The sequence below is a fragment of the Callospermophilus lateralis genome, chromosome 4 (genome assembly GCF_048772815.1).
Source record: "Callospermophilus lateralis isolate mCalLat2 chromosome 4, mCalLat2.hap1, whole genome shotgun sequence".
Lineage (NCBI taxonomy): Eukaryota > Metazoa > Chordata > Mammalia > Rodentia > Sciuridae > Callospermophilus > Callospermophilus lateralis.
In genome coordinates this window covers 101,356,575-101,844,161 of record NC_135308.1, presented here as the reverse complement: position 1 = coordinate 101,844,161, position 487,587 = coordinate 101,356,575, and the positions used below count along the sequence as shown (strand labels likewise).

Here is a 487,587-nt window from a genome sequence, read left to right as displayed (position 1 = left end):
CAAATATCAAATGTATTCTTAGTAACCAAAATGAGGAATCTGTTTTAAAATATGATAAACAATGTAGAAATGTAATTTTGGCTTGCCATAAACTAATTTATGAAGTCAACTTATTAAAAATCACCATGTTTCTATTCAGAATAAAACAAATTCTGAAGTTGGGGATGGGGCACCTTTCATCACTATTTTTGTTTTTAAGACACTCCAGAGGATTATAGGCTCAGGAAATTATATTAAATTTTAATTAATTATCCAAGTATCATTGAGGAAATAAAGAGAAAGGAAAAAATGTAAGGAAAATCCACATTCCTTGAAAAAAGAAATATGAGGAATATTTCAGTTTGTTGCCTGTGTTTCAGGTATAAACAAATTAAGGGATATTTTTGTTATGGAAAACATATAGCATTTTGATATTTATAATGTAGAAGTAAAGATAAGATCAAGTCATAAGCAAATCAGCATTTTAGGCAAGTTAATATGGATTTTTTTTTTCAGGTGTGTTTAAATTATGTATATATTATGTTGAACTATGTTCTTTAGTTAAAAATATCAAAGTTATAGTAATCATGAAAAATCTGATTCTCAAACCTAACCTCTTATCAAATAGTCCTGAACATTGCCTCCCAAAATAGCTTTTTGTACCTCACTCCCATGATTCTGATATGGAAATTTCAGACTGAAGCAACAGAATCCATTTTGTTTTTTCAATTTCTTGAGAATTTGAAAGTTCTGATGGGCAACCAGTTTTGAGAAATACTTACATAGAAGGTACTCTCAATGAAAGCTTTGATCTCCCAAAGCCTGGAAAAATTTGAGCTGAGGTCAGTTGAAGGTCAAATACCAAAAGCAAAATATTAGAATTAGGAAGTAACCTAATACTTAGGGTCAAGCAATGGAACTTAAACAAAGGGCTTAAAAGGGAAAACCTGGATCCATGGTGAAGCAAGCTTCATGAATCAGGAAGGGAGGTCAGGGTGGCAAAGAGAAATCACAATAGGGACACTTGGGAAAATGGAAAGGCAGAGCTCAGGAAGCCCTGAGATTCCTAATTCTGGGTCCAGTCTGCTCAGAACTCAGAGGAAGACTTTACCTGTTTCAGACTCCTTGCCTCTGGGTTTATGCTTTCATGCAAATTCCTCCTAGTGTCTCAGCTCATTCAAGACTTACCAGTCTCTTATTGTCTGTCTGTAGCAGCTTGCATAGTGTCCTGCTGCTGCCTGAGTGACATTCATGGGCATCTCCAGGAGGTGAGGTGAAGTGACTTACCAGGTGATCTTATTTCATTGTAACAATGAAGCCGACTGTGGTTTTGTCTGTGTGTGTATACTTTTTTTTTTTTTTTTTTTTAACAGTGAACCTTATCAACATTGAATTGTTGCTTCACCAAGTAATGTTTATTCCATGGTATTGCACTTATAATGAAAACCTTCTAAATCTGAATTTAAACTTTTGGTAAATTGAAAGGACAGTTATTATGTTTTGGGTAACAGTAAGACATTTATTTCTTTATAATTTGTTTTCATTCATAAAAAGGACAAAGCACAGTCCTATACTACTCCATTGAAAAATGATAAAAAATAACTAAAAAAATCAATTCAATATTTTATCAGTATCAAATAAAACTACTACCACCTTTCCTGAAATACAAAGAAACCACAGATGTTTCTATATCTATATAAAGTTTAATTAAGAATCTTGCATCTTAAAGCATATGATACATTAGTTAGTTCAACAACAGTTTAAAACTGATGGTCCCAGTCAAATTTGTACAACTGTATGAGGAAATGAAAAGCTTGAGTTATCAGTATATGAGATATTTTAGTCTACTTTATCTGTCACAAGTTTAAAACTAAACAACCTCCAAAGTCTGCTTTCTTCTTACCTTTCAGAACCATTTCATGCAAAAATCTAGCCAGTTTTGCTCTTTATTACCTTACATTAAAAAATAAAAAGGCAAGCATGCATTTGGCAAAAGATGTAGTTGCTGTTGATTATATAAAAATGCCCAACATGGGTCACATTGCAAAAGGAAAACCCCGTAGTGTAACAATGAAACACCAACATTTATACAGAAGGCTTACAGAGTATTCGTTTCCTTAAAGTATGAAGTCATTTTGTTTCTTTTTCCAAATAATTAAATATTTTATGAAACCTGGCAATGATCTTAAGACTGTTGACATACTTTCACTGGGCAGTCATCCATTTCATTGGTTTTAAAAATTTTCATTTTATAACAAAGAGGTAAATGTAAATTAATGAAATATTTATTGATATTTTCATAATGAAGATTCTAAACATTTATACATAGATATATAGTACAAAAATTATACAAATTAAAGATAGGGGGTAAAGTAGTAATAGATTTATTTTGCTTCCTGTAAATATCTTTTTATGAACCTATAAGGTATCCTTTCTAAAAAGATAAACTCTATCTCTAATTAGCTAGCAAGGTTGTGCTAATAAAATAGGATCATACATCCTGAAGCATCAAACATTGCACTATTCATGAGCCAGCTAATTCTTTATTTCCCGAGCTCTCACATCCACACTCAGATATATTTCCATGCACACCATGGAGAATGAAGAAATGTGCACCCTTCTTTTCACAACTTATAAAAACCCTAAGTACCAACACTTGGGAGACACATCTTCTGTCTCCCTGTGGCCTTCCAGTTTTGCATAATCTTCAAAGTACCATTAACAACATATCAATTTGGTATTTTTAGCCATTTGTCAATATGGCATTGAAGTGGCAAATGAGCTTAAAATTAAGTTTTATTTTATTGTTTTTAAAAGAATACTGTAGCTTCTTCAACCTACAGATGATTTGTTGATTTCACACCTTCAATAAAAAAAGATTATACTTAGGAATGAAGCACAAAAACAAAGATATTAGAATATTATTAGGTAATTCAGATATTCACTTAACTGTCATTTATCTCTACTATATAAAGACTCACATCTTAATAAAAAATGGAAGCACACTACTTCTCAAAATCCATCATTTCACATATGAATAAATACAGCAATATGATGATACTTCAGATAAGAGCTGTGGTTTTTGAGGTTTGATACTGATGATAAGAAAAGCATAAAATAATTTCAGAGTAGAATACAAAAGTAAAAAAAAAAATCTTCGTATGGTATGTTTACCATTAGAAAACTAACTGAAAAGCATTACTGATTCTGAAAATGAAATAGTTAGAAAATTACTTCAAAAATAAGAATACTGATAGTAAGTTCTAGAATTTGGTTTTCAATATTCAAAATCTTTCAGCTCATTCAGTAAAGTGATTTGGTAATGAATTTATGCTGAAATGTTTCTGTCATGTTCTTTTTTTTTCAGAAAAAAATCAAAATTTCGTGAATGATAGGGGCCATTCAAAAATAAGCAGGACCCAAAACAGAGGGGATCATACAAGAGACTGTATTACTCTTACATTTACCACATACAATCAACATTTCAACCTCTATTATATTTCACAACTTGTTATTAAATTTAAAGCACCTGTGTATGGTGATTTTACTTTCACTCTACAGCCTATGATATTGAATTGAACACTGTAACTTGTCCCATTGTAATAAATCATGCAACTGTCACAGAATCAGGTTAAGTGGTTTATAAGGCATATTGGAACGAGTTAAAAATCATTTTATATCCATTTAAAAGTTTATTCTTTTGGATGAAGGGGTTCCTGAATGCCTCAGTCATAGTGTGTTGTAAATCAGCTGGATAGTTTGTTGAAGTATAATTTATTTGGCTTAGGATGAAGCCGCAGAAATTGGTGGGAACTGTCTTTATCCCAGGATGAAGGGTGTCCTCTGAGCTGGGTTGGGAACAGCAGCTTTCACATCACACTCAGAATTCCAAGTAGACAAGGATGCCAAGGGCAGGCAGCAGTAAGCCAAGAAAACTTGAAGACAGGGTGGACGTACCTACAAAAGAAAATGAAAAGCATATATGTCATTTCATTGATTGGTCACTATTGCTCATTTAGTCTGCTTGGGGAAGGTATGATTGTGTTGCCCTGAAAACCAAATGTTTTGTTTATAGGTGATCGAAAAGAAAGAAAGATAGAAGGAAGGAAGGAAGGAAAGAAAGAGAAAGAGATAGATTTGATCAAGGATTTAGAGACCGCATGAACTGTTTTTATAGGTTTGAAGTAGTCATGGAAAATAATAAGATCCAAAATTATTATCCTGTCCCTATGATACAGCAGTCCCGAATTCCTACCAGAAGGCAAAAGGTCAAGAAGTATACATAAGAAATGGGACTGGGGATGTGGCTCAATGGTAGAGCAATTGCCTAGCATGCACAAAGCCCTGGGCTTTGCAAAAACAAAAGGACAACAGCAACAACAAAAATAACAAACAAACCTAACAATGTTACCTGGGATAATAATATCAGAGGCGTACTGGATAAATCTTGCATAATTCCATATTTCAATAATTTTAAGGTACTCACATAAAGACTTAAGAAAAGCATTTCTAATAACATTAATTTTCTTTATGTTTTTTAGCTAAAGAATAATTTCCCTGATGTATAATTCTCTGAAATAAAAGTGAACATGATGTAATATGCTCTGAACACATATGAACTGATACTGCAACTTGGGTGCCACCTAGAAGGACACCTTCTGTTGTAAGGAAGTTCTTGGCCTATGTGCTTTCTTTCTAGAACTCCTGACACAAAAGGTTTACTTTTTGTTTCCATTCTCCACACGTTTTAGGAACTAACTTACTGGAAAGAGGGAAGGGCTACAAACCATAGTCAACAGTTTGCAAAGATGATAATTTTTTTTTCAATTTTCGGAAGTTTACTTTCTAAATTTGAAAACTTATTATCTAAGATTAAAAATGGCCTAAACCAGCCCATTCTTTAAAATATCTCCCTTACATCCAAGACTTAGAGCATTTCTCCTGAATATCTAGGCATTATGATCACATCTGTGGTCCCTCTAAAGAGGAAGATAATCCTTTCTGCATGCTTGCATTCCACCACTGTCCTGCTGGCTGCTTGGAAAATATAACAGAAAGTATTTTTAGATACAGATAAAGTAATATTGGGAAATAAGGAGGGCAGTGAGGATCAAAAAGTGAGGACAAAATTTTTAAGAGCAAGAAAAATGGCCCTCCAGCAGCTGCAGTATTGCAGATGCTGTGTAACACTATCAATAACAATGAAAACACTAATCCTTACTATGACAGCCTCTGTTATAGTTCCACAGCAACAAAATAGACTCCCTGTTTGCTCTTCTCTCCCTCCCTCCCTCTCCCTCTCTCTCTCTCTCTCTCTCTCTCTCTCTCTCTCTCTCTTTCTCTCACACTCACTCACACACACACACACACACACACACACACACACACTCACACACACCATGCATATACACACTTTAACATAACAGTCTATTCATTTTATTATCCTCATACTACAGATTTTGTAACTCAGATTCAGGCCAACCACCACTAGAGGCCAGAGACAGGTTTAGATCTCAGATTTGCTTAGCTCCAAACACCGTGTTCTTTCTACCTCTCTGTCACTATCCTGCAGATAACTTGAGAAAAGGAATAATTTTGGAAATGCATAAGGACACTACACCCTGCTCTTGATGTGTCAAGATAATGTCACAAAAAGGAAAATAAATGCCATATGGGAAAACAGGGATACCTCCTAAGCTGTTTCAGAGAGGTCTTTGCATTCTTGTAGACCCTTTTTAAAATCTACTTTTGTACAAGATTTTAAAAATAGGCTACAATGCACACATCATGTTATTTTGATAAAATTACCAATAACAGACCTCAATTGCATAGTTAAATATTCAGTTTTCAAAGTTTGACCCATATTAAGACCCCTGAAGACCTTTGTCCAAGGATGAGTGCAGGGTTTCTACAATGCTCTATCCTGTGACCACAAATTACATCAGCCATGGGTACCCATTTATGGGCTTGCTTGAGTATGTGGCTTGGCACTGTACAAACTATGGCTGCAGAAAGAAGTGTAGTCAATTATGGATGCGATTTTGAAATTTTCGTGTTAGTATGAAAACCAAACACAATTTCATAATTTGTGGTTTCAACATCAGGATATTTGATTTATTTAAATAAACTCTTCATGTTTATGTGTGTTATATTTAATTTCTCTAATGGCTTGTGCTTATGTAATTGTGGTCTTCATCTTCTATTCTCTTCTTCATTCCAGCAGAAACTGGAGACTTGATTGAATTACTATTTAAAGTCATTATAAATGTGGGGGTCTATATATTCTTGAGGGATTTTCAATATATTTTGATTATATATCTCACAAAGTATATATTACTGCTATCAAGAATAATTCTAGTACATATATGGTATGTATTAAACATATATTTTTATTTTCATGTATTTGATCAAAGTTAAATATGAACAAATCATCAGTCATGTGAATCACTTTTTCCCTAGAAGAAATTTAAAACTAATTTAGAGTACTGTCTATTTCATTAGATTTTCATGCTTTTTTTTTTTTTTTTTACCTTATTACTTCCTTCAGGAAGGTTTTTTTTTTTTTTTTTTTTTTTGTTAGAGAGGAATACAGATTGAGAGCAGAAATTTCAATTGAACAATACTTCACTTAAAAGTTAAGTTGTCCTTATGGTAAGTAGAGAACTGCTCTTATCAGTTTTTAATTATATCTCCTCTCTGAGGCTTAAATTTCATAACCATGATCTAATCCAAGTTGCTATTGCTTGGCTATTGATTATGACATCATATTTAGATTTTTCTTTTTGTGGTATCATTTTTATTTATTTGTTTGTTTGTTTGTTTAGAGTTCACAGTTGTTAATATCTTTAGTTTATGGACAACTTCAGGAAAGGGACTATCTGAATCCAAATAAATGCAGCTATGTTAATGAATTTCAAGCCCAGTATATAGAAATTATTCAAAACATGATGCCACATAATTGAATCATGTTTCCTTAGCAAGACAGGACCTCTTCTGATAACTAAGCACAAGGCAGAAGGGAAAACAGCAAGAGGGCCGGGCAAGGGGGTCGAGGAAGAAGACCTTTAAGGGATACCAGTATGACCTCCATCAAACTTCTAATATTTCTCTATTTCTCTGTCTTTGTCTCTCTTTCTCTTTTTATATCATGATCCTCTAACTTTTAGAGACAGGCTGTAAGGAGGAGGGTTACCCCTTTCTATGAAAGATTTTTCTCAAGAAATAGTATTTTCTTTCCTATCAGAGAGATGATAGCCATCACCCACACCATCAGAAGGCATTCATTTTACTAAGTCCTGGGCTCACCCAGCTTGTCTTGCAAGGCCACTTTTGACCCTTCCAAGGTTTTACAGTCTCCATGGGCTCAGAGAAGAAAGAATTCTGATAAGATGGCTGACTCCTGTTCTGAGGGGTTTGCTCTGTACAGTCAGGTCTCTTAGGTACACATCAGTAGATGTTTGCTTTTGCTAGTTGTTGAATCCAACAAAACCCCTACTGGGACAGCAGTAAGTTTAGAAAGGAGAAAGAGCAAAACTTTGGGATTGAAAGAGTAAAATTAGCTCAAAGAGGAAAAGAACAAAGCCACAGGTCATGCTCCCTGCAAAGTTGACAGGAGACACTTCCAAGATGGCATAGCAGCTATAAAAGGCCATAATGAATTCCTCTTTGAGTGGATAGTGTACAATTACAATGATGGCCCAGTGATGCTTTACTCTTCCCATCTGTTAGTGGGGATACCCAACTGCTAACCTGCCCTCCCCTCATGACTGTAATTAATCCCCACGTCTTCTACTTTCACCTCAGAAGCAGAAATTAATCCAGAACTGATTGATACCTTCCTTAGATCCTCCTTAGAATTCTTCTAGCAGAAACTCATATCTTACATAAGGTTCTTCTCACTCACATGTGAGAAGGTAATTTGTCAGAGAACAGGCTTGTGCTTGGTCCCTGGTTGTTTAAGTTTTAACAGAACAGGCTGGCACTCATGAGGATCAATAAGCAAGCAGAGATTTCCCTGGTCTTAGTAGCAGGTATGAGGTTATGCTGGGAGCAGCTTCACATGGCAGCACAAGTAGAGGGCTCTGAGGCCAGGGAAGGGAAGTGCAACCCCCGATTTTTGCCTTTTGCTGACTGGACAATGTTGAGTATGTTCTGTAATCTTTGTAAACCTTAGTTCCTTCAGCCATAGAATAGGAATAATAATATGTCTCTATGGCTACATTGTGAGAATTGAGAACATATCTATCAAAGACTTATGTATATACAACATAAACTTTTTCTTCATAAGCAATCACAATATGTGGAAGCTCGTTATTGAAATGGGTGTGAAAGGGATGCTTTATTGAAAGATGGATCTGAGGACAGGACACTGCCAGGTTTTTGCGTTCTCTGTATTTAAGCTTGCAGCTATACTCTCCCCCCACCCAACAACTACCCCCATGGAACACAGGGGGCTCTGCTTATCACAGTCTTAAAGCACAATCTTTCTGTAAAGCACTTCAGCAAATACATGGATAGTAGAAAACTCCAAGTGAGGGAAGGGAATAATAAAAATAGACTGAACTAGACAAAAGGTAATAATAGGAAAGGAGCAGGAAGGGGAATAAGAAAGACAGTAGAATTAATTGGTCATAATGTTCCTAGCCTTGTATTTGTATATACGACCAGGATAACTCCACATCATGTATGACCACAAGAGTGGGAACCAAATAGAATAAGTTATACTTTATGTATATGTATTCTGCCAAAATACATTCTACTGTCATGTATAACTAAAAATAAAAATAATGCAAATAATAAAGAAGAAAACTCTAAGTAAGTGCTAGCTATTCACACTACATCTGAATATGATTATTTCTTGCTCTGGACCTGAACATTTTATTTTTGGAAGAGTAGTTGGATAGAAACCAGAGCAAAACAGCAGCATAAACTGGGCATATTGAACTTTTCTGTAATAGTCTGGCTATAGTGTTACCTTCTCTGTTCCATGGTAGTCAGAGATATTTGTTTTTTAAGTAACAGAAATCCAACCAGAGAAAGAAGCGATATTCTGACTTTAGAGATAACTAGAGTCAGGGAACTGAATACCTGTAGCTTTCCTCTTTTCTTTCTTTGCATATTGCCCAACATTCTCCAGGAAAATAGACATGTATTCCAAATAGAGACAAGCTCCTAACTCACAATTGTAGATTCTCAAAAACAAATAAGTAGTATTTTTTTCTTTAGATCCTACTAGAGTGAGAAAACTCCAGAGAAAAAAAAAATTATTTGCAAACTTTGAATCACCTCTACCCCCAGGCTAATAACTGTGGCTTAGTTAGTGGCTTTGATTGGACCAGCCTTGAACATATTCTCATTCCTCAACCAATCACTGTGGTAAAGGAGGCAGTGCCACTTAGTAAATTGACAACTTGGTTCTTATCTCAAGAGGACTAGCACATTCCCAAGCGATTAGATTTGGGAGCAAAAGGTTTCTGGGGCAAAAAAAAAAAAAGAGAATATACTTCAACTCAAAGTGTAAATGCACATTGAGAGTTGAAGGATATGAAAAACAACAACCCCCAGGGAGAAAAGGAGGACAATGGGCTCTGGACTTTCACAATTTCCCTTTTCTACAACTGTTGCCCCCGACTGCCCAACCCACCCATTCTGCTATGACTCAGTCTCACTGAACCCTATAAAACTCAGACCCCTATTGTTACCAGTTGCCAATTTCCCCTTGAAAATGTGCCCTTCTGCTGCTTGATAAAGCATTGATGATCTGTTGAAGTTTATCTCCATTTCTTTTCTTTCTCTTTTATTTGCTTTCATTTAGTGCTGAAAACTGGGAAGGGGTTTGGGGCTGTCTACACCTCCCCATTAATGAACCTCTACCATCTTTTCTCTCTTCTCATCTGATTTCTATTTCTCTTCTTCTTTCCTTCTGATAGAAGGAGACCCTTTGCAACTCCAAGTCCACTAAAGCTTAATGGCAGCGGATACATGTCCCAAAATCAATTCCATTCTTGGGCTAGGGTTTTGCTGCCCCATTGCCACACGGACAGAGCAAGGACCTGTATAGTGTCCGTTATTGGTATTGGAGGCATCCTCCTTCTAATCCTCTTCTCTCCAATTCCTACCTTAATTTAGACCTCTGGATTAGAGGCCGCTGTTTGCCATTTTGCTTTTGTATGCAACACCAACCTCCTCATTCTTGGAGAGGTAAGATCCCTTTCAGTCTCCTGCAGAGGCACCCTGCCGAAGACCCTCCACCTTTCTGGACCCTGGGGGGTCCCTCACTACTGAGATTCTTGAAGGGGATGTTCTCTCATTCTCTGGTGATATTCTGTCTAGTGACAGGAGACATCAAAGGAGACTTTAATCTCAATCACCACCCCAAACAGACCTCTCCAACATGGGAGTTTCCATCTACTGGACTCTCCCTTAGGTTGTCTCAAAAATAATTTTAATAACCTTAAAATTTGATGCCTTATTAGGCTTAGTACTTAGATCTGGCCACAATATAAATCAGACTACCTGTATCAGTGTCCTGAATTTGGGACCTTTGACTCCAAAATCCTCCAAAACTTAGACAATTTCCTGGAATGAAATGGCAAATGGCCTGAGGCTTACCTCCAAGCTTTCTTTGACCTTCACTCAAGGCTCTCATTATGCCAACCAATTCTCACTGTGTCCCTGCTCCATAAGCCCCCTAGATCAGATCCTGATCCCCAGCCCTCTTCTTCATTTACTGCCCTGCAATAGCAGATGAACCCTCACCAAAAGTAAAGCTGGAGGCTATAAAGGAAAGTTTCATAGAGAGGAGTGCCTGATTACCACCAAAAGAGACTGTCAGAGTCACAAGCTTTTTTTCTGAGTCAATTTGAGACCTACAAATTTTTCTAACCTCCTACATAAGCAATCTTTATCTGTTTTTCTCTATTTGCCAGTATGATTATCTAGCCCCAATATTTATCCCTCATATTAGTCTGAAAAGATGTAATATGGCACATAAAATTCCTAACTTCAATATGAAAGCTCTAATTGACACAGATAAAAGGATCTCTACTAAACACAGAGAAAGAAAGAAATTTTACAAAAGAAAGAAATTTTACAAAAATCAAATGGCATTAGGCATCTTAACTACAGCTCATGAGGACATCTGTGACATTAAAAAAGCTAAATTTTGTATATAATAATTCTGGCCCACTGTGCTGAGCCCCACAAGATTTCTTTTTTTCCAAGAAGCAATTTATCTGCAACCCTGCCTGGCCTCTGTGGACAGGATATGTCACTTCCTTAGCAAACTACCTGTTTACTACGGGAGAAATACAGACCCAAAATAACGTTGATAAGGGATGGGTTGGATCCCCCTTCACCCAGGAGTTGGGAATGTTGGTTCAGACTTGCTTCTGTGGGAGAAATTTGGTGCCTGGGGCAGAGAGCAGCTTGAGACAACTGAAGTCAGCTAGCAGGTGCCACTCCCCAGTGCTGCATGAAGGTATTATGTACTGAGTCTGACCCCAATAGCCCTCAGGGGTGCCAAATATCAACCACTGTCTGTCTCTGTTTCTGACTGACTTGACCTGATGTTGGAGGTCACCCTCACCCAATGAATCTTGGATTCTGAGATGAAATCCCGGTCTGATCTGAGGTCTTTGGGACAGTGGTGAACCACTAATCCTCAAAGCATGAGTCAAGCAATCTCTCCTTCTTCAGAAATGCTTCAACCCCAATTCTGTCCATACTGTTTGCCTCTTAGCAAGGACTCATTATTTAAAATTAGACCTCTTTCTCTAGACTCTCACAAGACACATTTTATTCTGTACTCCCCTCTTTTGACCAGAAAATCTGTCTCACTTAATTCCATTAGAACTACCCCTCATCTGTCCTAGTTCAGGAATACCAATTATTTTTTTTCTCTACTAAGGATATCACCCATAACACTAACAGGCTGGCCTCCCACTTCAATTGAGAAGCATAATATGATATCATGGTCCTAAGAGTATGAGGACCCCAAAGGACAAAGAGAATATGTAAGAAATGTTTAGGGCACAACTAGCTGACAAAAATCCTCCCTTGAAACCAAGAAGTTAGTATCCTCCATTTTGAGTGAAGCCCCAGCCAGAGGTCATGGAAGGAAAGGCAGAAACTGCTGAATTTTCTTCATCCAAATGTAGCCAGTTGGGGAAATGAAAAATGGTTAAAATGCCCTATGTATGAGGCCTTGCTCAAAACAGCAGCTTCCTTTACTTCTTGGCTGCTGCCAGATCTCTATCTCTCTATGGCTTACAGAGCCTGTAGAGTTTGCAAGATTTACAAGGCTTTCAGAGAACTGGTTGAGATCAAAGGGGGGAAAAATGCCACCTTTAAATCCAAGCTGCTTGTGGGACCTAAATGTCTGGCTATTTATCTCTTAGCAGTGTACCACACTGCTTTCTTAAGAAGTTCCTCCCTAAACACTACAGCACAAGAAGGGAAGATAGAAGATACAAGTCTTCTGTACCTTGAAAATTTTTTACCTAAGCAATTCAGAACTCTTTCACTCTTTCAACATCTGAACTGACTCTAATCTGAACCAAAAGTGCACTCTGATCTGATAAAGATGTTCAGTATGTTGCTTTACTAATTACTGCCACTTTTTTAGAACTCCTGTTTTAAAAAATTCTGTTTTCTTTTAGTTCATGGTTTTATGGTGAATTCACATTTAATCCTGTATGCCTAATTTAAAATATTTTCTGATCAGTCTTTTTTTTTATCTAATTACAGAGGTCTTTACACTGTCTTTGTTTAGAGGCCAAAATTTCAAATACATTGGAGAATCTCCTTTTACAAAATCCTAAAAAAGGACATGGACATGGTGATGTTGGAAATAAATCTGGTGGTCCCTGAGGAAAAGTGGCCACCTGATCTCAGTATCAATCAGGGTTGTTAGACTTTACACCAAGCATTTTCAATTTCATAGGTTTCTTTGATTAAGTCATAATATAAAAGTCTAATAAGCTCTATTTTAATTTATAGCAGGTTAATTTTAATAGAGGCTTTAATAAACATCTGTAACGTTGCCTTCTACCTGTAGAGATCTACCTGCAGCTACAAGATTGTTTCCTGGCTGATTTATGTTTGTGTGCACACCTGTGTATTGTGTTGTTGTGTCTACATATCTGATTATGTCCATATGTCATGTAGATGGTATCAAAATTGGCATATAGATAATGAGTGCTCATAAAGTAAAATTTAAAAGAGAAATGGATCCAAATACTTTTCAGTTCATGTGACTGAAAAATTTAATTTAAATTAGATAAACAGATGAGAATAAATATGTCTTTAAAATTACTAACTCATAGGTTTTCTAGATGGTCAGACAATTAACAGAGTATTGGTTTCTATAAAATATCTAGAATGCAATATCCATTGTTTCCAGGATTTTTCTTCAACAGGGAAGAGATAGGTAATACTCTTAACAACAATTGTCTGATATCTTGGTTTTTCCTGTTAAAATGAGTAAATTAGATTTAACATCAATATCAATGTGACTGATCATAAGTATGTTAGAGGAGATATCTGATTAATTTATGGTAAAAAACATTAACTGCTAAATATGAAATCAAGTATCTTGATTTTTCAAATTCTATAAGGTAATATACTTAAACATTAGATGTGTTTTTATAAATTGCTACATGAAAAAAGAGTTTAAGATTTCTTTGTTTCTGGATCTTCACTAAAGCAAGGTTGCTAAGAGTTGAAGTTCTAACAGGTGCAATTTTATATGAAAAGAGTCCAAAACTTTTCAGCTGTGTTTCAATTAATGTATTGTAAGTAACATAAAGTATGTAATCTTATTAAGAGGAATAATTGGAAAAATTCAGAAATTTCATAAGGAAGGCTTTTTCCTAAGGTCAACTATTAATTTACTAGTGATATAAATCAAAGTTTAATCCTCTATAGGTTGAAGTAACAAGGATTTCTTAAAACATTAATCTGATTTTATCTATCAAGATATTTTCTCATGTCTGTTAAGTTTTATTTAGAAAAACATTCTCTTAATGAAATTACAGTTTGTACAACTCTGATTAAACAACAATTGTTATTTTAGAGTATTACATTGCACTATAGATTCTGAATTTTCCTAAATGTATTTATATCTTCCAAGCATACAAGTCATTAAAATATAAGATGTAGAAGAACATTTTGCCAACTTGGTTCTCTTCAAACCAGAGTTTAAAGTAAATGTTCAGGATTATAAAAATTCTGTTTCTTGGCAGGCATGCCTGCAATCCCAGTGACTTGGGAAGTTGAGGCAGGAGAATCGTGAGTTCAAAGCCAGCTTTATCAATGACAAGGGACTAAGCAACTCAATGAGACCCTGTCTCTAAATAATATACAAAATATGGCTGGTGATGCAGCTCAGTGGTTGAGTGTCTCTGAGTTCAATCCCTGGTATCCACCCTCCCACAAAAAAATTGTGTTTCTTAGTTCATAGCTATTATACAAACTAAATATGTTTTACTCTTGTTAATTTCATTTTGTATTTTCCTTCTAAACTTTAACCAGTATCTGTTAGTCCCTTACAAAAGAACAACTGATAATATAACAACCTGAATTAACTTGAGATAATAGGCCATCATCTATAGGACAGACAGATGTAAGGCTAACTTCTAGCACTAATACTTATCTCAATTAAATAGAATGGGTAAATAACTGTAAAGTTATAGACATTAAAGGTGAAACTCTGCACTCTTACTGTAAGACTGGTGAAATTGGCTTGCTGTATGTTCAGGACCCAAACTCAGAGACTAAAATTAAGGAATAAAAGGACCAAGGGATAAAATAGCCAATACTTGGCTCTTGCCCTCTGAGATCAGTTTGACTCCAGGGAAAAAGGGGAATTTTCTAGGGGTTTTTTAGCTCATGGTCACACAATCTCCTGATCAGGGAGAGTAATAAGACCCTGTAGAAGAGAAAGCTGACTGGCGCACATGCTGCAAAGGGGAGGATCATTGGAAGAGGAGTTATCCCTGATGCTTCTAAGGGAAGCCACATGGTCAAAGAGACTCTGACCTATCCAGGCAGATGGCACTTTAGTGGAGCTTAGAGGTTGCTCACAAGTTCCAAAGAGTGACCTAAGGGAACTCAGCTGGCTCTTAACATCAGATAGAAATAAGGTCAATTTGACCAGCTTGGTCTTAAATACCTAAATAGTTATCACCAAAGTATAGCCATACCTGGGTATTTAAAATAAAAGACTATTATTATTTTAATTGAACCTAAGATGTATACTTGTGTCAGCTCCACAGCCCTGCCTACCAAAAATTGGACTGGCCCCTGTACCTTGGTCATCCTTACTTCTCAATGTGACATTTTACCTAGCAACCAAAGTTTACCTATCTTAATAAGGGTGCACACCAGGCTCAAGAAATCCCTCCAGTTTATTCCTTTACTCACAGGGTTAGAGTTATCTGCTGGGATTGGCATAGGAACAGCAGGATTGGGATCATCAATTCATCACTATAAAAAGTTATCAGACCAGGTTATTAAAGAGTTTCAACAGGTTGTTGACTCAGTACTGAACTAGCTGATTCCTGGTAGTTCTCATTGGGGGATCAAAAATGACAGACTTCCTGGTTATGCTCCCTTATATCCCCCTTAATATTCACCTTTCTCATTATAAACTTTCTTCCCTGTATTCTTAATTTTTCCTTTATTCTTAACAGCTTCTTTAGCTCAAAATGCCTCCCAGGAACACGTTAAAGCCATTGTCCTCCTGTGTTAACAATATGATTCTCTGAAATCACAGAAAGGGGAATTCACCTAAATGACCCTGAGGATCCATCGATATACGGTCCTTTCAGCCTCAACCCTGGGACCTCTGTCTTCTCTCCTGGAACTCTGAAAGTAGAGGTCCCCATACTTTGCCCCTTTTCAGCAGGAAGCAGCCAGGCATGATATTAATATACCTATTCAGTATCCCCTTTCAGAGTCTGTAATGAAGGATATGGAAAACAGCAACCACTAGGGAGAAAAGGAGAACAACTCCCAGGGAAAAAAGGAAAACAATGGGCTATGGACTTTCACAATTTCACCCTGACTACCCAATGGACACATTCTGCTATAATTCTGTCTCACTGAGCCTTATAAAACTCAACTGCCTATTGTAATCAGTTGCCATTTTCCTCTCTAAAATGTGCCCTTCTGTTGCTTAATAAAGCATTGCTGATCTGTTGAGGTCTATTTTTTTTTCTTTTTCTTTCATTTGCTTACAAGAGTCACTGAAAGCAACATTGGATAATCAGTGTTCCAAAGTTGTTGATCAGTAACCCTTCTGTCAAGGAGCATGTCACAAGAGACAGGACCTGTTCACAAATTTGGAAAGTGTGTTTTGTGACAAAGTTGTGGTAAAACATAAAAGAATGTTGCAGGGAATTACTTTGCTTTAAACAGTTCTTAACACTTGAGTTATTCATAGGCTCTCTAACTGGCCTTGTCAACTTTTACCTACTTTTCAACTACTTGAGGCTAATCAAGATAAAAGTAAGTGATTTATTTAGCTACAGAAAACTTAGGCATTTCAAAAAACTAGAGTCATTTCATGAGAAACCACTGAAATTCACCCAGGACTGGTGCAGCATTAGAAACTGTCAGCGTTTATGACCTTATTCATTTTCAGAGGAGTTTGTCATTTTACAAATTTAATCACTCAAAAAATTTATTCTGAAAAAACAAACAAACAGCTAAAAGATGCTTAAGAGCTCTGTTTTGAAATTTAGGTCAACAAGTTGGGAATTTCTGGGTCATTCACAAGATGTATCCTTCAGAAATTTATTTAATTTTATCTGTTCTCCACTGGGTCACAGTGAGGATTAGGTAAGGAAATTAATTAGGTATATAATATAATTCCTTAATGTTTGTGGTAGAAAAGAATAGAAACAAATGTTAAAGGAGGCAGAACTGTGTCTAAATTTGAGACCATGAAATCTATGATATGGTGCAGTCTTCTGACAAAGGCAATTTTTAAAAATTCATGCAGCCCAATATTCTTACAGAATTTAACACTTGATCAATTTGAAGCTATTGAGACAAAAACAAATATTTAAAATGTACCTTAATCACAGGGATTTCACTAAATATCTGGGACAATACAATTTTAGAATTATTATTATTTGATAGATTTTTAAAAGAATTTCTCTTATCTTTGTCTCTTTGTTTTTATACATTTTCTCCTGCAGTAGTTTCTTCCCAGGTGCATATGCCATTATTCATCTTGCCTAATCTCTACCAACAGCACAATCATACAGTAGACCTGAAATATAAAACTTACAAACTCAAAAAGTAGAAAATTTTCTTGCCTGAAAACTGTGAAAGAATTGATGGTAAAATTCCTGTAGTTCAGGAAGATTATTGTTAAAATTTCTTTTAGATCATTATCAAAATTGTTTTTTTATACATGTTCTATGCTTATTAAGAATTAAAGAATTTTTGAGGAAATGTTTTTAACATTCTCATCCCCTCCCCCCCATACACATACCCCCCCCCCACACACACACACACATCAAGTTGGTGGAGTAGTGGTTATGTTAATTAGTTTGGCTAAATCTTTCCATAATGTGTTCATAAATCAAAACATCCCATTGCATTCCATAAATATACATTACTATTATTTACTAATTATATATGAATAAAATAAAATAGTTAAAAGTTAAAGGTGACTTTTTTAGGAAATTAGTTGGATTTGCTTTAAACAGTTCTTTTGGGGAACACGTCCATACCATTTTCAATTTTGAATCAATTATTATGAGTACTAACTTTCTGATTTTAACAAAATGAAGTAATAGATATTTACCCTAGTTGGTTTTAAGAATTTCTAGAACAGAAACCAAAAGAAATCAGAAAATAAAATTAATTTGTAGTTTTAGGTAGAGCAGGATTTTTTTGTATATTTGATGTTTTTCTTGTCTTTTTTTTTACCTTCAGATATATATTTAAGTACAGTATCTGTGTATCACCCTGCTTATTTTGATTTTGTTGATTTTATCTTCTTATGCCTCTTTGAGATGGCATTATTAATATTAAGCTACATAGAAAAAAGACAGCCTAAGGCCTGCTTCTAGTTCTATCAAATAACTGGTTATATAACTCGTAAAAAGAATTATGGGGGCTCAAATCATGGTTCTGACACTGTCACGATCTTTGGCTATTTTATGTCTCAAACATATGAACTTTCCTTCTGTAAAATATAGGGTTCAGTGTGTTAGTCTTAAGGTTTCTACTAAGGCATGAGTCTGAGTCTAAGCAAACCATAATGTAGTTAAGAATGTAAAGTATTGAGCCATGAAATCTGCAAACACACTTGTTATAGTTCTCCTTATTTATGATAATCAAAGTTGATATTAGTTTATAAATATTCATTAAAAGCTTGGTCATATAAGTACCAGTGGCTTTGGTGGGTTGTTTCAATCAAGTCAAACCCACTAATCTTGCTGTTTCTACTTGTTTGGCAATTATGAACCGCTATGCCAAGCAAAATAGATTTTTTTTTTCTATTTTTGGCAGAGGTTCATGGTTGGTTGGCAGCTAGCTGGTCCTGGCAGTTCTGTTTGTTCCTCACTGTTGATTCTGGCCCTTTTCCTGTCAGAGAATGCCAGATTGCTAGGATACATTTCCTCTTTGAGAAAAGAGTGAGCATTAGCAATAGATGACTACCAATTATTTGCTGGGAAACATAAAAGCAACTTATAACTACCTCCTTGCCAACAAGCACATGCTTCAAAACCCAACTTTTGATTTTTTTTTGGGGGGGGGGTAAGGTAAGAAAATAATTATGAAGACTTTTAAAATTGGCTTATCTACTTCTTTGGAAATGCAAGGTGGCATTTTCATAAGGGCATAAACTTTGGGGTGAGACAGAATGCAATTTGAATATCATAACCACTCACTTGATGGTGTGACCCCTCAGAGGCACTTACCCTCCTCTCTGAGTTCCATTTCCTTACCTTTAAAATGGGGAGGGTATACTTATACAGTAGGATATTATAAGAATTAAATTTTTAAAATATGAGAAATGCACAGTAAAGACCATCTGTTAATTATGAAGTTGAAAGTAATTGTCCATTTACAAATTATTATTTAGTGAATATTTAGTGATAAAATGTAAGCCTGGAGTGAGACAGAAGAGACCCAGTCTCTGCATCCTGTTCTACAGAATTCTTATACCGCATACATATGGGTTTTATGGATTTGTTTCATTTTCAACTTATACAAAATCTATAGCAATGGTATTCAATTTCTTTATAACAACCAGAGCAAGTTTATTAGATAATCTTTGCATATAGGTATGAAAATAGCTGTTTGAAAGAATATTCTCCACAATAGGTAGCCTGAACTTTATGGAATATATCAAATTACCAACAGGATTACTTTCTCTTAAATTCTATTGAAGTTAGAGAGCCTAGAAACTTCAGATGCTCATTTTATTTTTCCATGTTTATTTTTAAAACTAATAAATTATTCTTCTGCAGCCTCTACCTTGCCTTCATCTAATTAGTATGGAGGCACAGGGAAAAGTAAAGTCAGAAAGAAGAGTCAAGAATTGATGTAAGTGTATCTAAACTAAAGAAATTCAAACTAAAAGGAACAGATATGTCTTCTCACATAGCCCACTGAATTCCTCTCAGTTCTTTTATACAAATTTGAGTAGATGATCATTTGGTGATTTTAATACCCATGTTCAAGCCCATAGTGGGGCATAAAATTTACTTCTAGATGAGACAATGGAAACTTTGAGGTCACACTATCATGAAGCTGGATGTCATGACTGCTCATTCATAGACAGTCTAGATTGTATGAAATCCCTAAAATTATAGGAGAGATGCAATATGTTTTGGAGATACATACTTGAACACCTATTACCTTACCAATATTTGTGAGAGAATTCTTCCTCAATTCTAGGAAATAGTATTTATGTGGCCTAAAAGAATAATAGCTTCTTGAGGAAGGTGAGAGCTGTGGAATACACAGAAAAACTTATGTCCATCCGTGATGTGTGTCCCAAGTGAAAGCAGTATTCAGTTTCATGTGGCTCCTTATTTAGCAGCCACCATCCAAGTGGTTGTCTTACTTGGAAGTGATTCTGAACTCACATATCTGATTTTATCTAAATATAGATACAGATTATAACAAAATTTATGCTGTACCTCTGTTTTTCTTTGTAAAATAGAATCTTCATCTGACAATGAGGAAACCTCCAAAATTTAAATATACTGGGAATGATGATAGGAGAATGAAACGGAGATTTCTTTAAATGTATTTCACTTAAGTTTTCTGGATAGTATGACCCATAATACAGCATTATTAAATATTGTTTCAATGTGCTCCTTTAATTTTTATCACTTAGTAAGTTCTACTCTGTTCAGGACACTTTGAACATGTTATTTAACTAGTACAATGTACAATTATGTATCCTTATTTTTATTTATAGAGGCTCACCCATGTCCACCTGGCAGAAGGCAAAATTGGGTACTCCACTCAAACCACAGTCTAAGCCTACTGCCCTTTTTGTCTATCCCATGGCTGCTTCCTGAACATCTCCTAATATTGTTAGATAATGCAGTGATCCCACCTCCCTTAAAGTAATGATTTGCAAGTTGGAGATTATTGCAGGTATTTAAATACTTCTATTGCCACAGAAGCCAAGAATCCTATTCTCCCACTAGTTCCAAATGGTGATTCAGAGACACAACTACCTTGGAAACTTTCCCAGGTCTTAAACTGGGGCAAAAAGTCCCATTTGATTTCTCTTGATTTATCTTTGGCTTTGGGGCTATGACAAATGAATGACTCACCTGTTTAACATAGTATCTTGGTACACATGATTTTCTTTCTTACTATGATCCTGAACTCCTTTGTTATACTGGACCCTCACTGCAGGATTCAACTAACAAAAAGATCAGTGCCTCTCTGTCCCCACCCCCACATATGAAGTTTTTATAAGAAACTGTCTAAATCTATGAATCTCTGGTACCTTAAATGGATCACAACAACCCAGGGTTCTCTTTGCACTACAGGAGAAACAATTTCTAAGATGTTCTGAAAAGGATCAGAAATGTGTAAGGAGTTACTGGCAAAACTGAACACTGGCTATTCCAAAGAATGTCTAAGAGCATGTGCTTATTCATTTTCTCATCCAGATAGTATAAAATAATTGTGATCTCTTCAGGTTGTATCTGCACAGAATTTCCTTCTTTAAAAAAATGTATATGTACTCTTGAGAATTGCTTTTCCCAAAAGACTACTTCTTAGTCATAGTTTTATGGTATTGAATCCTGAAACATGAAGTGCTGTTCAAATTCTTTTTGAGTTCAAAAAAATGAATATATATAAAAAAGTTTAACTTTCATCACTCTGCAAAGAGTTAACAAAATCAACAGAGTAGTTACTTCTTTCCAACCACCAGGACCTCTGGGAAATTTTTTAAGAAATCATTTTGTTTTACTGAGCAAGTCAATTCCCACACAGAGGATGAGAATTGAGACCCTTATCAATACCAGCATTTCTAACAGTATTGCCACTCTTCTCTCAGTCACTCATTACTTCAGGTTTTAGAGCCATTATTGCATTTTCTCTCTTCCACTTGTATCCCATTGTCTTTGTATCTCTTGAATCTATATTTTATACAAAGGGATTTGTAAATGCTGATAAATGATGATATACTAAGTATTTTGAAGTAATTGATAATGGAAGCTTGTAGGGGCTGAGATAAATGTTATGAAAATTAGAAGTTTGAGAACAATGAATCATTTTTGACAGAGTATATGTTATCTGGGCTACTCTAACTCTTGTTCACCTTACATAGTTTTCTCAGGTTGGGTTTTTCATTTGGAGTTTGTCACAAGACTGATTTTTTTTTCCTTTCTTCCCCCCCACACACATACATCCACACACTCTTTCTGTCACTATTCTTATAAAAATTTTCCCATCCTTTGCATTACCTAGCTTAGTCCATGACATCACCATGCACTTAATTATAGATAATAGAAAAAATCATTTTCAAAACCTTTTTTACCCTCTCACTTGCAATATGTCAGCTTGTACACAAAGTGCAATTGATTTATTCCAAAGCAGCTCTAGAATCTCTTAGTTCCACTCTATTACCTCTGTCTTAGAAACCCAGGACCTAATCAAAACAAAAGAAAAAAAGCCCCAAACCTCCAAAGCTGACAAATTTAATCTGCTCCCTTTTTGCAGTCTGACTATAGCCTGTGCTGTCATCAAATCTACCCTATCTTTGTTTTTTAATCTTTTTAATCTTGCATTCCATATTCAGTGAATGAGACACTATTTTCATGTTTTCCCAGAGTCAACATTTTTCCTTAAATTTGTTTCCTTAAATGGCTTTGGTGCCTGGAAAAGTCTTGGGGATCTTTTAAGATTCACTCAAAGTGTCATTCCTTGAAACAATTGTGCATAGCCAGCCTCTCTGCCGGCTTCTACAAAACTTAATGCACCATGCTGCAATTATTTCTTTTATTTATTTTATACAAAGGGATTTGTAAATGCTGATCAATGATGATATACTAAGTATTTTGAAGTAATTGATAATGGAAGCTTCCTGCCTTATTCTCTTATAACTTTAGGGCTCCTTAAATAGACAATAGAGACTATGTTCTTATTCATCTTCAAATTTCCAAGCATTAAGTGCTATCTAATGCAAATTTGGTGCTCAGTACATTTTTGTTGAATGAACTGATTGATGGTCAAAACTATCTTCATTCTATCACTAAGTTATACTTTAGATTTTCCCCCTCTGCTCTAGCTCTACCATGTATTTTCTTTCTTTATGCATGCTGGAAAGAGCATTCTCCTGAGAAAATGAAGCAAATGAAATTAGGTTCCCTATTAAATTCCTACTTATTGGTAGACCCACATCAAGTAGTTAGTCCAAATACACTGTAGAGCTCAATTCTGAAATATGGTAAAACAGTCTTTCATATATTCCATATTTGAGGAATGTCTTTGCTAGCTAATTATAGGTCAGTTTTATAATATAGACAAAAAGAAAATAGAATTCACTTGGAGAAACTTGCTGCACACCAGCAAAGAATTGAGACCCTTGACAATATATTTTTTTCTCTTGTGAAATTTCCACCCCTGCAATTGTGAGATGTTAAGCAGTGTTCAGCATCTTTCTTACTTTATGTACTGATTGTATTTCCACTGTGCAAGAAATGTGATCCTGGTCCAGTAATCATAATCTATTACTTTACAGGAACATATTTAGTTAATATTTTAATTAACTATATTAGCTTTAACTGAATCAGAAGAAATTTCCTCGTATGCAGATGAACTCTAGATAATTAAAAGAAAGTAATCTGAGTTTACTTAATTTTTCCTCCCCCAAGGATACTGTGGATTTGTTCTGTTTAGATAATGGACAAAGCAATTACAGGTTCTTTCCCCTATAGTTAACAAACTTTGGTTTGGAGTTGGGGTGCTATAAATCTCACTTCTGTCTATCTGGCTTCACTACTTATTCTGCAACATGGTAGTTACTTATAGAATGGCGTGGGTATTTCTGAATGTCTTTGTTTCTCTTCTCTTGAGCCTTGTCATGTCTCAGTATCAGGTTCTTGTTAATTGGCCATATGGAATTTTCATATCTGGGCATAGTGTAGAGATTAAGAGCACATGTTTTGATGTTAAATCTATATCACTTGAATTCTGAATCCTCACTTTACCAACTATATGCAAATTACTTAAACTTTGAATTTCAATCACTTCATTAATAAAATGGTGAGAAAACAATTATCTAATTGTATTATTATACCAATTAAAGATACAGAGCATATTACTATTTAAACTATTTAATAGCTGGTAGCTCTTCCTGTTATTTTAAGTAGATATATCTGCCCTGATCATCTCCATTTGTCAAAAATCTGAGTGACATTCATCTGCAGTGTCAACATACCAAATTCAAAAGAATTCCACACTGAGGAAGGAAAAGGTATCTATCAGATCCACAGTGAAGGGCACCTAAAAGGTAACAAGAGGGATTTACAGCATCATGTAAGGCAAGCTAGGGGGAATCAGGGTTATGCCACTATAGCTTAACCTTTCCAAGGCTGTTGAAAGTTAGAAACCAACTAAAGTGAAGCAGACCCTTCTTTCAAATAAGAGCAGATCCTGCACCATAATGCCCCTAGGTGGGAAGCAAAGAGGAAAGACATACAAATCACTGCCGAGCAAAGTACACTGACAGGATCCAACTTGTAGATAAAGATTTTGTGTGTTTTAAGTAGTAATGTCAGTAAACATGTGAATGTGATAAAAATCTGTGGATCTAATCAATTTTTTCCTTACAGGCAACTTCTCTAAATTTTAAGAGAAGAGAAAGAAATTTAGCTGCCAGACATTCACTCATGTATTTCAATTTAATGAGCCTATTAGTGCTTCTCAGACTGGCTGCAGGAATGAACCATCTCTCCCCCAGAGATCACAGGTTAGTGACAATAAACCAAAACAGTAGTAGCATGGGGTGAGAACTATTGCACTTAGGATGCCAAACAGGATGGATGGAAAGGAAAAGGAGGAACAGCTGCAGGTGGTTGCAATAAAGAGCTTCCTAGGGGAGGAGAGACATTAGCTAAACAGAAGAGATGGGGCAGAATACATGAATGTGTTTTACAAATGCCCTTCTAATTGTGATAAGGGCAAAATACTAATGAGCAAATGCATTGCTAAGAAGAGAAAAGTTGATCAAAAGTAATCCTTGATATTCAAAAAGAAGTCAACTCTTATTCTAAGCTATTTATTTATATTAATCAAATTTAATATAAAGTTATAGTTAAGTCATCCTGGTATATTAATTTACATTCACTAATTTATAGAATACTCCAAAATAATAAAAACACATGGATGCCTTAAAATATAAGGAAATATTTTATCATCATCTTCTTAACCATAAATTTTACAGAATGAAAAAACATTCTTTTAGAATATATTACAAAAAAAACCCCACAATTGTTCAAATGTCAGAGAAGTTATTAACCTTGGAAAAGAATCACAATAGAAATGTTCACTACTTATAATAACTCTACTTTTTGGTTTTAAATTCGCCGTGTTTTATTTTGACTAATTGAAAAGGTATGAGAATAAGCCATAAATGACATATTGTACAGTGACTGCACAGCATATATGTATAGAAAATATATAAAATTATAGACACAGCAATTTAAAATCAATACATATCTATTAGAATCCATTAAGTTTGCAAAAATGTATTCTATAACTTGACAATTTCTAAACCATATAAGACTATTTAAGTACATCTAATAACTAAAGAACTAGTATTTTAAATATGATGTGACAATTGAGAATATAATATAAAGGGAGGATTCTGTGTGAAACACATTATTCACATGTGAGCATTACAATGTTTATTTGTAACTGCTGAGGATACATAAAATAACTGCTGTACATTGAGATGAGTGTTTTGGCTCTTGCCAAGAAGTCAATTATTAAAAAAAAGGAAATTTGCTCAAGTTTAAAGTATGGAAAGAATAGCCATTCCTTTCTCTACAAAGCAGAAACTTTGATCATATTCTCATTGTGATTTTTTTTTATCTGTTGCATAGCTAACCTTGGCACATACAGTCTATGCTACAGGAAAAAATGTATAATTTAAGCTATCAGGCACTGACAATTCTTAATTTACACAAAAATACTTAAAAACAAGAGTCTTAAGAAATAATCATAGTATAGAGTTTATTATTGCCTGTGATATGTGTGCTTTTTCTCCTGATAACAATACTCTAACTCCTATCAAAATTTATTACTTAATTAAACTCAAATTTTAGTAGGATAAATCTTATTCCAAGACAGTCAGTCAAAAAAGTTCAAACACTACATAGTTACAAATAGTCTCATAATAATTTAAAATCCATACTAATTTGGATTTTCCCAGAAAAGGGATTCTGTCTACAAAATTCAGATATTCTACAAAATAATCTTCATTTTATATTTCCTTTATCTAATTTGTAAAATATTATTTTAAAAATCAGTGTCTTAGGAAGCTGACCCAGGGTGCTTGTGAGTTCAAAGTGAGCCTCAGCAACTTTGTAAGGCCCTAAGTAACTTAGCAAGACTCTGTCTCTAAATAGAATATTTTAAGTAAAGTGGGCCTGGGGATGTGACTCAGTGGTTAAGTGCCCCTGTGTTTAATCCCTAATACCAAAAAAATAAAATAAAATAGAGGACTAGTTAGTAAAGTTCTTGCCTTATTAACAAATTATATTCATTCAAACAAATGAAAGAAAAGGGATTTAAAAAATCAGAGTAAAAATATTCTAAGTCAAATTATCCTCCATTTCTTTAACTGAGCTCAATGTTCTATGAAAGTGTAATAAATGAATGAATACATTGCCTTTTCTGTAATGATACTTAAATACATTTTAGTTATTTTAAATTTGTTAAAGATCAGTTAAAACTTTTTGATAAAGACAGCTTTCAATCCTAGGGGAGGAAACAAAGCAAAAAATAACATGTGGCTTGAGGGAACTGCAAAACAGTATGTTCCAATGTCAAAATTACCAGTTCACAGAACAAAGTAATTAACAATCTTCTCAAAATCACTAGAGTGCAGAGAAATGAGCATCTTCCAAAGATTCTATTTTATTGTCAGAAAAATATACTCAGTGATAACATAAAGCAGCTATTTGTAGGGGCTGTATAAAAAGAAAAAAAATGTTACATCATTTATATAAACTAAGGTTTTCTCAGAAAACCTCAAATAGATAACGTCACCAAAATATTTGGGACTTGAACAAATGTGAGAACTATGAGGACTATACCTTTCAAATAGAGTGGCATCACTTCTTCTGCATTTAATCTTCCTCTATTAAGTTGGTTTACTTTATGGTTGAGATTTCTCCTTGGATTATAATCTCTGTAATCTTAGAATCATATGTTCTAGTTTTCCATTTGCTATGAAAGTTGTTTCACTAAATACATAAGTGGTTTTTAATTGTGCCCAATTTTCTTCTTGTTTCCCTTTATTTTAGGCATTTCTTTTTTATATTTTACTTGTTCTTATATTTTGGAATATATTATTTTAAAAAAATATATTTTACTGGGGATTGAACCCAGGGGCACTTTAACACTGAGCCACAACCCATATCCATTTTTATTTATTTTTTATTGTGAGACAAGGTCTTGCTAAGTAGCTTAGGTCGTCATTCCTTAGAATTTTAAGTAATAGTTTAAGAATTCTTTTTAGCTTACAGTTAATCACAAAGCATATACTAGAAATCGGATCCACATGTCTTATAGCTCTTGAGGATCAATATATGCTCCTAAAACATTTATGATCTAAGTTTTTCATACATTGTAAGGCAATAGTATTTATATGAAGAGGTTTATTTTTGTTGTTGTTTTTGTTTTTGGTAATGAAATGGAAAAAAAAATACTGAATCAAAATGCTATGTGAGGTTCTTTGGAGAATAAAATAAATACTTACTTATGATATGTGCTGCCTCATTTTAAAAAGGCTTTGTAAGAGTTTACAGAAACTAAGAGAGCTTGAAAAAAGGAAAAAAATAAATATCGAGAGAGTGAAAAATAAAGTTAGGAAAAGTAACACAAAAGAAAAAATAAAACCAAAAGAGCAATAATATCAGCAAATGTTATTACTAATATTGCTAATATTTATTAAGTGCCTCAGGCATCCCAGGTAACTTTAAAAAGCGTTCTACATATATTTATTGATTTTTAATTAAAATACACAATGCTGCATATATTTTGATAAAGGCATATTGCAGATTTGGTTCTCAGCTTTGGCCAGATTATGCAAACAGAGAAAGAGATCAGTAATCAAGGTCATCATCCAAAATATAAAAATAAATAATGCCTCAGACAGAATGTTTGAGATGATGAAAACAGTAATGATAAGGGATGGGGCAGAACCAAGGGCAGGACAGTATAATAAGAGGAAATATTTCAAATAATGCCAGAGAACAGACACCGTTTGAGGGATAATCAAGTAGGGCAGGTATCCAGAATAACAATCTATAATGTTTGCCAACAATCTATTTAAAATGCAATAAATTAGGAAGTTATCAGCGTGTGCTTTCCCCAGAGTTCTTTTAGATCACGGTACTGAATTGAAGATTAATATTGGTAACCTATTTAGAGATTATATGTGTTAGGGTTTAGACATGAGGTATTCCATAAAAGCTCCTGTGTGGAACAATGCAAGAATTTTCAGAGGCAAAACGATCAGACGATGAGGTATGACCGAATCAGTAGATTAATCCACTGACATCGACTAACAAGGTGGTATTTTAGGTAGGTAGGGTGTGGCCGAGGAAGTAGGTCACTGTGCATGTGCCTTTGAGGTTTATATTTGTCCATGATGAGCACAGCTCTCCTCCCCACCTCCACCCTTCTTTCTCTCTCTGTTTCCTGTTTGCCATGTCCTGAGCTGCTTTCCTGCTCCATGCCCTTCCACCATGATGTTCTGCATCACTTTAGGCCAAGAACTATGGAGTCCAGAACTATGTACTGACCCTCTGAAACTGTGAGTCAAAATAAGCTTTTTCTACTCTAAGTTTTTGTCAGGTCTTTTGGTCATAGTGACAAAAAGCTAACTAAAAGAATGTGTATGATGAAAAAGGCTCCTATTCAAAACACTCCAGTAAGTAATATCTCAGATGCCTATAGAGGAAAATGGACTATTCACAGTACTTTTGTAATGTGGGTGCTTACATGGCATACATGTGGAAGAGATGACCTGTTTTAGAGTCTGGATATAAGAGGTCCTCTGCACATCCTTTCTTGAAGAACTCATCCTCTATTTAAATAATCAATCGGTGTAAAGGGATTTCATGTCTCCTCATATAATAATGAATAATATATTATTCTAATATTAGCTATTTATTATCCTGAATCATGGTGCTCCTTTCTCTGGGTTTAGCCCTACTAGAGAGACATTTCAATCATGGCTCTTTAAAAGCATATTGTGTGGTACAGCAAAATAAATCTTCAACAATTTTAGAACACTGTAACATGACAGTAGATTTTGTGTGACTACTTTTTGGTTTTATTTATTCTCTTTTTTTAGTGTTTCCTCATGTTAAAGCAATACCAAATATCAAAGTCGGTAACAGTCAGTAACATCTGAACTGCCGGCAGAGGAGGATTACTTAACTGTAGTTTTTGTATTGATGTTCTCAATTTAAACCAATACAAGTGTCAAGAGAATGGTGTTTGGTGTTTGGGCGGGTGGCTGAATTTAAATGTTTGAGTGGAGAGAGCAATCGTTAGCTGGGTAAATGCTAACTGTGGTCATTCTGTTGAGAATGAATGTTAGGGTGTTAGGAAGAAAGCAAAGAGAACCGTTAGATGGCTGATACAACAGTGTTGGAGGCAAAATGTGAGGGCTGGGCATGATAGAGCAGAGGTGGATGTATCTGGATATATGCTAGATGTGGACAGATGTGGACATGAAGAAGATAGAGGATAGAGAAAAAGTAAAGTCATGGCTGTGGTGACTGCTGGGTCAAAAATTTTAGAAGTTCTAGTATTAGGAATGAGAAGAAAGATAGGAAGAGGAAGTCAAAGCTAGAATGTTTGAGATGATGAAAACAGTAATGATAAGGGGGCGGTAGAACCAAGAGCAGGACAGTAAAATAAGAGGAATATTTCAAGAACCTGTGAAGACATAAAAAATGGAAAGATCATCTACATCTATATTGAAATCATCAAAATGTTTCAAGAAGTAATCTGGAGAGTGTAACCATGAATGGGTACTAAAGTCTTCAATGAATGAATAGGAGGGCCCAAGAGCTTGTAGAAGGTTCATAGAAAACCTCAACAAGAGGAAATGGGCAGGAGAATTGAGGCTTTGAAATGCCAAACAGGCCTTCTGCGGCTGGAGAGGAGAATGTCCTGAAGGAAGCAAGGAGGACTTGGCTATGGAAGGAGCATCAAGAAAACTGGGCAAGGCAAATGTGGTATCTGAGCTGAGACCACTTAGGTGATGAGAGGGCGTGAAGGACAGAAGCATTGGGGGAAACATAGAAAAATGGTTATAGTTGAGAGAAAATATGAGGAACAACCTGGGAAGAGAAGAATTAAGCATCATAGAATGAAATGCTTAAGATTTTTTTTTAAATTTGGAGTTAGTAATAATAGTAAGATTTGGAGGTGTTCTTAACCTATTTAGTGTGTCATGGGCACTGTTAGTAGTTTGTGAAACTGAGAATACTGGAAATAATGCTTTTATATGAAAAAAAAATACAACATAGAGCTAAAAGAAAACCAATTATATTGAAATGCACTTATAAAAAGTTTAGAAAGCCAAATATATGTTTTCTAACACATTATAATAACATCTTTATTGGCATATTTAAATAACGAGACCTAGAACTAGGTCTAATAATAGTTTGAATTGCTACATTAACAGTTGAAATAAGTTATGAGACTATCTGCAGTTAATCTTGGTTAAAGTGATTTATATTTGAAGGAATGTTAAAGTTCTACTAGAAATTAGTGAACTTTACAATGTAATTGTTTTCCTCATTCCAATTTCAGGGACTATTCAAATTCTAATTCACATCTGGATGTAGTCCTGTCTAGAATGTGATTATAAGTGGGTCATTGAGAAAGGGGAGAGGGTAAGACCCTCAGGAAAGAGAAGGTCAATGAATTGGGAGGCCAGGGCATTATTGGAGGAATCACCTACATAGATTCAGTATTCTAAGAATTTGCCACGAGCAGGCTGGACTGGACTCTGGGCTTAGTGTCTTGTGGAGCCACTCCTCTGTAATCTATATACCTGGGAATGGTCTTGCTTCTCTGTGACTCAAGACTGGTGCTGGGATTTGGGTAAGAGTCAAGTGTGCAGGGTCTGGTGGTAGAAGCAAGACAACTGGCTGGAGAAATTCATACTCTTGAAATATGCTCCAAATTATTTATTTACTTTTGGTCTGGCTCTATAAAATCTGACTCTGGAATGCCATCTGCTTCACTGAACTGCTTCCATACTGTGAATGGCCCACCAAGAGGCCCACCTTCTCTCCTTACCAGAATATGGGAAGTACTTTGAGCCCTGAAAATTCCTTCATAAATCATCAAAGCTGGTCCCTAATGTCGTATCGAATGGACCATTTAGATTTGTTGGCATATTACTTTTCAGTTTAAGTGTTTTATGCTCCTCTTATGATAGCATTAAAGTTTTTAGTTACATTTGTGAGAAATTTCCAGGGTCTTATTTTTTAACAATGACAAATTCATTTTCTTTTATAAACATTATTCACATTATGTTATAATCAGTTCATGTCAAATCTCAGGAGAGAAAATTTAAAACCCAACTCCCCTTCTCAACATAGGCAATTATCCTTATATTTTCCTAAGATGACTATAAAGTTTCTGAGGAAAATGAATTTTGAAGTAGTATTTCTATAGTTTTTGCATACATTGATTACAGACCATTTAATTGCTTTACCTCACATATTTATTGATGCTGTATCAATACAGAATACAAAGTAATAAAATGATAATTTGAGGGGAGGAATATCTATCCTAATATTACATCTTTAGGAATACAGGCTGTTTCTAATCCTTCTGAGTATAAAGAAGAGATATATTAATATTATTTTGTGCCATTAATATATTAACTTTTACAAATACAAATGTGAGCTTGTTAATAATTACAATTACATACCTAAGATATATCATTATATAAGATTATCCATTTTCTCATTACAGTTTGTTGAAGCAAATTATTATCCATAATCATTTTGAAAACTTTACGGCAAACGGCAAAATTCCTCATAGTTTAGTATTATACAAAGTGAGATAACCAAATTACTATTTGGTGAAACTGGAATTTTTCTGATACTCAAGATTTACAGAAACAAAACTTATTTATGAATCAAGGTATCTCCTTTAGGCTCATTTCCTGTAACTTTTTTGATGCAATTATACTGTTTTAAAATGGTAAATTCTTCTAATTTCCAATCTGGTTTTCCAAAGCAGTGATCATATGAGTCACTGCTCATGCTAGGGACTAATTTTAGTTTCTTTAGTAATATTCCTTCCAGATTACACATTCATGGTGTATCTTTCTGATTTTAGTGAACACCCCAAAATGCAGCTTTCAAAGGGAAAGTATTGCCTGAAAGACTTCAGTATTGTAAAATATCTAATCCAAAATAGAAAACAGAACAAAAAGTTTTATAATTTTCTTATAGTAGTAATGACTGAAACTGTTCCTTAAATATGTCTCTCCACTTCCTATGTGAATATTTGAATAGATCCAAATGTATATTTGTAAAGGATAAACTTGTGTTTACTTACTTTGTATGGATTAGAGTTCCTTCAACTTAAGTGTTGACATAATCTTGGATAACTTGCTCAGTATTATAAATCCTTATTTTAATCTCAGCACCTACACTTATTGGCCATACCTTATTGCTTAAACTAAAAATAACCCTGCCTTTTGAAGATAATGTCCTAGCATACCCATAACTTTCCAACCCTCTTCCTCTGAGTTTTTACAAAGTTGATCTCTGACCTAATTCCCTCTTTGTCCTCACTTTGAATATTAAGCAGAAATCTTTTTTCCTCTCTGCTCTCTTGTTTATCCACTGTTCATTTTTTTGTTGAGATATTCTTTCTCCAGAAAGGTTTTGTCATCCTCAGATCAACAGCAAATATTGATCATTTGGGGCAATCATGGAAATTTCATTTTATTAATTTAGGGATAGACTTATGACTTGGTTCTGAATATCATGGCAGAATGTTTTTGGAGTGGCTTTTGGGAAAGATCCATAATTTTAATATTGACTTTCAAAAGAGATGGAGCCTCTTGTTCATGGACATTAATTATAATATCTATATTGATGGATAATCCCTATTGCTCCTGCAGCCTTTTGCATAAATGGAAGCTTTTGAATAAGGCCAATACTGGGACCTCTCAAGTGGAGAGAGAAGAAAACCTGTTCCATGATTATATTTTTGAGACCCTGATCCTATCAGGACCAATTGTATCTATTTTCTCAAATAATTTTGAATTGAGAATTTATGACTGACCACCAAAACTGTTGTGATTGTATACAGACTCTATTTTGCTCTTTATTTTTTAACTAGAAGTTATGAATCTTTGTTTTTCTTGATCTTCTATTATATCCTATTATTCTGAAGTTCTCTTTAATTTCCCTGTTGTCAGTAAATGGTTCTGTTTCATTAACCTGTTGGTCATGTTGATGTATGATTCTTCTGGTCAATCTAAATATTTAGTCATACCAAATCCCCAAACACCTCTCATCTAATCATCAAACAATACTTCTGGGTCTTCTTTCAAATAGTCTTGAATAATACTGCTTCTTCTATCTTCTACTGTTAGCACACTAGTCAAAGCTGATTTCATGTTTTGCTTGGACTATCATCACTAGGCTCCTCACTACTCTGTTTCCAGAGATGCACAGAAGTTTTTCCCACCATTCACAAGATGTCTGCTTCCTAGCATATGCTTCTCAAACTAGTGCTCAAAGCTTCTGAAAGACAAGTGAGACTCTGGGTGCTCCCTGAGCTGTGAGCTGACCATCCACTACTGGAGCAAGGCAGGGTCATTCATAGAGTGAGGTTACCAGTCATTGGGGCTGTGCATCTCTTCTTGAAGTCTAATTCACAGGATATTACTTTATACAAATTTTTTTTTCCTTCATTTTTCCTGCTTGCCACAAAACTAGGAGTTCTATACAGCTGTTGGGGAAAGGCTTTGAGATGTTAGTCACAATTCACTGGAAATAAAGGTGATTCATATTCAGAGGTGATGTAAATTTAAGCTATTTGTACACCTAGATCTATGTAGACTAGATTTATCCACTTGAAATCTCAACGTGAGCATGCACAAAATATAAAAGAAAACCAAATGTTTGGCTACATCAAAATGGTTGCAGAGATAGCATTCCTTAATAGTTTCTGATTGCCTTTATTGAAAATGTAAATTTATTAAATTATGATGATGAATTTATAAGAATGGCATTCAACTGTAGTATTACTGTCAAATAATATGCATTCATAATATTCACTTGGTCACTTTATTCATAGAAATCTACTTCTCCTGAAAGATAGAAGACATTTACAAAATTGCTGATGTAGGGATCACTGAATCATATATATCATCCTGTCATAAGGAAAGCAGGATAAAGTAAGCTTAAAACCACCATATGTATTACCTTCCCCTTCCATTTATAGCTTATCGTGTAAGACTAGAAGCTCAGAACTTTGGGTTTGAAAATGCCTCTATAAGACATCGCAAGGATGATGACGTCAATATTGCACTTTCATTTAATAACATGTGAATTAACTATAAACATGCAATCTGTCATCTTGTCACTTTTATAGTGCACTATTTAGGCACCAGAGAAGGGCACATGGGAATTAAGGAGTTAAATGTCCAAAAGTTTACCCCTTTTTCTTCGACTGAAGAGAAAAGGACAAACAAAAGACAAAACATGTTTTTCATCCCCGAGTTTAAGTCAGTGGCTATGGTTATATAGTTTAACTTAATAGCTTGGAGTTAACAAAAATAGTAGGTTAAATGTTTACATTACATCATCTGTGGTAACATCAGAATAAATTACAGATTTATTAGAAGACATAAAGTCCACAAAATAAATACACAGTAACTTTAAGTCAAATGGAAAAGAGGGCCTGTTCTTTTAGTATCCACCCTAGACTTCAATCACCCCGTCTTTCTGGTGTAAAACATCAATATCTTTTAATCATCTTATGGCAATAAGCCCTGCAATTCCTCTCCTTACTTCTAACTGCCTGGCTGTATATATTTTCCACAATCACCAATATGATTTTTGCAAGTGAGAAAATCTGATCCTTTTAATCCCATGTCAAAGGTATCATATGACTAACTATTTCTGCTCTTAGGAAGAAGTTCAGCCTCTGAAATGTCCTTAAAAGTCTTCCTTGGTTTGGCTGAGGTATCTATTGCCTGTTTGAAACTAAATAAAAAAAATAAGGGCTTAGAATAGGCATGCTTACCCATAAATGATAAATATATGATTCTCTGAGGATATTTATGAACAAAGATCCTTGTTATCTGATAGACTAAGTTTTATAGCAAATATGAATTAAACCAAATTAGCTTACTTAAATTAATACTCAAAACACTATAGCTATCTGTACATTCTCTTCATTTAGCTCCTAATGATTAGAAACAACTAAAGGTTATATGAAGACAATTCATAATTTCTTAGAGATTTTTTTTTTTTTTTGCGATGAAACATTTGAGGTGTTACATTTGTCTTGATGTGCACTGTAAATATTCCATAAGGAATCATGTAAGACAGCAAGTAGTATTCAGGGCAGAAAGAAGTAGAATTACATATTACTATGCCTGGTAAAATTTCCAAATCTAATATAAAGTTTTAATCTTCAAAGACTCAAATTTGTAGATCAGAACCTGACATATAATGCCTATACCTAATGGGGAAATATATCAATTTTTCTGGAGACCTAACCATAGCCTTAAGTTGCCCAAATTATTATTGTAACTATATTTTTCTCTATGTGGAAATCATAAATGATTCAGCATTCATTTACTAAATGCTGTTACATGCCAAATAGTTCCCTAGGTGCTAGAGATTCGCAAGTCGAACAAAGCAGATAAGAGCTTGCTCCCATAGGGCTTAGATTCAAGAAAGACTGGAGAGAGACAATGAATAACTGATTTTACTACGCACTGAACACTTTTAAATGGTTATAAATATTATGAAGAAAATAAGACAGTGTTGTGATATGTGACTAACAATTACTCAGAGTGAGGGGGCACAGCTAAAACTGGGGGTGATAATCTCAGAGCAGAAACAAAATGGTAAGAAAGAGCCTGGGTTGCCAAAATGCAAAGATCTCCAGGCAGTAGGTGGAGCAAGTACAATGCCTCAACCAGGAGTGACACCTCTGTGTCCAAGTAGATATGGAGGTCAGTGGAGAAGGGGGAAATCACTTAATGGAGATGAGTTTGGCCAGGTCACACAGGGCCTAAGGGCCATGAGAAGGAATTTAGACATTACTCTATGGGACCTTTTTCTAAGAGGAGACTCACATGATTTGAGTATGTTTGAAAAGACCTCTCTGAGTGTGCATACAGTGGACTGCACGAGACCAAGATTGGAACTGCAGTACGACCGGAGAGGAATGTAGAAATGTAAAGACCTTAGCATGTTTTAAGTATGTGAACTGTGCCCACTGTACTGTATCTAATTGTATATTTGTTGAATGAATGAATTAATAGCAAAATGGTTACAAACATTAAATCTAGCCGTATATTAAAAGGCTACATATTTTGTACACAAAACTGCAATAAAATATTAAAGTATTAAAATTCTTCAAATTTGCAGGAAGGTTTAACATTTCCAGCTACATGCTTTTTTTTTTCATTACAAATAAATTAAGCAATTTGCAAATAAATCCAAACTCAAACAACAAAATACTAAAATGTTACTATTCCCTAAATATCTGACATTTCATAATGTTAATTCTACAGTTTCTTTGTGCACTTACGGTTGGACTAAGATAAATAATAGAAGTTTGCAAGTAAGAATTGTCCATTAGTTAGGAAACAGAGATAATGAGAGAGGGATGTCAAGGGGAGAGGAGAGAAGGGAAGGGAGGGGAGAGGAAGGAAGGAAGAGAGGAAGGGAAGAAGGGAGGGAGGGAGGGGAAGACACCAAGTATGTTTCTAAACAGGCATACAATGTGTCTTCTATACATAGGCTATTTACACTGGAATGTCCAATTACTTCTATGTTTTACTGAAATTGGCCCATACCACCTTTTGAGAGCCAACTGTTATGTTTTCAGGAACTTTATGAGCAATTGTTAAAAACTACCATTATTAAAAGTCAAATTAAATAAACTTATTAAATTAAAAAGCTTAAAGGTAGTAAATATTCAAAATCCATCACCTCCTAATTATTTTACTACTCTTCAATGTCACCAGTGAAGTTACGCCCCTCACATCTGCAGGGGGTAGTACGTTACACTTAGTGGGTACTGAGTAAAATCATGTGGGAAGCTTGCAATCAGACATGGTGAGAATATTTACACCACAGATGTAAACAAAAGGCTTTCCACCATCCCCAGAAAGTCTGTTATTGAGCAATTACCAACATATCACTTTTATAAACATGTTGACATTGTTGGCTTGGCTATAGCATTACCAGTTACAGACTGTGAGTCCAAATCCCAGAAACTACATTCAGTTTAAACTGAGGAATGAATGCCAGATTTAAAACAACAACAACAACAACAACAAAAAAAAAAAAAAAAAAAAAAAAGAAGGTGTTGGTTATCACAGTTCAGAATATAGAAAAAGCTTCAAAAACAAAATGATACCATTTTCTTTTATCAAATTAGTAATGACTGAAGAGAAAGACAATAATGTTGGAGTATTAAGTGAGAACAAACACATTAAATGACATAGGAATATAAACAGATAAATGTTTTCAAAGAACTGCAAAATGAAGTAAAATTTTAGTTTCATTATTTAAATTTAACCTGTGGAAAAATCAGTTTACAAACATGATCTCAAAAACTGATCACTTATAATTGGAAAAACTGAACGGAGTAGAAGTGCTTAAAAGAGTATTATGTGTAATTTTAAATAAAATTTTCAAAATCTTGAATGAGAAACAGAATATATTTGTGTAACAATTAATGAAAGTTGGATATGGCATTTAATAAGGTTAAAACATAAAATTATATATGTACATAGAGTAACTAGAAATAAATTCAATTAAACATTAACTATAATTACTACAGGGTACTTTGAATATGAATGAATATTTTCTGTTAATTTTAGATTTTTCGAATCGAAAAAGGCAAAATACTAATGTTTAAAATTAAAATGAAAACTTTAAATTAACTATTCAATAAATTTTTGATTTGAAAAAAGTATGCATGTGTTATGGTAAATTGCATGAAAATGTGGCAAATAGGAAGATAGTATTTAAATTATTAAATTGTCTAATATTGTGTTAAGGATGTGTTATTTTTTTAATATGTAACATAACATTAATTTAGCTATACATCACTACTCTTATAACCCAGTTATTCCTGTCTGATTTAGCATTATCTAGTATTTCATATTCTCTCATAAAATTTTCAAATTAACATTAGTTTTAATTCAGTACAATGAAACCATGAAGATAAAAAATGTCTCAACTATTAAACAAATCATAAGAGTGCTGTAGATCAAAAAAGAGAAAAAACCCTCTGCTTCAAATATATATTCAAAATTAACCAATGATATGAGAAAAAGAGTTTTCAGAAAAAAAAACAGGCTAACACAAAAGGAGACAGAGATCAAGGTACAGGATCTGTTTTATTATCATATCAACATGGGCAGCCAAGAAAAAGGAGTTGTGCAGAGTATTAAAAATCATTCCATAGATTTCCTTTTGATATGAGAGAAGTTTGGATCTTATTAAATTATGGTCTAGAATTAACCATTTTAATATCTTATATTTTAAAAATACTTTTATATTTTAAAATATTTGGTTTGAAAACATGAATAGAATCTATGTAAGGTACGAAATATAATTGTAGTGGCTGGGGTTGTGGCACAGTGGTAGAGTGTTCACCGAGCATGAGTGAGACACTGGGTTCCATCCTCAGCACCACATAAAAAAAAAAAAAGTAAAAAAAAAAAAAAAGTATTGTGTCCATCTACAACTAAAAAGAAAAAGAAAAAGGGAAACATGATTGCATTCACATACCTAGTATACAGTGATTATCACAATCAAATTAACACATCTATCACCATCTGTGATATACGTTAGATCCCCAGAACTTGTTCATTCTATAACTGAAAAGTTTTTAACTATGCTTTGACACCTAGATAATAATCAACAAGCTCATGGTATGTTGTAATTTTACTTTTGTGACACATAAGGAAAAAAATATCAAGTTTCAGGTTTCTTTGATAATTCAAAACTACTTAGGGAAATGTTGATATTGGTATGAATATCAGTTCTACCTTTACTCTTGGGAAGCCATATGGCATAGAAACTTACAAGTATTTAACTGAAATGACTGGCCTACCTGAAATTTTGACTTGAGACACCACTCCATCTCCCCCATCACTGTGTGCTCGAACCTCTACAACATACTCTCCATCTCTGGGGATGGGAACCTCTATGGAGTGTTTATGAGTTGAATACAGCTTGCCATCATGCTGTCCATCAGGTCTATAGAGTACCTGATAAAGTCCAAAGACATTCATATTAATAAATTCAAACTAATGAGCAAATGCCCTAATACTAAAATCAGAATGAAAGTACTTACCCTTGCATTTATTAAAAACAAACAAACAAACAAAGTACATTAGCACTTTCACACATGGAGAAATTTAATGTTATTTTCAATTCACAGAACTTGATTTCTGCTTCTGGGGGAAGATTATACAAGAGGTTTGCCATAAGAATCTGAATTTTATTTTTTGATATGATAGAAAACAAAGAGATCAGAATTATATGTCTTTTTAAGGGAAAAAACATAAAATGAAAGTTCTTTCAATATATTGAAATAGTCTAAACATATTCTCTCTTACTTTAACTGTTTTTCACTATTCCTAAAATTTAATACCTGATCAATATGAAATATATGATAGCATGTGATATAGAAAATATATAGTAACAATCTTTTCTCTTTTACTTTGCTGTGTGTTTAGCAACACTAAAATAAACATTGTCAAACAAAACTAAATTCATTATGTCTTTACTCTTTAAGCTATAATTATTCTAACAGTTATATTCTTTAAAAAACAGTTATTTTATGTATCTTGATCACTTAACATAGCATTTCCCTAAAATTCATTGAAGATGTTTTCTTATTTCAAAAAATTTCAGACTATGCCATCTAATTTTGCTATACAGGTAAAATAAGGAAGCTGAATAGAATTCACTGAAATGGCAAAAATTACACACATCAATCAACATCTGTAAGAATGAAACATGTATGAGGAACATTTTAGTACTCTTGTATACCTTATATCCTGTCACTGTAGATTCATTTGAAAGTGCAACGACATGATCCCAGGTGATTATGTAGCGTGAACCAGACCTTACTGAACTGATGATTCTTGGTGGTTGGCTAGGAGCTGTGGAAAGCAGCAATAGGTAATCAGTGGTCACCATATCCAAACTCAGGTCTGAAATCTCATTGCATCAGGAAGTATACTACTGATGATAGCAATGATGACAACACCACTACTACCCAATTTGGAAAAGTGCTTCCTATAGTGCCGGAAAGACACTAGACTATGCACATGATAACCATGATTTCTTTTAGTGTAAGGTAGAGAATATAACTATGTTGTATTCTTTTCTCTCACACTCCACTTGGGTTTCTTTCTCCACCACTTTTTTGCAACTGCAATTTTCAAGGTCACCAATCACCTCAGGTAGGCCAAATCTACTGTTGCTGTTCTATTCTTTTCAAACTTAACATCCTTGGAATATTTTACAGAGCTGTACCACTTTTCTTTTTCTTGAATCTCTTGTTCTTTTCTTAAATGCATGGTATCTTACCTTGATATTCTTTCTACCTTGGTCAGAATTTTTTCTCATTAATTTTCACGACCTAGATCCAGGTCTTCTGCTCAACTTCTAAATGTTTTCATGACTCAGAACTTGATCCTGCACATCCTTCTCTTCTCTGTGTCTAAATCTTTCCAAAGTATCAAAATCAAGTCAATGGTTTTAAATACAATTCTAATTATAGCCCTCTTTTCTCTCTTGGATTTCTAGACATGTGTGCCCAAATGCTTATCTCTACTTGAACATCTAGAAGACTTCTTGAGTGTAATGTAACCAAGATGGAACACTTGCTGTGTACCTCCAAACCTGCCTCTTATAAGTCATTCCCATTCTTTTTTTTGAATGACACAACCAAATTCCCAATTTGTGAAGCCAAAATTTATTCAGACCAGCTATCTCACCCATGGCAACTCAAATTTACAGGAAGAAGTCAACTCTACCTACAGAAAACATACCCCTTCTGTCTTCATCACCACTCCGTGCTAGCCAACCGCAATCCTCCTCAACTATTGAAATGGCCTTCTGATTGGCTTCTCTGTTCTCACTTAACACTAATCATTTTCTACCCCAAAACCACAATGATATTTTTTTTTAATTACTCTCTGCCTTAAAATCTTGCAATGTATTCATACAACACTTAGAACCCAACTTCTTCCTGTGGTCTGTAAGATACTCCATAGTTTGACCCTAGGGCACTTCCTTCTCCTCACTTCATAACCTATGCCCTGACTCTATTGGTCTTTCTTCAGCTAAAAAAATTAAATATTTATCAGAGATTTATTTGATTGTTTGTCTGTTTCCTTCAAGGTCTGGCTTAGTTAGTCTCTTCTGTATTCTTTTTTTTAATTTTTTTATTTATTTTTATTTTTATTTTTTTTTATTGGTTGACCACTTAGAATAGTGCTGGGTACATAGTATATTTCTGATGAATGAATTAATGGAAACAACAACAAAGCAATGTGTGCTTCTTTTACAATTTAGAAAACTGAGGTTTAAGGAGATCAGACCATTTTTCTTTTATCACACATTTACTAAGAGGCAGACTATATCTTAAACCCATGTCTGACACCAAAGTCTGTCTCTTACCATTATATCCCATAATCTTATTAGGAGCTTCTCTATCTCCAAGAGCATTTTATAAATTTTCAAACCCTAATACTAATCATGCCTAAGCATTCTTGCAAAAGTACCTAGAGTCCGGTATGCGAATTCTTTTTCATATATTCAACCTGGGTTCAGGATGAGAGATATCAGGGTAAATCTGGAGAAACTGGAATGACCAGAGACTCTGAGGAGATTAGGTAGTCTTGATATATGAACAATGGAAACATACAGTAATATGAGAGTAAAAGAAATGCTACTGAGATTTAACTTGTATTTTCTTTGTGCAGTGATGGTTTATATATCAAGCATAGAAAAATGAGCAGAATTTTAATTTTCTGATGCTTTGAATACATTTCTCTAAAAAATTTTAAATTGATAAATACAGAATGCAAACAAATTACTTATCTAATGGTACAAAACTTGAAGTGTCTTTACAAAGGGAAGCTGTTTAATTTTATTGCTTTAATGGAACCTTAAATGTATGAAGACATTCTTCATATTTTCTTCAATATCCACAACTAATAATGCTTTAAATGAAATCATGTGTTATTGTAAAAGATATCACTGGAAATCAAACTTGCTCCAACAATAAGATAGGAAAGTTCCGTCAAATATCCCTATTTTATGACTGAATCCAGTGAGAGTTTTTGAAAAGGCTAAAAAAGACACTCACGTGCTTTCCTGGTGAAGGTCTCAATCACATCACTTGGAGGGCCACACCCTGCACTATTGCAGGCTCCAACCTCCACAAAGTACTGAGTGTCGGGCAGAAGATTCTCCAGTCTGGCTGAGTACTCTTGACTGGTGACCTGAACTCGGTGTGCAGCTGCTTCTTTGTCATGGGCGGCCCAATACCGAATCTGCAAACATTGAAGAGTAGTAATATTTTTACCATAACCCAGACTCTTCAATTGTGAAAAGTTCTTTTCCATTGGTTCTGTTACACTGATGTTGGTTGAGCATCATATTCTCAAGTGTTAACATTACAGTCTTACCTTTCTGTCAGTCTTAGAAAATGGCAAGGTACATATGCAGTTCTGATGAAAGCATCAGGAGCAAATCAAAGCCTTACTTCATTGGTTGAAGAAGTTTTTACACTGGCCAAAATGAGACGTAGAGAAACCAGATTGCTACACATATGACTTATCTTCAATCTATAAAAGTGATCTCCTTGGAAATAATTGCCACAATAATTTTTTATCATTTATTTCCTGCTTTATTTCTGTTATGTGGTTTCAGACTTGTTATGAGTCACTGGTAAAGCAATTTGACAGGAGTACAACCTTGTCAATATGTGGCCTAGAATATGCCAGAGTAATCTTTCTTTTAGTTTCTTTCAAAGTTTGCATGTAAAATTGTTTCCTTCCAACCCTTATACATGAATCATAATGAAATATACCAGATAACTTGATAAGCTTTATAAACTTAAAATAATTTAAAAAAATGTGTCCATGTTATGATTAGAAATAATGGCTTCTGCCAAAGGATTATAGTCTTCCTGTCTCTTAGTTTAAGAAAATTTATAAATTATAATTTAGATTCTTCAAATATAGGCTTTTGGGGGGAGAAGGCACAGTAATCTATAACTATACCTAAAGTTTAAGTAAAAAAAAATAGTTGTTTATAAGTATGTTGGTATTTTATATAGTATAGATTCCCATTTATAAAATTATGAGATTTTAATTTCACAATTAGTTCAAAATCCTAAATAAAAAATATCTAATATTAAAATAATCCTGAACTTTTCATTCACATAAATACATACGAAATCATATAAAATGGAACAGGATGATCCAAATTCAAGATGTAAGAGCCCAAAATAAGCTTTATACGTAGAACAAGCACATTTCTGAATAAGATTACTGTTTATTTATTCCTCTGCAATGTTTTTATTTTGTTTATTAATGCTAAACTTTTCTGATACAATAGTATATTTTCTAATGACTGTAACAGACACTCCTTGGCATTTTCATCATCAGACCAGAAGGATATTCTCAGACTGAGAAAGGTACACAGAGGTTGCGAAAGCAGCTGTCAGCTGGCAGAAACTTCCTGGTCTGCTAGAGGGGACAAGAGTCTTCTGGTGGAGGCCTGGGTTTCTCAGGCTCTAAGAACACTCATCTGATTAGAAGCAAAAGGCCTCCATCTAAGTGAGTGGTTAAGCCAGACAATACATAAGGCCCATTCCTTACTAAGAAGAAGAGAAATAAAATGAACATTTAGGTTCTAAGGAAATGCCAGGCACTACATTAGGATCATCCACACACACTGTCTTCTCAACAAACATCTGATGGTAGAATTTACCCCATCTTACAGCAACTACAATGGAGGCCCCCATGACTCCTGAATTTTTATAAGTGTGCTTATTGACTGAGATGCATACCACATTTTAAAAAATCTTTCCTTTAGAAGAAGCCAGTTTAAAGAGGAGAAGCTTTTAAACTAGATGACTATAATGAAGGCAATTTCTATGTTTTATACTAAAATGAGTCATCTTATTCAAATTTCATGATACATTTGGCACAACAAAAGGAAAAAAAAAATCTTTCTTAATGTATTCTTTGTAACTTATCCTGAATGACCAATTCCTTTATTCCTCTGAGTCTGGCAGGAATCTGTGTAATAACAGTCTCCACTGAAACTCATGGCCAATTGAAGCAGTGACTTAGCTATTCCCTTGTAACTTGGGAGCAGAAAGAATCACTGAGCATGCCAAGTAGTACTCCCTTATTTCCTAGTTTCCAAATATGAGAGTTACATAGCATTTTCACATGTTCACTCAACCTTTACAAATAAAAGACCTGACACAGAATGATTTGTTTGCATAATCAGCCTCTTCTTAAGTATATATGATCATACTTATGACTTATGTTTTCAAATAATCCTAAAATAAATAGAAGTGGATGGATATGTGTAAAATATGGCATTATGATTTCTGTCTGAACTAGGTGCTGACTATGAAATTGGAATGAATTTCGAAGTAGATGATAAGTTTGGGCTCTTGCATCTTGATCTTCATGCTGAGTTTTTCATTGTGGTGAAGAAACAACATTAATTTGTGTGAAAATTTGTTTGGCAGGGCAGGGATGGGGGCTACAACCTGTAACCATAAAACAGAACAAATGTAATGCTCTTGGCTAATCAGTAGGGAGACCAAAAGAGAATCTGTATGAATTAATTAGAGGTTGCATTATCATTATTAGAAAAGCAAGGAAGTAAATAAACAAAGCAGGTCCACACTTTTTTGATAGTTGACCTTAAATTCATTTTCATAGGCTGGAACAACAAAAGTTGTATTTAATTTTTAAATATTTATTAATACATTTTAATTATATAGAATATTGAGTGTCATATTCATACATGCATAAAACATATTTTGATTATTGCTATCCCAACACTACCCACCCTCCACCACCCCTCCCATCTCCCCCAATTCCCCTCCTTGTCACTAAGCCTCCCTTCTATATTCTTGTTTTCTATTTTTTTCTAGATTTCACATATGGGAGAAAACACGTGATTCTTTCTGAGTTGTATATTTATTTCTATTTAATGCATGACATTTAACGCTTATCTACATGTTGTTAAAAGCCCCACCATACTCAGTATCTAGAGTTCACTCATAATAGCATATTAAACCATTATAATATTGCCTCATTATTTGTCTCTCTGCTTTTATAGATTACAAGCTTAGTGACAGCAGGTGTATTATTTTTGAACACATTATATGATAAAATTGAGAACTAAAAAGTATGTGTAGGACTTTGTTTTACTTGTGGTACTTACTCATTCATTGAACAAATATTCATTAGATTCCCAGTTTGTACCAGATAATGTACTAAATGTTGATTATGCAGTAGAGAACCAAAGAAATGTGTTCTCCTTCATATTTCTTATTTAAAAGTTAATCAAGGAATAAAAGTGCTTAAGTTCACACATAACTATTAATATCATTGATAGATCAGTGTTTAATTTTGTTTCAAGAAAATGTACTCTTCATAAAAGTATTAAGAAGTGAAAAAAAGCCTCAGAAAAAAACTAACTCCTATTTTTAATAAGAAATAATTATAATAAATTTATGAGCTACAATAGTGTCACAAAATAGTGACAATCGTGTTACAAAAGCAACAATTATATCCCTTCTACACCTTTGTGAAGTTCTCCTACACCTTTGTGAAGCTTTACTTAGGGGAGATACAGACTAAGACAGATGCCTTCTCCAAAATAAGAACATGAAGCACTTCCTAAACATCATTTTGTGCTCACTCAAAAAAGCAACAATTATATCCCTTCCCAGAAAAAAATGAGAAATTTGTAAGAAAAGCATCCCTTTAACCTCATTTACTTCAAAGAGAATCAGAATAAAATAATACATGCTACCAATTATGGAGTGCTTGAAGATATTTAGCATTTCCAAAAACTAGCTTTGAATCATTTTATTATTTGCTACTTCTGTAAACTTTCATATCAATTTCCAAGTACCCTCCTTTAAATCGCAAATTTTATCTATCCAAAAGTAATCGCTAACATGTAAATATTCCTCTATTTAATATAAGAATTAGTATCTTTTTACTAAAAAAAAAATCTACATATGATATTTAAGTGGAAAAAATAAGAGTAACCAAAAAGGACTAAATCTCTAAAGAGATATGATGACTTTAAATTATCCAGGTCACAGATCAAGTATTAGCACACTTTGTGACTATGAATGGCAATGATATAAATCTTTCAAAATCTATTTGCATACCACTTGGGAACTACTCAAAGTTCCCTTTCATTTCAGCCACTGGTACAGAGATCAAACAGAGCTGAGCAGGTTTCAAGCAGCTTTCCACAAACACAGGACAACACTTCATCTCCTCAGAGCTCCCAACATCATACTCCCTGCCTAGGGTCAACCTGCACCTCAGGGTGAAGCTCAGTAGGCCCAAGAGGAATAGGAGACAATGCCTATGGCTCCACCTTAACCAAGGGGAAAGGGTGCATCAGCGCTTCCCCTGTCATCTCAGGCAGGGCAGTCCTGAGCCACATTTGTCAAGTTTCTTAAAGATCTCACTGCTGTCCACAGTGGCTGCCAACAAGATAAAGCTCCTTTGTTTTTAAGTTCTCTCCTGTCCTGTTTTCTTTGCCTTTCCCTCCTGTCTGCTCCCTTGCATCTTATGTAAAATAAATAAATAACAATAATAAAAAGTCCCCTTCTTCTACACCTTTGTGAAGCTTTGCTTAAGGGAGATAGAGAGTAAGACAGACGCCTTCTCCAAAATAAGAACATGAAGCACTTCCTAAACATCAGTTTTTGCTCACTCATAACAACTTAACCTGTAAGAACACTTCAGAAGAATATTTGGGACTGTTAATCTTTTATGCTGATTGCGCAATCAATTATCTGCATTAATCTCCAATTCAGCTACCAAGAGTTTTTGCATTCATTATTTCTGATAGCCTATTTTTGCTTATTTTCATTAAATTAATTAAGTGAATATTTTACCTGCTGAGTGAGTAAATTAAGTCTTTTGTGGATTTCTGGGAAGGAGACCAAAGTTACTGAAATGACTTTGAGAAGGAGTTTTTGTGGTTTTCTAGCTCAACTATTCTATAGAAAAACTCACTGGGTAATTAAATTGGAAATGGAGAATTTTTTAACCTGACTGCCCCTCCCCCAAAAAACCATGTGTGACCTTTAAACTTTCTACTGAGACACACTTTAAAACCACAAAGAAAAGACTAATTTTGGACCCAATTGCCTGCAGTGCTCATTGAAATCTCAGCCTTGAGATGCAGTTAATCACCAGGACTCAATTTTCTCAACATTATGCTTTATTTGGTATTTTAACATGTTGCTTTTTGCATATGTATATTTGTAACTTAGATCCATCAGAGTTTTCATAGAAAGTGCAGTGGGGGTATTGATTTTCCTGATCATCTATCTTTCTAAACTACTGGCTTCTTTCCTACTTTTAAAATAGAAATAATAGCCATATTATAGTCAGTAAAAATTTCCCCCCATATATTCATGGGACATTTCTCATGAGAGAAATAAATGATACTGATTTTTCTCTTTTAAGATCTGTGTTTATCTTTGATATTCGAGGTTCTGTGTGAAAGGCTTAAAAGGATTTCAAGAAAGACTGAATAGAAACAATAATTGAACAGTTTACTTCTAGCGTTTTAAATCTTCTATTCTCTGGAGATGCAAGACAATTATTATAAATGTTTGGAAGACTCGAGACCCTCATCTTTAAAATGGAGAAAACAAAAGCGGCTGTCCTCTAAGGTTGTGTAGATTCAATACGATGAGCTGGTGTTCAACATACAAGGACTCAACAGGTGCTGTCTTTCTCAATATCATCCCAATCATCTCATCATTGTCATAGTCATTTTCAGAATACCCAATGGCAAAGAACAGGAAAACTCTTAAATGTGGATTATTCATTTCCTCCAAGCAACAATCTTATGAGGCAGTGGTGACTCTCTCAAATTTATAGGTGAGGAAACTAAGAAAGTTCAAATAAATCTCCCACTAAATTCCTAAGTAACAGAGCTGTAATGTAAACCTGTGTCTGGTCAGCAACAAAGCTCATAACTTTCTACTTGATGTGGTGCTGCAAAATGTCAGAAGTCTGTGAAACCAAATTCCCCACGGCACACACTTTTCTTTTTTGAAATTCCCATTTCAGAAAATCTCATTTTCTATTATTTGAGAATCTTTAATCCAGGGTTACTTCCCAATCAAATAAAGCTTGTATTCTGATTATTGTCTGAATTATTGGTATCAATATATGGTTTCTTACTTTATATTTCTTTTGTATTCTCTATGTTGAAAATAATAACAGTCAATATAGAATTACTGGAATAAGGAAATATAGTATTTAATTCTATAGGATGTCCTTTAATAAAGTGAAATATATATTTAACACTTTATCTCAATGAGATGGATTATATATAAAATTTCATTTTCATTAAATTTTTTATTTGTTAAAAATGAATAATATAAAGAATGAAAAAATCCTGTGGTGTAAAATTGGATGTTTTAAGCACTAATCATTGATGCCTTCTCCCAGTGATATCTTGGATTTACTTATTATGAGGATTTGTGACATCTACAAAATCTCTCTCTCTCTCTCTCTCTCTCTCTCTCTCTCTCTCTCCCTCTACCTCACTCTCTCTCTCTCCTTTTGTACTATGTATAATTGTCGAGTTAAATCATGAGCATTGTGTATTCCCAGTCTGTCTGTTCCTTTCATTCCTAGTCCCTTCTTATCTGCTATCTTTATTATAATTTCAGCTGAACCCTTGCAAAAATTACCTGAAGGTGCTTTGAAATCTAGCCAAATCATGAACCACGGTGTCAAAACAAAACAACAACAACAGAAAAGCAATTCCTATTAGTCTTTGGTGTTTCTGCTTAAAGGCTTGGGCTGCTTATGTGTCTGCATTACAGACACATGGTCTTCAGAGAGCCAAAGGTTAACATTGTATTCAATCATACCTCATTATTCCTCTCAATACTCAATGAACATCTATATGTGCACAGCATTATTCTCAGTACTGAGAACAGAATATATAAAAGCCTGCCCTTATGGAACTGATATTCTATTCACAGATGGAAAAGTAGAGCATAAGAATTGAGAGGATAAGCTAGCTGGTGAGCACCTCCAGAATAGCAGTCCTTTCTACTCACTGGGCAAAACAAAAGGAGATCTATGGTGTGGCATCAAGCCCTAACCTTAAGTCAGAAAGTCTTGAGTTCTAGACACTGCCCTGCCACTGCTTGTTAAGAACAACAGAGGAAACATGTAGAATCTTTTTGGAATCTAGTATTTGTTTGCTCATCTGTGAAGGCAGGTGGTGCCAATCCTTTTATTCACTTATCCTACATAACCAAGCCTGAATTGTTTTAGCATTGTGTTAAAGACTCCAACTACCTTCCTCGTTTCCCATTTCCAGTTTTCACTCCCTTATGAAGACAAACCTTCCCCTTCCTACCTGGCTAATTCCTACCAGTTCTCTAAGCCTGGCTTCATGAATTTCTTTGGGACATTTTGATTGTTGGCAATTCCTTGCCATCATAGATAACATTGTAAGACACATATCTGGTAAATTATACCGGTCTCTTTTAAAGGAACTTTTAGACATGGAACTGCTTAATTGAAATAAGATGACCAGTTGAGGAGGCTGATATAAATTACTAAAATGCTTTCCAAAAAAACTTGATATTCACCAGCATTTTATGAGAATGTTTGTTTTAAAATACCTTGGCTAACCATGAGTGTTATTACTTTAGGTTTTGTTTCAGCCAGTGGTTTGCTAGCACATGGGTCTCTACATCCCTTCTGGATTAGCCAGTTAGTAACACTGTCTTACCCTTTTCTTTTTCTTTTTATTGAGACATAATATTTTTACATCTTTATGGTGTACATTGTGGTAATTTAATCATATACACAATGTGTAACAATCATCTCAGGGTATTACCTAGTTTACTCTTGACAATTAGCTTATAAGCGCCCAAAACACTAAACATACAAAATATAATGTTAGTTGCTCTATCAATTAGTGGGACCCAGGACATTATAGCATGCAATTATTTAAATGTATGCTCATGTGTTTATGAATAAATGCAATGTTTGACAAAAATTGAGCTCACCTGATAACTTTCCACTATTTTTTCTAATACATGCTTCCAATGTACTGATATCTCAGAAGATGATAAGACTTTTACACCTACTTCTGTGGGGGCTTCACTGGGAGCTGAAATTTGATGAGAACATTACATTTTAGATACTTATATAAAGAAATTTGAATAAAACTGTTTGCTATATGAATTAATTAGAACTATCACATTTTAAAAATAAATTAGTTTTACTATATCTTCCTTTATTTATATTATTACTATGTACACACATTTTCTTACACATGAATGATAATGTAGATATATAATTATTCATGTACTTTTAACAATTATAGAAAGCTTTGTGGATTTCCATGATACCTTTGAACAAGAAATATATTAATTTGTTTTTATTTCACCCAAATAATATTTTTAAGAAGGCCTCCTTATGTAAATTAAAACTATATTTATCTATTCTACCTTACCAAAAGAACTTCAGTATTTACTATACAAATTATTCATTATAATGAGTTTTCTCCTACTTGTTATTCATATGAATTAACAACATACACAGCAATATAATTAATAAAACTTTCTTCTTTTATGTTCAAGCTAAGAATTAAAAAAAAAATGTATGATCCTTTGAAACAAGTTGTGACATCCACTGTTTCTTGGGCTCAGGAAAGCTTTTATATGTCTAATCTTACAACTGGGCATCAAGTCAAATATGTATCAAAAAGCCTCTGTTCAGGGAGAAAAAGTAATTTACATCCATTATGAAATTTACACAAAGAAACCAGGGAAACATTTAAGCAGGGGTGATCAATTTTTATTGTCTTTCATTAAAAAGGCATAATCCTATTTAATGTTAAAAAAATGTCCTACATATGAACACTGTTGCCTTTCCAAATCAAGGTAAACATGTAGCACTGTGATTGATTTCTTAGAAGTAGAAGATTAACAACTTATGCAAGTTTCAGCACATGCAAGTTTTATGAGACTCATGAAATATTTAGGAAAGAAATATAATTAAACACAAATGGCCATGACTCCATAGATGACAAGCATGGCCTTTTGCCTGGAAGCTTACTTTAGCATCAAATACAGCAGTAAAAAATGATATTGGATGAAAAGATAACTTGTAAAATACTCTTAACTTTCATTTTCTCCAGGAGATGTAGTCATGTTTTTCAAGTTATTAAAACTGAGTCAAGTTATCACATTTCTGCTGAATAAGTCCAGAAATAGAGAATGTAAGATTTGTCATCAGGACTTTTCCATAGCTTGATTATAAACAAATTATTTCTGCTTTTTATTCTTTCAAGGTATTTAGCTGAGCTAAATGACTCATGACTGCCTTTCACATGTGCATTCTTGAATACATATAATATATATTTAGAGTACGCAACATGATGCTATAAGATACATATACAACAAAATAACATAATTGGAGTGTATGGATCATAAGATTATTTGAAGACACATTACATTTTTGAACAAATATGAGTCTATGACTGAGGATCATATTGGAGAAGTTCAGTTGAATTCTAAGGGACAGCTCTGTTTATTTAGAAGTAACAATAATGTAAATTGGATAAACCATTAGATGGAGCCTTTTTTTCCTCAAAGAGAGTAGAAGAATACCTCACACAATTCTAGTTTTCAAAAATCTTTCATTTGAGTTTTTGCAAGGGAAAATTGTCTAAGGGTAAATGTATTAGATCAGAAGTCAATAAAATCTCTATTTGCTTCATTAGTCATTAATTATTTACACAGTGCACATGAGTAAAAAGACATAATGTGGACATTTCATCACTTTTTAACAGGAATATAAATTTAAAAATCTTAGCAGCTTAAATAGGAAATAATGTAACTATGTTAAAAACTGTATGTCATTTACCATAAAAGTCCTCTATAAGCATGATTAATTTAGTTTCTAGAAAAACATAGAGCCAGTATCAATATTTTTTTCCCTAAATGGCCTATAGGACAAAACTTTTCCTTTAAAAGAAAAAAATTTCAACTGATTTTCTGATTCTTCTTTTATATAATCACGTTTATATACCCATTAATAAAATTTCAGCATGCTATTATAATTAAAAAGAAAACTTACTTGAATGCTGTAGTCACACAAATTTTGTGTTATAATTTTGAGCAATTTTATAAGCAATACATATGTTTTAGAATCTTATGTAGTAGAATGCACAAACATAAGTTCCAATCCAGTTTTGGAGAATTTTGACAACCACGTTATAATTAAGAGGCAAGGAACAGGAGTCTAGTCAACTACATTGGACATGATCTAAAGGATGAACAAAAGCATGAGTAACTTGTAATTTATGTGGAGAGACTGACATTTTACTTTGGCTCAAAATGATACTCATTTGCGAAAGGTGTAGTACTATAGAAGAATCTTAATAAGTAAGACCTTAAAGAAAACAAACTGAATGCCAAAGAATTAGATTCCATCTGCCTCCCACATTGGCAAGGCCTCTGACCTACCATCTTGTGCTGAATTAATGACTGCTATGAGGCTGTAGGGTCCATCTCCTTTGTTGTTGAAGGCTTTCACTTTGACTTGAAACGCAGTAGAAGGGCTCATGGTTTCATCTTTATGGACATATCGGCCAGTGTCTGGATTAGTAACTGTGACTTTTTTCCATTCTTCTCCATCAAATGGTTTAAATGCCACAATGTAACCAAAATTGTTACCATAGTGGTATTCTCTTGATAAAGGCTAAATAGAGGTTAAAATATTAAATAGGTTTTAGTGATAAAGTTAGCAGTGAGAAAAATCCTATGAGAATAAATATTCACATAGAGGCATGCTTTCCCCTAAAATGTATTTGCTCATAAGTTAGTACTGGGGGAACATGCCAGAGCAATATCATGCTCAACATGTGATGACCTCATTGACCAAGAGGCATCCTTGCTATTTCTCAAACACCCCAAGGGCTCCTGCCTTGGACCTTCCTATTTTCAATTTCTTCTCTCTGAGATGTTCTTCTAGATGCAATCTGATTTCTCCCAAGCTTTCTTGAGCCTTCAAGAACACTGATTCTCAGGCCCTATCCTTGGAAACTTGATTTTGAATTTTAGGAGAATTTCTAATTTTAATTTTTTTCACAAAGCTCATTTTATTGGGAAGCAGATACCTACAGGGTTTACAAAAACCATGCCATATGGAAAAGAGTACGATGTCCTGATTTTTATATTTCCATTTTGGGACATTATATTGACAGTAAAACTCGGAAATAAATAATTGGAGATTCAGACAACCAAAACGCAGGGTTTTATTTTTTCTTTTTCTTTCCTTTCTTTCTTTCTTTCTTTTTTAATCATGCTTAAAAATCTATTTAAGTGCCAAACATTATATATGACTACAGAGGACAGAATAAAGTCACCTGAATATGGTCTTACTTAAGAAATCAGTCTAATTCATGTAAAGACTAAAACCTGTCTTTTTTCTTGTGGTCCTCAAATCCTTTGGAACCTAAATTGTGTTCCTCAACTATCTGCAGTAGTTAAACATTAAAAATCTGGACTGTATAAATGAATTTATGGAGTGTTACCTGGATAAGTGCCAGATGCCTACTTCAGGTAATTCTGTGCTATCACCCACCCCCTCCCAATTTCCCTCCCACCTCAAAAATCCACAAATACTATATCTGATATAGAACTTCTCCTTTGGATTAAGAAAATGTAATAAACTGTTTGGATCACTCAGTAACAGTCCCCTGGATGACTTCTAAGACTCATCTATCATGATGGATTACACTAGGAAGAAACAATCTCCAATTTAAAAAATGGGTTTGGATAGAAAGTTTGCAAATTGAATCTTTGGAGTTCAGATTGTCCGAGAAAAAGTTATAAATTATAACTGGGTTACCAGACCACAATGAATTCAAAATATCTCTGGAATCAGAGAGTTGAATATTTAATCATCTAGGCTACTGCATCCCTTGGTGTTCAGGATCCTTTTTTGCATAGGATCTGCCTTTGCAAGCCAGAGGAAGAAAAAGAAGTAATTCACTCTTGTTTGTGGATTGAGAATTCTGTTTTGTTTTGAATTTATTTCAGAAAATAAAATGTGTTTGCAGTTCAGTATAGAAGTACCCTATAATATGTTCAATTCAATCAATACTTACTGCCCATGTTATTGTCAGCTCTCTGTTGCTTCCACCCCCACCTCCCACATCTGAAGGAGCCACATTTGGTGCTGAAACAAACAAACAAACAAACAAACATATGAAACAACAAAAACAGAGACTATGTAATTTTTTTCTGATGATAGTGTTCTTATTTACCACAGAAAACATGATTTTTTTCTTTCACTAGGAAAAACAAGCTGCCTGCATGATCCCACTCAATTATAATAACAATGGCTCACAGTAGCTGTAATAATCTGTTTTACTGCCAAGATAAAAATTGACTCCGTGCCATAGGAAATGTGCCGGTTTCCTTCAGCAAAGGAGAGTGAAGCAAACTGGCCTTATCCATCTTTTGTGTGGTGTGTCCTTCCATTTAAAATGATTTTTTAAGATTATATACTGTATTGGAAAATATTTTAGAGCTCTCACTTGAAACCCTACAAATTTCCCACAACTTACTGTTTTGCCAGTTTTATACTTCATTCTACAAAAAAATATTAAGATTCCATACATTTATATTAACATTGGATAATGTTTCCCCAAATATGTGGATATAAGAAAAATGCAATAAATCTAATATTATCTCTTATGCTCTCACTTCTAATTCCTAAGTCTCTTTTGGAAGTTTGCCCCATCAGTGACTCCAATCCTTCTGTTCCGGAACCTCTTACATCATCTTTCAGTCTCAATCTCTGCTGGAGAGTTTTCTCACTGTGCAGTCTCTCTGCTCTGAAGGACTTTCTTGTAATGCTGCTTCCCTCTTAATCCCCAACCCATCACACCCTTTCCTGTAACTGAAGTGTGTGAAAGAATGAACACATGACTGTCTTTTGTATTCATTACATAATCACTTTTTAGCAGCCCCCAATCTGTTTCCACTTCTTCACATTCCTAAAATCACTATTTCACAAAATTGATCTTAACTGTCAAGTCCAATGGGTTCCTTTTTTTTAATTTTCTCACTCCTCGAAATCCCTTCAGGGTAGACACTGTATCTTGTTAGATGTGCAGACATGGCCTCTAACTGGAGATGTGCAGATGAATGATGCTTTGTCTGTTTTGAGCATGCCCCAGCTACTGGCTGCCTAAGAAGAGATCTGGGTTTCCATAAGCTGTGTACATTCCCCATGCAAATGTGTTGGCTCAGTGGGAGATATTATTCCCAAATCGGTTAACCCTTCCAAGAGATGAAATGTCATTTCTTCTCAATTCCCTTCCCAAGGGGACATGGTCATATCTTCCTCAGAATCGTCACAGCAAGGTAACATTTACTGAAGTACAGAACCTAACAAATAATTGTGATTAAAAAAAGACAAGCTTCAAAACATCATGTTAGCCATGTAAGTTCTTAGATGAAATATGTAGATTTATTGCACAGAAACAAAATACATGCTTTCCCTTATATTTATAAAACTATATGATGATTTCCTTTTCTCATGAAAAAAACCTGAGTGATTTCAATTTATTATTCAACTGTTACCACAGTGAATGTTAGAAGGTAAAATTCAGTGCACAGGGTTGTTAAAAGTGAAGTTGTTTGTAGCTCTTTAGTTAAAACACATATTAAAGACTAGGATATTAAAATAACTCTGGAAACTCTTCTAACTCCATAACTCATGTTCTGAAGTTAAAATTTCACATGCTATAGAAAAACAAAAAAAGGTTATTGTCTAATAATCAATGAGTAAAGGTTTTTTGTTTGTTTAAGTAATTATAGGCAAATAATTGCAAAAATACCTCTAAAATAATAAACTATACCACAATTCGTTGAATCAAACACTGCCTTCCTTGGGACAAGTATATTAGGTAGGATGTTACATTATAATGTAATGCATTTCATTATAATCATTTTTAACCTTATGATAAGAACAGAGCGAAAGAGAGTGTGTTTACATTGCCACTTTATGTTTAAGTGCTTTTTTACATGCTTCAAGCAAATAATTCAGGATTGATTTGCTCCTCAAATATTGCCTGTTGGGTTCATGTTGCTGAAAACAAGACAGTGAAGAAAAGCACAGAAGTAAAAGTAGTAAAAAGTATGTCTGTTTTGATATCTTACTTAGATTTTCAACTTAATTTCCCCCATGTTGCCTTAAATATTCACCTGTAGCCTTAGCAGATTTGGGGAATTTTTCACAGATGGAGTTGGCACATAACCTACACATCTAACTTGAATCTGAGAACAGAGCAGTTAGATGCTGTTTTGTTTTGTTTTGTTTTGTTTTCCTCCTGTTGGCCCTGGTAACACAGGAGGACCTGGCCACATGGTGACTTTTTTAGGCAAGTAAATCACCATAAGCACAAGGAAGTCTGTTTAGCTCCAGGCTTCAGCACACTGAACAGAAAACAAACTGGACATTCTTTAAACAATAAATCATTAAAACAAATTTAAGCTAATATTTTTAAAAATGCTAACATATTAATCATGAATAAGCAATATTTATAATTTTACTATGAAAGATAAAAACAGTGGGATATTTTAACACATTCTTTTGCCATCATTTCAGTCTAACTGCGATTCCCTTGAGGTTTTTTATAAGAGTGCCTCTGTATTACAGTCACAGGTCCAGAAAACTTAAAAACGAAAATCAAGTCAATGCCATGATTATCTTTCCTATGAAAAGAAGCTAATACTGCCAATCTCCCTTTTATATTTTAATGCTTAAACAATTTGTATATAAATATCACTTTGGGCTTTGATGTTTTATTTAGCAGTGTTGAAACTGGCTTGTAACAAAACCAAAATTATGAAAATAGAATATATAAAGATTGGATCTTGACTCAGAATATATTAACTACTTATTTGTTGTTAATTATTTCCTTGACTTGAAAAGTCACTTTTACAGACAAAAAATTTAAACATGAATGTAACTTTTCAGCTTAAGTTGCATCAAAAGTTCAATATGATTTAAAGCAAATATCTTAGTAAGAGATTTTAAATGGTTCCATAAATATTATTCTAAGAGATTACAATTTAACACCTAGTTTTATTCTATCTTTATGTCTCTATGTTTAAGCACTTAAATATATAATTCTGAAAAACTCTTTTTTTCTAATTTTTTACATTTTTAAATCTTTTATTGATTTTATTTTTTTAAATACACAACAGCAGTGGAATGCATTACAATTCTTATTACCTATGTAGAGCACAATTTTTTGTATCTCTGTATATAAGGTATGTTCATGCCAATTTATGCCTTTATACATGTACTTTGCTTGTTTTTTTTTGCATTACAATTCTTAATACACATATATACCACAATTTTTCATATCTCTGTATATAAAGTATGTTGACATCCAATTCAAGTCTTCATACATGTACTTTGTATAATGATGTCCTTCACATTCCACCATCTTTGCTAATCCCCTGCCCCCTCTTTTTTCCCTCCCACCCCTCTTCCCTATCTAGTGAAAAATAAAATGAAACAAATTGTAAAATATTTGGATATTAAAATAGAAGTAGTTCTTTGTAACTCATGAGATCCTACTTTGATGGCGGAGCAGATTGCTAGCAGTTCTAATGAACCTACTATATTAAATTGATGTTCTTCCATTATAGATAAAAATAAAGAGATTTCAAGATAGTTCACAAAAATATTAATGTTTCAGCATCTTATCAGGCAGAGATTGGAGGTTTGTTTGTTATTATAGGCTTTGTTTTCAAATAGGAAATTATAACAGGAGAGTAGAGTAAGTTTATTAATTGCTCAATGCAATGATCCTATAAGAAAAGTCGGTTGCAGATAGTGTTTAGATAGGCATAAAAGAATGCTATAAATTGAAATAATTATATGCATAATAAAATTCATAAGTAAAATCCAAACCAGTAATGGATTATTTCTTTAAATAAAGTAAAATATTTGTTACTTTCTAGTTTACCTTTCTGTGTGTATGAAAACCAAAATCATCTAATACAGATGTTAAGCTTGTTTTCAAACAAAACAAAATATGTTTGGTAGTAGATCCTTTTAAATCATAATATGTGAATCCCACTGTTGCTTTGATCACACCTTCCCTTTCACCATCTGCTATTAATGTCTGGTAGTCAGTACTGCCAGCTTATCCTCCTTATTTCTCCCTTTTTCTTCTACAAATAATTTTGAATAACTATGGACAATATGCTGTGTTAAGCACTAAAGATAAAAATATAAATACAATTTGCTTCAAGTCCTGAAGATGTTCTTTATGATGGTAGAGGTTAAGTGCACACTACTAGTTTTAATGTGTTAATTGTCCAAAATTTATAAAAGTGCTGAATGAATAAAATGATCCATGCTTAACAACGGACTTATCTACAACTTTTGAATTATTTTTACTTATCTCACCTAATTGGACACTCACACAACACTTTGAAGCACATGGAGAAGTAGCATTATCCCCATTTCATAGAAAAGGCAAATGAATCCCGAAGAAGCTAATTGTCCAGGTTATACTACTCACAAGTAGAGAAGCTGCCAACTTTACTTCAGGTCTCCTGATGGCTTAAAGATCAATCTGTATTCTTTGATTCTTTTAAAATGATTTATCTACTTAATTATTAATGACAACTTACTTTCACATAGTAGTTTCTTACTAGCTATAAAATATGTTCTTAGTGACATTCCTGTCTTTTATTAAATAAGGAAAAAAAGGAAAAAAAAACAGAAAGAAAAAAAGAAAGAAATGGAAAAAGCTAAATGAAAGAAATACTAGCTTTGTTGGACATGAAATTAAGACTTAATATATAACATGAAAGTGTTTATTCTGGTTTTGTTATTTTTCCTCTTTTCCCCTTCAAACTGGCTTGAACTGACAAATAAACACAAAGCTGTCAAAATAAACCTGATTGCACCATTTGAGGCTATCAATTCACCAACTGCACCTGCAGAGCTATTAGCTGTGGGAATATATCTTACAATGACTCATTATTTCAAAGGATGTTTTTGTTATCTCTTTCTTACAGTCAAAATTAAAAGGGCTAAAATGAATTACAAACATGCCTTCTAATTCTTCATTTGGGAGCATCCATTTTATAATACACTTGTCTGAATCCAAAGAATACACTCAACTGTGCTCTGAGATCTTGACATTAAGTAATTGGACAGAGCAGGGCATGTGCAGCATTGGATAATGTCACCTCTCTTCAATCAGCATAATGAGGCACAGATCAACTTTTCCATCAAATGGAAACTAGCCTTTATCCCACATAACATATGCTGGCATCTCTTAGAGTCGTTATAATCACACATGACAAGACAAATATTTCTCATTTAGAAAGTCTTTTTACTTTTTTGTAAGAATGAAAAATGTAAATGTCCAATTTTATGTATATTCATTTTTAATAAAGTATATGAAAGGAAAAACAAAAAAGAGAAATTCTGTTGAATTTTATTTTGTGAATACATAAAATGATCCTTTTAAGATGATAAAAAATTCTATGAAATAATATGATCTATTATGCTTTTAAAAATGGAAATATGTTGCCAAGTGAGGTGATCAATTACAAAAAAGTAGACAGGAGACCATATTTTTATAAGCATATTAAATTTTAAAATTAACATTAATAGCATAATAAATATGTATTGAGCAAATATTATGTACCACAATGCTGCTATCCTGTGTTTTTAAATCGTAAAATAATCCCATAAGACAATTGATTCCCATATAAAGATGAGACTTGTGTGGCTCCAAGAGATTAAGTAATGTGTTCCAGATCCTAGATCTTCCAAATGATGATGCTATGATTCCATAGAGGATCAATGGCTTGGAACTTCTGTACTGTGCACTGTCTTCAGATAGAAATTTAGGAGCAAACATTTAGAATTTGGAAGAATTGGATTCGAATTCCAACTCTGCCTCCCATTAGCTGGATACAATCTTCCTCTTGTCAGACCAGGAATAATCATAGTTTTGTAAAGCTGTCATGCAAATTAAGTGAAGCAATATAAGCAGAGGCTGGGTGGGATGGTGTAAGTCTGTAATCCCAGCAGCTGAGGAGGCTGAGGCAGGAAGATCCCGAGTTCAAAGCCAGCCTCAGCAAAAAGTGAGGCACTAAGCAACTTAGTGAGACCCTGTCTCTAAATAAAATACAAAATGAGGCTGGGGATGTAGCTCAGTGGTTGAATGCCCCTGAGTTTAATCAGCATAACAAAAAAACAAAAGAACAAAAAATATATATATTTAAGCAGAGAGTGAAGCATTATGTCTGACAACCTATGTCCCATATGTGAATGGTGGCAACCTAAAAGTTGACTAATCAAAATTCCTAAAGCATTTTCTGATGATAGGTTATAGGTTACAGGATTTAGTTTTTCACAAAGTAAATGAATCATCCCCTATGACTACAGGGCTTCACCTTGTTCTGAGATTAAGACCTTTATCATTTCATAGTTGTGTTTGCTCTTTTGCCTATGATGTCATTTAAAATAATTTATTTTCTAAGCACAGTAGAGAGGAAGTTAAATCCTTAACAAAATACCATTTGAGTAAAAATAAGGTAAGAGATGATGCCAAAAATAAGTTGGTTGCCACAATTTGGGGTTTGATATTTCTTTGAAACATTTTTTTCCCCTAGAATTTAAGAAGAAGAAAACATTGAAGTTGAAAATTCTTCAGAGTAACATACCATTAGTTTTAAGCAAGGTACTTCTAGGCATTATATTGAATACAAACTATATTCATAGACCCAGATATGAAACAATTAAATTGAATCTGAGACATTGGTATTTTTATTGTTGCTCTTAAAAACATTTAATTTCATTACTTCTACTTGGGAATTTAAAAAATAAGCCTAAGACAAATCGTATAGCAATCATGTCCAGATGATGAAATTATGTAACAAATCCTTCTCTGAGAAAAATATTAAAGATATTGTTTTTAATAAAATTTGTAAAAAGAGGGAGGTCTACTTCTATTCTCAGTGCCAAAGGAAAACATCCTCCTGTCTGGGAACCATTTTTACTTCAAGAAACAGTGTCCAGATAAGACTTGGTTTATATGACATTAATCAAGAGATTGAAGAAAATTAATAAAATTCATAATAAAATTTTGTATTTGAGGTAGGTATGTTATAGTGTTGTAACTGAAATGCTTGCTTAGACCAATTTAATCATTCTGTATCTTTTTCCAACTTTATTTTGAAAATGAAAATGCTTGTTAAATCAAATCAAGTGCATGATCTCTCAGTGTAAAATTATGTGGTCAAAACCACTGGTCCAGTCATGCCCCATTTTCCTTTCTTTATATTTTTCAAGAAAGAGCAACTGTGTTCAGTCTGCCAAACAATAGCCTCCATTGCAAACATAGGTGACTCTAGGGAATAATAATAATAAAAATAAACACAGGGGTGCTGGCTCTGTACATCTGTGCTTCAGACAGCTTTGACTTAGATGACTTCCATACCCTAAGGGATTTCTATGAGGTAGAGAAGAGGGAACACTTTTTGTTTCCTAGGTGAACACACTAAAACAAATAAATAAAAATAATACTTAGGACATCTTAGGACATCTCTGACATCTTAGTTAAGGATTAAATAGATTCAAACTTCTAATGCTTCACATAAACAAATGAATTGTTAGGATCCTGCTTGAGATATTGCTTTTATGAGAAAAGCTCAATATATCAGTGGAATCAGACAGATCTGAATTTGAATTCTGAATCGCACAAGTAGGTATCATTAACTTAGGCAAACTACTCAGTGTCCCTGAGTTTACTGCTTATTAACAATCATAAGGACAGTTCTCCTATATGGAAATATTATCATGAGGTTAAATGAAATTTAGGTGAAAATACTCCCCACAGACCCTATATCTTAATCCTATTTTCTTCACTTAAGGATCATCACTTTCACCAGATAAATTTTATGACATTATATAAAACTGTGAGAGACAGCTTATTGATGGTTGTCTCTGGGAATCAGTTTGTTTTAAAAACTAAAGACATTAGAAATAGAAGTTTAGAAATTATACCATGTAACTGAGGTACCCAGAAACATGGATAAGTGGTATTAAGAGAGCACAGAAGGATTATATGATTATATGATAGTCTGTTATCTGCTTAAAATCTTTTCCCCAATAGCACACCTGTAATCCCAGAGACTCAGGAGGCTCAGGAAGGAAACTCTTGAGTTCAAAGCCAGCCTCAGCAAAAGTAAGGTGCTAAGCAACTCGGTGAGATCCTGTCTCTAATTAAAATACAAAATAGGGCTGGGGATGTGGCTCAGTGGTCAAGTGTCCCTGAGTTTGATCTGTGGTACCCACCCTCCAAAAAAACCCCAAACTTTTCCCCAAAAATAAAGCTCTGAAGTTTAGCAGAGTATAGTCAAACTAAAAATAAAGGAACTCAGAGAGCTTACAAAAACAAAACCCTTTTGATATACAGGAATGATAAATAAAGAGTTATCATTAGAATCAAAACAACAGTTTGCTTAGAAATTCAGGGTGTGGGGACAAGAGAGGGGGGATGGGGGTAGGAAAGATGATGGAATGGGATGGGCATCATTACCTTAAATACACGTATGAAGACAAGAATGGTGTGATTCTGTTTTGTGTACAACCAGAGACAATGAAAAATTGTGCTCTATGTGTGTACTATGAATTGAAATGAATTCTGCTGCCATGTATAACAAATTTGAAGAAAGAAAGAAGTTACTTAATTAATTAATTCAGGGGGAAAGGGGAAAAGAGTGCTTCTTTCAGTAAAAGGTACTTAAATGGAGTTGGGAATTACCATAAAAATGCCAATCTGAATTTGAAGAACAGCCAAAGTTGAGCTATGATAAAAGAGTACTTGAGTTATACCTAATGTTAAAAGAACACATCCTGGCTATGTCTTGGGGGATGTTATGACTCCCCAAGTGGCACTGATCTGAGAAGTCCTCAGTAAATTCTCTCCATGCCCTGCTGTCCCTCAGCCCTCTGCCCACATCCTCCATCCACAAGGACATTCAATTATAAATGCCTCAGAAGTGAAAAAAATCACTAACCTTCTAGATTAAATCCTGGAACCTGTTTAATCCAGAATCTGCCTGGTTAAGATTCAGAATGTACATTACAGTCTATCTTTTAAATACCAACTTCATTTAGATAGTGTCTGGTAGGCTGTGCAGTGGTTTCCATTTTCTTCTTTCCTTACATTAATTATGCAACAATATTCAAAACTTAATATTTCCTGTTTTGGGGTTTTGGCCCGCCTTGATATAGAATACACACATGTGTGAAATACATACACACATACATTTTAGATGAATCACTTACCTTAGAGCATTATTTATTTCCAAATACTCTCCTCTACTTATTAGACTGAGATTGCATTTATATACCTTTTGGAATTTAGTTTCTTGTGCATACCTGCACCATCTGTTTTAATCCTGTTCGATGGTAAACTGGGCTCTCCTATACCCAACGTGTTAGTAGCTACCACTCGAAATTCATACTCCATCCATGGGATTAGGTCCACTGCTCTTGCTGCCTCCATATTTCCTTCAATAATTGGGGGATCTAAATAAAATAAATATTAAATGAAGATTATTAGTTGCCTAAGTTGTTATTTGTATCACTCTTCATTTTCATTTCATTTTTTTAAGAGAATGTACATATTATGTGGAATTAAAATAAAAATGATAACTAGGAATGTGAAGTTCAAGTAAGTAAGAGAAGAAGTTATTATAAATAATGAACTAGAAAGAGACATGCAACATAACACCGAATTCTGCATTTCTACGGAGCTCCCAGGTCATGCAGATGCTGCTGGTCCAGGAACTACAGCTTGAGGAACAAGAAGCAGTGTTCTGGAGGTGAAACCTAGAAAGATTTCCAGAGGCAAAGGTAAAACTAGCACAAAAAGTTTATGTGCTGCCAAAGGGGTAGTCTACACATAGCAAAAGATTTACTAATAGGGTGAAAAAGGATAATGATTATGACCTTTTTTTTTGTTGTTGGTGTTACGGTTGTGTATTTAGATCATCTGGGGCAGTGATAATAAATATTATACTAGTAAAGTACTCAGAATTCATGTTACTAAATACTAACAGGCAATTATAAATTATGGGTAGGATATGACCTTAGCTTGCTTATTTAATTGAGATATGATAAGATATACAACCAAGACAGGTCTATGCCTTACTTTAAGTTCTCTAAAAATATTTCTACAGGATTTTCATAATTAACTTACACATACATGTGCATGCAAATGCCTATACACTACCTATTTGGAAATTTTTTTTTCTTTTGGCTTGTCTTGTGATTCATTATGTTAATATTTAGGGAAGTTTTAGTCTGCAATGCAAACTATGAATATGCAGCTTCTTAAGATGTTGTACCCATTACCATAATAAATGCAAAGCATCCTGGTGTTCAGTTTTACTTTTAGAAAAATTCTTTTATAGCTCAGACTGTTTCATTTCTCACTCTGCTGCTAGTTTTGCTATTTATTCTCTTATTTCGTTATAGATTTGTCCTATAGACTTGACATAATTTTTTAAAGAATTTTTAAATAGCTTTATTTAATAACTTTATTTATTTATTTGTGGTGCTGAGAATTGAACCCAGTGCCTCACACATGCTAGGCAAGTGCTCTACCACTGAGCCACAACCCCAGCTCATAGACTTGACATAAATTTTTGACATTCTGATTAAAAATTTGGCTTTCCCTCTTGTTTTTGTTCTGCTTCTTTATTTCCACTTTATTTCTATTCCACTCTTCCCTTGCATATCATCAGAATCTGTTTGTTTTATTTGATACACTTAGGCACTTTTCTTTTTAGGTAATTAGAAGAGGAAAAGTGAAATTCTGGATTGCAAAGGGCCCTTCATGGAGTAAAGGGGGAATATAATGAGTTGTTACGACCCTGGGTTTGGCAGACCTTCATCCTTACTGGAGGCATTTCAGTGGTCTTGAGCCCCCTATGAAAAAAGACACCATGAGGCTATAGTAGTTTACATTGTACCCCTGACCAAAAAAAAAAAAAAAGATAAGTCCCTGTCTAAATCTCAATGACCTGAACCTGTGCATGTTACTTTACTGGAAAGAAGGTCTTGGCAAACCCTTTTTAGTTTAAGTTAAGGCTATAATTAAGTAAAGAATATTGGATAAGATCATCCTGGGTTATCTGAATGGGCCCCAATTTAATGATGAGTATCCTTATAAGAGACACAGAGGAAAAACTCATAAACAGCTGAAGGCAGTACGACCATAAGTATTGAAGTGATGCAGTCATATGGCAAGAAACACTTGGAGCCATCAGAAACCAAAGAGACAGGGAATAAATTGTTCCCTGGGGCCTTTGGAGAGGGCGCAGCCCAGCCAAAACTTTGATTCTGTACATCTGGCCTCCAGAACTATGAGAGAGTAATTTTTGTTGTTTTAAGCTGCAAAGTTGGTAGAAATTTGTTATCCCATCCATAGGAAACTAGTGCAGAAGCTTAAAGGAAGAAGCTGATGGAACTATTTGTCAGTTTGTGAGTTTGTGAATTTGGGGGCTTAAGAAAAAATTATTATGAAAGACTTAAAATTATTAATAAAGAATGATCCAATCCCCTCCTGCCTATACTGCAAAACCTTGGCATTGCTTAAACACCCGGAGAGTAGAAATGTTGGAAGCATTCAAGTGACCCATCTTGGCAAGGATGTGGTATTTTCCTGATGGCCAAGGCTACCCTGGTACTTTTCCAAGAAGCTGAGTAGTCAACAGGCAGGAGCAGGTATCTGCTGGATGAGAACAGGAAGAACTAGCTGGATGCACAGTGCAGACTGCAACCAGTAGACTGATTTCGGGCAGATGTGAGAGTCCACTATGAAAATACCCCAAATCACACCAAAAATCAGGGATATAGTCAAAGACAAGAAATGCATACTTGATCATAGAGATTATTTCAAAGAATGGTGGGAGATTAAGTAGAAAGAGTCAACTGGGGTCATTTTGCAGGAGGATTTGGATTCCAAGTAAGGACCTGGGCTTTTGATTTGAACAACAGATAGGAAGAAAGGAAGGAAAATAAGTAGGCTTTGAGAAGGTGGACACAATGGGAAGCCCTTGGCTCAGAGATGCCAACAATCTTCTCAAAGGAGAACAGAAAGTGATTGTCAAGAAGAGGGATTTCCAGAATGTTCCTATTGAAAGATTAAGGAAAGAGTTTGAAACCCATAAATTAAGGATATGCTCTACCAGAATTGCTAATGACTTAAAAATTGCTTGTTTTAGAAAAAAACTATTGTGCATTAACTGGACAGGCTTCTAAATCTTGGTTTTAGTTTTGAGTATACATTTTAAGCCAAAAAAAAAAAAGTGAAGGAGGAAACTATACTTCTTACCTTTGTACTAAAATCAAAACATCTTTTAGATGATTTTAGCAACCACCATGATCATTAACCCATAGATCTATTTACAAATACCTTGAGGCCAGAAGACTCAAAGACTTTGACTGCTTTTTGAGGAAAACAGAAGCAAGTCTTGTGAGTCTCCTAAAGCCAATAACTCTCAGTAGTTGCCTGAAAACCATGCTTATGGTGTTTGGCCATCATACCACACTGATTACAGCTTCAAACCACCTCAGAAATGACTAGAATCACTTTAGGACTAAAAGCAGATTTCATCAAGAATAACTCCAGCCAACATAATCCCCTGTATTCTAGACTTTTGAAAGTTGCCTGAGTGAGTCCTGATAATGATAAGCACAGTATAATGGGAATATTTCACCTGTTTCTAATTCATGGGAACTTTATACATCTATGTGGAAAATTACTTGTCACTAAGATATATCCTAAATCCTTGAAACAGATTCAAGTTTCTATTTGACTAATTTTCCTTGAAAGGAAGCAATATATTCAATAGGAAATAAATCTAAGTTAAAACACCTTACTGTGCAAAACTATGTCAGGATAAAGCTAAATTGAGAGTATATTTGAAACACAGGATTGATTATTTTTCAGTTTTTAAAAGGAAGAAACATCTTATTTTCTATTCTTGCCTTATTCTTTTTCCTCTGGTGACAAATGAGCAGATATTTCTACTATTCTTCCTTATTATTTTACAAAAATATCTTCTACCTTCTTTAATGTTACAGGAGAAAATAAAGTGATGTGTGATATTCTAGGTTAGTAATGATAAATGGCAATGGTAATAGTTATAGGTAAGCAAAAGTATCCATATAATAAACTTTTACTTATCAACTTTTAAAAAATCTTAATATAAGAAAAGAAAAAAAGTTTGAAAGAAACCAAACCTTAAAATCTTTCCCTGAGGAAATTCAAACCAGGCACCATCATTTTCAGGAAGTAATTGACTATAGGGAGTAAGACTTGAATGCTTAATATAATATTTATGATTAATGCAGCTGTTTTAAAAAAATGAAGAACTATAGTTCCTAAATAATGAGATAAAATGAGTCATAAATGACACTTGCCAAAACAAAGCTCTATAATGATTCTTTTTTTTTCCCAATGAATCTTAGCCTCACTGTAGTTCAAAGAAGAAAACCAGGATGTCCTTGTTGCTTTACCACTACAGATTTAGGCATGCTTAAAAAACTAGTATGCTAAAACAAAAAAAAATGTTTTAAGAAAAAAAGTATTTCAACATACATCATGAAATTTGAAAACCTACAGGATTTTATTGAAATAGTCATACTGAAACATGTAATAATTAATCAGACAAATACAACTCACCAGTCTTAGCATCTTTCCAGTCATCTGAAAGAATGGTCCTGGTCTGGATAGTGTATTTGGAGATGGGACTGTGATTGTCTGAGCCACGGCTCCAAGTGAGGGCAACAGAGGTGGCTCTAATGTCCTCTATTCGAAGACCACCTGGAGGGCCTGGGGGACCTGGAATGAAATGAGTAATGAATTACTGAATTCCAACTAGAGGAATGATTACATTTTAGAGTACGAAAACACCTTCCTTGCAATTAACCTAAACAAGTATAGAATATAATCAAGTGTTGTTGCCTTCTTTTAAATATAAACCATAAGGAGGAATAATAAAATATCATTTGTGGTGTTCACTAAAATATTTCATGTCACTTTTTAAGGAATAAGATAATACATTCATTAAAACAGCATTATTATTGAGTATACATATAATAATCTTCATCAGATAAAATGTAATTGGCATTAAGAAGACCTACTACAGATTAGTAGGATGAATTTTTGCTGAATGGATGAATCATATATGGCAGCACAAGTTAATCCAGGTATGAGGACACTTGATCAACCGTTTTTCTCTCTCTCCCCAATATGGAACAAATATTTTCTTATAATCCTACCCTAAATGCTATAACATTATTCCTAATGATAATATAGGTGATATATTTTACTCAGAGTGAAAATTTCTGCAAGTAATTTTACATATTATTTTGAATAATAAAGTTTAATGTTATAATAATAAATAATAATAAAACAAATGTTTCTACTTATATAAAATATGGAAAATAATCATCAACTCATAGATATACAGGAATATTCTGAAAACATCACATTGCATAAGTGAAAGTCTTATGACTTGTTATTATAGAACACAAAAATACGTTTTCATAGATGCTTCAGAACTGAGTAACAATGTTATTTACTTGTTCTTTGAATTGAGAGCACTATGCTAAGTCGTAGAAATGAAAAGATACATAAGATAAACTTTTGGGCTTTGAGCAGCTCTTTGTCTTGAAGAGGGTGAAATGGACCAGCAAGCAAATAACTATAATAGAAAGTAATAAATGCCATGATAATCACATATAATGTACTTATATTTTGCATCATGATTTTTTTAAAATGAGGGGGAAAAGAATTTAAAATGATAAAATGCTATTTGTTGCTTACACTGTTAAAGAAGCCTCTTGGTTAATAGACAGTTTCTAGTACAGATATTTCAGAAAATGTCATCACTTTTTTTTCTTTGTACTACAAAGGAGTTTATGTCCAACTGAATTAGGCTTGTTGAATATAACAATTGATAATTAAGTAACACCTTCATTTTCAAATAATGCAGTACTAAAGAAGATATTTATATTTATCTTTTAGCTGAAATTAATGCTTTTATAGTTTTATATTAGATGAGTTGCTTAGCCTTCATTGCTTTTTCTTTACATATGGGTTTGGTCTCTGTGGAAATGTGGGCAAAACCCAAACCTTCACCAATTTCTTTATGGTTGTCCGAAGGAAGAAAAGCATTTGTAGATCAATGAACATATCATCACCAATATAAAGCAACACATGACACACCCTATGGATGGTAGTAAATTTTATTATTTGGAAATATATCACATTTGAATATAATATAGGTAATTTTACTTAAATAAATTTGTCATCTGTAATATTGTATTTACACTTATTAATGTTAAATAATTGAAAACAGATACATAAATAATAGAGCACATTTTATATTGAGAAAACACATTCCATTTTTATGTGAAAAAATCACACAGAAATACAGTATACATTATTGCTCAAAATCAAGAAGTTCATTACTTCACATAAAGCATCATCCCAAGTTAGTTATTAAGAAGAATATTTCAGAGTATTAAAAAATTAAAAATTAGAGAGAAAATATGTTAAAAAATACTTTAAAACAAAGATAAACTTCTATACTACGTGCATTCAAAAACTTTTCTGTGTGTAAAAGTATTCAGAAAATGTTAAAGGGAATTTAAGGCAAAATTGCCATAGGTTAGTCTTTAACCACTAAACTATAAATCATTTCCTTGCTGTTATTCTCTGAATTCTTGGAGTTTCAAATGACTAATATTTCACAAAGATCAGATTAGAGCTGCATTTTTTGGTATATTTAATGGGATATTGCATGCATAACTTTTCCAGTTTTCCATTCAGTAAAGAGCAGAATTCTTGAGTAAAACACTGTATTTGTTATTTTTTTCTCTGATATATGTTTGATATACAGTGAGTTTTTCATAAATATTTGGTAACTATATAAAAATAACTTATCACAATTGATCTCCTGACAGTTCCATAACCATAATGACTGTCTAAAATACAATTTGTATTCTCAAACTTGTGTTGAAAAAACTGTGCCATCACAAGGAAGGAATTTAGATGACAAATTCAAAGGATCAGTTTGCTTAGCATCTTTAACACTTAACACCCTTGTGTGACAATATTACTTGGTAAGTTTTCAACTGATGTAAAGTAGAATTTTCCATCTAGCAATTGCCTACAAATTTTTCCCAGAAAATAATGGAGAAAAAAAAACATACTATTAAAAAAAAAGGAATTTTAGAGTTAAAATGGACTTGGCTTTAAATTCTATGCCCTGATTTATCTTGATCATGTTACTTAAATTTACTAAGCTCTCGTTTTCTCATTTATAAAACAAAAGTAATATAAATTGATGATATTGTTGTTAGGATTAAAGTGACATCCTTAAAGTATCTAGTCGTAGGCCTGGTCTATAGAAGCCCTCAGTAAACTTCAGCTAGTAACAGTATTATTGTCATTGTCTCTAAAAGAGCCGCCCAAGTGTCTTAGCTATCTGGCAGTGGTGATTATTAGTACAGGTTAATCATTGTGAGGGATCTGTTTACCACATCATTCATTTATCACTTGCCACTGAGAAAAAGTAGAAACCTCAGAAAGTGAAATGTTTTCTGGTCAATTTGATAGAGGTGAGGAAAAGTTCAGAATGTGAAGACACTCCAGTCCATACTAAGTAATCAGGATGTGGCAAAAATAGAACAGTGTTTCGTAGAAGTCAGGCCAGCCCAGTGGTGGCTTGCAGAGGGAAGGTTTTCAAGCAGTGGAGTCTGATGTTACTTGCTTAGTTTTTTTCAGAATGGAGAGAAAAGTGCTATGGCAGGAAATAAAATAAGGAACTACTTGTTCCTCAGCACAAGGGAAGTTATTTAAGAGTTGACAACTTTTCTGATTCTTTTGTCAATGAAAAAAAAAAAAAGCAATACTTAATTCTGACCCTGTGAATTCCTTTTTCTTGAACCCCCTTCAATCTGTACCCTCAATAAATACTTAAGAATTGAATCCAGCAAAAATGGACTGCTACACACAGCTCTTTTATTATTATCCTCCTATACCTCTTTAGAGCTTCTTAGGTTGTCCTTGGTCACATGCTAATGAATCACAGGAACATTATTTATCCCAAAGTTAAATTACCATAAAATAGAGAAATTGATCTGAGGAAAAGGACCTCTGCAATTTGACTCCATTTTAAGTGTCTAGATATATTATATGATAAATTATTTTAGTTTTTCATTGTTTTCTTTCTTTTACTTTAATTATTAAAGATTTGAGGTGTGGAGGTGGAAAACTGGAATACTCTTCTGACTAGCCTAGCAAAAGTCATTTCATCAATTTTTCTCACCATCATTAATTAAATACTTGGGGAGTTAGAGAAGGAAATGAGTAGAAAAAGAAAAGGAGGGGCTGGGGCTGTAGCTCTGTGGCAGAGCACTTGCCTAGTATATGTGAGGGATTTGATCTTAATACCACATAAAAATGAGACAAATAAAATAAAGGCATGCTGTCCATCTATAACTACAAAAAATTTTTTTAAAAAAAGAAAAAGATTTGAAGGAGATAATAGAAAATTATTTAAGTCATGCTTTTTGCTTCTGTGCTCTTATGAGTATAGTTTTATTTTCATCCCTGTCTTTCTAACATGTCTCCCACCCCATGCCTTGGAGTTTCTGAAATGCATTTTGTTTAAGCTCATACATCATATCCCTATAGCAGTGCTGCTATTTTTGTTTCCTGATTCTTACCAGTACTTGCAGGATGTTACCATGAGTGGACACCTCTAATTGCGTTAGGCCTATTCCACTGACTGAGCTTCACTTTGATATAAGTAACAACACAGATGCCATTCCATATTGGTTGTTTGCATCTTTTCCCATTCAGAATCATGGTGTTTGATCACTGTCTGTCTTGCCTTTCTTCTCTTCTCAGCTGGAGGCTAACACTATGAATAGTCCTCGTTTTCTATTGTCTTTACCCATTTCTTACTATGTTTGATTTTCACCCATGTATTCTTTCTTTAGCTGCAAAGATCCCTCTCAGAAAGTGTTCATTAAGAATGCTCAATAAAACCACCCTTATGGGAGATAAATAATAGTCTACCAAAATCCTTGTTAGTGTTCTACTTTTACATAATGTGTCCTTCAAAATTAGCTAAAAGGAATTCACAAATAATTATTGAGGTTCATTTCTGTCACCTTCTTACCTAGTGAAGGACTTTGGAAACTTCCAGAATGATCCCCTATCATCTGCAGTTAAATGGACAGTCTCATTTGCCACATCTGTATTTCTTTCTCTAAATTTTTCATGGTTCTCAATATTTTTACTATTAAATCATTGACTTTCAGTAGACAACAGAGATAGTTCAATATTTTATGTAAATCACATACACTTTAGATCTTGTTTAAGCCAATATCTGTTTCGTAGAAGGATGCTATGTCTAGAAAGATTACTGTCAGAATCATAGTCTGTCAATGGCAAGTTCAGAGTCAGAACAGGACACAGTCAAGGCCTGTTGTAACATGCCCCAGGTAAGAAAATGTCCATTTGCAGATTCAGATCATGTAGCTCAAATGTGTCAGTCTGCAAAAATTTCTAAAGAACTATCTTAATGCCAATAGTTTTACTCTATCATTCTCTTGGATTTGTCCATATTATTTAAGTAAGTAATAAACCCATGACAACATAAAATTTATATAACAAAATTTTCAGAAAATCACAAAAAGAAGTTTACACAGTATATGTTAATAAAAATCATATTTTTCGTTGAGTACTTATTACAGCTAAGTCACTGCCAAAACTTTTATAATTCATACTAATTTCGAATCCTATGCTATTATTTTTCCTATTTTATAGATGAGGAAACATAGTCAGGGACAGATTAAATCAAATGACCATGGTCATCCTACTAATAAATGGCAAAGTTAAGAATTTGTACCCAGTCAATTTGCCTTGAGACCAACTTCTCAATAACTATGCTAAAAGCAACAATTTAGAAATAGCATTATTGATATCACATTTTAAAATGGTCTTGATAACTTTCCACTGGTTACTTTCTTATAGAGGAGAATATAAATTTTGTGGGCACAAGTGTATATCTTGGAAAAAATGACATAAACTACAGCACATTGGTTATAGCTTTTAAAATCGTTATCTTATTTGCTAACTCAAATACATAGGTTATCATATCGCCTATCTATAAATTCTTAATCAATTCATCCCCAGCCTTTCTTGACCATCATACAGATATGTGTTAATCTTTTCTGAAAATTAATGTTTTAGAAAAAAAGACCTTTTTGATTTTCATTCAGTTCCCATTTATATGTAAAACAATTTTTGAAAATGAGCAGAAAAACAAATTATTTGTCAATTGTGTCCACAACAATAAATGAGAAGATTTCAGACATTTTAGGAAAGATAGCAGGACAAATAAATTTCCCAAATGATTCACATATTAAAAATAAGCTGACCACATTTTTTCAATCAATACTTGAAACTCATTTTTTAATAAATCACATGGGACAGAAGACTTGAAACTCAGACCTTGGAGAATACATGCCATGCCCTTCAACCATCACTGAAGTCAGTGACTACCTAGCAGGAACCCAAACATGTTCTCTCTCTATTCAACAACTACACTTGGCTTCCTTAACAGCTACTGTTAGAAATGTGCTTTCACAACCACCAGTCCGTTTGGGACACCTCTGGACACAGCATGCTATTTCAATATAAACATTGCTGATCTCAAACTGGTGTGTTTAACAAGAATGACATTTTGTTGTCTTTTTCTTCCCCAGCAAGGAGTAGAAACAAAGCACCACATAAAATATCCCAGGATTCATTGTTTATTTTTACCAAAATGACAAATTTCAATGAAAAGTTTGAAGATGATAAGGAAACAAAAAAAATTAAGAACTGATTATTATTCCTTTTTAAAATAAGATAATCTTAAAATGAAAGTTGCTGGGAGATAAAGAACATCAGTTATGTTAAGGCAGGTCTTCTTTACCTAAAATTAAATTCCCTGCTTATTACTGCGCTTGACCTGAAAATTAGTTAAAGCAATGGCTCTACTTTAAGATGCATATTAATGCCATTATAAATGCATTTATTATCAATGAAAATCAGTGTTGTGTGGTCTTGTTGATGTTTGAAACTGTACTAGGAGAAAGCTAAGTATTAAATATCTCTACCATGTAATAGGAGCTTACTAGTTTTCTTAACATCTGACATCAATAAAAGTGAACTTAGATTCTAATTAGAAAGAGACTGAGGCAAGAAGAAGGCCAGTGAATCTGTATTCTTTTCCTACTTGATATCAGTATAGTTTGTTTAAATAAGAATGTTCTCCCTTTCCTGTTCCCATCATCCTTGTCATGTGGTTTCTAATCTAACTTCTCCTCTTTCATTCTCAAACTATTCCTAGCTGGCCTTGGTGGTATAATTTCAGATATGGACTATGTAGGAAGATGCCCACAATAATGACTCAGACACATGTCTCCATGGTGATGTTTACAGACACTTCAAAACCCTCAACATGATTTTACATAACTTATTAAAATGCAAATTGGTCTAGACTTTTAGTTCAAATTCTAAGACAGTTCTTTCTGTGATGCCAGCTGAGTTTGCAAAATATAAAAGATGGAAGTAAGATCTTGAATCAGAGACATTTATTCTTTTAAGATGACTAATAAATTATTTTTAAAATAAAACTATATGTAATGATGGAAATATCTATATCCATCAGGGCTTCCCAGAGCATTGTTCAAACTACAGATGGAGTTGCTAGAGTTACTAAATGAGAGGCCTGAAAACTATCTCATATCTAAATATAAAACTGTCTATAAAGAACAAAAATATTATTGTGAAGAAACAAGAATTTTAAATATGTTTCTTTAACTAAAGAAGGAAAGTATTTTCAAATAATGAAATTTAAGTAGTCCCAGAAATAGTTATATACTTCCATTTTAATCCTTCCACATCTGCCCAAGTCCTTCTAATAAATATATTAGAAAAGAAAAGAAAAAATGAAAAAAGAAAGAAAGCTGATGGCTACAGTTAATAAAATTCACCATAAATGCGCATTGTTAGTGGCTTAGCCATCTTCCCATAAATCTTGCTACAGAGATGGTGTTTTCCTACCCATACCGTCCGTGTTTACTTCTGAATCCCAGTAATTGTTCCCAGTCCCTTCAGGGACGTGGTCACTCTTCTGTGGTTATTGCTCCTTTTCCTCTTTCCTACCAAAGACTAAGGAGGCACTAGAATAGGAAAGGCTGCTGGAGCATCGCTCCTCTTATTTTATGTCCTAATTAAGGTGATGCATTGGTGGATTGGAGAGCAACATTGTTCATTACCTGCTCAAATAAATCAAATAGTCCATTCAGTGGCAATACTCCTGTTATACTTCACCAGTTCTTCATAAATTTTTTCAGGTAATGAGCTAACTTCTGAGATTTATGGTTTCAAAGAAAAACAAGACAGGAAAACACAAAACTTTCACTTGGCCAGTATATGAGGTACTGGGTTAGTTCACTAGGCATTTTTTTTTTGCAGTTATTAGTGAAGCTTTATAAATTACATCGAAAAAAATATTTTATGTTTAGAAGTTTCAATGGGGAAACATCCTCTAAAAACTAGTTTGCAGGGGGAAAATTGCAGAAACTAGGAGATTGAGTTAATTAGTCAAATCTAGTATCATATTAAAAAAAAACAAAAAACAAGGTTTTCACACAAATGGTGAGTGTGAACGATCACCAGGTTGGAGGCAGGCTTGCACAGACGGGGAGAAAGGGATCCGCCATGCTTTTCTCTCCATCTTTTCTGTTTTTACCTGAAAGAGGAAAGATCAATGCTGAAGGGAGAGTGTGGATGCCAAGTTCCAGACAGGAAGCCATGAACTTCGGGGATTTGCCACGACTCCTTGACAGGTTAAGTTGAAATAATGAACAGAGAGAGCTGTCTTCTAGACCCTGAGGATGGAGGTCCAAAGGAGGGTGACAGAAAAAGTGACAAACTTTGCCCATTCAAACCTCTCTGCTTCTTTGTGATTCACTTTTTAAAGATTAGTAACTGGAGACCTTTCACAAAAAAACAAATAACAACAAAAATGAAAATTTTGACCCTGTGTAAAGTTTACTCCCCACAGTATAAGTCTACCCACTAAAGCATATGCTTATGCTTCAAAGAATTTTAATGAAGAAAAATATACTAAAATACATTTAAGCAATAATCCTAAAGAGTTAATCAGTAGTTGAATCAGGATGTCATGATAGCAATGTCTTGAGTAATATTTATTTTTATGTCTATATTTATTAATAGTAAAGAGGACGGAAATAAAAGAAAAACATATATAAAAAGTTGCCATGGGTAATGTATAAACAGTAACTACAGTATTCTCTTTCATAAATATGAGGCTTATAGTGATTAACTGTCTCTCCTGATTCCACAGGTTATTAAATATGTAGAGTAAATAGCTAACCTATGTGTGCCAAATGTCAAAGACCATAGCCTTTCCTTCATACCATGAAGATCTTATAGCAATTGTATATGTTTATTAATGCAGTTATTGCATTATACAAAAGGGTGCAATTAACAGATGATCATCTATCTCTTTCTCCTACTCTTAACTTAGCCTGATTATTAGAATTAGGCTACTTACTAGCTACTACTGACCCTGATGGTAGTTATTTAAATAGACAAATGTATCTAGGACAATTTGCCTCTGCTGACAGCTTGTTACAAATTTAGTTCTTATGGTAAATAGTAACAAAGGTTTTAGAACTTGGACACTTTAAGCATATGAAATTTTAAGCTCCTTAGATAAAAATTGAAACTGTAAATATGACATATATTCTTTTCCCCCCATTTTTAAATAAGATCTTGGTAGTTTTTTGCTGTATTAGCAGAATGTGCTTATCTGCAATCTGAAGTTTTAAGTCTGGAGAGAAGGGGATGTGTACATTCCCTGAATGAGCTTCCCTGAGCTCCTTCTGGCATGGCTGCCATGGTTATCTTCCAAGCTGTTGAAAGTTCAGACATCTGAGGGAACCAGATGCTCTGTTTATCAAGAGCCACTATAACTGAAGCGAGTAGGTGCTCAGAAGTTTATTCTTTGAACTACTCAGTGACACTCCTACAAAGGATACCTATACTTTGGTATGTCACAAATAATTTGCTACTAATAGCATTGAGAATTTAGAAATTTGTACATTATATTTATTCTTATTTTAAACTGACATATAAATATTGAGCATATGAATGGAATACTATGATGTATATATGTATATGATATACATACATATGGTAAAAAAATATTTAAAATCCTTGCATCTAATTTTTTAAAACTACACAATACATTATTGATATCTGCAGCTCTTCTAGTGTGTAATGCAATACAAACACTTCTTCCTTCTAACTATAATGTTATTCTAACTAATCTGTAACTAACCTTGCTTCATTCATCCCCAACCTCACTTTTTCCAGTCTCTAGTAACCATCATTTTATTCTCAACTTCTAGGAGATCAACTCTTAAAAATTACACATCTGAGTGAGATCATACAACTATTTGTCTTTCTGTGCCTGGGTCATGTAACTTAACATAATGATCTCTAGTTCCATACATGTTGTCGCAAATGACTGGAATTCATCCATTTTTATGAGTATGCACATTTTAAAAAAAATAAGTGGATTCAAAGTTATCCCTGCAATATGTGAGATGTCACTCACTTGTATCCCAATGCAGTTTCAAATAAAGAGATTGCTTGTTCAGGAGTGCTTTGAGAAATCCACACGAACCTGAGTCAACTTCCTCAGATGTTCACATGTCCAGAGTGACCATTAATGATGGCTAACACTGGACAATTAGAAATTAAAATAGTGTTTTACTTTTTAGGAGAAAGGAATTTGGGGATTTATGCCAGAGTCTGCAATCACTTATGAGAGGATAATATACAGTAAAACACTGTGATGGAAAAGTGCCCTGGCAGAGAAAAGATAGAGAACTGCTCCCTGCTGTTCTGATCTCATGGGATACCTGACTCAGATGTTGAGTACATAAGGGGTGTTCTGAAACAGAGGTTGGGGTCCCAGGGTCAGTTCTGAGTAGGAAGGAAGGAGGCTGCCAAATCTAAAACAGCTGCATTTGTAGGGTACCAAGAGAGATTGTCCAGCGAGTTGTAAGACCCATTAACATGTCTTCCTTTCCCTTGCAATATGTTTCATTAAATTCCAGTAATGTTTGGAGGAACCATGTGATAAGAATTTGGAGGCACTAAACTCTCCTTCTGGTAGCTTCCTAAATTTACCATATGTGTAGAGGTAAACACTTTTTCTGAATTTACTTCATTCTCCTTTAATAAGAGGCAAAAACCTCGGGGGCATAGTCAAATTCCTGGGGTGGCTAGGGCAGCAGGCTCCTAGCTGAGAGGCGGTGGTTGGTAGGAAGCCTGCCTGCACAAGGCACCCTAAGGACAGAATTGCACATTCCCAAAACTCAAAAGGTCAGACATTCCATAAAAATCATCAGTTACAAAATTGTTTTGTTTGAAAGGGATCTTATATCATTATTTATTTTCTTGGTTATTCTATCAGTAGTAATATTAAGGCGTTTTTTCTTCTGTTTAAAAAATAAAATGAATTGAAAAAGATGATTTTAATGAAATTCTTATTTTAAATAGCCTAAAATTATACAGTACTCTCTAACTTAGTTTGGAATTATCAATGACTCAGAGCATTTGCGTGTGTGGCAGGCAATCTAGTCACTCTGATAAACTAAACATTTTCTAACAGTGATAGTGATATACAATAAAAGTTATGTGGTCTGATTTACGTATCTGGAAAAGTTAAATATTAAGAAAAAAAAGAAGTTCAGGTTGTTGAATCTGGAGCATTGATATCTGCCTGTATCTGGCTTTATAGTGTGAAAATTGAGAATTTTCTTTTTAAAAAATTCTTTTGTTAATGAAATGAGATTAATAATTTTCTTGCTACCACTTTACAATGGTTTTGTTAGGATGATATGGTAAAATTTATATAAAAGTTTTATAGATATATGCATTGTAAGATAAGATATTAAAACATTTTGAATGAGTTATTTTTTTGTCTGTATGAATTATTATGCTGTAAAAAAAAGCAGGAAAATATATATCAAAGTTTCAATTAACTATTTTTAGGCCAAAGCGTGCATTATAATATCAAGTTTTCAAACCATCTACTATAATTTATTTGCTGTTTATACTATTAGAATTATAACTGTATAAGTTAACTAGTTGGAAAAAAATATGTTTTAAATTATTATAGCTTCCCCCTGCTTGTTATTAGGCCATATGTATGTGTGTGTATAAATATATACATATATTTAATTAATATTTAATAATAAATATATATACATGTTCATACATATATTTCATGGGTGAAAATAAAAATTACAAAATCTTTTATCAGAGCTTTATATGTAATAAATATTTTTTGACAAAATAGAAAAGGCTTACATTTTAACATTTCCTCATGATTTTATCACATTAAATATATCTGAATTAGAATTTATTCATATCAAGTTACAGTAATCTTAAAATTGTGCGCCAAATAATATTCTTAATAAATTTTATATATCCTTATATAATATAATAAACATATGAAATGAGTTAATGTCATTATAACATGCTATATAATTATAATATTTTTCACTTATGAAGAATTTTCAACATCACCCTTTATCTGTATCTGCTTTCAAAAAACTGATGTAATTGGTGTAGTTTCCAGCTTGATTTGGCATAATTGTCTGGTAAATACACAGAGATGTGTAAACCTGTTTGGGGCACTGCATGGAGAGTCTAAAAGCTCACAATGCCTATTAAGTTCTGCAATGCTTTTCTGTTTTCTCCTGATTCAAAGAAAGAAGTAACAGAGTTGTTTACTATTTTTAGAAAGATGCCATGGTTACAGATTAACTGAGTAGCAAAGAAGACATTCCAGTTTTCCAAAAAGCTGATCATTTTGATTTTAAGACAAAGAAAGTCAGAAGTAATCATTGTACATTCAACTTACATTGAGAAATATAATATTGAATCATTGATATACTTTAAAACTCTAAAAATAAATGGAAAGTCTGTTATTTTTATCCAAGCTCCTTTTTAAAAAAAGTAGCACTACTAAGTTATAACTTTGAAACAATCATCCATTTTCTAAATTCCGTGTTTATTATAACCAGATATGCATTTTGGCTCAATATTTCAGTTTTAGTAGGTAACAATTATGGAAAACTGGCCCCTAATAGTTTTTCTTTGACCTAAATTTTCTGATGCTCTTAAGAAAGGGAAATGGGAATGTTTAATTTCTGGGCTATTAATAGCTGTATCGCCAAGGCTTCATGCAGAGTGGGGTTAGCATGCCTCAGAAGGGCGCCCAATCTGTCATTGTTCCAACCAGTGTGGGCAGCAAGGACCATTTTGCTGTCTCAGTTCTCCAAGGCTGATGAGACAGAGTCTTTAGTCTGTCTCTGTGGCAAGATTTCCTTGGCCAAAGCAAGTGGAAAACACAGGCAATTATCCAAGTATCTGAGGTAAATGTGTGTTTTCTGCCCCAAATACTTGAAAAACTACCTCTTTAATTTGACTATGATGATCTGGACACTGATTTTTCTGCCTGTATAAATTTTTCCCTTTTCTGGATCTCTTCCCATTCTCCTGTGTGTGTGTGTGTCTGTGTGTGTGTGTGTGTGTATGTGTGTACACGTATATGCATGCACATGCATGCATAGGTGTGTGGTGAGGTATGTGTATATCTGGATACTGATTTGTTGTATATACTACATGAAAGCTCTATGTCTATTCTTCCTAATTTCATGGTGATCTGACTGATTAATTTAAATATATTTTTGAATTAATTTGAGCCTGGCATGCCTTCATAGTAATTTTGAGTATTAACCCACATTCATTTATTTAATAATAATTTGAATAAAAGAATTTTTAACACAATGTTAATATTTATGCCAGATACCACAGAATTCTAAACTCCGATTTAGCACCAAGAGTTCCACAAACTTTTAACACACTCTCCATCCTGCTGCCTTCACTAACATGAAAGTTTCGAGTTAGTCATTCAAAAAAACTCCAAATAATCCTTGAGGTGGTGATTTAACCTTTTCCTAAAAAACGTGTTTGGTTCTATCTTTTCCCAGAATGTTTCTAAAATTAAATTACTTTTGTGACTATATGCCAGGTAATGCAAGGGTAAAAGAAAAGAAACAGTTTCAATAGAAATTAAAATCAGAAATTTTTACTGTTCAGTAGCAATTTTTATAAAGCTGACCTGATAATCTATCTAATATGGTGAATTTTAGAAATTATATCTAACTTTATGAAAAGATTTTCCTAGAAGCCTAGGACAATAAGACTGAACCAGGGTCCTAAAATGATCAAGTGCCAGTAAATAAATAGAGAATAAAGGGGAAGGCACTTTCTCTGTGTCTAAGTTTGTGAAATGAGGGGACAAGAATTGTCCAGATGACTTTTAGGATTAATTCTCAATTTCAAATTATATTTTTATAACAAAAATATATTAAAAGTATTCAACATCTTTAGCAATTAGGGAAATACAAATCAAAACTATACACAGATTTCATCTCACATCAGTCAGAATGGCAGTTATCAAGAATACAAACAATAATAAATGCTGAAGAGGTTGTGGAGAAAAAGAAATACTGTTATACTATGGTGGAATTAGTATAACCACTATGGATATAAGTACGAAGGTTCTTCAAAAGATTAACAATGGAACCACCTCAGTAATAATCCTAAAGAATTAAAGTGACCATACTATAGCAATACATTCATATCCATGTTTATAGCAGCATCATGCAAAATAGCCAAATTATGGAACCAGTCTAAGTGTCCATCAATGAATGGACAGAGAAAGAAAAAAATATATATACATATGCACACACAAAATGTAGTTTTATTCAGTCATAAAAAAAGAATGAAATTATGTCATTTTCAAGAAAACGAATGGAATCTGAGAGCGTTATGTTAAGCAAAATAAGCCAAAATCAGAAAGTCAAGGGTCATGTGCTTCTTCTCTTAGTAGAAGCTAGCGGGGAAAAAAAGGTGGGGGTGATGTGTGTGTGTTGGAGGGCAATCTAAAGAAAATAGAAGGGAGGATAGTGGAGTAGAAGAAGGGAACCAAGGGTAGGGAGGAGGAGAAGAGAAAGGGAGGTACTGGGGAATGATATGGATGAAATTATATTGTTATATTCTGTGCATGTATGAATATGTAACAACAAATACCACTATTATGTATAATTATAATGTACCAATAAGAATATAAAGTTGTAATTTCAAATTTCAAGAAGTGGGAAGAAAAAGATGTAATTAATATATCAATTGCCAACAACAGGATTAGTACACATTTACCTCAGAGGAAGAACATAGTTATCTATTCCATATTTCTTAAACACAGTGTACTAGTTTCTCTGAACAAACATATCCAAATAAACACATCTGAAACATTTTTGCCTGAACAGTAAAGACTGGTATGCTCTGTATATAAATTGCTAATACAGAAGAGCTGAAAGTAATAAGTAGTCAAAAGCATTTTTCATAGAAAAGGCTTTTAGCCAACCATTTCTAATAATTTAAAATGTATGAATATTATTCAGACTAAAAAGGGTATTGACATTTTTCATTTCCACAAGTTTCCAAGTTATTTTATTCAGATATGTTACCTTTACTTATCCAAGAGAGAATTTAAAAGGGATTTAGTCATCAAACAAAATGACCTTCTTAAGAAAGAATCTGGGAACCATGTCATTAGGTCAAGTAATAAAAACTTCAATAGACTATACCAAATAAAGATGGCATCTACCTTGTATTTTTCTCCATTCTGTATGTCTATGTTTGACTTTGAAATAAAGTAGAAAGTCTCTCTCTCTCTCACACACACACACACACACACACACACACACACACACAAAGTGCTTCCAGCTAAATAAAATCCACGTTAAGATAAAATGAATATAAGTTTCCAATATGACAATAGAAACAACATAAGTATATTCACACTGTTTTCATATTATCTACTTTAGCTTCAGCTACTTTTTCCCCTCAAACAATTTCAAATTCCATGGCACAAATGTTGGAGATGGGAATCAGATCAAATGGAAAGTTTTAGATAATAAAAGTCCTTTTGTCTTTTATTTGCCTTTTGAAAGCTCAGACTTCGGTTAAGAAATATTATTTAATGTAGTATAGAAGCACAGAGGAGGGAACCTGGAAAGTAGAATCCTGATTGCATCTTCTGTTTGGCAATTTTTATGCCAAACATGTTTTGTTCATGCAGATGTCCGGAAAGTGTCCCTAAAAGCCAGCAGCATTGCTAAAGATGTTTGCAATATAGAAGGGAAAGGTGTAAAGCACATATAAGTGAAAACCTAATTTCTTGCTCTTGTGGTCTAGTTTCATGGCCCATTTTTAAATATCATTCATGAATGAGAACTGAGATTTACCAAACTGCATCTTATTGTGTTTCCATAGTGTGGCTGAGTAAATCCTGAGGATCCTTTGCTTCTAAGTGACTCTCTGAAAGGAAGAGCTTTAAGTTCTCAAGAAAAGTCTGCTGAAGATCATTCACACATGTCTGCTCCCCAGCCCAGAATACTTGAGAAGCCATTTGAAACACTTCCATGAACTTTAGAAGTAAACATTTTATTAGAAACCCAGAAATTTGTATCCATTCTCTTAGAATGAATTTTCACATTAGAAGCCTAAAAATAAATATCTAAAGTATAATAGAACTGATTCTTAAAAAAAAAAAAAAAAAAACAAGACAATGGTTGTGAACTAAAATGGTCATCTAAATATTAAGCAAATTATAGTAATCTGATTTTTAAATCTGTTTGACTATAAGACACAACTCTAATTTGAAAAGGTTTATTCTAAAATTACTTCTCTCAGTGATACATTTTTTTTTCAATTAATACCAATATATATTCCTTACTAAAAAAAGACAAACTGTCACTGAAATTTTCTTAAAACAATTTGAATATCATAATACCAAGAATGGCACTATGACATCCTGTAAATTTATGTTAATTTTAAATTATTGCTGTATCTAGGGACTTGTTATTGCTTTTACCTTGTGGTTTTTTTTTTTTTTTCTGTTTTCTTTTCTTTTCTTTCTTTTTAATGCAAGCTTAGGTTGATTGGTCCTGTGATTAACTACAGGGTTTTTAAAGCTAACTCCATCTAACTTAGTGTGACTTAGTGTTTAACTGCAACTGTGTTAAATGATGATAGATAAAGGAAAAGAGCATGGAATTCACCCTTTTCTCTCCACCTGGCTGCTTTCCTCCATTCTCTGCTATCCCTGGCCTTCAGGTCAGAACTCCATTTCATTGCTTCTAGCAAGACATGAACATCAATTTTTCTATTGTCTTCTGATTTAATTCTATCTAGTTCCCCTTGACCAACTGGAGGAAAGGACTACGTTAACTGTTTTTTTTGAAACACATTTCAAAATTAATTTGTTCTAAAAATACACTATATAAACAAAACAGTAAAAATTGCGAACTGTCCAACATGAATTCCCTAGAATAATCATTTCCAAATAACAGTTAGTTACTTCTTCATTACGTTTGTATTGGGGACTAGTTAATTGCACAGAGTTGCCAACCCAGGCCAGGTTAACATTTAGACATTTTAGGATTGTATTAATCTGATGTCCTCCATATTGATATTCTTTAAAAATGTATGTAATATTTATTTAAAGGAGAGATGAAAAATTGTAAGAGGAAAAATAGAAGAGGGTTTTTAGTGCAGGCTTAACTCTACTGCCTTTAATAATTTTAACACTGCTTCCATAGCTGCCAGTCCCACCCACTTTGCCTTTTCCTAAGGTTAACTGGACACATCCCTTTAAAGGCAGTGTAGTGGCCATCACTGGGCAAACATTCCTTTGGGGAATGCCAAGCTCTATGCCTTCTAATCATATCATACAATTCTTAAAATAAATGCCCACAAATAACTACACATTTTCTCTATATTTCTAGTATATTTTACGTCCAGTGATTTTTGAAAGTTTCATTTTGAGCTAATTACAGGTACAAATACAATTGTGAAAAGTAAGCAGAGAAGTCCTTCTTTATCCCCCACCACAATATCATTTTGCAAAAAATTGACATTGGCACAGTCCATCAACCTTAGGCGGATTTCACCTGGTTTATATATTTTTTTATGTGCCTGTGGGTGTGTTTGCTTAGTTATAAGTGATTTTTAGTTTTATCACGTGTGTAAACTTGGGGGACCACCACCACAGTCAAGATACAGAATAACTTCATTGTAAGAATCCCCTGTGCTACTTGTGTATAGCCACAGCCACTCCCTCCTCTCCCTCTCCCTAACCCTTAACAACCATTAATCTGTTTTCAATCTGTATATTTTTGTCATTTGGGTTGCTTATACTTTGGGGATATTATAAATACAGATGCAATGAATATTTGTGTAAATATTTTTATGTGAACTTAAGCTTTTATAACTCTAGGATAAATACCCAAGAGTGCAATTGCTGGCTCATGGTGAGAACATGTTAGTCTTCTACAAAATCACCATACTGTTTTCCAGAGTAGCTATACCATTTTACATGTTTACAAATAATATGTAAGTGACCCAGTCTCTTTGCATTATTTCATTCTATTTTTTTAATTTAAGCCATTCTGATAGGTATATAGTGATATCTCTTTGGGTCTTCAGTTTGTATTAAAGACTAATGGGTAATGATGACAGATATCTTTTTATGTGCTTATTATTTTTATACATTTTGATGACATGTCTGTTTTTGTCTTTGCCCATTTTTATATTGGATTTTTTGTCTTTTAATTGTTGAATTCGAAGAAATCTTTATAGATTCAATTTTTTTGTGTGTCAGATACACAGTTTGAAAATATTGTCTCCTAGTTTGTAGGTTATCATTTTATTCTCTTCAGAGATTCTTTTGCGTAGTAAAATTTTAAAAACTTTGATGAAGTGCAATATTTCACTTTTCATATTATACATGATGCTTTAAGGTATCAACTCTAATAACTCTTCAACTACTTCTAGGTTCTGAAAAGATTTATCTATATTTTTTCTAAGAGTTTGGTAGTTTTATATTTTACATTTAAGTCCATCCATGATCCATTTTGAATTGACTTTGTATAAAATTCAAAATTTAGGCCAAGTTTATATATTTTTTAACATTTTTCTCTTTTTTCTATGAATGCCCAAAAGATTCAATACCATCTGTTTTAAAGGTCAGCCTTCTTCCATTGCATTGTTTTTGCATCTCTGTCAAGAAACCAGTGAGTATATTTGTGTGGGTCAATTTCTGTGGCCATTGCTAATATACCATGGTTCACCAGACTAATCTTTGATCTGGTTTTATTAAGCCCATCCTAGAGATATTAATTCAAAAATTGCCAAGAGAGGGCCTAGAATTGTGTGTTTATATTAACTGTAGTGGTGGAGCTGATGCACATACAAGGGAGAGAGCTTGGACCAGAAGTACACAAAGATTTCTCATTCACCATTGCAAAGAAGGATGGTGGTGAGAAACTGGGGGGACAGCAGGTTCTTTGTTATGCTCTTTTATTACATTATATTTGCTAAGAAATTTCTAACATTTAGGATCAATTATAAAGGATAGAAAAATGATTACACAAAAATCTACTACATGTCTTGAGAAAAAATTACTTATATAAATGCAGCTTTTAGCAGATGCCCCCCTTCTTTAAACGATATCCTCTCTCACTCCTTTCTTCCTCCCCCAGATGTAACCACTCTCCTGTATTTCATGATTCTTATTTTCAAGTATTCTTTATATTTATCCATATTAGATAAATACCATGTATGTGCACCACATGCACACACCCGCACATGTGTGTGCGTGCACACACACACTACATTCATACATGTATACAGATGCCTAGTAGTGGCTATACAGAAACCTGAAATAAAAGCAAATCACATCTTAATTATCTTAATCAGACTTAGCTCAGTCTGCTTATGTTATAATCTAAACATTGTATTCTACCCCAGAATTCTTGTTCAAAACCGAATCACCAATGTACTAGTACTTGGAGGTAGGGTGTTTGGTAGACTTTTAGTCACCAGGGCTCTGCCATTAATGCCCTTATAAAACAGATCCCAGAGAGCTGTTCTCTTTTATCTTGTGAGGACCCAGTAAGATGGTTCCCTGTATAAGCCAGAAAGAAAGAAGTCCTCACTAGATACTGAATCTGCTCGTACCTTGATCTTGGACTCCCCAGCCTTCATAGCTATAAGAAATAAATCTTGGTTGATCATAAGTTGCCCAGTTTATGGTATTCCATTCCATTCCATTATAGTATCCCAAACACACTAAGAGAATTTGCATCTATCCACATATTTATTGGTTTCTTCATTTACTATGAGTTTTGACATCCCAGAACTATCTCCTAGGAAGTTTTCCTGAAATTAACCCATTACACGTCTTTAGAGATAAAAATCTCTAGGAGGATAAACTTTTTCTGTTCATCTTAATATGGCTTTAATTTTTCTCATTATAAAATAATAATTTGTGTAGACAAACAATGGACATTTAATTTAGCACATTGAAGGTAGTGTATGTAGTATTCTACAGCTATTCCTATGAGACAAATTAATCCCAAACTCAGTGGCTTAAAAACAATAAACATTATTTTATCTCACAGTTTTGGTAAACTAAGAATTCTTGAGTGGCTGAGCTAAGTGGTTCCTGATCATTTTTTCTCATGAGATTTATAATCAAGATGTCCACCAGAGCTGTATCTGAAAGCTCAAGCTGATCTGGGAATGAAGGATCTGCTGCCTAGACAGCTCACTGAATGACTGGGCAGTTAGTGCTGGTTATTGAAGAAGGCTCACTTCCTCTTCCTGTTGTTCTACACTTCTGACTGTCCTCATGAGATGAAAGCTGTCTTCCCTCAGAACAAGTGAGCCAAATATCCAGGCAGAAACAGCAATGTGTTTTACCACTTAGCCTGAGAAATCATACACAGTCACTTCTGCTGGCACATAGCACAACTCCATGTATGCAAGGGACCACACTAAGGTTTGTGGGCCAGGAATCAAGGATCAATGGAAACCATCTTGAAGGCTGATGTCCTCAAGTATTATTGCTACTTGGTAGTCCACTAACAGAGGATTGCTACATCTTTGGAGAAAAAAAAAATCTTTTTACTCTCATACTTGTTTCAATACAAGTTTATTCATTTTTATTTTCTTGTGTTTCATTTTGATGCTTGAATATGAGAAACCATTTTTGCCACTAATACTCCCACATTTATAATCATTGACTTAAAATGTTTTTAGTTGTATATGAACACAACACCTTTATTTTATTTATTTATGTGGTGCTGAAGATCATGGAACTCAGTGCTCCATGCATGCAAGGCAAGCATGTTACCACTGAAACACAACCCCAGCCACACTACCACACTACCATGCTACCACTGTGCCACAAACCCCATCATTAACTTTTTAAAAACTGTTTGCCCTTATTTTGTCTAATGTTTCTTCTGAAAATCCAATTTGATAAATACTAATTTATAGTTAAATTTATAGTTATATCCTCAATTTCTTTTTTTGCTTATTTGTTTTAAGCTATAGTTTTATTATAGCTTGAAATAGTAAATATAGTAAATATATAGTTTTACTAGTATCTACTATATAGTATTTACTAAAGCTATCTATTTACTATATAGTTTTACTAGCATTGCAGGCTGGTCTCAAACTCATGGGCTCAAGCAATTCTCCTGCCTCAGCTTCCCAAGTAGCTGGGGCTACAGATGTGTACTACCAACACAAGCTATACCCTCAATATCGTGAACTTGTCTTCATAATTTATCTTTTATTCTTTATGTTGAAATATAGTGATTTCTTCATACCTATCTTCCACTTCTCTCTTTCATTCCCAAGTTGGTACTATCTAATGAATATTAATTTTTAATGATTATATTTATCATTTACAGGTTTTTCTATTTTTTTGCAAATTTGCTATATTTTTATACTACATTAATTTCAACTAACTTTTAACATTCCCTCTCTAATTTCATTAATATTTTCAGCCTGGTTATTTTTATTTTTATATAATCACTGTATGCTGAAATATTCTGGAGTTGAATTATACATTTTTTCTTTCTTCATTATTTCTTACAGTGAGTTTTTTCTTCGTGAGAGCTATAATTTTTTGTACAATTTCATATTTGATTTTATATGTTTATTTTAATCATGAGTGAGGTGATTTGAAGGTGCTTTTTCAGAAAGGGTAATCTTTTGCATTTGTCAGACTGTGAAGATGACTGTTTATCCACATCCTGAATTTTATATACAGGACTTTCAGGAAAATACTATTTGAAGAAATATTTCTCTTGCAAAAATAATCTCTATTACTATAGAAAGTCTAGCAAAATATTTCTAACATGAACAGATAAGTCTGATTAAAAAAAGACAACTTTGGAAAAGATAAGTGAAAATTATAGGGTACATGTGAGCCCATGATTCGAAGATGTTTGCAAAGCTAGAAGATTAGACAATATGCACTTTTCTGGCAATTCTCTTTGAGCATCCTGGGGTCCAATAAGTGGTTAAATAAATTAAAGTACTATACCTTCCACAGGTAAACATTTATGTCCACTATAAACGATGATGTCTCACATTTGATTACTGGGCCCATATTTTAATGGATTATTTCCACTTGACAAAAATTGCTGCTATTTTTCTGCTGTTTTGATTTTGCCATATATGACACAGACAAAAAAGGGAGTAAATAAAATGCTACATATGCTTTGAATATGAAATTTTCCCATATTCCATTTCAGTTTTTTATTTAAAGACTGCTAAACTTTGGATATGGTTTGTTTGTGTCCCCCAGGGGTTCATGTGTGGAAAGCTTGTGGCAATGTTGAAAGGTGGTGAAACTCTTAAAAGGTACGCCTCAGTGCAAAGTAATTAGGTCATTGTTGAGCTCAGCATGGATTGATACTGGCCTCATGAAGTGAGTTAGTTGTTTGCATTACAATGAGTTGCTATAAAAGAGCAAACCTCATTCCTGAATTCTCTCTGGTTTCTTATCTTGCCAGGTGATCTCCCCTTCTCACATGTACTCCCACCATGGTGATGCCACCTGCCATGAAATCTTCACCAGAATAGGGCCAATGCCAGTGCCCTGGCCTTGAACCTCCAGAACTATGAGCTACCTAAATCTCCTTTCTTCATACATAATTAAAGCTCAGGAATTTTGTTATAACAATGAAATTAACACAGAGATGCTCAGATTTAACTGACTGTCTCCATTCTAAAATCAATTTAAAATGATAATTAAAGAAATATGCCTAAAACACATTTTCTTGCCATACAAATTGCTTTCATCAAGTTTTACATATATAACCATACCCATCCACAATTACAAATTCACACACACACACTCACACACACACACACACACACAGTATAGAGGGTAGCAGCATTTTTTTTTTTTTTTTTTTACTATGCACTGATTTCCTTCAAGGTAATATAGACTAAAGGATTCCACAGTCTTAATTATATCTGAGTATTTATACTTTTGTTTCAGTCATCTGATCAGTATAAATGTTTACATAATAGACTAATTTTGTTATCAAAAATTTTCTTGGTGTTCCTCAGAGAAAACTGTGTTCCCCTCTACAATGTTCATTGTCCCACTCATAACACTAATTTCAGCATCTGCAGTTCAGATCGCTGATATCTAATATAAATTAGAATTAGTCCATGTCAAACCTGGCAAGTTTTTATATATGTCTAAAGTCTACTGAATGCAGTAGACTTTATATATGTCTAAAGTCTATTGAATCCTTATTAATATTCCAAGATCCATAGTGGATGCCTGAAACTGCAGATAGTACAAAATGGCACATATATTGTCTTTTCATATACATACGTAGTTATGATAAAGTTTAATATATGAATTTTCACAATAGAAGATTAACAGTAACTATTAGAATGATTACAACAATAGACTGCAACAAAATTTTGTGCTTTAGGGCTGTTATTACATAAAATAAGATCATTTGAACATAGGCCCTGCAATACTGTATAACTAATCTGTAAACCAAGACAGCTGCTAAGAGACTGATACACAGGTAGTATACACAGCATAGACACAGTAAAAAAGAGAAGTGTTTCTTGTCCTGGGCAGAATGGAGTGGGACCACATGAGATTTCAACATGTTACTCAGAACAGTATGCGATTTGAAATTTAAAATTATATATGTCTGGAATTTTCCATTTAACATTTCAGAGCATAGTTGATCATGGTAACTGAAACCACAGAAAGAAAACTGCAGATATGGAGTGGGGGGCAATTATGAAGTGTTTTCAAACTTTTGAGAAACAGCTATTTATTTTTGAAGGGCTGAATACAAACAATCTTCAAAGGAATTCAGTCTAAATGTGCTACTAAGATCTCACAACAAGAAATTTAATGGATTTTTACACTTTTACAAAAAAAGCAATTAACCACTTTTTTGTTTCTCTTTTCAGAGAATCTTGATCTACATGGGGAAGAATAAGGAATACAAATAAAAATTAAGTTTTTTAGTGCTTTTGGACCATTGGTGGCTGAGAAAATCTGATGAAGATTATAAATCCTCTTCCTAGGAAAACTCACATATACATGGAATTTAGTATATAATTTCAGCAGTTTCATATATCTCTTGAGGACAGTTCATGAGCTCTAGGTTATGACTTCATGAACTAGATGCAAAAGCACAATTAAGTGGAAAAATGGGCTAACAATAGTAATATCACTTAAGGCAAAAATATGCTTCATATAAACCAGGCACGGTGCCTCACACCTGTAATCCCAGCAGCTTCAGAGGCTGAAACAGGAGGATTGCCATTTCAAAGCCAGCCTAAGCAATGGCAAGGCACTAAGCAACTCAGTGAGCCCCTGTCTCTAAGTAAAATATAAAATATGGCTGGAGATGTGGCTCAGTGGTCGAGTGCCCCTGATTTCAATCCCTGGTATTCCCCCCAAAATATGCTTCACATATTACTCATTATTACTATAAGAAATATTAAAAAACTTTGCAATTGTATATCCTCTGACTTAAATAAATAAAACATTTTAAAAGATCTGCAATATGTTTTTTACACAAACTCTGCAGAAATATATTTATCTACTTTAATTGTGAATTTCTTTTGATATAAATAAATACCTTTCTTATTATTTGAAATAAAGCTTGCAGAGAGATTATGACTGTGTAGACTTGAACAGGGCTAAGAAATACCTTTCATTTATGTGTATAGTTTTATTAGCATCCTGCTATTGTTCAGGGTCTTAAAATGTTATATATTTTTCCTGAGTACACTTGCCAGGTTCTTTTGCCTTAAGGTGTTTTTTCCTGGAACTAAAAAGACTTTAGAAAAAAATGTATTTCCACATAATACCTGGTATAGTCCCTTTTTATTGGCTTTAGCTATATAAAAATACATGGCAAGGTGATTATTAATTACCTATGTGTATGAATAATATCAGTACTACTCTTATATCTATAAAACATCCTCTTCCCTCAGAATACTAGAGAGTATTCTGTAGAATTATTACAATGAGCTCACTACAATGTAATCGAATGAAAATATCCATGTCCGTGCATTGTGATTGATCCCTACTGTAACATTAATTCTTATTCTTCTCATGTGCAAGGAATTTTAATTAAATCTACACTTAGGCTATGCTAGAAATGGTTTAATAGCTTGTGCTCTGAAAAGAAGGAACCATGAATTCATTCCTTTCCCTAATGACTCTTGAAAACAATCGATGTACCAGACAACAAAATACTCTGAATAGAAACATTGAACCTAAATGAACTTTCTCTAATTTAGAATTTTGTAGCCTTAGGATTTTGTTTATTAATTTTCAATAAGTGTTCTGTGGAACAAATTGAAAGAGAAATTCCCATTAGGTTTCTTAATCTTGTACTAGAGAACACATTTAACTGAAATAAAAGTTTTTCTGCATTTTCACTATGTTGCCTAGGGACTCCATATTAACACTGTTATAGAGGGAATTCAGAAAATGTATAAGATTGAATGAAAGTCTATTAATCTAAGTCTGGGAGGGGCATTAAATCATTAGAGATATTATTTTATTAACCAATTATTTATCCAAAAATTACAATAAAACGTAGACTTAAATAATGTTGTTAAATATTTCCAGTTGGTAAAATGTGAAAAAAACTGAAGTTTTATTATGACATTGAGACAGAGGAAAAGAGTCATAAAATTATGTAAAAGAATGTGCAATTAATTAAACATTAATTTAAATGTATACATAAATTTTGCAATTTAGTTTAGGAGATAACTCACGCACAGTTAGCTTTAAACACATTGGAGAAAGCAGTAAATGTTGTGAAAGTTTAGAAGATAAGAGGTTATAGTTGGACATCAAAAAAGGATTCCCAAATTTAATAATATGTGAGCAACACCTGGAAAGTATGGATATGAATTAGCCAACAGATGATGTGAGAAATACATTAAAGAACTGTGAATCAAGGAACAGATGTAGAAACACAAGGGTATTGTGAATTAGCGGGACATTTAGAATTGATTATAGGGAATGATGATAAGACATTATAAAGTAAGAAGTCTAAAGTCAACACACAGATTGTCTTGGGTACTAAGCAAAATGAAATGATCTTTATTCCACAGGCAACCAGCAAAGAGCCACTTAATGAATTTCAACAGAGTGTGTCATGTTCCAAGGAGCCTCATCCCCACATAGAGGCAAGAAGCAAAGGGGTTAGATCTTTAATAAACACATATCCCATCACATTCTCAATTATATTATTTGTAAGAACAAAAGCAGTAGTTTGAAAATGAGCTACAAATAGAAGCATGATACATGAATAAATTAGGTTTTTATTCTATAATGATGGTTGGTGATAAATATGAAATACTCAAGATTATAGTAAACAGCATTAGTATATTTTTCCATAAAAAAATAAAAAAGGAAACTGCACTACACCCAACACACTAAAAAAAAAAAAATTAGTAAGAAATAAAGTGAGTTGAGTACTACGTTTAAAAACACAAACATTTAGTAGGTCTGTTGGATAACTTTCTAGAGGATATAAAGTTAGTTAAACAACAACAAATCAGTCTTGTTTACTTCTTGTGTGGCATAAATCATTCTCAGACATGGGTAAGAAGCTAAGATGCATTTTGAGGCATGGAATTGAGACCTTACATAAGAATTTGAATTGAGACCCTAATAGTTACCAAAAGATTATACTTATTGACACAAACCTTTGATTATGTAATTTTAAAATTGTGAAAGTCTTACCTCGCACAACAAGGTCAGCTGAAGCTGAAGAATTGTCCACAATTGTTTGAGCCGTACATGTGTATCTTCCGGCATGTTTCAGCTGGGCATTTCGAATAAGCAGCTCACCATTGGCATCCAGCTGTTGGCACAAACAGCAATCATTCCAATCAGTACATTTTTCCCCCCACAAATTATATGGCATTTAAAATCAAAAGGTATTTTTTTCTCCCCTGACAAAATGAACACCATTAAAAGACATCTAACTCAATTTACACGTGAAGCTTTGGCTTCTCTGTGAAAAAAAATAAAGTGAATTAACTACTTAAGGTCCTTTTCAGATTTAATATATTTACCATTCTATTATTTCTAACACTGGAGATACTGGGAGAAAACCAGGAGATAAAACTATTTTATTGATACCATTTAAAGGTCTCATAATCATAGTGTTAAGTGTCAACATGGATAAATAAATGCTATGTGGCTGAGATTTGGTTATTTTGTTTTGCAAAGCTGATTCAGTAGTTTGGTTTCAAGATGTGCCATAGTTTATTTCACAAAGATACTAAAAGTTGGTAGAAACTGTCAAAATGAACAGTTCTACTAAAATGCTTTGTCACCAAAATGTAGGCTGAATGAGGATTTTTGTTGTTGTTATTCTTCAATACTCTATTCACAATGCCCCGAAGAGTGTTCAATGAGTATCTTTTGAAGGAGGCTTGCGGGAAGCTTACTTGTTATTATAAGGCGTTATTTCAATGTAATATCTAAAAATAGCTAGCATTTATTGGATGTTATCTTGTCTGTAAAAGGCCTAGGCTATGAACGCATACATATTATTGTCATTTCATTCACTTTGATCACAACCCTCTGAACAAAGTCTAATTATGTCTACTTATTAAAAGTAAGAGGGAGACTAAAAGAGTGGTCAAATAATTTAACTAAGGTTAAACTTTATTTTCTGTTTTTGGTTTTTCCATTTCTTTACCTTTTGCTCTTCAATCAATTCTAATCTGGACCTCATCCCTTTTCCTCACTTTACCTAACCTTCCAACGGCATCTGACCTTCCTTATCAAAATGCTCAGCTTTTCTAGTCACCTGTAACTTTCTGAAAAATTCAAAGACATTCTTAAGCCCACCTCTTCTCCAACTTCCTCAAGATTTCATCATGAATTGTTGAAATTATCCATTGTTTTCCATTACTACTGCTTCTGTCTTTGACCAAACTACCAAACTCTCTCCCCAGACTTCTTGTATCCTATTTGGTCTCATCAGCACCCTTGCCTGACTTCACTCTTTTCTTCACCTGATACCCAGAATGACCTTTTAAAAAATGCAACCATACTCAAGTCACCAGTCTGTATAAAAGTGAAGAAATTTAAATATTTAAAACTTCTTCTTCCTAGAATACAAGTCATAAACCACTCTAACAGACAACCTGCTTCCTTCTCAGGGGCTACCACCTCACTTACAAGCTGCTCTCCAGGAAGAGCGTTCCCTTCTTAGGACCACAAGGGCAAGTTGTTGGGTCTTATCTCTAACTCCCCATGGTATTACAGCTCCTAGAAACATGATACCCTTATACTCTACCCCATCACCACCTTCACCTAAATAATGCAAACTACTCCTCAAACAACCTTCCAATTTTCTCTGGAGCAATCAGTTTCCTTGCCTTGTTTTATCATAGCATCGTGTACCTTATGTCATATTACATATCTCAATTGCGATTAAATATTTATGCAATTATGCATCAATCTCTCTGGCAGATTGTTAAGTTTTCTGTCAGTAAGATACATGTTGTAAGTCCTTGTGTTGTAGACCCCTAGGCTGTATGTGCTGCAGTCCCAGGACTGGCACTGTGCCAGGAACTTAATTCCACTAAATGCACATGCTTGAATGAAGTAGTCAAACTTATTAAGTATTTGATCATTTTCTTTTAAGATAATATATATTCACATCTTTTTAACTTCAATCAGAATTACGCTAGTAGATATGTAACATGTAAGCTCATGACAATGACGGAATTTCCTAAACACATTAAAGAGGATGTTCTTGGTGTTAGGATGAAGTACACACTCTTGCTACATCTGCAGAGCCTCACCTGCCCCATCACATGGCTAACCTCAGCCCACATTTGAGATGCCCCTTCCTTCTTCAGAATTCAAAGCTTCAGTTAGGTGTTGGCCTTGCACATTTTCCTTGTCATTATCCCTTTCTAATATAATTGTGCAGCAGTTAATTTTTTATGCTAAACTGTAATTCTTTGAAGGAAGAATCTTATTTATTACTACATAAGATATACTTAACGTCATATCTGCCACACGAGATGAAATAAACAAGTATTAAATAAATTAATTAATAAATACCTATTATCTAAAATGACATAAATATTTTTATTGATGTTATTTTAACTTAATTAATTTTATTTTACTAATTTCACATGCATTTTTCAGTTCAGATAATTATGCTATAAGGTAGCTACCTCCATCTCCTTAAGATCAATTCTTCATGAGATATTTTTCTCATTTTTTAAGATTTTTTTTTAATTTGTAGTTGGACACAATACCTTTATTTTATTTCTTTATTTTATATGGTGCTGAGGATTGAACCCAGTGCTAGGTGAGCATGTGCTAGGTGAGCACTCTACCACTGAGCCACACCCCCAGCCCCTCTTTTTCTCATTATTTATATACTAATTTCATGAGAGAATGTAAAAGTTTAGAAAAAAAGGAGCATATTTATAGAAAAAAAAAGAATATTGTCAATACTTTTTTTAAAAAAATGAAATGTAAGGTCTTTTTTAATCCAATTGTATGGTAAGAATTTGACATTGCCCAAAGAGATTTCTGGCCCTTGTATAAGCTTCTGAAGGAGACCTCTAACATCGTTCTTTCCCTGGTGGTCTTGGGTTATACTGGATGGTCTAACAATATGATTTAAGTTGGAGGTTAGCCACACCTGTATAATCTCAGAGTAAAAACTGGTCATAGAGTAGGGATTGCATAGTTTAACAGTGAGATTGAAGGTGGGAGACAGCAACGGCTGTAGAGTCTTAGAGGGGGATGGATGATTGTGCCAGAAAGATGAACATTGTGATATAAATAGAACAGTGGTCTTTGATAGCATGGTATCAGTGAACCTAGAGATTGAGATTAACCATGTGAGCAACCCACCAATCGTGCCTACATAATGAATCCCTAATAAAAACTCTGGATATTGAGGCTCAAGTAACTTCCCTGGTTAACAATACTTTGTGCATACTACCACACATCAAAGATGGTAAGTAATGCACTTTGATTTCACAGGGAGAAGGTTATGGATACTCTGTGTTTGGTGTTTCTCCAGGACTGCGCTATCTTCCCCTGGTTGATTTTAACCAGAATCCTCCTTCTTTAAGAAACTGTAACCACAAGTATAACCACTTCATTGAGTTCTACACATCCCTTCTACTGAAAGATTGAACCCGAGGGTGGTTTTGGCAACCTCTTGAACTTTGCAGTTGAAGTCAGGAGTGAGGGTGGTCTTGGAGACTGTGCCCAATTTTGATTTGACCTAACTCCTCATACCATACTAAATAGAATTCACTTACGAAAGGAGATTCAATATTATTTTATTACTTATATTTAAAAAATATTACAAGTAAGCAGAATGTAAGGTTCTGTATATGAGGAAGGTGATTATAGGGTTTTTTCTTAAACTATAATAAAAGCCAATTGGTACATTATCTAAGTAATTTTCTAGTGAGGAAAAAATCAAAATAATATAATTATAGCAAAAAAATGAACAGTATACATTTATGAGACTGCTTTTATATGTTTTGACATCCTTAAAAGAATGCACTGGCTATTAAATATTTATTAATAGAAATGTGTTAAATAAAATGTTTTTAAACTATTATGGCACAAGAATACTAAGAATGCTATCATATTGAAAAAATAATAATGTTCACATAAAAAAAACTTTATTATATTCTTTCCTTAAGTGAACTCAGTACCTTGATTGCTTCAGATTTCTAGATAAAAGATAATCAATTCTGTGAGCTGGAGATGTAGCTCAGTGGTAGAGCTTGTCATTTAGCATATGCAAGACTGAGTTCCATCCCCAGCAGCAACAACAAAGATTATCCTGTTATTAAACTTCCATTATCTCATTATAAAATAACCTATTCAATTAAAAATATTTTCTCATACAATGTTATAATAACAAAACTAAAAAACTAATATAAAAATGAACAAGAGTATTAACATTGCTTCTTTAAAAATAGTTATATATCTGATATTCTTTATTTCTTAATGAAGTAGTTATCTTTCTGTTCCTAAGTTTTCAGTGTAAAACATAATACTGTTTATATATCCATTTATTTTATTCTGATAGGAACGGAGTGGTCTTTCTTTTTATATGGGCACATGTAATAAAAACAAACTACTTATGTCCTCAAATATTTCATCAAGTCTAAACTTACTAAATCTTCACAACACTTTTACAACTTTCAATTAAATTATTCTAGAAGTTTAATACTAAACTGACTTTAAAATCAGCTCTGCTTTAAGCATTTGGTTTTAGGAACATAATGATAGTTAACTTGTATAAAACAATAATAAGCAACTTCAAAATTTATTCTTATTTGTTATTTATCTGGTAAAAATGTAGTGCTACATTTCTTCAGAAGGAAGCAAAGAGAAAACATACTATATTATTTCCAGTATAGCTTTGCACATAGAAAAGCTTTCCTGACAATTTTATAAATGCTGCTAGCACTTTCCATACCTCAAGAGAAGCTGAGGTTCTCAGTGGTTGACAGAACGCTTACAAAGCAAGTAAAGATCATGGGCCTCAGCACATTCTAGCCACAAATTAGATACGAATGCTCTCTATATTTTCACTAAAAGCCACAGCTTGGCTGAATTACAAAATTCTTCCCTTCATACGAGGAGAGTTGAATCACATACTGGAAATTGTGATAGCAAAGCTCAGGGATATTCCAAAGTGTGTATGTGGTTGACCACTCAGAAGTTTCTCAAGTTTAAGTCAAAAGACTTCCAACATACAAAGACCCATTCTTCACTCCTCCCTCCCTTGTATAATAACTGCAAAATAATTACTGCAATATAAATGCATCTGATTACTAATTTGTATTAAATTTAATTGTAATGAACAAAGAAATACACTATATGGTACATACAAAGTCTAGATAAAACTTAGGTCTCATTATGGAGATCTATTTAAAAAAATACATCTGTTTTATTCATTGAATTTCAGAGTTAAGGGACAGTTATATAAGGCTTAAAGAAAAGATACCTTTTAAAGGTATATCATATAAATGTAAACAGAAATTATTAAATATATGTGATGGATACTCATGAAACAATAACAATTATCTTCTTTTTTAGTTTTTACTTGTTAGAGTGGAGAAATAATAGCTATAGAAGATGTATATTACACAATTACTAATGGTAGCATCACCACTGCAAACTTTGCTAACAGCAATATTTAGTAAGGGTCTAGGTGTCAGGGGATATTGTAAAGCCTCTGCATGTACAAATACACTAACTTGTAGCAATAATGCTATGGAATAGGTACTACTTCTAATTGTATTTTGCATATAAAAACACAATGCTACTATGACTATAATCCCTACTACTGCCTGCACTACTGCTGCTATAAATAATACTACTATAACCTCCACTACCGCTGCTTCTGCTCTTGCTACCTCCACGGCTGTCACTGCTCCTGAGCCCTTGCCATGATCTGAATTAATCTATTGAATGACTTTTAAGTGTCTGGCAAGCTGCCAGCTACTTCACATATATTTTATCTCATTCATTTTCATAATACCCAGGGATTTACTATTAATATTCCCATTTTAGAAATAAGGCATTTGAGTTTTTAAGTTAAGCTGCTTTTGGAAGACTCCATAGGCAATAGATCACTCTGGTTTCTCTGGATTAAGCAGTTCCCACGGCAGTGCTTTAGTGATCAGGTAACTGCATGGAGGTTCACAGTTTGGTAAGTAGAAGCAGTAATTCTCATAAATTATTGTATCATTTATTAAATTGCTTTCCCATTTAAATTTTCAAACATCAGAAAGTAGAAAGAATTTGTGCAATCACTATCCATAAACCACCAGATTCAACTATTGTAAACTTTTTGCCATATTTGTTTTATCTAATTGAGTAAGTAGCTAGTTCCATTTTTACTTCTATCTATTATCCATCTAGCTACTGCTGAAACCTTAAAAAATAAATGACTTATAGATCAGTACTCCTCAGCTCATTAGCAATTTGTTATGATAGTAGTATGGAATCTCAAATGACAAAACATTTTTTTAATAATCACAAAACCATTTTCACACATAATTAACATTATTCTTTAGCATTATTTTAATAGCTTTATTTTATTTATTTTTATTTGATTCTGAGGACCAAACCCAGGGCTTCACACATGCTAGGTGAGCACTCTACCGCTGAGCCACAACCCCAGCCCCTCTTTAGCATTATTTAATATTAGAGTTAGTGTTATTTTAGGGAATATATCAATATTAAAATTACCTGAATCTAAACATTGTTTAAAGATATAGAAATCTTATTAATATGAAGGAATGTCAGTGGACATATAAAAACTACAATAAGTAAGAGAAGATGTCAGGATAACTACTGAAAGGTCACTTAGAATCTACAGGATCTGGGGAAATGTTGGCTTTTGGTGATTTGGATATAAAACAAACTGTGAGAATAATGATGAAAGAGTTCAGTTTTGATCGACTGACCCATTTAAATGAAAACTCAGAAAGGAGGAAATTTTGTTTGAGGTCTCTGCCAAACATTTTGAATGATGGACAAAACATCAATTCTTTAGATTTGGAAGAGTTTAAAATAAAATTGGAAATCATTTAATTCATATATTTTTCAAATTGGTTTAAATTGGTTTTCATTAGCCTCAGAGTTCTGAGAATTTTCATGGTCACTTGGTAGAAGGAAAGAATCAGGATGGGGGTTTTGAAACGAGAGGCACTGTAGGGTAAGGCTCCTGATTATGCAGTAGACAGACGGACAAATACACACACACACTCTCTCTCTCTCTCTCACACACACACACACACATTTTCATCTTCAGTTAGAGTACCTCACTTTATATATGTACCTAAATTAAAATTTCTTTATGAAAGGTATTTTCTGCCAAAACATTTTTGTTTCTATTGTTTTTTGAAACTTCTGATGTAGCCCAACCTCTTCATGTGACAGATGCAGAGCCTGAGGTTCAGAGTGACACTTTGGCCCAAGCTCATACAATATATCAATGGCAAAACCAGAGCAAAAATCCTGTTACTTAGATAATGTCCTATTCTTTAAAACAAATTGAAAAAGTTTGGTGGTTTTTTAGGAATATGAAAACTAATAACAAAATTGTATATTCCTAGAGTGATAGAAATAAACTATCAAAGTCTACAATGCAAAACTATAAAACTCCTAAGACAACAAAGGTTTACATGTTCATTTCTCCATCTTCTTATTGACTTTATACTGAAAGCATAAAAGGCCAGAATAATTACAGTAGGTACAGTTAAGTATATATAAAGTTCTATGTAAAAATATATATTCTTAACTTGGGATGAATTTTAGGAGATCCCTTGAAGCCAATCATACATCTCTATGGAACAAAGACTTGCTCTATGTGCTTAATGCTCTTCAATTAGCTGTGTCATCAACCAGTGCTCATTAAGCCCTTTGTGGGGCAGCCATTTCATGGTTTCTATACTGGAATTGTGATGATCTTTAAGAAGCCTGCTCAACTAAACTAGAGACACTGCTCTTGAATGTAGATAATATCCCATGTGCTCATATTAGGAAATGGCAAATAGAATGAGTTAGACATCATTACCCTAAGTACATGTATGAAGACACAAATGGTGTGAAAATATGTTGTGGACAATCAGTGATTGAAAAATTGTGCTCTATATGTGTAATATGAAATAAATTGCATTCTTCCATCATGTATAACAAATTAGAATAAATAAGTAATTTAATTTTAAAAATTAGTTGTAGTTACCTAATACCTAATTAAAGGATTAAAGCCTACCTAATTAAAGGTTTACAGAGATAGTACAGAAAAGTCTAACTCCTTTCCAACTAATTACTAATAGAAAGAGCAGAGAGAGGGTGTGGTCCTGGGAAGAATGCTCTTGTGAGTTTCATTGGGGTCCCAGTACTACACCAGGCGTCTGCATACTTTTTTCATAATTATTCATCTTTTTTACTGTTCATCAAAATTTAAGTATTAAGTTCACTACTCATACTAACTTTGAAATGCCTTCTTTTTATCCAATTTCCTTTAATTTATGTCCTCATCTGCTCAAAATAATATGATTCCTTGTTCAAATCGTTCTTAAGAGGATTTCCCAATCTTGGGACTTTTAACAGTTTAGACTACATAATTCTCCTTTGTAGGGGTCTGTCTTTCACATCATAAGATATTGAGTAGGACCTGTACTAAACAGATACCCATAACACACCGCCACCCAATGCATGTGCAATGTGATAAACACAAGTATCTCCACACCTGGGAAAAGTTTCCTTAGGGAGTAAAATTATCCTTCGTCTATACCTATGGATTTAGGTATAGAGCTTATGTTTATCTTACTGCACCTGCCTAGTCTTCTACACTGTTTCTTCAGTTGTAACTTGATTCTTGCCTCTCTCCAGATGATTGTCAAACCCTCCTTATCTCTTCCAATCAGTTGCCCCATAGCCTTGGACTGTCCTCAGCTTCATATCCAACAGTGAATAGAGAGCTAACCCTGCAGTATGAAGAATAAATTTCTCAAATTTAAAAATTTTTGTGCCATCTATAGTATCATTAATGGTTTCTTTAATAAAGAGAAAAGACTTTGGGTTAGAACCACAATGTCTTTTTTCTTCAATGGTGTTGCCTGTACCATCAGAAGAATGAACACCTGCAGACATGTGAGCAGACCTATCAAAGGAGATTGTTAACAATTGCCAAAAACGTCACAGTTAGACCTTATGAAGCAGGATAGGCTGGATTTACAGTATATTGCAAAAGGTGTTGACAGTGTAGGAAGAAGGAAAGAATTCGGATAAACTGAGCATAAAAGGTTCATAAACAAGATTAAAGAAGAAAATAATGAGTTGAACAGTACTTCCTTTGTAGTGTTTTAAACAATTATAGAATTATTTAAATATGTGTAGACATGAATATTAATCTATGGGTTAAAACTACAATTGATTAAGATCACATGGTCAAGCAGTCAGACCATATGGTTTCAAACCCTCTCTCAGTCATGAGTGAGTTATGATTTCTACAGTTAGATACTCAGCCTTTTTAATTCTCAGTTTCCTCACCTCAAAAATTGAGAAATTTATAATAATATATACTCCATTTAAGATTGCTGAGATCAACTAAGAACTATAAGAAATACATTTAATCCAATGCTGGCCAAATAAGCATTGAATAATGTTGACTATTATGACCTCTTCTTTACCCTCAACAATGAAATACCTAGGATGTTTTTGTCTCCAATTAGGTATCCTGCAAAGTGAACAGCACCAGAAGCCAGAAGTAAACTGTGAAAATGAGATCAGTTACAAACAAACAAACAAAAACTATCTGGCAAAAGCTTCTGGAATTTTCAATAGGGAATCATTGCTTTGTTATAAAAAGCATTAATAATAATCATTATAGTAGATCCTTTGCCAAGCACTTTATAGGCACTCTCTCATTTATCTTCACAAAAATACTGTAGGTAATTGGTTTTGAAATCCAATGAAGTAATCTGAATAAAGTAAGGAAATGATTACCAGCATTTTAAGGGACGAAATCTGAGACTTTGGGAGGTTGCATCACTAGCTCAAGGTCACACAATAAAAAGTGAAGAGATGGAGCCTAGAGCCCAGGTCAGATTGTGGCAGAACCACTGAACAATTCATATGATATTGATGAATTCATAATAGAATTGCTGTAACCTCCTAGATTATGATTTTAACATCTGTAATAAGAGAGTCGGAGAAAAATACTGGGGCAATCACTTGAATTGGAAAATTAAGAAACTCATGTTTAACTAAGATTGGGACTGACAAGGAGAATATCACTGAACAGTTAAAAGAAAAGGACTCATAGTAGATGTCAAAGATTAGGAAGGCTTTGAAAAAATAAAGTCTGTCACTCAGGTACTACCATGAGAAAGAAATAAAATGATACATTGCAAATGTATATTTTATAATAGATGGTTTCAAGTCCATTCTAGAAAAGGAGGAGTTATAAATTAAATTAATAACTAAAATGATTACCCTTTGTATTTACTCCAAGGGAAGTATGTATTGAATTGGATAAGAGTCATAATTGGACTAGAAAAGTATATACTTGTCACATAATTCTAACAGAATAATATAATACAAACCGCTTTAGAAACTTAATTATGTTTGATGACAATAAATATGGGAACTTCTAACTTATTAAATTTATGCTTATATTTTTAGGATCCCTGTATATACAAGTTCAAGTTAAAATGAAACATTTACCGGTCATGATCATGTAGTAATATAATATTCAGTGAATTTTTCTTAAATAAACAACAGATAAATGACATGATAGGTAAACCTTTGACATTTAACTTCTTAATTTTTTTAAATAAATCACAGACTTAAAATTAAAATTTTTATTATAAAAAATAATCTCATGCAGAAGAGGTCTATATAAAGTAGGTTTATTAAATGCAATGTTAATAATATTTTTCTGTTTATGGGTTTACCATAAATTCATTAAAAAACCCACAGATTTAAAAATGTAGTTACTTTTTCCTGACAGTCAAATAACTCTAATTGGATAAACTTTAATGTAGAAATTTTTAAAATCACCCATGCTAGAGGAAGTGGTTCATTGAGGTCCTGGATTTGGGGTATATATTTGTTATCTGGCAAGTGGAAATCTCTCTCTGTCTGCTTCCTTGATCACCATGTGGGCCACTTCCTCTGCCACACTCTTCCACCATGATTTCCTGCCTCACCTTGAGCCCTAAGGAATGGAGCTTGCTCTCTATGGATTGAGACCTCTGAAACCACAAGCCCCCAAATAAACTTTCCCTCCTTTAAAATCATTCTGGTCAGGTCCTTTCATCATAGCAGTGATAAAGCTGACTAAAACAACTGGATTACAGTCCATTCTTCCTAGCTGTCTTTTCTTTACCTACTTAGAGATGCTGCTCCTTCCATTCTGTTGTAAACTCTCTCCAAATAGACTTTCAACCCTCTCCTCCACTGTGGAAACCTTACAGACATAGCATCTGTATAGTCAACCAACCCAGAAGCATTGAGTATGTAAGACATGGACAGTAAAATTGATCTGATGCAGGGAAATGTTATGTACAAATCATTTAATTGAATCAAATCTACTTTCTCCAATTAGTCAATATCAAATGATCTGATCAATCTGCTTTTCGTTTCTATTTTTTTTTTCAGAATGAAAACAGTACTAACTTATTTGTGTTTAAGTTAATGCATATGTAGGTAAAAGTTTACATGTTAATTTTTATGTAGTACTAAACAATTTCTGCCTTTTTCTTTCACAATCGACAAGATTATTGTAATAATTTGGAACAAATAAATATTAATTTTAATAAAAATATAATAATTTAAAAAATCACCCATGATCCCACAACATATTCACAAATATAAGAAAATGCACTAATTTAATTTCATAAACTAATGTTTCAAGTTACAAATTAGTCCAGGCTATAAAATTTGAATCCTTATACAAGACTGCCATTTAGTGGTCAAAATTAAGAATAGCAAGCTAAAATCAGGATATTTAGTTTTTGAATAGCTTATTTTTCAAATTGGAAACTGAAAACAAGCTCATGAAAAAATTAAAAATTGGATATCTTCATTTTCTTTGTTAGTTATAACTTCCAATATCAATTGGTAACAATTAGAATTATTAAAACAAAGATAATGACATCAGTTTTGATAATGTTGAAAGTTTCCAAACATTTCCATTCAAATTTTAAACTCAGAGTATCTTTAATTTATTTTGAATTCATATCTTTGTTTAATCCAGTGTTTTATTCATGCTAGGGCCTTTACTATGCCTGCTTGTGGTAGGGGCTCAGCATATATTTTTAAATAAAAAAATGCTATTTAAGTAATAAAATATTGCTGGGATTAACTGAAAAACAAATTATTATTTAAGAAACTTCTGGCATTTTGCCTATGCAATTTTAAACAATTAAGTTTTGCCCACTAAGCTTTAGGCAGGAAGAGCAGCTCCCAAGTATTAATAAGCTCAGAAACAATCACTAGGCATTAAGACCCTCTTTCAAAAGGTGAGTCAAACATTTTTGATGCTTTTACTTAAATTTCATTGGGCTGTGAAGTCTGACTTTGATGTTTGCCTTAAAAAAGAAGGAAGGGACCAAAGAAAACTTATCTTTTGTAGGTTCAAAAGACAGAATTAAGTTTAACAACATATTTGAAAATAAGTGTTCTTATCTGAGATTTTTTTCTTAATTTAGAAAATTGAATCCACCTGCCCATCTATAAAGTGATAAAACTGTTCCTTTGACATTCTTATTCAATCACATTGCCTATTTCGCCCTTGCTCTAGTGTTCTGTTCTGGGTGCATCATTATCTGATAAAGAACTAAAAGCTGAGTGGATGAATCCTGAGATGGGGCCTGTGAGTTGGGTCCTGCCATGGAACTATGCCCTGGACTCACCAAGAAGCACCTAAGTGAATTCTGTGGCCATGGTCAGCAGAAGAAGCAACTGCAGTAGAGGACAACTAACAAAACTCCATATTCTTAGGGTCTGTTTTCCCATTTATTATTCATTTTAAGTTTGTATTCTATTATTTTCTTATTTTCTTCTCTTTTTAGTGCACTAAACTCTTTTTTCCCACCCCTCCTGCATCCTTTTCTTCCTCCTTTTTTTTTCTTCTTTCTCTCCTCTCCTCACCTGTCCTACCCTATCCTCTTCTCTCCAGCACCTCATGACTATTTATATCAACAAGCAGCAATGTAACTATATTTTAAAAGAACATAGACAGGTTCTAAATAAGAAATTTCAGCTTAATTAGGGCAACTTAAGTCCCCAAGTCTATTTAAATAGCCTTCACTGAAGCTACTAAGCGATTACTTTAAAATTTATAACACAAAAGAAGTAAGCAAATTCAAAAGTCTACTTTTTTAAAAGCAAGATCTCTAGTTTTCTCTAGTCCCTAAGGTAAGTAAAATAATGAATAGCATTTACTTTTCTTGGAAAATAAAACTCACAATTTTTTTTTGTTTATTTCTTTAGTGCTGGGGATTGAACACAGGGTTGCTTTATGAGTGAGCCACATACCCACCCCTTTTTATTTTTTAAATTTTGAGACAGGGCCTTGCTAAGATGCTGATATTGACCTTGAACTTGTGACCCTCCTGCCCCACATTTCCCAGTCACTAAAACAGGCATGTGCCACTGTGCCTGCAAAAAACCACAATTTGAAGAATTATTAAATTGTTAGAGACCTTGATAACAATTTTACAAATGTTGAGAATGTTTATATTAAGTACATCTAAACATTTTCAAATATATTAGGACAAAAATGTCACATGGTATGATATCAAAATAAAAGTTATAGTTCTTTGACAATTGTGTTTTTTTTTAAAGTGTAGTTTTGGTTCAGAAACCAAATTGGTGTGTTTACTGTTGATTTACAATTATAGCTAGACCAGGTAAATTAAAGAACTGGATTTACACTGAACACACAGATGCATATGCTTTGATACTGCATCAATAATTGTTCATAGGCATCTATCCAATGATGTAAAAATAAATGTTCCTTTCTAATTGAAGTAAGTCTCACTAAACTTAACTAAAAGACTCTTTGTATTTTAAAGTGGGAATTCTAGAAGAGTAAAAAGAAAAAAAAGCAGTTGATTTGCAAGCATAATGGTATAATGTGTACACATCTCTCCAGATTTAATATAATTTTTAAAAATTTTAAACACCCTATGAGTTTGTATCTGCATTAGTAGCTGATTCTAAATTACAGTTTTATTAATTAAGCATATGTTCCAAATAGATCTTCAGGTTTCTAAAGGGCCTCCTTTTCAGAGAAGAGTCTGACAGAAGCAAGTGACCAAGTTCCCTTTTAGATACACAGCAACCCAGGAAGCCTATCAACAGACCAATGATGTTCCTTTGCAAGTTGTTGCTCTTGCATAACTTCCTGGACTTTTCCCTCTATTTTATTCATTTCTAGATATTGACTCTCTATATCACTATGCTTAATTATAGGACTCAAGGCATGTACACTTTCCAGGTTTTTAAAATGTAGCCACTTAATCCTCCTTTTCAAATCACATGGACTATTTTTTCAAATCTTGTAATAGGTATGTATGTGTGTAGGTTCTATGCTATTATCTCATTTAGAATAAAAGTGAAAGCAGTAGGACCCATAATAAATATATACTGAGGTATAATATATATTACTATAAGCATTTCATTAAAATTAAGAGGGAAAATGTACCTAAATACCAATCAATATTTAATAATTAATATCTCTAAAAAAATCCTTAGGGATAGCCCTTTTAGAAGATTCAAAGTATTATAATTAACCCAAGAACTATGTGAAGCTTTTTTTTTTTGCCTGTTTTGTGTTCTCAAGAAAAATCATATAAATATTATTAGAGTCATAGAAGTTTAATGCAGAAATACAAGAATCATTGGGATATTAATAAGATGAAAGTTAAAACACATACCATAAAATTCCTCTGGTAATGGATATTCTCTTTGTTAAAGTCAATCACATAGCCATTGAAGGACCAGACAAACGTGAGGTCCAAGGCAGGGTCAAAGGACGCAGCACACTGCATGGTGGCATTTTCTCCGACAGTGATATCAGCATTAATTGGGGCCAATATGATTCGTGTGGGATCTATAAGTTTAAAAAAAAAGAGTAAAACACAATTTAAGAAAATATAAGATACCGTTTTATCTAGTATACCAAATGGATAATAATCAATATATTTTGATTTCTCTATGTAATGTAATAAAATGTTTTCACATCCAAATTCCAGGAACAATTTTATCAAAGAGGATCGCCAAAGAAGGCTTTTGAAATTGAAACTTAGTACATGGACTATTTTAGAACCTTAACACTGAATTATGTATCTTTTAATACAGTAGAAATTAAGCACCATCAGCTTTAAAAAATATCAGTCAAATATTAAATTATTTCTTACCTGTGATGACAAGAGTCCCAGTGCTATTAGCTTTCCCTCTATTATTTTCTGCAAAGCATGTATAGACACCTCCATCATTTCTTGTAATGTTATTGATTTCCAAGCTACCATCTTCCCAAATGAGTATTCTATTAAAATAAAAAATACATGATTTACACAATTAATTTAATAAAATATTAATGTACTCCTTACATTACCAATACTATTTTTTTTTTTTTTTACTATTACATTCTGCACAAGTCTTGACAATAGGGTATTTTCAAGTTGAAACATCCTAGCCTTCTTCACTCATGCTATTCTTGAAATATCCCTGGGCCCTCTAACTGACCTCCTGTTGGTACTCTTGCCTTTCTATTGTCTCTTTCCCACATATCAGAGAGGAGGAAACAAGTGACCTAAGTCATTTTATGTCACTCTACCATTCAGTGATGTCACTCTGCAGCTGAAAATTGTCGTCGGACTTTCTATCTTAGGTAAAGCTAAAACCAAAGTCCTTTGCCTCCTCATGTTCCAGATAATCTCAGAAATCACTCCTGGAATCCTCAAGGTTTTTGCTTAGTGGCACCTTCAATAAAGTTTTGGATGACTGTGGTAATTGTGATGAGAGTATGTATGTGCAACACACACACGTGTGCACACACTCACAAATATTTTTGCTGTCTTGGCATTCCACAGCCTATTCCTGTTCCCAGATATTTTTTCCTATTAGATATTTTATTTTAAAATCTTTAGCTAAAAAAATCCTTTTATTAAATTGTAACATCCTAATGTCACAAATTTGTATCTATTTTATTTATTGGCCATGTCTCCAGCACATAAAACACATATCATAAAATTCCTTTGGTAGGGCTAGGGCTTTAGCTCAGTGGTGGAGCACTGAGTGGTGAGACACTGCATTCAATTCTCAGCACCACATAAAAATAAAGATATATATTAAAAAATTCATTTGGTAATGAATATTCTCTTTGATGAAATTAATCACATAACCATTGAAGAACCAGATAAATGGGTGATTCAAGACTGGATCAAAGGATCAGCATACTGCATGTGAACTTTTTTTCCACAGTGCTTTCAACTATGTATTCATTCATTAAAAAGAGCAGAAAAAAACCCTCTATGTTACAGGCACGAAGTAGTGAGATACTATCACTAAACAGGTATTTAATGACATTCAAAAAAGTCTCTATTTATATATTTATACATTTGTTTATTTATTGTGGTGCTGGGGGTGGAACCCAGGGGCTTGGTGCATACTGGGCAAGAACTCCATCCTGAAATATACCTCCTGCCCAGCCTTTTTTAACAAAATGTATGAACTACATGAGGTTTGATGAAACAAGTAGTTTCCCACACCCCACCATAACTGAGATTTAAACCATGATTGGACAGGCTCAAGCAAGTTACAGGCCTCCAATAAATGAGGCCAGGTCTTCCCGAAAGGAGACCTCAGTACTTCAATTCATACTTCAAAGTTAGAACAGAATGTTATTCCCACTGCTACAGAGAAATATAAACATAGTTTATTTTTAGAAACTTTTTTAAAAGATACTTTAAAAATCTCCCTTCAATAACAGATCATTAGCTTAGGAAATTCTTCTTGGAACAGAACCTCAATCTTTCATACTACACCTATTTCTCAGGTGCACTTCCTCTATCCTAAGGGCTAAAGATTAAAAAATTGCTATGTTTTGTTTTATAGCCTTTCATATTAGATTGCCTATCATTAGATTTTTACTTTATTTAAATGCATACTTTTCAAAATTTAAGTCATTATGTATAAAACATTCAAAACTATTTCCTATTTTAAGTGCAAAATCTGATGAAAGAAAAATAGTACTTATTTACTTCACTAATAAAAGTATCCATATAAGGGCTGGAGCTAGGGCTGGGCTCAGTGGTGACTGATAATGCATTCCAGGATTTCCTTTCCCTACTTCAACTATCCAGTCAAAGCTCATTTCAGAATATTCTTTGCTCTTGAAGAAGAAATGCAATATAGAAATAATACAAGAATAAAAGCAGTGGGGGCTGGGGAAGTGGCTCAAGCGGTAGCGCGCTCGCCTGGCATGTGGGCAGCGCTGGGTTCGATCCTCAGCACCACATACAAATAAAGATGTTGTGTCTGCCGAAAACTAAATAAATATTAAAAAATAAAAATAAATATTAAAAAATCCTCTCTCTCTCTCTCTCTCTCTCTCTCTCTCTCTCTCTCTCTCTTTTAAAAAAATGAATAAAAGTAGTTATTTGATACCATGGAAGCTTCGACAATGTGCCTTTCTACAGCTGTCAGAGAAGGTAACTATAATCTGTTGCCCAGACACTGCCCTCAGAACTCCACCACTGGTTAGCTAAGGCCACCCATCCCACAGGCTGCTGTCAGCCAGTGACTGAGCATGGGAGAGCCTGCACAGGAGACCTGTTCGATTAAACTCCTCTGAGGGGAATTTGACTGGAGCACTCCTGAGAGTTGTGCTGAAAATATCTCTTCAGCCCAGCCTTTCCTCTTCCTTCTCTCTCTCCTGGTAACAGAACTGCACCTCAGTCAGATGGCTCCCCGTCTTCCACCCAACTTCCTTTCCCCTCCCAGGTATTGCAATTAATAAATCCCTTACACAGCTAGTCCTGCCCCAGCTCCTACTCCTTGGACAATGTGTACTACCACATTACCAAGATTAACACACCATACATTTTCCCTCTAAGCTCCATAATAAATCCTTGCCAAACTTCTAACTCTTCCCATTTTTTTTCAAGCAAAGCAACAAATATTTTGACCAAGTTACAGTGGAAAAATTACAAGTCCTTCTAAGATTCATACTAATATTTTTAGTTTACTTACATATATTAGGTCACAATTGTTTTTTTTTTTAATCCTCTTTAAGGGGTATAAAGTCAAGTACCACATAATTATGTTTCAATCAATGATGGCATATGAAACAGTGGTCCAGTAAGCTTGAAAAATTCCTATCACCCCATGATGCCATAACCATTGCAATTTCAAGGGCAATGTGATAGTGCTCATAGGTCTATGGTGATGCTGGTGTAAATAAAGCTACTGCACTCTGAGTTCTATAGAAGAGTAGCACATACAGTTATGCAAAGTAATTAATAGTAACCATAATAAGTGATTGTGTTACTGATTGGTATATTTACTGTATTATATTTTATTATTATTTTAGAGTCTACTCCTATTTATTAAAAAGCATAGTTTACTATGAAATGATATGGCATATTATGGGGCAGACTCATTCAGCCCTTCATTGTACCATTTTTCTCTGGTGCTTTATTTCATCTTGCATTGTTTTATTCGTCATGGCTGTAGGGGCAATAGGCTACACCATCTCAGTTTGTGTAAGCACACAACAATGTTCACATAACAATGAAATCACCATGTTAAGTGAAGCATGATTAGATACACTTCCAACTTCTCCCTTAGCATTGAAATTACTTGTAAGAATATTTAGAAAATTTGACTTTTTGGCAAATATTGCTCATTCTTAAATCAATTGGGATTAAATTCTCAGGTTCTTCTCCTTATTTCTAGGTAATATGCTATGAATCAGTCAACATAACCAAGGAACAATCCAGTCTTTTAACAAACTAGTCACTTATTTTTGTCAAAATTACTCCAGGATGACCTCTATTTGGAGGTTGTTTATTGGTAAAGCACACCAATTCTGCAACAGAAAATAATTGTGGGATTCCTCCCACTTAAGTGACAAAGATAAAGGTCATTTTAGAGCTGAAAGTAGTCTATCGAATACAAATGGATAACTAAGTTAGTTGTAAATTAAAAAGAAATTCTGTATGTCATTAGAACCCAAAAGAAAATCATACAAGTAAGAACTTAAATAAAATTTGTCAAAATTTATGACTGTCCCTTACAGAATACAGATATTGTATTAAGCATACTATAGGCCACTAACTGGGCACAGAAATTACTTCATTATATGAAATTGACTTTTACAATTATATTTATCAGAATAACATATAATTATATTCTGTTTAATCCCTAGATATTCTTTTTCAATATGTTTATGCTTATTTTTTATAAATACAAATGTTTTTAGTTTTATTTATACATATAATTTTATTACATTCAACATATGTGTTCATGAATACTACATATTTTTTAAAATGGTACTAATGCTGAAATATTAATGGATCAAAGTAATGAGCAAAAAGTGAACTCTAGGCCCATTAAGGAAGTAATGAAATTTGATTTCTAAGTCTTTGAAATTATTATAGCACAGCCAAAATTATAAGATTTTAGGAGCTAGATCATTCTCTACTTCTCTTGTTTTTTATTTAGGAAAAAACAAGTTTATGAAACATGGTTCTGGGAAATCCTTGGTTGGAGAAACTCATGACACTGATCTTCATAGAACTGGAGCAAGAATCTGTCAGTAAGGAAGGAGAGTTGATGGTGGGCCAGTGGTGAATGTACAGATGTTCCTGCCCTGCCCCTTGCCCTTCTACTCAGTCATATTTGGGATCATCCTAACAAGACAACTGCAGCAGCAAATCCTCTTTCCAAGTCAACATGACACCAGTTCAAGTTCCAGTTTGGATATTAATGATGAGTTGTCATAAGATCAGTTAACTTTTTCAGGCCTTAGCACATCCATCGTATTACTTTGTTGGATTGTTATGGAGATTTATTTTCTATACTTTTGCCAGAATATTCTTTCAAAAGGCAAAATAGTATCTCATCCCTCCCTTTTTTAAGGCTTTAGACAGATTTCCATTATTCTTACATGAAACCCAATCCCCTTAGCAAAGACAATTCTACATTTGTTAAACTAGCTCACTATGTCTTATCCTTTAAAAGCCTTCTGCATTTTTTCCCTAAATTATGCCATTCCTACAGTTCTTTACACATCCTATATTCCCGCCTCAGGGCCTTTGCTATGCTGCCTTCATTTTCTGGAACATAGCCCCACCCCCACTTCTCATTCTTCCTATTTCCCATCCTAGCTCTCTCTCTTTCATTAGAACTCAGTATAAATGTAACCTCTTCTAGGAAGCCTACAGAAACGTTTCAGTGATGGTTTAAACGGTCACCCTCGGCTTTTTTTGTCTTGAACCAAAACCACCAAAACATTGGTAGGTGGTCTGCTTATTGGGGGAGATGATAAGAATATCCTGCTCATTGTAAGAAGATGGGAAGACATGCTTATATACTTTGAAATCATCATTTTATATTCTTATCAAAATATTTAATAGGCTAATTGTTCAAAATTATATAAAATGTGAATAAATGCCCTTGTTTGGAAAAACAATGAGTAGGAGAGATTTTATTTAATTTCCCACTGTTTATTAGCTGAGTAGTCTGGGGCAATTTACAAACAGCAACCTGCACCTCTGAGCTTTGAAGTCCTAAATGCTTTATAAATTTTGTAATACTGAAAATTCAATTCTGTTCATCTCATTACTATAGTACCTTCTCTGGAGAAAAGTTGGAAGAAATAACAATTGTATTAGTGAAATGAAAACAAATATTCTACAGAATAAACTTTCCCAAATAATCAACTTGAATTATACTTCTAGTTCCCAAACTGACCTGCTACTGTTGACAAGCCACTCTGTTCCTTTACTCCAGGAGAACTTTGGTTTAGGTGCTGCTTTAGGTTTGCATTCAATTATAACCCTTCCTCCCTTAGCAGCCAGGATCTTTTTCTTCATAGGATTCATTTCAAAAGTTGGAGCCAAAGCTGAAAGAAAAACAAACAATTATTTTTCTCTTCTTGTTAATGAATCCAAATATTTCTTCTGTATTATATCAGTTCTCTTCCATTCTGATGAGAAGAAAGGTTAATCTCAGTAAATTATGATCCAGGCCTAATAGTTTTCTTTTATTTAATAATTTCTACATATTATAAACTTTACCCAATTCAAATATACAATTCTGAAGCCTTGATTATAAATACATGATACCTGGGTTATAAACTTTAGTTACAATCAAATGTTGTACACAAATTCAACACAAAGTAACCTCTAATTCAATTGTTTTGATTCATTTCCAAAAGGGAGGTGAAGTAAAAGGCTGGAGGGAAGTAAGCCTGTAAACATTCCCATATCATCCTAGTAGATCCTCTCAACCATGCCTTGAATGAAATATGCAGAAGTTATACCTAAGAGAACTGAAATCTATTGGAAATCTGTAATTTCACAAAGCTACCATAGGAAGTATATTGATGGGATTCATATTTGAATCTAGGTCCTCCTATTTTCAAAATATGCTGATATCATGAAACAATATCACCCTTCCCTCATTAGATGTTTGCCAAGCACTGTGTGCAGACATACTGCAAGATGCCCAAGTAACAGAGCAATTCCTGCCTTCATGACCTATATACAAAGAGCTGTGGGAAAAGGGACCCCATTCATTAGGGAGCACACGAGCCATCTGTAGCTCATCCTCACTTCAAAGTAGACAGCAATAATGATGATAGCTGGACATAGTGTCTCACGAATGGTCACTCCATTGATGGTATGCTTTCACTGTCTTCTGAGTCCCCACATCTTGACCAGTGCTCACTCCCCTTGTCTTTAGGCAGATTGCAGGGGGACATCATTTATCCAAACTCCAGTCATTTGTACCCCAGCTTTTCTGGAGCCTTTCTTGGATTATGTATATCTTTAGCTGAAATTTTTTTTTTAAATTTTCTTTTTAGTTGTAGATGGACACAATACCTTTACTTTATTTATTCATTTTTATGTGGTGCTGAGGATCAAACCCAGTGCCTCACTCATGCTAGGCAAGCACTATACCACTGAGCTGCAACCCCAGCCCTTTAGTTGGAATTTGACTCTTCATTTAGTCCAGTGATTCACTAACTTTATCTGTGTATCAAAATCATCTGAGGATCTTGTTATAATGTCCACATTAAGTCTAGGTGGACCTGAGATTCTGTACTTCTACTAAGCTCCTAAGTATTGCTGCTTCTGAGACAATGCCTTTAATGCAAGGATTTAATCCATTTCATTGTTCCTGTAATCTGGATGTATTTTGTTTAGACTAATTTTTGGGGGGTGACATATAGCAGAAAAAAATATAAGAGAAACTTTAATAAGATTATGTTTTTTAAATTGAAGTACATCTAGAAAATAAGAAAATTTATAAGTTAGTTTTTAGTGAATTGAAGTCCCTTAAATGACCTCATTTTATCTGATATTTTGATTCCTAGAAATAGAATCTAGACTACATTTCTACACATTTTTGGAAGTAGGAAGGAATGAGGGAATATTTTTACTTAACTAAGAAATAGAAAGTATGACACATAGCCTATCTTTTGTTCTTTATTGTATCACATGCAACTTCTCTTAGAAGAATGGTATCTGATGTAGACACTCAATAAATATTTGGTGGAAGAATAAATGAATTAAGTGGATAATTCGGGAAGAAAAAGAGCAAGACAGAGATAGAAGCACTGTTCCTAAAGGTATAAAATATAAGAATAAATTGAGACTAACATAAAGATGTCCTGGAACTATTTATGTGAGACTCAATGGGTGAATAGTTTGCTTAATTACTATATTGATAGTCATTAAAAGATTTAAAGACTTTAGGCTTGAATATAGAGAGATCATTCAGTCTGATCTAGCGAGTTTTCACACTTCTTTTTTAAATATCTCAAGATAAATAATAACTTCAGCAGAAAACAGAAAGTTTACATCTGGGAAAGAATCAATCTCACCTCATTTGTTTTGTTAAGCATCAAAATGATTTCATACCCCTTTGCAGCAAAGACATTTGAACGGCAATGCTTGCTTGATACACAACATAACTAGACTAAATATATTACCAAGGAATTTACACTTTAGGGAGGAAGAAAGGGAGTATGATCTTCAACATTATAATAAATGGCAGTGAAAGTTAAAATTAGTGCCACCTAAACTTTTTTTGAAGATTCCTTAACACTTTCCTAAAATTTTCTCATCTCTTATTGTCTTCTAGATTCACTCAATCTGCAGTTCTACACGTGTTTTTGAGAGTTTCCTTTTGATACAGCAAGAATAAAATTGGCCACATTGAGCCATTTCTTTATGTTTTCAATAACCAATTCTAGAAGAGGAAGCCTGACTACATGGATTCATTACTTAATGTATGAACAAGCCTTGTGTAAACTCCTTCAAATGATGTGAAAAGGATATGACACAGTAAGAACTTTGTTAAAGTGGTTGTAATGAAAATAAGGAAAATGTGAAAGATCTGAGAGAGATTATTGGTGTTAACTGGAGAAGTTTGGTGGATGTACCAGATGTGGGAAAGGCACCAGGAAGACTCTACCATCCTTCAGAACAGAGAATCTTGGAGGATAGAAGATGTGGCTGTAGATAATGAAGTAGGTTTTAGACACTCACATTGGTGATTTTGAATTGTCTATTGGGTTATCTGGATGAACATCTCTTCTAGAAAGTATTTATATTGAGTCTGAAGCTGAGAATAAGTATCTGGGATAGAGATGGAAATGATATGATAATTAATGGGGGAGGAAGAAATTGAGTAAGAATTCCAATAATAATGATAATAATAATAATCATCATCATCATCATCATCATCATCCAGGAATAATTATACAGACTATGTGAATAGATACAGGAAGAAAATGGAATGGAACCAGATGAATTGAACTCTGGGAGAGGGCAAGATTTGTATCCAGACAGAGGAGGGGATAGAAAGAGAACAGTGAAAGAGATGGAGAAGAAATGGTCTTGGACTTCTGAGAACTGGACGTCACCAAAGACAAGAGAGATGAGTGTTCCAAAATAAAATATGACTAGAAGAGATATCTTAAAAGAACATGTGTACACACATGCATGCACACACACAAGAGAAGGAATAGTTACTGATACAATATAACAGGAAAAGTAAAAAACAATGAAAATAGCAGTAGAGGAATGGAGGAGACACCTCCTTCTCTGGATGAAGAGTACTGAGAAGACAGGGGTGGTGCAGAGATAGTTTTAAGTGTGGATGACAACTTGAAAGACTTTATGCCAAAGGATTTATATTTTCACAGAAACTAAAATAACACTATGAAAGTAGAAATCCGGGTGGGGAATGGACTTCCAGAATAGCCTGAAGGTGTGGAATAGCAACTGTAGCATGAAACTCAGGGACTGGTAAAGCTCCAAAGTGGTAAAGACTCATCTGAGGCTAGATTCTAGGCAGTGCTGGAGTGTCAGTCTTAGCTGTTAGGTGAATTTGAAGGCCAATATTTAGCTTCTCAGACTTATGAGACAAGACTTGTCAAAAGTGGCACAGGTAATTTTTGTTTTACCATTTTAAAAATGTTCAAAACCCATTACACTCCATAATTTCTCAAAATGATAAGAGTACAGCTTCTTAGTTTAAAAAAGTATGTGATTTATGAAGTAATTTACATGCACTGGGAATTTTCAAACAACATAAGACAACTTTAAAGAGTTATTCTTCTTCACTTAGTCTTCAGTGAAAACAAAGACAGTACCATTCCATTCTAAACCACATTTCCAAAATTATTGAGTTAAGCAATTAGAGAAAATAATGTAGATAAAATGTAATCTATGAATACTTTATATGTCATTTTCCTGATAAACATTGAGGAGAAATTAGAGATGATACTGACCCAAGATTTTCAACTCAGCATTTGCATAAATGGCTCCATATGTGTTTTCAGCTATGCACTGATACATTCCAGCATTTTCAAAAGTGACATCATATAGTCTCAGTTCCCCTTTATGATACTGAAAGGAATAAAAGTAAAACACACCGTCTCCATAAACTTCAATAGAAATGCTTTCATTTAGGCTTGAGCTTATCTTTTAATCCAGCTATGTTATGTTCATCTACCCCCACTATTACCTAAGATGTAAAGAGTGGGAATTTCATGGCCTGGGGAGGAAAAACCCACTTACCATGCCCAATGGCTCTTGTTCTACTCATCTTACAGAGCTGAGAGTCCACCTTTTTCCCTCTTGGACCAGCTGGGAGAATACAGTGGGAAAGTAGACAAGGATCCCACTGCTGCTACTTGTCCCCAGGGCTAAAGGTAGGACTTAAGAGCGTCTCTCTTACCTCTGTTTCTGTGGGATTCAGGCAAACAATGGCAAGAAAAAGGGGACAATATCAGGTAGTGGAGATGGATGAGTAGGAAGAAGGGGAAAAAGTGGAACAAAGGAAAAATAAGGAGAGAGAGAGAAAGAGAGAAGGTAAAGATAAGATTACAGAAAGTTGTTTAAACTGAAAGAAGATACGTAACATTCAGTTTCTTTCTTTCTTTCTTTTTAATGAAGCTTTTATATTTCAGGGCCCACTACCCCTACTCTTTTGACTCTCCTGACTCTTCTGCTAAGTTTATCCCAGGACTACCCTGAAATGTGGCTTAAATGTAGACTCAGAGACAGCACAACACTGGAACATACATACCGCATATCCATTTTTCAGCCACCGGATTGTAGGGATGGGCTTCCCTGTGGCTATACAAGGCCAGTAGAGATCACTGCCGATGTCCACCTCTGTGTCATTGATATGTTCTACCCACTCAGGAAATGCTAAAAAGCAAAGAACACTTTAAATGTCTCAATATCCATCATAATCACAAGAGTGTAAATATTACATTTTGTTAACATTCTTATGGAAAATACATTAGATATGGCATGTGTCCAAAATCAGTGTTAGAGCTATTAAAACTGTATTTGCATAGGTCTGCGTTCTGTGCAAATCTTACATCATCCCAGCATGAGGTAACTGCAATTCAGTTAGCAATTATTTTTTCTATTTGTAAAGCATGTTTGTTGGAAAGCTAATTCACATAAGATTGATTTTTTCCTTCAATATAAATCTTTCAAATCTGTTAAAAGGAAAATTGAGCTCTTAAAGAATTATTTATCAATGAATTATGTCTTAATTAATTCATTTTGACATCATATTTTCACCTTCTGAATAAAGATTTGATTTTCTTTTTAAGTACCTCAAATATACATTATCTTCCTTTTGGAGCTTTCATCTGTTGACCACTGGGATACCCTATTGTACTTTCATCTGTTGACCACTGTGATACCCAGTGACCTGGTCACTGAAATGTGCTTTCCATATTAGAAACTAAACACAGTCACTATGACTGGCAAAACCCATGACTCAGTGAAATGTATCTCAGTCTCTTTATTTGATCTGATTTATTTAACAGTTGAAGAAATATGCTTCGAAAGTGCAAAAATTCTAGAAATTTTCCAGAAGAAGGAAAAATAAAAAAACTCTAGAGAGCAAGCACATGAGCAATCTGATAGTCTTATTGAGTATGTCAGCTATCTAAGTCATCCACATAGATGCATGTAAATGAACTGATGTAAACTTTTAAAAAGTATGGGGAGAAAATCCTGAGTGGTGTGTGGCAAAATTAAAACTCATTCATTTTTGACAAAAGTAATATACACATCTCATAAGAAACATTTAACATTTATGTTAATTTAAAAAACAGAGTATTTAATTATCTCACCAAACTATCAACATTACGTAAATATATACATCTATATAAATTTTTATGGTGTATATAATAGAATTTAATGCATTTTAATTAACGATTTTATTTGTCTAACATATATAGAGAGATAATTTTTTAAAAGTTGAATATTAGTAGGTATGTTCATGTTAATTGATGCAGGTTTTATTTTGTACACAATCTTAGCAACACTTGAAGTAGAAATGCCAGCATCTTTCCTGCATTGTCCTCACACAGGTAACACATGGATGTCATGATACATAATACAAGAAAAATATAAATAAGTGAATCAACTTGATATATTCTGTACATGGTTTAATTATTTAGTCTTCTGGTGGTTTGATTATACTTAAAGAAAAACCCTAATATGTCTCATTAGAAAAGGAGAAATAATAGTTCCCTTAAATACATGCTGTATCACTTTGGTCCTTTTAAGGCATTAGATATTAGAATATTCAAAATATTCTAATATTCAAAATTCTACTTCTCTGAGAACCTGGAGTGCAATTTCCTTAATGTATTGAATAAAAAATATCTACACACATTAGAAAACTGGTTAAAAAAATGTAGCTTTATATAAAAATTTAAGAGATCTAACCAGAATTTCTCCCCACTTACAATGCCACTCCATGTACATTTGATATGTGCAAGTTCATGTTAGTAGGCCATTTGGTATGCAAATCTGTGGTTCAGAAGAAATGTCAGGGTTAGTGCTCTCAGGGTATAGAGCATGCAGAAGATCATAAAAAGGGATGAGGAACACAGAGAAGAGGTGCAAAGACTAAACCATGATCACACCAATGTTAGAAAGGCACAGAGTTAGTACATGGCAAAGGAGAATGAGAGGGGTACATGAGGAAGTTGATAAGTGTGTATTCCAGATGCCAAGTATGTAAAATGAATCATGATAAAGGGAGGGTGCCAGTGTGGCCCTTGATACTGTCAGATCTAATAAGGGACAAAGGAAAATTGATTATCAGCTTTAACAACATGGATGTGATCAATGATTATAAAAATTAAAGTTTCAGCAGAAAGTTGTAGTTGAAAATCAAATTGGAGTGCACTGAAGAGAAGTGAAAATTGGAGATGGAGACAACATCTTTAGAGTTTAAATAATTCTGTCAAGATTTTTGTTATATTTTGGGGGAGACTAGAAGAAGTGGAGCACTAGCCAAAGTTGAAAATGAAGGATCTTGTTGAAGCCTTAGATGCTTATTCTATATAATAGAATATTACAAGAATGATTTCATCCTGAAAAGTTTCAAGTGTTGCCTGAAAAAAATATGAGTTTATTTTAATGTGTGAGACTGGAAAACTTTTGCCGAAATAATTTTGTCAAAGGAAAATGATTCCTTATATCAGTGTTTGTCAAAGTGTGATTCTGGGATTATCAGCATCGCCATCTTCTGGGAACTTGTTACAAATACAAATTCTCAAGCCTAAAGTAGACTTTCTGAGTCAGAAATTCTGAGGATGGGGCCCAGGAATCTGTGTTTTAACAAGCCCTCCATCTTGGGTAATGTTGATACATGCAAAAGTTTGCAAACTACTGAATAATACTAAGGCATAATACATAGACTCTTCTATAAATAAATAGGTACTGGAAAAAAGAGAATGTTGAAAAGAGTAAATGAGCTACATTAACTGTATTTTGAAAATTACCATGCACACTACTATATCAATCTATTAACAATGATGCTAAAGGTATAAATTTATAACATCTATAACTCAGTTGTGACTTAACTAGACATGAAATAAATACTTCACATGTATGTATAATATAGTATATATGACTGTTTTAAAAACTATTAATCAATATATAGCAGTGGAAATGGCTCTGAATAAAATATTAATTACATTTATAGAAAATTAAAATATTCACCTTGAACATAAATTCTTGCTTGGTGTTTATCCTTTCCTCTAATATTCTCAGCCTCACATTCATATATGCCTTCATCTTCCAGCTGAATATTGAAGATCTTGAGGACAGCTCCAGAGGTGCTGATCTCAGCAGTGCTTGGCATTGGTTCTAGAACCTTCCGCCATCGGATATCAGGAACAGGACTTTAAATTAAAAGATACAAGAGCTAAAGATCACAACACTTAAAAGACATTTGTGGTTATAGTTAAATATTTACATTATTTTTTTCTTGAAAGGGTACAAAAACTAATATTTTTCTATACATGTTAATGCAAAGTATACTTACTTCCCAAGTGCAAAACATTCTAAAGTCACATTTTGACCCATCAATGCATATATGTCCTTGAACTGAACTACAATATCAGCAGGATATGGTTTTGTTGTTCCTAATATTAAAAGAAACAAATATCAATGAATTATTAAACACAATAGTATTTTATTTAACATTGTGACTTTTGTAGGTTCAGAACTACTTTAATATGGAAAGCTTTTCTCCATACAGGCACTGATCATGTCACACTATATAGACTTGTTTATTTTTATTTAGTATGTGAAAGTATGAAGTTCATCAAGCATTTTCAGTTAACATAGACTCATTCTGAGCCCTATATAATCAATCTGACGCAATTCACTTCAAAAATTCAAGGAGTCATTAAGGAGCATCAAATATGTATAAAACATTATGATCCGTGGTGTACAAGAATCAGAAAGATAGAAAAAAAAAGAAAGGAAATGGGACAGAATGGGGAGAAGAGAATGAAAAATAAAGAGGCAAGACCAGAAAAAAAAATGGAGAAAGGATGAAAGAAGTGTCCAAAAAGATGAAGGCAAACAGGAAATAAGGGCTGTGCAAAGGTCTGGAAACTCAACTGATGTTAAAATATATTTAGATGAAGACCAGCTTTAACCCACAATGTAAAAGGCCTGAAAAAGACTTTTGAGATTTCTCACTATCAATGAGACTTGTAACAGAAGTAATATGGATTTCAGGAAGCTACCCATGAATTACATGAGGATCTTCTCTTAATATGGCAGCCAGAGAGATTTAGGTTTGGCATTGCGAACTATCTGTGGCTCTCCCATAGTAACAGATTGCCCAACGCACGTGAGCTTTGTCTTCTCTCTACTAGGAAGATACCTCATATTTGCTCTGGAGATGGGTGTAACCTGTAGAGAACTGTACAGCCCACCTGTAACCTTTTTTGGTGAAGAACACTCTATGGAGAGCCTTTGATGTTTCCCAATATAAATAAAGCAGGTGCAGGCTCCATTTTGCCAGTCTAGAAGCTCCATCCACCTGATCAGCTTGCCCATCCTGCCCCTGCTTTTGAAACTACTTTCTGTGTCCTGTGGTTTTTTCATTGTCCTATTTTTTTTAGCTTTTATTTCTCAGCCAGTCCACTCCACCCAGGGGAATCCCATTTCCACTACCCATGCAAGCATGAGCAGGAATGGATCTTACCTTTGGCTTACAAAGAAGATCTTTTTGGCTGTTTTAAAAGATGGAACATGGAAAGGATAAATATAGAAGGCATCGACAGAGATCTAAAGAAGGTTGGTTAATTAATTCTGGGAAAATAGGTGAGTGCTAGACCTGGGGTACATAAAAATGAGAACAGAAAAGAAAGACCAGACAAAAATTATATTTGAATAATGGAATCAAGAGGACTCTTCTTGGATCAATGTTTCTTAAGGTATAGACCAAAGGCCAATGTATCAGAATTACCCAGAATGTTCAGTGAACTTAGAAATTTCTAGGTCATGTCCCAGGCCTGTTAATTCAGGCTCTTTGCATTTTACATTTCTCTCAAAACTCTCCATTGCTTACACTAATTAAGATCCAAGGACTAGCTGTTCTGAACACAAGGAAAGAGAGGAATTGATGAGTTGAAATGCTTCCTGGCATTAGGAAAAATAAAATGGTGTGTTCTGAACACTTTGAACTTAACCTCCTTGAAAACTTTTTTGTGAGACAAGTTCAGGACATAAATTTAAAGAGATCTTCATAAGGCAGCAATTAAAAATGTGTATGTGGCTAAGAATACCTAGGAAATGACAGGGGAGACACATAAGAAGGAAGAATCTCTGGTGAAAAACACTGGGCAAAATTTGTCATAGCAACAGGTAGAAGATGAAGAGTCTAGGAAATTAGAAGGGAATATTCATAAGAGGTAGAAAAGAAGTGTCAGAGATCCAACAGAATGAGGGCTAAAAAGTATCCTTCAATTGAGAAACAAGAAGTTGTGATTATTCAAAGTTGTTTGCTTTGAATGCAAAGAACATACAGAGGGAATGAGGAAGAGAACATTTTGAAGATCATAAGAGAAAGTAAAAAAGTGATTGAATCAATTGAATAAAATGGGATGTGAACCAGAACAACAGGAGGAATCAGTTTGAGCAGGAGGAGAAATATTTCTTCCACAGAGACAGGAAGTAAGAAAATGAACTGAAGTGTTGAAGTGCCAAGTATATTTCTTGGGGAAAGTAGAAAGAATGATCCAGGGAATTTTTGCACAATGGTTTCTTTATCTCTCTGAAGTAAGAAGTGAGAGTATCTAAGACTAAGAAGAAAGAATGAGCCATAAAGTCAACAACATGTATTGAATACTAATTATGTCACTCTTTCTTTACAGAGAGAAATCTGGCATCTCAGTGGCATTATGGCATTTTCCCCATTGTCACACTGTATTCTGGAAGAGACAGGAACCAAAGCTGTCTGTCAACTCTTATGCTGGTGTTTCCTCTGGTGCTGTAAATCACTGACATTAATGTAGCAGCAGGACTGGGATAAAAAGCAAGGTAAAAAAAAGCAAATATAGTATGATCTGATTATCTTAAATAGCAGTGAATTTTAAAAGACAGTTAGTTCACTACGAACCTGTCCATAGCACCCTATGTGAATTACAGCAGGAAAGGCTATTTATTTACTTATTGGCATCATGTAAATATTTCCTTCAAAATATCAAAATAATAAAACTGCTCTTCAACCCCTCACCCCCATCTGTACTTGCTATTGTTTGTTTAGATCTAATCATTTGGTCTCTTCATGGACTTACAAAGAAGTAGGAATGGCTACAAAACAGATGCCAGCAATTCCTATTGCAACCAATAAGTTGGCACTGGAGGAATGAATCAGTCCTAAGCTATAGAAAGCTAACCTGAACTGAACCATCTTAGGGAAGCTCTATTAGGTAAATCACAACTCAAAAAATTAAGAAAATGGATGCCAACCAATAATACTATAGCCAACAAAATTAAGCTTCAGAATTGATAATGAAATAAAAATCTTCAACAATAAATAAAAGTTAAAGGAATTAATAACTAGAAAACCTACACTACAAAACATACTCAATAAAATATTTCATGAAGAAGAAATAAAATATAAAATTGAAAACCAGCAAAGGGAGGAATTATACTAGAAAAATAGTTAACCAAAGGAAAAACTGATTCAAATTAAAAATCAGAAATAAATCAAAATAATAGGGAATAAAAAAAATATTTCTCAATAATAACATTGAACATAAATGGCCTAAACCATCAATCAAAAGATACTGACTATCACATTAGTTTAAAAAACAAGACCCAACAATGTGCTCTCTCCAAGAGATTCACCACATAAGTAAAGACATCCACAGACTGAAGGTAAAAAGATGGGGAAAATCAAAACATTCACATGGATCTTGTAAATGACTAGGAGTTTCTATCTTCATATTAGATAAAGCGGACTTCAAACCAGAGTTAATCAGAAGGGATGAAGAAGGTCATTTCATATTGCTTAAGGAAATTATAAATATTCATGTTCCTCCAAAATGTGGCACCTATGTACATCAAATAAACCCTTCTCAATTTCAAGAATAAACAGACCACAACATAATAATACTGGATGACTTTAACATGCCTCTCTCATTACTGGATAGATGTGTCCAAACAAAACTTAACAAAGAAGCTATAAAACTAAGAAATATAATTAATAACATAGACTGAACAGACATATATAGGATATTCATCAAAAATGAATGAATACGGACTGGGGTTGTGGCTCAGTGGTAGAGTGTTCACCTAGCATGTGCGAGGCCCTGGGTTCGATCCTCAGCACCACATAAAAATAAATAAACAAAAATAAAGGTATTGTGTACAACTAAAAAAAAAATTAAGCTTTTCACTCCACTTAGATGCCTGTTTTTTGTATTATCCTACCTAAGAAGCAGGTTGGCCTCCCCACTGGAGAGTTGTTCTTCTTTTTAGTATAGGTATGTCATAGATAGACAAACTTGAAAAACAGTGCATTAAATAAAATACTTACGTTCAGGTATTGGAATGAGTGGGATAAATTTGCTGAACACACTCTTTGTAATGGAAGGACTGGATACAAAGCAGGAATAATTGCCTTTGTCAGATGCCTCAACGTTTGCAATGTAGAGATTGCCATTCGTCTGAGACACAAACCTTCGTTTATCCATTGTGATGAATACAGGAAATTCATTTAGAAGCCAGCGGTAGCTAAGATCATCTAGAAGAAAATATTGTCTACTAAATATTAAGCTCTTATCCAAAAGCAAAGATTCTGTTTTACTAATCACAAGCTGTCAAATAACCTATTAGAAGCTATGGTAGAGCAAATGTTAGAAGAGAACCAAGACAAATTTGGTGCAAATTCTTCAATAGCTATCATTTTTCATGAATATAAGCAAAGTATTAAGTAATTACAGTTATTTATTTATCTATATTAATGTACAAACTATTGGCATTTTTATTTCCATTTCATTGATATGTTTAAGTGAAACTCAAGTTAAAAAACTTGTTTAGTAAATTAATGACTACTAAGTACAATTAGGACTTCAATACAGGTTTAATAATTCCAAAGTCCACAATCTGTCTGCCCTACTGTATTTTGTAAATAAGTTCAAAATGACTTAACATACTATGGCTTTATATCTTTTTTCCTTTCTGTATTCCTATTTCAAATTATGAATTTAGAAATGAGTTTGCATAACCTGTTGTGGTCATATTAAAAAGTAAAAACAGAATGGAATGTTATTAGTTTTTTAAATATTAGGAAATGTATCATATGGTTACTCAGCCACAGAAATTTCATTGGCTGATCATACCAGACAGATCAAAAATGAAATGTCCTTCTTAATTTGGATCATACCAGACAGATCAAAAATGGAATGTCCTTCTTAATTTGTTGCTTTGCCACACATTTTCTATTTCTGTCATGAAGAAAAACTGTAGTAGTCATTCAACAAAAGTACATGATGAAACTATGGATGAGGCATACTTCTAGATCACAAAATGATTACTCCCTTTAATATAAATTGTCCAAGGGAAGACAGTGGCTGCTAGGAAGAGTGTAATTAGAAATTCAGATTATAATTAGATTAGAAATGTAGGTATACATTCTCTAATTTGCTTACTATACAAATTGAAGATCTCTGATATGCCATTAAACAATATAGATTTGGTCTTTGCTCTTGTGGGACTTGTAATATAATCTAAATTCAACTAACAAATTTTGACCTAATGACGAGGACATTCACTTAGACAAAAATAATAACTGCAACGTGTCAGAAGATATCAACTGTCATTACAACAAAAGAAGACGTCTTCTCCCATTATTATACAGAGGTGCAAAGGCCTTGCTAGGTTAAGTGATTTCCCAAAATCCATACAACAGGAAGGAGCCAGAACCAATATATTCACCTTCTTCCTTGCCCACCATCACCAAAACAAACTGTGCCATGACCATACTCATAAGTGCCCTGTTTCCCTGACTTAACAATGAGATGATTTTAGCAATTAAGAGCTAAGTCCTAATCTAGTTCTCGAAAAGACTCAATGGATTATCTTTTTTTTCTGTATATTTCCTTGCCATTTCCCTACTCCATGCAGTTGATTAAATCAACCATCTTTGAAAAAGCCATTGCCTGTTTTTTCTCCTACCACTATAGACTGGATTAAACAATAATTAACCATAAAATTATTTTTTCAGTAAGAGTAAGTGCCAGCACATGTTTTAAAATGTTGCTTTTATCCACAGATATAAAAGATTTCCAACCCTTGTCCCAGGAGAGTCTGAACCATACATACTATGAGGGAAATTTTGTTTTGGACAACTGCAGTACATTTAGCTACTTTCATTGTATTACTCTGAACTGCATCACTTATTTAGCCTTGCTGAATAATGTATCTTTCTCCTAGAAACACACTTGAAGTACTTTTGTGTGCCCTGGAGGAGTAATTTGCAAACATTTTCAGAATATTTTCATGCTTTTATAAAAACTAGCCTTGGCAGCATAGTTTACCTACACCAACAAAATCGCCAGAGCTTCTGATTAGTGCTTCAACATAGCAAATTGTATGTTAAACATGTTTAGAAAGAAATTTATACCAACTTATACACATTGTGAGTTAATATATTTTCTACCCTGCTCTCTGGCTCTTGTTTATTTTTGTGCTGAGCTTTATTAGTCTGTTGAAATTCCTTCATAATCATATTCAGCAAAGCAGGAATTATTTTTCATAAGTCTATTCCCATTTCCTTTTCCAGTTTTTGAATTTGTATATAAAACTATTGTTAGGTATTTTATATTTTATCAATAGAACTCACCCTTCAGTTGATGGCCTTTTTATTTTTTCCCTATTCTCTCTCTCTAAAAATACAAAGATATGGTTTATATTTTATGAGATACATTTAAACCATTTTTGATAATTATATTGACATAAAATAGGCTAGAAATAAAAATGTATTTTAATTTTCAAGAGTCTAGGAGTTTTAAAAAACTCATGCACTTATGAATTAATTATCTAAAATAAAATCTAAACAAGTTTAGTTTCATATGAATCTCAACACCTATATACAATCAAGTTAATGAACAAATTAATTTTCTCTTTCATTCTCTTACCCGCTCATTCCTCAAATATTCTTTAAGTACTTATTTTGTGCTAGGCATTAAATTCAGTTGGATATCAAATATTATTATAAAATTGAATAAGTATTTATTCTTAAATGTACATTTTGTGATTGTTCTTAATAAATAAGAAGCATAGTTCTGATCAAATATTTCCCCTTAGAAAAACTACAGTGCCTAAACTCAGAGGAAAATGTAAGGACTATGACAAATGAGATGTTTCCTTTTGAATCTTTTCTCCTGTGCATAAATGAGAGACAACATCTCTACAGTCATGCATTAAAAATCTTGGGCTAGGGATGTGGCTCGGTGGTACTGTGCTTAAATGCATGAGGCCCTGGGTTCAATCCCTACCACTGCAAAAAATACAAAATATAAAATAAATAAATAAAAGCCCCAAATCCTCAATGTAGTAAGATTTACTGAATAATAGTTATGGACCTAAAATATTGAATGCACTTATATTATTTTATTTACCTTGATAATAATCCATAGAAATTATATATCTATTTTACCATTTTCAAATTCACTGTTAAGTTTGAAACTCAAAACAAGCTATGTGGAAGAAATGGCACAGGAGTTATTATCCCCAAAGTTTAAATTAGAAAAGTAAGATAGATATGACCAAGTTTACCTGACAGTGAGACTGATTCCCAGATTATCATTGGGACAATAGAGCTTTAGAATTATAAATAAGGCCATGTATAATATTCTTAAATATTCAAAACCCAACAACAGATTCCTTTGCATCCTCAGTTCAATAAAGTTCTAAGATTCACAGCACAAAACTTCAATTTAACTGCATTAAGGAGGAAAGAAGATTTATGGTATAGAGATAGTATATTTGGTTGACAGTACCATGTGCAATGTTCAAAGATATCATATAGCTGATAATAATAACAAATGAAAGGAGATGAAGAGCTACTCAGATTTTATTCTGTGATTAATGATTTTCTTAGACTCATTTAAAAACAGCTTAGTTTTAGATTTTGTTTTTTTTCAAAATATGCATATATATCTTTATCAAAGAGGTAATTGATTCTCTTGGTTTATTAATGTTAAGTTTCTCCAAACCATTTTTTGGGTTCATGAAATTCTTCATTCAGCATAGTGGTTAAGAAATAATAGAGACTGAAATCAGAACTTACTTTAAGTAAATCTCAGCTTATACCTTAGAAATCTTCCTCCCACTTTCTATCTACTCTAATATTCTAGGTAATCACATGCAGCCAAAGGCTTTAAAAATATATGATGATAAATCACAAATTGATATTTCTAACTCAGATGTCACCTGTGAGCTCCACACATATAAAGCTCACAATATGACTTCCACTTGGAAGTTTAATAGACATCTCACATTTAATGTGTCCATATCTACTCCTTCAGCTTAAGTAATGGCAATTCAGGAACTCATGACAGAACTTTTGAAGCCATGCTTAACTTCTGCATTTCTCATATACTTCACATAAAGTCTACTGTTAATTCCTCTTGTTTCCTTCCTCAAAATATATGCTGAATTTAACTCAAGGAAATGTAAAATTAAATATACAATTAAATATACCAATTTATCTGGAATATATCCAGAATTTTCTTTCCATCTATACTGTTACCACTTTTGGCGATTGTATGTAATTCCTCTGATCTTTTTCTACCAGCAACAAGTTATCTTTTCATAACTGAAGTAATGTTATGTGACTCCTTTGCTCAAAATTCTCCAGTGCAATTCTCATTTAAAGTAAAAGCCAAAGAAATTGCAATGAATGACAGGATCCACCATGGAACTCTAGTTTCTCTCATTCCATTTCTTGCTGCCTTCAATCTTATTCCCTCTAATGGAACCACTCTGGCTTTCTTGCTACATTTGCCTGGAATGTCCTTCTCTCAGACACTTTTACCATTAGCTTTTTCACTTTCTTCAGGCATTTATTCAAAGTTCCCTTCTCAGTGAGGCTCAATCTGAAAGTTCAATCATTCCCTAAACTCCCTCTCCTCCCCTTCCCTACATTATGTGTTTCTCCTAATATGTATCTAAAATACAAAGCATGCCGTATCTTTTAATTCTTCATCTTACTTACTGTCTGTCTGTCCCAGCAGAATGTCTATGAAAGCTGATAGCTTTTCTATTTTACTTCAACTGAGGTGTTACTGTGGTATACCAGTGCCTGCTATGTACAGAGTGCTCACAAGAGATTTGCTAAGTCAATGAGTGAAGGAATGATGCCTATTCAGTATTGAATTTCAGATGTAGTCATGCCTGTTCATGGTTGTTACCTTGTTTGTGGGGAAGACAATGAAGCTAGGAAGGTTATTTTTCACAGAAAATGCATATTCTGTCATTGAAAGGTTTTCATACATTTTAAATTTCATATATTATTTCTGTATTTCTCAAGTAATCATCTCTCTCTCTCTCTCTCTCTATATATATATATATATATATGTATATATATATAATTTTGTGTGAGGTACATATGTGCATATATACATATGCCCACATCAGGTTGATATATTCCACACAAAATTATTTATAACAGCCTGTTATGTTTTATTCTCTACAGAGATGTCTAAAGTCAAATTTATGATATAATTTGTTACATGTAATGGCAGAATGCATTAAAATTCATATTAAAGATATAGAACACAATTTTTCATGTCTCTTCCTGTATACAAAGTATATTCACACCATTCATGTCTTCATACATGTACTTAGGGTAATGCTATCCATCTCATTCCACCATCATTTTTACTCCTGTGTCCCTTCCCTTCCCCTCACACCCCTTTGCCCTATCTAGAGTTCGTCTAATCCTCCCTGCTCCCCCTCCCAATCCCATTATGAATCAGCATCCTTAAATCAGAGAAACTTTCAGCATTTGGTTTTTGGGGATTGGCTACCTTCACTTAGCATTATCTTCTCTAACTCCATTCATTTACCTGCAAATGCCATGATTTTATTCTCTTTTATTGCTGAGTAATAGTCCATTGTGTATATATACCACATTTTCTTTATTCATTCATCTAGGTTGGTTCCACAGTTAAGCTATTGTGAATTGTGCTGCTATAAACATCAATGTGGCTGTGTCCCTGTAGTATGCTATTTTTAAATCCTTTGGGTATAGACCAAGGAGTGGGATAGCTGGGTCAAATGGTGGTTCCATTCTCAGGTTTCCATGGAATCTCCATACTGTTTTCAATATTGGCTACACCAATTTGCAGTCCCACCAGCAATGTATGAGTGTGCCTTTTTCCCACATCCTCGCCAACACTTATTGTTGCTTGAGTTCTTAATAACTGCCATTCTGAATGGAGTGAGATGAAATCTTAAGAGTAGTTTTGATTTGTGTTTCTCTACTTGCTAGAGATGTTGAACATTTTTTTTTATATATTTGTTGATTGATTATATATATCTCTGAGAGGTGCCTGTTCAGTTCCTTGGACCATTTATTGATTGGGCTATTTCCTTTTTTGGTGTTTAGCTTTCTGAGTTCTTTATATACCCTAGAGATTAGTGCTCTATCTGATATGTGAGTGGTAAAAATTTGCTCCCAAGATGTAGGCTCTCGATTAGCCTCACTGATTGTTTCATTTGCTGAGAAGAAGCTTTTTAGTTTGAATCTGTCATATATAATAAATTAGAATAAAAACTAAAAAAAAATTTTAAAAAAGAAAGGTACAAGTAAAAAAAAGGAAAAGCATACCAAATCGAAGAAAAATATTATTACATAAACAGATAAGGTAATAATCATTTGTGATTAAAAATAAAAGCATAAATAGTTAATTTAAGGAAATAAAAAATCTTGTGATGCACTTTATGCTTTATTTTCTACTGTTGGATCTAATAAAAAATGGGAATGACTTTTGGTAGTATGTCCAATATCTAAAATCTATGCATCATTTATTTTGAAGAATGTATATTCATAATAAATAATAAAAACATAGTTGATGATAGTTTCATGAGAAAAAAACTATGACATAAATAATATAAAACATTATTTTATTATGAAAAATTTTAAATATCATCTCAAGGGGAGATTTAATAAATAAAACAAATGAAAATGAGTATATGAAGCATCCTTCTTTTAGTTAGTGCTTTGCTGGCTTTTGTTTAACTGATATTATATTATAGAAAATGTATTCAGAGCTGAATCTCATAACCAATGATTCTCATTTTGCCCCTTTTCTAAAGTGATGACTATTCTTGCATCTTAGTATTCCTGGAGAGATTAATAATTTATTATATTTTATCCATTTCTAGTATTTAGTTTCAGTTAACAGTATGCTTTAGGTGTTAAATTATTAAGAAAATGATTGATTTTTAATCATGCCTTGGTGCTATTCTATTTCAGGAATAATTTCTTAAAAATATCTTATAATTTCACCCATGTAACAGAAATTTTAATGAGAAAACAAACCAGCATACATACTGTCTATAAACTAAAATGATAAAAGATCTTTGGTGTTATGATCAAGTGTCTAATGAACCAATAAAGAAAGTGTCTAACCACTATAAAGTGATGTATTACAAAAATTTATGCAAACATTGCGTCTCATTTAATTAATGATGAGTCATGATTATTGAGTTAATTAGACTATTAGTAAACATATCATTATTACTAGAAAAATAGAAACTTGCCATTCATTTCATAGGTGCTTAAAGACACGGAGACACTAAATTTACCTGGAAAATGGTATGGGGGGTCACAGAGAAGTACCATTCCTTTTCCTTCTTTCACTCTGACCTCAGGGCGCTCCTCAGGTGGGAAAGGATCCAGGTCTAATTATAAACAAGGAAAAGGAAATCATTCACTTTCTGGTCAAGAGAAAGAGAGATATTCATTAAATATTACCTTTCTGTAACTGTCACTTGAGATACAATGCTCCTCATTTGCACATGCCAGAAATTTACACACACCACCTAAGAGTTCTGTCATGAGTGCAGAATCTATGGATACCTGTAGCAGCCTTTGTAAGAATTCTGACAACTCTGAAGATCATAAATACTAACTTTTGTTGCATATTTAAGGAAAATCTCAGTAAGGAAATAAAATGGGACAGGTCAAATCAGAGATCTAACTAAGAAAGTAAGTAAAGAGGCATGTTTAGAGGAATGGACTCATTTGAAGGTTTATATTTCTATACCAGAAGGAAGATTTAGATATTGAAAAGAATAACAGGCAGGCTATTCACTGAGAAGGTGAATGTGACCAATTGCTTGCTCCTTTTCAAATTCTGGGTTGTCTAAATTGTACTTTCCTTTACTCTTTCCTATGTATTTGGAGCTCTTGTTTTGCTTTATTCATAGATCCTGAGCCCTTTAATTCTTCATTTGTTTTGCTGATACTCATTCTGTTTCAGTCCTGCCTGTCCTTCTGGTCCTCATCTATGATCTGCCCCCAAATTATATCTTTTACTTCCCTTACTATATTACCTATTTCTGAAAATCCATGTATTCTGATTTTATCTTTATACAAAGAAATATTCACATTGACATCTCCAGTCCTGATGTCTCACTTGAATGCCATCCCTATCTTCAATTGCTTACTTGACATCTAAATTTGGGTAACTTCATATTATAACAAACTCTGCATATGAAACAACCATCCAATGCTTAATCCAATCTCTGAAAGTGGGGTTTTCTTTCTCCCATTCTATTTTTTAAAAGCACAGAATGTATCTGCCCTTTCACTGAACTTTTCTTAAAAAAATATTTAATGTCTTCTTTCCTTCAGTGCACTGTAACCTGTTAATTATTTATCAAGATTAGTATTTATTATTTCCATTTCTCTTTCATCACACTAATTTAATTTTACTGTTCTTTATGATCCTGTCTGAATCCCTTCTGGTGGTCACTGCCATGCAGTATTTCTTAACATACTATTCTTATCTTATAACCATTTTGGAAAAGATATAAGTGCTAGCTTATAAAATCAAAGTGGATATCATCTGGTTAAATTCATCTCCTAATGTACAATGAAAACAACCTCTAACTTTAGTTTAACACAGTATTTCTCAAAATGTTTTTAATTATTGGCTTTCTCAAGGTGAAAACTTTTATTTAATTTAAGCTTAAAATAATAATATTAATTAAAATAGAATGTTAATCATTTCTATGAGGAGAACTTAAATGTTGAGGAATAAGATATTGTTGGGTAGGGCTGAGCATTGGAAAGCCACAAACCATAATATTGTAATGCCTAAGACATTTCCTATTCCTAAGAACCAGCTTGTACTCCCTTGGAGGTACTAATGCATGGCTTAGCACTTCCAGTGATACTAATTTTTCGAGATATGTAAGAGACTTCAGAATATTGCCCCAGTTTATTTTAAAAAATTATCTTTCACAATCTTAAGTACACTTAAAACACCCTGTGTGATTATTTGATCTCCTGAATTTTTTTCTTCACCACACAATTAAACTTCATTCATCATAAAAGACCCACCTTTTCTGTGTTGACTTCCTTCCACTATATTTTCTTCTTGATCCTCTTCTTGCTGAATTCTTAAGGTATCACTTATTGATAACTATCTCAAAGGTCACATTAGAATTTCTGCATTTCAATTGAAAATTTTTAAGCATGTCTGACCTGTGTCACCAACTACATCCTGCCAATCTGTGTGGGTGGTGGGAATGTGTCTTCCCCAATAACCCACTGGCAAGCATTCAGTACTGATGTTGCAATGGTGATGCAAGAGACCGATTTTACTGGGAGAAGCAAGTAGAAGGATTTTAACAGGATAAAAGAAGCCCAAAGAGTTGGTCATCACAGAATTAGCCCTCCAGTCTATATAGATTTTGATCAATAATTAAAACACATGTAATTCTCACTTCATCAAGTAAAACTACCCTTTTTAAAGTTACAACTACTTACACCCAAAACTCAGGATTGCTTCAGTGCTTCTGACCATCCCATAGTTATTTGATGCCAAACAGTAGTACGTTCCAGCATCTTTCTGTTTGTCGGGGTTGTTGATGACAAGGTTTCCTCCCACCATACTGTATCGGTCACTTGTCAGGTCAACATCTCCGTTATTCATTCTCCATCTGTGAGAAAAGATATTCATGTCAGATCAAAGGTAAGAAGCCCTGGAAACTCTACTGGGCTAACATTGTTCTAAAATGACTTGAGTACAGCTACATGTGAAGTCAGATGATTAAGTATGTGACTTGTGGTGGTAATTCTTCATACTCTATAATTGAGTACCTAGGTTCATGATATATAATTTAGCTCAGATACAAAAAGAGTAAATATTAAATTAAATGACATATTTCCTCTTTTTTAAAAATAATACCTACCAAATAACAAATATTTTGTTGAGTTTTACTCCATAAATTGATTTCTTAGCAGATATACAGAGTATATCTGAGTATAAATGATAGCAATTAATGTACAAGATTCATATATGCATGTTCTATGAAATATTAAAACATTGATCTAGCAGAAATTAAACAAAATGTATCAATATCTGATTTTTAAACAGCAAACATTTTTCAGTGAAATAAACTCATTAAAATTCTGCTTAGTAAATGGTATATTCTGACCACTAGAGGGTGATCATACAGTTTGAAAATTATGATTCCACTGGGTCTTTTAACTCAAAGCCACAAATAAATTAGTTAAATCAGATTTCCTCAGCCTAGAGTGAGTGGTCACTTGTGCCTTTTCTCATTATTTAAGTATTATTTTTGTCAAAGAGGTTTTTTTTAACCTGTTTTATAATCTTATGTCCTCACGAAGGTCAAAATACAAGAGCCCTGGTCAAATAATTTAAATAGTAGAGCCTATGGACACATCATTCATTGATGGCATATTTCTGATAAGCAAGAATCATGCCAAAACAGCCTTATGATTTTAGAACATCTTTTTTACTAAATCAAATGTACTAGAACATATTCAGTTATAATCTTTGTAGTATAGGAGGTAATTTAAGAAACAAGCACAGAAAGCAATGCTTTTGCATTTTGAAAACCTACACAATTCCAACCCAAGGAATAAATGCGCCCCCTTCCTTCAGTTGATGGTAATATTGTCTCTACTCCAACCACGCAGTGCTGTTGCTTAGATTTTTCAAGGCAGTGAGTTTCCTTGTTGGACAGCTGCGACTATTGTGATTTCTCCTTCATTATATGGGCTCCACATTTCTGTTTATGGTCTTGGCTTCCTCCCTAGGGATCTGATTCAACCATTAAATTTTGCTGTTTGGGTAAGTTCACTGGTCTATTTTCAGAAACACACACTATTGTTGCAATTCCTTTTGTACTGCTTTAAATACAGCTTTTACTGTAGTGCTTGTTGCTTTAGGGGTAGGGGGAATATAACGGAGGTCTCAAGGCTAAAAAGTGGGAGATAAAGTTCCCTGTTGTAACTTTTCCCTCTCAGGATGTTGCCATGAATAACATATTATCATGGAACATGCTACAAATATAAAACTACTATGTGAATGACAGATTGTCTGATTACCAAGGTTAGTATGACTTGCTGAGAATACTAAATGAATTTAAAAACTGCAAGTGTTCTTTTCCATGAGACTAATTACATCATATATTTTTCTTTTCCTCTTTCGCTTCATTGCTTCTTTATTGATTTGTTTTTATGTTTTGTGGTTAAATGCGGACTGTCTTCACAAATAGCATTAAACATCTACCTGGCTGCTCCAGCTACATTCATAAAGGTCAAGGCAACCTGGGTTTCAGTGCAGGGGCAGCTTACAGGAGGGAGGTGGTGATACTGAGGGGCACAGGGCACAGCAAGCAACATAACAAGAAACATAACTCTGCCCTTCTATCTTGTTGACTCCATTCTAGTCTGGAAGTTGATTTGCCAAGGTTGCTTGTAAGAATGTACAGGAAAGAGTGTCACAGAATAAGCATAATTGAAATAGCTTTTAAGATTCTACCAATTTATCTAAATAGATAAATACTAAAAAAATTATAGGCTTCTTTGGAAGTCATAAAACTTGTATTTTCATCCTGGATCTGTGATTTCCTAACTCAAAACCAAGTCAATTTACTTACAGAGGATTTAGCTTCTTTTCCTGTAAAAGAAGGAAAATTGGGTTGGATCTCCTCTACAGTTCCTACTAACTATACTAGTCCATGACCAGGACTATGTGCAATGTGCATAGACTTCCCTTATATATAGCTTAAGGGTAGCAACAAGTCTAGCCCATCAACTATTTTACAACAAATTGTATTTATATTGTACTCCATGCATGAAATTGAAACAATAAAAATAATTTCAAAGGTATGGTGATTTTATGTCTAAATTCATATTTTAAGAATAATTTTGTAATTATAGCCAGTGGCAAGAAAAAATGAGTTCAATTAGAATTAAATGAGGGAAAGGGGATATTTTCTTTGATATTAACTTTTTATAACAATAGAAAGTTATTTTTCTATCCAGGAATAAGAGTCTACTATTAAAATTAGGGTTGTTGAGTGACAACCTTCAATTAAGTTGGTTGATATTAACCCAGTTCAGCCCCTAATTTTCCCATCAATCATCTGCTTTATCTTCATGGAACCATTTCAAGTGAAATTCAAATCCATTAGTATTTAGTTAATTTTTGAATCTTATTATTTGCATCAGACTAGAAACTGCTAGCATTCTTCTCTGAACTACTTAAAGCAGGAAAACCCACTGACACTTTTTTTAAAGCTATTTTTAATAGCATAAATATGTAACTCAGAAAAACTAAAGGGATACATATAAATAGATTGTCTAATAGGTAAGATTATTTAAGAAATTAGTTCTGTCATCTGGAATATAGACTTGAGAGTATTGAAAAAGTAAGGCTTTCTAGAATTATCTATGCAAGCTTTATAAATTTAGTTAATATAGAAATATCTTCCATCATTACAGTTATGACTTTTTCAGGACAATGAGACACATTACTTGTAAACTGGAAAAGGGCTGGCTCGTGCCCTACAGTTTAGTGAAACTTTTCCTTCCAGTGATTCTTCTGGATAAATGGTATTGATTGGTTGCTCCTCAAAAATTGGTCCAAATCCTTTGTCCTCCTCAGAAACTGCAAGAAAAATAAAATTATTTTATATGTCAAGGGAAATCTGGATATATTGAAAAAGGTTATTTTAAAAAATGTCAGAAACACAGTCTCCATTTTAATTCAAAACAAAGATATTACCTCCATGATTCTGATTAAAACATCCAGTTCTGTATTCAAAATTTTCTCCTATCCATCCTTCATCATTTTCCTAAAAGTACACGATGATTTCATGTTTAACTCCTTCCAGTTCCTCATGCCATGCTTTCATGCCCTGGGCCTTTACATATGCTTTGCCTCTTTCTAGAATCACCACTACATTCTTCTGCTAAAAATTTATATGGTCCTTTGTAATCTGATCATGAAGTTAGTTCCTTCAGGAAGCTATCTTCAGTAATGGTACGTAGCATACCCAACGTAATTCTTAAAGGCAACTTTCCGTCCCATTAGATGGTCAGTGCTTGGTGGCTATGTCTTTAATCTCCGTATACCACATAGGTGGCTATGTCTTTAATCTCTGTAAACCAGTTTCCTAGCTTGGTGTGTGTCTGCATGGAATACAGAGGTGCTTTAAAAGCTTGTTACAAGAGAACAAATAAATTTCTAGAAGCTCTAGGTAATTAGTCTCTTTTCTATTCCCTATTTATATATTTACTAAACATGTGACCCTCACTGGTACTCAGCAACATTTAGAACAACTCAGAAACAAATCGCTTGAGTACAAGGTCTGACCAACTGGTTTGAAATTCATCACAACTTCAATATTGTGAAGAAAGTGTTCCCTGCACTCTGTCCTCTCTGGAACGAAAGGTAACAATGCACAGCAGGATGAAGAGAAGGGGCTCACATGTCACCATTGTGGCAGCATTGGCACTGCACAGCTCAAGGCCCTATGGATCTGATCAGTACATACTGATCTGTGTGGCTAGAAAGGGGGAATATTCTTATATAGGGTTACTGAAATGTCTCTTCTAGTTCGAAGCCATAGTTTATTTTCCAGTTTATTTTTTTCAGGGAGTTTAAGGCAAATGCCATGCTGGCTTTTTATCTTCTCTAACATCAACCTTGAAGAGATATGTTCCAACTTACTTTAACATACAGTTTATTTATGTCACTTAATTTTTATCACATACCATATATCCATATGCCATTGGACAAATTATTTAATCTCTCTAAGTCTCAATATCACCTTTATAAAAGAGGAATCATGAAGTCTATCTCATAGGATATTATCACAATTATTTTGAGACATGCATGGAAGATAGTAGTGTACCTACCTGGCATATCATTAGTAATCAATAAATACTTATTATGCAAAAATTGTTATAAACTTACCAAAACTTTCAAATATTAATTCACATTTTTATGTATATCAATTCTCAGAAAAGTCACAAAGCTCCAAAAAGACAGAACCAACTTGTACTCAGTCTTATACTACAGCTGTAGTGCTATTAGTATAGCACTAATGTGGTGTAGTCTTGGAATCTCAATACAAACTCCTTAAGGTAGTTTCCTCTACTAGGAAGCATTAATTTTTCTAAACTAACTCAAAATTTTTCAAAGAGAGTTGCCTCATTTTTAGCTGAAATGCCCAAATTGCCATTCAAGAATTTATAGATCTCAGCCACATTTCATAACCACCATACCATTTCAGATAGCCACTAAATTGCTCAGGGGATCTGGAATTTATCTCCATCAATTAACTTTTCTAGTTGTTGTTTTATGCAAGCTACTTGTACTACATGGCTTCTACATTTATAAAGAAAAGAATAAGGGCAAAAGTCCTTGGGACCCCATGGGCCTACCATGATGATAAATAAGATCATGAATGCAAGGGATTCACAGAAGCCTTCTGCTAATGACTTTGAAAGTGCTGACTCTAGTTCCATATCCTTCTTGAGGTTGAGAAAACCAGGAAAAAAGTGTGTGTGTGTGTGTGTGTGTGTGTGTGTGTGTGTGTATGTATATATATATATATATATATATATATATATATATATATATATATATAAAGCACTTTCTGCTTCACTTCTAATAATTTTACTGATGGTGCCCTCTACTTTCTGGCCTTTCAGAATTTAACAACAGACCAGGGAAAAATGAGAAATGAATCCAAATCCCTGACGACTAGAGACTTTCATTTTGTACCTAGGGTCTAGAGTTTCCAATTTTTGAGAGAAATGACCTTGTGCTTATCTATGATAAAAGTCATGCTATTTTTCTTCCCACGTGGACAATTTCATAATCACTTCCTTGAGTCTCTCCCAATTGCACAGCTTTTCTAACTGGAGCAATTTAGTAATACCTGCTGTTTTGGAGACCCTGCTTTTATTCCCAATGCAAATAATAAAAATGCTCAAAAAGATAAACAGAAAAGTGCCCTTTTATCAGTATATTTAGGTTCTCTTTTTGAGGGCAAAATGATTTCTATTTCCACTTTACCCTTTGATAAAGCAACTTCAGTGTGAATTATTTCAAAAATCCTATTACATATTTAGAAAACTAAAAATAAATATTTTTAGTGAGTAAAAGTTCATAATTATATTTTAAGTAAACTGCATTTAATTAGATATTATTTAATGATGTCATTAAAATTACCAGTAGACAAGATCATCAATTTTTTTTTAATTTTTTTATTTATATATGAGAATGGAATGCATTACAATTCTTATTACCTATATAGAGCACGATTATTCATATCTCTGGTTGTATACATAATATATTCACACCAATTTGGTTCTTCATACCTGTACTTTGGATAATAATGATCAAAGGACTTTAAAAAACAACATACTACAGGAACATCAGCCACATCAATGTTTATAGCAGCACAATTCACAATAGCTAAACTGTGGAACCATCCTAGATGCCCTTCAATAGATGAATGGATTTTAAAAAGTGTGGCATTTATACACAATGGAATATTATTCAGCAATAAAAGAGAATAAAATCATGGCATTTACAAGATCATCAATTTTAAGAAGAAATGGATGTGTGGTGTGGTTTTTGCCTATAATGTACACCTAAGATCACTGACCTGCACTAGAATAGATCTCGAATTTCTGCTACCTACAACAATGCTAGAATAAGGATTTCAGATGGTTGCCTTAGGAACTAGTTTTATGAACTTCAGGTTAGTGTCCTTAGTCCAGTTGATGATCTAGTCTTGGGTACATCAATGAGTTTTAGACACAATGCCAAGAGCATAATCCATGAAAGAAAAAAGTTGGATAGGTTGGATATTATTGAAAATCAAAACTTCAGCTCTGTGAAAGCCACTGTTAAGAGAATCTCAGGTCTTTGGTGTCAGATAATTTTCCTTTTTTTTTTTTTTTGACTTTCTCAAAGTTACATTCTACAAGCAACAAATTGGAGAAACTTTTATCTAACTGAATATCTTATTTAATAATGGGGAATATAGTAGTGATTGCATAAGACTTCATAAAATTTAAACTAGAAAGAAATGGATGTGTGATGAAATTATGCAAGTAATGTAAACAGAAGACCACTGATCTGCAGGAGAGCAAGAAATAGGGATTATGTCTAAAACAGAAGCTAAGATTATTTTTTAAATATACTCCCTTTCTTATTGGATAGATGATCCTAAAGAGAAGCATCAACTTCTCAAGCTAATTAAGGATTTTAACACTTTAAGTCACTTTTTCTTTTGAAGTATTCTTCATGTGGACTCATTGATTTTCTAACATGGGACTGTCATAAGTATCTTTCTTAAATTTTATCAAATATTAAAAAGAAAATAATAATTTATGCATTTTTTGCAGAAAATTTACAAGTGTGAGTAATAGGCAAGTGCTTTTTCTTTGGTGCAATTTTCAGTCTCAAAATTAATGTAATCAGTCAATTGTAGGATCAAAAATATGACTGCTTAATTTCTCACTATGTGGAGATGGTCCTCTATAATCCTGTTATTCCACTTTATTTCTGGAGATTGAAAGTAAAATAAAATTTGTGCTGGAGTTATTTTTATTCACTTCATAACCACACTGAAACAAATTTCAATTCTCATTCTGAAATATGTCACCTCAATCTGTTAGTTATTAAACATAATTTTACATAAGTATGTTGTAAGAAGAGTCTCAGAAAAATCTATTAGAAAAAAAGCAACGACATAAAAAATTGAAGAGAGTCTAATATTGGAATTTTTACAATATTTACAATATCACAATCATTATAGGGTGGGGCACAAGCTCTCTTGAAATACAATAACCTCTCTAAATTAGGGAATATTTAATTTGTCTCAAAGCATACTTCTAAATAGTACAGATACTTGTCTTCACTCCTAACCATTCCCTACTTATAAAAGAATAAAGATGTTTTATGTATAGGGCTTGGCTTTGAAAACTTTGGTGTACAATCTTTTACAGTCATGATTAATAGGTAATCCTGTGATAGTTTATCACAAACAAAAATGCAAACTGTGCAAAAATACAGTTTGAAATTCAGAATGATAACTAGGATCAGGTTAAGAGAAAGTTTAAATGAACTAAATTCTCTTTTGCTTGGCTTTACCTGCTCCAGCAGAGCCTATTACATTTCAATAGGCACTTCTTGGATCAATGTCCATTTCTGAAATATATAGACTTTTTGTGATTTATACAACTGGCTTGGCATCTTCCCACAGCTACCTAAGATCTGCCTTCATCCTCAGATGTAGTATGTGACAGATAATGCACCTTCTTCAAGAAACCAGACTATCTCAGGCTATTCCTAGTCTATTTTTTCTCTTTTTGGGAGGTATTTCAGAAATGGACATTGGTCCAGGAAGTGGCAATTGAGATGTGATAGGCTTTGCTTGGGCAGGTAAAGCCAAGCAAAGGAGAATTTAGTCCACTCAAACTTTCTGTTAACCTGACCCTAGTTGTCAATCTGAATTTCAAACTGTATTTTTACACAGTTTGCATTTTGTTTTTGATAAACTACTGCATTATTACCTATTACTCATGACTCTAAAAGACTGTGTACCAAAGTTTTCAAAAAAAATAAAATACAAAATGGGGCTGGGGATGTAGTTCAGTGGGCGACAGGGTCTCACTTAGTTATTTAGAGCCTCACTTTTCCTGAGGCTAGCTTTGACCTCACAATCCTTCTGTCTCAGCCTCCTGAACTGCTGGGATTACAGGCATGTACCACCGCACTTGGTCTCCTAGTCTATATTGATAGATGGAGCTATGAGTGACCTATCACAAATATAAAATAGTGATAATCACTGTAAAATATCACTCATATAAAAATGTACCAAAAACAATGCTATAATAACCATTGTAAGTCTAATTGAAACAATATCCAGGAAATTTGGGTGCAAATGCTATAAAGACATGGGAAATTCCCTGTCTGACCTCCCTCCAACAAAGACATAAAAAGAATTTTTTAAATATTAGCTTTGTATACGATAGATTTCTATCAAGATGCAAAGTATAAATTATAGATTATTTCACATGCTAATTCTCATGAAATAAATACTACTGTTTTATTTCTTTACACTTTTTGTCACTAAATTATAAAGAAACTTAAAAATGTTTATTTTTATTTTTTGGTTAGTTTTCGATGAAAGTTGGTCCCGAAATAGCTGCAGGTTGGTTTTTGTTTCTTTCTGATAGAAAGGTTAATGCAAATGACAAATGAAAAAGGATCTAAAATAAGCCGTTACTTTCAAATGATATTATTATTATTAGTATGTATGTGTGTGTTAGTCAGTTTTTTGTGACTGTAGCCAAAATTCCTGACAAGAACAACTTAGAGGAGGAAAAGTTTATTTGGGGGTTCATAGTTTTGTAGGTTCAGTCCATGGTCAGTTGAATCCATTGCTCTGGGCCTGAGTGAGCTAGAGCATCATGGCCGAAGGGGGTAGCAGAAGAAAACTGTTCAGCTCATAGAGCCTACAAGCAAAGCGAGGCACCAAAATATAAACCCTGAAGGCATGACCCCAGTGAATCACTGTTTCCAGCCATGCCTCTCTGCCTACACTTATCACCCACTAAATTCATTTAAATTATTAATCCATCAAATGGATTGATGCACTGATTATATTTCAGATCTCATAATGTAACCGTAAGTTTTGGGGGGACATCTCATATCGAAACCATAATTGTGTGTGAGTGTATGTGTGTGTGTGTGCGTGTGTATATGTAAAAGAGAGAGAAAGCAAGCAAGAGAAGGAGAACAGAGATACTGGAGATTGAACCTAGGGTCACTCTACCCAGCCCTTTTTTAAATTGTGAGATAGGGTCTTGCTAAGTTGCCCAGGCTGACCTGGAACTTGCAATCCTTCTGCCTCAGCCTCCCAAGTAGTTGGGATTACACATGTGCATCACCTCGCACATCTCAAATGATTTAAATATCTGCACATTACAAGTTGGCTTTATGCAACTTGATTGTATTCATTCTCTTATTCTCTTGGTTATATTCATTTATTCCACTCAATAGGTTCATTCATCGCATTTTTGCAAAACATAAAAACTTTTTAAAAAAACAATTAAAGACATGAGGAATAATGAAGTTGGTTCTGATAGTTTTATTATATGTCATGAATTTAAATTTTAGCATAGATGAGTTTTGGGTATTAAAAAACATTCTTAAAAATGGGAGCAGTTAGCATTCTTAGTGCCTATCAGCTAGTAGTTAAATTATCTTGGGAACATCTGAACATTTTATAATTCTTTTCTTCAGAGATTCACAATACTTTTTATTAGGGCAATGCTATAGGTTGAATTATATTTCCCCTTCTTCCTCTAAAAATTATATGTCCTAACTCCCGGTTATCCAAATACAATCTTATTTGGAAACAGGGTCTTTACAGAGGGAATCAAGTTTAAATGGGGTCATTAGGTAAAACCTGATTCAATAAGTCCAGTACCCTAATGAAAGAGGAAACCTAGATGCAGAGATGGAGGTTCACCCAGGGAAGATTATGTGAGGAGATGGAGGGGTAACATCTTGTGAAGTTTGAGGCAGACATTGGAATTTTGTTGCCATAAGCAAAGGGCTACCAGAAGCTGGAAGAGACAAGGAAGGAAATGTTCTCTTTAGGTGCCAGAGGGAACATGGCCCTCTGACACCTTGATTATGAGCACCTCCAGGACTTTGAGACAATAAGTTTCTCTTCTTGGTCATCTAATTTGTGGAATATACTTATGACAGCCCTAAAAAAACTAATATATATTATTTTTAGTATATAAGTAGTATAACATTATTTAAAATTAATAATACATGATTAAACTTTAATTTACAGTTTTCCTCAAATTTATTCGACAATAAAGTCCTTTTTAATGAAACTTCTACTCACATTCCACAGAACACTATAGGTATAGTTTTTTTAAATACTCTTAACTTTTATCTGTATTTTGTTCTCTATTTAGATTTAATTCTACTTCTTACATTTAAAATACTTCAAGCTTTTCTTACTTAGCCTCTTTGTCATTAAATATCTTTTTGCTTATTCTAATTTATTATATAAGACAGCAGAATGCATTACAATTCATATTACACATATAGAACACAATTTTTCATATCTCTGGTTGTACACAAAGCAGAGTTACACCATTCCATTCGTGTCTTCACACATGTACTGAGGTTCATGATGTCCATCTCATTCCAACATCTTTCCTACTCCCATGCCCCCTCCTTTCCCCTCCCACCCTTTGTCCTATCTAGTGTTCATCTAATCCTCTAATGTTCCCCTGCCCCCAACCCCATCATGAATCAACATCCTTATATCAGAGATAATATTTGACATTTGTTTTTTTGGGATTAGCTAACTTCACTTAGCATTATATTTTCCAACTCCATCTATTTACCTGAAAATGTCATGATTTTATTCTCTTTTTATGCTGAATAATATTCCATTGTATATATATGCCACATTTTCTTTATGCATTCATCTACTGAAGGGCATCTAGGTTGCTTCCACAGTTTAGCTATTGTGAATTGTGCTGCTATAAACATTGATATGACTGTGTCCCTCTAGTATGCTATTTTTAAGCCCTTTGGTTAGTAGATATATCTTAAATATATCATAATTCTACAAATTATCCTTTTAAAACATTGATCACACTTTTTCTTATAAAACAGTATCTTATTTCCGACTATATGATTAGAGTCTTAAGTCAAGGAACATATCAAACTCATCCTTATACAGCCTACATGTAATGATTACCAATTGACAAGATATGAACAGAAATGGCTTTGATGGAATTTGGACCAAGAATTTCTTGTCCTTTTATACCACACATGGAAGTTCTTTTCCTTCAAACTGGCATGGCATTCTTGATTTGGCATGCAAGTTGTAGCACTGGTTCTGAGATTCTTTCTGATTTTTCAATCTCCTATCATCACATAGTGGCTTTTTTAAGTTACTAGCTTAAATGTGTTCATTAAGCACATATCATGCCAGTCACTATGCTACAAGCTATCACTGCAAAACTTTTTCAGTACTCACAACAATTCTGATTTTTACATGGTGGAAAATTGAGGCTAATGAAAGCAAAAGAATTTATACAAAAAAATTCAGAAGATCAGCTAGTGAGAACTAGGCTGCAAAGTCAGGTTGGTCTTATTCTAGACTCTGAATTTTTTTTCGTAGTATACCATGCTGCCTCTATTTCTGCAAGAACTGTTAAAAAGTCAAAACAGAATCCAAAATAGCAGGATTGTCCTTTGTTCAATACATCTTGAACAATAAATTTTGCAACATCTCTAGGTTCCTAAGTAAACCATATCTTAAGGTTCCAACTTCACCAACTTTCATTTTCTCTCTTGTAGCAATGCAAGCAGTTTTCAAAAATAAGTAAGACAGCTACGATATTTAAAGTATTGCTTCAAATTGTAGTAGCATAGCATTGTCAAAAAGCATGTAGGGAGAGAATACAGGCCACATTGGATATTTCCCATCTGCCACAATCCTATTTGTGATTTAATCACTTTGCCAATTGAACAAGTTGCCTTATTATCTCATAAAAACCATCATAAAAGTTTCCTAAGTTATTAAAATTTAAAAAAAATTGCTTTCAAGTTTAGAGAGGTAATAACACAAAGCAGAAATAAAATGTGATTCAAGTGAGAAAAGCTATTAAAAGGGTTTTCCCTTTCATCAACTTACCTCCATGACCATACCTTCTGTGCCATGTAAACTCTAAAACAAAAAGAAAAAACAATTTTGACCTAAAGCAATTCTTTGAGTTGTAGTTTCAAACATTATTCAAATAACTGAGATGCTAGTTAATGACATTGAAGAATCAGTCTTTCACCTTTAAGGTAGAAGTATCTCTACATCAGTACAGATGTTTTATTCTTATCCTTACATTTATAGTTGCAGTAAAGTTTTAATCAATAAAATTAATATAAATTTTTGGTCCTAACAAGATAATTTTTATTTCACCCATATAAATAAGACTTTGAAATAATAACATTTCCAATTTTTCTGGATTGTATTTATATTACATATGTGTATACATATTATATATGCAATTATTTGTGTGCATGTGTGTATAGTTATTATAGCTATAAAAATACATAGTTATCAATGTCATTAAAATTCTTAAGTAATAATAAAACTCTTTTTTTTGGATTATGGAGTCAGCATAATAAAAATTACCACCCAAAATAAAATACCATTTTTATTTCCTAAAAATATGTTAAGAATAGGATAGAATGTTTCTCAGTTTTATCATTCAAGCAATCAGTAAAGTTGATGTAAAAGGAAGAGACAGCAATGTCTTGAACTTCAGCAACTCAATGAGTCTGTGCTGAGTTAAGGTCATTGAGATGAAGGTATCAGAAAGACTGATTGTTAGAAAATACTACTTTCAGATACAAATATGATGCATCTTTCCTTGAAGGAAATATCTCTGAGTGGTTCATATTTGTCTTCAAATGACAGACCTATAATATTTGTCCTAAAAATTGGAACACTCTCACAACTATTTTGGTATTGTGAATGTGCCTACATACATTGTAAATTATTTTCAACATTATTTACCTATGATTAACTAAAGTAGACAAATATATGTACAATGCAATATTGTGTTGGACCCACTCATAATCACTCTCAAGAAGTGACTATTAATTTACAGAAACTTTATGAATCATTTGTTAAACACATAATTAACATTTATATTATTATTAAATTACAAATAAATAAATTATATTAAAAAAGGGAACACATGTTTAAAATCATTACTTTAAAAATATTTTAACTGCATTTCACTGTTGAATTTATTTAAGTATATCACTATCTGGATGGTGAAAATAATCATTTAATAATGAACTATACATATCATTTCCAAATTAAATGACAATAAGTTGAAACTGACCATCCTGAGAAGATTTACTCTCAGGAATAGACAAATGCTTCATGCCAGGAATCCCTCCCCTCAGATATTCAAATTTTAAACAGTTACCATCACATTACCACATGAGGTAACAAAATCCTATCAATTTTAATTGAAAGCAAAATTTTTTAAAAATAGGGCTAACCCTAACATTAAATTTATTTACTTATATGAACCAGAAGTCAAAAGAAAACATTAATTTTATCTTCATACAAGCAATTTAGTGAAATGCAAAACATATGGATTATGTGGGCATAATTTATGGAAAATATACAAAGGATATTCTTACCTGCTAGACAGGTTGTAAAAGAGATTATCATCAGATGACTGACCAGCAACCACATTTTCATCTTGTGTTTAATAGAAATTCATTCAATTTTCCAAAAAAAGAAAAAGAAAATAAAAAGCTTTAGCTGTTTAGCAGTTGGGTAGTATTAAACACCTGCATGAAGAAAGGGGAAAAGAAATGGAAGTAGGGGAGGGGAAATGTAGGGGCAGGATTAGGAAGAAAGGAAAGAAGGAAAAATATTTATCATTTGGGGCCAACAACATTGTTAATTCTATTTTATTTTGTACTTCTTGCTTGTAGAATAATTTTTAGCTTATTTAAATACATCTGTAGACACTGTTGTAATGAAAAGAGTAGATTCAATATCACGGGGCTGACATCCAGTACCCACCCACCCTGGGCATAAGCAAGTCACTTAACAGGTGTGTGTTCGAGTTTCTTTGAACCACTGAGTATAATAATCCTTTCAACAAATAGTACAATTGTCAACATTCCAATATCTATCATTTTTACTGAAAATTAAATTTAATTGAAGTGCTGATAGGAAGATTCATTTAAAGCTTTGTAAAAACATAGGTATCATACAGGGTGATATGTTAGTACTACCTGTTGGTGGTTTGTGAAGAATTTTTGCGACAGTGCTGATTTTTAATACAAAACATAATTAAGAATGTATTCATTCTTCCTTCTAACTTTCACTTTCATTCATTCATTCAACAATTAGTAAACTACTCAGGTATGTCAGCAAAGATGAATCTAGTTCAACAATCAGATCTCTAAAAGTTAGGGAGACCCCTTTAAAGACAAGGAGACAAACTTACTAATGTAAACTAAGCTATAAAACTATGCAACTGTCTAATTAAACTATCTTGCTCTTACAAATTTTGCAAAAATCAATGAGCATGATTTAATGTCTTCTCAAATTGAAACTCTTGTTGGCTCCTACTGTTGAGATTTCACCCAGGGCCTTGGAATATCTTATGGAAATGAGGGGCCCCACAATTTAAGTTTTGTTAGCTGCATCTGTGACTAAGCATACGGATAAGATGAATCAAGAGAAAGGCAGAGTTTCTTGGTCTGAATAAGTTCCTAGGTCAGTGGCAATAGACTTAGGTACACAAGTCAGTACAATGAGATAATTATTTGGACTTGCATGCTATTAAATTTGAAAAATAATGTTAATCATTTTAATTGAAATCATTGTAAAGTACAGCACTATGAACATGTGCTCAAGTGCAGCAGGCAGGGCATGAAAGTGGAGATGCTGTACTCTAACATTTAAGTCATTCAATTACTTTGTAAACCCATTTATTCCTGAGACTCCTTGAGAACAATACATCCCCAGGCCATTAAGAAAAGACCTCTTCAGTAGGAGCCAACAAGAGTTTCAATTTGAAAAGACATTAAATCATGTTTCAAGTGTTTTAAAATAGAATGACAGAACTCTCATGTCCTAGAAATGAGTAGAAAACATCAGGTAATATACAGCAAGAAATAATTCTAAAAAAATAACTTAACCAGGTAGTATTCAACATAGAAATATACTTGAGTATTATCCAAAAGAGCAAAAACAAAAGTTTACTGATTGCTCATATTTCACTAACATGCTGAAGAGAAATATTGGCTCCAGTTAACTTAGTTATGATGGATTTTGAGAACCTTGATTTTCAAGAATTCTAACACTTTGCAAATGTTTACTGGCAGCACATGAGCCAGGATAAAATAATTTATTACATTCAGTATATTGAAATTATTATTAACTTCTAATTATTAATCTATTTATATAAAAATTTGAATTGGATTCTTAAAGAACCCAATGGAAATGGGTCAAATTTAAGCAGAAAATATTTAGAATATGAATGCAGAAAAAGTACCCCACAGATAATTTTAAATTGTTGATATTAATTTATGACCAATTTATTTCTCTTAGAGAGTCTGAGAAGATATGAACTATACATCTGTATAGACAATATAAAATCTAGAATTTTTATTTTAGTTTTCTTTTACTGAGCAGGACTTACCAGAAAGAAAAATAAATAGTATAAGAAAGTTGAAGAATGAAGAACAAATCTTTTGGGTGCAGGAGAATCAATGAAATGACCTGAGGAAGGGTTAGCTTTTTATTTCAATGAAGCAGGGTATAATTTGTATCTAAATATAGATCTAGAGGAGAATAATTAGAATGTGTGCAGATTGGCTGTGTCTTTCTAAGCTTTCTCAGACACACACAAATGTGTCCTTGAGCATTTTCTTGGTCCTTTGGTTTCTAACTCTTCCCGTTAGGTTATGCACAATAATGAGGACAGCCTCCTTTCATGAAGAGAAAGGTAGAAAACACAAATAGTAACTCGTGTAAAAACTGTTGTCTTTATCAATTAAAAAAAAAAAAAAGTTGACTTGGACAACATATTGCAAAAAGTTACAAATCACAAAGCATGTACACCTTAATGGCACCCAACAGTGATTACTGGGTTTTAAAAGTTCTAATTTATTTACTAATATACTATTTATTATCACTTAAAACTCTAAATGACTCTCACAGATATTCAAATTTAAGAGCAAGGGATCCTGTCGCAGTTTGGGTATTGAGTGAAAAGGAAGTGCCAGTGACCAGAAAGAAAAGGAAATAGAGGTGAAGAATGAAGTTCTAGTCCTCTGAATGTATCCTTGAGAGTTTTCGTTCTGATGGTCTGTGGCAGGGAGATTTACTCATTAATTTTATAGATAGTCTAAAAAAGTGGAGCAAGTCTTAAGAAAGATTGGTTGTGCTCACACAGAGCAAGTGATTTTAGGAAACTGAAAACAAAATACAGACCATTTCTTTTTAGGTCTAGCATGTTATTTAATACTTCCTTCTCATAACAATCACAGTATGGGGGAATTGTGCCATAAATAGTCAAAATAATCCAAGAGAAAGCCAGATAGATTTTGTCTAAATTTTACCCCAATAATTCTTTAGTTTGCAATTTGGGGCAAGTTACTCAAACTACGACTCTCATTTTCCTCACTTCTAAGATATAAAAAAAATGTCTATTTCCTAGGACTGCTATAAGGGTTACATGATAATTTGCATGTGAGATATTTAGTATGGTTTTTTGGTAAATATTAGATCATTATTCTACTAGGCCATACATCTGTCAGGGCAGGGGATATGTTTCTCATTCGTTACTATGGCTCACATATATATAAGCCATATATATGGCCCATTCATTCTTTCATTATGTATATTATATAAATTATATATCATTATATATATACATATATTATATGTATATTATATATATTATATATCATTATTTCATTATATATACACATGAAATTGTGTATATGACTTATATATGTGTGTGTGTATGTGTGTATATATATATACACATTATATATATATATAAAATGAGATAATGAATGGACCATGTCCCTTAGTATATTCCAAAGCTCTTGCCATAAACAAACTGATATTTAATTTTATTTTCCTTAAATAAGGATAAGATGGTGACACTAGGTATCAAGAACTGTCTCTTCTTGAGGCTTTGATCTTAGAGATTATAATGACTTAAAGATATTCTAAGTATCAGTATTCTAAGGCACTCTTAGATATGCAGTTAGGTGAGTGTTGATGGAAAACTGTCTTTCAGTTTGAATATACGCACACTCTAATCAGAATGCAGAGTTGTTTCATTGTTTTGAGCCTCTCGGTCTTAACAATGCTATCTCCTCCTTCAAAATGTTGCCATTTAAATAGGACAGTGAGCCATCACTCCAGCAGCACTTAATTTAGTTCACTTAATAGGTTTCTTGTGGGTTGGGTATAAAAGCATCTTTCACATCTTGTTTACACATGTATTTTCTGTTGGTGATTTGCTCTACCGTGTTACCTGTAGTCCATTCATCCATGACTCCTGATCACATCCCTCAGCAGCACAGTAGAGAAGCTAAGCTCATTCCTGCTAATGTGGAGGAAACTGCCCTTTCTAGTTCTGTCTTGAGGAAGTAGCACTCAGCAAGTCACAGCCCCTCTCTGGCCTCCATGGGCCTGGCAGGGTTGCAGCAAATGAAGGGACAGAGGAAGAAAGCATGCAACTCTAACAAATGTGCCAGTTACATTGCAGATTTCTTCCATCTCCATAACTGAAATAACAGAATGATCAGAAGCCAGCATGCATTCCTGTCCCCAAGGCCATTGTGGGCTGGCCAGTCCCTGAATTTCTTGGCTTTCAGAGAACCCTGTGACTCTTATACTCCCCAATCTGGCATCAGGCTATTGGATATCACAATCCATCAGAGCTCTGTGGGTCTCTAGTGACTGGCTCATCATTGATATATTGGGGCTGTACTAATGTCCAAATGAATTCAGTTTCCTCTTCTCAATAGCACTCTTTACTAAATCTCTTAACTATGTATTAAAACAACAGTGCCTAGTTATGTGGTAAAACAATGCAATAGGAACACTCTCTCTTTTTCATCTCCCCATGCCTGTCTTTCTCTCTCCCTCTCCCTCTTTGCTTTAGATAATTCTAGGGTTCTTGTTGAGAAATGAGCACCATAGCTAGATATGCATTCTGTCTGGATAGACACTGTCTAGCTCTTCTTTATGTTCTTAGGCAAGATAGCTCAAATAAATTATTCAGAACAGCATCAACAACACATAAGCAGGCATTTAGTCACTAACAATTATTTACAAAATATTTAATACTGCTATATAATGAAAATGTGCTCCATCAAGACCAATAAAACAAAAATTTCAGTGCACTGATGGTTTACTTTATCTACATTGAGGGGAAACTAGATTCCAGGAACACTGAGAAAATACTCAGATATATTAGCAAGTAGCCCCATCTCTGTTTTAAAAAGAAAAAAAAAATCTCGACTGTTTTTTTTGTTTTTAATCTTCAACACAACTGATGAAAGGTGATTTTAAAAGGATAATCAGCCTACGTAAAATTTCACCTGGTTCCTCATCCCCATCACTCTGTTTTGATTCTGAAGAACATTTGCTATCAAGTTCTATTTCCAGAAAATGTTTCAAAGAAGGTTGTTAGAGATGAACACAGATTATTCTAGTTGAAAGACACCAATACCTCTTACTCGTCAATTCAAAACTGGGGGACATTTTATTCTCAGAATCAAACTAAAATACTGCCCCTGCTGCTCCATCTCTTAATCTTCCCAGTGTTAGTTGCCCAGTCTGTAAAACTGGACATCCTCCTTCTAACTTAGAGAATTATTGTGAGGATTAAGTAATTTGTATGTGTGCAGATGCACTAGCTTATGACATGTGCTCATAATAGTGAAATAAAGATGAGTAAATGAAAATTTCTGGGAATAAAATGGTTTTTGAATTTTTAAAATACTACTTTTTAAGAAAGGGATAGTATGTATTTAAATGCTAAATTCATTAAATACTTTCATATAAGTATTATATCTCTCCATTAACTTTCAGATTGTTAAATACAACTTAAAAATAGATGACACAACTTTTTTCAGTTGAATAGTGGTATGTTTTAGGATTTCAGCTTTGGCTTCACAGTGACTTCTTTAAACTATCATCAAATTGTTGCTATTTCTGTTTAACCTTTTATTCTGCAAACTCACACATAATGTTTGAACAACTAACTGATATTGTCAAATATATTTAATAAAAAGATCTGAAGAACATTATGCTCTGAGCCAAGGAATACAGGACATGCTCAAGGAAAATCCTCCACTTTCTGAAAATTATTATATAAGTAGTATCCTTTCTTTGTCAAAATAGAATAGTATATTGCTTGACTAGTAGACAAAGCTCTAATGGTTTGCAATGGTCTTCAGATTGCAAGAATTTAGCCCCTGACACAACCTACCATGTGATTGCATGTGAAGGATACCTGAAAAAAGAAGCCATAAAATATATTTGCAAATATTTTAAAAAATATAACATGTGGGAAGTGTGAAATTTAACAAATCATAGGATACTGGGGAGGGAAGGAATCCAGAGGCTCTTTGCAGATATGGATATTAATTTAGTGCTGACAGCACAGCCTGCATGCATTTTGCAGAACTGATGCTTACATCTTTGATAATTGGATTTATGATAAAGTTAATTACTCTTTTATTTTTTAAATGATTTAATGCATCCAGAGGAACTTCAATATAGTGTAATCACATTTATAGTATTTATAGCATGTTTTTCACAATGGTGTCACACAGGACCATCACTGAAGCAGCTGTGTTTATTCACTGGATTTCAGGAAACCATCACTATTACTTGGTAGAATAAATAGAAAGTCCTATGAAGATTTTGTCCCACAATGTAGGAGTGTGTATATGTCATTAGGTACTTCATAAAACTTGAGAAAATGCAGAAAGGCCCTGCTGATTCCAAACTCTCTTACACAGGAAACTGATGTGGTGCCAATATCACACATGCTTAAAATGCTGCAAATCATTAATTGATATATTCTTTCATATGATCCTGTCCCCAACTACCTGAGATTTTTAGAGATGGACAAGTTATAGGGATCATGTGGGTTGCCCAAAGATAAGCAGCTAGTGGCAGAACCAGGATTTGAATCCTATTCCAGATAGTTTTTAATCTCACATTTTTATTGCTTAATTAAAAAAAATATTTAAAATATGTCCTTGCTCTAGATCTCAATTAAGGATATTTTATGTATTAATGATTAACATAGTTATCATGACTATGGGCCAGGGTTCTGCAAAATGTAGTCTAGGGCTACCTGTCTTAACAGCATTGGGGTGCAGTTGTTAATCAGACAACAGTCCTGAGCAATTCATAAAAATAATCAGTTTCTGAGGATAACCCAAGTATCAGCAGTTGGATCAAATTTCCCAAGGAATAGATGGCTCAAGAATTACTGAAGTAAGTACAAAGTAAAGGTTGTAATATTTCCACTACTCCCAGAGACAATCTATAGGTGAATTTGTGCATACAAGTGTGTTCTAAGGCCACACCTTCAGGCAATGCACTTTAAACAATGCTATGTCCATGTAAAAATATACTACAATGAATCACACTTCCATATATATAATTATAATGCACTAATTTAAATAATAATAATGATATTGTTAATAAAGAGCTACCAGTAGAGTAGACCAAGCAGATCAGTGGGAAGGAGGAAGAGAGGAAAAGGGAAGGTACTGAGGAATAAGACTGATCAAATTATGTTCCTATATTAATGTGGTATAATGAATTCCACTACTAAGTATGATTATAATGCACCAACAAAAAATTATAAAAATCTAAATAAAAATCAGAAGATATGAAACATTTAATAGTCTATCTCTATCTCTTAAAATTATGTCTGTATTCTACTTCGGCAGTTAGCCACCTAGACAAAATAGTCTGTCTACATCTGATTAACTTTGCCGTATCGTAATGAAAAAGGTGTTTTGATATGGGGCTTTGAATAATATCTGGAAGGGTTCTAACTTTTCTATGAGACAAGCTCATTGGACTATAATGACCTGACTGTGCTTTTCACTTCTCTTGTTGCTCAACTGCCATTCAAATGGATCTGCGATAACAGGACTACTACAAAGGAATGTGTGCTGTGATACCTTCCATGTGAATCATATCAAAAAAATCCAAAGTTGGATTTAATAAGTCTTTGACAGCAGAAAAAAAAATTCCCATGCCAGCAAGACTGAATGTTCAAACTTCTTTCCCTTTTGCTCTCACAGGGTTGCACAAAAGGACAAGACCTGTGAAGAAACAGTGCCAGATGGAAGAGCCCACTCAATTTACACTGGGAGTTTTTAAGGTCCTCCCAAGCTTTAATATTTCCTCCGTATGGCTTTATTCCTCTGTGGAGATGCCCACATCTAATAAAAAGCCTTCATTGCTGCTGTCATTTCTGCTTCCAGAGGCTCTTCTCTAAGCCATTTGCTCTCATGTTTCTGCAAAGGCTCAAGATGTTAACAGCTGCTCCATACTGCACAGTACCTTTATGTTCTGCACGTAAAAGAGCAGGCACTGATTCTACTCCACCTGTCCAAGGGTACATTGAGTTTCTTAATGCCTTCTGACAAAAGTCCCACACATACAGGAAGAATGAGGCTGATAATCTTTTAACTCCTGAGTGGCTGTTCAGGTTAAGAGATACGTCGAAGAGAATGGTGTGATCATGACAGTCTATTTTGTAAATAAAAGGGAAGAATCACTGAATGTAGCATGTTATATCAGTACATGACCTAAGGAGCCATTTATAGGTAAACCATTAAAGTCCTTATTCCTAGAAATAGCACAAGATAATTTTTTAAAAAATGCACTTCAATTTTTAAAATTCAACAAGCATTTCTTTTTAAACACATATAAGAGGAGTTCAATGAACATTTGTGTAATTTTACCACTTAGACATCCATATTTATTGTATGCTGTTCTAAGACCAGAAAATTTGATTCATTTTCTTTGAAGAATTTACAAAAAAGTAATCGCATAAAGGTAGATGGAATGTATTTTTTTTTTTCTTGCAGAACTGGGGATTGAACACAGGGGTGCTCTACCAAAGAGCTAAATACCCAGCTTTTTAAATTTTTTTTATGTTGAAACAGGGTTTCAGTAAGATACCCAAGCTGGCCTTGAACTTGTGATCCTCAGCCTCCACATAAACCTGGGATTGCAGGTTTATGCCAGTGTACCTAGCTGTTGGATGCTAATTTTTAAATATTCATTCATTTATTACATATGTTTTCAAAGTATCTACCATGTCCAGAAATTATGAAGGAGCAGCATAAGTATCGGTAGATCAGAGATAAATATTCAGCAAGGAAATTTCTAAATATGCTTCCCAACATCAAGAACTCCCTTGTGCATTTTTCTACCTACATTACCTAACATTGTGCTTTATATACTGAGGATACATAATTAATATACATTGAATAAATTTATTGGCTGATGAAAACCAGCAAATCTTTGTTCCATATTTGACAAACAGATCCACATGAACAGAAGGAAGTAGCAACAGTGAAGTCATAAAGTAGAAAAATAAAGGTCACATTCAGAAAACTTTAGAGTTTTGTATGACCAGAGCATACTCTACTGGGATCACTTAAGTTGCAGGAGAAGTGTGGTTAAATTGCAGGAGCATAAAGGCCATGGGTTGAACTTTTGGTTTCTTCCTCTAGTAATGAGTGGCTGGTGAATAGTCCTGAAAGAAAATATTATCCCAATATTTAATCCTAAGCGCTCTGGTTTATGACAGCTCTGGGCTGCATACTCCTTTCAAAGGCTCCATTACTATTACTGGAAAGGACACTGGAGAGACTCCGTAAGTCCTGAATCCTGATGCCCTCAGGGTGTTGAGGTATTGGATTTATATTGACAACACAGTGTTGAGCCCTACAGAGAGCTTGGTCTATTTTTATTCATATTTGTATAAAATTTAATTAAGTAACCAAGAGGACAAGAGTAAATACATGCATACTTTCATATAAAATTACAGAAAAAAAAAGATATGAATCATGCAAAAACTGAAATTTAAAGAACTGGGATTCCACAGCTCCTGATAAATCTTCATTTATTCTCTCTCAATGTACATGTTTTATTATATCAAATCAAAGTTTTAGCAAACAACAAATACTAATTAATTTCCTACTATATGAAAGACTCTTGTATGTCTCAGTTGGTAAAAGAAATAGAGTCAAATTGTCAAACCTTAGAAGCTTAGATTCTAGTTAGGTACAAGCATCGGAAACATCTCTCTAAATATACCTTTTAATCCCTACCACCAAGAGGAAGCAATGTCTATATATTGCTTATTTTAAGGAACATATATCCAGATTTCTGAAGCTTAGTGCACAATATAAATAATATAAAATTAGATTTTACTTTCAGAAAATATAACTGTCTTGTCCTTTGCTGGCTCAAAATTTATCAATGATACATCATTACTTCATAATTCACTCAACAAATATTACTGAACAATTTTTACAGACATTATACTATCCATAGAAATAAAAAGATTTATTTTAAAGTCCTATCTTAGTAGTCAAGACAATCCACTCTATCTTGCAACTTGCAAACCAGGCTGCACTTTAAAAGCATAAGTATTGACTCAATTAATAAACATAACCCAATAATGTCGCTACTAAGATTAACCTCAGCTTAACTATAAGAAAATAAAAGTCTCATATACATTTTAGGACCAAGATCAAAATTCATTCTTACAGGAAATGGTCTTCTTGGACAATCTTCTCCTCAGAGGACTTTTCCCTTGTCTAAAGTCTGGGAGCAACTATTTGGCTTACTCAGTAAAACCTTATTATTATGTACCTGTTTGTTACTGTGGTTTAGATCTGGAATGTACAACAAAAGCTCAGGTGTTAAAAGCTTGGTCCCCGATGCAGCAATGTTCAGAGGTAGGGCTCTTGGGAAGTGATTGTATCATGAGGACTCTGATGTCCTCAGTGGATTAAGCCATGGGTATTCATAATTCAATGGCATTACCAGTGGTAGAAATTGTAGGAGTTGGGACCCAGTTGAAGGGGGTGACTCCTTGGGGGCATGCCCTTAGGGTCTATCTCTAATTTCTGGCTCCTTTCTCTCTCTCTCCATCCTCTCTCTGCTTCCCACTGCCTTGAGGTGAACAGCTTTACTCTGTCCTGTTCCTCTGCCATGTTGTAGTAATGCCTCACTACAGGTCCAGAAATAATGGGGCTGACCAATCATGGACTGAAACATCTGAAATAATGAGTCAAAATAAATGTCTCCTCTTCTAAATTGACTATCTCTGGGATCATGTCCCAGAGGTGAAAAGCTGACTAATAGAGAAAATTCCTATCTGAACTCTTGGAGAATCTGTTGTACTTACTCAGACATACCTTATTTTTTATGTTCTTGCTTATTTTTTAAATGCAAGGCCACTTAAAACTGAATATAGTTATATTTTATTACAAAAATATTTGAAGACAATTTGAGAGGATTAGAAAAACAATATTTTGAAGAAGTAACTTGTTTGCTGAGATTTGATATTTTATGAAGTCTTAATGGCCTATGAAGATAATTAATAAGTAGAAAACAATATCTGACCATAAAACTGGTCAGCAAACTGGACCTATGGTTTTGACATTTTAGATTTTTTTATTATACAGTAGTGAGACTGAGAGACAAGTACAAACTGCAGATATAATTAGTACAGATTTATATGGCTGGATGGCTTTGGGAAAGTTATGCTAGCATTTGGGAAATAGGAAAAATAATGCTTATGAGAATTAGATGAAAAATGTACACAAGACATATTATAGTTTCTCTTTCTTAGCTAGATTGTAAATTACTAAGGAAAAAGAACATGATTTATACAAGTCTTCATATTTCTAATAGGGGTTAAGTACTTTGCATAGTGTATGGATCAATAAGTGTGTGTGTGTGTGTGTGTGTGTGTGTGTATGTGTGTGTGTGTTTAATAAGAGAGATTTAAGGGGTTAGGGTTGTAGCTCAGTGGCAGAGCACTTGCCTTGTACATGTGAGGCACTGGGTTTAATCCTCAGCACCACATAAAAATAAACCAACAAAATAAAGATATTGTGTCCATCTATAACTAAAAAATTTGTAAGTTTTTTAAAAATAAGCAATTTAAGTGTCATCGAAGGTATCTGATAATTAAAATGAAAAACACCTATAAATAGCTATGCACTTGTGTTCATTCAGAGCGCTTGAAACAGAAGAACCATTATATAATACTTAATATTGGTTGAGAGTCAGTCAATAATTTTTTTTTATAATTGGGAGAAAGGCTACAATAGGACTTCTTCTTGAGACCTAATGACTTTTCTAATGCAGTGCAGTTGCCACTATAATTCACAATGTAGATATGCAAAATCAATGATATACTTTGCAATGTGGAAACATTTACAGCAATTTTAGTTATTATAATATATTGAAGAACCCATTATGTACAGTAAATAGGTCTTAGGGTTTCAACTGATCCAAGATATAAAGCCCTTGGCTTCTTCAAAGAAGTTATGGATCAGTAAGAGATAAACACTGAGTGGATGGTGCCTGTGGAGACAGTGGAAATAGGCAGTGAGGGAGGAATTCAGGGAGGAGTCTTTTAGTTTGTCCTTTGTAGTGAAAAATGCTGCTATTTGGCAAAGGAGAGGGAGAATTTTGGTGGGAAAATGAGTTGGCCAAGAAATAACTTTAGAGCATGTTAGATTTCTGTTTCCTGATAGACATCCAAGTAGAGGTACCAAATAAACATTTTGAATAAATGAGAACAAAATTTGGAGGTGAGATAGGAGTTGTAAATAGCCATCACAGGACTATTGAGATGTGACCTGTATAGCAATAATATTTGAAGTGCAGTAGTAGATATTTGTTTTATGCAATGGATAAGTTAAAGGGAGAAAATGATGCAGCAGAAATATAAATCTAAATTTATTTTTTCCCCATCATAACTCTCAAAAACTAACAAAATAAAACAAGGGAGAAAACTGTGACAGCTGCCCCTGTTGGCAGGATCCCTAAGCTCTTTGCTCTCTGCCAGATTATTGAATTGCTCTACAAGTTTGGAGAAATACTTTTGGCCTTTATTCTGCATTTCTTCCTGAAATAAAACAAAATTTTAAAAAATTTTAAAAGGTCTGGGTGGTTTAGAGATCTAAGGAATATCTCCACTATAATTTCAGTTTCCTAGAACAAAGATGTTAAAAACTTAGAGATCATAGAATATAGATATTTCTCCTCTCCTATTTTTGTGTATTAACTTTGACTATATACTCCAAAGTTTGTTATAGCTATTCAAAGACTTTTAATCTTATTCAATAGTGTATCAGTATTGAATTCAATATGTCCAAATTTTTGTCTCTGAATTTTGTGTTATCATTGACATTTTAAGTGAGATTGATTTAGCTTGAAACCTAAATTTTTAACTTGACTATGCATAAGGATATAATGATCTACACAGTAAAGATGAAGAGGAAGTTTTCATATTTAAAAATCAAAGCTTAGGCCAAAAGGCAATAGTTTTTACTCGAATCGTCTAAGGGACCATTCATTCTTCACTTATATTTGAACTATATGTAAAATACTTAAACCAGATGTTCCTTTTTTAATATTTTATGTATTTTATGTAATATGTCAGTAGATAGTTGATGTTTTTAATACAATCTTGTCTTTGTTTATTTATCTGCCCACTGCTTTCATTTGTCTGAGTTGTATTTGTTTTGATTAATATGTCTTGAATTTCTGAGATGGAAGATTGATAATGATTTGTAGTCTGCTGAACTGAACCTTGCTGACTCTCAGCATTCCGTGGAAAGAAAAGGCACCAAGTGTTGCCCTTTATATTTCTTGGAATATACATTATATAATGAATGAGATAGTGGCAAAGTGCCTTACAAGCATGCAAGCTGAAAAGTTCCAAGTTTCACATTGCAAATCTCTGGTTCTTGCAAAAGTAGACTTCTATTTAGGAAGGTATAAAGTAGTTGTTAAATAAATTTTGTCCTGAATCAGATTAGTATTCCTGTTGTTGGGGCTGAGAAAATGATACCCCACAGTGTAAGTATTTATTAATTTTGCAGATTATAGCCCAGCAAACAGGCCATTGAATGATGAATTCACTTTTTAATTCACATTTTTATTTGTTATAAATAAAACAGTATAATTTGATCATTGATCTTCAAGCTTCAGAGTTCCATAACTTACCATAATGCCTATAAAGGTTTTAAATGTTATAAACTCCTGGATGTATAAATTAATGCTTTAAATGTAACTATTTCAGTAACCTAAAAAAATAACAACCTAATAGTTGTGCAGAATACCTGAAGGGATAAATGGATGAGACTGAAAAGTAATGCTATTCTAGTTGCCCTTTTTCTTCTTTTTAATCACATTCAAGCTATACCACCATGTTTTGCTTTAATATGCTTCTATTGTTTAGTTTTAAAGTATTTATAACATTCCACATGCCCCATCTTTGCTTTTTCCTCTCCCTAAATCTAAGTCTAAAATTTAATTAATGCAGGGCAGTGATTCTAAGTATTGTCCTAGTCACTTCTCAGAACCTAGTAAACAATCTCCATCCCAAGAAATTCATTAAAAGAACAGATGGGAAGTAAGAGTTTCCTGACACATCAAGTTGAAATCTTACAGAGAACTACTTGAGAAGGAATTCTCAAAAGTGTTACCATTTTATAGCTCCAGTCAAAATATTTTCAAGGGATTTCAATTGACAGGTCCTGTGGAATACACCTGATGGCACAGACCGATGGGCCCACTGGCAAGATGAGATATGGTGGACAGCAGAGAAACAGAAGCTAGTTCTGTTCTTTGTCCACTGAGGGCTCCTCTTGTGAGTGCTTTTTATAAATGCTGGATCAGGAAGGTGATATCATTGCATCTCTCATACTCTTCAACCTTGTTTTGTTTGGGGAGAGCTGCCGAGCTTGTTTAGATGCTTGCTCTGCTATGTTTAATAAATTGATAAACTACACCCACAGTCACTTTATTAAACCCTGTCAAAACCTTGCTGCCTTCCCTACCAATCAGGAAATTTGATTTGACACAATACTTTCTATCCTTTCTCCTGTTTCAGCAGTGGAAATATGAAAATAATAATTACTGGCAGAAGATAAATCAAAGTCTATTTGTTTGTGTTTTGTTTATTACCACATGTCTTTAAAATCCTAACCTATACTCTAGAACAACAAGCCACATGGTAAGATCACAATCATACCCTAACTTATTCCTGTTTCTCACACACATAGGTGACCAATCTGTAATGATAGACTTGATTGATGTTTCTATTATTGCCTTTAAACACTTGAAATACTGCTTTCTAAAACTCCAATTAATATATTTATGAAGAGTTCTTTTTTTAATATATTGGTTGTTTTTACATAGTTCTATGACAAATAACTGATTTTTGACTGTGGATTATATATACACACTTATAAGGAAACTGATAGTGCTACCACAGTTGATTTCAAAATTTAAAATGTCACTTACAAAGTTAAATTAATCGGGATATAAATAAGATTGCTATTTATTACTATAAATTAGGATTCACGTTTCTGAATTTTTTATGGTCATAAACACTCTTGATAATTGAAAGGAAGCTATATAAAGTCTCTCTAAATAATGCAAATTGACACACAGCATTTGATAGATTAACACCATTGAAAAAGTTCAGGAAAGGTCACCCCAACACAAGATGCTTTGTTGTGTTGATTACTTTGTATTGAGGGCACTTAGGGGAACAGCAAATGCAAGCAGAAGTTTTCTCTGTTCTCCCTTTATATGCCTAAAGATGGGTCCCAAAAAGGAACTCAACTGTCATGAATCACCTCCTGGGAGTATTAGCAATCAGGAAAGAATAACTTAGATCATTGGAAGGGAGACTAGAGTTTGATATTATACCCAGCAAGAATATCACCTGTTCTAAGAGACCATTAATCTTTCCCCAAACTAATTTACTGTCCCCTTGGTTGCCCATACTTCCCCTCTCCTCTCTTGTATGAAGAAAGCATAAAAACCTCTAGGCCTCACTGAGTTTTGGGGTATTCACTTTTGTGTGTGTGTGATGACCCCAGGCACACAATAAGTGTTATACAGTATCTCCTATTATGTCAAGTTAATTCATATCAAAGCCAAAGAACCTAGAAGGGTAGAGGGAAGCCATTTTTCTCTCTCCAGTGCCATTTGAAGTTCTATGTGCACCTGGCCCTTCCTTTGTGGCATCTGTCTATCCCACTGCCTTCCACAGTACCGGAAACATGAAAAACACCCCTTGAAGATGAATTTAGACATACATGAATTTAGCACTACTCTGAAAGCTTAGGCAAAACTGTTCATAATGAAGTAAAATTAGATTTCAAACAATTAGAAGAGAGGAGTCAGAATTATTATTTGTATGTAGTGTGATTATACACTAGTTTACCAGAGACAATGGATTTAAAAGAAATACTAGAATTCAGAGAGTTCATCAATGTGGGTAACCAAGTGTTTTTCTGTGTCCTAACAATAACTATTTAGTATTAAGGAAAATAAATTCTTTATAATATTAGCAAACACAATTGATTATTTCGTAATGCTCTTAATATTTGATATTAAGTTTTTCCAAAATGATACACTTTCTGCTAAAGTACAAATGGATCTGTCTAAGCTTGACAGAACATCAAAAACTGGATAAAGACGATATTAAGAACCCCTTGAACCAATAGGTAATGATAACCCAACACTTACCACTAAAAAGTTTAAATATATTTAATTCTTATTTAATCCTTTCAACAAATCTCTGAGGCAAATGCTATAAATACCTCAGTTTTAAAGACAGAAATTAAAACACAAAGATATAAAGTAATTTACCCAAGGTCATATAGCTAATTAGTTGGGATGCTGGGATTCACACCCAGGCAGTCCAGCTCAAGAGACCATGTGCTTAAATACTGTGCCAAATTGTTTCTCAAGGCTAGTAAAGTGAGAATGTCTCTACCAGATAGAAAATCCAATGTAAATCTCCATAAAAGAAGTGTGCTATTGTTGTAAAAATGAAAGATTTGGTAATAGCTAGCATTTCTTGAGTTTTTACTATGTACCAGACATCTTAGATATATCATCTTACTCTTCATAATGTCAGAAATAGATGTGAGTGGTGCAAACATGAAGCTAAGGGAATAATTCTATAAATTGGACCCATTGTGCTGAACTCCACATGCTTTCTTTTTTTTTAAAAAAATTAATTTACCTACAATCCTGCCTAGCTTAAGTGGACAGAATAAGTTACATTTCCTCAGTAAAAAACCTGTTATCTAAGAGAGAAAAACAGGCCCCAAATGCCAATAAAAAGAACACAAGTTACCCTGAAGGAGTGGGGGTAAGGGGGATTTTGTGACTCTTACACAGACCAGATCCCAGAACCCAGGAAGATAAGGATAATTCTTCCTAACCATAAAATCTGTTAAAAAAAAAAAGTTCCAATTAGAACTGGTCAGGATGGGCCAAACTGACCTAGAATTGTCATGTGCAGTGGGGACCAGAAAGTCTGAAGTCATTCTGCTGTCAGTAAAAAGTTAAGAGGTGGACCTGTGTAGGAGACTCTGGAATCCTCCCTTGAATTCCCAATAAAATTGGAGGGCAGGAGGGGCACACCATCCTTCTAAGAGGATCCTCTCCCTCACTTGAGAGGATCCGTCTTTTCTCCTTTTGCCTCTCTTCCTTTTTCCTTTTTCTTATTGCTTCTAATAAACTTATATCTGTGCCAGGTCTGAAAAGTGTGATTGTAAGAATCAGAATCTGAAGAGGGGGACTCTATGTTTGCCTCAGATTAATGGAAGTCTGGTTCCCTGTAATACTACCTTGTGATATAGGCTTTCTTTGTATTAATTTTGGAGATGACACAACTTTGGGATATAGATTAATCAACTTGTCCAGAACTGTGATGGCTATGGTGCCAATAAGTGATAGAAGTGAAATTTCAATCCAGGCTTCCATGTGATGCACTTATCTTCTTCATTTGCGAAAATACTATGAGGCAAATGAAGATACAAAATATTGTTTAATGAAGAGCTCTGAGGCAATGAAATAACTAGTTAAAACAAAATCAGCATGGATTCTACACTACATACATCAACAGAAAGCTAGGTGAATTAAATGTTAAAATACACAAATCAACTTAAAAGTAACAAAGGAAATAAATATATCAAATTCTGAATAGAAGAAAATATAAAGAGGAAGTTTTAAATGAGACATATAAAAAACTATGAATAAATTTAAAAAGCAAAATGTCAATTGGGTAAAAGTTAAAAAAGATTATAAGCCAGGCCCAGTGGCACATGCTTGTAATCCTACCGGTTTGGGAGGCTGAGGCAGGAGGATCGCAAATTCAAAGCCAGCCTCATCAAAAGCCAGGTGCTAAGCAACTCAGTAAGACACTGTCTCTAAGTAAAATACAAAATAGGGCTGGGGATGTGGCTCAGTGGTCGAGTTCCTCTGAGTTCAATCCCGCGTACTCTCACACCACAAAAAGAAAGATATATAGACATAGCTATAAAGAACTTACAGCTAAAAAGGTAAAAGAATTACAATCACAATAGAAACATGGATGGAAAACATGATTAGAGACTTACATGAAAGAATATGAGCAACTAGTGAATGAATTAAAAACAGAAATTAACAAAAGCTGTATATATTTTTGATAACATTTCACAGTATTAAAATTTTAGTAATACTTAATGTTGATTTGGGTGCAATGGTTGGTATTTTCCTACACAGATATAAGAAGTAATAACTCAGACAACTTTTGAGAAAATAATTTAGTAGCATGTATCAAGGGTCTTAAAAGAATTCTAACATTTTGACACAGTGATTTCCGCATAGAGAAATCTATTCTAATGACTTAATTTGATTTAACTACATTGTAGTACACCAATATTATGAAATATTAGGGAGACCTTAAAGTCATAAACTCCTCACAATAGAATCAGAGAATGTACTATATTATGTACTAATATCATGTAGAAAAGCAGCACTAAATATCATGTAATGACTTCAAAAATACAAGGAAAGGGCAAGGAAAACAAAACATAAAATAAGACTTTGGAAATATATCAAGGTACATTAAAATTACAATAACTATAAATGGATTAAACAAATTTACATATTCAAAGGCAGAGACTTTCAGAATCTATTTAAAGGGAAAAGAACCAGACTTTAAAACCATTAGCTAATATATATTATTTAAAAGAAAGGAAACATGAAGGGATATCACCAAAATGTTTATTTATTTCTGAATGATGCTATTATGGTGATCTTTATTGTCTTCTTTATATTTTCTGAATAACCATTTTTTTCTATGATGAATAATAAGTTCCTTTATCAGTAAGAAAATTATTGTTAAGAAAAACATTTAGATGAGTTCAACATTATGTTTGTATGCCTTTTTTTTGGAAGTGATTATTATTTACAATTTTATCCTTACACAAATTTTTAAAAACAGAATTCCTGGAAGTTTCGGTGTGACATAATAAATAAAAATCAATTTCCAAAATGAAACTATTTAAGTAAAACTATAACTGACTCCCTCAGGATACAGAGTTAATAGATTTTTTTTTATACTTTTAAAATCAGGACATGTTACCATCACACTTTCTTATTAGGGGATGGAAGACAGCTCAGTAGGGGATTTCATCTTCAAACTGTGTTTCCTAGCAACACTCTTTAGGCCAGAGTATCTTTTCTTTCTATCAATCACTCACATCTGTGAAAAATACTTAGAAACAACTCTTTCATCCTGTGAATAAACAATGTGAAATAGGCTAGCAGGCAGCTGCAGAAGAGGAAAAGGAATACCAATTCTACAGTCCTTGGACTTTTCTTATTCATTTTGGAATACTATGATGCCTGTGCTTTAAGTTTGGATAATACATTTGCATTTTCAATCTCAATCATATGGTTTTAGTAAAACTTTTAATTGTCAAGATTTTATATTGAAAAGCAATAGACATCACAACTATGTCATCCTCATATTTTCAAGACCAGAAATAGCCATTGATTCTGAAGAATACAATTAACTTTTATAATGTAGCCTTCTTATCAGAGTAGCCAATCTTAACCTTAAATACTATAATAAAATAACCTGTAAATCTCTTAAAAAATACTCATGCCCTGGTTCAAAATTTGTTATTTTGTCTGAAGTGAGGCTTGGTTAAAAACCCTTCAGATGATTAAAACACATGAACTAATTGAAAAACACTGTGCACTGTGCAAAGCATTTAGTAAGGGATTAATCAAGTTTCTATAATAAATGAATAAATAACGATGTTCAAGCATAACTTAAATATACTAGTTCATATAATATTTGCGATCATAAGTCAACTGTAAAGTTCAAATAATGAAACCATAAAGAACTTAAAATAAAAAACTAATGTGTTAAAAAGAAGAAACAAAAAATATGATTTTGAAATCTTTGCTAATATAAACTATTTTTGCTTATATAGTAAATGTGGAATATGTTAAATTAAAAGCATTTTATTTATTTTTTTGGGACAGAGATTTAACCCAGGGGTACTATACTACTGAGCTATATCCCCAGCTCCCTGCCACCATTATTATTTTTTTTATTTTTTAATTTTGAGATAGGGTCTCACTAAGTTGCTTAGGGCCTCTCTAAATTGCTGAGGCTGGCCTTGAACTTGCTATCCTCTGGCCTCAGCCTCACAGTGATTACAGGCATATCCCACTGTGACTGGCTAAAATTCAAAGCATTTTAAAAGGAAATTGTGTGTACACGTCTATTGACACCTATATGACCTTTAGCAGGACACGGGTAAGGCCAAAGGGCTTACTGAAGATGCAATACTATTTTGAACTATACCATAGTATTTAGACTCACATAAATTCTAAGTGATATTTAACAGGAGAGAGAGATCTAGATGAGATTATTTCTTCTGAAATTACTTGTATTTATGGTCAAAGATGAGAAAAGCTTGGCTGAATAGTGTTTATACCACTTAGTTTTTTGCAATTTGTATTCCAGAAAACCTATATAAGGAATTCTTTGGGAGATTGACTCTGAAAACAAAAATCATCTAGGATATTGAAACACTTCTTTTCAGAACAGCTTTAGAATTGTTACTTTTTTGATAAATGGTATATGTTTCTTCTCCTGTGTAACATTCTCAGAATCAAATTAAGAAAAGGCAAAATATATGCACCAGGTTTTTTTTTTAACCCATGTTGACTAAATATCTAGAATCAATCACTAGTATAAAGTGTCTATAATCCAGTTGATTTTGTATATACCTTCTCTGTGACTATTTTTCTGATAATTTTTATCTTTTATTGCCTCATCCAATCACAGTCAGGGTTAACTCTTGGTCAACTTCATTTACTATGGATAATTCTCCATCCACATCACATTCTTCCTCCCTATCCCTACTTCTCTCTCACCTTCTCTCATTCTTCCATTCCTTCTCCCTCTTCTTCTCCAGTACAACAAATTTCCCTAGGAAACAACTCTTCCCAAATTCTCATTCTAGGTGATTCATAGGCTTGTAGTGGCATCCCTTCCTCCACAGAAAATCTTAATTAAGCTTTTCCATAAATTTTCACCATAATTGATCTTAGGACTATCAGCAAAAGGATCTCTACAAAAGAGTTTAATATAGTTAAGCTTTCTGTTTCCTGTTGCTCTATCTTACTTGGATGCCGGCCTGAAAGAGACCAGCATTCCAGGTGCTGAAGACTCCTTTGCTAGTTTTTCACAACATTTCTGGACTATCTAGTAATTAAAGCAATATATAATAGTTTGTAAAAGTTTTCAAGCAGGAAATATGTTTGTCAATGCAGAGTGTGATAAGGAACACAGATTCTTTTAACAAGGTCTCAGGCTGCTTCACAGGGATATTTACCTTTCAAAAATTAGAGAAAATGTTACTAACTGAACTCCATGGAAATAGCTGGCAGAGGGAAGGAAGAAAGGGAAGAAGCTCTCCCTTTATCAGGTGCTGATTCTTGCAAAAAAACTTGTCTTTCAGGGGTTAATTTGCCCAGCATAGTGAAAGAAAAACCTGTTGTAATGGAAACTATTGTGGATTGTGAACCTCTAAATCCCTTCCCCTATACACCCAGCATAAAGTTCTAAAATATTCTGAACTCAGGGTTCAGGAGGGATTGATTGATTACAGTGAAGGCTTTTCCTTCTGAACCCGGCTATTGACAAATAAATCTGCTTCCTGCTAATTGTTTGGTGTCTTATCCTGCTGTCTTACAACAGTTTCTATGTCTAGTTAGTCCTAATATTGAATTATCTTATTCACACGAGTTATGGTTCAAAGATAGGTTTGTGATTCATGCCTGAAACTGGTGTAAAACCTATCTTTGTAGCTACAATGGTGTTCTCAGAGGCGAGCTTGTGACCTTGTGACCATACAGGTTCCAAGCATAAGCCACTGTAACTATTCAGGAACTAACAAAAGATTCTCTCTCTTCCATTCAGGACTTAATCCTAAAACAATGTCAACCTAAAAACCTAGAACTGAAAGGAACTGACATGGACCTTGAAAATGAAAACAGATCCAAGAAAAGGACAAAAACACATCTCTGATTAAATCACCTATACCCCAGGATATTCTTGCATTATTTCTGAACTTTTTGGTGATAAGTACTAGTATAAATGCCTTCCTTCTTCGGTCAGCTTTAGTTGGTTTTGTGACACTTTCTATCAATGGAGTCCTAAATGATACACAATTTTTCACTATTTCCTTGCTTGCCTGAAAATAAGTTATTTATTTTTTTTTTGTCCATAGCATTAATTGCAAATATTCTGGCTAGTGAGTAAAATCTGTCTTTTCCAGAACTTTTAATTTAATATCTGCCGCAGTCTGGCTGGGCACAAATCACAAGCCACTCACAGCTTTGTAGATTCAAACAGCAATTCTTTATTCCCGAACTCACATTGGCCGTCTATAAACACGTTCTGGGGAAATCCACGTTCTCTGCCCAAATCCACACCTCCACTGGGCTTCTGTCTCCCAAAAAATACTCTCTGAATCCCGTGAGAACTCAAGGGGAACTCAGGCAGCAGGATACGCCCTATTCCCATCAGGAATAGCCTTCCTAAACCGGGAACGCCCTAAACCTGGATCTGCCCTGGTCCTAGAGCAAGGTCACCTTACATGCAATGTCACTGCAAAATGTCCTATTTCCACGAGTCCTTCCACTAAGCAACATGGGGTACACTGGCAAGGAAATTGTAATACCTACTTGGCTAATGGCTCCCAGCAAATATCATTTAAATGCAAACCTGTTTTAGAAAGGAATACCCTCACACTTCAAACCTACTTATTCACATCACCACCGCACAAAAATAAAACTCCCCAAAATTTAGCAAAAGGAAGTCCTCCTCCCTCTCCTCCTTAGACTTTTTAAATTGTAGAACTCAAAATAATCTTTCACCTCTAAATTCTAGTTGATTCTAGATATTTTGATACTCACTGAATGAATATACTCAGCATGCATCAGCTATATAATTTGCCTTCTTTTATTTTAAGGTCTTATCTCTGCATTACTTAATATTTACTTGGTGAATAGTTACCACCCCAGGTAAATCTGTTTCTTAGGAGTTTACTCTGCATTATACTATCCTGTATTTGCTGTAGCAATCAGCATCTAACTCCCTGAAACACAGATATTATCATGGATTTTCTTTTATAATCTTTATTCAGCTCATCTGATGAGATGTTACTTATTTTCACATAGTATACAATTATCTTTAAGTATCCATCACCTCTGAAGAGTTAGCTATTTTTCTTTTCCTTGTTAAAAATCTCCAAAGGCCCAACAAATGAACAAATGATGAAATGGAGTTGGCCTCAATGTAAAAATTGAGACTGCAGTAGATAATGAATGGTTGGGTCAGCAAGATGGGGGTCAACAATTGAAAAGAAAATAAAATGCTAATAACTACAGGGCACTTTCCCCTCCTCCAACCTGTTGTCAAGGTTACCTGCCTCCAGGGAATTGTTCCTGCAGCAGGAATTATTAATGAATGCCCCTGGGTGGCTCCTTTCCTGTCTTTGGATCACTCCACCTTCAGGGTCAGGTAGGCAGGATGAGAAGAGAGGGCATGAGAACAAAGGAAGTCTGAAATCTGTAAATGGGGCAGGACACCCCCTCTTCCTTGTAACAAGCTTTGGACTCCCTTTTCTTTGGAGGCCTCTCTCTCTCTCTCTCTTTTTTATCCTTTAAATATATAAATATATATATTTTTTTGCTCTTGCCTCAGGTGTTCAATCTTCAACACCCAGGACCCAAATCCTGATTTTTTTTCAACACCAGTGTCATCTCTAGTCTCAAAATCACAACACTTGTAGCCTTTATTGTAACAAAGAATGTATGTCTCTCTGTGAGCCTCCTGAGCTCTTTTATCATAGGGACCTTAGTTCCTCCTCTTGGTGGGAAGTCAGGACTATGACTAAGGTTTCTCTTCTTCCAGCTGTTAGTTTCTTCTGTAATGTCCCTCCCTGCTTCATGAAACACAGCTCAGTGTTCAGTGGTGGTGATGCTAATTTCTTCTTCAGTAGGAGCCTGTTGCTTCCTTTCTAGTTTTCTTTCTCTTGTTGCTAATCTCCACCTTAACAAGAGAGAAGAGAAGGAAACCTGGGAAGGCGAGGGTTGGGGCTGTGTAAAATGCTTTAATCTATTCCTAGTCTGCTAATTCCACATCTAGCATTTGCTTAAAGAAGAAGGAACTTTACCATATTCTCAGGATTTTTGATTAAGCTAAGGGATTCCAGAGAAATGGGCATTTTTTAATGTGAGAGGCATACTGGAAAATCCTTTGAAGAAATGGTGAATAAAATCCTGCTGAGGTGATTAAGTTTCCAAAGGAAAGGGCAAAGTGTACTGTATGTAATATTTGATAAATGATTTACTACGCATAATTAAGGTCACCATAATGCTTCAAAATCTCAACTCAAAAAACCATGACATTGATTTGGCTTTCTCATATGAGCCTACTCTAAGCATAGCATAGTTACTAATCAATCTCTGAGAAAACCAAGGCCAGATGATGTGACCTCACTGCCCTTCAGATCCCATCTCATGGCCTTTATTTTAGATGGAGCATAAAAAAATTAATTCGAAACATCTCATAGAAAGCTAAATAATGTGAGCAACCCTCATGAACAGAGAGTATCACAGCATGTGAGCCTTGTAAATGCTAACGTAATCTCTTACTTTGGGGGAAAAAAAAAAGTTTTGAAATAGGTTTAGGCTTCTTAGCATCTTTCAAAGAATTACAGAGTAAAACCAATGTTTTATTAAAATTTAAAAATTGAAAAAATATTATAAGGTGTTTTTATTTTATCATTTGTAGGTGTGTTTATTAATCATTTGTGAATCTATCTGACCATACCATTTTTTATGTTAACCTAGAGCAATTGTTAAATGCGTAACAGCAACTGCAAGGAAATTCACTGTATAAATTTTATTTTTTTTAAAAAAAAACACTGTATAAGTATCCCTGACCTTCATTGAACACAAAATAGGAGACATAAATTTAAATTTTAGGGTAGCTATAATGGGAAACTGGCTGATGGTAAGATTGTTGAAGAAAAATTATTATTGTTTTATTATATTGTGATCTCATTATTGAGTTAGGAAATCACAAAGAGGGGTGTTCACATTCACAATTATTTTAGTGAGATTCACTTCTTTCAGCAACTCATAACCAAATGATTAGTGGCAACAGAAAATGAAGACCTCCTTGTATATTTATGTTTTGAAACACTATAGTCAGACAAGTAATTCAAATTCATCAAGATAAAATTTTGGAGAAAAGTAAGGCATACAGCCAAACATTAGACATTAATTCATTAATAAATGTATTGAGCTTATTAAAATGATACAATCACAAATCTATTAAAGTTTTCTGTTAAAAGAACAAAATACATTTGTCCAACATATCTGCAATTATGCTTCTGTGTGAGAAGTTGAGAAGTCTTTTTTCAACAGGTGGGAAATGAAACACTAACAACTAAAAAATGCTCAATATTTATATTTAATATTCAATATTTTTGTATGGAAATAGACATACTAAATTTTATAATAATAATAATGTTTCCATGTTAATTTAATTTTATTCTCTGTAATTATGTCATGCTTTTGCTGACTGTAGAATCCTAAAATTTCTTGAGGTTAAAAGTGTCCATATGAATGGTTTTGTCAAGATTCTAGTAGAGGACATATGCCTTACTGGATATCATACAACGGCAGTCATTTATTTTTTTTCACAAGTTTACTTCAGGTTTAAATGTAACTCCATCTCAAGTTTATTCTAAGTATGGTTGGGTATTTTTTTTCTTCAAAGCATTCCTCTTACTTTGATTTCAAGTCAATGAACATCTCATTAGCAATGTATGTTTCTTTTAATTAGTTTCTAGTATAAACTTTAATTTTTTTAAATTACAAAAGTGCTTCCTTTTCATATGCTTCATGTAGAAAACAAAGCTGGGGAAATGGATGAATAGAGATATTAATTTCCTAGTAAACATGCAGTACATTGGAAAAAACATAATAAGTTCTGTTTTACAAACATTTAAACTGTGGCAATTTCATGTTTTTTAAGGAACTAAAATAACATTTCCAAAATTAAAAAATAAAATAGTGTTGGTATCATTATTACAGGCAATTTAACCCTGGAGAGGAACTGACTTTTTAAGGATGATAAAAGAGGGGTTAGTTTAACATAATTTTCTGAAAAATGAAGAATAATCCAGGATATCTGCTTCTACCCTTCCATGCAAAGTTATACTTGAGTATTGTGCCATCAGGCCAGAAAAATAAGTAAAAGGTAGAAAAACTAGAAAGGAAGAAAACTCTAATTATTAACAGATACATGATTGGCTATGAAGATTTTTTTTTTAATTTTGCAAATTACAGCTAAGAATACATTGATTTTCTACATACAAATCAATGACAAAAATTAGTTGTAGTTCTAGCAACAAGCAGCTGGCAGTTAAAAATATATATACCAATATTTACATTAACGACAAAATCATTAGGAGAAGAAAGCACAGAAGTGATATAAATATCCTTGGAGGAAATTGCAAAACTTTACCAAAAGACATTGAAAGAAGGCTAACTAAAATGAAGAGATATTATTAAATGTCCATAGATAGGAAATATTGACTATTTAAAATGCCTTCCCAAATAATGCTAAAATTCAATACTATTTCAGACTAAATATCAATACTATTTAGCAGAGAATTTAGTAAGATGATTTTAAAACTTATGTTGAATATAAACCTGCCAAGAAAAGTCAAAATAACTTTGAAAATGAAATAGGTGGGGTCTTTAAAACCTTCTTTTAAAGCAGGTTCCATACTTTTTATAATGTTATGATGGCTGCAGCAGCGTAACAACAGTGAAGGTGGGAAATAATAAACCAATGGAACAAAATAGAAAGTTCAGAAACACACAAGAGAAGCTATGATAAATGATGGAAATATTCCTGCAACTAGCAGGGAACAGGATGGGTTATTTAATAGGTAGAATCTGGGACAGTAGGTGGTCCACTTCACAATAATTCTGCCTTCAAATTACTTATAAGTTTAATAAAGAAAAATGTTTCAAAGCACAAAACTTCAGACTTCTAAGGAAAAAAAAATAGAAATGCATTCATGACCTCAGAATGGAAAAGAATTTCTGTAAAAGATGTAAAAGCACCAATCACAATTAAAAGTTTATAAATTTTGCTGTGTTTACAAAAATAAAAATGACTTCTGTTCATCAAACCTCAGAAACAAATCTATTTGCAATTCATATAACTGACAAATCATAGTACCAAGAGAATGTTAAAAAGAGGTCATGCTGAGCAATAAAGGACAAAAAGAAAAGAAAAGAAATAGGAAAAAAGGTAGAGACCTTGACTTCTTAAAGAGGATGAAAACTGCAAAGTTGATAAATGTATAAAAATGTGCATAAAAGTGATAAATGTATAAAAAAATGTAAAAAGATCCTTAATCTCAGTAGTTAATTAGAGTAATGAAAATAAAACCATAATAAATATCACTAAAAACCTATCCATTAATATTTTAAAAGATTTTGAAATGACAAGTAATGATAAGATGGAGCAAAGAATCACTTATAGCTATGTAAATTGTCACATTCATTTTAGAAACAAATTTTTCCAAAACCTAGTAAAGTTGAAGATGTGTATGTGCTATGCCCTGGTAATACCACTTTTAAGTATAAAACCTAGCATAGTAACTCTGAGAACATGAGAGTTTTTAAAATTCTCACATAAAGCTCATTTCGAAATTTTTTTAAAAAAAATTAAGCATGCTTATACTATAACACTCCATTCCTGGGAATTTATCCCACAGAAATACAAATGACCAGAGCAACTTCATATGTAGAGTATGTAGAATAATCCCCCTTTATCTGTAGTTTCATTTCCCACAGTTTCAATGACCTATGGTCAAATGTGGCACAAAAATACAAAATGGAAAATTTCAGAACTACACAATTTGTAAGTTTTGTCACTATTTTGAATAGTGTGATAAAAATCTCACACCCTTCCTTTCCTTTCTGCCTGGGATGCAAAATCAACTCAGTGCATCATATCCATGCTCTATCCCCTACCCACCTGTTATTTGCCTTCGATGATCTGAGTTTCAGATTACTGTCCTGGGTTCAGTACTACCTGAAAATTTTAACTTTAATATGCAGTAGAAGCAAAGATAGATTACTACATTTTATGTTTTAATTTGAAAAATTTTCTAATAAACCAATGTAGAGTTTGTATCATATTTAAAAATATACATTATTAGAAGCTTAACCCAGAAAAAGTACCAAATTGTTCAAAAGGATTATAACTATTCTTTGTACCATGAAACTAAGTTATATTTTATATCTTTCTTCATGCATAGTATTTTATTACTTTTAATAAGTAATTCAACAGCCACAAAATGATCAGGAATATATATTAGTGATAATCTTTTCAATTCAAGTATAAAAAAGTTTAAATAATTCTTGTATTTTGTAGCACATTTCAGAGTTAATTTTTAAGTGACTATTTTGTGTTTCCTACCAAATGTATCCTTGTCATGATTATATAATATTTCACTTTCTGATTGCAGTCTATTTATTGCATTACCAAATAATAAGGTAGCAGAACAGAATGGAGAGCAGCATGGGGTTAGCCTGAGTCCTATACAGGCTACCTACAATGCTGTGGTTTGGAGCAAAGACTTTGTCTCTTACCCTTGGTTTATACACCTGTTGAAAAAGTAAGTATTAGTACCAGACTCACATGGTCACTGTGAAGATACAATAAGACAACACCTGTAAAATGCTAAAATGCTTAGGGCATATAACAACTACTATATTTATAATTAGTATCATTATTAGTATTTCTCAAAGACCAGTTGAATATCAGATGAATTTCACTAAGCCCTCTAAAGACGTTTATATATATATAATTAAGAATTCCCCAGGTAGAACTAAAGTAGCATTTCTCTGATTTGTATGGATAACTTTATTTGAGTCCATACTACTTCATTTGAAGGTATTCAATTGTTACCCTTGATACAGCTACAAATGACAATATTTGAAATTTAGTAAATGACTGTGATTTTCTATCACACTAGATCCCATAAGATCAAGCTCTAGTCCTGATTGATAAAATATGTGTGAAACCTTTTTCAATTTATTTGGCATTTTTAGATCAATTTTTTTCATACTATAGAATTAAAAATCATACTAGATCATTTCTGAGGCAACTTCAAAGAAATAAGCCCAAATAAATTAAAAATAGTCTTTTTTAACATTCTGCCCCCAAACACATTTCCATCTCATTCATTGATTAACAAGGAACTGATATATATTCATATTGTAAATAAATTCATTTTATGTACAGAAAATCATGCATTAGATCATTTTTTGTGCGTATTAGTTTTTTCCTCCTCATGGTTGCCAACAACAACAAAAAAAGGCTGAAATTCTGAAATTTCTCTGTTAAAATACCACCACCAACCACAATATCCAGCCAAAAGAATAATAACAGATGAGCATTCAAATTATTTTAGAATGATGCAAATTGGTTTGACTCGCTCTATTAACACAATCATTTTAAGCCAAACTTATTTTACTCCATTTCGTCAATGTGAAAATGCAAAATATAGCCTTATATGAAACATTTAAATCTCTCCCCTCCTTGACTGGGGATTACATCAGAGAATGGAATAATCATTTACTCAGTTGATCAAGCGCAGAGATTATTATTATCTTTTTTTCTCCATTGACATCCAATTTATTAGAGAGTCCTTTAAACTATAGCTTTGGAATATTTTAAACCCAACCCATATCCTCTACTATCAACCTATCCTGGTCCCCCAAATGATCTCCCTGAAGTCCACTCTGTAAAAGTTCCAGAGTCACCTTCCATATTTCTCCTCTCCCTAACATCATACAATAAATGTTCACTGCCACCAAGCATCCTGTAATGGCTTAAGACTCAGTCTATCTCAGCCCTCACCTACTCCCTGAACACAGTGCATACCACAATGCCCTGTGGTTATATTCTCTAGCTTATTTTTTTTCCCCTGTGATAGATGCAAGCCCTTCCTTAGGGAATTTGAACTAGTCATGGAACTGACTCCCAGCAGTTGGTTTTCTGGCCTGTCAAGATCCTCTCTTCCAGGTGAGGTGGGCAAAGACTTCAAGTGTGCTTCAGTGGGAAATTGTTCCTCTACTCTACTCTCTCACTTATGTCCTTACCTGCTTGTTTGCTAGTTCTAGATAATGCAACATGAAAGTATCCATAAACTGAAACTGTCGAAGAAGTTCTCATTAGCCTTTCAACTCAGACCACCCTTCATGATATTGCCATGCTCAATTAAAATCTTAATTTGAATGTGAGGGTGTGTACCTATGTTTGTAGTCTGCATAACTCCATAATAAGCATTTTTTTTGCAGGGGTGGCTCCCAGGGATTGAACTCAGGGGCATTTAACCACTGAGACACATCCCTAGCCCTGTTTTATATTTTATTAAGAGACAGGGTCTCACTGAATTGCTCAGTGTTTTGCTGTTACTGAGGCTGGCTTTGAGATCCTCCTACCTCAGCCTCCAGAGCTCCTGGGATTATAGGCATGCACCACTGTACTTGGCAAAAATAAGCATCCTTCTATCAGCAGCAGTATCTCTTAAATGTCTGTCATTTCTTTTCCCACACCATCCCTACCACACCATGTATCAAAATAGAAAATCAATACATATTGATTTAAATTTGATTTATTGGTCCACTTCCCCCCAAAATGATGCCTAGTATTGCCATAAATATTAGGCTTAAAAATAAATCTAATTGGACCAGTGAGTGAATGCCCCACATCAAGAAACAGAAGGTGAAAAAAATATTTTAATTATATTCCAAGCCTCCGTAGACTACAAATTAAAGTACATATTATCTTATTTTTTGCTCTAAGTATTGAAAAAGAGATCCCCAGTACAATGACATTTTTCACAAAGTATAATGTCTTCTGTTAAAATAAATAGATTATATTATTCCATGCTTAGTTTCTTCTTTCTACATCTCAGTAATTTTATATTCCTTTTTTTTGCCTTATTTCTTAAATAGTGCCAGGAATATGTACATTTTACATGAGAAAAATAATCATTGTCTTCAAAGTATGCTTTTTGTATTTGCAACTCAAAACAATTTTCTTTTCAATCCAATATCTTTATTTAGGACACAATAATTAGAATTGATTACAGTTAATATTTGTTGAGCCTGCAAACTATGACAGTAATATGATTTTCAATAGATTTAGCATAATAATAAGCATTGTTTATCAATTAGCTACATGTACAATACATACACAATATGTGCACTATAATCTATTGATTAAAATAATGGATGTATATGCAAACGTAATTCAGAAGTAGATTTAGTATCCTGTTATACTGATTGTTTTTAACATTTGAATATATTAAGATCAAACCTTATGAACTATGTCTTATTATTGTATTATTTTATGTTTTAAAAAACAAAATCTAAAATGATGAATTCATATTCATCAATGCAGTATATTATTCACATTAATAAAAATTTGATCAGACTTTCTTTTTCATTTTTCACAGAATTATTGAGCATATATTTGGGTCCAGCTGGTATCTGTATGGCTAAGAATTGAAATAGGAGACTTTACTGTCTAAGGAACAGCAGCTGTAACAATTTGTATAAAATCTAGCAGTTGTAATTGGAAGATACTCAAAATAAGGGCTGACCTCTGCATAGCGTCTTTCTCAGCTCTTCATTCCACAAACATCATTCCTGCTATTTGCTTCAACTTGTTGGAAGACTTAGTATCTCAAATATTTTGGAAATAGATCTAAAATTAATAATGATAATGCAATATTAAAATTCTCTATTAAAAAATAACTAAATGCAAGATCTACAATTTCAACAGATCTGTGAGGTGGGTAGTATTTTATTCATTGGACAAATTTTTTAAAGCATCTAATGCTTTAAAGAATCACAACTACTTGTGAAAGAAAACGTAGCTAGCCTCTGTCCATGTGGAATTTATGATCTACTGAAATAAATGAGGAAATGACCAGGACAGTTGTTTGTGCTGCATGGAAGGAGGTGCCACTAGAGATCCATGGCAGCACAGAGAGGAACTTGTGAAGCAGGAGTAGGAGAAGCAGAGTGTACTTTTTAAGGAAGTGATAGTTCCAAGAAGTTGAAGCAAAGTGCACGCATGATATCTCTGTGGAATGAAGAGCTGACAAAGATGTTATGCAGAGGTCAGCTCTTCTTTTGAGCATCTTCAAATTACACTTTCTGTAGATTTTATAGAAATTGTTATAGCTGTTGTTCCTTAAACAGTTACGTTTCTTATTTCAATTCTTAGTCATACAGGTATCAACTGAACCCAAAACTCTGCTCACATTTCCCATAGTATTGTCCGACTGTACAGTAATTCCCAACATATGGGATATGGCCCACAAGTCAATGTGAATATTAAGTTTTACTCTGGTAATAACAAATAAAACCAAAACACAAAGCATTCGTTTTTTTCTTCAGGTTGCTAAAGACTTTTATGTTGCTGTTTCTTTCTTTCTAGTATACTCACTTCTAATCAAAACATGATGGTTTTATGTTCAATTCTGTGAAACTTGTGGGGATACTGACCAGTGCAATAAACTAATCTGTGCTCTTGGGATAGCAAATCATGACGGCTTCCATTGCTATTACTTCCAGTTAGTATCTTAAGATTTGAATAAGGGTTTTCAAGTGAAAACTACTTAACTAAGAGCAATGGCCCAATAAATGTGACATTAATATATGTTTGAAGAGCCCTGAAACTCAGGCTGCTGAGACAGAAGGATTTTAATTTTGAGGCCAGCCTCAGCAACTTAGCAAGACTCTCAGTAACAAGTAAGACTCTGTTACTAAATAAAAAACAAAAGAACTGGGGATATAGCTCAGTGGTAAAGTGCTCTTGGGTTCAATTTTAGGAAAACAACAATAAAATATGAAGATATTAGTAAGCATCTAAGTCTAAAACTGAAACTCTATTAGGTAAAAAAATGTCCTCTCTGCCCTGCCACAGCTAGTAAACCTTTGCAGGGCTTTATGGCTGAACTTACATGGGTAGATCTGTTAGTACTTAGAACAGTGCTTTACATAATAATACTTGAAAGATAGATTAATTGGATCAATTAAAAACATCCAAGAACATAATTCAGTCTAGATAAATTACTTTATGATTCACTTGTTCAATAAATATATTTTGATTGCTCACTGATAATGCTAAACACCCACTCTGACCCAAATGTTCCAAAAATTAATTTACTTAATCCTGATAGCAAATGGATAAGAAAATAGGTATTTCTTAGAAGGCTGCAATAAACAAACAAAATTTCATCTAGTAGTTTCTAAAAATTTTACCCATTAAAAGTACATGAATATACTTATGTTCATAATTTGACATAACTGAATTTGGTATAAATTAAAAATTAACTTACCTGACATAATTACATATTTCATATCATATAGCCCTAATATTCTCTAAGCTTTCTCTAACACAAGATTCACATTCTTTCTGAAATATGCCTTGAAATATTTTAAAAATTGAATTTAAATTACCAACTTTTTAAAATAAGTCACTTTTTAAAATTGATTTTATTTTTTAAATACATGGCAGAAGAATGCATTACAATACTTATTATACATGTAGAGCACAATTTTTCATATCTCCGATACAGACTTGTTCTATGACACTTTTATTGTACTTCAAATGTACTGCAATTTTTTAAAAAATAAATTGAAGGTCTATGGCAACTTTGCATTAATCAAGTCTATGGTCACCAATTTTTTTTTTCAAAAAGCAGGGGCTCACTCCATGTCTCTATGTCACATTTTGGAGATTCTCACAATATTTCAAATGTTTTCACCATATCTATTTTGGTGATATATGATCAGTTACCTTCAATGTTGCTCTTATAATTGTCTTGGGGAACCACAAACAACACCAATATAAGATGGCAGACAATCAATAAATGTATGTGTTCTGAGTACTCCATTGACAGGCCATTCCTTTATTTCACCATCTCCTTGGGCCTCCCTGTTCTCTAAAATAGAACAATTCTGAAAATAGGTCAGTTCCTAACCCTACAATGGCCTCTAAGTGTTCAAGTCAAAGGAAGAGTTGCAGGTCTCACCCTGAATCAAAAGCTAGTAATAATCAAGCTTAGTGAAGAAGGTCTATCAAAAGTTAAGACAGGCTGGAAATTGGACCTCTTGGATCCAAGAGTTAGCCATGCTGTGAATACAAAGGAAAAATTCCTGAAGGAATTAAAAGTGCTACTTTAATTTTTAGTGAACAATCAAGTGACAAGAATGTGAAACAGCCACATTGCTGACATGGAGAAAGTCTAGATAGAACAAACCAGCCACAACATTCTCTTATATTGAAGCTAAATCCTATGTCTATGGGAGGTGAAGAAGCTGCAGAAAAATGTCTGGAGCCAGTAGAAGTTTGCTTATGAAATTTAAGGAGAGACAACATTTCCACAACCTGGAAGTGCAAGGTGAAGGGCAAGTGCGGATGTAGAAACTACAGAAACTCAACCAGCCAGCTAAGATCACTGATGAAGATGGTCAACACAGGCTTTAATGCAGATGAAATAACCTCATATTCAAAGCAGATGCCATCTGATCCTTTTATAGCTAGAGATGGAAAGTCAATATCTGATTTCAAAGGGCAGACTGATTCTCTTGTCAGAAAGTAGCAGAGAGGGAGACTTTAAATAGAAGCTAATGTTCATTTAGCATCCTGAATATCCTAGGGCCCTTAAGAATTACACCAAATCTTCTCATCCTGGGCTCTATAAATGAGACAACAAAGCCGGGATGTTAGCACATCTGTTTACAGCATGGTTTACTGAATATTTTAAGCCCACTGTTGAGATCTACTGCTCAGAAAAAAAAGATTCCTTTCAAAATAGTATTGCTCATTTACAACACACCTGGTCTCCCAAGAGTTCTGATGGAAATGTACAATAAGATTAATGTTGTGTTCATTCCTGCTAACCCATCTAATCTACAGTCTTTGGATCAAGGAACAATTCAGATTTTCGAGACTTATTTAGGAAATACATTGTGTAAGGCTATCGTGCCATAGATAGGACTCTAGAATTCTGATGAGTCTGAGCGAAGTAAACTGAATGTTTTCTAGAAAGCCTCCACATTTTACATCCCATCTAAAACATTTGTGATTTATGGGAGGTCAAAATGTCAGCATGAATAAGAGTTTAGAAAGGGCTGATTCCAACCTACATGGATGCCTTTCAAGAATTTAAGACCTCAGTAGGAAAAGAACTGCAGACAAAGTAGCCGGGGCACTAAAATTAGAAGTGGAGCCTCAATGATGTAACTGAAATGCTGCAACTTTGTAGTAAAACTTGAATGTATAATGAGTTGCTTCTTCTGAATGAAAAGATGAAGTGGTTTCTTGAGATGAAATTTTCTCCTGGTGAAGATGCTATGGACATTGATGAAATGACAACAAAGGATTTAGAATATTACATGAATTGAGTTGATAAAGCAGGAACAGGGTTTGAAAAGATTGCTTCCAATTCTGAAAGTATTTACTCTGGGTAAAATGCTACCAAACAATGTATTGATTGATAATGAAATATTTAATGAAAGGAAGAAGCAATTAATGGGGCAACTTTCATTGATGTCTTATTTTAAGAAATCCTACAGCCACCCCTAACTTCAACAACAACTACCTCGATCAGTCAGCAGCCATGAACATCAAAGAAAAACCCTCCACCAGGAAAACGATTATGACTCGCTGAACACTCAGGTGACCATTAATATTTTCCAGCAATGAAGTACTTTTTAACTAAGGCATATATACTTTCATTTTAGAAAAAATGCTATTGCACCCTTCATACACTACAGTACAGTTGTGAACAGAACTTTTATTTGTACTGGAAAACCAAAAAATTCATGGGACTTATTGTAGTATATACTTGATTGCAGTGATCTGGAATGGAAAGCACACTATCTCTGAGGTATGCCTGCACTCCTTGTCTTTGTTTTCTAAGGGCCTCCACAGTTTTAAGCATATCATCTGTGCTGAATATTTGTTGAATAAAAACCTTAATTAATGAATGGAGCAGAAAGCCAGCACTGTGTTTTGGCAGTGCCAGGATATGAAAGAAGGCTTTGGTAAAATAGCAGGTTCATATTGATCTTAAGAAGATAAAATGTTTTAATAACTGGCAGAGACTTACAAGCACTTGCCAAGTATCCTTTTGCTTTTCTATTCTGCATTCACATGGCTGGAGCCTAGGACTGGTTCTAGCCAACGGAATGTAGTCAGAAATTCTCCAGCTCGCTCTTCCCCCAATACCGTGGCCTTGGAGGCTCTAAGTTCTAAATGCCAAAGCCACAGATTTGATGTCAGTAAGAAATTAACTTATGCTGAAACAAATATCTGGATTATTTGTTAGTACAGCAGAGCTTAGCATATCTAACATAGAAATTTGTACCTTGGAGAGGGATATTGCTACAAAATTAAAACATATTCTAAAGTGTGGGAAAGATATATAGTGCTCTGCTTGTGGGCAGTAGGGAAGTCAATAACAGACTCTGGAAAGACCTTGATTCATGGTATGCCGTGGCAAAATTTTGGTAAAGATGCCTCCTACATACTCCAGGGAAGTGGGCTACTTGTTCACTGAGCTAGTACTTCAGGGGATGATTTACAAAGTCTTGTTGTGAGTGCCATCTTTACTGCTTATATTTGGTTATATTTTATGAAAACAAATGAGCTTAGGAAGAAACTGGCAAATTTGCAAAAGAAATTAAAACAATGTAGTAAGTCCAGAAATGTGTGGCCTCAGGGTTGATAAAGACAAATTTTTCTATTTAAGGACATGGACAAAAAAAATAAATAAAACGGGTTTTGAGTGAGAAAGACCCTGCAAAATCTCTTAGTTAATTAAAGTAAAAGGGTGAAAGTTTGATTAAAGATGTAGTCTTCTCATCAGTTGTTCCAGATATTATAAGGTAGCTACCATGAGTTGTGAGATAAAGCAGGTGCCCTGAAAAGGAAAATAAATAAGGCAGATACCAAACCATGTGTAGAAAAGATTACTGAATAGTGCTGAACTATTGAAAATTGAAAACAAACTTTCCATAAAGTATAAACTTATATATGACCCCAAAAGGAACATGATCCCAAAGGATGTACTCAGGATGGGGAAGAGGGAAGGATCAGAGGCCAGAGAGGAAAATAAACATGAAATTTCCTTCCGGAGAACAGAGCATGAGTCTTAGCAGGGGCCTTCCCCATAGTCCAGACAGCACAACTTGACAAATTGCTGCCCTAGAGGAAAACAGCATGTCTGTAGGCAAGGATAATTGCTTGTTATCCAGTCTTCCATTTTCTAAACAGCAAATGTTATCCATTTTCTTCCTCTGACCTCTGACTAGAGGTCAGGTGTATTGATGGATGCAGATGGTGTATGTATGTTGGTGGGAAGTGTCTTTCGGTTTGTACATTGCCAGACCAAGAAGATGTAGTTACTGACCAAGAGTTCCTGGAAGTTGAACTGGATAAAACTTGTGGTTGTGGTGTAATTTGGGGTTGGACTCTTCAAAGAATAGAATGACATTTTCGTGGATATGGAAAAGGAAGCAAAGAGACAGATAGATGGTAACTGTAAATATTGATGGTGGCAGAGAATACTGGTGATCAGCAAATAACACTGTATTTCTCCACATTTCCCAGCTTATCTTCAGGGTAGGTGTGGGTCACATTTCTGAATTCTGGCATTTGTGAGTAGGGAAGAGTGATGTATGCAATATCTATGTGAAGAGAGAGCCTACAGAATGGGAGAAAATCTTTACCACATACACATCAGAGAAAGAATTAGTCTCCAAGATATAAAAAGAACTCAAAAAACTCACCACTAAAAAAATAACCCAATCAAGAAGTGAGCTAAGGAACTAAACAGATACTTCATAGAAGAAGAAATACAATCAATCAACAAACACGAAACAATGTTCAACATCTCTAGCAATTAGAGAAATACAAATCAAAACTACTCAAGATTTTATCTCACTTCAGTCAGAATGGCAATTATTAAGAATACAAGCAACGATAAATGTTGGCAAGGATGTAGGGAAAAATGTATACTCATACATTGCTGATGGGACTGCAAATTAATGCCAACATTATGGAAAGTCTTATGGAGATTCCTTAGAAAACTTGGAATAGAACAACCATTTGACCCAGCCTTCCCACTCCTTGGCTTATACCCAAAGGACTTAAAATCAGTGTACTACAGTGACACAGTCACATCAATGTTTATAGCAACTCAACTCACAATAGTTAAACTATGGAACAAACCTAGGTATCCTTCAACAGATGAATGGATAAAGAAAACATGCTATATATAAATAATAAAATATTACTCAGCCTTAAAGAATGAAATTATGGCATTTTCAGGTAAATGGATGGAACTGAAGAATAACATGCTAAGCAAAATAAGCCAATCCCCCAAACCCAAAGGCTGAATTTTTTCTCTGAGATGTGATGCTAATGCACAATAAATGGGGCCAGGGGTGGCTAGGGAAGAGTAGAGCTACTTTTGATTAGGCAGAAAGAAGTGAAGGTAGGGGAAGTGTATGGAGGTAGGAAGGATAATAGAATGAATTGGACATGATTATCCTATGTGCATATATGACTACATGACTGGTGTGATTCTGCATCATGTACAATCAGAAGAATGAGAAGTTATACTCTTGTTTATGTATGACGTGTTCCATAATTAGAACAAATAAAAAAATTCCTAACTAAAATATTCTTAACCAAAACCAACTCAATAGTACATTTTTAGGCAAATCGATAACTAAACAAGTTATATAATCATCATCATCATCATCATCATCATCAAACACTAATATTTAAATCCTCTAAGTAGAAGGATCAGTATCCAGATTTGCTATATCACCATATAAAATGTCCAATTACTTAAAAAAGGATAGGAAAAGAAGCAGAAAAGTGTAACCCATGGAGTAAAGTTTTTAATGAAGTGTTAGTAAAATGAATACAGCAATACATAAGAAGGATTATATATTATAATCCAGTAGGATTTTTCCCAGAAATTCAAGGTTTGTTTAAAATCCAAAAAAATGAATCAATTATTAGTAGAAATAATAACAAAAATCTGGGAGTCAAGATGACAGATTAGGGGCACCTAGCACTTGCCTGCTTCTCCAAGAGACAGAATCAAAACAACCGAAGTGTAGTTGTTTACTGATGTGGGTGACTGTAGGAGATTGCTGCAATTCAAGTTGATGGACAAAGACTTGCAGAATTGTAATTGCAAGGCTTTGGATAATGGAAAAGAGATTGAAACAGAGGGCCCTTACAAGGATCACAGAGCATGGCAGAGGGAGAGGGAGTATCACCTTGATGGAGCCAGAGGTTAATGAGAGAAAGTCCCAGTGAGCTCCATTTACCCAAGATTTGGTAGTCTGCAGGTGTACAGTCTAAACAGATAACAGATCTAGAACCTACACAGTGAACTGGCTCTGAAGAATTTTTCTGCTCTTAATAGCATATTTTCACAATACTGTAACTGGGAGCCATTTGGAGAAGGGTCCTATTATCTGAGCTTACAACTCTGAAAATCAAAGGCTTCTGCATTTTTCTGCTTTGTGTGGACTGTGCAGCAATATCATTGCCCTGGTTGAATAAGTGTCTTCCTCTTAAGTCAGTTTGGCCTGGGGGACAGAATGTGACACAGGCCAGCTGAGAATTCTATAGATCAGGGAACCTAACTGTGACATGGTGTCCACCCTTTAAAACTGGCCATTCAGAAAGGCCAGCTATTGGAGTCCAGAGGAGTGAACAATCATATGCAACTCCGTGTGAGAAATAAGCCTAGAAACACCAGATTTGTGGGTAGCAAATTGTGTGGATCCATTCAACACTCTCCCCAGCAAAGATCTGTATGATTCTATAATCTCTATAGTCTTTTTCTGCCCTCATCCTCATCTGGAGACAAACTACAGAACCTGAGGTACCCTTACCCTCAGAGTATACAGCAGTAGAAAAAGTTCTGGAGAGATTATTTGCCAAATGAGCCCCACATTCCACACTAAGTCATTAATACACTGCAGCATTGCCATCTATCCATCCTTGGAGTGTGCAGCCAAGAGCGCTTCAGAGAGAATCATTACGTGGGAGCTCTGCATCCTGCCCTTGCTCATTCCAGCGTGCAAGGCAGCCAAGACGTGTTCCAACAAACTAAGACCCTTAAATTAGGAAGTTTCATGATAAAGTGACAGTAGATAAATAAGTTAATTAAATGATGCCATATCGGTATACCCTTTACTCCTGCACTAGACAGAATGGTTAGAAGTTCTCAAAATTCTTCTCTTCTACCCTTGGCATAAATTTTCTGTATCATTTTTCTCCTAAGTGTGGGTGGGGACTGTGAATATGATGGGATATCATGCCAATCAATAGGTTATATAATAGAAGAGTGGTGAAAAGATACTGAAAAATCTAACTGAAGTCTCAAATAGATGATTCTGAGTTTATCCAAAAAGAAATTAGTCCTCAAAAGAAGGCTAGGGCTCAGTGACAGAGTGCATGTGCATGTTTAGCATGGGCATGTTAGGGTTTATTCCCTAACATGACCTTTAAAAAAAAGGAGAAGAAGAAAAAGAATATAAGATTTTGGAATTTTCCTAAAGAGAAAGTCTCCTGCTGGCCTTAGAGTAAGCTATTACCTTGACAGAAGAGATTTGAGAGGGGCAAGGAATGGTGAATAGCTTCCAAGAGCTGACAATGAGGATCAAAACCATGAGGACCTTATATTTAACAACAACAAGAATTCTACTTAAGATTGGAAGAGAACCCCAAAATCCAGGAAGGAACATGACCCAGCTGAACTTGACTTCAAACTTGTGAGACTCTGTAATGGGAATTTAGTTAAGCTGCTCTTATGTTCCTGAGACACAGAAATTGAGATCACAAAGCATGCTTCAAGTCACTAAATTTTTTAGTGCCATTTTTGTCATTTCATAAGCAGAATAGGAAAGTAATATCCCCACGGCCAAAAGCAGGACAGAAAACAGAACCAAAACAAACACAAAAGAATTGTTAGATTGATGCAGGAAACTTATCATTTAGGGGGCATGGGTTACCTCAGGAACTGAAAAGGGCTGTGTCTGCAGATCTCAGTCTTTTTGTGTCTAAAAGGCAGCAATGATTTTTTAAAAATGAATGTACAAGAATTTATGCATTTAGAAAAATTTTTACCATTACTCCTCCCTTATCCTCAGTGTCAGTTTCTGGGATGTGTTATGTGTGGTTCACTATGGTCCAAAAGTATTATAAAGAAATTCCAGAAATAAACAATTTATATGTTTTAAATTGTGTGCTGTTCTGAGTAGCATGATGAAATCTTGTGCCATCCTGCTCCATCCTGTCCAGGATGTAAATCTTCTCTTCATCTAGTGTATCCACCTTGTATATGCTACCCACCCATTAGTCAATATGAGAAAACATACTATATGTAGGGTGCAGTACGATCGATCTAGTGTTAGGGTCTGTAAACAAGTCAGGATGGTGCCTGGCATTTTGCCAGAGGGAGTGGTTTGTGAAGTAACGCCAGTGAGCCATTAAGTGTGGAGATTCCTTATTGGTTGACTGCTATATCTAGTTTATGTTAATTAGATAAGCTGTGTGGAATGTATATATACCCCTCCTGTCCTACAATAAACGGCTCCCACTCCTGCTGTATCAATGTACACAAGTTGTTCGTCACCCCCCGGTTAGTTTGCCCAGCCAGCCGGGCTGCGGCAATCTAGTTTTTAGGCATTCACTGGGTATTGGAACATATCATCCAAGGACAAAAAGGAACTACTGTACTTAATTTGATATTATTTTGCTTTAAGGTTTCAGGGTTCTGACTTCACAGTAAGCAACTTCATTTTTCTTTGGAGTAACACTATACTTCTGTGTACTTTGTGTTAACAAGCCTGCTGTCAGGCCATCAATTTCTTGTGAATGACTAAGAAATATTAAGATTTATAGCCCCAGACTTCACTTCTTGTCAACTTTTGCCAAAAGCCAAGGAAGCATCTCTATTATGAATATATCCCTGCCAGTCAGAATGTAATAAAGACAAATTAATCAAATTCTTCTCTCAAAGGGGTATTACTTCCAAACATTTGTCGTGCTATTTTCAACAGCTCTACCAAACCTTAGAATAGGTTATTGGGTAGAAACTTTGAAATACTCACAATCACTTCATTTTTTGGAAAAATCATGTAGATATATCATAAATTTCTGTTCCTGAAACTACCATCAATCACACATTTCTCTCTATCTAGATGAACTCACCATCCTCTCCCAACCTCTCCTCCTAGTTATTACTTCCATTCAGTCATCTTCCAAGCTTCTGTCAACAAACCCCCTAAAATAATTTTGAGAAAGTTACATACCTCCTTGTATATGTTTATATCTAAACTCTTATTAAAACATTTACAATAATTTCAAAGATTATAATTTCTAGTGTATTATACAGTATAAAGATTTTTTATAGAGACATTTTTTAAAGTCTTGGAAATAGATTAGAAAGAGACAGAGAAATAAACTTCAAAGTTTAGAATGTTCTATGACTCGGTCTCCTGAAGGCAATAAAGTTTTATATTTATTTGTGCTAGGTTATGTACAGCTTTCAAATGTTGTGGTGACTTTCTCTGCTTTGATCTCAAAGAACTCTTTCAGAGCAGCAATGCATTCTCCTATCCATGTTCTAATCAGATGAAAACCTGCTTAGCTTCTAAGACTGTATGGGAGCATTCAGGGTGGTATGGATATAGATAGGAACTATACATTCTTAGGTCATCTTTGTGTATGGATTATCCACAAGTTTTCTTTGCCGGACCTTCTAGGCCTCCTGTCTTGGATTTTTCTCATGTTCTCTTGTCCTGACATGTTCTGATAAGTCTTACTTTACAAATATATATTCCTATACTGAGTACAGTTTTTATTTTTATTCTACCCAGGGGTATCAAACTGCTTTGCATTTTATCAATTCCATTTTTTAATAATTCACCTTCATCTCATATTTCTCAAGACCAGCTTTCTGAAATTAGCAAATAAAGCTATCAATCTTTTGCCTGCTCTGCACCTTCATCCCAGTGGCTGATAACTGCAGAGAAAATTGTACAACTTTGCAGGTCAGCCCTATAAACATCATCTCCAGTTACCAGGCAGATGGTTCCCTGTTTTCCTACTCAGCTATATTCTACTCTCTAAGGACTAATTAAAATGCACTCTACTCATCAAACTCAGGACTTTGACACATACCCCTAATCTAATAGACACCAAAATTTATTGGATGTGTTCATCTTAGTGTTCTCTTTCTTTCTCATGTTCTTCTACTTTTCTCCATAATCACTGGGTAATTTGGTCTCCAAACTGGTGTGCACCTTCTCCGGAAGTACAAAACTCCTCTCGGAAAGATTTTAAAGAATCAACTAAAGAAACCTCTATGACAGAAGTGCAAACTCTACTTTCTTAGACCTTTCTTTTATTTTTACAAATGAAAGACATTCTTTTTATTCTTTCAACTGTAGTGACCCAACATGGAAACTCTCTGTAGGGGCACCAAAAAAACAGCTGATATAAATGCTGAGAAATACTGTAATTGCTGTTGACAAAGTGAGTGACTTCAAATAAGTTATTTTATAAATCAGGTAATTTTCATTTCATTGCACGCAACAACGTTGGTAAGTCCCAAAGGTAGATGTTGACAATAGATCTCCATTAGATTTTTTTACATGATCCAAAAGAGTTCAAATAATTGAATGGCATTGTTATATTCAACTCTTACTCCCACCCACAAGTTACCATCTATAAAAATTAAAAGACAAAACAAAATTAATAATAAACCTTGTCTCATTTTGTCAATAAGTAACATTCTTCCAAAGGTGGAGAATTAATTAAAATTTCAAAAGCCCATCTGTCACATTAAGCAATACATTGCCAATAAAGTTTTACTTCTTTTGTCCCTAGCAACTTTCTGGAATTTGAAATTCAGTTATGCAGTTTTAGTCAATTGCACATTAATAAAAATTTTATCAATACCCACTTTAGAAAAAAAATAATAGTTAGACCCTTACGTACAAGTGTAGGAAATTGAAAAAAAAAAGCTAAATGATAAACATTCACAACTAAAAACATGATCAGGGGGCTGGGGTCATGGCTCAGTGGTAGAGTGTTCACTTAACACGTGCGAGGCCCTGGGTTCCATCCTCAATACCATATAAAAATAAAGAAAGAAAGGTATTGTGTCCAACTAAAATATTAAAAAATATCAGATAATAAATTGAACACTTTTAAGTATGTGATATATAACAATAGGATGAAATTCCATCAAATGGAAATGAGTTAAGAAAGAGAAATGCATAAAAATTTTAAAGTTCCATAAGAGCCATTTTCAATATTTTTAAATGACTAATAATAAGCATTAAAGCTCAATGTTATTCAGATTCTAGTGGATAAATTTAAGAGTGAGACAACAGATTTATTTTAAAATGTCAAAATTTACAATATGCTGAAAATTACATATTCTGCAAATATTTAAATTTATAATGAATACTTAGTTTATAAGTACATGAGAGGATATATAATTTTACAAATTTTGGGGACAGTGCTTATAGGAAACATTTCAAAACTACAAGTCTAGGCCATCAATATTTCTCCTCAAGGTTTCTGCAATACCCCCTTAGTATTCTTCCAGCTTGTCAGCCATACCCCCTTCAAAAATGTTTCCCAATTGCAGCTCTAGTGATATTTCCTAAAGGAAAAAAAATCCAATTATGTTCCTCTTCCACTTAATGCAACCAATGGCTTCTCATTCCCTTTCACTGTGCACCTCTCTCATGACACCTTGCCACTGCTGCCCTTCACCAGCACTCTAGGAAAGGAACCACAGGACTTCCCAGGCTCCTGCCTCTGGGCCCTTTGTCAGGCTTTCTGTTCTGACTCCTCAGGGCTTCTTCCTCCTCTTCCCCTCCTTCTACCATCTGCCCTTCTGATCAGCTCCCAGTCATCTCTCAGGTCCCAAGTCTGAAATCAGTTCCTTTAGAAAATGTTCGTGGCCCTCCAATTTGGAGTCAGAAATCGCCTCCATGTGTTGTCATAGCACATAACTTCTGATTTAGAACCAAAAATTTTAATGGGAGCCAAAAACTTTCACTTGACTCCTCAAATCTTCCAATTTTAAATGGTTAGATGTTTGCAAGATAATCTCTTTTTTTCCTTCTTATTTCTGCAGCTAATTTCTAACTCAGAGACATACAGACTTAAGATGTAGAGACTTGAGGTAATTCACAATTTCAAAAAACAATACCAAATAGAAATTTAGAAAAAAAGAGAAGATGAAATCTTCAAAGCTAAATATGAGAAGATGAGAACAACAAATTAAAGCCCTATGTTCTGGATTGAATAAATCTTTGTCCTTCACCATTCAAAATAAATTACATTTCTGCAAATGCCTTTTCTTGCTCATTTAAATTAGCTCCCACTTACTCTTATCCCACAAGAAAATTTATACTTCTGCAATTTCCTTCTCAGCATATATGACAAGATGAATTACATATTTAAAAATAGTTACCTGTTTAATTATTTCAGCCTGTGTCTTTACAACTAAACTGGACAATTCCTCAAAATAGGGACAGATCAGTGTGTCCATGTTCCTACCATTATACCCTGAGATTTAAGAGAGTACTTAGCATAGAGCAGGACCTCAATCTTGCATCAAAGAGTATTTTATTTAAATTTAAAAAATTAAGACCTATTGATCTAGACTTCTGGAAAACAGAAGATATTTAGAGGAAACAAGAATATATTTGGGAAATTATTTTAATTTTGGAGGTACAGGAAAGCCACATTTTGAGTCAGGTATAGACAAGGACATAATTTGATTACTAAAGCCTGTGGGCAGTGATCTGCATCCTCTTGTAACTTTTATTTTTAATGTTGTTCCCAATGATTTGAAATAATCAGAACCATTTAAATGAAAATTAGAGGTGGATGGGGTTGGGAGAGGTGGTGGAAAGAGCAGAAAAGGGAGTTGAAGTTATTCCTTGTGTCAAAGCTTGCCTGAGTGTCCCAATGGACTCTACACTCTACAGTTAGAAAGAAAGAAAGAAAGAAAGAAAGAAAGAAAGAAAGAAAGAAAGAAAGAAAGAAAGAAAGAAAGAAAGAAAAGGAAAGGAACAGAAAAGAAAGAAAGGAAGGCCCTATGTGTCTCTTGTTTGCCACTGAGCTCCAGTGGCTAGGACAGTCTCACACACAGTGGTTGTTCAGTAAATACGTTCTGAATAAATGAATGAAGCCAGACTACAGCAATAAAAGCATGAAAATAGTTTTCATGTCACAGATCCAAGTATGCCTTGGATTGAGCCTTCAACTGAGTTTTCCACTAACAGTTACTATGTCAGCTAGACCAACTTCACAAGGACCTAGCACCATATACTATTCCACACTTCATTTTGTACACAAAAATGGAACCCTTTCTTGCATTTGGATTCCCTATGCTAAGGTCTTGCCCCCCACAACCCTTTGAGCATAATCCTTTGGCATCCTTTCTACTTCCACTTTCTTCTTACTTTTAGTCAAGTTATTCCAACCTTTAAATTGATTCAATTCTTAATCCCCTGTGCTCAGGTCTTGTCATCCCTGGTAGCAAACCTACATTAGATGAGTCAAAGACAGAAAAGTTCAGCAAGAGATTCTAAAATCCTATTTCTTACATACTTTTTCCCAATAAGTAAGAAAAAAAATACTGAGATGTCATGGAATATTAAAAAAAATTGAAGAAAAGGTTAATATGTTAATATGTTTAGGTTAATATGGTAGAAAAAACACACTGCAATAATCCAGGCCATTATTGGAAAACTTCAGTAGCTCTTTAGCAAGATTACTAACAATATAATAGATATTAAAATCCCTCACAAAGGAAAACCAATGAAGACTGTCTTCTAGGAGAAAACTGAGTGACTTAAAAAAAAAAAACAGATTTAAAAGACTGTGAAAATTAATAAAGGAAGATTTACTAGTGCTTTGGAAATTATAACAACAGAAATAATGAAACAGTCCTTGAAATATATAAAGTTTCCCCACCAAAGCAGAGAAAAATTTTTATCAGAGGTAGGGGAGAAGGGAATTCAAAGACATGTAATAGGTTCCGAAGGCATCAGGACTGAATATAAAAGCATGATATAAAAGTATCTCCTCGGTTTTGTGACACTATCTGTTCATCAATTTAATTTCAGGCTTTGAAAAAAGTCATTGTGACATTAATTCTAGTAGCATCTTATTTTTCAAAATATTGAAATGGGGGAAAATGTGCCATTTAGAATTGAGAGAACATGGTACTTAAAAAAAGGTCCATGTGATCCTTAAAATACTAATAAACATTTTGGATACATTACTGGTATCTAGAAAATTTGATAAAAAGTCTCATACCATGTACTAGAAAGGGCAGTGGTCCCAGATAGAGCTGTCTAAAACTAGAAATAAACATTGCTCATCAATCTTGAAACAATTATGAAGCCAAGTTTCCTGAATCTGTTTCCTCATCTATAAAACAGTAAGAAAAATAGCTTTCATACCAACCTTAAGTACAGCTGAGTAATCATAAGGGGAATATAAATTATGCATAGCAATTTTGCAGATGTGATTTATTTATTTATTTTTAAATGAGCATATAATTCTCTAACAAAATAACCTCCAAAAAACTAAGAATGGTTGAAAGACAGATGTCCTAGATGACTCCCAAAACATGGATGTCTTCTTTGTCAACTGTCTATTTAGTGAAGAATACCTACTCTCTTTTGAAATATGATTTAAAATATATACACATGTACATACACATATGGGTGCACATGCAAGTATAATTTTTTTAAACTAGGGCTTTTATTCCCAGAGCACTGGGGAAAAAAATAAAGCAAGGAGATGAAGAGGGAAAGAGAAAAAAGGATATGCAAACTAAAGAAAAAAAGTCATGCCTACTTCTAAGCTCTAATTTTTCACTAAAGTATGTTTTGATATTCCGAGCACATGGAAACTCTGTTAATAGGATTGACTAAGAGCCCAATCCAAAGATTCCCATTTCTGCCACAATTAGTCTTTTGGAAAGCTTTGGAAAATAACTTTGCATCAAATCAAAGATTCACTGCATAATAAATATGATCCCAATCAGAATCTCAACAGGAGTATTTTCATTTTATGTTCTAGAGTCTGAAAGTTGTCTGGATAAAAATAACTCCACTAAAGGCAATTGGGTGGAAAAAAAATTGCTGAGTTCCTTTTATGAAAACAGATAGTATTTTGAAACTCAAAATGAAAAGAATAAAATGAAATTCAATAATTCATACTTGGTTTAGATTTAGTGCAGAAATAATACAAAAATGAGTAAAAGGCTTCATACACAACTTACAACACAACAACAAAATAAAAATCATCTCATGTCAACGGGTGTATACCTGAACCAATTATAATCTCATGGAGAGTTGAAGAACTCTACTTGTTCATCTAAAGATGGAGCTTACTCAAGGCTAGCTCATACTTTTTACTATAACACCAGATAATTGTTATTATATCAGATAAAATAAAGACAATAAAAGCTTCAAACTGGGCCTGTATCTTCTTTAGTCCCTCCCCCATTTTTGTAAATACAAAGAATGACTAAGGAATAGATCTGACACTTTACAACAATTCCATTTTGTTTTGTGACACAAAGGAATAGAGCTTTCAGTAACTTCTCAGTCCTTTTACCACAACTCCTTGTGGTTGGCCCTGCAGGACTTAAGTTGGGGTATATCTAAGATGAGAGTTTAAAAGTAGTGAATATACTCAGAATTCTGTCTGAAAAATGGAGATAAAAATTAAAATTCCTGTCATGACTTTTGAAACTTCAAGCCGAATGTCTATAAGCTCATAGTCTTTAGAAAAATATGAAGTTAAGTTAATTTCATAATGAGCAAAATGGATATGTTTTCAAGACATGTCCATGGAAGGAGAGGTCAGAAAAATAAACAATTGTCCTGCACCTTTGTAAAAATATTCAACTTAAATTTAAATAGAACTAACTCAGCCAGCATCAATTATAATGCTAAAGACATAATCATTTAAAATATATATATATATATATATATATATAATATATATATATATATTACACACACACACACACATACATATATATGCAAACATATCCATATTTCTCATTGTAAAATAAACTTACAACCAATTTTTGTTCATTCCATATTTTCCTGGCAGTTATAGGCATTTGGCTTGCAGTTTCTTTCACCTTATCTCCCACACCACTTCTCTGTCTCTCTCCATTCATCTGTCCATCTATCTATCCATCCATGTCCATATAGTATTCTGTATCTCACAGGGGAAAAAGTATGCTCTTCCTAATTTAATCATGGTTCACCTTGATTAAATATGATGGTTTATAAATGGATGTAAAATATTTTAATAATTACAAATTACTATTAATTTTTAGCAATCACAAGAAAAGTGTTTAAGAAAGTGTTAGCATTACATATTTAGGGAGACCCCATATTCTCCTTAGTAGAAATTCTTCAAATGGGTAGAGTAAATAAAGACCCTAACATAATGTCTAGCATCAGTTACCTTTATTTCTCCTAGTAAATTTGAATGATACTCCATTATTGGTATTTGTGGAATCAGAAGACAGACTGGATTGGACCACAATTGTGAGGCAATTTTTAAAGAACTATTGAAAGATTCACTATGATTTCAAATCTATAATATGCTTGTTTTAAAGTCTATCATTAATGCATTTTAAATATTCATTTGTGTTTTATTTTCCCTCCATGAATTGCTTTACATATATTTATCATATAAAAATCAACCATTTTAATCAAGAGTGTAGGGATTTTTTAATGTTAAATGGACTCTTTTTTCTTTATATCATATTTTATACATGTATTAATTATATGCAGTTTTGTGAACATTTCATTTGTATTTGAAAAGCACTTTGATAACTGGTAAAATAAGATATGACTAATTTCCATTTTAATGATTAGTAACCTGAAGTTTAAAGAGATTAAGCCATTTGTTTAAAATCTCACAGGACTAAGTTTAGGTTACCTGATTCTTAGTCCAGTGTTGATGATACCACTACATTAATATTTATTGAACTCAGCACTCAACCACGGGAGCTATACATCCCCAGCCCTATTTTGTAGTTATTTAGAGACAGGGTTTCACTTTTACTGAGGCTGGCTTTGAACTTGTGGTCCTCCTACCTCAGTCTCCCAAGCTGCTGGGATTACAGGCGTGAGTCATTCCGTCTGGTTTATTGACATTTTTAAGTGTGCAAAGATGTTTTCTTTTGGTTCTTTCATACCTTAGTGACATGGGTCTATCACAAGTATACTAGCACATTGCATTCCTATTTTGTATTTGATTATTTTACTTGAAAAGACAATTCATGGAAAAAGAAGTGACATTTTCCCTTTATAACCAGTTTCTATTCTCATTTTTAAAAAACGGATGCTCTATATTCTGTCTACACTTCAAAGCATTTATGTATAATTAAGTATAGTACAACTCAACAAGAGTTTCATCTTTAAAACCAAAAGACTAAGAGTGGCTTTCTATTTGCCAGACAGGACACACATCCTTGAAAAAAAAATTAACAATTTAATCAGAAAATCCTCTTCAAAATATCCTTCCTTCGTTTCATTACATCTATTTCTCTTTTAGAAAGAACAGGATGTGGGCAGACTACACTTTATCATAAATTCCAAAATGGCATTTGAATCGCTTGACTTCTAATGAGGTGAGGGTCCAGATGCTAATTCAAGAACCATTTACCTATTTCGTTTTTCATTTTATATGCACTAAGACTTTCTAAAGTAAAGTGTGGCATCTTACATAGCCAATAAAGCTTTTAACACAATCTTAAGTTAGATACCAAAATCAAGTAACCTAGCCTACGGCCCATCACTGCATTGCCTACTATCTGAACAGAAAATTTTGTTATAGGAAATCTGTCAATTAAAAAAAAATGAGGAAATCAAAGAAAGTTATCAATAATATAACTTTCATCTAATAAATCAGTATTTCTGACAACGTTAATCATTTTTCTTAACACTGAGCAATGAAAAATTTTGACTTATACAAATGTAATTGAGGAAAATGGTAGTTTGAAAAAATTTAAAGGACTGTCAAGTGTATTTTTACATGCTGATTATTATATTAGTTGTGTTGTCAAATCACACAGCCCTGATGTGGAAGCTCTGTGGATGTAGAAGCTCACTACACCAAATGTGCAGTTTAGAAGCCTAGAGGAATAAACTGATCCTTCAGGCTACAGCTCTCTACTAAAGAATGCCTATGGCATTTCCAGAAAGATATATTTCTAATTGTTGCCTCTATTATAAAGTCACTTTTCAAAAAACTTTTCTGTAAGGGTCTTGGAAAATAATAAACTCAATGCTCAGTTTACATTTTTATTTGTCACTAATAGGCAGCACAATATTTGAAAGAGACACAATTAAAAGAAAAAAACACCCATTAGTGAATTTTTCCCCTCCCTCTTCCTCCAAATACCTGTATAGAAAACAAAAGAAAAGGTTCCTCTGGTATCTGGTACAGTGGGTTGCCTATGAAGAATCTTTAATTTTTACTCCACTAATATGCATTTTTGATGTTTCTTTATAACCTAAACTTGTTTACTCCCTTATTTCACCAATAATATGTGAAGGAGGTTATTTTTTTGTAGTTTGTCTCATATGCAATTATGAAACGGTCTATTTACAGTAAATATTAAATTATATTAAAGTAACTAAACATATATGTAGCATACCCATGACAAAATCATCAGTTTTGAAATGAAATTGAAAGGCTGGGTATTACTAACACATTTTAAAATGCTTAATGAGTTACAACACTGATGTCACTTAAGTAAATATGCAAAACATATAACACAGTATCCAGCAGGAAATAAAAGATGAATAAATGTTGGTGTTCCCATTTCTCCCTGTGAGCAGTCTTTGGTCAGTCAATAAAACACAGAATGTGATTTTACTGTGGAACAGGTGATAACATATATGGGAGAGTAAAAATTAAATTCATTTTTTACTCTTCATTCCTCTTATTTACCTAATTGCTACCAGAGTGATCTGTATAATTTTTCTGTATTTAATATTTATTACTATCTACAATTTACTGGGTTACTTCCATGTGAGAAATGGAGACTTATGAAACTTGCATTTCAAGTTTCATATATTTGTTCTTATTTATTCCTAAAGTATAAGCCACTAAAATTTTGATTTCTAATAATATAACCAAAGCATTACCAGACAGTCCATTAACACATGACAAATTCATTTAAAGAAGAATTAAATTTATATGGATGCTGAGCATGTCTTAATGGTGCCCACTTCCTAATCAATACTCATGATGATTTCTTCCAACATCCTCCTACTGTGATTAAAATCTAAGAAATCTAGTCAGGCGAGGGGGTGCATGCCTATGATCCCAGAAGCTCTGGCGGCTGAGACAGGAGAATCATAAGTTCAAAGCCAGCCTCAGCAACTTAGGGAGGTCCTGAGCAACTAGGCAAGCCATAAAATATAATAGGGATGGGATACAGTTCAGTAAAGAAATGATATTCTTTCACTGAAGCTTTTTTTCTTAACAATGTCTCTTGAAATAGATAATTTAGAGAAGCAAAAGAAATTCATTAAAGAAAAATTCCTTTAAACTCTGAAAGGAACCTCAAAGCTGAATCAAGAATTCTATGATTAAGGAAAAAAATTATTATAATTTTTACATCATTGAATTTTTAAGTATATATGCTTTTAAACTTATTTTTTATTCCACAGATATGTCTAAGTGGTAGGCTTGGTCATCAGAAATTTAATTTCCACATGTAAAATGAAAGGATAGTCCCAATTTTTAATATTATTTCTTTCAAATCTAAAATTTCATTTTATTCCTGATGGAGTGCTAGAGAGGCAGATTCTAAAAACTGACTCCTGGATTACCAAAAAAAAAATTTTTTTGTTGATACTGCAAGAATCAAACTTAAGTTCAATTTAAATTAAAGGAGGGCTTCACCTAAAGTGACAGTGAGGGTCACACCTTGGCCTTTACATCTTGAAGTATGCCTCTCCTACCAGTGAACTTAGGTGATGGCTCATCCACAGTAGGATGAGGCCAGGGCTCAGAGGTGAGGCTCATCCAACTGCAGTAGAGAACACAGAAAGACATAACCATATTTGTGGGTTTCTTGCATTGCAAATCTTCAAAACAATTATTGTGCCAAATAATTTTCTTTTATTCTATTAAAATGATTAAAATATGGCATTTATTTAAAAATCAACAATATCTGGCATTCATGCTCTCCCTACAAAGGTCTCATCCAAATATATCTATGTAAACATTGAGTCATGTTCTCTCTCTTCTATCAGAGTATTCTGGCATCAATAACCCTTTTCTCAATAATTTTATCATTAACCTAACCCAGTGGCACATGTGTGTATTATGAGCTATTCTGGAGACTGAGGCAGGAGCACAACTTCCAAGTCCACCTGGGCAACTCAGCAAGACCTTGTCTCCAAATAGAATAAAAAGGTCTGGGGATATAGCTCAGTGGTAGAGCACTTGCCTTACATTTGGTAAGCCCTGGATTTAATCACCAGGACCCAAATAAATAAATAAATAAATACAATTATCTATTTATATATATATATATATATATATATATATATATATATATAATTCTATATTATTACTTATATATATATTTATTTATTATTGCTACTTAGTTCTACTCCTAGCCATAAATATTGAACATGGTCAATAAATTCTAAAAAATGTACTATTTCAAAATGGTTTTGAGAACATAATACAAACCCAGTCCCAATCAAACACATTTTTTTTTTTGGCCTAGATCTCCACTTATCTTGCAGGTCATATATTTCTTAACACTCTTTATCATACAATTTGTCCTTTACAAGGAGGTCACAATCTGGAATATATTCACTGGTTTTATGAATACTTTATTTCTATTGCTGCTCCCCAGTTGTAATTCATTTCACTAAGCTATTATGAGCTGATTACATGAGTCAAGAAGAACTTCTTATCAGCATATTAAGAACAAATATTTACCAACTATATACAAAATAACAAGCAACATAATAAATGCTGGAGATCCAGAGATAAGTCAAACAATATGGAGACTAAAATGTGATGAATATTATTTAAAATAATTTAAAATATTTTAATTAATTTATCCCTAACATTCATCAACTTTTATGTAAGACAAAATTTCTTTCTTATTAAAATAAGTATGGTGACTTTGCTGGATGAATATCTTTTTAAATTTTAAGCCAAATGTTTTTACATTAATTTTCAAATCAATATGTCAATAAAAAGTGAATACTCATTCCAATCACCTGAACTATTTATAAAATAATCTTTGTTAAAAAAAATCACAAAATATATTCACTGATGGGGAAGGAGTGCTACAAGATATGATGATATTTAAACCTCAGTTCAGCCAAAGCACAGTGAGGTGAGTCTTCATTAAGATTGAAGCCCACTAATACTGTTGACATAGCATTCAAGTCCTAAAGGTATACTTAGGTCCAACTTCACTCTAACCCTATCCTTCCTCAAACTGTGTTTACAACCTTCAATCATGTGACATTATCTCCTTCCAATAAGTTCCTCTTATCTAAGCAAGATCTATCTCGATTTTTGTCAGTGAACAAAGAATCCACTATTATAGGATTTCTATTGCATTTGGTAAGTGTGTTTAAAATAATGAGTCCCTGGTACAGTTTGTGTATGAGGTGTTGCCCAACAGCTCCTATGCTATGTAGGTATGTGCAGAGGTGAAAGAATTAGATTGGGAGAGCTATAACCAAATCTGTCCATCCTAGTTTGAATGTGCTAAATTGGTAGTAACTGTAGGCAGATGGAACATGATTGGAAGATATTGGTCACTGAGGGCATATCCTAGAAGTGTGCATCTTCCCTGTAGCCCCTTCCCCTGTTTCCTCTCTCTGAGCCAGGAGGCTCACCTGAATGGGGCAGTGCTCCTCCACCATGCCCTTCCATCATGTCCTTCTGCCTGACCTTTGTCCCAGAGCAATGAAATTAGCCCACCAGGGACTAAATCTCTGGAACCATGAGCCAAGGTAAACTTTCCCTCCTTTAAATTGTTTTTGTTGGGTATTATGCCCATAGCAATAGAAAGCTGACTAATACAGTCCATAAATATTTATAAATTTGATGGGTGATTTAAACAAAAAATTCTTAAGACTCCATTTTGACAATATTAATTTATATAGTCATTTATTCAATATGCACTTGTTGAACATCTATGTTCAAGACACTGTACTAGACACCAGAAATTCAATGACAAACAAAGCAGAAGTGATGCCCATTTTACTATTCACCCATATAGAAGAATTTCCTTAATAATATAATTTTTTACCTGAATTAGAAACGGTAGGAAAAGAAATATCTAAAAAATATTTCTTCAGAAAAAGACAATTAAAATTATTCTTATCAGCAATAAACATTTTAGAGAAAAAATAATAAACTAATTAATATGAATGTATTGAAAACTTACTCACCATTAAGCAATTCAAAGATATTTCAGGTGTGTACACACATCAGATACTTTGTAAAGTGGATGTGTTTTCTCAAATGGCATTTTGTTTCTTATCCACAAGTCAAATTTTCCACACTTAAGCAAAATGACCTATCTTTTGAAACTTAGATTGTTTATGGATGGTTTATTTTTTAAATCATGCTTGACATTTTCCTAATTAAAAACATCAATAAAAATTAATATGCAACTTTACATTGGTTCCACTAAATCAGTTTTAGTTAAAATGAGAGGAAGATGAACAAACCAAAGAGTTCAAGGGGCCCAAATATCATTGAATATATAACTGCACTGACATTTGAAAATTTCTGCAAGGTGTCAAGAAAATTTAGCAAATTATGGGGATATGGAAAGAAACATTAATCTCCTAATCCTGAACCAAGAATTTCAGTAACGGTGTCACTTCCAGATCTCACTTTCACCACGGTTAGAGTGAGAAGCTCACTTCTGAAGAGCAGATTGAGTATGCATTTAAGCAAGATGTCAACACCAAATACATTATTTGTTTCTGTTCAAGGTGTGTTCATTATATGCACATCTCTTTTTAGTGTAACTTCTAGGTTTACAGTCCACACTATTGAACAACACAAATGAATAAGCCATTATACAAATATCTTAAAACTACCTATCCTGTGATTGACTCATTTAGGAAATTTCTTCTCTAGTTTTGAATAGCACCAATTTACATTCACTTAGTGTACCTGGCGTACATTCTTACAAGAACTATCTTTGTCTAGCTAGTGAACTTTATGTTTGTCCTACTTTGTTTTTCAATAGACTGTTTTGTCTTTGGCAATAGGGACTATTCTTCTCTTTAAATACAGCCATTCCACAGTGAAAGACCTAAATACATACTTTCTGAATTAATAATTAGTGTGGTCCCTAACCTCAATAGAATAAAAATTAGGGGGAATGATATACATATATATCACATGTATATAATATTAGTACATCTATGAAATTATACTTTGTTATCTGGCAGAGAGAGGGGGGAGTCATGCACACGCGATACTAGACTATAAATGTTCATATGTTATTCAGCTTTGATTATCCAAAGTCTAGTATAATGCCTGGCATATGTATAAGATTTGCCAAAGTAGGGTTTGCCATAGATGGTTAATTAGCTTAAGGAGTTTGCTCCAGCTTTTATATATATATATATATATATATATATATATATATATATATATATATCTTAGTTCTAAGTTTATATAAAGCTCATGTAGTTATTATGAAACTCAATCAGAATGGCTATATTAAGTCAAGCCCATTCTATAAATATTACTGTGCATGGCATTTTTTATATAGATCTATAGTGACAGCTGTCATTATATGGGCTTAACTATATTACACAGTTGAATAATATTTTTTTAAGCAAAAAGAATTGCTTAAGTAAATGGTGACCTAGGGGTAAGTGTGAAGGCAAAAGTGACCAAATGGCTTGTAACCAACTTCTTTATGTCAACTGGGGTGCTGATATCACCACTTCTAATAGCTCAAGATAATGTAAGGCATCTTTATAATAAGGTTATATTCAGATTTCCCATAGTCTGAAATTCACTTTTCATAAATTACCATTCTTATTTTATTTCAGTTTCATTATCTTTTTATTCCACTTGCATTTTATTTCCATAGTATTTTTTAAACAAGGTATTTCAACAAAGCCAGGATCAGACTCAAATTATTAGAAACACAAAGATAGGAAATAAAATAAGTTTTATGCTCATAATAATTTTACAGAATAAATTCCTTTAGCTATAAGTATCTTAGAATTTTATACTAAAATCCCGCTTCTGTAGCTCTTTGTTCATCTTCATTCTGCAGCACTTTTTAAAAGAATATAGTAAAAGTTGATTTCCAAGGCTCAAGTAAAGGGAAAAAAAAACCTGTATTTGTTTTCCTCTTTCCTATTTGTTCTGGAACTTCATGCCCTCCTGCTCACCTATTTCCTTTACTACTGGTCCCTTGACTTCACCTCTTGGCTGCCTACCCACCCAGTTCTTCAGTCTTCTCCTGCTTGTCACCCAGCGTCCTTCCTTGCCAACTAATATATCATCTTCCATCTGTTTAAATTCCCATGTTCTTTCTGGCACAGCTCCGCCTCCAGCTTCCCTCTCAGCCACCTACCTTGCTGCCCTTCCATCTGCTAGCATGACTAGTATCTTTTCTAACCCATTCCCAGTCTAAATCATCGCCAATTTTGTACTGAGGCTTATCAAAAGTGTATTTCTTAAAGGGATAACAACTTACATAATCTCAGTGTAGAAAGGAAAAGTAAAAGGCATGAAGACCAAGCACATGTTTAATGTTTGAGTTCTTTCACATCTTAAAGTCAGTTTCCTTCAGTAATGGTGTTTTGAGAGGATGGAGGACACCACAGGATGATACAGCTCATGTCTTTTGGTATGAATTCTTCAGAGGCTTATTTTTTGCATGGTTCACTTCTTGTTATTTTGTAGTTAATTGCACTTGGTACATTGCTCCAAAGCTTTGCATTCACGGATTAGTAGTAACCTTTTCATGGACACCACATTCTCAAGAAAGTTCAATTTAATTTTGCAGACTTAATGTAGCAGAAATACCTTTCAATTAGGATGTGTGTTATAGTTGCCTACCAGACAACAGAGACATTATGTAAACAACACTATCATTTGGAAATTACAGTTTCAAAATTTGGGTTCCCAAGTAGTAGAAAGTGTTTTCCCTTAGCATTGATGTAATTGCTTAACACACTAGAGACTTGCTTTCATGTACTTGATATGACAAACTGTTGTGTCAGGAATTTTTTCTCTTTCTTTTTGTTCTTTTTCTTTTTTTTTTTTTTTCTATTTTGAGGATTGAATTTAGGGTGTTTTACCACTGAACCACAACCTGAGCCCTTTTATTTATTTATTTATTATTTTGAGACAGGATCTAGCTGAAATGCTGAGGCTGCCTTTGAACTTGTAAACCTCTTGTCTCAGTTCCCCCATTAGCTGGATTTCAGGAAAATATTTAAAACTCTCGACCTATGTATCTTATAAGACTGAAAATTTCTAATTGGCCATTCATATTTCTGTATCAATCACAATTTAGAAAATAATTTAGTTTATGTTTACAGAAGGTTCACTCAGAAATTACCCTTAAATTCAAAATAACAGTTCAATAAAAGGCTGTTTTTTTAAATAAAGACTTTTAAATAAAGAAATAAATAACTTTATTATATACTTATCATGTATATATACATGATAAGTATATATATATATATATATATACATATATATATACACATATATATATAAATGATTAGAGAGAGAAAAAAAAATAAATCTATGTTAATTTGTATTAAGACTGAAAAGAGGGCTGGGGTGCAATTCAGTGGAGAGCACTTGCCTACCATTCAAAAGGCCTTGGATTTAATCCCCAGCACCACAGAAAGCAAAAAAAAAGATTAAATTTTTTTTTCATTTTTGTTTTAATACAGGTTGTATTATTCAGGTCTGATAAGCACAACAGCTCTGATGACTACTGCCACTGAAAAGATAGCTTGTTATGCTTAAGAGAAAGGGCACACCATACCATGGGGAACCATATGAAGATACACAGAGGCCATTTAGAAGGTACATGGAGAGTGGACATGATGTGATTTTCAGAGGAAAGAACAGGGAAGACAGGTAAGTGCTTAATACTGTCTATTTTGAATTATTCCAGAGGACCCTGGCACATAAAATCTAGTTATATGGAACTTATCTTGGAGTGACTAGGACAAGTGGATAGCAGCCCAAAATATGAGAGCCCAGAAAGAAGGTGGATTGTAGGTTTGTAGCCAGAGATTGGCTGCTTTGCAATTGATTAGTGAGCTCAGGTGGAAGTTGTTTACCAACTCTGGTTATTGGTTAACCGTTGGAAAGGCAGCCTCTCTAGATCATCAAAGTTAAAGCATCAGAATGCAGAATAATTAACTTAGGATTAATAATCATTTTTTGAAAACGTTTAGCATTATCTGATGCAGGTTCAGAAATTTCTCTAGTATTAAATATTTCCAGGGAGGTTAAATAAAGTCTGTGAGTGTCCAATACCTGTAAAGGCAAGTTTTAGCATGCTATTTTGATAGTTCAGATCTTAATAGCCTGGCCCTGCTTTGTTTATTCTTCACAGCAACCTTCCAAACCCTTTGTTTCAGTCCTGACATTACAATATACAGTATTACTATTTCCCTTCATGTTTTTATAATTTTTTTTCTTTCCAGATTCATAATTTAGACTATGGATCCTCATTTCTGCTATGACTATTACCAAATATTTTGACTGACTCTTTCATGTTGCACCTACTTTTCCTTTTGTTTTACCTTATACTTTCCCAGAGTAAGCACAGGCTTATCATTCTTTTCCATCTAAAGAATCAGAGGACCTAGTGATAGGAGAGGGGGAGCATAAGGTTAAGGGAATCATTCTATAAACTGGGCCCACTGTGCTAAGACCTGGGCAAAGGATAGGTAGCTGATTGTCGAAGAAAAGAAAATTAGTAGATAGCAAGTCCCCATCAACCAGTTGCTAACAGCCTCCAGGGGAGGGGAAGGACTACACTTTCCAACACAAGCAATCATCCCCTGGATGGCTCTCTTACTGCCTTTTGGTTACATAAACATGAGAAGAAAAGAAACCTAAAGTTTATAAAGGGGCAAGACACCCCCACTTCCACAGGCACAAGCTGTGGATCCCCTCCTCTCTGGAGAAGTTTATTTGTCTCTCTTTCTTTTTAATTCTCTCTCTCTCTCTCTCTCTCTCTCTCTCTCTCTCTCTCTCTCTCACCCTCACCCTCTCCCTCTCTTAAATAAAATTTATTTTCTGCTCTTGCCTTGGCATTCTTGGGTGTTTAATCTTCAACACCTGAGAACTAGGACCCTTACCCTGATTTTCAAGACTGGTATTATGCTGACCCCCACATGCTTTCTTTTTTAAAAAAGCAATTTACCTGCAGCTCTTCCTGGCTTAAGTCAACAGGATATGTTACATTCCTCAGCAAACAAACTGTTAGCTATGAGAGAAATGAAGGCCGAAAATGCCATTAAAAAGGAAGACAAGTTACCCAGATGGAATGGGCTCTGGGGGAGTCTTTTGTGACCTTACACAGACCAGATCCAAGAACTCAGAGTGATAACAATCAAATCTATAAGAACAAATTCCAATTAGAGCTTGTAACATGGCTGAAAGAGATGGAGAATTATTGTGCACAGTAGGGACTAAATAGTCTGATGTCAACCTGCTGTCAGTCAAAAGTCAAGATGTAAACCTGGATGGTATTCTCTGAAAACTTCCCTTGGATATCCAATAAAACCAAAGGGTAGGAGGAATATGTCATCCTTCTTCCCTCTGAGAGGACCCATTCTCTCCCTAGAGAGTGTACCCTTTCCCTTTTCCTATATCTTCTCTAAACTCATGCCTGCTATTCTGAGCTACATATCTGAAATCTTTCTGATCTGATCACAAGAACTGGGGTGAAAAGAGGGCCTCCTTGGCTGTCTCAGTTCAGCAGCATGGTTCATGCCCTATAATACTAGCAAAACTACAAAAAAGGATCATATCAAATGCTTCCTTATTGCATTGAGTTATCTTTTTTGAGAGGAAAGTTATTGAGAAACAATAGAAAATGGGGTGAAAGGTGTATTTCAACTGAGAGGGAATAAATTAGTAAAATATGCATGAACCTTTATTGAAGGGACACACCCCTCAGAATCAATTCCTGAGTTTATCTAGAAGAGGTTCATAAACTACTCAGGAGATATTTTAGGTAGTACTAACTTTATCATTTTCTCCAATGGGAGAGAAAAGATGAAATCTTTTGATGATCACTTTTTGTTATAAACTCATACTTGAAAAATTTTCTGTGAATTTTACAAAGCTTAGAAATCATCAGGACTGTTTGGCAAAGAATCTAATGGGAGATTTCCTTATCATGCAAAAAAAAAAAAAAAAGCTCTAACTTAATTTGTATATGTGTTTTAAGTTTGGAAAAACAGACATATTATCTCACTACAAATACTTGAAGTCTCTGAACCTGCCATAAGTCATCTATAACTTTCTCACAATCTTAGTTAAATAACTATATACATATAAAAATATGTGTGTATGCATGTATAAAACTGTGCATATGTAGTTCTCTACATAGATTTATTATAAGTACTGATAGCCCTTATCTATATCAGTACTCATTCCCTATGAGAAAATTTATTGTTCACCATTTTAAAATTTTCTTGACAACTGATTTCTCAGTGTGCTAGATTACCTCTAAAATTAATTTTAAATTAAATGATACCATTTACTAGTAAACCAAGGTTTTTAGAATTCTTACACATTGATTTTAAGAAATATTAATGTCTATCAACCATGAATTATGTACATTTTTGTTTCAAAATTCTTATATTTGGTGATTTTCCCTCTTTCCTTTTATTCTGTCTTTTTAGAACATCTTCAGACTCTTTTTCCAATTATATCTAATATGATCTACCTTACCATAACAATTACAAACTCAGCTCATTTTGGTGCTTCACCTCATATATATTAAGGTTGATGCTCACAAATTATTAATTTCATGTTAGGCTCTCCCAAGATAGAGTCTACAGAAATTAATAATAACTACTTGAAAAGTGGGAACTGAGGCTATCTCATTCCATTTTTCTGTTACATGATTCAGAATTTATTCTTTTTCTGGCCTTCATGTATTTTGAATGAGATGGATTAAGGTCTTGGATTAACACCTGAAATAAGACAGAGAGGTTTAAGTTAAGTTCAAGTGCAGCACTCCCTGGAACCCTGTGTGCACCATTTCCCATGCTCCTGCATTAATTTCTGTTGCTGTGATCTCGTAGTTCACCCAAAGTCACCTCACCCAGATCCAACAAGTAGCACTGCCATTACACTCATTACTCAGAATTTATGTGTCACTAAGGCAATAAATATCCTCAAGCCTCTGCCCCCTCCATTCTCTCTCACTTCCCTTTAGATTCCCTTTTGCCAGCTGATAATGGGCCACCTCAGCCAGGAGGCATCTGGGCAGAACTGAGCAAGTGACTCAGCATCAGGAGACCTGGAAGATACAAAGGCAGCTACTTCTTGCTTCCCCTCCCTAAAGAAAAACTCCACGTGGGAGTTTCTTCATCTACCTGAACTAGATTAGCTTTGAAGATTTAAACGCTGCAGACGTGGCTGGAGTTCTCTGCCACACCAACAGGCAGTTGACAGGAAACCCAACGGATGGAGTAACACCGTGGCAGAATTGAAATGCACTGTGAAATGCTTGAGAAGTAGTTTTCCTGTGCTCTTGTTATCCCTGCTCTGTATATCTTTCTTTGTTTTTAAGTAAAAGGTTGCTTGTTTTATAAGACATAATCGGCTTTATTTATTATTGGTTATTGATAGACCTAGCAAACATTTTTAAAACAGTATCAATAAAAACATTTAAGAAGTAGAATGACATGCATAGTATGTGTTGTGCTATATAAATTATATATCATATGTATTAATATATGTGTTTGCTAATAATGTAATAATATAAATTCGCTGTTGAAAAGCCTCCCTAAAAATTTTTTGCTATATCTAAAGTCCCTTTAAAATTATTTGTTAAAGCTATTTTCTCATGTTAAAGAAATATTCAAGAATTCTTATGCTGAACATTATTTGTATACCTATTATTTGCCATGATATTTAAGCAACCAGCTTTAATTCACAGAGACCTCTGACCAATTTAGCAGTATAGTATATTTTCAGATCTGTAGGGTTTTTGCAAATTTTATTTGGCTCTTATTTCATGAGTACTGCAATTGTATAAGCTTAATTTTTAAAACACCAAGAGAAATACTAATACCTCCCCCCCCCCCTCTCTCTCTCTTTCTCTGTCTCTCTCTTTGTAATTTCACAATATGCCATTCATCCATTCCTTTTGGTGTAAGTCCTTGACAGGAGGAAAAAAATAAAATAAAATAACAACTATTATAGGTAAAAGCCAAACTGTTCTGTTTCAGACAACAAGGTCTTCCCTCAAGGACACTCTAGTCCAAATTGTTTTAATTCCATCTGCTCAATTTGTATGCAACACAGTATTTGAGTTTGAGTACCTCAGTGCTTTCCTCTACTTGTGGGAAAAGGATTGAGCATTTTTTTGGTTTCTATCATCATCATTATCTAGAATGAGAAAATGTTGATGTTAAAGAAATAATCTGAGCCAAAGCAATGCCACAGCCCTGCTAAAACTTCTCCACCAGGAGGGAATTTTCACTTATTGATTCAGCTCACTCTCAGGGCTGCCCCTCCCCAGTTTGCAGACACACACATCTGGGCTCAGGTACATTCTTGAAAAGCTTTGAATGTGAAATAAAACACCCAATACAGCCAAACATAAAATAAAGTCATCTCTCAATTAACATAACAATTGATAGCCCTGCCACTGCTTTAAGATCCTGAGGTCTGAGTCTACCTTACTGTTACCACGGCATCACCATCATCCCAACTCAGCACATTCTAGTTTACAATTATCTAAACTAGAGAAAAATCCTGGACTTACCTCATACGTTGAATTATCTGCCGTTCTGGGTATTATATCTATTGCAAAATGTCCATTTGAATAAATGCAGCGACAGTTAAACCACAATACGCCTCTCTCCTGCAGCAGAAGGCAAGTTAAAAGGACTTCAAGCTGTGACCTCAGAGGCAGGCACAGCCGCTCCCATCCTTCAGCCAACCTTCTGGGGAGAACAGGTTAGATGACTGCAAAGCTGGCTCTCTACATAGCAATACTTTCAAATAAAGCCTCTGTGCTGTGAGCTGGGGGTTTTACATCTTCCAAATTCGGCTGGCCTGAGTCAATGCTGCTTCTATGCCTGAAAATATTAAGCATTTTACTGCAGTCACTTAATGCAAGAAACTATCTGAGGCGACTTCACAAACCCTGTCATTCTGTTTGGAGACTAAAGAATGAGCACAGAATGAGCACGGCATGCATAATTCATGCATTAAAATCTTCAATGCACTTCCTGTAGCCGCTGTTCTATCCAGTAATGGGCTATTGATCACCTCATTGCTAAGACAATCGGAGCTCCGTGATTGGTTTATTTCCACAAATAAAATTACAACCTAAATCACTAGCAGAAGATTCCAACCCTGCAGCAGCCACTCGGGTAAAACATTCACATAGACAAGATGACATTTGCATACTGCAGAATGTTCAAACTGGACTCTCTCTTGGGCAGAAATGCTACAGCATCTGTTTTTTTTTTTTTTTTTCCTATTCAAAAGACATACTTACTGCAGGTTTAGACTGGATATTCTACATTTTCGTTAAGATATACAGAGTTGTTGTTTTTTCCACCACTTCTGGAGCATCAGCAAGGCTCAATGAAAATTAAGAAAAAATAAATAAAAGGGAGAGCAATATATGGCTACAAAAATAGATTTTTTTAAAAAAAATCTGGACTCATTTAAATAACATTTCTTAGAATAAATTAATTTTAAAATAACTATTTTTTATTTTAATAATGTAAGAAGAGTTTTTCTAAAAATTATCATACTGAGTATATGTGACCACAAATATTAACTATTTTGGATCATAAGCTCCTTTACTGTGGGTGTGTCAGTAGTTTTGAGATCTCTTTCTCTAGAACTTAAGCTTGTAAAAACACACCGCTGTTTTTAGTATCCCCCAAAAGGATGCTTTAAGACAAAATGCGCATTTTTGATATAATATTCACTGGGAGAAAACACAGGTAGCTCTTCAGAATGTCATAGCAGTATTTATAAAAATACTATAGTGGGAAACCCACACAAAACAGAAAATGCATATATGTATGAGGAAGCTTGTCTACTCCTCAGTGTTTTGGAAATAGAACTAATTAAGTCTTATTTTTCCACCCACAAAGTACTGAACATATTGTTATTAAGGTCACTGAGTTGCCTAAAGTCTTGTCTTTCTAAAGCTCTATTCACATGTGTGCACACATGCACACACACACACACACACACACAAAATTCATATTTCTATGTCATCACATTTGACCACGTGTAAAAGCAGAATAAAATCTTCAAGCTCATGTTTTGAGGTTAGAAAAAGGAAGAACCATTGGAAGATAGCTGAGGTTTCCCATCTGACATTTATATTGTAGGGAGCAATTCCCCTTTGGAGAAGGTAGGATCATATTGGTTTTCAGTCAATAAATCTACAGTTGATACCAGCCCTGGAGGGTAGTAGAGGTGCTGAAGACAGCAGAGACAACCAAAAAAAACATGCCTTTCTCAAGAGACAACCAAGGAAATATGCTCTACTCATGTAAAGTACAATCCCTGCTTAACTGATAAAGATTAGGTCACAATATTCTAAATGGCAGTCTGAGAAATTAATCCTCCAATTACTTGGTCTTTAATATATTGCATTTTCTTATTGTTGTGTTCTGCCCTGGGTAGCTTCTATTTTTATATTTACATATTTTCAATAACCTAATAAATTTCAAGTAAACATAATAAACCTTATTTTATAATATTAATCTCTTTCTCTGAGTAGTATTCTTTATTACTTAAATAGGATATTAAAAGGTTTCATATATTTTTTAAATTACAGAAGTTTTATTGAACATCAATAGAAGTAACTTTATATGAAGAGAATACCTCATTTAAAATAGTAGAAATTTGAAAATTTTAAAATATACTGATCATAAGGATAGAAAATCTAAAATTACTGATACAGCCTCCAGTAATTACAAATGTAAGCATTAGAAGTTCAAGCTCCCCGAAATGACATGTCTAATAGTGTATAACCAGGTGACTGAAGAGCATTAATTTAGTCTGTCTCTCTGCAGTGAATGGGAGAGAAACCAGCATTTTTTCTCACTTAAAAATATCCATAGTCCATGTATAAAATGAAAACTGAAAATTTGCATTTGCTAATTGTCTAAAAATGGGGTGAGAGATGAACACACACACACATATACACATAATCAACCTAGACCAAACAAACATTAAGAGCCAGCAAAACAGGAGAAGGATATATGGAAAACAATAAATATAGTAAATCCCAAAGAAATCAGAAAAGAGAGGTGGTAAGTAAGGCTTGAATGAAAATGACTGGGGAAAATAGTACTTCCAGATAAGACAAAGCCCAAGGTTATAATAAAGAGCCAATTTCCATTTTCCAGAACCTGGCTATGACTGAAAAAACACTTAACCGATCTTTTCAAAAGGATGAAAAACAGAGATGGCCACTTGGAACAAATTTGATCTCTTTGAAGATTAAGAGACTTTCCAATATTTCAAATTTATAATGCATGAAAAATACAGAGTGAACTCTATATTGAGAATAGGGTCAATAAAATAAATCAAAATTTTGGAATAAATCAAAGCACATTTAATTTGTTCAATCTGTGACACTTATTAAGATATATAATTAGACAGCCTGAATAATATCATTTGGAAAAAATGCATAATTTGTCTCCATTATAAGAAAATAAATAATGTCATGAGAAGTTAGGAAAAGAATTCAGTTCAAAATTCTTACAACTCTGAGCTCAAGGGGATAAATGTCTTTGGAGGCGATTACATTGCTCTGTTACATAGAAGACATTCTTCCTACTTTTCTATGTCCTACAAATATCATAGTTACCCACTAGTTGTAACCCATTCATTTATTTAAAATATATTTATTATGACATACAAGAAATTCTGCTAGCTTGAAAAACAAATATGTGTAGGTTAGTGACTGCCTCCAAGATGTTTAAATGTTAGTTACAAAAACAGGTAAATACTCTGACCTAGAAAGATGAATTTAATTAGTAGCTACATATTATGATAATATGTGTGTATATGTTAAGTAACTACTAGGTAAATGTCAACTCTTCTTATTTTTATTCCACTGCATGAGGCATCATAGCAGAAGAAATATTGGCATTGTCATCTATCCCATGGGAGCATCAGGAAATGATTCATTGAAGGAGATGACATTTAAAGAAACTGGGTGGTATAATGGAAATAACATAGGCTTTAATATTTGACAAATTTAAATTAAATTCAGGCTTTTCTGAATTAAACTATGAAACCTTAAATGTGCCATTCATACCCCTTGAGTATCAGTTTTACCATGTACAAATCAAGGTAAGTATGTTTCGTGTATGTGTGAATTAACTTAGAGCACCATCTTTTTAAAATATAGTATTTGAAGTCACTCAATGAGAGTTCTGCTCCAATTTCTTCATTTCTAAAAATGTGAATTTTTATCAAAATGATAGATTATTAGGAAATTCAAATATCGCAATGTCCTTATGTCACTTAACTCAGTTTATGAAATAATAAGGACTTTATAAATATTTATTCATTTCCTGCCAAAGTTTAGTCTTAGAAGAAAGGATTCATATGGAAAGGCATCTCTAGCAGAAAATAACATGTGCATTTGTAGAGAAGTAGGATATCCCATGATATGCTTAAGAAACTCAGGCATCTATATTATGAGCACTTTGGATACAGTGAATATATTGTTAGATGATAAAGCAAAATTACACAAAATGTGACTTAAAATTACATAAATGTGATATAAAATATGAGATTTTTTAAAAAATTATTTGAATCCTAAATATTAAGGTCATTTCAAACAGTACTATGTTATTTGATACTGTTCTGTGGAGAATAAGATATTTAGATATATCACCAAGAAAATAATATGATTGGATTTTGTGGAGGGGGATGAAAAATGATTTGAAGAGCCAGATGCAAGAAATACAATTAACAGAATACCATTTGTAGTCTGACAGAAAATGAAGACGACCTAACCAAGGTAGATATAGGGATATAGAAATAAAGAAAATATTCCAGAGACACTGAAACTTTTGAGGCAGTAGTTCTAAGTAGGATTGAGGTTGAGAGGAGCTATAGGAGACCTTAAGTGTTTGACTTGAGTAAATTATCTTCCTCCCATCTCTCCTGTCAATTTAAAACTGTACTGGTTTCATAAGAATATAGTAATACAATGAGAATACAGTTTCAGACACAGCATACTAAAGTAGGAAACAAGATGATGGGTTGGTGAAGAGTTGGACAAATACACTTCCAGTATATGGTTGGATAAGAAAGCCGTACAAAACTCTGAAATATTGACAAATAAATATACATAAAAGCCTTCTGTTAGTATCTTGACCTAGTAATAAATTGATAGCAAAACATAAAACTGCTTATATGTATTCGACACATATATCAATGTTGGAATAATGCTAATTACTTTAATAAACTCATTTAATCTGGCCATCACAATTCACTTGTCAGTTAAGTAGCATTTTTTTTAATTTTCTCAATGAAAAGTCATACTCAAAGGAAGATATTAATTTGGCCATGTCACATGACCAATGAAAAGGTGAGCTTGTGGTCACATCAAGAATTTCTTAGTTTCATAGTTCAGGCCCTTCCCACCATATTCAGCTGCTGAACTACCTCCCAGAAACACAGTCACAGTGGAATGTTTTCACTCCACTTCTTTGTATTTTTATGTCCCAGAAGGCCAACAAATAGTCAGTTTTGTATAAAAACTATGTCCAGTACTAATGACTAATTAAGAAATTAAAGAATTAGAATGTGGACAAGTGAGACTTCATTATGTTCCAACACACATTATATTTCTCCATATACACATATATATGATTACATCAGTACTAATTTATAAAAATGTCATTATCTCATTCTGTAGGTAAGAAAATAGGCTGAAATAGTTTATATTAATTTCCTAAGGGTGTATTGACATAAGGAAAATGACAGAATTTGAGTTCCTATGAAAACAGACTATGCTTATTGTATTGTATCACATTTTAATAGTTTTAAAATTTCATTCAGAAAAAAATATAAGTATCAAAATAAATAGAGCTTAATAAGCTTAACACTGAGGTAAAAATACAGATAAACTCATACTTCCTAGTTTTAATCACACAACATTTAAAAATGAGAAAAATAGAACGATTAGGCAGACTTCAATGCAACATAACAGACAACAAAAACCAGAGGTATATAATGTCACAAAAGGATCACAAAATTTTTTAATAACCACCCTAAGAAAATGAAAATCTGCAAACTGCCTGAAAAGAAATTCAAAATCATTGTTTCAAGAAGCCCAACAAGCTACAAGAAATACAGACTGATGACTTAATGAAATAAGGAAAGCAATATAGAAATAAGAAGTTTAACAGAGAAATAAAAATAAAAAAGAACCAAACAGAAATTCTGGACTGAAGAATACAAGTAATAAAATAAAAAGTGCAGTAGACAGTATAGATAACAGATATAATCAAACACAAAACAGAAGCTATGAACTTAAAGACAGGTCACTTAAAATGGGCTGTCAAAGGAGATAATAGGGAAAAAAGGAAAAAAGAAAGTCTATGGGATTTACGGGACATAATCAAATTAATATTACAGGTGTTATTGAAGGAGACGAGAAGGAGAAAATAATGTAAATATTATCAAAATTGATGACTGAGATTTCCCCAATACGGAGTAATGATGAACATCTATGTACATAAACCTGGAACTCCAATCACATTCAAACCAAAGGAGACTTCACACAAACAAATTATAATCAAAAGATCAAAAATAAAAGACAAAGATAATCTTAAAAGCAAAAAGAGAGAAGAGATTCCTCACATACAAGGCTACCTCCTTAAAGCATGCAGCAGATTTCTCAGCAGAAATTTTTCAGACAACAATACAGTTGAATAATATTTTCAAAGGGCTGAAATAAAAACTGGCAAGCAAGAATATTATATATAGTAAAGCTGTTCTGTAGAAGGTAGCAGAGATATTTTCCCAGAAAAACAAAGGCTGATGAAGCCATTATTAACAGTTCACCAGTAGATCTACCTTCTAAGAAGGCAAAACCAAATTCTTGCTGATAAAAATCAAGGACACTAATTAGTAAGATGAAAATGTATGAAAGTAAAAAACTCACTGATAAAAGAAAGGTTATGATCAGAATACTAGTATTGTAATGGTGGTATGTAAATCACATTCTATTATAAAAGGTAATGAACAAAACTATTAAGAATAAATATAACTACTACAATTTGTTGGTGGATATTCAATAGCAAAGATGTAATTTGTGACATCAAAAGTTTAAAATGTCTGTGTGGGATAAGAATATTTATATGTGATCAAAGCTAAGCAGTGGAAATGAACTTTTATAACTATAAGAGATTCTAGGTAAACCCTGTGTCAACGACAAAACAAAACTATATTAGCTGCACAAAAAGAAAGAAAATAAAATAAAAATACCACTTCAGAAAGTCATCAAGTCACAGAGGAAGACAGTAAGAGAGGATGAAAAGAAGAAAGGATCTAAAAAATAACCAGAAAACAATGGCAACAGTATGTTTTTACCTATCAATAATTACCTTGAATATAAATGGATAAAATTCTCTAATCAAAAGGCATAGAGAGGATGAATATATTCTTAAAAATATCCAACTATACACTGTCTATAAGAGATACTTTACTTTAATGGAAACCTGGATACTCAAAATAAGAGAATAGAATAAAATATTTTGTGTCAATGGAAAACAAAATAAATCCAGCATAGCTTAAATTATATGTGGGGGGAAAAGAACATTAAGTAGAAAACTGTAACAAGAGACAAGACCATTATATAATAATAAAGAGGACAGCTCATCCAGAGGATATAATGACTATAAATCTATATGTACCCAATATTGTAGCACCTAAATATTTAAAACAAATATTAATACAATTGAAAGGAGTTATAGATAGAAATACAATAATAGTAAAGGACTTTACCATACCACTTAAAACAGTGGTTTTGTCGTTGATCATCTAGACAGAAGATCAAAAAGGAAACTGTACACTTAAATAACACCATATATCAAATTAACCTAATGGATATACACATAACACACCATACAACAGTAACAGAATACATATTATTCTCAAATGCACAAGGAAAAAAATCTCCAAGGTAGATCATATATAGGGCCACGAAGACAGCAAGTCTTAACAAATTTTAGAAAATTGAAATCCTATCAAGTATCTTTTCTTACCAAAAGTAGAAATCAATAATAGAAGAAAAACTAGAAAATTTACAAAAATGTGAAAATTAAACAATGTGCCCCTGAACAAGTAGCTCAAAAAAGAAATCAAAAGGTAAGTTAAAAATTACCTGAGATTAAAAAATAAATAAATAAAATGGGAAGCAGCAAAAGAAGTTCTAGGAGGTAAGTTTATAGATACATGCCAAGTTGTAATAGGAAAATAATATACAAGATAAATAGCCTAACATCGTATCTCAAGGAACTTTAAAAGGAATAAGCAAACCAAAAAGTTAGTAAAGAAATGAAATAATATAAATTCAAATAGAAATAAGTGAAACTGAGAGTAAAAGCAAAATAGAAAAGGTCAATAAAGCTAAGAGTTGGTTGTTTAAAAAGTTAAATAAAACTGTGACAAATTTTTAAGGAGACTAATAAAAAAAAGAGTAGATTCAAACAAATTATGAACTAAAGATAAAACATTATGACTGGTTCCACAGAAATAAACAAGATCATAAAAAACTACTATAAATAATATGTCAACAAATTGGATAATCTACAAGAAATGGATAAATTACTGAAAATTGCTACCAAAACTGAATTATGAAGAAATAGAAAATTTAAACAGACCAATAGTGAGTAACTAAATTGAATCAATTATCAAAAATCTCCCACCCAAACAAACAAAAAAACTGAGGCCTGATGGTTTTTACTGGAAAATTCCACCCAAAATTAAAGAAGTAATAATTCCAGTCCTTCTCAAATGCTGTGAAAAAAAATTAAAGAAGAGGAAAGGCTTCCAAATTCATCTTGTGAGGACAGCTTTGCCCTGATACCAAACCACACAAAACACTACAAGGGGAAAAAATTATAAGCCAATATACCTGGCGAACAGAGATTCAAAAATCCTCCCGTCAGCCTATAAAAAGGTGCTTTGTGTTATCATTATAAAATACCCAAAAAGATCATGATTCCAAATACTAGAAATTAAACTATGTATTTCTATATTGTTTATTCTTTTATGACATACAATCTCCAATATTAAATATCATAAAATTCTCATGAGATCTTTGGTTATTACAGTTTTATGGAATGCAAATTTAAAAAAGAATTAAGCAACATATATATCCATGAGAAAATTTTAAAATGGAAGAATAATTTTATGAGACTATCAATATCCTGATACCAAACCCATATGTCAAAGATAAATAAGGACAGTATAAGTACAGACCAATACCTTTGAAGAAAATATAGACAAAAATCTTCAACAAAATACTAGTAAATGAATTCAACAGCATTTTAAAGAATGATATACAATGTTCAAGTAGGAGCTATTTCTGGGATGCAAGAATGGCTCAACATATGCAAATCGATAAATGTGATTCATTCACTACAACAGCAGAATCAAGACCAAAAATATTATCATCCCAATTAATACCAAAAAAAAAGCATTTCAAAGTTCAACATCTGTTTATAATCTCAACTTTCAACAAAACAGATATAGAAGGAACTTATCTCAATACAATAAAGGTCAAATATGAAAATCCCACATTTAACATTATAATAAATGTGAAAAAACAAAACCTTTTGTGGTAGGATCAAGTAAAATGCAAGGATGACTTTCTCTTTTATTTCTTTCAACATAATACTGGAAGTTCTTAGAGCAATTTGGCAAGAAAAAGAAATAAAATGCATCCAAATTGGAAAGGATGAAGTAAAATTTTCTTGTCTATAGATGACATGATTTTATATAGAGAAAATGTTAAAGACCTCACAAAAAACACTATTAAAAAATGAATCCAATAAAGTTTCCAAATATAAAATCAACATACAAAAATCATGTGCATTTTTATACATTAATAATAAACTAGAAAAATAAATTTTAAAAAGAAAACAATTATAGCACTAAAAATAATAAGCTTCTCAGAAATTAATTTAACCAAGAAAGCAAAAGAGCTATACAATGAAATGTATAAAATTGATGAAGAATATTGAAAAAGACAAAAATAAATGAAACAGTATCTTAGGTTCATGGACTGGAAGGATCAGTACCATGCAATTGCCTGTAACTCCCCAAACAATTTTCATACAGATTCAATACAATGCCTATCAAAGTCTTAATAGTATTGTTTCCCCCAGAAATAGGGGGAAAAAATCCTAAAATTCTTAGGGAAACATAAAATACCCCAAATAACCTAAGTAATCTTGAGAAAAATAACAAAGTTGGAGGTATCATACTTTTTAAATTAAATTATATTATTAAGCTATAGTAACCAAACCAAGATGACACATAGACTCTTAGACCAATGAAACAGAATGGAAACCTAGAAATAAAACCACACATATACACACTCAGCTAAGCTTCAACATAGTTGCCAAAGAATGCATGCTAGAGAGAATATATGTTGGGGAAAGAAACATTTTGTGAAAAAAAAAAACAAGGTCTGGGAAACTGGATACACATTGTTATGGTTTAGAGGTGAGGTATCATCCAAAGCTAATGTGTGAGACCACATAAGAAAGTTTACAGGTGAAATGATTGGGTTATGAGACCCTTAACCTAATCAGTACATTAATACATTGACATGGATTCACTGGGCAGTAAGTGTAGGCAGGTAGGGTGTGGCTGGAGGAAGTAGGTCACTGGGGGTGGGCCCAGCTGCTCCTAATTGGTATTTCCTGATCTGCTTTCCTCCTCTTCACCCTTCGACTTTGGTATTCTGCCTCACCTTGGGTCAAGAATAATGAACTGAGACCTGTGAAATTATGAGTGCCATATAATTTTTTTTTCTCTAAAATTGTTGTCCGGTCCTTTGGTCACCATAGGAAGGAAAGAAAAAAAAAGCAACTGACTAAACAGAAATATATGAAAAAAAGAAAAAGGAAAGAGTAGGAGAATGGCAAAACATTTTGTGTACATTATCAAAAATCAACTCAAAAGAGTTAAATATTCAAACAAAACATCTGAACCTGTTAAATTTCTAGAGGGAAATACAGGGAAAAGCTCCATGACATTGGAGCATGGTTTTGGGGATATATCAAAAGCAAAAATAAACAAGTGGGACTATAATAAAATAATAAGATGAAATGGAATGGGGGGAAATTTTTGTAAACTATCAGCAAAATAAGTGATTATTATCCAAAATATACAAGGAATTCACATAATTTAGTAGTTTTTAAAAAGACAAATTATCTGATTAAGAAATGAGCAAAGGATCTGAATTCTTCCAAGGAAGACACACAAGTGCCCAATAGGTATATGAAAATGAGCTCAGCATCACTAATTATCAGGGAAATGAAAATGCAAACCACAATGAGATAATCTCTTCACACATGTTAGGATAGCTATTGTTATAAATTCAAAAGATAACAAGTGTTGGTGAGACACTATACATCTTTGTTGGGAATGTAAATTGCTATGGTCATTATGGAAATCATTGTACAGTTTCCTCTAAAACATAGGATTACCATATGATATAGCCATTCTACTCCTGGATACATATATATACACAAATTTCCAAAGGATAATCGTTGTGGAGAAGATATAGATACCCCCATGGTTACTGCAACAATATTTACAATAGTCAAGATATGAAAACAGTCTAGTGCCCACTGATGAATCCATGGATAAAGAAATTGGTTATTGGTTCTCTCTCTCTCTCTCTCTCTCTCTCTCACACACACACACACACACACACACAGACACACACAGAGAGATATTATTCAACATTGAAATAGAAGGTAATCCTGCCATTTGCAATGTCACAGATGAATGCAGGAGACTAATTGAAATAACTCAGCCAAAGGGTACAACTTAGAGACAGACCTAAGGTGAATAAGTTCTGGAGACTGTGAAGCATGGTGAGCATAGTTAGAAATAATGTATTATATAGTTTAAATTCTCTAAGATGGTAGATCCTAAACATTCTTACCACAAAAAGAAAAGGAAACTGTGTGAAGCAATAGGTATATTAATTAGCTTATTGTTGAGAAACACTTCAAAGCATGTAAAATGTCAAAACATTGCCTTGCCATCCTTGTGTCTTCATGCACTTGAATAGAGAACAATTTTATTTGTCAATTATGCCTCAAAAACTGAAAATATAAATAGCAGATATATTGAATGTATGAATGAATAAATAAGTGCCAATAACAAAATAGGTTACATAGTCACTACAATATTTTAATTAACACATTAAAAACCCTCTTTCTTTATGGGCTTCCAGCCTCTTTATCATTTAAAAGGTACCTGAAGAAGACTTTTGAATAGGTATATTAAAAAAACAATTACATTAAGATCATAGTATAAAAGTATATATTGTGTTCATATATGTAGATGTATATTTGTCTCCAACATTGTAAGGGTTTTACTGAAGGCAACATACCTCACATTAATGTACATCAGATATAAATTACACAGTCATGTGCACACTAGTATATCTTGGGGTACACAGATACATCCTCTTCCAATTCCAAAGTTATATATACACAAATTTCCAAAGGATAATCGTTGTGGAGAAGATATAGATACCCCCATTTATCTTGACTAAATAACGGATTAGTTTCTCCTGTTTTTTTCTTTACCAAGCTATAGATCTTTAACTTTCTTCAGATTTACAGCCATTTCAAAAGTAAGTTTGGACAAAAGTTTTATGTTCACACTCTTCCCGTTTTTATTTGGCTATAAGTTCAAGATGTAAAAGAGTGATAACATGCTTTCATTTGATAAGGCAATTGTTAGTAAAGTTGGTATTGATATGCATATTTTGGAACACATTTTATTTCCTATCAAAAACTCAATCCCCTAGCAGGATATTAATGTACCAGTAACTTCTTTCTCAAAATATTTGTTTTTGTGAAGTTATTACAGAAGGCAATCAACTTTGTTTCTTCATAAGAGTTTTATCTTGAAACTAGCAACTATAATTTCCTGGAAAAGATTATATCATAGACATCTGTCCTATGAAATTAAAGAGTCACTCTTAAAAGTACTTTGAAAATATAACTAATGTTTACTTCTAGGTAGTTGGTATAGAGATCTTTTTTAAACAAAATACTACTTTAATGAAACACATGAGGATTTCAGTTAAAAATATATGAATGACTTAAATAGGTTATATAATTCCTGATTTCTTAGGATAGCATGTGATCTAGAATGTCTTGTTGGTATAACATGTCAGATGCAAATTTTTGTTCAGAAGTACTAGTGTATAACCCAGAAATAAATTATTAATTAAATTAAGAAATTAGAAGAACAAATCAAAACAAACTTAGGTTAGGGAGGTAAAAGTAAAATGAGTTTAGAGTATCCAGATGTGAATACAAGAGTGACACTTAGCTTTCTTTCCTTGGCTAACATTGAATTGAGCCCCTTCATTCACAAATATTCATTGATGTGGGCTGTGAGTCAAAATTCAATGTAGTTCCAGGAATTTAAAGGTCCTGGTCCTCAAAGACTTATGCAAGTAATCTGTGGAAGTCAGCCCATAACAGCTTGCAAGAGCCCATTTTAATTTCTAGGAATTTCACAAACATAGTCATTACTAGTAATTAAATGATATAAATTTATTATTAAATAAATTATTTTTAAAAATAATATATTCAAAATACACAATTTTCTATATATAGTTTAATATTATCAATATATTAGAGATTATTTTTACATATTTTATTGGTAGAATAAATGTTATATAACAGTATGATGTTGGACATCTCTTTCCAACTTTATATTCAGTGATACTTTATGGTAGCTTGAAGTCAGTCATGATATAAAAATAATTACATTACCAAAATGAGCAAATGCTGCAAATTTTCCTCTCTACTAGAAAAAGGCAGTTGTTAAAGATTTATCCATTTATCCAGCTCACAAGTAATTAGAGAATTTTTAAAACAACGAATGTATTATTCTAACAACAGTTTTCCAATTTTAATCTTAACATTATTTACTCAAAATTTCAACAAATGTTACCTGTACAGACATGGAAAAACTGTGTGACAACCTCTCTTTGGTCAACTGAACAATGACTAAACCAAAAGGAAAGTCTAAGGAGTACTTATTTTAAAAGATCTTTACTTTTTCCCTACTTAGTGTTGGGAAAAACTGGAAAACATTTGAAAGTGATTATACCTCCAGGTAAATAGTCACACAGAATTGAGCAATTCATGGTGGTTAAATTTTTTATTGAATCCACAGAGAATTTATATATAATATATAAACCATCTGACTGTGTTTCCTCCTTCCATAATAGTATTAAAAATAAATTAAAAATTCTAAATGTAATTGTGTTTCAAGTCAGCCTCAAATGTGTATTTTTCTTATGGCTGAATAGGATAACAAAGTATTCATCTAAAAATTCAAAGCAATAATTTGAAATGGTACAATGGTTTAACAGAATAAGATAAAGAATAATTACTAGAGGTTCCTCTTGAAGTAATATAAAAACAGAAAATGATATTGAGGTTCTGACAGTGAGTTCCTCCTAACTTCTAGTCAGTGTTAACTTCTAGTCTTAAATAAGGTCTTCAAATCCCTCCAGACATGGAGTACCCACAGGACTACTACAAAGTCCTGGAAAGTAATAGGTTTTGGATTTGGTGTGCCAAAACCTTAAACTTCAGAAGAGGATAGCACTAGGCATGACAAGCATCATCCCCACTCTCCAGCATGAACCCAGCACTGAGCATCAAGTAATAGCATTCTATCTCTGGGATGCTGGCAGAGCATTGAGAAGATGTCCTCTGTGGGAAAGGCACAAAGGGTTGGCTAAGAACTGGGTATATATCACAAGATTGATTTTGAAAAGAGAAGTGAAAAACATCAAAACTCCATCAATCCAAACTTCTCTCTAAGCAATAGCATAATACTGGAGAAATCTGAAATTTCTGTCCTATTAAAGATCGTCAAAGTTAACAATAAAACTCAAAACCCATGTCCATTATTCCATACTACCAACCTGACAGAAGAAAGGTATGCTCATTTTCAGGTATAAAAAACACAGTTTGGTTTAATCTCCATGGTTCCAGAGTCAGGGCTTAGCATTCCAATTTATGAGACGCACGTGCACGTACATGCTCACACTGCAGCCATTTTCAAGGGTAAAGCAGCAAACTGGCCCAGTTCCAGGTATTAGAACTATCAGGAAGTTTAAAATAACAGTGATTAACACAAAAAAGGATATAGAAGAAAGCCTGGAAAACATTCATGAACACATGAAGAATTTAAGCAGGGTGTTTTAGTCAGCTTTTTTTGCTGCAGTGACTAAAATATCAGACCAGAACAACTGTAGAGGAGAAAAGGTTTATTTGAGGGCTCACAGTTTCAGAGGTGTTAGTCCATAGAAGGCTGGCTCCATTTCTGGGGGCTCAAGGTGAGGCTGAATAACACAGCAGAGTTTGTGGCAGAGCAAAGCAGCTCACATCATGGTGATGAGGAAACTGAGAGGGATCTCCACTTGCCAGATATAAATATATACCCCCCAAAGCCACGCCCTCAGTGAACCACTTCCTCAGCCACACCCACCTTCCTCCACTTACTGCTCAGTTACTCCCTATCAGGGGATTAATTTACTGATTATGCTGAAGCTATAACCCAATCATTTCTCCTCTGAACCTTCCTTCATTGTCTCACATGTGAGCTTTTGGGGGACAACACATCTCAATCATAACATAAGGAGATGGAAATGTTAAGCAAAAGATAAGTGGAAATACCAAGGAATTTTAAAAGATGATTTTAGAAACTGAGAATTCCTTTGATGGACTAGAAGAGTATAGTTGACACAGCTGAGGAAATAGTGAACAGAGGACAGTGTAATAGAAATTACCCCTCCCCAATTAAACATAAATTGAAAAATAGCATGGTGGGGACAGAGCATGGACCATCCAGGAGATATAAAACAATCAAATGGTAACTGATAATTCTGTTAAAGTAAAGAAGAAAATAAGGAGAATATGATAGAAGAAAAACTTGGAGTGATAATGGTTAAAAATGTTGCAGTAAGTAAATAAATGCAATCAAACCACAAATCCAAGAAGCTCAGAGAACCACAAACAATACAAATAATGAAAACTAACATAATACACAGACACATCATAGGCAAATTGATGGAAACAAAAAATAAGCAAAATGTTTTGAAAGGCAGTGAGAAGACAGAAAAACACTTGGTATAACAATGAACAAATATAAGAAATTCCACACAGTTCTCACCAGAAACTATGAAACAAAACAATATTTATCAATCCATAATTCTATACTCAGAGAAAATATGTTTCAAATATGTAAGCAAAACTAGGAAATTTTCAGATATATCAAAACTTAGAGATTTCATTTCTAATATGCCTGAATTATAAGAAATAGTATAGGAAAATTTTTAGGCAGAAGGCAAATAATACCAGAGAGAAACATGGACTCTACAAAGAAATTAAGAGCTCTGAAATTTGATTTAAAAAAAAAAATCCAGTTTGTTGTGCTCTAGTTATCCTGAGCTAAAATCTCTGAACTCTTATACACTGAAATCATAATTTTTCTCTCCTACCCTCAGCTATCCTTTCCTGTGCTTCTTAACTCTTATCCTACTCTCGATCCATCAACAGGTCCCCAACCTGTTACTTTTTTTTTTTTTTAAAGAGAGAGTGAGAGAGAGAGGGGAAGAGAGAGAGAGAGAATATTTTTAATATTTATTTTTTAGTTTTCGGCGGACACAACATCTTTGTTTGTATGTGGTGCTGAGGATCGAACCCCGGCCGCACGCATGCCAGGCGAGCGCGCTACCGCTTGAGCCACATCCCCAGCCCCCCAACCTGTTATTAATCGGATAATGTCACTACACTTGCACCAGCTTATACAGGATCAGGTCACCATCCTTTCTGGTACCAGGGGAATATTAAAGTATTTTAACATCCCAATTTCAAACTTATAATATCTCAAGAGGTTTTCAAAGTAATAATTTTTCAAAAAAGCAATAATAGCTGAAATAAATTGGATGGAATTTTTAAAGAAAATGATTAGTTTCTTAAAATTGCAGATGGATTGTAACTGTTTATATACACAGGTATCAATAAGCTGTGTTGAATTTTATTAGCATGGTAGATACACCTTTTCTACTTCAACCTTATTACTGTTACATTCCAGGCAACAGAAGGGTCTCTTGAGGCTCTCAAAACCTAATCTCTGTCTTTCCCTGACCCCAAATCTAAGTGATTTTTAGAACAAAATTCAGGTGTGCAAATTATTTGAAATCACTTTATTTGTTTAATGGGAGCCCCAACACTCAAGTTAAGCATTCTCTAAGGCAAATAGCAATAGTAATGGAAGTCTAGGACTACTAGACAAGTAGATTTGACTAATAAGGACCTCAACTGTCCCTCCTTTACTTCTGCCTTGGAGAAACATTTGATAAGCAATTGTGGTGAATTAAAAGCTCAGATATTAAAATCTATTTTAACAAATATAATTTTTTGGAGGGATGTGGGTCTTACTGCTTCCCAGACTGGCCTTGAACTCCTAAACTCAAGCAAATCCTTCTGCCTCAGCCTTCCAAATATGTAGGACTAAAGGCACATGCCACTATACCCATATATTTTAACACATTTTAATCACACATACTAGTTATTTGAAATCTTCATAGTAAATATATGCTTAAGGTACCTTACTTAGAATGCAATCACCAGAAATTTAGGGAAATATGATGTATTTAGCATCCATAATTAACCATAACATGTGTGGTTTTAAAACATGAAGTCAGATGGAAAACTTTTCTAAAGCAAGGGTCAGAAAATTTTTCTCTACAGCATCAGATAGCAAATTTTTTAGGACTTGTTTGTTATGACTACTGGAATCTGCCATTGTATAAAAAAGGTATATAAAACATGTAAGCAAATGGGTGTGGCTGTATTCCAATAAAACTTTATTAACAAAAGCAGGTGATGGGTAGGATTTGACCTTGAGGGCATAGTTGGAAGATGCTTGATTTAAAGAAAAGGAAAAATCTACTCTGAACAAATGAAGTAATCGAAGATTAGAAAGAAGAAATGAAAATATTGATACAAGTTGTTTATTCTTGTCTTTGGGTGCAATAACAAAAAAAAGAAAAAATTGTCGGATTATTATCAAACTAGCCTGAATTTTTCATTCATTCATCTCCAACTTATATAAGAAACACTTTTTAAATGTAAAATGTAAATAGTTACTTAAATGTAATGTAAAAGTTATTAGGAATTTCTAGGATCCCTGTATTTCCTATGCTGCTCCTAATTCCCTAATTTCCTGTCTTATTATTACCTTCAACAACACAGTAGCAAATATTTTATAGATAATATTCTATGTATCTACTATAAATTATATTGACTCAGACCCCCACACTGATGACTTGACAGAAAAAGAGGCATACTCTATTATATAATAGATATAATAGGGATATAATAGAAATAAATATTATTTACTTTAGTCTCTATTGTTCTATTACATGCAACTCATAAGATACGATTTTAAATGTACAAGATATGCAAAAAAGCAAGAGACTTTACTCTTGGTTAAGAGAAGCAGATTCGATAATAGGGAACATAGGATATTTTAGGATTAAAAATGTCTGAAGAAATGAAACATTAAAAAATTATTTCATGGTAAAAATAAATCAATACAAAAGGAGGCCTTGAATGTAAGCATAAGACACAAGAGGCCAAAGATGTTTTTGAGGTAGAAGTGATAGGATTCATGGTAAGCTTCTGTGTAAGAGATGGAGAAGAAATAACATTAAGGTTTGAATCTCATGACCTTCTGGAGGGGTCCTTTCATATAAAATAATGGAGGAAAGTGAACTGTATGGGTTTCCTCACCTCCTCTCTGCCACAGTGCTCCACCATTTTCCCAGCACTTGGAGCATCTCTTGGAACTTTCAGGCACTCAGTTCTCCCAATTTCCACCTTGCTTCTCTTGCTATCCTCTTAATCATTATCATCCTATCTATTTCATTTTCTTTTAAAGCCCCAAGGATTTCTCCCTTTTCTTGTCTCTGCTTCTCCCTTTAACTCCGTCATCTCTTTTCTCTTCTTTTCTCCTATTCTTTTCCTTTCCATACCCTTCTCAATTCATGTTTTTCCCCAGATATTCTCATCCCCTCTTATAAAATCATATGCTATTAATTCAAATATATCTCCAGCCAAAATGTCTCTTCTGAACTCCAGGCCATCAGACCACTTATGTACTTGATCTCCGTGTGTGGGGATATCACAAGCATCTCAAACTCAGGCAATCCTCTACTCAACCTTATCCTCCTAAATTTGGTTTTCCTTTTGTTTTCCACTATCCTACTGTCCACTCATTAGCAATGCCAAAAAGCTAAGGTGTCATCTTTTACATTTGAAGGATCACATGTATGCTATAAAGTCAATTTTGTTGTTGTTGTTGTTGTTGTTTTTAAATCCAGAAACATCACCCTGACATTTCCACTTGGTCATCTCATTCTAAGATAACAGAACTCAGTATTTTATCCCAATCTTGTTTTCCTTCAAAAATTCTTATCCTAGTAAATGACATACTCCTACATTATTTACTTTGATGTCATGGCTGCAAGTCCCTTTTCTCCCTCCTGATTATCTACTGAACCCATCTACTTTTTTCTATCTTCATTGCCAATAACTGAGCTCAAGTCATCACTATCTCTTGCTTAGGCTATTGAAATGATCTTATGGGGATGAGCCCACATCCACTCTGCTTGCCTGCTAATCCATATCAAATATCATATCAGAGTACCTAAAAGGATCTTTTAAAAATGCAGTTGTCATCATATTATTTACTGGTATAAAAATATTCAGTGTTTTTCTGCTACAATTAATATTTTAAGTCTTTTATATAGTACATAATGTCCTGCTGGCCCCCAACCAACCCTCCAACCTCATCTTGTTATCTTTTCCCCAAACTTTATTATATTTTAGCCACATTGACAATCTCCCTGTTCCCTCTTGACTTAAAAAAAATATGTACCATCTGTCAAGAATATACTGTTTCCCCAAATATTTTTGCTTAGTCAACAGCCTCATCTTTCACTCTTCATCTCCTTTTCCACTTTGCAAACTTGGATAGAATCTTCTGCAATCCCTTCTCACAATATTCTTTACCTTTCCTTTATTGTTTTAATCAAAATTGTAATTAACAATGTAATTTTGTAATTACTTATTTAACATTTAACTTTTCCACTATAATATAATTTCCACTATAGCAAAGAACCTATTTGTTTCATTTTACTTTTCACTTTTTTATGAGTCTGGTGTTTGTCATTGTTATCAGCACATAGAGGATACCAGATATTTTACTGAATGCTGGAATAAATTTATCAACAGTACAGTATGGGCTTGTTTCAGAAGACCTGATCCTTTAAGCTTTAATTGTCTGCCACAGTGACAGAGTTGACCACACAGAACTTAGCTGCTTGCCCTGACACAAATGGTTCTTTTTCAACCTCAAATGTTGGACTAAGGATACTTTTTATGAAGCTTCTCTCTAAAACTCAGTGCTATTTGTCTCTATCCCAGGATTTTGCCTCCCTGGCTGATCAGAATATGCTCTTTAAAGAAAATTCTATTTAGACTTGTTTTTTTGAAATCCACTCTGGCTTTGTAATATACACTCATTTATCCTTAAGTGGGAAAGTGTTATCTTCACAACTCTGCTTCTGCCTACTTGAAAATTCTGCTGCCATAGATCCCCGCTTAGGTTCAACCTAAGTCAGACAATGATTAACTGTTATTAATTCTAATAATATTAGCTGTTTTCCTTTTGCTTTCTCCAGGGAAATTCTTCTCACGTGTCTGATGATTTTCTTAGCTAGCTCTTATATCTCTGGCTGATGTGTTGAATCTGGTATGGAGATGACTGCCAGATACACCATAAAAACCAAGATGGCTTTACCTTTCCTCTCTGTTTTTCAGGCTGTGACCTATTCCTGTACCTTCAATGATCCAGCTGTCACCCTCTTACCCCATCCAAACAGGGAAACCTTACTTGAGTAGAAAGTCTGATAATGTTTTTTCAATTCAACAATTTCACAAATTTTGCTTAAAAATAAAGAACATTATTGTTTTAAACAGGAAAGTAAAGAGTTGTTTTTCTTCTTATCTCATATTGCTTATATTTTCCAACCTACTTTTCCAACTGGTTATAAGGAGGGAAAAAGCAGCATATCCAGTGGTTGAAGGTATAACTTTTTGTTGCTTATATCCTGGGTTTAATACTATGTTGTATGCTTGCTGACCATTTTCCTCAACCAAGTACCTTAGCTCTTGAAACCTTACTATATTTGCTAATATCAATAATTCCTATATTATAGTAATATGTTGAGGACTGATTAAAAGAAAGAGTATTAAAAGATAAACTTGCATAACATAGTGTCACTAGCTAGGTAGTTCTCTGTATTGTTGGTTTTTATAATTATGTAAACTCCCTGAAAGCTGGCACAAGGTTTTATGCTTCTGTATCATACACAATCGACACAGAGCTGAAATGGAGTAGGCTTACAGTAAATGCTTCTTTAATAATTGGTTGATGAATCTGCTGAATTTATTTACTAAGTCCTTTTGCTTTGTCAGGTGTTAATAAATCAGAAAATATTGTCTCCCATTGTAAGAGTCATGTGTAAAAATACAAGGGTTCCTTTTCTATTATTGTTTTTTCTTCCTTTATTTTTCTTTTCTTTTTTTTTTACTGGGACTTGAACTCAGGGGTTTTCTGTCTTAGAGTCATACCTCCAGCCCTTTTTATTTTTAAATTTTAAACAGGGTCTCAGTATGTTGCAGAGGATGGCCTAGAACTTCATTATCTTCCTGTCTGGACCTTCTTAGTGGCTGGTATTACAGGTGTGAGCCACTGTGCCCAGCTACAAGTATTATTTTCTGCCAAAGAAATAATGCTATCATCTTATTGAAGTGCTTGCTTTTTTATTTAAAAATTTCATTACCTTTTTAATGTTGAAAGAAAAAAACTCCTAGTCATAGACTTAAAGTAATTTCAGTATTTAATAGAATATGACCCTACTGTATACTCTGACTTAGTGATACAGGTAATCTTAGAGCAAATTCTAAGAAATAATAGTTTATATTATGTATACATTATTAAGTAGCTGCTCAATAATAGATTTTATGTGTATATCAATTATGTATGTAAATATCAAATAATAGATCTGACTATTTGATTATACACAAAATATTTTATTATATACACATTATGAAATAATAATAGGTTACAGACATCAAGATTTGTTTGTAAGATATGATTTATCAGATATAATGTTTCCAACAATCAGACAGTGCCATTTTTTTATAGTAATGCTCCAACAACCTAAGGGACTTATACATTCATTTATTTGCTGACATTTATATATGTATAATATATATATATTATACATATACATATATATTTAGAAAATAAATTACAATGTCTTGGATCAATATTCATATCATTTTCAGCTTCACAGAAGAAAGCAGTATAGACAGATAAAGGCTTTGACACCCTGGACCTACATATTGCAACGTTCTGGGAGATACCCACTGGTGTCATCTGCTATTATAAATAATATAATTTGCATTAATCCTGGAGCAGATCTATAGGCAATAATTTGTTTATTTTTTATTGAAAAAATGTCTTTAGTTAGGTTGCATTTTTGAGAGGTATTTTGCTAGGCATGGAATTAAACATTGAATTCTTTCAGTACTTTTAGGATGGAATTTTTTAAAGAGAAACATTCTATATGGAGGACAGGAGAAAAAATGTTAAGAACAAAAATAAGTTTATAGTTGATAAAAGTAAGTGGATCTGGCACAATTCATCCATATCGATTAAGAAAATAGAATAAATATAGAACAACTGAGGATAGTCCATTGTTCTGTTCCATCACTTCATTCGGCCTAACTCAGTGGCATGCTGTCACACACACTGACTCCTTCTTTATAGGAACATCTCTTCCCGCAGTTTTTTGGACATAAACTGTCCTTCTTAACCCTTTGCTTCTCTGATCATTTGTTTTCTTTTCTTTGCCAGTGAAACATTTCTATTTTTATTCTTTAAAGATTAAAGGATGAGAAATCTCTTCTCATTTTATCTCTAGGTATTTTCATCTACACTAATAATTTGGCCTATCATGTATAATAAATTTCAACTTGCATATGCAACTAAATGTTTGTTTGGAGCTCCAGATTCATCAACCCACTTCCATATTTTCTGCTAACACTCGGGTAACTAACAAGAGTCTCAAACTCAATTGAGCCTTTGTCTTTTCCTCCAAAATCTGATCTTCCTCACTTTATATACAAAATGATACTATTTTAGTTAATAGTATCAATCTCTGCTCATCCACTATCTAGATTTTTATATTTTTGTCTTCCTCTATAGCCACTAGTCCTTTTCTCTATTATTGGTAAATATATGTTGAATCCATCATGTTCTTTCTCTTCTATTGTCATTAACCTAGTCCAAGCCAAATCATTTCTTGATTTTACTATTGCAATGAGCTTCTAAAAGATTTCCTGGTATATTCCATACAAAAACCCTATCATAAAATGTAAAAGAATATTTTAATGCTAGAGTCATATTTATTAACTGGTTTAAAATTTTCCAGTGTCTTTCTATTGCACTGACAAGGCTATTCTGTTCTCAACAGATTATTGCTGACCCTATATCACTACTAGACTCATCTTGGGCTATTTCCCTTTTTTATTTTTACTGTATCCATTCATCTTGGGAATTCCCCTGTTCTATCCCAATGTGCACACTCTCTTTACAGTCTACTGTTTTCACAGTCTACAATAATTTCCCCTTAACTCTTTTCTCAGAAAAGTCCATATCATAAGTAGAGCTGCTGTTTAATTTTACTTTTTCTAGAAACTTCTCTGGCCATCTTCCTAACCTGCCAAGCTAGGTTAAGTATCTTCTAATTTACTCTAATCATACCTGTACTTCGTCTGGGTTAAACTTTTGATGCATGCCATCAACTATTTGTACAAGTGTTTATTTAATGTCTGGCTCTCCTGATAACAGGGATCATATTTGTCTTATTTATCTTTGTATCTCTGCTACTTTATCACTGTAGTTGGCATACAGAGGACATCAGAAAAAATTTCTGAATTCATAGACAAAAAAAGTCAGTTGGATAAGATATGATTGCATTAGCTGTTCATGGAAACTGATCCTTTAAGATGGGAAGTGTCAACTGTACTCTAACAGATATGGGCTGCCTGTTTCCAAATAAATAGTTTACATTCGACTTCAGACTTTGGCTGCGAATTCCTTTGTCTTTAACTTTTCTCCAAAATAGCTGTCCATTGGTGCCAGGATTTTTATCCTCTGGGCTTGCCAAGCTTGCTCTATTTTTTAAAATTCTGCTTTGATTCTTGAAGCATACTACCAAAACCTCTTTTGTTTGTGCTGTGTAACCTGTTCTAACTCTGTGTCCAAATATATCTTCTCTTAAGTGAGAAAGGTTCAATTTCTCCATGACCCTACTTAAGTTCTGTCCCTCCTGAAATTATTTTTCTCCCACATTCCCACCTTGTACTTCAACCTAAGAAGAACATCCATCAACCATTATTAATCCTAGATTGGAGTCTTCATTCTGCTTTCTCTGGGGAAGCTCAGTTCAGCATCATGAGACTTCTTTGTCAGCTCTTGTAGTTCTAATACAGGACTTTTCAACCTTAATGTGAGTACAGATCACTCAAAGAGTTCATTCAAAATTCAGATTCCCAGGCTCTATCCCAGAGATTTTGATATGTGGGTTCTCAGGGGAAGCCTCCAAATTTACTTTTGTGGCTAACTCCCAGGTAATTTCCAATGCTGATATTGCCAGTAATAGAATTATAAGAACAATATTCTAATTGATTGGACAAGTTTGTTAAAATCTGGTCTGAAGCTGCCTGAGGTTTTAAAAACATCATCTTTCAACATTTATTAGAGATGACTATCATAATCTAAGCTATTCTCCTTTCTTATTTTTTAGACCATCAGACTCCTTCTACAACTCACCAAGCACTCTCTCTTAAAAAAATGTTTTCTACAAGAAACATGCTGTTCCTTTATGATATTTAAAAGCATAATTTTATTCTATTCACAGGTTATTGGCAATAGCCAAGTTGTTTTCCATTAGGAGAAGATATGAATTTAGGGCGAAATATGTATTTCATATGCTGTAGCCCTGATTTTGTCCCAGGGGTGACACTAACTATCCGTAAATTCTGTTTATTTCTCCATCAAATTAGAAATACAAAATCACTATATTTATAATATCTACAAGAATATTTCATTGACAAAAGGTAAGAACTTGAAAAAAAACTTAGCACACTGATAGCTATATAAGAAAAATAAAAACTCGTAGCCTGATTTTTAGTTTGCGTCACGTCGGTTTTTGTACTACTTCTAAGTTTAGTTGAGAGATTCTTTGCTTTTTTCCTCAGAAGTTAATTTATTAAATTGTTAAGAATTTCAGATAAATAAATTTTCATTAAAATAAATAAATAAAAACTGTTAGCCATTGTTTCAGAAATCCCTAAAACCTGGCACAATGTTTTAGTGTTCTGTTTACTATATAGCATGTAGCATAAACCTGGTATAAACTGATGTTCAGTGAGAGCTTAAAATTATAAGACTTAATTTCTGCCAGAAAGGTAGCAAACATAATTTTGTTTTTTGGTAAGGACTCTCAATTTAGAGTTCCCCAAAGAATCAATAAAACTCTGTATGTATATAGAGAAAATACATACATTTAGAATATATATATATTCTATGTATATGCATGTATGTAATGTACATAAATATTCTATATGTTTAAGTTCTGTTAAATATATAGCTTCTGTTTAGATATATTTTGTGTATATATATATGTGTACATACACATATATGTTTGTGTACACACACGCACACATATATGTGTGTATATATACATACACACACATATATGTGTGTATATACACACACACACACACACACATGCACACATATATATGTTTTTTTTTAAAACAAGTTCTCATTATGTTGCATAGGTTAGTCTTGAACTCCTGTGCTTAAGGACCCTCCTACATCTGCCTCCAGAGAAGCTGGGACCACAGGTACATACCATTGTACCCAGATATATAAATACAGATATCAACAACAGAGGAAATTTAATTTTACGGAATTGGCTCACAGATGTAGATGTGGGACTGGCAAGTAAAAAAATCCCTGAGTCAGGGATATGTAAGCTGGAAACTGGGTAGGAGTAGAAATCTGGAAGAAGTACTTCTTCTAATCTGTGAAACGTCAGTATTTTCTCCTGAGTGATCAGATGAGACCTTCACACTTTATGGAGGGCAATCTGCTCTACTTACAGATAACTGATTAAAGATATAAACCACATCGCTCAAATGCCTTCAGAGCAATACTTGGATCAGTGTTTGATTAAATAGCAGGGTATTATTGCCTAGCCAGGCTGACACATAAAATCCATCATCACAACTTCTTAATACTTACCAAAAAAAAAAAAATTCTCTCCTGGTATTCAAGGACCCCCATGACCCAACTTAAATCCTCCCTCCTAATTCCTCCTTCCTTAGCCAGGAGAATCAGTTTTCAGGTTCCATCAATTTGAGAAGTCTTCTCCAGTCATTCCCTTGGGAAGAATTAGAAGTAACCTTTGCCTCCTCTGTTCTCAGAGTCATTGTACTTTCCCATATCTGTTTTTAAGTCCTTGGTAAATTTCCTCTGTTGTTGAGAGTTCTCTGATTGTCGGGAACATGCTTTCTTTTTCTTTCTATCCCCTACAAGAAATTTCTCACCACTCAAAACAAATTTGTTAATTTTATGAAATTATCTAGTCAAAAGTTTCAAATAATGGCTTAATCAATGATGTAAAGTTTAATTCTCTTTATTAAAAGGAAAGTCATTTTGAAGGTGTAACATATTAGCAAGTAGTCTATTCCATTTTAATAATGATATGATTTGCTTTAAAAATCCCACAATATTTAATAAATAAGACATTTAATATTTGGGGCAATAAAGCATTTTGGTAAAATACTAGGTGAGTATATTTTTAATGACAAAATTTATTAGTTCTGCTTCATTTAAATTATACATTTTCTCATCAGCCATTTAAGGAAAAAAAAGAATGCTTATTTATTTTCAAATTCAAGGGGCAGGCTATAAAACAGCAGGAACCGAGGCAATTCAGCAATCTATCTATCTTGAGAGGAATAAAACACTATTCCACTCTGCACTGGCTGGCACAGCTCTTCACCAACAATCCCCCATTTAGATATAAAAACAAACTGGCCTTTGTATTTTGTTTATGCTGTCACCAGAGCATTACTCTCAAAGCACTTCAGCAATACAAAAATAATGTTGCTGTCTCTTACAGGCATAACTAAAAAATATTCACTGAAAGCGCTGCTCAAAGAGCATGTTTATATTCTCATTCTACAACCATGGAGAGTTTAAACCAAATTTCTTATTTTGACAAGATCGGGAAGATTTTCTGGTTTTATGCACATCTCTGTAAAACAGTGATTTGTGGAACACACATTATTAGACGCATGTAAAAAAATGATCTAAAGGTACTCACACAAGATTCCTCTTTACCATCCCTTGAGCATTTAAGTTTCTAGTCCAACGGGGAAGACTTTAAACAAATGGATGCAGTGACATGTTATAGGGGTTATGATATAATTAAGTACCAGATTTAGATGAAGTAGAAAGAATAGACTGTGTAATCCCCCTGTAGGGGTGAGAATGAACGTTAGAAAAGGTTTCATTCACCTGAGTAATGGAAGAAGAATAGGTACTTACTGTTGCAGACAGATAACTGCCTACAGAGCTGAAGAGGCCATGGGGCTTCTCAGACCCCAGGTGTTTTGTGATTCCACTGAAAGGATTTCAATCCTGTCACACATAGCAACAGCCAGGAGCTTATTAGAAGGGAAAAACAAATGGTCAAAGGGAAATTCTCAAAGGAGAAAGGGAGAGAATAGGACCTCTCCCAGAGGACAAGGAAAGTTCATCACCTCCCCATCCTTCTGTTTTGTTGGGGGTCCCAGGGAAATTTCCAGAGAGTCTGTCCTAGAACCACTTTTTGACTTTCACCTGACAGCAGAATTGCATCAAACTTCCAAGTCCCCACTGCAAACACAAGTACACCGTAAGTACCCAAACAAAACTCCTGAGGGGCACATTTTACTATGATTTTGACATGATAAAGATCTAAGGGCCACTCTGGATCATCTTGGCCTCAGCTGGTCAGTTCTAATGGGAATTTGTTCTTACTGATCTTATGGTTGGTGCGCTTTGCTTCTAATTACTGTGTCTTCCTGAGTCCTGGAATCTGGTCTGTGTAAAGATCACAAAAGCCCGCCCCCTTCAGGGTGACTTGTGTTCTCCTTGGCAAGGAGGAGTCTTTGGGCCTGTATTTCTCCTGCAAGAGATAAGAGGGTGTTTGCTGAGGACAACCTATCCTGTAGACTTAAGCCAGGACAGGTCCAGACTGGCCTCAGGTGAATCGCTTTTTAAAAGAAAGCATATGAGAGGTCAGCACAGTAGGACTCATCTATAAAATTATCCACTCCACCTGTGTTCTAACCACTCTTGTCTGTCTGCTACCATTGTTTTCCAGGTAGCAGACAGGGAGTTATTACAGGAAGAGGAAGCGACATACAGAAAATGATAAGGAACAACACAGTTTGGCCTCTTATCTACAAAGAATCACACAGTGAGGCATAATTTAGAGCAGTAGAGAATGACAAGGAATTAATTTTTAGCTTATGAATTCCCAAATTTGATTTCTAAATCCAAAGGGCTTCATGTGCTGGTTCCACACGATTCATAGAGTCTGATTGTATTCACAGAGTAGGTGCTGAACAAATATTTATTAATAAAGATAAAATGAATAGCATTTACTAAATATGTATATGCAAGAAACTTTACCAAGGCTTGTGCAAGATAAAAACAAGCAACAACTGAAAAAATAATAATATAAATAAATAATTCTAAATCAAGATAGAATATACAAGATAAAATAAATTGTTGTAATTCCAGATAGAAAATAACATAGAAGTCACCTTTGGAAATGAAAAATTCCCCTCATAATCCACAGACCAATCTGTGTCCTCGGGGCAGTCTGTATCTATTATTTTAGTGCTTTGGTGTACAATGTTTTTCCTTCTCTGCCTTCTTAAATGTTTTAATTTCCATATTTTAAATATCTGGATTTTTTTTTCTATCTCAAGAGAAGAAAGAGAACTGAAAGTGATTAAACAGTAAAAACTAACAAATGCTGTTGTTGGTTACTGTTGGTGTCAACACAGGTTTGCTTGGAAAGGTTTAAAATTCCTGAGGGTGAGATAAAGACTCCATAGAATGTGATAATGAAGGAAACAGAGAAAGGAAACTGGCCACTTCCCCTGTCCCCAATGTGGGGATTAAAACAGAGGAACTTCAATTAAAGAGTAAAAGAATGTTCTCAAAAAAAAAAAACATATGAAAAACTCTATCTGTGCAGTGGGCATACAACCCATCATATGTACTGCCCCCATTCATAGGCACAGGGGGCCTTCATTTTCTCCCAACCTTCTGTTGCATAGAGCACATAAAAAATAAAATGTCTAAGTCCTCTCAATCAAGAAACCCCACCACCCTAACAATTCATTCTCTAAGATCAGTAACAGTATGTTGGGGCTTTTGGAGAACTGTGGTTGAACAGTTACCAAGCACTTTAAGTATTTTTGCTTAAAGGATCTTTTTATAATTGTCACAACTCTTAAAGTGAGTAAGTATTGAAAATCAAAATAATACTCTGATTTCATTTTACACCAGTCAGATGGCAGCCATTAAGAATAAAAACAATAATAAATGCTGGAGAGGATGTGGAGAAAAAGGAACACTTTTACATTATTGGTGGAATCGTAAATTAATACAACCACTATGGAGTTTCCTTAGAAGAGTAGGCATGGAACCACCACATGACCCAGCTATACCACTTCTCAGTATTTATCCTAAAGAATTAAAGTCATCATGCTACTGCAATACTTTTATACCATGAAAGTATATTCAGCATACTATTGCAATACTTTCATACAGAGCAGAATAATTCACAATAGGCCAACTATGGAACAAGCCTAAGTAACCATCAATAGATGAATGGATAAAGAAAATGTGGTATAAATACACAATGGAGTTTTATTCAGACATAAAGAAAAATGAAATTATGTCATTTGCAGGAAAATGGATGGAGCTTGAAAATATTATGTTAAGAAAAATAAGCCAAATTCAGAGACTCAAGGCTCGTATTTTTTCTCCTATATGGAAGCTAAGGAGGAAAAAAGAAAGATGGTGGACCAGGGTATGGAGGCATCTCATGAAAATTAAAGGGAGATCAGAGGAATAGAGGAAAGAGACCAGGGGAAGTGAGGAGAAGAAATGGGGAAATACTGGGGAACGATATTGGCCAAAGTATATTGTTATAGTGTGTGCATGTATGAACATGTAACAACAAATCCCACCATTATGTATAACCATAATGCACTAATGAAAAATGTGGGGAAAAAATAAAGTAGATGTTGTCTGCTCACTTTATCACTATAAACACATGTGGTTCGAAGAGCTGAAAACACATTCCCAAGAAAATTTAACAGTGACTAGAGTAGCTGAGATCTGAGCCCAGCTCTGTCCCCTTTCTCTCAAAGTGCAACTCATGTGTTATTTCTTCTAGAACTATCCTCTGAGGACACTAGCCCCTAATATCCTCTTTCTTCTATGAATTCCTGTAATTAGTACCCCATACCCAGACACATACTGAACATCTAGACATTCATAGATCTATCTCTTCAAGGGCTTGAGCCCTTAAATGAGTCCCATAATAACCTCTTTCCTATTGATGAAACATCAGGATATCACATAATCAGCCATTTATTCCCAGTGATCTGGAGGAAGATGGGGGTACATTATTTTCTGACATGAAGCATATTTTCAGAGACCATTTATACATGTATCAGCTATATTACCTGGTAATTTACATTATTTATATAGATTATACACACACACACACACACACACGTTACTTATGTCACAGGCTTTATGTGAAGGTTAAAAACATATTATTCATGTAAATAAATGTCATAGAGACATTTAGAATATGAAATATAGGTATATGATTATAATTCTTAAAGAAATACTATATTTACATTTCTTATTTCCATCCAAATTTATCCTTGAGCTTGTCTGATAATTGAATCAACATCCCTGTCTCAAAAATGTCAGTGCCCACATTTTAACTGGCCTACTAGAGAAAATGGTCTGGCTCTGGTTATAAAGAAGATGAGTAAATTCCACAATAGGAATCTTACATCAGAGAACTTGGGAAATATTGTGGGGGCACTTGAGTAACTACCTATACACACTGTTAGGAACAAAGTAATAATCCATCTCTGTAATGATATGATGACATGGATTAAACAAAATCAAAAGTCAACAAGGTTGTTTTAAAAGTGAACATGTTTTAATTTATTAAAAAGCTACAAAGAGCAAATTGACAAACTACAAATCATATGCCTTGATAATTGTGAAGTATTTTAAATTTGTCCATAAAAGCACTTAAATGGGTAGAAAATTATTAGCTCTGACTGTAATAAGTAATAAAATTGTCATACTAATGTGAAATAAAAATGTCTGAGGAGGAAAATATTCTTTTCCAAACCCACTAAGAGACTAACTACTAGGAAGCCTCTTTTGTAAGCTGTGGCTGACACTAAATTAGGGATTCCCGGGAGACAATCCTTGGCTGATGAGAACAAAATTCCAGTCCTTCTTAGTTACAACAGGGCCTCCCTCAAATTTTAGTTAAAGTCATTGTCAGGAAACAGGCAGAACTGGTTTTCTGAAATCCTTTATCCTCTGTTGGTTGGTGGTAGGGATAGGAGGGGTGCAGAAAGAACCCTCCCCTGGGGTTGAAAGTGATTTTGAATAAGAGGTGCTGGCACTCTCTTCTTGCCTGTAGGTTACTAAGCAGCAGAATCCCAGATATTTCCAGTGTTGCCAGAGTCTGAGGATAGGACAGCAGTGAGAGAGCAAAGAGCCTCAGAGAGGGAGAAGAGAGCAAAACCCAATCTAGTTTCCAATGGGAGTTAGTGATGCACAGAAAAAATGCTAGTTCCCATTCAAGTTTCCTATGGGAGTTAGTGATGCACAGAAAAAATGCTAGTTCCCGTTCATTTAAGAAGCCCATAGATGTTAGTAGGAAACTCTAATCTAGGGGTCATGCTTGTAAGAGCTCTCCTATGTAATGAAGTGATATTATCACTGAGATGGTATCAGCTCACTTGGGTTAAGGGGTCCTGTGGCTTCCTAAACATGAGGTGGCTCACAACAGGAAGCCATGGGCGGGATTCGATGGCTCTGAACTTCATCTGCATCAGCTTCAGAGGAAGCAGTGGGCTTCAGCTGTACATGACAAGTGTGACTAGCCAAGTGGATGTGGACCTTAACTGCAGGAGTCACACACTAGTCTTCCATGTACTGGAGTTTGCGGGTGGAAGGAATCTCAGGAAAAGTGACACCCTTTTTCTGTATTACCCATGCCCTTATCATCTGATAATAGCTTCAGGAGCAGCTAGCACACAGTGGTACACAGAACACTTGTATTTCCGCTATGTGTACAACTATTTATTTCATATGAATTGGTGTAAAGTTAGATCCCTTCTACCCCACCTTTATATAATTATATTTTCCATTATAATAGAGGAATTTTAGATTTATACTGGAAATATTTTATCTTGTTAGTTTGAGCTCAATTTCATAATTGTATAATAAGTTTAAAAGTTGATTCTGTCATCCAAAGTATTAGCTAGTAGCTAATTATGTAAAGGCAATACTTGTTCTATTTAACTATTTAACTGTAATATTTAACTTTAATTTTTCCCATGCACTCTAGAATATGAAGTTAACACATTCTTTGTGTGAACCTGGAACTACAGTTCTGATAACAAAACTAACAAAGTACAAAAAGAAAAAATTATATATGTGATCGTAGATGCTAAGTAATAAAGTCCTAGCAAATCGAGTTGCAAAATGAATTCTCTCTTGGATGAAAGTATAGGTTGGTATTAGAAAATATATTGATTTATATGACATTATAGGAAAGAGATATTTGATGTGGACCATGGGAAAAACAATACAATTAAGCTGAGTACAGAAACTGGATGCAGAAGGTCATGCAGCCATTAGACTCCCTCCATACAGTTGAAGGGCATGGTAGTTTCACTAGCCTGGGAAGCATCAAGTGTGAACTTCAGCAGAACAACAGTCAGGTAAGTTATGAGTCTTCACAGGGTATTTTGGGATTAGATAATTAGCAAATATTAAGAGAGTAAATCCAAAAAGTAAGAATTGCACAAATGTCCATAGCATATTATCCAGTGAAATACAAAGAAATATGGAAACATTGCAATAATGATAATAATAAAATTATTTTTAGTCTAAGCAATAGAACAAAGTATAATATAGCCATGAGAAATGGTCAATACCAGTAAAATAATATGGGTTAAGGGATCCTGTGGCTTCCTAAACATGAGATGGCCCACAATAGGAAGCCATTTATGACATAGAAAGGGTAAAAGCTCAACATGATATAAATTTAGAAAACAAACAGGATATTTAAATGTATGCATGTAGGTTCTCAGAATATTTACCAAAATTAACAAAATATTATCCATGGAGTGTGAGATTTTGAGTCTTTTTTTATTATTTTACAACTTTTTTTAAATACATGTGCATTTTTTTAAATTAAAGAGTTCCTACAACAGTAAACTATTAGTCTATATATTCTTTAATCTTTACAACAATCTTGTCGTCACCTATTTTGTCGTCACCTTTTTTGCCAAATAAAGATCATTTTAAATGGCTTGCCCCTATCTTATAAGTGTGAGTAGAGATTTATAATTCACATTTAAATTCTCTTTATTGCAATGCTATGCCTCACATAAATGTATTTCTGCCTCACTATTCTGAGAAAGAAGAGAAGCCATTATTTCAAGTGTTCAAGAAAATTTCTAGGCAATTTAAGTGTTGTTGACAGATAGGTGATTCGGTAATCAAAATGCAAATAGCTGGATTAGAATTTCATCTTCTTTCCTTGCCAAGCTTCTGCTCACAATGATAGCACTGGTGTGACAGCACAAAGTCATGCTTTAAAAGCAGATTATATTATCTACATATGGAATAAAATCAATCTCAAAGTAATCACCAAAGCAATGATTATATAGTAATTAATATTTATCTCCAAGGTATTATGCTAAATAATTTGTGGAAGCTTGAAAGATATGGAAGACATTACTCTTCCTTTGCAGATTTTATAATATCATCTATATGAAAGAGAAAAGAAATAATAATGGTTTAAAACTAAAAATGAAAAATCTAGGACAAGGGAGGGAATTAATATGTAGTGTCTACTATGTAGTGGACACTGGTGAGCACATTATATATATATATATATATCATCTCAGTCATCACAGAACATGATGAGTGCTGTGTCTGAGAAGGTAGGACTCCCAAAGAAGATGAATCTCTGGTGAATTTAATAAGTCATCTAGAAGGAACTTCTTTTTAATGGAGTCATTTTATTTGCCCCTAGTCATTTTCTTGGGGAAGGTAGTAGTAAAACTTTTTATGACCTGCTAAATTATGGATCACCAAACTTCCCCAAGAGTGAGTCACTGAGGTATTAAAAAATTTCCAAGATATTATTTGCTGTTGGAGAAGGATATGTTTTGGTTTCATGCTACTGGAACCTACTTCAAGTATTCTACTAGTTATTGAGGTTGCAGAAAGATTTATCAGAAGCCCCAATGAGGCTACCATGAGGCAAGAACCTGATCACTGACCCAGCTCAGAGCCATGGTTTAAAAATACCCAAGGCCATTGCATCATGGCAAGTCTTATAAGAACAGTTGGCTGAGCTTCTTTTAGACGACAGATAGAATCATAAAGTTCTAAAGTACACACAGATCAATTACATCCAGGATACCCTGTAATAGCAAAAAAATCACCAGTTGGAATGTACTGGGGAAACAGTTTACTATGCAGCTCCATGTGCAATGATAGAAAGCAATAGACGGCCTTCTTGACTTCCTATTTGCTTGGCATGTGGAATCAGGGAAGACTGTATTTTACAGGATCTTTATCTAAGAATATCGGGCAATGAGAGTGTGGACAGAGAGGACCTCAAGATGGAGGCACTGACTTTCCTGCTAATATGGGCATGCTATGTGTAGAGCCATGTAAAAAAAGTTAAATAATGAGTAAATCAACAGTGACTGCATTTGAAATCCAGCTCTTTTTAATTTTTAGTGCTGAGATGATGGCTTAGAGAAGTTATATAGCTTGCCTAAGAAGTCATAGATATTCTGTTTGATACTAATATTCTACCCTGTACATAAGAAATACCACAAGACTTTTATGCATTTTCCAGGTAAAAATATACATCATGCAAAACTCAATAGATTATTACTCATTGTAAGTTTTTAAAAAATTTCACATTATCATGCAATTCTGGAAGAAAATAAAGCTAATATTTATTTTATGAAAAGCTCATTTTATTTTATTCTCCACTGAATGTTAGGCACTAAATCCCCTATGCCTTCTTGGATTTCCTTTTATTTAATAAAGAATTCTTATCTCAATGAAAGGAAGTCATGAGATTTTCTTACATTAGTCACACTCAGAAAAGTAAAGCAACAGCCTTTAATACCTATTCTATAATTATTCTAATAGAAATGATGATGAACTTGAGTTATTAAAAAATCCAAAATAATCCAGTTGTGCAATAGAATACAAAAGTATAATATAATGAGCAGACTCTAGTGACACTATAATGATACAGTGGTGCTGTAACAGACCTGTGTTCCCAAAGGTGCTATGGAGAGGGGTGAGTAAGTATTTGATACTAAACAAATTACTGTTGATTGATGAGTGGGCTTCTAAGTCCTGAGTTAACTATAGTATTTAGGGCAGTCCATGGAATTGTTGGAAAATCATAGAAAAATTATAGAGATATAATTTTTAAAGTAACAAGCAAATGAGAAAAGTTTTATCTTCTAAATAGGAAGAAAGGTATGACTCTGCAGTTATGATTTCTAGCTCATGAAAGATTGATGTGCATAGAAAATTTAATAGAGGCATCGGTTTTTAATATTGTGCCAATTCCCTTATGGAACCTGGCCTATAATAGGAAGCACAATGAGCTGATATTTATTCAATAAACAGGTAATTAGATATGCCATACATTTGCTCATATTTATTAGCTTTCAGAAATGTTATACTGTATATAAAGCATAAGAAGAAAAATACAAATGACACCTCAGAATAACACACACATGGAAGAGAGAATTAAAAACACATGGTGAAGAGCACAAGGTAGGAAACATTCAGAGGGATGGAATCTTCTAAATGGAACCCAGTATCCTCTGGATTCTCCTTTTGCTATTTAAAAGTCATCTTGCAGTGTAATTGTCTTTCATTTGGCTATGCCTTACCTTGTTTCTCTAGTTTTTTACAGTTCTTCTTTTTTATTTTTTTTTGTATTCTTAATTTGATTTTTATGTGTGTAGATATAATTTTATTTTAGTTTATCCGACTTTACTTTTTTAAGACTTCTAGCTCTGGATACTAGGCAGTCTCTAATGTCCATCTTCAAAATAATCAGTGTGATCAGTCTTTAAATAACATCTACCTCACACCTCCCTTCAGCCATCTCAGCAGATGTCATAAAAGGAGAAGGGTTCATGTTGGAAGTATCAATAGATGCACCTCTTGTCTAATGGAATGAATCCTCATGACATACATTATAGCAGATACACAGAGGTTTTGAAATCTTTATTTCAGAAGAAACACTGCCAGTGAGGACTGAAAAATTTTAAGACAAATGATATGAAAAGAACAGGACCCATCTTTGTTGGGTTTGGACATGAAGAAGTGGCCCACAAGCAAAGATGTCCAGTGACCTGCAGAAGCTGAGAGCACCCTTCAATTTAGGGTAGCATGAAAATTAGGAATTCTGTACTATAAGCATAAGGAACTGAATTCTTCCAGAAGTCTGAAGGAGCAAGAAACTAATTTTCCTTGGAGTGTATAGAAAAGAGCCCAGCCTGACACTTTGACTTTCATCTGGTGATTATTTAACTGGATCTCTGACCTATAAGAACTATAAGATCACGAATATTTGTGGTTTTACTTAGACACTACATTTATTTAAGATACTACTTCTGTGGTAATTTCTTATGGCAGAAATAGAAAATTAATATAATATTAAACATACATATTTTTTTCTGTCTGGTAATTCCAATATCTGGAATTATTATCATTGCACGTACATATTTCTGTCAAGTATTTGTTGGCTTTCTTGCAATTTTTTTCCTCACATTTTTAACTATTAAATGATTTCTGTAATGGTTATAATTTTAATTATTACATGTATTTATTTATGTCCAGTCTGTTTCAAGGAAGAAAATATGAGACGACTTATTTGGAAAATATAAAAATAAAATGATTAACATAGAAAAAAATAAAATAAAATAAATGATGTCTTTACAACTTTATTTTGGAAATGCTTTGAATTTAGGATCATAGTGCAAACAATGAGATTTGTGAGACCATACAGGAGGATTCTTTGAAATCTCAGCAAAGGCTAATTGCAGCTCCAAGCCCCAGGGACAGAGTTGCTCCCAACTAATCAATGACAAACTTTCAGATAAGTATATTTCCTGGTGAATCTGTTCAGGGCAGGTTGCTTCTTGAAGACCATGCCCTTATACTGTTGTCCATTTGGATCTTGACTTTTTGGTGGACTTTCTTTTATACAGTATGTGGACTGGCCCTAGGATAGATCATGTGTTCCAGACTTCCCATGTGTTCACCTCTCAGGGTTTCTGATTTCACTCCATCTTTATTCCCTTTGAATTCCTTAATTTCTTTTTCTTTGCTAAATTCAGTTCAGCAAAGCATTTTAGAAAGTTTCTCATAGTCATGTTTTTAAAGTTTTTTCATTTATTACCTGTTGAAAGGGAACCCTTAGTGTAACTTTTGAAACCTATCCCAATTTATTTTCAAAAAGTGAAGTGACTCATTTTGTTGCCTCTACAACAGAGGTTTCTTTAACTTTAGTGAAACTGTTAACAAAGTGATAGCTTCTCCTCTCAACTTCCTAATGCATTTAACAAGTACCACTCTTAATAGTTCTGCTGTTTAAGAAAAAAATAATTAGCACACCATCACAGGGAATATATATTATATTTTAAATACCTATTTTTCTGAAATGCATTAATAGCATCATATGAAGACTGACTTCCAGACAAAAACAGAACAAAATTTAGAAATTATATCTTCTTTTACAGTTTTATGAACTAAAGATTTACATTTCCTGGATGATTTTTAAGAGTCTTGATCTCTCCCCAATTAGAATGAGTAAACCTTCCTTGAGTTTCCACATCAGGGGAACACACTATGCTATAAGTATTTGTTTAAATATCTCATTTTTTTCTACTATATTGTGATCATTTTGAAAAGAGAAACCATATCTATTTTTCTTTATGGTTAGCTCAGAATTGGATACATAATAGGTGCTGAATAAATGTTAGACAAATGTAAACCATGAGTGAAGAGGTTCACTAAAAGCAAATTCACTGGTAAGAAGTTTGTAACTACGTTGTCATATAATTTCAACTTGTATGTTTTTCCTGTTTGAGAAAAAAAGTTTCTAAAAATTTTTATGTTAATCCCATCATTAGGAAGGACATCTCTCAAAATGAATCTTCAGCCTAACAAGTGCTGCTCCTCTTTCTTCATCTACTTGTTTACTGATTCACATGTTTCACAGACAATGAATGAATGTTTGATTATAAAATAAAACTGATTTTAAATAAAACTGAAACATTGTTAACAGAATGATGATAATGTCAGAAAAAAAAAAGAAAATTCTTAAAGTAAGAGAAGGAACATTGTCAGGAATAAATTGAAATAAATGTTTGCCAGAGCTGTGTTCTAAGTAATTTGCATTATTAAAGGAGTTCTGTGATTGTTCTTTATTCTGATTTTTTTTAAAAAATCAACATTCTGTTGCCAAACAAAGGAACACATCCCAAGCAAAATTTGTGTTAGTTTACAATGAAGCATAGGACACAAGACATTTATTCAGCTTGCAAATCTTCTCACATGTATTTTTAAAGCTTAGGTAACTATATTTCATTCATACATGTTGACCTGAAATTATGTTTAAAATACCAGCTATTTGGTGGGACTTCAAATTGGTGCAAACACTATGGAAAGCTGTATGGAGATTCCTCAAAAAAATTGGAATGGAACCACCATTTGACCCTATTATCCCACTTCTTGGCATATACCTAAAGGACTTAAAAGCAGCATACTATAGTGACACAGATGCATCAGTGTTTATAGCAGATCAATTCACAATAGCTAAGTTATGGAACCAACCTAGGTGCCCTTCAACAGATGAATGGATAAAGAAAATGTGGTGTATATACACAATGGAATGTTACTCAGCCATAATGAATGAAATTATGGCATTTACCAGTCAATGAATGAAACTGGAGACTATCATGCTAAGTGAAATAATCTAGTTCCCCAAAACCAAAGGTCAAATATTCTCTCTGATAATGTGGATGTTGGTGAACAATGGGCGAGGAAGGGAAGAATATAAGTTCATTGGGGGGAATGATGGGAAGGGAGGAAGGATGGGAATAGGAAAAACAGTAGAATTAATTGGACGTAACTTTCCTATGTTCCTATATGAATACACAACTAGTGTAATAATGTACAACCACAAAAATGGGAAGTTATACTATGTGTATGTATAATATATCAAAAGATATTCAGCTGTCACATTTAACTAAAAAGAAAAAACAAAATATTTTTTAAATGTGAAGTAAAAATAATAAACCTTACTAAGCAAGACATAAAATAATTAACTAAAGAAACGCAAATGATGAATAAGTATATATAGATGTTCAGTGTTTCCAGTAATCAAAGAATGTGAATCAAAGAAAAAAATACAGAAGAAATATATACTGTGATCAGAGGTTAGCAAAGCAAATATGCTAACACACTGGTGGTAGAAGTTTGATCTTGAATTCTTTCTTCAAGAAAATCTGTCAGTTGCAATGAAACTTTTTACTTTTATAGTGTTTTAATTGCACTTCTAAGAGTCTTCCCAAAGCAAATACGTCCATAATTGTTTTTTACATAGTTAAAAAAACAAAAAATATGAATAATCTTTAAAAATACCATTATTTCTTTTATTTTATACTAACTCTTACAGAGAAATCTCTCACCTCAAAACTTTAATAAATATAGTTAATACAATGAAGACCTAATCTTCACCTCTTTCCTTTACTCAACTAACTACATCCTAAAGGATATATAGATCCATTTCCCCTCTGATACTTCAGAAGCAAAATATGGAAACCAAACTCATATTCTCTACTAAAACTGTTTATGTCCTCACATTTATCAGTTTTGAAATTACCCCTTTGCTATAGAAAAAAAACTTAAAACCATCTGCTCTCCCTTTTCTTTTATGTCTTTTACCTAATCTGTCATAAATAATGTAATTTTTTTTTTATTCTTCTGGTAACTAGCATTTCACATCTCCCTCTATTTCAACTGCTTCTCCTGGGATTCTAAGCATGGCAGGGCTAGGTAAGTCTGGTATTTCAATGCTACTTTTTTTTTTTTCAACAGGTTACTCCCATCAGGTTCTGGATTCTCTCACTCATCTATGATAGTACAAAATCTAGCTCAGCATTTCTCAGGTATAACATTAGAGACGAGGGGGACCAGTTACCAAGTTGAAAGGATCCCTGCATCTAACTCCTAAAGCACAATCTTCCTTATATTTTTCTCAAACATGCATCATTCCCTCCAGCACAGTTTATGTCTCTGTCCTCTTTCATGCTTTTGTTAGCAGTCATCATACCATGAAGAATTCCCCTTCATTCTCTCCATTCAAAGCCTTTCTTTCTCCCAATACAGCACTTAACTCTTATCTTTCCCAGGTAGTTACATAGTTGTAGAAAACAAAAACCGAAGTCTTAGACCTAAAGTAACTGTGTCACTTACCAGTTATATAACCTAACAAACTTGAGGGACCTCAGGTTTCTCATTTCAGTACAGGACTAATAAAAATAAATTAATAATAATTTTACTGTATAGAATTGCTGGAGGATTGAATGATAGAAGGTATATAAAGTGCTTAGTGCAGTGCCTAAATTATATTAACATTAAATAGCTATAACATATTATTACTGTTATGTTCTTATTAATAATTTCTTGATGGGTTCCCACTGTTCCAGCCCACACTGGATTCTGGATTCTTATAACAACTCAGTGTTACCGAGCACTGCACTATACAACCTAGTTTGTTTCCTAATGCTTTGTAGGTTGACATGGTGATTTCTTTCTGTGACTATTAATAAAGAGAACACACATAATCCATCATGCACCTTTACTATCTTTTAAAAATTGAGAACGGTTACAAAAATTTAAGAAAACAATGCCATCAAGTGCTTCTCATGGACCAGAATATTTTGGGGTTCTTAGCAACTAGAAATATGTTTGAATATTCCATTACATTCAGTTTTGCCACGGATTTTGATTTCTTAAAATAACCAGGTACATGTGCATAAGTAAATATCTTACCTTAGGCTTGTTCTGAATTGGGCTTCAGAAATGGTCCAAAGTGGATATCTACAAACGAATAATTATAAAATTATAGTTAGTTACGTTGAACATTAAAATGTTTATACTTTTAGTGAAAATTTTAATAGATGATACAAAGGAAAAGTTGTATCTTAATCCCCTAGAAGTTTTAAATCCAATAAGATTTCAACATATTCATAAATTATATTTAGAAAATCAGTAAATACATTTAAGCTAAGGTGGTCTGGCCTTTGAAAAATGGTTTTATTAAACTATCATCTTATTCAGCATTATTGGCTTCTATTAAAATTAATTTTCAAATTCAACTATAATACTATCATTTTCCCATTTGATGATACGGAACATTAAGAACACTTGGTTGGAGCTAGTCACATGCCAAAAAATACAACTTCAAGAATTAATAATTTCCTGTTACAAGTCAAACATCACAACCAAATAGTATTCTAAAAATATTTATTCTCACAAGATGAATAATAAAAATTAATAGAAGAATTTCTATTCTTTCTATTAAAAGAATAGAAAGAGAGTGTTAGATTTCCAAATCTCAGTAACTTTGAAAATTTTTATTGCTGTTCTCTCTTTTTTTGGTGGGGGTAGGGGTTACTGGGGATTGAACTCAGGTGCACTCAACCTTTGAGCCATGTCCCCATTTTACTTAGAGACAGGGTCTCACTAAATTGCTTAGAGCCTTGCTTTTGCTGAGGCTGGCTTTGAACTTGTTATCTTCCTGCGTCAGCTTCCTGAGCTGCTGGGATTACAGGTGTGCACCACTGCACCAGCTTTACTGTTATTCTTATGGAAAAATTCTTTACTTCTGAGAAAATGTAAAATCAGATGCAGAAACCAAAACATAAACAAGCATTAAATAAATCAATAAGGATCCATTTTGGTTATAATAGAGAACAACTGAGAAGACACAGTGTACACAGAGACAATTCCATTTAGGGCCTTTGATGCTGCCATATGCACCTAATGATATTGCTTTTGATTTCCTTTATTCTTATACTTCACTTTAGTGACTCATTTCGACCCAGACAGTGGTTAGAAGAAAATTGGTGAAAAATCAAATTTTGTGGAAGATAGAAATAATATTGGTTTACCCTTCTTTTAGCCTATATAATAACAAAATTAACATCACATTTTTATTTGTTCCCAATACCTGGGGAAAAAAATATTTGTTTCATATCATCAATGAAAAAAGAGAAGAAAGTTCACTGAGGGACCGGGACCAGGTTCAATAGCCCAGCTGGGACAGAAACTTAATTTTTTTTTTAAATTTTGGTTGATCAGGACAAATGTCTAGTAGGACAGACACTCAGGTGTGAGACTACAACACTGGTGTGTCTTTGGGTGCTGATGCAGCATCTCTCTACTTCTTTATCTCATCTGAGGTCTTTTGTCCCACTGGTATGGTTATGGGTTTACTTGTTAATAGCACTTTACCTGTCAGTGTAAATATGACTTGGAGGATTGATAAAGTAACTGTTTATAGCCCAAGATTTGACTTCTCCCTTTGCTGATATCTTATATCTTAAGGGTCCTGAATGTTTTTCACGTTCAATACATTTTCATATTTGGATCCCATTTTTAATTGGTTATAGATGACATAAATCTTGTTAATGGAGGTAACCTTCCTAGTGAACATGGATTGCTTTCTAATGTAAGGCAGAGCCTGACTCATAATGAGCAACCCCATATTCATGAACAAAAGAGACTCCTATCATCTTGACGTAAAGTCCTTAAAAAAAAAAAAAGAAAACTGAACCTCTTGTGATTAGTCACTCCTGGAACCACAGTATACCTTTCTACTCAATGAGTCCTGAACCTCTAATCAAAAACAAGAAGCTTGAATAGAGTGCCTTGCTGTCTCCTATACAGTCTCCTCTTTGGATTCATGTAATTTTGAGATGAACCTTGAAGCAAGACTTGGTCATATTTTTTTTTTCTTAAAAAAAAAAGGCGTTCTACAGAAATATAAGAGAGGAAGGTCTGAGAAATTCTTTCAAATCTTGTTTTATATGATGGATATTCTAAAACTATATTATAGCTTCCTACAGTGTTGGAAACTAGACAAACTTTTGCCTGATTTTCCAGATATTTTGTCTCACTTATTCCCAATCCCTAATAGTCTGAAACTTCAAAACCCAGCCATTCAAATCATTATCTTTTTTCCAATGCCTATTGTACTGATCCATAAACTGTGAGATATGTAGCTTCCCATGGTCATCTTGACCAACTCTGATACCTTTCTACAATTTTCTCCAAACCATGGTTTTGTCTTAATGGCACGCATTACACATAAATACTTCCCAGGGGCTTCCAATTCCTTCCAATCCTGGCATACTTGAATATGCTGTTTGTTTTACTTTGTTATTGTTTGTTTGTTTAAGTGAGTAGTACTGCTGGTATAATAAAGGCACAAGGTATCTCTTCTGTATTCTTTTATTGATCAGCTATGTTCCCCAAAGCCATAACTTGTAAGTGGGATAGGACCACTTAAATTAGGTATGGAGGAAGAAAATAAATAACAAACCTTAAGAGACTTAGTTTGATTAGGTTGTAATTAATTACTTGTAATTAAGATCCAATCCCTGGTCATTGATCGTTTAGGATCTTTAGAATAAGAAATAAAAATAAGATTACACTTTGGTGTAAAGAATTTTCAGGAAAAAGATAAATAGTCCAGAGATCTTAGGAATTCAGACTAGATTCCAAGCTCAAACTCTGAACATTTATTTCAGAACTATACCTGCTCTGGGGAGATTTAGACTTTTAGCCTAAAAGATTCCAACTAACAATGGCAGGAGCAGGAACCACAACTGGACTGCTTTGAACAGTGCTTATCTGTGAAAAAGCTTTCATAATCTAGCCAAATGGATCCTATTGTACTTTGATCTTACCTGCACTTTGATATGCAAGCACAAAGTAGAAATAGCACTTTTTATATTCAATTTCTTCTTTTAAAAAGAGATTTAAACTTTTGCTTTCGCTTTTATGTAACTTTGGGGAATTTCTATATTGAATCTCAAAGTATTTCTTAACTGCTTCATAGTCAATAACAGGAAAACTTCCCTTTCATGACTTGACTCTAAGAAAGCACATTTAAAAGAATGTCTTAAGTGACAGCAAATGTCTTAAAGGGTGTACTTGTAATTAAGGTCCAATCCCTGGTCATTGTTAGTTTAGGACCTTGGAAAACCTAATCAAACTAAGTCTCTTAAGGTTTGTTATTTATTTTCTTCCTCCATACCTAATTATTCCTTTAGGTATAGCTACACATCCAAGCGACAACAGATGATTAGCTTTTAAATTATGTTTCCTTGGTAGAACTCTTCTAAGTAGCAGGTGAAAAAAAGTTGAGGAAGGTTAAATTCTTACTTGTTTTGAAGTAGCACACAAAGGAATTGTTAAGTAACCCCATACCCCACACCCCTCCTGGGGGGTGGGGAACAACAGATGAGGAATTGACAAAAAGCCTTTTTGAAGGATAATTTAAAGAAATTTGACATATTTTACTTAAGGAACTCATTATTTACTTTTTTATTTCTTTCCTACCTTTTCACTTAAAGCATTTTATGATTTCTTTTTGATATACCCAAATTGCCAGCATCACTACTTTTGAAATTTGAGTCCATTATTTAGCAAAAAAGAGGGGTATTTTAACATAAACATGGCAATAGCAGAATAGTTAATCTGATAACTGAGATGGCTAGTAGGTCACTAATAAGTGAGTAACATATACAATATGAATACACTGCGTAAATAAAATGATTCACACCCTAGGCAGGACAGAACAGGATGGAGGATATGAGATTTTATTGTGCTACTCAAAAGAGTGCTTGATTTAAAATTTAGACATGGTTTATTTCTAGAATTTGCCATTTAATATTTTTGAGCCACGGGTGACTGAGAGTAACTAAAACCATGGAAAGTGAACACCAGATAAGGGGGCACCACTGTATATGGAACATCAGCCCCTTCCCTGACTTTGAGTCCAAAGATAAGTTTATTAATACAAAGACAAAATTTTTATTTATTTAAAAATTTTAAGACTGAATTGATAGGAGTTGGTCAATTCTGTATTTTAATATTTTTCTATATAAAAATGAAAAATGTAGAATTAAATGTACTCTGAGAGCCCTCTGTGGTGGACTAGATGTGTGGATGTGTTACTGCTGGAGTTTTGGAAATAGAGTCTGGAGTAAGAAGGAAAGTGATTTTTTTTTTTTTTAAAGTGATATATGGCAGAGAAGTTGAAAATATGTACCTGAAGTTAAGACAAAGATCAAGGCTAAACTTATGGGTTGTGTGCCACTTCTTCAAAAAGGTGTGAGAGTTAGTGGCAGGAGAATTATGGAACATATGTGGGAGGAATCTAGGACTGGGAGAGGTGGGAACAACAAGATAGGCAAAAAAAGAAATAGAAGTATAAAAAGTGTGATCAGAGAATGGATACGACAATTTAAAAATAGGGTCAATGAAGCCAAAAGCAAACAAAAAAATCTTTACAATTATTAGAGCTATACATAGTGGTTAGGTCCATTTTGACAGAATCACACATGTAAGGTTGATTTCAATCCCCTATTTCAGAGAGTTCCAGGAAGACAAGAGCTGTGCAGAAATTACTGCAGCTGGAAATGTAAGAGTAACTTGTGACCTTGTGAAGTCAGTCTCTCCAAAGAGTAAAGTTGAGGGAAGTGGGGAGTTAAAGATGTGGAAATAGTGTTAAGACTGTTTCTTAGCTATACCTAATACTTAGGAGAAGGCAACGGATTCATTTCCTCCCTTCTTCCTCCTGATTCTCCTTCCCTATACTGGTCTTTCTTTTATTCCTTTATTTTTAATTTTTTATTGGTACTTTATACATATACATAAAAATGAAATTCTCTTGGATATACTTATATATACATATACCAGGATTTTACTAAATTCATTCCATATTTCCTCCCCTTTTTCATTCTTTCTCCTCTCATTCTCTACCTTCTATTCCACTGAACTTCCCTATATATTTATGATATCCAATCCCCCTTACCACCACCTTTTTTGCCTAATTTTGCTCTAGCTTCCACATAAGAGAAAACATTTGACCTTTGATCTTCTGAGTCTAACTTCTTTCACTTAGCATGATCTCCATTTCCATCCACTTATTGAGAAATGCTATTATTTCATCCTCCTTCATGGCTCAGTAAAACTCCATTGTGCATGTATCCTACATTTTCTTGATCCATTCATCTATTGACCAGCATCTGGGCTAATTCCATAATTTGGCTGATTGTGAATTGTGCTGCTCTAACATTGAAGTAACTGTATTGCAATAGTTTGCCCATTTTAGTTCTTTTGGATAAATACCAAGAAGTGTGATCGCTGGGTCATATGGTAGTTCCATTCCTAGTTTTTTGAGTATTCTCCACACTGGTTTCAGAGTACTTGTAAAACAACAACATCAACAAAAATTAAGAAAACAAAAAAACATTTTAAAGAAAAGAGGTTCTCCAGAGTGTCCGCTGCTTCAGAGAGTTCCAGGAAAATGAGAGCCATGCAGAAATCACTGCACCTGGCAATGTAAGAGTAACTTGTGACTTTGTACAGTCAGTCAATGGAGGGGGAGTTAAAGACGTGGAAATAGTGTGTGGACTATTTCTTACTTATACCTATTATTTAGGAGAAGGCAAGGAAGAAAGGAAGGATAAAGAAAGAATCATTTTGTTTCCTGTTTATTTTTAAGAATGGAAACTCACTGAACATATTTAAAGTTGAGAAAGTATCCAGGGAGAAAGAAGCAGTTTAAAATGTAAAATTATGATTTGACTAACTGACCTCACAGGATTGCACAGAAGATTCATAAATCCAAAGTCATAAATCAAGAGTGGTTACAAATAAAATCCTGTCCTAATTATCTCTTAAAACCAAAATCAAACAAACAAAAAATTCTTTGAAATATCATTTGCACATTATTAAATTTGTCCATTTTAAGTGTATCATTCCATGAATGTTAGTATATTTATAGAGGTTTTACTGTTAGTTTATGTGTCTAGTATTTATTGATAGCTTATGTGTCTAGTAATCAAAATAAGTATAAGAACTTTTGGTTTTCTGTGTCTTGGAGGGTTCTAAGAACTTCATACTCAATTTGAGCCCCAAATGCACATTGGCTGGTAGAACAAAGAAATACAATTTAATGCTTACATTCAATATAAGAGAATAAAAATTTAGAACAGAGGAGTAATAGAAAAATATCACGGGTATTGACCATAGTAAAATTACAACAGATAATGTGGAATGAGGCAAATGCTGTAAATAGTTGCTTTTGTCATGTTTACAATAGATAATTAATAAGTCACACTGTATGAATCAAATAACTTTTGTTTCATAACATTTAGAATCTACTACAGTTGACTCATGAGGTAATTGTGCTGTAACACCCAATTTATAGTACATTTTTACTTCATATCGATCTCTATGGTTTGTTTTTGTTTGTTTACTTATTTGTTATTATGAATGCTGCCCAGAGCAGTTTTTCCCCATTTCAAGAAACCATTGTCTCAGTTATTTGTAAGTGTTGTAGATCTTGAGCTACAATAAATATACAAATATCAAAATTTATCATGTAATTCTCTTTTCAACTTTTTGAAACTCATGAATTTATATATTTGCACATTGCAGTTTCAGAATGCTTATTGTCAGACTTAAAGCATGCTCATGCTTTACCTGTGATTAGGAAAAACATTTTTCAAATAAAGCAAAAAGTAAACAGAACAAAAATAAAGATGAACCACAGTTTATTCACAATATACCTATATATATATATTACCTTACATCAGGATATCAGACTCAGATATATAAAAGAGAGGGGAAAATAGGTAGGTAGGGAGAGAGAGAGAGAGAGAGAGAGAGAGATTTCATACACAAAAGTATGATGGAGGTAAGAATTATTGAGCTAAAGACAAACTACCCAAGATTCTAGGCCTCTAGGTAATTATACTTCATATTTTCAAATTTTCTCAAAATTGATATCTGCAGAAGAAAATGTACCCAAAGAAACAACCATGATATTAAAAACACATTTAACTGCACTATTAACTTGAATCTAAGTTGCTTTTTCTTCAAGTACAGTATCTAAAGTTATTTTAAGAATTTCTCCCCTATAAAATGAATTTAAGAAATAACCACTTTCTTATTAACTATTATAAATATTTCTTCAGACTTTAATTTCTCTCTCAAAGATTTTAGTAAAATTTGATTTAATAAAAAGTCTAGAGAAGGGTAAAAGAAACTAAAAAAAGAAAAAGAAAAGCAAAATTTAAAAGTTCTCTTATCATATGAAAAAATTCAACAACAACTAAATTACATATTGAAATGAGAGTTAAATGTGTGATATCGGTAGATATTCATGAAATCAAGTTGATTGAGGAGGAATGGAAAAATTTTTCAAAATGCAGACATTATTACAGTGGGTTTGTTAAATTTTCACAAACTTTGACAGTCACCATTAGTTTGTGTTTGTCCCCTCCATTGAAGAGGACAATCACCATCTCAAATGCATTTTCTATAATCATTTCACTATACATTTTCTGTGTGTTTGCACATTTCCCTTTTGTGGAACTCCAGAATGACTGACAGATCCGTTATTTTCCATCAATAAAACATTTGAGAATGAATTCTAGTCTTTGGAATTCTCCTTGGACACTTTAATCATTATTGCCTTCCTTCCAGTGCCATTTCAACCATAGAAAACCCATTCTGCTTGGGAACTTTTCAAGGAATGTTTTCAGAGGCAAGGCTTTTTGCATCACCAGTCCTCACACATAAATACTATTTTGCAAAATTTCTCCAGTGTCCCATTTGTTTTGACTCCATCTCTCTTCCCTGATCAACTCATCCTACCTACATTGGCCATGTTTTCTTACCTTTCAATTTCCTTGACCATAATTTTATGTTTTTGTTCATGACAGTCTTCCTGTCTTCTGCAAACCAGTGTCAACTACTGTTGTCCATGCTAGTCCATGCCTCTTTTCTGAGATGGAGAGACATAAACCATCAAACTACTGGTCATTTTTACTTGGATGATCCACAGAGAAATTGAATTTAACAAGCCTTAAACTAAATTCATTAAATCTCCTTTTCTTCTCCCCCAAATTCCTCCTCATTATGTGTCCTCTCACCATTTTTTCATCCTGTTTCCCAAAAAAGAGAAAACTGAGCACTTTCCCATTCCTCCTTCATTCTCACCTCATACTTTAAACATCCAGGTTCTATTAATTTTTCAAATTTATTCAAACATGTCTCAAACCACCTAATTCTCCCACAGCAATCATATTTCTGCTGTAAAAGCTAATGTCTTATAATCTTTCCCAGCTCAAATCTATGATCTTCTTGTAGGCAGAGTGACCTTTTAAAATGGTTATCCTTGTTTTTCATTTTCCTTTTCAAATCTTAATGGCTTCCCTGCCTTTCATTCATTCACTGAACTCTTGGTTTATTTACAGAATATATACCATGATAGGCATTGTGCTGAATGTTCAGGCTATAGTGGCTTCAAGATATCATTCAGTAAGATATTGTTTCTTTCCTGAAGTAAGACATTAGTTCTTTAGTCAATCCAGAATCCAGATTTATGGCATCAGAACTCTTCTATGGTTATGTGGTTTATTTGCCATTTTTGAATGTTAGTGAGATGACTTAGAATTTTTCATCTCAAACGGGGCATTGGTATCTCTTTCCTGTTGTGTTTCTTCTTCCCCTCTCAATCCTTTCCAGACTGAGCCTGGACCTCTTTTCTCTAAGTTTAATACTGAATATTTGAATGTTTCAGCTAGTTTGCATTCTCCAATAAAGCCTCAAGAAGTTGCTTCTAATTAAATTTCCACCAGGATCTCTCCCTCCCCTACAAACATTGTTTTGGGTTGGATCTGATTTATCCTGGTTTGATCTCTGAAGTGTCAAGTTCTCTTACCAAGGGGTTATGGATTTATTTTATAATTTCGCAAATATTCGTTGATTTATGTTGATAATGCTCTTGTGCTCTAAACTATGTTCCCATTGGTTTAATAACAATTTTAATAATTTTTTTTTGCATGCTGGGTTTTACACCCAGGGCCTTGCACATGCGAGGTATATACTCTATCACTGAACTACAACCCCAGACCTAATCAAAACTTAATTATATCATCAATTTTTTTAATCTCAAAATATAAAGCTTTGTTTTTTAGCTTTCATTCTGCTCATTTTCTTTACAGTATATACCACTATTGCTGAGTGTTTCCTTTTTAAAACCTTCTTTTTCTTTGATTTTTATGATACAGCACTATATTGGGCATTCTGTTAGCTGCCTTTTCTATATTTCATTGGCTTCTGTTTTTCCCAAGGTTCAATAAAAATCAGTATTCATTAACCAAAATTATGACCATGGCTCTCTTTTCTTTTTTTCTGAAACTAATTGAGTTCTCTCCAATAATGTCAAAGTGTTTATGATCGTTTCAAGCTCTCACTCTCTCTTTCTCCCTTTCTCTATTTAGTTCCAGAATCACTGCTGCTCAGTTCTGAATTTTCCAAAGTGGCTGAAGTCTGAAGCCTTGCTCCTGCATCAGTCCTCTCCATGGCTTCCTTCTTTTTCCATGGACTATATTTCTGTTAATATTAGGGACAATATGTAACTTGCATTTTCCTATGGCACATGGTAACATCATTTAGAATGCATTACCCCCTTCTTCCCCACGTACTTAAGCTTGAAACATTAGTGCATTTTACTTCCATCTCTATTTGGAAAAATAACTACATGTAAGGTGGACATTTTAATGGAGTATATATCCTGTTTCGTCTCACTGTCCCCACACTAACGAAGTACTTCATTCTTTTGCTTAGACAATCACAACTTTCTGACTAGTCTCCTTTTTCACTTTATCCTACACACTGATTCCAAATGAATATTCCTATATCACAGGCATGATCATATCAGTGGCCTGTTCAGATATATTCAATGACTTTCCACCATTAGTTAAATATTAATTTTCAGCTTGTCTAAGTAAAGAATGAAACTCATCCCTTTTGGTGAATCTGAATATTCAATTAAGAACTTTGGATTAGTACTTGATTGAAGATCTGGCAAAAATCCTACAGAAATAGGGATAAAGCTAATCTTCCAAATACATAGCACTTGAATAAGTACAACATACCTTCCTTCTATTTCACCTCTACCTTAGTGCAAATTACAGAATAGATTTTAGTTATTTATTTTCTGGCTATAAATTCCTCATATTGCATTTAAGATTCCCACTCTAGGTATCTAATAGAATTTATCTATCATATAGTGAACAAAGCACAGTATTTGATAACAGACAAGTGAATGTGATTGCTTCAATCAAAGAAAATAGATATTCCCATTGCTTTTTATTTATAAAATAACATTAAAACATAATTGAAGACAGTTTAGGAACAAATTAATTTGGAATCACAGTTCATAAGTCTACATAGCATCTACATTATATTATTTTGCAGATATTACACCTAGGCAGTGCTATAGGCAGCCCATAGACTGCAGTGGCCCATCCTGCCTGTGGACTCTGATGCTCAGGGACACACAAAAACAACAGGATTAATATTTCTCACTTATTAACGATTTTATTCACTAATCCTGAATTAAGGATTCAGCTGTCTAAACTAGAACATATCCTTCATAAGCATATAGTTATCCATATCTAGCAGAATATTTGCAAGAACATTACAAAAAAGTAAATAACTCTACATATTTATTTTAATTGAAAATTAAGCTTCTCAGAAAATTATTTTATAATCAAGGTGAAAATATGTTTCTATTCACACTGTTCAAGAAAAGATTGCAGGTTGATAGGCTGATGGAAAGAGGAGTATTCTGGTTTTTGAGTCTGGAGATGTGATTTTAATCCAGATTCTAATATGTTCTGACAGTTACTCTGAGTAATTCAATAAGCTTTCACGGGCCTCAATTTTTTTTTAACTACAATATAATGAGATTAATTTCTGATGTGATTTCCTATTAGAATAGCAGGTGTCTAAGAATTCCATGACATCCTCCTGTTGGATTATCTCTAGGTTTTCCTTAGAACTGGTTTCTCTACTACATGCACAGACTATTTTATCAACAAATGAAAATGCACTCGAGTTTCAAATTTAATAAACAAAGCAAGACTCAACTCCCGGGATTGGAAAACAATGCATTAACATCTAAACCCTAATAAGAAAATTTCCACACCATTAGTTTCATAATGCACCTGCCCCTGACTATTTAACTGTCACTAGTAAAATTTAAGTGCTTCATATTTTATATTTATTATTTTGCATATAGCATGTGCTTTAGATTATCCAATATAGCAGACATAATAGAAAAAAACATTTATCAAGTCAGACCAGTCTCAGTTTCCTATACAATGTATAAATATTTCCTCTTTACGAACACATTTTAGTAATATTTGCAATTGTATTTCATTAATTATATGTTATCTTTTAAGTTTTCTGTACTCCTTATGATGCAACTAGACTCTAAAATTCCAATCTGAACCTGATATGCAAATTAGTGTTAACTATATAAACCACCTTTAAAATTTTTTTTCATGGCTTCAGTCCTCAAGGCACTGAAGAAATATGTACATATGCATACATTGTTAATAAAATCTAATGTCTGTGTTTATGAAAATTTTAGGTAGGAATTTTCTTGATTCACTTTTATATTCTCTAAGTGGAAATTTCATTCTTCTCGATTTCATTTTATTTCCAGTCCCAGATAATAGCATACCCAAATTGGCTCTTTAGAAAAGACTCAAAAGGATTTTAATTACTTCCTCTGAAAATGTTCTAAATGAAACACTGGGCCTGAGGGTTATTTTTTCCAGATGACTGATTGGGTGAATCTTCCCCTCCATAATCACCTGGGTATTGGAGACTGCCAATTTAACCTATAAAAGACCCTATTTTCAGGTAACAGTGGCATCTTTCAAAGTGCTAATGAAATTTGAATGCTTCAGAAGGAAGAATTTGGGAATATTTACTGAACCTCAAGGTTTGGCATAACTTAGGCTATGAGGTTCCTCCAAACTCGATAGGTTTGTAATTTTGGCCTCACTACCTGTCAAAGATGCACTGTGACAGAGTGAAGAACAACCTAGCAGATTCCTCTTCTTACTTCTCTGCAATATAGTCCAAATATTCTTCTTTCAACAATGTATAGTTTTCTTAATAATTTGAAAGTGATATTGATACACAGCTAGCTAAGATAGTGGGCTAAGGATTAAACTCTTTCTAGAGATGTAGTCCTAAAAACAATTTATTACTACCTTAAAAATATCTAGGTGGGGCTAGGGCTGTCACTCAGTGGCAGACCACTTGCCTAGCATGTGTCAGGCACTGGGTTTGATCCTTAGAACCCCATAAAAATGAAACAAATAAAATAAAGACATGCTGTCCATATATAACCACAATTTTTTTTAAAAATTTCTAAGTCGTATAGGACCAGAACCAGAATAAAAACAATAAGGTGCAAAATTTAAGGGGACACCAAAAAAAATCAGTAACAGAAATAAATAATATTTTAATGTGATATTCTAAAACAATGTTTTAGAATGAAATGAAAAAAAAACTGTGATGTACAAAATATAAATATCTTAAATACAGTTTTTAATCATTATACCAAGTTCAACAAGACTCACACTTCCTGTTGATTCTTCTTCCATTGGTTAATTGAAGATTACTATAGGTCAATTCATATATATCAGAATAAATATAATGAAACACCAAATCAATAATTTAATTATTTTACCTACTTTATATATTAAATTTTTACAATTGGCCCTGGCAAACATGAGAAGTGCTTTATATTCTATTATATTTTATTTCCACAGAGATAGACTACAGTAAGTCTAACTTGGTAATTTGTAATAATACATTGCAACTAGAGGACACCTACATGAGATCAGATTTTTGTTGGTCCCACCAACAAAAGGAGAAGTGGCTCAGATTGACCATCATAGCATACATAGACCACCAGAACTTGAAGTTATAAACATCTACAGCCCTGTGGCAAGTGGTCCCCTAACTACAGAGCAGGTAAAAGATTCTCATCACCAAATGACACTGTGGCTATCATAACATCATAGGCCAACATACTACTGTGTTTGTGGTGATGCTGATTTAATCATATATAAGTAGAGAACATGCAACTATATACATTGCATAATACTTGATAATGATAACAAACAGCTATGTTAGTGGTTTATATATTTACTGCATTAAACTTTTTATCATTATTTTAGAGTAAATGCCTTCTATTTATATAAAAGATTTTATTGGAAAACTGAATGGTGTTATGTCAGGAGCAGCCCCATGTATTTGTTTTTTACTGCATCTCTTGATGACATCAAGAGATCACTTTGAGTGATTGACCTATACTATCTGGATTTGTGCAAGTACACTGTTTGCACTATGACGCATTTCTCAAAGTGTACAGCTAAGCAGTGAATGATTTGTTTACATGAGCATATGAAGTAACATATAAATAACAGATTTTATGTTTCATAAAATTAAAATAAACAGCACTTGGTTGAACATAAGCATAAAATTTCCAGTTACTTGAGACTTGAGAAGACACAGACAATAGGTGTGGTATAGACATTTTTTTTTCCTAAAACTCCTCATCTTTGTCTACATTTCTCATTTTGCATTCCAACCAAGGAGGAGTTCTTTCAGCTGACCTAATGAAAACATTTCTGCAAAATTGAGAGGCCAACCTGTGTGTAGTTGCAGTCCAGCCAGAAAGACAGCTAATTCTTGGCTTTGGACTTTGCTTTAAAGGAATTATTCAGGCCTTTCTGTGGCATGGAACACGGTGATCAGCCAGCAACTGTTTAGAGATGAAAATAACCTTTCTTTGTTATAACCTCCCCCCCAAATGTAGCACTGCTTCAATTTCATACAAGATCCCTACTTGTGCCCAATTAACAAAAGAACAGAGTTGGGGGAGGTATGGAGGGATAAGGGGATGTGTCCTAATCATTGTGTATAAAGGATGTGATTGCCTAATTAGTGTACATTTAGAAGGGATTTACAAGAGCAGCATGAGCAAGTAATTTAACAAAAATACAGATACCACTTTGAAATTACTGGGGTATGGCCCCAAAACTTGGAATCAGGAGGGAGAGGAGCTGACGTGGCTTATACTGAATGTCCAACATTGTCATTGACTTCTCAGAAAAAGTTCCCTTTTACAAAAAAAAAAAAAAAAAATTAATTAAGTAGATCACAGAGTTGTGGTAAAAATTAAATAACATGACAAAAATAAATAGTTTGTATGTCATGGGGCTTAGTGGTAGAGCACTTGCTTAGCACGCACAAAGCCCTGGGTTCTATCCCCAGCACCACAAAACAAAAACCAAAAAATTAAATTATGAACTGTTGCATAAATGTTGTAAAGGAATTTAAAGGATAACAAAATACATTGATAATATGAAGCAAGTTTGTAAAATCAATCCCCATTATTTGAGAAGAAATTTAATTTAAAGTTATATTCATCAGTCTAGAGAAGCTTAAGTTGCTAAAGATGATTCAACAAATCATTTCTTTTGTCAAGACTGTGCTTCTTAGGAACACAAATTAAGAGATTTATGAAACATTAATTCTCTCTACAATTTACTGTTAGCAAAGTCAACCAATTAAGACAAACTGCTTTAAAGTTGTTTTTTACCTACAGAAATGTAAGTAAGTAAATAAGAAAACTGGAAAGACAATTATCTCATCTTCCTGGTAACTTTCCAAGAAGTATTTAATTAACATATAAAGAATAGATGGTAGAAATAAGATAATTCTATTATTAAGGAATAATTGAAAAGTAAATATTTTATATCATATTATTATTTAACCTTTAGTAGTAATTCCCAGACTAAGTACATATTATATAATATATGTTGGAAATTTCCAGTTCCTTTCAGTTGCTTTCTGACTCTATTTCAAAACATAATATCATATTAAAAATAGATAATCCCTTTATAAAACATCTGTTTTTGTGTAACAAAAGAATTTTGAAGAAAGTATATAAAATATTGAATTTTAAAATCTTGATCAATTTCTCTTTTCTCTTTGCTCTACAATCTCTCTGTTAGCAATGACACCCTAGTGCAGATGTTTACTACAATTAACATGATTCTCCAATCAGTTCCTTTCTGACTCTTTTTCAAAACATGTCATCAACATTCACAATGCACTGAACTGGGAAATGTTTATAATGGTAAATGTGCTATTGTATGCATTTTTCCAAAAAAAGAAAAATTAGAAAAAGGAAAAGTTCATCCTTTCAAAAAATAAAAACTAAGATACTCTTAAAAAAATTCACAATGCACCTCAAGTCAAGCCCCACCACAAGATCTAGATATTCTTGATTCCTTTATTTGTCATACTCTTCATAGTTATCCATTATCAAGTCTTATTAACAATATGCTCAACTGACTTAATACCTAATTACCTAATATATAAATATATGTGTGCATAAAACATATTACATATGAACTAATATAGACACTGCACCCAGTCACTGTACATACATATTCTTTTCAAGTGCTTATGGAATGCTTATGAATATTACTATTTATAACTACATAGCAGGACTCACAAACTAAATTGAATGTGTTCTCTGATATCAATGAAAATTTAACTTAAAATTATAAAACAATTCTAAGCTAAAAGGTACCAAAAAATTCTCAAGTTTTGGAAAATTAAGTAAAATACTGCCAAATACTCCATGGCTCATCTCGTGAAGGATGGGATAATAAGGGGCAATCCTGAGATGCTTCTAATGTTACATCTGTTATTCACTGTGACCAAGAGATTCTAAAATTCCCCTCAGCCTAACTAAACCTCAAGCAGGTTTCTTCCTGACATAGGCCCCGAACCTCTTTTTTCAGAGCATTTGACTTCAGAAAACTTGAAACTGTAAATTCTTTCTTTACCCCTTTGAGATATAAACCTTCCAATGCCAGGAAACTCTGTCAAGGACTGGGAAACATCCTTTTGAAATGTATCTGTGTAAAAAGGTGCACACCTATTACCCAGTTTCTGTGGGAGAGAGGAACCAAACTTTAATAATAAGCAGCGATTAGCAAACAGATGGCTTGATCACATTGACCAGCCTCTCCCCAGTAATGTCCAGTATTTTCCCATTAGTTCAGCCCAGTGTTTAAAAATTCTTCTGCCTTTCATTTCACTGAGTTCAGTCTCTCCTTAGTGCAATAGTCTTAAATAAGGTCATTCTGGCTTATGCTCTTTGATACTTCCAACCCATAGATCCCTTTGGTGGATATTGTTCACCAAATAATCATACTTCTTCTTTACCCTACATGGAAGAATCATATTTTTTACTTTGAATTTTGAATTTTGTCATGTGACTTACTTCTGGTAATGGAAAGCACTCATGTGACTAATTGCAAATGAATGATTTGGCTTGACCCAGACTCTTCCTTCCCCCAACTCCTGCTCTTAACTTCTACTTTCTACCTTACTTCCTGCTATTAAAAAATCATGTTCAGTCCCTAGAGAAAAATCTGAGTCTCTAGGTCCGGAATTGAAGCCTGAAAAAGAACTATTCCCAGACTACCGCAAAATACTGACTGGGAAATACACTCACACATTCTATAATGATATTTGGTCAATGATGGGCCACAGATATGAATGCGGGTCCCATAAGATTATAATAGAGCTGAAGAATTCCTTTTGTCTGGTGATATTGTAGCCATGGTAACATTAACACAATGCATTACTCATATGTTTATGATGATGCTGGTGTAAATAAACCTACTACTCTACCCGTTGTATAAGAGTATACATACAATATGCAGCATATAATATTCGATAGAGATAATAAATGACTATGTACTACCTAAACTGTAATTTTATTGTTATTTTAGGATGTGCCACTTCTACTTATAGAACATAATGTAAACTGTAAACAGCCTCAGGCATGTCCTTCAGGAGGTGATCCAGAAGAAGGCATTGCTACCATAGGAGATGTAGCTCCATGAGTGTTATTGACCCTGAAGACCTGCCAGGAGAACGAGATGTGCAGGTGGAAGAGAGTGACAGTGATGATCCTGAGCCTGTTTAGGTCTAGAATAATGTGCATGAATGTGACTGAGTTTCTAACAAAAGATGTTAAAAAGTTCAAAATTTTAATGGGAAAAATTTAGTACAACAAATATATAAAGAAAGAAAATATCTCTGACCATTGGGGACTGTGTATTTTTAAAGTGCTATTGCCAATAGAAACAAAGAGTATAAAAACTGAAGTGTTTATAAAATTTTTACAAAAGGAGAGTAAGTTAAGGTTAATTTGTTCATGAAGAATTTTTATATAATGTTAATATAGTTCAAGTGTACAGTGTTTAAAGTCTACTATAGCGTATGGTAGTGTCTCAGACCTTCACATTCACTCACCATTCACTCATTAATTCATGCAGACCAACTTCTAATCCTGCAAATTCTGTATGTGGCAAGTGCCATACATAGCACACCATTTTTTATCTTTTATGCCATAATTTTACTGTACCCTTTCCATGTTGAGTTATGTTCCATTACATAAACTCTAATGTTACAATTGTCTACAGTGTTCAGTATAATAACCTGCTGTACAGGTTGTAGCCTTGGAGTCATAGGTATGCAGTAGGCTGTATCATCTAGGTTTTTTAAAAGTATTCTGTATAATGTTTGTACAACAAAAAATAGCCTTATGATGCATTTCTCAGAATATATCTCATTGTTAATCATAAATGACTGTATGTATTCCTGCAAGCCACTGATTTTGAGGTTGTGAGGATACTACAACATATTATAAAACAGATGAGCTTTTTACACTTTACGTATTATATACCCTACATAGCGTACACCTTCAAAGTCCCACTGTTTTCACCTTTTTATTCTGTGTCACACTGAATAAAGACCTGGATACTTACCATGACCTATATACCCTCCATGATCTGTCCCTACCTATCTCTTTAATCTGATCTTTTTTTCATTTACTTTTTTTCTCTGTACACTGGCTTCTTCTATTGTCCTAATATGCTGTTGCTGTGTTCCTTCCCTTCACAGAACATTTACTCTTAATATCTTGTTTTCATCTCAGAATATTCTTAGCTGCACAACTGTCTTGCCCCCTTCTCATTTACTTAAAGAATACCTATCAATCCTTCAGTTCTCAACGAAAATGCCTGCATAAGACAAGTTGTACCTGAACTTCACACAGGGTAAGATCTCTTTCTGAGGCAGGTTTATAAGCTGCTTCTCTTTGCCTTCAGAGCACTCCTCTTACTTTTTAATTGCTTCTTCTTATTATTATCATTATTGTTGTTGTTGTTGTTGTTATTATATCAATTTCTGTCTTAGCTACTAGAATATAAGTCTCAAAAGACAGGAATCAAGTATCATTTTACTCAGCAGTTTATTTGCACACAGAATAACATAGAACAGGGTCTTGGTCAGTTTTTATGTTTGATTTGAGATTCAAATGCAGCTCCTAGTTCAAAGTCCACCCCTTTCTATTATATCCAGTACAGCATCTACCCTTACACTTTGCATAAGTAGGCTTACTTTTTTTCTTTATGTTGAACTCATGCTCAGTTTTACTATTTATACATATTACTTGTCTCAAATTTTGCAGATAATTTTTGTAAATAGACTTGATTTGGACAAGTTCAGACGATTTCTCTGAATTCCCAAGACCATTTAAAATTTTACTCTGTGGTTTAAGGTGATGGTATTCACTGGGTGCCCCACAGCCCAAGTCCTTGTTCTTTCACCTTGATTCTCTCTGCAAAGTTAAAGAGGGTACCATAGCAGTCCATCATGACAAATATATTCCAGAAAATGTCAAAGGTTTGCCCTAAATCTCTTTTGTGGTAACTTCAGACAATTCCTTCTTGCCAGGAAATTATAAATGGCTAACTTAGAAGTGACCATGTTTTATATTTATAAGAGTAAAATTCATGTATATGAATGAAAATACCTACTCTTCGATTATTTTGAACTTATCCATCTAAGAAATAAAGGTTAATAATAGTTCTAATGGCACATGGGGAAAATGAAGCCAAAGATAAGTAACCAAAATAAAATAAATCGTACATTTTAAAACAGTTCTCAAAACTCTACAGGAAAAAAAAATAAATGCAAATTAAAAGTGTAAGTATTCCAGAAACTACTAGAAGAAGATCAAATCTTTATTACAATTTCTGAGTCTAGTATACATTAAAAAGATAACATCCACTATTTTATGAGAAAATTGTTATATAAATAAAAATCAGTGTTACTACACTAACTTCTTGAGTCTATTTTTACAAAGATGGGTAGAGATGAAATGTTTATATACATCTGTTGATAGTTCCAGAGAAAATGTATGACCAGCATTTTCTAAATTGTCATACTTGGGAACATTAATGAGTTTACTTGCAAAAGGGTTACCTGTCAAATACATTTGTGAAACGCTACATGGATTGTAACCTTCCTTAAACAACCTAGGTGTCCTTCAACATATGAATAGATAAAGAAAATGTGGTGGATATATATACAACGGAATATCATACAGCCATAAAGAAGAATTAAATAATAGCATTTGCTCATAAATTAGTGGAACTGAAGAATACCATGATAAATGAAATGAGCCAGTCCCCCAAACCAAAGGCTGAATGTTCTCTCTGATATGTGGATCCTAACTGAAAACAAGGGAGGGTAAGGAGGGTAAAAATAAAAATCCACTGGATTAGACAAAGAGGAAGGAAGGGAAGAGGAAGGGAATAGGAAAGGTGGTAGAATTAATCGTACATAACTTTCCTAGCCTTGTATTTGAGTACATGACCAGGGTAATTCCACATCATGTACAACCACAAGAATGGGGTCCTAAATAACCAGAATGAATTATACTTTCTATATAATAAGTTACACTCTATATATGTATAATTTGCCAAAATAATTCAACTGTCATGTAAAACTAAAAATAACAAATAAAAAAATATACAAATAACCCAATCAACAAATGGGCCAAGGACCTGAACAGACACTTCTCAGAAGAGGATATACAACCAATCAACAAATACACAAAAAAATGCTCACCATCTCTAGCAGTCAGAGAAATGCAAATTAAAACTACTCTAAGATACCATCTCACTACAGTAAGAGTGGCAGCCATTATGAAGTCAAACAACAATAAGTCCTGGCGAGGATGTGGGGAAAAGGGTACTCTTGTACATTGCTGGTGGGACTGAAAATTGGTGCAGCCAATTTGGAAAGCAGTATGGAGATTCCTTGGAAAGCTGGGAAGGGAACCACCATTTGACCAAGCTATTCCCCTTCTTGGAATATACCCAAAAGACCTAAAAAGAGCATACTACAGGGACACAGCCACATCAATGTTTATAGCAGCACAATTCAAAATAGCTAGACTGTGGAACCAACCTAGATGCCCTTCAATGGATGAATGGATAAAAAAGTGTGGCATATATACACAATGGAATATTACTCAAAACTAAAAAATAACAAGATCATGGCATTTGCAGGGAAATGGATGGCATTACAGCAGATTACGCTAAGTGAAGTTAGCCATCCTTAAAATACAAATGCCGAATGTCTTCTCTGATATAAGGAGGATGACTCAAAATGGGGTAGGGAGGAAGAGCATGAGAAGAAGATTACCACTAAATAGGGAAGAGAGGTGGGAGGGAAAGGGAGAGAGAAGGGGAATTGCACAGAAGATGGAAGGAGATCCTCATTGTTATACAGAATACATGTATGATGATGTGAGGAAAAAGAAAAAAAAAGAAGTGTGTCACAGTAGATTAGGTAGAGAGAAGTGATGGGAGGGGAGGGGAGAGGAAGGGGGGAAAAGAAGGACAGCAGAATAAAATAGACACTAGTATTGCTGTGGGTATATTCGTGACTGTATGACCAATGTGATTCTGCAACATGTATACTCAGAAAAATGAGAAATTATACCCCATCTGATTCAAATGTATGATATGTCAAGATCATTGTACTGTCATGTGTAACTAATTAAAAACAAATCCAATTAAACAAAAAAAATAGATTTAAAAACAACAACAACCAAAAAAGATTACAATGCACATTTCTGCACATTTCCAATAAACCTAATTTGACTAATCTGGCTATTTTTCTAAACTGATTTGACAGAGGGTTATAGATTGGATATAGTTTGACTGTGTCCCCCAAGGGACATTGAATGATTGCCATTCAAATTTGGATGAGAGGGAATCTCACTGCAATTTTGATTTGCATTTCACTAACAGCTAGAGATACTGAGTATTTTTTCACATGTTTATTGACCGCTTGTATTTCTTATTTTGAGAAGTATCTATTCATATATTTTACTCATGTATTAATTGGATGATTAAGCTTTCATTGTGAAGGTTTTGGAGTTCATTATATATTATGGGTATTAATGAGTATAGGGGCAAGAAGGAAGTGATAAAAATTCTGAAAGGTTGGATTTCAGATATAAAAATCAGTACTAAGTGAATAATATATTTTATGTTCAACTTAAAAATAAAACATGTTTCCTATTCTCTCAAATAAAAAAAACAAAACAAAAAACAAAACCCAAGTCAGTACCAAAGAGACCCCTTGGCACCCAGATTTAATCTTGAGCTACTAAAAATATCGTAGAACTTGGAGGGAATTGATTCCAGATCTGAGGCATGCTATGTATAAGTTGGTGAGGTGTAGAGAAAATCAGATTTATCTTGAGTTGGTAACTGTGAAAACTGTGTCATGTGTGCACAGGAATTCATTATAATATTCTGTCTGGTTTTATACATATTAGAAGTTTTTCATAATATGAATAGAACAACACACACACAAACAATTGTCATGGTCTCTGGGAATGCAAAATCTTATCATGTGAAGTGTCAGTGTTTCAAAACCTAAAGAGAACAATTTTAAGCAGATATAAAGGGCTAAGTTGCAATAGGAAATCTAAACAATGATAACCTTTGATAACTATAGTTTGATTTTACTTCAAAAATGTTGCCTGTATTTCTTTCTTCCTTCCTCCCGCCTCTCCACCCTCTCTCTTTCTTTGTTACTGGGGATTGAAGCTGAGGACACCTAACCACTGAACCATACCCCCAGCCCTTTTCCTATTGTATTTAAAGATAGGGTCTCACAAAGCTGCTTAAGGTCTTGCTATTTTGCAAGTTGCTGAGGCTGACTTTGAACTCACATCATCCTGCCTCAGCCTCCCAAGCCTCTGGGATTACAGGTGTGCGCACCCTGCCTAGCTAAATGTTGCCTGTATTTCCTAAACTTAAGTCCCCATTTCTTGATAGTTGCTCAATAAATGATAGCAGAATTGGAAGTAAAAACAGGTTTCTCTTAAAATCCTCTAAAAAATCATCAGAACATACACCCATACACAAAAAGCATTGTTTTGAACTTGAACTATTCTGAGTATGTAAATATAAATTAACCACTGTGTAAAATATTCATAATACCAGAGGCTTAAAAATGTAAATGATGAAAAACATTAAATCACTGATGTGATTACAGAGTGGCACTTTATAAAAACAGGGCATCAATAATTAGAAACATGCTAGATAACCACCATCTACAATCTGGAAAAAAGTTTTCCCTCTAGGCATCAAATTAAGGTGCAAAGTTTGGATATTTTGTGTAAAAAAATGAATAGACCATATCTGGTCATGTAAAGAGAAAAAGGGGGAAACAGATTTACATTTGCTATCATGATTAATTGTTGGCAATAAGAAGGGCTTATTTTACTATACAATGCTATTTTCAGTTTCCCATATATAAAATAAACATCATGTTGAATAATAATCTAATATTTCTGCTTATTTTCAAGCCATCAGAAACTAAATTTACCTATAGTACCTTGTATTTAGCAAGAAAAAAGAGATACTTGATTTTTAAAAATAAAGACTAACTGAAGATAGATAAATGGTTTTCCTTTTTTCTGAATAATAAGATTTTTAATTCTTATGTTGTCTGACTTCTTAAAGAATGAGCACAGCACACCTTCATACTGAGGGCAACAAGAGGTTTATAGTTATGTGATTAAAAAGTCTGAGGGGGGCTACCATTGGCTAATAGCCTAATGGCAGATAAAACCAATAAATCAGAATATAACTATTTCAAGTTCATTATTCCACTAGTGAGAATTGTTCAAAGTATTGGTGACAATATCTTTGCATCTTAACTTCAATTACTATCATAAGACAAACCTTATTTTCATACCTTATTTCTACTGATGTCCTAACTCACCTTTCCTGAGGAGAGGGTTATAAATAGAAATTCTTATAAGAAGAATAAATCCTCTGGTTTGGAGAATGTTTTAAAAAGTATAGCTGGATTCTGGGAGAAGTAAGAGGAAAGTGAGAGAGAATCTTTAACCCAATGTAATGGACTATGTTTATTTCCCCTCCCAAATTTAGACATTGGAACCCCAACCCCCAATGTCATGGCATTACAAGATGGGTCCTTTCCAGGTAATTAGGTTTAAATGAGATCATGTGATATTCTTATCCCAGAGCTTGCTCTCTCCCCTTCTGCCATATGAGAATACTGCATGTGCGCGCACACACACACAGACATACACACAACACACACACACACTCACCAATAAACATAAACAAAATAAGGCAAGATATCTTATAAATATTAATTCAATCATTCAACAATTAATTGTTGACTATTTGCTATATGCCAGTAATTATAAGTCTGGGAAATCATCCATAAACAAGGCAAGCAAATCCACTGTTTTTAAAAGTTACATTCTCTAAATGGGAGAGAACCAGTGTATAAAAACAAGCAATGACATGATAGTTTCAGTAAGTTATAAATACTATTAAAATATAAAACAAGTGAAAAATGAATCAGAGGCATACTTGCAGGACTATCTTGGATTGGATGATGGGGCACAGCCTCCAGGAAGAAGTGGCAAATTGACCAAAGAAGAGGAGCAAACACTGGAAATGTTGGAGGGAACATTCTAGGCACAGGGAACATCTGGTGCAGAGGGCTAAGAACACTCAGCTTTGAAACGCATGAGTTTCGGGAGCACTACCCCATTTCCCTTCTTGTTGCAATCCTCTACTCATTTCTCAGATGTCTTTGATCACCACAACCCCTCACACTAACTTCATATCAGTTTTTCGCACTTTTAATATCTATGACTCTTTCAACACACTGGCCTCTATGTTCCTTGGTGTTCTCCTACACCGATGCTGTCATCGACACCTCTGCAGCTTCTCTCATCCCACCAATAAGGACGTTGATCCATAGCCTTCATCTCTAACACTGCACTCGCTATCACCACCCTTCTTCCCAGATCCCTTGTTCCAGGTCCCCAGATTCCAACAGTTTTCTGATCCCACCAGGACCTGGGATCCATGGATCCTGTCACCTGTTTTCTATCCCTTGCCCCCAACTCATGTCCTTATTGCTTTCCCTATGTGGCATACATTTCATGATATATCACTAAAATCATGACGTTATATAAAACTCAACAAAACACACCGTAGACTTATTCTGAATGATTTTACCTTCCCTTCATGAACAGTCCCTGGAAAAGCTCCATTAAACCATGCCATCATCTCCTGTTCTCCTACATTACTATTTAATTCTTACATTTCTCTCCTTCAGCTGCAAGTATCTCCTTATCTCTTATACCACCACCCAGGTGCTATAATTCCAAAAGATCAAAACTTACCATCAATACAAAAATGTGGGGAAAAATAAAGCATGATCACTCTTTTCAAAACAATTGCTCAATGAGCAAAAAACAAAACGAAACAACTTACACTTGCACATAAGATTCCATTGTATCAATCTAGTAAATTGCCCCTAATTTTCTTGTATTGTCAATTTTTTCAACACTTGTTTATTATACCTATCAACATATACACAGTTGTTACTTGTCTTTTTTTCAGATAGGTTTCTTTGGAAAAATAAATAAATAAGAAAAAAAAACCATTTTTTTTTCTGGATGAATAAATAAATGAATGAGAACAAGCAAATTACTTTTAACTTACAGATTTAAGAAAGTCAGTTATATTAAAATATTAGAACATATTATTAAAGCAAAGATAACATAAAATATTACTAATAAAAACAGAAATAGAGTTTCTTTTAAAAGACTAGAAATAACCAAAATAGACCTACAATCAATATGATGATTACAGCATGTCCATGAACAAAAAAAAGGTGGCTTAAAAAAAAAACTATGAGCATATAATAACATAGGGAAAATTTGCACCATAAGTACCAGAAAAAATGAAAATAGCATTAAAATAGAAATAATTGTTGTAAGTCATGGCTCAAAAGAAAAATTTTATCAATATACGTGATTAAGAAATTTAAAAAAAGATGTACCCAGTAATATATGAAAAATATCTAACTTCACCAAAAATAGCAATATAAATTAAAATAAAAATGAGATACTCTTATTGCTTATAAAACATATTTAATATATTTAAATTTATATATCATAAGTGCAAATAATAACATTATATATTTGTGCATGCACACACAGGGGACCATATATTGCAAAGCAGATAATGAATACTTTCATACCAATGGGATATCAATTGATAACATTGTAATGATAGTTTGAAAATCTGAATCAACTGGTTTCTTCTTCTTGTTTTTCTTTTTTTGGTACCGGGAATTTAACCCAGGGGTGCTTCACCACTGAGCCACATCCCCAGCCCTTTTTTATATTTTATTTAGAGACAGGTCTCACTGAGTTGCAAAGGCCATACTAAATTGCTGAGGCTGGCTTTGAATTCACAATCTTTCTGCCTTAGCCTCCCGAGCAGCTGGGATTACAAGCAAGCACCATCGCATCCAGCTTGAGAGGTTTCTTTAATGTGATGTTTATAATAGCAAAATTTAGAAATAATATAATCTTTCAACAGTAGGTAATTATTTAAATAAATTATAATATATCCTTATATTAGAATTTTATAGACCAAATAAAATTTATAATTTTGAAGAACTTGCAAGCACTTCTATTAGTTATTGCTGCAGGCACACAGTCAAATCTACAAATCAGGTTATAAAGCAGTGTTTCATATACAGTCTCAATTCTCTAAGATAATGTACCAGAAATAATAGACTAGAAAATAATGATAGCATAGACAGCAAATAACAAGAGTGTCTCCTAAGTTGTGGATTTATAGGTAATTATAATTTCTTATTTTCTTCTAGCTGTAAATCCAGAAACGCAAAGTGACAATACTGAAGATGTAGATGTGAATAAGGAGAAGGAAAGGAAGGAGGAAGAGAAAGTTTTCCCCTCTCTGCTCCTTTAGTAGTAGGAATTGGTCAGAGTCACTAGAGCCTTAAAGCATTCATGTGGGTAAGGGGGCTAGGAACAGCAAACTTATTGTGGGGTTTCAACAAATACCATTCTATTTTTACCACCACCATATTTGGAGATGTTCATTTGTTAAAACTGCCAAAAACAATAGCACATAATGCAGTTATGAAGAAATTTTAAACTCTATCCTCCAAGCATATAGCTTGGGCAATCATAGAATACTTCTGAATTTCAGTTTTCATTTATAAAATAAATATGGAATGAGTTAACCTACTTAGTACATTCATTATTCATTTTCTTTGTTTAGTAATATAGAAGAAAATAGGGGAAACACAACATCTTGTATTTGTAAGAGATGTTAAATACCTCAAAAAAAATTCTAGAGTTTAAAATGGTGGTTGAAATATTTTGCCTTTACCATTTGTGATGCCATTTTAAAATATTAAATAACAATTTTTAAAATTATTGTTAAATTTCCAGGAATGGAGACTATAATTATAAAATTTGTTGTGTCATAGAATGGTCTCATTTGGTCACAAATTTAACCCTGCACATAGCAAACGTTCATTAGTGCGAGAACAGAGGGGAGCATGTGAAGCAAGCCCGGTCCTACCCACACAGCATTGATATTTTTCAAAATCACACAATGATAAACTTTTACATGTCTTAAAATATTTTAAAGTCTTTACATATTTCAGCATTTAAGACAGAGTTTGCAGAAAATATAAGGAAAGAACCTTGAACGATCTAAAGGTATAATCGCTTGAGATTCTACAGAATCAAAAGAGTGTTATTCAAAGGACAATGAAAGTGCTACACACGTAGTAGTTCTAAAACAGTGAATTTAGGACAAGCGAAATTGCACCAAAGCATGGGCTAATAAACATCAAACAATGCAGTCATTGTAAGCTGAGGCTCATTTATTATTAACATGTGACCATACTAGACAAAAAAGACTTTGTTCTTGTGTTAGTGCACAGTTATCAAGGAGAATTGTATAGTCTAAATTTATTTTGTTTCACTGTTCATTTAAAAAAGTAAATTAAATATTTTTCAAGTAGGTTTTACAAATCTAAAGCCAAAAAATAAAAAAAAATGTTAGATAAAAAGATGAGAAATTACACTCACATAAGCAAAATAATAATTATAAAAATTGGATTTAAATTTTAGAATCACAAAATATGTTCGTCAGAAAGTTCTACAGATGTGCTGTCAAGTATGACTTTCTGTGATTTAAAAGTGTCTTTAGAGAACATGCAATCTCATTTGGCCAGTGTAACCATGCTAAACAGACAGGTAGTACTGCTACTTAACAGAGAAAAGGCTGTAGCTCACAGGCCCTTTCTCCTTTATCACAGGACTAGTGAAGTTCTGTGTCTAGAACCATAGTCTCTACCATCTACTATATTGATGTTTTCACTGAACTACAGTGTTTTTGTTCACACCTTTCTTCATGAACATGCCATTAATTGAAAACCAAGGAGACCTCTTTGCAGTTGATCTGGGTTTCTTCTTATGATGTCAAGTCAGCCAACACACTGTGAATTTCCCTGAGCTCTATCATGCCCTATAGTCTCTTATTTCTCTCTTCTTTGACTCTCTCCCAATATAAAATTACAAAATGCTCAAAGATATTTCAGGTGGACAGAAACAACCCAAACTAAAATGTAAAATATTAGTGCATAGAAATTATTATGATTTGTGTATGAGGTGTCCTCCTAAAGCTCCTATGTTAATGCAAAGAGTAAAATGATTAGATTGTGAGAATTGTAGCCTAACTAGTCCTAGTTTGAATGAACTAACTGGGTAGTAATTGTAGGCAGGTGGGGCATGGCTGGAAGAGGTGGGTCACTGGGCACCTTCCCTGTTGCATGTCCCCCCACTTTCTGTGCTTCCTGGCTACAGAGGCAACCAGCACTTCCTCCATGATGTTGTACCACATCTTGCACCCAGAGCAATGGACTCTTCCTCCAATGGAGTGAACTTCTAAACTCCTGAACCAAAATAAACCTTTTATGTTCTAAGTTGTACTTATCAGGTATTTTGGTCACAGCCATGAAAAGCTAACACAGAAAATTTTGGTCTGTTTTATTTTTGTTCAATTTTTTTCCCCCTACAATGGCCTACCATGGCCATTTTACTCAAGACAATCTGAAATAGTGTCTGGCACAGAGGCAATTACTAAATTTCATTAAATTTTTATTAAAATATAAAATTTCCTTCAGTTTCATCTTACTTCAAAGCTGCTAACCTCTCATGACATTTCCCTTCACTTGGTATAGTCAAACCTCTTGAAACTTTAGCCAAGCTTCAAATCCACCCTCTTCTAACACAATTCTCAGATAATCAATAACCTCCTAATTTGCAAAATACAATGGCCTCCTTTTAGTCTTCAACCAACTAGAACTTATTTAAAAACTGAACACCCTGTAAGTGTCCATTTCCTTGCCCCTATTACTATCTTATCCTATTTTTATTTTTCCCACTTTGTTTTCTTTCTTCATTGTTGACTTCTTTTTTTCTTTGTCATTTTTACTTAAATAGATAATGAGATTCAAGTTAGGGTCTTGGTCTTCTCTGCTCACTTCGCTAGTTTCCTCTGGCTATATCCTTTATACCATGATATAAGTTACCATATCTTTGCCATTAATACCCAAATATGTCTCTGTTCTTCATCTCCTGACTGAGCGAAACAATTGGATCTCTTTTCTTCTTGAACAGCCCAGAAAACTTTGAACTAACATCTTCAAAATAAGCATGTCTGGTTTTTTGTTGTCTTTTTAAGAATTCTTTTCCCAAAGTTTCTTTTCTCACTTCCATTCCCTCCCTGGCCTTTTTCTCCTTTTCTGATTCTTAGTTACTGCTGATACTTTCTATTAAAAAAAAAATTAAAAGAAAGAGAAAATTTCTGCGTATCACCAGTACCATACCTTCCAACTTACTTCCATCTGTATCCATATATTACCACTTTTCTGCTGTTAATATATATGAGCTAGTTCTACTTAGAGTCCACCCCTCCTTATATCCTAGAAACCCTCCATATTTTTGAATTTACTCGGAGACAATACTCCAGAATATATCCCTCTTCTCTCTCCTGTCTCATTGATTTTTTTTTCTTAGTCCGGGGTGATCTTATCGTCATACAAAATGGATTCTTAAAATATCTCCATTTTCCAAGTGATAATCATCCTCCCTTGAGCTCCCCTCCCCATTCAACTACCGTTCCCTTTCTATACTTTACAGCAGAACTCACAAGAACTGTGAGTACTATTTCCACTTTCTCTTCTCACATTCTCGTGAACCCAGTTCACCCAGGCTTATGTTCTTCACATTCTGTGCAATGGGTATTCTCAAGGTCCCAGTGACCTCTACAAAATTACTGGTTGATGCACAGTTCTTATCTTTTATGAATTAATAGGAGCATTTGAAGGATCACTCCTTCCTTCTTGAGACAGTTTCAAGACTTCCTGAACATCCTACGCAGAACAGTAAGACTCCCATCTCCAGCCTCTTTCCTCCATGAGCTTCTCCGTCCCCCTTTCGCAGCCTTACTAGAGTTCTCCACAGAACCTATTACCAGGTGGCTTATGACATGTCCACTTTTTATAAAATGTAAGCTCCATGAAAGTAAGATCTTTAAACTTGTACCAGTCTCTGGCCCATATTTGGAATGTACTAAATATTATCTATAACATTTATACTAATTATTAATATTATCTATACATTTATACTAATTATTCTAATTATTAATAAAAAGTTATTATTACTAATTATTAATAACCAGTTAATTAACAAATTATAGATATTCTTCATTCTTAGACCATGTAACAAACAAATGAGTATTTGTATCTCAATTTTGTTTTCCTTTAAATCTATTTTTGCCATTAATTAAAAGCATAAATCAAATTATATGGCAATAAATCTATAATAGTAATATGCTAAGAAAAAAAATCAAATATCTTAAATAACTCAATAAAAATTTAGAAAAATTAATTTTTGTGGCCTATTTTTATTGTACATTTATATTAACTAATTCACATACCTTCCTTGAGTATTTAAAAATATAGTACTTAGGGGCACTTCATAGCCTTCCTGGTCATATATGCCTGGATTCAAATTACAGTTCTGTAGTTCAAATTACTTTGGTCTTGTGAATTCCCTATTAGAACTTCATTTTTATTATCAATGTAAATGGAATGATCATAAAAAAGAATTTATTATTAGTGTAGTTTAGAAGATTAAATGAACTAATGTGTACTGCTATTGTGTAGATGGTATGACCATTTCTTCATGAGCTCAGTGCTCATTCAAGACCTACGGGTTATTAATAAAACATTACTGAACTGAATCTATAATCAGTCTCCTACTTACCCAAAGGAGGCATTATTTTCCTATTTGAAAGATATATTAAATGGTACAAATATACCTCAGGGTATCTGAAAACATATATAGGACTAGGTATATACACCAAAAGTAGTATTTTTATTGTTAAAAAAATCAGAGTTCTAAATCTTTACTCCTCACACTTCAGACAGAGCCCTAATATCCAGAATATACAAAGAACTAAAAAAATTAGACAATAAGATAACAAACAACCCAATCAACAAATGAGCCAAGGACCTGAACAGACATTTCTCAGAGGAGGACATATAATCAATCAACAAGTACATGAAAAAAAGCTCACCATCTCTAGCAGTCAGAGAAATGCAAATCAAAACCACCCTAAGATACCATCTCACTCCAGTAAGATAGGCAGCCATTAGGAAGTCAAACAACAACAAGTGTTGGCGAGGATGTGGGGAAAAGGGTTCACTTGTACATTGCTGGTGGGACTGCAAATTGGTGTGGCCAATTTGGAAAGCAGTATGGAGATTTCTTGGAAAGCTCGGAATGGAACCACCATTTGACCCAGCTATTCCCCTACTCGGTCTATTCCCTAAAGACCTAAAAAGAGCACACTATAGGGACACTGCTACATCCATGTTCATAGCAGCACAATTCACAATAGCAAGACTGTGGAACCAACCTAGATGCCCTTCAATAGACGAATGGATTAAAAAAAATGTGGCATTTATACACAATGGAGTATTACTCTGCATTAAAAAATGACAAAATCATAGAATTTGGAGGGAAATGGATGGCATTAGAGCAGATTATGCTAAGTGAAGCTAGCCAACCCCTTAAAAACAAATGCCAAATGTCTTCTTTGATATAAGGAGAGTAACTAAGAACAGAGTAGGGAAGAAGAGCATGAGAAGAAGATTAACATTAAACAGGGATGAGAGGTGGGAGGGAAAGGAAGAGAGAAGGGAAATTGCATGGAAATGGAAGGAGACCCTCAGGGGTATACAAAATTACATACAAGAGGAAGTGAGGGGAAAGGGGGATAAATATAAGGGGTAGAAATGAATTACAGTAGAGGGGGTAGAGAGAGAAGAGGGGAGGGGAGGGGGGAGGGGGGATAGTAGAGGATAGGAAAGGCAGCAGAATACAACAGACACTAGTATGGCAATATGTAAATCAATGGATGTGCAACTGATGTGATTCTGCAATCTGTATACGGGGTAAAAATGGGCATTCATATCCCACTTGAATCAAAGTGTGAAATATGATATATCAAGAACTATGTAATGTTTTGAACAACCAACAATAAAAATTAATTAAAAAAAATCAGAGTTCTTACAGTTTAAACTTAAAGGTGGACAATAGAGATATAGGCTGTCTCTTGTGCATTTATTTTGCTATAATGTAATGTCTACCATGTGAAATTGATGAATATTAATTGATGGCAATTTTTAACTCTCTTTAAGAATCACAGTTCTATAAAATATTATATAACACAACCCCTGAACCATTTTTACAAGATGGAATAGAATTTCAGAGAGATAATGAAGTATAGGTCCTTTTCAGTTAGAACCAATATTCAGAAAAATACTAGGTTCACTTCTACAACAATTAAAATAATCAAACTGAAATAATCTACCAATATCAAAGAAGGCTGAGGGATGAGGCAAAATAATCTGTAGGGAGTTTTAAAGATATTTCTCAGGCCTAACACATTTCAATTTAAATTGGCAGAAAAAGATTGATTGAAAATACACACTGCACCTATAACTTTAAACTAATACTTATTGTAAAAGCATTTTCTCTCGCACTAAATTGATTCCTTTAGCTTTCTTCCAGTTTTTAAGGCATGGTGATCCCCACTGAGGCTTTCCATAGATAATTGATTACATCCAGAAGGACATCTAATATAAAATGCTTTAGGAACAAACATATTAATATCATTTGTGATTTATTGAGGATAAAAGCCAAAGTTCCACTTAAATGTTTTCTTCATTTTACACTACGTTTTCAAAATCTGGAGGATAATAACAGTGATATCTATAAAAGATCACAGCCATTTTCAGAAACAGTAACTATTCCAGCATAAAAATAAACATCTTAAGAAAATGTAGTGCAATATACAAGCAACAACCAGTTCTTGGAAATTTCAAATTGTTTCAGAACATTTTGTGGGCAGTGTTGTATAATTTACCAGGGTTTAAATATTCCACTCAATATTTACTAACTGAGAGAACTTGGCAACACACTATGCCAATATGAGAAACTGAACACCTCAGTTTACTCATCTAGAAAATAAGAATAATACTTACCTCACTGATTGGTTGCAGGGATTAACAGTAATATGTATTGCTCTTGTCCACCTTGGAGTTATCTTTCATCCTTCCTTACATGCATGACTCAGTTAACTCCGAACCTGGCCTCTGGCTCACATATTCATTTTATAACCTACCTATTACTTTCCTACCCAGCAGGTCTTCTTGTGTCCAGTCAGCTCCTCAAAACATACTATGTGCCACTGCTAGTTACTGTGCCCAAAGCACTGAATGATACACTGTCTTCTTCGGACATCTGTACTCACTCTCATTGACTGTAGGAAAATGTATAAACTCCTAAACTTTTTATGTTATGCTCTTCATAGTCTGGGTCTCTCTACCTAGAAAGCTTCCAATATTCTCATTTTATGAACCCTCCATTGCAGTCAACTTTGAGTACTCATTAACTAGTAAGAGGTCATGAAATTCAAGCTTCCTTTGCCAAAACAGTTCTTTCTATTGCCTCTAATGTACTTGCCCTTCCTTGTATCTCAACTTCCTATTAAGGAAAGCTTCTTTAACACCAGATAATAGTCAAGTCCATCAACATTATATATGACTCATTTTCCACACTTCTCTGCATTGTCACTGATGCCACTGTTTTATAATAACCTGATTAGAGCCTTATTTCCTTTACCTTCTGCAATCCATCTTCAAACAGCAGCCAAAGTGATATTTTTAAAAGTACAAGTCATCTCAGGTCACAGCACTGTTTAAAATCCTCTGTGGGTTGCCATACTTAGAAGCTTAGAAGGAAACACAAAAGCATCATGCATCACTCTGCCCCAGGCTAACCTGCCTCACCACTTGGGTTCTGGAATTCATCACTCTGCCTTTGCTCATTGGTTTTTTGGCAAACTCTACAGTTATCCTTTCTTGTCTAAAATTCTTACCCTATGTCTTTACATGGCTACCTTCCCTGAAAGTCCTTTCCTGATCACCTTTCCTAAAACAATCACCAACATATACACACACACACACACACACACACACACACACACTTATACTCACACTGATGCTCGCATAATCACCTTTATGCATTTTGCTGCTTTGTTATCTTTAAATTTATTATTCCTGGAATTTATTCATCAATTTCTATCATGCTGACCTCCTCAGGTACAACGTAAACCCCATGAAATATAAATGTTCCTTTTTAAGGCTGAATCACTAATTCAATATATGAAATTCATTTGTCCATTTAGTAAATTAATCATTCTGTTAAAAAAACATAATCTCTTTCCTAATCAGACTGACTATAACTTCCTCACGAATAGTGTTATCTGAATGCTTTTAAAGTTTTTAAATCCAATAAAGGTTGCTCAAACTTGGTAAATCATCAAATATATTTTTTAAACCTAATAAAGACATGAAGTATAATTATTGCCAAGAATTAAATGCAAATAGAATGCAAAATGAAGCAAAACTCAAAATAAAAATATTATTCTACCCATTTTATAAAATAGTTTCTTATTAAATGTACCATGAAAATCTATTCCATTTTAGGTAAATGTTTTGCTGGCAAGGCCATCTGCACCATTATCTTCTACAAAATTTTAGCTCTATTAAAATCAAACAGAACTATCAGGGTTTGTGAATCCGAACTGAATTGAACTCATTAACTCAGGTCCCACAAGCTATAAAAGGACTTTTTGTCAAGTGTATAATTTTTAAACCACAACAATGTTTTCCACCTCTCTCCTGTCATCAGACAGATTTCTCTTTGATAAAACAGATGAGAGGCACAAATCAGTCGACACCAACATTCTTAAAACTTCAGAGGGAACCAAAATGTTTTTAAAACCTCACTCCAAACTATTTGTAAAACCTAACAACAAAGGTGTTTTTTGGTTGAGTTATTTCTTTTTTCTCCCCACTATTCAACTTCAGATACTAATGTTTACAGTACAAAGATCTAAAAAAGGCCAGAAATAGCAGTAAGTGAAATACCTGGCACATAGCTGTCATTTGATGAATATGTTTAAATGAAGACATAAAACAATTTTGAAAGTGACTCAGTAAAGAGCCTTACAAAATATCTGGCCCCAGAATATTATTATTTATGCATACAAAATTTAACTGGCTTGAAAAAGTGACATAAATAAAGTGTATGATAATTGTTTCATTTATAAAAGAAGTAGCAAGTAAGACAAAAAGAAATACAAATTTTTCAACTGGACCCTAAATGGTAGAGACAGAAAGGGTTGTTTTATTGGCCTATGCTATCAAATTAATTACATCAATAATGTATAATATATCTAGATTATATTGATATATAACAGTGAATTATATAGTTAGTTCTTTAGTGAATAATAACCAATTAAGTTCTTTAATAAATATTGAAATTGCCAATGTTATTTAAAGCAGTACTTTAATATTTCAAAATGTTTTGACAATTATTATCATTTAGTAATAACAAGATTGGCCAATATTTTATCTTTTCAAAATAAACAAAGCATTTTTGTCAATACCTGTATCTTGATTGAAAACTACTAACCATAAGGGGATTCAGAGCACCAATAACACTGTGATAGTTATGTGAATAATAATTATTAGAAAACCAAATATGTTTGTTTGTTTTTAAGATAAATTAACTTTTGACATTTTGTGATCTGTGTTAAGTCTCATCAATAGAACCACCTAAAGAAAAAGCGAGAAACTACCTTTAGTTCTGAAAATATTTGCCAGAAGAAAATAAAGAAAAAAAAACTGTAATGTATCTCCAAGTAGGGAAACAGTTAAATAAATTCAGTGCAATTCAATATAGGCTATTTTGAAGTTACTAAATGTAGTGATTCTGAAGATTATATGGCAGAGCCAGGCACCATGGCACAAACCTATAATCCTAGCAGCTCGGGAGGCTGGGGTAGGAGGATAGTGTGTTCAAAGCCAGCCTCAGCAACTAGAATATGCTAAGCAACTCAGTGAAACCCTCTCTCTAAATAAAATACACACACACACACAAAAAAAAAATAGGGCTGGGGATGTGGCTCAATCATGGAGTGCCCCTGAGTTCAATCTCCAGTACTGACACCTGCCCCAAAAAAGATTGCATGGAAGTTATATATCATGATAACTATTAAGAGAATGAAACAGGTTAAAAATTGCATTTGTTTAGGTGGAAAAATGCTAGAAATAAATACATACGATGATAACCATGGCTGTGATTTGAAGAAGATATTCCCCCAAATGTTCAGTGATTTTATTTTTCAAATAGATAATATGCATATGTGTTATATCTCTATGCAAAAATCTTGAATTCAAATATCTCCCTTCCCAATATACCTATGAATCTACCTTTAGCAATTTCTCCCTTGTTCATTCTTAAAAACTGTGATACCTAGAGATTCTTTCTTTTACTCCACTCATTCAGCCTATATGGTTTTAACAACCATCTTTTATTCCTTTGACTCCCAAATCTTTCTCTCCCCACTACTAACTATTGCTAGCCTATATAATCTTACAGCAATGTTCTGAATGTTCCAGAAATTACCAGGGAAGCCTTTGTATATATAATCCTTGGTACAAAAAATGTGACAAGAATTCCTTTAATCAGCCCTGGCATTCTATAAGTTTTGATATTAGTATGACTGTTTCCTGGACTGAAAGATTGAGCAGCAAACTTCACTGGTTTCTACTTTGTCCCATCATAAATAACTAGTCACCAAATAGAAGCTATTTCATTCCAGAACTCTGCTGAATTTGATGCTTCTTTTTTATCTTCACTCTGTTCATGCATTCATCTCTGGTGTTTTATTTTATTTTTTTATTTCAAGTATTCTATATACTTGGCTTATATTACCTCAATTTTTATACCGATCTAATGGAATTGACATTATTTTATAATATTATATTATTATACATATTATATTTAGTATGTAAATTAAACTGTGCTACATTATAGTATATATACTATAATATATTAGACTATAATATATTAGACTATTTTATATATATATATATATATATATATATATATATATATACACATAAACACACATAAAATAAACAAAACTGAGCCACAAAAAGGAAAAGTAATTTGGTAGCATAGTTATTAAGTGGCAAAGCTGGTAATCTTTAACAACATTATTGCAACAATTTCTATACCTCTATGTCACCCCTTAAAATTATTAATTTTTAAAAATTGCTTTGACCTCCAAGGCCCATGATTACATTCAAATTTATTAGCATCACAAAAAAAGCCCTTGAAAGTCTAGAGCAAGTCTAAGTTTTCTTATGCATTGTCACTCCATATCCCATACATTGCATTCCTGTCCAACTGAGCAGAACTCAAGATGTGCTGGGTCCTTCCTCAACCCCATTGCTTTTCCATGCCTCTGCTGTCTAGAAAGCCACCCAATCACTCTCTTGAGAATTCCTTCACAAGGCTGGAAGATTTCTTCCTCAATGAAGTTTCCCCTACCCCTACCCCAACTTGCAGAGTAACTTGTTCTGCTCTTCACATTCCTGTAACAATGCATTCATCTAGTTAACACATTGTCTACTCTAAGATAACAGAATTTAATTATTGGTTAACCTATCTTCCAAAATAAATGTGTTTTTCCTCTAGAAAAGGAACTGGGTCTTGCCTTCATCTTTGTATGAAGAAATCATACAATCTCTTCTAAGATTAGTTGCACATTCACCTTGTGCTAATGCTTTAATCAGTGCTTGGCACATAGTAGACATTCAATAAATTGTAGATGAGGAAAATTACCAGAGCACCTTCTATCAGTAAATCTCCAAGGTCAAGAAGGCTTATAAGAAAACTAAAAGACCCCTAGGTATTGAAGTCTGAAAGACCCAAAGGATTGAAGGCAAAGGACCCAGTTATTGAAATGACAAGAAATATTTCTGTAATATTAAGTAATCAAATGCAAGCTAATTTGGGTAGAATACTTTGCAACAAAACAAAGGATTTTCTTCTTTCCCTCTTTGGGTAGCTCTTGGTTCAGCTATTGAGCAATGGAGCTACTATGGTGAAATACCACCCTACTAAATGCTTTTAGTTTTAGCCCATTTAAGCTATTGTAAAACTCAACTTGGCAGTCACCTTGCAGAACAGTGAAAGAGCAGGATAAATGAAACTTTCCTAAGTTCTTTTTATCATCAAACAGTAGGAGAACATTATTGGCGCCCTTCATTTGTGGCTAGGTTACACGGGTTATATTTTAAGCATTAGGCCAAATTCCCACTGTAATGTGATATTATTGGGCCAGTCTGTCTGATTTGAGAGAATGCTGCATTATAAATGAAAGTGGTTTTGTTTCATTTCTTCAGAGTATATGTAAAACTCTTGGAAAGGTTAAAAATCTAAGCTTTATCCATATAATAAACAGAGAAAAAAATTGCCTGTTAAAAAATAACTTAAAGCACAGTTAGAATTTCAAATGAATTTAATTAGTAATGATAAGACATTATGGATTTATTTCTGGAATTTTCAGAACTTTTAAATTTCAATTCACCTAAAAATAGTTACATGCAAACATCATCACAAAAGACAAGCAAAAATAGAATTAACACCTTGTAATCAAGGAAGATAAATTCAAAGTAAAATGAGATTTGGCACTTACAAGTTATAACAGTGAATTTATTTTACTTCTCAATAGCATATTTTCTCACATATAAAATAGAATATCTAATGCACAGGTTATTTCAAATATTATGTTGACATTTATAATATCTGGTACAAATACTTGATCATTAGATGTTATTGAAAATGAAATTAAATACATTTAAATGATGCAGTTTTATGACCAAGAGAATTTCTCAGTAGCCTTGTAATTAAAGCTAAACAATCAGATTATTATTAATCAATTCTTTTATTTCAGTCCATTATTCTCATACCTATTTGTAGTAAAACATGATAACTTAATAAACATAGGAAGAAGAATGGATTAGAAAAATAAGAGAAACTTTCTCACCATGGGTTTTCTTGGAATCACAATCTAAAAGTGAAGAAATTGAGGTTAACTGAAGTCCAAAAATCAAAACTATTAAAGAGAGGTGATTTAAAGTGAAGTAAAAAATTCATGAAGGATTTATCCAATAAACTAAAAATAGTTGTATCTGCCCTTTTATTCCAGAAGTTTAGCGTTGGTTTAGTTTGAGATGTCAACTGTCTGTGTACGTATGTGATTTTTTTTTTTTATGAAAAAGTGATTCAGTTGAGATTTAACTCAGCTTCAGTATTTATTAACAATCAGTATTTATTTACATACACTATGTCAAGCACTAAATGCAAAAAGATAAATATTTGTCCTGAAGAATGCACTCAGCAGTGGGAAAGACTGATACATAAATGAAACAAAGAGGCAAATTCACTTTTGAGCTGTAAATTTGAGACACTCCAGAGGAATTGCACTTGGCCCACCCCAGTTGAGACAGATGTGGCAGCCTAGTTAGTTTCTTTAGAATGAACCAAATCATCCCAGTGAAGCAAGTTATAAAGAAATTCTAGGTAGTAAGAAAGGGCCTTGTGTGTAGGAGGTATTAGGGAGAAGAAGCTCTTGGAGTTATAACTGTGTTACAGATGAGATTGAAGAAGTAGTCAGAGGCTGGGTTCTAAAGTATCTGTCATTTCATGCTAATGTGCTTGACATTTGCCTAGTGAGCTCTGTAGAGACATTGACATATTTTATGTTAGAATGGGCCACATTATGGGCTTGCAATTGATCATTTGGCTGATGTTTAAAGAGAAAATTTAAAAAAATATTGTAAGTATGAAGAGCACTAAGAGAGTTATTACAATTTCCAAATGAAAGATTACAGAAACCTCAACTGGGAAAGAAGTAAAATGATAAGGAAGATAAGAAGAGACTCAAAAAAATATCCAGGGTAAGTCCACATTTTGCAATGACCAACACAAACTTACTTCTATGATGGCCCAAAGTGTTAAAATAGAAGGATGTAACTTGAGCTCAAATGTAATTATAATAGTTTTAACAAAAACTTCATTTGAAATACAATAGAGTTAAATAATAAATAAATAATAGTGAGGTTTTTTACAAGGTTGGGTTAGTTACCTTTTTTTAATTGTCTTAGATTTTTTTTTCTGGAAGATTTTTAAAATTCACTTATGAAATTGAGAATCTGTTATTTTATCTATTTCACAAAAGTTTATATTCTGATTTTTGAGAGAAATTCATAAACATAAACAGAAATTCATTAACAGAGAAAGCAATGTTTCCTCACATCCATCTTCCTATCCAAGGACAAGATACTGCATGACTTTCTGTGTCTATGTCTTCCTAACTCATCCTCCGGAGTGTCATATGTTTTCATCATATGGATTTTGATCCTTTATTAACAAGTTTATTTCACTAACACACAATAGGTTAGGGGAGGAAAGAATATAACCTCATTGGAATTGACAAAAGAGGAATGAAGGGAAGGGAGGTCGGGTGGGAATAGGAAAGACAGTAGAATAAATCAAACATTAACTTTTCTATGTTCATATATGAATACATGATCAGTGTAACTCCACATCATGTACTGTTAGAGTCTGTAAACAAGTCAGGATGGCACCTGGCATTTTGCCAGGGAAATGTTAGAGTCTATAAACAAGTCAGGATGGTGCCTGGCAAAATGCCAGAGGGAGTGGTTTGTGAAGTAAGGCCAGGGAGCCATTAAGTGTGGAGATTCCTTATTGGTTGACTGCTGTATCTATTTTATGCTAATTAAGATAAGCTGTGTGGAATGTATAAATACCACTCCTGTCCTACAATAAATGGCTCCTACTCCTGCTGTATCAATCTACACAAGTTATTTGTCACCCCCAGGTTATTTTGCTGCAGCCGGACTGTGGCAATGTACAACCACAAGAATAGGAATTTATATTCCGTGTATGTATAATATATATAAATATACTATACTGTCATGTATATCTAAAAAGAACAAATAAAAAAATTAGATAAAAGCAAGTTGATTTTAAGGTAGCTATTTCCTTTGTGTTGTTATTACAAATGAGGTCTGCTTATTCATCATTTTTCTTTTAAAAACATTTTATAGTAGGATTTCAAGCATATGAAAAAATACAGAGAATTATAAATTGGATACTCAGTATCAAATACCAACCTCTGTCAAATTCTAGCATATGACCATACTTGCTTCAGATTTTCTCTTAAAGAGAGAAAATATTATAAATACTGTTGAAGCCCCTGTTTACTTTTAAAGATCCCCTTACAAGTGGATTTGTCATATAAAATTCAAAACTCACTTTTAAATTTGAAATTCAGTTAAACAATGAATAAATATCTTATATAACTAGGTCTCATGCAATATGCAATTTGTATGTATTTCTGTTTGCTAAATCTGACCTTACCCCTAAGGTCTAGAAACATCTTGAATTTTTTTGTCATTTTTGAACATTTCAAAACATGACACATTATGTGATAATGAACATTTTAGAGCATTTTTTTAGAAGAATTCAAAATATATAAAGGGTAGAATGTGTCTCATTCTGCAACATGCTTTTTAAACTAAATGGTATATTTTGAGATTTATTTATATGGATTACCCAAGTCGTTTACCCATTTGAAGTGCAGATTTTCACAATTACAAACAAGATTAAAATTAATATGCTTAGACATTTATTTTTATTTTTCTTACATATATGTGAAATATTTTCTTAAATGTGGTTATCAGGTTTCATTATGGAGTAGAATCACTTGATTCTATATAACATATTGAAGCCAAAGAAAAATGTCTGGAGATTTTGATCAACTGGTCTCTAGTGTGGGCTAGGTCCTGATATGATAGTAACATACAGCCAAAGTTAAAAACAATGATTAGACTGTGTTGTGTATGTTTACAAATGGAGTTGCTGGATTGAAGGGTCTATGAATTTCCTGTCTTACCAGATATTGCCAGACTGGGTTTATTATGATTTGGATTTAAGATGTCCCCCCAAAAGATCATCTGTTGTGAAATTCAGGAATGTTCAGAAATGACTAGATTATGAGAGCTGTGAACTAATCAGTGGATTAATCTATTTGATGGGATAATAACTTGAATGGATTATTATAGTGGTAACTGTAGTCAGGTGGAATGAGGCTAGAAGGATAATGTCACTGTGGCATGCTCTTGGGTACTATATCTTGTCCCTGGCTCTCTCTTGCTCCCTCTGCTTTCCTACTGCCATGAGCTGAATATTTTTCCTCTTCCATGCCCTTCCTCCATGATGTCCTGTCTCACATCAGACCCAGAGCAATGGAGTTGGCTGAGCATGGACTGAATCTCTGAAACTTTGAGCCCTAAATAAACTTTTCCCTCTCAAAGTTGTTCTTATCAAGTATTTTGTTCACATTGAAGAAAAGCTGACTAACACAGGGTTCCACAATGCATTTATTAATTTGGAATCCATAAGCTATATCTTCAACTCCCCACTGCTATTCTTTTTAATTTTTGCAAATTTTGTATGTATATGAATGGATTAAATCTTTGTGATTTTATTTTGCTTTTCCTTGATTGGTAGTGGCATTAAGTATCATATTATGTATTTAATGATCATTGATATTTCCTTTTTTTGGATATAGTTGTTCAAAAGATTTTGACTATTTATTAATAAATTCTTTCAGTTATTGATTTTTTGAATTTTATGTCCTGTTTATTCTTCTTTTGCCTGGCAAAAACCTTTTCCTAGCTCATGACTTGACTTCAAATTTGGTTCAATATTTTTCTTTGTCAAACAGAAGCTTATAATTTTTAATCTTTCATTTTATACTTTTTGCTTCTTAATATGTATTTCAGAAATGCTTTCTGATTCAAGGTAAAAAGAAAAGTATCATATATTATATTTTAAAGTTTAAAATATTTCACCCTTAAAATTTCTAGCTAACTTGACATTAATTATTTTTATTAACATGAAGTAAAGATTTCTAACACACCCAGCCCTGGAAAACAGGAAACCAATCTTTTCAGTATCATTTATTGAACAGTTTATCTTTCCTACCACTTTTATGTATATCAATATAACCATATTAATAAAAGTTTCTAAGCTCTTTGTTCTATTAAATTAGAACGATGCATGCAGTACAAATATCATATTGCCATATTATTATAAATTTATTTCTAGTTTGGTATAAGACACAGCAGTACTACTCTTATTCTTCAAAATCACTTAAGGATTTATAGATTATCCATTAAGAATGTATAATCAATCTCTAGCAGTGTAGAAAAAAGAAAAAGGATGCATGAATCATTATTGTATTATTAAAAGATTTTGAATCCAGAAGGAATCCTAAAGTATGCAAACAAATTTTCAGTATTGGTTCTTGCACCTGTTTGATTTTTTTTCCCTTTTGATCTCTCAATATGATCTCTCAATCCAGAAAAATATTTAGGATCCTAGAGGAAGCCACACTTAGGGTGGTGTACTGTTTTTTCACTTGATGCTCAATTCCATTTGCTAAACTTTGAATCTAGCTTCAGGTTCTTTTGTTTGCATATCTTTATAATTTGTCATATTTTGATATTACTGTCATGCTGGATAAGAAAATGTAAATTTTTATTTTCCTGTATTTTGCAGCAATTTGAAACACTATAAAGCATCTGTTTCTTAAAGATTTGGTAAAATCTATAAGTAAATCTGTCCTTACACTGGGGGTTTAGAGAGAGTATTGGCATGACAAAGTTGTTTTTTTTTTTTTTCTCTTTGACAATTGCTTTTTTTCAAGGTTCAGTTGCACTCATTTAAATGTTCCTAAACAAATATTGACTTTGGGATTTAATTTTTATTTTTATAATGTTGAACAAAATACTGCTGTGCAAGTCTGTGATATTTTCTGCTTTGGTGGATATTTGCCCATATTAGATATTTGTACAATTACTGTCACTGATTATGTTATTTATTGCACTGATTTATTAGATTTACTGTTATTTTATTTACTGTTAGATTATTTTTCTGTTTTTAAATCACTAAATCCTCTTCTCTTTTCCTTTTTTTTTTTTTGTTATGTTCACTTTTATTGATAAGAAGCATTTATGGATAAGAACTTGTTTCTGTTTACTGTGATTTAAATGTATCCCATAAACTTTTGATATATAATGCTTCATAGTTACTTTCTAGGTAATTTGCATTGGACTTCATCCTTAACTCGAGAGTAATCTGAAAAAGAAACTTTATTTTAATCTGTTGTTAATATTTTATTTTTCATTTTCAGCTAGGTGTATTTTGCTGTTTTGGTTTTGTTTTTCTAAGTTTATTTCATTGTGAGAGTGAATGTTTTCTGTAATATTTTTGCATTGGGAAATATGTTAGAGATTTCTTTGTGACTACTTTTTTTTTGTGTGGATATCCTAAGGGCTTTTAAATGCTGATTTATGATATTATTTAGATCTATGTATTATTTTTAGTCTATTTGATTGCCATAGTTTCAGAGATGAATTAGACTATTCTATGTAAATTAGCATATTTTATAACCATGTTTCTATTGATTTTGTTATTTGGGTCTATATATTATGAAGGTTACATCCTCATCATTGTTTATACCTTTAATACTTTCAAGTGCACCTGACTTTCTCACTCACTGATTGTGTATGTGTGTCTGTATATGTTCAGACTTATGGTCTGATTGGAAGGAAGTGGCCCTGCCTGGCTCACAGTTTTCTCTCCAGGGTTCTGTTTGCAGGAGGCCAGCCTTCCTTACCCCACCCTTCTGAGATAGACAGCTGCAGGATGATCACAATTCATACATTCCTCCTCCACTTTTTCTATAATTCTCTTCCTGCCAAGGTGGCAAGCAGTGGGCTATCATCAAGACATGCACCTCCCTGCCTGTCTGTGATGACAGATAAAAGACCAGAGAGTTTCCAGGGCCAGCTCAAGCATATTACTATGGTTTTAAACTGTATGTAGCTGGCTGTGCCTGAGATATTCTTGTCAGTATCTTCCTGTGCCCTGGTTTGGTACTTATCGAATTCAACAACATTTAATCTTAAATGGTGATTCAAAATTACAGATGTCCCTAGTTTTGTCAAAAGCATAGTTTATATATCTATTGTTGCTATTATTTGATTTCAGGATAGAAAAAAAGGGGAAATGTCTTTGCTTCTCCTTCTCTTAATTACAATTTTCTTTCCTTATACCTTTGAAAATGTGTTGATGTCTTGACCTTTAACTCTAAACAAGTGAAATCAGAATCTTCAAGAGTCAGACCAAGAGATGTGTGATTTGACAAATTTTAGAAATGATTCTTCTGTGTGAGATCCAATGCTTTGGCCAAACAAACAAACATAAATAAATAAATAAAGGCTTTTAATATTTAAAAGAGTCTACTTTGTGTGAACTAAATGTACATTTCTAAGTATCTTGTTACACAGTTTTAAGTTTCTTGCCATTTCTAAGCCCATTTCCATAAATTCTATTGTTTTTAATCTCTAAGAGTTTATAAATGGCTTTAATTATTTAAAAACAAACATTCACTGAGATTTTATAGAATAAAGGTAATGACTTGTGTTTGAATATGTGATACTCTGAGACTTATCTGTGTTAGAATATTCTGATCTACAAAATTGAACAAAATATCCTTGTATCATTCAACAATTACATGATGGTTTAAGTGTAGTTGATCCACATTATTTATCCATTTTCCTTTTGCAGTATGAACTTCTACTCTATTACAAAGTTTTGTGCCTGTACATGATTGCTTTACTCTTCTTCAATTACACACAATGCCTTTCCTGCTGCATTATTTTGCCACTACCCTTTAAAAAAGACTCCACTTAATTCATACATTGTTAAAAGATATTCTTCCTAAAAAATATCTCCAAAACCAACTCTTCCAAGATCTCCCAATACAGATGTTAGTTTTTTTTTTTTTATTTCTGAATCATCTGATGGGCCATTCATTTGTATTTTCTTAGCTTGTTTACTGAATTACATTATATTGTGTTATCTTATAATGTGTCTATTTAACTTTTAGTGATAAATTGCCATGATATTAGAATTGTAACATGTGATCATTATTTAGCATCTATCAATTTTCAGGCAAAGTCATTATTTACTTTAATTTTTAAGCATAAAAATTCTGTGAAGTTATTTTCCCAATGAGAAAACTTAGGCTGAATGAAATTAAGTAATATATCCAACATCACACATCTAGAAAAGCACTAGCATTTGAGCCTGTCTCAGTGTAGAGGCAGTGCTTTCTAAGCCAGTGACCTCTAAACCTAGTGCCATAGTCTACTGTTCTTTGAGGATAACTTTCACATGGCAACCCTTAGGATATTTGTTACATTGTATCCCACCACTGAACTCTTACCATCAGTTGGATCTTATATAGACTATTTTTATATAATTATAAATGTGGGACTCTCAAGTCAACATTTTGAGTGTTTCTGTTTCCTCATTATACTCTAGTATTTTAATCAGAAAATGTTCCCAGCCTAATCACTAGTTCTTCTACCTCTCTATCCCTTTTAGTGGACTCCAATTGTTTTGTAGATCTGAATTGACAGCAATTACATAAAGCAGCCAGAAGATGATTAGCTTGGAAAGCTGAATTTTGTCAAGTTAATTACCAGTGGTGCACACTGACTTTGATTCATGAATATGGCTTTTAGTAGAGCTCTTAAAGTGAGATGTTAATCAGTCAACACTAATTTTTTTACAGTTTAATGGAAATGTCAAAAGGAAAGTTTCAGGGAGAGCCCAGGAAAGAGGGACCCTGGTGTGCACTGAAAGAATTACCAAATATAAAAGAAGCATTCATCTTTAAGAACTGTTTTATCGCAATTTGATCATGAAATGAACACTCCTTTCTCTATCTGCCAGAGCAGCAATCAAATCAATCATCAGGGCTCTTGACAAACATGGAGATCAATTGCAAGGTTGTACTCTGTCTTTCAGGTCTGAATTTCCCAAATTCCATTAAATGGAACCTTCTGACACTAGTGATAAATGTAAAAAGCCAGGATAGAGAAGAAAATGTATTCCTTTTAAAGATAAAACATTTAGAATTTATTATAAAATTTCAATTAGATTGAAAATATCCTGCAATTTCTTCCTAGATTAATGTTGAGTAAATACCACTGGGAATGAAGACTCCCAAGCAAGCTTTATCCTTCATACTTCTAAGCCTGCTGCCTTTCTTTGTTCATGGTTTCAAAAATCTCTTGTACATTCTCTCAGGGAAAAAAAGAACTCCTTACCTGAACCCTTGAGTAAGATAGCATGACTGGAAAATATAAGCTCTGCATTTTACTAGATTTTACTACTAAATATATTTTAATTTCTGAAATAAATATATTTTAATTTCTGAAAAAAACTTTCACTTTTGTAGCACATAAGGAATCCAAGTTTGAATGAATTATTTCAATCATTATTTTAAGCTACTTATGACCAAAATTTAAAAAAAAAATCAACCGAATAATAAATGGAACATCACTCAGGTTTTATAAGCTCTTTGTTATTAGGCAACATTGTATTCAAGGACACTGTATTTTGTTTTTTGAAAATTGCAAATCAAATGTGACAGTAGCCAACAAAATATTATGACCAAATCTATTTATAGTAGTCATACATATTCTTTCTACCCTGTCTATACTGGTCTACTGTCTCCACTCAAAGCCCAAGTTTATACCCAAGAGCTACATTTCTTTTATAAATAGAATGCAAAATCTCCTAATTTTGGTACAGATTATCACATCCATTAGACAACTGGAAAGATAAATTGTTTAGTAAAAATAACAAATCAATTGTAAAATTTCAACTTATTAAAACATATATCAACCCTATGAGTAAGGACAAAGAATGTACAAAACCCCTCCTTCATTTATTATGTAGGCAAAAATTAGCATTTGGTATTAAGAGGAGCCATAAAGAATGCTGTTGGATCAAGGAATTTTACATCGATGGAATAATTTGAAAGAAAAGGTTTTTATAGAACTAACTCCTGTCAACTTATCCAAACATTTGGACAAAAAATTTTGTAGGCAAATCATTAACAGTTCAGTGATTTTCTTTGCCTTTTCTTCAATAGAGGCACTAATAGGATTTCTGAGCAAATGTGTATCTCAATCTCTTTTTGCACTAAAGCCCATCACAGGCAGTGGTTTTTCATGCCCCTCTTTATACTAGAGAAGGAAATAACTTAACTCCAATACTGCAATGCAGTTTTCCTGGCAGCACAGTGTACAGAATCATTTGAAATCTCCAAGGAATCCATTGTAGAAATTTGAGAATTTTAGATAATAAATTAGTAAAATATGACGTAATTTCAGAGACCACTATACTATTCTGAATTAAAATATCATGTTTCTATTCTATTTTAAACTCTTGGAAAGCGATGTTCTCTTGATCATCTATATCTCTATCTTTGGGTTTTGCTTATTTCTCCTATCAAGTTATGTTCATGAAATTTAATTAGACAATTTCAATGACAGTTTGAGAGTTGACCTCACATATCACAGCAACATCTTATCAGATACGAATACATGAGGGGGAAATACTTGCCTAAATTAAGCATGATGGGCTTAAAACTGCTTTAACCCTTCCTTATGGTGAAGTAAATAATTTAAGGAGCAATTTCCCTAGCTCTTTTATAGTATAAATAATTATTTCAGCCACTGATTCAACATTATTCACTTTTTCCTGCACCAAGAATACAACAATTACATAAACCGAATGCCTGTTCCCTGACAGTTTGTAGTTTGGTGAGAGGTTTCAAAGTAATACATGCATGTTATGTGCTCCTGTAATTTCTCTACTATAATCTAACTAGAAAAGTTAGTCACTTCTAGTTTCCTCACTTAGAGATAGCCAGTAAAAATGCTACCGTATGTAGTATGAGTTTGTGAGTATTTATCAGGTTGGACCTTATGAAGTTACTATCTTTATAGATGAGAAATGGTTAATAGCAGTAATTTCATACAGTACAACTTAATCAACATATCCTTTGTTTAATTAAACTCAATTTTACACAGTTGAATGAATGATTTTTAGTATTACCTATAAGCAGTACTGACAAACAGTGCTAATTGTAAGTTCAGTGACATCTTTCATTCTTTCCCTAAGAAAAATTCCTGTAAGCAAAATATATAATTTTTTAAAAAAAATTTTAAACTGATTTTAAAATTAAGTGTAGGACTTGACTCAAATTGTTTCCATTTCAGTCTGACTTATGTTGTTTTGAAGCTAAATGGCTGTGTTAACTATTTCCCCCAAGTTTTTAAATTAAGTATAACATAAATTTGTCACCTAATTTTTACTATAAATCTTTTACTTCATGTTTGAACTTGTTTGAACATAGAAATTTTACATTCAATATCTGCTCAATCATTCCCAACATAAGATACTGCTTTTCTCTTTGTTTTTCTGTAAGTCTTGCCAAGGATTGGCTTTTTATTATTGATCTTGTCAAAGAAGAAATACTGAATTAACAATGACATTTTCCCTTTTTTTTTCTAATTTTTGAATTACAGCTTTTGCTTTTGCTGAAGTTTTTCTTTATGCTCCTTAAACATATTCTTAGCTTTTTTTGATTTTTTGCTGTATTTAATACTTGGTTCATTTCATTATGAAAAATAATTTTCTTCTGAGTACAGCTCAGGACTATTGCTTAATTTTATATGTACTTTTTTCTCTGTTATTTTATAAGTATGATATAATAGTAGAATTGAATTTATACTTTTCTAAGAGCCAATTAAGAGAATCATTTATCTCAAATGTGAAATTGATTGGTTCGGCAAACACTGTTCAAAGCCATTGTAAATCCCCTCCTCACTAGTCTTGGTCCCTTAAGGAGGAGGATGCTAGAATTCTCAAGTGTTCATGGCTTGGGTATAGTTCTAACCAATGAAATGTGAACAGAAGTCCTGGGGTGCCACTGCAGGGAAAGACTGCTAAGACCTGTGAAAGAACTCTTAACGAAAGCTTACTGTTCCTACTGGTGACTTGTCTCATTGGTCCTCTGCTCTTTCCCTCTTCCTGCATAGAGTGTGGTTATTTTCCCAGGGTTTTAGCAGTTGGCTTCAACAGGAAGCTGAAACCACATACTTAGGATACAATGGAAGGGAGGGATAAGAATGTCCTTGAGTGGATGCACTGGTCTCAACTGCCTGACTCTGGACTTCCTGTTTCATTGAGAAAATAAACCCTTTTCTTTTTAAACCATCTTCATTAGGCTTTTCTTTTCTTGCAGCTAAACTGAATGTTAGCTGAAAGTGTGGCTGGCATAAAGGACAGCACCCCAACCAGATCTCCCTTTATTGCTCAGTGCATATATCTAAGCTACCATAGGTCACTGCTGTACCTTTCTCCAGGCAATTGGGCATGGTACCCTCAGGCAGTGGCTTGGTGATAAAACAGTACAAAAGCCTGGACTCCCCTTCCTGAAGGTGGGACACCTCTAAGGGTCTTTTTATATATCACAGTTTCTACTGGGAGAAACTGAGGCTAGACCTCAAGTCCCCCACCCCCACCCCGACACACACTCTATTCTTTCATTTTCTGGGTTTTGTTTGTATTCCCTGGGTGAATCACTTACTTCTAGGGAACCCTGTTTAATTCAATGGGTATTTTATGTCTTTTTAAAAATAAATTCCTAGTTTTACTCTATTATGGTAAAAATGAATATAGATAGCATCAGTAGTGTTTGCTTCATGGAATTTTTAAGTTCTCCATGGCTTAATATGAATAGATTTTGTATGGATACACAAATATTTCAAAATAAGGTTATTTTCTCTAAACTTTCAAGTTTGATACATAGTTAATATTACTTCTGTCACTTAAATGCAGTATGCTGGTATTTATTTATCATTTGATTTTCCTTATGTTTTTTTTATTACTTAAAATTGCATGTTTATTTTCTGACTCATCAATCACATCTGTTTTTTTAACTGTGATGTAAAATTGCTTGTGATTTATAAACATTAATCCTTCTGATATTTTTTCCATCTTGTTTAAGCTTTTATGTCATGGTAAATGACTGCTAAACTTTCTCTTGTAAATAGCAAGTATTGAGATTTTATTCCTTTGCCCCAATATTGGAGCCTTACTTCTTCTTTCTTTTGTGAACTTTCATTTTGGAAGAGATGTTAGCCATCACATTTATTATGTGATGTCATAAATTTCCTCATAAATATTTATGTTCCCTTCTATTGTTAGGAGTTTTTTGTTTGTTGGTTTATATGGCTCTTTTAACCCATTTTTATTTATTATTCTGTTTATTGATTCTGAAAGTAAACATTCTTTTTACTCCAATAAAGTGTTTATTTTCAAAATGAATAATGTCTTCCTTGGTATTATCAATATGAAAATAAGATTGTCTATTGACTTGCCTCTTTTACCAAGTTTTTTTCAGAAATACTGATATTTGAGAGCCAAAACATGATTTGGAATTAACATTTCTTATTTTCCAAATATTTTGATATTTGTGCTGTTTTATAACCATATTAACACTAAAGAATTGTTTATGTCCTAATTCTGAAGTTGGTTAAACATTTTCCTGTAAGATTTTGATGCCCTCTTCCCTTTTGCCTTAAAAATCATAAAGAGTTTTTGTCCATGAAATGTAAGATATTTTACCATATCCAATTCATTGACTTCTTCTAATTTGTTATTCCATACTTTGCTTACCAATTTAATTTGCTGACTCAAGACTTCCTTGAACCTATGGAAATTTTTCTTTGACTATTTTAAATTACTGCTTCTCCTCTGTTTGCTCTGATCTCTTCTTGGATACTTATTAAATACCTATTAGATCTCCATGTGTCCAAGAAAAATTGTATTAAATATATTTAAATGAGCAAGGAAGACTTTATTCAGGATTATTGCAATAAAGGAAAAGAGATCAAGTTAAAGTCCACTGAATTAAAAAATAGAAGAGTTTTTAAAGTAGGGTAAGCTAGTGGGAAATTACTGAAGGATATTAGGGGGACTTTGTTATATGTGGTTAGGTCTTTGCTAATTGGCATTTGTTGAAGCAGGACTTCCATTCTCCCACAAAACTGAAAGAGCTACCATCTTCCTTGATGACCATATTTTGAATGAATGGCTCTAATGTCTTGGGAAAGATACTCCTAGATTATAAACCTGCAAAATACGCTGGGACAAATTTGATGTATATCTCAAGGGGGAAGAGACAGAATTTACAACTATGAGTTTTTAAATCCTCTAAGAAAAGGGAGCTCAGGGGTCCAGACTTAGGAAGAAGTCAATCTAAAGAAGATTGAAACTTCAGGCTGTCTTGGTCACTTGCCACTTTTTCACTTTAGTTTCTTTATACTTTTCCTGAGTTCCAGGAGAATTTTCTGAGCTTCCCATCTATATTACTGATGTGGTAAATTTCCATCAGTTGTCTCTTTTTTTATTCAGATTTTAAATTTGGTAATTTTGTTTTTCACCCATGAAATCTCTTTTGTTTCAGATCATTTTCTCATCCTGATTTATACTCTACCTTAATTGAAAAGGTTTGTTCTTGATTTTGTGCCAACCTAACATATTCTAAAGATCTTTATCATGTATTGTAGTAACCAATGCTTAAGAATAAACTTTTTTAATATCATATTTTTGAGTAAAAATAAATGATCTTTTCTTTTCCTCATGATGACAGAAGATAGTCTGTGCATTTTCAATAGAGTGTTAAGATGTTCTGTCAAAAAAACTGGTGTCTTTCCAAATCTTTCTAGTACAATGAAAGGAGAAGGGAATAGTTTTCATTTATTTTGCTGTCAGTTTGCTAAGCAGGAGATCCAGAAGCCTGGGGTGGAGATGGAGAGAAATTAAGCCAAGCTGGAAGGAATCAGGACAGAGTGTGTCAGTCTATGCTAAAGATGAGTTTTCTTTTTCTCTGTTTTTGAAGAAGCCTACAGTTGGCTCAGCCAAGCTTCTATTTTATGCCTGAAAGATCTCTTATAGAAATCTAGGGATTGTAGTGGTACCCTCTGTTTTTTACCCCCAAACATGTCAAGATATGCCTACTTATGGATTTTTTTTTTTTTTCAGTTTTAGGGAGCAAACCCAGGCCCTTGCACATGCTAGAAGAGAACTGTACCACCAAGATACTCCACATCCCCAGCTCTACGCAAGCTTTTAGTGGGGGACGATTAGCAAATTTCTACTAATTACTGGAGCCAACTTATTTCTAAGGCAAGCAAAGTAGGCATAATGCCTAGGGTATGTGTTACTTTTAGAGTTCTCAAAAATGTCTTAATTTGTTTTAAAGCTAGAAAAATGATTAAATCTAACAACAAATATGCAATAACAAATCATGCTTGAATTGTACTCATATTTACACGAGAAAGGTTATAATTTACAATTTTGTTTAATGGAGGAAGAGGCCCGTAACAGTAGAGGTGTGTGGTCTTCCTGAAAGTCATGATGTGATCTTGCAAGCCTTTCTTCCACATCCATGTCAGATGAGCCACTTTAAAACATATAGAGATTCTTGATTACAGTGGTAGTTGTAAACCTAGTAAGACTTCACTATATCTGGCAGAAATATGTCAGAATTTTTAAATGGAATATCATCTGTTACCATATTTCTCTTTGTGTTTATAGTCAGTTGCTTACTACAGTAAGATACATATAGGTGAAGGGGTCAAACACCATTAATAACACAAGTGTTTAAAACAAAGCATTTTTAAAAACAAATCTGATAACAAGAATATTTCCCCCAAAGTTCAAAAAGCACTCAAACAATATATATTTAGTCATATTCCATTCACTTGCAATTTCCTCTACTTTCCAGGAAAAAAATCTAGAATTTAAAGCTAGAAGTCTCCTATGACTCAGCTAAGCAGCTTCCACATTAGTAAATGTGAAGGACTAAGGCAGCTGAGAGTGGCTTTTTTATTGGACAACTGCTGTAATTATTGGAGATAAAATCTTAAAAATTATAGAACAATTTAGCGTGTCAAAGGAAAATCTAATATGCAATGAAAATAACTCTTGAATAGCTAAGAATTAATAATGTATAATTTCATAGCCTAATAATATCATCAGCTGGGCCTGGATCAGAACGGCTTCATAACAAGCAGCATTTACTATATTCTTCCTACATGCCAGGCACCTTCCAGTCATGTATTAGCCAATGTAAACCTCTATATAGTAGCTAACCTTATCAACAGTTTGCAACGAATAAAGCAGTTTTATTGACTTTAGAAAATTTGCTAAAATCATACCTAGTAATAGCAGTAACAAAAATCAACTAAATTCTACTTTGCCATAAACTCATTATTCTGCTCTATTCTCAAAATAACTTTCTTTTACATGGAAAATACACTTGCTAGAGGGCTTCAGTGCATGTCAGAAGATTCCTTATTGGCTGTGGTTTTATTTTATTAATAAATTCAAAGGTGCTCAGAAAAGAGGAAGCAAGTTCTATCATTCTCTAAAACTATACCAGTAGACTTATTCAAAATCTACTACTGCTTTTCTCTTATACTAAAAAATTCACTTAATCAATATTACCTATAAAATGCATAGTTTCACAATGTGTGTGTGTGTGTGTGTGCGCATGCGTATGCGCCAAAAGATATTCAGTCACTTTGCTTGACTTTGTGATTGAGAGCAGTATGTTCTGTTACATACTTCAATAAACTACGAACTGCTTGAGGACAAGAACAATATCTAATACAGCCTATAATTTCTTTCCAAAATTCATGAGGCCAGATGTGTTTTGGACCCAGATATATCTTAAAAATATAGAAATTTTGGAAGAGTATATAGCTGTCTGGAGTAACAACATATAATCAAAGACATCAATATTTCCTCAAAAATAAGAACTATTCATACTGGCTGAAATAAAGTATAAATACCCTTAAATAAGTTCAATTACATTTTTCTTTTGAGTTAGTTCAGACCAAGGTCAAGTTTTGGCATCAAACTGCATGTTTAGTTTGAATTCCAGAATTAAAAGAAAGGGGGACCTGTTTACACTTCTTGTAGTTTTATCATGAGGTATTTGTCAGCTGATGAAGAATTCTATTGTTCACAGCTTGGGTTCATGGAATATACCCCAAATCCACATACTGCATCCTTCATGATAAATTGCAAAAGTAAATATATTACATTTTGAGGGTATCAAAGTCAAATTTTCCTTCAGCATGTCTCTTTGGCAAAGAAAATAAGATGATATTTTTAGAATTCTATGTATAACAAATAATTTTAAAATCTAGTAAAAGGATCCAACATAAAAGCATAGGAGATATTTCTGAATGTTTTTATAATCATCATCCAAGCAGCCTACTTAATTGACATTTGGGGGCAGGAGATGTTATCGAAGACATGAAAAACAGCACATGTGAATACTATGAAAGAGGCCTGAGATATAATGCATTGCATCCTTTATATGAGCATCATCATCTGAAGCATAATTCTAATAAATGAGGATATCTCGATTAACCATGATGCTTGGGATTTGGAAATGGGAGAGAAAATCAACTAATGTGCTAGTTCTTTTCCCAAAGGGAAAAAATATGCTCTCCTTCTTTTATATTTTATACAACAATAGTTGGAATTCAGTTTGAATAAGACAAACAATATTATTTAGCAAAAAAGAAAAGTTAGATTACACACAAGAAAAACAATTTTTGTTATAGTTTTAAATTTTTAAAGGAGTTTATAATAAGTTTTGATTATATGGCAATAATATTGTCTTTGCATTTCAAATAAAATTCAGTCATTAAAAACACAACATAAAGAGTCACATAAACTGAATGGCATGTGAGTTAACCTAATCCATTGGCTGCACTGCTCTATTCTCATTATATACACACAAAAAAAAAAAAAAAGAGAGAGAGAGAGAGAAAAGAAGAAAAACACCTTTGACCCATGTAACAATTTATCCTTATAATAAAGATCTATTTATAATACTTAATAATGAAACAAGCGTACTTTGAATTAAATCTTTAAACGTTAATGGAAAAAGCTAGAAAAGAAGATGCCACATTATTGTTAATAAATACACTTTCCTAAACTTACCCTCTTGGCTCTGACATGCTTTAGAGGAAAAATACATATTACATTCCTGAGTAGACCAGTCTAAGAAAGCCATGTTGCTGAATGAGAAAGTATTAGAACAAGAAAGGTAAACCTTTTAATAACATGCTACTGACTTTAGCTGTTATTGACTCATGGAAAATACTTAATAAATACTTGCTTTACTGCCTAAGATTTGGAGTTATACAGAAAGCATATCTTAAATCATGCAAGAGAATATTAAATAAAAATGATATTTTATTGATCTAAAAACACAACGTGATGAGTTCCACAACTTCACATGGAATATAATCAAGGTTCTGGTCCTCATTCCAAGTTGAATGCTCTTTTCAATAAAAATCACTGCTTTGTTTCTTTCTACTACTGTATTTAATATCTATTTTATATGGCAGATGATCAAGTTAAGAAGGTCTGCTATTTAGAAATTGCATAAAAAAAGCTTAAAATTATATAACAAATTTTGAACTAAAGTAGTTTGTGGTGACTAAATGATTAGGCCAATATATACAAAGCTTCCCTAATTACCATAGTCTGGTAATACAGCTATCCTCAGTTTTAAATCATAATGGCTATTAATTAGTTTTCCCATTCTTTTCACATGACAGATGTATTTGGAATTCTCAAATAGCATAAAAAGAATATTCAGAAATATGTATTGTTTCATTTGATGAATCAGCAGCCACTGTAAACTTCCATCTTGAGCACATTATTTCTAACTGAATGAGCAACACTTGAGTCCTCAAGAGATAAACAACTATATAATTATTTTTGATTGTGCAGTATTAAAAAGTTTTGAACTGTAATAATATTCAGGTGATCAGATAATGCTGATCTCAAATAGCTGTTATTAAAAGATTTAACATCTCACATCATCCAACTAAGGGGAAATTAAATGCAATGAGGCTATCTACCCAAGGGCACCTTTGGAAAATTTGCAACGATAGAAAGAAATCCCAGACTTTCATCTGATGAACAGGCAGGGCCCAGAAATGCACAAAACATCCCTTTTAAATAAGGTAACAGTAGAGTCTGGGAAATTTTTGAAGGATAAGTTAAAAGTCCATTGGTTGTAACTTGGAATCTCAACCTTGACTTTTACTGATTCTAACCTTGTAACCTCACTTGGCCTCCATTTCTTCATCTGGAAAGAGGGGATAATTGTTACCTTACAGTGCCATGGAAGTGTTCTATTCAATTATCCTCTTCACATGATAGGCTTTTAGAACATTTTAGCCAGTTGCCCCAAGACACCTCTTTTTTTTTTTTTTTTTTTTAATCTATTGGGACAGGATTAAAGTAATGAACTCTACAGACAAATCACTGAATGCACAGAAACAAATTCAGTGTTGACTGCAGCCTCCTAGGTTTTTTAATCAGTGAAAGTACCAAAAATTTTTCAAACTCCTCTGGAGTATCCTTAAAATTATCCAGAAGTTTCTTGGTTTCAAATGTATATGCGAATGTATACTGTATACACCAGAGTTGGTTTTCACTGAAATTATAGAGATGAATTTTGCTAGATTATGAGTCTAGACTATTTATCATCCAAGGCCTTCTTTAAAAAGAGATATTTTGTGGGGTTAAAAGAAATAGATTTAATAGTCCCAATTCTACATGAAAACATAAAATACTGAGAAAACATCAAAATAATACATTGAACATATAAGTCGTTCAATTAAACATTTAGAATCCTTCTTATAAAAGACAAAATATGTAACCTATTTATATAGAAATCTCATTTTACTTAGTAGTTAAAAACTGATTAGATAATAATACAGTCCTAAACCTAATTTTACAAAAATTCATGGATACAAATACTTTACAAGAGGCCCACGTTTTGCTGAAGAAATACCAAAGGAGCTCCTCCAACTCAGTAACTGCACAAGTCTTACATGAGCAGTTTCTTACCTAGTGGTACTTGTGACTCTAAAGCTTCAACTTAAATCAATGGAAGGAAACCATAACTATACTTTATAAAAGGATATGAAATTATTTTCCTCATGAAGTTATAATGTTCCTTCAATAAAACTGACTTGAAACAGAAGAAAAGTACATTGGAAGCTGATTTTATATTTATGTATGTTGAACTCATTTTATGAGCAGAAATTCGCTCTTCTTAAATATTAATTTGCATAACAAGTTACAGTCCAAGTCAGAGTTTACTCCAGAATTTGAAGCAAGAAAGGTTTTTGATGTTGGAAAACGAATACATTCAAAGAATATAACAATTCTAAGACATTTCTCTAAGTTCTTTGGAAAAAAGTTCAATAGTCATTTTAGTTGAGTTTAATAGATTATTTTAGTTGAATGCCTGTCTTTTACTGATTTTATTGTTTACCTATACATTTAGGTAAAATCAATAATTGCTTCTATACAAAGTTTCAACTGTGTTTCAGGTCAAAAAAAAAGTGACTACTAAAAATCAAAGAGAGTAAAGAGAAAAATTTAAGTCAAGCTTTCATACCAGGTCCAGGTGCTGATCTCAGGCTCTACGAATTTAGCCTGAGTGAGCTCCTTCACCTCTCTTAGCTTTTCCTGGAAGGTAGGAGCAAGAATAACTTTTCTCACCAACTGTGAGAATTACTTAAAAATACATTAAAAAATCTTTTTATTTACCTACAAATACATAAGCCATTATTTTCTCTTTCCCTGTCACTCTGAATGGATGTTGTGAAGATCAAATCAGATTATAAAACACCTGCAAGAGCTTTCTAGACTTTAAAGCATTGTTAACATATTATATATGATAGCAGGTTGTTTTTCTGTTTTCAGGTGGATTAATTTCTACATGTGATCACTAATATTAGAAAAAATAAATAATTCTAGCATACTCATAAAAGTAGTTCACAGATTCTTCAGCTTACCCTAATCTTGTCCCAGAGTTGGTTTCACTGTAATTATAGAGATAATTTTTGCTAGATTCTGAGTCTCGACTATTTATCATCCAAGGCCTTTTACACTGTGGACTAAGCCAATGAATTTCAGATGTTTTTGAAAATGCATCAAATGTTTCAGTCTCTGGACACATTCACATTTGACCATGCCAGCATGCTTGTCAGACACCAAGGTACTATAGACAAAGCTTTATTCATCATCATCTTATGTGTGAGTCTGCACTCTAAAGGATGTGTTGCTCCTCAAATGACACATGAACTTTCAGCGTTTGTAAAAGGTCATCTCTTACCTCAAAGTTTTTAGATTTGTTAATATAAACAAACAAAAACAAAGAAGGAAGGAGAAAGGGAGGGAGAGAGGAGACAGAGTGTGAGAGTGAAAGCAAGACAGAGGGAGAGAGAAGCAGCTACTATCTCTGCAGGGAAACAGAGACTGAAGGATGTCAGTGCCACCCTGACCTGTGCTCAAATGGCCAGTCCCCCAATTACTAAACACCTCCCTGCCATGGGAAAGTTACTCTATCCCTTTCTTCAAGACTCCTTCCTTATATAAAGTGGAAAAAAAACGGTACCTTGTAAGTTTATGTGAGATTTACAGACAAATATTTATAAAATGTCTTGTGTACTACTGTAACTGACATATGGAAAGCAGATCTCAAGAAATGGTAGTTGTCTCTCTGTCTGCATGTCTGTTCTTAACCAGGCTCCACCACCCTTTGCCTTTGTCAAGACCCAAGCCCAAACTCAAACCCATTAAATCTGAACACCTGAATGGTTGAGCCCAGGCACCAGTATTGCTAAGTTACCCAGGCAATGTCAATATCTAGCAGAGGTTGTAAATGACTCTGCCATCCTGAGTTTCTAAATGTTCGACATCACCTGTGGAGTTTAATCCTTAATCTCAAAGGTGTATTTACTACTTATTTGTCATGGCAAATTATGTTCACTCCCATGTTCTCTAACTGCTAGACAATATGAGGTTTGAAATCAGTTAATGAGAAAGCATCAGGGTGGCTCCACTAGATCCCTGCAGGCCTGACTGTAATAAAAACTCAAGGCTCTAACAAATTCATTTCTTAAAAGTAACAGGAATATCAATATTTCCTCTAACATGGAGTCATCAGAACAGGTCCTAGAAGATTACTTGTGTCGTTTCATCAGTAAGGAAAATAGGTATTAGTAATGTTAAATCAAAGCAAGGAATCCTGTTACTGTGACTTCATTCAGTACATAAACTAAGCTGTTTCATTCAGTACATAAACTAATTCTTTTCTCCCCTTAGTTAATATTCTTGGTATCGTTACCATTCTCTGAAGGTGAGAGTTATAGGTAAACCTAAGGTACTCAGGGAAGTGCTCCCCAAAGGGTGATTCTCAAAAAAGCAGTATTAGCATCAACCAGGAAGCAGGGAGCTTGTTAAAATGCAAATTCTCCAGCCCCACTCCAGACCTCCTGAAGCCGAATCTCTGAGTGTGGGTCCAAGGAATATGTTTCAAGGAGCTGTCCCAATAATTCTTAATGCACATTCATTCTTAAGAATCACAGGCTTAGAGGATAGCTAAAGTAAATGAAATTCAGTGCTTAATCCATGGTGTTATGTATTCTTATCTCATTCCTTCCTGCTTGCATTTTTTTTCACGTTCCACAAAAAATGCTTACAAAATAATTTCCATGCAGAGGGAATTTCTTTAGTCAATTGCAAAACGACCATGAGGACATGATGAGGTTCTGGTATGAAAGGATCAATATTTACTTCTTTTATAAGAAACAAAATACTTTCAGTCCATTTCTTAGTGGATTGCATACAGAACATTGAGTTTAATATTGAAGTCATTCTCTTTCAGCAAGTCCGGAGGCAATCAGAATCCCCTGGGAGCTAGGGAGCATATAATCCAAAAGTAGTTCAAGCTGCAGAATGTTAACATGGTGCACTCGTTCCTAGCTTACTGAAATAAAATCTTCCATTTTAGTTGCTTTACAATGAGTGCCTAAATGCCCATCCATAAAGATATTCATATTAGAGTTCTTGATAATCCTAACCTCTTGTAAGGTAACCTGTCCAAAATTGAATAAGTCAAGCTGATTTAGAGTGTCATTTCTTTTTTTATTTAGTTATTATTTATATATGACAGCGGAATGCATTACAATTCTTATTACACATATAGAGCACAATATCTCTGGTTTTATACAAAGTATATTCACACCAATTTGTGTCTTCATACATGTACTTTGGATAATAATGTCCATCACATTCCACCATCATTTCTAACCCCATGCCCCCTCCCTTCCCTTCCTAAAGTGGCATTTCTTAAAAGAAATAATACCAATCTTAACATCTATTTTTGAGAAGCTATAAGAGATGAGAGAATTTTGATAGTAAAGGACTAGCAATTAGATATGTTACTGTACCATTTCACTTTTTAAAGAAAGATGGGTCACATGACTTCATTAATAATCAACATTTTAATCATGAGTGGATTAGAGAAATAAGAGGAGGTGCTAAGATTCAATAATATATAAACATTTCTGTGAGATTTTTAAATTCTTTCTCTCCAATCTATTACTTTCAGAAACACCCATTCTGTTCCATTTTATTATTTTCTTTGACTTGTCCAAATTGCGTGACCCTCCTTGGTTCACTCGTGTTTAAAGCCAACATCTACTTCTTAAAATTCTGAAAACTTTAATGTGTCAATCTGTGGAAAATTTTCAAATGGACAAGATGCTAAGTTAACTCTCAATTACCCTTATAATTAATTAGATAAGACCCATTGTATGGGGAATACAAAAATAGCCGATATTTTAGAGCTTTTTTATGGACTCTAGATTGTCTCTTTAGATTCATATGTGGTTACAGGTGAAATTTTTCTAGTTAGTACCCCAAATTCTAATAACAAAGTGAGGTCACAATTAAGCATTTCTACCTCATATCATGAAGATGGTTGAAGAGAGAAAACTTCCCAGTGATCCCAAGAGTCCAGTTATTACTCAGGAGAACACTCTCCCTCATCTTATTCCTCTTATTTCCCTCAGGGGAAAAAGGTGGAATTATAACATTAAATAATAGACTTAGCCAAAGCACCAGATGTGGAAAAGACACAAGACTATTTCTCAATGGTTCACACAGTAACAAAGTACAAGTGTTTTTAGTTGGATATTTTATTTAATTTTTTGTTGACTTTGTTATGTAAATATGTACCCCTACAGTACATATTCTCCATGAATACTGATTTTTTTCTCCTTTTCCTCATTGCACCTTTTAACATGATGAGATCTTAAGATACCTACAGCAGACATCCCTACCACATCCATTAGTAAATAAAAATACTGTTTGTGTGTGTTAAAATTGCACTAAGCAATTTGCATGTGTTATGCTATTCCATATAAATAGAAAAGTCAGTCTATAAAAAATATGTCAAAAATGCCAAGAGATTATTAGCATAAAGAAATTAAAAACACTAAGTAAATCTATCCCACTTTATTTTAACATACTTTATTTAGCATCATATAAAAAATTATGATGACAAATATGATAATTGAGCTCCTTGAGATGATAGCTTTGATTTTGACCAACTTTAAGTTGATTTTAATTTTTGTTCAATAAATCAATTCCTATAATTATTTCCATGAAAGATATTAATCTGTGATTTTAGGAGCAAAATATTTCTCTAAATGATATAAATCATCTCAAAGATATATTTGAGAGAGGAGTAGAAGAGAAAGCTATGATATGGGAATAAAAATAAAAGGTTCATTTCAAATTATTTAATAAGATATCATTGACTTTGAAATAAACACAAAATTCAACTGACCATATAAGTCTTTGTGTTCAAGAGACAGCTAAAATGGTTAGGGTGTGAAGACTATCAAACCATACAATTTTTATATTTTTGTAATATTTTACTTGCATAATTCCAACTAAATTAAAAATTCTGTAGGGTAGATACTATTTATACATAGTATGAGAGCTTTAATAGGATTACGATGAGAACCTTGCAGGTAATTTAAAGAATCTTAATTGATATGACTAGGGGGAAAATAATGTGGATAGGAGTTTAAACACTTAACCAGTATCATTAAAAATAATTTGAGGTGTTTTTTTTAAATAGAGAACTTAAGCTTTAAATGAAGTGCATTAGAGAAGATAAATATCTGGATAAATGTGAAAAACAAGGCAGCATTTTCAAATAATAAATAGGATAAATAAAGAGAGAAGCACTAATGTGAGTGGTTTGTTTGGAAAATAATAAGAAAGTTTCTCTTTAGGTAGAAGTGATATATATATGGCACAATATCCTTGAAAAGATACATACCCAGTTTGGGCCTTAAATTTAGATTTTTAAAAAGTAACCCATAAAATTCAGTAAGTAGGTCTGCAACATGTGGCCATTAGAGTCAGATAGATTTGCATTTGACCTGGTTCAGCTCCTCATTAGATAGTAATCTTGGGCAAGATACTTATCCTCATTGGGCTTCATGTCCTTCATCTGCAAAGTAGGGATAATTATACATATCTATAAAACCAATGAAATTATTGTGACAATTAAATCAGGTTAAATATTTAAAGGCATAGAGCAAAGATGTAATGAATTATAAATCCTACACTGATTTTCATAATGATGTTGGTGGTACAGAGTTTTATATCCCCTCATGGTTGAGGTTGAATGTAAGATGAACTATAAGCTGAGGCTCTGTACTCAGGAAATTCAGTTTAGTGTGCTTGTGAGACTACCAAGTGAAAATGTTCAGTGCATTTTTGAGAAGATGTTTCTGATGTGCAGAAGAAAGTTCAAGTTTGAAGGTAAATATTTAGGAGCTGGATTATCACATAGCCATCAAAACTACTGCTGGGAGTAATTGCTCACAGAAGTTATATGTAAATTGAGATCATGAGTTTAGGGCATCATACTTAAAGGATAGGTAGAGGAAGAAAGTGAAGTTAGCCAATCCCTAAAAAACAAATGCTGAATGTCTTCTCTGATATAAGAGGGATGACTCAAAATAGAGTAGGGAGGAAGAGCATGAGAAGAAGATTACCACTAAATAGGGAAGAGAGGTGGGAGGGAATGGGAAGGAGAAGGGGAATTGCACGGAAGATGGAAGGAGACCCTCATTGTTATACAAAATACATGTATGATGATGTGAGGGGGAAGAAAAAAAAGAGAGAGAAGTGTGTCACATTAGATTGGGTAGAGAGAGATGATGGAAGGGGAGAGTAGGGGAAGGGGAGATAGCAAGGGCAGCAGAATAAAATAGACACTAGTATTGCTGTATGTATATACGTGGCTGTATAACCAATGTGATTCTTCAACCTGTACACTTGGAAAAATGAGAATTCATACTCCATTTGATTCAAATGTATGATATGTCAAGATCATTGTATTGTCATGAGCAACTAATAAAAAAAATAACAAAAAAATAAGACTAAGATTCTATAATGGATTCTGATATTTAAAAAGAAAATCAGAACATACTTCCACAAAATTGCAGGGAATTGTTTTACATACATCACCCGTTGCCTGATAAATGATGCAAAACAATTGCCAAAATTACAATAAACAGTTATTTTTCTTGCCTATGGATGCACAATTTGGCTGGTCCAGCTACTATTCAGGCTGAGGGAGTGGATGAACTTGGCTCTAAGCTTTACAGTGAATTCATCTCTATTCATCTGTCACCACATTCTCCCTGTTTTCTAGTATTCGTATTTCTCAGGGCAGATGATAGATGCTAAGGGAAATGGCAAGTGGAAGACACACATTCAAACCCTCTGCTTAGTTCACATTCACTACTAGTACCCTGGGCACGGCAAGTCATAGGACCTACCACCGTATCTGCTGGTGTGGCAGTATGCTCTATCATAACAGGACTGGAGGAGAGATGAGTATGTGCTAAACAACAAATCCAAACTACCCAATGATATCTCCAAGAAGGTAAATTCAACAGCATTAATATTTGCTCAAAGATCCTGTTTTAGTCAGGTTTTTTTGCTGCTGTGACTAAACAACCCTATCAGCACAATTATAGAGGAGAAAAAGTTTATTTGAAGGTTCAAGGGTTCAGAGGTCTTAGACCATACAAGGTCAGCTCCATTCATGGGGCTTTAGGTAAGCAGAACATCATGGAGGAAGAAGGTGGCAGAGGGAAGCAGCTCACACAATGGTGGCCAGGAAGAAGAAAGAGATACTCCACTCACCAGATATAAATATATACCCAAAGCCATGCCCCAATTTCCATTTCCTCCAGCCACATCCTACAACTTCAGTTACCATTAAGTTAATCTCTATAAGAGGATTATATCACTGATTGGATTAAGGTTCTTGTAACCCAATCACTTCTTCTCTGAATCTTCTTGCATTGTCTCACACTTGAGCTTTTGAGGGATACCTCACATCGAAACCATAACAGATCCAATAACATTTGAAAGATCTCATGAACTAAGATAAATTTTAGTGACACCATAAAGTACAGTTTTAATAGCACTCCTGAAACAGAAACCAGATTTCAGAGGTTAAAAAGAGGGATTTCAAGGAAAAGAATAGAGAAGTGCACATAAAGGAATATTTTAAGAACTTTGGCTGCAAAAGAGAACAGAGAAATGACTTGTGTTGTTTGTGGCAGCCAAGGGTTAGAGGAGGGTTTTTGTTTAATTTTTTTCTGCATTGTTTTTAAGATGAAATAGAATAAGGTACTGTTAAATGATGCTAGGAAGCCGGCAGAGAGATTACAGTTGAAGATCCAAGAAAGAAGCAGTAAAGAATGTGCTTACAGAGATGGGAGGTTCAGAATCTGGGAGGAGGAATTAAGACACAAAAAATGGATTTTCTCTTCCACTCTGATAAAGTGGAAGGATGGAAGATATTTAGAAACTGTTGACTAGTAATTTTAGGAAAAGAAAAAAACAGTGATATAAAAAGCAGCAAGAGAAGTTAGTAGAAAAGCATAACTGAAAAGTTTGAGGACAGAATTACAGAGTTGAGAAAGAAAGGTTGGAACTTCAGGGAAGGAAACAAGTAAATACAAGACCAAATTTTCCTTCATGTTATGGAAAGTTGAGATTCAGGACAGCAGGAGGCAGGTAGAATGGTGAAGGAGCAGGATTCCTGCTCTCTGATAGGTTTAAAGGATAACTGCAGAGATAAAGATACATGGAGGTAAAGCTAAATTTAATTAAATAAGGCATTCCACCTTCCAGCGACACTGCTGGTAACACAAGTATTTAGTGTCATCTTCCATAATACGCTCAAGAAGAGTTGTGGAGATAGGGCAGATTTAAAACTCAACCATAAAAGTAATTATGTGTGTTTCATTAAGAAACCTAAAAGGTAAGTAAAGTAAGTGTTGAGGCCAGCAAGATTGTCTTCTTACGTACATATTAGAAAGAACCACCCTCCAAAATTGCTTTATTCTACAGTATTCTTTTTATAAATAGAAGACAAAGATAAATAAATATTATTTGTGGTAAAACTCAAGAAATGTTTTACTTGAGTAGCAATTACCACATTCATATTACCACTTTATATCAGACTGTGCAGAGGAAATTTTTTCAGTATATTGCCAGGAAAAAAAAGTGAATGAACAAATTTAATAGAAAATCATAGTGATACAATTGTAACTTTAAAAATGAAAGCATAGCCATGAGTAATCTGTTGTAATTTCTCTGTACTATAAAATTAAATGAATGAAATAAAAATGTAATTTCAAATTACACCAAATATTCCAACACATAAAACAATTTTATTTGAGAAAATTGCCCAGAATTAATAACTACTCTGAGGGTTTATTTTAAGATGCATCAATTTTTGTTAATACTTATGTAATAATTAGAGCAAGTGGTCTCTTAATTTGTAGATTAGTTTTTTTTATTTCCCAGTCATGTTGAGAACTTGATAAACTAAAAAATACTCATGTTAAAATCATTAGCAATACAGAAACCACCCCTTCTGTTACAGATAAAATGGGAGATTCCAAAATATTGTTCCTTCTTTCTCTTAGAATAAAACACCTTTTTGAGAGACAAACCAGTCACTCATGGTCAGTCCTCAAAAAATAAGTCTGGCCAAGCACAACATATTAGATCGTGTACGTGCTTAAATAAGTTAGTATTTAATCCAAATGAAAAGGGATGCCCTGATCAGCTAGTGATGTGTGTAGAAAACATCCTTTTGCCAGAAAAAGGATAATAGGATGAATGTATAAGAGGGAAAATGGAGTGAACAGGGTGATAGAAGAAATGACGACAGCTCTTGCATTCTGATGGTTCTTGAGGTGTTGAAAGTAATCCTTTTGTCTTAGTCTAAGCAGAGTGTGTGTGTGTGTGTGTGTGTGTGTGTTACATATATATGTTGCTGGAAGATAAGCATTAACTCCATCTAAATAAACCAAAATCATCGCCCCTGGAATGTAGTCTGAGGAACACCAGAGGTAAGCTTAGAGAAGTACATATTTCAGATCTGTACTCCAGAATACCTGCCCTAGAATCTGTAGGAATAGAGGTCAGGATTCATCATTTTTTAACAAATAGTATCAGGTAATTCTTATGAACTGCAAGGACCAAGAACTACTGTACTTTAGCACACCAGCTATAAAGCAATTGTATTATTATGATTATACATACCAGTAGGGAGACAGTGGGTATCTGCTAATAAATAAATTATTTGCCTCTGGAATTTTAACAACATGCACTATTATATCAAAAGAACATTTTAAAATATTTTGCTTGTTAAGAAATGTGCTGTGTATTGAATGTTTCTAAGCTGTGAAAAGATTAAGATGAAAATATGTCAGTGGGTACATTCATTTAATTCTCTTTCAGAATTACTTAAAAGGCATTTCATAGCATACCTAATAGGAAAATTAAGTCAATAATGAAATTATTAGAAATTATTAAAAGAGGTGATTTGGAAAGTCTGCCAATTTTATAGCAAGATTTCTTATCAAGAATAATCTAGAGCTTTTTCAAAACTGGATATAATTTCCTTAACATTTTTTAAATTACAAAGTCTTATCATACCTAGCATCTTTTTCTTACTTTACTGAGTCCTCAAAAAAACATTTTGTGAAAACTGATTAAATCAGTGCCTTCAAAACAGGTTTCAAGGCAAGAAACATAGTCTTTAACACTTTAAAAAAATTTTCTTGATCTGCCATTCTCCCTTACTTAGCCACATGTCTTGCTACTGTATAATTTATACTTCAGCATGTGACAGATTTCTTTCTTGAACTTGAGCCCCTCATGCCTGTTCTTTGCTTTCATGCCTTTGTATGTCCCAGGCATAGAACATTCCCCTAACATGTTAACTTGGCATGCATCAAAGCACTTACCCAGACTTAGTTCACCTTTTAGTCTATTTTCCAGCTTAGAAGCCTCCTGAAGGCAGCAGAAAGTTAGACTTATTTCTCATCAGATCTCTAGATCTATAATGCCTACCACATAGTAAGTAGATCTGTATTTCTGTTATTTTCTCTCCCACTCTCACTTTTGCTCTCCTTGTAGAATATAAATGAAAGGAAGACATATTTACATATTTTTTTCCATTTGTAGCTAGCAGAAGGCACCACTTTGTAGATTATTCATGGGAGACAGGTCCTTTTTGTGTCTGGAAACTGTTCTCATTAAAACACAAGCAGCTTAAGGAGGGTAACAGGCAAGTGAGGAAGAAAAGGCACCTGCTTAAGTAGCCTGATCACCTCAACCAATCCTCAAGGACAGATGACAGCCAATACAGCAAGCTTGCTTCCATTCTTATTTTCCCCAGTTTAGAAAATGAAGCCACTCAATAAGAGGATTTCAGTACCTATCCCAAGATCACATATCTGCTAACTGCCAGAATATAAAATTAAATCTTTCTGTTGAAGGTCAATGACACAAAAATTAACAAAGCAAGGAAGATTTTGTCATTTGAATTTTATAAAAACTTAGGATCTAGTTTATAGTTTATATCAGTACACAACTATGCCTTATTTATATTATTTATTCATTAGCAGTTGATTTGGAAATACAAAATTTTCTAAACACATTTCAAAGATTGATAATATTCCACACTAGGGAGGGTGTATAAAAAGAAAAATCCATGTTGCTAAGAATGATAAATTACTAGAAGATATTTAGTAATTTTAAGGGTAACTTGAAAATATCAAGAATCTGTAAAACAATATATTCCTCCTTGATGGCAATTTCACTTTAGAAATATATTCCATAGAAATGTCCCCAGAAATGTATAAAAGTACATATTTAATGATGTTCTCATAGCACTCTTTAAAAAAAAAAAACATTGAAAACAACCCAAAGATTAAACAGTACAACATAAATAATCTTATTACATGCAAAGGGATACCATACAAATGCTAAAGACGATGTACTAGAGCTAAAATGTGTGAAAATATTATAAAGTTGTCCATGATAGAAAATAGTGGCAGAACATTACACATATTATGCTACAATTTTGAGAGTAGTAATAATAATGCAATAAGACTAAATTTTATGCCTAAAATTATTTTTAAATATATGCAAAATATCACAAATAGCTTTATGGGAGGATTTAGATGAGCAGAAAGAGAATTATCATTAAGATCTTACAGCTATTAAAAAAGATAATATAAAATTATTTTGAAAAATAATGTTCAATAAAAATAAAAACATTAAAAATTTTTAAATGCCTGAAAAAAATCTTAAACAAAATATCATCAAATCTAATCCAAACATAAATAATGGGTAACAAAGATATAATGAACAAGTAAAGTTTATTTTGATAAATCAAATTGAACATTTGAAATAGTATAATTCACTGTGCTAACCTAATATGGAGAAAAATCTTATGGTCATTTTAATAAATTTTTAAACGTTAACAATTTAAAATATTTTATATAGAAATAAAAGAGAATTCCCTTAATTTGATAAAGGTTATTTATGAAAAATTTAATACTATATTGTGGAATGCTAAAAAAAATGTTCTTCTGAGATCAGGAATGAGAAGGATATCAAATTATCACTAGTTCTGCTCAGGATTGAACTACAGATCCTAGCTAGTACAATGAAGCCATTATTTTAAGAAGCTATAAGGAATATAAAGGAAGAAATAAATTCAATATTCTCAAATAATGATTGGCTACCTAGAAAATTTAAAAGAATCAACAGAGAAATCATTAGAATTGACAGTGAGTTTTGTGACTCTATATGGGGTTGTCATATAAAAATCAATTATATTTCAATTCAGTATAAACAAAGTTAGAAACTGAAGTTTGGAAATTATAATACTTACAATAAATAGAAAAGCAAATACCTAACAAGTTTAAAACAACATGTACAATATTATTACACTAAAATCTTCAATCATCATCTATAGAAACTTTAAAAAGCCACATAAACTGACATAATAGCCATCATCATATATATATTCAAAGACTCAAATTTTAAACATTAATTATGTTTAAATTGATTTATAGATCCAGTGCTATGCTATCAAGATTCCAACATCAATTTTGTAGAAATTAATTAGCACACTTTGATATTTACATTGAAAGGCAAAGGAATCAGCAATAATCAAACAAAGAATAATGAAAATAGAGAACCTACTCTGACAATTATCAAGTCCTTTTTAAATATAAAGTAATTAAGAATGTGTATATAGATAAAAGGAGAGATAAATGAGCGGGTAAAATAGAACAGAAAGTCCAAAAGCAAATCTGCCCATATATGGACACTTGATTTATGACAAAGTTAGAATTGCCAAAGAGAGGAAATATCAGTCTTTTCTGGATCAATTTTATCTACATAAAAATGAGGAAAATTGAACTCAAGCCACACACAAACAAAAATTGATTCCACATGAAATGGTAAACAATATAGTATCTAGAAAACAATACAGGAAAATATCTCCATGACTTTGAAATAAAAATTAAACAAGACATGAATCACATTATCTGTTGATAAAATATAACATTGAGAGGATGGTAAGAAAATTGAGTGAGAAAAGAAAATTAGAAATATTCTCAAAGGGCTCAAATTAGAATATATAAGGACTGTTCTATCAATCAATATGTAAAAGATAACCCAATGAAATAGACAGTTTTGAATGAGAACTTTGAAGCAGGATATCCAAGTGGGTGAAACACATACATAAAAGTGTTCAACATACAAAAAAGTATTCAAGTTCTTATTAATAAAGTAAATGCAAATAATCAGACACCTACCTACACATATTCCCATCCTATAGAAAAGTTTAAATTAAAAAGATCATCGACACCCAGGGTTGGGAAAGCAAAAGAGCAGCTGGAAATTCTATACACTACAAGTTGGATTGGAAATTAGTATAACCACTTTGGAAAAAGGAGGAAATTCTACTAAAATTTTAATTAAGCTTAGCCTGGGATTTAGGAATTGTAATCATGGTTATATCGCAACAAAAATGCATAAATATATACTACAAAAAGATGTGTCAGTAAAGAATTTTCATAGGAGCACTATTAGATATAACACAAAAATGGAAACAACCCAAATGTTCAACTATAGAATAAACATGTACATTACAGTATATTCATACACTGGTGTTTTGTAGAACAATAAAAATGAACATTTGTTACATGCACATAAACTGTTAACTTCTTACAATAATAGTGTTGATCAAAAGAAATCTGATGCAAAAAAGTGCACATTTCATGAAATTGTTCTTATGTTTCAATACTAGACAAAGTGATTATATTGTCTTAGAAGTCAGGAAAGTCATTACCTTTGGGGAAGAACCAAGGTGGCAGTGATTGGGAGGGGTTGGCAAAGGGGTGCTTGAATGTAGGAAGATAGGTTCTTTATTATTAACTGTGTTGATTTCATAGGTGTAAATACTCCAATAACTCACTGAGTTAAATAATTTCTGTACATTTTTACAACTGTCATTTTTAATTATAAAAGTTTTTTAAAAGAAATAAAAGTAATGTTGTGACTTATTGAAAGTAAGTATCTTTTACTACCATTCAACTTGGCCATAAATTGAAATCTCAAAATAACTTTTTTTAAGAAAAATTTTTTTCTAATAATCAGAGTTGTTATAATCTCCAAAATAATATATGTAAAAAATCAACACCCATAATTAAGATACATTATTGTATATCAGTGAAAAATCCTCAGAAAGGGAAATGAGGAAAATTACCCCATTCTCAATAGTCTCAAATAAACAAACAAACAAATAAATAAATAAATAAATAACTTGGGAATCAAAAAAAGAAGTGAAAGTTCTATATACAGAACCCTAAAGAAAGAAATCAAAGAAGACCTTAGAAGATGGAAAGATCAATGTTGCTCTTGGATAGGCAGATTTATTTTTATAGATCCAGTGCTATGCTATCAAAATTAGCAGAATTAGTATTATCAAAATAACCATACTACCAAAAGCACTATATAGATTTAATGTAATTCCAATCAAAATTCCAATTACATTCCTCATAGAAATAGAAAAAGCAGCCCTAAAATTCATCTGTGAAAAAAAAGAGACCCAGAATAGCTAAAGCAATCATTATTAGGAAGAGTGAAGCAGGTGGCATCACTATACCAGACCTTAAACTATAATATAGAGCAATAGTAACAAAAAAATCATGGTATTGGCACCAAAACAAACTGGTAGACCAATGGTACAGAATAGAGGACACAGAGACTAACCTACAAAACTACAATTACCTTATATTAGACAAAGGTGCGAAGAACATGCATTGGAGAAAATATAGCCTCTTCAACAAATGGTACTGGGAAAACTGGAAATCCATATGTTATAAAATGAAATTAAACCCCTATCTCTCACCATGCACAAAACTCAACTCAAAATGGATCCAAGGACTTAGGAATACAACCAGAGACCCTGCATCTAATAGATGAAAAAGTAGGCCCTAATCTCCATCATGTAGGATTAGGTCCCAACTTCCTTAATAAGACTCCTGTATCACAAGAATTAAAACCAAGAATCAATAAATGGGAAGGACTCAAACTAAAAAGTTTCTTCTCAGCAAAAGAAACAATCTGTGAGATGAATTCAGAGCCTACATATTGGGAGCAAATCTTTACCCCTCACACATCAAATAGAGCACTAATCTCTAGGGTATATAAAGAACTCAAAAGTTAAACATCATAAAAACAAATAACCCAGTCAATAAATGGGCCAAGCACCTGAACAGACACTTCTCAGAAGATGGTATACATCAACAAATATATGAAAACAATGTTCATCATTGCTAGCAATTAGAGAAATGCAAATCAAAACCAATTTAAGATTTCATCTCACTCCAGTCAGAAGGGCAGCTATTATGAATACAAATAACAATAAGTGTTGACGAGGATGTAGGGAAAAAGGTTCACTCATACACTGCTGGTGGGAGTGCAAATTGGTGCAACCAATACAGAAAGCAGTATGGATATTTCTTGGAAAACTGGAAATGGAACCACCATTTGACCCAGTTATCCCTTTTCTCAGTCTACACCCAAAGGACATAAAAACAGCATATTACAGGGACAGAGCAACATCAATGTATATAGCAGCACAATTCACAATAACTAAACTGTGGAACCAACATAGATGCCCTTCAAGATGAATGGATAAAAAAATGTGAAATAAATACACAACGGAATATTACTCAGCAATAAAAGAGAATAAAATCATGGCATTTACAGGTAAATGGATTAGTTAGAGAAGATAATGCTAAGTGAAGTTAGCCAGTCCCCCAAAACCAAATGCTAATGTTTTCTCTGATATAAGGAGGCCGATTCATAGTGGGTAGGGAGTGGGAGCATGGGAGGAATAGACAAACCCTAGATAGGGCAGAGGGGTTGGAGGGAAAGGAGGGGCATGGGGTTAGAAATGATGGTGGAATATGATGGACATTATTATCAAAAGTACATGTATGAAGATGCACATTGGTGTGAATATACTTTGTATACAACCACAGATATGAGCTCTATATGTGTAATATGAATTCTGATGCATTCTGCTGTCATATATAAATTTTGAAAAAGAAAAAAAACTGGGCCAATTTTCTAATAATCAGAGTTGCTATAATCTCCAAAACAATATATGTAGACCAAGAGTAAATCAATCTACTATGCATTTTAAAATATTTTTAATTCAATATGTTATACTTAATATATAAAAATAGTACATAATAGAAAGTTTTATCTGATAGAAAATACTGTTGTATTTAATAGCTTGAGCCTCTGACTGAAATATTACTAATATTTTTTTCTAGTATATTAGCAGGCATTTTGCCAGTTATAGAAACCAAATCTGTACTTTAGTTACCATGACAATTAAATACTATCAGATTAAAAGCTTCAGGACAGAATTACTATTTATGGGTTTGTGGTGGTAAGAAGCAAAATTAGGGCAGAAAGGCATGAAAACTTCTCATGCTTAGGTCAAAATTCTAATAATAAATATTTCAATCCTACATTGTGATGATCTGATTCATATTTGAGAAACCTCACCATAAAATTCCTATAGTGGAGAAACTTTTTATGAGCTTCCATAAATAACACATTTGCATATTTAGAATGATTTAATTACTTGTGTTAATAAACATATTTGAAAGTGTAATAATAGATTCTGATCACTTAGAATAGCAATGTTTTAAAATGTGACTCACAGAGAAATAAAACCAGCTATCTTTGGGGTAAGGAGTATATATAGATAACAGAATGATGAATTTGGTCTCTGGAGTCAGACAACCTGGATGTACAACCTCTCTAAACATTAGCTGCGTAATATCTATCCTTTTCTTGATCTGAAACATGGAAATAATAAAATTTAAAAATCCACTGCATTGGCTTTGTGAAGTTTTCTAATGTCATGTGCAGCACAGTTAACACAATACCCTACACAAATCACAGCATTTTATAAGTGCTTATTAATAATTAGAGTAAGATCTAGGCTGGTTCCTAGAAAAGACATTTGCACATACCAGATGGAAAAATAAATATATGTCTCAGTATTTTTAATTTTCTAGGAAAGCTTGATTACTACTCTAGACAAGTATTTATTTTTCAATTTTTTTCAAACACTTGTACAATTAAAAAAAAAACATATTTGATCCCTCTGATTCCCCAAGAATGTATAGAATTATATAGTATGCCAAAGTGAAGAGTGAATTTGAATATTGTCCATAATTAAGACTATCCAGAAAAATTATTTTAATAATTCAGGTAAAAAAGATAAGGAGAAGAATATTGTATTTGCCACCAAAAATAAAAAGAAAGTCTGAAACAAGTAACTGTAAGTGTAATATGGGTGTGTGTATTTGTGTATATGTATATAGTCTAAATGGTCTAGCAATTAAATAAATACAAGATTTTAAAATATTTAGAAAACTTCTGTCAGCTGGTTTCTTCTCAAATTATTAAAAACCAAAGTAAAAGTAAAAGTGTATATATATATATATATATATATATATATATATATATATGCAATGAACTTGCTCAGGACTTTCAATGGATTATGAAAATCAAGACTCATGTCCTTAACCTAGACAGAGTGGTGGAAGTCACCTTATAATACTTGGGATGAATAGACTATAAGGGACACTCATGAGTATGATGTCCTTACCTCCTGCCCAGTTTTGTCACTAAGATATAAACCTAGGCAAATTATATATTTCTCTGAGTTTATTTATTTCTAAATGTGGATAACTATGTCTCTCAATCTAACTTTCAAAACTCAAAGGATTAAATAAGGTTATACAGGAGATAGTAACTAAGGTAATAAAACTACCAAAGATGATAACAGAAGAACTTTCATTAAATAGAGAAAAGGGGAATTAATTTGCCCAAAATTTACTTCCAAGATAGCTATATTTGTATATCTGCATCTTCTGTGTACCTACAATTTTTTCCTCCCTTATAAGATGCCCACTCATTTAGCACTTTAGAATTATTAGATGTGCTAGGCATAATTTTTCATTACAAAATTCATTTTTTTAAAAAAACTCTCTTTTATCTATCTTGTATAAATCAACAAAATCAGCATCTTAACTGATGGAATATTGTGACCATGGACATGACTAAATTTTATCAATTGCTTTTTGACCTAAAGATAGGAATACTTCATCTGTTGAAATCTTTAAAGCTTGTCTTAAACTTTTTCATTTCTTCAGAAAGTAGTTATTAAGTATCAATTATAGGTGAGGTCCTTCCAAGGACACTAAGAAGAATTAGGCATGGTCTCTATCCTCAAGGGCTTACGGTGGATGTGACAGATAAGTAATCAATTACAGAACAGTCTGGTAAGGGCTATGGTTGGGTGTCACAGGTTGCTTTGGAAGCACTAAACAGGGTCCCCAAACTCAAGATTGAAAATCCAGGGAAGTAGTTTTGGAAGCTGTGGCATCTGACTTGAGGTATAAAGTTAGATGAGTTACAAGGAAGACAAGGAGGCAAATTATTTCCTCCAGAGAATAGAAAGTGAGGGGGTGGGAGGAAAGGGAAAATGTGCACTATGGAAAATGAGAAGAGTTCAGTGTGACTGGCACTGCGGGATACTGGAAATGGAAGAGATTTGAGAAATGAGAAAATGAATGTGGAGAAGTTATCAGGGACTGTTTATTTGATAAGGACTTTGGGTACAATAAAAGTGACTTATTATCTTATTAAAGGGAAAAAAAAAGAACTCCATTGAAAGATTTTCAGCTAAGGAGGCACAGGAGTCTGGTTTTAGAAAGACAACTATAGTTATGATAATGGAGAATGAGTTTGAGGGGAAGAAGACCTCAAGAGAGGGCAACCGAAATGGGTACTCTAAAGTGCCTGTTTTCTTTTACACAGAAAACAACATCTTTAAAAGATTAAGTAATTTGCTACAAATCACACTCCTAGTAATTAGCTGAGCTGGGTTTAATGGAAAGCTCTGTATACCTCTTAACACCTGTGTGCTTAAGGACCTGGCAACCTGTCTCTCATAAAAGAAACAAATGTGACCAACCTTAAGCATTTAGAGAGTACTAATGAAGCAGCACAAGAAAAGCAATGACACACTCAGGCCTCCATCATCAAAATCAAGTAGAGGGGTGAGCAATTATCCAGTGAATTAAGGACCATCTGGATAATCCTGGCAGAAGCAGATTTAGTGCCTGAGTCATTTCAGATAATTGTGCAAACAATGTGCCCTGCTCTGGCTGAGTAACCTGGTCATTAATATCTTCCATAGTACATTTTGCCCTGTGGCACTTTTGAAATGGACGATAGTAGCTCAGAAAGAATTAAGGTACTATTGACTTCATGGGAGAGTCTCATAAAGAATAATGGGATCTTAATAGGCAGAGAGGGTATTTTATATGTCCCCAGGAGCAGTTTCACAGGAGGGTGTACACATGATATACATAAGCCAAATCTCTATTTAAAAGAGGAAAGAAGTTCAGCAAAGGCAACTCATATGCGTGTTTTGGTATTCAATTCTTTGTTAGGTGCCGGAGTTTTCTGAGTCTTGAAGCTATAAAAGATAAGACTACAAATAAATTTATCATCTACAGAAAAGTTATAAATTTTGGTCAGGAAACATCTTAAAAAGGTAAGAAAGCAAGGTAAACAAAATTGTTGCAGCATGTAACAGATTTCTTATTTTATGCAACAAATATGAACACTTCAATAAGGAGTCTAATAAAATTTGTAAATTAAATACAAAGAGCCAATAAATATGATAACATTTTTTGAATCGAAAACTCAAACATAACTCAAAAGAACTAGATACACAATTTCTATTATCAAAATGGTCATGATTCTTTTAACAGTAATGCAAAGTGTGATAAAACTACTGTCCTTCCAAATCAGAATACCTACCAATGGAAAATAAGACTGTGCATAATCTTTTGGGAAAGCAAGTTGTCAGTAGTAAGAGGCTATAAATATTTATACATTTCTCTGGTAACTTCAAAGAAATTTTCACAATTAAATGGTCAGAAATTCAAAATTTTGTGTACGTTTATTTTTAATGTCATGACTGAAAAACTGGAAACACTCTAAAGGGACTATATGTAAAACAGAATATTTGGAAGCTGTAAAAAAACATGGTTAATAAGAATAGTAAATGAAATGAATTCGTGTTTAGGATAGGTTAAGTGAAAGAAGACTAAATACAAAAATAAATATTCACTGTAAGCTCAAATCTACAAATTGAAAATAACTATGTATATTTATTGCAACAAGATGGAAAGATTGAGAGTGGATCTCTTACGCGCTCTCTTTCTGTATCATAGACTTATCTTTATTTTTACTTTGCAGTTTTTCTTCTTTTTAGAGATATTTCCTTCTAATAAGAATGTTATTTTTTATTTAATATTAAAATTTATTTAATAATATAAGTGTGTGTTTTTATATTTTTAAACAGTTTCACATAATAGGACGTGCACACAACCAACTGTGAAGCAAGACCCCATCTTCCTTCTGCTACATTTCCAAGGACATACAACTAAGTCCTATTGTTAGAAGTTGAACCCACATGTCTCTTGCTCCAAAGCCAGTCCTCTTTAAAATTTGAATTAAAGTACTGTGACAGTTTCAAGGCAAAGTAGAAGCAATAATGAAAATTCAGAATATATCATTCACATCATTCACATAATAGTATGTGGCATCTTAGATTAAAGAAGAAAGGCTGATACCCTTGGACACTTGACACAGAACCTTCTACACTAATTAATTTGGGCATGTGGTCACAGATGAAACTGGTACTACAAAAAATAGAGGACACAAATTAGAGTTGAGAATAAAAATGAGCAAATCAATTACTGAATAGATGGTGAACACTAGAAGGTAGATTTAAGAAAGTTTTGAAAAGTAACTAACCACAAATCAGAAAGCCTGGAAAGCTATAGCATTTGTTACAGGCAATGGGGGGGAAAAGCAACAACCAGTTTTCACTATGTACATTATCATTACCATAAACACAATCACTAATAGCTATTACTTATGAATAATTAGTATGGGCAAAGCCCTATCTTGAATGTTTTACATGCAGTTATCTCAACACATTAAAAATATTCTAAAGTGAGCACTTTTATAATCCCCAACTAACTTGCTGATGTTCAATTATCGACATAATATTTATTATATAAATATTAGCACATGTAGGTTTCTTTGCAGAACCTGTTCTTACCCATGAGGATAGTATTTTGGAGTGGCTAATGGGGAAAATATTAGGAATGGAACTTCAGGAGAAAAATTTTGTTTCTTATAACATAAATTTTATCAACTTGGGGATTCATTTGACAGCTAGGGTCAGTATTAAGAAATAAAAGAAGACAAGAAAGGAGGGTTTTTAAAAGTAAGAGAAAATTCGACACAAGAGCAATATAGTATCAATAATTAAAATTTCAAGGAAAAGGAAAATATGGAAAATGGCAGTTCAGAAGGGAAGAACAACAACATAGCAATAAAATTTTAAAAAGCATTGGGCAATAAGGAAGAGAAGCTTGCTGGTGATTTCTGATAGATTCTGTGATACCATGCAGGTCATAGCCAATTTACATGAATAAATGGGTGAAAATAGAAGCAGTTGTTGATTTATTTTTTAATAGGAAAATGTGGCATGTTTTGTACAGAGAAATATAAATTGTCTACCTCTCAACTAGGTCTCTATTAGTCCCAAAGAGACAAGATATGAGAAAATGTATGTAATAGCCAGTACAAAGTCATCGCCCTGATTGGGAAATTGAGTCATTCTGTGAAAGGATATAGAAACACCTGACGTCACCTATTACTCATCATGGAGAGGATAATAGAGCCAGAAAAAGTTTCCAAAAGTAGTTCCCAATGTTGGCTTTCTATACACAAATAGATCATCCCAAAGTCATTGTCACAGCCCTCCCAGTAGATCCTTATGATGATGCTTCCTCAACAAGAATCTTTGAGGTTACTTAGAACTGCGTTCAGTGTGATGGGGTATACAAAAACATAGGTGATAATCTTTTCCTGAAAAGTGCTTCCTGTCTAATTAGACAGCAAAACAGACATCCTATTAAGTTCAAGCCACAAAGCAAGACTGAGTGTGACTAGTTTTCCAAATGAAAGTTGTCTATTAGAGAGGAGTGATCAATCTGCTTTAGAGCCACTGATTTTAAAAATGCATCTAGTTGATATATTCCAATGTATCCCTACAATTAATAGTAGCTCTAGTATTAGTAGCTCTAGTATTAATGACCCACTATGTATCCAACCTCAGGGTAGAAACATGCATACATTTTATAGAACCCTTTGGTGCTATTACTCTCTTTTTAAAGACAAGGAAACTGAGACTCTAAAATCATAATTAACTTGCCTCCAATCAGATAATTAGGTAGTTATAAAACCAAAATTAAAAGTCAGCTCCCTCTGCCTGTGATGGTTATCTTGGTAGATTAAATCACTTATCTTCAAAATAACATGGCATGTTACAGTCATATTCTAGGAAATCAGAACTGAATTTTGCAAGACTGCATGTAAGACCAGAAATGAACAACCTTGGTGCGTATTATTATCAGTATCAACATTGTCTGAATTTTGTTATCAGGAGCAAAAATTGTGGGAAGCTGGGAAGTATTTTATTTGAAGGGAACCTGCCATGTAGTATAAATGCACAGTATGTTATTAGAATATTATAGTTGAAATTTTTGGAAGACTTCAAGCATGTCACCTGTGTCTTCCAAATTTCAATTTCTCTCATCTGTAACAATAGAAAGATTATCATCAGAAGTAATTCCAGGCAATGTGAAAAATACATGCAAATACACCTATAAAAGAAAGCCCATGTAATACAAATACATAGAATAATAGATCTGATGTGAAACAGCAGTACAAATTCAAATATGTCCACAAGAAAACTGTGTATGAAGAAACATTAAAATTACCCCCAGAGGTTCTCACTTTTTCATAATTCTGTATCCTGAATAAGGGGTGGGTCCTTTTCTAGCCCTTCAAATGCTCCTAGCTGTAAGTTACCATCAGATATGTTTACTCCCAAATAATTGAGGTACAGGTATAAGCACATCATTATCCTCTGGTGAGTTTAATAAAACATTCCAGATATAGTATGTATTTATTTGATGTCTGTCTCACTACAGGCTGGTAAGATCCATATGTACACTATGAAGCTGAAAACTGCAGAGAAATGGATGATGATAAGATAGCCTTTTAAGAATTCAAAATAATATTTGAAAATATTGATCTTTATGTGCATTGCAGAAACATTATTTCGTGCAGGGTTTCGTCAGTCTGAGTGCCTCTTCTCTGGCTTTTCCCCCAATGGAGATTTGATTCTCTTTCTGCCCCTCCCACTCAGTGCTTCCAGATTGCTTCAGAAGGCCAAGGCAGCCTGCTCAGCAGCAGGCAAACCAGGCTGGGTGTGCAGGAGCTATATATAGCTCTACCTTGGAGATGTGCACACATAAACACACATACAAATGTCCATGCTGGTTTGGGCATGAAATAAAAAAATTGAGAAAAGATTGCAGCTTTCCCATCTTCCCTCCTTCCCATCACCCCAATTTTTTAGGAATTCTTAAAGCAGGGTGTCTGCAGTCCCCCAGAGTGATGCAGCGTCTGATTTCTCTGCAATTCTTCTCTCTACTGCTACCAGCAATCTGACTCTAGCAAGAACAGGCACTGGGCCAACACCTACTACCCAGATGCGGTCACCCAGGGAGGCTGCCTTGCAGCGGCTTGAGCTCATCCGGGCACAGTCACCTGACTCTGGGAATCCCTGAGACCAAACCCACCTTTCAGGAAAAAAAAAAAAAAAAAACTAGGTGAGATGGTGATTCCCAGTAGAAAACCCTAGGGTGAAAGGGACGAGGCAAAGCCTTCTCTGTCTCTGCCCTCCTCAGCTTGCAGCAGATCGTGGAAAGGGGCCCGTGTCTTCTCAATAGAGGCGTAATTAATCGGAAAATGCCCTTCGAGTTGCAGGGATTTTTCCCAACCCCCCTCCCAAAGGGAACTAGTTCTTAAGAGAGGCCAGGAAACAAACAGTCCCTATTCCCCATCTCTGCAGTCAGGTCCAGATTTTTTTTTTTTTTTTTTCAAGATGTGCTGGAGTCTAGACCGCAGGTGAGGAGAGGGAAGAGCGGTAGGTGCAGACAGGCGTGGGGAGGAAGAGAAGCTCTGAGCGATTCAAGACCTGCGGCTCCCGCTGCTGACATGTCTGCTCCCCCAGCCCCTCCCCTGCCCCTGCCGGGTCGACATGGCATCCCTCGGGCGAGTCACCGGCGGTGGCAGCCACAGGCCCTGAGAGGAAAGTTGAGGAGACACGGGGCCAGGGCTCCGGTACCCTTTCCTGGGGCACTGCCGCCCTTCCCTGCCCGCCACCCCCGGGCTCCAGCATCCCGCAGCCCGACAACCTCTACCCTAGTCCTTCCCTCAGTACTTCATGACGAGAGCTGCAGCGACCACAGGAGATTTGGGGTGTAACAAGGGCGGGGCGGGGGAAGGGGTAGCGAGGCGACAGTATGGATATACGCATTCTTTATTCTATTTGCAAAGAAGGAAAAGTCCTGCCTCCTACCTGGTCCCTGCTCCTGCTTGCCCCGGCGCGGCACAGCTGGACCATACCCTACAGGTTTCCCACTTCCGCTGCAAACACCTGGGAGCGCATCTCCCCTCCCAGCGCCCCTCCTCGCCTCCGCGGAGCCCACCCTAGCTACTTGACAGCAGAAGCCCGGCCTTAAAGAGCGGTTATTGGGGCCTCGGGAAAGCGGGGCGGGGACCGCAGAGAAAACTGTGTCTCTGATTGGACAGTAGAGATATCACTCTCCTCCCCCACCCCTGGACCTGGGCTTGCTGCGGACCGGGGTAGCTGAGGAACCCAACTGCAAAGGGTCTCTGCAGTTCCTGGAACCGAAACCTGCTGCTACTGGGTTAAGGACCCCTCATTGGAGTGAAACTGATTTGAAGACTTGTCATTTGAGGCCCCGAAGAAGGAGGGAGGGGCCAGGCATAACCAGACATCCAGCACTTCGCTGAGCTTCCCTGAAGAGACCATCTGCTCTGGGAGATTTGACAGGAGAAATCAGAGGCAGTGCCTTGATACAGAAGCATGAACTTCAGTCAGGAGGGAGAAAATAATACTAATACTACTACTAATAATACACTTACATGAAAAAAAAAAACACAAGAAAATTTTAAAATGTGAGGGTTTTGTTTCAAGTTTCCATTTTTACCTAATTGTAACATGGCAGTTTTACTTGTAACAAAAAGGTTGGATGGTTTATTCTGTAGTGCAGAAGATTTCCAAAATATCTGATAGAAATGGTACTTTAAATGGAAAAACGCTGCATAATAACCTCTCAAAAAAGGAGTAAATTGAATAAATTAAGACTGATCTCCATTAGGGACTTGCCTTGGGCAATTCAGTTGGTGGCAAATGTTTTAAAATAATCTCCACCAAACTGAGGGGCAATTAACCAGTCTGCCACCCTCCTATTGATAATATTCCATTATTTCTTTTGTGCTCCACCCTTGGGGGGATAATATATAAAACCATCAAAACCTAGGTTATTCTCAGATAGCATTTTAGGTGAAGAGGGACAGGATAAAATCTCCAGGTAACCATTTGTCATCTCTGCCAATCATCCAGGTGGATTCTGAAGCCAGGGAATATCTAAGTTTCCTGCTGTCTGAAGAAACAAAATGCCTCTTTCCTGCAAACACCAGAATTCTTCCACCTAAATTGAGCAGTCTTAACTAGTGCTGAGCATAAGACTCATAAGACTCCACTCATCTTCACAGAGTTTATGATAGACCTGGGACATGAAAAACTATTAGAGACGACAACAACAAGTGTTGTTCCTGAATGCTAAATAAGCATTTACTCTCAGCTGGGTACTTATCTTTGTTAATACTATCAGGCCAAACTCTTCATAAAATTTTCTCTTCATAATAACTGAAGGAATCAAAATAATGTATTTGACAGTATTTGAAGGGACTCTAGAGGTAATTTAGAGTAAACAATAAATATGACTTGTGTAATGGGAAACTTTTTAACATTGAATGGGAATGACTAAAAATGTAATTACAAGTTTCTTTATTATCTTCCCATTAGCCTGTATCTTCACCTCCAGTACCCACATTAATTATTTCCATTGAATTGGCCAAATCATTCATGAGTTACTGAGCATTTATTCTGTGCCACACTCTGTTTTTAGGTGCTATGGAACTAAACAATAGTAATGCATTGAACTTGTTATAGAGGGGTTCAGCAGGCAATTTAAGGCAGTAAAATGTAGGAAATGTGTATTTTCAATACTAACATCTTTTGATTCCACAGCATACCATATTGTGGTCATAATGAACTCCAGCATTTAAATAGAGAAAAAGACAGACTATTCAAGAAAACACTGAACACTCAGGGTAGTGCAGGAATTGAAACTAGAAATGAAAAGAATAAAGAAATCTCTGCTATATGCATTCTTTCAACAAATATTAGTATAAATATGGAGATTAATAAGATAGACAAACTCTCATGGAGCACATTCTTTATTTTTCAAGTAGACAATGTTACTTTGTGTATTTCCTGATCTAATTATCTTGTGTGTGTGTGTGTGTGTGTGTGTTCGTTCAAGCACACACAACTTAAAAATAGAATTAGGATTATTTCTCTCTGGATCAGCTACCTCATATATTTTCAGATAAAACATAGTTTGTCTAGGTAATATTTGTTACTATCTCAAAGAGCAGAACCTATACATCTGTTCCTGGAATACATATATCAATATTTTTGTAAATGCCCAAAGTATCTGCTGCAGAGTATTCTACACTTTCCATATCCCTTTCAGGTACAATTTCCCTGTGTTTTTACACAGAAGAATCATTAGTAGCTCAATGCAATAAAAAATTATGGGCATGTATATAATACTTAGTATATAGGAGTCAACCTATGTCTATCAACAACATATACTTGTTGATGAATATGTAATTAATAAAATGGGAGAGTTTGAAAATCTTAGAAATCATCAAATTCCAGTCATCAGGTTCCACCTATGATTCAGTGAAGGAAGAAATCAAATGTAATTTTCCCAAGGCCATGTAACTAGGTGAAGCTCTGTCTAGTACCCAGGTCTTAATATTCACTCAATATTTTTTACACCACTTGAACAATGACTTTTTCTGATACCTCTCTCAGCAGAGTTTTTGCCCTTTTTCCTCCCTGAACTATTGATCTTTTGAACTTTTCAGGATTGATTCAGTTGGTATATCCATCATCCAGTATCTATAAAATAAAAGTGTGCCACGTAAGCTATACAACTTAAGCAGAGCACAATCAATCGGTAGCTGAGTTTGAGATTTACTTCATGAAACTGGAATCTGGGTAATTGGGAGTACTGTTGAGATACTGAGAAAGCTGATGGGAAATCGGTGACTGATATGCAGGTGAGCTCTGGCACTGATTTTTCCCTAATGTGAGGAAAAAGGGGATTGTAGAAATATTAGTGTGCATTCCCCTACTCTGGCAGCCTGGTGCAGAATATATCTGTAGATCTTCAAAAGAAAGCATGGGGCAGTTTTGTCTTGTTCTCTGGTTGACTGATGCCCTAATCACCCAGAGCTCTATAATATCATTCATTAGGCATTACATTGCTCAACTTCCCTTGGTCCCATTACTGAATTCTCCTGTCATCCCCTCCTTCTTGCACCCTGCATTGGCCTTCATTCTTCAAACATTCCAGTTTCCTCCAACCACTGATTAAGTCTCAGTGAGGGGAAAGGAAACTACAGCAACAGTGCAGCTTTCCACAGCATGGATTCCCTTTCTTTCTCCTCTGCTCCACCCACCATTTCCTCACTTCGAAGCTTCCCAGGAGAACAGTTCCTAACATAGCCTGATGTGACAAAGAAGGGGGAGAGTAAGGAAGAAGGGGCTTTTCCAATCAAAATTTCAAGCTGCACTTAACACAACAGAAAGGCAGCAGAGGCTCTGCCTACTGGTTTTAAGAGAGTCATGCTAAACCCAGCCTGCAGCGTCTCAAAGATCACATCAGTCCACTGACCTAGCTTTTTCAGAGCCAATTGGGAACACAGGCAAAGAGATGCACAAGGCAGTATGTGTGCATGCGCACACTCCACACAAACACACATACACACACAATCAGTACCACATGATAGGAAAATGATACTGGGAACATAGTTTTCAAATACTAAGGAAAAATAGTCAATAGCAGCAACTTTGTACATACTAAGAGCTACTGACATTTTTCTAGGGATTAAGCATAAGATTAGAATTCCTTTTGTTTTGGCAGTCCCTGACAAAAGGTCAGACTTACAGAAAAAGCCACATGCTAATATTGCAAGAATAGCTTTACACAGATCCCATTGTTTCACAACAGAGTCTACTAATTTCTTTTTAATACTGCCATATATATATATATATGGAATTAATGTATAATGTAACAGAAGGACATATTATTCTTAGTTTATATCTAATATGTCCTCCAAATTCTTTCAATTAATAGATTTCCTGGGGAAGGGCCAATGCTCAAGTCAGTTGTTGTACTGTAGCTATAGTCTGTTATTCATGAAGAGTCAGAGGTCAGAATTTAGTGAATTCCCACTGTCAAGTGTAATTAGTATGTTCTGTCCCTCCATTACCAATGACAATTATAGACATTGAAAATTCTATTTTCTGAGTAGCTTTTTGAAATAATGGATACTTTAAGCATCTGGAATGTGCATAGAATTGGACATTAGGCCTTTTTGACATAATTTGCTGCTTCTCTAACAGCGTACCTGAGGCTGGTAACTTATAATCAAAGAAATTTATTTCCTCACAGTTCTGGAGGTTGGGAAGTCCAAGACAGAAGGCCTGGCATTTGGTGAGGGCTTTCTGCTACCTCATGCCATGGTGGAAGGCAAAGGACAAGCAAGCATGTGTGAAGCAGGGGGCTAAATGCATTGCATTCTTACATGAAAACTGCTCCCACACTAATGCACAATACATTCCTGAGGGCTGCCTCTGGGCCTCTGCACCTATTAAGTGTCTTACCTCTCACGACTGGAGATTGTTTCTAACGCATGAGCTGTGGGGAACACATTCAAACCATAGCAACTTTGTTCTATTCCAGACTAGTTAACTGTGTGAGGGACCAGGGAAAGAATGGTTAACTTCAGTTTCCCACACCTTAAAACGAGAGGTGGAGTTACAGACCAGTCCAAACTGTTGGCTAAGAACAAGGTATCCATATTTTGATTGAAAAAAATCATCTCCTTAAATACACATGCTGCCCCCCAGAGGACTGAGAGGAGCAAGGAGAGAGAAAAGAGAAAGAATTTCTCCATTTTATCCACATTTTCAAATGTCATGGTGTTTTAGTCAACTGTTTAGCTGCTGCTGTTGAAAGACCCAACCGGCACAATTACAGGGAAGAAAAGTTCATTTGAGGGCTCTCGGTTTCAGAGGTCATAGTCCATAGAAGGCTAGCTCCACTCCTTGGGGCTCCAGGTGAGGATGAACATCAGGGCAGAAGAGTTTAGTGGAGGAAGGTGCTCACAGGATGATCAGAAAGGGGAGGGGGGCCAGGGGGAACTCCACTCTCCAGGTACAAAAATATATACCCCGTAGCCAGGTCCCCAGTGAAACGCTTCCTTCAGCCACACCCCACTTGCTTCCAGTCACCCCTCAGTTAATCGCATCAGGGATTAATTCACTGATTGAATTAAGGTTGTAACCCAATCATTTCTCCTCCAAACCTTCTTGCATTGTCTCACACATGAACTTCTGGGGGACACCACATCTAAACCATAACACGTGATCTAAAGTTGTTTGTGATAGTCCCTTAAATTTATTTAAATTAGATTTATATTTATGACCCAATTTTCATTCTTGATTATTGATAACTTTGGTGGGCTTTTTCTTGTTTTCCACAGGGTTTAGAAATTTTATTATTTCAAATATTAATGTGGGTTTGCTATTTTCTCTTGTGTATTTGCTTTCTACTTCATTGATCTATGCTCTTATCTCTATAATTTCCTTTATCTTTCTTTACTTAGTTTTGTATGTATATATATGCATACAAATGTATGTGTACATTATATAGTGTGTGTATATATGTATATATACATTTTTTTTAAGGTATCAGGGATTAAATCCACAGGCACTCTACCACTGACCTATATCCCCAGCCCTTTTTGTTTTATTTATTTATTTATTTTGAGTCAGAGTCTTCCTAAATTGCCCTGGCTGCCCTTAAACTTGCAATCCTCCTGCCTAAATTTCCTGAGTCACTGGAATCATAGGCATGTGCTATGTGTTCGCTGCTCTTCATTTTAGAATAATATTTGCCTTTAAAGCTAGTATTTTTGCCTAACTAGTGCTTTAACACATCAGATGAGTTTTAATATGTCTTATTTTTATTATCATTTAGTTTAAATATTTTCTGATCTATTTTACTTTTTTGACTCAAAAATCATTTAAAATCACATTGCTTCATAGTTACTTAAAGTCTTTCTCTTTTTTTTTTTTAAGAATTTTAATTGCTTTTGTCAGAAAAATACTCTAAAAACAATTTCAAGCTTTTGTGAGTTGCTGGGGATCAGAATCTGTAGCTTTTGTAAATATGTCACGTACTCTTAAAAAAATTTGGAAGGTCTCTTCTGGTGATTAATAGGGAATAGCTACTGTTGGGTCATCTATATATTATCACTCATAGATAAAAATATTATCCTTTGGAAAAGAAAGAAAAAAAAGACTTGGTACTGAAGAAAAGCAAAAAAAAAAGTAAGCAGAAACTACACAAGCATCTGTAAGTAGAAAAGGAAATGGTGGGGGTGAGTTTCCCATCTTGTAGTTTTTGATCTTAAAGACAGGTCCCCATGGGGCTGGGGTTGTGGCTCAGTGGTAGAGTGCTAGCCTAGCACGTGCAAGGGGCTGGGTTTGAGCCTCAGCACTACATAAAAATAAATAAGTAAAATAAAGTTTAAAAAAAAAAAAAAAAGACAGGGCCCCAGCAGCTCAGACAGGATGGCTAAATCCACAGCATCAGCAACAATACAATCTTTCTAGTCTGAAGAAAAAAAGATAGAATTTTAAATGATAACAGAAGATCCAGCCAGAGTCTTCATTTCAGAATATAAACTCTATCTGAACCTTGAAGTGATTCTTGCACTATTTAAACACAGGACACACTCCAACCAACTCTGTTAAGACAGAAAGAACTGTAGTGGGCTGAATAATGCCCCCTGCCCCATCTCTGAAACGTGTGAAATCTTACCCAAGATGGTAAAGTCTATGCAGGTGTGAGTAAGTTAAGGCTCTTCGGATGGGAAGATTATCCTGGATTATCCACTGGGATTGTCCTAAATGCAATCACATGAATCCTCATAAGAAGGAGGCAGAAGGAGATTTTAGTACACAGAGCAGATGGTGATATGAAGACACAGCAGAGAGAGATCTGAGCATGCTGGCCTTGAAGATTGCAGTGGTGCAGCCATATGCCAGGAGACCCAACAGCCACCAGAAGCCAGAGAAGCAATGAACAGACTCTCCTTCAGATCTTCTCCAGAGATCATAACTTGGCTCAAACCTTCATTTTGGTCTCCAGCACTGTGAGAGAATAAAGTTTTGTTGTTTTAAGGTATTTTATTGTTTCAAGTAAGAGAATACATTTTTAATTTTTTAAATAATATTTTATTGGTAGATGGACAAAATACCTTTATTTTATTTATATATTTTTAATGTGATGCTGAGTATTGAACCCAGTGCCTCATAAGTGGCAAGCACCCTGTTACTGAACCACAATCCCAGACTGAGAATATCGGAGATGACCAAAGAGTAGCTATTCCCTACTAATTACCAGAACAGACCCTCCACATTTTTTAAGAGTATATGACATTTTTATTGTTTCATTGTAATGGTAATTTAGGAGAGGGAGAGAGAAGGGAAATTGCATGTAAATGGAAGGAGACCCTCAGGGGTATACAAAATTACATACAAGAGGAAGTGAGGGGAAAGGAGGGAAAATATAAGGGGGAGAAATGAATTACAGTAGAGGGGGTAGAGAGAGAAGAGGGGAGGGGAGGGGGGAGGGGGGATAGTGGAGGATGGGAAAGGCAGCAGAATACAACAGACTCCAGAATGGCAATATGTAAATCAATGTGCAACTGATGTGATTCTGCAATCTGTATATGGGGTAAAAATGGGAGTTCATATCCCACTTGAATCAAAGTGTGAATTATGATATATCAAGAACTATGTAATGTTTTGAACAACCTACAATAAAAATTAATTAAAAAAAAAAAAAAAGAATTTAGCAGTGATTTCAGCTACCTTTCCAGGGAAAACTAAATTTAGAGTTTTAGCACTGCAAAGTTAAGTCTCCTCTAAAACAAAAAAAATATATAAGTATTATTTTTTTAAAGATACAGAATCTGGGATGTATCAGTACAATGTCCAGAATATAATTTGAAATTACTAGATATACCTGCTCTGACCCACCCACTTCCAAAGGACAAAAAAAGAAAAAGAAAAATGTGATTCATATGTAAAATCAGATGTGGGATTATAGGCAATGTTTAACACTGCTGTTAGGACAGAAAGGATAATGTGCCCATAAGAGACATTTTCCTCAGCACATTTGTTGCACACAAATCTTCATCATGGAGTGTTTCCTGGGAAACTCAACAGAGTGTAACAAATCACACATGCTCATTATAAAAAATACAAAAACCCAGGAAGCATAATAGTTGAAAAGTAATCTATTCAGAGGTTGGCAAATTACTGTTTGATATTAGTTTACAAGGTCTTTGAAACTTGGTAAGTTTTCTCTGAATTTCCATGGGTATTCCAGTGGACAGTGACTAGTTGTAATTATAACCAAGACACTTAATTCTTCACCAAACTTCTCTTTCTGACTCACTTTGAGCAGTTATGACATAGGTATCTTATATTTTCAATATATGTCTCTCCATCGATTTCCTCTTATTATAAAAATGTGTTATATCCTTTCTCCGAGAAAATCATCTCTGACCATGGGTTTCCTTCTAATTATAGTAAGAGACCCCAAGAACCAAACAATTCCCATTGAGGTCCTCGTGCCACTTTTTACTTCTCTCTTGATTTTCTTCCTACTTCTCTAAGAACTCTAAAGCTCCTTTCTCAAATTCTCTTTTGCAATCTACTTCTCTATGTTAATTTTATGAAACCTGTATGTCTGGTTTTTGACTGTCATCACTTTATCTTTTGTTCTCTGTGATATTATAAGTACTTCTACCTCCAACTTTCTCCTAGCAGATGCTTCTTCTAAATCCATCCCTAGATGTACCCTACACTGCAGACTCATGTATCTATTTCAGCAGTGAATACCTCTACTTAGTTGGTTCACACCCATAGCAAACTCAAAATGTCCCACACTGAACTGATTATGTAGGTAAGAGTTACAAAGGAGCCTTATGAAAACAGTACCTCAATATGCCTGGGGAAAGAAAATGGAACAGAGACAGCAGTGTGTGGATTCTTAACGAAGAATGATTAATATCCAGGAAAAAAAAAAAAGAGTGCAAGATGGCATTCTGTTTAGTAAAATACACAGTGTAAACCGGCAAGGCAAGTTTGATCATTGAGAGGAGATGGCTATGATTAAACTATGATCACGAAAGGATAAAAAATAGAACAGAAACTAAGGGGCCCCTCACCATTCTTCACATAAATAAGGGGAACTCCAGCTGTGGGACTTGTAGGTTTCCCCTACTGAAATGTTCTTCTCTGTTTTCTGCATGAAATCTTTTTTCAGATTTTTATTAAAACACTACTTTCTCCATAATCCCATCCATGATCATCCCATTTAAAGGCGGCACCCCAGGTTACCTGATCAGAACTCGCCATCGCCTTTCCTACTTCTATCCTGCAAGACACTTTTAATGTGTTGTACTATATGGTTTTGGTGTTCGTTTGATTTATTGCCAGTCTTGTAAAATATAACTGCCCTGCTTCTTCTTCTCTACAATTTAAGCTCCTCTAGGGATTAAACTGACGCTCTTTTGTTCACGGTTGTATCCATATGTTGTATGATAAACAGTCCATGGGGTACAGTTCTTACCCAATAAATAATTGTTGCCTGTGAAAAACAAAAGTCAAAGAATTAGGAACTCAAGCAAACCAGAGCACCCATAATGTCAGGTTCTTTGCCTGACTGTTTTTCTCACAACCTGGAAACTGTTCTTCCCTCTTCCTCGCTTAGACTGTTTTCATTCGGGTCAACTCCTATTTACCCTTCAAAATTTTTTATATAATGTTTCTTTTTGTGAAATCTTGTCACTCCTATACCCAGATACAGTGATTTTTCCCTTCTGTACTTCAATACCTTATGCATAACTTTATCATGATAATATAATAGAGGAATTTATTGGTAACTCTCTCTTCATCACAAATAAGAAACTTCTTAAAGGCAAATCTGTATTTGGTTGATAAGAAAACTCTGTCAAAACTAAAAAAGGATGTTACTTCCCTCTACCTTCTGTTACATGTTATTCCAGCAAGTGACATAAATTTGATCTTTAGAAACAAATAGAAATTACCTAGGTTGAAAGAGGTAAAGTGCTATGTCTTGGATATAGCTTATCCCCTAAAGTTTCATGTGATAGAAATTTGGGCCCCAATATAACAGTTCCAAGAGGTGATGGAACGTTTCAGAAGTAGACCCAAACAATTAGGTTATGGGACCTTGCACTCAAAAGGGATTAATGTCCATCTTTTGGTAATGATTTCGGTCACTCAGCAATGTATTACTTACTATGAGAGCAAGTTGCTAAAAATCTGAATGACCACTTTACATGTTTGGCCTTTTCTGTACACACTACCTGCCTCTTTTGCATGCACTCCTGCCATGTGATATCACTACAATGAAGTCTTTGTTGGATGTGACTAGGCTTGGACTTTTCAGTCTCTAAAAAAACATGATCTAAAATAAACCTTTTTTCCTTATATAAAGTACCCAGACTTGAGTAGTTTGTTATGGCAATGCAAAGTAGACTAAGTAATAAATAGTAGAGAGATAGTTTTATAATTTAGAATTACATTTTCAGTCCATTTATATATGAAATAGGAAGTGGAGGTTTCTGATGATCACATTAGGTTACTTTGAGTATAGATAGAAAAAGGGCGAGTGCTATCCATTGAATAGTTTGTCCCTCAAAGGTTCATATGCTCAAAATCAGTTTTTATCTTAATAAAGCATTAACTTGAAGTTCTCATGAATTTATGACAAAATATATCAAGTCACAGACTACAGACAGAAGCACTGAATATTCTAAATTCACCTACACAAATAAAGAATATGTATAAGAATATGTATAACTATAGCCAGTGGCTTACTTGAATAATAACTCAGAGGTGGATTGTCTTTCAATGCAATGTGTATATTAAGATCCCACTAACTAACATCACACAGCAATAATTCTAATACAATTACATAGATATTAAATATGGTGAAAATTTTAACCAATAATTAAATTCAATCCTAGGGATAACCGCAAGTCCCAGAATCCTTCAAGGCCAAGTGACTTCTCTTAGCGGAAAGGTGAAGGTCCTTTAGTGGTTCCTTCCAGTCGATTGGGATAACAGGATGGTGAGTCAGCATCCTAGTAGGAAGACTGGGTATCAGTCTCTTAGAGGTGTCCTTGAACTCAGCAGTGGGTGGTCTTGTGCTTTTGGTTTTTATTGGTGATGAGCTCAGCATCCATTGGTTACACTTATGGGTGTGTTGGTTTACTCCTATGCATGTGTTTTGGTTACACTAGTCCTTGTGCTCTCTACTGAAAACTACAGAGCCTACTGGACACTGAAATAGGCCATCCAAATATGTTCTCTACAATAACTCAAATTTCAGAATCCTGAATTCTTTTTGTTGTTTCTGAAGAGAATGTGGTCAGAAATTAAATTCTTCGTTGTTGTTGCTGTCATTCCTCTGAGTCTGTAGTAGTGGTATGAAGAATGAGCAAGTGTCTTAGCACACAAGGAAAAAAACAAAGCACAGTTTGAGAAAAAAGTATTACCTATTGCCAGTAAATCTGATATTCAAATGAGAAACTCTGCTTAAAGGAAAATTTGCTTTATCCTTTAGATAGACATAAACATCCCTTTCCCAATAAAATTAAAATTATATGGCATTGAAGTAGAATTGCCTCAAAGCCTAGACTCCCCTTGAGCTGGGTGTCCAACTGGAGTGAGTTACCCAACTAGAAAGAGATATATTTTTTATATTCCTGGAAACTGCCCATCAGACCTTTCTATTTTCTCAAAGACCTAGATTTTTCCTATGTTATTATTGCTTTTAAAAAACTTATTCTAGGTTAAGTTAGTAGTTCCTGCACTATCAAAAATTCCTTTGTTGACTAACAAATTTCTACTATAAACTCAAAAAATAGGTCATATTTTAGGTTAGTTATGAAAAAAAGACTGTGAAGTTTCATGGACCAAAGACTTGAAAATGACACGGAAGCCAATGTTTTCTTGTGTGCCATCATCCTTTGGAAAGGTGTTCAGAAAAGGACAACAGCACAATCACCGGGTGGTTGGAGCTAGGGTTACTCCTCCCTCGGTGCTCTCCACTCTGAGAGCACCCTCCAAGTTAGTTGACTTTGCCAATTTAATACTCTAATGGCCTTACATCCAGCATGAATGTCCAACTCTTTCCCATTCCAGACAGCCTGGCTCCTCCCCACCTCTATGACTTGACCTTGGTACATTCAGCATTTTGTTTACAACTTTAGCCACATTGTTCTTACTTGTGCCCAAACTAGTTGACATCTTTTTTTTTTGTTTGTTTTAAAGTCTTTGCCTGCTTCTTATGATTGGCTATTCATGAATTTTTCAGTTCTACTGTTAGATGACACCTTTATAGAAGACTTCTGTGACAGCACTACTAAAGTGCCTCCCCTAATCCAGCCATTCTCTGTCACATCACCCTATTGTTTTCTTCTTAGCACTTCACTATAGGAAATAATAGCTGATATTTATTTGTTTAATTCATATATCTTTTTTCTCTTCCTAAAAGAATGTATGCTGTTGAGGACAAGAACTTTATCTGTCTTATTCACTGTTCTCTTTCCAAATTACCTACAACAATGTATAGCACATGTAATATGCTCAACAGATATTTTAAAATGAGTAAATAACAATGAAGACTTGTGATTACTTGTTTTTTTAATATTCATGGCAGGTAGAATATTTTAATATTCATGGCAGCCAAAAATAATCAACAAACACTGTTAGTGAGGACTCACACAGCGACAGAATGACAGCCAATCTCTGAAAGAACATCCAGAGCCAGGGCAGGCTGCTTGGTTTGGGTTCATAAGCAGTTAGTTGGCATAATATAGCCCCTACCTTTGCCTGGTAGATGCTACAGCTAAGCAAAGCTTCCTGGCACTTTTATTCCAAGCAACCTGGTGGTAATTTATTAATTGCTTCAAATAACTGAAATACATTCATACTTTCTGCTTCTAAATCCACTTCATTCCTGCCTCACACATACACCACATTTCCCTAAATTAAGAGAAGGCAAAAGCTTTTCCCCAAAAAGAGGAAAGGAAGAGCTGAAATGTTCCTCATTCACTTAAACCATAAACTGACCAGATTCTAAACCAGAATCACACAGGAAGCTGAATCTAGAGATACTCTAATTTATTTCTGTTACATATTTATGAAAAAGCATGTCTTGAAATATAATAACTTATTCAGAAAAGGTGTTTTTCTAAGAGAATAAAGCACTATTGTTCTGCTATAAAGAGATGAATATGTTCACAAGAATATACTTGTAAACTGAGACACATCTTGACAGTGCATCTGAACCCACGTGGCATATTTTCTAAAATTCTCCGTTTCCAAAATCTTATTTACAACTCCATATGGAGAATAATTGTGACTGCCTGTATCTGAATATCTTAACACAAAATCTAGAAAGATACAAGAGCAACAAGGAAGGCAAACAAACCACATATGACCCAATTATTAGAAGACCGAGAGCACTAAAAAAAAAAAAAAAAAAAAAAAAAATTACTTGTAAGTAAAGAAAGAATCATAAATTTCAGCATTGTCCTCACTGCAGTATATGCCTGTAGGTATTGTGAAGAACAGGAGAGGGGACACTTCAGAGATTCCACAGAAAGAGCAACCAAGTAAATTATATGAAACAAAAATGAACAAACAATAAAACATCAGAACAAGCAAAAAATGAAAGTCCCTAGGGTGGGCGAAAAAAAAAAAAAAGGTTCGGCACAAAATGCCCAAGTACCTATTCACAGCACCTGCCACAGGAAAAGAACTTGAACTGGAGGTGGCAGCCTCACTGTAGAACTACTATTGGGCAAGAAGGCAAAGGGAGAAGGAGGGTGGTTTCTCTTAGGGATTTGTGGTAGTAACGGGAAAAGAAAATGTAAGGAGGAGGGAGGTAGCAATCTTGGAGAAAATATGAACCAATTTGTCACCCTCTACCATTATCGACAAAAATAAAATAGCATCCAATAACTGAACCACATTTAAATAAACTGAAAGAGTTTGTTCTCAGACAAGGAATATTATTCATTAAATACTCAGAAATAAAAAAAATAGGATTATAGAAATTTTAAAATTTTATTATAATTATTAGTATGTATATTAATTGCACAAAATAGCAGATTCCTAGGAAACAATTTCATGAATGCATATAACATGTTTGATCCTATATTCCCACCTTAAATCATTTTTTGAAAGAAGAAAATGATATATGAATCAAAGATATTACATAACGTATGTAACATATCTATCAAAAAATTATTTCTCAAAAAATGAATATTAAAAAAAACAGCAGAAATTTGTAATACATTTGAATCTGGATTTTTATTCTCAAACAAGAATCTGAGAATAGGTTTTTAAAAAGTGAGAATAAAAAATGCAAAAACCAAGAATAGAATTTGTCCATGGGGAAAAACAAATAAGAACAACTAAAACCCCACAGGAGGAAAATAACAAAACTTCAGTGAATCCAGGAAAGAAATTGAAAGCAAACAAACAAAAAAACTATTTCAGAAAAGAATAAATTGCAAAGTGTCAAAGGGGTAAAAGAGTCAAATTAAAGTTGAATAGGGGGCCTTGAAGAAAAGAAGAAGAGAACCATGAAAATCAAAGGAACTAAGGTTAGTATAAATGGTTAGTGAGATAGTGGACAAAACAGAAGACAGGCAAAGAAGAACCAAAGCACATATAGTTAGGGTTCCAGAAAAATTTAAAAATGCAAAACAAACAAAATAATATTTAAAACTATAATCTAACAAAATTTTCAAAAGAAAACTTTAATTTAAAAACAGAACTCAATGTGTACCTGAGGAAATTGATCAGAACAATAAATTCTGAGATATAGCTGAGAATTAGTATTAGGTTTAAACCACCATCAGGATGGCCAGACAAAATGTTAAATTATAAGTATAAAACTATCAGGCTGATACAGACTTAAAAAGGGCAACATGAAGAGCATGGCCAGTATGGTTATGTTTTAGAACTTAAAAAATGTGAGCCAAAGGTCTTATATGCAGCCATGACATTCTTCAAGTATTCAGGGCTATACAAACAAATAGTTTTGAATAAAAGGAACTCAGGAACTCTTCATAAGGTGTCTATTTGAGAAGGAGTTCATAAAACAAAGATGACAGATGTCTATTAGAAGATAAATTTCATTAAACAAAAGAGGACAGGGGAAGCTTATACAAAAGACAGAAGATGAAGATAAGCACTTAATATATTTAATTGTAGAAAAAGAATAATTAAAGGTAGATGCATGGGTGCAAGAATAATGTGTAGCATTACATATTCTGACAAATTAGAAAGAAGTGAACTAATAAATGAACTCACTAATAAATGAACTGAGAAAAGAAGGACAAAGAAGAAGTTGGAATAATATCATTGATTGCTTTAAAAGTAATAGATGGGAGTTGGACATCATTGCACATGCCTTATAATTCCAGCAACTCAGGAGGAGGATTGCAAGTTTGAGGCCAATATCAGCAAATTACTAAGACTCTGTCTCAAAAAAAAAGGACTGGAGATGTTACTCAGTGGTAGAGCACAACTGGGTTCAATTCCCCCCATATTGAATTAGTACTACATACATACTAGTAGTAGTAGTGAGATAGTGGATTTGTGGTAGCAAAGGGAAAAGAAAATGTAGGGAGGTAGGGATTTGTGGTAGCAAAGGGAAAAGAAAATGTAGGGAAGTAGCAATCTTAGAGAAAATATGAACCAATACTAGCATTAGTAGTAGTAGTAGCAGCAGTAGTAGTAGTTATAAAGGTAATAGTGGAGAGTCCAAAAATACCATTAAATTTCACAAAATACATAGTAAAACATTAAGAAACAGTATTAAAAACACTATAAGAGGAAAATATCAATAATTAATAGATAAAATATAATTTCCACAAACACAAAATGAAATTTTAAATAAATAAAACTCAATAAACATAGAAAGATACATAGTAAATGTAACATAATCTACACAGTAATTATAGCACAGTGATTGTATGTATCTCTACAAGACACATACATATGTAATTATAGCACAGTAATTATATGTGTTGCTGCAAGACACATATGTAAAGCATAGTAACTTAAAAGTACTAAAAATAAAGGCATTGGCAAAGATATACCAGATAATGGGAACGTTAAGAAAGCAGGGACTGTGGTTTTAGTATCAAAGTAAAATTTAGGCCAAAATCATAAAAAAAAACCTTTAAAATACCAAAAATAACAACTCACATTGAACATAAAATTTGAGTGTCTATGCACCAAAAAATTCTGTGACCACTTATCTAAAACAAACCTCAAGAGATATAAAAATGAGACAGAAACACTCAAACTATGAAATTCGAATACTTTACTCTCAATGCAAGATAGTTAAAATAGAAAAAAAATGGTTTATAGAAAGTATACATAGCATAATCAACAGTATACATTTTATGAGGATATGCAAACATCATAATACAAAGCTATATGGAGAATGAAAGGTCTTCTCAAGTACACATGGAAGGGCAACAAAACGTGATTATAAACAACCTGTCATTCCTGTGAAGTAGAAACAACTACAACACAATTTAATTGCAATGTAAAACAACTAGTAATTAAAATAAGAATTGACTTTCACAGAGAAATGAATAAGCCATCTTTTAAATAACTTGGGCAGAAAAGAATATACAAACATATCAGAAAATTTCTGAAAAACCAATAACAAAAACACTACATATTTGTATATATGGAATATATTTAAAGCAAAAATCTGAAAAATATTCATAGCCTCAATTATCTATATCAGGATCAGGAAACTACAAACCACTGTAGTAGCCACTTTCAACCACAGCCTGTTTCTCATGACCTGTAGAAAGTCACGCTTATCCATTTCCACGTGTTCTGCTACTGTTTCTACACTACAGATGCAAAGTTGAGGACCTTTGACAGACCATATGGCCAACAAAACCTGTAATACATACTATTTATAGATCTTTTACAAAAATAATTCACAAACACTTCATCCATATATATCGACATATGAGAAGCAAATAAATATGGCCCCTCTTTAAAAAGTTCAAAGAAAATTAAGCCAAAATAAGAGCAATTAAGAATAGAGAAAAAAGGAAAGGTTAATGAGGTTACTGGATTAAACCAAAATCCTGTATTATTTTTTTAAAAATCAGCAAATTAGAAAACACTAGCTAATAAATTAAAAACAAATATAAAAGAAGTGACAATGGAAAATAACTACTGATACATAGAAGATACATAACACACACACACACACACACACACACACACATATATATATGAATATTTTTCAGATTTTTGCTTTAAATATATTCTATATATATATATGTGTGTGTATATATACATATATATATACATATATACAAAAAAACTTGTATACCTGCATTAAAAATTAGAAATATAAAGTGAATTTCTTATAATTGTATAGTGTATCATCATTGTCTCTAGTAGACAACAAAATAATTTTTATAAATTAACAATTTTTCATAAAAGGTATAAAGACACCTCATGCCAAAAAAAAAGACACCTCATGCCCATTAGGATGGCTACTATTAGGATAAAAGAAAGGAAGGGAGGGAGGAAGGAAGGAAGGAAGGGAGGGAGGAAGGGAGGGAGGGAGGAAGGGAGGGAGGGAGGGAAAGAAGAAAGCAAGTGTTGGTGAGCATGTGTGTGGGGAAATTAGAATCTTTTTTTGCCCTGTTAGTGTAAACTTAAGATGATACAGCTATTGTGCACAAAGAAAGGTAAGCCAAGGTAAAGCACCCAAAAAATTAAAAATAGAATTACCATATGATCCAGCAATTCCACTTCTGGGCACATATCCACAAGAATTGAAAACCAGGCACTTGTTCTCTCTCTCTCTCTCTCTCTCTCTCTCTCTCTCTCTCTGTACACACACACACACACACACACACACACACACATATATGTGCATATATATATATATATATATATATATATATATATACACACACACACACACATATATATGAAAAAAATTGATATGTGTATATATGCTTTATTCCATTTAGGTTGCTGTAACAAAATAGTATTGACAGAGTGACTTACAAACAACAGAAATTTGTTTCTCACTGTTCTGATAATTAAGAGAACTAGGAGAGGTGCTGGTGCAAATTTTATCAGTCCTCAAACCAGAAAAGTCTAAAAGAAAGTTGATGTTTCACTTCAAGACCAGTGCCCAACTTCAAAGGAGTCAGAGAGGCAAAGTCCAGTGTTACTCATGGCAAGGTCAGCCTGTTGGTTCTCTTCAGGCCTTCAACTAATTGGCCAGGGGTCCCCACAATACTCATTATACTGACTCAAATGTTAAATCTCATTCAAAAAAACACCCTCATAGACACACTCAGAATAATGTTTTACCAAATATCTGGGTACTCTATGGCCCAATCAAATTGATTAATCTGCACATTCAGCAAAAGAATTGTCATGGAATATTACAGGCCTTTACTCTGTAAACGTTTTAGTTAAATGATGGTTTTGGAAGAAGAGGGAGAGGAAGAATGTGGAGGTTTGGGAGTTATATCTTCATCCTTTGATTTTTAGATGTATAGAAAATCACATGTAGATGATAAATGATTTGTAGAATATATTCAATTTATAATTTTTAGGACAAATACCAGAAAATAATAACAAACTTGCTTCAGGGAAACAGAAATTGAGGGAGGAAAGATATTATATGAGGGAAATTATCTTATATTTTGAAGTATTAATGAATTTTAAAATTTTTATTGACTGCTAGGAAATTGTTTCTGACATGTTGGAATATTTGAAAAGCTGATTTATGAACTCTTTACTGAAAAGCAAGCAACTGTTACTCATGCTGACACTGGGTGTTCATGGACCCAAATCTTTGTGAGACTTCTTCATTTATTTGCACAGACAAAATAATATAGAACATAGGTGTTCTAAAAGTAGCATTTATGTATACTTCCAAGAAGGAAAAAATACAAAGATGCACATCTGGTGTTTAAGAAATGGATTTATATTAAAAATTAAGAAAAGGGTAATCACCGTTAAAACAGATTCCCAACCAGGAGACACAGACAGTAGAATCAGTACATCACTTTGGCAGAGAATATTATAACCTCTGGAAATTCTTAGATAAAATTATAATTTGAAACGTTTTCAATTTCATGATTTTTATTTGATTTGAATTACATATTTAATTTATTCGAAAAATCAGTGAAGCATCTTTAAGCTTCTTATAAATACATCTGAATAATACATTTTTTAAAAAGCTACTGTTATAAAATAGCTGACAGCAACAAATATTATCTGGCCCAGAAGCACTAAATAATAGTGGCAAAAGTAGCTCAAGTCAACAGTCTTAAAAATTGATAATTAAATAAAACTGGATAAAACACCTTTTGTAATGTATAGAGCACCACTAAAACATGGGGGTGGGAGGCATGGGCCATCCAAATATTTAGGAGAGACTTTCAGAAAAAAAGCAAAACAATAAATATACAAGGAATCTACAGCTCATTCAGTATTTGTCTTTTTTAAACATGCCTTGTCTTGAAAATACTTTATTATTGTTAATTAGTTAAGTGAAAACTTTCAAAGAGTATAAGACATAGCAGAAGCCAAACAAGTTGGAATAAAGAAACAATGGATTCTCAGATTCAGCTGGTCTATTTGGAGAGCAGCCATGTGCCAGGCTCCTTCAGAGGCAGGATTCCATCACAAATCTTCAAGACGGGTATCCTTTTCCTCATTATTACAAATGAGGAACATGTAACTCAGAGAAAGTAAAAAACTCCCCCATGCTCATAAATCTATGGATGTCATGGTTGTAGTTTTACATCCAGATATTTGACTCCCATTCCACTCTTCTTTCAATAACTTCATGCTGCTTCTGGAAGGATTGCTCCAGTGCAATAGTGCTAAGGTCAGCAAGTCAACAACTGCTTTTATTTTCCTCCTTTGTTGTGCTAACTTTCCCAACCTCATCATTTCAGCGAAGAATCAAATCAACACAATAACATGTGCACTGAGCTTAAGTAAACCAGATGCATGCACTTACAAGATGGAGTAGCACAGATTTTGTGCTATCAAGCCTTGGGCATCAATCTTAACAAATCTGAAAAGGAGAGCAACAATAACTACTCCTAAATTTCCCTTACATTCTAGGAATAGTGCCAAGTGAAATCTTGCAGCCTACACTAAAAAAAAAAAAAAAAAAGAATAAATATAGTTCATATTTTAATTTAATTTAGTAAACACAAAAACTATTCCATTATGTATAACTAATACTAATAATAGCCAATAAATTTCCTATTTTATTCCAAAAATTCTAGTTACAAAAAGTTTGTATTATTTCTCAAACTATGGGAATGTAAGACAAAAATATTCGTTTCCCTGAAAAAAGAACTGCCAAATTTTCTGTCTATGCAGGTTTCTCTAGGTATTCACATTTGTGCATACACATGGTGGTAATGGGGCTAAAGAATGATGCCTCTTGTAGTATATTCACCCATCTGGTCTGCACCCCATCCAACTACTCATTCTAAACAGGAGGTTAGGATATTTGACAAAACAGGTTCTTGAAGAATTGAGGTGTGCAGTTTATCAGGTAAGAACCTTAATTCTCACATACACTGGGAATTTAGACCAAAAGTTGTATATCAAATACTTATTATATTAAAGAAGAAATCCAAACTATTTACCAAAATCTAAAAAGGAAGATAGCTATCTTGACTTGCTGTCAAGTATTTATGCAAAATATCAGAGCAGACTAACAGCAGTGAGGTGGTATCCTGTTTCATTAATGTTTTCCATTTATGTGCTAATGTGCCTACGTCTCCAGAAAACATAGGTATCCCAAGTTGAACTTTTTTTTTTTTTTAAACCCAATAGATGGCTAATCCAAACGGCTCTTTGTGTGTAGGCAGTAAGAAAAATATAGATTAAAATGACTTAGGTGAATACATCTACAAACCATATACAATGTATATGCCTTCATCACTTTATGCCCTTTTGTAACTCATTTAGTGTTAGCATTCATTGTCTCTTTTTCTAAAAAAAAAAAAAAAAGAAAAAGAAAAAGGAGTCAAAGAAGATCCAAACTGATGACTAATAGCAGCTCTCGGACCAGTGGGTAAATGCTTATTTCCACAATATTGTGCCCTTTCAAGTTTTCCCTAATGTTAGTAATTATCAAGTGAAAGAAGCCATGGAAATAATTTTACAGAGGCCAAATTTCAGTTTTTCTGTGGCAAAAGATGCTTCCATATGAGTTATATGTTTTGTGAGAAATATATTTCAAAATATAATATATCCAGAATCCTGGGTATCTGCCTCCATTTGGACCCTAAGCCATCAGTTCACCACATAGCCGTAAGTAGCAAGGATGATAATGTTTACAACATAAATAGATTATGTTATCATAGCTTGAACATTTTCTAATAACATTCTAGCTCTATGAAGAAAAAATTAGTTTCTGACATGGCTTAGAAGACCTTGTATTATCTTTCCCCTGCCTATCTCCAAATTAACTCAAAGATGCCTGTGACCAGAAATAAGGTGTAAGCTTTGAAACACTCTCAGAAACATGCCTGTGAAAGAAATGCGGGGGGGGGGTAGTTTTGATACTGTTTGATTCTCTAAGAATAGGAAATGGGCATAATAGGTTAAGGGAAAAAAAGAAGAAAGTGGAAAGAAAGAAGAAAGGGAATTTTTCTAAGCAGAATTCAAACCCCTTTGCAAAACCACAACTGAAATTAAGGCATTTGCACATGTTGGTTAAGAAAAACTAATTTTTTTTCGAATTTGGAAATGACTTGTATTTGCATAATTTCAATGTAAACTTGCTTTGTTATGCCAAGCTTAAAGAAAAAAATATTCACTTGGCTTTCAGTGAAAGAATTGAAAAGACTACTGGCTTCTATCTCTCATTCACATTTTTTGTGGGTTTGTTTTTCAATAAAAGAGAAGGAAATTATCCTAGAGGATTACAGATGAAAATATTGAAATGGAAATGTTCATCAAGCAATTTTTTAAATTTACATACATTTGTCCAACTAAAAAGGGCTAAAACTTCTTTACAGTACAGGAATGCTGTCCTCAATAACTGTGAATACAAGGGCATAATTTCAGTTAAAATTTTCCAATGATAAGGGTTTTTTTACATTGTAAGATTTCTCCCATCACAGTTTTGATGAATGAAAAGTCTGTACATTGAGGTGAGCGCCTCATTTTCATTTTATTTATTCTAGGTTTGTGTTCTGGGCCAAGGTAGAACACATCAAACTTCTCATGTACCCACCATTGCTCTGTGTATCCGAGAACAACAACTGCATACCTCTCGCATGTGCTGTTTTCCATTCCTCGATCCCCCAGTGCTCCCTCTCATTAGATGGTCTCCATCCTTTTCATCGTATCACTTTAATTCCTCTAGATGACATAGTTTGCAGATATTTATACTAAAACATGACATTAAGTACTGACATAATATCCCAGATGTACCATGAACACCACCAATTAAAGTTATTTGCCTTTCTTAGTCTATAGAATATCTTTAGTAGTATCCAATAAACATTGCTCTAGGGACATTCCTCAACAATATCGTGAGATGTTTTATGAAAATTTCTATGGAAGTGATGAACAGTAATTATATATAATTCTCTTGATGTAACAGTCTATTTATCTGAACCCCCTAAAATGAGCATAATTTAGGTTAATTTACACTTAGTGGATCCATTACCAAAGTAAATTAACACTTTTCCTTCTAAATTCTCAGAAAACAATTGTCCTGAATTTCATTTTCTTTTACTTGATGTTTTGCTCCATTATTCGCAGAAGAGTGCTTATGAATGTGTGTGTATGTGTGTGTGTGTGTGCGCACTCGTGCGTGTAAAAGACAGTTGTTTTGATCTGTCCTCACCATTTTAAACAATATGCCAGAAAACTGAAAGCTTGAGTACACTTCCAGGTTTAAGAAACTACTTCAAAATCAAAGACATACTTGTCCCCTCATTCCTGTGGGTGAAAGATAAAAAGACCCCTCAAAAAGATCTATTAGGTGGTTGAATGGATAAAGCCAGACAGATGACTCAGAAGACCCAGCATTGTTTTAGCAAGTTTGGACACCATGCAGACCATAATCAAAAGGGTCATTGCTATGTATAAGCAATTTAAAAGCATGCACAGATCTCTGTGTGAGAAATTTTAAAAGATTCCAAGGTTTTTAGTTTTGCATAGAAAAAAATAATAATGAATATATTTTTAAACAAGGTATTGACATCATCTACTCCTGTATTTAGTATGTGATTTTTAAGCAACAACCAAAGAGGGGACCTTTGTTTTAAGTTGCTTAGTAAAAAAGCTTTAAAAGCGTCCAAGTCATAATTGATCTCATAATTGACTAGCATTCAGTTCAAAATGGAGAACTCTGTTTCAGCCATACCCACTTCCAGGCCATGGGAGCAACATCCTTAAACTCAAGGCATTGCATATCCTAAGGAGACCACGGCTTCACACAGGGAGAAGTCAGGGTGGATCCTGGGGATGGGGACTGCACCAGGAGATGCAGAAGCAGTTGGTAGAATAGCTGAGCCTTACACTCAGGTAACAGTTATTGGGCATCATCTAGGATCAGAAGACTCTCCTGCAGTCTTAGAACAGGGCATTGGAGAACCATTTCAATACCAAGAAATTTGTATACAATTATGTGACCCTGGTTCCATATTCCTGAGAATATGCCAAACTCCCACCAAGGCAACTCTCTCAAGGCAGGACTTTTTGTCTCCTTTGTTTCTCACTGTATCGTACAGCCCTGCCGAGTACAGAGGAAGAGTTTGATGAATGTTTATTAAATGTATTAATGGGGATAACTTCATGAGGAGATGACAAATGAATAGTCCTATCCCATATTTATAATCTTTCTTATTCTTTTCTATGCTTAATTTACTTTAAAAATTAAATACCACTACTAATAATAGCTAGCATACACTGAATGGTATGTGCCACACACTGTTCTAAGCTCTTGACATACATTAGCTCATTTACTTAAGCAAATTAATATGAGTTCCTAGCTCCTCGCTCCTCGCATTACAATCTTAGCTCATTCTCTGACTTTGCTACTTTGACCACAAAATTTCCTCCACTAAAAAGCACTTCAATATGCTCAATTTCACCTTCAGTCCCCATAACAGTTACTCCAAGTCCTGGCAGATCCAATAGCTCTAGCAACTATCTTCATTATTGTGTCAAAATAGAGGGACTTATAAAATGTCAGTATTGGTCTAGAGAGAGAGAGAGAGAGAGAGAGAGAGAGAGAGAGAGAGAATTCCAAAAGGATAGATTTTGTTTGTAAGTATGTTGTTGATACATTTTGAGTATTTAAGATAGTCATCTAAAATAATCACTCACTATAGGGTAAATTATATACCAGGCATTTCATAATCTAGTCTCTGTTCTCTGCCTTCTATTCTCTGGTACTTCCATATGCCTGCATATATTTTTTTTTCTCTCTGAATAAGATGATCTCTTGATAAACATACTTCTTGACAAATTTATTCATCTTAAAAAAATCCAGCTGTTATTGCCTTTGTGGGATGCTTTTCCTGATGGACCAACACTATTTTCCACATGTTACCTCTATACCTGTTGACCTTGACCTGTTGTACCACTAATTATACTCTGGGCTGGAGTCTTTGTGTTTCCTGAGACTTTGGCATGGTAATATGCTTGGTGCTCATTAAAGCTTTATTAGATAAATGAGGGAATTAATTAAGATTCATTTGCAGATAATAATGAACTTTTTCTGCTCCTCTTAGACTGAATTCTAATAGCATATTTTCCCAGATACAGTGTGATGAAAAACTTCCTTCAGCTCCAACGTTGTTTTTCCAAAAGCATTCTCTGGAGGCAGCTTTCAATTCCATCTTTCTGACACTTTCTTTCCTCTCCAAACGTTAGATTGCTTAAAATGTTTGACATAAAAAAGGCTTGGAAAGAAACAAAGTAAAAGCAAATGTCCTCCAAAATCCTTTGTGAATGCCTTCTATGTCCTCTGCCAGAGCCCAGGCATGGCTAGTTGTATGTTTTTTGACAATCCTAATAGATGCTCTGCTGCGTACATTCATCAAACATACATAGGATGCAATGAAAGATGTAAAGGGTATATTTCTCTTTCCCACACTTTGAAGCATGTATTTTATTATTGCCATATATTTGTAAGTACAAGAAAAGCTAGGAAGAAACTTTAGTAAACACTGTGAAACATCTGTTATAATTTTAGCTTAATAACTTCCACAAGCCTGGATAAACACTAAGTATGGACTCTTAAAGGTCAAAATATTTTGCCTCATATGAAATGCATTAATAATATCCATATGACGATTTCAAGAACCAGATTTCAGTAGGTCAAAATATTTCCAGACTTTTTTCTTTGCCTGTCCTAATTTTACCTTCTACACAGCAACAGATTGACTTCCTAAATCACAACTCTGATCATGTCCCTCATCCCTTGGTTCAAAAGCTTTTTATTAAAACCTCATTATTATGAAACAATGGACCAGTATATTCATGTGGTACTCCAGGGCCTCCAAATTCAGCTCACCTGATGTTCTCTGTTTTATATTTCACCTTTCATTTGTGTGTTCTCTATTTTCCAAACCAATTATTTCAAATCAATTATTCCATTTGCTATTCTTAATTCTTTGTTCTCTCTCTGAGATGGCTGAATTTGGAACTTCCTAGAAATTTTCTACTTTTCTTTATTGTATGTAACACATGTTATCTTATTTAGCAGTCCTGTGTCCATCTGTAAGCGTGTGCATACACACAATGTTGATAAAATAATCATTTTTTTGCAAGAATGATTTCCTATTTCTGTCTTCTATGACTCAGAATTTTACAGTGAAGAACTCAGTAAATACACATTGAAAAATGAGGAAAGAATCATATTTCTTAATAAAACCATTGTTCTGATTAGACATAAAGAATTTTAACCTCAAAAGTCATCATCGAAAATCAGTTGTCTTTCTACCTGTTGCTTTACCAATCAGGCAGCAGAGGCTGCAGAAACCTTGACCAAAGAATCCCTTCTGTCTTAGAGAGTGGCGCCACCTTCTGACAATGCAATTTTTATTTTATTTTTTATTTTTTTGCTAGTTTTTCAGTTAAATGTGGTTATTTTCAAATTCTCAAAGAGGGGAGAATTATTTGCACCTATTTCTATAATTCTGTCAATATAAAATTGTTACAAACTATGTTGACAGTTTGCAAACATACACTCTGATAATTCACTTTCTGCTCCAGAAACTTTGAAATCATGACAGTTTTAGAAACTGTCTATAGAACAGATCATGAGTTTAACTGGGACAGTCACTTACTCCCTAAATTCACAGTGATAAATATGCATATTTAAAAGATGGGATCACTGTTAGAGATTAACAGAGATGTATTCATGAAAATAAAACATTATATTCTACTCTCTTGCATTCACAGAAAGGCCCAAGTTTTGTATTTTGATTTTCAAAAATGATTCATGATCTAAAAACATATTTGCTGACTTGTGCTATTATCGAGACAAACAACTGCTTTGCATGTTGCTTGTGAAATGGAGACAGAATAGATCTTTTTAAGAAGACTGTGTGTATCATACATGCATATGTGTGTGGATTTGGAGTGGGGAAACCATTTATGAGGGCATTTTTAGTATGCAAATGTAAAGTCAATCCTACTCTGGAAAGGAAATCATTCCCATATACTAAAATACTAAATGCTCTACATAATGTCTTTTGAGTGTAGGCAACTGGTTTCTAAGTAGGAAGGTTCTAATGCAAAAATATGTGGCCCTGGAGAAGAAATGGGTCCTTGAAAGGAGTGACAAGTCTGGGTCTTAGGAGAATGATGGCTGACTTCTGGACACAGAATGTGGCATGTAGATTCTAGAAACCATTGATTCTACTTCTGGGAAAGAAGAGAAATTGTAGGATCTCCATACCTTGCTTCCCAAGTCTATTGTAACTTTTTGTTGTTGTTGTTCTTAGGGATTTGGCTCAAATTATGCTAGAGTGTAAGCTTTAAGGAACTATTGTATGAATGTGTTTATATATTTAGGATTGCTCCAATATCCTAGAGGAGTAATATCGACCCATCGAGCAGTGATCTGCTCAGAAGTGCAGAGAAGCAGTTGAACTGAATGATGCCCAGTGACAGGAAAAATAGTATCTGGGGGAGAAGGAATTAGTCCCAAGTATCAAGCAAGAGATATTTGGAGAGAGGAACATTATATAATATAGGCATTTCCTGTAAATCAAGGAGGATAGGAAATACAAACTACCTTCACTTGGATTTTTAAGAGCAAAAAGATTGTAGAAAATTTGAGAGTATTAAGTTCTTAATGATTCACAAAATGTCGGAATTCATGATTAGTAAGACTTTGTCATTAATGTTAATTTTCAGCAGTTCCTCATTATTCAGAGAAATTCTATTTGGCTTCCAGGATTCAGCCATGGATAATTAATGCTGTGTCTTTTTCTTTTCTTTTCTTTTTCTTTCTTTTTTTCTCTTTATTGGATAGAAACAGTGTGTTCAGAGGAAAGCAAATATGATCAGCCAATAAGCTCAAACCCACTCTCTTTCTTCTCTACTAAAGATGACTTTTCCTTCTACACTGGAAGAGAAGCATCCCTTAATTAACTGTAGAAGGTAATATTTTAAAATAAAACCAGTCAAATAGAAAAAGTAAAAAGTAGAAACAGGCAAAGATATGTGAGTATAATTAATTCCACAGAAAATATATACAGATATTTCTATAATTATAACATAAAAATTGGTCTACAGATAAATGGAATTAGAGTGTGTGCTTTATTTTCATTTTAAAGCAATTCAACAATTTGTATTTTCATTAAGCTTTCTGAGGATCCATAACTCTGACATTTCTCTGACAGCTGAAGTCTAACTAGTTTTAAATTAGTATTCTATGTCGGAGAGCAACTTTTTTCCCTGCCACTCATGTACAAGACAATAAAAAAAAGGTGGTAGAGAATTCATCTATCTTTTAATTTGACATCGCTCAATTGTTGCTTTTTTACTGATACATATGCTGAGAAAAAATACACATCACCATGACATTCTATCCATTCCCCACTAGTATTTTTATCACATCTATATGTTCCTCATACACAGAATTCATTTGTTTTCACACATTTAAAAGCTTCTCCTATGTCAAAACTGTCCTTCTGGATTTTACTGCCCATGTAGAAGACATAGTTTTCTTGTTTGTGTGTTTTTAGTATGTTTGTTTGTTTGTTTGTTTGTTTTTGCCAACCCAGCTTCCCTTATTATTATTCTGTAATGAAATCCCTCTTTCCATTGGGGAACCCACTCTGTGGTTTATGTGAATGTGGTCAGTCCCCAGGAAACACAGGAGAATAGACATGATCCAGATCTGACTAAAATTCCACCATCTTCCTATACATTGTGACTGGTGGCAGAATATGCACATAACACAAAACAGGTTAAGAAGAATCTTCTCTGGAACATTTCTGAATAAAGACCTGTTCTGTTGAGGTTGATATGGTACTAAGATATGAATTGAGCTGTAGAGCCATTTGGTCTACCTTGTAGCATGAGTCTATTCAAGAGATGAAGGGTAAGACTGAGTACTAATATCCTCAAGTGAGGCCTTGGGTCTAGCTATAATCTAAACATTGGTACATGAGACAATATATTCATTTTTGTTGAGAAAGCCATTTTGAGTCAACTTTCTGTCATTTACATAGGATGACTCCTGACTAATAGATCATTTCCTGAATTGGATGGTCTATGTCCTTCCTGTTCATGTGCCAGGATGTCCTGCTACTTTATTTTAAAACATTATTCCTTATAAGATTTACTTGCCCAGATTATCTACCTACTGATTTTTTATCCTATGCTATATTTTCTTTTGGGACCTATATTTGAGGGCTACCCTAATAAATGGACCAGTAAATCTCTAGAGCCTGGCCCTGCTCACGGATGTTAAACAGTGAAAAATGCCAGAATACTATTCCCCACAGAACAGAATAACAGGCAAAGCTCACTAAATTCCTGTTGACTGCTGTGCTGATTTGACTGAAATGAATTATGCTGGATTTAGAAAACAGAATTGGGCAGTAGTAATAAATGGTATGTTTAGCATTAATATAGCCATGCTCTTTATCCTCCAAGAACTGGGGCAGAACACAGAAGCCCTAGATGAAGGAGACTTTCTCAGTAGCAATGTGATATTGTCTTACTCTTTCTTTTAGTTGATGCTCTTAACATTCAACAACAAAGACTCTAAATGGCATTGTTTTTTTTCTTTAGGGCATTTCTTTTTGCTTTATTCCACATATTCTCTAAAAATAATAGATCGCTACTTGCTAAAGTTTAGTATTTTTCTGTATCTTTGTTGGTAATTTCTTACTATTCTTGATGTCAATCATTTTCAGGATTGCTGCAAACACACTGTGATATTCCCTAGAAACATTGCTAAAGATATGTGAAGTGTGACCTCAAGTGCTACTAAAAGTTGGATGGAATTCCTCTTTCTAGCCCTCTTCCTCCTGCCTTGGAATTATACTTTAAATAGATCTAGATGAGTTTGCAAATGTTGACTCTTAATATTAACATCTTAGAAGAAAAAGTGTTCCAGCTTGCTAAGCAACAACAACAACAACAACAAAAAAGCTGGGAAAATAATTTTTGTTTTATCTCAGCTTTACTGTGTCTTAAAGTCTGGAGTAATATTTGGTTGCTCACAAAATGTAGAGAAAATGATATATGTCATGAAATTGTGTGAAAGATGCATGGATAATTATAAAAATATAAATTACTATCATTATTCATTTTCCTATTCCTCCTCAGACTAGGAGAGATATGTGCTGCTCTCATCTACTGCTAAATTAGATTCTCAGAGACATGCCAGTAATTGTACTCAGGAATCACCCACCCTTCCTTTAATCTGAAAAAATATGGGTTGCTGAAATTACATGAGCAAAGTCCCTGTACATGTCCAGGTCCAATCAGAAAACATAAACTACTCTGAGTTTGTAAAAGAGAAAAAATTTAAAACAGGAGATGATCACATAATGAGAAAAGAGATGAAGTTAAGGTTATCAGTAGCATGAATCACTACCAGTCTTAGGCTGAAGCAGCCAGGGAGAGTAATATATCACATCCTGGAGGTGGGGTCAATTAGAAAAAGCTAGAAACTGGAAGGGCTTGAGGAATATAAAATGGATCCCCAGACAAACATCACTGTTCTCTTAAGATTCAAGAGGATAGAGAGAAATATTCACCATTCTCTTTTGTCCTCCCTCTGATTCAATGCTGCCCTTTGTCCAAACCCAGACAGAAGACAGCTATCTAGTGAACCTGGGAAAATCAGCCTGTGACGAATGGACTAACAGGCTGACAACTAACAAGCAAGTTCCCATCATTTCTCAGACTTCCAAATTCCTAGTCTATAAAAGGGTGGCAATACTTATCTCTCAGTATTGTTGCATTAAATAAAATAATACAAAAAAAAGTATTTGAAATAGAAGTCATTCGACAATCCTGCTTCTTTCTTCTAAGTTTTGATTTAGACATCTGTGTGGTTCCTGAGTACAATTATTGGCATATCTCTGAGAATCGAATTTAGCAATAGATGAGATCAACACATACTTCTCCTAGTCTGAGGAGGAATAGGAAATTGAATAATGATAGTAATTTATGTTTTTATAATTCTCTAGGCATCTTCAAACAATTGCATGACATATATCATTTTCACTACATTTTGTGAGCAACCAAAGATTACTCCAAGTATTACTTTAAGACCGAGTAAAGCTGAGATTAAAAAAAAAAAAAAAATTTACCATCTTTTTGTTGTTGTTGTTGTTGAGTAATTTGTCAATAACTTCCCTGTTGCATTAAATTTTTTACTCAAAATAATAACATAAGAGAATTCTGTTTATAATGGTCAGAGGGTGTTAGTAACAAGACACAGTGATGGAATACGGGGAAGACAGACAATGAAAAGCAAATGAACTCGGTAATTGTTAAGTGCTGGGAGAAAATGAAGATGGCCTTGTGGTGAAGTTGTATGGGGAAAGGTGAGAAGAAATCCAAGGTCCTCCTATGGAGATTCTGAGGGAACCTCTAATGGAAGTAACTAGAACTGGAGGATAAAAAGATTTCTTTACTGAGCTGAGAAAGTTAAAGGGTTTGTGGGAAAGTACAAATCAAGAAAGAGTTTTTGTGTGTGGCAGAAACTTTTTAGAAAGGCAGGATTAATCAGAGATTCAAGTGAAGAGGGATAGTATGATCTAGGAGCTAAGTAAGGCGTTCCATGAAGGAAGGAGAGGAGATATGGATAGGGTGAAGCTGAGGAGCAGAACATCAAGGGGGCGGGGGTTTTGGTGCTGGGAATAAGATAAGAAGGAGATGTAAGGAAGTAAGATACAATTCACTACAAATGATTGTCAAATGTCTATGTTAGCAGGGAAGAATAGTCATTCCCTGAAAATCCTTTAATTCTTAAAGAAATGGATTGTTGGAATCTCAAAAGCCACAAATTAATCTTTCATGTGTTTCTTGTATCTTGTGCTCTTGTTTTTCTTTCCTGAAGCCTGAGATGGGAAAGGCCATGATTTGAAAGAGAAAAAGACAAAAGAATGTAAATAATGGGAACTTGTTCACTTTTTCTCTCTTGCCATATATACATTTACTACCCACTCTATTTCTTCCTGTGAGACATAGGTAAATTCCAAAAAGGTAAATAAATGTCTGCTGTGCCAATGCCATCATGTCTTCATGTCATCTAAAATCTTGATCAAGCCAAATTCAAGTGAAATGGTGAAATTTTTTGTTTTCAGCAACTCTTGAAGGACCTTTAACACAGTTATTCTCAGGCCCCACCATCTTTGTATTCACTCATTTTGTTAGTCAGTTGTTCTTTACTGTGACAAAAATACCTGGCAAGAATAACTTAGAGAAGGAAAAGGTTATTTGAGCTCACAGTTTCAGAGTTTCAGTCCATGGTTGGTTTGTTCCATTGCTTTGAGCCCAAGATGAAGCAGCACATCATGGTGGAAGGATGTGGCAGAGGAAAGCAGTACAGGACGTGGCAAACTGAAACAGAGCTTGAGTGCAAAGAGCCAGGGATAATATAATCCCCAAGCACATGCCCCACTGGCCTACTTCCTCCAGCCACACTCCACCCAGAAATCCATTCCAATTATTAATTCATCAACTGGATTAATCCACTGATTGGATTTCAACTCTCATAATGTAATCATTTCACCTCTGAAAATTCCTGCATTAACACATATGGTTTTGGAGGGACACTTCATATCTAAATCATAACACTCCCCCAAACACACACAAAAGAGTAAAATGTATGCTTTTCACCTCAATATTAATACCAACACTCAGTTCTACCTCTTCGGGAAATCCTCAAGGCATGATAACAGCACAAGGGCCTTTCCTAGTTGCTTCCCTTCCCAGCTTCTTTCCTGGCTAGTGAACACCTAACTGGAATTTAATTCAGCCTTGGAAACTGGTATTACTTTTGAACAATGGAGATTATTTCATGGTTCTGCAAATCTCTCTGCAGTGACTGTCACTTTCTTCCCCTGTGATTAGGGCTCTCAATGCCAGCTAAAACAGACAAAATTGAGGATGCTGAGTAGAAAGCGCAGACATTTCAATGCATAAACATGACATGTTATCTATACCAGTTAAAAGGTCCACGTGTCAAAACTAAATGTCAAAAAGTTGAAAGCATTATTTTCATGCATATGAAATATGCATTTAACTCATTCATGTGGGCACTAACCAGGTTTTCAGTTGATTCAAAAGAAGTTAAAAAAGACTGGTTAGGGAAATGTGAATAGAAATAAAGTCAGGTGAAAAACAGAATGTGGAAAGGATGGAACACTGAGGAACAAAATTCAAAGGACTAAAAAATTATAATTGTTGGTATATTTCTACTGAATTAAAATTTATCTGTTCTACTGTTGGACAAAACATTGCTTGTATTACATCATCCTTTTCTAAATTTATATTATGGTCAAAATTTTTAGAATCTGGATTCTACCAAAAATAAATGAGAAGTCTAACAAAAGTTGTTATTTCCCTAGAGCCATACCAGCTAACACATAAGCCACTAGCTACATGTAGCTATTGAGCATTTGAAATGTGGCTGGTCCATTAGAAATGTTCTGTAAGAGTAAACTGTACACTAGGGTTTTAAAGATTTTGTATGAAAAAAAGGATGTAAATAGTTTAATTTTCATACTGATTACATGTCAAAATAATATTTCCATATGTTGGGTTAAATATAAATATATTGTTCAGATTAATTTCACCATTTTTTTAAAAAATATTTTACTAGGGCAACTAGAAAATATAAATTACATAGAAGACTCTCATTGCAATTCTATTGGACAGATCTGGTGGACTGGTAAGATAATGCCCTTATATAACATAAAATAAACACTGAGGACATTTTACCTTGTTTTGTTAAATTTTGGGTAGCTTTTATTATAAAAAAAATAAGGAAATCCAATCATTAATTTTATAAAAATATATTTAAATAGAATAGAAAATTTAAAGCTCTGCCCTCAGTTACAGATCCTTGAACAAAACTTGACAAATATGTGCCAGGAGAAAAATTGGGCCCTGAGGTCTGTGAGCACACTTTCAAGGCAACCTCACATAGAACTCTGCCTCTAGACTGTGAGCATAGGCCGAATTGCAGTGTCAGACACTGGGATAAAAACCAAAGTCCAGAAACCATCTAGCCATAGACAGATAAAGTTTTATTCCTTATGACATAATAAAATTACCGGAAACCTTATATTATTTTATATATATTTATATTGTTTTTAATTTTAATTTTATTTTTCTGCCTATGACTTTTAATATATTTGTATAGCTTATTGTTCATTCTACGAAAATACCTCCTCATCAAACACGAGAGAGTAATATCATTATGATGCAATTTAATCATTCAACAATGTTGACTTCAATTTATTGAGATGGATACTATTTAGGCATGAGGAAACAGGGAAGACCCCTGCCTTCACAGAGAGAAGATAGCCCATAACAGAAATAAATAAATAAAACTGAACAAATGAAAAACTGATAGAGCAGGGTGCTGGAGAGGGTTGCAAGGTGTTACTGCAACTTATCACCAAGTCATGGAAGCTTTTCACAGGGAGACTAGAGCAAGCTGTGGTATGAAGAAAGTGAGGAATGGAGACATCAGACTGCAGAACAGCACTCCAGGTTAAAGCCATGTTTGTAAAACCCCTGAGGCTGGAGTACGTGAGCTTTTCCTCAGAACAGCATCAAGGCTAGTGGGGTTCAGACACAATAAGCATAATACTCAGTGAGAGGTAAGTTAATAGGACACAAGTTTGAAAGGCTGGGAAGAGGAGAAAGGGTTGTACACATAAGGACTTTAGCTGTTATCTGTGTAAGCTGGGACGTCATTGGATGGTATTGGTCAGAAATGTAATAGGACCCAGCAGTATATTTTAAATATTTCAGTGTAGCTGATGTATAAGGAATAGACAGAACATACTGAAACAAGTATAAAGACCAGCAAGCAGCTTACTGCTGTTAATACAAGTAAGATCACAATGACTTGGATAGTAGTAATCATGGTACAGATGATGAGAATGGATAGATTCTAGATATTCTGAAAATAGTTGAGGTAAGATGAGTTCATAGGTTGAATGTGAAAGGAAATATTAATGTTCTGGCCTAAGCAATGGAAGAATGCAATTGCCATTTATTGAGATGGGTAGCCTGTAGAAGGAAGAGGATGAGTCAGAGATGTGGGAAATTGGTACTTGGTTTGGACATATTGAGCTTAAAATCACTGTTACACATTCAAGTATAGTTGGATATATGAGTTTGAAGTTCAGCAAAGATATCTGAGCTAGAGGTATAAAAATGGAATTGATGAGCTAGGTACAGTGGCAAATGCCTATAATTCCAGGGGCTCAGGAGGCTGAGACAGGAGGATCACAAATTCAAAGCCAGCCTCAGCAAAAAGCGAGGTGCTAAGCAACTCAGTGAGACCCTGTCTCTAAATAAAATACAAAATAGGACTGGGATGTGGCTCAGCAGTCGAGTGCCCCTGAGTTCAATCCCTGATATCCCCCCCAAAAAATTGATGGCATGTTGCAATTCATGAGACTGGTTGATATCACTTAGGGAGCGGGGAAGGTATCAGAATACTAAGCTATAGGGCCCTTCAATTTAGAGTTAAAAAAGATGAACAGGAATCAGCAAAGGAGATTGTGAAGGAGTAGCTAATTAACAGAGGGAAGGGGGAGAGACTGAAATCCCACAAGTCCAGTGAAGAAAGTAAGAATGAAAAAATAATCACTCTGCTAAACAACAGATGAGGAAGATAACTGACCACTGCACATTAATCATCAGGTGCAAAAAGAGAGAATTGACCATTGTACTTGGCAAAGTACTGGTCACTGGAGACTTTGAAAAGAGTTGTTTGAATTTAAAGTCAGATTGGATGGGTTCAGGAGAAGATTAGGAGAGAGAAACAGAGACAGCAAACAGAATTTAAAAAAATTAAGTTACTGGAAAGGGAATTTGAAAATGAGGCAGCAGCAAGAAAGGCATAGCTTAGATATTTTAGAATATTGGTATGATGTTGGGAAAGATCCAGTAAAAAAGGAAACTTGATGATGCCAAAGAAAGGAGACAGTTGCTAAATTAATGTTTTTGAATTGGCAGGAAAGTAGCCAAATTGGCAGTAGTCAAATGGAAGGGTTGACCTTAAACTAGGATAGTGAATATTTTATCCACAGAGATGGAGGGAAAGCAAATTTACCAGTAGGTTTGCAAAGATGGTGTTTGGAGCACCTAGTTTCTCCTATTTTCTATGGAGGGAGAAAAGCCCACTGTTGATATTGGAAAGGGAGGTTCTGGTGGTTGCAGGAGACAAAATAGGCATAAAGTAGCTATCTGGGGTGGGGAGGGACAAGTGAATGTTGTGAGAAAACAAAGTAGAGAAAGTTCTTGGGCAACAATTAGGGGCCAGTTGAGAATGAGGTTCAGCACAGTGGAAGGCAAAGAGGACAAGAATACATAAGACAATAGTTAAGTCAGTGAATTCCAACACTGTCATTAGGTTGATAATGTGCATAGTGTCTTAACTTCAGTAAGGCCCCCAGAGATTTAGGCCAAATGCAGAAAGAGGGAACCATTTACGAACCAGGACACTGGTTCAAAAGTATTTTATTTAGGGCACTATGGCCCAATCCAGAAAACGCAAAAGGGCTTAGGGTAAAAATGGAGCAAGAGGCACACCCAAATAAGTAGCTAAGTAGCCAAGTGGAGTCAATGATGGGAGATGCAAGAGACAGAACAGGGATCAGAGCAACCTCAGATAAAGGGACATGATTCAGGGAGAAAGTCCAGGTAGCAGACAAAAGTGGAATGTGTGAGGGGGCGCAGCTGGGCTTAGAGAACAAAAATGTGATTCTGTTCACTCACTCTGTGAGTGAGAGTCCAGGGTGGGAGTTGGTGAAAACCTCACAGTGTAAAGTTGTATTCCTGGTCCAGGAATCCAGAGGTTAATCATAAAAAGAGTGTTTCTCCACAATGACATTCTTCCTTCTCAGCAGCTGCACTATTTTTATCTCAAAGCGAGATCATTATGCTTGTTTTCTTGACTTGGAAAGCAGTAGTCATCACAGAAGATTTCCCAATCAGTACTTCTAACAGTTCGGTGGATTTGGAAGGCTCCTTGGATTGCCTTCCCTAATTTCCACATTGCAGATTTCATGGTTATAAAGCACTGTACATGATTTAGAGCCAAAAACCACTGAAGTCTCTTTGCAGAATCAAGTTTTAGAAGGAAAACTGATGATTTCAGGAACTAAACTCACTTCACTGGGCAATGATTAGTCATTTAAATAGATTAATCTTTATGATTTTAAAAAATGAAATATGATAAAATGGAAAACGAATGAGTTTAAATCACCACAATGAATTGGAATCCTGGCTTTAGATAATTTTCCATGGGTCTTGGTTTCCTTTTCTACATAAATAGGCTCATAATATTTATACAGACTATTAAGTTAAAGTTTAGATCAGGTGACATATACCTATGAGAGTACCTAATGCAGTACCGAAGCTCTATATGTGCTCAGAAAAATGCTAGTTTAGCTTACTCTGGTTGAAAGAACACATGTGTTTTGTTTTGTTTTTCTTTTCTTTTTATGCTCTCCCTCCCCCACCGTTCTCTAAGGGTCCCTTCCTCTTCTCTCCTTTTAACTTCTTTTTTAGGCAATAAATCTTATTTCTAAGAGGTGTTTATGTTTCATATCCAGGAATATTTGATTTAAATATATTCTTTTCCCTTTTTCCTCACCTATAGTAGGAAGTATAAAAAAAACCGTCTTAATTCATGGAGTGATAAAAAACCTAAGGCTGCTATTTTTCAAAGAATCCCATTACTTTAATTCTGACTTGCATTAGTCTTAATTAATTTAATTCAGTTTTATCTCTGTCCCTGAGATGCATAGTATGATCTTTCAGAATGTTTCCCATTGACTCTGTTTCTGTGAATGTCATTTTGGAGTGAGAGGGTGAAGTAAGAATATATTTCTTACAATATATCAGATATTTTCTTTTAAGGTGGCAGAATTTTGTCGTTGTTGTTTGTCTTAATTCTCTCAAAATATCTCCAATTCGGAACAAAATGGCCATTTTAAATAAGCTGCCCAGAAAGTAAATTCAGTCTGTTCTTCCTGTCACCTAGTCTGTTATTTTTGCTTAGATAAAAGTTCTTGAACTCCTATTAGTCACATCAGCTTTCTCAACAGCCTGGCCTTCCATCATCTCAGAAGCATCACAAGGCTGTGGTATTACCTCTCACAGCAGGAGGATTAATGGTCTTTGCTGTTGATTCCTGTCTGAAAGGACAATTTTGTTTTGTGAAAAAAAATCTTTCGATCATTTTTGCTTAGTTTGATTCAAAAAATTTCATTCAAGATTCTGGACCATCTCAGGTTTAATTAAATATTTTATGATATTATTAGCTATTGTTTAGGTGGTTTATTTTAATTAAAAATGTGAAGATATATCCTAAGTAAATGTCTTTTTCAGGGTATGAGTATAACACAGCTTTACATTTTCACAGGTATCCCGCCCAAAATAATGCATTGCTATTTTGTATAAAAATTCAAAAAATAAAAAAGATATACAAGTATAAAATTATATTAAATTACCTTTTTGTTGAAAGATTATTTTAAAATGATTTTTCTACAGCGAGTCAGTTTTACAGCCACATTGCCAAAACATAGCAATATTTGAGAATGTAAGAAAATAGTTATTGAAAACTACAAAGATCTGTACTCATTTTTATGAGATACCATTAATTATTCAAGTAGGCTCATAAAGTAATGCAAGGGAAAATAAGATAAAACATTAAGCTGTAATAATAGAGCTTTTATAATATTGCTTTTAAAAGGTGTAGGCAACTATTATGAAGGAATAAAAATTAACCTCTGTTTTAGGAAATTTTGCTTCAAAATCACATTAGAATTAGCACTAGAGAAGGTGAAGTATAGTACAACAGAATTCAAAAGGAGGGACTTGAATGTGAAGAAGCACTGCAGTCTCTTGCAGTCTCCCTAGAAGTATGCATTCAGGGTGCTTGATGTTGAAGAAGGCAAGAAAAAGTTGAATGGGAAGAGAAGGGAATAAAATGCCAAAATTCCTCCCTTTTTTGTGACACACAAAGATGGGTCTGGTCTACCAGCTAGCAATGGTAGTGCCACTCCAAGAGTACATAGCTGCTCATTCCAGCAAACTGCTTTCTTCTGGATGCCATATGGCTAGCTTTAGGTTTTGATCCTGTACAAGACACATTAGCCCTGTCCAGTATGTAGTCACTGATGCCAGTCTTTGTTAGAAGTCCATCCTTAGTTCTTTCCTGTACTGAAATGTAAATTAGCCACTTGATCTCGGAATAATGAAAATATGTTGAAATATGTTGAAATACCTTTTCACACAGAGACATCTTTCCTTTGAGAAAAGAGTAATATTTTTTAAATCCGTCTTATAAATCCTAAGTCTGTTTTTTTTCTAAAGTATAGTTTTGTTTTTAATTGACGCATAGTAATTGTACATACTTGTGGGATAAGATGTGACATTTCAATACATTTGTACAATGTGTAATGATCTGATCAGGGTATAAATCCTGAGATTCTCACCTGCTAGGAAACACTACAATTAGCCCCTGAAACAGAAAGATCAAATATGCCATGTTGCTTTCAGTTTAAATCAATGACCTGAAAGCTGAAGTTCATGCCAAGTTTTCAATCTTCAAGCATTTTATTTAATATTACTTTGAAAGAGTAAGAATAACTATTGGACCTTACAGAACGTTTTGACATTCTCTTTCCTGAAAGGGTAAATCTTACCTATAAGCCAAGGGTATTAAACTCGTTGAAGGCATATAAAATATTAGTTTTTGATGCCAACAGAGTGTGGATTTGTTTATCCAGTCAATCCATTTGGGAATTAAAATGGATAAGAAGCCCGCTGGAAGAGAGAGACTGACATCAGGAAGCCTGTCAGTGTTAATTCACTGAAGTGAGTGGAGGGAGCTTGGCAAGAGGATTTGTCTCCTCTGCATGCTCTTCCATGCACAAAGCCTCCTTGGCTCTGTAGTAATCCCCTCAGCCAGGGAAGACAGAGCTAACCACCACAGTTGGAGGTCCTTTTATTTTGGAGAAATATTTGATTGATTCTAGCCCAGGTATATAATCCTAAAATATTTATAAAGCATAATACTTGGTCTGCTTTACATGTTCTCTAAAATTAAGAATTTAAAACTTAATTCCCCTTGGAAATTTTGCCAATGTAACCTCATTAAATGTTCTGTGATGGCAGGGGCTGGCTCAGCGGTAGAGCATTTGCCTTGCATGTGCAAGACCCTGGGTTTGATCCTCAGCACCACATAAAAAATAAATAAATAAGTGAAATAAAGTTATTGTGTCCAACTACAATTAAAAAAATGAATATTAAAAAAGGTTCTGTGATGGTATAGATATGACTGCATATCTGGGATTGCTTTATTTTTCAACAAAATATTTACAAGAGCAAATAAAAGCATGGTCAGCAGGTGTTAGGAAATATCAAACTGTATTTGGGCAATGAGCCATTTCTTTGTCTTTTTTTTTAATGCCTTTAAATTTGTTCTAATGAAAGTATAATTTTGTCCAACATTAGCTTGAACTGTAAGGGTTTTAAAATTCTTCATTCATAGTCAATTGTCTTTTATACTTTATTGCCAGTTTGAGTAGAGTTTGGTAAAACAGTTTAGTTTGGATAGTGCCATTATAAAATTCATCCCTATACATCAAATACTTTTTACTAGGAATCCCAGCGTCTAGTGAGGAATACATGAATTTCCTTAGCCAAAGAAGCCATGATCTTCGCTCCTTATCTCCAACACTTGAGTTTTTACTTTTTAGAAAATACTCTTAAGTATATTTAACTAAGTCATAACCAATTTGTTATAATTTCAGGGGCAACACATTCCCACTTCTAAAGTTCAATGCCTGACATATCTATCATCTTGTAATCAATCAAAATCTTAAGATATTTTATTAGATGCTTAAAGGCAGCATAGCGGGAATTTGTAATAAATTTCTTGCTAGAGTAGGCAGCACTCTACATGCTTCACATACACACATGGGTATGATCTCCCCACATACATAATAGATGTCTGCCTGTCTCTGTTCATGTATTTATGCAAGGTTTTGTGGGAACAAGGTTTATTCTGATAGAAGAAAATTGAGGGAATCCAGAGACATAAATTAGAACATGAAAACAATGAAGGGGATAGTGAGGACTATTTCTTTCCCCTAGAGTTTGAGATTAGTTTTTAAGATCAAAAGCTTATGGCCCTATTCAAAGGGAAGTTGTGAGACTGTCACCAAGGAAGCTACCTCAGGGATGAGGCTCAGGGCTAAGTCAAGACTCCACCCTCCAGGAAAACTGTCTCTGCCCAGAGCCCTGCACTGTTCTAGAACCTGGTTGCTAAGAGCTGTAGGAAGTCTTTTCCAAGGACCTGGGATAGGTGTAAGATGCAGTTTTCATGACATATTGTATCTCTGATCCATTGTTGCCTCCTTCCTCTCTACCTCTTCCTTTTTCTCCTCCTTTTTCCTTCTCTTCTGTTCTTTAAATAAAATATTTCCTTAAAAAAATTCAGATTGCAGGATACACTGAACAGACCCTGGCTGGATTCGGCCATCAGTCTCCAGGTTCCCAACTCCTGTACTAAAGGGTTACTGGAGAGTGTCAAATGATCTGGAAAAAGAGTGCTATATTTTTGTAGAAACACTAACTGCTGTTATAAACAACTGCCAATTGTCATGGCCTAATAAAAGTAATAATTACTTCTACTCCCATCCTTTTCCAATGTGGAGGTGAATGATATGGAGGCAGTAGGTTCAGGATTGCTCCGGTCCCCACAGTCATGCAGGAACCTACATCTGCTTCTGAGTATTCCATTGAATGCTTTGCATCTGGCTAACAAGGAAGGGAGAACAAAAGAGGATATCTTGTAAAAGATGATAGCAGCTAGGCTTGTAAAATCCAGCCAGGGTCTGTTCAGTGTATCTTTCAACCTAGGTGCCCTTCAACAGATAATAGATAAAGAAAAGGTGGTATATATACCCAATGAAGTATTACTCAGCCATAAAGAAGAAAGATTTTTGCCAGCAAATGGATATATCTGGAGACTATCTTGCTAAATGAATAAGCCAGTTGCAAAAAAAAAAAAAAGGTCAGATGTTTTCTCTGATATGTGGAAGCTAATACACAATAAAGAGGAGGGATGGGGAAGGGAAAGAACAGAAGTTCAGGAGATTAGACAATGAAGAGTAGAGGGAAGGGAGGTGGGACAAAAAAAGGAAATACAGTGGAATGAATCTGATATAATTTTCCCATGTACATATATAAAAACAACACATTGAATCCCACCATCATGTAACATCCATAAGATTGGGGTCCTAATTAGAAAAATTATATCAAAATAATATCAGATATAATACAATATAATATCAGAATAATATTGTATAATCACATCAAAATGGAGTCTGTTGTCATGTATGACTGAAAAGAACCAATAAATTTTTTATAATGTTGTGCATCACTGAACTCAGTCTCCTTGTCCCATTTAACTGAGAAAGGGCTCAGAAAGTGTAGTGTGGCAGTGTCTGGGGGAAACAGGCAAACATGGATATTAGAGATGAAAGCAATCTCCTTAAAACTGACAGCAGCAGTATGCAGGTCTCTACAGGCATCTGAGATGGGAGGAGAAGCAGGAAAACTGCAGAAAGGAGAGAAGGGAAGACAAATTTCTACCTACTTATGAGCAATCTTGGGTGTTGCCTGGTGTATGTTTCATATGCAGGGATATAATTTCCATTTGGAATTTGGAATACCAGACAGATAGCTAGACATATATAGGTACAGACAATAAAATTATATGCACATTAAAGTCAAAATGTTAGAAGGTAATATTTTCCAACTTGACATTTTCCATCAACAAATTTTTTCTAATGCAGAATAAGAGTTAGGGGCAGGTTGAGATAAACAATCTCCAATATTACTTTTTTTTGACCAGGGTATTAATTGAAGTTTAATTATTTTTCTAGTATCAAAAGCATATTGCTATATTCACTAATCATTTTCCCCAATGGCTAATATATTTTGTTTACACTGTATGTATATTGCACAGGGGTATTTTAATTTTACCTTATCTTCTCAGTCAAACAGAAATGATCTTTGTTTGACCTTGTTAATTTTGTTGTGAATTGTACTCAGTTGACTTTCATTAACATCACTTGGGAATTTCAGCAACTATAGCAAAAATTGAAACAGCACTATAGTTTAAACAGAATATTCTGTGTAAGCATTTGCTAGTTGTGGCGGCCCATAAATCAGCACAATTATCTACAATGCACAGATTCTTTCAAAGTGAAAAAAAAAAAAGGTTTATCACCCAACATTTTCACTGTGTCCTTACATAGATATACATATATATGTATATCTATGTAATGAAATGGATATATATATATATATATATATATATCCCCTAAAATATGTTTTATAATAATATATCTATGTAATGACACAGATATAAGTCATAAACTTTGACATTTAAGAGCTTGGAATATCTTTCAAAATAAAAAAAATTCAGTTAACTTTAGAAGATATATTTACTGATTATTTTCTGCAAGGCACTGTAACCATGTGAATTATAAATGTATCAAGAGAATCAACTTTGTTGTACATTTCATGAGAAAAATGGCAAAACCCCACATCTGTAGCCCACAGATTTTTCTTCAATACGTGGACCCTGGACATTTATGTACTTGATGCTAGGCCCAATGGCCACCTATAAACACCTTGGAAGAGCAGTTCTACAGAGCTCCATAAAACAAGTAACTAATGTTTAAAATGTCTGGCTGGGAACCATAAACTACATCTGACAACTAAAATTTACAGGGAATCAAAATAAAATGGAAAATGTATGCCTCATTTTATGATTAGTTATTACTAATTTCAGTATTTAAAAACTATTTATGTGTTTCTGTTATTTCACTTAATTCCTGAGTACATTTTTCTTCTCAGAAAACTGGTTCAGATACATCAAATTCAACCTTTAAAAATATGTGTCCTGGAGCCACTATTAAGTATAATTTCCTGTTTATTTCCACAAACTCTCTTATTTCTGGCTTTGAAGTTTAATAGATGATCCTATATCTAATTATGGGGGATAGTAATAAAGATTTTTGAGGTTTCTACTCAGCCTTTAGACTATTTGTGGAGATTGTATTATTTTCATAAGAATCCACTGTCCCTGATTGTGAAAAAATTATTTCCTTTCCCATTGGTATCAGAATTGAAACTTTAGCGATTTTTGTCCTACTGCAGAACACAGAAATGGCAAGACAAACTTGGAAAAGAGTCATGTAACATGATGCTAATTTCATTCTTTAAGATGAGTTTTGGAAGATGTTCTAGAAATTTCTGAAATGCTCTGCTTATTCACAGCTGCCTAAAAAAGGCTTATGAGGAACTCTGCTGTGAACCTCTTCATGGCAAACATAATGTCAATTCTTCCTAATTTGATTTATAGATTTAATGCTACTATAATTAAATTATCAGCAATTTTGTGTAGGTGTCCATGTGGAAGTTAATAAACTGATTCTAAAATGCATATGAAAATGCAAAAGAAGTTAAAACATAAGACAATCTTGAAACACATAAGTAGAAGTCTCCCAATTCCAAATATACTGACTTTTTATAAAGCTATGGTAATTATGTCAATGTGGCCTTGCATGGGAACAGTAAATAGAGCAATAAAATGAAAGAAAAATTCAGAAGCAGACACATAACCATAAAATCAACCTAATATATAATAAAAGTGCCCCAACAATCAGTAGGAAATGATTTTTTTCAATAAATGTTGCTGTATCCAATAAATATTCATATAAAAACAAATATTGACATCATATACAAAAAGTAATTCATAGATGTAATTGTGAAATATAAACAAATTGTTTTGAAGGGAACATAGGTAAATAATTTTATGACCTAAAGCATGCAAATATTTCTGATTGGAAGAAATAGTACCAGCTAAAAAGAGGAAGATCAATACATTGTTTTTCATTAGATTGAGATATTCTGTCCTCTAAAGACTCTATTGAGAGAATGAAATGTCAAGTTAGGGCTGGAAGTGTCACTTTACTGGCTTATGTGAGGCTCTGGGTTCAATCCCAGCAGTGGGGAGTGAGGCGGGAAAGAAAAGGTATCTATCCAGCCTGCCCTATTGAGCTCAAACTTACTAGTCACTAGGTATCAAAGTATTCACTGGATATTTTGCAGTTTGTTGTGTTTTCTTCTCCAACATTTATTTTTGTTTTGTTATGTCTTTTTGCATTTATATCTATTCTTTGCTACTTCTGCCTCTCACGTTGGATCCTCAATTTGAATTCTCACCTCTGTTTTCCCACTATTATTTCATTTCTTCTTCAAGCAGGTATCTTCTAACAATTTTTAATGTTTTATTTGTTTCTAATGGACAAAGAATATTCAGAGTTATATCTACCTCTCAGTGATTTGGATTTTAAGCATACCTGTAATCTATTTTCTCTTTAATAATTTGGAGTAAAGAATAATCAAACCAGGCCTGGAATTTGCCAAAAGACAAAAATAGAATCTCTCATGTACCATTTACTGTCCTCATGGGTGCTAATAGATTTTTTTTTTTTTTTTGTCCAAATGGAAGGAAAACTTGATGTGCTCAATTATAATATATAACCATAATTAAATGTGGCTTTATGGAGTTAAAGTCAAACTTACATCCTTCCTATCCAAGATTTCAGACCAAAATATACTGTCAAAACGTTATTCCTATTTTCTATTGAGAAAAATAAGCATTTCTTGAGGCAACCCAATATCCCAGAATGGACTTAGCCTAGGAGCTATGTTCTCTGAATGATATGTTGACATTAGTTGGGATCAGACAGTTTTCAGCTACAGGAAATGGAAACTGCTCTAGATATATTTTAAGCACAATTTGGCTTAATGCAGATTATGGAGTGTTTACAAAAAAAATATCACTGGAGCAGTAGAAGAACAGGTACAGGCCTGGGCCTCCTCCAGGAATGAATCCATGATCAATACAACTGAACCAACCCACAAGGGAAATACAGTCTTCACCACAAACAAGAAAATGGGAAAACAAAGAGGCCTTCTCTGAGAGACTGCGATCCAAAGAACAGCTGTGACCCAGAGAATAAGAAGCCAGCATCTGAACAAACACCTCCTCACACCCATGAAGTTAGGGACTAGAGAGTAAAATGCTGAGTTGACCATCATTGCTGCCTGTATCTGCCTCCCTAAAGCTGTGCTCTAGAAAGCTTGGTGAACAATGTTCCCCAGGCCAAATCCATGCCATGAACACAGGCCCATTCCACACATATGCAGTCTGTGAAGGCTTTCCCTACAATGGCAGAGTAGCAGTGACAGAGCTTGTATGTGGTCTTTTATTCCATGAAACCCAGCATTTATACTCTCTGACCCTTTACAGAAACAGTAAGCCAACATCTACCCTAGAAGTCAGAGTTTTGAAACAAAAATCTCTATGAAAAATACAATGATGCCTGCCAGAAACCACACCCAAAGTGACAGAGAGACTTCTGCCTTGCATACCTCACGTTTTAATGATCCTTTTTCACTGCTTTGACTAAAGGACCCTACCAGAACAACTATAGAGGAAGAAAAGTTTATTTGAGGGCTCACGGTTTCAGAGGACTTAGTCCATAGAAGGCTGGCTCCATACCTTGGGGCTCAAGGTGAGGCAGAAAAGTGTGGCAGAGGGAAGCTACTCACATGATGATCAGAAAGCAGAGAGAGGTCTCCACTTGCTAGATACAAATATATACCCCATAGCAATGCCCCTAATGAACCCCCACTTGCCTCCAGTTACTACTCAGTTAATACAATCAGGGATAAATCCACTGATTAGGCTAAGGCTATAACCCAATCATTTCTCCTCCAAACTTTGTTGCATTTTCTTACACGTGAGCTTTAGGGGGACATTCACATCCAAACCATAACACCTCATGTGCTGCCATCTGATAGAAGAACCAAATTCTTGCCCTCAACCTCAGCCTCAAGGTGAGCTTTCCAACCTTTGTTTTGCTATGGTTTGGGTAAGTGGCCCCCAAAGGCACACGTGTTAAAGGCTTGGTCTCTAGCTTGGCACTTATTTGGATGGGGGAGAATTTTAAGTGGGGACTAGTGGGAACTCTTTAGGTCACTGGAGGCATGACCTTGAATAGGATTGTGGAAAACTGGCCCTTCTTCTTTTCTTTTGCTTCTTGACCTTGTGAGGGTGGTTTTGCTCTGCATTTGCTACCACCATAATGTGTTATCCCCTAATCAAAGGCCTAAAAGAAACAGATCAACTGATTATGGACTGAAACCTCTAAAATTGTGGGCCCAAATAAACTTTTTATCTTTAAAAGTGGATTGTCTCAGGTATTTGAAATAGTAACATTTCTTAATAGTACAATACTAACATTGTACTGTATGAAGTCTTGTTAGGAGAAAGTCTGTGTGATGTGAGTGCTATTTTAGTATATTCAACAGATTCAATCTTTTGGGTATGAAACAAATATACACACATGTCTTCCTACACTTAAATGTCCAATAACCATCATGACAACCTAAAATGCCCTTTGCCTCACAGATATAAGTGCATTCACCCTCTTTGCAATAGGAGAGAACATCTCATCAGTCGATGTGTTCATCATTTGGTGATACTCATTCCTCTTCTGGTTGAGCTAAAATGCCACCTTATACATTTTTTTCCTTTCCTCTTTCCCACAGGCTGAAATATGTATGTGGGTTCAAATTATCTTTGATAGTACAAGAAAGGACAACATTCTAGGAATGTGGGAACAGGCAATGGAAAGGACTTGAATTCCCCAGTGGTGGTTCAAATCACCATCTGGCCCTAGAGTGCAACCCAGATTACATACAAAAGTGAAGTAGACTTATCTTAAGCCACTGGATTTTGGACTCTCTTATTGTAGCTTAAGTTCTTCTCTTATTAATTAAGCTAATAAATTAGTTTAGAAGTTGCCATCAATGATACATCCTACAGAAAATAGTAAAAAGAGAATAGACTAGTATGTATACATCTATACAGAGAAAGAAATTACACACACGCTCACTTTTGCAAGTAAGTATGAGAACTATGCCACCTTGTCTTTTCTTCTACCCAATACCTTAGCCTGTTGGTTTTGTTATTTCACTTAATGGGTGGTTTGTTTGGTCTGTAGGTTGATCCAAGCTTTATTCTGAGGTGTCTGGTTCCTACATAGTATCTCCTGAAAGAAAATTTGGTCAATACCATCTTCCCCAGATCAGCCAGTATTAGGTGACAACTCCTAAGTTCACTTGGCTCTGAACCTGTGTCTTTTGTTCCTATTGTTAATCACTAGCTCTGTTTCATTTTGGAAATTAAATTAGTCACTGAAAAACATAGTTATTCTCCTCACAACTCCACTTGCTTTTCTTCTGTTTTGTTTTCTTCATTTGTAAGAAGAGACTAAAATGCAATCATCACTGTGTCCCTGTGGAAGCATTTTTCCCTTCAGTAACTTGAGAAAAATATTGTCCCAAATCTGGTCTGGTATATATTTTGCAACCTCTTTCTGAGAAAAATATTGTCATTCTTAATGAAATTACTTAGCACCATTATATATTTGCCAGATGAACTTTAATAAGCCCAAGATCTTTTCTGTAAAACTAGTCATCCACACACACCATCTAATTATCAGCCAACAGACAGTTAGAAATTTAATGATCTTTAATCAAAAAGACTTTTTTTGATTATCTTCAACTGTCTTTTTTATAAATGTCACTGGAAGAAGATAAATATTTGAATTGGTCTGTTTACATCCCTTTTCTTGAACAACCTTGAAATAAACTTTGACAAGCCCACATAATTAAGTTATGAGAACAAGTCTAATTTTTTAAAAATAAAAACAATAACAGAAGAGTCCAAAATGGCAGGGACTTTGCAAAGGTGATATTGGGACAATGTCACTTCTATTTCTATTCCTTCCTTCCCTAACTTACATTATGGCTTCAAATCATTGTTTATTTTATTTTATTTTTTTCACTTTCTTACTTGTAAATAAAATAAGAGTGCTCCTCACAATCCAAGTCAACTTAAATTTGATGAATCAGGATATGAATCATTCTTTACTAGTATATAATGCATTTTCCAAGACAGCTCTTAACCTCACAAGGAGCTATCTTCCAAAAAGTGCTATTACTGAGTCTTGAGTATGCTCTTTCATCATTGTTTAAGGATTACTCTTATAGAACACTAGGAAACATGGTACAACTGGGGAATTCCTTAGGGTTCATCACACTGTAACACTTTTTTCCCTTATAAGACAAGTTTATTGGTTAGAAACAATATTGCGGGGACTCCTGATATTGTGAATGAAGCATGGTTGTTTATGCCAGCAGTGCAGACAGGAAAGGCCAAACCAAATCTTGTCCATTTCAAGAAGAACAAATTAATCTGATAGATATGGTTCAAAGTAACCGCACTTGCTCCAAATGCTTTCTTCTTCTGTGTGCAGCATTAGTCTATTTTGGCAAGTGAAATATTAGCAATACTGTTAGCCAGTTTAACCTTGGTGAAGGGGACCATGTATATAATTGACACCCAGTCACTATAGTGATTTTGTTCCTAAGGCCCTGGTGCAAACACCAGGCTGCCTGGAGATAGAGCCTAGGTGTCTGCATGAGTCCTATTCATTTGAATTTTAAGTCTTCACATTGGTAATTTTATCAAATCAGTGGTGTTATAAAATATCACAGATGTCACAATATAATACCAATTTACCAATCTGTAGTTAACTGCTGCCATTTGCTGAGCATATTTTACAAGGAACGTGACATGCCAAGTCTCTCAGAGTAGGGAAAGTCCAGATCTCTAAAACAGTGGTTCCATTGCAGCCTTGGAGACAAAGAAGATGTTGTTTCTCAGACATTGAAACTGTGCTGCTGAAATAGGAAAATAATTTCTCTCCCACATCTGAAGATCTGCTTCAGAAGGATTATTCTAGTAAATATGGATCACACTTTGTGTGCTCTCCAGAGATTTTACAAGCTGTGACACCCTGTTCTTGGGCTTTGAAATTAGCGTTTTGATCTTTTCATTTTTAAGTATCAAATGTATGGACTTTTTTGCCTCAGTATCTTCACTCTGAAATAAACAGCCGACTTCACAATTTCTTTTTAAAATTCTAACACAGTACTTCCAGCCAAACACATTTAATACTGAGCACACACCATATGCCCTATTGCAAACTGGTTTCTGGTTTTCTTAGCAAGCTGCAAAATAATTCAAGGAGCTATGGTTAAAGCTATCTTTCTGAGTGGTATTGAAAAATGTAACACATTTTTTTTTTTTTTAATGAGAACTTGCTTTCAATTTTCTGGCTTTTTACTGTGAAATAGGCTAGGATTAGACATTATTGGAAATCTCTCATTATGATTCAGTAAAATTTTGTTTTACTAATTAAAACCTATGGCAACAAGATTCAAGTTTTCTTCATTTTATTAATAACTAATTGGAATTTAAAAAATCAACATTTTGGGGGAGATTAAATTTGGAGGAACTGAGAGGACAAGCAAAGCTAAATGTTGAAGAAATGAAGACATTCTTTCAATACGACAGAAAAGAGTGGTTGTACCTTTAGGAGTTGTCCTTGGCAGTTACTTGTGCTTCCCATCCTTTGTCAGGCATTCTAAATTCTAAGGAATTTAGCCACACTTAAGTGTTAACTACTAAATAATCTTTCCTTAGATTTACACAACACAAAACTTTTTAAGACCTTAAGATAACATCAGAATGTGTACTATCTCTTATTCTTTGTATGTATCAATCAACACAAAGCAAAGAAGGGAATTTGCATGGAAATGGAAGGAAAACCACATCGTTATACGAAATCACATATATGAGGTTGTGAGGGGAAAGTGGGGGAGGGAGAGAACGGAACAACAACAGATGAGGTAGAGAGGGAAGATGGGAGGGGAGAGGAGGGGGGATAGTAGGGGATAGGAAAGACAGCAGAATACAACAGTCACTAATATGGCATTATGTAAACATTGTGAATGTATAACTGATGTGATTCTGCAATTTGTATCTGGGGTAAAAATGGAAAAGCATAACTCACATGAATCAAATGTATGAAAGATGAAAAAAATTAAAAAATAAAAAGATAAAAAAAAAAAGAAAAGTAATATGCTTGTAAATAAGCCCAGGAGGTCAAGGTTAATTGCAATGTTCTGGCCAGAGGGGAAAGAAAAAGAAGATGTACACTGCAAATGATGAAGACCACCCCTCAACATTGTCCCTTTCTCCTCCTTTCCTTCCCTATAAAAGCCTTTTTATGCACCCGAGTCTCCCAAGATAGAGCTTTGAGAAAAACAGACCCTTCATCTTCCCAGGGCTAGTCCTTGATAAAACCTATCTCCTTACCACCCACCAACTATTGGCTTCATGTGGTGAGAAACTGGACTTAGGTCCTATAACAAAAATAGACAGACATAGTTAAGATGTCAAAAAAGCTAATCTATGTTCTCTATCCTAATCATCATAACCTGGGATGACCATTCATGGAGGACTTATCTTCACTTCCTAGAACATTCATTTCTTCTTTTTGATTTTGTTTTGCTTCTCTTATTTTTGTTCTTTGCTACATTTCATTGGCAATAAATATTTTTTCTTACTCAGGTCATTATAATTCATTGAAATGAATGTATCTTGAATAAATGCTTCCCCCCAAAAATTGATGATAAATTGATTTTATGTCCTAAAATTTTATTATTTAATAATTTTCCAAACTGTACAATTGCTTTAAAAAGATGCTTTTTGACATTTATTCCATGGATTCTGTTAATAGTGCAAAAATTATTTTTTATTTTAAACTTGTTCTCCTTAACAATAGCTTTAGCAAGACATTTTATTTACCATAAAACATACTCTTAAAGCATATAATTTGGGATAACTCAGTTGGTAGAATGTTTGCCTAGCAGGCATAAGGCACTATGTTCAATCCCCAGCACCACCAAACAACAAACAAACAAAAGTTTGAAGTATGTACTTTGTGATTTCTTTCCTATACTAAGTATTCTCTATTGTACCCACCATATCCATCAATAATTGTTTTTAACAGAAATTTCATTCCAGAACAAAAGTGATCATTTTAGGAATGACTTTGCCACTACATGTCATATGTTACTAGTGTCCACTTGCCTTTAAACCCACACTTAATTAAAAAATAAATAAATAAAAGCAATCCCAGATGTCCATCCATGAGGGACCATTGACTACAATCCTTTCCTGTATGTGGCAATATTTATGCTATTATTCAAGTTTCATTTGCAAGACCAGAGAGGACCAATCTAGCAATCTTAAACATAAAGGAGCCAAATACCTCATGGGAATCAGTACTTACAAAGCCATTTAATTTCTTTTGTTGTTGTTATTGGGGATTGGGAGTTGCATTGAGATGTGGGAAAAGTGAACTTTCTTTTTAATTCTCATCAATTGAATTAATCTTAGTTCCTCAAACCTCCATTTTCTTTTGTTTTACTAAAGACAGAAATCTTAATTTTGCCAGTGTAAATTAAATTCAGTTTCTATTGAATTAAAAATACGATTTAAATTCTATAATTAAGAATGCTTGTTCCCACTTTCTCTTCTTTCTCCCTAGGGAGAAAGTGCTTACTTCTCATTATGGATCAAGGTAAATTTGGTATCTAGCCATGAGTGCTTTTTGCCGTAGTTTGCCTTCACCATATATAATACATACTGACCTTGAATTATAAACATCCACTCCTTTACTATCTACTGCCTGGATCACCATATACAGAAAGGATTGTAGTCAATGGTCCCTCATGAATGGATATCTGGGATTGATTTTCTCATTAAGTTTGGGTTTAAAGGCAAGTGGGACACTGGTAACATATGACATGTAGTGCTACCGCCTGAATCTCCAGTTGACTAGTTGATAGGATAGATAATACAGTTCATTCCATATATTCTTCAGTTCAGCTTCAAGGCCTATCCAGTGTGGGAGACCAGAATAATCTACCCAAAATAGGCCTCTTTTGCATTATATTTTTGAAATGAAATCAAGAACAAAGTTTATTTGCCTCAAAGCAGGACACAGAATTACACAAAGAAAAGGTATCCTGACATTCATCAACCGCAGGACAAAGGTTAAGTATTAAAGACAACTTTAGATTCATATTAGCCTAGAGATGGCACCTGATGGAACTACATCATAAAGCTTTACTAAGTGACCTTTGTCTGCCATTTGTTTTCCCATAAGTTGTCACCTTTGGAGACTTAAAATCCCTTTCCTTTGTTTTGTAACTTATCTTAAAATATCTTAAGCTGGACACAGTAATGCACACTTATATATTGATGCAGCAGCTGAGGAGGCTGAGACAGAAGAATTTCAAGTTCAAAGCCAGCCTCAACAACTTAGCAAGACCCTATCTCAAAATAAAAATAAAAACAGGCCTGGGATGTGGCTAAGTGGTTGAGTTCCCTGGGTTCAATCCCTGGTAGAGAAAAAAAAAAAACAGTATATGGTCCCTTGTTGAAGATACTATATAAACTATAATTCAAAAGCACCTTGAAAATTACTAATTTTCTAGGTAACTCCCATGTATAGATGAATTTATACATATTTGTTTGTTTTATTGTTTTTCTCCTCCTCCTCTCTCTCTCTTCTTTTTAACAGAGCTCCATCCCAAATAAGCATTTGCAAAGTTTGAAGAAATAATTATTTTTTCTTCTCAATACATATACTACATATGCTTTCTCAATATTTATTAATATCACTTTTAAGTAAGCATGAAAATTATCAGATGTCTATCTACATTGTGGACCCCATCAGAAGCTGGAAGATTGAGGTAAAAGACTCCCTCCCCAACAACTGCTTTTGCATACATTTTTACCCCATTGTGATTAAATCGCTCTTTATAACTTCCCTTACCCAGCAATCCAGATAAGGAGTAGGGCAGAGGGCATCCCTGCTCTCTGTAGCTGTAGAAGTGTGTGATACCTTTTCTCACCCACCATAAGAATCATGGCCAATGCTTCTGTCACAAAAGAAAGGTAAACAAGGGAGAAGCATAACAAATTTATTTAATTATGAGTTTCATGTGACATAAGAGACTTCAGAAACAAAGATACTAGACCCCATGCAAATCTTTATTTTTATTCTTAGATTGAAAGAAGAATGAGCACTTGTGATTTGACAAAAATGGCTACAACCTAACAGTAACAGAATGGAGAAATTTCAGTAAGACCTGTGTTTTGGTCAGCTTTTTTGCTGCTGTGACTAAAAGACCCAACCAGCACCATCATAGGGAAGAAAAGTTTATTAGAGGGCTCACGGTTTCAGAGGTCTTAGTCCACAGAATGCCTGCCCTGTTTCTAGGGTATAAGATGAGGCTGAACATCATGGTGGAAGAGTGTGGCAGAGGGAAGCAGCTCACATGGTGATCAGAAAGCAGAGAGAGTTCTCCACATGCCAGATACAAATATGTACCCCAAACCACATCCCAATTCCCACCTCCTGCAGCCACATCCTACCAGTTCAGTTGCAGTCAGTTAATCCCTATCGGGGGATTAATTCACTGATTGGGTGAAGACTCTTACAACCCTATCATTTCTCCTCTGAACCTTCTTGCATTGGTCTCACACCTGAGCTTTTGGGGGACACCTCACATGCAAGTCTGTTCAGATTCTTCTTGGCCTCTCTTGCAGCATTATTTTTTCCTTACTCCTTCTGAACTGAGGGTCTTTTGATCCACCACCAAACAAAGTGGGTCAGAGAATTTCTTTAGGCCAGTTCTTTCATGCAAAAGCAGGGAGAGTTGATGCTGGTTAACACATATGCCAAACCCAGGTTTTGACCTGGAGAAACAAAATCAGGCTACCTTTCCCAGGTGTGTGTGGGGTAACAGTTTTGCTGTTTTCTGGATATATTCAAGCTTTCCCCACAGGCCATACAAGATTTTATTTATCTCTTTTGTATCACCCAAGGAGAAGATTCTTATGGTAGAGAGAATCAGAAATCAGCCCCTCACCTACTCACTTCCCCTGTTCAACACCAGAAGGAAGTTGGGTATGAGGAGGCTGCATCAGAAGCTGCTTGTCACTTTTAAGACTAGGAATTTTCTTTTCTTTTCTTTTTTTTTTAGAGCAAATTTCAATCCCTGTAACTTGTTTCTTCATGAAAGCAGTCTGAAATAACAGTACTGAGGTAAGCTTCATTCCAACTATAGTCAAAGCCTGTATTTTTATGTTAATTTATTTACTTTGGATATTCAAAATATTTTTTTTTATTCTCTTGTATTTTGAGATCATTCTTCTTGGCATGTTTTTCCTTAGAATGCATTCAGATTTCCTCCCCTTGGATTTGTAGGGCCCTACCTCTTCAGAGGCAATTGAAAGGCTGCTAACGTAAGAAGAACCAGGTGCTTCAGTGGGTAGAGAGGAAGGTAGATGAATAAGAAATTACATTTGTGTGAAAAATGAGGGGAAATCCTTCTAACTTTTATGCCAATCCCCAAACATTCCTCTCATTGGATCTTTTAATGAGGTGGAAATACTCTCCTCCTGGTTTTCTCACATTATGAATTGATAAAGTACATGCAATTAAAGATATGAATGGTGGATGTTGAGAGAAAAGCTGAAAATGTAAATTTTGATCACTCAAAAGCAACATGAACATCATAAAGGAGTGATTTTCTTTTTATCTGATTGATAGGAACCCTGGACTTTGCGCCCCCATTTTTCACTAGTGCATTTAAATTATACAGAGGAATGGGTTTCAGCATGACCAATTCACATATGCAAACAGCATACTTTGATCATGTTTGATCCCCCTCCCCCTGATTCCTTCTTCTTGTCTAATAATCTCCATGTTATTTTCATGTTATTGCTTTCCCCTAGATTCCACATGAGGGAAAGCATACAGTACTGCTTATTTATGACTTATTTCACTTAATATAATGATCTCCAGTTCCATCCATTTTCCTACAAATGACATGGTTTCTTTCTTCTGTATGGCTGAATTAATAGTGCATTGTGTGTATATAACACACTTTCTTTACCCATTGTCTGTTGATAAGCACAAAGACTGATCCCATGGCTTGGTTATTGTGAATTGTGCTGTGATATCTCCTACATATAGGTAATTGATTTTCCTACTACCATTTGATAACCAGGCTATCTTTGCTCCAAAGTATGTGTTAGGCAACTTTGCCAAGATTCATATGGCTGTAGCTGCATGAGTTTATCCCTGTGTTCTGTATTCTATTCCATTGGATGAGCTTGTTTCATGCAAGTACCGTGCTGTTTGTGTTACTACAGCTCTGTAGTATGTTTCTATATTAAGTTTTGTGATGGTTCCAGCATTACTCTTTTTGATCAGGATTGTTTAGGCCATTCAGGGTCTTTTTGGTCTCTATATGAATTTTAAGACTTTTTTTTTCTAGTTCTGTAAAGAATGTCATTGATTTTTTTATAGGGGGATTGTATTAAATCTATGTATCATTCTCAGTAATATAGCCATTTTAACAATATTAATTGTGCCAATCCATAAACCCAAGGGGAGTTTCCATCTTCCAGTGTCTTCTTCATTTCTATCTTCAAGCTTCTATAATTTGCATTGTAGAGGATTTTTTACCTCCTTGGTTAAATTCATTCCTATTTATATATTTATTCATTAATTTATTTATAATTTTGAAGCAATTGTAAATGGAATTGTTTTCCTGATTTCTTTTTCAGCAAGTCTTGGTGCCGGAACTACTAATAAAGAGATATTGGGGAAACAATGAGAAATCTTGCAAACTTCTTCCAAATGGATGGATTTACTCACTTTCCCTTAAAAGCAGGGGAGGTGTAAAAATCATTATTTTTTTTCCCTCTGTCTAAATCCCATCAAACATAAATTAAGAGAAATTTCTAATGTTCCTGGAAGAAGTTTATCTGGTAGGCAGTAGATTGCTGCTGGTCTTTTCTGGATCTTTTCAGAAATTAGGTGTGAGGAGGCTGCATTACAAACTGCTTGCCATTTTTTAAGACTAGGAATTATTATTTTTTTTTAAAGCAGAGTTTACTCAGTGTAATTTGTTCCTTCAGGAAGTTAAAATTCTGAAAGCAAAACACCAATGCAGACAGCCTGAAATAACATTACCGAGGTAAGGTTTTGTTTGGGGTTTTTTTTTTTTGGCCTTCTCTAATGATCGCCTTTGTGCTCTCTAAATGGTAATCATCTCACCCTGTCTCTGCACCTGGAAGTAAAAGAATTCAGCATTATGTGAGGGAGAAGGCTCGCCATGACCCAGTTCTCATCCTCCACTGCATTGCTTTCTCTCCTGAAAGCGCTGATTGATTTCAAAGAGAGTGCTGCAAACAGATCCTCTGCGATGTGCAGAGAATGAGAATTGGACCCAAAGGTGCAAGTGGAACTGGTGCTAAAAATAGCTCACACTTTAGAAAGTTGATTAAAGCAAAGAAAAGAAGTTATTAAAATGTTCAATTAGAAAATCTGCTGCTTGGAGATTCTATTTTTAATTTTTAAGGCATTACGTATGTTAAATACAAGAGGGTGTGAAGCTTAGTAGAAGCAGGAAAATGGAGAGGAATGTGAAAAAGCTTTCTTGAAATGCAGCCAAGGACAGAGTTTGGTAGCAGCAGGATTTATTATTACTGCCACTGCCCCAATCTAATATTTCTCTTCATTTTCATAACAAAATTTTTATGACTCACATTTCTTTGGAATCACACAAGTTCTTTAAATATTAAATTTTAGAAATCATAACCTTCATTTAAAATTTCAGTATGTTTGTTTTTATTATATACTTCTTGATCACATGAAACAATCGATCAGTAACCTAATTCTAAATACTAATTGGTAATATAAAAATCTAATCAACCCCCAGTAATAGTATAGTCTGGACAGAAATCCAGCAGCTTAACCCGGAAACCATTTGATTCCTTCTTCTCCTTCTTAGCCACTCTCCATGTCCTGTCCGTTTTGCCTCTTAAATAACATTCAAATCATTCTACCTCGCCATGGTCACAGCCCTATCAAATTCTTGCCTCAATGGCTTCTCCATATCTTTGTCAACTCACTTGTGCTCTTCTTCAGTCCCTTCTCCATTTTACAAATGCATCTTAAAACTTCTCCCTGCTATTGGTAAGTCCCAGTAGCCTTCATAAGACTCTAAGGACCTTGTGCAAACCCTCCACTACCTAACTCTGCAGCCTCATCTGAATGTCATTCTTCCCGTCTCCACTCCAGCCCACTGGACATCAAGTGATTCCATGTACTAATATACATATCATCTTCTCAGTGACTTGCACATCCTCTTTCCTCTCTCTGAAATGTTGGTCTCTCCTGTTTGCATATCTGATTTCTATTCAGTCTTCAGATCTCAGCTTTATTCCCTAGCAAACCCTCTGCTCTGTGTAAAGGATGTATTTCCATAACTCTTCATAGTACTCATAGTATAACTCTTTATGTAATGGCTTCACCTTCCTGTAGCCTATGAAGACAACAGTATGATTATTTCAGTTACTAGTCACATAGTATTAGTGCATAGCTAATTAAAATGATAATTATTAGTTAGATGAATTATCAAGTGAAGAACCATACATGTAAAGAATTAAAGAAACTAAAAGGTATTTTTGCCTGAATAGAAGTGAAGGGCAGAAAAGTTTTCAGGAGGAGTTATGTTTCAGATGAGTCTCAAAAAATAAGTAGAAGCTTATCAGGTAGAAAAACCTAGTGAAATATTCTCAAATATGGGTCTAGTATGAGCAAAAATGCTGAAGCAAATGAGTGTTTGGGGAATGAGTTCTTCATGACTAGAGTGGATGATGGATGGGGAAGTGACTGCAGTGACTATGGGTAAAGCTAATTAAGGTTCAGAATATTAAAGGCTTTTATGCAGTCAAAGTAGTTCAGTTTTAACAGGGGAACAGACAATCATGATGATTAAGAAAATGACACAGGTATTACTACATTACTATTGAGAGACCCTGATATAGCAACATACATTTTCTGAGTCAGAATGGTGTCAAGTGAATTAATTCAGTTTCAAATATATGTCTTCCTCATTACTTATTTATCTTACTGTAAGATTCTAAGGTTAAAATTAATATCTTTTTAGGAAAGAAAAACTTTTTTTTTTTTTTTTTTGACAATACTGAGGATTGCGCCCAGGGCCTCATGCATACTAGGTAAGTGCTCTATCACTGAGATACATCCCCTACCCTACCTATTATTTTTACTTACATAAATTTGCAACTTTTTCCCAAAGATATCCCATTATTATTATTTATTTCTAAAGGGTAGGATTTGTTCAAGCGAGAAGAGACAGTACTCCTGCAGGATGAGAGGGCACCCACTAGGGTCCCATTATTGAGTGGAATTTTCATACTGAATTTATAAACTTGAAATGTTTCCAATAAATATAAATACCAAATGGAAAAATCCAATGATGCCTTAAGTACATCTGGAAAAAAATCATTGTTTAATATATTTAAATGGGGGCAAAACTAAAAGGGACTCATGCGAGAAGAAACAACTCTTTGCTGCCATCTGGTGACAACCCATTTTGTCACCAGACCATTTCTTTGGGTTCTTACTTCCCAAACCCTATGAGGTAATTGGCCCACAAAAATAAGTGAATCCATGAGAGCCTTGTCCAACTGGTAAAAAGATTCTTAGACTGCTAAAGTATTTAAAATTTTCAGTGGTTCTACTACCCGTTTAATAACTAGCAGAATTCCAGTCAGATTAATAAGATAAGAAAGACAGAAGGAAACTCCTGCTCCTGATTGTTTAAACCCAGAACTCCTTAGAAAATGCCCTTGCTTCATTTTCTCAAAGTAGTCCCCTATACAAATAAATTAGAGTCTTGAACAATTAATCAACTATCTCATTTTAATAAATGGCTGAGATAAAGTAACAAACATAAGAGACATGGGAACTTAACATCATAGTAGAGTAACAGAGATGAAAAAAGAAAATGAGACAAACAACACTTGAACATTGTAATAGTTTTAGAGGAAGCAAGGGTTGGGAAGAATATTAGCAGGCCTGCTTTATCAGGCGTGGTCAGGAAAGGGCTCATGAGGACATAGCACTGATGCTAATCTAAATCAAGATAATGTGCTAGTCATGTAGACATTTGGGATGAGTGTATTCTAAAGACAAACATAACAGGTGCAAAAGCAGTAAAATAGGACAGAATATGGAGCATTCAGTACATAGAGGACTTTAGAGAGCTGAGGCTGGAGTGTTTTGGGGCAAGAGAATAAAAGATGAAATTAGGCTGAGATAATGCAGAGCCTTCACATCACTGAGAGGACTTTGATTCTGTTCTGAGCTCAATGAATAAACATTGGAAATCTTTAATCAAACGAATAACAATGCAATTTACATTTCAAGTTCACTAAGTGCTGCCAAACAATGTTATGAGGCAACAGGAACGAAAGTTTAAGAAAAGCATGTGTTAGCAAATAAACACTGTGCTATAGAAAATAGTGTTGATACCTTGTACATTGTGATTACAGCGGCTTTCCAAAGAAATGAACAGACTCAAGAAATAATTGAGAAATAAAAAGCAAATAATATGCCCCACAACCCCGTGGCCAGGCAACCCAGAGAGAGGCCTATGCGGAGAAGTATCCCACACTCGCCTCGTGCTGCGGGTTCCTTATTCACCAAAGCGTGGCTCCACAGTCCAACATCAGGGTACATATAAGCTTGAGGCTGCCGCCTCTATGAAACTGGGATTTTGCTGCTTCTATCAAGGGACAAGAATAAGGACCTGGTAAGATGTCAGCAAGGTCCCTGTGGACCTTAGTAGAGTTATCTCTACTAAGGGTGCTAACAGTTATCCTGTTGCTGAGGTAACAGGGAGTCTTGCATGGAGTTGCCTCTCTCTTGTTTCTCCTACTAACAGCCAACTTCTTATGATTACCCTTTCATTAGTCATACAATCTAATACCTCCATATTCTCAATCCTAGCTCATAAACATCTCAGCAAACCTCCTTCTACCATTAAAAACTGTAAACCAGTATGCAAACCTATTGACTATATGGTAGAAGATAACAGAACTCATCATTTCTGATTATAGTGACAAAACTGTAAATGTAAAAATAGGAGCTAATTGACCTATGGCTGCACATTGGGTACAATGATTGCTGTAATATTCATCTCCCCCTTAAAGGCGAAGTATTGGTAACCCGCAGGGACACTATAACACAATAGGGCAGAAGATGTAATACCTTGGATCTATACTGCAAGAAAGGAAGGCACATAGACATCATGAAAAAACAAGGGAGAAAAGTGCCCCAAACAAACCAAGATACTGCAAAAATAGAAGCCATACATAGTGAAGTAGATGAAATGTCAGAAAAGGAGTTCAGAGTATACATAAATAAAATGATCTGGAAATTTAATAATGACCTAAGTGAGCAGATACAGGCACAAATCTATCACTCCAACAAAGAGATAAGAGAACAAATTCAGGCAACCATTGATCACACCAACAAAGAGATAAGAGAGCAAATACAGGTAGCAAGAGATAGCTTCAAGAAAGAGATAAAGATTCTGAAAACCAACACACAGAAATCCTTGAAATGAAGGAAACAATAAGCCAAATAAAAAACTCAATAGAAAGCATCACCTATTAGATGCAGAGTCTCTGGTTTAATTCCCTAGATCCTTAATCCACTTTGAGTTGAGTTTTGTGCAAGGTGAGAGATAAGGGTATAATTTCATTTTGTTGCATATGGATTTCTAGTTTTCCTGGCACCATTTATTGAAGAGGCTATCTTTTCTCCAATGCATGTTTTTGGCACTTTTGTCTAATATAAGATAATTGTAACTTTGTGGGTTCATCATCTCTAGCAATTAGAGAAATGCAAATCAAAACTACTCTAAGGTACCATCTCACTCCTGTCAGAATGGCAGCTATTATGAAGACAAACAACAATAAATGTTGTCAAGGTTGTGGGGAAAAATGTACACTCATACATTGCTGGTGGAACTTCAAATTGCTGCAGTCAATATGAAAAGCAGTATGGAGATTTCTTGGAAAATTGGGAATGGAACCACCATTTCACCCAGCTATCCCCCTCTCAGTCTACACCCAAAGGTTGTAAAAACATGATACTACAGGGACACAGCCACATTATTGTTTATAGAAGCACAATTCACAATAGCTAAACTGTGGAACCAACCTAGATGCCCTTTAGTAGATGAATGGATAAAAAAAAATTGTGGCATATATACACAATCAAATATTGCTTAGCAATAAAAGAGAATAAAATCATGGCATTTGCAGGTAAATGTATGGCATTGGAGAAGATAATGCTAAGTGAAGTTAGCCAATCCCAAAAACCCAAATGCCAAATGTTTTCTCTGATATAAGGAGGCTGATTCATAGTGGGGTAGGGAGGGGGAGCATGGGAGGAATTGACAAACTCTAATTAGGGCAGAGGGGTGGGAGGGGAAAGGAGAGGGCGGGGGTTAGCAAGGATGGTGGAATGTGATGGACATCATTATCCAAAGTACATGTATGAAGACACAAAATGGTGAACATACTTTATATACAACCAGAGATATGAAAAATATGCTGTATATGTGTAATAAGAATTGTAATGCATTCTGCTGTCATTTGTTTTTTCTAAAAAAATCAATTTAAAAAATTTAAAAAATATATGGGTAAATTAAAAAAAAAACAACAATAGAAATCATCACCAACAGACTAGATCACATAGAAGACAGTACCTCAGACAATGAAGACAAAATATGCAATCTTGAAAATAAAGTTGACCTCACCATGAAGATGGTAAGAAACCATGAATAGAATATCCAAGAATTATGAAATAAAATCAAAAGACTAAATTTATGATTTATTGGGATAGAAGAAGGTTCAGAGATTCAAACCAAAGAAATGCACAATCTCTTCAATGAAATAATATCAGAAAAATTCTCAAGCATGAAAAATGAATTGAAAAAATCAAATACAAGAGGCCTATAGGACACCAAATGTACAAAATTACAACAGATCTACACTAAGACACATTATAAAGAAAATTCCTAGCATAAAGAATAAGGATAGAATTTTAAAGGCCGCAAGAGAGAAAAATCAGATTACGTATAAGGGAAGACCAATTTGGATCTCAGCAGATTTTTCAACCCAGAAACTCAAAGCCAGGAGATCCAGGAAAAACATATACCAAGCTGTGAAAGATAATGGATGCCAACAAAGAATCTTATATCCAGAAAAATTAAGCTTAATATTTGATGATAAAATAAAAACCTTCCATGATAAACAAAAGCTAAAAGAATTTACAGCAAGAAAGCCTGTACTACAGAACATTCCTGGCAAAATATTCCAAGAGGAGGAAATGAAAAACAACAATGAAAATCTGCAAAGCAAAGAACTATAATAAAGGAAAAGCCAACCAAAGGAGAAACCAAGTCAAGTTAAATACCAAAAATAAACACAAATGACCAGAAATACAAATCATGTCTCAATAAAAACGCTGAATGTTAATGGTTTAAACTCAACAATTAAAAGACATAGACTGGCAGATTGTATTTAAAAAAAAAAAAAAAGACTCAACAATACGCTGCCTTGAAGAGACTCATCTCATAGAAAAAGACATCCACAGACTGAAAGTGAAAGTTTGGGATAAAATATACCATTCACATAGTCTGTGTAAACAAGCAGGGATTTTCATCCCCATATCAAATAAAGTAAACTTCAAGCCAAAGTTAATCAAAGGGGATAAAGATGGACATTTCATACTGTTTAGGGGAACCATACATCAACAAGACATAACAGTTATAAATATATATGCTCCAAACAATGGAGTATGTACATTCACCAATCAAACTCTTCTCAAGTTCAAGAGTCAAATATACCATAACAGAATAATTCAGGGTGACTTTAACATACCTCTTTCACCACTGAAAGATCTTTCAAACAAAATCTAAACAAATAAACTATAGAACTCAATAATAAAATCAATAATATTTAACTGACATATATAGAATATATTATCCATCAACAAGTGAATACACTTTCTTCTCAGCAGCACATGAATCCTTCTCTAAAATAGCCCATATACTATGCCACAAAGCAACTTTTAGTAAACTCAAAAAAGTAGAGATACTACATTGCATTTTGTCAGACCACAGTGGAATGAAATTGGAAATCAATGATAAAATAAAAAATAAAAGTTTCTCCAATACCTGGAGACTAAATAATATGCTATAGAGTGAACAATAGGTTGCCCAAGATATAAAGGAGGAAATTAAAAAATTCTTAGAGGTAAATGAGAACACTTATGCAACATGTCAAAATCTCTGGGATGTCAAATTCTCTGGGATACTATGAAGGTAGTTCTAAGAGGAAAGTTCCTTGCATACAGTTCATTTCTTCAAAGAAGGAAAAGCCAACAAATAAATGACTTAACATTACATCTCAAAGCTCTAGAATAAGAACAACAAATCAACCCTCAAAGCAGTAAAGACTGGAAATAATAAAAATCAGAGCTGAAATCAATAAAATTGAAACAAAAGAAATAATTGAAAAGAATTGACAAAACACAAATTGGTTTTTTGAGAACCCAAAAAGTTAAACACACACACACACACACACACACACACACAAAATAGCGCAATCAATAAATGGCCAAGAAACTGAGCAGACACTTTTCAGAAGAGGATATACAGTCAATCAACAAATATATGAAAAAATGTTCATCACTAGCAATTAAGAGAAATGCAAATCAAAACCACTCAAAGATTTTATCATACTCCAGTCAGAATGGCAGTTATTATGAAGATAAACAACAATAAGTGTTGGTGAGGATGTGGCAGAAAGGGTACAATCATACACTGCTGGTGGGACTGCAAATTGGTGCAGCCAATATGAAAAGCAGTATGGATATTTCTTGGAAAATTGGGAATGGAACCAGAACCACCATTTGACCCAGCTATCCCTCTCCTCAGTCTACACCCAAGGGATGTAAAAACAGCATACTACAGGGACACAGCCACATTATTGTTTATAGCAGCACAATTCACAATAGCTAAACTGTGGAACCAACCTAGATGCCTTCAATAAATGAATGAATTAAAAAATGTGGCATATATACAGAGTGGGCTATTACTCAGCAATAAAAAAGAATAAAATCATGGTATTTGCAGGTAAGTGGATGGAATTAGAGAAGATAATGCTAAGTGAAGTTTGCCAATCCCAAAAAGCCAAATGCCAAATGTTTTCTCTGATATAAGGAGGCTGATTCATAGTGGGATAGGGATAGGGAGAATGGAAGGAATAGACAAACTCTAGATAGGGCAGAGGGGTTAGAGGGGAAGGAAGGTGGTATGGGGTAGGAAATTATGGTGGAGTATGATGGACATTATTATCCAAAGTAAATGTATGAAGACACAAATTGTTGTAAATATAATTTGTAAACAGAGATATGAAAAATTGTGTTCTGTATATGTAATAGAATTATAATGTATTTTTCTGTCATATATAAATAAAAAAATTTAAAAAGTTGGTTCTTTGAAAAAATAAATAAAATTGATAAAACATTAGCCATGCTAATGTAGGGAAGGAGAAAGAAAATGCAAATTACTAACATCCATGATGAAAAAGGAAATATCATGATAGACACTACACAAATACAGAAGATAATTAGAAATTATTTTCAAAATTTGCACTCCAATAAAATAAAAAATATTGAAGGCATTGGAAAATTTCTAGAGGCATATTATATGCCCAAACTAAATCTGGATGATATACATAATTTAAACAGATCAATTTCAAGCAAGGAAATAGAGGATGCCATCAGAAGCCTACAAACAAAGAAGAGCCCCGGTCCGGATGGATACACAACTGAGTTCTCCAAGACCTTTAAAGAAGAAATAACAGCAATACTCCTCAAACTATTTCAGGAAATAGAAAAAGAGGGAACACTTCCAAACATATTCTATGAGGTCAGTATCACCTTGATTCCAAAACCAGGCAAAGACACATCAAAGAAAGAAAACTTCAAGCCAATATCCCTAATGAATATAGATGCAAAAATTCTCAATAAAATCCTGGTCAATCAAATACAAAAACATTTCAAAAAGATAGTGCACCATGATTAAGTAGGGTTCATCCCAGTGATGCAAGGTTGGCTCAACATATGAAAATCAATAAATGTAATTCATCACATCAATATACTGAAAGATAAAAATCATCTGATCATCAAAATAGATGCAGAGAAAGAACTTGGCAAAATACAGCACCCCTTCATGTTCAAAATACTAGAAAAACTAGGGATATCAGGAACATATGTCAACATTGTAAAAGCTATCTATGCTAAGCCCATGGCCAACATTATTCTAAATGGGAAAAAAATTGAAAGTATTCCCTCTAAAAATTAGAACAAGACAGGGATGCCTTCTTTCACCACTTCTATTTAACATAGTTCTTAAAACTCTAGCCAGAGCAATTAAACAGACGTTAAACAGACGAAAGAAATTAAAGGGATACAGATGGGAAAAGAAGAGGTTAAATTATCACTATTTGCCAACAATATGATTCTATACTTAGAAGACTCAGGAAATTCCACCAGAAATCTTCTAGAACTAATAAATAAATTCAGCAAAGTAGCAGGATATAAAATCAATACCCAAAAATCAAAGGCCTTTCTGTACATCAGTGACAAATACTCAGAAATGGAAATTAGGAAAATCACCCCATTTATAATAGCCTCAACAGAAAAATAAATTACTTGGTAATCAACTTAATGAAAGAGGTGAAAGGCCTATGCAATGAAAGCTACATAACACTAAAGAAAGAAATAAGACCTTAGAAGTTGGAAAGATCTACCTTGTTCTTGGATAGGCAGAATTAATATTGTCAAAATGACCATACTACCAAAAGCACTGTACAGATCCAATGCAATCCCAATAAAAATCCCAATGACAATCCTCATAGAAATAGAAAAAGCAGTCATGAAATTCATCTTCAGATAGGAACTTTAGATAGGACAAAGGGGAGGGAGGAGAACGGAGGTGGCATGAGAGTAAGAATGATGGTGGAATGAGTTGAGACATCATTACCCTAAGTACATGTATGAAGACTTGAATGGGGTGAAAATACTTTGTGTGTAACCAGTGACTTGAAAAAAAAATTCTGCTGTATATGTGTAATATGAAATAAATTGTATTCTGCCATCATATATAACAAATTAGAATAAATAAATAATTTAATTAAAAAAAGTCATCTTAAACATCTAGCAAAAATAGTTAAAACCAAAACACAGGCATTCCTGGGAATTTAAAAAAATATAATTAAGTGTAACTTAAGATATACATTTGTGTTATCCCCCAAAGTAAATAAAACTAGAGGCTACAAAAGAGAGTTTCTTAGGAAGGAATGCCTAATAACTATCAAGTGAAACTGCCTAGTCAGAATTTTTAGTCAGTTTAAGGCCTACAGATCTTCCTAACCTCATACACAAGTAGGATTGATATTTGCTAACATGATTATCTATCCCTAAGTAACAGACACAGAGGTCATACCAGGAGAAAGGTTTTACAAGATCAGATGACATTAACGCTTACCTACATTTTATGGGGATGAACATCTGTAACATTAAAAGTTAAATGTTGTTTATATTCTTGATAACTCTGGGGATGTTAAAGATTTACATTCCCAAACAAAGGCCTTGTCCATTCCAGTCTTATTATGGGGACAAATTCTCAGCCCTCACACCTCCTGGTGAGAGATAATATACTGACTTCTATCATCTTCATGGTATACACTTTCATGTTCCAGATGCTGCAATATTTATTTTGTAATCATGCCTTTTTTTCTTTCATAGAAGCACCCATACCCAGATGACTTTACAACCTGTTCTTCCTCAACCAGACTTCAATCCTACCTGACTTCTAAAAGGGAACTCCAAACTGCTTGCCCTACTTCACTTTGCCCCTTCTCTGCTCCAAAGCAGCCAGAGTGGTTGTTGCCCCTTTTCCTTACAGCAGTAAGGAGTTCCTCAAATTTGAGAGGGAGGGAAATGAAGCCAGAATTAGACAGGCAGTCAGTACAGATTGATAAATTGAGTCAGGTGGGATCAAGGAGGCCAGTTTTGAGTGAGTCCGAGAAGTTGGAGACTGTCCCCTGAGGAATTGAAATGTTAATTCCCTCAGAGCCCTTCCTCCACCCTTATCAAGAACCTGCCCCTGCTCCATCCTGTTGCTAAGGTAACCATCCCAGGAATTGCCCCTCCCTACAGGGAACTACAAGTTTGTTAATTGATGTGTCCTGGGTTGCTCACCCTGACCTTCCCCCTTCAGCTCACCTGTTTCCCACCTTTTGGCCATCCCACTGAGCATTTCCAAGGCCCAGTCAGATAGACAGGAAGGAGAGAGATAAGGGGAGGAGGGCAGGAGAACAAAGGAAGCTACAACATATCAAAAGGGCAGAACACTTTACTTCTTGGGTACCAGGACACCAGTTATGGCCCCCTTCTCCCTCCCAGGAGAAGTCTATGCTACCCCCTTTTAAATAAAACCTGATTTATATGCTGTTTTTTTTAATCTGAATTTTTAAATTTATATATGACAGCAGAATGCGTTACAATTCTTATTATATACATAGAGCACAATTTTTCATATCTCTTGTGTACACAGTATATTCACACCAATTTGTGTCTTCATACATGTATGTTGGATAGGAATGATCATCACAATCCACCATCATTAATTATCCCATGCCCCCTCCTTTCCTTTCAACCCCTCTGCCCTATCTAGAGTTCACCTATTCCTCCCATGCTCCCATTCCCTATCCCACTATGAATCAGCCTCCTTATATCAAAGAAAACATTTGACTTTTGATTTGGGGGGATTGGCTAACTTCACTTAGCATTATCTTCTCTAACTCCAAATAGTAAAGAACTTACTTATGTGAGCAAAAGAAAGACGTTTTCATATAGAATAGGTTTGCCATCTACTGAGGTGAAGAAGAATCGAGGAGAAAGATGAATTGGAAAATGCAAGATTTTGGTTTTGAAATCTGTATCTTTAAGGCACTCTAGTGGAGATGCCAGGTAGGCCAAAACCAGTTAGTTTGCTATTTAGATGGGACATCTGAACATGAAACATAAATTTAGTAATGATCTATATAAAGATGTTATTTTAATCCAATATAACTAAAACATCATGTAGGGTGTGTATACAGCAAAACAAGACAAAGCAAAAAAGGCTGACTATAGTTATCATATCCAGTTAGATGTTCTTTACAGTTGTTTTCCTTGTCCCCCACTCATAGCATTCCACCCATGTTCTTCCTAAAGTTCCCAGCTCTCTATCAAACTGCAATTTCAATCCCAGCTTGCAGGTTCAACCTTTGGCCTACTATAGTCAAGAAATTATCAGTAGACATTTCAAGTGAACTGGATTTACTTTTGCAACCAGAGTCTTGAATCTAAGCATTCTGGCTTCTGATTGGGAGCAACAAAGCTTAAGTCTGCTTCACCAGCTTGAGTGACGTGAGATTTTCATGAAAGAAGTTCCATGAAAAATTAAACTTCTCAGGTCCCATTCTTTGAAATTGGTTTTCATTTATTTGTTTGGTTTTCTTTTGTGGTGATGGGATTGAACCCAGGGCTTTGGCATGCTAGGCAAGCACTCCACCTCAGAGCTACATTCCCAGCCCAAATGTATTCATTTTAGAAAGTAGGAATTTGTTAACAAAAAGAAATTAGTGGCATGAAATCTGTGTACTAATTTTTACTAGTACACAGTAAAATTAGTTTACTAATATTTTTTTCTAAAAATTAATATCTCCATTACTTTGAAAACAGATACAATTTCTAATTTTATGTTTTTGTATTAGAGATTGAATCCAGGATCACTTTACCACTGAGCTACATCCCCAGCCCTTTTTATTTTTCATTTTGAGACAGGGTTTTGCTATGTTGCTGAAACTGGCCTTGAATTTGTGATTATCCTGCCTTAGCCTCCCAAGTTGCTTTAATTACAGGCATGCACCACTGAACCCAATTTATATACATTAAAACTAGAATAATATGGAAAAAAGAAGGTTATTGTTGCAGAGATCACATAGAAAAGAATGGTGGTCTTTTTTTTCATTGTCCTCAGTCTGCTTTAAGAAATGATTTCTCCAATTAATTTTGAGTTTTGAAACATTTAGTTGGTGCTGTCAACTGGAGAAATTTATTCTATAAATTGTAAGTTGTCCTGCTGTGTTACTCTAAGAAGTTCTGATTCAAACATCAATTAAGATGAGAGGGTTAAGTTTAAATGTACATTGAGTTTGTGATACAAAATCCTCATGGACTGTGATTTTAAACAAAGTGGACCTGACTTCTAGAGCCCCTTGTTCTCCAGCTGGGATAGTGGCACATCTTAGTCTCCTTCTTTTCTGACTAAAACTTAAGTGAAAGAAAAAGTAATTTTAATTAGAAAATATTTTTTTCAGTACCAAGGGCTACACTAAATTTCCCAAACCGATCTTGAACTTAGGATCCTCCTGCCTCAGCCTCCTGAATTACAGGTTTGCACCACCACTCCCACTTTATCTTTCCTTTCTAATGACATTTATTTATATGCTAGTGAAGTTTCTCTTCTGCTCAAATGAATACTGATAAGTTGGTTTAAAACATTTTGTTTTCAAGTAACTAAACAATTATTTGCAACTGAGAAAGCTGAAAGTCACAATGACAGACTTGAACAAAAGGAAAATTCATGGAAATCTTTCAAGGACTCTTCCTTTATGGCTTTGGAAGATATGAGAGTGAAAGTATTGTTTTCTTTGGTTTAACACAAAGCTTGTTTATGATTTCAGGAAAATAAAATAAAATCCTACTAATTTCCACAGTGTGAGCAAATGGCCACAATATAATCAAATGGCACATAAACAGAAAGAACCACACAGTAAGCCAGAACTAGGTGGAGGAGAGCAGGTGTGTGGAGGCCATGGTACCCAGACAGGTTTGACTTCAACATGCACTCCTGCTAAGTCACACAACTTTGGCATTTCACTTAATCTTTTTGAGCTTGGGAGCACATCTGTTAGGTGTTACATCTGGTTCTTGAGTATTATTATGATGAATATAAACTATTTGGCATGTATGTAATAGATATTCCATAAATGGTATTAGGCGAATGATTTCCTGCTCAGCCTATGTGGGTAAAATGAGCTAAGGATCACTGCAAAGATGTGTCTTTCTACCTTTCAAAGGCAGTCTTTTCATGATTGTGTTTTGTGCTTCTACATAAGAAAGATTTACTACCAGTTCACTTTGAACCACTAAGCCATGACCCAGTTTCCTAAAGGCAGATGGCAAAGCCACTTCCGGTGGGCAGATGGGCCTATTGATTATCAGTCCCATGAAAACATCAGGCTTGAAAGATATTCTGAGATCCAGCAAATGCACCAAAAAGATAGAAGAATGTCTTTGATATTGGTCTGGGTATTAGAGAAGGAAAAAACTGTCAGAAAGACATGTGTAGCTTATACACTCACATAGTATTGAGGGCATGAAACAGAGCATTCAGAGGAAGCCAAGTTGCCTTCATTTGCGCTAGGGATATTCAAGAAGCTTCATCAACTAACCCTTTTTGTGTGAGATTGCAGCAATGCTTCTGAGTACCAGATGTGCTTGCCCCGAAAGGAAATGGAAAAACTGGACACATTCATATTCATTAATTAGGTAATATCAAAGTTAATTTATAAAAGTAACTATTTTTTGGAGTTACACTGGCAGCAAACATTCAAGAAAAACATTACTGCGATGGGAAAAATTTCAGGGATTATTTTCCCTTTGAAATAAATATTAATTACATTGAAAATAATAATGACCCCTAAATCTAACACCATGAATAGAAAAGCATATCTATTTCTCAAACCTTGCATTTAAATTTCAAGAGAAGATCTAACTTTAAAAGCTGTGGCTACAAAATAGAAGTCAGTAAAGCAAAGAAATCTTTGATAGTCATATATCCTAGAAATAGAACTAATTACCTCAGAAGTTGTGATCTCCCTACCTCTGTAACCTAAATGTATCTAACACAACATAGAGGGTATTAGAATTAGCTCCCTATGGGAAGCTAATAAGCCCACTAATAAGGCAATCCTTGATTTATCTTTCTGTAGGTTGCACTTCATAGTCTTTATTCTTTTTAGGCATCATAAAAATATAGGTATTACTTCCAGTCTTAAGAATAAGAAATAAGAGTTACAGAGAAGTTATTAGAATCCAGGTCGAAATCCAAGCTTGCTAAATCTAAAACATTATGATTTTCTGAACTCTTTGAGATACAAACTAGCACGTAACTATTAGGAATAAACCACTATATACAGGATATTATTTTAGGCAAACTACAACTTATTTCAATGAGTAAACTACAATTTATTTCAATGAGTAATCATTAAATACGAAGCTCAACACATACTTAATCTATGTAGACATTACCATTCACCTATTCAATATATATTTCTATTTAAAACCAAAGTCCCCATTTTATCTAGGGGAGAAATACTTCCCCATGTTCCTTGGTACTTATGAAAAACCAGATAACCCAATTACAACCACAGATTTATAAATGGAAGTGTACTTGAATCATTGGGTGAAGGAAAATTCACCCAATAAAAATGATAACTTTAAAAAAAGTTATTTGTGCTTTTTAGATATATGTGACAGTAGAGAATATTTTGACATGTTATACATATATGGAATATAACTTCCCATTCTTGAAGTTGTACATGATGTGGAGTTACATTGTTTGAGTACTCATATATGGACTTAGGAAAGTTATATCTGATTCATTCAACTCTTTCCTATTAAAAATGATAACTTTTAATTTAGATTTATATTATAAAAACAAGTCATACTATTTGAAAAAAATAGAGGTATACAAAAATAAAACTAAATTAATCTGAAGTCCTATTAACAGGTAACCATTGGTTGTCTCTTAGTATATAATTTGTGGTGTTTTGTCCATATGTACAAAAACTCTTTAAAAATAACTTTATAAAAAAGTTACAAAGTATATATACTTCTCGGCTACTGCTTTTTCCAGTTAATACAAATATTTTATGCCACTGACGGTTCTTGTATGAGATTACATAAATGGCTCCAATATATGCCTTTGTATAATCGTAGACACTCATAACTCTAAGAATGGGAATCTCATGGGAAGGGCAATAAAGCAGACAGCTGGAAGGGCCCTGGGTCCTTAATGAGTACCCTCATCTCCTGTATCAATCACGGATTACTGAATTTTGGGCACTCTTTTACATGAGAAAAATATGCTATTAATTTTAGGATGTTATTAGCTATCTGTACATTATATTGAACTTTATCCCTAAGATGAGTAAGAAATAAGTTGTTGAAGCTAACAAAGAGGAGTTGGTGTTCCAATGATGCAGAAAATTTGTTTTTATCACATCACTCAGTAGATGTGATAATGCAAATAGAAATGATAATTTCTATTACACCCTCAATGCTTGATTTGACAATCAATTTTGCTGAAAGGTAGTCTGTTATACTTCTCCAGCACAGTTTCTTTTCTTCTAAAAAAAATAAGACAGTGAAAAATCATAGATTATGAAAAACAATGTTTGAGTATATACACTAGAAATATCTTTAGGCCAAAGAAACTCATCAATATCCATAACAGAAAAATCATTAAATATGATATATTACCAATAAGAAAGGGTTACTTTTGGTTTGGTAGCCTCTGTTTAGAAAGTAAGGAAAGATATAAACCAGTTTAGAAAGGTATTACTTGCAAAACATCAACTCAACCTCCAATTTTCTATTAAAAACTGTCTTTTTTTTCCTATTAAACCATGTAGAGTTTTGCTAAAATGGCGAGAATGAGTTAGATACTGAAGCAGACTCTGAAGACATGTCATTAAAATGATGAGAGATGTGGTGAGCTCAATTGAAATAATAAAAACAGTGTAGAATTCAATCAATTAGTTAATAGATTAATTAAATCATATAAAGGAAAGATAAGTTTTCATACATGAGTGAATTAGGCAAGTTGCCACTTGAACATAGTGGATACATGTTTGCAAAACTAATCATATCTAAAAGGTATGCATGTGGACTGGCATTGCAACGAATCATAAAAAGGGCCCATTGATTCTTGAAAACAAGCAGTCTCCATTCACGTCTTTGTCTTAATTCACAGACAGATAGGCAATTATGTCAGTAAAATTAATCTTCTTGAGATTGAAAAGAAATATATAACCAATTGTGTGGGAGACCATATTTTCCAACTCTGGAAGGATTTACAGTTAAGAAATGGTTGAAATTAATAAAGTGATAAAATTAATGTAAGTCATCATATGAACATTTTAATGTTAAATATGGAAATAACTTGAAGTTTTATTAATCTTAGTGACTTTAAACTGAAAAGTTTAAAGAATTGGATTTAGTTGTTATCAGAATTTTAATGATTATAAAAACCTGATTTAATATATCTCTAATTTAACTTTTTTTAGATGTATTAGAGTTTTGTTTTTTTTTAAGACCTTTATTATTAGGGTTGTCCATTTGTTCTCTTGGGCATTTGAAATTCTTAAAGAAGATAATTTTTCTCTGATTTACTGAGTGTAAGAGGCAGAATAATGCCCTCCAAAAACATCTACTTCCTCATCCCTGGAACTTTTAAGTATATTATCATATATGTCAAAAGTGATTTTAAAGATGTGTTTAATCTTCAAATGGGGAGTTTATCTTGCATTATCTACATGCATCCAATATTATTACAAAGCTCCTTATAAATGAGAGAAGGAAGCAGCAGTCAGAGAAGGAATTGTGGTATTGGAAGTAAACATGAGAGTGCTTTAGGGCAATGAGCCAAAGATTTCAGGAAGTCTCTAGAAGGTGGAAAAGACAAGAAAAGTGATTCTCTCCTGGAGGCTCTATAAGTAATACAACCTGCTGACACTAGTTTGATCCTAGTTCAGTAACCCTCATTCTGGACTGGAAACTAAAACATTGAGGTATAATTTACCAATCATAATATTTACTAATTTTAAGTTTACAATGAAATTATATTACTAAAATTACAGTGTCACACAATCATAACCCAAATAAAATAAAACTGCAATCTATAATATTTCTTAGACACTTTCAGTCTTTCTTTCTATCAGTTTGTCATTGTGATGGCACAAATCACTACAGAGACAGTGGTTTAGAGTCACTTATTAATCTTTAGTTCTTACAATCAGAAGTCCAAAATGAGTCTTAGAAGACTAAATTGAAGATACTGACAGGGTTGTTTCCCCTCTGAAAACTCTAAGGGAACAATAGTTACTTTTATAATAAAAAAAAAGAGAATATAAAAAAAGCAACCCATTAGAAAGCTCCCACTGTTTTGCCCTATTTTAATACAAGTTCAGTATATTAGACAAAGGAGAATGAAGGGAAGGGAGGAGGAAAGGAATAGGAAAGACAGTAAAATAAATGAGACATAACTCTCCTACATTCATATGTGACTACACCAACAGTGAAACTCCACATTATCTGCAACCACAAGAATGGGATTCTAATTAGAATAAATTATACTCTATGTATTTATATGTTATAATACACCCTACTATCATGTATATCTAAAAAGAACAAGTACAGATATTTTTAAAATATTAGGCCATTTTAATTTTAACTTTTATAATTTGAATATTGATTTAAATTCTGATAACTAAGTAATCTTTTCTATGTGGAAAAAGCTCCACTCAAATATTAAAAACAGACAACCCACTAATGCTGTTAATCAAACATCTTGTTTTTAGACTTACATATGAGAGTTTAGCATATTTTGGGGTAATGACACCTGTTGAATAAAAAGTGGGTTTAGTACCTTCACCTAGAGTATTGAGATTGAGACCACATTGACGAAGTGGCATTGGAACAGCAAACCCCCAACAGAAACCCACCTGGCACAGTGTAACAATGTCCTTTCATCAATCACCTTTACTATTTCCACTAATTTTTTTCTACCTTCCAGAACGCCTTCCAATAGTCACATCTTAATGTGTGTGCACCTCTGCAGTGGACCCCTCTTCTCTGGCAAAAAGGACTTTCTAAAGCCCTCCTATCTTAGACCTAAAAAAACGTGTTCAAAAAGAGAACAATGTTCACAGCGGCAAGGATTGGTGACAGGCCTAAGGCTATTCTGAAAAGCAGGGCAGACGCCTCTGAGAGAACTATTCCTTTCATTGTGGAGACTTTTTTGGCAAAACTAATTTTATAAACTTACATGAAAAATGATATGCTATGCTTGATATGCTGAGAATCAGACAAACATGTTCAAATACTAAGAAATAATAATAATAAGCTGAAAAGGAAGCAATTACATAAAATTCAATGTGGCATTCTGGGAGATCTTAAGCTACTACATTACCCTTAGAAGCAAGAATTTAGGTATGAATCTAAAAAAAAAACAGTAGTGTGTACTACGGAATTTATAAATATGAAATTCTTCAGAATCAGAATATTATGTAAGTGTAGGATACTATGTGCTTGCACTATTTAAGGTACCTGGTCAACTCTATATGCTTTCTATGGAGTAAGAGCATTTTAATTGTAGCACTTCTCCCAGCAGCTACAATTCCTGCAGGAATCCTGAAGATTAATTTAGGTGATGATTTTTTCTCCATTTTGTCATTTTTCTGCTGAACTTCCTGTAAAAAAAATCCATAGCAATCTCAAAGCCCCCAAATAAATGCATCATTTAGAAAAATGATGATACTTCCTTGTATATTCAGTATTTCTTTTTGTCAGTGTTAAATTGTAACCTTCTGTAAAAACACAATTATATTTGTGATTGTCTGCTTAAGACACAAAACTCAGATATTCAATAGTTATAATTAAAGAACACAATATCTCACACTTGAATATCATAACTATACTATTAAGGATAACACATAGAGATACATATGTTTTATATTTATGCATACATATGTATTCATCTATATATACATATACATATGGATAGTGTCTATTTTTCTTCTAAAAATTATTTGCCAAAATTTGACCAAAAATATTTTCAACTGTAGCCTTGACTTTTCCAGAGTTTAGTTTGGTAGTCCTGACTGTAATTTCCAAGTCAAAATTAATTATTTTAGGGTTGAGGGTATAGATTAAATGTTAGAATTTTAAATTTTAAATTTTAAATTAGCATTCTTAAACCCCTCTGTTCAATATCCATCATAAAATAATTTTAATAATAATACAGTTGTATTATTATTAATACAATAATAATTTTAATAATAATACAGTTGTATTATTTAATAATAATACAGTTGTATTGTTATTAATCCTTGGAATATGAGGAGGAGGTGGGCAATATTGGAAAGTGAACTGTGTATTCTTATAAAAATAATCATGACAGTTACTCTTTTACTTCAGTTTCCTCTCCTATCAATTCTAGGGCATTATTCATCTTTGAATCCCTGTCACACAGCAGAAAACCAGCATATAACTGTAGAATGAAAATAAAATGAAATTTTAGTACTTTTTCATGAGCAAACTGTGATTTTTTTGATAAATTACCTAATATTTCTTTACCTGTAAATTACCAGAAAATTTGACAAGATTGTTCTCATAAGGTCCCTTTCAGATCAAGAATTCTATAAATACAAGTGCTTATATATTCAAATTCCATGCCCTATTACAGACTTTTCATGATGATATCATTCTTATTTCACAAGAATTCTTAACTTTTTTTTTAACGGATTGTGCCAGAGATAACATTAGATCAGCCATCTGTCCCTGGAACTGATTTACTTTGAAATGGCAAGGCCATTGTGTCAACCTCTCAGGAGTGATTGCCTATGTAATATAGTTGATGCCTGCCACTTTTCTTTAATGTAATGACATTTTATTAAAAACTCTTTGAAAACCAGCAAAAACCAGTATTATAGGTTTCTGAATATTAGTAGGATAAAAGATCATCATAGGGATATCTCTAAAACACCCATGGTTGAATAATCAAAATGATTTTAAGATAAAAAGAGGACATAAAAGAGAGATCAAAACCCTACATAATTCATCCCCTATTTTGATGTGAACAATTTTAATGAAATTATTTTCACTCATATGCTTTCAGGCTGTCCAGGGAAATCCATAAATCCCTAAAACTAGATTTAATTTATATTATAAACCCCCTAATTGGATTTCAAATTTTAAAAATACTTGTCTTGTCAGATAGTGATACTGGGGAAATATTATCCAGATTTAGAAAAATTTGACCACCCCATGTTGCCCCTGATCTAGTACCCACCCTTTCCTTAATTCTCCCATTTTCTACTTTGTTTTAGTCATCTTTTTTTTCTGCTGTGACCAAAAGACCTGACAAGAACAATTTTAGAGGAGGAAAATTTTATTTGGCGCTCATGGTTTCAGAGACCTCAGCTCATAGACAACCAGCTCCACAACATGGCACCAGGAAGCAGAAAGAGACTAAACTCTGCTCATGAAATACACACCCAAAAGGCATGCTGCCAGTGATCCATCTCCTCCAGCCACATCCTACCTGCCTACAGTTACCACCCAGTTAATCCCTACCAGAGGATTAATAACACTGATGAGGTTAAAGCTCTCTTGTAATCTGATCATTTCACCTCTATTTTTTTTCATTATCTCTCCCATGAGTGTACACTTCATATCCAAACCATGATGTACATTAAGCATGTTTCTATGTGTAAATACCTGGGAACTGTTCAGAGACTAGCATGTTATCTCAACTCAGCAATAATCAAGTAAATAACTAGCTGTGTAGTCCCTGAAACACCCACTGAACATGGCAGGAGAGTCTGGTTATTGAAGGAATTGAACATTTAAGAACCATTAGAACTAATGATCAGTTAGTAATCAAGAGCTACAGATTTCTTTATTAGCTTTGTGCACTATATACTTTTTATTTTTAAAATTTCCAATAAGTTAAGGAGAAATAAAGATGAAAAGAAATGATCTACATCTGATGTAGGGTGTGTTGGCACAAACCTATAATACCAGTGACTCTAGAGGTTGGGACAGGAGGATCAAAAATTCAGCAATTTAGAGAGGCTCTTTTTATTTGTAAAATAAAAGAAAAGAACTGATGATATAGCTCAGTGGTAAAGTGCTCCTTTGCGTTCAATCCCCAGTACCTTAGGAAAAAAAATGAAATTTAAAACTAACAATAAAAAATGAGATGGATATAATTTAAATGATTACCCAATTTGAGACTAGTGAAAAGTAGGCATTTCTGCTTTGGAGACACACATATGAAATAGATTTGGGGTCTTCTACAGTAAGTAATGTGCCTTTTAACAAAGCAGATTAATTCTAATCATAGTCTAATGTCGGCATTTCTTTTCCAAAAGTGGAAATAATATAGTGGCAGAGAGTTCAATCTAGGACAACACAAAATAGAGGGAGAGTTACAGTTTTCATCAAAGTATTTTTTTTTCTTTTTTTGATTCTAAAAACTTTGACACATTTTAATGCTAATTTTTAGAATATCTTGAACCAAAAAGTTGTCTAGAGAACAAAGATTCCAAAGAGAGATATATTCACATAGTTAAGATGATTTTAAACTACCTGTATTTTAATCAAGAAAAATATTATAATTACATGTCTATGCTACTAAAATAAATGTTACACCTGGAATGTACCAACTCAGTTTGACATTATGTAATTAAAAACCAAAGCACTCACCTGTGATCATCCAAAGTGAGTGAACCAAACCTAATTTTATATTTCATTTTGCTTTGCCTTGCAACATTTATATGAGTTGTGAGTAGAAATCATGAATTCTAGCTTGACATCTTATGCTCAGCAAGCTATTTTGCTAGACAGGATAGCCATCTTCCATCAGCAAGAAGTCTTTGACCATTATCAATAACTATGGCATCAAAGCCTACAGTGAGATGTATTATAATTGGACATGAAAGTGGAAAGCAACTAGAAGAAAACATAGGGAAAGAGCTCTTTGACTCTAGTCTGGTCAGTGATTTTTTTTTTTTTTTTTTTTTTTTTTTTTTTTTTTAGGCTATGATCCCTACAGTGTTGGGAACAAAAGCAAAAGCAGACAAATAGGATTGCCTGAAACTGAAAACCTCCTGCACAGCAAAGGAAACCATCAGCAGGTGAAGAGACTTCCTATAGAACTAACAAAATATTTGCAAACCACACATCTGATGAGAAATTGATATCCAAAATATATAAGGAAATCAAATAATACAATAGCAAGAAAATAAACAATCTACCTAAAAATTGGACAAAAGACTTGAATAAACACTTCTCAAAAGAAGGCATAGTAACCACCCACTGGTATGTGAAAGTATGTTCAGAAGCACTAATCATCAGGGAAATGCAAATCAGAAACACAATGAGGCATCATCTCACACCTATTAGAATGACTGTCCTCAAGACAAGCAGTGTTGACAAGGACAGGGCTGGTGGAAATGCAAATTGGTATAGAAATGATTTAAAACAGCATAGAGGGTGCTCAAAACTTTAAAAATAGTACCACTTTCATGTCCAATTATAATGCAGCAATCCTATTTCTGGCTATATATCCAAGTAATTGAAAGCAAGATCTCAAAGATATCTGCACTCTCATGTTCACTGCAATAGCCAAACTATGGAAATGACCTAAAAGTTCATCAATGGGTAAATGGATGAAGAAATCATGGTACACATATGCAAAATACTCTCACGCTGCTGTAGCTAGACTCAATCCATAGGTGATCTCATCCACTACCCTAGATCCAGATTACCTTAGTTCATGAATGATTCTCTAATGTGCATTTCCAGTACTGTGTCCTAAAATTCAGACTCATTATGACACCTTCATTTGGTTGTTAAATAGGCAACTTAAAATTAATATATGCAATCTTTACCACAGCCTTAAAAAAAGGAAATCCTGCCATTTGTGACAACATGGATGAAGCTGGAGGACATAATGCTAAATGAAATAAGTCAGGCACAGAAAGATAAAAACTGTGTGATCTCACATGTAGAATACAAAAATCAAACAGAGTAGCAGAGAGTAGATGGTGGTTGCCTGGAACTGGGAAAGGGTCAAGAGGGGAAGTGAGGAAATGTTGGTCAAAGGATGCAAATTTGCACATGGACAGGAGGAATAAGGTCTGGAGTTCTATTGTATAGCATGCTGTCCACAGTTAATAATGATGTTTCACATGCTTGAAAATTGCTAAGAGAATAGATCTTAAAGTTACTCACCACCAAAAAAGAAGGATGCAAGGCAATGGATATATTCATTACCGTGATTTAATCATTTCACAACATAGTTACACACTATTCACCATAAAGATAGCTCTTTTTTTTTTCAATGTTATCTTAATGTACTGGGAAGGGGTTTTAAACCAACTTGTTAAGCTCACTTCCCACCAAAAGAAAAATAGGGAGAATTAAAGGAAGGATTAAGGTATTAAAAATTTTATCATATTTAATATTCTTTCTACCCTGTATTTTCATATTTCTCTGGGGATACTCTCTTCAAATTAGGTAATTTTAATAAAGCAAGTGACATTTTTGTCAGTAAAAGTAATATTTTTATGAATATTGATATAATTTCCAGGGGAACCCACTGTTCATTTTAAGAGGTTTAATGACCCTTATGACTAATTAATTTCTTTCTCAAAATCTTCCTTTTGTTAAAAAAATCAGTTTTCTCTAAAGGACTAAATTAGTTTAATTTTTTTATCTCTTCAAGGGAGGTTTTATAAAACAATATTTTAAAAAATAATTACCCTCAACGTTTAGTATATATTTAACCTCTTAAAATCTCTTTTTTTATTAATAAAATTTCTTTAAATCAAATTTAGTACATCTGATGGAAATTCCAGAGACTGATTTTGTAGGTAGAGGGACAGTTCAGAGTTTTTAAGGAAAAATCAGATTTATTATATGCTTTTTAGTTACTCTTTGGAAGAGGGAGATGAGCAAGTTGATATCTCAAAGTTCTTTTCATTACCAATACTGTATTCCTAATTATTAAATATGGGTTCATAATGTAGCAATGCTGAGAGAAACAGTGATCAAGTGGCATTCCAGTGATTGAATTTGCAGGGCCATTCAAGGCATTTGTGAAGGCACACAGTGGATACTTAGAGATTCCTCTCACAGGGCCCTTTTCTCTACTTGTTGGGATGCCTTGGGGGCTAACCTCTCACTTTGCAATAGCTAGACTCAATCCATAGGTGATCTTATCCACTACGCATAGGTCCAGATTACCTTAGTTCATGAATGATTCTCTAATGTGTATTTCCAGTACTAACCGTGTCCTAAAATTCAGACTCACTATGACATCTTCTTTGGTTGTTAAATAGGCAACTTAAAATTAATATATGCAATCTTTACCACAAATTCCTCTTCCAATGCTTCCTATCCCAGAAAATGGATCCATTAAATGATTCAGGACCAAAGCCTTAGAATCAACTGTGCTTTCAGTATCCCATCCTGGCCAGATCTTACTGCCTCTTGCCTCTGATACCACCACAACCAACATTCACTTTTGCCTAAATTACTGCAATCTCCAAATGATCCATTTCCCTACTTTATTTTCTGTAGTTTTCTCATGCAAAGGATTAAAGGATTACTGGTAATTCTATTAAATCTAATCTAACCTTGTCAATCTCCTATTCTCAACACTCCTTTAGAGGAAAAAAAAAAATATATATATATATATATATATATATATATATATATATATATATATATAGAGAGAGAGAGAGAGAGAGAGAGAGAGAGAGAGAGAGAGGAAATCTATTCAATGCCTTCTAAATCCTATATGACCAGAACCCTGGCTTTTTCCTGACTTCATTTCCAGACATTTTCCTCCCAGTCATTCCTTTAGTTAACCTAGGTACTTGTGTAAACCTCAATGGTATCCCCAACACATCACCTTTGAACTCGGTTTTACTCAGTTTTCTTTTTCTTTTCTATCTTTGTTGTTGTTGTTGTTGTACTGGAGATTGAATCCAAGTGCTCTCAACCACTGAGCCACATCACCAACCCTTTTTTATTTTCTATTTTGAGACAGGGTCTCACTAAGTTGCTTAGTGCCTCACTAAGTTATCACGCCTGTCCTGGAACTTGGGATCCTCCTGCCTCAGCCTCTTGAGTCCTTGGGATTACAGGAATGCATCATCACCTCCAGCTTGAACTCAGTTTTCATTGCCTGGAATCTTTCCCTTCCTCAACCTCAGATAGTTATAAGGCATCTCCCTCATTTTTTTCATGTCCAGGTTCAAAATCACTTTCCCAAAGAGACTTCATGGAAAGCACTTCATGGAAAGCTCGATCTAAAACAGCCTTTTCCTCAGCCCTCTCAAATCCATCTGTCCCCTTTCCCTGCCTTTTCTTTATTGCTCCTATCACAACCCATATTGGGTTAAAATATTTCATTTGCTTAATTCATTATCATCTGTACCTTCCAGGTACAGACTTTTTTTAAAAAAAAATTAATCATGAATACTCAGAATAGTGCCTCCTACATAATGGGAACTCAATAAATATTTGTTGAAGGAATCGATGAGTTTCTCTAGAACCCAGACTTCTACACAATAACATTAACACACACAGATAAAGTGGACCTTCCCAAACCACCAATCTATGAGATTTCAGGAGCATGTAATGATAAAGAAGTTTACTGGACACCCAAATCTCCATGAAGTCTCCTTTTGACATATATAGCAAAATTTATATACTCAAAGCCGGGAGATGGCAACAGAAGGGGGCGGGCCAGAAGTGCCCACTTTGAAAGAACAGATATAAAATTTGCTAAGTAACTAAAGTAGTTGCTTTTCAGGGAAGAAAACTCTGCCAGTGATTTGTAGCTTTACAGTTGCATTGGCAGGAATATTTTATGTGAGATTACTGTTTTAAGATACCTGAAATCCTTTGTTTTGGTACTAAAATCTCCAAGTTGTGGTTACATTACAGTTTCCCAAGAAGTCTGCTTATAATGAGAAACTACTAATCATGTGAAGTTTGATTAATGAAAGTTCCTCTGAAGTTGATCATTTCCAAAATCAGATGGTATTTTTAGAATGTCACATGAAGACGATGAAGGCCCCATCTGAGAAGCCCTTGATGTCCTGAAAAGATCTTGGTGGAACCAGTATGTGTACGTGATCACAATACTGCCCCTGAGGTGGTGTCAGACTTCCCTTATTAGCACAGAGCACGGAGTCTTGAGAACATACAAATCCATAAATAAAGCGCTTACTTGGTTTTAACAGTCCACCCTATTCACAACTTTGCTTCTCTTAATGATAATGAGCTGGGATGTTGGATCATTCCTTGAGTTCTGTGGGGCAAGGCTGGAGTCCAAATGCTTGGAATGTGTGTGGGGGGAGTGTGCTGCAGTGGGTGGAACTAAGGAAGTTCTGAGGATAGGCCTTCCAGGATGAAAGTGAAATTGCATACTCAGCATGAATCTGTAGTCCCTATGCTGCAGGATACAGACCATGAACTTGAATAACATCTGAATTTCCAGGGAAGGTCCCAAGTGGCTAATTGGACCTACATTCAACAGGGAATCTGGTAGTTATTTGCTAAGTGAAGATCACACACAAACTCTGTGTTCCTGGAAGAACCACAATCTGAATTTTGTAGCCTTGCCAAGAAATGCTTCTGTTTTTATTGCCAAGATAAACAGCCTTGGAAAAGTCCCATTTCTCCATCCGCAGTCAAATTTAAATATCAACCAATCAGGACTGAGTGCACTTGCATCCTCAGTTGCCTAATGAATGAGAGTGGGAACCTGGACAGGTACTGTAAGCTAGCCCCTCTCTCCAGGTACCTTTGTTGTGTAGGAAAGTCTGCATTTCTCTGCTTTGCAAACTGCTTGTTACACTGAAACCTCTCATTTTGTCTTAAAATTTTTCCTAGTGAACTTTTGCTAATGAGGGTAATTTAAAAAAACAAAAACTAAAAATCTGAGCAACAAGACTCAGAGTGGAGGCCAGAGGCAGACCTGAACATGTTTCTTGGGTCCATGAATGTGTAGATCTCTTTATGGGGTGCTGCCCATCTTGCCCATGAGTAATAATAGAGGAAAATGCCAATAATAGAGGCACTGAAGTGGCTTCTCATACTTCCTCCTAAAGATGCAGGTCTTTACAGAACTTTAAAACCAATGTCAGTGTAAGTACACCTGTATTAAGAAACCATGACACTAGTATGGCATTATGTAAATCAATGGATGTGTAACAGATGTGATTCTGCAATCTGTATACGGGGTAAAAATGGGAGTTCATATCCCACTTGAATCAAAGTGTGAAATATGATATATCAAGAACTATGTAATGTTTTGAACAACCAACAATAAAAATTTTAAAAAAACAATAAAAAAGAGTATAAGCAAAAAAAAAAGAAACCATGACATAAATCTGACCATCTTTCTAATAGTTTAAGTGTGCTTACTTTTGTTTATTCTACCACCTTTATATACTATAATATTGATTACTGAAGAATATTTTCACTGTATTAACAAACTGCTATTTTAGCCATATCCTTGTCAATTTCTTACTGATCAGATCTAACCCTCTTTTCTTAATAATTGCATCTCATGTACATATTCTTTCTTGCAAGACAATCTATAGCTTCCTTCTTAAGTCTTTAAGGTCTTGTCTGGTTTGAGAAATCTAATGACCACATTTGGTTTTGTTATGGGCCAGGCTAAATGGTAATTGACCAAACAGACTCCATTTTGCCCTGAGAGTCTATGTCATGTAAGAAATGCTTCTCCCATGAGAAAACTCCACTTCTGCCATCCCGATCCTGCTTAGCACACCCTGCTTAGAAACACAATGTTTTTTCTCTTCTTATACAACATAAAATTGTTGTCTTTTTAGTTCCCATTTTTCTTGGATGGTGTACCCTGTCAGAAAATGATTGTCTAGATCTTAATAACCCATTCTTTAACTTGTACTCAATTAGGGTCGTTTGGACCTACTTCCCCCTCTGCTTATGATTTTAGATCTCATGATGTTTGTTTATGGTTTTGAAACATAACAATAGCCACTTATGATTAATGTACTGACATGTTTTACATGTGGTATAAAAGGTGTGCTCTAACCCCTAGAAAGGATCAAAGACTGTAGACTTGCAGCCTGCCCTTGGCCTGCAGACTGGTGAATAAAGATGACTCCTGTTTCTGCTTTATGATCAACTCAGTGATTTATTGCCATCTCCCCACAGCAGTTTCAGCAGTGCTTTTTTGATTGAAGGCAAGAGAGCTTATGGTAAATTATTTTTGGCCCCAGTTCTCTTACTCTTTAAGTAAAAACATGTAATCCATTTTTATATCTCTCCCACAAAAGACAAGACTAATTCCCTATCCCTGGAGTCAGGACTTGGCCATGGAATCTCCCTTGGTCGGTGCATTAGCAGACTCCACGCCGTGCCTTCCTCTTCTATGTATATAGATTCAATTGATTTCAGCTGATTAGCAACCTTAATCTATCTGCAGCCTTAATTTCCTCTTTGCCATGTGACTTGACATATTCACAGGTTCCAGGTTTTAGGATATAGACATCTTTGGGAAACTTTTATTTTGCCTCCTGTTATGACTTAGACATGAAGTGTCCCCCAAAGCTCATAGGTGTGACAATGGAAGAATTTTCCAAGGTGAAATTAAGAAATTCTGAGGATTTTAACATAAAAGTGGGTTAAATCACTGATGGATTAATTGGGTTGTTACTGTGGGCAGGTAAAGTGTGGCTATAACTGGGGATGTCCCTTTGGGCTTTATATTTTGTCCCTGGCAAATGGAGCTCTCTCTCTCTCTCTGATGCTGGTTACCATGTCCTGAGCTGTTTTTCTCCACCCTTCTTCCATGATGTTCTGCCTCATCTTGGGCCCAGAGCCATAGAGTTGGCCAACCACGGACTGAGACCTCTGAAATCATGAACCTAAAAAACCTTTCCTCCTCTAAGTTGTTCTTGTCAGGTCTTCTAATCACCTTCTTCTGATGTAGAACACCTACAATAATATATAAAACTGTATTATATCCTTAGGACAAGATGCATTTTAGAATTCATAATTCTCAGGATTTATTAATGTCCTCAGTGGTTTTTGCAATAGCTTCCCATGTTCTGCACATTAATCTTTTCACAGGAAATACATGGATATTCACCCCAAGTGGGATAAACAAAGACTATAAATAATTTCATGTCAGTTAAGGTCAGGTGTTGTCATCAGATGAGTTCAGTGCAGGTCAGAATTTTGTTGCCAAATGAGATGTTAAAAAAAAAACCTTGGGTTTTGAACTTTGGGGATTATAGAAGCACAAATAATGTGTGTATGCATTAAAACATGGTTAGAAATTTAAAAATAGCTTTTAAAATATCCCTTAGTATTGATCTCAGGCTTATTATAGTTTATTTTTATTTTTATTTTTTTAATTATAGATGGATAAATATCTTTATTTTAATTATTTATTTTTATGTGGTGCTGAGGATCAAACCCAGTGCCTCACATGCAAGAGGCAAGCACTCTACCACTGAGCCACAACCCCAGACCTTCTTCTCTTAAATTTCAAATGAATGTGCCTCAAAATCTGAATGCTGCTCCAATGAATCCATAGGTAGGTTTTTGTCTGTTTTGAACTTTCAAAGAAATGGAATTATATTGAGTGTACTTTTTTGTGTCTGGATTACTTGCCTCAATATTATTTTTTGTAACATGCTTCTGCATTATTGTAATGTAGTTGTATATTTTTTTTTCCTTTTCATTGCTTTATGTAGTATATTTTGTAAACACACCATAGTTTATTTATGTATTCTAGTGCTGATAAAAGTTTAAGTTGTTTACATTTAGGAGCCATTAAAGTTAGCACACCTATGAACATTCTTGAGATATGTACATTTCTGATGGACACATACCTAGGAGTGGAATTTCTGGGCCATGGAGTTGCTGGTGCTCAGTTTTAGTGGATACTACCAAGTAGCTTTCCAAAACTATCAAAATTCATGCATCACCTGCATGACCAAGAAGTGGATAAGTAAAAATATAAAATAAATAAGAAATTCTGTTATTTTCTTCAGAAGAGTGCAAGATTCTAACAAACTTATGTTTCAGGCCTGCCTCTACCACCAACCCACAACCTCCTAGGGCTGAGTTTCCCTGTTTTAAAATTAGGTTGGAATGGATAAATATGTAAGATCCTTCCAAACTCTGAGTCTATGAGAAACAGTGGAGCAAAAAGTTCTGCAAAGTCCACACTCCAGCAACTGCCTTCCATACCGCCATACAGCACCTGCTTCCATGGCCTGAGGCCCAAATGTAGTATCTTGTGGACTGTTTTGTTATTTTTGGTGTCAATTCCCCGACCCAAGTTTCCTTGGCTTTGCTAGCTAGTACTGAGATTTTGAGGCACATGCATTTGAAGTTTAAGAAAATAAGCCAGAGATCAAGGCTAAGGGATATTGAGATACATTTTAAAGTCCTCAAACCTTAAAGATATAATATACTGACCATATCCCAGTCCCCATATATTTGAATTTTTTATAAATTTTATGATTAAGAAACCAAGCAAGTACTTATTTGTGCACCAGAATTTGAAAATAATGTTTTAGCCTAGAACTTCAAGGAAAAAAAAGAATAAGATGATAACTTGGAGGGAATATACAGTTGAGTCTTTTTCTACTTTATTCATTCATTCATTTATTCATTTACTTATTTACTCATAACCATTAATTAAACAACCATCATGGTAAGAGATGTATGTAAAACTACATCTAACCAAGGTCAGTGGGGATTGTCAAATATGCATGTATATAACTTATGAGTGTCATAAGCTTGCTGAGTACAGTTGCTACCTTGGTATCCAGTTTAGGCCTCATGTGAAACCCAGCATTATCCTATCACTTGTGATTAAAGATACAGCCCACTTGTTCCTCATCTCACTGACTCAATATCCAACACATCTCTCAGCTGCTGCCCCTGATAAACCCTGATGGTTAACACCAGAGTCGAGTCAATAAAAGCCTCTCTTTGCAAGAGTTTTCCTTAAACTAGCCAATCCTCAACCCTGAGGGAAAGCCCAAGGGACAATGTGAGGTTTAATATCAGGGCAGTACCGAAGGTCCTCTCTCTTCATTCCTTCTGGCTGAGCTCTCTGCCACCTTCAGGCTTCCTGTCATCCTCCTGGGCACCCCAATCTCTCTGGAGTCTGTAAGTAACACATTTTTGTTGTGTGCTGCATTTCAGTTTTACGTTCTCGTCGTGTTTCACCTGAAATACACCCGAACCTGACTTCCCCACAGTCAGAGCTGTCCTAGCAAGTGGCTGGCTTGGTTTATGGCCACTCTGGACATATCTCGAGACAAAATTTAAAAGCAGCCATAACAATAAAAATGACAGCAATGAGGGATGTGAGCATGGGGGGGGGGTCTTCCTCTTGGGGAAGGGTAGAAAAAGGCGTTCAGGGAGAGAGGACCGTGGAGCTGAGAGGTAGAAATGCGGTAAATGTGCAATAGGTCCTAAGAGAAGCTTTTGGCTAAAAGTACAGAAATGCACTCTAATTAAGTCACACTGAAAGGAAATGGAGTGGGGGAAAAAATAAAAAGCAGGATTTGGGCGCAGCCTGTTATCCCAGCAACAGAGGAGATAAAGGTAGCAGGATGGCAAGTTCAAGGACAGCCTCAGCAATCTAGTGAGACCCTGTCCCAACATAAAGAATAAAAAGGCTAGGGATATAGCTCAGTGCTAAAGGAACTTTAGGTTCAATCCCCAGTACAAAAAAAAGGGGGTGGGTAGGCTGTCAATATCTCTGCAGGGAAGGAAAACAGAAACAGCTTGGGCTCTTCAAAGTGGTGAACTTATGTATTTTGTCTTTCTCTAGGACAGCATGGGTTTTCCCTTCTGCTCCTTTCCCATGCTCTCCCTTCTCTTTAGCACTTAGTCTCTGCTTTCCCATTATTTCAGCTTTCCTGTGGCTTTGGCTTGCTGGGGCCAGCGGCACCTCTTTAATGTGTTCCATTCCGTGACCACCAGTGTGTAGTCTGTCTCAGGATCTGCGCTTGTGCCATCTGAAGCTGTTTTGTGTAGTTTCTCAGTATCTCAAATCCGAATTCCTGGGAAAGAGAAGCCCACCGGTTATGGTCCCTTTAGTTTCCGAGCCTGATGAAGCCAGCTGTGGCAAGGATGGAGCAGGAAGACTTCTCAGTAGGTAGGACGGTGGGCTCCAGGTGACAGGCATTCTCCTGATTGGCCAGTTTGTGTTTATCACACAGACAAGGAAAGAAAAAGAAATATCAGAATATAGAAGGACAAATTCAAGGAAGGGCAAGAACTTTTCAGTGATTATTAGAAAATGCTTAAATATTTTAGGAAATACAGTATTAGTGGCTTCCCATATTGTGGCTTGAGAAGAATATCAAGCATGAAGTGATTTTTTTTTTTTTTCCATGAAAGGGCAGGCACCAAAAGCAGTAGGTCAGTGCATATGCACTTAAAAGGAAAAACAGAAGATAGGAAAGTAACTTTGAGGGTGAAATAATTTGTACATCCTACACAGATCCTTCAGTTATTTATATGTGGCTTATGACAACTGTCTGCTAATTCCACCATTAAAATGTCAAAGATGGAGTGCAGAAAGGTGTTTTTATTATTTGGGGTTTTTTCCCTTGTATTATTGTTGTGGCTCAGACCCTGGGTTATAAATTACCACTGGTAGTTGCTAATTTTTAATTAGTGTCTTGTTTTGTTAAACTTTAATGAAAATAAGTTTCTGATAATGAGAGCGGATCACTATAGAAATACATGTCAAATATTTCAGAGCATTGTGAAAAAGTTCTGAAGGGGCAAACCACAGGGAATGCCTCTCTTTTAGCCTTGCCATGCAAAGGACAGAGGTTTCAGTAATATTGCATACATTAGATGCTGGGTCAATGGGAAATGAATTAACCTGCCAAACTCTTGCTCCAGAGAATTCTTCAGCTTGTCCTAATCGTAGACAAAATAGTCTCTAAAGTCCTTCAAATGTGCATTCACTGCTCTGCTGTGCTTTTATGGAACTGAATGTCATAAAGGAAGGATCTATTTGCCCATACTTGGTCTTAATTCTTCTAAATGCCTCTTGAGGTCTAAAAATAAATAAACTTAAGAGCACTCGGAAGTGTTAACTATTGTAGTGGACAAATGGATGAAATTCTTCTGTCATGTTTTATCCACATCACTGAATTTAATTAATACTCAAGGTTTAGTTCTGAGAAGGCGTTGGATTTTACTTTCTCTTCACACATGAGTTTAGGTTATTATGTTTATTTAGCCTTTGACATCCAGCTCCTTAAAAAAATATTTCTGAGCCTAATTATTTTAATTTTATGTTAAATGTATTTTCTTCCTCTCAATTAAATGCATATTAGGAAATGAATGGTTATCCCAATCTTTCATGTGTTAGACACCACTTTTGTGCATTTAAATTCAATTGATATTAGACAATAAAATAACTCAAATACAGGACAAGGAACTCTGAAATACTTTTTTACTTGTGGACATTTACAATAATTTATGATTTATCCTTGGGCTAGAACAGCCAACTCTATGCCCTTGCCCTTATTTCACATTTCTCCATGACAGATCATGACTAGACTGGATTGAATGGGGCCAGTTGAATTATTATCAACTGTATTCCTGAACTAAAGGTGGAAAAGCGCAATTTGAGCCTTTAGAAAAGACATAAACATATTTGGTCAGTTTGGGGGTTTGCATATTTAACTGCAAGCAACAGTGACTCAGTTGTAATCTGAATCCAGAAATCTACTACATTGTGTAAAAATATGAAAAATACCTATTATATGTCCATAAATTTCTTCCTCTGAGCACATACATGTTAAATCAGCAGTTTGTTTCTTCTTTTGTTCTTTGTCCAATCCATTCTTGATAGAGCATTAGAATTAAAATTAAAAAGCCATTCTGGACCCATGACACATTCAGCATCTGCCAATTCTCTGGCCTCAACTCAGGACATAGTCTTCCATAATAAACTGAGAAACAAAGACTGTTTTTCTGTTTGTGTGGCTTCTTTTACATTGCATCTTCTCCCCATTGTGCTCTTCTCATTAGTCTTGGCATGGCCAGGACTTTTTCTTCTTTGAGGGGAGGTTTAGGTAGGCCATACATTTTGATTTCCTTTGTAATTACATTCTTAATCACAGTTTACAACCATCCATAAGTATAAAACATTCTCAAGGTTCACAAGACACATAGTAGGTGCTCAGTAAAACCTATTTAATGAATGAACAACTTAATGAATAAAGGCTATTATGATACATGAATAGAATAAAAATTTCCATCTGTTTCCTTGAGATACATTCATTTCTATTAAGTATGAGAATAACCTAAGCACAGCTTTTGTACTTAATTCTCTTCATACTGTATACATTCTCCATGTCTGTTTCTTCTTGTAGTCCAGAAGAGGACAAAGTTTGTAAACTCTCAGCTGTCTCTCAGGTTATGTTTTATATTAGATGATCAAAGTTACAAAATTGTTTCCTTTTGGTAATTATCTAAGTCCATTTTCTGTTATAACAAATAGGTATTACCCTGAGACTGGGTAATTTATAAAAGAAAAAAGTTTATTTAGTCCATGGTTCTTGTGGCCAGAAGTTTGTAATCAAGTGGCTGCATCTGGTGAGGGCCTCATGTTGTATCATCCTACAGCAGGAAAGCAGAAGGGCAAGCAGGTCCTTGCAGAAGAAGAAAAAGGGGCTGAACATGTTCCTACCAGCAAGACGTCAATCTATTCCTGAGAGCTCCACCCCATGACCCAAATGCCTCCCACAAGGAAGGCCCACCTCTCAACCCTGCCACTCTGAGGAATTAAGGTTTCAGCACATGATTTGGGAGGGGGGATACACATTCAAACCATAACACTAAAATAAGTTATTGCTATTATTTTCTACTTCCCCTCTTCTCTCTTCCCTCTTAAATATATTTTTAAAATCTGGCTGAACTAGACATTTGGTATTTTTTTTTTTAAGATTATGAGTAAGTAGACAGGGATTGGGCCTCCCAAACTCCCCTGGCTCCCTGCTCAATTCTCCCATTGTCAGACCCTCTGTGTTCTGACATGACTGGGTACTAGGAAAATCGGAATCTCAGGGCTGGGACTGTGCTCAGTGGTACAGCACTTGCCTAACACATGTGAGGCACTGGGTTCGGTCCTCGGCACCACATAAAAATTAATAAAAATATTCTGTCCATCTGCAACAACAACAACAACCAAAAAGAAAACGAAAGAAAGAAAGAAAACTGGAATCTGGCTTCAGCCCTTACTTATTTTCCTTTTCTACACCTGCAAGGACCTTCTCCAAAACACAAAAGAGGGTATTTATTTTTTTATTGGGAGCTCTTATAAATAAAATTATTGCATGAAGATGAGGCATCAAGTTTTCTAAAAAAGAATCATTAACTAAAATATTCATGTACGCATCACTAATTTAGGCTTCATAGGACATTATCTTCCAATGTATCAAAATTGTTGAAAGAAATGATTTATAGGGTATTCCAAAAGAACCTGTTTTGCTTTGACTGTGTCACGTGGTTTATTTCCTTTCCCTATTTTAGTGAAGGGGGAATTGGGAAGTTATACATGTAGCGCTATTGGAAATACTTACCAAAACAGGTGCAGTAATGTGATTCAGGGGCTCCCACTGTATGCCTCAGACCTCATTGACAGGCTGTCCATTTTTGCTCTGTGTAAATTAACTGAATATGCATATTTGTGATGGCAATGTCAGACAGTGAAACTTTCAAGCTAGCACCAAAATAGACTTCATTTTTATTGAAATATGCAGGAACTTTTGACTAGCGAATACATGATCAGGGCAACAAACCACAGAACACAGCGCTGAAGGGCAAGCAAGGCTAAGGTGTGACAGCAGCGGATGTTCTCCTCACATTTGGGACTGTTGCCACATGGGGAGTGGATATTCTGTAATGCTTATGGACTTATTTCATGTCACGCAGGGTCTTTTAATCCCTCATGTGTGCCGACAGCAATTGCAATATGAAAAATGTGGAATGCACACAGAAATATTTAGAACCTGATATTACTTTCCTATAAAAAAGAAGAAAGATATGGTCTAAGAGTTTCTCTGAAATGATTCATTTTTTTCAAATGTGTCATCAAAGCCTGATATTATCTCCTTGGTGCCTCCTTGTCTCTAGAGAATCTCTTAAAAAAAATCCCAGCATGTGACGGAGAGCATCCGAGAGTACCACGGCTTTTTGTCTCGGAGTACTTTAAGCAAATCCTTTGACCAGGAAATGCTTGTGTGCATATTTCTCACAGATAAGGATGAGAGGGGAAAGCATGATCACAGTACCATCATCACAGCCAGTGAAATCAGCATCAAGCTCTTCATATCACTAAACATACAATGTTTGTTCAGTGTTCCCGCTCTCAAGAATATCTATCTTAATGTTTAGATTGTTTCAATCAGGAACTGAATCACACACATGAATCACATTTAATTCATATGAAACTGAAGTTATCTTTTAACATAATATTTCCTCCTCCTTTTTAATTCTACTTACTGAAAAAAACTGGATCATGAATCCTTGTTTTGACTTTGTATCTTTACAGCATCATTTAGAATGTTTCTATAATTGTAGTTAAATTTAGATGCATGATTGGATGTAGCTTTAATATTTATGACAAGAATATTTTATAACGGTGCTATTTTGGGGTGATGCATCAACAAAATTTAATGTGTGATTTCTCTACTGGTGGTAAGATTATTGCTAACAACAACAACAACAAAAAGGACCAGAAGGTGTCAGTCTTTGAAATATCATCTTCATTCTTTTTCATGATAGTTTAAGCAGCCATTGATTATCAACTAGATCCATTATTTCACTAGCAGATAAAATGACCATCACTGAATCCTATCATTCTTTTTACATGCATTTGTTTCTGAAACTTTTCTCTTGTGGCTTTTAAAATTCTATCTTTATTCTATACAGTAGGCATTTTCATTATAATATGCCTTAGTGTGGATCTGTTGTACTTTTGTACATTTGGTGCCATGTAGGACTCTTGTAATTGATTTTCCAAGTCATTCTTCATGTTTAGGAAATTTTGTGATATTTCATTGAAGAGATTGTGCATTCATTTGGTTTGTATCTCTGTGTCTTCTTCTAACCCAATAATTCTTATATTTGGTCTTTTCATGTTATCCCATAATTATTGGACATTCTGTTCATGGTTTCTTATCTTCATTGTGTGGTCAATTTTATTTTCAAGATTATTTATTTTGTCTCTATTGCCTGAGGTTCTGTCTTCCAAGTGATCTAGTCTGTTGGTGATGCTTTCTATTGAATTTTTTATTTGGTTTATTGTTTCCTTCATTTCAAGGATTTTAGTTTGGTTTGTTTTTTTTTTTTCTTCCAGAGTCTCTCTTTCTTGAAATAATCTTTTGCTACCTATATTTACTCTTATCTCTTTGTTGAAATGATCAGTTGTTGCCTATAATTGCTCTTATATCCTGTGCTTTAAAGATCATTTTAATTACATTCTGAACCCCCTTTCTGACATTTCATCTACTATGTTATCAATGAATTCTATTATTGAAGCATTTGGTTTGTTGGGGACAATTTCCTCCTTTTGTTATGTTGTTTGTCTTCCTCTCTGGCAGTGCAGATTGGAGATATTACAGTTTCTACCCTATAATCTTGTAGTGTCCTTGCAGGTTACAAATACTTCACCTCTGGTGTAACTAGGCCTGTGAACTCCCTGGTCCTGGCTGTAGTCTCTAGATGGAAGTAGATGGCAGGGCTGCAGCATGGCCAGTCTCCTCCTTCTCCCTTGTCAGGCCAGGGTTCGTATGCATTTGTTTCTATAAAAAGAATTCTCTCATCAACTATTTGTTTTCTTATATATAGAAGAATGACTAGATAATACTTGATTCTCTCTTTATCAAATTCTCCAAATATACTCTCATGTCTAGGAAGTGTTAAAAGAAAAATTTAGACAAAATATTTTATGTGAACACTAAATTGCTGATGAATTGGGCAGAATTCAGTGGAGGCAAGTTCAGAGAGCTCTGCTTCAGCCATATGTGCAGTGGGCTTTTAAAAGCTGGATGTGGAAGCAAGTAAATTGTTTTGGGTACAACTAGATATTTGCCCTGTTTTGTAACATGATCCAAAGGGAAACCCCTACTTAAAGGATAATTGGAAGTTTCTAATTGGTGATGCTTATGTTTCAATTTATTGGGAGCAGTTTTCAGTTTACTTATGAAGGAATCCAAGACACTGGAGCCATTTCAGCCAGGTGGCCTCTTGATGAAAACAGCTACTCTCAAATGACTGTAGAGTTTTATTTTCTTTTAAGCACTATGAATTAATGATTTTTTAAAAGTATTTGAAATATTGCAATGCATTTAAATAATTTGTAGCTCAAACTGGTCTCTTTGGTTTGTGTGAGCCCTTTCAGGTTGGTTTTTAGACATGTCTTTATGGCAAGAGATTTTGATAGTTTCCTTGCCTTGAGGGATGAAATATATCTACTCTGCTTGTACATGTATTGCCCAGATGAGGAATTGTGCTTAAGGAGACCTGGTTTCTTTCAGTTAAAAATGGTACTTGAGGATAAAAATCTGTGCAGTTGCAGGTATTTGTTTCTGATAATTGACAGAGCTTTAGATTATTGAGTGGACAAAGTAGGAAATATATAAATATATACATACATACATACATATGCAAGATTTCTATATATGCATATGCATATATATAGAAAAACTTGCACATATAAAGAGAATGATAGTCAATGCCATGTTCACATTGATGGTTCCAACTAAAAAGAGGAAATATGAGGTTTTTACCTACCTCAATTGATTTTTATATTTGTATCAGATGTCTCTTGACCTCATCTCACTTTTTCTATGGAAATATGATGGAAGAAGGTAAATATTATATAAATTTGAGGCTTCTAATGTTGTTGGTATTGTAGATAAATCTGTTAAATCCTCTACCTGTTCCCTATAAATGACCAACCCATCTTAATCAATGGTACCAAAAATCTTATAACTATCTTTAACTTCTCTTATTGTGTATGTAACCTATTGTCAGCTCTTATAAGCTTTATCTCCAGAATCTGTTCTAAATCTATTTACTTTCCATGTCACTAACTGCTATTGCTACCAACTGCCACTCATTAGTTAGCTTTTACTGTATTAAAAAAAATAAATCAAAACTTAGTGTTTATAACACCAAAGCATTTACTGTTTGCCACCATTATGTGGGTTGTGTGGGTGGTTCTTGAGGGTGGTCTGGCTCTGCCAGGGCTGAATGGTTAGCATGATGCTACTTACACATTAGAGGCTTCACCTGGGGCACCTGGGACATCTGGGAGAAACATCGTGGCTGCTTATCGTCAAGGATGCCAATCTGTATTTATTCTTCTTATGGTAGAAGCATTCACAGAATAAGCATGGCAAAAGCTTCAACAGACTGGTTCCCTTTTGTATTCAAGCCTCTGCTTGTGCCATCAAAAGTCACCAGTCCAAACTGAGATTGAAGGAGTAGACACCAGCTGGGCGCAGTGGTGCTATCCTGTAATCCCAGCAGCTCAGGAGGCTGAGGCAGGAAGATAGCAAGTTCAAAGCCAGTCTCAGCAAAAGTGAGACACTAAAACTCAGTGAGACCCTGTCTCTAAATAAATTACAAAATAGGGCTGGGGTCGTGGCTCAGTGGTTGAGTGCTCCGCTGCCGTTTTCCAATATACCACACCACATGAGGCCAACCCACAGCTATTTCTCATGGAGAGCAATATAGTGATACACTGCTTCCACTTTTGCCTTCAGACAAACATTTGTCTCTATGCCTGCTTTTTTTAAAATGTCAATCAAAGCACATCACTTTTCTTAACATCTTTGATGGTTTCCAACTGTATTTTCAATAAAACCAAACCCTTGCTCTTTGTGCCATAGACTTCTTGTTGGATGTATTATCATTCTTCCCATGGTGCACTGGTCGTCTTTCTGTTCCTATTTTAGGACACTTGCTCTAACTGTTTCCTCTACTGGAATGTTTATCACATTTATCCTCAAACATATGACTTTGTCTCATCATTTCAGAGAGACCTTCTGTGGAGTAAGTATCGCTAGCACATGCTCTCTTTGTCAGGCACATGGATAATTACACTTTCAAATTCTGTCTTAACAATCAGTTTCAGTTTTCTCATAGCTATTAATATTTATTTCCTGTTATATTCCCACTCAAGTAAATATAAACTCTCTATATATCTTATTTGCTTATGAATCGTTGCATAGAATAGTAACCATTCCATAAACACTTATTGAAGGAGTAGCATGGGGTTTATTATATAGCACTCTCTAGTCTCTCTAGTAGAGCAGATTGGATTGTACAGCTAGACATGATTTGAAAAACAAAATAGAACAGCAAGTGAACTCTCTGTCCAAAGTTGTAGGAAATATTAGTGTTAACTTTAATGGTGTCTTTTGATAATTTTTCAATTATAAAAGTATGTTAAAAAAACTAAAGCTCATTACATTTCGAGCACCAGCTGGACACATAGGCACAATGTGACATTGGAGGAACCGCTCCACTCATACTCTGGCAGAGTTTCCCAACATTCCACTTATTTATTTTCTGAGATTTTCATATCCTTATCAACCATAGATTTGGTATTAAGTCTACTGAATTGACTAAAAGTGTTTTTTTTTTAATAAAGAAAACATTTTTCCCTCCTTAACTGACCTCTGTTCCCATCCAAGGAGAAGGGAATATTTTATACATGCCACCAGGACAAATCTGACTAATAGTATAACAGCTTGTATCCTACTGTCATTGTTCCTTAGCCATGAATCTTTCTCACAATCCTCAAGATTCACTGATGCTTCCATCAGATCCTGGCATCATTTAGAATTCAGTCTTTGATATAATTGAATATAATCCTAACTTGCACAGAAAGATCTGCTCATGAGTGAAGCTCTCATGGGCAGGATAAAGTTCTTTGTCATAAGATTCTTGAGCTCTGTGCAAATCAAGGAATGTGGGTTGACAATTCAGTGTCCGTGGATTATCTATAATAGCAAGCAAATTTCCCCAACATTCGATAATAAGGAGATATTGCCTAGTACAATATGTTGTAAATAAAGGCAGAGAACAAGTAGCCGAGGGGAAAATTGGTAGCAAATACTACAGAATCTATGACCTGCATCAAGGAGAGAGGAAGGAAGTGAAAGAAAGGAGAGAGGAAGAAAGAGGAAACACTAAAATTGCAAGGCCATATTAAGATGGTCCTTTGGTGATTGTCCAGAGAGATTTAGGCTCTCGTGTAAGAAAGCATGAGTTCAGAATTGTAGAACAGGATGCATCTGAATATCAGAAACAAGGTAAAGCTCAACTATGAGAAACGGAGTCATCAAACTGGCAGCAAAGGTGTAGATTTGGATGTAAGCTGCTTAGTGACAGACCTCTGAGGTGGAATTGACCCTAGAGACTGTAGGGCTGTGCCTAGAGACAGGCATCAATTAACTCCAGCCCTGGGGAGAGCAGAGAGAGACTGAGAGCCAATCAGAGTTGAATGTAGAATAGTGATTTCTAGGGTTGATAGCGGGTGGGGTGAGGGGAGATAAAGGCTAGATGGATATGATTAGTGCATGCTATATGTAAATCAAAATATCCCATAGAACCCCATCAGTATCTACAATGAATACAAGTTAACAAAATTATTTTAAACTTTGAAAAGAAAAGCAGGACATGCTATCAGAATTGCAATGGAACTCATCTCATATAATTAGCATTTTCATAGGAAATCCCAAATATGAAGAATCTCATTTTATCCTCACCAACCAGGCTAGGCATTAGCTGGTGTTTTTATGTAATGAATGAGAAGAAAGTTAGAGAGATGATTGTGTTCCATTAATTTTATCCTGTGCAGTAACAAATTTAGAATTTCTTTATGGGCAAGTTTGTATTCCTACATATATGTAAAAGAGAAATTAGTTTTTTCTAATCACAGAAAAATGACAGATATCTATTCAATATTATATATATTATTTGCTAACTAGCCTAACAGTAAAATTAAGATGCACAAAAATAATTTGAAAAACAAATTATTACAATTTCCCAAATATAACAATAGAATACTGTTTATGGGGTCACAATAAGTTATTATAAAAATAAAGTTTTAAAATATAATGGCATTGTCATATTTAGAGCACAATGAAACTTTTGCTGATGTGTTTTTAGTTGTTGTTTTCATTGCTGTGACTAAAAGACCCGACAAAAACAAGTAGAGGAGGAAAAGTTTATTTGGGCTCAAGTGTTCAGAGGTCTTGGCTCATAGAGTGCCAACTCTGTTCCATGGGGCCTGAGTCGAGGCAGAGCAACCTGACAGAAGTGTGTAATAGAGAAAGCGGCTTTGGACATGGCCATCATGAAAGCAGAGAGATTCTGCTCTCCAGACACAAAATATACACCCCAAAGGCACACCCCCCAGGGACCCACCTCTTCCACCCATACCCTACCTGCCTTCAGTTAATCCCTACAAGGGATTAATTCACTGATTGGGTTAAGGTTCTCATAACCCAATCACTTCACCTCTGCCTTCTTACATTATCTCACACATGAACTTTGGAGGCCACCTCACATCCAAACCATAATAACCTGTATTGCTTTCATCTTCTCAACTCCTAAAACCTGAAATATTTAAGACAAAACTTGAGTACAATGCCCCAAACTAGTCTTGGATATCCTTACTATATCCTGAAATAGTCATTTCCTATATACCATGGAACCTCATTCTGTTTTGTCAATTCCTTTATTTCTAAATAGAGATAAAGTAAGCAGTATGCAAATCAGTTCCTAGAATTGTTGTCAAGCTCTTTGCAATGCTGAGAAAAGGCAGAGTAGGAAAACAAAATAAAACTTAGAAAAAATATTTTGTAGGCAATGTGATAGCAAGTTTATACATTCTCAAACAAATTTAGGAAGTGGGTATTTTTATTACTTCTGTTTCAAAGTTGTGGGGGGAAACAGGGCTTTAAAAAAGTTAAATAACCCACTAGAATGGCTAGTAAGAGACGGACAATAATAAATGTTGATAAGAGTGTATGGAAACATTCTGGTGGGAATGTAAAGTGAGATTGCCACTTTGGAAAACAGTTTGACAGTTCCTCAAAATGTTTAACATATAGTTAACACAAGACCCAGTGATTCCACTACTTGAGATATAGCAAAGAAAATTGAAAGTAGAAGTTCACATAAAAACTCATATGGGAATGTTCATTGCAGAATTATTCATATTAGTCAATATATTGGAAACAATACAGATATTCAAAAGTAGATAAACAAAAGGTGCTAAATCCCAAAATGGAATATTATTCAGTCATAAAAATAAATGAAATACTTGTGGCTGGGGATGTGGCTCAAGCGGTAGTTCGCTTGCCTGGCATGCGCGTGGCACTGGGTTTGATCCTCAGCGCCACATACAAACAAAGATGTTGTCTCCACCGAAAATTAAAAAAGAAATATTAAGACGCTGCGTATGCAGCAAATCGCCCTGCGGCCAGAGTCTGCAGCGCTCACTGGGAAACGACGGTAAGATAACAATGCAAAGATACAGTGCTACGGATTCTGCAGGCTCCCGCCAGCTGTGCAAATACTGTACTCAGAGCTGAATTCTGGGCTTGAGACGGGGAAGGAAGCCATCCAATTCGGTTCTCCACATCGGGCAGACCACAGAGGAAGCCAGCGGCCACCATCTTGGAGAGCTGACGTCATCATCTCTGTTTTTTTTTTTTTTTTTTTTTTTTTTGACTGATCACAGCTCTTTCAGCTATAGATCAGCGGGGAAAACTTAAGGGCCCCTCCCAGCTCTCCTGTGAGCGCAATAGCCAGACCGAGGGCGGCACGGAGCCGGCGGGAGCCGCGGCTTCGGCGAGGGAGACGGCGGCAGCGGCGGCTGCGGCGAGGGAGCCGGCGGCAGCCGGGGCAGCGGCACGGGAGCCGGCCGGAACCGGCGGGAGCCGCAGCAGCGGCGTGGGAGCCGGTGGGAGCCGCGGCGGTGCTGGCACAGGAGCCGGCGGGAACCGCGCGGCGCGGGACTCCCAGCTACCGCTCCCACCAGTGCTGACAACTGAGGTCTCTTGCACCGACTCGCCTTGGCATGGGACTCACGGCTACAGCTCCCACCGGTGCTGACAACTGAGGTCTCTTGCATCAGATACGGGGGCGTGGCTACCAGAAGGTAAGCAAGTTTGCTGGGGGTGCTCAGCCCCAAGCTCTACAAACTAAGGGCCTGAGGGAGGCAAACAAGGAGAGTGTGCCCAGGCACTAATGAAACAGCTGCTCCACGCGTGAGCAAGGTAGGCAGAACTGTGACCACCGACAAAACAGGCCCAGTGGACTGCCAGACACATCGCTCAGGTTGGGGGAGGGGCAGAGCCGCCGGGCGCCTGCAAGTTACGCAGACCTGCGAATCACCAGCTGATCAGACCCAGCAACCGCGGAGCGGCAGAGCCACCCCCGGGCCTGCAAGGTAGGGGCTCTTGCCACCCACCGGCAGGTCAGGCCCAACAAACTGCGGAGGGGCACAGCTGCCCCACGAGCCTGCTAGGTAGGCAGAACCCTGACTACCGACAGAACAGGCCCAGAGGCTGGCCAGACACATCGCCCCGCCCCAGTTGGGGGAGGGGCAGAGCCGCCGGGCGCCTGCAAGTTACACAGACCTGCGACTCACCAACAGATCAGGCCCAGCAACCGCGGAGCGGCAGAGCCACCCCCGGGCCTGCAAGGAAGGCGCACTTGCCACACACCAGCAGGTCAGGCCCAACAAACTGCGGAGGGGCACAGCTGCCCCACGAGCCTGCTAGGTAGGCAGTACCCTGACCACCAACAGAACAGGCTCAGAGGACGGCCAGACACATCGCCCCGCCCCGGTTGGGGGAGGGGCAGAGCCGCCAGGCGCCTGCAAGGTAGGCAAACCTGCGTTTCACCAGCATATCAGGCCCAGCAACCCGCGGAGCGGCAGAGCTACCCCCGGGCCTGCAAGGTAGGCGCACTTGACACCCATTGGCAGGTTAGGCCCAGCAACTCTCGGAGGGACACAGCTGCTCCACGCACGTGCAAGGTAGGCGGATCCGTGACCACTGACAAAACAGGCCCAGTGGCCCGCCAGATACATCGCCCCAGTTGGGGGAGGGGCAGAGCCGCCACCAGCGCCTTTTAGGTAGACAGACCTGCAACCAACAGACAGAACAGGCCTAGTGGCCTGCGGAGGGGCAAAGCCACTGCTCACCCCTGCAAGGTAGGCGGACCTGTGACCACCGAAAGAACAGGCCCATCGAAAGTACAGGCACAGCGGCCTCCCGACGTGGTAGGCACATTGCCTCAATTGGAGGAGGGGAAGAACCACCGCCAAAGCCTGCGAGGGAGACTTTGCAGCTATACAAGAGCAATATAAATATATAGGGGGAAAAATCAATAACACAACAGTTTCACCAAGCAGAAAGAAACGCGATCAATATGAAAAGACAAGGAAAGAAAGGACCACAAGCAATGCAGGTCAACTCAACTTTAGAAGAGGTAATTTCTGCAGCAGATGGAATGTCAGATAAAGAATTCAGGATATACATGCTTCAGATGATCTGGAGTCTCAAGGAAGACATTAGACAGCAAAATCAGTCAATGAAAGACCACTTCGACCACTTTGACAATCAATTACATAAACAAATCCAAGAAGCAAAAGATCAATTATACAGGGAGATAGAGGTAATAAAAAAACAAACAAACAGAAATCCTGGAAATGCAGGAAACAATAAACCAACTTAAAAACTCAATTGAGAATACTACCAGCAGAGTAGAACACTTAGAAGATAGAACATCAGACAATGAAGACAAAGTATTTCAACTGGAGAAGAACATAGACAGCTCAGCAAAGCTGTTAAGAAACCATGAGCAGAACATTCAAGAAATATGGGATAACATAAAGAGACCAAACTTAAGAGTCATTGGGATACAGGAAGGTACTGAGGTCCATACCAAAGGAATGAGCAATCTATTCAACGAAATAATACGAGAAAACTTCCCAGACTTGAAGAATGAGACAGAATCCCAAATCCTAGAAGCCTACAGGAAGCCGAATGTGCAAAATCATAAGAGATCCACACCTAGACACATTATAATGAAGATGCCCAACATACAGAATAAGGAGAGAATTTTAAAAGCTACAAGAGAAAGGAAGCAGATTACATTTAGGGGTAAACCAATCAGGATAACAGCTGATCTTTCAACACAGACTCTCAAAGCTAGAAGATCCTGGAATAACATATTTCAAACACTGAAAGAAAAGGGGTTCCAACCAAGAATTGTGTATCCCGCGAAATTAAGCTTCAGGATGGAAGATGAAATTAAAACCTTCCATGATAAACAAAAGTTAAAAGAATTTGCAGCTAGAAAACCATCTCTTCAAAACATCCTTGGCAAAATATTACAGGAAGAGGAAATGGAAAATATCAATGAAAACCAACAGCGGGAGGTAGTACAGTAAAGGGGGGGGGGAATAATAAAAGAGGAAAACAAACCATGTTTAGTAACATAAATAAACAAATATGGCTGGAAGAACAACCCATATCTCAATAATAACCCTAAATGTTAATGGCTTAAACTCACCAATTAAGAGACACAGGCTAGTAGAATGGATCACAAAACAAGACCCAACAATATGCTGCCTTCAGGAGACGCATTTGATAGGAAAAGACATACATAGACTGAAGGTGAAAGGTTGGGAAAAATCATATCACTCATATGGACTTCGGAAACAAGCAGGAGTGTCCATACTCATATCAAATAAAATAGATATCAAGCCAAAGTTAATCAAAAGGGATGAAGAGGGACACTACATACTTCTTAAGGGAACCATACACCAACAAGACATAACAATCATAAATATATATGCCCCAAACAATGGTGCAGCTATGTTCATCAAACAAACTCTTCTCAAGTTCAAGAGTCTAATAGACCACCATACAATAATCATGGGAGACTTCAACACACCTCTCTCACCACTGGACAGATCTTCCAAACAAAAGTTGAATAAGGAAACTGTAGAGCTCAATAACAGGTTTAGACTTAATTGACATATATAGAATATACCACCCAACATCAAGCAGTTACACTTTTTTCTCAGCAGCACATGGATCCTTCTCAAAAATAGATCATATATTATGTCACAGGGCAACTCTTAGACAATATAAAGGAGTAGAGATAATACCATGCATCTTATCTGACCATAATGGAATGAAATTGAAAATTAACGATAAAAGAAGTAAGGAAAAATCATGCATCACTTGGAGAATGAACAATAGGTTACTGAATGATCAATGGGTTATAGAAGACATCAAGGAGGAAATTAAAAAATTCTTAGAGATAAATGAAAACACAGACACAACATATCGGAATCTATGGGACACATTGAAAGCAGTTCTAAGGGGAAAATTTATTGCTTGGAGTTCATTCCTTAGAAAAAGAAAAAACCAACAAATAAATGATCTAATACTTCAACTCAAAATCCTAGAAAAAGAAGAGCAAAACAACAGCAAAAGAAGTAGAAGACAAGAAATAATTAAAATCAGAGCTGAAATTAATGAAATCGAAACGAAAGAAACAATTGAAAAAATTGACAAAACTAAAAGTTGGTTCTTTGAAAAAATAAATAAAATCGACAGACCCTTAGCCACGCTAACGAAGAGAAGAAGAGAGAGAACTCAAATTACCAGCATACGGGATGAAAAAGGCAATATCACAACAGACACTTCAGAAATACAGAAGATTATCAGAAACTATTTTGAATCCTTATACTCCAATAAAATAGAAGATAGTGAAGGCATCGATAAATTTCTTAAGTCATATGATTTGCCCAGATTGAGTCAGGAGGATATTGACAACCTAAACAGACCAATATCAATTGAGGAAATAGAAGATACCATCAAAAGACTACCAACTAAGAAAAGCCCAGGACCGGATGGGTATACAGCAGAGTTTTACAAAACCTTTAAAGAGGAACTAATACCAATACTTTTCAAGCTATTTCAGGAAATAGAAAAAGAGGGAGAACTACCAAATTCATTCTATGAGGCCAACATCACCCTGATTCCTAAACCAGACAAAGACACTTCAAAGAAAGAAAACTACAGACCAATATCTCTAATGAACCTAGATGCAAAAATCCTCAATAAACTTCTGGCAAACCGGATACAAAAACATATCAAAAAAATTGTGCACCATGATCAGGTAGGATTTATCCCTGGGATGCAAGGCTGGTTCAATATACGGAAATCAATAAATGTTATTCACCACATCAATAGGCTTAAAAATAAGAACCATATGATCATCTCGATAGATGCGGAAAAAGCATTCGACAAAGTACAGCATCCCTTTATGTTCAAAACTCTAGAAAAAATAGGGATAACAGGAACATACCTCAATATTGTAAAAGCAATCTATGCCAAGCCTCAGGCTAGCATCATTCTGAATGGAGAAAAACTGAAGGCATTCCCTCTAAAATCTGGAACAAGACAGGGATGCCCTCTCTCACCACTTCTGTTCAACATAGTTCTCGAATCAGTGGCCAGAGCAATTAGACAGACGAAAGAAATTAAAGGCATAAAAATAGGAAAAGAAGAACTCAAATTATCACTATTTGCAGATGACATGATTCTATACCTAGCAGACCCAAAACGGTCTACAAAGAAACTATTAGAGCTAATAAATGAATTCAGCAAAGTGGCAGGCTATAAAATCAACACGCATAAATCAAAGGCATTCCTGTATATCAGCGACAAATCCTCTGAAATGGAAATGAGGACAACCACCCCATTCACAATATCCTCAAAAAAAATAAAATACTTGGGAATCAACCTAACAAAAGAGGTGAAAGACTTATACAATGAAAACTACAGAACCCTAAAGAGAGAAATAGAAGAAGATCTTAGAAGATGGAAAAATATACCCTGTTCATGGATAGGTAGAAGTAACATCATCAAAATGGTGATATTACCAAAAGTTCTCTATAGGTTTAATGCAATGCCAATCAAAATCCCAACGGCATTTCTTGTAGAAATAGAGAAAGCAATCATGAAATTCATATGGAAAAATAAAAGACCCAGAATAGCAAAAACAATGCTAAGCAGGAAGTGTGAATCAGGCGGTATAGCTATACCAGACTTCAAACTATACTACAGAGCAATAGTAACAAAAACAGCATGGTACTGGTACCAAAACAGGCGGGTGGACCAATGGTACAGAATAGAGGACACAGAAACCAATCCACAAAACTACAACTATCTTATATTCGATAAAGGGGCTAAAAGCATGCAATGGAAGAAGGATAGCATCTTCAACAAATGGTGTTGGGAAAACTGGAAATCCATTTGCAACAAAATGAAACTGAATCCCTTTCTCTCGCCATGCACAAAAGTTAACTCAAAGTGGATCAAGGAACTTGATATCAAATCAGAGACATGGCGTCTGATAGAAGAAAAGTTGGCTATGATCTACATACTGTGGGGTCGGGCTCCAAATTCCTCAATAGGACACCCATAGCACAACAGTTAATAACTAGAATCAACAAATGGGACTTACTCAAACTAAAAAGTTTTTTCTCAGCAAAAGAAACAATAAGAGAGGTAAATAGGGAGCCTACGTCCTGGGAACAAATCTTTACTCCTCACACTTCAGACAGAGCCCTAATATCCAGAATATACAAAGAACTAAAAAAATTAGACAATGAGATAACGAATAACCCAATCAACAAATGGGCCAAGGACCTGAACAGAAATTTCTCAGAGGAGGACATACAATCAATCAACAAGTATATGAAAAAATGCTCACCATCTCTAGCAGTCAGAGAAATGCAAATCAAAACCACCCTAAGATACCATCTCACTCCAGTAAGATTGGCAGCCATTAGGAAGTCAAACAGCAACAAGTGCTGGCGAGGATGTGGGGAAAAGGGTACTCTTGTACATTGCTGGTGGGACTGCAAATTGGTGCGGCCAATTTGGAAAGCAGTATGGAGATTTCTTGGAAAGCTCGGAATGGAACCACCATTTGATCCAGCTATTCCCCTACTCGGTCTATTCCCTAAAGACCTAAAAAGAGCACACTATAGGGACACTGCTACATCCATGTTCATAGCAGCACAATTCACAATAGCAAGACTGTGGAACCAACCTAGATGCCCTTCAATAGACGAATGGATAAAAAAAATGTGGCATTTATACACAATGGAGTATTACTCTGCATTAAGAAATGACAAAATCATAGAATTTGGAGGGAAATGGATGGCATTAGAGCAGATTATGCTAAGTGAAGCCAGCCAATCCCTTAAAAACAAATGCCAAATGTCTTCTTTGATATAAGGAGAGTAGCTAAGAACAGAGTAGGGACAAAGAGCATGAGAAGAAGATTAACATTAAACAGGGATGAGAGGTGGGAGGGAAAGGGAGAGAGAAGGGAAATTGCATGTAAATGGAAGGAGACCCTCAGGGGTATACAAAATTACATACAAGAGGAAGTGAGGGGAAAGGAGGAAAAATATAAGGGGGAGAAATGAATTACAGTAGAGGGGGTAGAGAGAGAAGAGGGGAGGGGAGGGTGGAGGGGGGATAGTAGAGGATAGGAAAGGCAGCAGAATACAACAGACACCAGAATGGCAATATGTAAATCAATTGTTGTGCAAATGATGTGATTCTGCAATCTGTATATGGGGTAAAAATGGGAGCGCATATCCCACTTGAATCAAAGTGTGAAATATGATATATCAAGAACTATGTAATGTTTTGAACAACCTACAATAAAAATTAATTAAAAAAAAAATATTAAAAAATTCTCTCTCTCTCTCTCTCTCTCTCTCTCTCTCTCTCTCTCTCTCAAAAAAAAAAAAAAAGAAAGAAAGAAATGAAATACTGATACATGCTGCAATAGGGATGAACCTGGGAAACATTGTGTTAAGTGAAAGAAGTTAGACACGAAAGCTACATACTAAACTATTTTATTAGTATAAAATGTCAAAAATTGGCAAATTTATACAAAAAGTTATGGTTTAATGGTTGGCAGGGGATAGAGGGAGGAAAGAATGGGAAATCACTGCTAATGGGCATGAATTTTTCTTTTTACATGAAACTATGATTTCATCTTCTAAAAAGTTGATAGTTGAATAACCTTGTGATTTTGCAAAAGTATCAAAATATATGCTTTAAAATGATGAATTTTAATTTATTGAATTATATCTCAACAAATATGGTATTCTCAAAGTGAGGCTAAGTTATTTTATGTAAGATTAGATGGAGGTTAGCCACAATTGTAACCAATAAAGCCTGCATTTTCAACCGTTTCATATCACATAACCCTAGATAAAAGAAAAATACAAAGCAATATTTCATTTTATCATTGAAGGTCTTTTAAAACTTAATACACAAAAATATTTTTTAAACTGTACATATTTATGGACTGCAATCAATTTTGATTGTGTAATGTTTAAATCAAGTTAAACATGTCTCTGCAAACATTGTTTTCCAATCTGTCATTTCCATTATATTTGACCTGATTTAAAAAACATAAAAATTCTATATATTAATGGGATGCCATGAAATGTTTATCATGTCAAACCTATCTATCTCCTCAATTATTTATTTTTGGTGAAAATGTTCAAAAATTTTTATTTTACATTTTGGGAATGACCGGTATATAATTATTACCAGCGGTCACCTTACTGTACAATAGCATGCCAGAATTTCACACTCTTACCTAACTATAACTTAATACCCATGGATCAACTTTCCCCCATCCCTCCCACTAACCCTAACTCTCCTCAGGCTCTAGTAACTACCACGCTACTCTCAACATCTATGAGATCAACTTCTTGTTTTGTTTTCTATTGCTCATATGAGGAAGATCATGTGGTACTTTTCTTCTATGTCTTGCTTATTTCACATAATGTAAACATCTACACTTCCATCCATGTTTTTGCATTGTCAGAATGTCTTTTAAAAGGCTGACTAGTATTTTATTGTGTATATCACCCCTTTCTCTTTATCCATTCTTCAATTGATGGAGTCTTACGTTGTTTCTATTTCTGGGCTATTGTGTAGTGCTGAAATAAACACAGGAGTGCAGAAATCTCTTTAACAAACTAATTTCATTTTCTTTGCATATATACCCAGTAATAAGATTGCTGGAACATTTGGTGGTTCTGTTTTTGTTTGTTTGTTTGTTTGTTTGTTTTGTTTGTTTTATCTTCAGAAACTCCATACCATGTTCCTATAGGGCAGTACTAATTTACATTCCTGCCAACAGGGTACAAAGGTTCCTTTTTCTCCACATCCTTGCCAGTTATTGTCATCTTTTGTCTTTTTGATAAAAGCATTTCTTACTGAAGTAATGTGAAATCATAATGGTTTTTGATTTGCATTTCTTTGATGATTAGTGATGTCAGAAATTTTTCATGCAACAGTTGGCCATTTGCATTTCTTATGAGAAATGTCTACAGAGGTATACAGTCCTTTTTCCCCCTATAGAACTGTTGGGGTTTCTTGAATATTCTTTACATCAACCCCTTGTTAGATTTATATTTTGCCAATATTTCCTCCCAGGTTTTCCCCTGAACTTTCTGGCTGTTTTCATTGCTGTGCAGACATTTCCAACTTGATGTAATTCTGTCTTTTTTGGTTTTATTTCCTTTTGCTTTGGGCATCTTTTCCTAAATATTCTTGCCTATTACAAAACTCTGAAGAATTTCTTATGATTTCTTTTAGCAATTTCATAGCTTCAGATCTTTCATTTAAGTCTTTAAAACATTTTCAGTAAATTTTTTTTGTAAGTGGTGAGAAAGAAGGGACTCATTTCAGGCTTCTGCATGGTGATGTCCAATTCTCCCAGCACCATTTCTTGAAAAGACTTTCTTCTGTAGTGTGAGTTTTGGAGAAAATTTCAATACCTTTGTGTGAAATCAGTTGACTGTATATGTGTGGGTTTACTTCTCGAATCTTTGTCCTATTTCATTGATCTCTATCCATATGTATGCCTGCACCATGCTGTTTTATTACAACAACTTTGTATGTTTGTTATGTGTTGAAGTTAGGTAGTGGCCTCCACCTTTGTTATTTTAGTTCAAGATGGGTTTGTCTAATTGCTTCTTGTGGTTCCATATAAATTTTAGAACTTTTAAAAATTTCTTTGAAGAATGGTATTAGTGTTTTGATGGGAATTGCATTGAATCTGTAGCTTTCTTTAGGTAGAATGGAGACTTAAACAGATTGATTCTTACAGTCTGTGAATGTGCTATATATTTTTTTATATGTGTATTCCCTCTTCCATTTCTTTCATTGATGTAGTTTTCATTGTAGATCTCTTTCACCTCTTTGGTTAAATTTATTCCTAGGTTTTGTTTATTTGTGACAGTGTTGGGAAACTGAACACCAGGCTTCACACATGCTAGGGAATTGCTTTATCACTATACTACATGCCCAACACACTAGATGTTATTTTGTAACTATTATAAATAGGATTGCTTTATTGATTATTATTTCAAAAAAATTGGCTCTTGGAGTAATTCAGCAATATACTGATATTTGTATGTTAATTTTGTATCCTGCAATTTTGTTGAACTTATTGTGATGGTACTCAAAGAAGTCTTTGTGGGTTTCTATATATAAGATCATGTCATCTGCAAACAATGATGATTTGGCTCCTGCTTTTCCAATTTAGATGTCCTTCATTTTTTTCTTTTACCTGATTGTTCTGATTAGGACTTCCAGCACTAAGATGAATAAAAGTGGGAAAAAATACACATCCTTATCTTGTTCACCATCTTAGAAAAATTTTTAGCTTTTCGGCATTCAGTATAGTGTTAGCTATTAGCTTCATATAAATGGTTTTCTTAATGTTGAGGGATGTTCCTTCTGTTCCCAAGTTGTTTAGCAGTTTTATCATGAAAGGATGTTGAATTTTATTAAATGCCTTTTATGTATACATTGATATGATGATATGGATTTTGCCCTTCATTCTGTTGATGTGATGTATCACATTTATTGATTTCCAACGTTGAACCATCCTTGCATCCTAGAGAGAGATCCTATTTATCAAGGTAAATAATGTTTCTCGTGTGCTGTTGGATTAGGTTAACTAGTATTTTGTTAATGATTTTTGCATCTATGTTTGATCAAGGATATTGCCCAGTATTTTTCTTATTTGTCCTTTTTCTTTGTGTCCTTGTGTTATTTCAGTGTCAAAGTAATGGTGGGCTCTTATAATGAGTTTGGAAGAATTTCCTCTTCAATTTTTCTGAAATAATTTAAGAATCATGCATATTCTTCTTTGAGAGAATAATGGAAATCGGCAATGAATACATCTGTTGCTGTATTTATTTATTTATTTTAATAAGAGTCTTTCATTACTAACTCAATCTTGTTACTCATGTTGATCCATTCAGATTTTATTTTTCTTCATGTGTGAACCTTGTTAAGATGCAGATGTATAGAAATTTGTCCATTTCTTCTATGTTAGAAAATGTGTAGTCACGTAGTTGTTCATGATAATCGCTAGGGATCTTTTGTATTTCTGTGATGTCACTTGAGATGTCTCATCTTTGATCTGATTGAATTTTTTTCTTCATATATCAAGGAGTTTGTCTTTTCAAATAATCAGTCCTTTTTTTGTTCCCTTTTTCTGTGTTTTTGTTTTTTTTGTCTCCATTCCATTTACTTCTGTTTTTATTGTTATTTCTTCTATAAATTTTGGTTTAGGTTTAGATTTTTCCTCTACCTGGATTAATTGATATACCTTAATAGGTTATTTTTTGAGATTTTTCTACTTTTTTAGTTATACATAATATTGTGATTCATTTTGACAAAATTATGCAAGCACAAAATATAATGTGCTCCAATTCAGTCCTCAGTACTTCCCCTTTCCCTCCCATCCCCCTTTCCCCTGTGCCCTTTCCTCTTCTAGAATATCTTCCAGGAGTGGCCTTGTCCAGCACCTTTTTATTTCCTCTTGTGGTCGCCGCCCCGCTCCCTTCAGCCTCCGGACCGCCGTTTTTCTTGAGACCAAACACCATGCCTTCAATTAAGTTGCAGAGTTCTGATGGGGAGATATTTGAAGTTGACGTAGAAATTGCCAAACAATCTGTGACAATCAAGACCATGTTGGAAGATTTGGGAATGGATGATGAAGGAGATGATGACCCAGTTCCTCTACCAAATGTTAATGCAGCAATATTAAAAAAGGTCATTCAGTGGTGCACACACCACAAGGATGACCCCCCTCCTCCTGAGGATGATGAGAACAAAGAAAAGCGAATAGACGATATCCCTGTTTGGGACCAAGAATTCCTGAAAGTTGACCAAGGAACACTTTTTGAACTTATTCTGGCTGTAAACTACTTAGACATCAAAGGTTTGCTTGATGTTACGTGCAAGACTGTTGCCAATATGATCAAGGGGAAAACTCCTGAGGAGATTCGCAAAACCAAGAATATCTTCCATTTTTTAATATAATTTTTTAAATTAGTGCTTTACAGATATACACAAAGGTAAAATTCACTGTGGCATATTCATTTACAAACACAGATAACATGGTCAGTTTCATTCCACCACTCCTCTTTTCCCATCCCTCCTAATTACCCCTTCCTTTACTCCACTGATTTCTCTCCTATTTTCATGATCTCCCACTTTGTTCCCCTTACATTTGTCTAGTTTCTGCAAATGAGAGAAAACATTTGACACTTGACTTTCTGGGTCTGGCTTATTTCACTTAGCATGTTCCATCCATTTTCCAGCAAATGCCATAATTTCATTCTTATTGATGACTGAGTAAAACACCATTGTGTATACATATACCACATTATCTTTATTCATCTGTTTATGGGTATCTGGGCTGGTTCTATAACTTGGCTATTGTGAATTATGCTGCTAGAACATTGATGTGGCTGTATCACTGTAATATGCTGATTTTAAATTATTTTTTGCATAAGTACTGAGGAGTGGGATAGCTCTGTCATATAATGGTTCCACCCCTACTTTTTTGAGGAATCTCCTACTGCTCTCCAGAGTCTTTGTACTAATTTACACCAACAGCAATGCATGATGTACCTTTTAGCCCATATTGTTGTCAGCATATGGTATTATTTGTGTTCTTTATAATTGTCATTATGACTGGAATGAGATGTAGTCTAATATTTTGATTTGAATTTCCCTGATCACTGGAATGTTGAACATTTTTCATGCATTTGTTGGCCATTTGTATTCTTTCTTTTAAGAAGTCTCTTCAATTTTTGTGCCCATTTATTTAGTGTTAAGTTTTTTTGGTTTGTTGTTGTTTACATTCTGGATACTAATGCCCTGTCTGAGGAGCAGGTGGCAAAGATCTCTCTCGTGTAGGCTCTGTCTTCATGTTCTTAATTGTTTCCTTTGTTGTTCAGAAGTTTTTTAATTTGATGCTCTCCCACTTAATGATTTTTGGCTTTATTTCTTGTGTTTCAGGAATCCATTACATAAGTCGGTGCAAATGCCAGTATGTTGGTGTGTTGTCCCCTGTGTTTTCTTCTAGCAGTTTTACGGTTCCTGGTCTAAGTCCTAGGTCTTTGATCTACTTTGAGTTGACTTTTCTACAAAGTGAGTGATAGGGATCAAGTTGCGATTTCTATATATGAATATATGGTTTTTCAGCACCATTCATTTAAAAAGCTATCTTTTCTCTAACATTTATTTCTGGCACCTTTGTTGAGTATCAGATGACTATATGTGTATTTTTACCTCCATCTTCTGTTCCATTTGTCTTCATGTCTCTTCTGGTGCCAATACCATGCTTTTTTGTTGTTGTTACTATAGCTCTGTAGTATAATTTGAGTTCTGGTATTGTGATTCTTTCAGCATTGTTCTTGCTCAGATTTCTTTGCTTATTCTGGGTCTCTTGTTCTTCCAGATGAATTTTATAATTGATTTTTCTAGTTCTGTGAAGAATGTCATTGATATTTTGATGGGGATTGCATTGAATCTCTATAACACTTTTGCTAGTATGGCCATTTTGATAATATTCATTCTGCCTATCTAAGAATATGGGAGGTCTTTCCATTTTCTAAAGTCTTCTTCAATTTAATTCTTCAGTGTTTTATAGTTTTCATAGTAATTTCTTGGTTAGATTTATTGCTAAGTATTTTTTTGAGATGATTGTGAATAGGATAGTTTTCCTGATTTCTTTCTCAGAAGATTCATTATTTTAGTATAGGAAAGCAATTGACTTATGTATATTGATCTTGTATTCTGCTACTTTGGTAATTTTTTTATCAGCTCTAAAAGTTTTCTCATGGAGTTTTTAGGTCTTCTAAATATAGAATTATGTTCTCAGCAAACAGAGATAATTTGACTTTTTTTCCTATTTGTATTTCTTAATTTCTTATTGCTTTGGCTAGAATTGCAGGACTATGCTGAATAGTATAGAAAAGAGTGTACACCCTTGACTTGTTCCTGTTTTAACAGAAAATGCTTTCATTTTTGTCTGTTTAATATGATGTTGGCCTTGGGTTTGTCAGATATAGCCTTGAGAATGTTAAGGAAATTTCCTTTTATCCCTAGGTTCCTAGTTATTGAAACATGAATGGGTTCTAGACTTCACCAAATGCTGTCTTCTGCATTTATTAGGATAATCATGTTTTTACTTCTTGTACTTTGAGAGTCTTGTTAAGAAAGTCACTTCCTAAGCCAACATGGTGAAGATTTGGGCCTACTTTTTCTTCTATTAATTGCAGGGTCTCTGTTCTAATGACTAAGTCTTTGATCCACTTTGAGTTGAGTTTTATGCAGGGTGAGAGGGGTGTAATTTCATTTTTCATATGATTTTCTAAGTGGAAGAAATGAAATCAAGAATCAATAAATGGGATGGGTTCAAACTAGAAAACGTTCTCAGCAAATGAAACAATCAAGAATGTGAAGAGAGAGCCTACAGAATGGGAGATCTTTACCATATGCACTTAGATAGAACATTAATCATTGGGATATATAAAAAACTCAAAAAACTGAGCACCAAAAAACCCAATAACCCAATCAGTAAATGGGCTTAGAAACTAAACATACACTTCAAGAAGAAATACAATAGATCAACAAATGTGTGTAAAAATTTTCAACATTTCTAGCAATTAGAAAAATGTAAATCAAAACTCTAAGATTTTATCTTACCCCAGTCAGAATGGCAATTATGAAGAATACAAGCAACAATAAATGTTGGTAAAGATGTGGGGGAAAAGGTACACTCATACATTGCTGGTGAGACTGCAAATTGGTGCAACCACTGTAGAAAGTAGTATGGAGATTCCTCAGAAAACTTGGAATGGAACCATCATTTGACCCAGCTATCCCACACCTTGGTTTATACACAAAGGACTTAAAATCAGCATATTACAGTGATGCAGTCACATCAATGTTTATAGAAGCTCAATTCACAGTAGCCAAATTATGGAACCAACCTAGATGCCCTTGAACAGATGAATGGATAAAGAAAACGTGGTATATACACACAATAAAATATTACTGAGCCTTAAAGAAGAATGAAATTATGACATTTGCTGGTAAATGGATGGAATTGGAGAATATCATGCTAAGCCAAATAATCCAATCACAAAAAGAACAAAGGCCAAATGTTTTCTCTTATATGCAGATGCTAATTCACAAAAAGGCAGAGCTAGGGAAAAATAGATGTACTTTGCATTAGGCAGAGGGGAGTGAAGGAAGGTGAGGGGGAATGGGTCTAGGAAGGATACTAGAATGAATTGGACATTATTACCCTATGTACATATATGATTACATGACAGGTAAATCTACTTAATTACAACCAGAAGAATGAAAAGTTATGCTCCATTTATGTATATGTGTCAAAATGCATTCTTCTGTCATGTATAACTAATTAACAACAAATTTTAAAAATTGCAAAGAAAAAAAAGGTAATTGTGATTCTTATACTCCATTTATATGGTGAAGTACATTTATTGATTTTCATATCTTGAATGAACCTTACACATAGTGTACTACCTTTTTCATGTTTTTTATATTATCTTTTTTATTGGTTGTTCAAAACATTACAAAGCTCTTGACATATCATATTTCATACATTTGATTCAAGTGGGTTATGAACTCCCATTTTTACCCCGTATATAGATTGCAGAATCACATCGGTTACACATCCACGTTTTTACATATTGCCATACTAGTGACTGTTGTATTCTGCTTTCTTTACTATCCTCTACTATCCTCCCTCCCCTCCCCTCCCATCTTCTCTCTCTACCCCATCTACTGTAATTCATTGCTCTCCCTTGATTTTTTTCCCTTTCCCCTCACATCCTCTTATATGTAATTTTGTATAACAATGAGGGTCTCCTTCCATTTCAATGCAATTTCCCTTCTCTTTCCCTTTCCCTCCCACCTCTCCTCCCTGTTTAATGTTAATCTTTTTCTCATGCTCTTCCTCCCTGCTCTGTTTTTAGTTGTTTTCCTTATATCAAAGAAGACATTTGGCATTTGTTTTTTAGGGATTGGCTAGCTTCACTTAGCATAATCTGCTCTAATGCCATCCATTTCCCTGCAAATTCCATGATTTTGTCATTTTTTAGTGCTGAGTAATACTCCATTGTGTATAAATGCCACATTTTTTAATCCATTCATCTATTGAAGGGCATCTAAGTTGGTTCCACAGTCTAGCTATTGTGAATTGTGCTGCTATGAACATCGATGTAGCAGTATCCCTATAGTACGCTCTTTTAAGGTCTTCAGGGAATAGTCCAAGAAGGGCAATAGCTGGGTCAAATGGTGGTTCCATTCCCAGCTTTCCCAGGAATCTCCATACTGCTTTCCAAATTGGCCGCACCAATTTGCAGTCCCACCAGCAATGTACAAGTGTACCCTTTTCCCCACATCATTATAATTTCTTGTTGGATGATTCCCTTAACCTATATAAAGTGACTTTGTCTCCTCTCATTAATTTTGACTTGAATTCTACTTTATCAGATATTAGTAGCAACCTCTGCTTGCTTTCAGTTTTTATTTGAAAGGCACATCTTTTCTGATTCTTTCACCTTCAATCAGTGGTTTTCTTTCCTGTAAGATGAGTCTCTTATAAACAACATATGGTTGGATATCGTTTTTTAATCCAATCTGCCAATCTATGTTTGATTGGAGAGTTTAGACCATTGACATTAAATGTTATTATAGAAAATTATTTTTATTCCCTGCTGTTTTGATTGATTTGAAAATGCTTAATTCGGACTTGATTCTTCTTTTACTAGTCTTCTAGTGCAATTCCTCTCTGTGACAGTTATCATTTTTATTTTTCATTTTTTTGCATGAAATATTTCATTGAGTATGCTTTGTAGTGCAGTTTTGTGGTTATGAATTCTTTTTGTTCCTATATATCATGGAAGGATCTTATTTTCTCTTCATTTTAAATTGATATTTTTCTGGATATGGTAATCTTGGTTGTCATTCACTTTCTTTCAGGGATTGGAATATATTATTCAATGCCCCCCTGGTTTTTAGGGTCTGGGTTAAGAAATCAGTTGAAATACAAATTTACTGACATCGAAATGTGAGCTGTAATTGTTCTCTTATGGCTTTTAAAATTCTATTCTTATTTTGTATATTTGGCATTTTCATTACCATGTGTTTTAGAATCTTACTTGATCTTGCCTCTTTGGGGTTTCATATGCCTCTTATATTTGGGTTTCTATCTCATTCCTAAGATTTAGAAATTTGTCTGGTATTTCATTTAAAAAGTTATATCTTAAGTTTGTATTTGAGTTTTCTCTGACAAGGATTCTGATATTTGGTCTCTTAATGTTATGCCACATTTCTTGAATATTCTTTCTCTTAATTATTAACTTTATTCTCAAGATTATATGCTTTCCTTCAAGGTCTGAGAATCTGTCTTCAAAGTGGTCTAATCTATTGGAGATGTTTTCCATTAAACTTTAATTTGATTTATTGAGGTTTTTCATTTCTAGAATTTCCATTTGATTCTTTTTCAGAACTTCTTTGTATTGAACTGATATTTTACTTCCTGCATTCCAAGTTCATTCCTTAAATCTTTTTTTTTAGCTCACTGAACATTTTAGTTATGAGATTTCCAAATTCTTTAACATTTTCTCCACTGTCATATCAATGGAATAATTTGCTGAAGCGTTGTGAGATCTTCAATGTGATTTTTTTTTCCTTTGCTTTTTTTATATTGCTTGTATGTCTACCAATCTGCTGGGTTGATTATTGCTTCTCCATTCAAGGAACTATTTAGTAAATTTATTGCTCTTAAGAGCCCTGGGCTGGGGCTGGAGTTGTGGCTCAGTGGTAGAGCACTTGCCTATCATGTGAGAGGCACTGGGTTCGATTCTCAGCACCACATACAAATAAATAAAAATAAGGGGCCATTGACACCAATAAATAAATAAAATCCCTGGGCTGGGTGAATATCTGGATGTTGCCACTTTCACTCAATGTATCTTCTGCTCTTCCCAGTATGAGCACCACTCTGAGAAAAGACATTAAGCCCTGCTTATTACCATCACTGGAGAGCAAAGCCACATAGTAATCAACCTTAGAAAAAACAAAAACGTGTTGGTAATGTTCTCGCAAGTTTCTCTAATCTAGATATAAAATTATAGTAATATTCTGGAATACTTTGAGAATTTAGTTATAAAGATAGTAAAATCACTATTACATTATATAAGGACAGAAATAGGGAAGAGAGAAAAATTGAACAAAAGAAAAAGAAAATAGTACAAACCAAGTTAAAAAGAAGAAAAAGATGGGGCCTGGGTGCAGTGGTGCACACCTGTAATCCCAGCAGCTCAGGAGGCTGAGACAGGAGGATTGCCAGTTCAAAGGCAGCCTAAGCAACAATGAGGCCCTAAGCAACTCGGCGAGACCCTGTCTAAATAAAATACAAGAAGGGATGAGGATGTGGATCAGTGGTTGAGTGCCCCTGAGTTCAATCCCCAGTACCAAAAGAAAAAGATGGGGGATTTAAGGCAGTAGCAGGTAATGTTAGCAGGAAAAAGGGCTAAGAGGAGCAAGTATAAACCTAAGCTAGGAAAACAAAGATGGAATGACTCCAATTAGTGCCTTAAAACAGCAGAAGAAACACAATTAAATGGGTGGAGAACACTATATCTAATACTAGTGGAATAACTATCGAATAAAAATTAAGAGTAATACATGTGTAATCAAAATTGACATTAGAGCTATTTATAGTAAACCATGATAAGGTGGATAAAATTCTTATTGTGTTTGCCTGATATGGATCTCATCAGGATTTGGGAACTTTAGAAAATGTCCATCACTTCTAAAGCTCTGGATCCTTCTGGAGGTGCTTTGGTACAGGTGCTACTGATTGCTGTGGATTTCTCACCAGCCAGTTCTTATTCATCAGCCCAGGGGCCTGAGACTGCCTTCTCAGAGGGTGCTGTGTTACATCTGCTGCCTGTTTCTATTGAGTGCAGAAGCGCAGGATTCAGGGCTCAGAGCTGCCATTCTGCTGCAGGATACTGTGTACTTACTCCCTTCCACAGAGTCATCTTTAAAGTGGTAAAGAACCTGGTGACTCTCTGCAAGCATGGGACCTGTGATTGCCAGCTTTTTGTGGGTGTCTGTGGTGCAGAAGTATCTCTACTGACTGACATAGATCACCAGGGTACTGTACCTGTGACTGGGAAAGAGTCAGTAGGCTTGCCTGTGTCTGCCCAATGTTGTGAATCATGGTTTCCATTCCCCTCTCCTGACTGGTATAGATACAGTTGGCTGGCTAGCATCTGAGTTTTTACTGCCCATGGTTGTGAATTGTGGGGACAGTCCACGGCCTGGGATAGGGGCAATTAACCCACTTGTGTCTGAACTCTTGGTGCCCTGGGCTGTGAATTGTGGATGTCCACTCCTGTGTTGCCTGACCTTCCACAGAGGCTGAGTTGATTCCTGTGTCAGAACTATCATGCCCTGGAGTGATTAATCTTCAGGGACTGCTCCACCTCCACACACTTTGTCTGTGGTTAGGTCTAGGGAGTTTTGGTTCGTTTTCAGCTCACAGCAATTCCTCTACATTTCCTTCCTGATGGATTGAGACATCCCATTGCAGAAGTATTCCCCCTGGTTCTATTTATTTATTTATTTATTTGGTGTATGAAGGTGGGGAGAAGTTATATAGATTTAATTTCTCCTAGTGAGGCTGGTTAGCTGTGGCCTCTATGAAATGACCGCCATGCCCGGCATGGCTTTTAGTTCACAATTTGGGTTAAACTGCTTGATCTACCTCACCATATTTGCTGTTTCACCTGTGTTTTAATTTGGTCTGCTTTTCTTTCCAGCTGTTGTTAAGAAAGTGAGTTTATGTGCTTTTCTTCCTCCTCTGTCTCTGGGTTGGCCCTCACCCATAATTTCACCCTGGTCCAGGTTTGGAGTTAGGGAATTCTGTTCATATTATCTGTTCTGGTAACCAAACTCCAAGCCCCTCCAAGTCTCAGACTGTCCAGTATTGAGTTTTAGAGTTTTTATTCTGTGACCCACTTCTCTAGTCAGCTGTTCTTTCATTGCTTTCGTTCCAGGCTCTGGAAGTTTTGAGGTTTCCTGCCTAGATCTACTCCACCGTCTTCCTATGCCTCTTTCTGCTTTCCTGATATAGTCATTGATTGTTATGAACTTCTCTCTGACCACTGCTTTTCTGTATGTCATAGTTTTGAACAGGCTGTGTGTGTCTCCATGTTCATTCATTTCAAGGAATGTCTTAGTTTTCTTCTTGATTTTCTCAATCTATTGGTTGTTCACAGTTAAGTTATTTCAATTTCATGTATTTTTATACTTTGTGACATTTTTCTTATTAATTTTCAGTTTATTGTATTGTGGCAAAAAAAAACCCCACACAATATGATTTGTTTTTAAAAATTTGTTGAGACTTATAGCCGGTCACATGAGCCCTCCTGGAGAATGTTGCATGTGTTGATGCAAAATATAGGAATTCTGTAGGTATTAGGTGGAATGTTCTTTAAATACCTACTAGTTCCATTGGGTTTTGGTGAAATTTAACTTTGCTCTTTCTTTGTTGATTTTCTGTCTGAATGATCTGTCCATTCCTGAAAGTGAGGTGTTTAACTTCCCAGTTATATTGTATTGGAAGCAAGGCTGCCTCTCCCTTTAGGTCTTTATGTATTTGGCTGCTCTGATATTGTGTTCAAATAGACTTAGAATTGTTATTTCCTCTTACTGAATTGACCCCTTTGACATTATATTATGACCTTCATGGTCACCTTTTATTACTTTAGATTTAGAGTTCAATTTATCCCATGTAATTGTGAGTATTCATGCTTTCATTGTATCTTTAGAAATGAAGTAAGTTTCTTATCAGCAACATATAGTGGGATCTTACATTCATTCATTCATTCTTTTTTTCCTCCATTCAATAATTCTTTGGCTTTTAACTGGAGAATTCAATCCACTTAATTCAAGGTAACTATAGACATGTAAAGTCTTAGTACAGTCACTTTGTAACTTGTATTTTTATTGTAGTTCCTTTCTTTCTCCCACTCTTAATTTTCAGTTGTACTTTGATTCCTTATTATTTTTTATTTGTCCATGATGTATGTTTTCTTTGTGGTACAATGAGGCTTACACAAAGCATGTTTTGATTATAGTAAGCTATTTTTATATTATAATAACTTATTATAAAGATGAAAAGAGAAAACTCAAAAATAAAGAGCAGAAGAAAATATACTTAGAAAACTTTATACTTAAACAGCATTGCTCCCTGTATTTTGAGTTGTTTAATATTCCATTTTATATTGCTCACTATTAACTCTTTCAATATTATTTCACTTATTCTTAATTTTTTCAATCTTGATATTAAATATATGAATGGTTATGCATCATGCTTACAATATTAGAGCCTTATTAAATCATTTGAATATCTTTTATCAGTGAGTTTGATACCTTGTGACTTTTTTAACTTATTAATGTTCTGTTTTTATTCTGTAACTGAAGATTATTTTAATAGCTTGGTAACATGTCATTCTAATTCTAGACTTTTTTCCCTCTTTCGCCCAACCTCCCACCTGCACCTCAGTCCAATGTTACTGGATCAGTCTTCCCTTGTCTCTGTATTTCACTTTGAAGATGCTCTGTAGCTATTCTGTTAGGATAGGTCTAGCAGAGATATATTCTATCAGCTTTTGTTTATGTGTGAATGTTTATGTCTCCATTTCCAAATGATAATTTTGCTGGGTACAGTATTCTTGGTTTGCAGTTTTTCCTTTTCCTTCAGTACTATGGAAATCTCATGCTACTCCCACCTGGCCTGTAGGACTTCTGAGAAGTTTGCTGTGAGGTGAATTGGAACACCCTTGTGTTATTAAAACACCCTTATGTGTTATTAGTGTCTTTTCACTTCTAGCCCTGAGAAGCTTTATCTTATACCTTTTGAGAGCTTGACTGTAAGATGTATTCAGTAGACTTGATTAAGTTAAATCTGACTGGTGACCTTTGACCTCCCTGTATCTGATTATCTGTATCTCTCTCCGGATTCAGTAAGTTTTCTTTTATCAAGTCTTTGAATAAGCTTTCTACTCCTTTGGCATTTACTAGTTTTTTTCTTAATCCCTAAAGCCCCAAATATTTGATTTATAATACTATCCCCCAATTCTTATAATTTCTATTCATTCTTCATTCTTCATCTTTTATCCCTTTTCTTCTTCTTTTTTCTCCTCCAAATGGGCATTTTCAAATAGTCTATCTTTGAATTCACTGATTCTTTCTTTGGTTTGGTATATCTTACTATTGATACCGTCTATAGTATTTTGAATTTTGCTGAGTGTATATTTCAGCTCAAATATTTCCTATGGATTTTTACATTTTTCTCTTTCATCTTTTTATAACTAAGTTCTTCTGATGTCTGCATTAATACCCTGTCCTACTCTTCACAATTGTTGTCTTACTCCACACTATGCTAAGATCCAGGTAGTATTGCTGAAAGCAAAACCTTGACCACCAAAGCTGAGGTGCACCTTAGTCTCATAGCTGCAAAAAATTGCAAATTCTCAGGGTTGTACACAGGCCCACAGTGCAGCTGGCAGTAATCCACACTGAAACTCAGGTTCATCCTACTGGCATTCAAATCTCCTGATGCCTGGGCAGGTAGGTGTAGATGCTCCCTCTGTGAGTACTGGCCTGGGGATAACTGTGCTGCACAAAGTTGGGATATATGTAGTGGAGATAATAGTTTCTTGACCACAAAGGATGACACCAGGCTGGGTTGCATATGACTTTGACAGCTTCAGGGACCTGCACAATCTTAGAGTAGGGAGTGCTCCAAGCCCATTCCAAGACAAAGTGTGTATTCTAGCTTTCATTCCCTGCATTCAATAGGTAGTAGTCTTATTCCCATCTTCTACCCGAGGTGAGAGGAAGGGTGGTGGAGTAGTCCCTTGGCTACCTGGATACCACTGTTCTTGTGTCTCACCCATGGGTTCTGGCCCACCTTAATGGATTGTGGGTTTCTTCCAGGTCCCTGGGTTTCACCATGGCAGGTGTAGTACTGGGTTTCAAGTCTAAGTCCTTGATTCAATTCCTTCTTCATCTCTCAAGTGGGCTGTATCTCTCTAGGCTGCTTGGAGTAGGGGAATGGATGATGCAGGCAATGTTTTTCTTCTTAACTTCTTTAATTTGTCTTTTTTTTATTAATATTATTATAAAACCAGGTACTATGGTCTCTCATCTGGTTTCCTTAACTTTGTGAAGATTGTTTGTAGGTGAATGCCTGTTGAAATTGGTGTTAGTAAAGAACCATTGCTGGAGGATCTTCAGCCCCATCTTTGGTATTTTCTTTTGTTTACTCAAGGATATAACTTTGTATTTAAGACTGAATGCATACCAATTTCCATGAATAATCTTTGAAGAACAGAACTTTTGTCATTAGGTATCATTCATTCTTACCTCTGATAAGGATCTGGAGAGTATATATTTCATTGTAAAAATAAGTGTTCAAAGAATAAGATAAGAAATGATAAGAAATGAGTAATGTGTTGTCTTTGTTATATTTCATCATTTAATACTCAACAAATGTTTATGGATTACCTACTATATACTAGGTCCTCTAATAGTATTAGGGATAGATCTCTTGAATAGAGATACAAACTTATTGCCTTCAGAAAACTTACATGTTAAAATATGAAGACATAGCTGTAATTAACATCATATGTAGGGTTACCAAGTATTCAGATGAAAATAATGAGAAGAAATTATTAATATATGGGAGGGGATGAATTATATGTGGAGAGAAAAAAATATTGGAATGGTCAGTTATACTGAGATTTAAAGTTATTCTAACCTATACTCAATTTTGAGTATTAATTTTCCTTCCCTTCATTAATTTTATTGCAGGATCACTTGTATGAAACTACTAAAATGGTATCCTTGACAAATAGGAAACTATCTTTATGATATATAAGAAGTGAAGGAATGAGAATGAGAGATGATAGTAGGGGAGGGTTCATCCATGTAGCTCATTTCAAAGCCACCATCAAAGACTTGAAAGACATAAGTAGTCTAATTTCTATGTCCATCCCATTCAATTCTCAGACTCAATTGCTATAGACAGTTGATGGGTTCTAGATAATGCTGCTAAATCTCCAACAATGAAGATTAGGTTTCCTTGGAGCAGACTCTTAGATGGAGATTTACAGGTAGCAAGTTTGTTATGGAATGCTCTTGGAATCCAAATTGATGGAAGGAAGCAAGACTGAGTAGGGTAAGGCAAGGCATTTTGTATCTTCTATGGAAGTCTCTGCCAAACTTGTAGGGAGTTCTTAGGCTCATCCCTCTCACCCCAATTTGAATCTATCTACTAACCCACACCAATCACTAAATGTTCCTCTTTTCCTCAAGAAGGGGGACCTACCATCTGAGGATGTGGTCCTCTTTAGCTGAGGCAATTCCCTAAGAAAACTTATAGCTTTTTGCAATCTGTATATGGGGTAAAAATGGGAGCTCATATCCCACTTGAATCAAAGTGTGAAATATGATATATCAAGAACTATGTAATGTTTTGAACAACCTACAATAAAAATTAATTTAAAAAAATATAAAAAAAGTACTGTCCTTGCAGAACTCTCAACAGATGAGAAATAAGTTATTTCTTGAGGGATATCTGTATAGTGCATACAGTATCCCTCCAAATAATCTAATTTGGTGATGACTTAAATTGCAGGTGCTTTTCTGGATGTTTCTTTTACTAAATGAAACAATATGGCCCCAAGAACTTGGTTTGCAAATATTTGTTTGGCTACTGGATTTCTGATCTACTGAACTGGACTTTAAGCATGAAGTCTATAAATCTATAGTTTTACAAAGAATTCCAATGACTACTCTATAACCCATCCAGAGGCTTGCATTTTATAATCTTCGGTGTTCTATGGACAGCTATGGCTCTATTGTGGCCAGTGAAATGTTAATGGAAGTGTGTGTATAATTTGGGGATTTTCCCTCAAAAGGAAGGAACAAGCACTCCCCTTCTTCCATTCTTCTTTCCAGCTAACTTGAATAACAATGAGATGGTAGAGGATAGAGGGAACCATGAAAGGCCATCAAGATGGAAGATGAGAAATGTGTGTTTAGAATAGTAGAAGAAAAAGAAGCTGCTAGGCATAGCCATACCTTTTCTGGATCACCTAACCAGTCATATGTCTGGGAGACAAATTTTTATTATTTCAGGTTTTCTGTAAATAGTTTAAATCATAATAGTACAGAGATAGTGGCTATCACCTCCCAGGTGAAGGGCAGGCTATTGTACTGTGTTCATCTACACTGAATTGGATTTTGAAAATATCAAGAAATCTATATGTATTTCTTATTTAGGTCTATTCACTGGATGGCCCAAGAACTGATAACTTTGGAAAGACTTTGACCAAAACAAAACCTGTTCAAATGATCAAGCTTTCATTAAAATCTGATTTAACTTTCAATTCATAATATATGGTGATCTAATGGTTCTGGAAGAATCTGCAGAAGAAAAATAATAATGGAGATAATGACAAGTTTTTAATATAATCACAGCAATAAAGGCTATAGGTTTTGGAGCAGAACCATGCCACTCTTTGGAGCAGCTATTCTACTTCCCCAAACACTAGCTTTCTGGTAATATTGCAATGACAGAGCACCATGAACCAAAGTACATCCTCCTAGACTGAGCACTAGATTATCTACATACTTATGAAGGTAAACATTTGGAGAACCAATCCATTAATCATAAGGCATGTATCTAGCATGGGGCCCATTGAGGTCTCAAAGACAAAAATTGGATCCATGAGATGGTTTCTTATTGCCTACAATGTGCTGCCCCTATGTGGTGGCCATCTTTCTCTGAAATTTTGCCTTTTGCTTGGAGAAGATGCTGTGCGTCAAATATGTTTTTCCATTCTACTCTGATACTAGCTGAGGGATACTACCTAGTGAATTTGGTCTGCTGAAGGACGAAGGTAACATTGGTGTGACAAGAAATTAATATGACACTATCTGCCATGTTCTAACTCCCAGCTAGCCACTTGTAGTTTCTCAAACTTCCTAAGCAGGAGAGGCAGTCATGATATTTTCTCTTGATAGTCAGAATTGATCACAGTAAGGATTGAAATGTAGGCATGTTGATGGCCCTATGTTCTACCATTTCCTGAGGTAAAAGTTATTGAAAAACTCCTACAACCTCACCAATTTTGATTTTAAAAGGCTGAAAACCCTCATAATTCTGCCAACTGATTAACTCTGGTATGTACTGAAAGGGGGAAAAATCTAATACTTGAGACAAAGATGTGATATCTGGAATAGCCACTTGTATGGATTTATTATTTGCCTGTGGTGGATACTCTAACAACCAATATTATCCCCAACATTTGATGGATAGATTTACCATTAGTCCAAATGATGTAGAAAGTAGATTTAAAATTATAAATTGGATTTGTCTGTATGTTGGGAAGGGGATAAATGTGAGTTGCACATTTTTAATATATGTAAAAACTGTTATACAAGGCACACTTAGATATCTATGTGCAGAAAGAAAGATGTGTGTGTGAGGAATTAAAGGAGTAGACTATATTGAAGATGACCGTCATATTAGTCATTTGTATACCAGTGACATTTAATATGTCACTGGTATACAAATATGGAGAAGAGGGTCACAAAAATAGTTTAGTTTTGGTTTTCAGGAGATGTTAAATTCAAAGTGGTATGATGTGTGTACTGTTGGTGATATAAACTAGAAATCCTCAGTGTATAAACACCTGTATTTTTATTGATGCAATTTGTCAGAGCCTGAGTAAAATGAGAAGAAAAATGGAATACAATTGGAGAAGCAAAGCTATCCACACAAGGGGATTGCTAATTTAAAATGTCGTAAGAAAAACTAGAGAAACCTTTCAAAAAAGGAAGTATAGAAATTTCAAACCATACAGAGAGAACTTTAAAGAGGTATGGTATGCCAGGGGAGAAGGAGGAGTGAGAAAAGACACCAAAAACTACATTTTCAGTAAATAGTGAGAGGAGGCAATCGAGGAGAATGGCCTAAAGAGATAAGAATAGAAGAATCATGATAAGACTCCATTTCCACTTGACTCACAGAATTCTTATTGCCACAAAACAAATACACATGCTCACTAATTGCTTGCAAAGTTATATTTATTCTTCAGACCCAGTCAATAAGAAAAAGATATTTCCTTATTGCATTTACTTTGAGTGAGCTGAAGTAGTCTTAGCCTCTTCACACATATCTAAACAAGAGCAAGTTGTGGTGTGCCTGTATCTGTAAGATAGTGTGCTGCCATCAGGACAGTCGAGAGCAACGTCTCTGAACTCATAGTTGTCTTCTCGGCAGCAGAGGCATGAATTTTCCAACTGAAAGAGATTATAATTGTACCTAAAAGAAAACAAAATTCAATAATAAATACATTTGAAATATCATGACAGAAATTCAACATCAATGCTTAAATTGTAATTAATTGGTTGGAAGGCTTATTAAGTCACTTAAACAAAGTACTCTTCTCCTAGACCTTGCATTCCTTATTGCTGTAACTTCTGATAATTGGTACTTAAGAACAAAAGGACTCAAAGAGAAGATTTGTAATCATAATATTAAGGTATAAAAAGCAAACAGATTTTAAATAACCTATTTAGGACCACATTAATCTATATATAAAACTTCACATAAAGGAATGCACTTTATTGCTTAAGGTACTGACTGTAATCACTGCAGGAAGATAAATATATTTGCACAAATGTGTTGAGCCTGTTTAGAAAACTTGAGAATTACTTGAGAATTACTTATTACTATTTAAAAATGTTTGTTTGAATCCTGATCATCAAATAACATTGCTCTTGTGTGGGGAAAAAAAATCTCCACGTTAATGTTTTAAAATCTTGATTTCCTCCACAAAGTCAATGCACAGTACACAAAGGAAAACTCACTTGAGAGTCCTTTTGCATTCACCCATACATTTTGCCATCTGGATTCTTTTCTTGCAACCATTGTACTTAACAGTCACATTCACAGGAGAAGTTCTGCAATTATCCTTACCTAAAACAAAGAAGATAACAGGCAGGTGTGACATTTAATATTTTAACAATTGCTTAGCCTCCATTTTCTTAACCATAGGGATAATGGCCTCAAAAATAACTATTACTAATGGAATTAACTATCTCAGTCCTCAGTAAAATGCAACTGGTTAGTACTGAGATAAATATTACCTCATTATTGCTCTTATCACTGATGAAAGAGAAAGGGACCAGTGGGGGAAAATAGGGAAATGGATTATTAGCAGTGAAACAATAGTTGTCAAAAATAATCCATCTGTGTGCTCTAATTCACCAATTTACAACAAAGCTTACTGATGTTAAGAGCTAATCTTAACATCAGTAAATTTAAAATTTAAAATTTCTTTCACTGTAAATATAACTGGTGTTCACAGGGAAGAATGTTACAGCCAAGAAGAATGATTAAACACAATACATTAAGTATAAATATTGATGGATAGTTTAGGTTGGATTATGTTATTAAAATACAGGTAACTTTCTATTAATGATCTTTCATTGTATTTTAAAAATCCTATCAACAGCTTATACTTTGTGTTGACGTTAACTTACATGTATAGCAACATTTTCTTGAGTCATAGATTCTGTCTTCCTGTAGGAGTGAGAGAGAAGAAAACAGATTGGAAAACTTTTTTCTCTAAATAATATACAATTTATAATTAAGGGGGAACAGAAAGATGAACATGCTGATGGCAGGTCTGGAGCAGGGGCAAGGAAGGAGGGAAGTGAGCTTGGGAATAAAAATCAGGCAGTATTTAGACAGAATTCAAACTTTAAATTATTTTTAAAGATAACAGCATGTAAAAAAATATTTCTTATTTTACATGAAAAATACTTCAACCTCAGACATTAAGCTTCTCAGTCAGGATCTATACCTGATCTTTGTTGTAATTACTATCCTACCAATGTTTCCAAATAAACTCTCAGTTGAAATCCAGTATTGTAGTTTTTAATAAGTTTAAAATTTTGTAACTCCAAAAAGAAAAATGATTAAGAATCCATTCATAGAATACCTTTATTTTTAGATCATACAAATGAAGATATTATGGCACAAAGGTATAAATAATACACAAATAAAAATATTTTCCATAATTATATATAATAACTGACATATTTTCTGTTGTGGCAGAGGGAAGTGATCCTGGGAATTGAACCCAGGGGCACTCTACCACTGTGCTTCATTCTCAGTCCTATTTTTTACTTTTTGAGATAGTGATTTGGATGTCAGTCTCAGCCTCCAAGTCACTGGGATTACAGGCATGCACCACCATATCCAGTTTATGATCTACTTTTTCAAAGATAGCACTAAATTAAGTTTTATAGTGCCTGTAAAAGATAAGGACCTTTCTTGATACATCCACCTTTTTTAAGGACTTTTTATATCTGTAATCATCTGACTCTTGATTCAGTAAATTTGTTTAAAGATCTATGTAATTGGGGTTGTGTCTCAGCTCTAGAGGGCTCTCCTAGCACATGCAAGGTGCTGGGTTCAATCCTCAGCACCACATAAAAATAAAGATATTGTGTCCATATTTTAAAAAATCTTTTTAAAAAAGAGCTATGCAATTGATAAGAGATACATGTCTGTTGTCCAGATGCAAATTTTTTTTCCAAATTTATGATAAAGAAGACAGGTCAGGTTTGTGTTTAACATGAGAAGTCATCATGCTGCCCACTAATTAAGAACAAGACTTACTTCTGCACACCAGCTCTGCTTGGGGCAGTCTTGGACCACCGCAACAAAGCCAGTACTGTTGCAGGAGTAGGAGACACAGGGGTTGCTGGGGTCATCAAATGAGGTACCGATCTGGAAGGAAAGGAGGGGGAGAATTATTATTTGCTTCAAGTTCTTTCTGGAGTTGACAGCTAAGCCAATAAGAACAAAAGCAAAAAAATCACTATTTAGTGACTGTCTAGAGGCACTTTTAGCCATTAGGTTAATAGTGAATAAAGAATGTTTTCTACTTTTGTGAATAAATTGAAATTCTTCATTGACAGCATAAAGTGTCTCAATTTTTAAGAGAAAATTTACTAAATGTAAGAATTTTTCAAGAAAGCTTGTTGTACAGTGAGCAAGCAGTTCACCACAATTGTTATACTCTTAAGTTTGAGGGGAAATAAATAAGATACCCAAGTAAGGGGAAAATGTCACAAAATCAATTTAGAACAGATGACAAATCTCCTAAGATCTCTTCTCTCTTGACTATATTCCTATATGTTTAAAACCCACTAGATTGTTCTAAAGAGTTTATGTTAAACATTCTAACTACAGCATGAGAAACTTTATTTTAGGGCTTCAGACCATAAGAAGAATTTTGATAAACTGAAATTTTATTATTTTGACTGTTATGCATATACATGACTATAAATGTTTCTTAAGTGTCATCATCTTTTGTTTAAAAACCATTATGGGTTCTAAAGTCAGGTCAATGCTGAAAACTAAAAGTTTGAATATGGTAAGTAGGTTGTGAAAGTAAGACTCTCACAATCTGTTTTATGTATTTCCTACTTTTTTATTTAGGAACTTACTTGTGGCAGAGGGGAGTGATCCTTTATTTTTAGATTTTTAAAATATTTGATACCACCAGGTCAAGTATATAATTATCAATTTGAGAATCATCCAATTTTTGTCTTTTTTACACTAATTTTCAAAAGTTAAATACTGTCCAAAGTATCAAATTAGTTGTCAAAACCAACCAGCCCTGAATAGAGTGTGTCACTAAGTCCACATCGTGGGGTTCTAGTCCTCTGGGTTTTCTTGTTTGATCTCTGACAGTTTGGCCATCTGATCTTTCTGGTTATAATTACAGTTTAACTCTGCTCGTTGATTTGAATGTTACAAAGTGTGTCTTCTCCATCTGGCAAGACCCATGGGAAATTTTGTTCAGAAGCTCTACTGCTGAGTACTTAATGATGAAGTATATTTTCCCCCTTTGATAAGAACCATGGGGAGTGTTACATTTGATGTTCTTCTGAAAATTAATACAGGGACAAAAGAACTCATTCCACTCCATAATTACCATTTTTCCATATTATAAACTGAAAGATCATTGGTGTAGTTTAGCATTGAATTTAGTTAGTTATTTTAGAGAAGAAAAGGCCTTACCTCATAATCCGTATTGTTAAATAAACACGTTTGGGGTTCTGAAAAAGATACAAGTTATTTCATTCCACAACAAATAATAGATTCTTTATCAACCAATTATGTTTCTCCTCATAATACCAAAATATGCATATAACCAGTAGATGAATGGACAACTGTTAAATTTGGGTTTCCCTAAGTTTTACCTATCACACAAATTCAATTCATTAAATGCATTATGAATACACACCACAGTGTCCAATTTCACAGCAGGTATCATTAAACGTTACAAGCTTCTCTCCGGTTCTGCATACAGGTGGAGAAGGGCACTCCTGAGGTTTACAGTCTACAGTCTTTGCATCAGTACAGGTACATTTGTGGCAATTAGAAGTCCATGTGTCTCCAGGCTGCAGGTATAAACCAAGTTTAGACGTCTATTCAAATGCAGGAATGAAAGCCAATTTGGATAAAAGTAGAGCAAAACTGTGCACTTACAGATTTCTCTTCTCCCAGTGGACCATGACACACTGTTAACACAAATGATAAATGCTAATTAAATTTGGCAAAATACAACCATCTGTTATTTATAGATAACCAGCAGGTGGCCAATACTGTAATTGGCACTAGGATTTTAGAGTCACAGGATTATGTAGTGCCTTGAGGTAGATAAATCATATCTACCTACTTTAAGCAAACATTCCTTAAAAAGCATCTATATCCTATTTTTATAATCCTCAGTAAAAAAATACTCTCAATTTTTATTTTTCTGGCAGTATAGTCAATAAATCTCATGGCTACCATCTGGTTTCCTGCTTTATAATCTGACACTTGCCTCCACAATCCTGTAAGTCAGCAAGACCTCATAAGGTCACACACAAAGACCCTTTCTCAGCTAAAGTTCCTGATCTAGTTGACCTTAACTTTCACGTTCATAAAAATGTCCTCCTTTCCTCAAATTTAACACTTGTAAATTCCTGTCTTTACTAGAAGAAGTTCTTATTCTTATTTTATCTCTATTCTGTCCCCTGGAACTTTGTCTCCACCAGGTCCTCTATAACATCAAGGGAATGCCTGGTCCTCCATTATCCATCTGCAGTTCAGGCCTCTCCTGAATGTGACTCCAGTTCTCATTCCACCTAACAGCAACCCAACGGACCTACAGGAACCTCAAACTCAATGTGCACACAGATTATATCATCTTGTTCCTAAAAATCAACTTTCCGGACTGTCTTTTTCCTATTAAGGACCAACTATTCTTTCAATCATTCAAGCTTAAAACTTACGAGCAATTTTGATTCTTTCCTTTCTGTCTGTCATCCAAGCTACTACAAGTCCTGTATCTCCTACCCTACCTTGTCATACTGGCTGCCAATCTACCCCAAGACTTTACCCCAATACCTTACTATTTTGAATATCCTCCTGATCTAATCAGTTTTCTATACCATAGTTAAAACAATTGCCTTGTGAAAATTCTCCATGTTTCTTTGAAGAGCTTTCTTCTTCCAATTTTACCTTATTGCCACAAAGCATACTTTATTATCTCAAGAATAGTGGGAGCTGGGGTTGTGTAACTCAGTAGTAGAGTGCTTGCCTAGCACACATGATGCACGGGGTTAATCCTCAGAACCACATTTAAAAAAATTAAACTAAAAAGAATAGTGAGAACTCAATGAAGTCCTTTAAAATTATTGAATCATTTCTTAAGATCAACCCTAAGAAAGTTAACCACTTGATAGTGGGCATTTTAAATGCTCAGTAAGTTCAAAATATATTTCAATCAAAATACATAAAAAAATTGCCTACTAGTTACTTCAGGTAATGATGTCATATTTGTTTTGTTTGGCTGCACTAGTAGTGAGGATAAAACCCATTATTCGAGGTTTATTTGGTGATTGGAAGCTACATTCATCCACTTCAAGTTTGCTAATAACATTTCCATGGCTAGGGACTTTTGTTGGCAATAGCTTTGAAACGTGATTCACAAAAGCCATTACTGCAGAATGATTCTGCAATGGAGCTGTTCTTACCTGGAGATGGTGGAAGTGTTGCTGGGCATCCTATGCAAACATAGAAAACTCATTAGTACCTGAAGTTCAGGAATAGTGTTGGGGATAGATACTTAATTCATTATTCTATTGCTGGGGGTAAATGGCTAGGTAGCCAGTCTTACAGCTGTATTCTCATCTATTCTATCATTACTTTCTGCTCCTCATGGTATTTGAGAGCCACCATTACAAAGTGTTTCCTTAGCACTCCAAATTTTAATGGGACAGAAATATGAGAACAGAAAGGAGAAAACATGAAGATAAAATTTGCTTCAAAATTTTCTTGGAAAACAGTTCCAATGAATAAGACAATAAAATAAGAAAAATTCATGTACAGAAAAATCTAATTACTACCTAATTGTAATTCTCTAGGAACTTTTCTGGATCCTCTCTCCCTACCAAATGCTTTCTTTGTTTTCCTCCACCAAATGCTTTAAACTGGTCATATTTCTTTATCCTCTGGACCCTTCACATATCACTTATCTATATTAACCCAACAATCCACTCATAAATCTTAAATTATATTTCAAAATCACCAAAACATAATTGGTAGGTACAATAAAAGTAAGGCTGGACAGAAACAACAGAATACTTTAGAAGAACTTAAAAATGCTACATTTTTAGGTCAAGCAATTCCACCAACTAATAGCTACCAAAAATATAGATATGAGTAAAAGATGTGGAAGTTTCAGGTAGTAAATGTCTCTAGCTTCTTGACAAGGTAGACTACGGTAACTCCTAATCATAAATGCTTATCGGAATAATAGAAACCAGTAATAGGAGAGAGATCAACAATTAGGCATAAGTACAGAAGAAAACAACTATCTTCTAAACTGGGCATGGTGGCACAGGCCTGTAATCCCAGCAGCTTGGGAGGCAGAAGGATGGCGAGTTCAAAGCCATCCTCAGAAATTTAGTGATGCTCTAAGCAACTCAGTGAGACCATGTCTCTAAATAAACTATAAAAAGTGATGGGAATGGGGCTCAGTGGTTAAGGGCCCCTGGGTTCAATCCTTGGTACCAAAAAAAAAAAAAAAAAAAAAATCTTCTAATCTCCACATTGCTCTTAGAGTAATTTCTCTAAAACCACCTGATCATATCATTCTCTTGATAAAATTTGGAAAAGGATCTCATTACTTATTTAAGATTGGAAAGTAGAAAGATTTTATTTTCAATCTCATTTCTTCCTTAGGCCTCCTTCCATCATTGCCAATAACTCCTTGATTTCTGAACTCACCTGTGTGGTGTTATGTCTGTTTTCATAGGCAATTGACAGGAATTCTCTCCCTGACCACTCAGTAAACAATCATCTCCTTTCTGAAGCCTTCATTCACAACTATAATAAGCAGACATGAACACTCTACTCTCACCCTGCTTTTCTGGAACCACGTTTTATACATATTTTAGGTTACCATTAAATAGAATATTATGGGCATAGACTTTATCACTATAATCTCCCTGATGGTTTTGCTCTTAAGTCTGCTACAGAGTCTAGCACATAGGAGGTACTGAATAAATATTAGCTGGATTAGTAGCACATTAATTAGGTCTTCTCCCATTCTGACCTGTTTTATTTTCAACTTCTTGATTCTCTGTTGCTACCACAGTGGTTTCTGAAGAGAGATAAAATCAGAATAATAAGCATACATATCAATTCTCTGTGTGTGCGCATGCCCAAACAATGGCACAAATTCATAACTCAAGGCACAGTGCTTCATATGGAATAGATAATTCTTTTTAGTTCATTCAGGTCTGTCCATTTTACCTGGCTGAGATACTTGTGGGCCTGTTGTGACGCCAGCTGTAACTGAAGTGGAACCTGCCAGAGGAAATAAATAGAAAGTTTCAGAACTAACACCCTTCGTAATCCCTTTCTCAGAAATCTCAAGCTTCATGAATGTCTCTAGGACAGGAGCCCTGAGAAAAAAAGGCCACCCTAGCTGGACTTCAATGTTATGTTCTAATAAGAAGTTTAACTTCATCTTCCTGGCTCCTCTACCCCCACATTCACCTCCTAAAGTGTCATCAACGCCATGCCAGTTAAGGAAGAGGTTGTATAGCCAACACTCACCTGTTTGCACTGCAGTGCTTGAAGTTTCCTCGACTCCCGTGGAAGCAGTGGCTGCTAATAGAGGAACAAGAGTGAGTGCCGAGGACTGAAAAAATGGGTTCACTTCAGATAATCTATCCTGTCACCAAGACGCCTCCAAGAAAAGTCCATGTGGGTGCATTTTACTTACCTGTGGTAGTAATTCCAGCAGTAGTTGTTTCAGATGATTCCTTGGGGGTACCTAAAATGAGCAAGGGAAGAACATGCAGGTTTTCTGATCTCCAAAGACCAAGTCTTTTAAGACACCTCCACATGCAGGAAGAGTCTCCAAGCTGACGGAGTGCACAAATGCATCTCATGCGAGTTCAAGCCTGGGCCACAGAAACGTTAAGCGGTCTCCCTCTTAGTTGCTCACAGAAGTGCATCGAATGTTACTTTGATCCCAATAAGTTTTTTACTTGTAGGTCCCTCTTCTCTAAGTGGCAAGAACTTTTTTCTCACTTAACTCTTTTACTTCATGTAACTTGGTTTCCTGGGGTGAGGGAGAAAGAAGGTATAAAAGAGTGAGAGAAAATGAAAAAAAAGGCATCTTGGTAGACCAAGATGACCTCATGTTCCTCTCAGCTTGATTAAACGTTAGGCATGTTTCTTCCTAGCAGCAGGCTCCAGACTTGGAAGAGGAGGGGGCAATGTGAGGAATGTCTTTTTTTTCCCCCACCTTCAACAGAGACTGTAGTTTAGGACAGATCCATGTGTTTTTGTGAAACAAAGTATTCCTTCTCCAGGATTCTGTGTACCAAGCAGTGAAATGATGTGTTTTCCCTGTTTGGTTATATTTTTTTTTTGTAGTGAACTTTAGTTCTTCTCTTTGAGTTCTTGCCCTGGAGATGGGAATCTTACCCCCGCTTATTTAAAACAAAGTCATCAGCACCCATGGTTTCAAATATCAATTGATTCCTGTCCCCCATTGAGTATTTACTTCTGGGAAGCTATGTCCTAACAAAGATGTGGTTAATGTAATCTTTAGTTCAGGAAATTCCACAGCATTATTATGACCAACCTTAATTGACTCAATAAAAAGTTATGTCCTATCAGATAGGACATGAGATTGAGAAAGTGAAATGGAAGGAAAGAAAGAGATCAACAGATCACCGTAGCCACAGTAGTGATTGTTTTGCCTTGAGAATAGCGTGGATTTAGACTGCTTATAAGATACAATTTGAATTAGTCTCTTAATGCAAGAGAAACAAACACCATGCTTTTTTTCCCCCCTCAAACCAATAGATGGCAAAATTCTCACCCATTTGCTACAGTTTAATACTTTGGAAATAAGTGCTTTATCTCTGCTCACCTGTGTTACTTCCTATGACTGGCTTCCCTGGTGCTTCTGTAGAAACTCCTTGTTTTAAGCCTATTGATGTGGTGAATAACATTTATTGATTTCCGTATATTGAACCAAACTTGCATCCCAGGGATAAATCCTACCTGATCATGGTGCACAATTTTTTTGATATGTTTTTGTATCCAGTTCGCCAGAAGTTTATTGAGGATTTTTGCATCTAGGTTCATTAGAGATATTGGTCTGTAGTTTTCTTTCTTTGAAGTGTCTTTGTCTGGTTTAGGAATCAGGGTGATGTTGGCCTCGTAGAATGAATTTGGAAGTTCTCCCTCTTTTTCTATTTCCTGAAATAGCTTGAAAAGTATTGGTATTAGTTCCTCTTTAAAGGTTTTGTAAAACTCTGCTGTATACCCATCCGGTCCTGGGCTTTTCTTAGTTGGTAGTCTTTTGATGGTTTCTTCTATTTCCTCAATTGATATTGGTCTGTTTAGGTTGTCAATATCCTCCTGACTCAATCTGGGCAAATCATATGACTTAAGAAATTTATCGATGCCTTCACTATCTGCTATTTTATTGGAGTATAAGGATTCAAAATAATTTCTGATAATCTTCTGTATTTCTGAAGTGTCTGTTGTGATATTGCCTTTTTCATCCCGTATGCTAGTAATTTGAGTTCTCTCTCTTCTTCTCTTCGTTAGCGTGGCTAAGGGTCTGTCGATGTTATTTATTTTTTCAAAGAACCAACTTTTAGTTTTGTCAATTTTTTCAATTGTTTCTTTTGTTTCGATTTCATTAATTTCAGCTCTGATTTTAATTATTTCTTGCCTTCTACTTCTTTTGCTGTTGTTTTGCTCTTCTTTTTCTAGGATTTTGAGTTGAAGTATTAGATCATTTATTTGTTGGTTTTTTCTTTTTTTAAGGAATGAACTCCAAGCAATAAATTTTCCTCTTAGAACTGCTTTCAATGTGTCCCGTAGATTCCGATATGTTGTGTCTGTGTTTTCATTTATCTCTAAGAATTTTTTAATTTCCTCCTTGATGTCTTCTATAACCCATTGATCATTCAGTAACCTATTGTCCATTCTCCAAGTGATGCATAATTTTTCCTTACTTCTTTTATCGTTGATTTTCAATTTCATTCCATTATGATCAGATAAGATGCATGGTATTATCTCTACTCCTTTATATTGTCTAAGAGTTGCCCTGTGACATAGTATATGATCTATTTTTGAGAAGGATCCATATGCTGCTGAGAAAAAAGTATAACTGCTTGATCTTGGGTGGTATATTCTATATATGTCAATTAAGTCTAGGTTATTAATTATGTTATTAAGTTCTATAGTTTCCTTATTCAACTTTTGTTTGGAAGATCTGTCCAGTGGTGAGAGAGGTGTGTTGAAGTCTCCCATGATTATTGTATGGTGGTCTATTAGACTCTTGAACTTGAGAAGAGTTTGTTTGATGAACATAGCTGCACCATTGTTTGGGGCATATATATTTATGATTGTTATGTCTTGTTGGTGTATGGTTCCCTTGAGCAGTATGTAGTGTCCCTCTTTATCCCTTTTGATTAACCTTGGTTTGAAATCTATTTTATTTGATATGAGTATGGACACTCCTGCTTGTTTCCGAAGTCCATATGAGTGATATGATTTTTCCCAACCTTTCACCTTCAGTCTATGTATGTCTTTTCCTATCAAATGCGTCTCCTGAAGGCAGCATATTGTTGGGTCTTGTTTTGTGATCCATTCTACTAGCCTGTGTCTCTTAATTGGTGAGTTTAAGCCATTAACATTTAGGGTTATTATATGGGTTGTTCTTCCAGCCATATTTGCTTATTTATGTTACTAAACATGGTTTGTTTTCATATGATCATCTCGATAGATGCGGAAAAAGCATTCGACAAAGTACAGCATCCCTTTATGTTCAAAACTCTAGAAAAAATAGGGATAACAGGAACATACCTCAATATTGTAAAAGCAATCTATGCCAAGCCTCAGGCTAGCATCATTCTGAATGGAGAAAAACTGAAGGCATTCCCTCTAAAATCTGGAACAAGACAGGGATGCCCTCTCTCACCACTTCTGTTCAACATAGTTCTCGAATCACTGGCCAGAGCAATTAGACAAAAGAAATTAAAGGCATAAAAATAGGAAGAGAAGAACTCAAATTATCACTATTTGCAGCTGACATGATTCTATACCTAGCAGACCCAAAAGGGTCTACAAAGAAACTATTAGAGCTAATAAATGAATTCAGCAAAGTGGCAGGCTATAAAATCAACACGCATAAATCAAAGGCATTCCTGTATATCAGCGACAAATCCTCTGAAATGGAAATGAGGACAACCACCCCATTCACAGTATCCTCAAAAAAAATAAAATACTTGGGAATCAACCTAACAAAAGAGGTGAAAGACTTATACAATGAAAACTACAGAACCCTAAAGAGAGAAATAGAAGAAGATCTTAGAAGATGGAAAAATATACCCTGTTCATGGATAGGCAGAACTAACATCATCAAAATGGCGATATTACCAAAAGTTCTCTATAGGTTAAATGCAATGCCAATCAAAATCCCAACAGCATTTCTTGTAGAAATAGAGAAAGCAATCATGAAATTCATATGGAAAAATAAAAGACCCAGAATAGCAAAAACAATGCTAAGCAGGAAGTGTGAATCAGGCGGTATAGCTATACCAGACTTCAAACTATACTACAGAGCAATAATAACAAAAACAGCATGGTACTGATACCAAAACAGGCAGGTGGACCAATGGTACAGAATAGAGGACACAGAAACCAATCCACAAAATTACAACTATCTTATATTTGATAAAGGGGCTAAAAGCATGCAATGGAGGAAGGATAGCATCTTCAACAAATGGTGTTGGGAAAACTGGAAATCCATATGCAACAAAATGAAACTGAATCCCTTTCTCTCGCCATGCACAAAAGTTAACTCAAAGTGGATCAAGGAACTTGATATCAAATCAGAGACATGGCGTCTGATAGAAGAAAAAGTTGGCTATGATCTACATACTGTGGGGTTGGGCTCCAAATTCCTCAATAGGACACCCAGAGCACAAGTGTTAAGAACTAGAATCAACAAATGGGACTTACTCAAACTAAAAAGTTTTTTCTCAGCAAAAGAAACAATAAGAGAGGTAAATAGGGAGCCTACGTCCTGGGAACAAATCTTTACTCCTCACACTTCAGACAGAGCCCTAATATCCAGAATATACAAAGAACTAAAAAAATTAGACAATAAGATAACAAATAACCCAATCAACAAATGGGCCAAGGACCTGAACAGAAATTTCTCAGAGGAGGACATACAATCAATCAACAAGTATATGAAAAAAATGCTCACCATCTCTAGCAGTCAGAGAAATGCAAATCAAAACCACCCTAAGATACCATCTCACTCCAGTAAGATTGGCAGCCATTAGGAAGTCAAACAACAAAAAGTGCTGGCAAGGATGTGGGGAAAAGGGTACTCTTGTACATTGCTGGTGGGACTGCAAATTGGTGCGGCCAATTTGGAAAGCAGTATGGAGATTTCTTGGAAAGCTCGGAATGGAACCACCATTTGATCCAGCTATTCCCCTACTCGGTCTATTCCCTAAAGACCTAAAAAGAGCACACTATAGGGACACTGCTACATCCATGTTCATAGCAGCACAATTCACAATAGCAAGACTGTGGAACCAACCTAGATGCCCTTCAATAGACGAATGGATTTAAAAAATATGGCATTTATACACAATGGAGTATTACTCTGCATTAAAAAATGACAAAATCATAGAATTTGCAGGGAAATGGATGGCATTAGAGCAGATTATGCTAAGTGAAGCTAGCCAATCCCTTAAAAACAAATGCCAAATGTCTTCTTTGATATAAGGAGAGTAACTAAGAACAGAGTAGGGACGAAGAGCATGAGAAGAAGATTAACATTAAACAGGGATGAGAGGTGGGAGGGAAAGGGAGAGAGAAGGGAAATTGCATGGAAATGGAAGGAGACCCTCAGGGGTATACAAAATTACATACAAGAGGAAGTGAGGGGAAAGGGGGAAAAATATAAGGGGGGAGAAATGAATTACAGTAGAGGGGGTAGAGAGGGGAGGGGGGAGGGGGGCATAGTAGAGGATAGGAAAGGCAGCAGAATACAACAGACACCAGAATGGCAATATGAAAATCAATGGTTGTGCAACTGATGTGATTCTGCAATCTGTATACGGGGTAAAAATGGGAGTTCATATCCCACTTGAATCAAAGTGTGAAATATGATATATCAAGAACTATGTAATGTTTTGAACAACCTACAATAAAAATTAATTAAAAAAAAAACAAGAAACTCCTTGGATTGGGGCGGGGGGAGGTAAAATTTTTTTAATTAAATTTGTTAGGACCTTAGTATTGAGGACAAATCCATAGGAATGTCTTTTATACTTAAGAGAAGGCTAAATGGGTGACTACTAACCAGGACTGGAATTTTCTGGGCGCCTAGAAACTGTAGTTGAACCTGAAGTAGTACCTACAAAAGCAAGATGGATTAAGGGTAGCAAAATGTATTTAGCTTCATATAATCACATTTAAAAGGCTAGTGAAAATCAGTGTAGAGAGCAAAAGAACCAAGCCTGATTCACCTGACAGATCATCTTCAAGTGAAATACAAAACCCTTCTCCAGTCCCTCTTACTCATTCATCATCTACCACAATCTTAGAACCCAAAAGGCTGAAAGAACAAACCACTTACCAGTTTCCAATTTCACTCCAGTGGTAGTGATGACTTCTGTAGAAGTGGTAGCCCCTGAGAAGAAATAGGAGAAAGTGGTATAGAATATGGACATTTTGAGAAATCTGTAACTGTTACTTTATGTAATATGCCTTTGATGAGCTATTCAGTCCTCTGAAGTTCACAGAGACAAACTTCTCCCAATTCTTTCATGACTCACGTGTGTTGGAACTCCTGGGAGCAACGGTTGTACCAGTAGTTACCCCGGTGGTGGTAACTGAAATCACAAAAGGAGAAGATCACCTTGTTAATTCCCTTTTACATAAAATTAGGATTTGTTTCAGAATAAATTTGTGAGTTTTTCAAGTGAACTAAAACAAACTTTCTTGCATTAAGTGGTATATCACATGTGGTCTCAATTATGCCACTTTATTTCAAACAGAAAGGGCAATTCACCTGGGGTAATGTCTTAACATTCTGATAATTTGTACTAAAAGACATCTTGAGTATAATACCTGCTGTATTCATTATAGCCAACATAATTCAAGATGAAGAAAATATTTGATGGTTAGTGCTTACCTATGCTAACTTTAGCTTCTGTGGTTTTGTCATGTCCTAAAGTTGTGGCCTCTAAGAATTGAAAGGAAAATCACAGAACTCAGAAAAGTTTGGTGTCTCCAACTAGGAATGTGGATGTTTTAGGGGAGGTGTATCTTATTATTGAAGCTCCTTATATTCCTTGTTAGGTTATTGATTTACCTGTGTCGGAACTTTCAGATGGAATTGTTGTGCCAGAGACCACTTCAGTGGTACCTAAAGTAGAAGAAAAGGGAGAGAAGGAAAAATCAATTTGGTTTACACTTACCATTCCAAGAATGTGACCAACAATCACTGACTCAAAAGCAATAGAAGGCCTTTTGGGGGCTCACCTGTGATGCAAAGTACGTTCTGCATTTTTAAATTTAAAGTCACAATGAACACATTAAAACATGGTCTAGTCTTAAAGTTTTACTTCCCTGGGGTTAAATGTTAGAGGTCTCAGGGTCTTCCCTACATTTACCTGTTTCACTTTCAGAACTTGGTCTCTCAGAGTTGCCAGTGGTAGCTCCTATTGACAAAAATATTTGTGTCAATGCATTCAGCAATATTCAATGAATAAACTTACAACACCAAGAGTTATTCCCATCACCTCTGCTCTTCTAATAGAACTCGATGGATATGGATTGCCACCATTTGGGACTTGGGTAATAGCTTGAATGACAAAAGGGAAAATCCTTCTGGACTCTGAACCTCTTCAAAATTATAGTTTATGATCTGTCCCCAAAAGAAATGATATAATGTTCACAAGCTTCATCTAACAAATGTATCCATGAAAAGGCTAAGGCCAAATATAAATCAGTGGGGTCTCAAGAGTTGCCAATTCCATTTTCATTGGTTATGCTTCCTTCTACAGGAGTTGTATCATTGTGAGAGTCAACAGGAAGAAAGTAGGGAGGGCTAATGGAAGGTGATAAAAAGCTATAGTGCAATACTTGCTCCAGAGCCAGTAGGGGTGGTCTCTGTGTTAGGGAAATAAAGTAATCTTTCTTTCCTCTTCTGGCTGAATACCAATTCCTTGGCTACCAAAACTACTTTCAGTAGAAGCAGCAGCAAAGCAGGAATTGATTACCTACTGAGTTTGGGTATATTTGGGTAATATACTGCTGTTATAGAAATTTTAGCATTCTAGAAAAGTTGAGACAAGAAATATTAATGAGCAAGTTAGTTAATATCTCTGAGCCATAGGTTTTCTCATCTATAAAATCTGACTGTGAGGTGAATATGATTCTTGTCAAATAACAATGGTGTAGAATAGTTGCAATTTGCGCATAATTTTGTTGGGCATCACTGTTGAAAGTGGAGAGGTTAAGAAGCTTTTATAATCACCTGTATTCTTTCCAATTCCCGTGGTCTGACTGACTCCTGAGGATGTTGTAACTTATAAGAGAAGAAAGGTAGAAAAATATAAAGTGACAAGGCTTTAGTTTTTAGAGGAAAGAATATACTTTTCTTGAGAGCTATACTATGAGAGACACAGGTCATCTTGTGGGAGATTCTTGCTAATTTGTTGGCTCACTTGTATTTGAACTCCCAGGTGCTAGTGTGGTTTCAGAAGCTGTCTTCGTGGGTTCTGCAACAAGAAAGAAAATGGCAAGTTTTTCTCAAGTTGGGGAGGGACAAATGTGGGAGTAAACTGGTTAATCTGGTAAGGTTTTTCAACTGGGAGTGGATTAGTTGTTTGCTCATGCATAGCTTTTTAACAAGTCAAAGAAATATACAAGTTTCTTAACACTGGGACCCACCTTTTCTGGAATTTAAAGGCAGTAAAACAAGTGGCCCCTTTTCCTGCCATATTTACCTACTGTGCTTCCAGTTCCTTGGTTTACTGTTTCTTTGGTAGCTCCTGAAAAGATGAATGTGGGAAAACTTCTCAGTATACAGGTAGACTTGAGTTATAACCTCCACATATTTTAGTCACTATGTGCTTAGTGAAGAATCTCCCATAATGAGGTAAATTTTTGTGTTCAACTTGGGTTTCTATTTACCTGAAATAGTACTCTTTGAGCCTGTATTTCCTTCAGGTGATACTGTGGTGACACCTGAGAGTACAAATGGAAAAAGAAAAATTTCCACATAATTATTTCCACTCCCATTTTCAGAGATCTACTTATGTCAGGCTGGGCCATTTCTGCAAAGACTTCAAAAAATCTGCCCAAATTGACTCAAAATCAAGTGACAAAAGAAAGCATCACTGATGTTAGATGAGAGTTCCTAAAAATACTCTTCCCCATGAAATTATTTCACCAAGAAGTAAAGCATAATTCTAATTTATCACCAAAAAATCACACACACACACACACACACACACACACACACACACACACACACACATCATTTAATTCTCCTCTGTTTTCCATCCTAACAAAGTGGTTCTCCTGACTCCTGTGGAAGCTGTGGCTTCTGGAAGACAGAAGAAATGGGAAACGATAAGAATTTAGGAAGATAGGAAACTGCATTGTTATGCTCTTACATGAGAAAAGCAATGCAAAAGATATTTCTGTGACCTTATTTTCAAAAAGGGAAGTTTCTTCTTGCCTTGTTAACCTACCTGTACTAGAACTTCCAGGTGCAACAGATGTGCTTAGGGTCACACCAGTAGTGCCTGAAACAAAAAGGCCATAAAGTCAACATAAGAATCATCCGCATCCAGGTAACCTTTTAATAAATGTTTCTTGGGCTGCATCATCCCGCAGTCCTGCACCGGACAGCTCTGGGAGACACCAGTGTTCTCTTAGAACACTCTTGTCTATGTGGCGGTTCTATGGGCACGTCCTTTCACTGATCTTTCTGCTCCTGGCTTCAATCATGTATTTTGCCTGCATATCAATTATTCAATTTTTCCAGTAAATATTTACTGAGTCCTGTTTAGTACTAGGCATCAGTGAGAAAAAAAAAAAATTTCTCAGGAACATCATCTTAGAGTAGGCTTGCTTAGCATATATAAGATGCAATCCTCAAATGGGAGACGGAAGAATTTGTTTAACAAATTTACCTCTTTGACTTCCAGTGACTTGTTTGTCTGATGCTCCAGAGGTGGTTTCTGATGATTGAAAGAAAATGATTCAAGCATGTTTTGACCTTTAATCAGTGAACCGACCCTTAAGCAACATATTTAAAGTTTAAGAAGTCAAATGGGAGGCAATCAAATTTTTATTTCACTTTAAGTCTCCAGTTTATCTGAGTCTGGACCTTGTTAGACTAGCATTCACTCTTGCTAATACTGCAAAACAATACCTATAATTTCCAATGGGTTAACTGTCCAGCAAATTACTTCTGCTACCCTCTCCAGAAACCTATACCATAAGGCCAGGCACTGAAAATGACAAATTTTTAAAATCTTTTATCCTTCATTTGATTTTTTTTTATTCTGATCTAATGATATAATCCTATTTTCATTTTCCAATGCAGTTAGTTTCATCTTTTAAAATAGCTGATAATTTGTTAATTTTGTTAAAATATAATCACAGCCAGCAAATTTATTGAAGAGGACTGAATTAAATAAAGTATTGATGACTGCAACTCTTGAGCATCTCATAAACAAATGAAAGAAATTAAAAACTATTAATAAAAAAAATGACTAGTACAGAAACTGTCTTACTGGTGTGTGTGTCAGCAGCATGGTTGGCCTGAGTATGGGCTGGGGCACCTGCCCTTCCTGTAAAATAATCTTTTACATCCAGAGGCAAATTCCTGAATGTTTTTGATGATAGTGCTAACATCTGGGACCTCTAGTTCTCACTGATTTCATCACAATAGCAATGATGGTTTCTAAGTAAGCTTTGGCCTCTGGAGGAGGAAATGAAGAAGGCAGAAAGCACATTTGGGGATGCATATTACTCCTTGAGGTTAAATAATTGTTACTATTTTGAAAATATTTGTTTACCTGTAATGGAAGTCTCAGGTGCAACAGTTGTGTCAGAGACTACACCACTGGTACCTGGAATCACAAGGAAGAAGAGATTGTCATTTCCTTTATATTTTTTAATATATACTTTTAAGGCCTATTCTAGGATTCCTCATACAATTTCCAACAAGTGCATTTTTTTTTTCACAAATGTAGGAGAGGTGCAAAAATCTAAGTTCTCACAAGAGATGTCTCCTTATTCTGAAGTTTGGGAAATATTTGTAATTTTTCATGCTTTCATGTTTGATTATCAGAAACTTGATTCCCACATACAGAGTTCTTGACTATTAAAGAAAAGATAATATGTTGAATGTTAATGTAAGGATTTGGGAACAGCACTGATATTCTGAAATTTGGAGACTCGAACCAAAGTTCCCTTAGGTTGAAATAAATACAGAATGATTTCTACCTTTAAAATTGTTAGAAGGAATTTACTAACTGCCTATTTTTACCTGGGACTGTTATTGCTCCACTAATTCTAAGATAGTTGTGGCCTCCAGGGAGGAAATAGTAGTGAGGACAAAGATTTGAAATATCAGAGAAAAGTATGATAGGATCAAATGGTGAGACAACTTACTGAGAAGCCCTACCCAAACAGTGGTCCTTCCCAGCTTATTGACTTACCTGAGTTGGAGCTCTCATGAGCAACTGTTGTAGCAGAGGTTACTACAGTAGTGCCTAAATAGGTAAAAGAGAGAACAAGGTGACATTCTCCTAACTCTTAGGCATATTGTTGAGACATTCTTCTGTGCCTTGGAAGAGCAAAAGATACTCATAACTGACATGAGGAGACATCTTCCATGTCCAGAAGCTGCTTTTTCAAGACTAAGGGTAATGTTGTGACTAACATCCCTACTGATTATTTCTTTTTCCCAAGCTTGAGGGTTATATCAAAGGTATTTCCCATGACAGGTTTACCTGTCTTACTTCCTGGTGCTTTGGTGGTGGCTCCTAATTTAAAAAGAAAAAAATATATCTTGAATTTTAATTTTGTCTTTTTCTTAAACAATAGTATAAATGTCATTTCTGGATTTTTTTTTCCAGTGCTAAGGATCAAACCATTGGCTTTACATGACTGAGCTAAACCCCTAGCTGAATTTTTATTTTTATGATAACCGAATGATCTCTATGCTGAATATAAGTCAGTAATGTTATATAGATAAAGCTCTTTTTAAAGGGGAAACCATTTCAGAGCCAGGACTATTGTAAATCTTCTCTCCAGTGATCTAGAACCCTGATGAGGTTAGTCTCTAAGAAGGTAAAGACTTTTAGTTATCTGTGCCCAAGTAGGTTCAAATTAAAAAAGAAATCCTGGTTCCCTTAAAATATAACAGGCTTAAAAAACTCTTCTCCGTGTTAAAGAAATTTTCTGCCCTATGTCTGTACATTTTCTGTAATTTAAAATTATTAAAATTTTTTTAAAATATTAATACCAGCTTTCTCTAATGAATTTATCAACCTGACATCACACTACAGCAAAATTAATGAAAACCCCATGATCTTCACCTGACTTTATTTCTGCTCCAGTGATGTCACTTCTTCCAGAGAAAGTTGTGATCTCTTAAAAAAGTAGAGAATGCCAAATAAACTAGGTATTGAGGAAGAGGAATGAGCTAAGGTAATGCTACCAAAAGTGATGAACACAATCGAAAATTTCTTGTCACCTAATAATGAAGTCAGAAAAGAAGCCCTTTTGATTGCAAAAGTGATGTCAAAACTCAATGCACAAGTTTAATTGCCTAA

General features: G+C 34.4%; 1 protein-coding gene and 1 pseudogene across 1 annotated transcript; one reads left to right on the top strand and one right to left on the bottom strand.

Annotated features, from left to right (window-relative positions):
* Positions 1–3,498: 3,498 nt before the first annotated feature.
* On the bottom strand, positions 3,499–256,412 carry Cntn1 (contactin 1). Its single transcript, XM_076852771.1, has 24 exons — positions 256,363–256,412; positions 150,911–150,971; positions 149,391–149,423; positions 140,167–140,299; positions 137,143–137,315; positions 134,952–135,047; positions 127,672–127,878; positions 123,655–123,754; positions 123,330–123,511; positions 120,376–120,500; positions 119,576–119,693; positions 115,525–115,675; positions 109,965–110,092; positions 109,482–109,657; positions 94,747–94,867; positions 68,070–68,228; positions 63,755–63,904; positions 54,426–54,496; positions 52,780–53,014; positions 50,314–50,417; positions 42,346–42,532; positions 40,017–40,129; positions 39,073–39,229; positions 3,499–3,936 (listed from the first exon to the last, which is right to left on the bottom strand). The coding sequence occupies exons 2-24, from the start codon at positions 150,969–150,971 to the stop codon at positions 3,860–3,862; spliced, it is 3,057 nt and encodes a 1,018-aa protein (XP_076708886.1). The 5' UTR covers positions 256,363–256,412; the 3' UTR covers positions 3,499–3,859.
* Positions 256,413–451,467: 195,055 nt separating this feature from the next.
* Positions 451,468–451,998, top strand: LOC143398414 (S-phase kinase-associated protein 1 pseudogene; annotated as a pseudogene).
* The last annotated feature ends 35,589 nt before the right edge of the window (positions 451,999–487,587 follow it).

Coding starts and splice junctions, on each gene's coding strand:
- Cntn1 (XM_076852771.1), bottom strand. CDS start 150,971: ATGAAAATGTGGTTGCTGGTCAGTCATCTGATGATAATCTCTTTTACA. Junction 123,755..127,671: donor ACTCATTCCAATACCTGAAC/GTAAGTATTTTA, acceptor TTTTAATATTAG/GAACAACAAAACCATATCCT. Junction 39,230..40,016: donor CTACAGTGACAGGATATAAG/GTATACAAGAGT, acceptor GGACTTTATCAG/GTACTCTATAGACCTGATGG.